At 44.4% G+C, this 576,716-nt stretch overlaps 1 protein-coding gene across 1 annotated transcript; it reads right to left on the reverse strand.

Moving 5' to 3' along the window:
• Positions 1 to 184,276: 184,276 nt before the first annotated feature.
• On the reverse strand, positions 184,277 to 454,946 carry LOC147728512 (uncharacterized). Its single transcript, XM_086963298.1, has 4 exons — positions 454,652 to 454,946; positions 397,655 to 397,716; positions 370,090 to 370,125; positions 184,277 to 185,784 (listed from the first exon to the last, which is right to left on the reverse strand). The coding sequence occupies exons 2-4, from the start codon at positions 397,668 to 397,670 to the stop codon at positions 184,277 to 184,279; spliced, it is 1,560 nt and encodes a 519-aa protein (XP_086819424.1). The 5' UTR covers positions 397,671 to 397,716; positions 454,652 to 454,946.
• Positions 454,947 to 576,716: the final 121,770 nt, after the last annotated feature.

A 576,716-nucleotide genomic window follows, 5' to 3' on the forward strand; every position in this document is an offset into this window, starting at 1 on the left:
ACATCATGCAAAGTTCTCTCCTTAAATGTGAGGGGTACAACATATTTGTAAGTATTAACATAAATAGCAAACCTTTCTAGTGCCAAGTCGAACCTATGCCAGAACCATTCTGTTGGAAAGTGGATTATTAGTAGGAGCAAATGTATATCTGCCACAGGCAATAAGGCCACTAACACAGTATAGGGCTCAGAATAGGTCATAGAAAATTATTCCTATGCTCCACCTTGGAAGCTTGACTGCGAGCAGGCAGGTTTAACTTCAAAGACAGGTATGTTAAGCATTTAAAAACACAAATTCGGTAAATAATTAAGACACAATTATCAATAAAAACCCAACACCAATTTATAAAACTAGTAAATATTTGTATCTTTAAAATGACACCACAATGACAAGAATTCAATGTAGGGAACCGGAGATATGAATTTTCAAAGATTTAGCCATTTCTAGCACATAGAAGCCTATAGCACCCTAGCGGGACATCTGTCCGCAATAGAATGGGTCAAAGTCAAAGTTTCAGGCCGACCGCAATGGAGCCCTGCTTGGCTACCACTTGCGGTAGGTCCCGGTCACTGTTTTTACCTTGAGACGTAGACATTTTTCTGGAGCTTTTCTTCGCGGGATCCTTCAATGCTCTTCACCAGGCCAGATTCGGGGATGGTTGCCGGCCTTGGATTTTGCCTAGTCCTGGTCAAACTCTGGAAGTAGGACCTACAGAGCTTTTCACTGGGATGAACCTGGACAGCAGGCCAGCTCACGGTTGAAGGCAGGCGGTTTTCCAAACTTCTGGAACTTCTTCCTGAACTTCCCAAAAGGGTCCCAAAGTTTCTCAAACTCACTCCAAGGGTCTGGAAGCTCCAAGATGGTCCTTGAAAGTTGAGTTCTTCAGTTCCCACAATCCACTTAAGCAAAACCTTTACAAATCCACTGGTAGTTCTCCAGGTTGAGGATCCTTGGTGGTGATGTTCCAGGTGATCTCCGTTAACCTGTAGCTTGCAGGAGTCTACTCTTTACTTCTTTTACAGCAAGGTAATGCACAGGGTGTAGTTTCAGATGGTGCAGAAGGGGCAGTCTTCAGAGTGCAGCCTTGAGAAATGCACATCAAACTTCCAGCATGGCCTATCTTGCTTTCTTAAGTTTCAAACAGCAGATCTGAGGGGCTCTGCTCTTCTCAGACACGTATTCCAACTTCTCTGGGTCAACTAGGAGGTCACTCCTGTCCAATGGGCTGCAGGGTTCCACCCAAAGGTCTGAACACTTCTTGCAGAGCGTGGCACTATTTTTATCCCAGAGTGCACCAATACTTCCAAATTCATAATGGCTGATCTCCATGGTCTCTCCCCCTTGCATCTGCTCATTCCTTCCTTAATCCTAGCATCTGGCTGGGGTTCACAAGGGTAAAGTTGTAAATGACACTGGGGTCCTCCCCTTCCCTTGAAGTCCATGGTTTACGACTCCTCCCCCTGCTGTGGCATTCCTGTGCAACAGGACACTGCCCTCCCAGCAGAGCTGCTCAACTCCAGGGGCTCTTTATCACCTCTTCAAAGAAGCCCGGCTTATCCACTTAACTCTGACCAATCAGGACAGGCCACTGGAAGGCTGAATCTGGACTTACAAACAAGAAAGTCTTATAACTTCTTGTTTGTACATTTTAGGAGAAATTCAACAATATCAGCTTATAAAAATATATGTTATAAGTACTCTGCCTATATCTACAGGACCTCCATCCCTGGTATACCTATGGTAGACTTCAGATCCTCCCTCCACTGTGCTCCTAGCACCAAAGTCGAGTTTGTGAAGCACTTTATCACAATGTGGGGAGTGAAATGTGCAATTTCACTTTACCCAGGACATATAAAACTCATTTTATAAGGGTCCTCCTTATAGATACTTGACCCCACACCTCTGGGACACCTAGGGGAACCCTGGGGGTACCGAATACACCTACACATTGTAGGTTATCCATTTTTAAATGCCCCAAACACCAAAGTCGAGTTTGGGCACAATTTACTTTTCTTAAAGCAGTCCTGCAACACAGGGCTACTTTTAAACTGACCTCAGGTTCAGCAGTGCACACATGCAAGTGCAAAAAAAGGGCTTCTGGCCTCCAAACTACCATGCCATTTTATATACTAGGGACTGAGAGAGAGTTTTAATCCCCCTACCCTATTGTGTACTAGGGCCCTATGGGTTTGGTCATGCTAATCACAGGGGTACCCCAACCCATAATGTACCATAGTGTATGTAGGTGTTTTCGCTGTGTTCTAAGTGTCTTTCAGCATAGCACTGGCCCTGGGCCTGGTTAGGTAGAGCCCAGGGTCAGTCAGAGTCAGTTACCACCAGTACCAGTCAGCAGAAAGTTGCGGGGTGCCCAGGGCACCAAATGACTTTGCAAAACATTCATATCCTAAATATCTATTTTTGGAGATTGGCAACTGTGCAATACAATCTTTGGTACTTCTTTAGCTCAGTCCACAAGTACTTGAAATTGTTTGGGTTCTTCATATGTTCTTCATGTGCCAGCACCATAGGATTTCTATTTTCAAATTTAGTAGCACTAAATCAATACTATATTCGCTATTCCACTCATGCATCATTGAAGCCAAAAATGCAGCAATCACATCAGGATGCACGTCCTGGTCCACTACTACACGCAGGCATTTGAAAATACTGAACCAATAGATTGCTAACAGAGAACACAAAAAACAAATGCAATTTGACTGCAACCCTGTTGGCACATCTGGGACACGCCCCTATTCCAATTTAGCAGTAAGCATGGGCATAGAAAACATCAAATCATGATTTATTTTTACTGTTCCAATCTACATTTTGTTGCCGTGGAAGCAGAGCGCATGTTAGAAATACATTTGGAAATCACTCTGGAATACATAGCATAGTGGTCCAAACCACATTGATCACTCAGATGCGCAGAGACGAACATTGCTCTAGAGAAAAAGGGGGACCCCCTCTGAAATAACTACTTTCTGGGTCAGGGAGAAGAGGGGAAAAACAAACAGAACTATAAGAACTCTCCCTCACGACCCATTTATTTTAAGGATCCATGTAAAAGATTCCACATTAGACACTAATAAATACCAAAAACCAATTATTTCTTTTCACTTTCTTATTTCATTTTATTTATTCATCTTTATGTAGTCCTTTATGGTTCTTATAAACTCTTATTCTCTTTTTTTCTTTTTTTACACTATTTTCTTTTATAAAACAATTATTTTGTGAATCAAACACAGTTCTTTTACAAAATTACAATATTACAAAATTATTTACACATAAAACCTCTAATGATTGACATACACACCTGGGTAGAGAAAACATGCAGCCAACATCATACATACATACTGCATACACACTATTCACACAATACACTCCATCTGTACGAGTTAACACGTTTCAGTTGTTTATCTATTGATCACAATGGATTCACTACATTCCGTAGGATTCAATAATAGACGAACATTGTCCTTCCTTTCGCTCAGTAGAGTTTTAAAGAAAAAAAAAGATAGGAGGCATTTCCAGCCTCTTTAAAGTTTAGAAAAAATATTTAATCTCAAGTGTTTAAAACAAGAGAGGATTATAATTTGGGATCATTTTAATATGGCTTTTATTAAAAAGCAAACTAGTTGTGAGAAACACTTGAACATGATACCCACAAACAGTTTCTGTCGCTGCAGTAAAAATGTTTGATTTTGGTTCATACAAACTCCCTTCTGGAACATGGAGGAAAGCAGCGGATGGGCCCAGTTGGGCAAGGCACTAGGCAACACTGGGATTTGAATATACCTCAGTAAAGCAAACTTGTTGTGGAAAAGTACCTAAAGTGTCTTTTATGGAATTTCCTTACGGAATTTAACGTTCCTACTTTTCATGGGAATATTACCCCATGCATTGGCATGGAACGCATCAAAATGTGACACCACCCTGCTGACTGTGCTTTGATTCAATAGCACCAGCCTGAGGCTCCATTACTGTATTAATATGTTAGCCTGGGAAATCACAAATATAAACCTCTGGCAGATTTACCTCCATTGCGTCAGCAGAGCTTTGCCAACAGGGCTCATAAGAGCTGGAAGGTTCCAGTAAAAAAGCAAATTGAAAGATTGAACCTTCTTGGGCAACTTCAGTGCCCCTGCCCACTCTTAACTCGTGGAGTTTTTCAGCAGAGAAACTGCTGAGTGTAAAAGTAATAATGTGATGTTGGAATAACTATTAGTGCTAGCTGTCCCGTTACAGCCTGGAAAGCCCACTGATCTGATATTATATATCCATAGAGGTAGACACATACACTCACTGAAAAATGTCAATGGTAAGTTATGGTTTATTAAGCCATTAATGTATCTTTTTTTAAAAACTTCGAAATTTGCTTATCAAAACACAGTTCTAATGAAATATTTGATTAGTCAACAAAATGGAAAACATTAGGTAGGCAATGCACAGTAGGGGATAGGAGCAGGGCTTGGACTGCGGCGGGGCCCTGCGCCCAAGCTCACTTGCTAACAACTCAGGTTTCCTATGGCCAAGCCCTGCAGCCAACCTCTGTGCACCCAATCCCTCTGCCAATAGGGTCTGCGCAGGACAGGTTGGGCGCAGGGCCTGCTCTACCTATGCTGCGTAATGGCATGGATGATCTGGGCATTCATCGAAGGCTTTAGGGTCAGGTCCTGCGTCAGCCCTCTCGCCACAGGAGCAGCAGCTCCTAACTGCTTTTGGCATTTGGTGGTGGGCTCCTAAAAAACAGCAGGTGTTACTAAATACCAAACTTTATGGTACTCAATGCACTGCTTCTGCAAGGACAGAAAACTAAAGAGGCCCTCCTGGAACTCGAACTAAAGGCTTGGTCGTCAATATTCACGTCAACACCGCTGTTTTGCTCACTGAGCCATCCTAAAAAGTAACGTGGTAGAGTACTTTTGCAATAGTAAATGTAATAACCGTAATTAAATGTTGTTGTTGACATTTGTATTTTACTTTTCTGCTTTTTGGTGGCACGGTACCATGCGTACCATCAATATTCGCTTAACGGCACAGACACTACTCTCGATGCTGCCCCCAGCGCACACAGGGAAAAATAATTGTTTGCGATTTTTTATTTTAATGGTCTAAATCGTCCACATAAGAGACGCAGTGTGCTTCATGTGAAAGTAACTGACTGTTCCCTGGGCATCAGAGCTTGTCAAAAGCGTGACTGTGACTTGGTGTTTCCCCTTCAGTGAACAGTATCAATGCACCGCTCCAACCTGATGGGCAGTAGGGCAGAGGAGCTATTTAATTGATGCTTTCTTTATTGCTCTCAAATTCCCATGATCTCCTTTTTTTATCAATTTTATTACTGCTATCATTTTCATCCCTTAATCCTGTTCTTTCTGAATATTATACATAATATAGTCTTCTTTTTAGCTAAACTAGATTCTAACAATAAAGTATTTTATTTCATAAATGTATTGAAGAATGTTTGTGCTCTTACATGTAACAACTCACACCTTTTCTCTAAGGATTGCCTCACTGTGTGGGCTCTGCTTTTGAAAAAATGAGACTTTATGGAAACCTATTTAGGTTTGGGGACTGGATCTGAGTCATTACTCAACATGTCACTTTCTCCCAGGCCTCCTATCTATCTCGCATTTATATTTCCTAACATTCTTTTTTAATGGGGGGGGGGGGGGGGTTAGAATTTGTATCATGCTTCTTAATTTGTAATAACTTAACTTCATTAAATTGTTGATTCCTTTTGAATCCTTAGTTATGATATTGATAATTCTATGCCTTCGGTGTTCTTATTTGTTGTTTATCTTTAGATTGTCTCCGCATTATGTATGATGGAAAGCCTTGTGCTCAGCCTGCTACCAAAATAGGATTTCTGAAGGAAACCATTGTTCTCCCGTCAAGCAGTCATTTCCTAACTTTGGAGAAAGAGTTGTTTTTGTACTAATCTCTGCCATTCCTTCTTGGGGTTGGGAAAAAATACCCTTTTTAAGAGCTAAACTCTATTCACTGCTTGTTTATCTTACTTACAAATTAATTTCTAAAAAAAAAATCTGATTCTAGAGCTTTTATTATTAACCCTTTTCACAATGCATGGCTGGGGTATTCATACACTGAGAAATAGTGTAGATTCTTACCTATCCCTCTAGTCATGGGATAATACATCTGATTAACTATTTTAAGTTTCTGTATGCATGTATGTATGTATGTATGTATGTATGTATGTATGTATGTATATAGGTATATAGCATTTCCATTGCACAAATCTAGTCAAAAGGCAGTGCTGCACTGTACATGGTCAAACTTAAACATAAAGTCAAGAAGTAATTGGCGAGGAAGCGCTGGGTCGTGGATGCTTGTGGATGAATTATGATGTACTGCTCTTTAAAAAGGTGAGTCTTCAACTTTTAACTAAATTGGACCAGCGCTGGTGCAGCCCTGATGATAAAATGATGTGGTCTTGTTCTTTTTCGTTTTTACACTTCTTAATCTGCAGTGTAATGATGTTCTGTTTACTGGGATGCAGATACTCTCCAGAGATGGTGAGCTTGTCTGCAAGATAAGCAGGGGTGCTGGTCGTTGTGGCTTTGTAAATAATGCAGCAGGTTTTGAAGATGGACCAGGCTGGCAAGGGTAGCCGATGGAGCTCCTTCAGGATGGAACTCAACTACTACGTCAAGAAAGAGCCATTCCTTTCCACTTTTTTGAAAACCTATACTCAAATCGTTTATGTATCATCTATGTCTTACTTTGTTGAATCAATTTGTACTTTTTTAGTACTACTCTTTGCAATATATCTTTTTCAGGTGAATCCTCTTCTATAGATTTCATACTCTAACTTTAGATTGCTAATCTTCTGATGCCGCTGGCAGTTTCTATCAGCATATATAATAATATACTTGGATACTACTAAATCTCTCATTACTTTACTGGAGTGGTGATAGTAAATCTAACCCTTTCGAACTCCATCACTTTCCCTTCTGTTACTTAGACTGGAATGGGAACAGTAAATCTAACCTGACCATTTCCCTACTGTTGCTTATATGGAACTGGGAATAGCAGATTTAACTACTCTGAATTCCAACAGTTTTCCTGCCATTGTTTAGACTGGAGAGGAACTAGTACATCTAACCCCTCTGAAGTCCATCACCTTTCCGTCTGTTCAGGGCCAGACTGGCTACCGAGCAGCTTGGAATGCTGCTGAGCTGGGGGCTGATTTCGTTCATGGAGACCTGTATGTGCTAAACGAAATTCGTTTTGCTTTAATTATTTTGAAGCACACACAGGTCTCCATGATTGAAATCAGCCCCACAGCTGTGAATCAGCCCCCAGCTCTGCAGCATTCCAAACTGCCCGGTAGTCAGTCCGGCCCTGCGTCTGTTGCATAGATTGGAATGGGAATAGTAAATATAACCTTTCCAAAGTCCAATACTTTCCCTAGCGTAGCTTAGATTGGAGTGGGAATAGAAAATCTAACCTCTTCCAAGACCAATGCTTTCCCAAATGTTGCTCAGATTGTAGTGGGAATAGTAAATCTAACCCCTCCAATCTCCACCACTTTCCCTAACGTTGCTTAGACAGGATTCATATTAATTATCTTCATATTGTACTTTAATTATATTTTTTGTTATTGTTAATATTTTTTTAGAAAACTTATAATATTTTTAGTAAAATTTATTTTATTGGAAATAATATTTTATATTAATTATATTACTTCAATTAATTATTATGATTGTTAAATTGGTAAAATATATTTATTTCTTATATATTATTTACATATTTACTTTAAAGTACTAAACAAAACTATTTGGTATATGTTCATTTTAATATTTAAATTTGGTTAGATATTCTTGTTAGTCCTATATTTGTCTGTTAATTCTAACTTTCCTGTACTATTAATATTTTAATTTAAATGTATTTTAAAATGTTTAGTTATTGTTATATTTTATAATATATACATATATATATATATACATCCACCCACAATATATATATATATATGTATATATATATATATTTCCACCATACCAGTCTTGATCATCAAAGAAGGCGCTGACTCCGTGTATCTTAATTCAAACGATTTATTTCACAAATCAGCTTCTGCTCAGACGCGTTTCGGCGGCTTCTCCCGCCTTGCTATTTAATATATATATATATATTCACTGAAAAAACCATAGGTTTCAGACATGATATAGTTAGGAATTAGCATTTAAAAAAACCTTAGAAATTCACTGAAAAAACCATAGGTTTTAGAAGTGTTATAGTTAGCTGGACATTTCAGTCGAACAAAACCATTGAAATTCCTCCGTTATAGTAAGTTGTACTCACTATAACTTGCGCGCCCGCAATCCACTGCTGATGATGTCACATATTACATCATTCATGACATGGTCAGTGACGTCACTGATGACATCACTGATGACATCTCAAATGACATCACTGATTACATCATCCAGTGAATGTGGTTTGGTTCGATATTTAAATAAGTATTATATATATAGCAATCTGCATTGAAGACTGAGTGGATGTATAAGTGTCTGGATAGAAGATTTAGTAGCACTGTGATTGACTGTCTAAGTGACTAATTTAAAGTGTCACACTAAATATATGGGATAGTGATTAAACTGTGTGAATATCTGTATCACTTTATCTCTTGTGTAAACTACTACATAGGTTGGTTACTAGCTATGTGAAAGTCTATATTAGTCATTAATTAGTTAAGTGAGTATTTGTATGGGATAGTGAATGTGTGTGTGGTTAGGTGGGAGGTGTGTGAATGTCCAAAGATGTGTAAATAGTTGATTTAGTAGGTATATGAGGTTAAGACTGTATGTGGAAACAGTTGTTTGGGTGAGTGGATCTCTTTATGGGTGTGGTGATGAGTAAATATATTTCTCAATGATACATGTCCAACAAACTAGAAATATAAAAGGCAGTGTATATGACAGTTTTTGTATATACATAAGTATACATAAGACTCAGTGATTGCATGAGTGACTGTATCGAAAACTGTAGCTTAGTAAATGGAAGTATGATCAATTGTTTGCATAAGTGAGTAGGATGACTGCATAAGTGAATAGGATGTGTACTGGTGGGTAATGTCGATGTAGGTGTATAAGTGTATTTAATAGTATTCTATTGATCTTTGTTAGCATGTATGAGTGAATCTATAGGTAAGTGTTTAGATGTGTGTGTGTAGATGTAGGCATCACTGAGTGGGTCTTTAGAAACTTGTATTGGTGTGTGAATGGTTTCAAAAATGGTACTCCATATTTTATAACGAGTGTTGAAAGGTTATACTAGTGTATGATTAGATGTATCAGATTCTCACGTGGATGATGTCATCAGTGATGTCATTTGAGATATCATCAGTGATGTCACTGGCCATGTCATTCATGATGAAATATGTGACATCATCAGCAGTGGATTGGGGGCGCACAAGTTATAGTGAGTACAACTAACTATAACGAAGGAATTTCAATGGTTTCGTACGAGTGAAATGTCCAGCTAAATATAACACTTCTAAAACCTATTGTTTTTTTCAGTGAATTTGTAAGTTTTTTTAAATGCCAATTCCTAACTATAACAAGCCTGAAACCTATGTTTTTTTCAGTGAATTTCAAAGGTTTTTAAATGACAATTTTTAAATGTATTAATTGTTATATTTATGTTTTTGATATTGTTTTACTACATTTTTTAATCTATTTATTTTTAGATATCTTATTTTATAAATGACAGTACACATTTTTAATATAGTTTGTTTTTAAATAAAACATTGTTTTTTATTTTATATTTTTCAAAATATATTTATAATATTTTCTTTATTGTTTTTTTTCTAATTTTTTGGGGGAGTCGCGCACCCAAAGCGCACCTTACTCGACTACTGCGCGGAACCTAGCTGCCATTTTAGGGTTGTTGTGTAGGGTCTGCCTAGGGTGTGCAATGGGTCTGTATTTCCCTGCGCGATCGCTATGCGACCCGTACGTGACTTCAAGCGCATACTTGACATATACGTATTACGCTGCGCAACGCTCGCGCATTTCCACATGATGTCATATAAGTGTTCGACGTGGTGGGTGCGCGACTCCCGCAAAAAAATTTAATTTGTAAAAACATATATATATGTATTAAAAATAAATATTAAGGCAAGACATTATCTGAGCTAATCTGAAAAATAAAATTCTTTTAGTTTTAATAAACTTATATTACTTCTAAATGCAATTTCGCGAAGTTGTGCTGGGTGCGTGCTGCATGTGCGCACCCTACGCGGACCCCATGTGACCAGAAAAAAAGAGATTTGATTGGTTCATAACACTTCCTATTCTAAATATTGAAGGACCCCACCCATTTCAATCATTCTTCTTAGACCTTCTTTGGAGCAACACCTCTACTAGGAAGAACCTAATTTTTTGCTGTTTGGAGACCTGATTTTCAGGTAACAATGGCTACTGGACAGCAACAATCATCGGATTCTGAACAATCCAACAATGAAGAATTTGTACCGGAGCCTGCACGTCCTGAAAGATACAGTTCCATCGTATGTAAATTTTTTACATTTCCTGCAGGACTAAAAAAAAGTGAACGCTACCAAGGTGACATATAAAATATGCAAAGTCGTACTCTCACGTGGAGATCCGAATAAAAAGTATTCTTGCAGGACCGCAAGAATGCTTATACATTTAAAAAGTTTACATTCCATCAATCTATCAAGCGAGGAGTGCCGAAGACTCCGAGAAAATCCACCACCAGCACTAGCAAGCACTTCGGGGACTTCTCCATCAAGTTAACATATGGACATACGTCCACAATTGGCCAAAGCAAAAATACACTGCATTAAGTGTAATAGACTGCTGTGCTATGGAGAGCAGTCTGTGGACTTGGTTTGCCGGGCTTTAGAAAATCATCGGTGCTAGATTTTGGTTTTGTTTTAACCCCAGATGTTCATTGTTTTGTTGCTGTTTTGTTGCTAAATCGTTAGAAAAACACACAATATTTTTTTTTAAAAAGTTGTTTTCAGAACTAGCTTCTCTGGTTAAAAAAAGAGCTATATTTGTATGATAGTGTGTGAAAGTTTGGTTGAATGTATGCGTACTGGATAATTCACTGAAATAATGCATTTGTGGTGTATGGTGAATGCATAAGTGCAGAACTATAAGGAAGTGCTGCAGCATTACACTATAAGCTCTTTACCTCTACTGTGCTGAGGTACTTCCAAAGCGCAGGCATGCAACATATGTACATAAATATGTTGCAAGTCTGTGCTTCACTCTGCACTGCTGCTTAAACTGTAGCCATGTGGTTGCACAGGCACCCTTGCACCATGGTGCCAGGATATCTGTGTCGTGTGGAGCATTTTTGTCCTTCAATGTATGCTATGCATTGTAGCATATATTGAAAGAGAAAAAGTGAGGAGAAACGAAAACAATTCTCCTTGTTGTGCCTTGCTACACCAATTGGAGGATGGTGCAGCATTCACCCACATGTCCAGATTCATGATTTCTGATAAATCTGGAGCTGTGTCTTGTTCTATGAGTGTTCTGTGCAAACACGCACAGCAACACCTATAGAACACCCTTTCAACGCAAAGTGGTGTGTATGATGAGGTTGTATCTACATGGAGAAGAAAAGGTACACAGAGTACCTTTTTCTCTCTTTGTAAATATGAAAGAGTGTCTTGCGCTATAACTATGTTACAAAAAGTGATATATTGTTAGCACAGGATGCTTCTAAATTTGCCACATAAGTGCTTAGGTAATGGCAGACTGTTACAATACCAACATATTGCTAGTTCATTGTTTGAAAAATTGCATGAGAGTGACAGGAGGTACACACATAACTTGACTTGTGTTTCAGGCCTACAATGCCCCTGTCACTATAGGATTGCAACAGCAGTGACACAGTGTTTGTTGGACTATAGGAATACTGACTATGGAATTGTAGGACTGAAACACAAGTGTAAAGGTGGTTAGAGCACTACATGCATAGTGCATAGGAGTTTGAAGCAGTCCATGTTCTAAAGCCTGACTCGCTGAATGAGTACATGGATACTGACTGAATGATTACATTAGTATAAGGAAAGAGAGTGGGTGAATTTATTATTGGTTGAGTTTTACTTCAGTGAATGGATTAGTACATGATGCTGAAAGGGTCACAATAGGAGTGCAACAGCAATGACATGGTGTTTTCTGAAGTGTATGGATAGTGACTGGGGCATTGTAGGCCTGAAACACAAGTGTGAAGGTGGTTAGAGCACTACATGCATAGTGCATAAGAGTTTGAAGCAGTCCATGTCCTAAAGCCTGGCTCACTGCATGAGTACATGCATACTGACTTAATGATTACAGTACTATAAGGAGAGACACTGGGTGAATTCATGATTAATTGAGTTTTACTTTAGTGAATAGATTAACATGTAGCTGAAAGGGTCACTATGGGATTGCAAGAGCAGTCACAGGGTGGTTGCTGGAGTGTATGGATACTGACAGGGGAATTGTAGGCCTGAAACACAAGACTGAAGGGGGTTAAACCACTACATACATAGTGCATAGGAGTATGAAGCACTACATGCCCTAAAGCCTAGTTCACTGCATGAGTACATGCATACTGACTGAATGATTACAATACTATAAGGAGAGACACTGGGTGAATTCATAATTAATTGAGTTTTACTTTAGTGAATGGATTAGTACTTGTAGCTGAAAGGGTCACTATGGGATTGCAAGAGCAGTGACAGTGTGTTTGCTGGAGTGTATGGATACTGACTGGGGATTTATAGGTCTGAAACACAAGTGTGAAGGTGGTTAGACCACTACATGCATTGTGCATAGGAGTTTGAAGCAGTACATGTGCTAAGTCCCTGAATCGCTGCATGAGTACTTGGATAAGGACTGAACGATTACAGCAGTAAAACCACACATGAAGTTACCAAATGCTTCTCTCACAATGCTTTACAAATGTGCATACACTCACATTGTGATTCTAGTCAAACAACACTATTCACTAGTCTAGAAGAGTTAAGATGATTGCACACATTCCTCATATATCAATACTGCACTTTAGAGTACAAGTCTGACACATTTTAAAATACATAAGCAATGACTGCTTTTAAATTCTACCAAAACTTGGCAAAAGGATAGGTTTTTAACCAATTATATATCTGCAAACACATGAAGTAACCAAAGGCTGCTCTCACAACGGTTCCCAAATGTACACAGACTCACAGTGTGATTCTAAACAAGCAACACTATGCCATGGACTTTATCAAAACACATTTACTGATCTAGAAAAACTAAGGTGACTGCACACATTCCACATATTTCAGTACTGCATTTTACTATTAAAGGCTAACTCATTTAGCAAATACATAAGCAATGACTATTTTCTAATTCTATCAAAACTTAACAACAAGAAATGTTTTTAAGCACTTATGTGCCTGCAAACACATGAAGCAACCAAATGCTTCTCTCACAATTTTCCCAAATGCACACTGACTCACAGTGTGATTCTAGACAAATAACAGTATCCTTTGCATTTTACCAAAAAACATTTAGTAGTCTGGAACAGGTGAAATGACTGCACACATTCCACATATTTTAGAACTGTAATTTACTGTGTAAGCCTGACTCATGTTCCGAATGCATAAGCAATGACTGGCTTCTAATGCTACTAAAATTTCACAACATGACAGCTTTTAAATCAGTTATCAGTCAGCAAACACATGAAGTTACCAAATGCTTCTCTCACAATGGTTGCCCAAATGTACACAGACTCATAGTTTGATTCTAGACAAGCAAGACTACTCCGTTGACTTTACCAGGAGAAACACATTAATCTTATTGAAAACGAACGCACCACATACAACCCCTCACAAATTAATAACTCACCTTTCAAATTGATTTGTAGATTAAGAAGTATGCCAGTCACACATAAGATTTTCTTATACAGAATCTCTGTACTGTGCTGCTCTTAGCAAAACCAAAAAATGGCAAACGTTCCCTCTCATTTTGCACACATATACATGTAGATATCAAATAACATTGCTTCCCACATTAATTCAAAAGCAAACACACATTTCTATTGGTTACACATTTCAACCCTTTCCAATTCACATTCATTTAAACCCCACCCCCATTCTGCTTACTGCTTGTTACCATAGTAACAGTTCATGGAACACTTAACGGAGCACACAGGTCACAAGTTCAGCGCACAATGTTGCTAATCCAAACAGCAAGTGTGCTTTTGACTTTTCAGAATATCACTTTATCTAATATAATGTTCCTTTCAAACTTTTTTTCTTAACCAATAAGAAAAATGCTTTTAAAAAACAGAAACATGCAACCTACTTTTCAGACTACAATGATCTCAAACAGCCAATCATTTATTTTCTTTTTTCAAAACTGCATCTTATCCACCATTTAAGAAAAATCTCACTTCTCAAACTGCCATTTCACATTCAGACACCCTCTGAGTGCATCCAGACCTCCCTTCAAGATGCTTAGAGTGTGGATTGTGGGACATAGCTATATTTTCTGGAGCCAAAGGTATGCAAAAAGTAGAGGCATGGACAAAGACCTAGCTTTGCCAAATGTAGACATTAAATGGATTGGATAGAGAGGGTTAAAGTGTCACCAATTGACGCCATTGGTTAAATACTTTTTGCATCTCCACACCCTGAACTCATAATTGTGCCCTGTGGTGGCAGTGACCTAGGCACTTTGACTGGGGTAGGTCTGGAAATGCTTATGAAGGACACCTTTACTGAAGTGATTTCACTCTTCCCCCAAACTGCCTTTGTCTATTCTAACATATGCCAAAGGCAGAAATGGAACTGATCCAATAAATTTTGTCCACAGATTGAGAAAGCTAGGAAACATGTCAATAAATCTGTTTCTGCTTTTCTCCGAGATTATAGGATGGGGTCCATTTACCACAACATTCTGCGTTTCAATATGGATGGCACCTATAGAAGAGATGGTGTACATTTTACAGATGAGGGTAACAGAGTCTTCCTCATGAACTTTAGACTCTGCATCGGTACTTACTTGTAGGTACCAAAATCTGTCAATAAACACAACAGCTCTTTTTAGAGCCACCCAAGATCTAAACACATAAGCTTGATGTATATCTGAAAAATATATATTTTTTTTTTTGCTTGGAGTCGCGCACCCAACGCATCAGAGTCACGTACCCAACGTGCCAGAGTCATGCACCAAACGCGTTGGAGTCCCGCACCCTATAGGTTAGGAGTCGTGCATCCAACGCGTGTACACCAGGGGGCTGGACTGGGTGTGCGACTCCTAATTTTACCGTAAAAAAAATTGCCCCTATCACAAATTTCTATTATCCCCGGGGACCCCATCCCCTGGGGCTTATATAAAATGTTGGGGACGGTGGGGGGCCCCAATGCCCCCACAGTCCCAGCCGGCTCCCCACGTCCTTCGGTAGCCGGCATTGCTTTTCCACATGGGGAGCTGCTAACATGCAGCTCCCAGTGTGGAAAAGCAATGGAGTTTGGGTTTTGAAAGAGAGAGCAGGTTTCCCGTCTGTCTCCAGGCTGTCTTTCTTCTGAGACGACTATGCCACCTGCTGGCCAATAAGTGGTGCTGCACGCGAAATAAACGTCTGCTTCCTGCTTTGCCAGCAGTCTTCAAGCAAGCTGCCCCACCTACCGGAATAACAAACGGGAAAAAAACCCTACCTTGCCACCAGCAGGTCAACACATGAACTGCCGCCTACAGTACTATACCTCAGCTCAGAGAGAAACAGAGCTAATGCACAGGCAAGCCTACCAGGTCGGAGTCAGTGACCCCAAGGGGCGTCGTCTAGGGAACCTGCATTCCCCAACATCACGCGTCACATCGGTGGCCATCTCTCCCCGCATGTAAGTGGCATCACGTGCCAGTATCACACAGCCCGCATCAGCCCCAGTGGCTGTCCCCAGCACCAGGAAGCGCAACCAAGCAGCAATCTCCCTGGCTCTCCTGATCTGCGCCGCGTGATTCAGCTAGACGAAGGAAAGCAGCCTCATTCACTCAACACCTCACACTGCCGAAGGCTCGGACACAAACCCTGTGCCGACCTCAGCAGCACAAGAAACAACACACCCTCTCGTCCAGATTGCAGAAGTCGCAGAACTCAGGGCAAGCCATCACAAGGACCGCAGCACTGTCTGCCAGTTCCTAAGGTGCGACGCACCGGAAGGGACACAACACGCCCTGCAGGGCATGATAGGCTCAGTGAGGACACTTGCGAAGTGTTCCAAGCAGGATGATACACGTTGGGGCATCCTAAAAGCATTCAGCACACCAACTGCATGTCGCATCCAGTAGCTGCACGGCACCATGTCCAGCCAACCACACCGCGGAGACAGGTAACAAATCCCAGAGGGTGCGCCGTTACCCCTTAGAAGATGGCCTGTTCACCCCGGTTGCGAAGACAGCCTGCCTCAAGCGCAGCAAGACGTGCCCTCAGGGAGGAATGCTTAAAAGCGGCCCTCTGTCACCTGCTAGCATGAGCAGCAAGGACCCCACCAAAAGACAGCAACGCCTCCCGGCAGATGCCACACCCCAAGCCAAAAAGGAAAACTGGTACCAGGAGCGCGCCACCTGGAGCTGTCTGGCTCTACCTCAAAGCAGAGGCACTGCCGCACAATCCCTATCGTCAAGCCAAAGTGGATACTGGTGGAAACACTGTGGTCAGACGACAGGCGCCACCGCAAGCTGCATCATAGGCACCCCGAGTGCCAGAAGAGAGCACCCAAGAAGGAATCGAAGAACCCCACATTAACCCTGGGCGTAGTGGGCGTAGTGAGGCTTCGCCGAGCTACGTGAAGTGGGCGAGAAACTACGCCCACCTCCGCACTCCACGTAGCCCCACTATGCACCGCAGGCCTCCCTCCCTCCCACCCTCCCTAAATACTTTAATTTAAATGTTAGCAAGAATTAAATGGCACTTACCTTGCCCGCCGCTGCCCGCCGCGTCTCCGGGGCTCCCTCTCTTCATCGCCGCCGTCTTGGGTACTAATGCGCATGCTTGGGCGGTCGTGCATGCGCATTTCTCGTGAGAAATTCGCATGCGCGGCCGCCCGCGCATGCGCATTACCTCGATAGAGATGACCTTGTGGGGCAAACATGAGACAAGTGGCAGGATGCCACATCCAAGTGAAGACCTGGTTGGAAAGAGAAAATCGTGGCAGAACTCCACTCCGCAAAGGAGGGAAGAACAGTGGCAGGAAGCCACAGGGCAGACAAGCACACCAGGCACACACGATGGAATGGAGACGGAGAAGAGTGACAGGACCCTGGACTCGCACCAGCACTAAGGACTGTATTCATACACACAAGTCAGCCACCAGAGTGCAGAGACGTTGCTGGAGACAGCTCCGCGGCAGGACCTACCGTAAGCCGCTGGCAGCGCAATCTGCATCCAGGCTGAACCCACCGTAAGCCAGTGGCAGCTCAATCTGCGTCCAGGCCCCATGCTTCGCAGTTCGACCGTCATCTTATATGTCACCGGCTACTGGGTATCAATATCCCCACACCTCGCAGCGCACCTGCCTGGAGACAACGAAGCGGTGGCATGAAGTCCCTCGGGTCCTCCTCACTCCCGAAGATCACCGCCAGTCTGCCCACTGAAATAAACAGACATTTTCGCTACCACCTTCCAGGTGCATCATCACCAAGAAGCATCACACCACCCAAGTGAATCCATGCACGCCCCGAACAACCGGAGCTCAAGGAGGCGAATCACCTGGGAACAGCCTGTGTACGCCAGTCAACATACAGCCTGCCAACGTCAAGCACACCCGGCCATTGAAAGATCCTCACTTGGGGACTACACAAGAGTTGGCTGTGGTCCTGTTGGGTGTCCTGCAGCGACCCTTACGCGTGGCCTATGCAATGGCCCGCACAGCCCACAGAGTTACGTGGCAGTCCAGGGGACAAGGGCCTCGACGGAGTTCCCATGCAAAGGGAGTCCGAACAGGAGAGACGTTTCGGCCGAAGCTCTACGTCAGAAACGGAAAACATGAAGGTCACAGCGGAAGACAGGTCTCCCACACGGTCGCCAGAGGCAGATGCAGAGTCCGAGTCCAGACAGCGAGGAAACCCAGACAACGACACCAACGTTGAAGGCTACATGAGCGACTGGGCTGTGAATCCGTTGGCAGTTCCTCAGCAACGCTTTTGCGCGGCTCACGCAAAGCCCGCACGGTACACACGGTCCCATGACAGCCAGCAAGGAAACCTATCCAAAAGGCTCCAGTGGCAGTGGAGTCCAAGCGAGAGGAGCAAGTCGAACGTCACTCAGCCGCCAGGGACAGGAGAGTCACCCAGCACGTCACCTCACAGGAAGGCCTCACTCACAGATCATCTTCGAAGTCAAAATGGATCTCACCTCAGCTCCAGATGCATCTGCGCCGAACTTTTTATACATACACTCTCCACACCAGGAGGCCAGGATAGTCCAAGGAACATCGCCAACCTAACTGGAGGCATCCCAGCCATGCGGTCCGAGGCTCCAGTGCCGTTTGGTTGACAGCCTGTATAGACTCATGTGATGCCAGGTGTCATGTCTGTGTTTTATTACAAATTTGGACTTTCGTTTGATTTTGTTAAACTTTGGGAGGGATGTAGCATCTGGCTGGATGCAGTCTAGTGCTCCTATGATGTACTATACTTTACACCCACCCACCACAGGCGTCACCAGTCAGGTGACCCTGTTAATAAAAGGGGCCGGGTGCACGTGCCTTGGGCCAGTCGCAGTACCATACCAGCCGTGTCTGTGACACAGTTACTATTATGTTCACAATATTCTGACAGGATGATGTTTTGTCACTGGATATTTTGACATACATAAAGGGAAAGTCCCCTCAACAATAAACACACCTTAGTCAACTCCTTTTCAACAGAACTACAATACACCTGCCAGACTAAAATAATGACTTGATCTACAGAAGGCCCCCATTGGTTTTAAAAAAGTAATGGCTGAAAAGGTCATGCAACCACTTAGAAACTAACAACATCGTAGATAACAACGAATCAGGAAATCCGTCCCAAACACAGGGCCCAAAACCTCCCTTTTTTACCCATGAAGTCCAGAATGCCATCTCAGAAATGTAGATCTGGAATCACTTCAGAGGCGAATTCTCATAGATGTGTCCGCCATTTTCGACTCTGTGGATAAAGCCATTCTTCTATACTAACATCAACTAATATTCTAAGTTGTTATTCATTCATTAAAAGGTACAAATCCCTCGGAGCGGCCGCCTGCCTGGGGCCGACTCTGGGACTCGGAGAGGCCGGGCCTGGATGTGAGGCGGTGCTGGGCCTGACTTCCACTGCCTTCAATTATACGACCGATGGTGGCGGACCAGCTCGTCACTAAGGCGACCCCTTGATGTTGTGGACCGCGTTGCTGCCTGATACCGGGGATGTGCCTACTCTCTAGCCAACCACCTGGACTTGAGGTATTCCTGCTGTGTTGAGCCCTGCAGATCGGACGCTGAGCACAAATGACCCTGAGGTACGTCCGGAGTGCTTTTTAAAATTTGGGGATGCACTTCCCCACCAAGCTGGCTCTGACCGGAACGGCTCTTTTCCCCAAATACTGGAGACTGTACGCAGACCCAAGGGGTGCCCACCACCGCAACCCACACAATTCCTGGCCTTATAAGAGGCGCCTCCCCGGCCTCGCCCTTTGCCTCTGGACCATCGCCGCACCCTGCCACGAACCCTCTAGCCTCCACCCAATTACAATATCTTGGGACTGGGCCGCTGAGAACGACGCAATTCTCAGAGCGTGAGATCTACTTAATTAACAGCTCCACTGCGTTCACGGCTGGTACACACCCTACAATCCACGGTGCAATGGCGGGCCAAGGGCCCAGAAATCAGGCTGCACAAGCGAAATTGGACAAATATGCATATGATAAAGGACCGCACACGACGCCACCTCATGGCAAGGCGGAGGAGGGCGAAGGAGGGAAGAAAGTAACACTGGAGGACATCATGAAGGCACTAGAAAATGTCCAGACGACGGTAGGAACGATCTCGACAGAAGTGTCCCTGTTGCGGACAGACCTCCACAAATGGCGGACAGGGTGAAATACGTGGAAATAGTGGCAACATCTCTGGTCCAGGACATGTTGGACCTCCAGGTCTCGGTGGCCCGCCTGGAAAAAGATAACAAACTGCTCACGGACAAACTGGATGACCAGGAAGGGAGCGCAAGACGGAATAACGTCAGAATTATAGGTATTCCGGAGACGGAAGGGTCCCAGGCAATGGACCTATATGTTGAAGACCTGATAAAAACTAAGCTACAGCCTAAGCGACTCTCACACTTCTTTTCAGTCGAACGCGCTCATAGAGTGCCTGGCGGAAAGCCGAAACCAGGGGCGCCTCCGAGGCCGGTACCGGCACGTCTCTTCAACTTTAGGGATCGCGACGCCATCTTACAAGCGGCAAGGATCTCCCCCGTCCGGATCCTTAACTCAACCCTCTCCTTCTTTCGGGATTATACTGCAACCGTCTCCCGGAAACGTCGCAGCTTCTATGAGGTTAAAAAACTGCTGCGGGCGCAAGAATTGCCATATTCCATGCTATTTCCTGCAAAGCTGAGGGTGGCGGCAGAAGGGAAAACATGGTTCTTCGACACACCGGAGGCGACCTTCGAATGGCTGGAAGGATGGCGTCCAGTGAACAAAAAGGACCGGGGACCAGGACCGCGTTGCAGCCGAGAGGGGGTGGACTCCTCAGAAGATATGGGCCTCGGGGAACAGGAGCCCCACCGTGACCTACATCCTGAAGAAGAATAGGGCTGGCCAAGCTGCGGACAATCCTCTGGACTAGAAAGTATGGCACTGTGAACATTGATAACTGAGATGACTTGAAGTTCTGGACTGGGGAGAGCCTAAGGGACTCCAAAAGGCTGCTGCCTCCAAGGACTCGCCCCCGACACGCAAGTATTGCAGTTCTAGGAGGGACAATAAAGCACTCTGCAAAGTTGGGGTGGCGGGCAGTTCTAAGTTCGCCTGGCAGGGAGGCAGGGAGGGTTGGTTGTAACGCGGGATGGGAAGGTAACTTTTGCAGCTTTTGTGATGTATGCAACTGTTTTTTATTTGTTTATTCGACTCACTTTGGTTCTGACAGCATTAAGGGACGGTACTTCGACACAATGGGCCACATGTATCTCTAGATTCTTAGCCCACTTCAACGCACACAATAATTGGCGGGTCACCTGCATTTTTGACTGTTGGATACACCTCACTATAGATAATGGCTGACGGTGCTTCGCATGGGCCGCCGGCTCATCGAACAACTCTCACCCTTCTGACCTGGAATGTCAGGGGCTTAGGCGATAAAGTGAAAAGAGGCCTACTATTGCAATACCTCAAATGCTGTGGGCCTGCAGTGGTCTTTCTGCAGGAGACACATCTGATTGGGTCAGCAGTTTGAGCTATGGATAGATGGAGATACCAAATGTTGGCCCATGCAGACTTCTCCTTGGGGTCCAGGGGTACGGGAATTCTTATTCTGAAAAACTTCCCGTTAGCGGTGCAACAAGCATTAATTGACGAACAGGGCCTCTTCGCTTCACTAACCTGTCGATGGGAAGGAAAGTTATTCAATCTGGTCTCTGTCTACATACCACCTGCACTACATGCACAATACCACTCCGCCCTTACGGCGTTTCTATTGACACTTCCAAAGGCGACACTTCTAATGGGGGGCGACTTTACCGATATAGGGGAAGGCTCAAAGGGCAGATTCCCTACTAGGCCTGAAACTCAGGGTGGGCAACGTCTTCTTGGTTTAATAGATGCCCTGGGGCTTACAGACAGCTGGAGATTCAAGCACCTGAATGAAGCACGATACACCTTCTACTCAGCAGTACATAAATCTCTCACGCGAATCGACTATTTTCTGGTGTCCGCAGATGCCTTACAAGGTATAGAGGAGGTCACTATCCGCCTCAGAGGCATATCGGATCACTCCCCAATTCTGTTTAAATACACCCATCACCAGGCCTGCCGAAGACGTATGTTCCCGGTACATGCCAGCTTCCACCCATTCAGTCTACCCTCGCACGTACCACTAAACAATTTTTCCAAGAAAACCAGGGCTCAGTGGATTCACCCAGTACGCTCTGGGAAGCGTATAAAGTGGTCCTCCGGGGATAAGCTATGGCATCCATCCTGGGTTATAAACGGGAGCGCCGGGCGGAAATAGACAGCCTTGAGGCTGAACTTACCATAGCCATTGAAGAGCAGGAGGCCCACCCGTCTCCGGGAACCGCCTGTGCGGTCCGCTTAAAACAAACGGAACTCTTGGCCCATCAGAGAGAAATAGCACTGAGTAAGATACAAGCCACTAGACACAGGGTGTATGAACTGGGAGACAAGGCAGGGAAAATGCTAGCCTGGCTAGATAGGAAAGAGAAAGCGCATAAAGTCATCCCACAACTAACTTCTCCTGCAGGCTCCCCGATTTCTGACCCTGAAGGTATAGTCGATCTCCTAGCTGACCACTATGAACAAATCTATGCCCCCCGGGCAGCCTACTTGATTGAAGAGGCATATGAATACATTAAGGATCTATCAATACCTAAGCTCTCTCCGGAGGCAGCGCTCCTATTAGAGGCAGACATTACCACTGATGAAGTGCAGGCAGCTACTTATGCATTAGCGTCTGGTAAGGCACTGGGGCCGAACGGGCTCCCAGTTGAAATGCACAAGAGACTGATACAATCGACAGCCCCTTTCTTCCTAAGCATGATCTCCGACAGTCTGGAATTAGGAGAGCTGCCGGGAGATCAGCGGCTAGCCACGATTGTCACGATCCACAAGCCTGGCAGGCCCCAGACGGACTGTGCCTCATACCGGCCAATCTCACTCATCAACGCGGAGCCTAAGATCCTTGCCAAATTGCTGGCATTGCGACTAACTCCTCACCTGGCGACATTAGTGCATCCGGACCTTTCTGGCTTCATGCCACATCGGAGCACGGCCCTTAACTTCCGGCGGCTGCATGCAGTTATGGCACACTCCCCTTATCTCAAAGACCCTGCTGTCATTCTCTCCCTCGACGCCACTATGGCGATCAACACAGTCGAATGGCCTTACTTATTTGCAGTGCTCCAGCATATGGGATTTGGTTCCGAATTTTGTGCTTGGGTTCGTTTGCTATACACTAAGCCACTAGCACATGTTGTCGCAAACGGGCACATCTCACGTGACTTCCCACTTGGCCGAGGCACGAGACAAGGGTGCCCACTGTCTCTGTTGCTGTTCGCGCTGATCCTAGAACCGCTTGCGATCTGGATCAGATGGGGACCCTCCATCAAGGGACTCCGGTGGACTGACATATGGGAGGATCGTATATCCCTATATGCAGACAATGTCCTTCTATATCTCACCTCCCGAGAAAATCTATTCTTGAATTACTGAATGTGTGTGAAAAGTTCAGCAGAGTATCAGGTTACAAGATCAACTGGACTAAATCCATCTTGTTTATCCTTTCTGGCCCGCCGCCTATTCTGCCATTGACCTGCCCCCTAAGGGCTACTACAGCTGCATTCAAATACTTAGGTATCTTCATAACGTCAGACCCCGACGAATTCTATAGTCTGAATCTCAGCCCCCATTTGGAGTGTTTCAAACGTGATGTAAAGGTGTGGCAGACTCTTCCTCTCACTCTTCTAGGAAAGGCAGCACTTTAGAAAATGATGGCTCTCCCCCGCTTCCTTTACGTTCTCGAAAATACCCCCTCCTTGGTCCCTCCACGCTATTTTAAAACTATAGCATCAACAGTATCCCACCTGCTGTGGGGTGGTGGCACGCCCCGAATTGCACAAGACAAATTGACTAGAAGTTGGTACGATGGAGGAATTGCACTTCCGAATATAGAACTCTACTATTGGGCGGCACATCTGAAGCAGATTAATTTTTGGTTGCATGCCTCGCAAACTGAACCGACATATCTTGCTGACAGACACTCTCTGGAAGGTAGGGGACTGCTGGGTAATTTATACAGCCCCCGTCCACCCTCAGAGTTGATAGGCCCAACGCTACACTCCGTGCAGCTCTGGTACCGGGCCAACAGGCGACTCAAATGCTTTAAGACCATCAACCAAATGACACCACTATGGGACTCGAGTAGGTTGGGCCTCCTCCGAAAAAGTAAGGGTTCCAGGCCTGGGATAACATTGGTATTTCGGTGGTGGGAGACTTATGGAAGAAGGATAGGGTGGTAGACTTTACCCATCTGCAAACACACTACGAAATGTCACAGACGGAGAGATTTAGATACCTACAAGTCAAACATGCGTTACAATCTGCTATACCAGCTGGCACCATCCTGGAGGAATCCACTCCTCTCGAAGATAGACTCTTGACTGAACACATGCAGGACAGAGCCACTTCCCTCACATACAGGAAGCTCGTTACCAACCTCCCGGATGTTACCACCACACTGAAACAAAACTGGTCTGAGGAGGTGGGCCCACTTGACGACTCTGAATGGCAGGAGGCCCTCGCCTCTCCCCGGGAAGCAGCGATCCCCTCTAGATTAAAACTGGTCCAACTCAAAATATTACACTGCACATATTACACCAGACCACTCCTGCACAAGATAGGAAGAGCTATGCATAAGTTCTGCCTGCGTGGTTGCGGGGAGGAGAGGACATTTTTCCACACCATCTGGGACTGTAGGTCCATATCAATGTACTGGACGGCAGTGATGAGTACGATTTCTCAAACAATAGGCATCTCCCTGCTGCCAGAGCCTCGGCGATGCTTGCTAAATGTGTGGGAACCAAATGACTTAAACCACCGACAGCAGGACTGGGTGATGTTGGGCATGCTGATGGCAAAACGTAATATCGCCAGGCTGTGAGGCTCTGCAGTGTCACTGACACTCCATCAGTGGTGTAAAGATATGGATGGGGCAATGGTAGCGGAGAAGGCAATATATATCCATCGTGGCTGCCCAAGCAAATGGGGTAAGATATGGGGTGAGTGGAACACGTACCGGGGGAATATCTGCGAACCACCGAGCACTGCTGGGGACGATGAGGAAGTGCTGTGTTCATAATGTCATGCTTTATACCTGTGACTTCGAATTGAATGTAATTGCGTCTTGTTTTAAAATAAAATAAAAATATATTTTTTAAAAAGGTACAAATCCTTTCTGACAGACTAGTAACAAGAAGGCAGACTGTGCAGGTTCTCCTTAATGACTACAGAAAAAAATTGCAGAATAGAACAAGGACCCCTTTTGTCATCCTCATTCTTCAAAATATAAGTAAAACCTCTCATAAGCCTCTTAGCATCTCACTATCTTTTATTCCAAACCTAAACCAATGACACATGAATATGTATGTGAGCCACAGTTGAAGGAGGCTAATTCTCTAAAGTCTCAGACAGTTTAATAGCTATTGAAAACTAAAGAGCTCCAATATAATAGTTCTGGGTGTTGACTGCCTTCCAGAAACAATAGGCTCCAGCAATCAATTTTAATTTTTTTCTGAAAACCCGCTTCAATCAATTCCAAGGGCATGGAACATTGGTACCCACTGGAATGTTCACCTTAGTCTCAACTCATAAGCTAGAGAGGTCGTCAAAACCTTTTACATAAACTTCAAAAAATAAATCTACCACTATTAGCTTGCAAACACCTCTCAGAAGTAGTCGGAGCTCTTGTGACTCATTCAAAGACCATGGTAACTCCTGCTTTTTGGAGTCGAGACACCAAAAAGCCAAAAGGCAGAATGATGCTTCATGTACGGTCGAGCAAATTCAATAGCATCACCCACCACCACAGAAACCTCCCTGCTACTGGAGGAAACAAGCATTTACAATGCAATGGTCTCGGCATCATTAAAGGAAGAGCTATTGGCATTGCTCATGACATTTCTTTTTTTTTCTTAAATCATAAACAAATGACATTGTCATTTACATTGCCAATACACAGCACTCTGCACTCAACAGCACACAGCACTCTGCACTCAACAGCACACACCGCTCTGCACCTGCACTTACTGCTCTGCACACTCACTCTGCATTCTGCACTCACTACTCTGCACTCACAACTCTGCATTCTGCGCTCACAACTCTGCGCTCACAACTCTGCGCTCACAACTCTGCGCTCACAACTCTGCGCTCACAACTCTGCGCTCACAACTCTGCGCTCACAACTCTGCGCTCACTACTCTGCACTCACTACTCTGCACTCCCTACTCTGCACTCACTACTCTGCACTCTGCGCTCACTACTGTTGGACAGGCCACGTGAAAGTCTTGCTCCCTCCCCGCACGACCAGGCCCGAGCCCGGCCCTTCAGGTGTTACACGCAACAACCACCCGTTTCCCGTCTCATATGGGACCCCTGCCCCTGGACATCTCCCCATCATGGGCCCGATTCCCTACCGACCCTCTCGCCCGACATGGGCGCCATCTTGGACACAGCACCACGAGGCCGCCTGGCCTCCGATCGACCCCAACCCTGGGCTTGGCCAGGCCCCGACATTCCGGCACCACCATCCACCCAGGAGGTGAGCGGACTACTTGGCAGGTCAATGGGAGAAAGAGGTGTCGATGGCTCTCCCCCGCCAGGTGCCGATCGCCCCAGCTCCCCCGGGCGCTGGCTCCACCCCCCCCGCTGGGTGTCTGGACTCCCTCATCGTGGACCTCCCGATCTCCAAGTGCGAGGGTCCGGACATCAAAGGGCGCCAGACCTATAACTGGGGCAGCTCCAGAGCAGGAAGGCAGTTGTATCCTGGAATCGAGAGACGCAGTGAAGAACTCATCATTGACGGACTACTGGCGCTGCCATAGCCCTGCCTTGTGAACTATCGACCTGCCTGCTGGCGCTGCCGCAACCTTCGGAAACCTTCATCGTCGTCGGGACCTGCTGGCGTGGCCGCGGACCGTTTGTAACTACCACCTTCATCGGGACCTGCTGGCTCCGCCGCGGACCGTCGCTACCTTCAACCATCCCGGGACCTGCTGGCTCCGCCGCGGCCCGATCATCTAGAACGCTGAGCTCGAGGATTGGGAGCTATTTCATCTACCAGATTGTTAACGAGACTGTCCCCCTACCCTTTCCCCAACCAAGAGACTAGAATAGAGGGGACCCCTGAGTCCAGACCTCCTTGTACCATTTCACCGTACTTGAAGTTTTGCTTATAAAGAACGTTGAACCTTATCCGTGTGTGGTGTACCTCTGTGGGGGGGAAGTTACTTGTCTGTACGATCGCTGGAGACGGCTCTCCCCGGAGACCTCTCCCCTTGTCCTCGGCCGACCCTCCAGGTCCCGTCTAACATTGGTGGCCAGCGGCGCGATCCGAATCGACGCGTAATCGTACAGAGAGTAGCTCACCCCACAACAAAACCACAACGTCAACTAAAGAAAGCGGATCCACCGACAAATTTCAGATGGAGAAATTGGAAGAGTACAGCCATCGTGAGTTGAAACAATTCTGCATTGAACTAGGTATCGCTACCACCGGTCTGAGTACTAAAGACGATTTCAAGCACGCCATTGAGTCATGGGCAGAAACCGGGGCCGTCAGACCCCCAGACCAAAATGTCCCAGCAGCAGAGAAAAACACCACGGCTCCCGAAGAGCAAAGAACGGGTCTCTCGCAAGATGAGATCCAAGAACGAGAAAGAAACCGACTACATGAGCTAGAAATGGCCCGGCTCAAAATGGATGGCGAACTCAAATTAGCCGAACAAAAACTGAACCTGGAACACCTGCGGCTCCGAGAAGAACGGGAAGAGAAACAGAGACAAAGAGAGCTCGAAGAGAAGAGACTGGCGTATGAACACGAGCGCAAACTAGCTGAGATAGACTTACGCAAGCAGAACAAAGAACTAGGGGTGCCCGAGCAACCGCGCACCCCGGGGGCAACAGAAAAGAAGGTACACATCCCCAAGGATGTCGTTCGAGAATATTTCCGAGATGACGACATACAGCAGTGGTTCAAGGCCTACGAGATCGCTATGACCTCCCACCGGATCGATCGCAGCGACTGGGGAGCCGGTCTATGGGGGAGGTTCGTCAATGAGGGCCGCGATGCCCTGCTACAGCTTCCCGACCATCTGATGACCTCCTATGACCACATGAAAGCTACCCTCCTCACCCGCTATGGGCTCACACCCGAAATGTACCGCCAGAGGTTCCGAGACTGCACCCGGATCCCGGGTACAACTTGGGTGGAATACGTGAACTATTTCAGCCGAGCCTTCGAGGGTTAGATCAAGGGAAGCAACGTAACGACCTATGAGCAACTCTTCAATCTCATGGTATGGGAGCATCTGTCAAACAACTGCTTCGTCGAGCTCAGGCAGCACCTCCTCGACAGTAAATTGACTGATCCGCGGCAGCTCGCCGCCGAGGCTGACCGGTGGGAAATTACCCGAGTGGGCCGAAATGGGTCCCATGAACAGAACAGGAACAACCACGGTCAGCACCGTCCCCGAGGAGGAGGAGGGGGCCAGGGCCGAGGAAGAGACAACGCCCCGGCCGCTCCCGCTACCAGCACCCCGCCCCCGGCCAACCGGGGCAACACCCCGGCGCGGCCGGGATACAGAGCCAATGTCACCTGTCACCGATGCCAGCGAGTCGGCCACTACGCAAACGACCCGAATTGTCCACAGAGCCAGACTCCGAGACCCCGCCAGATGGCTGCCGCCGCCCTGGGGGAAGAACAAATCTCCGAAGAACACGAGGAATGTGAGCAAGAACACCAAGAATGGGAAACCGCCGCCATGGTTCTAGCGTGCCTAGGGGGAAGAGACATGGTCCCGCGGGTCCCCCTACCCGCCAACACCCGGAAGTACAGTCAGTGGGTGAACATTAATGGACGCCGGGCCGAAGCCCTACGTGACACCGGGGCCAGTGTAACGGCCGTCCGCTGTCACCTGGTGACCCCAGAACAGATCCTGCCGAACGTTCTCTGCCCTGTCCGTTCAGCCGACAATTCGGAGAGTCTATGTCGGATGGCCTGCGTCCCCTTGGAGTGGGGAGGAGTCTCCGGCATGTTGAAGGTGACGGTCCGAGATGATGCCCCCGTAGACTGTCTCCTGGGAAATGATCTTGAGAGTTCCCCGTGGGCCGCCGTAGAGAGGAGAGAGCACCTGGGGATGTTGGGCATCCCGGACTGGGCGTGCGTAACCACCCGGTCCATGGCTGCCCGTGCCACCCCTCGACCCGAAGAACCTGAATGGCCGGCACCTCCTCCCCCGGTCGCTCCAGTAGAAGACACCGACCATGTCGTCCCCCCAGAGCAAACTCCCGAGGGGCTTGTTCAGCCTCAGGACCTTCCCGGCCTGGCTCAGTGGCGTCAGGAGGGGGGGCCCACCCAGGAACAGTTTCGCCTAGAGCAGAAGACCTGTCCCTCCCTCGAGGGACTCCGCCAACAAGCCCTCGCCCAGAGTGCAGGGGATACCTCCGGGACCCATTGGGTCTATTGGGGCAATGACCTGTTGTACAGCGAACAGAGAATCGCAGAGTTAGGGGCCAGTCGAGTGCTAGTGGTGCCCCTACGCTTTAGAGACTTCTTGCTAAACCTGGCCCACGATGTCCCCCTGGCTGGCCACCTGGGTCAGGACAAAACCTACAGTCGCCTGGTGACTCACTTTTTCTGGCCCAAGATGAGGAACGACGTACTCCAGCACTGCCGGTCTTGCCCCACGTGCCAGGCCAGCGGGAAGAGCGGCTGCAAGCTTAGAGCACCTCTGCAACCTTTCCCGGTGGGCACCACCCCGTTCGAGAGGGTGGGGATAGACATTGTGGGGCCCCTGGACCCCCGTACAGCCCAAGGACATCGGTTCATCCTGGTACTGGTGGACCACGCCACTCGCTACCCCGAGGCTGTTCCCCTGCGAACTGTGACAGCCCCGGTAGTCGGCCGGGCCTTGATGGGGATCTTCTCCCGGGTGGGCTTCCCCCGAGAAGTCGTCAGCGACCGGGGCACAAACTTTATTTCAAAATACATGAAGTCCCTCTGGCAACAGTGTGGGGTCACCTACAGATTCACGACCCCCTATCACCCCCAAGGAAACGGACTGGTTGAGCGGTTCAACCGCACGCTCAAAGGAATGATTGGGGGGTTGGAAGAGCCCCTCCGTCGCCAGTGGGATGTGCTACTGCCGTGCCTCCTCTTTGCCTACCGAGAAGTCCCCCAGAAGTCCCTCGGCTTCAGCCCGTTCGAACTCTTATATGGACACCCGGTGCGTGGGCCGCTCAGCCTAGTCAAAGAAGGCTGGGAAATGCCCCCTCTAAAGAACCCTCCAGATGTTTTCAAGTACCTCCTAACCCTCCGCAACCAGACCAGACGGTTCAGGGAACTGGCAAAAGCAAACTTGGAGGCCAGTCAGGAAGACATGAAACGGTGGTACGATCAAAATGCCTCCTCCATCGAATTTGAACCTGGCCAACAAGTGTGGGTAATGTCTCCAACCGAACCATGCGCCCTGCAAGACAAATGGACAGGGCCCTTCAAGGTAGTCGAGCGCAAGAGCCCTGTCACCTATCTCATCGATATGGAATCTTCACGGAACCCTCTCCGGGTCCTCCACGCCAATAGACTGAAACCCCACTTTGTGCGCTCGGAGCTCAGCCTCCTGATGGCAACAGACAGTGGAGCCGAGGAGGACTCCGAACCACTTCCTGACCTCCTACGGACTCAGGAGAAGGACGGCTCCGTGGACGGGGTCCGACTCTCGGAGGCCCTCACCCCGGAACAGCGCCAAGGCTGCCGAGACCTCCTGCTGCAGTTCGCTACCCTGTTCTCCCTCACCCCAGGGGTCACCCCCTGGTGCTTACATGACGTGGACACCGGAGAGAGTCCCCCTGTCCGCCATCGGGCCTACCGCGTACCAGATCGGGTACGGGCCTGCATCCAAGAGGAGGTGGCCAAGATGCTCACGCTCGGGGTCATCGAGCCCTCCGACAGCCCCTGGGCCAGCCCGGTGGTACTGGTCCCCAAAGCGGCCGCCCCCGGCACCACTCCTGAACTCCGGTTCTGCGTCGATTACCGGGGCTTGAATGCGGTCACCAGAACAGACGCACACCCCATTCCCCGAGCAGATGAACTAATCGACCGCATGGGAGCTACCCGCTACCTCAGTATCTTCGACCTGACAGCGGGCTACTGGCAGATCGGTCTCACACCCCGGGCCCAAGAACGATCTGCCTTCTCCACCCCTGATGGCCACTACCCCTTCAAGGTCATGCCATTCGGCATGAAGAATGCCCCAGCAACCTTTCAGCGGCTAGTAAACCGGGTCCTGGCGGGACTCGAAGAATTCAGCGCCGCCTACCTGGACGATATCGCTGTGTACAGCCGCCACTGGTCCGACCACCTCCACCACCTCCGAGAGGTGCTACAGGCCCTCCAACGAGCTGGCCTCACGATCAAGGCCAGCAAATGCCAAATTGGCCAGGGGTCCGTGACCTATCTCGGGCACCAAGTGGGAAGCGGTCTGGTGGCCCCTCTGCAACTCAAGATCGCTGCCATCCAGGCTTGGCAGCCCCCCATCACCCAGACCGAGGTCCGCGCCTTCTTGGGACTCACAGGCTACTACCGGCGGTTCGTGAGGGACTATGGTAGCATTGTGGGGCCCCTCACGGAGCTCACATCCAAAAACCAACCAACGAAAGTCAACTGGACCCCCGACTGTCAAGCGGCCTTCGAGAAGCTGAAGGCCGCCATGTGCTCCGCCCCTGTGCTCCAGGCCCCCGACTACAGTCAGGAATTTATCGTCCAAACGGACGCCTCCGACCATGGCATTGGGGCAGTCCTTTCCCAGCTGATCCCCGAAGGACTTGACCAGCCAGTGTCTTTCATCAGCAGACGGCTCCTGGCCCGAGAGCAACGCTGGAGCACCATCGAGAGGGAGGCCTTTGCCGTGGTGTGGGCCCTCAAAAAGCTCCGGCCTTATCTCTTCGGTACCCACTTCCGGGTACAGACCGATCATCGGCCCCTGCAGTGGCTAATGCAGATGCGGGGGGAAAACCCGAAACTCTTACGTTGGTCCATCTCCCTGCAGGGGATGGACTTCACTGTGGAACATCGACCAGGGCAAGACCACGCCAACGCAGATGGCCTGTCACGCTTTTTCCGCCTCGACGAAGAGAGTCCCCAAGAGGATGAGTGACTCTCCCCGCCTTCAGCTGGGGGGGACGCATGTTGGACAGGCCACGTGAAAGGCTTGCTCCCTCCCCGCACGACCAGGCCTGAGCCAGGCCCTTCAGGTGTTACACGCAACAACCACCCGTTTCCCGTCTCATATGGGACCCCTGCCCCTGGACATCTCCCCATCATGGGCCCGATTCCCTAGCGGCCCTCTCGCCCGACATGGGCGCCATCTTGGACACAGCACCACGAGGCCGCCTGGCCTCTGATCGACCCCAACCCTGGGCCTGGCCAGGCCCCGACATTCCGGCACCACCATTCACCCAGGAGGTGAGCGGACTACTTGGCAGGTCAATGGGAGAAAGAGGTGTCGATGGCTCTCCCCCGCCAGGTGCCGATCGCCCCAGCTCCCCCGGGCGCTGGCTCCACCCCCCCGCTGGGTGTCTGGACTCCCTCATCCTGGACCTCCCGACCTCCAAGTGCGAGGGTCCGGACATCAAAGGGCGCCAGACCTATAACTGGGGCAGCTCCAGAGCAGGAAGGCAGTTGTATCCTGGAGTCGAGAGACGCAGTGAAGAACTCATCCTTGACGGACTACTGGCGCTGCCGTAGCCCTGCCTTGTGAACTATCGACCTGCCTGCTGGCGCTGCCGCAACCTTCGGAAACCTTCATCGTCGTCGGGACCTGCTGGCGTGGCCGCGGACCGTTTGTAACTACCACCTTCATCGGGACCTGCTGGCTCCGCCGCGGACCGTCGCTACCTTCAACCATCCCGGGACCTGCTGGCTCCGCCGCGGCCCGATCATCTAGAACGCCGAGCTCGAGGATTGGGAGCTATTTCATCTACCAGATTGGTAACGAGACTGTCCCGCTACCCTTTCCCCAACCAAGAGACTAGAATAGAGGGGACCCCTGAGTCCAGACCTCCTTGTACCATTTCACCGTACTTGAAGTTTTGCTTATAAAGAACGTTGAACCTTATCCGTGTGTGGTGTACCTCTGTGGGGGGGAAGTTTCTTGTCTGTACGATCGCTGGAGACGGCTCTCCCCGGAGACCTCTCCCCTTGTCCTCGGCCGACCCTCTAGGTCCCGTCTAACAACTACTCTGCACTCTGCGCTCGCTACTCTGCACTTTGCGCTCGCTACTCTGCACTCTGCGCTCGCTACTCTGCACTCTGCGCTCGCTACTCTGCACTCTGCGCTCGCTACTCTGCGCTCACTACCCTGCGCTCACTACCCTGCGCTCACTACCCTGCACTCACTACCCTGCACTCACTACACTGCACTCACTACCCTGCACTCACTACCCTGCACTCACTACCCTGCACTCTGCACTCACTACTCTGCACTCACTACTCTGCACTCTGCACTCACTACTCTGCACTCTGCACTCACTACTCTGCACTCTCTGCACTCACTACTCTGCACTCTCTGCACTCACTACCCTGCACTCACTACTCTGCACTCTGCACTCACTACTCTGCATTCTCTGCACTCACTACTCTGCACTCTCTGCACTCACTACTCTGCACTCTCTGCACTCACTACCCTGCACTCACTACCCTGCACTCTACACTCACTACCCTGCACTCTACACTCACTACTCTGCACTCTACACTTACTACTCTGCACTCACTACTCTGCACTCACTACTCTGCCCTCACTACTCTGCACTCACTACTCTGCACTCACTACTCTGCACTCACTACTCTGCACTCACTACTCTGCACTCACTACTCACTACTCTGCACTCACTACTCACTACTCTGCACTCACTACTCTGCACTCACTACTTTGCACTCTGCACTCACTACTCTGCACTCTGCACTCACTACTCTGCACTCTGCACTCACTACTCTGCACTCTGCACTCACTACTCTGCACTCACTACTCTGCACTCACTACTCACTACTCTTCACTCTGCACTCACTACTTTGCACTCACTACTCTGCACTCACTACTTTGCACTCACTACTCTGCACTCACTACTCTGCACTCACTACTCTTCACTCTGCACTCACTACTCTGCACTCACTACTCTGCACTCACTACTCTGCACTCACTACTCTGCACTCACTACTCTGCACTCTGCACTCACTACTCTGCACTCTGCACTCACTACTCTGCACTCTGCACTCACTACTCTGCACTCTGCACTCACTACTCTGCACTCACTACTCTGCACTCACTACTCTGCACTCTGCACTCACTACTCTGCACTCTGCACTCACTACTCTGCACTCACTACTCTGCACTCACTACTCTGCACTCGCTACTAGGCACTCACTACTAGGCACTCACTACTAGGCACTCACTACTAGGCACTCACTACTAGGCATTCACTACTAGGCATTCACTACTTTGCACTCACTACTCTGCACTCACTACTCTGCACTCACTACTCTGCACTCACTACTCTGCACTCACTACTCTGCATTCACTACTCTGCACTCTGCACTCACTACTCTGCACTCACTACTCTGCACTCTGCACTCACTACTCTGCACCCTGCACTCACTACTCTGCACTCTCTGCACTCACTACTCGGCACTCACAACTCTGCACTCACAACTCTGCACTCACTACTCTGCACTCACTACTCTGCACTCACTACTCTGCACTCACTACTCTGCACTCACTACTCTGCACTCACTATTCTGCACTCTGCACTCACTACTCTGCACTCTCTGCACTCACTACTCTGCACTCTCTGCGCTCACTACTCTGCACTCTGCGCTCACTACTCTGCACTCTGCCCTCGCTACTCTGCACTCTGCGCTCGCTACTCTGCGCTCACTACCCTCGCTCACTACCCTGCGCTCACTACCCTGCACTCACTACCCTGCACTCACTACCCTGCACTCACTACCCTGCACTCACTACCCTGCACTCACTACCCTGCACTCACTACCCTGCACTCTGCACTCACTACCCTGCACTCTGCACTCACTACTCTGCACTCTGCAGTCACTACTCTGCACTCACTACTCTGCACTCTGCACTCACTACTCTGCACTCTGCACTCACTACTCTGCACTCTGTACTCACTACTCTGCACTCTGCACTCACTACTCTGCACTCTGCACTCACTACTCTGCCTTCTGCACTCACTACTCTGCACTCTGCACTCACTACTCTGCACTCTCTGTACTCACTACTCTGCACTCACTACCCTGCACTCACTACCCTGCACTCACTACCCTGCACTCACTACTCTGCACTCACTACTCTGCACTCACTACTCTGCACTCACTACTCTGCACTCACTACTCTGCACTCACTACTCTGCACCCTACACTCACTACTCTGCACTCTCTGCACTCACTACTCTGCACTCACAACTCTGCACTCACAACTCTGCACTCACAACTCTGCACTCACAACTCTGCACTCACTACTCTGCACTCACTACTCTGCACTCACTACTCTGCACTCACTACTCTGCACTCACTGCTCACTACTCTGCACTCACTACTCTGCACTCACTACTCTGCACTCACTATTCTGCACTCACTATTCTGCACTCACTATTCTGCACTCTGCACTCACTACTCTGCACTCTCTGCGCTCACTACTCTGCACTCTCTTGGCTCACTACTCTGCACTCTGCGCTTACTACTCTGCACTCTGCGCTCGCTACTCTGCACTCTGCGCTCGCTACCCTGCGCTCACTACCCTGCGCTCACTACCCTGCACTCACTACCCTGCACTCACTACCCTGCACGCACTACCCTGCACTCACTACCCTGCACTCTGCACTCACTACTCTGCACTCACTACTCTGCACTCACTACTCTGCACTCTGCACTCACTACTCTGCACTCTGCACTCACTACTCTGCACTCTGCACTCACTACTCTGCACTCTGCACTCACTACTCTGCACTCTGCACACTCACTACTCTGCACTCACTACCCTGCACTCACTACCCTGCACTCACTACCCTGCACTCACTACCCTGCACTCTACACTCACTACCCTGCACTCTACACTCACTACTCTGCACTCTGCACTCACTACTCTGCACTCTGCACTCACTACTCTGCACTCACTACTCTGCACTCACTACTCTGAACTCACTACTCTGCACTCACTACTCTGCACTCACTACTCGGCACTCACTACTCTGCACTCACTACTCTGCACTCACTACTCTGCACTCACTACTCACTACTCTGCACTCACTACTCTGCACTCACTACTCTGCACTCACTACTCTGCACTCACTACTCACTACTCTGCACTCACTACTCACTACTCTGCACTCACTACTCTGCACTCACTACTTTGCACTCTGCACTCACTACTCTGCACTCTGCACTCACTACTCTGCACTCTGCACTCACTACTCTGCACTCTGCACTCACTACTCTGCACTCACTACTCACTACTCTTCACTCTGCACTCACTACTCTGCACTCACTACTCTGCACTCACTACTCTGCACTCACTACTCTGTACTCACTACTCTGCACTCTGCACTCACTACTCTGCACTCTGCACTCACTACTCTGCACTCACTACTCTGCACTCTGCACTCACTACTCTTCACTCACTACTCTGCACTCACTACTCTGCACTCACTACTCTGCACTCACTACTCTGCACTCACTACTAGGCACTCACTACTAGGCATTCACTACTAGGCATTCACTACTCTGCACTCACTACTCTGCACTCACTACTCTGCACTCACTACTCTGCACTCACTACTCTGCACTCACTACTCTGCACTCACTACTCTGCACTCTGCACTCACTACTCTGCACTCTGCACTCACTACTCTGCACTCTGCACTCACTACTCTGCACTCACTACTCTGCACTCTGCACTCACTACTCTTCACTCACTACTCTGCACTCACTACTCTGCACTCACTACTCTGCACTCACTACCCTGCACTCACTACTAGGCACTCACTACTAGGCATTCACTACTAGGCATTCACTACTCTGCACTCACCACTCTGCACTCACTACTCTGCACTCACTACTCTGCACTCACTACTCTGCACTCACTACTCTGCACTCACTACTCTGCACTCTGCACTCACTACTCTGCACCCTGCACTCACTACTCCGCACCCTGCACTCACTACTCTGCACTCTGCACTCACTACTCTGCACTCTGCACTCTGCACTCACTACTCTGCACCCTGCACTCACTACTCTGCACTCTCTGCACTCACTACTCTGCACTCACTACTCTGCACTCACTACTCTGCACTCACTACTCTGCACTCTGCACTCACTACTCTGCACTCACTACTCTGCACCCTGCACTCACTACTCTGCACTCTCTGCACTCACTACTCTGCACTCACTATTCTGCACTCACTATTCTGCACTCACTATTCTGCACTCTGCACTCACTACTCTGCACTCTCTGCACTCACTACTCTGCACTCCTCACTACTCTGCACTCCTCACTACTCTGCAATCTGCACTCACTACTCTGCACTCACTACTCTGCACTCTGCACTCTCTGCACTCACTACTCTGCACTCTCTGCACTCACTACTCTGCACTCACTACTCTGCACTCACTACTCTGCACCCTGCACTCACTACTCTGCACTCTCTGCACTCACTACTCTGCACTCACAACTCTGCACTCACAACTCTGCACTCACTACTCTGCACTCACTACTCTGCACTCACTACTCTGCACTCACTACTCTGCACTCACTACTCTGCACTCAATACTCACTACTCTGCACTAACTACTCTGCACTCACTACTCTGCACTCACTACTCTGCACTCACTACTAGGCACTCACTACTAGGCACTCACTACTAGGCATTCACTACTAGGCACTCACTACTCTGCACTCACTACTCTGCACTCACTACTCTGCACTCACTACTCTGCACTCACTACTCTGCACTCACTACTCTGCACTCACTACTCTGCACTCTGCACTCACTACTCTGCACCCTGCACTCACTACTCTGCACTCACAACTCTGCACTCACTACTCTGCACTCACTACTCTGCACTCACTACTCACTACTCTGCACTCACTACTCTGCACTCACTACTCTGCACTCACTACTCTGCACTCACTACCCTGCACTCACTACCCTGCACTCTGCACTCACTACTCTGCACTCACTACTCTGCACTCTGCACTCACTACTCTGCACTCTGCACTCACTACTCTGCACTCTGCACTCACTACTCTGCACTCTGCACTCACTACTCTGCACTCTGCACTCACTACTCTGCACTCTCTGCACTCACTACTCTGCACTCACTACCCTGCACTCACTACCCTGCACTCTACACTCACTATCCTGCACTCTACACTCACTACTCTGCACTCTACACTCACTACTCTGCACTCTACACTCACTACTCAGCACTCACTACTCTGCACTCACTACTCTGCACTCACTACTCTGCATGCACTACTCTGCACTCACTACTCTGCACTCACTACTCTGCACTCACTACTCTGCACTCACTACTCTGCACTCTGCACTCACTACTCTGCACTCACTACTCTGCACTCTCTGCACTCACTACTCTGCACTCACTACTCTGCACTCACTACTCTGCACTCACTACTCTGCACTCACTACTCTGCACTCACAACTCACTACTCTGCACTCACTACTCTGCACTCACTACTCTGCACTCACTACTCACTACTCTGCACTCACTACTTTGCACTCTGCACTCACTACTCTGCACTCTGCAATCACTACTCTGCACTCTGCACTCACTACTCTGCACTCTGCACTCACTACTCTGCACTCTGCACTCACTACTCTGCACTCACTACTCTGCACTCACTACTCACTACTCTTCACTCTGCACTCACTACTTTGCACTCACTACTCTGCACTCACTACTTTGCACTCACTACTCTGCACTCACTACTTTGCACTCACTACTCTGCACTCACTACTTTGCACTCACTACTCTGCACTCACTACTCTGCACTCACTACTTTGCACTCATACACTCTGCACTCACTACTCTGCACTCACTACTCTGCACTCACTACTCACTACTCTGAACTCACTACTCTGCACTCACTACTCTGCACTCACTACTTTGCACTCACTACTCTGCACTCACTACTTTGCACTCACTACTCTGCACTCACTACTCTGCACTCACTACTTTGCACTCACTACACTCTGCACTCACTACTCTGCACTCACTACTCTGCACTCACTACTCACTACTCTGCACTCACTACTCTGCACTCACTACTCTGCACTCACTACTCTGCACTCACTACCCTGCACTCACTACCCTGCACTCACTACCCTGCACTCACTACCCTGCACTCACTACCCTGCACTCACTACCCTGCACTCTGCACTCACTACTCTGCACTCACTACTCTGCACTCGGCACTCACTACTCTGCACTCACTACTCTGCACTCTGCACTCACTACTCTGCACTCACTACTCTGCACTCTGCACTCACTACTCTGCACCCTGCACTCACTACTCTGCACTCACTACTCTGCACTCACAACTCTGCACTCACAACTCTGCACTCACAACTCTGCACTCACTACTCTGCACTCACTACTCTGCACTCACTACTCTGCACTCACTACTCACTACTCTGCACTCACGACTCTGCACTCACTACTCTGCACTCACTACTCTGCACTCACTACTCTGCACTCACTACTCTGCACTCACTACTCTGCACTAACTATTCTGCACTCACTATTTTGCACTCTGCACTCACTACTCTGCACTCACTACTCTGCACTCCTCACTACTCTGCACTCTGCACTCACTACTCTGCACTCTGCACTCACTACTCTGCACTCTGCACTCACTACTCTGCACTCACTACTCTGCACTCACTACTCTGCACTCACTACTCTGCACTCACTACTCGGCACTCACTACTCTGCACTCACTACTCTGCACTCACTATTCTGCACTCTGCACTCACTATTCTGCACTCTGTTCTCACTACTCTGCACTCTCTGCACTCACTACTCTGCACTCTGCACTCACTACTCTGCACTCACTACTCTGCACTCACTACTCTGCACTCACTACTCTGCACTCACTACTCTGCACTCAATACTCACTACTCTGCACTCACTACTCTGCACTCACTACTCTGCACTCACTACTCTGCACTCACTACTCTGCACTCACTACTCTGCACTCTGCACTCACTACTCTGCACTCTGCACTCACTACTCTGCACTCTGCACTCACTACTCTGCACTCACTACTCTCTGCACTCACTACTCTGCACTCACTACTCTCTGCACTCACTACTCTCTGCACTCACTACTCTGCACTCACTACTCTCTGCACTCACTACTCTCTGCACTCACTACTCTCTGCACTCACTACTCTGCACTCACTACTCTGCACTCACTACTCTGCACTCACTACTCTGCACTCACTACCCTGCACTCACTACTCTACACACTCACTACTCTGCACTCACTACTCTGCACTCATTACTCTGCACTCTGCACACTCACTCTGCACACTCACTCTGCACTCACTACTTCACACTCTGCGCACTCTGCACTCACACTCACCTTCTGCCTCACAGAGGGATGAAGTGAGCGCCGTTCTACTGGGCAGACCTGGGGTCGGGCGGGAGGGCCACCAGGGGCGCGCACGGCTTATAGAGCTATACCGATCAACACAATATTCTCCGGAGTGTCATCCATCTACCGCAGTAGCAGAAATTAGTTTGAAAGCATTGTCGAAGAATGTCAAAAAGCGCCTCATTTAGAAGCAATGAACAGAATTCAATTTTTAGAGCTCCCATGATGTGAAAACAATTTACAATGTACTGTGAACAAACTATTTACGAAGATAAAATATTAGTGAGATAGGTAGTAATCCTTATGCATATTGCCAGATAAGCAGGTGCACCAATGGTCCTCTACACTGGAAAGTCATTTTGAGGATGTAAACACTTCTCAGAAGACAATCTCCTTGACTACAGCGGACCTGCAACAGTGTGCAAAATGTCATGACATTTTGTGTTTATGTACTCTGCTGTATAGATATTTATTGCCCTAATTTCTTTTCAGTATTAGAGGATATCTTTGAAAATACAAGCCTATTATGGAAGTGGATAGAAATGATTATGATCATCGTGGCTAACACAAAGGTGCAGTGAGGAAAGTGAGTGGCAGATATCGCCACCTCATGGTAACTGAGTATAGTGGGTCCAGTGGTAGCTTGCACAGCCACGTTCTTTCACTCCGTGTCCAGACTTTGACACTGTGGAATGGGGTTCAAGTCCCATCGTCGGCTCTCCCAGAGATTACAAAAAAACATGCTGATCGAAAGAAATAAAATTAAACAATACCGATTGGCGTGACGAGGATAAATCCATGTGCAGTGCACTGCCCCCTTGCCTTGTAGACACCGCAGCCCAAGAAAACATGATTGACGGAGCAAAACGGTGGTCTAATTGTCCATAGCCAAAGTATATAACAAGCTGAGGATCAACGGGCGTGAAAACAGCGTGGTGGGCGCGCACGTGACGCAGCGTGGGCGTGCACATCAGCTGAAGGATCGCCGGAGAAGACACCGAGTCTGCCTGCTGCCATGACTGACCCACTGCGAAGGGAAAGAGCCCGGTGAGTGTGGGTAGAGGGGGGGCGGCAGAGAGGGAGTGGGCAGAGAGGGATGGGGTGTGTGTGTGTGCGTGCGTGTGTGCGTGTGTGCATGTGTCTGTTTCTGTGTGTGTCTGTGTGTGCACGGCGCATGCCTGCCTGTGTGTGTGCGCGTTCACAGACCCTGGTCGGCGCGTTCACAGCTCTAGCTCCCTTCAGAGCGAACTCCATAACAATAGGTCTCGATGCCGAGACCTAAAAACGACTCAACTTCAAATGCTTAAAAGGATCTCCCTCACAGCCCTCAATTCCACAGAAGTCATCCTCCTAACGATTCTTAAAACCAATTCATGTAGGCATTTAGAACAACCTTCCTCACCACAATAGCAGCACCTCTCTCATTAAATTAGAAAAAAAATAAAGCCCACCTATTCTAAATCTAAGTTGTTTTCTGTTTGGCTTCTCGAAATGCTCTGTTATAGAAAATGCTTAGAAGCTATTCAGTTATGCAGTGTAAGCCATATAACATAAATAAATAAACTAGATAATCCCTCCAGTGCAACCTTCAGTTAAGGGGCCAAGAAAGAGCTTTCTTTGTCTAGGCAGCCTCATATAATAATTTAAAAAGTCACAAAAAATAAACAGGTCTTTCCATCAACTCACTGGAGTCTGTTTTTTCACTTTAAAAACTGTGCGCAGGTTTTTCCCCTTTATTACCGAAAGAAGCTAAAGAGACTGTCATTCGGGCATTAGTACTCTCTCGGTTAGACTACGCTAATGGACTGTTTTCTGGCCTACCGGCTTACCTGATTCACCGCCTTCAGGTTATTCAGAACGCCGCCGCCAGACTCCTGTTCAATGTCCCAAGGCGTTCCAGTGCTCGACCTCTTCTCCGTGCTTTGCACTGGCTCCCAGTTGCCCACAGGATTCTGTTTAAAATCCTAGTGCTGGCGTATCGAGCCATCCATCACACTGGGCCTGTCTACCTGAGAAATAGGTTCTCCCTGTATATTCCCAATCGCCCTTTGCGCTCGGCCAATTTGTGCCAAATGACTGTCCCCAAATTTAAATATTGCAGACTTGGCGGTCAATCGATCTCAGTGAGAGCAGCGAAATCCTGGAATACTTTACCTCTTCATCTAAAAACTGCACCGACTCTTTTTTCCTTTAAGAAGAGTCTTAAAACCCATCTTTTTAATATTATAGCCTAAACCTCCCCACTCCCTGTATTCCTAGCTATTTACGCTCACCTAGTCTGCTCTGCCTTCAACGCGCCAGGATACTATTTTTTTAGTAATAGAGCGCGATATAAAAGCCTTTAATAATAATAATAATAATAATAACTCTATTAATGTATTGGTCTGTTCAGCTGCCATCCACATTTTGCTTCAGCCCACCACAACATACAGCATGGGGCAATGGGTCAGACCACTTCAGCCTATGGCGTATGGCTACATGCACATTTAATTTCTGCATTTTTGCTGATCACATGTGCACATCCATTTAAAAATAATTCCATTTGCCATAGTGCCATGGCTGAACGGCTAATACTTTACACTGCCAATGCTTTTTCGTTTCCATTCTTTATCCATACTCTGTGTATCACACCAGACATATTGCTTTTACCAATGCTCTTTTGAGATTAGTATGTGGCTAACGCACACATACACTCAGGGATGAGGGTTATTCAGGTAAGATACATGCATGGACCTAGTATTTTGTGGTCCAGACACTCTGTGACCGTAAAAGCGTTTGGACTAGGTGGAACAGAGTTACTATAAAAGTAAATGAATCTTCGAGTGTCATCCATGTATGAACAACGCTCAATCATGATGCTGCCAAATTAGTTTAAGGAGCTTAACAATATAAATGGATTGAGAAATATTCAAATTAGTATTCACACACACATGCATGCAAACACACCCACACACACCCTCATCCCCACCCCTATCAGCAGCCCACCCTACTAGGAAAGAGGAAAATAAAAAAAGCAATTAATGCAGATTGAGACCTAATGATTTGGTAAACCCATTATGAGAAGCTATCTCTCACCTTCTTGACACATTGGGCTGCATTGGTGCGCATTTGATAAGGTTATGAGAGTTATGAGAGACTGATGTGCACACCTTCAGATCTGGTAGCAGAGCTCATGGTTCCGATTGAATCCGATTAGTACCAGTAAAACCAATTAGCTGCAGAACCGACTACTGTACCTTCATGGGGCCCGATTCACAGAATGAACTTACTACTTTTGGCATTCACAGAATGCACTTACTACTTTTGGTATTCACAGAATGAACTTACTCATTTCGGTATTCACAGAAGTTAGGACTACTAACTTTAGGACTCCTAAATGCCTTCTGTGAATACCGAAAGTCTTAAAATTAGGATTTTTCTCAATTTAGTAGTAGTAAAGTTAGGACTCCTAACTTTAGGATGCCTAAATGCCTTCTGTGAATACCGAAAGTCTTAAAATTAGGATTTTTCTCTATTTAGTAGTAGTAAAGTTAGGACTACTAACTTTACTACTACTAAATTGAGAAAAATCGTAATTTTAAGACTTTCGGTATTCTCAGAAGGCATTTAGGCATCCTAAAGTTAGTAGTCCTAACTTTACTACTACTAAATTGAGAAAAATCGTAATTTTAAGACTTTCGGTATTCACAGAAGGCATTTAGGAGTCCTAAAGTTAGTAGTCCTAACTTCTGTGAATACCAAAATGAGTAAGTTCATTCTGTGAATACCAAAAGTAGTAAGTGCATTCTGTGAATGCCAAAAGTAGTAAGTTCATTCTGTGAATCGGGCCCATGGTGCGGAAGGTTGTCCCCCAAGATTCAAACTGACCCAGTGCCAACCCTGTCCTGGGTCGGTAGACGAGGTGGCTGAAGAAGGATGACGTGTGTATATCATCAGGGATTTGCACGCATATGAAAGGTGAATGATAAGTGACAGCGAGGTAGTGTATTTTGGGAATTGTAGTAGATGTACTGTGGTGGAATGGAGTGGATGAATTTTGAGAGTAATTATTATGTGGCTTTAGCTTTTGAATTTATGAGGTTGATAACTATTGTGTTCTTGATAATCTTTGACTTTCGAACATGATAAATGTGTGAATTGTTAGATGTACAGTATAAAGTGAAGTGACATACTGAAAGTTACAATACTAAATTATTGAACTTGTCTGCTAAAGTGAAGTGTATTTTGAGACGCTATCAGTCACACCAATATAAGGAAATAACATTTCTATTGTATATGTGCATTTATTGATCTTAGTGACGGTTCATTCCTTAGTACACAGGACTGAGCGCACTAGGTATGGCACCTCCCACAGAACGAGAGTCTACCGTTGTGTGAAGTAGGTAGTCTTCTTGCTGTTTAGAAATGTCTGCTTAGACAAAGCAGACAAATAAGGAATTGTGGCCCACATGCATCAAAGTCCGATTTTGCGATTCCTAATTTGCGATTTTTACCGAATCGCAAATAAGGAATCGCAAAACGGGATGCATGATTGAAAGTGCATAATATTTGCGATTCGGTAAAAATCGCATTTTTTACCAAATCGCAAATATTATGCGAATTTCAATTTGCGATTTCGCAATTCCCATTGATTCCTATGGGCCAAAAGGCCCATAGGAATCAATGGGAATTGCGAATTCGCAAATTGGAATTCGCAAAATGTTAATGCATTCCATGGGTGCGGGGTGGGTCCAAAGGACCCCCCCCCTGCACCCCTGAAATGTATTTTTAAATGGATGTTTCACACACACATGTCTTAAGGACATGTGTGTCTGTAACATGACAGTGTTTTAAATGCTAATTTGAGCATTTTAAACCTTTTTTGCAAATTACCACAAGGTTCACCCTCGTGGTAATTTGCCCCCCCTAATTGCGAATTCGCAATTTTAAAATTAATCATGCATTGCTTTTAAGGAATCGCAAATTTGCGATTCCTTAAGAGCAATCGCATTTTTGGAATTCGCTAAAAATAGCGATTTTTCCAAAAATGCATGATGCATACTAAAAAGGTATTTAGGAATCACAAACGGCCGATTTTACCGAATCGCACCGTTTGCGATTCCTAAATACCTTGAAGCATGTGGCCCTTTAATCAAAAGTGGTTCAGGAAGTCCTGGCAGTATTCAGGTGTTGAACCACTTAGTGCCACGCAGACATTGGATGGCAAACTCCGTAGCTGCGCTGAGACCTTGACAAAAGCTCACTTGTATTGGTGGTCATGTCGTGAAAACAACAGCGCAAAATTCATGTGAACCTGGACCAGTGATTAAGAATTTGTCAGCATGGGAAAATAATTTGCCAAAAAGGAGAAAAATATGAATAAAAGTGAGAAATTCCCCCTCGACTGCACACCAGCATGGGAGATGGCGACAAACGGTTACACGTCCATGTGTCATAGCCAATAGCACGAATACACATCCAAATATGGAGAACTACGATTCTCCTTGAGCGGAACTTTCCATATTTCCTGAAAAGAAAACCTGGGACCAAGAAGGTACGACTTGAAACCTCAGCCCAGACAACACAGTTTGAAGCTTTAAATCTTTGAAAACAGGTGGCAAAAGAAAAGGAAGAAGTTTGCATTAAAAATCCCAGATAGGGCTTACTTGTGGATACATGGTCAGGATGATGAGAGACAAAAAGGGTGGAGGGAAGAAATAATTGAGACTATTGGAACGTACCCTTTGATATAGAGTGAAGAGACAACAAAGGAGAACCCTGTGGAGAAAGTGAAATCCAAAAGCAAGTCAGAAGCAGAAAGTGAGGAGGAGGAGGATGCCTTCATAGATGAGCACCCCCATACAATGCCACAGCCAAAATGAGCACTAAAGCTCTGATGGCAACTTAGACTACTACGGATACTGGATCCCCTACCGAAGTTCGCTCTCCCCCAAGCTACACAGAAATTGATGTTTCATGCCCTGCTCAGCTCTTAACAAGTACACACCTTTTGTTGGGTAACTCAAAAACTTCCACTGTGAAGCCAGTTGCTGGTACTCCCCTGAGTCAGACCCTTAAAAGCGTTCCTCAGGGCTCAGCACCTGTACCAACCATGATAGTACTAGGCCATCCGCAAAGAGAGGTTTCAAAAAGCTCTATGACGAAAAGCCAAATGGTCATTCCGACCCTACCAGACAACCCACTAAATATAGGACATACTCCACAGAGACTCAATGTCACTCAGGTGAAGCTGTGTTTGAAGACATTGTAAAAGGAAATTTAGGAGTGGATTTCTTAGGACATTACAATGAGAGCAAGGCAGTTGTGATCATGGCACGAGAGGCACATGTAAGAATAAAGAAAGTGGAAAATGAGTGTGGAGTCATTTGACACAGTTAAAAAAGTTGCAGAAGAATGTTAGGACGATGATAGGTGAAAAGGAACTGAAGTTGCTAAAGCAGAGGGGGTTGAGAACCCATGTAAGGGATTAAGGGTTAATTGAGAACATTAGGAATTAGAGCATGACTGAAATGTTTAGGGAATTATGGCCCAAGAAGGAAAAGGTTAAGGTTAAACGAAAAAAAGGAGTTGTCAAGGAATGTGAAGGAGAACCTTCAGGAGAGGTATTGAGGAAATACCCTCTGTGGGAAATACAGGGAGGAGCATATGTACATGTCCCGTGGTAAGAGGCAAATCTTTTCCACTTTAAGAATTGTCTTCTGAAGTTAAAGAAAAACACTGAAAAGTGTTATACACAGATGAATCAGCTTGTGACCATTTCAAAGTCGTGTGGGAGGATGTGGGTGTGCTATTTGAAGTGGAATTCCCATAGGACCTTTGGGCAGAATGCAAGAGAACAGTGGAATGGCTGACCGAGGAGCCTTTTAGGGTATCAGGAACAAAACCACCTTCACCCCTGCTTAAGACCAAATACAAGGAAGTCATAATAATTTAAAAACTAAGGTTTCCCAAAAGAAGGTAAACTGTCTCAAGATTTTCCAAGCCTCTAAAGAACCCAAAGAGTCCATGCATTCATACTTTGAGAGGCTGTTGCAGACCTATAGGGCACATAGTGGACAAAATGACCCACTTGGAGACAACATGGGAGAGTTCCTCGCCTCCTTTGTCCAAGGACTGTGACCAGGAGTTAGCAATAAGATCATTCAAGAGGTTCTTTGTTGGCAGAGTAGACCCCTTGATAAAAATCCTGCAGTATGCAAAATATTGCAGTGACATGTTAGAATCTAAGTGAAAAGGACTAAAGGAAAAGCACATGATATTGCAGAACCGATTAGCACAAAATAGAAAAATTAAAGGTTTTGATTTACCCCTACTAGGGCCTGACATTAACCCCAGTAGAAGGATGAGAATGCAATGAGTTTCCATGATGTATGAAGAAAATGCCCCAGGAGTATGGATAGGTGAAGGTAACGTACCAGAAATTAGCATAGGTGTCTTTAGGAAGCTTACCCCTTGTCACATTGGCAACAGGGTCGGGCATTGGAAGCGGGAGTGTCTCTACAATACTGATCGAGCCATGATTAATGCCCAAGCTGAGAATTTTTTGGTGTCGGGAGAGCTTCCTACAGTACCCAGACCCCAGATGCCAATGATCCTGAAACCTGGCATGCCGCAGATTTCCCCCAGCACTATGCATATACAAGGAGGAAATCTCCAGTTCCAACCAAGTAATACGGTTCCTCTTAATCCATTGGTATCTAAAATGGCCCAGTTCCCATGATGTTAGAGAGTTTCACAGACTTTGATCAGGCTCAATGACGATGCCTGAGGGAAGTGGGGACGAGGAATACGTACTTGGTGCGGTTTTAGAAGTGAACCATATATAGATGGAGAGGTTAACAAACACCCCATATCTTTCTTGATAGACACAGGAATCACTTGACTGTTCGAACAGTTGAAATCCTGAACTTACCCCTCTTGGGAAAAGAAGTCCAAGTTGTAGGTTTTACAAATCAGCAGTGTACCAATCAGATTACAACCTCTGTCGCAGTAAAGATAGGAGACGCCAAAGAGCAACATCAGCTTGTGGTGTGTAATTTGAGTCCTGTAAACATGTTAGGAAGGGATATGCTTTTCAAACTCAACTGCATCATTTACTATATGCAGGGATGGAGTTGAAATTGAGATCAAGTAGCTGATGCAGACTTCAAATTACAAACACTGTAGCCTATCACCAGGCTGTATCCGGTTAGTCAGAGAGGACATTTGTTATTTAACAGGGAGTGAGATCAGATTTATTAAAGGTGCAGAACCCCTACTGCAGTTCTTCTTCAAGTGCGTCCTTACAGATAACCTGAGAAGCCAAAGCAGGAATCACCTATAATTGAAAGCATGTTAGAACATAGCATTCTGAATTTTCTATAAAAGAGAAGCATGATAGCGGCTGTGTGAGTAGGCCTGCTCGGTGTCTCTCCTCACCAGCTTCGTGCAGGATCAATGTGAGGCGTTCCCTAATGAAGCTCCTGTGGGACCAGCCATGAGCACAGGCCGCGTCAGGCTTTCAGACATGACTGCGTTTTTGCAGCATTATCAGAACCCGCACAGCCCTTGCAGCGCCTGTTACCTGGGCGGTTTAGTATTGCCTGAGTGAACTATGCCACAGTGAACGATATTGGCCCTGATGCTCCAGGCGACGCAAGGAGCGTGCATCCCCTGGAAAAGGTAAGCCACCTAAGGACAAGTGGTCAACTTGGGATCAGCTGGAGGAGAGTCTGGAAGAACCCCTGCAAACTTCAGGGGCCTTATGTCCACTTCGAGGGAAGTTGGACTGAAATGCTGGCCGTAAAAACAAAATGGGCTTAAAAGCTAAAGAATCCTCACAACTTGTAAAGGTGATTGATTTGTAAAATGGGGACAGTACTACTCTGGTTGCACGGTCTTGACCCCAGCCCTCTATTTTGGGCTTCTTAGTGGCAACCAAAGGAATAAATCCTCTCGGGCGAACATGCATTGAAGGTGTTATGAGTTGTGCTGGTATAGTCACTGCTGTTGGAATCAATGACACTGTGGGGACAAGTCCTGATCGCTACACTTGATCTCTATTGGCTACTACTACTTGGGCTATTGAGGCTGGTGACAGTCAAAATGGCTGTTTGATCCATCAATCTAGCAGTATGCTGACCGCCCTTCAGGCTAGTGAAGTCTTTGGCCATATTGAGAATGGGGGGCATGGTGGCTGAATATTGCAGGGGCAAAGGAGTAATCAATGGCCTGCCCACTGTGTCCCCCTGCCTACAAATGGAGGGAGCTGATCTGGTGAATGGTAAATATTCTGGTGCCCCAATGGCCCAGGGTTTTTCTATTTTACTCCAGGTCACAACTCAAATTAGCCATGTAGCCGCTGTTATGGCAAAGCAGGTTGCTCTGGGCTCAATAAACTCAGTCAAGGTGCCATACAAAGCTACTAGCCAGACTCTAAATTTAACCAAAGGCCTGATTTTTTTTTTTTTTTAAATATATTTTTATTGCAGGAATTAGTATATTGGTACATAGTTGACCAGCAATATAAATCAATCAAAATCAACAGAATACAATCCTTCGTCCCCCAGCAGTATGTACCCTTACACAGCCATTCAGCCACACAACCCAATGGTCGGGCGGCGATATCCAATGAGGACTAACAGGAAGTCGGAGCCGGTCCGGATAATCTATCGTCCGTCATCTGCTTTTCTAAACAAGCCTACAAAACCAAAAGAAAACCCCACCCTCAAAACACTATGAACCAAATTGCCCCCCACCCAACCCCACCATCAGCGCACGGCAACAACCGCAGTAAGATCTGTGAAAGGACCCAGGGGAAAGCAATGGATCAGTAAAGCACAATCACCTATCGGGATTCTGGGCAAGCTGCTTCCTCACTTTCTGAATCGCTTGGGGCGTAATAATCCCTGAGGGCCTGCTCTAATGTCTCCCATTCCAGCGCTGCCTCCTGTGCCTTTTCATTCTGATGTCTTCTAGCCAACTGGTATCTCAACGTGCTTTCTCCCGCCGCCCATTTCAAGAGTTCGCTGTGCCATCGGCTCCCCGTCGGACCAACCCGTGCCTTCCAGTTCCTGGTCACCTCTCGTTTAGCAAGGAGAAGCCCCAAATCAATGAATTTGCTAGTAATCTTGTTTTTGGGGGTATGTGGAAACCAATGTAGGAGGCCCACCGCCGCATCCACCGATAAGGATCTCCCCGTTACCTCCTCCAGGGTCTTCCCCACTTCCATCCAGTATGAGGACAATCCCGGGTAGGACCACAACATGTGGAGGAGGTCTGCGACTGGTGCCTGGCATCTGGGGCAATTCGCGGAGCCCGTGGCAAAATACTGTTGGATCTTTGCCGGGGTCAAATACGCCCTATGTAGTACATAGTAGTGGACCAATTGAAAACGGGCGTGACGCGTGCCCTTCCAGGCTCTCCGCACTAGCTGGGACCAGGTTGTCTCCGGGATCTCCTTACCTATGTCCTCCTCCCAACGAGTTTTTAAGGTAGTGAGGGGGGCCAACCCCTCGTTGAGCAGTCTACCATATAGGCAGGTGACCGCCTTTACCGTCCCCGCTGACATCATGACGTATTGGCACACCAGAGACGTAGGAGGTTCCTCCTGTCCGTGTTTCCAGTGTGCCTGGATTGCTCGAACCAGGGCCGAATGCAATAGAAAGTCGCCGCGAGGAACCTCGAAGCGGTCAATTAGCTCCTGAAAGGGTAAGAGCGCCCCGTCCTCGTAGAGGTCACCCACCAACTGTAGGCCCGCGTCCTCCCAGTCCGCTAACCGTGACCAATCCCCGCCATGGGGCAGAGCCGTTAGCATACCCAAAGGTATTTCAGGTGCATATGGTATTCGCAACTGGCCCCGGGCGTGGGCTCGGTTCCAGCACAGGCGAACTGTCTTCTCCTCTAGCGTCAAGTCTTGCAAGGCCAAGCGCTGACGCAGCGCTATGAAAGAGAGAACATGCCTAGCCATCCCCGTGCCTCTTCTATCCTCTGGGCCCCGGAATTCCCTGGCAATTTCCTGGGTGAGGGTCTGTAGCTGCGCCGCCAAGTAGTACTTCTCAAAGTCCGGTACCGCAAGCCCACCCTCGGCCTTCGGCCTCATCAGGGTCTTGAGGGCCACCCTCCTGCGGCTCGAACCCCATAGGAATCCGATCATCATTGACCATAACAGCCGGAAAGTGGCCGGTGGAATCCAGATCGGCAGCGTCCGGAAATAATACAGCAATCGGGGGAGCGCCACCATTTTGAGCAAAGCGATCCGTCCTGCCACCGAGAGCGGCAGAGTAGCCCAGAAGTCCACGCTACCCCGTAGCGCTCGAATGCTGCAAGCTATGTTCCCATCGAAGAGGTCAGATGGTTCGTGGTAGATGTACACCCCCAGGTACTTAAAGCAGTCAGGTTCCCACCTGATCTCTCTACCGATAACAGGGCTAGGCGTGCCTCTGCGGACCGGGAAAAGACAGGTCTTAGCCCAGTTCACCCGAAGGCCCGAGACCTCCCCAAACGCCGTGAGGGCCGTCGCTGCTCCATGCAGGGCAGCAACCGGGTCTTCAAGGAAGAGCAACAGGTCATCGGCGTACAGCGAAATGTACTGTGGGCCCAAAGGTGTCCACAATCCACCATAATGGGCTCCCGATCGGAGTTGCAGCGCCAGTGGTTCCACCGCCAATGCAAAGAGAAGCGGGGATAATGAACAACCCTGTCTCGTGCCTCTCTCCACCGGATATTGTGAGGAGATCAGCGGGCCTGCCCGAACCCTGGCCGATGCCGAGGCATATAGGACCGCGGTCCATCTGATGAAACCCTCGCCAAGGCCGAATCGCAGTAACACAGTGCGCAGGTAGTCCCATTCCAGGCTGTCAAAAGCCTTCTCCAAATCTACCGATAGGACCACCGGGCAAGGGGCGTCCACAAGCGGTTCTCCCAGCAAGCGTAACAGCCTACGGATGTTCATGGTCGTGTTTCGCCTGGGGAGGAATCCAGCTTGGTCCTCATGTACCAGGGAGTTCATGTGGCCTAGCAACCTCGAAGCCAAGATGCTGCTCAGTATTTTATAATCAACCGTCAGCATTGACAAAGGACGGTAGTACGCCGGATCGGACGAGTCCCTTCCTGGCTTGAGGAGGGGAACCACCAGGGCCTCGCACATCGAGCCGGGGAGCCGACCTAGCCGCTTCGCCTCTCTATACACTATCAGCAACCGTGGCGCCAGGAGATCAGCGTAAGCTGCATAAAATTCAACCGGAAGGCCGTCCAGGCCCGGGGTCTTATTTCTCGCCATCTTTTTAATGGCGCTGCGAATCTCCCCCAGTTCTATGTCGGAACCCAGGGCTTTCGCCACGTCAGGCTCCACTGTCGGGAGTTCCAGTGGTCGCAGATAATCGTCGAGCAAATCAGGGACTCTGGCAGAGCGACTACGGTATAAACTTTCGTAGTAGTGCCGGTAACAGCTCAGAATCTCAGGCTGAGTGTGTACCTCGGTCCCGTCCGCCATGCGCATGGACGTCGTTAGAGAGGTCTGGCGCGTAGGGTTAGCCAGCCATGCCAATAAAGCGCTCGATCTATCCCCCTCTGCGAGGGATCTAACCGTATAGGCCTTGTAGTCGAAACAGCGCAGCCGTTCGACCTCCGCCGCCACCGCCTCCTTCGCCTCCGCCGTGCGTTCCTGAAGTTCAGGGCGCCCGGGGCGGCGGAGTTCCAACTCACGGAGTTTCCGATCAGCAGTATCCAAATCGTCAAGGATAACTCGCTTCATGCCTACCTTTTTGGAGATGCAATAACCCCTCACCACCACCTTAAAAGCGTCCCACTCCAGCGCCCTCGAGCTCGCAGTGCCCCTGTTGGACGCGAAGTACTCTGATATCTTATCTCCTAGGTCCGCTTTGAATACACTGTCCTCAAGGATCTCGGGACGCAACTTCCAGGTGGGCACTGCCGGCACCCCAGGAGACCAGCGAATGGATAGTAGGAGTGGGTTATGATCAGAGATGGTCCTGGTCAAGTATTCAGACCGGACCGCCGCTGAAACCAATTCAGGCGAGCCAAGAAACCCGTCCAGTCTAACGTGTAACTCGTGTAGGCCTGAGAAATAGGAATAGTCTCTCGCGTCGGGATGTTGCGCCCTCCAGATATCAGTCAAACCCCAGTGTGTTTGCCAGTCCCTACGACCCTTGGCCACGCGGCGAATCGGAGAGTCAGGGAGGGGTGGGTGCGAGCGGTCAATCTCCACATCCACTATTGAATTGAAGTCCCCACCGAGTAAGAGGGGCCCGGAAAAGAAGTGGGCCAATGAGCCCGACAACCTGGAAAGGAAGGCAAGCTGGTCCATGTTAGGTGCGTAAACACAGCAAACGTTCAGGTCCCTCCCCCCCAGAGTGCCCGAAATGGCCACATAGCGCCCCTCCGGATCCACCACTGAATTCGTAACCTGGAAGGGAACCCCAGCTCTAATCCAAATTAGCGCCCCCCTGGCATACGCGGAGTACGTAGTACAAAAGACCTGCCCTCTCCATCTACGCTGTAGCGCCGCCCCTTCCGCCTTGTTCAGATGGGTCTCTTGCAGCAGCGCCATTTGTACCCCCCTACGCACTAAATAAGCGTGGACTTTATGACGCCTAGACATGGTGTGTAGCCCCCGAACGTTCCAAGTAATACATTTCACATTTCACATTAGCAGCATTAGCCATTGTCCCAAATTGTTCGTGCAAAGTCTCCCCATCCGGGTCCCAACAAAGAAAGAGCAACAATCAACCCAGCACTGATGGCGGCCATTTTCCCCAACCAAAACTCAACAACTCCAATTCGACCCCAACCCCTGCCCACCCTCCCCAGAACAGGACCCAAATAGCACCATCTAGTTCCCATCCAAACCATACCCTCAAAAAAAAACCCCGTTCCCAAATATTCCTGCGGTCGCCACCGTAGGAAGGCCTTAAGGGCCAGGTGCGGGCTGGGCGTTGGCAGTGGGCCCTCGACGCTCCGGCTGCCAGGACTAAATCCAGCCCAAGACAGTAGAAGAAACCCTAAGGGCACGAGCATGGCACCCCACCCCCACTTCTCCGGAATTCAAGATCAGTCACCGGCTCCCGCCACCCCCGCTTCGGGCCCCCACCCAAATGGATGCAGCTCACTATGTCATCCCTCCCATCCAGAAGGTCATCAACCGAATTCGGTGTGATCACCGGCGTGGTGACGCTATCTGTCACCGATTCCTCCGAGTCCGTCGGTACTCCCTCGCCACCAGGGTCCGTTTCCTCTTCGATGGTACCGTCTCGTGAGCCAGACAGCGCAGATAACACCTCCAGCACTCCCTTCCGCTCCGTCGACGTCTCCGCAGTTAACCAAAGGCCTGATGGTTGATATTTCTGGAATAACAGACCCCAGAATCCAAGGAGAGGTTCCTAGGAGGAGTACTTTCAGCAGCTGGGATATGAAGTCATTATCAGACCGGGCTGAAGAGGGCTTGATGCTAGATGAATGTCTTGATCCTGGATCCAGATTCTGTTCACTAACTGATTGTACAGATGCCTCTAGCTAAGAAGATCATGGTGAGGCTACTTCATCTTTAAATAATAAAAAATAAAGACCAGAGAACAACTGGTGAAGTCAGAGCGAATCTACTGGCCACTGCCTTAAGATGGGATTATTCTGCAACACAGCAGATTTATATTCCATCTTCTGCTGCCTAATCTGCAGATTTGAACAGAAAAAGCCTTGTTACTAGCTCAAACGGCTCAAATGTTCCCAAAATGCACAATCACGCATTACAGCGTGGTGGAAGGCCCTTTGCAAAGCTGGAATGGTCATGTGTTACTTATTGCTTAATGTGGGTGTTAAATTGGTACTAATGGTGCACAAACCTCTCTTCTTTCTGTGCCTCTCTAGCCTCTTTCTGCATTTCATTTGTATCTTTCCGTACCTTTCTTCCTCTTTCTGCATCCTCACTGTCTTCTTTCTGCACTTCACTTGCCTCTTTCTGAGATTCTCTTGCCCCTTTCTGCACTTCACTTGCCTCTTTTAGCACCTATGTTGATTTTTTCTGCAGATCTCTTGCCTCTTTCTGCACCTCTCTTGCCTTTGTTTGCACCTCACTTGCCACTTTCTGCACTTTTCTTGCTTCTTTCTACACCTCTCTTGCCTCTTTGTGTATTTCTCTTGCCTGATTCTGCACTTCCCTTGCCTCTTTCTGTATCTCTCTTGCCTCTTTCTGCACCTCACTTGCCTCTTTCAGCACCTTACTCTCTTCCTTCTGCACCTCTCTTGACTCTTTCTGCACTTTTCTTGCCTCTTTTGTTCTTCTTGAGAATCTTTCTGCAGCTCACTTGCCACTTTCTGCTCTTCTCTTGCCTCTTTCTGACCCTTACTCTCTTCTTTTTACTCCTCTATCGCCTCTTTCTGCACCTCTATTGCCTCTTTCTGAAACTCTGTTGCTTCTTTCTGCACTTCTCTTGCCTCTTTCTGCACCCTTCTTGTCACTTTCAGCACCTCTGTTGCTTCTTTCTATACTTCTCTTCCTTCTTTCTGTACCCCTCTTACCTCTTTCTGTATCCCTCTTGCCTCTTTGTGCACCTCTTGTACCTCTTTCTGCACCCCTCTGCCTCTTTCTGTGCCTCTGTTGGTTCTTTCTGCACTGCTCTTTCCTCTTTCTGCACTTTTCTTGCCTCTGTCTGCACACCTGTTTCCTCTTTCTGCACCCCTTTTGCCTGTTTCTGTCACTCTCGCCTATTTCTGCAGTTCTCTTGACTCCTTCTGCACCTCACTTGCCTCTTTCTGCACTTCTCTTGCCTCTTGCTGCACCTCTCTTGCTTCTGTCTGCACCGCTGTTGTCTCTTTCTGCACCCCTTTTGACTCTTTCTGTACTCGTCTTCCCTCTTTCCGTACCTCTCTTGCTTCTTTCTGCACTTCTCTTGATTCTTTCTGCACCTCTCTTGCTTCTTTCTGCACCCTTTTTCCATTTTTGCATCCCTCTTGCCTCTTTCTGCTATTCTCTTGCCATTTTCTGCACCTCTCTTGACTCTTTCTGCACCTCACTTGCCTCTTTTTGCAATTCTCCTGCTTCTTTCCATACCTGTTTCTTCTTTCAGCAATTCTCTTTCTTTTTTCTGCACTCTCTTGCTTGTTTCTGCACTTCTCCTGCGTCTTTATGTACCTCTGTTGCCTCTTTCAGCACCCCAGTTTCCTCTTTCTGCACTTCTCTTGCTTCTTTCTATACCTCTCATGCCTCTTTCTGCACCTCTGTTGCCTCCTTCTGCACCTCACTTACTACTTTCTTCACTTCTCTTGCTTCTTTTTATACACCTCTTGCTTCTTTCTAAACCTCACTTGCCTCTTTCTGTACTTCTCTTGCTCCTTTCTACACCTCGAGTGCCTCTTTCTGCTCCTCTCTTGCCCCTTTGTGCATTTTTCTTGCCTGGTTCTGCACTTCCCTCATCTCTTCCTGTACCTCTCTTGCCTCTTTCTATACCTCACCTGCCTCTTTCTGTACTTCACTCTCTTCTGCACCTCTCTTGCCTCTTTCTACACTTCTCTTGCCTCTTTCTGCAATTCTTGAGCCTCTTTCTGTAACTCTCTTGCCTCTTTGCACCTCAAGTGCCTCTTTCTACACTTATCTTGCCTCTTTCTATACCTCTCTTGCCTCTTTTTACACATCACTTGCCACTTTCTGCTCTTCTCGTGTCTCTTTCTGAACCTCACTCTTTCTTCTGCACCTCTCTTGCTTCTTTCTGCACCACACTTGCTTTTTTCTGCATCTCTCGGACATCTTGCTGCATCTCTATTGCCTCTTTATGCAACTCTGTTGCTTCTTTCTGTACTTCTCTTTCTATTTCTGTACCCTCTTGCCTCTTTCTGTACCCCTCTTGCATCTTTGTGTACCTCTCCTACCTCTTTCTGCACCCCCTTGCCTCTTTCTGCACCTCTGTTGATTCTTTCTGCACTGCTCTTACTGCTTTCTGTACCTCTTTTACACATTTCTGTATCCCTCTTGCCTCTTTCTGTACCACTCTTCCCTCTTTCTGTACCTCTCTAGCCTCTGTCTTCACACCTGTTCCCTCTTTCTGCACCCCTTTTAACTGTTTTTGCAACTCTCTTGCCTCTTCCTGCAGTTCTGTTGGCTCCTTCTGCACCCCATGTGCCTCTTTCTGCACTTCTATTGCCTCTTTCTACACCTCTCTTGTTCCTTTCTGCACCCCTGTTGTCTCTTTCTGTACTCGTCTTCCCTCTTTCTGCATCTCTCTTGCTTCTTTTTGCACTTCTCTTGTTTCTTTCTGCACCTCTCTTTCTTCTTTCTGCATCTTCTACCCTTTTTTGCATCCCTCTTACCTCTTTCTGCTGTTCTCTTGCCATTTTCTGTACCTCTCTTGCCTCTTTCTGCACCTCACTTGCCTCTTTCTGCACTTCTTTTGCTTCTTTCCACACCTCTGTTGCTTCTATCAGCAATTATCTTCCCTCTTTCTGCACTTCTCTTGCTCGTTTCTGCACCTCTCTTGCGTCTTTTTTGTGCCCCTTGTTTCTCTTTCTGTACCTCTCTTGTGTCTTTCTGCACCCCTGTTCCCCCTTTCTGTACTTCTCTTGTTTTTTTCTACACCTCTATCGCCTTTTTATGCTCCTCTCTTGCCTCTTTGTGCATTTCTTGGTTCTGCACTTCCCTCACCTCTTTCTGTACCTCTCTTGCCTCTTCCTTTCCCTCTGTTGCTTCTTTCTGTACTTCTCTTGTTCTTTCTGCATCCTTCGCACCTCTTTCAGCACCTCTCTTGCTTCTTTTTGCACTTCTCTTCCTTCTTTCTGTACCCCTCCTGTCTCTTTCTGTACTTGTCTTGCCTCTTTGCGCACTTCTCCTACTTTTTTCTGGGTAACTAGTCAAAATATCGAGTTTTTAATTTCGACTAAACATAATATTGAGTAAAAATATAGAATAGACATAATATCGACTAGACATAATATAGACTACAAAAATATCGACTAGAAAAATTAATATCGACTAGAATAGAAATAATATTGAATCAAGAATATAGAAAGGACATAATATTGACTAGACAGAATATAGACAACAAAAATATCGAATTTAAGGTAAGTTAATATTAATATTTAATTTTTGTGCAATATAATTCTGTAGCGGGTTGTAGGTTTATAAGGGAATAGGGTGGGAAGTAATTTAATTATAATTAATTAAATATGTTATTTTATTTATTGGTATTTATTTAGAATTAATTGTTAAATTATTATTAATTAGTAATTAATTAAAATATAATTGCTAATTAATTTTAATTGATAAATATTTTATTTTTAGTAATTTATTTATTGTAGAGGGTTGTGGGTTTACAGGGGAATAGGGTGGGAAGTAATTTAAATATAATTAATTAAAGATCTTATTTTATTTATTGGTATTTATTTTGAACTAATTGTTGAATTATTATTAATTGGTAATTAATTAAAATATAATTGCTAATTAATTTTAATTGATTAATTGATAAATATTTTATTTTTAGTAATTTATTTTTTGTAGCGGGTTGTGGGTTTATAGGGGAATAGGGTGGGAAGTAATTTAATTATAATAAATTAAATATGTTATTTTAGTTATTGGTATTTATTTAGAATTATTTGTTAATTAATTAAAATTTGGCAATTAAATAAAATATTATTGGTAATTAATTGTAATTAATAAATGGATAAATATGTTAATGTTATTATTTCTTTTCTGTAGCAAGTTGTGGGTTTATAGGGGAATAGGGTGGGAAGTAATTTTATTATAATTAATTAAATATGTAATTTAATTTGTGGGTATTTATTTAGACTTAATTGATAATTAATTATTGATTGGCAATTAATTAAAATATAATTGGTGATTAAATGTAATTGATTAATTGATAAATATGTTAATTTTTGTAATGTATTTTCTGTAGCGGACGGTGGGGAATAGGGTGGGAAGTAATTTCATTATAATTATTTAAATATGTTATTGTAATTATTCGTATTTATTTAGAAGGAATTGTACAATAATTATTAATTTGTAATTAATTAAAATATATTTTGTAATTTATTGTAATTCATTAATTGTTCATTATGTTACTTTTATTAAATTAATTTCTGCAGTGGGTTGTGTGTTTTTGGGGGAATAGCTTTTGAAGTAATTTAATTGTAAGTAATTAAATTTTTGAATAAAAAATGTATTGAGTTAATTTTTCAAAATACTTTTAAATTGTTAATTATTTTATTATTAATAGGTAAATAATTAGTATTAGTAGGTAATTTTTATTATAAAATATTTTTTATTTGTATTTTAAATTGATTATTTAATATATTTAACACAATTGTAAAATATTTTAATTCATTTTAATTGGTGTTACTATTTATATTATTTATATTTAAATAAGAAGTATTTTCTTGCCCTACTATTGCACTCACTGTAGTTGGAATAGTAATTTTACCCCTACGCTATCCAACGCTTTCCCTACTGTTGCACTCACTGGAGTTGGAATAGTAATTTTTACCCCTACACTATCCAACGCGTTCCCTACTGTTGCACTCACTGGAGTGGGAATAGTAATTTTTACCCCTACGCTATTTAATGCTTTCCCTACTGTTGCACTCTCTGGAGTTGGAATAGTAATTTGTATCCCCACGCTATCCAACGCTTAACCTACTGTTGCACTCACTGGAGTGGGAATAGTAATTTTTACCCCTACGCTATCCAAAGCTTTCCCTACTGTTGCACTCTCTGGAGTGGTAATAGTAATTTTTACCCCTACGCTATCCAATGTTTTCCCTACTGTTGCACTCGCTGGAGTGGGAATTGTAATTTTTACCCCTACGCTATCCAACGCTTTCCCTACTTTTGCACTCTCTTTTGGAGGAATAGTAATTTTTACCCCTACGCTATCCAATGTTTTCCCTACTGTTGCACTCTCTGGATTGAGAATAGTAATTTTTACCCCTACGCTATCCAACGTTTTCCCTACTTTTGCACTCTCTGGAGTTGGAATAGTAATTTTTACCCCTACGCTATCCAACGCTTTCCCTACTGTTGCACTCGCTGTAGTTGGAATAGTAATTTTAACACCTACACTATCCAACGCTTTCCCTACTGTTGCACTCACTGGAGTGGGAATAGTAATTTTTAACCCTACGCTATCCAACGCTTTCCCTACTGTTGCACTCTTCGGAGTAGGAATAGTCATTTTTACCCCTACGCTATCCAACGCTTTCCCTACTGTTGCACTCACTGGAGTGGGAATAGTAATTTTTACCCCTACGCTATCCAATGCTTTCCCTACTGTTGCAGTCACTGGAGTCGTTACAGTAAATGTAACCCTTTCGCTATCCTACGGTAAAAATATTGTATATGTTTTGTAAATAATATGTATATATATATATATATATATATATATATATATATATATGTTTACTTCTCACGGCTCTTTCACGGTGGAGCCTCCCATAGTCCGGTGGCGCGACACTGTATCACTTTACCTCTGAGTGCGCGTCTAATTTGGACTCTTATATATATATATATATATATATATATATATATATATATATATATATATATATATATGTATTTAAAATATATATATTTTTTATATTATTATTTCTCAATTTTACTTTTATTTAAGTATTTTAAATGTTTAAATTAATTTCATTTATTATTATATTACTTTTAATTTACTTTTAAGACATTTAAAAAATTCGATATTTTGACAGTCTATATTTTTTACACTCGATATTTTGGAGTCGATATTTTTGTACTTACTTGTTTAAAGATAGGAAGTCGATATTCTTGCAGTCGATATTTTTACCTCGATATTGTCCTCTCGATATTTTGAATGTCGATGTTCTGTCAGTGATCCTTTTTTCTGCACCTCTCTTGCCACTTTTTGCACCTCTGTTAGTTCTTTCTGCACTGTTCTTGCTTCTTTCTGCACCTTACTTGCCTCTGTCTGCACTTCTTTTGCTTCTTTCTTTACCTCTGTTGCTTCTTTCAATAATTCGCTAGGCTCTTTCTGCACTTCTGTTGCTTGTTTCTGCAGTTCTCTTTTTTCTTTGTGCACCTCTGTTGCCTCTTTCTGCACCTCACTTGCTTCTTTCTGCACCCCTCTTGCCTATTTTTGCACCCCTCTTCCCTCTTTCTGCACCTCACTTGCCTCTTTGTACACCCTTGTTCCCTCTTTCTGCACCTTTCCTGCCTGTTTCTGCACCTCTCTTGCTTCTTTCTGTACCTCTGTTGGTTCTTTCTGCACTTCTCTAGACTCTTTCTCCACCCTTTGTGCCTCTTTCAGCACCTCCTTTGCACTTCTCTTCCTTATTTCTTTACCCCTCCTTTCTCTTTCTTTACCTCTCTTACCAATTTGTGCATCTCTCCTACCTCTTTCTGCACCCCTATTGCACCTTTTAGTTCTTTTTGCATTGCTTTTGCTTCTTTTTGCACTTCTTTTGCAAATGTCTGCATCCCTCATGCCTCTTTCTGCAACCCTCTTCCTATTTCTCCACCTCTCTAGCTTCTTTCTGTACTTCTCCTGCTTTTTTCGGGACTGCTTTTGATTCTTTCTGCACCTCTCTTGCAAATTTATGTATCCCTCCTACCCCTTTCTGCACCCCTGTTCCCTCTTTCTGTACCTTTCTTGCCTATTTCTGCACCTCTCTTGCCTCTTACGGCACATCTGTTGCTTCTTTCTGCACTTCTCTTGCTTCTTTCTACACCTCTCTTGTCTCTTTAAGCACATCTGTTGCTTCTTTCTGCACTTCTCATGCTTCTTTCTGCACCTGTCTTGTCTTTATCTTTACCCCTTTTGCCTCCTTGTGTACCTCTCCTGCCTCTTCCTGTTCCTCTCGCATTTTTCTGCAGTTCTCTTGCCTCTTTCTGCACCTCTGTTGCTTCTTTCTGCACTTTTATTGCTTGTTTCTATACCCCTCTTGCCTCTTTCTGCACCTCTGCTGGTTATTTTATGCATATCTCTTGCTTCTTTCTGCACCTTTCTTTGTCTTTCTCGACATATGTTGCCTCTTTCTGCATTTCTCTTGATTTTTTTCTGCGACTTTCTTCCTCTTTCTGTATATGTCCTACCTATGTAGACATAGTTAGAAATTAGCATTTAAAATACCTTTGAAATTCACTGTATAAAACATAGGTTCCAGGGACTTTATAGTTATAAATTAGCATTTAAAAAACCTTTGAAATTCACTGAAAAAAACCATAGGTTTCAGGGACGCTGTAGTTAGAAATTAGCCTTTAAAAAACCTTTGAAGTTCACTGAAAAAGCCATAAGTTTCAGGGACTTTATAGTTAGAAATTGAAATTAGCAATTAAAAAACCTTTGAAATTCACTGAAAAAAATAGGTTTCTGGGACGTTATAGTTAGAAATTACCATTTAAAAAAACTTTGAAATTCACTGAACAAAACCACAGGTTACAAGGATGTTATAGTTAGCTGAACATTTCAGTCGTACACAACCAGAGAAATTCAGCCGTTATAGTTAGTTGAGGTAACTATAACTCACGCCCCCGTAATGCACTGCTGATGACGTCACATATTACATCACTCATGACATGGTCAGTGACATCACTGATGACATCTCAAATGACATCACTCATGACATCACTCATGACATCAACCATGTGATAATCTAATACACCTCCTCACACCCTAACAGAACCTTTGATACACCCACTTAAATTACAGACTTTCGAAACCATACACACCAATACTAGTTACTACATACCCACTCACTGATTCCTAGGTCTACACACCCATACAGCGACTCATACATGCAGTCACTCATCAATACAGCACTATCACATGCACTCATACACCTATACAGACACTCACACACCGCCACTCAACCATAGAGTTACTCACACACATAGTCAGTCATGCAAAGAATCAATATCACTCCCATGTATTCACCGACACAATTATTCACACACCACATAACTTATTCATACAGATACTAACTCTCTTATACAAGCACTGACAAAAGCACACACTCATCCATACAGCTACTTTCACAATCACTCACTATCACATGAAGTCATTTATTTAGTCTAACACTCACACATACTGCCTTTCACATATGTAGTTACTCACACATGTACCACTGAGACACCTAAACACTCACCAACACACCCATATACATACACACCCACCCATACAGCCCTTCACAGATGCACTCTTGAACCCATATACCCAGTGAATCACCCACTCACACATCTATGCACAAAGTCACACACACCTCACCCACCCATACAGACACTCAGGCACCCATAAAGATACTCAGACAATCAAATAATAATCATATAGACACTCATGTAGCTACTCACCAATCCATGCAGCCGCTTACATACCAACTGACTGACTGATACAGACATTCAACCAGTTTAGTCACTAACCCATGCATTCGGTAAGACACGTTTAATCACTCACTTATACAGTCAGTCACGCACCTACTAAATCATCCATACAGAAACTAATACTTCCACTCATTCTTCAATACACCTTGGCATATATATATAAAACATATTTAAACTTTTTAGAAATACTCTGTCATTGGATGATGTCGTCAGTGATGTCACGAGGGATGTAATTTGAGATTTCATTAGTGATGTCATTTGAGATGTCATCAGTGATGTCATCAGTGATATCACTGACCATGGCATGAGTGATGTAATATGTGACGTCTTCAGCAGTGCATTGCTGGGGCACGAGTTATAGTTACCTTAACCAACTACAACGGCCGAATTTCTATGGTTTTGAATGAATGAAATGTCCAACTAACTATAATATACACCCGATATATTGATATTGCAGCGATAGTCTGTCTTCACTGTTATCACTCACGTGACACAGGAAGTTACCACCAGGGGGAGGTAACACACATTGGTGCACTGCATTTAAAAAAGGCTTGTGATTGCTTTATTTTTTCACTGCAGCGTGAACAAGGGCACTTGTGCTCGAAACGCGTCGCTGAAATTGGCTTTGTGAACTGAAATAAAACAAGATTTACTTGCTGAATTGGTGGTCCGTATTTCCTTCCTGTGGATGGCGTGGAGGCTTTGACCGCGTACGCAGATCTGGAGAGAGGGAACTTGTGTTCTCATATATATATATATATATATATATTCACAAAACTCCCACCAACGCGGGAAATGGAGTCGCACACCAACGGATTGAACAAACAGGTATTTTATTCTTTTGCAGGTGAAATCCTGACGCGTTTCGTCCAAACATTGGACTTTCTCAAAGGTCACCTCATCACACCCTCGCTGCTGCCAGTCCACAAGCAATTACCAAAGTTTCATTTATCGACCCCCAGTGGTCGTGACCTTCAATGGTCATCACGTGGTTTTAAGGCATGCTGGATCTCGTAGTTCTGCTGGCAACAGTAATTTTTCTGCCCTCCATTAGGCGGTGTTTTTAATATGTTATGTTCCATTTGGAAATCTCTGCTTGTTCCGTATGCTGTCGGCAGACCACTTTGAAGTCCGCTTGCAGAGTCAAACCGATGCCGGTCATCGGTGGCAACCGCTTTCCCTCTCGCTCGTCACGACCAACACTATAGTTAGAGATACATCTCTAGGGAGGACGAGTCCCCACACGCTGGAAGACGAAGCAGCTACATCTTGCTGTCCGCCAATATCGAGCCTCATTACGAGTGTCCTATTTTATTCCACATTAGAAGATGCGACTTTAAAGCTACCATTCAGAATTGCGTCGAACACAGGCACTACTTCATTTAAGATACACCAAGAGCCTGTTAAACTATCTACGAGATAAGGTGCCATCAACAGCGACCTTGTTTCAAGCGTCAAGTCTACCATCTAATGTAGGCTCTAACTATAGTGTTTTTACGGTACCCATTGTTCTGGGACACCTCGAATATGGTCATCAAGAGTTTATTTAATGAATAATTTCGTCAGCAATATTCATCCATCGTTCATGAAATCATAAGGAATCCCTTTACCAAAACCTATTCCATAAACGCATCACGTTTGTATGAAGACTCCCCTTGGGTGTTCTTGCTGTATGGATAGAAGTCTACTTTTGAATTAAAATTGTGTCTCCTGAAGAAGGCGGTCCCCTGCCGAAACGCGCGTCGAGTTTCTATGCTTGTTTTATTATTGATGTGATTATTTGTATGCTTTTGTTGATATATTCCTTTATTTTATGTATTATGAATTTTATGTTAATTCGTTATGACTATTGTATGTAATTTTGACAAAGCTATTTTAATATCCGTCATATTGGTTTGACCTCCTGTGATTTCTAATATGATTTTTAAATATACAAAATAAAAATATACTTTTTATACAACTTCGTTAATCCTCCCCTACTGTTCCTTCTTGACAACTGGCCTGTCTTATCTGTACGCCTATATACCTAGACGTCCTAGGATTTTTTCACATATGTTGCTACCCTGCCCTAGGAGTCTATAGATTGTTACTACCCAGGGGGTCCTTGCTATTCTCAGTTGCTTCTAGTAGTAGGAAAGGGGGATGGGAGGGTCACAGGGGAATGAGTAATTAAGGGAGTCACAGAGGCGGTGTTGGGGTCGAGGGGGGCACCACACAAGAGGAGAAAAGAAATCTAAATGGTTCAACTTGGCTTTTCAGCTGAATGTTGGCCGATAGGAGGGAAACAGGATACTGCATAAGCTAATTTATTGTTCAAAAAGTGCATAACTACGGATTGCTACTGTTGATATTTGTGGTTTGAATGAAAATGTGAAATGAAGGAAGGTCGCTAAAGGATTTAAAGTTTTACAGGCAGATATTCTTTACATGCAAAGAAATCATATAGAGGTTTAAAAGAAAATACTGCTTTAATCCTCTGGTTTTACGTACACGACACAAGGCACAAATACATGAGGAGTGGCAATTCTAGACCACAAGTAAATCTGTAGTTTTGAACGATGTACCTTCGATAAGTGTGAGAGATGGGTGATAGCTGAATGGCAGTTTGCAAGGGGTACAGTCACACTTAGCTCAGTATATGATTCAAACTTAGACAATCCCACTTTATTTGAGTTTTTGCCTTATGGCCAACACCAATCGCACAGTGCGGCGATTTAAATATCAGTGTAGCTGGGGGATACCTTTTATCAGTAGAGGAGAGTCACTCAGGCTGGAAGCCCATGGTTTTTCGAGCACTGCATCCTGGTTTGGTCGCTATTTGGCATACAATGAAGGCACCAGACCCTGGGTACATTTCCCCCCAAAGGGACTTATTAACTAATGAGGAATATGTTGTCCACATGAACAACTAGATCCCTGGAATTTTTAGACTGTAATAGAGGTAGTAACTCACTGGGTATATTGTGGGACACATTGAAGGCTGGTATTGGGGGAAACTCTTAGCTTTAGTTTAATTTGTCAAAAGACCCAAACTCAATTTCTGAAAAACAAGTACAGAGAGCTAGGTGAGATCGAGGCTCAGTTAATTGTGGATGTCTCTGAGGGAGCTCACCTACTGGAGACTCAGCATAGGTTTGTGATAGCTAAATCCGCCATTAATATAATTCCACAAATAAAGCAACAGAAAAGTATATGGCCCACAGAAATAAATGCTATAATATAGGGAGGGGGTGGGTCATCTGCTTGTGATACGGACCAGACAAAAATCAATGTATGGGGAGGTCGCCAAAATCAGAGATAGGTTGGGCATTCTGTCACTATTACCGAGGGAATTAGTCTGGTATTTAATTGAAGCACAGTACCATATTCGAGGGATCAGTGATAAAAGTACAGTGATGTAAAGAATTATCTGGATTTAAACTCGGGAAGTAAAATTAGCCCCCGAAGATCATGAATCTTCGGACATCCCTTTTTGTAAAGATGAAATTAACGATACTCTCAAGGATCTTTCTTCTGACAAGGTTGCTGGTGCAGATAAAATCTCACTGGAATTTTACAAGTTCTTTTTTCCAGTTTTAGAAGCCAATCTGGTTGAATTATTTCTAAAAGAACAAAAAGGGCAAGGTGCGCCTGACTCTTGGGCTATGACCAATACAGTGCTGTTCCTGAAGAAAGGGAAGATCTTCAAGATCCCGGGTCATTTAGACGTATCACACTAATTAACAGTGACACTAAGCTTTATTCCGAACTATTAGCTACAAGACTACCCCAAGTTATTGGTAAGCTGGTATCTCCCAGACAACACAGTTTCATTCCAGGCAGAGGAACCACTGACCACTTCCATCTGGCCACAGCGCTATTTAACGCAGTAACAGGAAATCCCATGGCTCTTTGCTTGTTAGGCACTAAAAAGGCATTCGACAGTGTAGCCTGGGACTATATGTGGGTTGTCTTGATGTGATATGAAATTGGTCCAGGCCCGGTTCATCAAGGCCATTCAAGCAGTTTATCAAAACCGCACTGCTAGGCTACAAATCATGGGAGAGCAATCTGACTTTATTTGACTTATAAATGGAACAAGGCAGGGCTGTCCTTGTTCACCTTAATTGTCTGCCTTTTACATAGACCCTTTGATCATGAAATATGTTTTAATCAGATCAATGCAATTACACAGTGAAAGCACCAAAAGTCTGGCATATGCTAACGACATTGCAATTGTGTTGCCCGATCCAGCAACAACAATGCAGCAGGTAGAAAGGGAAGCCTTAGATTTTAGGAATCTGTCTGACTATTCTCTGAATTGGAATAAGACTCAGCTGGTCTTAAATAATCATATACAACTAACTGATGATCATATAGTGGAACAAGCAGTTTACCAGGGGTTAAATATTGAATCTGACTTAGACCAGATAGTTGAATCAAATCAGGTTCCTTTTAACCATGGCATGATTTAAGGAGGATGGATATTCTCTGTCTTTTAATCATAGGTCGATGTAATGTAGTCAAGATGCTATTCCTACCTAAGGTTTTATATCTCTTTAGGGTAATTCTTCAGGGCAACTCCACTAGAATTCGAGAACAGATAGTTTAAAACGATGGAAGACATGGTTAGTAGTTTTATTTAGTCTTAGTCTAAGGCCAGAAGAACTCTCAGACACCTGACGTTACCTAGGTTGAGAGGTGGATGTGCTGTCCCCAATTTAAAATATTATCAGTGGGCTCCCACTTTGCAATATATGAAGTCTCTCACTGGTGGTAATAAGGAAGATTACCAGGTAGGAGAGAGTATTCTCTCCATATATGAATTAATAATAGGGTAAGATGCTTAAAAAGTGGCTTTTTAAAGAATGTCAAACAAAGCTACTATAAGAAAGGTACATTCAAGACTCTTCTGGCAGCTTTTAAGATCTGAGTAATTATAAGAAAGAATATTGGCATCGGGAAATTGAGCTACTATACCCCTGTATGGTTGTCTCAACTCCTTCCCTCACTATTACTTGACTCGTATTAGCTGGTAGAATAGCGGGCTGGAGAAATTATGAGATTATTTTGTTGGCAATAAAATAGCATCATTCGAGGAACTACAGCTGCACTACGAGACTGACTTGAGGGATTTTTTTTTAAATACCTTCAGGTTTGCTGCTTTCTCTCAAAAAAAGGAGAGGGTGAAAATGGGTTCACCAAGCAAATATTTGTTGAGCTTGTCTGGAATGATCCTGTTTGTACAAAAAGTCCAGTCAGTAACTTTTGGGCACTCTTATGTCTGTCGAACTGGAGAAACATCTAGGGAAGTAGCAGAGGAGGTTAGGCATCATAGACTGTAGCTTTCTTGAATCGCTTGAACCGGGCCGCACTTTATTGTTATTAGTGGGGCTACAGGCGCAACATTTTAAGATGCTCGTTGATTTGCACTATACTACGCCAAAAGTTGTTAATTTGGGGGGATGCAGGGATCTCTTACCCATGGTGCCAAAGACGGGAAGCAGGCTTAGAACACATGTTTAACACTTGTCCAGCATTAGATTTGCTTAAACAGGACATAGCCAGGTTATTGAAAATGGCTTTTCATCTAGATATCCCCTAACCTCTTAACTAGTACACTTTGAGTTTACAAAAGTATGGTCATTAGGTCAGGGCAGTTCTTTGTTTTTATAGCAATGCTGTAGTCTGTATTTGCATAGCTATAGCCTGGGTCAACCCTGTCACACCCACATTTCACCAATGGCTAGCACTGCTACTCTCGATATATAATCTAGAAAGTAAGTTATATTTCCGAAAAGGCAAGAATGCAAGGAAAAGGGGGAAAAAGATTTGGGCCCACCTCAGGGATTGGCTAGGAGGGCAACCCTAGATCATGAAGCATAGATAATAATATTACCCAAGAGCTACCCAAAGGTTGTTTTGACTTGAAATGAAATTGGATGAATTTTGTCTTTTTACGATATTTGAAACAATATATGAGCTCATCAGTACTGTTATAATTGATTTGTTGTCTCTATAAATGATATTAATGGATTTTTTGCCCAAAAAAGCTTGATGTACTGGTGGATCAAGGAAACGTGATATGTTTTAATTTTGCCTGTATCTAATTAGTCTCCTCTTGTGGTTCTAAAAGAAAATCATAATAAAAAAGAATTTAAAAAAGAATATCGCACTCTGAAGGAAGTCATTGAGATTTCATGTAACTCTCCGATTATGTCAAGAAGAAATGGAGAATATCACAGGGTCACTGAAATACTTAATCAAATTGTTGTTCCATTCTATCCTATGGTACCGAACCCTGACGTGTTTTGTTTCAAATTTCCTCAGTAGCTGAATTTTTCATGGTCACTGATCTCTGTAAGGTTTTCTTCTTGATTCCCCTTCACCAAGAGACCCAGCATCTCTTCACATTTCGGATCCAAGAGCTTTCTTTAATGTTGTACTTCTCAAGGGTACTCTGAAAGTCCATTCTATTTCAATCCGATACTTAAAAAGAATCTAGAGTCCCTACAGTTACTGTTTAGATCGACCTTGGTCCAAAACATCGATGATCCCCTGATTACATTAATTTCCAAGGAAGCTTGCAACAAGACACTATTGCTTTGCTTAACCATTTTGCGGAGAAAGAGCATAAAGTCTTCCCCGAGAAATTTCAGTACAGTTGAAAGGAAGTCATGTATTGGGACATGAGATAGAAGATCTAGTGAGATGAGTTTCCCATGAACGCATTGAAACAGTCCTTTAGATGAAATTGCTGACCACACAGAGGTAAGTATGAATGCTCTTGGGTATGTTTGGCTACTTCAGAAAGTGGATCCTGAACTTTTCTTTTGTGTCAAAACCATTACTAAGGCTGCCATACATTGATGTCAATGACCCAGTACCAAAGGATGATGAAAGCATGGTAGCCTCCAGGAGCTCACAAAAATTACTTTGTAGCGCACCTGCTCTTGGGATGCCAGACTACACATAAGACTTTGTGCTCTTTTGCCATGAGGAAAATGGGTGTGGTTTATCCATGTTAACACAGACCTATGGGGAGACAAAGCATCACATTGGGTACTTTTAGCAACTCGACCCAGTAGCTGCATCATTGTCTGGTTACCTCACCGGAGTTGCAGTGGTGAGCCTTAGCATTTCACTATTTATGATCGATTGGGTTCACATAAAAAAGCTCATGAGCAAGTCTTGCCTGAAGGAGCACTGGAGAGGTCGGTAGCAGGTAATCCTGGTTACCAACACTGTTATGAAGTATGCTGGTCTCCTGAACTGGATACAAGCCTCCCAAACCAGGAGGGTAAGACTATAAGAGGAAGAAGCAGAGCAACATCCACAAATTCCTCTAGTTACCCTTGGTTTGAAATCTCTCAGGCTTCCGAAGAAGAGAGAGACCATTCTGAGGGCTCACAGTTTCCCACTACAAGGCATTAAGAGGGTCAAGAGCCAGGTGAGTGTCTTGCCTTTCTAGCCGCAGCTGAAACCCTGTCCACGGAGTTAAAAATACGCATTCACAGAGACAGTGAAAACTTGTGGAGAGCTGAATCAAACCCACCGGAGGAGAATTCACAGGAATCAGAGAGTGGGATGGCCAGAGAAGATTCCACCTCTGAGAGTGAATCCGCCCCATCAGAGCCAGGGATCACAATCACCTTTCAGGATTGTGGCTCAACTGAGGAAGGCTTGCTAAAGACTATAACAACCCAAAAGAGACTGTTGATGACTATAAAAAGACCAGAAACAATACGTCAAGTTAGCAAGCTAGAAGAACTAGAGCCTGCAGAGCAATTCGACGGCACAGATAAGAGTATAGATTGGACGACATCCAAACAGCCCAAAGGAGAGAGAAAAGTTATTCGAAAGTACTCAGGTCCAGATTGGATCTATCTTGCAAAGATCAATATTGAATCTGATGATTGACTGACCAACACTAACCAGCCTCCATGTGGTCAGGATAATCACAAAAGGGAAGTCACCTGTGTAAATCCCTGACAAATGTTTAAAGTACAGCTAGAGATCTAGGGTAAGGGTCAGAGGATGTCAGACAAGTCAAGATGGGGTGATGAGTCATCCCAACCGGACGCACAGCATGAATTAATAAGCATGACTCTGTGACCCAATGCATTTCGGGCCTATTCCTGGCCCTTCGTCAGGGGTACTCTACAATTAATGTTCATGAAAGGAAGGGTGACTGCCTAGCGCAGCATGCAAGAGGGAGTCAAAGGGTTAATGGAGGTGGTTTCGAAAAGGAGGAGGGCGGATACAGAGCACAGGTGTTAAAAGCACAGATTTAGGAAAGTTTGTAGTACGTGGAGGCTTGCATCTTCAATCGTGAGGCGTTCATGGAAGCTAATGTAAAAGGTAAAGGTCCGGGGTGACTTAGTTATTGGGCTATAAATCGTTTGTGAAGGGACGTCACGTTAATTTACCGGGATGAATGTTTAATGGCTTAAAATGAAGGGTTTACAATGTGGGAAGTTGAGAGTTGGTTTTGGGCATCAGCTTTGGTGTAGCGTTAATGTTACTGTTTAGCGGGAAAAACGTTAATTTACACTAGGTAAAAACAGCACAACTCAATGTAATGATTAGTGCGTTGTAATAATTCACATGCACGTTTTGACAACAATGTTTTTTAATTGTAGAGTACCCCTGACGAAGGGCCAGGAATAGGCCCGAAATGCATTGGGTTATGTGGTTCAATGAATGAGGATTACTTATGTGCCGCGCTACAGTACAAGGCCAGGATTGGCATGTCTGCAGTTGATAAGGATTAAAAGAACATAAGTTGTCTCTCTTGTGACAATAAGAACTTACGATGAAAACAATAAAATTGGAGGAAATTTGAATAAAAATGATGAAAATGGTTCATTTTGGCATCAGAGTCATGCTTATTAATTCATGCTGTGCGTCCGGTTGGGATGACTCATCAACCCATCTTGACTTGTTTAATTATCTACGTGGATCAGGGCAGACCACGTCTCCCGGGCTTGCACGCTATCAAATTCAAGATGGAACAAGAGTTCAGGATAAAAAGAAAATAAAGAAGAAGGTGTGCACGCTGTCAAACCCCTCTTTTCAGAGGATGTCAGAGCCTTGGGTTTTGTGTTGATGCAGAAAAAAAGCTACTGTATATTTTGAGATAGGGTAGAGACAATAGGGCAGAGATTAGAGGACTAATTACTTAATTCTGAGACTTCAATCGATTTCCTTGATTTGATTTAAGCTAACATGGTATAGTAACACTGCAAATTCATACTTGTAGCTCTGGCACTTGCCACTTCTGTTTCCATGGTTGGATAACTGTTTCACATCTATTTTCTAGGTGGAGAGTTTCCTCGTACTCCAGTAAACACCACAATTAAACTTGTTGCAATAAGTCAGTGCATACAAAGTTTCACACGTCCCCCAGCATAAGAAGGTTTGTAGGTATGTTACTTTCAATTGCTAGTCGAGTATATGAAGGTTATGCAGGAAGAGAATTGTTATGTCTGCTCCTGCCTTCCAGCCTCTGCAGTTGAAGGTGTGGCACCTTTTCATTTGCTTCTATTGTACTCCTTCTCTTGTTCTGTCTTTCTAAATGTATATTCACAGCAGAATTCTATCAAGTTGTTCTATTATAATTATGACAAACCTTTAGAAGAAGTGCCAGTTATGACTGATGCAAATATGTATTTTTAGGCTGCTAAACAGGTTTATAACTCTTCCAAGGCTTTTAGATCAAGGGATCAGCATGAGTATATGATGAGATTCTTTACTGCTATAGCTAACATGAGCACTACTAATCAAAGCAAGCCTGATGCAACCTGTAGGATAACCAAGGAAGAAAGAGTTTTTGTAGGTGAGGTGAATGAGAGGATTGGAACAGCTCAAGAGAAAGCGGAAAAGAAAGTTAGTTTAGAACACATTATTGGGAGAGGTAACGAGAGTTTAAATCAACCCCTCTCCTACTCTCCTGGCTGAGCATTGATGTTGGCAAGAGGGATCCTTATTAATGATAAGGAAGCAGTAAACAAAACTGTTGAGGTATTGGAATGGAGCGAATGTGAGCATAGTTCTTTGATAAAAGGCAGGATATTTGCCAAATAAGATGTAAGTATAAAAGGCAACCATTATGTATATGGTAAATCAGCTTATTTTCAGTTACCACATAACTGGGTAGTTTGTTGTTATGCAGCTCTAGTATTTCCCAGAATCTATCATACTAATGAGTTAGGCTCACTCCTTGATCCTGAGAACAATGTACATGCCTAGTAATGTATGAAATGCGTTGTCTCAAGTCCTATAAAAGAATGTACCTTTCCTTTGTAACAAGGAACCCCATTCCCCACTTAGAAAGGCAACTCTATGCTAGAATTTCTGTTAAACTTTACAGGGTTCTTTGCACTACAATCTGTTTTCTTTATTGCTAATCACTTATGAGATACTTTATGTATTTTGCTTAATAATTCCTTATATGAACTTCTAAAATATTAGCCTGTGTCTGTTATTCTTCCTGAAAATTTCATAACCCACATTACTACAGTGAGATCATCCGAAATTGGGACAGGTCCAATCGGGGAGCAACAAAGTCTATTTAGGAAAAGCAATTGTCCGAGCCAATTGTGCGCATTTGGTAAGGTTAGGATAGACTGGTTTGTGAGCAAACACTGCTCAGGTGATGGGAGTTATCTCACCTCCCTGGAACTCAGGGAATCTAGAGGATTCTAGAAGGCCTACTGAGTGAATCTCCAGGTATTCCTTGAGGTTTTATGAAGTTGGAGCAGGGGAGCTATTGTCAGCTCTGAGCTTGCAAGTTCCACAAGTTCCTTTCATCAAACCCTGGCAAAATCATGTGGCGCATACCACAGAAGCAGCCTTACATGACACATGTTTTGCAGACAGCTGAAGAAGGTGGGAATACCGCCATCTGAATGATCTCCTCCACCCCCACCTTCTATTAAGCAGCTAGTGGAGGTACTTTGATGAATAAATCTTACCATAAGACTTTCTCCAACAGTGCTAACATTGAGGTAGTGTTAAAATCGTTTCAGTGGCAGTGACAATTCCTCCTGTATGTTTTGTAAAATATACAGATACATCAATTCTTGGACACATTTGAAGGGCTTTAGAAATGTTGGATGCTTTATAAAATGTCATTGTCCTCACTCAGACATCTTTAACTCTCCCCAATGATCTCAATGCCTCCTACATCGAAACCCCACATCCCACTCATTGCATCATATTTTTAGATGTCTACACTGCAGAGATTGTTGGAAATCTCAGAGTCACACACTCTGACCCAACAACCAGAATACACTCCTTAATCTGAGGTCTTTGAAATATGTGAAAATACCTGAGAACCACATTGCGCAGTTTGTGTAATGCTCATGGGTAAATATGTGTACTTCATATTTGATAGAATGTTACTTAGAGGCTAAATGTACCAGTGAAGAAGACATAGATTCTGTAAAATGTTCTGCGTTTTAGAATGGGTAACTGCTTGCTATTGATAAAGGTGAAACATAAAGTGATGAGAAAAAGAAAGTACACCCTCTAATGATTATATGGCGTTAGACCTGGCACCATTGGCGTGGGTCTCCCTTCCATTTTTGCTGTTGCCTCATGTATTTTTGCTGGTGTTAGATGCTTTGGGTACTGTGCCACTACTATCCAGTGCCACAGTGCAAGTGCTCCCTATTGTAAATTGTTGTATTAATCAGTGGTTCCATGTTTGGCTATTTGGTTTACTTGTCAGACCCTAGTCTAGTGTACTTAGTGTGCACAGGACGTGTAAATCCAAATGCTGGTGGTGGGTCTGAGGAACTGATTGTGCCATCCACAGAAGCAGCCTTGTAAAATGTGTCTAAGGTCTGCCATTGCAGAGCCTGCGTACAGTCTGGTACTGTCATGCTGACTGGGCAAGTGAACCCACTTGCCAGTCCCTAAACCTTCCCTTTTCTTCATATCAGTCACCCCTATGGTAGGCCCAAGGGCAGGGTGCATTGTAAGTATAAAGTAGGACAAGCCCTGATATGTGTGGCATGTCCTAATAGTGAATTTCAGCCATGTTCGTTTTTCACTATTGCAAGGCTACCTGTTCTCCATAGGCCAGAATAGGCTGTTAGATTATTACCTTGTTTATAATCCTAACTGTCTCAGAGAACATGGTAGAAATTCGAGTTTAGTTTGCCTGGATAAAATACATCTTTTAGTAAAGTTGGTTTTAACATTCTGTGTTTGCAAATAACGCTTTTAGAAGGTAGGTATTTGCTTGTCTAACCTTTCAAGCCTGCCTCTGCTAGGTTGTGTATTCCTTTGTCTGGTTTTGTGAGTGACAGGGCTGGAGGATTCCAAGAGACAGGATGAGTCAGCCCAGTGGTGAATAGAGAGATCTGCATCTAGATGGGAGGGAGGAGTTGCACCTGAACCTTGAATAAGGCTTTGCTTGCCTTCCACAATGCTGGCTCCACCTACTGGGGAGCGGCTGATGTCTCTGCCCTGCACACTGAAAGAAGAGAAGGAGTCCTGTAAACAAAGTGCTCCAGGACATGTACTTGCCTTCCACAATGCTGGCTCCACCTCCTGTGAGGCGTTTGATGTGCCTCCCCTGCACTGTGAAAGGAAAGGAGAAGTCTGGTAAACAGAGTGCTTCAGAACTGGTTTGGACTGGGCAAATGCCCCTCTCTCGTCAGAGAACAAAGGATTTTGGAGTATAAATATTTGAACCCTAATCCCATGAAATTAGATCACTTTTGGACTACAAGAAGAAACCTTTACTGAGAAGAGGATCCTGAAGAAACTGAGGAGAGACTATTCCCAAGCTGAAGTGCTGCTTGGGGGATTGACCTGCAGTGGTTGCCTTACTGCCAAAGGAAGGAGAAAGGAACTTTTTGTACTTTGCTTTCAACTTGTGAAGGATCTCCACGGGCTTGGAAAAGAGCTTGCCTCCTACTGAAGTCTCAGGGACAGCAGACTTCAACCCCAAGCTCCCCAGAGTTCTTGTGGTAGTGCCTGCTGCTGTTTTGGGCCATCTGAGGAACTGCTTGTCGCAAGGAGCTGGAAGCGCGACTCATTAAAGAAGAAGTGTGTTGCCGTCGCTGTGCCTGCTGTCGCAACTCCAAAGGTGGGTGTCGCCACTGAAACTGTTGTACTGCACCACATCGGGAGAAGCGTGCCGCAATGAAGAGGAAGCGTGTTGCCGTTGCTGCTGCTGCCGTCGCAACTCAGAAGGAGGATGTCACCGATGTAGCTGTCGCATTGCACCACATCGAGAGAAGAGTCTCGCAATGAGGTCGGACCCTGTCGCCGTCCCTGCCGTCGCAACTCTGCAGGAGGGTGTGGCCGCTGGTACTGTCGCACTGCACTGCATCGATGAAAAGCGCCACGCATCCCCGAGAAGCGCACTGCCGTCAGAGCTGCTGCCGTCGCATCGTGGATTCGCTGCTGTAGTTGTCGCATTGCGCGGAAGCTTCACGCATCGTGGGAGAAGAGTGTCTCAGTTGGAGCTGTTGCCGTCGCATCGCTGAATAAGGGTGTCGCCGCTGCAGTCCACGCATCGAACCTAGAACTTCTCTCATCCCCGGAGAAGCGTTCCGCATCTTGAAGATCTTCACATCTTTATTTCTTTGCACCTGAACTTTGCCGCATTTCCCTCGCTGCAACATTACTTGTCGTGGAAGCGCAATGCAAACTAAGGTGCATTGACGCAAAGTGTTGCATCTTAAGAACTGAACTGAACTAAGCTAAATCTACCATCTTAAAGTAACAGTATTTTGTATTTTTGTTGTTTATGGTCTTGTGGTAAATCTATATAAAGAATACTTATTTTTGATATAAAACCTTGTGTTGTGTCCATCTGTGTTGTCACTGGGTTACTGTATGTGGTCACAAATGCTTAACACACTGCCTCTGAGATAAGCCTGTCTGCTCATGCCAAGCTACCAAGGGGGAGAGCATAGGTTATTTTAGGAGTGTCATCCCCTTATCCTGACTAGAGGCAAGGGTCCCTATTTGTCACAAGTACCTACCTGTGCCAACTAGAGACCCCCAAATCTAACATATGGTTTCATAAATTAAGATATATATGGCCTTCATCTAGTCCTCATGTAAAACATAACACACACCCGTTTCAGATTTTCATTATTTGTTAAATTTATTAAACACAAAATTCTGCCACCAGTCGGTAGTCTTATGTTAAAAGAGTAAGTGCATCTCTTGAATAATGACTGTATGTAACCTGCTTTAGCAGCATTAACCTTAAGTAAACATATCCTGTAAGTGTTCATCAGTCTCTTGCGTCCAACTAGGAGGAACTCTTCTATTTACAAACTGATAGGCTCGGTGATGTTTGAGGAAATTAGTTAATGCACAGTTCTTTTAGGTCCCAACACAGGATCTTAATAGAATTGATGGCTGGACTTGGACTTGTTCATTCCAAAACCCTGATTCTTTTCTTTTTGAGAAATTCAATCCTAGATTTACTGGTGTGTTTTGGATCACTGTCCTGTTGACTGATCCACTGTTGGATAACTTTTACAGACGGACTCACATCTCCCTTTAGAACGCTCTAGCTTAAAGGGGAATTCCTGGATAACTCTGTGAATGAGTGGCAGCTAGGCTGCAGAGTAGGCCCATACCCTCCACTAGCAAGCGTGGTGAGGATACAGCATTCTTGTGATGGAGAACAGTGTTTGGTTTTTGACCAAAAATATTACTGTGTTATACACCCAAACAACTCCATTTTGTATCTTGTCTGTCCAGAGGGTAATGCTCCTGATATCTTTTTGTTCGTTCAGATGTTGATTTAACAAACCTAGGCCATGCAAGAATGTTCTATTTGAAGTTTAGGAATTTTCTACTGGCTACCCTAATGAGAAAGCCATATTTATTGGTTTATATTTTTTCAAATAGTAGAATCCTGAAGCTTAACTATTACAGTATTAACAAACGCTGTAGAGCCCTACTGTAGCTTTTGTGTTCTGTACACCCTTTAGGGGTATCATATGGTCTGACCTTGGGGGTGAATTTGCAGAATATACACTCCTGAGTGGAAAGACAACCATTTTGGTCTTTCTCCAGTCATAAATGATTTTTCTGATCGTGGAATGGTGGACTACATAGTGTTTGGAAATGGCTGCGTTTTTAACCCTTCCCAGATTGATGAGCAGAAGCAATTCTTTCTTTAAGACTGTCTAAAATATCTTTGACCTAGGCATGATGTGTTACCACAAACCTGAATGGTTCAGACCAAACTAACAACATTTCTGGTTTTATTTTCAAGTGGTAGAACTTTCTGATAATCAGTCATGTACGGGACCTGATTCGAATTGATGTCTTAACAGATATGGACATAGCATGGATGCACTTATGTTTTCACACAAAGTGTACAAATATCATTTCTTTTTGTTTCGTTTGATTTTTGATTATTAAATGATGACAAAGTACAATTTGTGTGTGCTATTTGTCACATGAGGTAGATGAATATCAAATATATTAATATATAAACCCCTAGTATTTTTACAGGGTATAACTTCATTTTTCACATCACTATAGCAGTGAATCATGCTATGCAGTGCATTACTCAAGCTTGTGCTAGTGTGCATATATATATATTCAGTGATCAAGGTTAATGAGTAGCCGAAACGTGTTTGATGTGGAGGCCACAATGAAAAAAAATATTTCAAACCCACCTGTGTGTTGTCGCCTTTCCTGGATGTGTTCAGGAGGAAGAGGAATTATATCTTATATATATATATATTACCTACTGGTGGTTGTCAGTAGGTTGTAAAAATTAGGACCTAGTTTCCCTAGAAAAAGCTTTTTTTATTTTGCAAATAACTTTGGGGCCGTTTGTCGAATCTTGCCGAAATTTTGAAAATTTGTATGGCGCTCACTACATTTGCTCTCTTAAAACTTTTGGGGTGACTCATGAAGGGGGGCAGAGAAAAAGGGGGACCCCAAAACATGTTTTCCCCATGCAGTTCCCATAAGGATTTTAGACACAACTACAGCCCGAGCCATTGGATGGAATTACACCAAATTTGGTAGAAAGGTTGCTCTTGCTCCAGAAAGTGACCTTTTTGCTATTTGTGGTAAATCCATCCACTAGTTTCAGAATTAATAAAATAAATCCAAATTTGTAAATTTAGGGATGAGATCCCTCTGATATCATGCAGAGATCTGATTAGCTGCCAACACTTCAACAAGGTAGTGTTGGCAGCCATTTTAGGACTTGGCTTCAGTCGCGTCCCAAAATAAACAAAACAAATAAAGAAAAGGTGGCATGGTAGGAAAACCGTGGCCCCCTACCACTGGTGCTGGGGTCTCCCAGAGATGTTTAATGAATGCGCAAAGTGGGCTCTGGCCCAGGGCACAGCCTTTCAGGGGGGACCATGATACAGCCAGCTCTGTTCTGTAGAGAGCCATGCCCTGATGACCTTTAATAATTTTTCAATAAACTCTTTTAAATACCGTTTTCCTTTCATTTATTTTCAATGTGGGTGATGTGTTGGAGTCTATGACAGACGTGATTATGTTTCATACAACATTTAGAGAAAACTTTTTTTAGAACAAAACAGGACCTCACATGTGTGAAATGGGAGGGGGGTCACAAAGATTATTTGCAGTAATATTAGTGAGCTGCTGTTGTGTTACAATATTGAAACCACATGTCACTATCCCTAAATACTAGATGTAAACACATTTAGAATTTGAACCAGTGTGACTGTGCACTTAGTGACCTAGCCAAAGAAGGCACGAAAGAACTGAAACTGGATCATATAATTCAAATCTGCTCTGAATAGGGGGCCCCAAAATATGTTGGCCCAGGGCCCCCAAAAACCTTAAGATGTCCTTGGGGTCTCCCAGGGACCCTATCAAGGCAAAAAAAGCTGTGAAATCACAACGGATTCACAAATGTGTGGCAAAAATCTTTTTAAAAAACAAGCTTGAGCTTCTACGCTTGTTTTTTAAAACATCATGTGGGTGGGCTAGGTACCGAGGGCATGAACTTATTTAAAAAAAATAAAGGATGTCAGAGCACGGGGGCCCTCCTGAGACTGTTATAAGCCTTGGGCCCCCATCTCCCTTGGGCTTTAGTGAAATGAAGGTGGGGCCGTGGGAGCCTCCGGGGACCTCCAACTCCCCATGGCTTCATTTAAAAGAAAGGAGGGGGCCACGCAGACCCCCACCTTCTTGGGGCTTATATATGCCCCAGATACGACCACCTCCACTGAGCTAAATAAATACTAATGGGAGGGGCTCTGAGGACCCCCCAGGCCCTTGACACTACCACCTCCCCAGGGCCAAATACAAATGACAGAATACACAGCGCAGAGTGCCACCACCTTCCCTGTGCTGGCCCATGCGTTCTAAGGAAGGGGGACCATGCCGCCCCCATTCTCCAGTAATTAATGGCCCTGGGGACTGCCAACCCCAGGACCAGCTCCTGTTATATCGTGAGCTGTCCACCCTCAGGATATAGCTGTTTGCTTTCGCTTGGCGGAGGAAGAGCAAACACTAACTCCACTCCCAGCATCTGGGAGCTGTCAAACTGATCCTGCTTGCTGGGAGCAGAGTGTTCATCTGTTTCCCTGCCCGCTGTCATTCGGGCAGAAAAACATCTCACGGAGGTAAGTGCATATTTAGCAGCTCCTTGTATGCGGGAGCAATGCCCACTCCCAATGGACATGGGGATATGTCTGGGACAGTGGGAGCATTAAGGCTCCTCCTGTGGTCTCTATCAAAGCACACTGGGTACCCTGGGTGGAACCAGGGCATCCAAAAAGACATGGCTGGGCCACAGGGGATGGGGCCAAGCAGACCCTCACCCTCATTGCAGTAAAGTCAAAATAGAGGGCAGCAAAACAAGCAGAAAAGGAAAATCAGAAAAAACAGCAGGAAAGGCAACACAGAGGGCAGAAAAACAAGCAGAAAATAGCAATTCAGAGTAAAAACTAGCAGAAAAAGCAAAAAAGAGGGCAGAAAAATGAGCAGAAAAGGGCAAAACAGAGCAGAGGAGGGCAGAAAGTATGCAGAAAAGGCTAAATGGAGGGCAGAAAAACTAGCAGAGAAAGGCAAAACGGAGGGCAGAAAAACAAGCAGACAAGGCAAAACAGAGTAGAAGAGGGTAAACAGAGGGCAGAAAACAAGCAGAAAAGGCAAAATAGAGGGAAGAAAATTTAGTAGAGAAAGGCAAACAGAGGGCAGAAATATTGGCAGAACAGGAAAAACAGAGGGTAGAAAAACGAGCAGGAAAGGCAAAACAGCAGGGAAGAAAAACCAGCAGAAAATGCAAAATAGAGGGCAGAGAACCAGCAGAACAGACAAATACAGAAGGCAGAAAACTGAGCAGAAAAGCCAAAACAGAGCAGAAGAGGGCAAAACAGAGGTCAGAAACCCTTATACAACCTCTCATATGCCCACTCCCACAACCACTCACATATCCATTCACAGAGCCATATCAGTACTCATATATCCACTTACTGCTCCATAGAACAACTCACACACCCACTTACTCAGTCATACAGCCACACACACAACCACTCACCCATACAGCTACCCATACAGCCACACACTCACCCATACAGCTACTACACACCCATGTATTCAGCTATACAGCCATCTCACACACCCACTCCGTCACCCATACAAGCACTCACTCACACCCCCACACAACCACTTACATACCCATATCACTCATTAGTATACCTAGTATACGAATTAAACTTGTGTATGAGCTTAGTATATATGTTAAACACTCATACAGTTTTAGAAAACATTTACAATTACTGGATGATGTAATTGGTTCTTTCAGAGAATTTTGAAGTTGAAGTATATATATATATACTGATCCCCAGACGAAACGCGTCATGTTGCCGTTCCCATCGATGGAATAAAGCACTTTACTAATTTACGAAACCCTCGCTGTGGCATGTACCTGTGCTTGTGCTGGTGCCGCTGGCGGGTTGCTCGCACTGCAGGATTGTGGAATCCTATATATATATATATATATGAATTCCAACCGGAAGGTTAGTGCAACGCCTTTTGCACCAAACCCAGTGCGCAGACACAGCTGATTAAATCCAAGCCAGACTTTCTTCGGATATAACTCCTTTATTTCATAAGGTGCAGAGGTGCAACACACTGCCAAACAGACGCGTTTCGGGCGTGAACGCCCTTGCTCACTGTCATATATATATATATATATATATATATATATATATTTACATATATATTTATACATATATATATATTATATATATATGTATATATATACGTGTGTTATATATATATATATATATATATATATATATATATATATATATATATATATATATATATATATATATATATATATAATACCTACTGGCGATAGCCAGTAGGTACACATAGTTAGGACCTAGCTACCATAGGAAATTTGCAACATTCTATTGGGAATAACTTTGGCGCCGGTTGAGGAATTTGCGTGTAATTTACCAAAATTTAGGCCAGCTCCGCTCCGCTCCTTCCCTGGAAGGGGATGTCATCAGTGATGTCATTTGAGATGTCATCAGTGATATCACTGACCATGTCATGAATGATCTAATATGTGACATCATCAGCAGTGGATTGCGGGTGCGTGAAATATAGTTAATACAACTAACTATATAGGAGCAATTTCAATGTTTTTTTAAATGCTAATTCCTAACTATACAAAGGTTTTTTATATGCTAATTCTAAAAACTATTTACATATATATATATATATATATCTAGTGTTGCCTTTTGGTAATCAATAGCAGTTCGCTGCTAGTGTGTCAGAGGATATGTCAAGAGGTTGCATACATCTGGAGCCTCATTAATTTCCATTAAATTACTTCGTTGGCGATTCTGAGTGCCCCTGCAAAGCTAGTATATGAAAAGCATTCATATATTTCAAGCCAAACATTAATACTGTTGTCTTTGTCGACGCTGCCATCTTGTGGTCAAAGATAAGAAGCTCGACCTACTCTTGGATTTTCACAATTCAGAGTACGCATTATGTTTTTGCACAAAATATTAGTATAAGCATAAGTGATGTGTGACGATTACCCTGTAAGCTTATCATATCACCTCAAATTATAGAAGACACATAGTCCAATTATAAACCTTTCTTGTAATTATTAGAAATAATCATATTTGTTTCGTAAAGAACACGATGTGTATGTGTCTACGTCTTGCCTTTGAGGCAGATTTATCCATTTCGCCACAGATTTATTTTCCAAAAAATCATGTATCATATTCTTATACAGAGGGACTTTTGGTCAGTATGCTTAATCCAATGTTCTGTTGCATTGTCATTCACATTTTGCTTCAGCCCACAACAGAATGGGGTCTTTGAAAGATTTAGATTTATTGTACAGTTATTTAAAACAATTACAAAAAGATTCAAAATAAACGTATCCATAAGGAATAAAAATCCTGGCTTGGTTAAAGCATTCAATAAGATACATTTTCAATTTTTCCCATTAGTTTAGGTCATGATTAAATATAATATCTGTCATAGACAGTATAAATTACATCACTGAGTAGTGCTTACACAGCAAAAACTCAACAGAGAAAAGCTGGCCTGCTGAAGGAAGAATACCCTATTTCCCAACCTCAGCATCAATCTCCGGAATGAAAACTACCGTAGGCAGTATAGGTTGCATCACTGAGGATTGGTTTCATCACAATAGTCGGAATGAAAAAAAGTGGAGGTACATTATGGGCCTCATTTATGACTTTTTGCCGTAGGGAAGCGCAGCAGGCCTTCCTGCTGCGCTTCCCTACGGCAAAAGAAAAGGGCAGGAATGCGCCGTATCTATAAGATACGGCGCATTCCTGTCCTTTTCCCCTGTGCTGGCGCACATTGGGCTGCGTGCGCCAGCGCAGGCACCCTTGCACAATGGTGCAAGGGTGCCTGCATTGCGGGGAAGATTATTTTTGTTCAGGAAGGGAAACCTTTCTGTACAAAAATAATCACAAGAGGCTTTTCCTCTTTCTATGTGTGCTGCAGAATGCAGCACAGATAGAAAAAGGAAATACGGGGAGAAATGAAGACATTTCTCCCTGTTGCGCCTCCCTTACACCTCCCCTGGGGAGGCGTAAGCTTTTGGCACTGCTTCAGAGTTACGATTTCTCGTAAATCTGGGGCAGTGTCAAAAGGCCATGGATGTTGCTGGGAACGCCCCCAGCAACACCCATTGCACGCCCCTTTAACGCAGAACACTGCGTTAAAGGGACTGATATTTATCAGGCAGCAGTACGCCACAAAAACTGGCGTACTGCTGCCTGATAAATACCACGCAGGCTTCTGCGCCACGGAACTTCATGAAAAGTGAAGTTCCGATGGCGCAATGAGCCTCATAAATGAGGCCCTATGATTCTACAGTTTAATACCGTAAAATGTACGTGTGTACACTCTAGTTTTTAGACTCGTGCCGAGCGGAGCACCCCACTAATCCTGGTCTCGCACCACCAGCCGGAAGTTGGTAATTACCTGTGATTAACAGTCCGCGAGGTAATGGATTTAAACGGAGTAGTTTTATAGATAGCGTCAATTACTGTGGCCTGTGTTCAGTCTGCATCAACTTTACTGCATATTGCATCAACTTTATAAACCCGGTTGCAAACTGGGCGATTGTAGCATTAGGCAGGCATTAATTGCCTCCCCCTCAGTTCGCAGAAGCTCTGTGGCCCCCAGATTTTCCCCGGCCTCTCTCGAAAGAATCTGGGTATTTGGTTTGGAGCAGATCTTAGATTTACAGAGCATATAAAAAGACTCACAGGCATCTGCTTCGGGACCCTCAAATCCTTAGGCAGATTCATCCCTCTGCTCCCGCAGCCTGCCAAGGAGATGGTTGTCCGGGCACTTATTCTGACCCGCTTGGACTATGCCAATACTCTCTTCCTTGGCATTCCGATATACTTGATCAACAAGCTACAACTTATTCAGAATGCGGCGGCGAGACTCCTTCTAGGCGTCTCTAAACGGACTAGTATCAGAGCACAAATGTGCACACTCCACTGGCTGCCAGTGACTCACAGAATACAATTCAAGGCTCTGGTCCTTACACACAGAGCTTTACACAACTCCGGCCCCTCCTACATCAAGAAGAGAGTTGCTTTCTACATTCCCCAACGCCTGCTTAGGTCGGCTGCCCAACGATTGATGGTAATTCCTTTTAAACAGGCCTACTAACTCATCTTCTCTCGCCAGTTGTGTTAGACTGCTTCGCGCCAGGATACTCAGGAGTAGTTGTGCGCGCTACAAATCACAATATAACATATAACAAATAACATAACAATTGCTTGCCGGTACGACCTTATTTTGCGTATGGTGAAAAAAATTGGCATCATCAGCGTATTGGAGAAGTTGGATTTTCAGTCCTTCCAATCTCGGTGGAAATACTTGTGCTCTTGCTCGGCGGTTGTTAATGTCGGCCAGATACAGGTTGAAAAGTAAGCAAGCCAGGACACAGCCATGATGTTTCAATCTTATCCGATTTAACCCAGTTGGACTTTATTAATCTCCACACGCACGTTTGTAAGGCGGAACTGATGATGGAATTTGGCAATGGAGCCGGCAATCCACAATTTTGCAGCTTGGCCCACAGTAAGCCTCTGTTCATGCAGTCAAAAGCGGTGGAAAAATCCATGAAAGCTGTGACCGGAGCAGGAGCACCTTTTCCATTGCTGCTTCCAACAGGGCGGCCACTGTTATCAGATTGTCCTCGGTCCCGCATCCTTTTCACAAGCCCTCTGAGTGTCTGGTTTGAGATCTTTTGCCGTTGTCAATTGCTCCAGCTCTTTAAAAAGTACCTTAGCAAAAGCTCTTCCATCAATGTCCATCTATGAGCCTGTGGTTCTCTTGCCAGTCTCTGGAATCTGTCTTGTGTGTGGGAATGAGGATGGATCCTCTTCTATTGTCTGGAATGGTGAAAAATAGCAGACAGTTCTTGAATAATGGGAACATCAGGTCCGCTCATTCACGACTAGCCACATTAAATATATTCGCTGGCAGCCCATTTGGCCCTGGCTCAGCTGAGGTGCACATTAACTTGTTTCCAATCGGTACTCTGTCATAAGTTAGACTTAGCACTTCATGCTCGATGACCTGGTTGCAATCAACATCCTGGCTTGTGTGCTCATCTGGAACTCCTACATTGTTTGCAGCATATAGGGTAACTATGTATCTGGACCACGTTACTAGTTGGCTTGCTGTAAAGTGTAGCTTTCTTTTCAACAGTCTAATTTCTTCACCTTCTTGGAAACTATTGTAGGGTGACTTTTTTGTGTCCGGGCAGGCTCTCGAGTATTGCAGGGTATCCTGGAGAGTCCCCATGGCTATGTGCCAGTTATTAGTCATACCATTAAACTCGATCGAGATCCCAAGAAGACAGCATTTGAGATTCCCACACTCATCCTCATAATACTGGGGATTCCATCTCATTGTGTTGACTGACATTACTTCCCCCTAGGTTCCTAATAAACTTAATAGCACAGCATGGGGTGATGGGCCAGCCCACTTTACTCACTGGCTCCCTTCACGCTGAGTGATTGCCTAAAGCATGTGCACATTGCTCACCTAAACTTGTCCCCTAAAGATCCTTTTTCTTCAGTCACAAAGTTATTTCAAAGTGTGTGGTTTTCAATTTATATTTGTACATTATCCTCAAAATGACAATTTATTTTGCTTGCACTTCAGGTGCCCATTTGATGCCAATATATTTCCTTTTTAAGTCTTGACTGAGACTATACATGCGTGAGACCTGCGAGACCTTTTGTTTTCCAACAGTGGCCGTAGAGACAGCCCATTGTTTACCATTGGTTGGACTTATTCTCACTCTCATTTGCTTGTTGTTATCTGTCAGCTGCCTTAGGCTGTCTTCCTATTTGTGTATGTGTGTCTCTTCTGGAGAAAGGGTGCATTACTTGTGTCCTTCCTCTACTCATTTTTATGTTTCGCCTGCGCAGCGCTTGCACTAAACTTGTGAAATCTCTTGTATTTTATATATTCTTAAAAAGTGGCTCTTATCAGTTTCCATCAGCAAATTACTGTGTTCATTCACTTTTGTATGGAACTTTTTTTTGCTAAATTCGCACGCATTTACGACACTTCTAATTATTATTTATTTATTTATAGATTTTATATAGCGCTAGATAGACCTGAAGGTATCAGAGCGCTTTACATATATGCAAGATTGTTCATTTGAAGAACATACATATGTACAGACCAAGAGAGGCTTTGTGCAGTTAAGGTAGTTACAATATGAGGACATTAGCATAGTTCATGCTAATGGCGAGAATGACATAGAAAAAACTTAAACAATCCAGTGACATCCTTAAGGGATCTAGAAGCATTGGGTGTGATCTTTGGGAACATAACTCAGTTTGTTTGAGGATTAGATTGTTTAGCAGTAGGTTTTTATGGTCCCGTTTGAAATATGTAAAGGATGGGTTGCAGCGGAGATCTCTAGGGAGTGAGTTCCACTCCCTGTGAGCATTTCCAGAGAATGAGCGAGTCTGTAAGGATTTCTTTTTCAGTTTGGTAGGAATGAGAAGAAGTGAGTTGGAGCTTCTCATAGCCCTGGCTCTTCCTGCTTTGGAAAGTTTGGAGCCTAGGTAGTTTGGGTTGTGAGTGTGAAGGGCTTTATGTGTGAGGCAAGCAGTTTTGTAGATACATCTTCCTTCGATGGGAAGCCAATTGGGGTTCTTGAGGGCCGGTGAGATGTGCTCAAATAATTTAAAACCTGTTAATAGCCAAGCAGCTATGTTGAGAACTGTTGTAAGGGGGCAAGGTGGGGTTTCAGAGTTCCTGTTAGGATGACATTGCCATAATCCAATTTAGAGAGGACTTAAGGCTGCACTACCATCTTAAAATCATCAGGCGGAACAAAAGGTTGCCTTTCTTGAGATGTTTAAGAGTGTACAGCGCTACTTTGGCTTAGTCGTTGATGTGGTCCTTCAATGACACGTTTTTGTCCACAGTGATGCCCAAGGACTTTACTGAGTTGGATAGTGTAAGTGAACAGTTTAGGTCTTCCAGGTTTGTGAGCCAATGTTGTATTAGAAGAAGGTTGCTTTTCATGTAAAAAAGTAGTAGTTCAGTTTTGTTTGGGTTCAACTTTAAGTGGTTGGTGTAAAGCCAAGTGTGTATCTTGATTAGTGTTTCGTTCAGATGTACATTGTCATTTGGTGATTTAATATTGTAGTAAAGTTGAGTGTCATTGGCATATAGGTGACTTTTGACCCCTGCTTGGTTCAGGATAACAGTAAGGGGCTCCGTGTAGTAATTGAAAAGGGATGTGGAGAGAATTAAGCCTCACACTGTTTAAGCCCCAATCACTATCAAGACAAGATCTCTTTCCATGGAAAAGGCAGACAGCGTCTAACAGTATTCTGGAATGCTTGCTTTTTAGTACTTAGCTGTGTGAAGCAGATGCTTTAGCCTTAGAGCGTTTGTGGCATTTCCTATTCATGCCTCAGTGCCTTTCTTTGCACTTTGCAGGCATTACAGGATTGATTTTTTCAACTCAATATATTTGGTCATTATGATCAAATTCTAAAAATTGTAATAAACATTGCACATTAAAAACAAAACTGATATACAAGAGCTATGCTATATTTTACTACAAGCAGCCACAAGTGCAGTTACTTTGCAGACAACAGGGTCATGATTTGAATGGTGTAGCAAGTGCAGTAGCACCAAGCCCATAAGTTGCCAGAACTCCTCTAAGCACATAATATTGCTATATTTGACTACTAAACAGGCCGTCACAATTGCAATTACCTTGCAGTTAGAGGGACTTGATTTGAACGGTGCAGCAGATGCAGTGGCACCGGGACACAAAAGCTCTAGGGACCCCACTAAACCCAGATTATTTCTAAAATTTAAAACGAAACTGGCAGTCAATAGTGAAGTTACGTTGCAGAGAACAGTGTCATGATTTCAATGGTGAAGCCATTATAGTGACACCAGGATCAAAAGGTCTAGTAACCCCATTAAAAACCTAAAAGTTATATTACACTACTAACCAGGCAGGCACAAGTGCAGTTACCTTGCAGACTACAGAGCCATGATTTGAATGGTGTAGCATGCGCAGAGGCACTGTGCACAGAGGTTGTCAGAACTCCTCTAAGCATCTAATAGTGCTATATTTTACTACAATTAAGCATGGGCGGAAAATCCGTTACGCTCGCGGATTTTGCGGATTTTCGGGAAATTCGCAATCCGCGAGATTTGCGAATTTCCCGCAAAATCCGCAAATTCGCACGCAGCGGATTTTTTTTGCGGCGCGCGGCGTTGGTGATACAATTTTTGCGGCACGCGGCGTTTATCATCGTTTGCCGAGTTGTTTTTCTCGATAGTTTGCGAGTGCTGCGCCATTTTGGATCTTGCTGTGTGATCCCGCGGGAATTTGGCGAGCGCGATTACGTCATCGCAGCTTGCCAACTTGCACAGCGAGAGTTTGTCAACGCGAGTACGGCGAGATCACGTCTCGCGGTACTTCGCAATTGCGAGATTTGAGATGCGGCGAGCAGCAACAATCTCGCACAAGCGAAAATATAAAATTTGCAATTCTGCACAAGAAATCCACCAGCAAGCAGCATAAACCTTCTTGAAATGATGATTTTTATCTGAATAACTCCTTAGGTTGACATTTGCCTGCACTTTTTTAGCGAGGAGTCCATTTTGGGGAGGGGGGGGGTGGGAGGAAGGAAGTGCCCCACAGTCTTCAACTTCCTGTTCCTGTCCAGCAGGCTCCTCCCAGTGCTTTGTCCATCTCCTGGTCACTTTTCATTTGGATCTGGAGCTGGAAGGATTACTTTTTGTGGATGCTGCTGGATATTTGGATTTGAGGCCTTTTTGACTTTCTTTGGATCACTGTTGGATTAGAAATTTTACAAGTAAGTTTGTTTGGGGCATTACAGTTGCTGCAACTAAAATTTTGGAATTTTCGATTTTTGGGCTGTTTTGGGGCCTTTTACCGAGGGGTACTCAGTGGTGGGTGGACTGAGTCTTTCTGTGGGTTGTCTTGAACTTAAACATCATGGAGGGCATGGATGGATTGGGATTGTGCTGATTGTTCAGTGATTTTCGTTTTTTGGGGCTGTACTTGTGGCCTTTTCACCAGGGGTATTTGAGTCTAGCATGGGCCTAGTATTTCTGTGGGGTGTCTTGAACTTAAACATCATGGAGGGCATGGATGGAATGGGATTGTGCTGATTTTTCAATGATTTTCGTTTTTTGGGGCTGTACTTGTGGCCTTTTCACCAGGGGTATTTGAGTCTAGCATGGGCCTAGTCTTTCTGTGGGCTGTATTGAACTTAAACATCATGGAGGGCATGGATGGAATGGGATTGTGCTGATTTTGCAGTGTTTTTCGATTTTTGGGGGTGTTCATGGGGAGGGACAGGCCATGTGGCTGGGGGCCATTTTGAGTGCTGCTGCAGGCCCTGGCCATGTGCTGGGAGGCAAGTGGCCATTTTGAATGCAGGCATTGTTGTTAGGCCTGCAACCATTTTGCCTACTTTTCAACCTTTATGCCCAGGGGTAGTGAGTCTTGCATGGGCCTAGTCTTTCTGTGGGTTGTCTTGAATTTAAACATCAGGGAGGGCATGGATGGATTGGGATTGTGCTGATTTTTCAGTGATTTTCGTTTTTTGGGGCTGTACTTGTGGCCTTTTCACCAGGGGTATTTGAGTCTAGCATGGGCTTAGTATTTCTGAGGGGTGTCTTGAACTTAAACATCATGGAGGGCATGATTGGAATGGGATTGTGCTGATTTTTCAGTGATTTTCGTTTTCTGGGGCTGTACTTTGAGTCTAGCATGGGCCTAGTCTTTCTGTGGGGTGTCTTGAACTTAAACATCATGGAGGGCATGGATGGAATGGGATTGTGCTGATTTTTCAGTGATTTTCGTTTTTTTGGGGCTGTACTTGTGGCCTTTTCACCAGGGGTATTTGAGTCTAGCATGGGCCTAGTCTTTCTGTGGGGTGTCTTGAACTTAAACATCATGGAGGGCATGGATGGAATGGGATTGTGCTGATTTTGCAGTGTTTTCGATTTTTGGGGGTGTTCATGGGGAGGGACAGGCCATGTGGCTGGGGGCCATTTTGAGTGCTGCTTTAGGCCCTGGCCATGTGCTGGGAAGCAAGTGGCCATTTTGAATGCAGGCTTTGTTGTTAGGCCTGCAACCATTTTGCCTACTTTTCAACCTTTATGCCCAGGGGTAGTGAGTCTTGCATGGGCCTAGTCTTTCTGTGGGTTGTCTTGAATTTAAACATCATGGAGGGCATGGATGGATTGGGATTGTGCTGATTTTTCAGTGATTTTTGTTTTTTGGGGCTGTACTTGTGGCCTTTTCACCAGGGGTATTTGAGTCTAGCATGGGCCTAGTCTTTCTGTGGGGTGTCTTGAACTTAAACATCATGGAGGGCATGGATGGAATGGGATTGTGCTGATTTTTCAGTGATTTTCGTTTTTTGGGGCTGTACTTGTGGCCTTTTCACCAGGGGTATTTGAGTCTAGCATGGGCCTAGTCTTTCTGTGGGGTGTCTTGAACTTAAACATCATGGAGGGCATGGATGGAATGGGATTGTGCTGATTTTTCAGTGATTTTCGTTTTTTGGGGCTGTACTTGTGGCCTTTTCACCAGGGGTATTTGAGTCTAGCATGGGCCTAGTCTTTCTGTGGGGTGTCTTGAACTTAAACATCATGGAGGGCATGGATGGAATGGGATTGTGCTGATTTTTCAGTGATTTTCTGGGGCTGTACTTGTGGCCTTTTCACCAGGGGTATTTGAGTCTAGCATGGGCCTAGTCTTTCTGTGGGGTGTCTTGAACTTAAACATCATGGAGGGCATGGATGGAATGGGATTGTGCTGATTTTTCAGTGATTTTCTGGGGCTGTACTTGTGGCCTTTTCACCAGGGGTATTTGAGTCTAGCATGGGCCTAGTCTTTCTGTGGGGTGTCTTGAACTTAAACATCATGGAGGGCATGGATGGAATGGGATTGTGCTGATTTTGTAGTGTTTTTCGATTTTTGGGGGTGTTCATGGGGAGGGACAGGCCATGTGGCTGGGGGCCATTTTGAGTGCTGCTACAGGCCCTGGCCATGTGCTGGGAGGCAAGTGGCCATTTTGAATGCAGGCTTTGTTGTTAGGCATGCAACCATTTTGCCTACTTTTCAACCTTTATGCCCAGGGGTAGTGAGTCTTGCATGGGCCTAGTCTTTCTGTGGGTTGTCTTGAATTTAAACATCATGGAGGGCATGGATGGGTTGGGATTGTGCTGATTTTTCAGTGATTTTCGTTTTTTGGGGCTGTACTTGTGGCCTTTTCACCAGGGGTATTTGAGTCTAGCATGGGCCTAGTCTTTCTGTGGGGTGTCTTGAACTTAAAAATCATGGAGGGCATGGATGGAATGGGATTGTGCTGATTTTTCAGTGATTTTCGTTTTTTGGGGCTGTACTTGTGGCCTTTTCACCAGGGGTATTTAAGTCTAGCATGGGCCTAGTCTTTCTGTGGGCTGTCTTGAACTTAAACATCATGGAGGGCATGGATGGAATGGGATTGTGCTGATTTTGCAGTGATTTTCGTTTTTTGGGGCTGTACTTGTGGCCTTTTCACCAGGGGTATTTGAGTCTAGCATGGGCCTAGTCTTTCTGCGGGTTGTCTTGAACTTAAACATCATGGAGGGCATGGATGGAATGGGATTGTGCTGATTTTTCAGTGATTTTCGTTTTTTGGGGCTGTACTTGTGGCCTTTTCACCAGGGGTATTTGAGTCTAGCATGGGCCTAGTCTTTCTGTGGGGTGTCTTGAACTTAAACATCATGGAGGGCATGGATGGAATGGGATTGTGCTGATTTTTCAGTGATTTTCGTTTTTTTGGGGCTGTACTTGTGGCCTTTTCACCAGGGGTATTTGAGTCTAGCATGGGCCTAGTCTTTCTGTGGGGTGTCTTGAACTTAAACATCATGGAGGGCATGGATGGAATGGGATTGTGCTGATTTTGCAGTGTTTTCGATTTTTGGGGGTGTTCATGGGGAGGGACAGGCCATGTGGCTGGGGGCCATTTTGAGTGCTGCTTTAGGCCCTGGCCATGTGCTGGGAAGCAAGTGGCCATTTTGAATGCAGGCTTTGTTGTTAGGCCTGCAACCATTTTGCCTACTTTTCAACCTTTATGCCCAGGGGTAGTGAGTCTTGCATGGGCCTAGTCTTTCTGTGGGTTGTCTTGAATTTAAACATCATGGAGGGCATGGATGGATTGGGATTGTGCTGATTTTTCAGTGATTTTCGTTTTTTGGGGCTGTACTTGTGGCCTTTTCACCAGGGGTATTTGAGTCTAGCATGGGCCTAGTCTTTCTGTGGGGTGTCTTGAACTTAAACATCATGGAGGGCATGGATGGAATGGGATTGTGCTGATTTTTCAGTGATTTTCGTTTTTTGGGGCTGTACTTGTGGCCTTTTCACCAGGGGTATTTGAGTCTAGCATGGGCCTAGTCTTTCTGTGGGGTGTCTTGAACTTAAACATCATGGAGGGCATGGATGGAATGGGATTGTGCTGATTTTTCAGTGATTTTCGTTTTTTGGGGCTGTACTTGTGGCCTTTTCACCAGGGGTATTTGAGTCTAGCATGGGCCTAGTCTTTTTGTGGGCTGTCTTGAACTTAAACATCATGGAGGGCATGGATGGAATGGGATTGTGCTGATTTTTCAGTGATTTTCTGGGGCTGTACTTGTGGCCTTTTCACCAGGGGTATTTGAGTCTAGCATGGGCCTAGTCTTTCTGTGGGGTGTCTTGAACTTAAACATCATGGAGGGCATGGATGGAATGGGATTGTGCTGATTTTGTAGTGTTTTTCGATTTTTGGGGGTGTTCATGGGGAGGGACAGGCCATGTGGCTGGGGGCCATTTTGAGTGCTGCTACAGGCCCTGGCCATGTGCTGGGAGGCAAGTGGCCATTTTGAATGCAGGCTTTGTTGTTAGGCATGCAACCATTTTGCCTACTTTTCAACCTTTATGCCCAGGGGTAGTGAGTCTTGCATGGGCCTAGTCTTTCTGTGGGTTGTCTTGAATTTAAACATCATGGAGGGCATGGATGGGTTGGGATTGTGCTGATTTTTCAGTGATTTTCGTTTTTTGGGGCTGTACTTGTGGCCTTTTCACCAGGGGTATTTGAGTCTAGCATGGGCCTAGTCTTTCTGTGGGGTGTCTTGAACTTAAAAATCATGGAGGGCATGGATGGAATGGGATTGTGCTGATTTTTCAGTGATTTTTGTTTTTTGGGGCTGTACTTGTGGCCTTTTCACCAGGGGTATTTGAGTCTAGCATGGGCCTAGTCTTTCTGTGGGGTGTCTTGAACTTAAACATCATGGAGGGCATGGATGGAATGGGATTGTGCTGATTTTTCAGTGATTTTCGTTTTTTGGGGCTGTACTTGTGGCCTTTTCACCAGGGGTATTTGAGTCTAGCATGGGCCTAGTCTTTCTGTGGGCTGTCTTGAACTTAAACATCATGGAGGGCATGGATGGAATGGGATTGTGCTGATTTTTCAGTGATTTTCGTTTTTTGGGGCTGTACTTGTGGCCTTTTCACCAGGGGTATTTGAGTCTAGCATGGGCCTAGTCTTTCTGTGGGTTGTCTTGAACTTAAACATCATGGAGGGCATGGATGGAATGGGATTGTGCTGATTTTGCAGTGATTTTCGTTTTTTGGGGCTGTACTTGTGGCCTTTTCACCAGGGGTATTTGAGTCTAGCATGGGCCTAGTCTTTCTGTGGGCTGTCTTGAACTTAAACATCATGGAGGGCATGGATGGAATGGGATTGTGCTGATTTTTCAGTGATTTTCGTTTTTTGGGGCTGTACTTGTGGCCTTTTCACCAGGGGTATTTGAGTCTAGCATGGGCCTAGTCTTTCTGTGGGGTGTCTTGAACTTAAACATCATGGAGGGCATGGATGGAATGGGATTGTGCAGATTTTTCAGTGATTTTCGTTTTTTGGGGTGTATAACTGAACTGATGTTCCTCTGTCTTCCATTGTTTTTAGGTGCACAAGACTCAAGAGAACCACCAGTGCCAGGAAGAAGTCCTGCAGCGGTGTGTGTGTGCAGCATAACGTCACGCGACGTCACGTCTGGCCTCAGACAACTCTACAATTCGTGCAACTGCGGACTGCTGTCTGACCTGCTCTGAAGAAGATGGCCCCAAAAAAAGGTGTCCGTAGCTCCTCTAGCAAGAAAGTTGCTAATAAGGAGCAGAAGAAGCAAGGCTGGTGTGCCAACTGCCACGTTTTTTGGGAGCAAAAAAAAAAGTACGCCTGCAGCAGCAGGATCTGCTGGGGACCAAGCTGGGAGCAGCACCCCCGCTCCATTGGGTTCAGTGCCTCCACCACCACGCCAACTTAAGAAAAGCCCTTGAGTGCTTCAGAGGCAGTCAGTGTACTTCTCCAATCACCATCGACCAGTGATGTTGGCTCATCGCAAGAAAGTAGCAGCAATGTCCCTGAATCAACACAGGTTGTTGTAACTCATCTGACAAGTGTTGAACAACCACAGCCGCAACAACAACATGTGGAAGTAGTACAAGCCCAAGTACATGTGGAAGGAGAGGCAGCACAAGGAGATGCGCAAGTAGAGGTGCATGGAGGGTCACAACAAGTTCCCACAATAGTTGTCCCTCCCGAAGTAGGGGTACATCAGGAAATCGACAATCAAGCCGAGGTATCATTGGAAGCCACTTCTCCTGATGATTATTCATTGTCTTCCACATCCCTAGCAAGGAAAAGATCAAGGTTGGTGTCTACATCTTCTTCAAGCCCACCGCCTTGTGATGATCTGGATGACGAATGGGTACCACCACGGCAGCCTGAGAGTGAGGCACACCATGATCTGACAAAGATACCTAAGCGTAAAAGGAAGGTCGTCGAAAAACTCAGACCTATGGAGTGTGATGAGGCTCAACAAGAAGTGACGCATACTGCTGCTGATGAAGCCCTTCGCGACGACGATCCAGTCATCATAAAGGTCACTGCAGGCCCAGCGGGCATGCAGCAAAGAGACATTTTGACCCTATCCCGAGAAGCTGCTGAGCGTGATGATGATGTCGACGAGGAGGCAATGGAAATGGAAACACAACAATCATTACATTTGGAGTTAACTAGTACACCAACACCTACCGCTTCCATATTTCTTCCTCGCAAGAAGGGACCTCCATCCACCTCGACCTCAATTTGTGGTGGTGAAAGTGCAAAACGTACTGAAGTTCGGCAATCCACATCCTCCACTTCATCTGGCATTAGCAGCAGGACCACCACCACCAGTATCGCCACCTCCTCCGGCCCCCAAAGACATTTCAAGTCTCCAGTTTGGGACTTATTTAGTGTTTGCCCAAAAATGGAAAACGTAGCCATTTGTAGCATTTGTAAGCTTCGAGTTAGTCGTGGTAAGTTTGGTACCAACTATGGTAACGGAGGCCAGAGAGGTCATCTTAGGAGAGCGCACCCTGTCCAATGGTTTCCGCACCTAGAGGCGGTCAAGCCAGCCGGAATTGCACGTAATGAAAACGTTGATTTTTCATCTGATGATGACGAGGAGGAAGAAGACGATTCAAACACTTCACTTACACCCAGTACCCCTGTCAGCAGCACACCTCATGTGAGGCACACTAAGAGTGTGGGAGAGAGTGAGACATCAATGCGGAAAAGTTCATCAGCGAGCGTAACTGGGTCGAAGATATCATCATCATCCCGTAAATCCTTGGTCCAGGGCAACATTAAAAAGATGTTGTTTACAGAAGCGCAATATGAACGCAACCACCCACTGACGCGTCTGTATAACACTAAGCTGGCTAAAATGCTAGCTCTGGACCTTCTCCCTTTTTCTTTTGTAGAAAGGGTTGGTTTTCTAGAATTAGTGGCAGAGCTCTGCCCTAAATGGAAGGTTCCTAGCCGGTTCTATTTTGCCCGAGTTGCGGTTCCAGCACTACATGAAGATGTTCTGAAGGTGATTGGGGCAGCTTTGCAGAAGAGTGCTGTTCACACTATACATCTGACAACAGACATGTGGACCAGTGGCGCAGGCGCTGATTACATGTGCATCACTGCACACTGGGTCTCTTTTTCGGGTCTAAAGCAAAGCTAAACACAGGTGTTGGCACGGACATTGTTTTTAAAGCTGCTCGGAAACATGCAACACTAGCCATGTTTGGTTTGGAGAAACGTCACACAGCAGAAAACATTTTGGATGTCTTTAACACAAAGGGCCTTAACTGGCTGTCCCCACTAAAACGCCAGGTTGGTTATGTTTCCACGGACAATGGCGCCAATATAGTTAAGGCCATGAGGAAGGGTAACTATTTCAGAGTGCCGTGTTTGGCGCACTGTATAAACCTGGTTGTCCAAAAATTCTTGGGTAATAAAGGCAGTGCAGCGTACAGAGTATTGGACACCTGCCGAAAAATGTGCAACCATTTCAGCCATTCTTTTAAGGCCCGGAAGCAGCTGAGGAGCCTGCTATATCAACGTCAAATGCCAGTGAAAGCACTCATCCAGGAGGTGGTAACACGTTGGAACTCAACCTTCTACATGCTTGAGCGTCTGTATGAGCAGTATACGGTACTCGATCAATATTTCTTGACAGAGGGTACAGAGGACCTGAGGATGGGTGCGGCGCAATGGAACATAGTTCAAAGCCTGACACGCATGCTTCGTCCTTTTGAGTTCTTCACGCGTGCAGTCAGCAAGGAGGACTGTAATTTGGGAAAAGCTATCCCATTGTTGTACATGCTGGAGGACCAACTGAAGGAGGTGTGTTCTGTGTTTGAAAAAGATGTAAAAAACCAAGACTCTTTTGTTCTGGCTGAGAAATTATTAGAGCTCCTACAAGGTGATGAACGTCTTAAAACGATCCACTCAGAAGAGTATTACATTTGTGCTACTATTCTGGATCCACGCTACAAAAAGGCGCTGGCAGGCCAAGCATTCTTTCCTTTTGATGATGAACATGTTCCAAAGTACAAACATTGGCTAGCCTTGTCAGCCAAGAGGTTTGAAAGAGAACGGCTGAAAATTGAAGGAAATGGCAGTACATCAGCAGGCCATCCCCAGTCAAAACAATCCACTTCTGCACCTGTGGCTGTGGCACAAGTGACCTCTCAGCCGTTAAAGACACCGGCAACCGGTTCATCTGCACCAGACACAACAGAAACATTGGAGGCTGAAGAGGATTGGCTAGCTCTGCGTGGGTTTGGTTCTCAAAAGGTCACAGGCACAGCAAGAGCTAAGCAAAGTGGAGGAACCTTGGATGAGGACCTTGAGTCGATGGTGAAGGACTATCTGAATGACTCAACAGAGGTCTATGTTAATTCTGACCCATTGGCGTATTGGCATGGGAAAAAAGAATTGTGGCCACAGCTCACCATCCTGGCTCTAAACTACTTGTCATGCCCACTCGCAAGCGTGTCTTCTGAACGTGTTTTCAGTGCTGCTGGTGGCATTGTAACTCCCAAACGGAGCCGCCTCTCGCCCAAAAATGTGGAGAGGCTAACAATGATCAAGATGAATCAGCACCTCATACCACCAGATTTCAGAGTACGAGAAATCGCGCCGGGTGAAGACGAGGTGGCCAGCAACATAGATGAGGGAATTTCTACTCTGTCAGGTGACACTGAGCTCACCCTGCCTGAATTAGCAGAGTATGATGACGAAGCCTTATTCTCATTCTTGGACCGTGATACTGAGCCCTGAAAATGAGACAACGAATCAATAACTTTCTTTTTTGTCCTTATTCACTTTTATTCCTGTGTGTCTGTCTTTCTTTGTTGTGCACAGTCAATATATTTCAAACTTTAATCAGATAATCACAAAAACAAGCCCATCAGCAGAACTGTCTTCACTGGTTTGCTAATTGATTTGAAGTTGCCGCAGTCTGCATTCCTCAGGTTCACAAGTTCAGAAGAACATGCTCCTCTATCATCCTCCTTCAGACTCCTATTTCCATCAAACCAGAGGGCTGGTTTACGCCCAATGAAGAAAGACTCAGCACTTGTGGAGGTGTTGTTCTACCTCTTTGCAGGTGAGTTGACGGCTCTGGGACCAATGTTGGGAAGCTCTAATACCGGATAAAAGTGTTTTGGACCAAATCCGAGGCGCAAATTTTTTAGTGTTTTTGCTGACTTGCTTGCCTTTGAGGTGCTCTTAGGGGGGCTTCCTGGTGTTTGTGGGTGAGTTTCGGGGTCTGGGAGCACTGCTGGGACACTCTAATCTTGATTGCATTTGCTTTTCAGGAAATCCGTGGTGGCAACCCCGACTTATGGCCTAGCTACGCAGCGTGTTTGGACCGAAGGCCGAGAAATATTGCAAGTATGAGATTTTGCTTTTGGCCTGTTTGGGGGTGTTATGCTTCTTGGCGGGTGGGTTGGCGGGTCTTGGGGCATTCCTGGGAAGGTCTAATACCGGGTAGAAGTGGTTGGGACAAAATCCAGGCCGAAATTATTTTTGCTATTTCTGACATTTTGCTCAATGTAGCTTTTTCGGGGGCCTGTTTGGGGGGCTTCCTGGTGTTTGTGGGTGAGTTTCGGGGTCTGGGAGCACTGCTGGGACACTCTAATCTTGATTGCATTTGCTTTTCAGGAAATCCGTGGTGGCAACCCCGACTTATGGCCTAGCTACGCAGCGTGTTTGGACCGAAGGCCGAGAAATATTGCAAGTATGAGATTTTGCTTTTGGCCTGTTTGGGGGTGTTATGCTTCTTGGCGGGTGGGTTGGCGGGTCTTGGGGCATTCCTGGGAAGGTCTAATACCGGGTAGAAGTGGTTGGGACAAAATCCAGGCCGAATTTTTTTTTGCTATTTCTGACATTTTGCTCAATGTAGCGTTTTCGGGGGGCTGTTTGGGGGGCTTCCTGGTGTTTGTGGGTGAGTTTCGTGGTCTGGGAGCACTGCTGGGACACTGTAATCTTGATTGCATTTGCTTTTCAGGAAATCCGTGGTGGCAACCCCGACTTATGGCCTAGCTACGCAGCGCGTTTGGACCGAAGGCCGAGAAATATTGCAAGTATGAGATTTTGCTTTTGGCCTGTTTGGGGGTGTTATGCTTCTTGGCGGGTGGGTTGGCGGGTCTTGGGGCATTCCTGGGAAGGTCTAATACCGGGTAGAAGTGGTTGGGACAAAATACTCGCGGAAAAGCCTTTTGGCACTTTTTGCAACTTAGGGTTCGTTAGGGTTAGCCCTAGCAGCAGGATTGCATGTGTTTCGGGGTGTTCTAGATTTTTGCAACTGAGTTCTGGGGTCTTAGAGCACTCGTGAGAATGTGTAATTTTGGTTGCAAGTCATTTGAAGAAAATCCATGCTGGGAAAGGGGGGATTTGGCATAGTTAAAGAAAGCCTTTGCCACTATTCTTAACTTAGGGTTCGTTAGGGTTAGCAGTATTTCTATTGCATGTGTTTGGGTGGGGGGGTTTTCGAGTCTTGGAGCGATGCTGGCTATGGATACTTTTGCTTGGTTGCTTGCAAGTGGTTTGAATGCAATCCACGGTGGGTAAAGGGGTACTTGGGCCTACTTTTACTTTCAAAGTACGTTTTGTCACCAGTTTTCTGCTAGGCCTAGTTTTTTGAGATTTGATTGGGGATCTTCTACATTTTTGCGACTGGCTTTAGTAAGGGTCTGGGTGGGAGCACTGCTGGGAAGATCTAATTTTGTTCTAAAACACAGTTTACAGGACACCTAGCTTGAGGGGAAAGATCCGCTACATTAATTTGCCCATACTTATTTATCCTTCAAAAGGTGACTCTGACAGAGTACGCACTTTCAAAAATATAGTACGGTCTACTAGGAAAATCAAAGTGTGACTTTTTGCACTCCACAGCCTACATACCTTATATTTATTTATCAGTGGTGTTGTAATATTATATCACTTCCTGTTTTTCGTTGAATAATTACAGGCCGGGTTTCAGTCTGTGCAATGGGGAAAAAAGGATGGAGTCAGGCTTCACATTAGCGAGCCACAATTCAGCATCAGGCAGGCAGTGGACAGGGTGTCTTCTGGTCACCAACATCGATGGACGAAGCGTCAGCTGCAATGGAGGAGTGCCGCTAATAAGAGGATTTTTTTCTGCAGGCAACTTACTTACCAAATTCAACAGGACAACTACAACAACATACAGATACAGTATCCTTTGTCTTTTTCTCTGACTGTGACTGCATTTCTTGGATCTCTTCTAAATTGATCCCTTAACACATCACTTAGTCCACTCCACTAACACATCTGCACCACACATAGTCATTTGTAAGTGCTCCTACGTAATTCGCAAGTCGCAGCACGCCCCAGCCCGTAGAGGACTGGGATGGCCCCAATGATGAAGCATGTCACCAAGGGGCAACCCTGGTGAGTGAGGGGACACCTAGAAAAAGAGCAATTTCTCCTTTTCTATCTACTATACCTTCCAGACCAACCCCATTGAGTGTTGTGAATGGATTTATAGTGACCAGCAAGGCTCTCAGGTATCTGGCAACAGAGACCTTATGTTGAATATAGTTATCAATAATTCCACACACGCCCTGTACTGTCGCATTCTTTCTTCCACAGTTGTCGAAAGTACTACTTACTTTTCACTGACATGCATCCAGTAGTGCATGCACTTTCAAAGATTGATGGATAGGTTTGTACCCAAAGATTTGTTTATGTTCACAATTGTTTGTCCATGCTGTGCTATTTTTTCTTGTCTCCCAAAACCTTTCCCAAAAACCCCTGTACCCATCCATTTTTCAAACCCTAACCCTCTTCCCCCGGGCTGTGTGGTTTTCATTGATGTGTGACTAAATTACAGCAGTAAATCCACACACTTGCTGGGGAGGATAAGGTGATAGCAACAGGCTGGTGAAGAAATCCGAGGATATATTCTTACTCTGATTGACAAAGACCCATGGCTAATGTCAAAGAACTTCAACCGAATTAGTTATACTTTAACATTTGTTAGGCTACAATGTGGCACTGTTCTAGTGTACTTCTGTCACCTGCTATATTCTCTATTGTACCATTGTATTGCTCAGGAGGACAAACCAGATTTCATTTTCTTTTTTTTCATAGGCATGCAACTGCCACTGTGTCACACCACTAGTACCACCGCTATGAGGAAATTTTATCCGCCCAGGATTGCCAACCTTATTCGCTGTTTCCCGTGGAGCCAGCCCTGGGCCTAGCCCTACTTGCAAACAGAAATTACAGGTAAGATAGGCGTATTAGGAGAGACGAGAGATTGGATTGACGGTAGTACTACTAAAGTCCTAGGACTATTCAGGAAAACAAACTTACTGTTAAACCCCCACCCACCAGACTCAAAAGCAATAAAAAACAGGTATGGTCAGATAAAGTTTCAAAAAGTATATTTTTATAGCCCTAACAAAAGAATCTCCCGCAAGACCCTCCCTAACCCCAACGATTGTCCTTCAAAAGTCCCCAAAAATCCCAACTCCCAATTACCACCCCCCAAAAGTCTCTAAAAAAGGGGTAAGGGACACTATGGCAGGGTGCTGTTGGAATTAGCAGCCAGGGCATCATGCTCCTTGCGGAGGGTGGCAAGTTCGAAGCGGAGGCTCTCCACCACGTTCTTATAGTTATGGACCTCCTGCTCCAGGTAGGACAGTCTGAGGGATAAGCGGCGCCGGTGTGCCTTGCAAATCCTGTGAGGGGCAGCTGCTTTCTTTGCTGCTGGGCGGTGGCGTTTGGCTTTGGTAGCCCGGCTCCGTACCGCTGGAGCACTGCGCTGGCTGGCAGCCCGCACGGAGGAGGATGCAGCTGTCCCAGTGGACGTTGTTGTTGTACCAGACTGCGTCTCCTCCTCCTCCAGGGCCACCAGCCGCCGATATTCAGCGACAGTGGCATCCAGCCTCCGTTGCCGGGCCATTCGAGCCAGCTCCTTCCTCCTTGATGGTGTCTTGGATTTGGAAGGAGCAACTACATGAAAAAAGAAAGACATAGTCTGTAACCAATGCTCCTTAAGATTAACACAAAATGATTGAGCAGAAAGTTGTCACAGTACAAGTAGCAAATTGAAAGCACAGTACATAACTATTGAGGACAGTATCTATGTAACCTCCGACTTCTTCATCCTTGCTCTAACATTAGTGGGAGTTTCAGGAACAAATTCTACGAGCACTATGGACTTCCATTACAGTCGACTATGACAGTACACCACTCTTATTCTTCTTCTTCTCTCTTGTTTAGGAAAATTGGTACGTTATCTTATGCAAGCCGGCATAATGCCAGCGCAGTGAACTTGCACCCGAGAAAAACAGACGCACACCATGGTGAGTGAGACAGACTTGCGTTACTGTACCGGTCCAGTACATGCAGGTGGTGAAGCTCTTACTTTTCTATTACGGGTGGCACTGAGAATACTCTGTTAAAAGGGCTACTGCTTAATTAATTTAGCTTTCACCCTACAGTGCAAATGAGTATTAGAAAAGGAAAATGAAGAAGCTAAATTATCTGATTATCTATCACTTCACATGGGATGTATTTGATGACATATGGGATGACTTTAGGTGCTTTGCTTATTATTGAGTGAACAGTGATACCCCCACACATGAATGACGTACTACTACTAAACTAAAGTTATTAAGAGAGGTAGGGAGTGTCCACCGTAATAACCGGATATATGCTGTGCTTGCAGTTGCAATACAAACTACTGCTACTATTCATGGTAGTATTTGGACAACGTTACAACTTCTTTTCCTTGCCTTTCCTACACTGGAACGGACGTGCGGGTGCGGTGTTACATGCTCTTCAAAGTAACACTTAGTTCATCCAGTGACCGTCTACTCTCTCTAGATACACATATGCTATCTAAGAGTCAGATAGTACCATGAATGATCCAGGCATCCATCCATTCAAAGTATATTGCACACATACAGTTTCTGTCTCACCCACCCAGGCTGTTCTCCTTCCACCCATCCTTGCTTCATCATTCACCCAGCCATGCACCATACCATTTTCTTACCTTCCCAGCCACCTCGGGGACCAAGCAAACATATATCATTCTTCTTTGCCAGTCATCATTACATTTCTCGTGCTTCCACACTTACTTACACCCTTCTTTCGCTTTTCGTTCATCCCATCCATCAAGTTCACCTCAGATCTGATTGGGATTCTTCTCACCAAAAACTTCACAGCTAAGTCGAAGTACATTTAGAGGAGGCTACTACCTGCTTTTTTTATAATACACCCGTGCAGAAAGCACACTCTGCAGTCTTCTATCTCAATGACTAAGGAATGTATAGCTTACCTCTGCCCGCCACCACCGTGTGAACCCTCACAGGCATGTCCTTGTCCGGCACTTGCACCGCCTCCTCCCCAGAGTTGTCCTCCTCGTCCAATGCCACCACCACCTCCGCGCTGGCCCCGTCTCCAGATGTTCCACCTACAAAGTACATTTAATAATGTTAGAATACACCACTCACTACTATATAATATTTCGTCTAGGAGGAAGAAAGAAATGTGAAAAAAACAGTATACAATTTAATAATTTATGACTGTGTACTCTAGAGTAAAAATGTCCCTTTTTCCAGGGAAGGCTGTTGTCTTGCTGCACTTTTTGGCACAACTGATGAATGTTTGCTTTTTACTTTTTAACACGCACCACTTTTTCTCCTAACAGACAGAACCTTGACTTCTAAGAACACGAGCAGCATCAAGTTCAAACCAGGTGAGAGCTCGGCTTGACCACAAGAAATGTGTCCAATTAATCGTCAGCACTAAGCACTTTTCCATTTTCAGTTACACGTTCACTTTTATGACAAACTTGAATTTAATAAATGTGTTTACTTTTATTAAAGCTTTTAAACTTAAATAGACTCTGTGGTTTTTGGTCCTCCAGACTAGAGTGGATGAGCTAAAGGTTTTCGAATTTTTGCAAGCATGAGTCCGTGCCTCTGCCATCGGTGACTTTGGGAGCTAAATGACTCTGCCACACTATCTAGTCAGTAAGGAGAAAGTCTGTTATCACTGAGGTATGTGGAAAGTCTAACAGTTACAGCACCTATTATAATTGATAAGCTAAGCGATGCATTATTTAGTGTCCATAGTTCTGTTTGTGCAGATTTGTCCCTGCAACAGTAGTAGAATGGATTGTCCTCCTATCCAAACCAAAAGTAAAGTAGTATCTTATTCTTTCTTGGTGGTCATTCACCTTTTTCTTGTTGGCAATGGTCAAAGCATAAACATTTAGAATACTTGAAAAGACATTATGGACAATCCCAGAGGACTGCACTCAGTGCATAGAGCTATTGCTGACTAGAATGGGAGTCCAATGGAAATGCCAAATGTGCAATCTTAGTTAGCTACACAGACAGACTAATAAGAATAATCTAGTAATACCAGTAGATCCTGTCTACAAGAAGATCAAAGACGATTTAGAAAAAATCGAATGAGGAACGCTAGGAAAAAATAAGTACTCTATATTAAAATTAAAACTTACTGGGGCCAGCAAAGGAGCCCTCGCCTGCCCGGTCCTGGCCTGCATCGTCAACAGCACCCTCCTCCTCCTCCTCTTGTGTCCTCCTCTTGCCCCTGGGGGAAGCTGATGTACAACATGAAAGAAAGAAAAACAGAAAACATGGATGATATTTCTCAACCAAATCAAACATTTCAAAAGAACTAACAAAGTAACAAAATATTTTTGTGAAATAGCAAATAGGGAACGACTCCACGGGATATATTATTGACCAATCTCATGTGGTCGACTACGTCATTACTTTAATATTGCTTGATTTGCGGACCGTCGAATTGGAAACTACCCTATGTAACTCACTAAACAAAGTACTAAAAAGGTTTGCCTAGGATTGGCAGGCAGCAGTCCGCAGCACGCAAAGTGACAGCCAAAGTCCATCGTGATTGAAGATCAGCGACAACACTAAAGTTTCCTACTACATTAACCAGTCATTAAAATACTCAAACTATTAATCCACCACCACTATTTCTTCTTATCGCCATGTGTACAAAGGAAGGACTGGACTTGAGTCTGTAGGGGCTGATTTAGAAGGCCCTTGCGGCTCTTTTGCTCCATTGTTGCGTGACTTTTGTGACGCAGCGACAGCACAAAAGAGGCGCAATGGTGTGGCGTATATTAACAACGTGACGCATATGGGAGATGCATCACGTTGTAAAGCCCTGCGCCAATAGGGGGCGTTCTGGCGCAAGGGAGGGCGTTCCTGCGCAGGAACGCATCCTAAAAGTGGCTGAGGGAAATCTACAAGATTTCAATCAGTCACTTTGAGGACAATGATCCGTGACTCAAACCCTGCGCCTGCTTGAAGCACACGTACGGCTTGACGCAGCATTGGGGAGATAGGGCACCCCAGAGCATTGATGGAGCTGCACCATCGTTGCGACGCAACTCCAGCAATGCGCCACCTTTACGGCACAGATGCGTAACGCTTTGGTGACGTTTTGGGCCCATGGTGCGCCGCATTGTAAATACGGCGCACCATGGGTGATGGTGGCGTGACGCACAATTACTGGCGCATCCCTGCTACTTTGCAGGGATGCGCCGGTAATTAAAAATCTGAACCTTAGTGTGTAGCATTATGCAGTTTTTTCAACTACACTCATACATAATTTCACAGGCCAATGAAATGAACACAAAATCTAAAACAAATAAGCATAGTAGCAACACTACTGAGAAGAAGGAGAGCAGTGTACCTGAAATGCACAGAAGATTTTGAAATATAATTTAACTACAATGTAATGAGCAGCATTATTGCTCTTGGTAAAAAACAAAAATTTGCAATATAATAACACAGCAGGAGAAAACATAGTAGTAAAGACATAGCTACTACTACTCACCAAGCCCGGGGATCTCAAGGCCAAGGAGGCTCGCTCACGGGTCAGGACATCCGTCCAGCGGTGGGTGGCCAGGTTGTAGGTGCGCCAGACCAGAGAGTGGTGGTAAATGGCCTGGCACACCTTCTCCCACCGCTTCCGGCGCTCCCGGGCCCCGTACCCGGCACTGATCTTGCCGCCTCCCATGATGGTCCTGGGGAGGCGGCGCTGAACATAAAAAACGAGTTGGCCCACCTCCTCCGGGGTAAAGATCTCCCGTGGCATCACTAGCTCCCCCCTCAAACTCCCGCACGGGAGCTGGACACGGGGTGCTGGACCCTTCCCCTTCTCGGGATGCTTCCCGGCTCCCTTCACCATGGTCTGGGCGGAAAGGAATAAAGAAAATAGAATAGGGAAGAGAAGAAAAGAAAAGAGTTTACAAAAGTAGTTTAAAATTAACCAAAAGTAGCAGTAAACACAAAAATATAGGGCTAGAAAAATAGAGGGATAGATAATAAGTAAAATAGATAAAAAAAACTTCAAACAAGCAAAGGATGGCAGAGATTGACAGAGGATACAAAGACCATGCCCAGAACCATAGCAATGAATGAGAAACAAGATGGCCGCGCCCGTTCACGACCGCGCGGGTAAGTTTGCGCGAGATTTTCCTTGCGAACACGCGCGAAACTGTACTGGCAAGCCGCAGACTTTGCGAGATTACACTTCGCGCCCGGAAACGGAAATACGTCAGGCAAACAAGATGGCTGCGCCCTTGAACGACCGCGGGGGTAACTTCGCGCCTTGCGCTACGAGCGGCTCGCAAAAACGCACAAAACCTTGCCAACTAACACGCCGCAAATAAACCAAATTGCATATTCGCACGAATTTGCGGCTTCCGAATCCAATCTTGCGCGTAATCGCGCCCCGCGAACCCCGCGAAATTGCAGAAAAACGAGTTTTTCAAAACTGAAAGCACTCGGCAGGGGCAAGAGTTCAAACTCATCATTAGTAACAATTCCCGGTAGTGCTTCCTGACTGGGGCCCCTCCAGAATTCAGTTGCTAGTTGCAACAATTGTATGACCCTGCTCTGACCCTCACAGCAGGCTCATAGAATAGCTACAAGTAGGCCACAAAAGTCCTGGGGAAAAAAAATGCACTGCAACAGAAAGCAAAATTACAGATAAGGAAGCAGGTGCTAGACTGGAATTTTAAAACAGTGACACATTAATAAACTAACCCCAAATTAATTCATCTCAGTTGAAGCAGGGCTGGTGTGCTTGCTTCCCCCCCCCCCCATAATCTACAGTAATGATGAACCAGAGGGTGGCATTGATGTAACAGAGGGTTGCAGTGGTGAAACAGAGGGTGCTGGGAGCCTGTGATGATGAACCAGACATAGAAACAACATAATTCGCGACCGTTGCGCGCCGAAATGTAAGTTCGCAATTGCGAACTGGTACGAAACCCTCGCGAACTGGCAGAAATCCTTGCGAACACAAAAAAAAATCCGCAAATTCGCAAGAATTCGCGGATTTTGCGGATTGCGAGTTCGCAAATCCGCAAAATTCGCGAACGCGAGATTCGCAAAATTCGCCCATACTTAACTACAATATAGGCAGTCACAAGTGCAGTTATCTTTCATGCAGTAGGGTATTGATTTATAAATTGCAGTGGCACTGTGCGAAAAAGTTGACAGAACTCCTCTAAACACCTAATATTGCTATATTTTACTATCAAACAGGCAGTCACAATAGCAGTTACCTTGCACTTGAAAGGAGCTTCATTTAAATGGTGCAGCAGGTACAATGGCACCAGGGCCAAAAGGTGTCATAACTCCACTAAACACAAATTATTGCTTTATGTTACTACTAAACAAACAGTCATAAGTGCAGTTATCTAGAAAGTGCTAGGGCATGATTTCAATAGTGCAGCAGGCGCAGAGGCAACTGAACCAAAATCTCCAGGGACCCCACTAAACACCTAATATTGCTAGAATTTATTCATAAACAGGCAACCACAGAGAAGCTGCCTTGGAGACAACAGGTTCATGATCTGAATGATGCAGCAGGTGCAGTAACACAAGACCCAAACATTGACAGAACTCCTCTAAACACATAATATTGCTATATTTGACTACTAAACAGGCAGTCACAATTGCAGTTACCTTACAGTTAATAGGGACTTAATTTGAATGGTGCAACAGGTGCAGTAGCACTGGGTCAAAAGCTCCAGGGACCCCACTAAACCCCGATAATTGCTAAATTCTACTACTAAACAAGGCAGTCACAAGTGCAGTTATCTAGCAGACAACAGGGTCATGATTTCTATAGTGCAGCAGGTGCAGTGACATCAGGATCAAAAGCTCTAGATACCCCACTGAACACCTAAAATTGCTATATTTTACTACTAAACAGGCAGTCACAAGTGCAGTTATCTTGAAGACAACAGGATCATAAGTTAAATGGTGGAGCAGGTGCAGTGGCACTGGGCCAAAAAGTTGTCGGAACTCTTCTAAAAACCTAATATTGCTATATTTTACTACTATGCAGGCAGTCACAATTGCAGTTACCTTGCAGTTAAAAGGGGCTTGGTTTAAATGGTGCATCAGGTGCAGTGGTACCGGGGCCAAAAGTTATCATAACTCCACTAAACACCAAATATTGCTATATTTGACTACTAAACAGCCAGTCACAAGTGCTGTTATCTTGCAGACAACAGGGTCATTATTTGAATGGTGCAGCAGGTGTAGTGGCACTGAGCCGAAAAGTTGTCATAACTCCTCTAAACACCAACTATTGCTGTATGTTACAACTAAACCGGCAGTCACAAGTGCAGTTATCTAGCAAGTGCTAGGGTCACAATTTCAATAGTGCAGCAGGTGCAATTTCACTGGGACCACCAGCTCCAGGCACCCCATTAAACACTGAATATTGCTATATTTTACAATTAAACAGTAACAATTGCAGTTATCTTGCAGTTATTAGGGGCCTGTTTTGAACAGTGCAGTGCCACCGGGCCAAAAGTTGTCATAACTTCTCTAAACGCCAATTATTGCTATATTTTACTACTAAGCAGGCAGTCACAAATGCATATTTCAGGCACTAGAGGCATGATTTGAATGGTGCAGCAGGTGCAGTGGCACAGGGCCCAAAAGTTGTCAGAACTATTTTCAACACATAATATTGCTATTACGTCAATTAATTCTATTATTTCCCTGTTTCAGTTAATTTTTTAACATGTTGCTATTACTCACCCACACAATACCACTAATAACAGCACAATATATTGCATTTTTGTACATAAACAAGTCATACCACTTTAACACACTTTCAGTAACTTATATTGTAAAATCACTCAGCAAACTACAACTTACAGCAAAAACAGCTAATTATTAATCGCATAGGCGAAACTCAATGCACTTACCAATGCTTGTTTAATTTGTTTAGCCTTCTACGAGAGTGTGTATTTCTCAGCTGTCTCCCTCATGTGCTTCTCCCCCTCCGAGTTCCTCCAGCCCCCGACCCTTTGTAAAGATTGCAGGAATCGCTGTTAGCATGAGCTGAAAGCCATTTTGTATTTGGCAGCCATTTTAATTAGCCATGTGCTCGCCATGTGCTTTCTCCCTCTTCCAGAGACTTGCACATGCTCAGAAAGGCTTAGCTGGAAGAATATACCTGCTCCTAGTATAGAACTGTCAGGTTATTTTTGCTGATGTAAGGAGAAATGTCTCTCCTCCCACTTTGTTGAGCAAGCAAATTTTGTATAGCCATATTAGTCAGTAAGTATTCTTGTACATGCTAGGACCTCCCCTTGGTTTTATGCTGACTATGTAGCCTATGTTTAAGAAAGACAAGGGAACCCAGAAGGTATGCCATAGGGACCTTGGGCAGTATCATGTTTCAAAAAACAGTGGTCCCTACTCGTGGACACAATGGTATACTAAACTGATAATCACACACCTGATAAGTGTTATGTCTTTTGTCCAGCCGGACAAGGAATTTATTTAACAATTCTCTTAATAAAATAGAATGAGTACATTATTAACAAGTGGGCACAACCGTGACCCACAACATTCAGACAAAACAACGAACAGAACGGTAAAAGGAGCAAAGCAAAAATATTTCTGTGTACTTGTAGTCAGTGTTACAGACAAAGATTGTTATAACCACACCATTGCATTTCACAATATTTTAACTGTCATATTGCATAAGGGGTTTTTTTGGTTGACGATGTTTCGATGCCTTAAGTTAAATGAGGGACATCATCATCAGGACAAGATTATAGTCATTGTTGTCTTTAAATATTACACTGCCTTTTAACGCAATTGCGTATTATAACAGGCAATGCATCGGATCAGCGTATACCGCGAACAATGAAGGAAACGGTACTGAAGTCACCGGCGCTGTGGCAGATAGTGGGGTTCCCCACTATCTGCCACAGCGCCAGTGACTTCTGCATATCGAGCTATTACGCTCCCGATCCAGACGACTCTCCTCACTGGACAAGGCAGTACCGATTACTTCATTGTTCGCGGTATACGCTGATCCGATGCATTGCCTGTTATAATACGCAATTGCGTTAAAAGGCAGTTGTTTTGTCTGAATGTTGTGGGTCACGGCTGTGCCCACTTGTTATTAATGTACTCATTTTGTTTTATTAAGAGAATTGTTAAATAAATTCCTTGTCCGGCTGGACAAAAGACATAACACCTATTAGGTGTGTGATTATCAGTTCAGTATACCATTGTGTCCACGAGTAGGGACCACTGTTTTTTGGACTATGTAGCCTATGCATAGATAAGGCCCCTGTTCTCTGTACTCCCTAGACTGTCTCATGCAGTGGCCTGAGGGTACTGTGTGACGCAATTTCCCTCATGTGAGGCTAATAAATGCATTGTTTTTATATTACAGCTTCCGTGCCAATTTCTTCTTTCTTTGTTGCTTTAAAGGACCAGGTGTATCAGTGAAGCCCTTAGAAGGTTTCTATGTCTTTAAAGGGCGCCCGACGTGGACCTCATCGGAGAAGCGGCTATCCAAGGGAGTGGTCTTGATGGGAGATAGGAATTTACTGAGGGGGACAGGACAGGAATCTACTAAGGAGGTACCCTGCGCACGGAGATTCTCTGTTTTTGTAGCCCAGTATATTACTGGTCTCCCTGATCTGATCCTCCAACTGTTTGCCGCTCCCGACTGAGAACTTTTTTTGCGTGAGTATTCTAAAAATGACTGTTAGGTCATTCAGAATTTGGCAGTGAGAGGTTGGAGATTTGTGCTTGGAAAGGTCGTCAACATTTACTTATTAAGTTGGCCAACATCTTGTACTTGTTTGGAAATACATGAATTGCAATTTGTGTAGGCAGGTAATGACAAGATTTGTCTCTAAATTGTGAAAACTTGAACGGCACACATTAAGTTATGTGCTACTTTGTGTATAATATTGTATATGCTACAATATTCTTGGCTTGCCTGTTCTTAAGCACACTTCGTAGAATGTGTTGGTTTCTTGGAGGTATCAATGTGAATCTTGAATGAACTCAGCTGATTCCCCTAGAGGGGATACCTAAATAGGTTTAGGTATAATATAAAAAGGTATATCTTCCTTGGTGACCAAGTACCGCATGGAACTAAATATGTACATACAAAGGATCCTGGTCAATGCATTTAGTAATATTCATAAGTGCAGATATGGAGAGCGCTTTTTGAGTGTTCTGCCAACCAAACTGGCAAATTTGGTGTATTTTAGCTTCTTGAACATGGAACAGTCTTTTTGGCTGTTTTTGGTGCAGGGTTTTCTGGACTACTTTTGAGAAGCTTTTCTTGTAAATATGACTTACAATTCGTATTTACAAATGGTTTGGTTTAAGTACAGTCTGTGGGCTGTCTTTAGTTTCTGTCTAAGTATCCATTTGTGGGTTAATTGTGTGTTTGAATGTCTATGTGGTTTGTGATTTGACACCGGTGGTACTTGTGTGAGTGTGTAGAGATTGTTCACTCTGTGTTTGAATGGCTAGCCTTTAGCGCGCTGTATTGTGTGCTCTGAGTGTATGACCCCCTTCTGAAAATGTCTGGAATGAGCTGAATGTCTTATTTTGTCATCTTTCTGTTATGCAAAATATCATTGAGTAAAATACATTTTAAAATAATCCAGCCATGAATTATGTAACATATGCTAAATAGCTGCACGCTACCATGAAAATGACAATGTAAGAAACTATACATGTGTGCAAATTGCCACAATGCTAAAGATAAAATTAGAATTCACATTCAATAGGAATAAAATAGGTCTCATAGAAAGGAAGGGAAAAAAAGAAATTGTGTGCTTTGCAATAACTAGGACTAAGATACAAAATGACACAGCATTCTCCTTAGATACATTATATTAGATATTAAAATGCATTCACATCATCTGAGCGAATTGGTTGTTGCTGAAATAAACACGACATTATCAAAACGATAGATTTTGACTGCCTTCAAATATCTGACTTTTAAAAAGACTGTCACCGTGCTTACATTTCAACACTAAAAAAAAAAACTTTCAAACAGCTGTGTTTAAGCTGTCTCATTGAGAAGAAGCTGTCTGACACGACAAATGGGGATTAAACTCTTTCAGGACTTCACAAATACAGAAAAAGGGTTTTCCCTCCTGAGAAAGTTGCAGAATTTGACGCCTGCTGGTGAGAGCAACAGCTGCGTCAATATTGCATGGCTATTCTTGGTCCCAAGCTGAGTCAACTAGATTTTAAGTTAGTGCAAATACAGTATAAAGGCCTGCATTACAGACTGTTGATTTTAAAAATTACAAAAGACAGTTTCATTATTTTGGATAACAGAGAAACAGATTGAAAGTAGTGATTTCCTTTCTTAATGCCTTCTTACATAAGCACATCTGTGGTTCTGATGTTAGATAATAACTGTCCTTTAAAAAGTGGTGCAGAGTGAATGAGGCTTGCTTTTCATATATGGAACCATCAAAAGGGTTGGCGTTGTTAAAAAAAAAGGGGGAAATTTTGATTATATGAAAAAAAGCTTATTAAAAATAAATGCACTAAATTTGTTTTTTAATCTCTATAATGCCTAATAATCATACTGTGAACTCCTAGAATCAAAGTTTAATTTAAGCGACGCATTATCACAATGGGGGGGACTAAAATGTGGAATGTCACTTTACCCAGGCGTACAAAACTCATTTTTTTAAGGGTGTAACTTATATATTTCTTATCCCCCATTCCTGGGATATCTAGAGGACACTCTGGGGATCCCTATTATTCAAAAACGAAAAAGTCAAATGTGGGCACAATTTACGTTTTAAAAGTAGTTCTGTCACTCAGGGCAAGTTTTCAAACTGATCTTAGGCTTCAGTAACGCACACATGTAAGTATAGAATGAATAGCTTACCTCTATACTGCTAGAAAAGCACACCGCACACTGCTTACAAATGTAAATATGTATGAAAAACCAGCAGAAGTTATCCTACCTCTAAATAACTGGCAAACAGGAATGGAATAGGACTGCTTTTTTGCTGTGATTCTCCATAAGTTGCTTTGAATTGGAAAGCCTGCATGGCCTAGCCCTTCTCAGACTGAGGACAACAGGTTTAAGGGTCAAAGGCCAAAGTCTGTTTTTAGAACTAACCAACTGAACGTGCAATTTCCACGTAGGGAGCCACTGTGACAGTATGTGATTTCTTTGTATTACTTAAATATCCTGATTCTCCCACTGTACGGTAAAGCACTATAAGTGATGTTTTAGATAACATTAGCTAAAGGAAATATTGCATATTTTGTTTTGAGCACACAGGGATATCACTGTTTTCTTGAGATATAATACAAGTGTAGGAAATGTGAAGGTGGGGTTATCCCATTGAATAACATTATCAAGGGATAGTAGCATTTGTAAGTCATATGCAGAGATAGCTCTTCCATGTATATAGCACTAATCGTTTTAACCTAAAGATTACAGTGCAAGGGCTGAGATAAGGAGGCAATTAGATTTAGTTTGAATTCATGCGCCCTCATGTTACACTAGTACAATTGCTACAGGAATTGGTGGTTGGTTATTAATGTATTCTAGCTAGCTAAATTTGCTACTTACCTCCTACAAGTTTGTTTATGCCCAGTTGCCACAAATAGGGGTTAATAGTGTAGACAGAAGTGAAACCTGTTTCAGGTTTCCTACCGTCGAAATGGGGGAAGAAGGTTAGATCCTCTACAAATTAAGGGTAGGCAAATTTATGTTTTCTCTCTCTCTTTTCTCAATCTTTTTTTTAGCCTGTTTAGGCTGTCTGGGAAACAGCCATGAGACATTCAATTGGCTATTCAGTAATACTGTTTTACAAATTTTTAGCATTAATAAGATGAATAAAAAATATGCTATGTTACTGCCCATTTGGCTGATGAAGTTATAAAAGGATGAGTAGTCTAGATTGCTGTTCCCTTATTTGATCTTTAAGGGGAACTAGATGTGGATAGTTTTTGTTCTAAAATTCTCAGGTGATAGCACCATTATTGTTTATGTTATTCTCATATTATATGAACAGCCCTTAATAAAGCTGATGTTGCATGGTTTAGATCGTGAAAAGTAGAATGCAGGAAGACGACCATGTGATCCTCAGCAAACATTTTTGAAGGAAAATATTGTTTTATAGGAGTTTGTTGTCACAACATGTTCTGCTGGAGAAATTTATGTACCCACTATGTTGTAGTTTTTTTAGTTCTTTATGTAATAAGAATCCCTGTTAAATTAGCAGTTTTAGATTTTCCTGCTGCACCTATAACATGAGAGCATGGTCCTAAGCGTACATTGTAGGTGCTTTTATTGAGAGAAATTATTTTAGTAGTGTCTGCAGTCCTGTACAAGTAATGCAAAGTCTATGAGTAAAAGTGTAGAACATTTTCTTTTTTCTTGACGGTCTTCAGATGAATAATATAGGAATATACAAATGTAAGGATTTAGGGTATGTCTGTATTTTTTTTCTTTTTTCCTCAGAATTTAGTAAATGAACACAGACTTCCTTAGCTGCTACAAATAGTGTAATAGGTCCAGGGTTTTTACTCTCAGATAGATTAAGTGGTTCTTGGGTGCCTTGCTAATATATGGGGCGTCCTAAGACTAGGAAGTATTCTGAGACAATCCTCTCTGTTGACAGATTATTTCTGTGCCTTGTCTAAAGACCTTTTGTTCTGTCCACCAATAGATATTTGCTGCCTTACAACCATTGCCAGAGGGGCCAGGACATCAGATCCAGCCTGAGGAGTCAGCACCAGTCCAGACTGAAGCCAAGGTGAAGGTAACCAGCACAGGCATTGCTGGCAACTAGGACCTCAGTGAAGGTGGAAGCACTGGGATGTGAAGTGTGTGCCCCTACCATTGTCTTGGGTGATATGCGGGGTCACAAATCAGAAAGGGGAAATCGTGGATCAAGTTTTTGATGCCCAGCTGAGAGAGTCTCAGACCGACAAGGACGGCAAGGAGGCCTTTGCTTGAGGTGACCCCTTTTGAAACGAGGGTTGCTTCAGAGATCTCAGCATCACACCTCTGAATCCTGGTCCCAAAGTGAATGCAAGTTTGCACCTTTGTTTGATGAGCAAGAGGTGCCTGGGCACAATGGATATAATTTGTGGCCCAACAAAAGAGCAGTGCGCCAGCAGAGCAATACAGGAGTTGGGGAAGGACTGGAGTTTAGGGTACAGGTGCTGTGTCTCTGGTGCCTGCTAGATTGAAGTGAAGAAAACTGGTGCACTACCTGAGACACTGGGCAGGATCGTTGAAAGACTTTTTTCTTCTCAAACTGGGCTGTGATTGAGTTGTGAGTTGTGCAGCTCCACAGTGGGAACAACAAGAGCCTGCCTGTGAGGCTCAAATGGACAAAGGAAAAAGACTCCACTCTGGCTGGTTGTACAGCGGCTTCAATTTCCCAAGGACTTCTTTTTTGTTAGTAATGTACCCCTTTAGTCGTCCCATTTTTTAGGAGAACCAGACCTTTGCGGCTCCTTGTACTAATTCCTATGGCCCTGTTTGGTCCTCCTGGTCCCCTGGAACCAGGATTGCTTTTTATTATATTTATTGATACTCTAGCCCTTATAAAAGGAACACTGTAAAAGTCTATTGAAAATGTATTTTACATAGAATTGGACTAGATGGTTCTAGGATTTTGCTTTCAGTTTAAGGTTGAAACATATTAATGGTTCTGTTTGTAATAATAGCCATTACTCTCTCCTGCTATCTGTATGACCCAATGCTATGTACCCCTTCTTATACCTTATATATACCCATTTAATGAAACGTTTAGAATGAAAAATGCCCACCTAGCAATGGATTAGGATATTGATGAATTTCTGAAAATAAATGTGCAAAATATTTTCTATGTTCCGACTAGATCATAGGAATGTCTTTAGCTCATGCTAAAAAAGGACCATCTGTTAAAGATTGCAGGAATCGCTGTTAGCATGATCTGAAAGCCATTTTGTACTTGGCAGCCATTTTAGTTAGCCATGTGCTCGCCATGTGCTTGCTCCCTCTTCCAGAGCCTTGCACATGCTCAGAAAGGCCTAGCTGGAAGAATGCACTTGCTCCTAGTATAGAACTGTCAGGCTATTCTTGCTAATGTAAGGAGAAATGTCTCTCCTCCCACTTTGTTGAGCAAGCAAATAATGTTGTATAGCCATATTATTGCAAAGCAACCTTGGCTTGAGGTTGACCCTCTGTGCACAGCTGTAAAGAAACACGAATATTTCTGATCCAATAAAGTAATAAATCAAAAGTTCAAGAGAAGTTCTTCAATTCAAGTTTATAATGATCATTCTCATCATTATTCAAATTTCAATTTTTGTTTCTCCACTGTCAAAGTCCAGTGTGTTTTGACAGTGGAGAAACAAAAATTGAAAATGGAATAAGTTGGATCATGATGAGAATGACAATTATAAACTTGAATTGAAGAACTTCTGTTGAACTTTTGATTTATTACTTTATTCGATCAGAAACTTTCGTGTTTCTTTACAGCTGTGCACAGAGGGTCAACCTCAAGCCCGAGGTTGCTTTGCAATAGTTCACATTCACCACGCTGCTAGGAACAGACAGCGTTACCTCCGTAGCATGCTACAAACTGAGTAGCTCTTTCAAATTTGGATTACAAGGCTGTGCGAGTCCCACCTCCATTAGTATAGCCATATTAGTCAGTAAGTATTCTTGTATGTGCCAGGACATCCTCTTGGTTTTATGCTGACTATGTAACCTATACATATATAAGGTCCTTGTTCTCAGTACTCCTTAGACTGTCTCATACAGTGGCCTGAGGGTACTGTGTGACTGCAATCTCCCTCAAGTGAGGTTAATAAATGCATTGTTTACAGCTTCCGTGCCAATTTTCTCTTTGTTGATTTAATGGACCAGGTGTATCAGTGAACCCCTTAGAAGGTTTCTATTTCTTCACCTTCACTTCCTGTCTGTTTGATCCTAGGACCTTCCTCCAACCCTACTTTTACAGTTTACTTGCCCTAGCACCTTCCCCGTACCCTCTGTTGTCCATACACTTGCTCCCAGCCACTCTCGCCAACCCTCCATTTTCCGCCTGCTTGTCCCAACCCTTAGCGGCCACCCTCTGATGTCCATGATGCAACCCACCTGCCCTCCCTAGGTTGTCAGCTTTGCTTTGCTGTCAACCTCTATGCCTCCTTCCACTGTCTGTGTTGCCCGCACTCACCCTGCTTCCGTTATCCATGCTGCCACTCCCAGGGGTCCTCCATTGTTGCCTGTGTTGCCACCCCCTCACCTTGACACCACTGGTTGTGTCATAGCTCTTTTTCCCACATCCTGCATTGTCCGTGTTGCCCCCCACAATCCCTCTCTCCTTCTGTGCCTCCCATCCAACCCTCCCTTCTACTAGCAATAAAAAAAGTGCTGTGACGCAGGCAACGCTGGGCGTATCATCGTTTTTTTTTTCTTTTTACTTTCAGGTAGGCTGCGCATCAGGCATACTGCTGTAGAACATAGCTAAAAATCATTGACAGAGCAAATACCTCTATTAGGCGAGACCTATTGGGCTTTTGCAATATTTGCTAATGTTGCTGTCATAAAGTATACATGTGTACATATTTATGTTACAGAATCAATGCCAAAGGACAGAGGAGCACCATGTGACATTTTAGCTGGCAATAATGTAAGTGTCTTCTTGATTTCATCTGTTTGCCTTCATAAATAGTACTGGAAAAAATGCATTGCACAACTGAAAGGCTGTTTTAAAAAAATCACCTGTAAAACAGCCACATCCGTTTTTTTTTTAAAAAAAACATTTTTATTTCAAGCATATTGTGGTGGCCTCTTTTATTTTTATTTTTGTGGCATGTGCTTTTAATAAAAAATTAAACAATAAATGTAAATATTGCACAAGGGCAGACGCATTGACTTTGCCAGTGCTTGTTTTCCATAGTGATCAGCAACTATTCCGTTAAGTTGTAAAAAAAAAAAAGGGAGTGTGTCTAAAATATGCAGATATCTCCCAGGACTGTTAGTTCAAATGAGACGCTTGGGATAGGTTGTTATGGATTTGTGTATGAAATGAATTTAAACATTATTTTCAGTACACGAGGCTCCAAGCAGGGTCGTATTTTAAGACAAGGCAATCATGCAGTGCCGAATGGAACAATCTGACAGATCAGTGTGCGCACTGGGTTCTTGGGCTGTTTATGGCCTGCTAGGCCGGTTTTACTGTTGATGTCTGTGATACTAAAACAAAAATTTCCAGCAGCAAGCTAATACCCATGCAGGCCTCTATACTTTGCAAAACACTTATACAGCGTGTCTTTACATGTCCAAAACTGCCCCGATGTGCAAACACTGACCACTTTTTAGGTCTTGCAGACCTACGTTGCAGCGCGCATGCGTTGCTCGCTCTGTGAGGCTTCTTGTAATTGAGTAGATTTCAGAAGGGGACTTGAAGCCCCGCCCATCATTCCTATTGGCTGGTGTCATCGTTTATGCTAAACGCTGGCTTCGGATTCAGAATGAGGCTTCTTTGTTACCCATCCGGACTGGATCTTTCACTTGCGGCGTTACACTCTCCTTCATTAATCGGGACGCACTATATTTTTGTCACAATGCTGACAGCTTACCTCGTCCTCGGACCCCAGGTAGCGCAGCGCCCTCTACCCACACCGCTCTCATAGCAATCCTCCACCACGACCCAGCAAATGAAATAAAAAGGTGCTTTATGCAGATGTCGGACTGCTTCAGCCATCCTCCCTTGGCTCTTTTAAGGATCCTGATCCAAGTGGCCTTCATTAGCCAGGCAGCTCAGTCAGTGTCCGCAGATGCAGCACCGGACGCAGGTCCTGCTTACACCACATGTGCATTGCAAGCCCGGCGGAAGAGCTTTCCCAGCCATGGCCATGCTCCTCTGGCGGCTCTCTGCTGCTCTACCCCAGTCGCCTCCACATGCCCGCCAGTCTCCCCTTCACCAGTGCAGCTCAGGCAGGGCACACGCAAAGCCCATGCATCACTTGGGTCCTACACTCATCTCCGGTAACATCTGCATGCTGCTTCCTTTCTAGCCTTGCCCCTTTCAGAGAGCGGGTGATGCTGGTGCAACAAACATTTTTTAAAAATCCAGTGCAAATTAGTTTTAATTGACGTTTGCGAGCGCAAAGGTTATTATAACTACACCAGGGATCAAGCTCAGTGAAAGGGGAGGATGTAGCACCACTACTGGGCATGCTCGGCGTCCACTCTTGTACATGCACACCGATGTCACACTGTTGTCAGTCTATGTCAAAACACCATTTTGCATCTCAAGGGTAAACCGCCTGGAAATAGTCAAGTCCTGGCAATTAAGCAACAGCTGGTAGACTAGGTAATTGGTATAACTTCCCATTGTGATATACGTCTTTCTGTAAAGTCCATATTTATGTACTATTATTCAAAACATATGACCCACAGAAAGCGTTCTGTGTAGAATTTCTTAAACAACTCAACGCAATTTTGTGAAAAAGAAATCTTGATATGTTTTGTTAAGCTTTAGATGCTAAGAGACAACGTTATTACAGCGAGCAGTGCATGCATGCTCGGAGTCGCACCATGGTGGACCTGGGCAGCTGCCCCAGGAGACACCTCTGCGAGCCCTGCCACCCCCAGTCCTGCTCTGCTGGGCCCAGCTACTGCTCTGCGCCCCGGAGAGCTCCACGTTGGCAGACTTCTCAGGTGAGACCCTCTCTGATTCACAGCCTGTCCTCTCAGCAGGTGCCTTCCTTCCCTGTGTCCCAACTGCAGCAGGCAGGAGCGTGCACTGCGTCCCGGAAGTAACAGCCCTAAAGCAAGCAAGGAGTACACCCCGTAACCGTAGTTAAGTAGTGGAAACTGTCCAAATTGGGGTGCAGACAGTCCCTTGCACCCCTCGGCCTGGTGCCCCTGCACCTGCTGCACTATGAATCGCTATACCTCCTGAGTACGCATGGTAGAGTTAATCCCACGCCTTTTATGGAACTGCAAGGAGGCACCTTACACGTGCAGGCATGACCCTGGAAGCTGCATGCCCCGCAGGTGGAAGCACAGTCCCTCATCCATGAGAGCGAAGTCATAATTGCAGCTGGCATGCATCACATTGTGTGACCCTGTGCTTGTGGGCTCATAACACTGATCTGCATGTCCCACACATGGAAGTCTCACAGGCACGATTGCAGTTTCAATGCACTCACGGTGAACAGAATAGCACACCAGTCGGAGCGAGGGCGAGCAAAACAAGCATTTGTAATGCAATAGGTCTTCCATTTACATGAGTTAAAGCTATTGCCATTGTAAATGACAATGCCTTTTATGTATGTTTTAAAAAACAAAACTTTAAAAAAAGCATTGTCATTTACAATGCCAATGGCTCAAACTCGCGTAAATGCGGGACCTATTGCATTGCAAATGCTTGTTTATGTAGCCTTCTAATTCAATAATGGGGGCCACTTTTATTTTGATGCCCGGGCCTATTTTCTATCCTTGTCCGACCCTGAGTCTAAGTGAATGGATTTATAATGCCAATGTGAAGAAAGTAGCTCAATAAAAGTCAAGCTTCTACAAGTAGCAAGACTTATTTTTCCCGCGTGTCACGTGTTCTGTGTAGGACGTGCTGCCAAGAATGTGTTCTGGTATGTTATGTGGATATATAAGGGGTGCGTTCATCAATCAGTTTCTTGGAGCTGGTGGTTTCTGAAGCTAAGACACTAGGGTAAGCTTGATACAGGTGAGATTACAATAGTGAACAATGCGGCTCTTGAGAACAGAAGCTTTTAGTTTTTTGGGTAGGGTAATCCCATAGTTTTCAGGAGATGACGTCACAGACACTTTTAACGCCCCCCCTGCAGCAGATGTCACACTGTATCCAGCGACTTGCCCTGTCCCTGGGTCCATACCTGGTCCATGTAATTCCCTCAAGGTTGCCACCATGTCTGCCACTTCCACAGTCTTCGAGGTTGAGGGGCGTCTGAACCCCATCTTGAGGACGCAATGTTGTGAGGATTCTTTGTACCGCCACAAGAACACTATTTGGTAAGGAGTCTCTGGCCATTACAAATATGCATGTTTACAAGAGTTCAAATACCCATCCATCAATGCTCCACTTATGGGCACCTGAGACCTAGAGGGTGACCTTCTGTACATGGGCTCAGAGAGCTTCTCATTGGTCTACACAACTCTAAACGTCCATAACATAAAGAAAAGGTTAAAAAGCACCCCATTAATACATTCCCTGAAACTCTGACTACAGATGATACACTAATATAAAAATCCACATCACAATAACCACTCTTCTATCCATCACAAGCAACAAAGAATCTTGGCATTCATCACTGTAGCAGGAACTCAGCATTACACAATGCTCGAACATCCAAGTGGCCACATGCACAAAAGCATGGATCTTTTCAGTTCCCACTTCTCGACTCAAGGGGTCATTCAGAGATGCTTCATGTCTGCTGCTTCAGATACAATGCAGCTGGTGGTGGCATACACTCCTCCAGAGTCCCATCTCGGTCATGCAGCTCAGCGCCAAACATATCTTGGTTCAACACCAACCAAGGTGCAGTCAACAGTTCATTACCTTTCCTTAATACACTTCCTGAGAAGCCCCTCACTGACGCACCCGGCATCATCCAAGAACTATCCACTTTCATTGGGGCAACTGTCGCAACCTGCAGCCAATATCACCAGTAGCCTATGTGTCTCACTTGAAGATTGGCTGCATTGACACAATTTGGCCCAAAAGCGTACCATGGATACTCATGACTTTCTAGCTGAAATCAACTGCCACATGGAAATCTATGGAAACATGGTTCTGCGATGTCAACCATCATTCTTAGTGGCCACCTTCGTACATGGCTCAGAATTATCTATAGGAACAAAGTCTTAGTGAGTTAGCACCAGCTTACACGTTTGACTCGTCTATAGAGAGCCTGTCAACATCTCTTTCCCATCCATTAAAAGCCTAGTCACTGAAGCGGCTACATACACCTTCATTCCTGGATGAATTCCTAGAATTTACCCTACACCTTCCCACTGTTGTCAAGAACATCCTCATCATAGGTGACTTCAATGTAAGGGTCAACATTCTTATGACAGTAAGTATCTTAAGCATATGACCCCACCCCTTCCCACCCAAGCTTTCTTACTTGAATTGGAATCTGTGGCATGCAGGTTACACATTGATCACTGTAGCAAACACACAACTTTTTAAATGTTCTCATTGGAATTGGAGCCTTTAACCTCCAGGTAACAAAGGCCTAGATTCAGATCTGGGCAGGCCTAGATACCATTGCTCTGGCTTAAACCCCACAACTACCTAGATATTCCCTCGCCCCCCTCCTACAGCCACCATCTGTAATTACTCTCCATCAGAGGGATAGCCAGGCCATAGCTGGTGCACAACAGAGCGGAGGTGGACAGAAGCATGGTACTGCAAGCTTCACCATACTGATGTCCATGTTTATCCTGGCTGCCCTGCAGTGCCACTTGGCAGAAACAGCTGTTGGCATAGTCTTCCGTCCCTGGGATTTCCCCATATAGGCAATTCAAGATCTGATGCACTTAGAGATGAACACCATGGACAGTGTTGACATATACGATAGAAATGTGCCGGTGCAAATTCAGGTGTGGTCACACTACTCTCTTATTCGACAATCTAAATGCCTTACATTCAAATTATGCATTGTGCATCATGTTACATGACAGCATTCTACACCTTGATAAATATGATGATCCCCCAGTCACCCTTCTCCTATCGCTTTTTAGGGACCTTGGGATAGAAAGACACACCAACTCTCCCAATGTTGAAGCCAGTCATACCTTAGATCTGGTATGGGGATCATTAAACTCTATCACGAAGCCAGAAGTAGAATCCTAAATCTGCCCTGATCATTCCTTGGTATTTTTTCAGGCCAACTACGGACTCTAAACAGAAGCAGTTGCCTAGGAATTCCACTTTTAATAGAAAGTGCCTTAAGGCCAAGGATAAAGAACTCAAGGCATCCTTCCCTTTATAAGCACATATTAACTGACCTCTTAACAACTATGCAAATTACACAACAAGGGCATTATCTATTGCACACGAAATTGCCACCTTGACTGGAGTTAAAAAATCGAGATGCTCTCCTTGGTTTACCCAGGAATGAGGTAAACAGAAATTAGAGCTGATACAAGCCAAAAGAAAATGGCACCAGGATTTCTCTTTTGAATAACGATTTCTTTATAAAAGCAAAATGTCTAATTCTAAAACAGACATCTATACACATTCATGGAGTTTTACTTTAACCCTTCATCAACAAACTCAGAAGGAGACCTATGTTATTATAAGTTAAATTGCTAACAGGGCCACACATATCCCAGGTACCCTTCCCACTCAAGCTTTTGAAATCAAATTTCCCGTTTTTTTAAAGATAAACTTATCAGCATTCACAATACCATTCAAAAAAGCAGTTGCTCTCCATCTTGCTCAGAAGTAGCAGACTTACCTCCTTAAAGGTTGTCTTGGTCAATAATCCGGAATCAAATGTGGACCTATCAGTGTCCTCAGGGACGTTCAAATTCCAATGCTCAGTCAACTGCGGGAATTTATTATGAAATGCAAATCTGGTTCCCCGTATTCTATGTTCCAATTATAATACTTCACAAGAATATTTCTGAATTAAGTAGGACTCTACATCAAATTATCTTGATATCTATTACCCACGTTATTGTACTTTATAAATTGAAACATGGCATTTTCAAGCCTTTACTGAAGAAACATGAACCCTGACCGAGTAGACTTAACCAGTTATCGTCTGTGTGAGGAAATGTCTCTTTTTGCATGATCACGTCCAAGTTTTTTAAATGATGCTGCTGATTTTTCAACTCTGGAAGTGAACTGAGTCCTGCAAAACAGGCCTTCGTGCAAGTGCTCTGACCCTTAAAGGAATATATGTCTAACTGGCTCCCCATCAATTGGCATAGTTAACTTATGTATACGCCTTTAGAATATGGTATCAGGGGTAAGCAGTGCCAGTAAGTTAAAGTGCCCCTCGGTGACTGCAGAACCTATTGTGCCACCACAATTGTGATAAAGCAAACCATGACTCACATGGCACTATTGCTGGCTGTCAGACCAGTTTTTACCATTTAAAGTAATGACAAAGGGGGGCGTGGCTAAGATCCCGGCGTGAGCAGACGTGCTGCTCTGGAGCTCCCGCCGACGGCCCTACTTAGCACCGGCTTATCGGCGTTACCGCTGCAGTCGGCCAGATCTGTGAGGCGGTGCCCGGCCGGAACCTGGCAGGAGCTGTTCTGGCCCGGTAATCGGCACCTGGGGGGATGCGTTTGCCTCCAGAGACGGGCTGACCGGAGCGGTGGTGGAGGGCCGCCCGGCGCAGTTCGAGGGCTCAGGCGGAGCACTGGGGGGCCTGCCGAGCTGCCTTACCTCCTGCTGGGCTGACGATCCCGAGATCCGGCGGCGGTCACGGCGAGCCACTCCGTGGCGATTGTGGCGAAAGGGAGCTGAGATTCGTCCCTGGGCAATCGGGGCCTGTGGCGCGGCGGCGAGGTTGGTGATATACAATCCAGGCTCTTTTATCCAAACTCCGCTTTCACTGGCTCAACATCTCTTCTCGTTGAGCTCCAGATTTCATGCTACATTAGCCATGAAATCACTTTTTGCCATCTTAAAACAATCTATCATAACAAATTTCTAGCATGCGGGACATGCTTCTTCAGACACATGATTAAGATCTCTGTATATGTGTCCCTCGCTTTTATCAAGCTAAATTCACACAAACTCGTGAAGAGAGTTGCATGAATTTTTTTAACTATATTTGAGCGCTTAAAATTCAAACTTGAGGCGCCTTTTTTTTTACTCCATCAACGTGCTTTTCCCCTCAATCTTGCCACCAGTCATTGCCTACATAGAGCTTCACCAAAAGCATCTCACCACGCACTTTATGGCGAGTTCTATATATGCAATTTTTTCATGTCTTTCTCCTCTTGTTTAGAGCGTGGGCTCTTTGACCTGAGCGAGCGCCAGGCGAGGTGAGGCCTTCTCCATAACATTTATGGGTGAGTTAAATTTACCAAACGGTGGTAGACTGATTTACACACACATTGATGTTTTCCAATATGCTTACATCTGCTTTGTTTTGTGTGTATTTCTCTTTTCTTTTTCCTTAGGAGAGTTCTTGTTATAACGATATGAGACTACCATAGAGTAAAAATTTACCGGTAGGTCTACATCACTATCACCTATTGTGTTTTTGAATCACTGTTGCAGTAGTGCATATCATAGGTCCTGATGAAAGCCTGTTGAGGCTGAAACATGTTGACCAATTAATATCTATGACTGATAGTAAAAAAGAAATCTATACTATCCCCACTCTGCTTTTAATCATGCCGTTATGATGGTCACACCCAATAAAGTAGTTCTTTGTCATCATAACAGGTATTTTTAATATTACCACACTTACTTTCACATTTCTGAGCACTGCAACCATTCCCTTCAGCCTACTAATACTACCTGCTGGCTGTTCATCTCACTTACGGATCCAATACTAGCACTCCTCGAAAGAGACCTGAAGAGGTGTCTAGTGGATACCAGTTTCTAATTCCAAACCCAGATGATGAGGTTCCGCCAACGGGTGGACTGATGGGTACTTTCACTCTTTCTTTCTCTCCTCTGGACTACTTCTGCTATACACTACAATTGAGTGTTTAGTATTCCCACAGTATCTTTAGAGACCCTTGGCATCCTTTTTGTGTTGTTTAATTGATAAGTTGGGGGACAGGATGCAAGCTGGTCTGTAAACATTGCTTCCCCTCAGACCCCCCTCATATTTTGTTCTTTGTAGGTGAGAGACTTGCCTGGTGGCAAGGACCACCGCGGCGGCGGTTGCTGCGGAGGTGCCACCGGGAGCTGGAACCCATCTGGGATTGGTGCCGGTGCAGAGACCCTGGCTGAGTCAATCCGCGAGAGGCAGCGTGAGGAGTCGGCGGAGCCCAGATACCCGCTCCCATAGTTGTGGTGTGGATTGGCCTGCAGTGCTGATGGGGCACAGAGTGACGACTGTGGTGCCTGCCACAAGCTGAGTGAGAGCGGGGTGGCGGCAGGCCGATGGCCGGCCCGGGCTGCCAGCTGGTTTGTGGATGGCGGCGCAGGAGCATCTTTGTGTGGGTGCGGCTGGAGCGGGCATCGCATTCTGGACTGTATGCGGCTTGGCGCCCCGCTGGCGCCCGAGGCGGACGACCTGGTGACGACGGTGTATGGGTGTAGAAGGTGGCGGCGGTCCCCATCTGAGCGGCACCTTCTCGAGTGGCCACGGTGCACTAGCAGCGGGTGGAATTGCGACCAGGAGGACAAGGGCAGTGGCGGTTACTGGTAGGCCCCTGTGCAGCTGAGGCAGTACCTGGAGTAGTGAGTTGGTGAACGGAGTCTGAAGTGCCCCTGATAGAGTATTGGAGGCCATGACCCTGCAAAAGTGAGGTCAGGAACTTGGCTGGGCCCCACTGCTGCGACAATTGTGCAGGAGGCCAGACACTAAAGAACTGGTAGAAGTAAGAAGTAGTCGACGGTGACACGGTCCTCTGGGTGATCGCTGGACGCTGGCCTGGTTGGAGAAGTGCGGTGACACTGGGGGTGGGAGATGTCCACCTCCAGGGGGCAAAGAGACAAAACAGTGAAGGATCTCTTTGCCAAGGTGCAGGAGAATCAGCAGAGGGACACTATGGCATCGGCTGCAAAACAAGCGCTGACGGAACCTGAGCCCAGCACGGAACCCAGCACTAAGGCCTTTTTAGAATCTCTATTCACGTCTCTAAGAGATGATATCTACATATTGAAGAAGGAATTCACTAGTGAACTCAGAGAGGTACGTGGAGGACGTGGATGGGATAGGAGAACGGGTCGTAGAGCTTGAAAGGAAAGAAGATAATACCGACACGGAGGTAGCGGCTCTTCAGCAGGAAATTGTAAGACTACACAATCAGCAGGTTGATCTAAAGGCTCCCTTGGAAGTTCTGGAGAACCGTTCCCGGCGGCATAACATAAGGATACGCAATGTTCCACTCGGGGAGGACACTAGAGACTTGTTTCGCTATGCCAGGGAACTCTTCAATCATATCTTAGGGTGCCCGTTGGATGCGGAGTTATGATTGGACAGGGCTCACAGGGCTAGGTCCCCGAGAGCGGCGTTGGCGCCCCCTCCTGACATTTTGGTCTGTGTTCAGGACTTCCGCATGAAGGAGGAGATCTTACAAAAGGCCAGGCAGATGCAGCCATTGACATTCCAGGGGCATTTATCAAGACCTTTCCACGCTCACTTTGCAGAAACGAAGACTCTTTAAGCCTGTCACGGCCCATTTGCAGCAATTGAAAATCGCCTATAGCTGGGGCCATCCATTTTGCCTGGTTTTGAAGATGGAGAACAAACTATATCAGCTACGTACAGTCTCGGAGGCCTGCCGACTGTTGGGCATTGAACCACCGGCGAAGGAACAGGAAGTTGGCAAATCCGGGGGCATATGCGAACGACGCCAGACCGAATTGGAACAAATGCATCAGCGAACGGGAGCCCCCAAAGTTTGGAAGCAGTTTAGGATTACGCGGCAACAGTTTGCTGCGTTGGACCAGGACTGAGCAGAGTATGCTGCCTTTCGATTGAAGCATATGTATTATACTGGTGGGGATAGGTGCGGGCGTCTATTGGGCCACAAATTGCGCGAAGTTAGGCAGCGACAGGCGGTGCAGGAGATCGTCCCCTTGAGTGGTGGGCGGATTACTAAGGTTGCAGATATAGCTGCTGCTTTTAGCGATTTTTATACTTCTCTCTATACCGGGTGCTCTCTTGAGTCCACTGTAGGAGTGTCCTTTCTAGCATCTGTCCCTCTCCCGGCTCTGACAAAAGAGCAAGCAGACCTATTAGATCGGGACATCAGGCCAGAAGAGGTTATTGCGGCTGTCTCGCATCTTAAGCTAGCGAAAGCGCCTGGGCTGGATGGCTTCCCGGCTATTTTTTACAAGACGTTCTGTCCACAAGTGGCCCCCTTGCTGACGGCCCTTTTCAATTCCTTTTCGGAGCCGGGTGCGATCCCAAGACACCTACTTGATGCTACTATATCCTTTATTCCCAAATCGGGGAAGGACCACTCGCAGTGTGAGGCCTACCGCCCCATATCTCTTCTTAATGTCGATCTTAAGATTTATACGGGCATTCTCGCGGCCCGGCTTGTGCACCTCATGAACAGCCTGATTGACCCGGATTAAGCTGGGTTTATCCCAGAACGCCAAACCGCTGACAACACCAAGAGAGCTCTGCATCTGATAGAGAAAGCCATGCATAAGCCTGGCGAATTTATGATGCTAGCGATTGATGCTGAAAAAGCCTTCAATCGGGTCCATTGGCCATACCTAGAACAGGTTCTGGTAAAGGCAGGGATGGGGGAAAGATTCCGCACACTGCTTATGAACTGTTATAAGTTCCCAACAGCGACAGTCCGAGTCAATGGCTGTACTTCAACTCGCTTTTCTATCGAACGGGGGACGAGACAAGGGTGCCCCCTGTCACCCCTGCTCTTTGCTCTATACATGGAGCCATTGGCGCAGGCGATGAGACTTCACCCACGAGTGCAAAGGATCAAATTTGGCGCCTATGTCCATACTATGTCCGTCTATATGTAGACGATGTGCTCCTCTCTTTATCTCACCCCAGAGAATCATTGCCGGCTTGTCTTGACACTCTTGACGTGTTTGCACAGGCGGCGGGCTTTAAAGTCAACATGAGTAATCTGTAGCCCTAGACCTCTCTCTGGAAGGGCACACGCGGGCGCATTTACAGGAGAACTTTCCATTTCGATGGGCGTCTGATGCCATCCCATATTTGGGGATTCAGCTGGCGCCTACACTACACGACACAGTTCGTATCAACTACGCGGGGTACGCCAAAAAATTAGGCAAGAGTTGGGCCGATGGAGACACCTTCCGCTGTCCTGGTTGGGAAAGGTGGCAGCAATAAAGATGACAATTCTTCCACAGATTCTTTATTTATTCTGCACAATCCCGCTGTGTCCACCAGTTGGATGGATCAGCCAGACTCAATCGGAGCTGGCTCAGTTTATATGGAATGGTAAACGGACGCGAATGAAGCTCCGACTGGCGATACTTCCTCCCGAGAAATGGGGTCTTGGCCTCCCAGACTTGCTTCTTTATTTCCAAGCAGCTCAGCTGCGTCTTCTTGTGGAATGGAGCAGATGGGAGTCCGAGAAGCATTGGCTTTTCCAAGACCAAGCGGTCGCAGGTCACCCGCTTCAGGAGGTCCCCTTCCTACGCCGGCAGCATAGACGCCCCAACCTCTGGGCCTCGCATATTACCAGTGTCCCGATGGAGGTGTGGAATCACACCAATATCAAACACGAGCTCACCTCGTTTCCATCGCCCCTCACTCCCCTGATAGACAACCCAGATTTCAGACCCGGGCAAGATACTGTGGCTTTTTCAAAATGGTGTTCGGCGGGGTGTAGGTTCCTGTACCATCTGTACGCAGAGGAAGGGGTAATATCGTTTGAGGCTTTACGACAAGAATATGGCCTGCCGGAATCTGAACGGCTCAGGTACCTACAAGCATGACATTGGGCGCTCAATAGCCAGGTAGGGGCGGAGGCGGATCGACGTCTGCGGCCATATGAATACTGGTTAATTACATGAAAAACTGATAAAAAGCTTATATCGGATCTATATCGAATGCTACAAGACAAGTACACACGCATTTATAATTCAGGGAGGGCACGTTGGGAGAGGGAGCTGGGTCGTACGCTTAGCAACAAAGACTGGGAGGGCATTTACTACCGGGCTCGGCACTCCGCATACCACATGAGACTGACAGACACCCTCACTAAAATAGTATCATTTTGGTACTATCCGCCGGAGAAGTTACACGAGATTGATCCCAAGAGGGAGGCAACCTGTTGGCGCAGGTGTGGGGAAATGGGCACACTAGTCCATCTACTTTGGGATTGTGTTCAGCTTCAGGGGTACCGGAAACAAGTTATTGACGAGGTTGACACACACTTCGACACGGAAATACAGCGGTTCCCTTCTTATGTCCTTCACATATCCATTGCGCTCCCGTAGGGATCGAATAATAGCTATTGTTCTGGGCTCTGCTATCCAGAATGTCCTAGCTCACTGGCGCAGCACGCATACTGCCACGTTCCAAGGTTGCTACATCGTTTGTGGCATATGTTGGGTATGGAGAAGCTGTCCTTGACATTGATGGGGGAAAGTGCTAAATACTCTGAGCTCTGGCAGCCTTTCTTGTCCCTGCTCGCCATGCTATACTTGTTGAGAGGGGGTAGTGGACCTGGAACATGGGTGGTGGGTGGGAGGTGGGGGGGTGGACTGGAGGTAGTTGGGAGTTTTTTTTTTTTTGTTATTGCGAAAGTTTGTCTGCACCTACAGTGTGTTCAGCCCAGGTGCTGGCTTTGTCGCAAGGTATGGCTCAGTGTATTCTACTGTCTGTGCTTATTAACATATAGCGTACTGAAAGTAAGGAGCCATATGATCATATGCTGTTCATGTATGTGTGCTCATATGTTAATAAAAAGATGTAATACTAAAGTAATGGCAAAGCCCAAACCTCCCTTTTTATTATTTGTAAGTCACCCCAAAGGCAGCCCAATTAAACCCTAAAGACAGGCTGAATGACATGTCTTAGTAACTTACATGTCCTGGCAGTAAAAACCCTGTATTATCGCTTTTAGTGTGGAAAGGCTAGTAGCCCCATTGGAAAGTACAGAGTTACACGCTGACAACTCATCAGTGCTAGCTTTTTAATAGGACTACTAAATATGGTCCCGCAAGAGAGCAAAAGAATTGGTGCATTACACTTGATGCTTAGGCAAATGTAATGCAACTTTTGCACAAATAGCAACTTGACAAAGTTATCATTTTGTTGTCCAGAGTTTTTCAATGACAGTTTATGACTGCACGTAAGCTGTTGTCCTCGAGACAGCCCTCTGCCCTCCAGGGGGGAGGTGTGAAGAACTTTCAGGAAGGAACACAAAGGATTTGTCGAGGCAGCAGGTGTGACCTTCTCGTGGCGGGAGTGTCAAACAGGCTGTGAGCCCAAAAGGCAAGTTTCAAAAGGGAAGCCACCTTTGGAATGACAAATGGTAGTCACACCCAGGAGGGATTTTAGTTTTAGCAGACATGCTGACATCTCGAACAGAGAGCGTATTGCATCTCACGGAGTAAAAGTAATTTCATACCTGATCAGCTCAGAGGGCCTAACCCCTGCTGCCCCCTGCATAAGTCGACATGTCACTTGATGTGGGTAGTGAGCTGGCGCTCTCTGATACTTTGGGATGTTGCTGCCTCACGGATGAGCCGTGGAAAACTCTGGCCCGCATCTCCCTCTGGGCTGCACAGGCAGAGCCAGACAAGCATGAGATTGTTGTTTTCCACACTCATTCTAGTCTCGGGACATTCTGAGGCAGAAGCTTTACGTCAACTGCATGATGGCAACCCTGAAACAATAGAGGGCAGAGAGGCAAACCATACTGTTGTGGACATAGGCTGCAGGCTTTGTTTTAGTAATCTAGATGGCAATGTTTCGATAAAAGACATAAGGCACTGACCCCTAAATCACCAGCCAGAAAGTCCGGTGCCGCACACACTATGGAGAAGGGCAAGGTGAGTGGTAAAGCCACACAGGGTATAGCCATTGGCTCTATGACTATTTGCCACAATATTACACCATCCCTTAACTCATTCTTTAGAATCATTGTGCACAATAATAGTGGCCCAGCGTCTCAGGCAGAGCCCAATATTGGGGTGGCTACGCCTGCAGCAGTAATGGAAACTGCAGCTGTAGAGGAGACCTCTGCATGCCGGTAGACAAAATTTGGGCGGGTAGAGGTAAAAACATCTCTCAAACTGGCCCTGCAACCAGAATAAAAGTGGCAACCAATAATAGGTTTGAGACATTCAGGAGTCTGGCAAATGGTACAGGTGATTGTGATGTGGGGGAAGGGAGAAGCAAGCAAAGAACAGTTCAATGAAGAATGATGATTCTATTACTACCAAATTGTGAAATTTTTTCAGACACAACCTTCCTGCAGTATATTCTGCCAGACCTTCGAGCTGAGATACAGAAAAGGTTTGAGATATCAAATACCAACCAGATGGCTATTCACAGCGCATACCATGCCCTTAAGGCAAAAGTTGATAAAACCAATCAGTGAACTAAGGTTTTAGAAGTCAGTATGGACAAAGTACAACAGGAGTTGAAACACAATTCTGCTGAGATTGAGGCACTGAATTTGCAAAACTCAAGTCTACAGGACGATCTGGAGAGTTTAGAAAACCCCTCCTGACATAATAATCTTAGAATCCTCTATCTCCTAATGGGGTGGAGGGCTTGGACCTCAATGTTTTTGTAATTAAGTTACTCAAACAGGCTGAAAGAAGTTCAAATAGTACACAGGGACCCTTTCAGGCTTAAACTAGAAAATCCTAATAAACCTTTTTACCCACAGTGTGAAAGAAAAGATTCAGGGGCTGGCCCTAAAAGCCAAAACCCTAAGGGGAAGGCTGTTCTTATAGCATCAGATCTGACATTTTTAGAGAAGAGGCAGTGGGCGGGAACTGGGACAGCAGATCGGGGTATTGCAGAAATTGGGGGTCAAGATGTAGCTGAGGTTTCCCGAAATGCTTAAAGTCAGGTGGAGGAAGAGATGTACAATAGGAGGGTGGGGAAGCAGGTGAACTGATCAAAAGTATACAAGCTTCAGACAAATAGACAAGCAGAAGGGTGGGGATACTAGTAGGTGGGGCAGTTTTCACACAAATGTAGGTAAGGTTTCCTCTAGGAGACTGATTGAATAAGCATTTTTATTATGATCCAGAGTTTTTTTGGGGGGGTGGGTCCCCAGAAAGGGTTATGTGCTAGAGAGCATATGGGTAAAAAGAACAAAAAAAAAAAGAAATCCTCATTCACCATAGGCTTCAGATTAGATTAAGACTAGTCAAGAATTTAATTATAAGGGGTTAGGAAATTATGAGAACAGTAAAGCTAATTTAGGGGGAAGTGCGAGGGTGAAAGAAATTACAGTGCTCACATGGAACAGCCTCAGCATAAAAATAAAGTAAAGATTAATTTATCAGTATGTTGAAGAGTTTGAAGCTCAGTTATTGATACTAGAAAAAACGCACTTGACATTCTCAGTATGCAAGGCATTGTTCAGTAAATTATGCTGGGTGAGTACGGAGGTTAGCAAGGAACAAGGATGATGCACCAACTGGTGGTGTTAAAAGTTATGAAGAGCACAGGCCTAGAGCTCCCTGGTTTTAAGGATGGATCTCTCCAGCAGATGGATAACCTTGGAATTTCCCAGGCATCAGGCTGGATCCAGAAACTTATGCTGAGCAATACCACTTGGCGCGCCATCAGGTGACTCCATTTGGCTCTGAGTGACATCGTCGGCATCCGTTATGACGTTGCAGTGCCTATATAGAAGCCACTCAGGCACACGGACATCAGTACTTTCCATTTTTTTTCACACCAGAAGTGCAGAACCATGAAGTAACTGATGTAGTCGTGTGCAAAACTAGGGCCCTGAAAGGGGAAGTAACCCTTGACCTGTTTATCTGATAGAGACTCCTAGAAGCATATTCCTTACCTTTGAATTAGATATCCAAGCCATCCCATCCCGGTGGTGGGCTGCGGACCAATATCCTATACTAGGAAGTCCTGTAGGACCGAGTGGGCAAAGTGCCCATCCCGGCGGACCTGACCATCCAGGCAGTGATGTTTTGCAAATGTGTGCAAAGATGCCCACGTTGATGCCTGACAGATGTCTTGCACTGGGACACTCCGAGCCTAGGCAATAGTCACAGCCTTTCCACTGGTGGAATGAGCCCTTAATCCCTCAGGGGGCTGCGTCTTTGCCAGGGCATAAAAGGTCTTGATGCAGTGAACGAACCAGCTAGAAATGGTCCTTATCTGCACTGCCCTTCACTTCTTCACTCCCTAGTACCCCACAAAGAGTTAGTCATCCACCCAGAACTCTTTTTTGCGGTCAAGGTTGAACAACAATGCTCTTTTTGGTCCAGCCGATGGAGACGCTCCTCTTCCTTAGAAGGGTGCAGGGGAGCAAAGAAGGTGGGCAAAGTGTTGAACTGACCCAGATGGAAAGGGGTCACAACATTTGGCAAAAAAGATGACCGGGTGCCAAACACCACTTTGTCCGGAAAGGACATAAGATAAGGAGGTAAGCAAAATAACACCTGCAATTCACTCATCCTCCAGGCTGATGTAATAGCCACTAAGAAGGCTGTTTTGATGGTAAACAGCCGGAGGGGACTATTGTGTAGAGGGAGCACACATCAGGTGAATGAGGACCAAATTAAGGTCCCATTGTGGCATAACAAAGGGTGTGGGTGGAAACAAATTAGCCAGCCCTTTTAGAAATCTATGAACAATGGGATAGTTGAATAGAGAGGGCTCGTCTGGCAACCACAAAAAAGCAGACAGAGCAGAAAGGTAACCCTTGGGAGTTCCCAAAGTAGAGCCCTGTTAAGCAAGGGTCAGAATAATCAAAAGGACAGTGGAAAGAGAAGCAGAAAGAGGATTGATAGACCTTTCTTTAGAGTAAAATAAAAATTTCTGCCAACAGCAGGCGTACACCATCTTAGTGGAGGGCCGCCTGGCTGCCAAAATGACAATACAGACTTCAGGAGGAAGGTCAAAAGCTATCAACATGCACTGCTCAATTTCCATGCATGGAAGCGCAGAGTTGATTGGTTTGGGTGAAGAACCCTCCCGGATGCTGCGACAGAAGATCCTCCCGAAGGGGGGGCCGGGTCAGAGTATCAATGCTCATTCTCAGAAGCACCCTGGGCAGGAATGGTATGGGCAGAAAAGCATACAGCAGGCCTGAGCTCCACTCGTGACGAAAAATGTCGTAAAGCGATAGCTGCCTAGCAAACTCCACAGCACAGTACTACTGACACTGCGCGTTCTCTTTGGAGGCAAACAAATCTAACCAAGGTTCTTCCCACTACTAAAATAGACCTTGCACCACCCACGGCATCATTCCTGATCCACTAGGCATCAATGGCTGAGTTGGTCCGCCCGGGCGTTCAGAGAACCTGCTAGGTGTTGAACCAACAGGGTTATGCCCTGCCCTTCCACCCATGTCTGCAGGGCCTCTCGACAAAGGGTTCATGACCCCATCCTGCCCTGCTTGTTGCAGTACCACATGCGGTGGTGTTGTGCGTGCACACTTGCAATATCTTCCCCTTGACAGAGGGAAGAAATATTTTCAATGGCAATCTAATCGCCCAGAGTTCCAACAAATTGATGTGGAGACCCAACTCTGCCAGGGGCCAGTGTCACCTGATCTCCACCTCTTCTAGATGGCCACCCAATCCCAGAAGTGACACATCTGTCACTACTGTGAGTACTGGTTGGGAAAGGGAGAGGGGTCTACCGTTGACCCAATCGAGGTTCATCTACAACCACTGCAGATCTCTCGCAGTTCCTTCAGAGATCTGGACCATGTCGGTGCGATTTCCTTGATGCTGTGCCCACTGGAACTTCAGGTCTCACTGTAGAGCCCGCATATGCTACCTGGCATGTTTTACCAAAAGGATGCAGGAGGCCATGAGACCCAACATCCTCAGAGTCAGTCTCACCGAAATCCAGGATATAGGCTGAAACATCATAATCTTAACCTGAATATCCTGGACTCGCTGCTTAGGAGGATAGGTCCAAAACTGCACTGTGCCCAGAACTGCTCCGATGAACTTTGGCACATTTATAGAGAACCCCGCAAATGCAGGAGCTTTGCCGTAGTCTGAAGGTGGGAGAGGACTGCCTGGGTCGAGGTTGCCTTCAACAGCCAGTCGTCGAGGTAGGTGAAGACTGACACTCCTAACCTGGGCAGATGAGCTGCAACCACTGCCATCACCTTGGTGAACACCGCGGGACATTGGTAAGGCTGAAGAGAAGCACCATAAACTGAAAGTGCTCGCTGCCTACCTTGAACCACAGGTAACGCCTATGGCAACATGACACTTTCAAAAAAGCATTTTTTAGCATTTTTGAAAGATTTCGCAAAAATGCGATTCCTTAAATACAATCGCATTTTTAGAAATCGCAAAAAGTTGTGATTTCCACACAATTGTTTAATACATCCCAAACAGTGATTTTGGAATCGCAAACGGACGAATTTTGCGATTTGCACCGGTTGCGACTCCAAAATCGCTTGATGCATGTGGCTGTTTGTTCTTCTTTGGAATCAGAAAGTAGCGGGACTAGCAAACACTGTCTACTTCTGAAACCAGGACCCTTTCTATAGCTCCTTTGGTCACGGAATCGGTAATTTGGAGAATTTCAGATGATCCTCCGTCAGTCGTTACTGATTTGGCAGAATGTGAGGTAGAAAACAAAGGAAAGGAAGCGAATAGACCTCCTGGACGATCTGCAAGACCCACTTGTCTGATGTTATGGATCTCCACTGGGGAGATGATGATGAATTCTTCCACCAACTGGAGTAGTGTGGTCCCGGAGAGTCGCCCTAGGAGTGCTTGGAGGATGTGGCTGCTGGGGGCATTGTGGCCGACGACTTATGGCCTCAGTTCCTGGATTGGAATGCACCGCGTCCACATCCTTATGCGGCTTGGGCAGTCTGTGCAAGAGAGTGGCTGGGATAGGGCTGATGTGGCTGGAAACCCCTTTCCGTTGCCAAGAAAGGGGCAAATAGAAAATTGGCCACGAGGACTGGAGGAGAGACCCAAGGGTCTGGCAGTAGATCGAGAGTCCTTGAACCTGACCAGGGCCAAATCTGCCTTTTCCCCAAAAAGATGGGTTCTATCAAGGGGCATGTCCATCAGATTGGATTGGACATCGCTTGACAAGCCCGGTGTTCTTAGCCAGGTGTGGTGCCTCAAGGCCACTGTTGTTGAAATCGATCTTCCCATAGAATCAGTCATATCTAGGTCACACCATATGGTGAATTTTGCTGCATCTATCCCATCCTTGACTGAATTGAATTTAAAACATTTGTAAAGCGCAGTGTTCACCCTACGGTTTCTTGGCGCTATAGAGATAGGTCCAGCAACTCAGGGCAGAGAAAGCCTGGCGCAGAGAAAGTAGGGACAAGTTACAAGGAAAAGGCCTGTTTAAACAAAAAAGTTTTTAGGTCTTTGCGAAAGGAGGAATAGTGTGTAGCAAATCGTAGGTGGTCGGGGAGGGAGTTCCAAAAGGTGGGAGCCAAAGTTGAAAAATTGGTTCCTCCCCACTTTTTACGTTTGAAACGTGGGATTTGCAGGAGGGATTTAGAAGAAGAACGAAGCTCTCTGACCGGAACATATTCGTTGATCAGAGAGGAAATGAAGGCGGGGGCAGTACCCTGGCGAGCCTGAAAGACCATACAGCCGGTTTAAAAAGGGAGCGTTCCTTGATAGGAAGCCAATGAAGCTCCTTAAGGAGGGGTGTAGAGTGATGGAAACGTGGGAGACCGTACACCAATCGAGCCGCTTGGTTCTGGACCATCTGGAGCTTCCGCAGGCTGTATGCAGGGATGCCGTTGTACAGGGCATTGGCATAATCCAGCCGCGAAATCACCAGCGCGGACATGATCAGTTTGAGTGCCTGTGGGAAAAAAAACGGGAAACAGTGCGAATGGTTCGGAGAGTGAGGAAACAGGAAGAAACAACAGAACTGATTTGTGAGTGTAAAGTGAGTTGGTTGTTCATTTTGACACCAAAGGTTTTAACTGTGGAGGAAGGAGTGGGGGAAGGACCAAAAGAAGAGGGCCAGAAGAGAGAGTTCCAGGGACTGGAAGAACCACCTGTGAGAACCAACTCGGTTTTGTCCGGGTTCAGCTTGAGATGGTTGTGGTTCATCCAGTCCCTGATGGACTGGAAATTTGAGATGGAGAGGGGAGACGAAGAGAGGTTAAAGATGAGCTGGAGGTCATCCGCATAATTATATACGGTGACCTCCAGCTGCTGAAGTGCAAAGATTAGAGGAAAGATGTAAAGATTGAACAGTAAGGGAGAAAGAGAGGAACCCTGGGGAACACCGCAGGTGACTTGGAGTGGGGTAGTCGTGAAGTCCCCCAGCCGGACCGCCTGGGTGCGGTCCCTCAGGAAGGAGGATAGCCAGACCAGGGCTGAGCCCTCAATTCCCGCCGCCCTGACACGTGAAAGCAAGATGGTATGGTCCACCGTATCAAAGGCGGCGGAGAGGTCGAGGAGCACCAGAGCCTGATGTTTGTTGTAATCCATGCCCACCCTGAGGTTGTCCAGGACCGACATCACGACGGATTCGGTAGAGTGCCTGGGGCGGAAGCCGGCCTGACGAGATGCCAAGCCCCCATTTGCTTCTACGTGGGCGCTGAGTACCGAGGTGACATGGCGCTCAAGCACCTTGCCCAAGTAGGGCAGCAGGGAAATGGGGCGATAGTTGGCTGAGATGGAGGGGTCAGCGCCGGACTTCTTTAAAATGGGCACTATTGTGGCTGATTTAAGAGCGGGGATCACCACTCCCTGAGTAAGGGAACTATTAAGGAAAGTAATAGGGGGTTGGGGACAAGTAGAGTAGATCTGTTGTAGGATTCGTGCCGGACAGATGTCTGCCGGAGAACCCGATTTGACCTTAGGAAGTATCTCCAAGAATACTTCCTCAGTGAGGAGGGAATTGAAGTAAGATGGCACTGAACAGTGGGGGGGGAAGGATCAACAAAAATAGAGGAAGGGGGGGGATGTTAGCCTTGATGGTTGCAATCTTGTCCAGAAAGTAGGAGTTTAATTGGTCACACAGGGGCTGGGTTGGAGGGATTTGGGGTGAGGCTCTATCAGAATAGGCTAGGTCGTTGACTATACCAAAGATCTCCCTGGATTTATTTTCCGCTGTCAGAATTTTTGTGGAGAAATAGATGGTAGACTGCTTGGGAGAGCACAGCCCCGGCCTCCTCCTAGACTTGTGGCAGGACTTGCGCAACAGTCTTTGAAAGGGAATGGGAGAAACGGCCCAATACACATGCGGTATTCACTGACAACAATGCCAGGCTGGAGGAAGAAAACAACTTCTTCCCAAAAGAGTCCAACTTCTTGTATTCCCTATCCGGTGGGTTAGAAGGGAACGCGCCCTGGGAAGTAGAGGCCTGCACCACCAAACTTTCAGGGGTGGGCTGTTGGCTGAGGAGCTTCGTATCACCCGGTGCAGGGAGATGGCATTGTGCAATCATCCTATTCACAGGAACCCCTGTGCTAGGCTTGGGCCACGTGCCTAATAGGACGTATGTAAGTGCTTTTTTAAAGGGCAGAAGTGGTTCAGAAGTGGAAGCCCCAGGTTAAAACACTTCGGTCAGGAGATTAGCCATGACCTGCACTGCGGGCAGCTCTAGTCCAAGGTCCTCATCTGCCCTTTTAAAAACCATGGTATAGAATGCCCTCTCCTCCGTAGCCAATGTTGGTGGAGAGAGCATACCAGTTTCTGTAGAAGTGTCCAGCCCACTGCCATCGGCAAGTTCCCCATACAAGTCCAAAGTCTCGGCAGAGTCATCCAGGTGTTCCAGAGGGTCCATAAACACCTTCCATTCCTCTCCTGAGCCTAGCACATCTTCAAAATGCTCATGCAACAACATGGAACCCCTGGGTTCAATCGGAATCGGCGTTGAGCGACTTCGTTCTGGCTCCGTGTCATCGGGGTGGACGATGGGGCTGGCACAACTGGTGGTCACCTGCAGCACCGACTTCGGGTCTGATGCCGGAGGAGGTCCCGTTGGTGCGACCGGTGTCAACCCGGATGTGGGATCCGACCCATGAGGCCCCACTGGCGATATTGCGGGAACCTACAACGTCGAACCCGATGGGCCCATTTCGACTCAGTGGGGCAAATACGATGTGCATGGCCTCTTAACATTTAAATATTTGAGCGGGGTCGCTCCGGCTCCTTGAAAGGGAGGGATGATCCACAGAACTGTGCCTAGAGCATCGGTGCTTACATCTCTCGTCAACGGATGACAGTTGAGGGGAAGATGTAGTCCTTTTGGGCTTCTTATTATTATTATTCCTCTTCCCAGAGTGTCCCGAAGACCTCAAGTGGGAGGAAATGGACTTAGGGCTCCGGGAGCGCTCTCGTGACTTCCTCTTCTTCAATTAGGACCAGGAACTCCACGGAGCCTCGCTCGATGGTGTTGATTGCCGGACCGTGAGGAGCTTTATCGCTGTTACTTCAAGACCTTTGGAGCCATGGTCCAGCAGTTTAAGAACGACTTTGAGTCATGGTCGCGCTCAAGACACCAAAAGCAAATGAGATGGGGATCGGTTACCGACATCATGCAGTGGCAGGCACCGCAAGGCTTGAAACCTGTCTTCCTTGAAGACATACCTCGCATACAAAGTGGAAAAAATTGTGAATTCAACAAAAGTCAAGAAAAAACCTGTCAAAAAGTGTAAGAGTGGTAGCTCTTCCCAGATCGGCACTTAACTGGTTCAGAAAGAAAAGAACTGACGTCTGCAAAATTGGGTGGCGCCTATATAGACACCATAATGTCATAACCGACACCAACAACGTCACGCAGCACCAAAAGGAGTCATCCGACATCACGCGCAAGGGGTATTGCACAGCAAAAGTTTCCGGATCCAGCCTGGGTAATTCAAAGGTAAGGAATCTACAGCTAGAAGTCTCTATCCGATGCATCTTTTGATTTCCTCTAGGCATTTGACAATTGAGAACTCTTATCTGCCTCAAACTCAACTCCGAGAAGACTGAAGTCCTAAAGGTACCTCTCTAAATCATATATAGACCTCAGGGGTCCATTATTAACTTTGTACCTTAACACAGTAGCATGAGGTCAGATCCCTATTCTGTGGAAACAATCAGTAATTGTTCCTATTTTTGAAAAGGGCAATCAAGCAGCCCCAGGATGCTATTGACCAATCTTGTTGATAGACGGTGAACTGGAAATACTGAATAGGGTCATACTCAACAGATTAATAGATTTGGCTGATAACAATTACATTTCACCTGATATCCAATACAGTTTCAGAGCAGGTCAAGGCACATTGGAACAGAATTTGAATCTATATTTAGTAATCACCAAAATACACTGCTGTTTGGAGGGAGGGAATTCACCTGGCCTTCTTGGAACTCAGCCCGGCCTTTGACACAGTGGTTAGATCAAAACTGAGAGCTGAGTTGAGGGACATGGGGGTGGATGATGCCCTCATAGCTTACCTGCACGATTTGCACTTGGGGCTTGAAGTCTCTGTCAGATATGGAACCATGGGTAATGCACATTGCATTTTAAATTAGGTAGGGGGGTCTGGCAATACTGTATCCTGGCCCAATGCTTTTTATTCTTTATATTAATCACATAAAGCAGTTTTTATTGAAACGTTACTGCATAGACGCCCGGAAAGTAGGAACCAAATTAGTATCCGCCTTGTTGTACGCAAATGATTCTGTTTTAGTTGCGCACACACCTAATGGCCTGCAGCTTTAAACTGATTGTTTTGATGATTTTAAGGATGCTGTGGGTTTAGAAATGAACTATTCCAAATCATTTATGATGCCATTAGGCCTGAAGAAAATTAAATCAAGTTCACACTTTATCAAGTAACATCATATTGGAAACGTGGATACATTTTGTTATTTAGGTATGTTGCTAGACTGTAAAATTAACTGGGGCTCCTTGATGTGCACACATGTTCAATCTTTTGATTTTTTTTTAAACCGTTTTTATTGCAGGAAACACAGTGCACTTCACATATTTACAATATTTCCTCTTCACCGGCGCCAGCGCGCTCCCCTCGCATCACCCTTGGAATGTACACAGCCGATAAGCCCACAACCCGGAGGTCGGGCGGCGTCAGACAGTGGATCATCCTTCCTGCCATCCTTCACATATGGCTTTCCGTAGACTCGGAGTACCACATCCTGCTTTTAATATTTTCACCCTGCTCCCCTCTATTAGCCCTTACCCCTCAGCCCCTCCCTTCGACCCAACTCCCCTTCCCTCCCCAACCTCCCCACCCCCCGAGTGCTCTTCCCTACGCCTAAGCTCTGCTGTGGTATACATGTGTGTGTGCTATCAGGAGTGGGTAATGTCTTTTTAGGAATGTGCTCCTGGTATGTGTCGGGGGTCTACTTCGCTCGATTCAGAGAGGCTGTCCTCCTCTTCCATCGTGCTATCTCGCAAGGCTTGCACCAGCATCTCCCATTCCATGGCTGCTTCCATTGCTCTGTCGTCCGACCTGCGGCGGGCTAACTGGTATCTGAGCGTGCTTTCACTCGCTGCCCACTTAAGCATCTCGTTAGTCCACCTTGTAAGCGTTGGGCAGTGTTTTGATTTCCAGTTCGTAGTCATTTCTCTCTTAGCTAAGATCAAGCCCATATCTACAAATTTACTCGAGATCCTGTTTTTGGGTGTATGTGGGAACCAGTGTAACACGCCCACCGCCTTGGTGACTTGTAACTCCCTTTCGGTCACCGTGTTTAATGTCTCAATAACCTCCCTCCAATAGTCCCGCAAATGTGTGCAGTCCCAGAGCATATGTTCCAGGTCTGCTCCCACCGTGTTGCATCTGGGGCATGCCGCATCTTCCACTCCAAAATACTTCCCAATCTTCCTAGGTGTAAGATAAGTCCTATGCAGTATGTAGAAATGTATTAACTGAAAATGTGCTTTTCTTGTGCTCTTCCTCGCCCGCCTCACTATCTGTGCCCATGTAGTATCGGGGATCTCGGTCTGCAGCTCTAGCTCCCAGGCATCTTTCAGCGTAACCAGGGGTTGCAGCGTCTCACGTAGCATTCGTGAGTAGAGGCATGTCACCGCTTTATACGTGCCGGCCGCCATCATTGTGTACTGGCAGGCCATTGATGTCGGGGGCTCTTGGATCCCTTCCCCCCAGTGTACTTGCATCGCTCGTGTTATAGCTGCATGCATTAAGAAATCCCCCCTCGGGAGGTCAAAGTGATCTTGCAGCGTTTGGTAGGGGATCAGTTCACCGTTCTCATATAGATCCTCCAGCATCTGCAGTCCCGCATCCTCCCACCCCTGCAGCCTCGACCAGTCACCCCCGTGCAGAAGTGCCGTTACCATGCCCAGGGGTATCTCAGGCGCGCACATGTGTTGCACCCCCGCCCGCTTCTGCGCTCGGTTCCAGCAGAGTCTGTACGTTTGCTCTTCCAGCGATAGGTCCCTGAGAGTCAGCTTCTGCTGCAAAGTTATGAATGCCAGGACATGTCGAGGGATACCCCTCTCTCTCTCTTGCTCCGGTCCTCGGTACACTCGCGGCACCTCCTGCGTGAAGATCTGCAGATGTGCTGCCAAATAATATAACTCAAAATCAGGGACCGCTAGGCCTCCCTCATCCTTCGGCCGGAGCAGCGTGGATAGAGCTATTCTGCGCCTGCCCGTACCCCAGAGGAAGGAAATCAACAAGGACCTCAACTGCCGGAAGACCGATCTGGGTATCCAGATAGGCAACGTGCGGAAATATTAGAGGAGGCACGGCAAGGCTATCATTTTCACCAGGGATATACGTCCCGTTACTGATAGCGGGAGAGTAGCCCAGAAGGTCATATTACCCCGGAGCGCTCGTATACAGCGGCCTACATTACCCTCGAGCAGGTCTGCAGCCTTATGATATATGTGCACTCCCAGATATTTCAGGCAGTCTGGCGCCCAGGCAAGCAGCGGGCAGGTAGTGGGTCTCGGTTCTCCATGACGCAGTTGAAACAAGCATGATTTTGACCAATTAACCCGCAGCCCAGATAGTCTGCCAAAGAACACCAGGAGTCTCTCCGCCCCCTCCAATGCCTCCTGCGCATTCTCTAGGTATAATAAGAGGTCGTCCGCATACAATGAAATAAGTTGTGGGCTTCCCCGGTAGGTCAAGCCCCTATAAAAATGTCCCTTCCTGGCTTCCGCCGCAAAGGGTTCGATCGCCAGTGCAAACAACAGGGGGGATAGTGAGCATCCCTGTCTAGTGCCTCGACGCACCGGGTACTGGTGCGACACTAGGGGGCCCACCCGCACACGTGCCACCGCTGAAGCGTATAACACTCTTGTCCAGCGTATATAACCGTCTCCAAGACCGAAGTGCTGCATAACCTTGTACAGGTATTCCCATTCCAGACTGTCGGATGCTTTTTCTATGTCAATTGACAGTACTACAGGCATTTGCGTGTCAGGCCACGGTTCTCCCAGAAGGCACACCAGTCGGCGTATGTTGACTATCGTGTTTCGGGCGGGGATAAAGCCAGATTGGTCACTGTGGACCAATTCCGTCATGTGCTGCAGTAACCTGGTTGCCAGTATGGTGCTCAGAATTTTGTAGTCCGTCATCAGCATGGACAGCGGCCTGTAGGATGCTGGGTGCTTGCTCTCCCTGCCTTGTTTCAACAATGGAATCATTAGAGCTTCGCACATGGATTCAGGCAGCCTACCCCGAGTTTTAGCTTCGTTGTACACCACCTGAAGCCGCGGAGCCAATTGGTCCATGTATTTGCTATAAAATTCTATAGGAGCCCATCCAAGCCTGGCGTCTTGTTGCGGGCCATCTTTTTCACTGCGCTCCTAATCTCTCCCAGTTCTATATTCCTGCCCAGGGCCTCCGCCTGCTCTTGTTCTAATTGTGGCAACTGAAGCCCCTCCAGAAAGGCAACTATCTCAGTCTCCTGCCCTTTGAACGCGCTCTCACAGAGTGTTTCGTAGTACAAGCGGAAGCAGTCCTGTATCTCCGTCTGGGTGTGGCGTACAAGGTAAGCATTGGCGAATTTTGCGAATCTCGCGTTCACGAATTTTGCGGATTTGCGAACTCGCAATTCGCAAAATCCGCGAATTCTCGCGAATTTGCGGATTTTTTTTTTTTGTGTGTTCGCGCGGGTTTCTGCCAGTTCGCGAGGGTTTTGTACAATTCCGCAAACGCGAACTTACCTGTCGGGTCGCAAGTTTTGCGAACTTGTTGTTTCTACGTGTCCAGCCTGTTTGGGACACTCTTCTTCATCACTGCCACTCTCTGTCACCACTGCCACTCTCTGACTACTCATGCCACCCTCTGGCCCACCCATGCCACCCTCTGTTTCATCACAGCACCCTCTGATTGTCCAGTCAGTGTACATTATTGTGGCAAAGCAAAGCACACCTTCCCTGCCTCAAGTGACCTGAATTAATTTGGGGCTGATTAATGTGTCACAGAATATTTTTTTAGCTGGCACCTGCTTCCTTAGTGCTTCCTGATTAGTGATCTTTTGCACTTGCTAAGTGCTTTCATTGTTGCAAAATTAGTTACAACACCTGCCCTGCCCCAACTGACAATAATGAATTAGGGGCTGATTAATGGATTTGAACTTCCAGCCTGGCTCCTGCTTGTCTCCCTTAGCTGTAATTCAGGACCTTTGTGGCATATGTGTAACTATTCTGAGGTTCAGAGCAGGGTCACATAATAGTTGCAAGTAGGCAACTGAACTCTGGAGGGGCCCCTCAGGAAGCACTACAGGAAATGGCTACTAATGATGAGCCTGAACTTTTGAACCTGGTAAGTAGTTTCAGTTTTGCTAAGATCGTATTTCTGCAATTTAGCGCTTATTCGCGGGGCGCGAAGTTGTACTGGGAAGCCGCGAACTCACGCGAACAGTGCGAGCAAGCCATAAAATCCGCTGCTCGCGGATTTGCGGATTTTGCGGGAGATTCGCGAATCTCGCGGATTGCGAATTTACCGAAAATCCGCAAAATCCGCGAGCGAAACGGATTTTCCGCCCATGCTTAGTACAAGGCCATCGTCCCCGTCAATGGCTAAGATTGGGTGGCTACGTCTTGTGGGGTTGGCCAGCCAGGCTAGTAGCGTCCCCGCCTTGTCCCCTGCCGCATGCGCCCTTGTCAAATAGGTCTTATGGTCAAAGCAGCGGAGCCGTTCCATTTCCACAGCCACAGCCTCCTTGGCAGCACTCACCGTCCCTTGCAACTCTGGATGATTAGGGCGCCCTTTCTCAGCTTCGCGTAAAGTTTTTCCGCCTTCTCCAGATCGTCTAACAAGGATCTGTGCGCCCCAGTGTATTTCCCAATACAGTGGCCTCTAATAACAATATTAAAGGCATCCCACTCCGTCACTCTAGATGTCGCAGTGCCCTCATTCTCCTCGAAGTAATGTGTTATCCAATCCCCCAGTGCTTCTCTAAACAATAAGTCATCCAACGTGTCCGGCCTCAGTTGCCACGTCGGGACACGCGATGTCTCAGTCATCCAATTAAGGGTGAGCAGTAAGGGATTGTGATCAGATATCGTGCGGGCTAAGTATTCCGAGTTGGACACAGCTCGTAGCACCTGTGAGGAGCACAGAAAGGTGTCCAAGCGGACATGGAGGTCGTGCAATCCAGAGTAGAAGGAGTAATCTCTCGCCGTCGGGTGGTGTGCCCGCCAGGCGTCTTGTAGTTCCCAGCACTCCTGCCATTCCAATCTGCGCTTTGCCAGACGGTGCATTGGGGACATCCCCAGAGGTGGATGAGATCTGTCCAACACCACATCTGTCACTGAGTTAAAGTCCCCTCCCAGGACAATGGGGCCCGCTAAAAACCCTGCCAGTGCTCCGGAAAGTTTGGTGAAGAAGGACGCTTGGTCGGTGTTAGGCGCATACACACTGCACAGCGCTATATCCGTACCCTTCAGTTTCCCTTCCACTGCCACAAACCTGCGCTCTGGGTCTATTATGTGCCTGTTTACTTGGAAAGGGGTCCCCGCCCATATCCAGATCAGCGCCCCCCTGGCAAATGCAGAGTATGTGGTATTAAACAGTTGCCCCCTCCATCTCCTTTGCAGCGGAATGCCCTCCTGCTTCGTCAGATGCGTTTCCTGCAGCAGCGCCTCCGTGTGCAGACCCCTCACATTCCAGGTTACACATTTCACAGTTCCAGTACTAGCCATAGTCCCATGTTGTGCGGTAAAATCCAGTAATGGTGCGCGGCCAGGCACACAGGGTCGCACTCATCCCCCCAACCCCAACGCAGCAAAACCCCCCTCCCCAACCAGCCCGCCTCGAGCACCCCCAACTACTCTCAGCTCCCACCCCCCCAGAACAGGACCCAGCTTCGCGAGAGCAGCTCCCATCCAAACCTAGTGAGGACTATTGTATCCTCCCCAACAACCCAACTATACCGTAGTCTGCACTACGGTGGCCTTAGGGGCCCGAAAGGCGTAGCTTGGTTCCGAAGGTGGTTAACTTAGTCCCCTTCCCCCCATCCCGCAATCTCCCCAATCAAGTCCGAAACTCCATCCTACTTTACAGTGTTCGTCACCATCTGCCAACTACGGTCCTCTCCAGGCACCTTCCCAATCCAGCATGGGACATCTCCAGTATCATTCGTCCATTAGTCCTCGTGACGTCTGTGGTGTTGCCTCTGGGCCCTTAATACTATTTAAGTCTGATAGTTCCGCTTCAGAGCCAGTAACCAGGCCCTCTGCTTCCGAACTCTCACACAATCTAGTCCTCACATTTCCCGACAGGTCTATTACTGCTTGTAACGCCGCTTTCCTCTCATCTTCTGTTTGCGATTCCGTCGGTTTTTGAGATCTTTGTCGGCGCTTCCGGATCCTTTGCGATTTCCGAGTCGGCTGCCGAGTTCGCTCTTCTTCAGCTCTGTATTGCGCTCTGTCCGTACCAGCCTTGTACATCTCCCACCACGCCCAGGCATCCGCCGAGTTATGAAAGAAGATCGTCTTGTCATCCACCACCACTCTGAGTTTGGCCGGGAACAGAAGTGAATATGTTATTCCTTCCGCCCGGAGTTCTTTTTTGAGCGACAAGAAAGAGGCATGCAGCTTCTGAGTCTCATATGTATAATCAGGGAAGAGCGTTACTTTATTATTATCCATCTGGAAAGGGCCCACGTCCCTTGCCCTCTGTAGCAGCCAGTCTCGGTCCTTGTAGTGCAGCAGTTTTATCACCACTGGACGGGGCTGTTGACCCGGTCTAGGGGATCGGGCCGGGACCCTGTGTGCTCGTTCTAGCGTAAAGAAAGGTGATAGACCTTCCGGCGCCACTTCCGTCTTCAGCCATTGTTCTAGGTATCCTCCCATATCATCCCCTTCCTTCTGTTCCGGAAGGCCCACCAAGCGCACGTTGTTGCGCCTGCCACGGTTTTCTGCATCCTCCGCTCTCCTCTCCAAGGCCTGTATGTGATCGAGCGCGTCCACCAGCCGCCCTTCCATAGATTTGTGTTCGGGCAGTATCTCTTTGAGGGTGTGTTCCGCATTTTTGACTCTATCTTTCAATTTATCATGGTCGGCCCGTAACAGCCCCAGTCCCGTTGCCACCTGGCCGATATCCTGCTGCAGCGCCTCCTTCGTGGCTTGGATAGCTTCTAGGATGCAAGTTTGTCACTGCTGCAGGTCCACCGGGCCTGTGTTGGTCCATCCGCTGTACCCGAGCCCGCAGCCTCCTCCACTCTTACCTTAGGCTTTCCCATTTGATCTGCTGGAAAGGGGGGGAGGAACTTCCCCCCCTTGTCGTCTAGATAGGGGGGGGCTGGCGGTTCCGCACCGCTGGAATCGTGGGCGGCTAGTACTTGGCCTCCAGGCACTTCCAATGTCCACTTGGTCACGATTCACCAGTGTCCAGTAGCGACAGCTAGCTCTACCATCCGCTCAGTTTGACTGCGTAGGTGGCTGTCCTGCCGCCAGCGGAATCAGGCCAGCTCTGTCCCTAGGCCGCTAAGCCCTTTCGGAGTCAGTTATACCCAATTCACCAGTGCCACCTCCATTAACTCCTGCCAATGAGCGGTCCTTCCGGATTCACTCGATCCTTCGAGCTGTGTTCGGTCTCGCTAAGGCCGCCACAACGATCAGGCCCTCACTCCGGCTCTTCCCCAGTGCGCCGACGCCAGCTAGAGTTTCCTGCTCATCCGCTGTACGGTCTCGACTCTGTCTCGGGTGGCCTCCGGACGCTTGCCAAGTTCGCCTCCGGTCAGTGCCGCTGACACTGCCCTGCTCCACTATCATGTGCCGAGCACCCCTCGGCTGCTGAGTGCCAGGACAGCCGCCATCTTGATCTCTTCGGCCTTTGTTCGTATGAGATCCGGTCCACCTCAACTACGGGACTGATGAACTCCACTGTTCACAGCATGGAGGAAGGCCCAGGCGAGCTCAGGCGACGTCACCTCTGTCCCAGTTCGTCGCTAAGGGGGCGCCTTATTCACTCGGTCAACTTTGTTCTCGATCCCGAGCTCCGGCCGCCATCTTGCCTCAGCGCGCGCTCGGCCTTTCATTGTTCCCCTCTCAAGTCGATAGGCACTGGAGACACCTTAAGTCCCTCGTCTGGGGATCCGTCGCCGTTCAGGTGTTCTTCACTGATCGAATGATGCTCTTTATGATGGATTCCGTGTAGTTTTTCAGGATAAAAGCGAGGATCGGGAGCGGAGCTCCGGGCTCACGCTGCCTGTCCGCTCGGCATCCAAGCCACGCCCCCATGTTCAATCTTTTGATAGGGTAGCTAGCTCACAGTATTGATGCTTCCTCTAGACATCTAGGCTATACTCATATTAAGTCTATTTTACATTTATATAAAGCTAAGTGCATCCCCACTGCGTGATTCCATGTGGACATATGGGGTAGAGGCGCTGCTCGTCGATACAAACAGCTGCAAACACTTTTTCGGGGAGATCTTACGATTACCCCAGAGTGTCCCCTCAGAGATTGTGCATGAGGAGCTCGGTATTGTATATACAATGGATTTTGTTAGATTACATCCTATATTATTATGGTTTTCAGTCTGGTTAAAAACTGACCTAGATTTCAATAGGAACGTTTTGAGGGATTGCCTGGGTATGGATCATTGTCTACAGGTACCAAGGCTAAGGTACATAAAGATTACACTGGTGGGGCTGGGCAAATCTCAACTGTAAAATGATCTGGGATGATTTCTAACTCAGACATTGCTTGCATGAGGGGGCTTTTGTGGCACATAGGGAGGGGGAAAGGCACAAAGGCTCTCTGACCAAAAAAATGTGTACTCATCATGTGATGGTGTCTTCCCTGAGCAATGTAGAACTGTACCTCACGCTAGATATGTCAGTTTTGCATAGAAGGCTCCTAACATATTTTCGGTAAAAAATGTTTCCCCAACTCTTAGGGGGATGGTACAAACCCCTGATCCTGCGACCTGTACACGTGACAAGGGTGTTATATAAGACACTTTTCATATTAACCTTATTTCGCCTAGTTGAGTGAGTTTACGAAATAAGTGTATTCACCCCTTTCTTTTGCCCCTGAATTTTAAACAAGCTAAGCCAGCATTATTATATTTGTAGTTTTTAGAGAATTTTAAGGTATGTGGTTATGTAACACGTTTTTTAGCAGGGGTGTTTCATGCTTATTCATGAATTTAACTGAAATATTGTTAAATGTTTTTATTGTGTATCACATTTTTATGATTTGCTCTGTCAAATCAAACAGAATTATTTTGATGATAATGATGATTCCTGCTCAACTTCGATTGGTGAAGGAGTCGTCTTCCCCTACAAAATAACAACACTAGTGTCCACGGGTCTAAGAAATGTTCTGCCTTAGAAATGCAACTGCCTAGTCTCCTTAGTTAAGTGTATAGGTTATCAGGAAAATATAATAGAGAAGCCTTCATAAATGAAGATACCCATCAGTCGCCACTCGATACCGCTATGGTCATCATCTGGGCTTTCTTCTTAGTGTTTCCATCATGAAACATAGAAGGTGAACCACGGGACCTGATTGTAATGTCCCCCACCTACTTATGAGTCACTAGGATGACACCTATATGTCAACTGGTTGTATTCTTAGATGGGTGTACAAATTATATTGCAGTGCGACAGTGTGTGTGAGAAGTGACATAAAATTGGGTAAATGAGAGAAACCCTCTGTTTATTATTATCACTCATATGCCCACGATTAAAAACAGTGCAAGAACAGGCAGTCTTTAACAAATATCTGCCCAGATAGTAAAATAGGTCACCAGAGGAGGCCAGGATATTTGGGCCATTGGCATAAATGGCAGGAATGACACCTGCTGGTACAGGAAAACCACTTAAAGAATAGGACAGCAGACCTATGAGGCTCTGAGGTACGCCAGATGGAGTCATTGCCCTGCTAAATATGCTAACATAAAATTTAGGAAATTTGAAGGGTTGGACGCTGGAGCAGAGAAAGATGGAAACTCCTGCACCTGTCATGGGGGTGGAGGTGGAGCAGGAGGAAGAACTGGATCTACCACCGGCTCCAGATCAGGACATCTAGGCGAAGTCAGAGACTGCCTTTGACTTGACAGTGATGCCAGAGTCACCTCACCTCTATCTTACTGTGACTTGAGACATCAACCTCAGGGACTCCTCTCTCGCAGAACAATGCCAAAATCTATGATGCTGCTTCTTCTTGTGTTTCCTCTTTGATGACTTCGAGGAATCGGGAGACGGTAACTCTTAACGAAGAATAGACTTCTGGCACCCTATTTTCTTCTTTCTTGCCTTGACCATGAAGAGCTTCACCTCTCAACCCTTCAGGGCTTTCGGGTTTATCTTTTGGCATGATGAATAGGCTTCGACATTGTGGGCCGAACTAAGACACCAAAGACGATCTCCATGAGGATCAGTGATTGGCATCTGACCCTCACAGTCCCTGCAGGGTTTGAACTGAGACTTCCTTAGTGGAGACATTTTATCTTCAACAACGTTATGATTTCCTGAAAAAAAAAATCACAAGACTCCCAAGCGATAAACAGCATTAGAAATTAAAGGCACGGAAAAAAGGGAACTGACATCAGCACGCTGATGAGGGCTTCTCATAGCTCCAAAGACGTCACATTGACCCAATGTGGAGCCATGGGCATTGTGGCATCCTCGTCGACGTGGAAGACACGAGAATAAAGGTTTTAGTGGAATCCTGGCACATTGGGATAGTCAAAAGATGAAGAATCCACAGGTAGATGTATCCATCAAAAACATATTTGTTAATATCCATGAATTACTCCCTTGACAAAAACAAGACTCAGCAGGCACACTCCTTGACCTGTCCACATCCTATGATGCCAGGGACAAGCGCATAGATCCTTCATTTCAAATATAGTCTGTAGGTTCAAATGGAGGTATCCTGAAGATTTCTTCAAAGGTCATTCCTATGCTATTTGCTTTTCATCATAAATGTGCATTTTCTGGCCTAAATGCATGTCAATATTTTTCAAATATAGTTCCAACTGGTAAACAGGTTTACTAATCAGGACCAGAGGGAAGGGGGAGTGAGAGGAAATTAACACTTTACAATATACCCTGCCAAGTTACTATCAACATATACAAAAGGTATAATGAACCCAAACAAAAAGTGGATTGCAGAAGAGACATCTATTCTAGACATGTTTTTCTTAGGATGAAGGATACTCACCCACCAGTGTGGCAGGTTTCATCACAGGGTCCCCTCCTCATTCAAGGCAGATGGTGTGCCTCAATGGGATCCTGGGTGCTTATGTTGTTACTAACCAGGCCAAAATCACCTTGTGTCTGGACCATATACTATACTATATAGAGCTTCCTATGTCTGAGTATAACCGAAGCTGAACTCTTGGTGCTAGATGTAGGTAGGAAAGATTTACCGATTTTAAATTACCGAATTTTACTGATTCGGTAATTTAAAATCGGTAAATCTATGGGTCCGACATGTAGGTATTCCAGATGTGCTGGAATACCGAATCGGATGAATTCGGTATTTACCGATTCGGTAAATACCGAATCGGTAATGCCCATTCATTCCTATGGGCTTTGAAGCCCATAGGAATGAATGGGCATTACCGATTCGGTATTTACCGAATCGGTAAATACCGATTCACACAAGGGTGCAGGGGGTGTCACTTTGACACCCTCTGGCACCCCCAAAACAGGCACGGGTGCCATGTGGCAGGCATACCTGCCCTAAGGGCAGGTCTGCCTGTCACATGGCATAGGTGTGCATGCACACATGTGCATGCACACCGGAATCGGTATTTCACCATCAAATTGGATTTGATGGTAAAATACCGATTCGTTAAGGCTCCTGGGACTCTGAAGAGTCCCAGCTACATATGGGTGGCTCCGAATCGGTAAATTTACCGATGACTTATTTTACCGAATCGGTAAAATTACCGATTCGGTAATTTTACCGATTCGGTAAAATAATGCCCCCTACATACCATTCGCCTATTTACCGATCGGTAACGGCCGAAAATACTGATTTTCGGCCGTTACCGACCGACCTACATCGGGCCCTTAGTGCTTTGTGGAACTGAAATCAAGGCTCCACAATGTAAATGACCTCTTCCCAGTTGAATGAATGAAGTAAGTACTTTTAGAGCACTCTGCAACTCCCATAGGAGCATCCTGGTGCTATTGCAGAGACCCACGCTACTCAGTGCGTGCAAGATTTAAGAGATGCTTTCCCACCCAAGTCACAAAAAGTAAGAAGCCTTGTGGCCTTTTTCGATGCAGAACTCTCCTTCTTGCCTCACATCAGTGTAGCAGATAAAAGCACCAACTTTAATCTCCTCCACTCTCAGAGAATCCACCAACATCTCTGACTGGACCAGCAAGTGGAGCTGACCCCAGCCATTAGGATGCTCAGCCACCCCACACTATTCAGCATTAAACTATGTATTCTGTAGATGCTGGCTTATGTCACCATAACGACCCAGTCTTTTTTTTTCAGGTCCCTTTTATAGTGTTTTGCTTGTTGTGTTTTTCCCTCCATCGATTTCTTTCTTCAGCTAGGTAGCATATTCCATAATTCATCAGCTTATTATTATCATGCATATCATACCATAAGCCATTTTAGCAGGTGCTTCACATAACCATTGCATCTTGAGCATGCTTGAGAGTTATCCAGTGCATGCCTGTACTATGTGTGTTACAACTTGTTCAAAGCATGGGTGCCAAGCTCAAATGATCATTGAACTTCACCACCATGAAGAAGAGTCAGGAACTAAGTACATGAGAGGGCATAGTTTCAAGTATACAAAAAGTGATTCTGGAATGCTTGAATTAATCTCAGCCATTGGTAATTACTCAGGCTGAATCCGTAGCCTTTGTTATTTTCCACACCATGCCACCTCAGTTTGGACCCAGCTATATGCAAATCAGTCTTGACCCCGATCCAAAAGGAACAGTCCAGCCTGAACTGCCAAGCCCCGACGTACAAAATAACGATTGACTGGGATGCAGCCCAAGTAATTACCAGTGATCGAGAATAATTCAAGCATTCCATCCATCACTTTTAATATGTTTCAGAATGGGTATGCCCAGATGTGTCCCATACACCCTGTGTGAGGGAACTAAGCTATATCCGTCTGATGATGAGCCCATAACAAGGGCAAAACCGGTCCTGGGTTGTTTGTGTTCCAGTTCAGGGAGGATCTAGGTTGGCAGTTCACTACAACTTTTGTGAGATTAAGTAATACTTGCATCATAATGACCTCGTTAGTTACAGTGTGTTACAGTCCCGAGATCGTGCAGACAATATCTATCGGCTATGGAACAAAAAACATGTATGACCACCTCGATACTCTCATATTGCTGAATGTATTAGTGAACATACTCAAATGCATTCATTACAAAAACAGTAGAGTCCACTTCCAATCCACTCACATGAAGACTGTGTGCACTCCTTCCGGTAGCAGTTAGGTTTGCATCGCATCATTGTTTTTGGCTAACACGGTCTCAGAGTCATATTAGAGGTATGTGCAGTTCATAATATTGGAACACTGGGAAGGGCACTTGGTATTTTTCTGCACAATCGTACGTGGGACTTTAACACACTGTAACTCACATGGTTATCATGACGCATGGATTCCTTAATCTCACCATAGTTGTAGTGAAGATCCATTCACAAGTATGCATGAGCACAATTAGGATTCGGGTGTACACTTAAGATTGTCTCAATTTGGCTATTTTTAACCATGAAGGAATTGGACATAGTCTTCCCCTTTTTTTTTGTTTTTGTTTTTATCTCCTATTGCTTTGAATTGAACCATGTTCCTGAGGGGCACAATACAGATTATTGTACATTTTCTTCCCAGGTCCTCTGACGAAGGGTTTTTGAAACACAAAATGCATTGGAAAGTCAAGAGCAAAGAAGAAACTTTTTATTTGTAAAACTTGGACTGTATAGTAGCAATGTAATGTAACATTGTTGACAAGACAAACATATTTTCACAAGTACAGTGCATGAGATTAAATATTGGATTGGATTTGATTATATCCTTATTGAATTAAAATTGTTAAACACAGTAAAGCAAACATTGTTATTACTTTCAATTTCATTAAGGAGGTTAACTATTGTCAGATCCTTACAGGTCTATGAATTGTGCGCCTTGTGTGTTGTGTAAATTTTTTGTACTCCAATAAGATGTTGTTATTGTGGGACACGATCAGGTCCTGTTACAAGGCAGCACACATTTGATGAATTTGAGAAAATGTTATCAAACATTGTTATAACAAATTGTACATTTGATGCCAATTAGAGTGTAGGCTATAACTCTGTCATCATGTGCTATGCTTAACCCACAATATAGGGATAATTCGATGAAAGTTGTTTTCTAAAGAGAAAACCATGAACCAAGATCTCCATGAAAAAAGACCCTGAGGTTTCTATGGCCCAGGATACAATAGTTCATCTGTTATCCATCTAGCAATGGTGGCCTAAGCAGTGGCTCAGCCAGTGTCTTTGTCCCCTACTGTCATGATGCCGTGTACCGGTAATCACTGCCTGCCGCTAACTTGCACAGAGTACGGAAGGGGAACACTATGAACTACAATACCCAGAAACATTGCGAGCCACGTATCACGTGGGCGGCGTCATCTCCGAAGCCGCAATATAATGGCGGCGACCGGAGGAGAGAGTGCCGATAATTCTGTGCTGCGGATCCTTGGTTTGGCGGATTCTTGCCAGCGGCTCTGCAGAAGTCATTGTGAGGCTGTAAGGGTGCACCTGCACCGATATACCGATCGCCTCTTTTTCGAGCCATCTGGAACTTTGTGTTTTCCGAGCCGCTCTGAGTGTTATCAGAGAGCGGGTATTTCGCTATCTTCAGGTCCGAGTTCAGGACTGTAGGAAGGTGGATATCTGACTATGGTTACCCCCAAACTTTTTGCCTGGTGTTTAGCTGGTTTTTGACATAGTTGGCCTGGGATCCTGCTATTCAGGGCCCCAGGCTGATTGCTCTCTCCTTAAAATGGACTCCATGTACCTTAGGTGCATACACAATTGGAACTGGTTCACCTTATAGGTCCCTGTAACAGTGTACCATAGGTACCCAGGGCATAGGTGTTTCCAAGGCCTACCAGGGGCTGCAGCATGTATTGTGCCACCCCTGGCCTGGCCTCCATATTTGACACAACTGGCTGATCACTCAGCTGGGGTAAGTTGGTGTAATCACCTCTTACTTAGATATAGTATCCCTATATCTACCCTTAAACTGGACACATATGTTCCTATCAGCCACTCCTATGGAAGGCCACTTCAATCCTGGAGGCAGAGTGCTTGGAAATATGTGAGATGGTGCTCTAGCATGAGCTGAGCCTGTCTGCAGCTGTCGGGAACCACTCCCTAAGCTGTTCCGGGATATTGCCATACCATATACTCTTAAGTGCATTATAATCCTCGCGGTTATTTGCTATCTTTGGTTTGGCTTTATCAAAACATGTCGAGTAAGGTGTCATACGAATTGGAATACTATCCCCTCAACAGTTCTGTCGACGGGGATAGCATTCCACCCTTCTAGAGGGACACGACATGTGTGTAGCCTTAACCCCGGTTAAAGTTAACCAGAGCCTCAGCATCACAAAATGGATGCTGCCACCACAGACACAAGTCTGACCTCCTGCTGCTGGCAGTCCTTCCAGTGAGGGAGGCTTGGACAAAGGATTTCCTGCCTTGGGAGGTGCGAGCACCACCCCAGACAGGATTTTGTGTATTGGGTAGGACAGGGCTGAATAGATTGAGACATGCCCGGGGCACACAAGGTGTCCCCGTGCATAAGCCAGTCCAAACCGGTCCTGGGACTTTCCAGACCCAGGCCTGGGGAGGAGCTGGACAAAGGAAAGGGGGTGTAACCGCCCCTCTTCCTGGTTCATCCCAGAGGAGGGACCTAGTAGGTGATCCACCCCTCAGATTGGGAATAAGAGTGGGAGCAGTGCCATTGCACAGCAGATCATCCTGAAATCAACTTTAAACAAAGAAGAAGACTGGACTTCAACATTCTGCTGCTCAGAAGACTGAAGAGAATCTCCCTTGTGGCCTAGGAGTGGCCACCCTGTGAACACAGGCACCAACCAGCAACTCGACATCTGCTTTGCCGCCGCCTCCCGCCGGGGCCCGAGCCCAGAGCCTGACAAGACCCAGACTCCCAGACCTCTCACAGCCCGATCCACAGTCCCTGCAAAGAAGGGACCCGTGGAGGCACCGAGTGACGTGGGACCGGACCTCTTGGAAGACACTCGAAAAGCTGACTGCACAGCAACCGAGGCATCCTCGACGTTGTGCTTTGGGGACTGAGAACCCCTACCACCGAGCAGCCCTTGCACCGAAAAAGAGCCCTCCAGCGTTCCCACGATCTGCGTGGGGCCCTTTTGCATTGTGCCACTCGACGCGCCATCCCGGCCACTAGCCACGTGGTCAGCGGCCATCTTGGCGATGAAACCGACAAACTACACTGCGGGTCTGGTTGCTCCAGATTTGCCCTAGCTCCTGCAGAAAGGAGCCCCCGCTCTGACCTTGCTGGTCCGAGTGGTAAGAATTTTTCGATTCCTGTGTGGCTTGCATTAGCCAAGGCCTGTTTGCTCCGATCAAGTTGCGGACACCGCCAACAGCGAGAAGCCTGCGTGGGACAGCTCGTGACCGACTCCTGGACGTTCTTGACCCCCGGTGTCTACGTGGCTGCAGAGAGAAACTACACCTCAACGCCTGTTTGCACCCAACATCGCCTGGTTCCAATCTGGTTCCACGGTAGTCACTGGCTAGTGACTTTGAACATTGTCCCCTCTGCTTTCAGGTCTTCACAACTTCAGATCCACCCTTGGATCCACCGGAACTCTTCACATCGAGCCGCCTGCAGCATCTCCAGCTCCAAGCACCATCGACCAGCGTGACGAAACCTGACACTACTTCGACCCTGTGCACCCGCTTCCTGTGGGTGAGGTAACTCAGCTCCGCCAGTGTTCCTACACTGGTACACATCTCAAGGGCCTGTGTCTTAAGTTTCAGCTTTCTAGGTCACTCGGAAGGTTCCGAACTAACTAACTTTGTACTTTTTACGCACCATAGACTTTACATTGAAAAGTGCGTGCACTTTAGACACTGCACCCGAGTCCCGCGGGCCTTTCCCGACTTAATCACTGCTAGTCTCGAATAGCTTCAGCGATTCCCAAGGCCCTAGGCCTGTTCCCGTTCTGATTGGTATCTCTTATACCACTTTCTTAGTATATGGTTTAGGTGGCCCCTAGGGCTCATCCATATTGTGCAACTTTTGTGTATTTTAAACTATCTTGTGTTTAACGCTTGTGCTTCTGTGCTCATAAAGAATCCAGGGGATATTTTTAGTTAATAAATCAATATATATTTTCAAAATATATCTGTGTGGTGTCCTTTCATTTGGTATTCAAGGGGGTTGTGCATGGTAATACAGCTGGCTTCACATGCCTTTCAGAGTTTAGCCTAAGACTGCTTTGTCCACGTTACCACTAGGATAACTGGTCTATAAGGTTGACTTACAACCAATCATCATAAGGGTTGCTTGGCATGGTACAAAGTAATCACTAGAATTAGTGAGCATTATATACCAGGCCAACTTCTCACATTGGTGAGCAGCGGATTGGGATCTGAGCTTGCTGTTGTTTTACCATTACAATCTTTGAGATTATCATTTGAAAGATCATACAGGTACCTGCTAGGTACATATAAAACAAGACTAGTATACTTAAGTTCTACTGAACTTAGTTGTTGTAGAGGAAAGGGAGTAGCACACCCTGACTACAACTACAAGTTAGGTTTAGTAGGTAAACACCAGTGTAGGTAGATTGCAACATATCCACCCACACTAGAGCAATGCCTGGAGCAGAGGGTTCCACTGGGAACATCCCTGTTGAGAGTGACCCTCCAAGGGCACCATCCAAATTTGCTATTTTTTCCTTTAAGGAATTAAGACAGCTTTGTGTCTTAAGGGGTCTGAGGACAGGGCCTTCCCCTACCACAGACCACCTTAGAGAGATCTTGGACCAGTCTGAGACTCTAAAGACCTCTAGGCAGACCCCACAGGGAATGCTGAAGGAGGCCATCCTTCAGAGGATGACACTGTAGAAGCCCCTGTCCCTATCATCCTAGTAGATGAGGAAGCCCCCATCACTGGAGCTCCTCAGGTAGATGAGGAGGAGGAAGAGGAAGAATAGACAGAAGGGGGGAGCAATGAGTCAGATGATGACAGAAATAGTCAGGTGCTGGTCAGTAGGCTGAACCAGGCTAACTTAAGCCTATTTGGGACTGAATCTGGGAACAACCCATTCAGACCCCCAGGTGGACTTAACCAGAAGCCTAGGAGGAGAAGGACTCACTCAGGTGACTCTGACAACTCCCATGCTTCTAGAGGTTCTCATGGTCACTCCAGAAGGGAGATGACTAGCCCTCAGAGAAGGGAACATGAGGCCAAAATGAGAGAGGCTGAATTGAGGATCCAGAGACAAGAGTTAGAGGTTGCCCTGGCCCAAGAGAAACTTGCTAGAGCAAGACAGCCTAGAGAGAGTGGATTAGGATCCACTGGTGGCAGCACTATCCAGAAGGATAAAGACAGGTCTTTTGATACAAGAAACCTGAGTAAGATTGTGCCCCCCTACATAGCTGGGGATGATATCCACAAATGGATGACTGCACTTGAGAGAGCCTGCAAGGTACAGCAGATCCCTCGGGAGCAGTGGGCAGCAATCTTGTGGCTCTCCTTTGAAGGTAGAGGCAGAGACAGACTCCTCACAGTTAGTGATGGGGATTCTAGAAACTACATGGTCCTGAAGAGTGCTCTGATTGATGGGTTAGGCTTAACCACTGAACAGTACAGGTTAATGTTCAGAGATACCCAGAAGACACAGACTCAGGACTGGTCTGAATTTGTTGAATGTGCCACTAAGGCTCTGGAGGGCTGGTTGCTGGGAAGTAAGGTTACTGACTATACAGGATTGTATAATTTAATTATGAGAGAGCAAATCTTAAGTAATTGTCAAAATCAGCTTCTACATCAGCACCTGGTTGACTCTGATCTGACCTCCCCACAAGAATTGGGTAGGAGGGCAGACAAATGGGTCAGAACCAGGATCAGGCCTAAGAACCAGGGTGGTGACCAAAAGATAGAGACTACCAAGCCTCAAGAGAAGGGTGGGGATAAAAGTAAGGAAAAGACTTCCCCAGGGCCCCAAAACTCCAAGAATGGGGGTGGGTCCCAAGACACTTCTACAACCCAGAAAAAGCCTTATTGTCATACCTGTAAACAGGTGGGGCATTACAAAACAGATAGCTGTTGTCCCAAGAATGGCAATAAAGAGAATATACCTCCAGGTAAGGCTCCAACACTTCCTGTCACTGTTAGCAGTGGTCCCCCAGGTTGTGGGAGCACCCCCAAGAATTTGGGTGGGTTTACTTTTGGAGGACAGGTGGACTCTGGCCTATCCAGGTCCCCTAACTCAGATACTCTTGTCTATGAGACTGGCATGGGGTTTGCCAATTTCACTGCTTGCCCAAATACTTTGAGCAAGTATAGACAGGAGACCCTCATCAATGGTTTGAAAGTTGAGGCCTTTAGAGACACAGGGGCTAGCATCACCATGGTGGCTGAATGTCTAGTCCCCTCAAGGCAACTTTTACCTGATGCCAGATATCAGGTGACAAACATTGATGGCATAGAAACCAGTCATCCCATGGCAGTAGTCAATCTTAGCTGGGGAGGTGTCACTGGCCCAAAGAGAGTGGCAGTGTCAGCAAACGTGCCTGTAGATTGCCTACTGGGTAATGATTTGGAAATCTCAGCCTGGGCTGAGGTTGAACAGCAAACCCATTCCAGAATGGTAAATCTCCATGGAAAGGTTAGTGGGGCTGTGATGGTTACAGCCCCAATCCAAGATGTCCTTCCTGAAAAGGTTGGGAGGGCTGAGCAAACCTCAGCCCCATCTTTAGATAACTTCCCTCCTGAAAAGAGTAGCAGGGCTGTACTAGTAACAGCCCATATCCAAACTGAGTCTCCTCCTGAAAAGGTTGGTGGGGCTGTGATGGCCACAGCCCAAACTCAAACTGATACATGGGTACTGAAGCCTGAAATGATGGATCACTCCACCCAAACAGAGAGCATTGAGGAGGAAGAGAAATCTCCCTCCCACCAGACTTTAGGAAAGGATCAGCCTCCTCAGGGAACTGATCTTACCCCTGATGAAGGAACTGTCCCATAGGTTGTTAGGCCTGGCCTAACAGAGCCTCTGATGGCAGTGGACCCTTCTCAGGTGGGACCCAGTCTGGAGCAGGTAACCTGCCCCTCTCTACCTTGCCTTACTCAGCCCAGGGCTGCAGAGGACAAGAAGGACAGTGAGACCCAAAGGGCCCCCTGTCAAATAAAGCACCCCCATCAACAGATTAGGGGCACCAAAACTAGTAGCCCTAGTGAGGTGCAAACTTTAAAAACTCCTGAGGGATCCCCCTTAAAAGTAGTTAGGGACCTCCTCCAGATGGATATTGTTCGGCACAGCCAAACCTGGGACCCTCAGGGCCCAAACCTGAACTGTCCCTCCAGTAAGCCAAACAGAGGGACCCAGCCTCCAGCTTTAGGTAGCCAGAGGTTGACCCTGAGAGCACAGTGCAACTCAGTCAAAGAAAGAAAGGCACACATGGTGGAGAGTGATTGGAGGAAGCTGAGCCCTACAGAGGAAACTCACTTCAGTACTCCATCTCAACACCAGCCTTTGACTTTGCAAAGACACACCACAGGTAGAGATTGCCTATGGTGGAGACCCTCAGATACCCTTAGGGTGAGGGATTGCTTAGTGGACCATGAGACAGGGGGTTACCAAGCCAGAGCTGGTACTTCCTTATATGGCCACTTAGGCAATATAGGCTTACCTGGTCAAGGATATCCTTATCTCCTTTCGTTTGGGGGGGGGGGGGGGGGGTGTTATGTAGGAAGGTGGATATCTGACTATGGTTACCCCCAAACTTTTTGCCTGGTGTTTAGCTGGTTTTTGACATAGTTGGCCGAGTAAGGTGTCATACGAATTGGAATACTATCCCCTCGACAGTTCTGTCGACGGGGATAGCATTCCCCCCTTCTAGAGGGACACGACATGTGTGTAGCCTTAACCCCGGTTAAAGTTAACCAGAGCCTCAGCATCACAAAATGGATGCTGCCACCACAGACACAAGTCTGACCTCCTGCTGCTGGGAGTCCTTCAAGTGAGGGAGGCTTGAACAAAGGGTTTCCTGCCTTGGGAGGTGCGAGCACCACCCCAGACAGGATTTTGTGTATTGGGTAGGACAGGGCTGAATATATTGAGACATGCCCGGGGCACACAAGGTGTCCCCGTGCATAAGCCAGTCCAAACCAGTCCTGGGACATTCCAGACCCAGGCCTGGCAAGGAGCTGGACAAAGGAAAGGGGGTGTAACCGGCCCCCTTCCTGGTTCCTCCCAGAGGAGGGGCCTAGTAGGTGATCCACCCCTCAGATTGGGAATAAGAGTGGGAGCAGTGCCATTGCACAGCAGATCATCCTGAAATCAACTTTAAACAAAGAAGAAGACTGGACTTCGACATTCTGCTGCTCAGAAGACTGAAGAGAATCTCCCTTGTGGCCTAGGAGTGGCCACCCTGTGAACACAGGCACCAACCAGCAACTCAACGTCTGCATTGCCGCCTCCTCCCGCCGGAGCCCGAGCCTCACAAGACCCAGACTCCCAGACCTCTCACAGCCCGATCCACAGTCCCTGCAAAGAAGGGACCCATGGAGGCACCGAGTGACGTGGGACCGGACCTCTTGGAAGACACTCGAAAAGCTGACTGCGCAGCAACCGAGGCATCCTCGATGTTGTGCTTTGGGGACTGAGAACCCCCACCACCGAGCAGCCCTTGCACTGAAGAAGAGCCTTCCAGCATCTCCACGATCTGCGTGGGGCCTTTTGCATTGTGCCACTCGACGCGCCATCCCGGCCACTAGCCACGTGGTCAGCGGTCATCTTGGCGACGAAACTGACAAACTACACTGCGGGTCTGGTTGCTCCAGACTTACCCTAGCTCCTGCAGAAAGGAGCCCCAGCTCTGACCTTGCTGGTCCGAGTGGTAAGCATTTTTTGATTCCTGCGTGGCTTGCATTAGCCAAGGCCTGTTTGCTCCAATCAAGTTGCCGACACCGCCAACAGCGAGAAGTCTGCGTGGGACAGCGCGTGACCGACTCCTGGATGTCCTCGACCCCCGGTGTCCACGTGGCTGCAGAGAGAAGCTACACCTCAACCCCTGTTTGCACCCGACATCGCCTGGTTCCAATCTGGTTCCACGGTAGTCACTGGCTAGTGACTTTGAACATTGTCCCCTCTGCTTTCAGGTCTTCACAACTTCAGATCCACCCTTGGATCCACCGGAACTCTTCACATCGAGCCGCCGGCAGCATCTTCAGCTCCAAGCACCATCGACCAGCGTGACGAAACCCGACACTACTTCGACCCTGTGCACCCGCTTCCTGTTGGTGAGGTAACTCAGCTCCGCCGGTGTTCCTACACTGGTACACATCTCAAGGGCCTGTGTCTTAAGTTTCAGCTTTCTAGGTCACTTGGAAGGTTCTGAACTAACTAACTTTGTACTTTTTACGCACCATAGACTTTACATTGAAAAGTGCGTGCACTTTAGACACTGTACCGGAGTCCCGCGGGCCTTTCCCGACTTAATCACTGCTAGTCTCGAATAGCTCCAGCGATTCCCAAGGCCCTAGGCCTGTTCCCGTTCTGATTGGTATCTCTTATGCCACTTTCTTAGTATATGGTTTAGGTGGCCCCTAGGGCTCATCCGTATTATGCAACTTTTGTGTATTTTAAACTGTCTTGTGTTTAAAGCTTGTGCTTCTGTGCTCATAAAGAGTCCAGGGGATACTTTTAGTTAATAAATCAATATATATTTTCAATATATATCTGTGTGGTGTCCTTTCATTTGGTATTCAAGGGGGTTGTGTATGGTAATACAGCTGGCTTCACATGCCTTTCAGAGTTTAGCCTAAGACTGCTTTGTCCACGTTACCACTAGGATAACTGGTCTATAAGGTTGACTTACAACCAATCATCATAAGGGTTGCTTGGCATGGTACAAAGTGATCACTAGAATTAGTGAGCATTATATACCAGTCCAACTTCTCACAAAGACCATTTCCTCTGTTGGATGAGACCGTGTTCCAAGGGTCTCATGCAGAGGAAATTTGTGCTTTGGTTTCTTGTGTTACATTTTGATATTGGTTTCTCTGTTGGATGGGATTGTACTGCTGAAATCTCATACAGAGAGGCTCCTTATTGGAGCACAACAAGAAGTGCTTTATTATCAAAGGCAAAAACAGTAATGAGATGGGATTTCCTATGTGAATAATAGCGATCCTTAACGCTAAACACTTATGGTCATCTTTGACATACCTAGTGACGATAACTAGGGGTGTTTGTCACTTGTGGAGTTATCTCCTCTTTGTTCCTTGTTGCTCTTGAAGCAAGACCTCAGTATTTTCTTTGCTTCTATATTCAGGACAGAGTAGGGGGGGCAAGTACCCTCGGGAGTCTGTGGTTGAATCCTTCACTGCAATTATAATGGTATGCTCAAGCTATCTATCGTAGGAAATGTGATGTGCTTCTTACTGTATAAAAGTACTTCGGTGACCTTGCGTTCCTTTGTCTTTTTGATTGCCAAATAGTGTGTGAAGCAGACTTACCACTGCCCTCTTCTCTCTTCAATGGCTAAGTTCATCTTATTTTACTTTTCAGGTGAGGGGAAAACGAAAGTCATTGTAGCACTGTTCAGGATGTGTGTCATATGTTTATAGTGCTTGGAACTTACCCTGTGTTTACATTTTGTCTCCTTCAGATCTCCCTCCCCGCAGTCCCCTCCCTTTCCTGCCCCTCGCTTGATTTCCTCTAAGTCTGTGTTGTTATATCAAGCCAGATTTGGGGCGATCTAGAGGTGGGCTCCTTATACAACATCAACACCATCCTGAGGATCGAACAGTGGAGCCTGACACCTACAGTCACAAAGGTCACATAAACCTGGTCTGAGGATGGCGACTCATTTGTTCAATTCATTTAGAAGCAAAGTGTGCTATTCTTGTCCACAATATGGATGGCCTCAGAGGAGGAGGCAAAGGACCATGAAAAAAGTCAGAAGAACTTATTCATTATTCTAATCGAATTCTGACTGCACTTTCAGAATGAAGGAGCGATGGGTTCATCTTATCAGTGTGAAAAGTCTTGAATGGCTCTCAGGTACAAAGGACTTTAAATTCATATATTGTCTGGATGCTGTTAGTGCCTCTTAAGGCCATCTTCAATTAAATAAGCCTATGTTCTCAATATATCATTAGCTCAATAGGCTTGTGCACCAACCCAGGAAGAAAAAAATGAAGACATAGGAGTCAGGGCATCTTCATTGAGGTAGCAAATGTATTAGACTTCTCATACATCTTTTGAAAGCCTTGTTAGCAATGGATAAAAAATACCCAGGTACTTTATGGAATGGCCGAATGATATGCCTGTTATGTATTCATCTGCACTCCTCTTTCAGCCAAAGTATTACAAACATGTTAACGAAATGATGTACTTTGGTATTCCCAATTAGGCACTTTCTCTGGCCCTTGACATGGTTGAGCTTAAAAATGTCTGCTGGAACCGAGTATAGGCGATTTTTTGACCATATGCTGTCACTTTCCCTGGGGTTAATCTCAGCACTTATGTAGGGTGAGTGATCATGACCTCCACAAGACATGCTGAGGTTCCTTGGTAGGTCTCCTCCCTGGCACACATGTAAAAAGTAAACAAAAAGAGTGATGGATGAAATGCTTGAATTCATTTCAGCCTCTAGTAATTACTTGGGCCACATCCCAATCCATTGTTAGTTTGCACACCATTCCACCTCAGTTTGCACCCACCTATATGTAAATCAGTCTCGACTCTGCTCCAATGGGAACAGTCCAACCCAAACTGTCAAGCCAGGTCCTCTTTAAACCAGAACAAAAGCAATCCATGACTGGGCTCACCCTTGTGATGAGCTCATTCGTCAGGTATAGCTTTGTTAAAGTGGCACACTATGCACAGGAGCCAAATCTGGGCATACCCTTCCCACTTAGGGCGACATACTGAAATATACAAAACGTGATGGGAGGAATGCTTGAATTTATCTCAGCCACAGGTATTAACTTGGGCTGCATTCCAGTCTATTGTTATTTTTCACATCATGCCACCTCAGTTTGGAACCAGCTAAATGCATATCATTCTCAACACTGCTCAGATGGGAACAAGCCAGCCCGAACTGCCTACCCAGGTCCTTCCTGAACTAGAACACAAGAAGCCCAGGTCTGATTTCACCCTTGCGATGGGCTGATGATATGATAAAAAATATGATGATAATGATGATAATGATAATGATAAAAATTATTTATACAGCGCACATACACCAATGGTTTCTTGGTGCATCAATGACAGGCTAAGAACAAAGCAGCGTGGTATGACCCATTAATTGTAGGCTTGGGAAAAGAGCAAGGTCTTCAGAGCCCTCCTGAATTGGGGGTAGGAGTTCCAGAAGAGTGCAGCCTGTGCGGAAAACCTCAGGCCACCATGTTTCCTGCATCTAAAGGTGCATGTTGACAACAGATTGAAGCATGAAGATCGTAGGACCCGGGAAGGAACGTAACGGTCGATCTGAGAGGCAATAAAGGCCGGGCCTTGCAGAGAGAGGGCCTTGTGAATCAAGCAACCCAGTTTAAGTCAAGTCAAGTCAAGTCAAAAAACCACTTTATTCGATTTTGTTAAAAATCATAAAAGCATACTACAGCAATTAAAAATCATTCCAAATACATATTTTAAAATTTCATATAATGCAATACAATTAAAAACACATTTAAAAATTTTCATATGGTGCAATTCAATTTTAAACAAGATAAGGTCATAAAAAGACTCATGTGCAAAAAAGCCAGAAATACCTAATTCATCCCAGTCCCCGCAGTTGGGCTTGTACTTTCCACCTCCTAATTCGAACAGCAGCCACAAGATAATTTGCCACACTAAACATTACCAAGGGAGATTCAAGCATTTGTAGGAACAATAGAGCGGGTTTTGCTTGCAGTTTAAAGAAGCTACGCTGGGCCACAGGAAGACAATGGTGGCTCCTGAGGAGAGGTGTAGTGTGACAAGACCTAGGCTGGCCATAAAGCTGCTTGATTCTGAATGAGTTGGAGTTGATGGGTTTGGTAAGCAGGTATTCCAACGTACATTGCATTCGCATAGTCAATCCGGGATATGACCAATCCCAGAGTGACTTGAACAAGAGCGTCTTTAGAAAGAAATCTGCTAATTTTCCTAATGCGACGTAGGTGGAATATGCAGACCGATACCACTGATTTAATTTGGGCCCTCATAGAAAGATCATAGCTGATGGTAACTTCAAGGCTTTTTACAGAGTTGCAGGGGATGGTGGACAGCCCAGGAAGCGTGGCCAAAAGTTGGTGTTCCAAGGGTTTCCTGGGGGCCCTGTCAAGACCAGCTAGGGCTTGTCAGGATTAAGCTTGAGCTGGTTCGCGTTCATCCAACTACTGATAAAGATCATGATGGATTGAACGTTCTCGATAGAGGAAGGGGAAGAATCAATGTTAAAAATGAGCTGAAGGTCATCTGCATAATTAAAGATGACTACTGGTCTTTTTTGAAGCTCTGAGATCAAAGGAAAACTGTACAAGTTGAATAATAAAGGGGAGAGAGAGGAGCCCTGAGGGACTCCGCAGGTAAGTCTTTTTTTTCTGAAGTAAAAGTGGAGAGGGGGACTGCTTGGTTTCGGTCCTGAAGGAATGATGTCAACCACCTCAGCGATGTGCCCCGGATGCCGGCGTTCTCGACCCGATCGAGAAGGATGGTATGGCCAACGGTACGAACGCCGCCGACAAGTCCAGGAGCACCAAGGCTTGTGAGGTGTTTTGGTCGGCCCCCTTTCTGAGTTTATCATGAACCGCCAGGGCAATAGACTCAGTGGAATTTTGAGGCCTAAACCCCGCTTGATGGGGGTCTCGGAAGTGAGAATTTTCCACGAAGGTGCTGATACAGTTTGATACAAAGGCCTCCAGGACTTTACCCAAAAAGGGAAGCAACGAAATAGGGCGGAAGTTACTCAGTACCTCAGGGCCAGCTCCCGGTTTTTTGAGGATGGGGAGACGACTGCTGATTTGAATGAGAGAGGGGCCACCCCAGAGGTAAGAGAGTTGTTCAACAGGGAAATTGGTGGGTCAGGGAGTTTAGGAAAGATCTTACAAGCAATGTGAGGGGGGCAGCTGTCCCATGGGGAGCCGGAACGAACTTTGCTAAGAAGAGAAAAGAAAACCTCCTTAGTGATCAGAGGGAAATTGGAAAAGGACAAGGGGTTCCCAGATATATTGCCAATATTGGGGATTAAAACAGTTTTGGGAATACTGGTTTTGATTTTAATGATCTTCTCAATGAAATAACTGTTAAGAGAGTGGCAAAGGGACTGTGATGACAGAAGTTTAATGGAAGCAAGTCAACAGGTATCCAAGGAAGGGTTATTCTACAAAGAACAGCGTTGGATCCATAGATTATCTTCTGAAAGTAATGGTCTAAACGAAGATATACCTTGGGCTAGCCTTTAATAAAATTAATGAATCCCTTCCGCCCTAATCTGCATACTTACATTCCCCGAAGAATAATAAGAGATAACACTTCCTAAGAGGCCCCCAAGAGGAACCTATTACCTAACATACATTGTGCCGTAATGATAATAACCTAATGAACCCACCACTTCAAGATGGCCGAAACATTGCTGTCCTCGACCCACTACACTATTCATAATGTAATCTCTATGTGGCAATATTTACTCAAATGCCCCACCACCAAGTGTAATTTTTCCACTGATTGAATAGGGAAACGCTGGGGCCCAACATCGACAACTATAAGTGTTATTGTTGGCTCGGGATAAAATTGGGTTTTATTACGGGGTTTTTAGTCCCAATTCCAGTCTAAATAATATATTAAGTTTTGAGGCAAGCCTCCATTAAATTTTCAAATATAACACATTAGGTGATACGACACTTGTATTGTACTATCCACCGCATTAGACACTACAAAATTGCCCCCATTGTGGTTAACCAATCAGGTCCATAGCACATACTCCTTAAAACCGGAACTTACCCCTCCCACTTCCTCCACCCGGTTCCAGCGGCGAAGGGTAGGTGCATACAGCGAAGCTCAGGCATTACCAAGTAAGTGGAATGTAGTTAGATAATGAAACTGTTGTATCCTCTTACTCAGAGTTATACTCAGCGCGCAGTTCCGGAATAGTCTTAGCGGCATTTCACCACCTTTAACATACTCCCAAGCCCTAACACAATGGCTCTCCCGTGTAAAACACTATGCGGCTGTAACATTGGTAACTATTGACTATGCTAACCTCTCGTCATACCCCAAAGCCATTAGACGAAAGTTGACCTGGTTGAAACGCCACGCTCCAGCAGCGTTTGATACTATTAAAAGACTCGGCTGAACGCGGACACTTTTCTGCTGCAAGATTGTCAGCTTAATATACCCGGAACCAACATAGCTTATACAGCGGCAGTGAGCCAAAAAAACTTTCAATGATAATAATTTACTGCTAACAATGAAATTGGTTCACCGCCAACATGTAATGAATAACCGAGTGAAAACATGGTAATTCTACATCAGTTACAGTCATCTTTATAATTCTTGATAACAAGCATTCAGGCTTGACAACAAGCATGCATTCATACCGAGGCCCCGGAGTGGGTGTTAGCCAACTCTACAGTCCATCAAAGACTACTATACTCTGTTTCGATAACAAGCATGCCCTCATTTCGGGACCACAGAATGGGTACTTGTCAACCAGTAACCTTATAGTGTACTAAAACGGTCTATACCGCCGATCACTCTAGTTCTATACCTCTCTACCATAACCTCACATTTCTGGACAGTTTCAGAATAACAGGAACTGAATGTGAGTTTAGAGCCACAATCTAGTCTTAATGTTCTCTAACACTTGAGTATGTGGACACACTATATTTTAGTAATGCCCTAAAGTATAACACTGTTGCTAGACACAGCTTTTACATTAGATTGTAATCACCACCAATTCAATTTGTGTATATATATAGGTCACAAGGCACTAAGATTTTTCCTTTACATAGCCTTGTGGTGTAAGATCTCCCTGAAGCTTTACCCACTGGACACTGTCGTTGTCTGATTGTTTTTAACTTTAGGTGAGTTTTGAATAACTGCGAGTTACGAATACCGAATTGGTATTCCAATTTTAATCTAATGTTTTTATATATTCTCACATGCCACTCTCACCGAATTTTCACATGTGAGAGTGCTCGATACACTTGTGCAATGGTTTTGTGAGACGCCTGACTCTCACTGGCATGCGAAATGCACAAGTACTACAGTCACTGATGCACCTGTTGTCAATCTGTTTGTGATATGCTCTCCCTCTTCCTTCAACAGGTACTGACAATCACAACTAGAAGAAGGGTTATATATTATTGCTTTTCCCTTCACCCACTAGTGTGGTAGCCATATGAGCATACAGACACCACACTCTAGGGTATCAGCGTAGACAGTCTTGCACCATTAGATACTTGCTAATAGTCAACTGGGTCATGAAGAATCGCTAGTCAAATTTCACAGTAGCGAGAAACATGTTGACCAGACTATAAAAAATTCTAGATGATAGCTGGAAACATTATTTTCCACCACTCTCCTCTAGAAAAATCGTTTTTTAACTAAAGCAGTGGCCCTTCTGAATAAAGTATTCCCGGTACCACTAGCTTTATTTGAATTCACCACATCACGTCTACCCTTTAGTTCTGGCCCCACACCCGCACTTCATCCATACGGCTGTTGGAAAAAGATCTCTGCCAAAGAGCCCCTCTATGAGGTGTTGCCCGTTGGGTATTGCACCGCCGACCCAACGAGGAGCAGGCCCAAATGATGAAGCATGACACCTGAAAGGGTGTGTGAGGGCATTAAATCCAACAAAATGGATTCCCAGGGCTACCGTCTGGTTACCCTGCCATAAATCATCTTCATAATAGACTGTATCATTCCATTTCCTTCCTTAGGAACAACACGACAATTTTTGTTTAGAGAAGTTTAATGGAGACACGATCAGGTTTTGCTAATTCATCCACTATTGAGAAGATTTCTTTGACTTTGTTTGAAGAATTTAAGATTTTTGCAGAAAAATATTCAGTTTTGGCTACAAGGATGGCGGATTTGTAGTCATTTAGAGCAGTGTGAAAGATGATTTTCTTTAGGGGGCAGTAGTCCGATCTCTACTTACGCTCGGTATGACGAAGAGCTAGTTTCTTCTCTTTCAGGTCCTTGGTGAACCAGAGCTGGGCGTCATGTGGCCGTTTGTTTTTAAGTGTTTTCAAAGGAGCAAAGATATCCCTTGCCTCGGCCAACCAAGTGTTGATGTCTTCAGCCTGGGTGTGGACTGAGAGTGGTGGTCCAGAAAGCTGGGAGGGACTAGGTATAGAAGCAGCAAGGGAAAGACAAAGAGAAGGAATGTCTACCCGACTCCAGTTGCTGATTGTGAGGGGGTCAGGGGTATAGGATTTGGGAGTGACAGTTATAGGAAGAGCAAAAGAAATAAGAAACTGATCCGACCAGGCACAGGGGGAAATCTGAAGGTTTGAAATATCCAGGTTTGAAGACCAGACCTGTTCCAAGATATGGCCCTTAATGTGAGTGGCTCGTTGATGTGCTGGGTAAAGTTAAGGCCATTTAGCAGATCTGTGAAATCCTTTGAGCAGGTGTTTTCGCACTGATCATGGGGCCAATAATTGAAGTCCCCTATGATAAGGATTTTGGCATGATTTATCGCCAGCTCGGCAACCATACTGTCTAATAGCTGAAGAAAATTCGGTAGGTAAGCAGAAGGTCTATAAAAAAGGGCAAAGGTTAAGGGAAGCCTGTTGGAGTCAAGTTTAAATAGTAAGACATCAACCGAGGGGATAATGGACATTGTAAGGGAAGAGACTTTGTGAGTTTGAGAAATGATGGCAGCAACTCCGCACCCTACTTTTCCCTGTGGCCTGTTTGCCTGAAGGATGTAGTAGTTGTCGGGGATTGCGACCAATATATCCAGAGTGGAATCAGATGTAAGCCACGTTTCAAATATGAGCAGGATATCTGGCTTAATAGAGTCTAGGAGATAAACGATCTCAAGCTGGTGTTTGACCAATGATCGGGTATTCAGATACCATATATATAGCTGGTCATGATTAGAACTATAACAACAGGGGGGAGTAGCAGACTGTACGACCCTGGGGCTCGAGGGAGAAGTGAGAGGGGGAGGCCCATGGGAGAGAGGGGGGAGGAGTGTCCAGACTGTAGTATTCCATTGTGCTCGAGGATGTCATGGAGGTTTTTAGAAATGGACCAGTTCACTTGAAGGGAGAGAAGCTCTTTACCAGTACAAGCTTGGGTAAGACGGGCAGGGTGCATGGCCCCTGGTCCCGTTCGGGAGTGGACGCGCGCAGACGGGCTTGCCTTTGGCGTGCCTGCTGCACGTCGCCCCCAGCATCCGGTTTTAAAGGGAGGAAGGTTCGAGCGCTAGAACGCTCACCTTCTCCTACCTGAAGTAGGAAAATCTGCTGGTGATCTGAAAACCAATAGGCTCCCTCCACATCAATCGAGCAACACTCGTGGTGGACAGGGGAGTCTATGGGCAGTGAGGCAGAGCAAGATAAGTAAAAACACAATCCCCTTGTTAGCCGCTCAAACTAAGAAGAGTAATGCCACAAACATACAATTTTTAAAATCAGCCCGGCAGGCAAGTCCCTGCGCGTCCAATGCGCGTTGCCCCCAGCATCCGGTTTTAAAGGGAGGAAGGTTCAAGCGCTAGAATGCTCACCTCCTCCTACCGGAAGTAGGAAAATCTGCTGGTGATCTGAAAACCAATAGGCTGCCTTCACATCAATCGAGCAATGCTTGTGGTGGACCGGGGAGTCTATGGGCAGTGAGGCAGAGCAAGTAAGTAAAAACACAATCCCCTTGTTAGCCGCTCAAACTAAGAAGAGTAATGCCACAAACATACAATTTTTAAAATCAGCCCGGCAGGCAAGTCCCAGGTCCTTCCTGAACCAGAACACAAGAAGCCCAGGACTGGTTTCACCTTTGCGATGGGCTCATCAGCCAGGTATAGCTTTGTTCCAATGAGACTCTGTGCACGGGGTCCATCTGTCCCACTTAGGCGACATTCTGAAGTATACAAAAAGTGATGGATGGAATGCTTGAATGAATCTCTACTCTAAGGGCTGTCTAAGCCCCAACGCTGCCTTTGACTCACCGCAAGGGCTGTCTAAGCCCCAACACTGCCTTTCGTTTTCCCTGAGGTCGGGACCAGGGAGGAGGCTAGGCAGGGCCATCCCTCTGAGCACTGTTACTGGAGATCCCCGGGCATAAAGTTCTGATTTGGCAGTAGAGATATGGTCAGTGTTTTTACCATTTTGCTTGAGTGTTCTGCTGCCCTAGTATTCGTAAGCTGCTCTATTCCCCTGTGGCTGCCTACGTTGTTGTCCATCTTTTACCCCCGTGCAAATATGGGAAAGTGAACTTGTACGGAGAAACCCCAAACGGCATCCTTGCAACCTGTATCCTCCCTTCAACCAACTTCAATTGATAGAATGCTCCAGAGAGCAATTGGCATAGTTGACACAGAAAAGGAACTGACTGAAAGGTGCCTATCACAAACACTGGATTTAGCCTTACCCCGCATTAGCCATGATCCTGCAAGTTCCAAGTCTGCTTTGACCCAGGATTCTCCAACATTCCACCCAAGGACACTTGCAATGGGTTGTGAGTCACATACTGTTGAATCGCACCCAGAGGGTGCCCATCCTAACAAAAGGGAGACTCAAACCTGCTGCAACAGAGGGACCCAAACGCAAAAAACGACCCGTGGATCACGCAATGATTGGTGTCTCTTGTGAGACCAGGCCAGGTGCTCAATCTCAACCAGGCATGGAGCAGCCAGCAAGGGCGATTAATCCGGTTGTGGACTTACAGATACAAATAAGGTCCATTTTGAAGGATAAACTTAAAAATTTGCTGGAGCGTGTAGACAAGCTCTTGACATTGGTGATCAGTAGGTTGGTAAGTCAGAGCCAACTTTAAGGGGGGCTGAGTCAGCAAAGCTTGCAAATCCACAATCAGCCCCTCTTACCATTGGGCCGTAACCCCTAGCAACAAACAATACGACCAACGCCACTAGGTCTAATCATATTAATCAGGAGGGCATAGGTAAACACTCGAGTAACCCACTGATACTACGAACAGACAACAGCACCCACTGCCAGAGGCCCACCCAAGGAGCAGAGATAGGAAACAGTTTAGGTCCCCTATAGTAAGGCCGTACGTTTATGACCTTCCCCAACAAGGGCCTAACCACAGGGGCGCAATGGCTGCCCCTCGAGAAGAAACCTTTGAAACTGGGTCAGTCCTGCCATGCATTAATCTTCCCCCGGCCTCAACACCCTATGTAATTGTACTAACATGAGTCCCTGAACTGAATAAGGGGTGCAGGGAAACTCATTTTGATTTAAAAAATAAATGCATCTTTTGGTTAGCTAAACACAGGCAATTTTCTTACAAAGGTGCAAATGAAATCCTCCTGACGCGCAGGGTGGGTTGGGTAGGTTGGAGACCAAAAAGGTCCCTGGGGGTTGTGTAGTAATAAACTTCAGAAACACAATGGTTGTGGAAACTCTCCTCGATCATAGTCATGAAAGGGAGAAGGGGGACATTGAGTCCTTCCCCCTGGGTACTTCTTTCCACCAGGGATTATGCCACACAATAGAAGAAGAGATGGCAATGGGAAGGGGTGGATTCAGAATAAGCAATTTGGCACGCTGGGAGAGGCCAAACCAGGATCACTATTTTATAATATACCCGTATCAAATAGATACAGTCCCGTAGAGTCAGTAGATTCACTTTCATACCCCTACATGAGAGACCTGCCCGCCAAAAGGAGATTACTAGTGGCACACTCCAGTTAGGGGATTTTGTAAAGTGGAGAGGGATCTGGAAGCATAAAGAGGCACAGGTGATGGCACACTTGGGTGGAGAGAGAGGAGTAGAAAATGGAAAACAGAAGAAGGCACCCATTAGTTCTTCATCGCCTTGGCCATCCCGACAGGGTCTATAGGCAACCAAATTTGATCAGTCAGCAGCTGCAAAGTTCCTACCCATCCAAGCTGGCCACCATGAATCTAGCACTGGCCTAAGGTTGTTGGGGATGGAGGGGATTAAACAACTCCCCTGGGCCACACAAAGGTTAGCAAAATTCAGTCCCATAGTCCAGTCAATGGTGCGGGCCCATCAAGGCTGCAGTTTCTTTCCTGGACCATAGCTGGACTCACCTCCAAATGTGATAACCCAGAGTGGGGGATATTTATAGAACAACATAAGATCTGCATGTTCCAGGAAACCTGGGCTAAGGAGGACACACATAGATTGGGCTATGCGTCATTTAGCATTTTAGCTACCCATAGGTGTAGGGGAAGGCCATCCCAGGGACTGTGCATCTGGGTTGGTGTGCATCTGGACTGTGCAGCAAAACAGATAGAGACCTCTTCTCAACACATCCTCTGAATCTTTCTGACTTTCTCCACAAAGGTCAGAATCGCCCTGATTAATGTCTACTCACGGCCGGTCTGTTATGGCCAAGAATCAACTACCCTTGACCAACTGTCCACCTTTCTCCTAACAATCCCAGATGATTTTTGGTTACTCATAGGCGGAGACTTCAATTGCCATTTCGAACACTTGAATGGACTGGCTACAGGCATCTCCAGTGAGGAGGCTATTCCAGAGCCCAATACTTCACCTATACGGGCATGGACTCACCTGGTGTTGCAGATAAATACCCTCACAGTGAACCTCTCACTAAGAGCATGTAATGGTTGTACAATATCTGATACCCCAGACCCCAGGGAAGTACACATTTAATAGACCAGGGCATGCCTCTATTATAGATTACATCTTGTGGCCACCAAATTCTGGCATAGGTTATTAGATTTTAAGATAATTCCCTGGCACGACAGCGATCATAATGCTCTTATTCTAGAGGTAATTTCGCCATGTGGCGAGAATGCATCTGAAACACTATCACCACCTGACCCTAGATTAAAATTGTCTAATGGAGGGAGGAGAGTTCATTGGGGGGAACTTTCACAATTGCAAGAAAAACTGGCTTTCCTATACCAATCAATTATCCCATTTCTTACAGTTACGATTCAACTCACAGGGACCGATGGCACCCCCATTTCCCAAATTAAAATCTTTATTAACCATCAGGATATACTCTCCACTTTGGCAACGATTTTCTACCCTAACAAAGACCCAGGTTTACTGGAAAACCTCACCACTCATGGTACAATGAATCCTGTGGTGCAGCCAAGTCTGCTCTTATAGCTGCCATTAAAGCTAATGACAGGCCGTTAATCAAGGAAGCAAGGGTAACCTACAAAAATGCCATTGCAAAGGCAAAAAGTAGTTGGGAGTGCCAGAAATGGGATTCTTTAAGAAGTGCCCTAAATAATCATGACATGAGGACATTTTGAAATGTGATCAACTTGGGATCCCTAGATGGTAAATCGGCTGTTATACCCAATATTGGGAAGTATGTATGGAGAGCATACTTTGATGATGATGATGGGCCGGTGCTTAACACTCCTACCCCCCTATAGTCAACTCCTTTAGCCATTCCTTTGTTCTTCCATAAGGAGATCATTGATGCATTGAGCAAGATAAGAACCAGCAAAGGTGCCAAGTCTAGACAAGATCCCTGGGGACCTCTTCCGTTCTGAGCCCAAAGTCTGGGCCCCATATTTGTGGTCTTTGTTTAATGCCATCCTACAGGGCATGGCGATTCCTACCACCTGGGCTGGAGCCGAAATTATTCCAATATTTAAAAAGGGTTCCCCGCTTATGCCTGCCAACTATCGCCCTATTAGCCTCATAGATGTAATTGATTGCCTGTGTATTACTGGGGCGACTGCAGACCTGGATGGAGGAGCACAATGTTCTCACCCCCTCCAAGCCGGGTTCAGAGCTACGATCTCTACAACCGATCACATTTTTAAGTTGCAATTATTATATTGGAAAACTGTGTGTATAGAGGGTGGTAGCCTTTATTTAATATTTGTGAACCTCAAATCTGCATTTGATCTGGTTCCGAGGGATATATTATGGGCAATCCTACTGGATATGGGAGTCCCTGAGTATCTTTGTCACCAGTTGAAACGCGTACATGAAGGCAACTTCGCACAAATTAGGAATGGCAAAAATGGTGAACTCTCAGCCCCTTTGCTAGTAGAGAGAGGCGTTTGCCAAGGATGCGTCTTCGCCCTGACCCTTTTCTCTCTTTCTATCAATGGCCTAATTGAGTCATTGATTGCTGAGAAGGACATTGATGCGCCCAGGCTAGCGAACTGTACAATCCCAGCCATGATGTTCGCAGATGATACCTTCTTGTTCTCTAAATCCCCTATGGGAATTCAGAGGATCCTCGACATCTTTAGTGTCTTCTGTAGAAATCGGGGGTTGGAGAATAATCTCCAAAAAACAAAGTATATGGTATTTAATGTAAATAATAGTACCCGCCCAAATCCCTGTTTAGATGGAAGGCCATTAGAGAGGGTATCTATTTTTGAGTACCTGGGGATCACGCTTACTGAGAAAATGGACTGGGGTGCCCAAATAAACAAAGCAAGTCTGAAGTTGGCCCAGATAGCCGGGGGCATTTCAAAGGTATATAGGAGCTGTACTTACAAATTGTTTGGCCCGGCGGTGGAAATTTATGAAGTGCAGGTGAGGGGCGCTGCGTTATATGAAGCTGAAATCTGGGGTCATTGTTCATCAGGTTCTCTATTGCATACTGAGAACTCCTTCACCAGGCAACTTACAGGTCTTCTGTCTAGCTCCCCATTAATACCTCTTAGAATGGACCTCAGGATTAGACCCATTGCAGAAGAAGTATCTCTCAGACCTCTTTTATTTTGACAACGTCTGTGGAGCAAACCCAAATTGGTTCCATATAGGGATGAGCTGAGCGAAGTTATGGGCCTCTAAGGTGAGGGTAAAGTGCCATGATTTGCATATATTAGGAATATCTGTGAGGTAACCTGTGTAATAATGCAGAAGATACCTGCCCCTTAACCTCTAGAAAGTCCCTAGTGGAGAGTTATAGAGAACATAAACTCTCCCAGCTACAGAGGAGGTCTACGTCTGGTCGATTGACCCTTAGGTTCCTGGAAGTAAAAGATCAATACAGGCTAGAATTGGTTGGACGACATCTAGCCGCTCCTCGCCAAGAATGCCTGCAATTCAGACATGGGGTGCTCCCGCTGCGCACATTTCCTAATAAGTGGGCGGGCTCTCCCAGTCTGATTTGTCCAGCTTGTGAGAATGCAGATGAGACTTAAATACTTGTATTATTTTTTTTGTCAAGGCGATAGGAGGACAAAGATCTGTTGGCTGTCACAGCTTTGTAGAAACTTGGGTTCCAGACATTGTGGTGAGGTTTTTAGGCAATTTAAATATGATACCGATATACCGATATGCCTATTGTGTTCTCTATCTCACGCTTTTTATTCTCCATGTGGTGTACCCGCAGAGCTATCTTAAAGAGGAACACATAGGCCTGCCCAGTGAATTCTCATCCATTACGTAAGTCGGGCCCCATTCTCTCTCTTTTTAATGAATGAAATCAACTAATGATTATCAAGCTCTATATTATTTTAACTAATAAGTGCTCCATCAATCGTCGTTTTTTTATATTGTACTATTTTTACTAGTTTTCTGTGTTGAAAATGTCTGAAAAATATCTTGGTTCTTCTTCTGCTCTCTGCACCACCCAAGTTTTGTATACATTTAAAGAAAAAACGTTCACGCTGCTGAAGCTTTGCATGTGCACTTTCTTCTCTTTAGGAACTACATGCCAAGTTAGTAGCTCCATTGAATTACATAGGAGCATTGCAATGGTTATGCTCCGGCCTAGTTACGATTTATGCATTTTATTGACATTGCTTTTTTAAAATATTGCAGCCGCCACTATGCTGTTCAATGGTTTTCTGGTGATGATGATGATGATGAATTAATCTCAGCCCCTGGTAATTACTCTGTCCTCATCCCAGTCTATCGTTATTGTGCACACCATGCCACCTTAGTGTGTACTGAGCTGAATGCATATCAGTCTCCACCTTCTCCAATGGTAACAGTCCAGCCGAACTGCCAAGCCAGATCCTCCCTGAACTGGAACACAAACAACCCAGGACCGGTTTTGCCCTTGTTATGGGCTCATCAGCCGGATATAGCTTAGTTCTGTGACACAGTGTGTACGGGACACACATCTGGCCATATTCATTCTGAAAAATACAAAAAGTGATGGATGGAATGATTGAATTAATTTCGGCCACTGGTAATTACTTGGGCTGCATCTTAGTCCATAGTTATTTTTTATGCTGTGGCCTGGCAGTTCGGGCTGGACTGTTCCCATTGGATCAGGGTCAAGACCGATTTACATATAGGTGGGTCCAAACTGCGCTGGCATGGTGTGCAAAATGACAAAGGATTAGGATTCAGCCTGAGTAATTACCAATGGCTGATATTAATTCTAGCATTCCAGCATCACTTTTTGTATACTTTAGTATGTCACCTGCAGAAAGGGCACTTGACACTATGCCCACTCATGTACTTAGTTCCTGACTCTTCTTCACGGTGATGAAGTTCAATGATCCTTTGAGCTTGCACCCATGATTTGAACCAGTTGTAACACGCATAGTATAGGCATGCACTGGACATGATTATAAGCTGATGAATTATGGAATAAGCTACCTAGCTGAAGAAAGAAATCGACTGAGAGAAAAACACAACAAACAGAAGACTATAAAAAGGACCCAAAAATAAATAAAAAAAACTGACTGGGTCCAATAGGAATTTGCTGAGAGTGCAAGAAGCAGGATTTAGTCCACACTGACAGGCAGAAAAAAGGATACTGGTCAGGTTGTACTTATGTGCAGTGATGTGGCTGTGCAGTGATGAAGGTGTGGCTTGTGTGACACATCCATGTACTGAGTTACTGGCTCACAGAAGATGGGAGTGCCTCTACAATGTACAGTTAGAGCTATAGACACTCTACATCTGACTTCTGAGTCTATAGCCTTATTTGTTTCTCAAACAATTTTAGGATACTCTTTGTTTTCAGTTGACACATCACTTTGCGTGTTCAAATGTTTAAGGTTGTAATTTCTGAATCATTATGATACACTGTTCGATAAAATAGATCAGATGGATGTGATATAGTACGTTTAGGCTCTGCCATTTAATGATTTGTGGTCTAAATGATGTATACCGCCTATTGGGACAGAACAGTCCCATGCATGGTGACAGACATGCACCCCTGCCCTTAATGCCGCAGCTGCAAGGATATCTGGACCCCTGTTACTGAGTTTTGGTCATGGGGAAACACAGATCATGCAGTTACTTTGTATATTTTGAATCTTGTGCAAGACCAACCCAGGTATATGCTCTACCCTAGATGTAATAGTCTAGTACAAGACAAAAGGGCTGTGAGCAAGTTAGCGTGCACAAACTCTTTCATGACGATTTAGAAGTACGTTCACGTGAACCTCACAGTGCACAGTAGATAATGTTGAGTATGGGGTACCTCGAAGGACAGCAACCTTTTGTTTGTGTACGCACTTCACAATACACATGCTTTGTGGCACCAGATTCTTCATAGTGCAAGAATGGTTGCTGTAAGGACAGCTTTGGAGTTTATGCAGACTCTTTTCAAGGGAACACGATTCAGTCAGAGATAATTACAGGCATGATGTAGTTATAGCAACAAGTGCACAAAACTATTTGCACTTCTGTATTTGGAAGGCTTTAAATAATGCTGGGGTAATTTATTTTGTCAAGAGAGTGGAGGGCCAGCTTTAAATAGGTAGCTGGGTGGGTGTGGAAGTCTATAAAATTTTGTTTTTTAAGGCTCAAGTCTAAGGAGCATTCAATATCCACTTTTCAATATTTCTCTGGAGGATCATTAAGGTGGACAATGTTCTGTTCTATTTTTACGTTCATGTAAATGTGTGCACCATCTGAATATTTCTTAGAATGCATGATGTCCAACAAATATCTGATTGGTCCACTTTAAATGGTAAACACCATAGGTGGATAATAAAACCGCGTGGGACAAATAACTAAACAGAAAAATCCATCCATTACAACTGGAAATTTCTGGTTGCAATCCAATGTATTGTGGATGTAGTGCCGCGCCTATAACCTTTCTTGGCAGAAAAAATGAAATAATTGATACATGTAACTATGAATTGAGATAAAATATTCACTCAGTAACACACGAAGTCAACACTGAAAGCCAGTCATTCAGTCATCTGAAGGAACGATCTCATGAAGAATTTAAAATGTTTCCCAGGAAAGGGGCATCTCTGTATACAGCTATATGATACAAAACCGAAAGACACACAATTGATGGAACATTAATTTTGCCTTGAACCCATTCTCTAAATGGAGAAGCACACAACTAAATAGATACATACAGAGTTTCAAGTACAAAAAATATTTTAATAGTGCTTTATTTCAAAACCAGAATGATTTATTTTATTCACATATCATTAAGCATGTGTAATTTAGACTTCTTAAAGACGAAATTAACAAAAACGATCATTTCTTTTTTTTATTTAGGACTACTTTTTGACAGGCAGGTCTTTTTTGGGACTTTTCCACCCTCGCTGGTTGAGGAGAACTTGACTTATCATCAGATGTGGGTGGACCTTCTTCACCTATGGGATGTACTGAATTGTTTTTCTCCTGGCCTCCAAGGACAGAAGATAGGCCTTGCCAGTTTTGGGTACAAATCTCTTGAGCCCCGATTAATTGTCTGCAAAATGTCCTGTTAACCATGCTTAAATTGGTCATGGTTGTATTAAGTGTAGTCGCGGCTCTCACAGAGAAATGTAATGCTTTAACAATTTCTGCTTGTAGCACATTGTTCTCAGATTGTAGGCGGCATTGCTCTCTTATAATTGTATTATGTTCAGTCATCAAGTTACACTGATATTGAGAGTTCTCAGCGAGTTGTTTCTGGGAACCACTCTCAGGATGCTGATCAGTTTGTGGATTTTCGGACTGTGTTGTTGGTTGGATATCTGTTTGCAAGCCTTTAGATTTTGAAGTAAATTGTATATTGGTCTGCAGACCTTTAGAGAGTGATGTTGGCAGCATATCAGTTTGCATGCTATTGGACTGGGAGGGTGGTTGAATATTAGTTTGCATGCTTTTAGATTGCGAGGGCGGTGACATATCAGTTTGCTGACTTTTGGACTGTGAGGGGTGTGGCCTACACTCAACCATCCTGTTAGATCGCAGCTCCCTATCAGTTTGCAGACTTATGGAGTGTAGTATAGGTTGCATATCAGTCTGCAATCTTCTCGATTTTGATGCTGGTTTGATATCGGTTTGAAAGTTTTTCCATTGTAAAGTTGGTTGCATATCAGTTTGCATACTTTTAGATTGAGATGTTGGTTTCAAATCCATGTTGAGGTTTTTGGATTGTGGTGCAGGTTCCATAAGAGTCTGCAAGATTTGGGTATATGATATTTTAATGTCAGCTTCAAGGTTTTGGGTTTGTGGTGCAGGTTGAATATTAGTTTCCAGACTTGTGGGTTGTGGTGCAGGTTGAATATTAGTTTCCAGATTTGTGGGTTGTGGGGCAGGTTGAATATTAGTTCCCAGACTTGTGGGTTGTGGTGCAGGTTGAATATCAGCGTCTGGGCTTTTGGGTGGTGATGCTGCTTTCATATCAACATGTAAGCTTTTGGACTGGGATGCAGGTTGCATAAAAGCATATATGATTTTAGATAGAGGAGAGTCTTCCATAATATCATGCAGGCTTTTGGAATGTGATGCTGACTGCATATTGTCATGTAGGATTTTGCACGGTGTTTCCGGACAAAAACTGGGTGATGAACAGTCATCAAAATAGTCAATTTGTTGTATATAATATCCAGAATTATCCCCAGGATCTTCAGGCTCGCTACTGCTCGTGTTCGCTTGTTGAGCTTGGACATGTTCAACCGTATCAGCAACAGAGCCATCATCAGCTGCTTGAAAAGAGATAGCTACCAACTGATCTTCCTTCTCGTCATCAAGGCTTACTGGTGTAGTTTGATCTATAAACAGGGAACATTACAAAACTTGAAGAATATATGCTACATAGTTTCTATATAATAGACATATCTGATGAACACCTGCTGTATAGTGAACTAGTAAACATTTCTCCTGGGAATTAACACCCACCTTCATCCCTTGAAAAATTGTTTTACTCAGTCGGGTACTAGCTCTTCTTTACAATGACTTATTTAATTATAGTCTATCAACTCTAACCCTTTAAAATTGGAATGCCCACCCCAAAAAGCAGCCACAGTTTGCATGATATGCCAATAATCAAAGGGTTTCTCAAGCACATGCAGTGCCACATCTGTAACATGACAGTGGTTCCATATACAGTACACCCATCCATGTTTTTCCCAAGGCGTTTCACTTTTTCACTTCGAATTTCCTATGGGGTTTGTACAAGTATATCACTATGCGCAGATGGATTTTTTAAAGGTAGGGGAGCTGATAGACTAAAACTACATATGAATTTAAGGTGAGTAATGTGCCTTACTCTTATATCCTCAATTTCTCTTGATAAAAGGGAAGAGACTTTGGAAAACAATGCCGCCAAAACATATTCATCTTGAAACAACAATAACAGTAATTCAAAAGGCTCCCCTAAAGGAATGAAAAAACAAGTCTGTGTCAAGTGGATGATCCATTTGGGTCCTCTTTGCCATTAAATGTTTGGACAATACCTTGAAAGCTGTTGGAAAAGCACAAGCTCCTGCCAACAAAATAGCCTGATCATCTCATCATGATGCTGTCGCAAATCATAAATTTGCATGTCTAGACCTGATTTTCTGTAGACTTGTGATGTTCATACCCACAGCTAAGATCCTCAAAATTAGGGCGAACATCAAAACGTACCATTTTGTGGTGGCCCGGCTGGCTGGTGGTTGACTTAGGTGGCTGAAGTGTGATTTACCTCTACGCTCAGACTTCATTTCACTATAACTCTAAATGACTGTAATTTAAAAAGATTCAGCAATATTCAGAGAACGACTGGGAGCCCTGCACTCATCGTCTGGGAGCAAAACAGCTGTCCCAACTGTACCATTCATGATACTGTGAATGGCTGGTAAGAACTAGACCCATTGCACACTAAGTAAACTGTGACCCAGAATGGATGCGCAGCATGCAGTTACTACATTCTCCAACTAAGCATTGGAGACTGCCTGATTCAAAAGTACCCAGGAGGTCAAAAGGTGTGGATGATAAAAGAACAGGGCAGGGGGAGGGAAGGCTTATGCTTTGTGCCCCTCCACTTTGCATAACCTTATCAGAGTTGCATATAGAGACTCTTGCAACCATCAAAGGTGAGGCTTGGGGGGTTGAGAAAAGAGAGAGGTAAGACAACTGACAGGCTTTTGCTGTGACTCCTTTGAATTCTCTAGGTTACTTAAGACTCCATGAGACTAGGAAGCCCTTGCCAGCAGGTGTCGGCAATTGCAGCCCTTTCCATCCCTAGGGGCTATGAACTAACTGCTGCACCTGACTGGAGTCATAAACCACTGGGAGAAGAGGGCTACCACTTCGCAATCTGTGCTTGGATTGCAGCGCATCACGTTGCAACACCCACATGAGAGCTGCAATACACAGTTGATCAGAGGCCTCATGAGACAAACGATGAGGTGAAAAGAAAGTCCCGCCCTTCCAAAGCCTGATGAACAAATTGGCATTCCTGGGTAATATGACCCAAGATATAGAACTAACCCAGGTGCAGGAAATTCCACAGAACAAGGAAGGACCAACACTAATAGAGGTACTGATGGCTATCAAAGACACTAAATCTGCCTTTAAACATAAAAATTACATGATGAATGTCAAGGTAAACTTCTTACAAGCTGACTTCTTAAAAACGGACCAGTCGGTATAGCATACCGAAAGTAGTCTGCTGGGAACCACTGCAGAAGATAAATTCATACACACCACAGTATAGAAGCTACAGACAGAAAACAAAATCGTGCAAACATGCCTTGTAGACGCAGAGAGAAGCTCTCAGTGCAATAATATGGCACTGGTAGAAACCCTGGAGAAAGGTGCAGTATCATATTTTGAACTGTTCACAGGGATTGGATTACTAAGGTCCTTAATGGAACCTAGGGGTCTCTTGAAGTTTTTATCAGTGAATTGAGCACACAGGGGCACCTGGCTCCCTACCAAAAGCAGAAATATGGACGTGATGCTCCAGGTGTCCAGAAAACATGATCTAACACAATTTGAAAATTCTATTGTCCTGATTTTCCCAGATTTCACTCTGGAGGTACAATGGCAAAGACACAGTGATAATGTAAGGTGGGCCCTAGAAAAAAATGAAATATATATTACCAATACTGCCATGCCTGAAGGCCATTGCAGACTGAAAAATGTGTTATTTCCTCCTGAAGATGCCTGAGAATGGTCCAAGGGATAACAAACCATTGCCTCAGAAGAAAGGAAACTAGGGACAATGGCAGCAACGGATAGACAGAAAGGCATGGTGTCAGAGGAAGAGAGATGGCACAACAGGATGCACACATTAACATGGAACATCAGATGATAGAAGGAATAGATCCAGAACAACTTATTTGCAATGCTCCTTCTAAAATTGAGGTCCAGCAGGCAGAAATATTACAAAAGTAATAAAGTCAGTAGATTGCTTGCATGGAAGTTGAGAAAGAAAATGAACAAGGACAGAATATATATCATACAAACACATGTGGTTAGTCTCATCAGATGACAATAGCTAGCCAGAATCTCTCAGGCATTCTACAGTAAACTCTATTCCACCAGTGACCGCCTGGTGGTGGATACTGCCACCTAACTCAGGAAATTACACCCACTTTTCAGTGTCCCACCACACTTATGCCAGAATAGCCCGCAAGTGGGTTGGGACGCTGAAAATTTTATGTAATCCTTAACTTGTGGGTGGTGTGAGCATCATGTAGCTTTAAAACCCACCTCCTTTAACCTTAAGGTCATTAAAATGGAATATGGAGCCTGAGGGGTACAGGAAGGACAAGGAGGGACCTGCACCACTGCCATATTGGGTCCATCCCCTCACACAGTACTTTATAGAGAATGGAGGATTGGTCATACTAACGCTTTGGGAGGCATACAAGTCAGTGATTAGAGGCCACTTGAAATCTTGAGCTGTGGGTAGGGGGGAACTTAATGATGAAAAAAACAGTTAAAAACAGTGAACAGATGAGCCTTTCATCCCAGAATGAATTAGCCTTTGGAATATACAGGCATGTTATGGGAGTAAAGGGCTATATGCACTCTCAATGGACATTTACTACCAGACACTGCCCACTTGCAATTGATGCTGTGATTGACGCTGTGATTCAAAACTCAATACAGAGAAATAGGCTGGGCAAAAAGGCTGCTACCTAGGACGTTACTTTGGTTAGGCATAAGACTAAAGGACATGACAAGACTGACTAACTTTTAAGACAGAAATAACATAAGGATATGAATGCTAGGGCGTTTGGGGTAAAATGGTACGGTTTCCTTCTTGCATCTCAGACAAGAATACAACCTGCGTGAATTCCAGACTTTCAGGTTTCTCCATATTAAACATGCTAGACATAATTATGCACAATAGGGCATTATTGATGATGTACTTCACTCTAATGAACATCACATGTAAGGACCTGATAGAACAGAGAAATAGGTAGGAATGGGACATAGACACACTGGAGGCCTTAGCTTCCCCCAAGAAGTACTGATCAAGGTTAACTTCATGCTAATCATCCTGAACATTCTATACAGAGTGTATACCATCCAGTAACAGACATTATGTTTGGGATAGCCAAAGTTGATAGGTTTTTGCCGGCATATAGAGAATTAGGTGCAATCTTGGACTGGCTTTGGAAGTGTCCCCTAATAGCGTGATGTTGTAAAGTGATGTGTTGGGAATTTGATAAAGTGATTAAGGTAAACATGGAAATGAGGGCTTCAATCATACTTCTTGAGACATGACAGGCCACGGACTTAAATAGATTAAGGATTCATAAATCAAGGTTTTTTGTAGCTATTATGGTCAATGCTAGTAAATGTGACAGACCTACAGTACTAACGCTTAAAGAATGGGTCGAGCCATGGATCGGAGTATGGCTGCTGAACAGGCAGTCTATCAATGCTGTGTGTGTCACCAAGTGCATTACAGAAGCCCCCACAGTGCCCTGCTGTTTGGCCCCTTGCACTTTTGAGAACATCTAGGGGGCTTCAGCGATCAAGAAAAGGATTGAGTATTACAGAAAACCAAGAAGGGGAAATCGCCCTTGGCTTATACATTTATTTACTTCAGAGCGTAGAATGTACTAATCCTGTTGTTGCTGCCACAACCTCCCAAAAAGAAGATAAGAGGAGAAAATGGGCATAACTATCTGCCTGAGAGATACCAGAAAGGAGTGGTTACAGGGATGTTATAGTTAGGCTCATATTTCACTCATACAAAATCAGTGCAATTCAGCAGTTATAGTTACCTGAGCTAACTATAACATTTGCCACCCGCAATGCCCTGCTGATGACCTCACATATTACACCACTCAAGCCATGTCCAGCGACATCACTGATGACATCTCAAATGACATCACTGATGACATCATCTAGTGAGTGAGTATTTTCTAAGAGTTTATGATTGTTAAACATGTATACTAAACTCCTACAAAAGTTAAATTAGTATACTATGTGCACTACTACTGTGTGATATTACTAACTTATATTATGTGAGTGGCTTTGCAGAGTGGTGGTGAAAGGGGATGGAGTCTCTGACTAGCTCACAACAATCCCGGTGTGTGGGACTTGCTAGAAGTAACAGGAGGGGTTCATGACCTCCAAGGAACCTCAATATTCAAGGGGACATTATCCCTCAAACAGTAGTGTGCCAGAAGGTGCATTTACAGAGTGGTGGAGAAAGGGGGGGAGGGGCTCTGAAGACCTCTCAGCAATCCCAGTGTGTGGGACTTACTGGAGGTAACAGGAGGGCTTCTTGGCCCTTAAGGACCCTCAGATTTAAAGAGGTCATTATTCCCCAACCAGTAGTGCACCAGGAGGCACATTTGCAGTGTGGTGGAGAAAGGGGACGGGCCTCCGATTACTTCTCAGCAATCCAGTTGTCTGGGACTTACTGGAGGTAATATGATCCCTCAGGAGTCAAGAGGACTTCCCCAAATTAGTAGCGCACCAGGAGGTGCGTTTACAGACTGGTGGTGAGGGGCAGGCCTTCAGCCACTTGCCAATTTAATTTGCTGGTTTCTAACGTGCTAGAATCGACTTCCGAAGGAGTATCTCTGCGCAATAGACCGCTGGGGAACCCGTCCTGGCTTTCCCTGTGAGATGGTCCCTACTGGGTATCTCCAAGGTGAAACCAGGCATCCCCGGCGTATGTGGGGAGCCGTTGTGGATATGAGGCAAGCTAATGCCCAGAGTTGCCGAGTGTGATCTCTGGTTAGAGTAGGCACCGAGGTGAGAAATATCAAGTCCGCTTACCCTGGTCCAAGACCCTGCCGCATCGGGAATTGAACCCTGGTCCCGGGCCGTCCTCTGCTCCCGGGTCTGCCGCCTCTAACCAGTGAGCCACACCACTCCACATGCAAGCTTATTAGGGTAGGGGGCCACATGGTCCCCCTTCCCTGGGCCAATTTCGGGACCAGGGTCTGGCATCCTTATAACATCCTTATAACAGGGGAGAGGGCAGCACTGAACTCGTTTATGGGTCGATTTGGCCATGAGAACCCATCCTCTGGGGCCCGGCCTTTCTTAAAATTTAAAAATAGAACTAGGGGAGGGGAGCTGTGTGATCTCCCTCTTCAGGAAATTTTTTGCCGTGGGGCCCAGCCAGTTAGAGATGCCGAATGGGGGGCTGCGCGGCCCTCCTCCCCGGGTCGAATGTGGCCCCAGGGACCCCATCTCCTGGGGCCTGGCCATCTTAAAGTGGATGCACCCTGAGCACAAACTCTTCAATGGGACTCCACTGTGAGCCTGAAGGCCCACACAGTTCCTGCCTCCTCCCTAACTCCTGAGGGAGCCAGCACTGCTTTAGCACACAGGGAGCTGCTGGTGAATGCAATTCTGCTCCGCTTCCGGCAAGCAACAGCATTTTTAATGCTCTTGCTTGCTGGACATGAAGCGTTTGCTGTGGCTGCGAAGCCACAGCAAACACCTATGTCCTAGGGGTGAGCACACTGAGACATAGCAGGACCGGCCCTGTGGGATGGCAGTCCCCAGGGCCATTATTGGTTCCAGGATGGGGGCCGCATGACCCCCCTCTCCTTTCTTCTTGTAGAAAGGTCTCCGGGGCTGGAAAACATTATTTTAGCCCCATGGAGGTGATTTTCCCCGGAGGGTCCCTGGGGCCCCACATGACAAAATAAACTGCCCCAGGGAGGTGTTGGTCTTGGGGGATGAGGGGGTATGTGTGGCCCCCCCCAATTGCATTTAGATAAGCCCCAGGGGGGTGGCGTTCTCCAGGGGGTAGCAGAGGAGGCCATATAGGTCTCACCCGTATTAATTTGTTCACAAGCCGTGGAGAGGTGGCGGTCACCAGGGCACAGGGTGTCCATGAGACCCCCATTTGTATCCATAAGCCAGAAGAATTGGTGGATGCCAGGGCATCTGGGGTTTGGCGAGAACCCCCACTAAATAATGATGTTCACATGCCCCGAACCTGGCCCCACACGGGGCTCAAAAATAGAGAAGCACGGGAGCCAACGTTTCTCTATTTTTAATTTTTCAGTGTAAGTCGCAGCTCCAGTGCAACTTCCACTCCAATTGTTTGTTTTTTTAAGTCATTTTTCCCTGATGCGGTCAGTCTGCCCCCCCCCCCACACCAGCAGGCCTAGGGGATCAGGGTATTCCTACCTTGCCTCCTTTTCTTTTTTTTAACGTTTTTTGTTGTGATGGCTCTCAACACTTTCGGTTTGAAGCGTTGCCAGCCAATCAGATTTGAGCAAGAGCACTGTTGGATCCTACATCTATGTGTACAAATTGGGATTTTCCATAATAATTCTAAAACTACAGAATATAGTTACGCCAATTTACAAAAAGGTCGCTTTCTGGACCAACAGCTAGCTTTTTGCCAAATTTGATGTCATTCCGTTCAGTAGTTTGGGCTGTAATCGGGTCTTAAATCTCTATGGGAATAAACATTGTGAAAACACATTTTGAGACCCTCCCTTTTTTCTCAACACCTGCTTGACGGATCGCCACAAAACTTTCAAGACAGCAACTGGAGTGAGCTTCATACTAGTTTTGAAATATCACAAGGGTTTGTAATCCGATGCCAAAGTTATTGGCAAATGAAAAAATGCTCTTCCTATTGAAACTAGGTCCTAACTATAACTATCTACTGACACCCGCAGTAGGTAAAATATGTGTGTATATATATATATATATATATATATATATATATATATATATATATATATATATATATATATATATATATATATTCACTGAAAAATCTGAGATTAAAGTAATGTTATGGTTAGGAGAGATAAAAAGATCTGTTTTAGTTTACAAAAAACCCTAGACATTCATTGAAAAAAAACAAAGGTTAAAGTAATGTTTTAGTAGTAGAATATGTCAATGACAAATAAATATTTTGAACAAAAAAACTCCAGAAATTCACCAGTTATAACTGGAGCTAACTATAACGTGCGCCTCCGTCATGCACTGCCTATGACCTCACACATTACATCACTCTTGATGTTCTATGACATCACTGATGACATCTCAAGTGACATCATTGATGGCATCATCAAGAGCATGTACTTCTAATGCACCATAAGTGTGTAGGCGCATTGAATATATTATGAACCTTTGTATTGAAGAGTAACTCTGTGTGCAGGCGACAGTTGATGACATATGCTCATTATGTTCCAATACAAAACAAAGTGGTATGCCATTCCTACTGTCTATTGCAGGTGAAGGTATGTGTAGAGGGTACAGGGCCACTCACTCAGGGCAGGAGAAGGATTTCCTTCTTTCGGAAAAAGACCCTCACACACTCAAACAGCTAGGTGTCTTGCTTCATCATTGGGTCTGCTCCTTAACGGGTCGGCGCTGCAATACCAGATCGGCACCCAGATAAGGCCTTCTTGGCGGAGATCTTCTTTCCTTTTGCAGTTGGGTGCAGTGCGTGTGAGGGCCCTTAGTGAGTGTAGATGTATAACTGTGATAGCCCATCAGAAGATGGGCTATCTGTGAAGGTTTCACCACAGTATGAAGGATCCAGGTAAGGTAGTATTATCAATAGCACCTTCAGACCCTAGTTATTTTAAGTGAATAGTCGCTTTTTGGACAGGTTTTGCATAGAATGTACACTGTTCTTTGTAGATAATTTTTAATACTCTGTGGTGTTTTTTCATTAGAATTTGACTATCTGCATACAGTTTGGTACAGAGTAAACTCTTGCCATAAAGTAAACAGTTTCAACTGTAACCACTTTTCTACTTGTATCCTCTACATTTCTCCATATAGGTTTATGGCTGTCAGGGGTTTGATACAGGTAAAGACTGTCCATAGTAGGGCATTTGTTATGTAACAGGGCTTCAGTATCTGGAGCGGTTGAATATAGATTGAACACCATGCGCAGGATAAATTACCTTTTCTTCTGTGGTTCATAGTCAACATGAACTCAGCTACCCATGAAGTGTAAGGTATAGGGTCAATGTTACATATAACACAAACTTGCTTTACCTATGGGGATGGTATGTAATATTATTCTGAGCTATTTTGCACTTACTTTTATAGCTCTCACGCTCTACTCGTGTATAGAACAATGTGTACAAAATAAACTTGGATGGTGCCTTCAGTGATGTCATCACTGACGTCATCAGTTATGTAATTTGAGATGTCATCAGTGATGTTGTAAGTTATGTCATAGAACAAGTCATCAGTCATTTAAGATGTGAGGTCATAAGCAGTGCATGGCGGGGGGCAAGTTATAGCTAGCTCTGATAACTACAACTGGTGAATTTCTGTATTTTCTTTTTGTTCAAAACATTAATGTTGTCACTGACATAGTCATCTAATTAAAACATTACTTTAACCTTTGGTTTTTGAGTCAATTTTCAAGATTAAAAAAACCCCCAAAAAACTGATATTAATTCACACCTAACTATATCGTTAATTTAACCTCTGTTTTTTCAGTGAATTTCTAGGGTTATTTTAACATAAAGTAATATTTTATTACCATATGTATAATTAACCTCCTGCAGCGCACGCCCTTTGGTGGGGCACCATGGTGGGTTAACCACATGGCCCCATGTTTCTGAAGGGAGAGAGGAGCCACGTGGCCCCCCTCCCTGAGGCTCATTAGGCCCTGGGGTCCCCATCCCAGGGCCATATTTTTTAAGGGGCAGAGGGTGGTGCAGCCTCTCCTCCCTGAGCCCTTAAAAGGCTCTGGGGACCCCATCCTCCAGGGCCATGTTTTGTTATTGTGGGGGCACATGGCCCCACTCCCTGAGCCTTTAAAAGGCCCTAGGGATTCTATCCCCCAGGGCCATATCTCTTTTAAAGAGTAGAGGGGCCACGTGGTGCCACTTCCTAAGCTACATTATGCCATGAAGACCCCGTGCCCCACGACCCTAAGTGTTTCCAATAGCCACAATCCCACAGGACTCCTACGAGGTAGAAAAATGGCAGCTGGGCTGCATTAATTAATTATAGACCCCAGGGAGCCTACCTCTAGAGCAAAAAATTATGAAATCATGACAAAAGGGTCAGGAGAGGAGGGGCCGGCAGCTATCTTCTCTGAGCCATTATAGGTTCTGGGGAGCCCACTCCTGTGGCCAAAATTCACAAAAAAGGGGAGGGAGCACATGACCCATCTTGCCACCTTTAGAGAGTGGTCACCTGACCTAGGAGTATAAGGGGAAAGGAGGGAAACCTGCCTGCCTGTCAGTTGGGGAACCACTGGTACTGGGGGAACCTCTGCAGGAGTTTAGACGGTTGGGCCTAGGGGAGGAACCTACACCACTGGAAGTGACTGGGCCTAGGCACTGCTTTTCTAAATTAGGTGAGGGATTCTGCCAGCCCACTGATCTGGCCCAGCGTTGGGGAACCCAGGGAACCACCTCCAGTGAGCCAAGGGACACCATCCTCCCTCTGAGCCACCAACTCAACCCCCATTTTTCTCCCCCCAATAAACTACATAAGAAGGCGATGGGACCATCAAGCGCCGCAAGGAAACACCTACCTGCTGTGAGGACTGCTGGGGGATCAACCAGGTAATCAGCGCTTTTTTACCGGGACTGTGCCCCTGCGCTGACCTGCCCTGCGCTGCCCTGCCCTGGACTGCCCCGAACTGTTTCATGCCAGAATTGCTGTCTCCCAGAGCGCTGTGAACTTCTAAGTGCTATCCTGCCCGTGAAAACGCTGTGCTGTTAAAAGCGCTGTTGCCCTTTCCAGCGCTGTGCCCTTTCAAGGCGCTGTGCTCTTCCCTGCGCTGTTCTGAAAGCGATGTGACTTTTCACCACCGCCGCCCGGTACTAAGGCCCGTGAGGCGCTACTGGCTCACCTCAGCCCCAGCAGCCCTAGTGCCTAATCAGGAAGCGCTGTGCGTGCCGTGTCTCGGCTGCGGCCCGGTGCCTAATCAGGGAGGTGCCCGCTGCTGCCTGTGTCCCCCGCTGTGGCCCCCGGAGCCTGGAGAGGCCCGCTGCGGTATTGGAGAGGCCTGCGCTGGGCCTAGGAAGCCAGTATAACATCCGTCACATGACCGAGGCACCGGGTGCGTCATTGGCCAAGCCCCCGCCAGCCGCCACACAGCCATTGGAGGAGGCTGCCGCGCTCCCGCAGGCCGCGCTGCGATTGGCGGCAGCAGGTGCGCCTTGGCCCCTGCTGCCTCCTGATTGGTTCTGGGCCGGGTGAAGAATTGGGAGGCCCGGGCCCAGACAGGAAGCTCGGCAAGGGAGCTCCCAGTAGAGGGAGAGCCCTCGATCGGCCCCAGACCTGCCTGAAGCCCAAGGGGACCGCCAAGGAGCTGCGGGGAGCCCGCTTAGCCTGCGCGGGCTCTCACATTACATCGGAGGCTGGAACTAGAGTTAACACCTCCCCGGGGGGAGCGCAAGAGACTGCTGAGACCACAGGGGCTGGTGAGGAGCCTCAGGAACTAGAGAGGCAGCCCGCGACCGCCCCTCCCCTTCAGGAGCCTGCAGTTGGCCCCGCAGGCCCTAATTAACCCTGTGGTGGCCCTTATTCATACAGCAAGATCCTGGAATAAGGGTAAAAGGGACTGAGGGCCCCCTGAACTGGGCATTAGCCTTATTTGTTAACTGTTTTTTTGTGCTAAAGTTAACCCCTGGCTAGGGGAGTGTTCTCTGCAGCCCAACCTGGAGCAGGAAACCTGGTTACTGATATGCCATTTACACAGAGGTTTATTCATTTCAAAGATCCACATGCCTAAGAAATGTTTTACAGTGAAGCTGGTCATAGTAAATGTTGTTCATAATGAATCTGTACATGAGGAATGTTATTGCCTAGCTTGCCAATACATATAGTGAGGTATTTACAGAGCTATGTGCCTGATGTTTGAGAACTGTTCAAGATTCAAAGTAATGCCTAGTAACTGCCAGTGAGTTACTTACCTGCCTTGAAGGAGTCTAGATTTAAGAGTCCTGTTTCAAACAACTACCGGTGTGGTGTCACTTTATTGTGTGTGCATCCCTGTCTCAGTGTGAGTGTGTGCTGCACTTCTGCTTTACACCTAGCTATCGGGTGCCTTCCTGCTCGCGGAATTGGTGACCCCAGTTCTAACACGGGCGGTCCCAATCCACGAAATGACCCCATATGTTGGTATGTTTAGTGAGGCCCGAACGGCGCATCTTGGGGTTTTGTAATATTACATGCACTCCAATATTCATATGTCATGGTATTCCTGTGGCGTGCTGATAAATCAGTATTGCTGTTTAAAATGCGGTGTAAACCCAGTTGCAATCCTGTGTAAACCCAGTTACAATCCTAACACTGTATACCAGCATAATATATATACATATATTTTGTTTTGCACAATGAGCCAAACATGACTCCACGAGCATTTCCCCTCGGTGGGTTTAAGCACATAAGAAGGGCAATGTATTGGAGCATGTCTCCTTTAAATCTCTCACTTTTGAGAAGTGAAATGTTTATACAATTTCGACCATGTGATCAACGCAATGGTTTTTTATAATGGCCAATTGTGATTTTTAGGCTCTAATTATCATGTAGGCACTTACTTTTTCTATTTACATTGTTTAAATACAATCAAACGTACAATTTTCGGTCATTGCACTATGCACTTTATTCACAAAATGTTGATGCACTATGCAATATATAGTTGCTGGAAAACAACAGCCATCATGTACATAATATATATGAAATGTTTAGTATTTATTCACTAATTTTAAAGATTGTGCAATTTTAGCCATCATAAACTCTTCTATGGTTATGACTTCAAGAATGTATATAGGCTGATACCACAATGGCGCACATTAGACTGAGGAAGGCTACTGCATCAGCTGAAACACGTATCTTTCTGCTGGGTCGGTATATATATATATATATTTTTTTTTCACTGAAAAGGTTACAAGGACGTTATAGTTAGTCAAATTGGATTACATTGGATTTAAAAAACTTAGAAATTCACAAAATGTCAGTATATTTCTAAAGTTTTTTCAATGCTAAATCCTAGCTTTAACATCATTGTAACCTTTGTTTTTTTGTGAATTTCTAGCAGTCATGTTTGCAGAGTGGTGGAGAAAGGGGGCTGGGCCTCAAACCAGCTCTCGGGAAATTCCACTGAGTGGGACTTACAGGAGGTACCAGGAGGGCTTCTTGGCCCCCAAGGTCCCCCTGGAGCCAAGGGAACTTTATCCCCGACTTGTAGTGCACCAGAAGGCACGTTTACAGAGTGGTGGAGAAAGGGGGATGTGGCCTCTGACAACTACTCAACAATCCTGCTGTGTGGGACTTACTGGAGGTAACAGGAGGCATAGTTGGCCCCCAAGGACATGCTTGGGAGCCAACTACTTCTACAATTACGTCCAGAAAGTACCATACAGCAAGGTTGCTGAGTTTGCATAGCAGGCCACGACCCCTTTCTCCACCACTCTGCAAACGTGCCACCTGGCACACTTTTGGTTTGTGGATAAAGTCCCCTTCGCTGCCGAGGGTCCTTAGGGGCCAAATAGCCCACCTGTTACCTCTATTAAGCCCCATACAGTAGGATTCGTGGGAGGTGAACGCAGGCCAAGCCCCTTTTTCCACCACTCTGCAAACACACCTGCTGGAGTGAGAATGTTTTTAAAAAATGCTTTACTTTGGCCAATGAGAAACACAGAGGGAGCCAGGCCCTTTAGGACAGGTGGGGAGGCTGGACCTTATCTTAAACAAACATACCAAAAAATTGCCTCGCCACCTACATTCACATCCGCAATTAAGGACTGTCGAAAACGCTAGCTGTCGTATTCAACAAGGTACTTTTATTTATACCAATAATTTCCTCATTAATCAAAATTTGTCAAAAACAGTGAATAAAAGACACACAAAAACACTTCTCTACATTACATATTTACACCATGATTATCATCATTTTCTCTATACAAATGTATTCCGGACTAAGCACAAAAACCATCAAAAACAAATAGAGGGGTAAGTCTACAACAAACAGAACAATTTATACATGTGCAACAAAGGACAATACATTTTCTACAAATATGATGAATGAATAAAGCAAAAAAAAAGATTGAAAAAAGGAAGGAAAAAGTAGGAAAGGAACAAAGTCAATTTATAAGTCTTTTTGCCACCAGCAATTGCTGGTATAAAGGAATGGATCGCAGTTAATCCTTTCTAACTAGCCGACGCGTTTCGAATCCAGGTAATGGTTTCCTGGAGTCTTATCAGGGCGCAATGAATCTGTCTGTTGGGAGAAGGAAAGGGTAGGGAATTTTAGTCTTTACAACTATGAACTCGCCTCCCTATTATGTGGCACTCAGAAAAAGGAATGAACCTACCAAGTTACGGAAGAAACAAATTCATGGGAAAGAGCACGCAGAATCTAGCTGTGCAGAGTTGAGCATCTCGTTGTGCGATCAAGGAGAGGAAATAAAAATAAATCGAGCGTTGAAAAGCTGCCTTCATTTACCCATACAAACGGAGTTGGAATAAATAGAGAACGACATACCATCAGCTGGTGCATTGAAGGAAGCTGACGGCTGCCGCCGTCTTGGCGTAGTGTGCCCGACAGGTGTCAATTAAGCGAGTGGGCGTACGCACTGAGGAGACAAGGGGGACAAATGAGTATGATTTCTTGGATGGAATCAGCCTATTATCGGCAGATTTGGCATGAAAACATACCTTTAAACGGCGACTGCGGTAATTTGTAACTTCGTGTTTTCTTTTATTCTTTTATTCGCATTGCGATTCCAAGTGTAGTCAGGGTTGTGGAGGCATCCGCTGTGGGAATAGCGGAACGAATTAGTCAAAATATTCTGGATGCCGGAATTTTAACAAAGTAAAGAGAGCACGAGTGTGGCGTACCTGTGTCCACCCTTGTCCTTGTCTACGGCGTTCTGCAATAAATCCAAGATGGAAGCTAGGTGTGTTTACCTGGTTATAGCCCTCAACTAGGGAGCTATGCTTTGTGGGAAATGTAGTACTTTCTGTGCCCAAGTCGGAAATTGAAGTACAATGAATGCAAATTAAATCACAACAATTGTAAACACAGTTTGCGTGGAGGTTATGTTAGTGGCGCCCCGTAAATTGGGGTTGGAGGAATAGATTAATGAAGAATCAAAAGGAGAATGAGACAGGCAGAGCAGCCAAGGCCATTGCATGGCACCAAAGCAATATAGTATTATAATCTTGCAATCTCAGATAAACTATTGAAACCTTTCTGCGCACTATTGAACTTGAGAATAAGGTATGCCTCCTTTTTCAGAAGCATTCTGTCCACGTCTGCATTGCGATGTAAAGATCGAAGGGTATGTAACACCGTCCACTTCAGATCATTTTCATCATGTTTGGCCGTTAAGAAGTGTTCAACCATTGGGGCATTCAAGATTTTATTTTTTATCTGTGACCTATGTTGGCAAATGCGGGTATTGACTTGTTGTCTTGTTTTACCAATATAGATTTTATCGCAGGGGCATTGGACCAGATGAACTACATTCTTGGTCTTACAGTTAGAAAATTCGGTGTGTTTCCATCTGGTCTCACCATGTTGGAACTCGTCTCCTTCGATGGTATTTGGACACACCACGCAGGTACCACATTTGTGGTGCCCTGTAATTGGTGATGACATCATCTAGTGAGTGAGTATTTTCTAAGAGTTTATGATGTTAAACATGTATACTAAACTCCTACAAAAGTTAAATTAGTACACTATGTGCACTACTATTGTGTGATATTACTAACATATATCATGTGAGTGGCTTTGCAGAGTGGTGGTGAAAGGGGATGGAGTCTCTGACTAGCTCACAACAATCCCGGTGTGTGGGACTTGCTAGAAGTAGCAGGAGGGGGTTCATGACCTCCAATGAACCTCATTATTCAAGGGGACATTATCCCTCAAACAGTAGTGTGCCAGAAGGTGCATTTACAGAGTGGTGGAGAAAGGGGGGGGCCTCTGAAGACCTCTCAGCAATCCCAGTGTTTGGGACTTACTGGAGGTAACAGAAGGGCTTCTTGGCCCTTAAGGACCCTCAGATTTAAAGAGGTCATTATTCCCCAACCAGTAGTGCACCAGGAGGCACATTTGCAGTGTGGTGGAGAAAGGGGACGGGCCTCCGATTACTTCTCAGCAATCCAGTTGTCTGGGACTTACTGGAGGTAAGAGGATCCCTCAGGAGTCAAGAGGACTTCCCCAAATTAGTAGCACACCAGGAGGTGCGTTTACAGACTGGTGGTGAGGGGCAGGCCTTCAGCGACTTGCCAATTTAATTTGCTGGTTTCTAACGTGCTAGAATCGACTTCCGAAGGAGTATCTCTGCGCAATAGACCGCTGGGGAACCCGTCCTGGCTTTCCCTGTGAGATGGTCCCTACTGGGTATCTCCAAGGTGAAACCTGGCATCCCCGGCGTATGTGGGGGGCCGTTGTGGAGATGAGGCAAGCTAATGCCCAGAGTTGCCGAGTGTGATCTCTGGTTAGAGTAGGCACCAAGGTGAGAACTATCAAGTCCGCTTACCCTGGTCCAAGACCCTGCCGCATCGGGAATTGAACCCTGGTCCCGGGCCGTCCTCTGCTCCCGGGTCTGCCGCCTCTAACCAGTGAGCAACACCACTCCACATGCAAGCTTATTAGGGTAGGGGGCCAGATGGTCCCCCTTCCCTGGGCCAATTTCGGGACCAGGGTCTGGCATCCTTATAACATCATTATAACAGGGGAGGAGGGCAGCACTGAACTCGTTTATGGGTCGATTTGGCCATGGGAACCCATCCTCTGGGGCCCGGCCCTTCTTAAAATTTAAAAATAGAACTAGGGGAGGGGAGCTGTGTGATCTCCCTCTTTAGGACATGTTTTGCCGTGGGGCCCAGCCAGTTAGAGATGCCGAATGGGGGGCTGCGCGGCCCTCCTCCCCGGGTCGAATGTGGCCCCAGGGACCCCATCTCCTGGGGCCTGGCCATCTTAAAGTGGATGCACCCTGAGCACAAACTCTTCAATGGGACTCCAGGGTGTGCCTGAAGGCCCACACAGTTCCTGCCTCCTCCCCAACTCCTGAGGGAGCCAGCACTGCTTTAGCACACAGGGAGCTGCTGGTGAATGCAATTCTGCTCCGCTTCCGGCAAGCAACAGCATTTTAGTGAGTGTTGATGTATAACTGTGATAGCCCATCAGAAGATGGGCTATCTGTGAAGTTTTCACCACAGTATGAAGGATCCAGGTAAGGTAGTATTATCAATAGCACCTTCAGACCCTAGTTATTTTAAGTGAATAGTCGCTTTTTGGACAGGTTTTGCATAGAATGTACACTTTTCTTTGTAGATAATTTTTAATACTCTGTGGTGTTTTTTCATGAGAATTTCACTATCAGTTTGGTACAGAGTAAACTCTTGCCATAAAGTAAACAGTTTCAACTGTAACCACTTTTCTACTTGTATCCTCTACATTTCTCCATATAGGTTTATGGCTGTCAGGGGTTTGATACAGGTAAAGACTGTCCATAGTAGGGCATTTGTTATGTAACAGGGCTTCAGTGTCTGGAGCGGTTGTATATAGATTGAACACCATGCGCTGGATAAATTACCTTTTCTTCTGTGGTTCATAGTCAACATGAACTCAGCTACCCATGAAGTGTAAGGTATAGGGTCAATGTTACATATAACACAAACTTGCTTTACCTATGGGGATGGTATGTAATATTATTCTGAGCTATTTTGCACTTACTTTTATAGCTCTCACGCTCTACTCGTGTATAGAACAATGTGTACAAAATAAACTTGGATGGTGCCATCAGTGATGTCATCACTGACGTCATCAGTTATGTAATTTGAGATGTCATCAGTGATGTTGTAAATTATGTCATAGAACAAGTCATCAGTAATTTAAGATGTGAGGTCATAAGCAGTGCATGGCGGGGGGCAAGTTATAGCTAGCTCTGATAACTACAACTGGTGAATTTCTGTATTTTCTTTTTGTTCAAAACATTAATGTTGTCACTGACATAGTCACCTAATTAAAACATTACTTTAACCTTTGGTTTTTGAGTCAATTTTCAAGATTAAAAAACTCCCCAAAAAACTGATATTAATTCACACCTAACTATAACGTTAATTTAACCTCTGTTTTTTCAGTGAATTTCTAGGGTTATTTTAACATAAAGTAATATTTTATTACCATATGTATAATTAACCTCCTGCAGCGCACGCCCTTTGGTGGGGCAACATGGTGGGTTAACCACATGGCCCCATGTTTCTGAAGGGAGAGAGGAGCCACGCGGCCCCCCTCCCTGAGGCTCATTAGGCCCTGGGGTCCCCATCCCCAGGGCCATATTTTTTAAGGGGCAGAGGGTGGTGCAGCCCCTCCTCCCTGAGCCCTTAAAAGGCTCTAGGGACCCCATCCTTGAGGGCCATGTTTTGTTATGGTGGGGGCACATGGCCCCACTCCCTGAGCCTTTAAAAGGCCCTAGGGATTCTATCCCCCAGGGCCATATCTCTTTTAAAGAGTAGAGGTGCCACTTCCTAAGCTACATTATGCCATGAAGACCCCGTGCCCCACGACCCTAAGCGTTCCAATAGCCACAATCCCACAGTACTCCTACGAGGTAGAAAAATGGCAGCTGGGCTGCATTAATTAATTATAGACCCCAGGGAGCCTACCTCTAGAGCAAAAAATTATGAAATCATGATAAAAGGGTCAGGAGAGGAGGGGCCGGCAGCTATCTTCTCTGAGCCATTATAGGTTCTGGGGAGCCCACTCCTGTGGCCAAAATTCACAAAAAAGGGGAGGGAGCACATGGCCCATCTTGCCACCTTTAGAGAGTGGTCACCTGACCTAGGAGTATAAGGGGAAAGGAGGGAAACCTGCCTGCCTGTCAGTTGGGTAACCACTTGTACTGGGGGAACCTCTGCAGGAGTTTAGGCGGTTGGGCCTAGGGGAGGAACCTACACCACTGGAAGTGACTGGGCCTAGGCACTGCTTTTCTAAGTTAGGTGAGGGACTCTGCCAGCCCACTGATCTGGCCCAGCATTGGGGAACCCAGGGAACCACCTCCAGTGAGCCAAGGGACACCATCCTCCCTCTGAGCCACCAACTCAACCCCCATTTTTCTCCCCCCAATAAACTACATAAGAAGGCGATGGGACCATCAAGCGCCGCAAGGAAACACCTACCTGCTGTGAGGACTGCTGGGGGATCAACCAGGTAAACAGCGCTTTTCACCGGGACTGTGCCCCTGCGCTGACCTGCCCTGCGCTGCCCTGCCCTGGACTGCCCCGAACTGTTTCATGCCAGAATTGCTGTCTCCCAGAGCGCTGTGAACTCCTAAGTGCTATCCTGCCCGTGAAAACGCTGTGCTGTTAAAAGCGCTGTTGCCCTTTCCAGCGCTGTGCCCTTTCAAGGCGCTGTGCTCTTCCCTGCGCTGTGCTGAAAGCGATGTGACTTTTCACCACCGCTGCCCGGTACTAAGGCCCGTGAGGCGCTACTGGCTCACCTCAGCCCCGCAGCCCTAGTGCCTAATCAGAAAGCGCTGTGCGTGCCGTGTCACGGCTGCGGCCCGGTGCCTAATCAGGGAGGTGCCCGCTGCTGCCTGTGTCCCCCGCTGCGGCCCCCGGAGCCTGGAGAGGCCCGCTGCAGTATTGGAGAGGCCTGCGCTGGGCCTAGGAAGCCAGTATAACATCCGTCACATGACCGAGGCACCGGGTGCGTCATTAGCCAAGCCCCCCCCAGCCGCCACACAGCCATTGGAGGAGGCTGCCGCGCTCCCACAGGCCGCGCTGCGATTGGCGGCAGCAGGTGCGCCTTGGCCCCTGCTGCCTCCTGATTGGTTCTGGGCCGGGTGAAGAATTGGGAGGCCCTGGCCCACACAGGAAGCTCGGCAAGGGAGCTCCCAGTAGAGGGAGAGCCCTCGATCGGCCCCAGACCTGCCTGAAACCCAAGGGGACCGCCAAGGAGCTGCGGGGAGCCCGCTTAGCCTGCGCGGGCTCTCACATTACATCGGAGGCTGGAACTAGAGTTAACACCCCCCGGGGGGAGCGCAAGAGAATGCTGAGACCACAGGGGCTGGTGAGGAGCCTCAGGAACTAGAGAGGCAGCCCGCGACCGCCCCTCCCCTTCAGGAGCCTGCAGTTAGCCCCGCAGGCCCTAACTAACCCTGTGGTGGCCCTAATTCATACAGCAAGATCCTGGAATAGGGGTAAATGGGACTGAGGCCCCCCTGAACTGGGCATTAGCCTTAATTGTTAACTGTTTTTTGTGCTAAAGTTAACCCCTGGCTAGGGGAGTGTTCTCTGCAGCCCAACCTGGAGCAGGAAACCTGGTTACTGATATGCCATTTACACAGAGGTTTATTCATTTCAATGATCCACATGCCTAAGAAATGTTTTACAGTGAAGCTGGTCATAGTAATGTTGTTCATAATGAATCTGTACATGAGGAATGTTATTGCCTAGCTTGCCAATACATATAGTGAGGTATTTACAGAGCTATGTGCCTGATGTTTGAGAACTGTTCAAGATTCAAAGTAATGCCTAGTAACTGCCAGTGAGTTACTTACCTGCCTTGAAGGAGTCTAGATTTAAGAGTCCTGTTTCAAACAACTAGCCGGTGTGGTGTCACTTTATTGCGTGTGCATCCCTGTCTCAGTGTCAGTGTGTGCTGCACTTCTGCTTTACACCTAGCTTTCGGGTGCCTTCCTGCTCGCGGAATTGGTGACCCCAGTTCTAACACGGGCGGTCCCAATCCACGAAATGACCCCATATGTTGGTATGTTTAGTGAGGCCCGAACGGCGCATCTTGGGGTTTTGTAATATTACATGCACTCCAATATTCATATGTCATGGTATTCCTGTGGCGTGCTGATAAATCAGTATTGCTGTTTAAAATGCTGTGTAAACCCAGTTGCAATCCTGTGTAAACCCAGTTACAATCCTAACACTGTATACCAGCATAATATATATACATATATTTTGTTTTGCACAATGAGCCAAACATGACTCCACGAGCATTTCCCCTCGGTGGGTTTAAGCACATAAGAAGGGCAATGTATTGGAGCATGTCTCCTTTAAATCTCTCACTTTTGAGAAGTGAAATGTTTATACAATTTCGACCATGTGATCAACGCAATGTTTTTTTATAATGGCCAATTGTGATTTTTAGGCTCTAATTATCATGTAGGCACTTACTTTTTCTATTTACATTGTTTAAATACAACCAAATGTACAATTTTCGGTCATTGCACTATGCACTTTATTCACAAAATGTTGATGCACTATGCAATATATAGTTGCTGGAAAACAACAGCCAACATGTACATAATATATATGAAATGTTTAGTATTTATTCACTAATTTTAAAGATTGTGCAATTTTAGCCATCATAAACTCTTCTATGGTTATGACTTCAAGAATGTATATAGGCTGATACCACAATGGCGCACATTAGACTGAGGAAGGCTACTGCATCAGCTGAAACACGTATCTTTGTGCTGGGTCGGTATATATATATATATTTTTTTTTTTTCACTGAAAAGGTTACAAGGACGTTATAGTTAGTCAAATTGGATTACATTGGATTTAAAAACTTAGAAATTCACAAAATGTCAGTACATTTCTAAGGTTTTTTCAATGCTAAATCCTAACTATAACATCATTGTAACCTTTGGTTTTTTTTGTGAATTTTTAGCAGTCGTGTTTGCAGAGTGGTGGAGAAAGGGGGCTGGGCCTCAAACCAGCTCTCGGGGAATTCCACTGAGTGGGACTAACAGGAGGTACCAGGAGGGCTTCTTGGCCCCCAAGGTCCCCCTGGAGCCAAGGGAACTTTATCCCCCGACTTGTAGTGCACCAGAAGGCACGTTTACAGAGTGGTGGAGAAAGGGGGACGTGGCCTCTGACAACTACTCAACAATCCTGCTGTGTGGGACTTACTGGAGGTAACAGGAGGCATAGTTGGCCCCCAAGGACATGCTTGGGAGCCAACTACTTCTACAATTACGTCCAGAAAGTACCATACAGCAAGGTTGCTGAGTTTGCATAGCAGGCCACGACCCCTTTCTCCACCACTCTGCAAACGTGCCACCTGGCACACTTTTGGTTTGGGGATAAAGTCCCCTTCGCTGCCGAGGGTCCTTAGGGGCCAAATAGCCCACCTGTTACCTCTATTAAGCCCCATACAGTAGGATTCGTGGGAGGCGAACGCAGGCCAAGCCCCTTTTTCCACCACTCTGCAAACACACCTGCTGGAGTGAAAATGTTTTTAAAAAATGCTTTACTTTGGCCAATGAGAAACACAGAGGGAGCCAGGCCCTTTAGTACAGGTGGGGAGGCTGGACCTTATCTTAAACAAACATACCAAAAAATTGCCTCGCCACCTACATTTACATCCGCAATTAAGGAATGTCGAAAACGCTAGCTGTCGTATTCAACAAGGTACTTTTATTTATACCAATAATTTCCTCATTAATCAAAATTTGTCAAAAACAGTGAATAAAAGACACACAAAAACACTTCTCTACATTACATATTTACACCATGATTATCATAATTTTCTCTATACAAATGTATTCCGGACTAAGCACAAAAACAATCAAAAACAAATAGAGGGGTAAGTCTACAACAAACAGAACAATTTATACATGTGCAACGAAGGACAATACATTTTCTACAAATATGATAAATGAATAAAGCAAAAAAAAGATTGAAAAAAGGAAGGAAAAAAGTAGGAAAGAAACAAAGTCAATTTATAAGTCTTTTTGCCACCAGCAATTGCTGGTATAAAGGAATGGATCGCAGTTAATCCTTTCTAACTAGCCGACGCGTTTCGAATCCAGGTAATGGTTTGCTGGAGTCTCATCAGGGTGCAATGAATCTGTCTGTTGGGAGAAGGAAAGGGTAGGGAATTTTAGTCTTTACAACTATGGACTCGCCTCCCTATTATGTGGCACTCAGAAAAAGGAATGAACCTACCAAGTTACGGAAGAAACAAATTCATGGGAAAGAGCACGCAGAATCTAGCTGTGCAGAGTTGAGCATCTCGTTGTGCGATCAAGGAGAGAATGGGGGGCCACCTAAAAATAAATCGAGCGTTGAAAAGCTGCCTTCATTTACCCATACAAACGGAGTTGGAATAAATAGAGAACGACATACCATCAGCTGGTGCATTGAAGGAAGCTGACGGCTGCCGCCGTCTTGGCGTAGTGTGCCCGACAGGTGTCAATTAAGCGAGTGGGCGTACGCACTGAGGAGACAAGGGGGACAAATGAGAATGAATTCTTGGATGAAATCAGCCTATTATCGAGAGATTTGGCATGAAAACATACCTTTAAATGGCGACTGCGGTAATTTGTAACTTCGTGTTTTCTTTTATTCTTTTATTCGCGTTGCGATTCCAAGTGTAGTCAGGGTTGTGGAGGCATCCGCTGTGGGAATAGCGGAACAAATTAGTCAAAATATTCTGGATGCCGGAATTTTAACAAAGTAAAGAGAGCACGAGTGTGGCGTACCTATGTCCACCCTTGTCCTTGTCTACGGCGTTCTGCAATAAATCCAAGATGGAAGCTAGGTGTGTTTACCTGGTTATAGCCCTCAACTATGGAGCTATGCTTTGTGGGAAACGTAGTACTTTCTGTGCCCAAGTCGAAAATTGGAGTACAATGAATGCAAATTAAATCGCAACAATTGTAAACACAATTTGTGTGGAGGTTATTTTAGTGGCGCCCCGTAAATTGGGGTTGGAGGAATAGATTAATGAAGAATCAAAAGGAGAATGAGACAGGCAGAGCAGCCAAGGCCATTGCATGGCACCAAAGCAATATAGTATTATAATCTTGCAATCTCAGATAAACTATTGAGACCTTTCTGCGCACTATTGAACTTGAGAATAAGGTATGCCTCCTTTTTCAGAAGCATTCTGTCCACGTCTGCATTGCGATGTAAAGATCGAAGGGTATGCAACACCGTCCACTTCAGATCATTTTCATCATGTTTGGCCGTTAAGAAGTGTTCAACCATTGGCGCATTCAAGATTTTATTTTTTATCCGTGACCTATGTTGGCAAATGCGGGTATTGACTTGTTGTCTTGTTTTACCAATATAGATTTTATCGCAGGGGCATTGGACCAGATAGACTACATTCTTGGTCTTACAGTTAGAAAATTCGGTGTGTTTCCATCTGGTATCACCATGTTGGAACTCGTCTCCTTCGATGGTATTTGGACACACCACGCAGGTACCACATTTGTGGTGCCCTGTAATTGGTTTAGGATTCCATTGGGTCAATAAATCGTTTTTCTTTTTAGGTAAGGATACATCTGTCCTCATGATTTGTTGTCCTAAATTTTGTTTTTTCTTGTATGCGCACAACGGACGTGGAAATGAGCATTCAAGGTTGTCTAACAAATGCCAATTATTCAACACAGCTTTTCTCAGTTTATGAGTGTCTGGTCCAAAAGTGGTGACGCAGACTAATCTTTCAAGTGTAGGTTTAGATCGTACTTGTAAGAGGGTTTCTCAGGGAGTGAAACGCGCTCTTTAGAGAGAGTGCTTCAGTAGTTTCTTCGGGTACCCTCTTTCTTTCATTTCCTGGCAAAATGTCTGTGCATGGGACGAAAAATCTTCCAAGTTAGAGCAGTTTCTCCTAATGCGCAGTAACTGCCCATAGGGGAGATTAGATTTCAAATTCCGAGGATGTGCGCTCTTGTGGTGCAAGATGGTGTTTCTATCCGTGTCCTTTTTGTAAAGGGATGATTTAAGTTCCCCTTCGATGCATGTTATTTCGACATCGAGGAAAGTCATCTTTGTATTGCTATGCGCGAGAGAGAATTTAATATCTCCATGTCTATTGTTAAGCCATTCGTGGAACGCCACCAGATGGGTCTGGCTTCCCTGCCACAGGAGCCAGACGTCATCTATGTATCGATACCACTGCATGACATGCTGTTTGAAAGGATTGTTATTGTCGACAAATCTTTCTTCATATTGTGCCATATACAATACGGCCATTTCTGGGGCATAAGGGCACCCCATCGCGGTGCCCTTAACTTGCATGAAGTATTGCCCATTGAATGAGAAATAATTTTTCTTTAGAGCAATTTCAGCCAACTTGAGAATGAAGGCAGTAGGCACTCGGTGTGGTCTTTCTCTCATGTCTAGATATATCTCCATCACCTCTAACGCTTCTTCCAGTGGGATCTGCGTGTAGAGGGAGGTAACATCCATTGTCACCATTAGTTGGGTGTCTGGATCAAATTGGGTCCCCTCTACGTTAAGTAGAAAGTTCGTGGTGTCTCTCAAGTAGGATTTAACTTGGGTCAAGAATGGTTTTAAAAAGAAATCTACATATTGGGAAAGTGGTTCAAGACAAGAATAACATCCTGAAACGATTGGACGTCCTGGGGGGTCTTGGAAGCTCTTGTGAATTTTAGGCAAGAGATAAAGTACTGGGGTTCAGGGGCATTTTTTAGACAGATATTCATGTTCTTTTTTGCCCAGAAAGCCTTCCTCAAACCCTTTTTCTAATGTCTCAGAGATAAGTCGTTGGATCTCATGAACAGGGTCATCAGATAGGCGTCTGTACCAGATTTGATTGTTGACTTGTTTGCTGCCTTCTGCTAGATATTTGTCACGAGCCCAAACTACTACTGCCCCGCCCTTATCGGCCTGCTTAATGACTATAGAGGTGTCTTCCTTCAATGTTTTTATGGCTGCGCGTTGTCTTTGGCCCATGTTTTATTGCACAAAATGCCTGCCCTTTTCAAGTTTGTCAATAGATGACAACAAGACTTGCTCAAACGCAAGAACTTCTTTTGGAATATTTTGGTTAGGAACAAAGTTGGACTTGTTTCTTAGACCCGTCACTTCTGTGTTGGGTAACGGTGGATTGTTTCAAAAAAAGGTTTTTAAACGAATTTTGCGACAAAACTCAATGGCTTCTAATTTGAGTCTCGTATAGTCAGTCTTTTTGCATGGCACAAAGTTGAGTCCTAAATTTAATACAGAATGCTCATCTGATGTTAAAGGTCTAGCAGACAGATTAACCACGGAACTTCCGCCACCTACGACTTGTAGGAGCGGTTCCTGGTTCGCATCTCCCATGGTGGTTTGTACCGGAATTTTGCCTGTTGGCCCTGTTCTAAAAAAGACACCTGTTTCTTTGGGGGATTGTGATTGTCTGATCCCGACGAATAAGATGACGAAGTCTCCGAGAAAGTTGTAAAACGGTTTCTCGACCGGCCTTGGTATGTAGATAATGCCCTACGAGAATCTTGTTGGGTGTAGTAGTCCTCTTTCAAGAAGGGATACACCTTCAATTCAATTTTGAATGACTTAACATCCCTATCATATTTAGAGGTTTTATCATTGATGGTGTTATCTTTAAAAATTCTGATTTCTTTATCTATTTTTTCCAATAATGCTTTGGCGTCCGCCACAACCGGACTGCTCTTAATTGTCTCAATCAATTCCTCAATTTCTTTTTCTTCTTGTGCACGCAATCTCTGGGCGGCTTCCATGGTATGGACCATAAGGTCCCGACTGCACTTTGTATTTATGAAGCTGAAACCTTTTTTGTATTCTATATCTTCAATAAATATTACAGGGACATTTTTGACCTGTAGGCCCCAAGGGATGGTACCACCCTTGAGGTGCCTAAGGAGGAAATGCCCATGTAACTCTGTTCGTACATGCTTTTTCTGTAATCTTATTAGTCTGTCTGATTCATTCAGCTGTTTGGCGTAGTGCTGAGTGTCACATTGGCGAAAGGAGAGGAGTCTATTAGATTCTGAATGTGGTTTTCGCTAAAAGATAGCGTGTCTTTGTCTGCCATTTTGTACGGAAATTGAGAATTTCCCAAGGAGTTGCTCCATTTAATAAAAGAAAACAACACAGAGTTTCCTTGAACTCTCGCGGGTAAAAACCGGCACTAGAATGAGAAACACAGAGGGAGCCCGGCCCTTTAGGACAGGTGGGGAGGCTGGACCTTATCTTAAACAAACATACCAAAAAATTGCCTCACCACCTACATTTACATCCGCAATTAAGGAATGTTGAAAACGCTAGCTGTCGTATTCAACAAGGTACTTTTATTTATACCAATAATTTCTTAATTAATCAAAATTTGTCAAAAACAGTGAATAAAAGACACACAAAAACACTTCTCTACATTACATATTTACACCATGATTATCATAATTTTCTCTATACAAATGTATTCCGGACTAAGCACAAAAACAATCAAAAACAAATAGAGGGGTAAGTCTACAACAAACAGAACAATTTATACATGTGCAACAAAGGACAATACATTTGCTACAAATATGATAAATGAATAAAGCAAAAAAAAGATTGAAAAAAGGAAGAAAAAAGTAGGAAAGGAACAAAGTCAATTTATAAGTCTTTTTGCCACCAGCAATTGCTGGTATAAAGGAATGGATCGCAGTTAATCCTTTCTAACTAGCCGACGCGTTTCGAATCCAGGTAATGGTTTCCTGGAGTCTCATCAGGAAGCAATGAATCTGTCTGTTGGGAGAAGGAAAGGGTAGGGAATTTTAGTCTTTACAACTATGGACTCGCCTCCCTATTATGTGGCACTCAGAAAAAGGAATGAACCTACCAGGTTACGGAAGAAACAAATTCATGGGAAAGAGCACGAAGAGTCTAGCTGTGCAGAGTTGAGCATCTCGTTATGCGATCAAGGAGAGGGCGGGGGAACACCTAAAAATAAATCGAGCGTTGAAAAGCTGCCTTCATTTACCCATACAAACGGAGTTGGAATAAATAGAGAACGACATACCATCAGCTGGTTTATTGAAGGAAGCTGAAGGTAGCCCCCGTCTTCGCGTTGTGTGCTCAACGGTTGTCAATTAAGCGAGTGGGCGTAGGCGCTGAGGAGACAAGGGGGACAAATGAGTATGATTTCTTGGATGAAATCAGCCTATTATCGGCAGATTTGGCATGAAAACATACCTTTAAATGGCGACTGCGGTAATTTGTAACTTTGTGTTTTCTTTTATTCTTTTATTCGCATTGCGATTCCAAGTGTAGTCAGGGTTGTGGAGGCATCCGCTGTGGGAATAGCGGAACAAATTAGTCAAAGTATTCTGGATGCCGGAATTTTAACAAAGTAAAGAGAGCACGAGTGTGGCGTGCCTGTGTCCACCCTTGTCCTTGTCTACGGCGTTCTGCAATAAATCCAAGATGGAAGCTAGGTGTGTTTACCTGGTTATAGCCCTCAACTAGGGAGCTATGCTTTGTGGGAAACGCACTACTTTCTGTGCCCAAGTTGGAAATTGGAGTACAATGAATGCGAATTAAATCGCAACAATTGTAAACACAATTTGCGTGGAGGTTATGTTAGTGGCGCCCCGTAAATTGGGGTTGGAGGAATAGAATAATGAAGAATCAAAAGGATAATGAGACAGGCAGAGCAGCCAAGGCCATTGCATGGCACCAAAGCAATATAGTATTATAATCTTGCAATCTCAGATAAACTATTGAGACCTTTCTGCGCACTATTGAACTTGAGAATAAGGTATGCCTTCTCTTTCAGAAGCATTCTGTCCACGTCTGCATTGCGTTGTAAAGATCGAAGGGTATGTAACACCGTCCACTTCAGATCATTTTCATCATGTTTGGCTGTCAAGAAGTGTTCAACCATTGGGGCATTCAAGATTTAATTTTTTATCCGTGACTTATGTTGGCAAATGCGGGTATTGACTTGTTGTCTTGTTTTACCAATATAGATTTTATCGCAGGGGCATTGGACCAGATAGACCACATTCTTGGTCTTACAGTTAGAAAATTCGGTGTGTTTCATCTGGTCTCGCCATGTTGGAACCCGTCTCCTTCGATGGTATTTGGAAACACCACGCAGGTACCACATTTGTGGTGCCCTGTAATTGGTTTAAGATTCCATTGGGTCAATAAATCGTTTTTTTTTTTAGGTAAGGATACATCTGCGCTCATGATTTTTTGTCCTAAATTTAGATTTTTCTTGTATGCGAACAACGGACGTTGAAAAGAGCATTTGAGGTTGTCTAACAAATGGCAATTATTTTGGCCAAGGGGATCCCTTTAGGACCCCATGAACATGCCTAGGGGTCAGGGTGATTCTACCCTACCCCCTTTGCTTGTTTTGCTTGTGACTCGGTTCAAACGAGTAACAAGATGACTGCCAACACTTCCTGCTTTGAAGTGTTGGCAGCCAATCAGATCACAGGCACGAGATCGGGAGGGTTCGCAGATCCATCGTGGCCACAGTTGTATATCTGAGAAGTCTTTTAATTTCTCAGGAACTACTGAACAGATTTACAGATTTACACCAGAGTGCTTCCATTCAGCAGTTCGGGCTGTAGCCGTGTCTAAAGTTTCCTATGGAAATTAAAATGGAGAAAAAGCGTTTTGGGACCCCCCTTTTTTTACTACCCTTCCCCTGATAGATCACCCGAACATTTTCAAGACAGGAGCTGAAGTGAGCATTAAATTTGTTTTAAATATTTCATGAAGATTCATCAAACAACGCCAAAGTTATTGGCAAATCAAAATCAGCTTTTTGATAGAAATCAGATCCTAACTTAACTACCTATTGGCAGCCACCAGTAGGTAATAAATATATATATATATATATATATATATATATATATATATATATATATATATATGTATATATATATATATATATATATATATATATATATATATATATATATATATATATATATATATACATATATATATATATATATATATATATATATATATACATATATATATATATATATATATATATATATATTCACTTAAAAAAACATAGGTTTGACGCCTTATATAGTTAGGAATTAGCATTTTAAAAACCTTGCAAATTCACTTAAAAACCCATAGGTTTCAGGCCTTATATAGTTAGGAATTAGCATTTAAAAAAACCATTTAAATTGCTTCTGTATAGTTAGATGTACTAACTATATTTCGCGCACCTGTAATCCACTGCTGATGATGTCACATATTACATCATTCATGACATTGTCAGTGACATCACTGATGACATCACTGATGACATCTCAAATGACATCACTGATGACATCACTGATGACATCTCATTTGACATCACTGATGACATCACTGATGACATCATCCAGTGACTGTGTGTTTCTGTAAAGTTTAAATATGTTTTACATATTGAAGAATGAGTGGATGTATAAGTGTCTGGATGAAGGATTTAGTAGGTGCGTGACTGACTGTATGAGTGAGTGATTACATTTGTCTTACTAAATGCATGGGTTAGTGACTAAACTGTCTGAATGTGTGCATCAGTATATCTGTTGTTGTGTAAGCTGCTGCATGTGTTGATCAGTAGCTATATGAGTGGCTATGTGGGTTATTGATTGGTTGCCTAAGTATTTGAATGGGAGACTGAGTTTGTGTGTGGGTGGCTGGCTGGGAGGTGTGTGACTCTGTGCATAGATGTGTGAGCAGTTGATTCACTAGGTGTATGAGTTCAAGAGTGCATGTGGAAACAGCTATATGGGCAGTTGACTGTGTGCATGGGTGTGTTGGTGAGTGAATGGATATCTCAGTGCTACATGTCCAAGTAAGTACGTATTTAAAACACAGTGCATGTGAGAGTTGGCATATATAACGGACTATACATGAGAGCCAGTGAATGTGAGAGTGGCTGTATGGATCACTGTGTACTTGTATCAGTGATTGTATAAGAGAGTAGGTATGTGTTAGTATATGTTTGAATAAGTAAGGTGTTGTGTGTATAACTGTATAGTTGAGGAAATGGAAGTGTGATTGATTCTTTGCATGACTGACTAGGTGTGTGAGTAACTCCATGGATGAGTGGCATGTGTGAGTGTCTGTATAGGTGTATGAGTGCATATGATAGTGTTGTATTGATGAGTGACTGTATGTATGAATGATTCTATGGGTGAATGAGTGAATGTGTGTGTAGACCTAGGAATCAGTGAGTGCGTATGTAGTAACTGGTTTTGGTGTGTCAATGGTTTCAAGAAGGGTAGTCTGTATTTAACACTGGGTGTATCAAAGGTTATATTAGAGTGTGAGGAGGTTTTCGCATTATCACATTAATGATATCATAAGTGATGTGATCAGTGATGTCAAATGAGATGTCATCAGTGATGTCATCAGTGATGTCATTTGAGATGTCATCAGTGATGTCATCAGGGATGTTACTGTCATGAATGATGTAATATGTGACATCATCAGCAGTGGATTGCGGGTGCACGAAATATAGTTAGTACAACTAACTATATATGAGCAATTTCAATGGTTTTTTAAATGCTAATTCCTAACTATATAAGGCCTGAAACCTATGTTTTTTTAAGTGAATTTGCAAGGTTTTTTAAATGCTAATTCCTAACTATATTAGACGTGAAACCTATATTTTTTTCAATAAATTTCAATGGTTTTGTAAATGCTAATTCTATTAGCGGATTACATTTATATATGTTATTATCGTTCTGGGACCACCTGATCAGCCATCTTGTTTCTCAGGAGAAATGAGGCACAAGAGAGCTCAAAACAAGAGTGGAAAACGCGAAAAGGGGGCAGGGTTGAGACCCCCTGACCCCCTAGCCCTTATCAGGGGGTCCCAGAAGGACCCCCAAGGGCAAAAAAAATGTATTTTTTTTAAATCGTGGGGTACGCGATTTTATTTTATTTTTTATTTTATTTTTTATTTATTTTTTGCCCTTGGGGGTCCTTTTGGGACCCCCTGAAAAGGGCTAGAGGGTTGGGGGGTCTCTACCCTGCCCCCTTTTTGTGTTTTCCACTTTTGTTTTGGGCTCTCTTGTGCCTCAGTTCTCCTGAAAAACAAGATGGTGGCCAACACTTCCTGGTTTGGACAGTTTGGAATGTTGACAGTCGACTGCCAGCCAATCAGAAACTCGCGCGCGCACATAAGGGTACGCGTACTGTGCGCGTACGGTGAGCGCATATATATATATAATTTGATCAAATTCAATTTTCTCAACAACTACTAGAGGGATTTTCACCAAATATAGAAAAGGCACTACTGCATACCTGTCCCTACCATTTTGCCAAGTTTGGTGTAATTCCGTTCAGCAGTTCGGGCTGTAGCCGTGTCTAAAGGTCCCTTAGAAAATGCCATTTGAAACATTTCAAATTCAATTTTCTCAAGAACTACTGGAGGGATTTTCACCAAACATAGCAAAGGCACATCTGCATACCAGGCCCTACCAATTTGCCAAGTTTGGTGTAATTCCATTCAGCCGTTCGGGCTGTAGCCGTGTCTAAAGGTCCCTATGGAAATTAACATGGGGAAAACACATTTTGGGACCCGGCTTGACGAATCCCCCCGAAACTTTCAGGGAAGGAGCAGAGCGGAGCTGGCCAAAATTCTGGAAAATTACACACAGATTCCTCAATCGGCGCCAAAGTTATTCCCAATAGAATGTTGAGCGCATATAGATATATTATTTGCTCAAATTCATTTTCTCAACAATTACTAGAGGGATTTTCACCAAATATAGAAAAGGCACTACTGCATACCTGTCCCTACCATTTTGCCAAGTTTGGTGTAATTCCGTTCAGCCGTTCGGGCTGTAGCCGTGTCTAAAGGTCCCATAGAAAATGCCATTTGAAAAATTTCAAATTCAATTTTCTCAAGAACTACTGGAGGGATTTACACCAAACATACAAAAGGCACTGCAGCATACCAGTCCCTACCATTTTGACAAATCTGGTATGATTCCGTTCAGCCGTTCGAGCTGCAGCCTTGTCAGAATGTCCCTATGGAAATTAACATGGGGAAAAACACGTTTTGGGACCCCCTTTTTTTCTCGGCCCCTGCTTGACGAATCTCCCCGAAACTTTCAGGGAAGGAGCGGGGCAAATTTAAGGAAAATTACAGGCAGATCCCTCAATCAGCGCCAAAGTTATTCCCAATAGAATGTTCGGAATTTCCTATGGTAACTGGGTCCTAACTATATATACCTACTGGCGACCGCCAGTAGGTAATATATATATATATATATATATATATATATATATATATATATATATATATATATATATTACCTACTGGCGGTCGCCAGTAGGTAATAACTATAACCTACTATATATACCTACTGGCGACCGCCAGTAGGTAATAATATATATATATATATATATATATATATATATATATATATATATATATATATATATATATATATATATATATATATATATATATTACCTACTGGCGGTCGCCAGTAGGTATATATAGTTAGGATTTTTTCCCTATGGGATTTCTGAAAATTCTATGCCTAATAACTTTGGCGTTTGTGGACGGAATTGGCTGACATTTTCAGGAAAATGGCACATTTTGTTTCTGAGCAGCTCCTGGAAATTTGGGGGGGGTTCGTCAAGGGGGGGCCGAGAAAAAAGGGGGGTCCCAAAACGCGTTTTTCCCATGTTAATTTCCATAGGGCGGTTGGACTCACTTTTAGCCCGAACGGCTGAATGGATTTTCACGAAACTTGGCAAAATTGTAGGGACTGTTAGCCCGATGTGCCTTTGCTAGGTCTCAATATATGTGCTTCAGTGGATTTTGAGAAATTAACGTTTAAATCAAGATATATATCTGTAACAGCGCTCCGGGCAGCGATCCGGTTAGCGAACTTTTCGCGTATCGGAACTTTGCGATGCGAAGCTGATTGGCCCTCCGGTGTCTGTCAACATTCTAAACAGTCCGGAGCGGCCGCCATCTTGTCTCTCGGTAGGATCGAGAGACAAGAGGAGGCCAAAACAAAGGGGGAAATTACCATAAGGGGGCATAGTAGATCCTCGTTGACCCCCTAGGTTTTATGTGGAGGTTTTAAAAGGGCCTAGGAGGGTCCAAAAAAAAATATATTTTTTTTTTTTTTTTGCGTGGTAAGCGCCAAGTTCGCGAACCGGAAAGCGTTCTGGGCAGCGTACTATAAGGATAAAAGAATGATAGACTTTTCTAATACTGTATGTTAATTATTTGTTGTTTTTGTTCGTTTTTTTTTAATTTATTTATTTATTTTGATTTAAAAAAAAATTATTTATTATTTTCATAGTTCATTAAAACTTCCAGCATTATATCATCTGGTATCTCGTCAAACATGGATGTTTCTGTGTCTTGTAAGCTTTCAATAAATTGTTCATCAAAAGATTCATCCATAAAATCTTCATCCACATTTTCTTCAGTTAAAATGTCTTCTGTTGTAATGTCGAAGGAAACATTGGTTTTTTCGTGCTCCCCTTCCATTTTTTTGCTGTAAATTGCATAAAAAAATAATTATATTAGAAGAGTTAGGGCACTGTTGGGTTTAAGTTCAGACATGTAGTTCTGTTTTTTTAACAGTGAAGTTAAAGTAAGTAAATTCATAATTATAGCAGAGAAGTGTAAGTCAATCAATAAATGTAACAGAGGAGCTTATCTGTATCTATAACTATAGCAGGGGGACAGTAAATAATTATCAATAAACGTTTTTACAAATTAATTTAAAGTGCCACTTACAAATTATCAATTTACTTTACAGGGAGGTGAAAAGGCTCTTGAAATGTAGTTCAGGAAGTAGCAGTGAAAATGGCTGTGTTTCCTTCTCTTCCTTTATATATATTCAGGTATATAACCAATCAAATGTCAGGTAATAAAAATTGTAAATGAAAGTAAAGTTTTCATTGGTTGTCAATTCCAATATTTTAGATGTGTTTTGTGAAGTAATTTACCTCAGGGTATTTAGATAGGTCTACAGGCTAAATGGCTAAATGAAATTTCAATCAAATTTGTGAGAATGAAAGGGATTGTTATGTAGTATGAGCTAATCTATATTTGGTGAGAGTGTCTCTAGTCGTTTTTCGGTAAATTACTTTCCCACCTTTTTTTAGGACCGCTTTCTGGAAAGCGGCCCGGTTAGCGAACCTTAAGCGTCACGGGAGTCCACCATTTTGTGTTTCGGTCGCTTTAAGATACAAGATGGAGGGCAAATAATGTTCAGAATGGGTAGAAGGGGGCACGGTAGACTTATCTTGATCCCCTAGGTTTTCTGAGGGTGGCTGAGGAGGCTTATATGTGTGGAAAAAAAACATTTTTTTAAAAAATTCCGCGAGGTTAGCTTTCGGTTAGCGAACCGGGTAGCGCCTCGGGGAGCGTATTTTGTGGAAAATTAGTGAAAAAAGTTAGAAAAAAATAATAATTGTGAGTGATTAGATGAAGGGTAGCTCTGAGAAGAGCTTTTGGGTTTATGGTACATTTAGGTACTTATAAGTAGGTACCAATGCACATTCTTAAATTCAGAATGAAAATTCTGTTGCCCTCATCTGAGAAGTGAACTCCATCTCCTCTGTAGATATCTTGCATGTAGTAACGCAAGTTATTGTTGTACAGGGAGCCCATTCCATGGTCTCTCATGAAAGCTGAAACAGATTTGTTTACATGCTTCCTCGCTTTCTCAATTTGTGGACAAAATTGGTTGGACCACCTCCATTTCTGTCTTTGGCATATATTGGAATATACCAAGGCAGTTTGAGGAAAAAGTGCCATTAATTGTTCAAAGGTGTCCTTTAAAAGCATTTCCAGACCTACCCCTGTCAAAGTGCCCAAATCATTACCTCCACAGTGCACTATTAACAGGTCAGGTTTTGGCAAATGCATAAAGGTTTTCACCAATGGTATCAATTGGTGACATTTTAATCCTCTTTGGCCCAACCACTTAATTTCCACATCTTGTAAATTGAGGTTGTGTACATTTCTGCTCTCAGCATACCTTTGAGCCCAGTGGATGTAACTATGTCCAACAATCCAGACGTTAAACATGGTGGGAGAAGGTTGTGCTGCAGTCAGATGAAGTGTGGTAATGAAAGGGCAGTTGAAACAGTAGGAGTTTGTAAAGAAAAAAAACTGTGGATTTCTAGTGCTAATGATTCATTAGCAGTGATTGGTGTATTTCCATTTCTGAAAACAGAAAGTTAGGGTGCATGGATGTGTTCTTTGAAAGATGTAATTTGAATGGTCAAGGAAGAAACTTTTAATGAAAGATTGCACTGGATACGCAGGTGCACTGAGAGTTCAGAGTTCAATTGAAACATTGTTGTGTGAATTTGCAAACATGAGAGGTCTTCCAGGAGGTCGTTGCTATGGAAAAAAGGCAGAGAGGGCAGAGGGGGGAAGGGTTTTGATTTGAAAAAAGTGAGGGAAGAGTTATGATTGGCTAATATGAGAGATATGTGAAATGAATATCTGTATTTCTGTGCTTTCAATAGCTGCAGACTCTGGAGTGCATCCTTTTTCTTCTGCTGAAGACAATTTGGTGTATTTCTGAGACTGTTTTCAAAACTCAAAAAGTATTTGCTAAGGTGAGAAAAGATTTATTTATTTTAGATAGAGAATAGTATGAATTAAGGAGAAAATGATGAAGAAAGCTGTGTTTTTAAACTGTGGCTTTGTCTGTAGTGATATAGAAATAGATTTTGTTACTTTGAGAAATTGTAATTGCATATTCGGTGTAGCATTCTGGAATGCAGTTATACAAGTTATTGTGGTATATGAAGCCCATTCCATGGTCTCTTATGTAAGCTGAAACAGATATGTTGTTTATAAAAATAATTTTTGAAATCAATTACATTTCTGCATATGTACTGCTAGAGCTTCATAGGTTGTTTTGGGTCATATTTATAAGGCATTTGAGTGTCTTTGATGTTATTTTTCCTTTTTAAATGGAAAGCATTCCTCATGGGGCAAGTGTCTTGTAAATACGCTCCCACCTGCGCTTGGCAAATTTAGATTTTGATTATGGGAGTTACATAGCCATGTTAATAATGTCGAAAAAATGGTGCTAGGGCATTCCAGAAAACGCTTTCATGTGTCTCAAGGACATTTTCAGTCATTTCCTCTTGAATGCAGGTATACAATTGATTTATATGCTGTGTTTAAAAACAATTCTTTTCTATGATGTTATTTTTTCCTTTTTAAATGGAAAGCGTTCCTCATGGGGCCCTGAGCAGTTCTTAGCCATGTTATTTAATGGGAAGTGGATAACATGGCTAAGAGCATTTGCTGGAAAATGCATGAATATCACTGACTTTTCAGCGATATTCATGCATTGCGGCCATTTTTTTTCGCATTTGCGAGCAGTTCTTAGCCATGTTATCCAATGGGAGGTGGATAACATGGCTAAGAGCATTTGCTGGATAATGCATGAATATCGCTGACTTTTCAGCGATATTCATGCATTGCGGCCGTTTTTTATCGCATTTGCGATAAACCTTGCTAAGGAGAAAATGATGAAGAAAGCTGTGTTTTTAAACTGTGGCTTTGTCTGTAGTGATATAGAAATAGATTTTGTTACTTTGAGAAATTGTAATTGCATATTCGTTGTAGCATTCTGGCATGCAGTAACACAAGTTATTGTTGTATATGAAGCCCATTCCATGGTCTCTTATGTAAGCTGAAACAGATATGTTGTTTTTAAAAACCATTTTTGAAATCAATTACATTTCTGGATATGTACTGCTAGAGCTTCATAGGTTGTTTTGGGTCATATTTATAAGGCATTTGAGTGTATTTGATGTTATTTTTTCCTTTTTAAATGGAAAGCATTCCTCATGGGGCAAGTGTCTTGTAAATACGCTCCCACCTGCGCTTGGCAAATTTAGATTTTGATTATGGGAGTTACATAGCCATGTTAATAATGTCCAAAAAATGGTGCTAGGGCATTCCAGAAAACGCTTTCATGTGTCTCAAGGACATTTTCAGTCATTTCCTCTTGAATGCAGGTATACAATTGATTTATATGTTGTGTTTAAAAACGATTCTTTTCTATAATGTTATTTTTTCCTTTTTAAATGGAAAGCGTTCCTCATGGGGCCATGAGCAGTTCTTAGCCATGTTATCCAATGGGAGGTGGATAACATGGCTAAGAGCATATGCTGGATAATGCATGAATATTGCTGACTTTTCAGCGATATTGATGCATTGCGGCCGCTTCTTATCGCATTTGCGAGCAGTTCTTAGCCATGTTATCCAATGAGAGGTGGATAACATGGCTAAGAGCATTTGCTGGATAATGCATGAATATTGCTGACTTTTCAGCGATATTCATGCATTGCGGCCGTTTTTTATCGCTTTTGCGATAAACCTTGCTAATAGCAAGGTTTATCTGCGATAAAAATCGCCGATGAGCGGCGAAATTTTTTGTCTCTAAACAAGTTATCGCTAGTTGTTGGTAATATGCCCCCGGGTTTTTGTTTGCAGGAATCGGGAGGCGGGAGAGTAGCACTGAAATCAGTAGTCTGACGCCTGAATCGGGAGGGTTGGCATGTCTGGATTCTCTACAGCTGGGGCTAGGTGATAGCCTGGGACCGGCCTGGCATCTAAAATGGCTGCCGTGCACGACAAAATTGTGGGATTGTAAAAAAGACAAGATGGCGCAGACAATGTTTATCAATAAGGATTCATTTATAACGAAATATTTTATCGCACTGACAAATTGGTGGTCAACACTTCCTGATTTCCTTCGAATCGAACGTTAACAGACGTCACGCAGCAAAAAAAAAAAAAAAGCTCACGCACAGCCGCTGGAACACATGTATCAACATATATGAGCCTTCTCAGCCACCCTCAGAAAATATAAGGTATTAGGATACGTCTCCCGCACCCCCTTATACTTAGTAATGTAATTAAAACGAAGCACAAAATGGTCTCCCGCACCCCCTTATACCTAGTAATTTAATTAAAACGAAGCACAAAATGGCGAATTCCCGTTTCGCCAGCAGTTTGCGGCCCAGTTCGGTGTTCGGAAAGCGCTTCTACCGTGAAAAATATATTTTTTTTATTTTCCCCACGGGACCCTTTAAAAACCCCAACAACATTCCTAGGGGGTCAAGAGGGGTATACCTTGCCCCCTTTCATTAAATTCCCCCTTCGTTTTTCACCTCTTCTTCTCTCTCGATCCTACCGAGAGATAAGATGGCGGCCGCTCCGGTCTGTTTAGAATGTTGACAGACACCGGGGAGGCAATCAGCTTCGCATCGCAAAGTTCCGTTTCGCAGGTGGGAGCGTATTTACAAGAAACTTGCACCATGAAGAACGCTTTCCATTTAAAAAGGAAAAATAACATTATAGACACTCATATGCCTTATAAATATGACCCAAAGCAACCTATGAAGCTCTAGCAGTACATATCCAGAAATGTAATTGATTTCAAAAAATCGTTTTTAAACACAGCATATAAATCAATTGTATACCTGCATTCAAGAGGAAATGACTGAAAATGTCCTTGTGATGCAGTGCTGGTGCAAAAGATTTTCTATGTTAAATAATAAGTAGGGCGTTAAGTTTTTGATGACTGTTATTCATTTACTGTTTGGTAATAGTGGTTAATAACATTTTTTATTATATTTTTCCACAGATTCAACTGCAGATCTTTTTTAAATTTGAAAAATGCCAACGAAAAATCGTATTAGAAAGGCTAGAAAACGTCAAAGACAGCAGGATGATGTTTTATTGCAGCAGTCCTCTTCCCCAAATACTTATCAAAATACCAAGAAAGCTCCGGGTAAGAGCACAAAATCATTCTTATAAAATGTTTTTAGTAAAAAAACTATTTTTCGCAAAAATGTTTCAGTTCAGAAAAAGAAGAGTAATTTAAATGGAAAGGAAAGACCCATCAAAAATGTTACTGGTAGAGGAAGAGATAACTCTGTGCATGATAGTAGAAGGAAACAACAGTTTAGGGACATTCGAAAACGAATGTTCCGTAACAGGATAATAGTTAATTTATTTAGAAATATTAAAAAAGGCCAACAGAAAGCGGCATTTTATAAGAAGAAGAAAAATGTAGAGAAAATTATTGATCATGCTTTTGAAATTAAGCGAAAGTTGTTTATTTTGGTAATCAATAGAATTAGGAAACTAAGCAAGGTAATTTCTGATTTCAAAACAAACAGTAGATGGAAGAGAGTAGTAAATCGTAGTAACTTTTGTGAAGTTTTTTACGGAGAATGGATGCATAGTTCAAGTTCTGAGGCATTTTTGTAATGAGGAGAGGTATTTTCAGGATAATGATTTGATGTTTGCAGTTGACACCAGTGGTCGAGCTTATGAAGTGAAGGATGGTTGTCCAGTTGAAAAAGAAAAACTTGTGACAACAGAGACAGAAGAGGTGCTAAGTGATGAGGTTTTAGGAAGACGTCCTAAGGGTCCTGTGTACATTTGGAAGTGTAGTTCTATTTGCAGTGTGCGACAGGTTTCCATCAATTTGCTTTGTGATTTTATACGGACATTTAATAAGAAAAGTTTGAAGCAGAAAATGAAGTTGTTGCAAGATTTAGATCCTTGCAGAGTGAGACAAATGACAGGTTTGCGTGGTCATTCACTGGCTTGTCTTTCCAGGAGAGTATGCCAGAGTGTTTTTCATCATTTCAGGATGGTAGCAGTGCATCATAATAAAGTGAGAAAATTAGTGAGAATGTTGTGTTATGCTAAGAGTCCAGCAATTATGCTTAAACAATTATGTGCTGCTCTTTTGCATGGTTCTGAAATAGATGTGAAGAATATTTGTGAAGAAATTGAGTTTTGTTACTTTAGTAGTAAAGATGAGAATGTTCAAATTGACCCTGAAGTAGAGGGTAATGTTGAAGATAATGTACAGGTTTCCAGTACAGATAATTTTCAGAAGGAAATTGCCACGTTTCAGATGAAATCAAGTGAGAGGCCTAATTTCACTTGTGTATGTTGTCGACGCACTTATTATAAGAATCAGACTAAGGTAGTGGATTTATATGCAAAAAGTGAAAGGGAAAATAATAGTGAATGGAAGGATTTTGCCACATACTTGATGGTAGAAAATTATTTTGATTTAGGATCGGATCAACGTGTGTGTACTTATTGTTGTAATAAATTAAACCAAACCCAGATGCCTGCTAGGGCAGTTCATAATAATCTGGAATTGGTTGAGATTCCTTCTGAATTGAAGGATTTAAATACTTATGAATCTATTTTGATTCAAAGTATCCATCCCTTTCAGGCTATTGTAAGAATGGAGCCAAAGACAGGGAAGTTGCCTCCAGCAGATTTACAGAGAGGATTAAAGGGAAGAGTTGTTTATTTGCCTCTAGATTTGAACAAAAACATTAACACAATTGGAATAGAAAAAGTGGAAGAGGAACCTCTGGTTATCTTGGTTAATGGGGTTCCGACAAAGAATAAGAAAATATGGCAAGATTTAGTGGATGTTAGGAAAGTCAAAAAGGCAACAGTGTATTTGAAGAAAAATAATAAGTACTATGAGAATGTATATGTTGCAGAAGAGGAAGTAAGTGATGAAGAGGATAGCGATTTGTGTGCTGGCCAAATTGAGAAAGTAGAGGCCTCTAAAAGTGAAGAAATATATGAACATTATAGTGTTCATCCTTTGCATTCCAAGGAAGTCATGGGGAATGCTATTGAGTTGTTTCAAATGAAACAAGCCAAAGGGAGTCCCATTAGTGTTTGGGAGGAAAGTTTGGAAGCTCGGTGTTTCCCACAGCTATTTCCCACAGGTCGAGGAGGAAGATATGATGAGCGACCTCATCAAATTCCTGCGTCTGAATACCGGACTTTACGATTGTATGCAGAAGATCCTAGGTTTCGTCAATGCATTCCCTATTTGTTTCATCTCCTGTTTGAAAGCGATCTGTCTGGACTGTCATATGCAGTGAACCACATCTTAAAAAGTGGTATACAGATGCGAAATATCTCGGCAAGGGACTTTATGCATAAAGTCAATGTCCAAGAAAGTATTTTGGATTCTCACTTAATTAATCTCATGGCGTGTCAGCGTGGTACTAATGAGTACTGGTACCGTCGTCATGGTGATTTAAAATGTATGCTGAGGAACTTAGGAACTCCGACATGGTTCCTCACTCTCAGCTGTGCCGAGTATGGCTGGGAAGACTTACTTGAATTTCTACGAGAGGCAAATGGAAATATTGAAAACATTGAATTCAAGACACCTGGAGAACTGTGTTCTTTGGATCCTGTGAATGTATGCAGGTACTTCAATCATAGATTTGAAGCTATGATGTCTTTCATCACAAATAAGAAGAATCCACCTCTTGGAGAGGTGTTGGATTTCTTCTGGAGAAAGGAGTACCAAGCAAGAGGTGCTCCTCATATACATATGTTGTTGTGGATCAAGGATGCACCTAAATTTGGAACAGATCCGGATGACTTAGTGATGAATTTCATAGAACAGTATTCTACGTGTGCTGTTCCAAACGCAACGGAGAAGAAAAGCCTAAGAGAACAAGTTCTACGTTTCCAAAGCCATCGTTGTGGAAAGTACTGTCGTCGTAAATTCAGAAACAAGGACAAGTTCTACACCAAATGTCGTTTCAACTTTCCACGACCGGTGATTTCTAAAGGAAAAGTGAACAGTTTGATGTCTTCACTGCGACATAATGTGACGAGGAAATCACCCAAAAATACATACAATTTGAAAAGGAACGAAGAGTCCAAGTACATCAACGACTACAACCCAGTGATTTTGTCCATGTGGAATGCTAACATGGATATACAGTTTGTGGGTGACAACTGTATGGCTGTGGCTCGGTATGTGACATCTTACATCACCAAAAAAGAAAAGACAGAACTGAAGGATATGTGGGAGGACATTTTCCATGAAAAGAGCCTCAGCAAGAAGTTGTACAGTTTCAGTCTGAAGATGTTGTCGCATCGAGAAATCGGAGCTTACGAATGTTCAGATCGATTGTCTTCAGCAAGTCTCTATGCCAAATCTAGGAGTATAATTTGGGCGAGTCTTGGTCTTGCTGCAACGCGAAATCGGGTTCTAAAACCTGTCCGGGAAATTGAATATTTGGCAGAAAAGGAACCAAACAGTACCGACATTTTGAAGACCAACATGTTGGATACATATTATCCAAATCGAAGCAGTCACCTTGAGAATGTTTGTCTATATGAGGTTCTACAAAATTATATATTCAAGAGGAACATCAAAGAAGATATTGAGAAAGGAGTGTATGCTGTAATTGGAAGTGAGGGATGCCTGGTCAAGCAAAGAAAATGCCAATTAGTAAACCATCGAAAATTGAGTGACGAATCTTCAGAAAAAAAGGAGTTTTTCTATTTAGCACTTTTGCAACTTTTCAAGCCTTGGCGTGCAGAAGAGGAACTGCTTGGAGATTTCCTCTGTTACGAAGACTCTTTCACTGCTGCTAAGGATAGCATAGAATGTCCTGCTTTTCCCAAATATCAAGAAATGCTAACTTTGGAAATTGAGCAGGAAGCAACGATTGCAGCCGAGATTGCCAGAGACAGTTCTCAGGACAGTCAGAGTTCTGTTTCATTGAGTCAAGATCCACTTGGAGGACCTATTATCGAAAATGAAGCTGCCACTGCTATGAATGAAGTGGAAAGAGCCATGGCACATGCTCAGGAGGATTCAGTTAACTTAGAAGACTTGGAAAAACAACTCAACGTTGAGCAGAGGAAAATATATGATGAAGTTACCAAGCAAATTGAGCATGGATTAAGTCATGAGAAGAAAGAGTGCTCATGTACATCGTTGAAGCCTGTCCTACTGTATGTGAGTGGAGAAGCGGGAACTGGAAAAAGTTTCCTCATTAAAGCAATTTCATGCTATCTGCAGGAAAGGACTCAGTCATCGCTGTCTTGTGTTGTCACCGCTCCTACTGGACTTGCAGCACATAACATTAAAGGTATTACTTTGCATCGTCTACTGATGCTGCCGGTGGAGCATGACAACAAATTACAATATCACAAGTTATCTGGGGATGCTTGCTGTGAAGTTTCAAGAGTCTTGAGGAAAATGAAACTACTTATCATTGACGAAGTAAGCATGGTTTCCAATGTCATGCTTGCCTTTGTGCATTTGAGAATGCAAGAAGTACTTAAAACTGAATATGATGTGTTATTTGGTGGCAAACACATCATTGTTTTCGGAGATCTTCTGCAGCTGACACCAGTAAAAGGAGAACCTGTGTTCAAAATACTCACGCATGAAGATACCAGGAAGTGCCTAGGGAGCATTGGCAACGTCAATATATGGTTAAACTTCAATTATGCTGAACTGCATGAAAATATGCGTCAGGCAAAAGATGAAGATTACAAGAATATTCTACAAGAAATTAGAATTGGAAAAGTGACCGAGCATGGAAAAGAAGCTTTAAATGCACGATTACTTTCAAATGTATATCCCGAACAAGAGATTGTGGCTGAGAATATTTTTCAGAAAATTACTGAGAAGAAATCCGGAATATGTTTGATGCCAACTCTTGCAGAATGTGCCATCTTCAACAACAAAATGTTGAATTTAGAAAAGCAAGAGATTGTGAAACTTGAAGCTATTGACAAAATAGAGCACATGGGATCAACAATTATTTTGTCAGAAAATTTGAAATCAAAATTGGATTCATTAGAGAAGACTATATCTAAAACAGCGGGTTTTGAAAAGACTTTGAATGTGTGTTTAAATTGCCGAATCATTTTGAGAAGAAATTTACATGTTGAAAGAGGTCTGGTAAATGGATCAATGGGTAATGTTGTTGATTTTGAGAAGTACAGAAATAGAGATGGAATAGAATTTTTAAAAATTAAATTTGATGGCATTGAGGAAGTACAGCTAATTGGTCGTTGTTCTGCTAGGTTTTTGCTTGTTAAAGACTTATATGTTCGCCGTAAACAGTTTCCTGTTTGCTTGGCATATGCGGTAACAATTCATAAATCGCAAGGTTTAAGTGTAGACAGTGCATTGGTGAATATTGGCAGTTCTGTGTTCAAGGAGGGTATGGCATATGTGGCATTGTCACGAGTTAGAACTTTATCAGGATTGTACTTGATTGACTGTGATGTCACAAACATTTGTGCGGATCTAGATTGTGTTAAGGAATACAATAGGTTAAGAAGAGAGTATGCGCCACATTTGCCTCAATATCCTTTGTTTGAGAAACGTGTGGTAGGCCGGAAACATAGAAATATCAGTAATAGTAGGGAGGTTGTTGCAAAAAGACTAAAAGTCAATGAACCGAAAATTGTTAGCAGAAAGAAAGTGGATTCTGTTGAAGATGTTGTTGGTTTTCAATTTGAAAACAGTTCTGGTGTCAACTGCTATGCAAATGTAGTGGTTAATGTTCTCTTTTCACTAGAGAGTTTAAAAGAACAGATTCTGTTGAATTCAGAACAAATTTTATGCTGTTTGTTGAATTCTGTTTTCGAGAAATGTAGCACTGATCGAACAAAAGTAGAAAGTGTGTCTGAAGTTCGTTATCTGTTAGATGAATGTTCAGGTCAAACAGACTTCTCTGAAAATAATCAGCAAGATTGTCAGGAGTTTTTAATGTATATGCTTGATGTATTGCAAGATGAGGGTGTAGATGTAGATCACCTGTTTGGGCTTTCTTATCAATGGCAGCATGACTGCGAGAATTGTAGGGGGTATCAAGTACTACTAGTGTAGACTCAGAAAGATTTATATATTTAACTTTGCCAGACAGTAAATCAGTCTCCTTTAATAAGCTAGTAAATGCAGCGGATCACAACATGGAGTGTAGCCAATGTAAATCTGAAATGATGTCAACATTATTTATACGTAGATATGGACAGTATGTCATTTTAATGATTCAACGATGTAGGCCTGATGGATCAAAATTGTCAACTTTAATAAAAAATTTTGTGGCTTCTCAGCTTTCAATATCAGGAAGGACTTTTGTAACTGTAGCAATTATCTATCACGATGGTCCTTCAACAACATCAGGACATTATACAGCTTATTTAAAGTCTCGAAACGGCTGGTCATTCTGCAATGATTCCGTTGTAACTTTCAAAAAAAAATTGCCGTTTGACCTTAAAAATTCTTACCTGGTGTTTTTAAAACCAAAATTTTAATGAAAGAATCTCGGGATTTCCTGTGAAGAATTGCAAAAGGTTCATGAAGTAGAGGGAATGTAAGTCTGCAATGCTGTCTAGATTATTGGTCCAAAACTTTTAATTATAATGTCAATTTAAAAATCCAACTATATAAACCTGATGCAAGTAAGTCTGCTTCATAGTAAGCAGTATCAGTGTCATAGGAAAAGGAGAACATGAGTGACAAAGAAGGGTAAGATATTAGTAGTCCAGGATTGTGAAAATAATCTTAAATGTATTCTTTTTGAAAGTTGCGAAAATAGAAAATGTCGGGATTTGATTGGAAGAATTACAAGAGTTGCGAATCGCGGCAACATGATTTGGCCTAGTGGAAACATGTGATAGAATGAGAGAAGTCTTTTCTTCTATGTAACATATTTTTCGTATCGATGGAGGTTTTCTTTCAGAAAGTGGCAGGCTGAAAATATTTATAGCACAACAGAGTGGATGCTGTTCATAGGAGATCCTTCGACGTCATTGAAAGTAAGTTAATTTTAAGGAGTTTTGAAATCAGATTTCTTAGGTTGTATGGGTTTTTTAAACACAGTCATTTTGATTGTGTTTTTTTTTCCCCGCTGTTACATGATGAATACCTTCAAGTCACTGATTTAAGTGAAATTTGATACATTCTGAGAACAGCAAAAATAAACCATATAACATGTATAATTAATGTTCTTCTGTTTGTACTTATGATATACATTTAGAAATGTGAGGTAGATATGGAGAAACTGAGTCTTCTGTAAGTGTCAATTTTAATGCTTACAGTGCTGTACTTCTGGGTACTGTTTTTTTTAAAAAAAGGAATAGGCCTCACCTCAAAGAAAGCTCTTCAAAGCACACATCTTATTTGCATCCTGAAACTATCATTTAAAATATTAGACACAATTTTATGATGGCTTTACATCTTTTTTGCGCTGCTATTGCATCACTATTGTGAGACATCAGCAGTGCAAAAGAAGTACCATGTTCCAAAATAGGTCTCAGTTCATCAGCATGAAGATACTGTTTGTTTAAAATATATATCTTTAGGATTGTGTAGGGGACGTAGAGAAGCAGAGGCTTCTGTAAATGTCAAAGTTGTTGAAAAAATGTTTCTTCTTGAACCTTTTCCCTTTTCTTTTCTAATTTTTAAATACATGTTGTAATATTTTTGGAAATGTTTGTTCTCTCTTTTACAGATTGAAAGTATGAAAAAATATTTTAAAAAGGTAACAAGAATTATAAGGTAAATGTTTTCTACTCTCTTTACCCGCAATGCACTGCTGATGATGTCACTGACCATGTCATGAATGATGTAATAAGAGGACATGATTTACTTCATTGGTAGGCCTTCACATGCTTTATCTGCTCTGTATTCTTCAACAAGTGTAAAATTGATCTGTAACCCTGAGTAGGTCTCACCTTAAACAAACCTCAGGAGACATCACACCTTATCGTCATCCTGAATTAATAAATAGATCTATTAAACACTATCTCTGATTTACTCCCTATAGCTGTCTTTCTTTTTACATTACTCTCTGTTTACTTCCCTTATACTAACTCTTCTATTTTTAAAAAAAATATTTTTTTGGTTCGCTTCAAGTTCGCGAACCGGGCAGCGAACTTGAAGCGAACCAAAAGAAATAGAGCTTGCCAGAGTGCTAAACATTCTAGCAATTTTATTTGAAAGGGGAGGTAGTTCTGAAAAGAACTTTTTTTTTATGTTTTTGTATTTTTTTTTATTTTTTTTATTTTCTGAACATTTTTTGGTTTTTTTGTATTTTTAGAACAGTTTTATGTTTTTTTGGTGTTTTTCATGGAGGGGAAACAACAAAAAAACAGGCATTGAAAAGGGCTCAACAGGAGCAAAGAAAAAATTACTGCTTGGGTGGGTTAGGGCAGTTATGGTTATCAAACACCAAGTTGATTAAGTTTACGCTCATGTTGCCACATGAGAGCATAGCACCACAATGTATGCACGTAAACTTCATGTGCTTGAAGTTTGGCTGTATGTTTGGCACAGTTTCCTGTGCCTCTCTTGCAGTCAAAGATATATTTGAAGTTGATTTGGCCACAGGAGTTGTCGGGGGATTATCTTGCAGGTCCCTTAACTCTGCCCGGCTGTAATTTAATGGATGCCACCTGACCATATGGCGATGCATAGTATAGTTGCCCATACTATACTTTTTCTCTGTGCCTCGAGATAATCTTTTTTTGCAAATTAGGCAGGTGGCAAATTTGGCATTAACCTTCTTCTCCCCTCGAGGAATTGAGAAAAACTGCCAAATAAAACTTGTTTTCCTTCGGGAAACACGGGGCAACTCCTGAATAAATTCAGGTTCATCAGTGTCCTCTTCTTCTAAGTCGTCCTCTTCCTCCTCTCTGTTGGAGATGAATTGTGATGGTGGTCCTCTCTTGTCATGAGGAGGTTGAGGTGGTGGTGGGGGTCCACCAGCTGAAGCAAAGATAGAAGCCATTGCAATCAAAATGGAAAATGGTCTTTCTCTCACCAAGATGAAAGTCAGAGTGAGGAAAGAAGAAGGGGTTTACATGATTTGGGAAAAGCAAAAGTTCTGAACCAATGAAAAGTGTTATTTTTAGGTCACATGACCTAGTCATACATCATTTGGAAACCAAAAGTGAAATGAACCAATGAAAACTTTGATAAACAAGTCACATGACTTGTTCCGCTTACGTTACGCGGTGCGCGCCGCGTCCCGCATCGTTTCCGGTTCGCGGTCCCGAGCACTTTCGGGAGCGCTAAAGCGGCGCGTCATAAGACGCATTACGCGACAATGATACGTCGCGCTTCCGCGACGCGTCACAGTTCCGCTAACGTAACGTTTATCGGTTCGCGTACTAGATCGCGGCATCAAGATGAGCTAACGGAAAGCTTCCCGGTTCGCTTACCGGAAGCGAAGAAAAAAAATATTTCAATAAAAATTATCAATAAACATCTAAAATATATTTTGGGTTTTAAAGAAGAATACATTTTACAGCTACAGATGTTAGCTTTTAAAAAACCAATGAAATTCACAGAAAAAACCATAGGTTATAGTCCATATATAGTTAGGAATTTGCATTTACAAAACCTTGAAAATTCAATGAAAAAACCATTGGTTATAGAACATATATAGTTAGGAATTTGCATTTACAAAACCTTATTTTACTCGCATAAAACCATTGAAATTCCATATATAGGGGTCGATTAGGATCTCGGACGGACTTGAGTCCGTCCGCGACCCCAGAGTATGAGGGAACGTCCGCAGGGGCTGCGGCGTTCCCTCATGTGCGATTAGGATGTGACCGCCACCCTGGCGGTCACATCCTGGATATTTAACATTGCGGCGGGTGCTGCTTCAAGCAGCGTGATCAAGCCTTAAGTGGTGAAACGCGTCGTGAGACCTTTTCCGTCTGCTGTGAATAAATACCTTCACAAAAGCTCTGGGTGTCCTGCATTTTTTCCTGTATCGTGGAGAATTTCTTGGAAAGACATTTCATGCCTGCCGGTGGCCTGGCGGGACCGCCCTGTGACAGCCGTTCTTGTTTACCGGCATTTGGGGAGAGAAAATATAAATATATATATATATATATATATATATATATATATATATATATATATATATATATATATATATATATATATATATATATATATATATATATATATATATATATATATATGCGGCTCAAAACTCCATTACACAGTGCAAATGAAGGTACTGCACACATCAAGATACTCGGTCTGATTTTATTTCACCAAGAGTTCCACAGGACGCGTTTCAGCTTTCGCGCCTTTTTCGACTGGTCAAAGTGCATTGAAAAATATAACCATTATATCCGGTACTAAGTCAGCATTTTCCGGGTCAGCCATAATAAACATAGTAGACAGACTCAAAAAATGAAATAGCACTCCTGTGAACTAAGGACAGAAAGTTCATTTCTTATTAGTACCCCATTCGTGAATTTAAACAAAGTGTAAACATTTTTTTTTTAAAAAGGGGAGTAGAGATTCCCATGTTGTCTTCCTCAGTTGCATATAAACGTAATTAAATTCATTAAATGATATGCAATCGTTAATCAATACAATACATGATTCATCATTCAATCTTATTATTTACACAACGAAAAATTCATTTAACCAACTATGGGTGAAATAAAACCATAATTGAGCCCTGGATGGGCATAAAAATATTCGTTCTCAAGGCATCCTATTAGGGGACAACAGACCACCTTAACCAATATATATATATATATATATATATATATATATATATATATATATATATATATATATATATATATATATATATATATATATATATATATATATATATATATATATATATATTACCTACTGGCGGTCGCCAGTAGGTATATATAGTTAGGATTTTTTCTCTATGGGACTTTTGAAAATTCTATGCCTAATAACTTTGGCGTTTGTGGACGGAATTGGCTGAAATTTTCAGGAAAATGGCACATTTTGTTTCTGAGCAGCTCCTGGAAATTTGGGGGGGGTTCGTCAAGGGGGGGCCGAGAAAAAAGGGGGGTCCCAAAACGCGTTTTTCCCATGTTAATTTCCATAGGGCGGTTGGACTCACTTTTAGCCCGAACGGCTGAATGGATTTTCACGAAACTTGGCAAAATTGTAGGGACTGTTAGCCCGATGTGCCTTTGCTAGGTCTCAATATATGTGCTTCAGTGGATTTTGAGAAATTAACGTTTAAATCAAGATATATATCTGTAACAGCGCTCCGGGCAGCTATCCGGTTAGCGAACCTTTCGCGTAACGGAACTTTGCGATGAGAAGCTGATTGGCCCTCCGGTGTCTGTCAACATTCTAAACAGTCCGGAGCGGCCGCCATCTTGTCTCTCGGTAGGATCGAGAGACAAGAGGAGGCCAAAACAAAGGGGGAAATTACCATAAGGGGGCATAGTAGATCCTCGTTGACCCCCTAGGTTTTATGTGGAGGTTTTAAAAGGGCCTAGAGGGTCCAAAAAAAAAATATTTTTTTTTGCGTGGTAAGCGCCAAGTTCGCGAACCGGATAGCTTTCTGGGCAGCGAACTTTATGGATAAAAGAATGAAAGACTTTTCTAATACTGTATGTTAATTGTTTGTTGTTTTTCTTGTTTTTTTTTGTTTTCTTTGTTTATTTTTTTTTTATGATGTTTCATATTTTATTAAATTTTCTAACATTTCATTGTCAGAAATGTCATAATTTATTATAGGGTGTAATTGTTTTTCATTTTGAAGCAAGTTGTCTACTGCTTCAACACATTGTAGAAGTTCGTGGTCTCTACTGTCATCCATAAAGTCATCAAGTTTGTCTTGGCTGTTCTCCTTCAGTTCAATCGAAAATGAAACTTGTTGTTCGCCTTCCATTTTGCCTGAAATTTTGAATAAGAAAATATATATTAGTAGAGATAGGGCACTGTTGGGATTAATTTTAGATAGGCAGTTTTTATCAGTGAATTTATCTTTTGGCAGTGTATAGTATGAGAGTGGAAATAGGACTATAAAAAAGTGTATGTGATTTAACCAAGACAAGCCTTACTCCATTGATAACTATAACAGAGAAGTCTATCTAAATACATTACTACTACAGAGGGATAGTGTATATCTAGCAGAAAAAGTCTACTATATTAAGTCATAGTGCACAATATATTAAATTATAACTTACCTTCACAAAGAAGTTGAAGTTTTTTGAAGCTTTTGAAATAGGAGGTACAACAAGAAGTAGTAGTCAAAATGGCTGTGTTTCCTTCTCTCCCTTTATATATATACAGGTATATAACCAATCAAATGTCAGGTAATAAAAGTAGAAAATGAAAGTAACATTTTCATTGGTTGTCAATTCCAACAATTCAGATGTGTTTTGTGAAGTAATTTACCTCACGGTACTTGGAGAGGTCTACAGGCTAAATGGCTAAATGGAATTTCAATGAAATTTGTGAGAATGGAAGGGATTGTTATGTAGTATGAGCTAATCTATATTTGATGAGAGTGTCTCTAGTCGTTTTTCTGTAAATTACTTTCCCGCCTTTTTTTAGGACCGCTTTCCGGGAAGCTGCCCGGTTAGCGAACCTTAAGCGTCACGGGAGTCCACCATTTTGTGTTTCGTTCGCATTAAGATACAAGATGGAGGGCAAATAATGTTTAGAATGGGTAGAAGGGGTCATGGTAGACTTATCTTGACCCCCTAGGTTTTCTGAGCGTGGCTGAGGAGGCTTATATGTGCGGGAAAAAAAAATTTTTTTAAAAAAATTCCGCGAGGTTAGCTTTCGGTTAGCGAACCGGGTAGCGCTCCGGGGAGCGAATTTTGTGGAAAATTAGTGAAAAAAGTTAGAGAAAAATAATAATTGTGAGTGATCAGATGTAGGGTAGCTCTGAGAAGAGCTTTTGGGTTTATGGTACATTTAGGTACTTATAAGTAGGTACCAATGCACAGTCTTAAATTCAGAATGAAAATTCTGTTGCCCTCATCTGAGAAGTGAACTCCATCTCCTCTGTAGATATCTTGCATGTAGTAACGCAAGTTGTTGTTGTACAGAGAGCCCATTCCATGGTCTCTCATGTAAGCTGAAACAGATTTGTTTACATGCTTCCTCGCTTTCTCAATTTGTGGACAAAATTGGTTGGACCACCTCCATTTCTGTCTTTGGCATATATTGGAATATACCAAGGCAGTTTGAGGAAAAAGTGCCATTAATTGCTCCAAGGTGTCCTTTAATAGCATTTCCAGACCTACCCCTGTCAAAGTGCCCAAATCATTACCTCCACAGTGCACTATTAACAGGTCAGGTTTTGGCAAATGCATAAAGGTTTTCACCAATGGAATCAATTGGTGACATTTTAATCCTCTTTGGCCCAACCAGTTAATTTCCACATCTTGTAAATTGAGGTTGTGTAAATTTCTGCTCTCAGCATACCTTTGAGCCCAGTGGATGTAACTATGTCCAACAATCCAGACGTTAAACATGGTGGAAGAAGGTTGTTCTGCAGTCAGATGAAGTGTGGTAATGAAAGGGCAGTTGAAACAGTAGGAGTTTCTAAAGAAAAAAAACTGTGGTTTTACTATGCTAATGATTCATTAGCAGTGATTGGTGCATTTCCATTTCTGAAAACAGAAAGTTAGGGTGCATGGATGTGTTCTTTGAAAGATGTAATTTGAATGGTCAAGGAAGAAACAATTAATGAAAGATTGCACTGGATACGCAGGTGCACTGAGAGTTCAGAGTTCAATTGAAACATTGTTTTGTGAATTTGGAAACATGAGAGGTCTTCCAGGAGGTGGTTGCTATGGAAACAAGGCAGACAGGGCAGAGGGGGGAAGGGTTTTGATTTGAAAAAAGTGAGGGAAGAGGTATGATTGGCTAATATGAGAGATATGTGAAAAGAATATCTGTATTTCTGTGCTTTCAATAGCTGCAGCCTTTGGAGTGCATCCTTTTTCTTCTGCTGAAGACAATTTGGTGTATTTCTGAGACTGTTTTCAAAACTCAAAAAATATTTGCTAAGGTGAGAAAAGATTTATTTAATTTAGATAGAGAATAGTATGATTTAAGGAGAAAATGATGAAGAAAGCTGTGTTTTTAAAATGTGGTTTTGTCTCTAGTGATATACTAATAGAATTAGTTTCATAGAGAAATTATAATTGCATATTTGGTGTAACATTCTGGCATGCAGTAACACAAGATATTGTAATACATGGAGGCCATTTCATGGTCTGTTATGTAAGCTGAAACAGATATGTTGCTTTTAAAAACGATTTAAGAAATCAATTACATTTCTGGATATGTACTGCTAGAGCTTTATAGGTTGTTTTGGGCCATATTTATAAGGTATTTGAGTGTCTAAGATGTTGTGTTCGCCTTTTAAAATGTAAAGTGTTCCTCATGGGACAAGTGTCTTGTAAATACGCTCCCACTTGTGCTTCGCAAATTTAGATTTTGATTATGGGAGTTACCTAGCCATGTTAATAGTGTCCCAAAAATGGTGCTAGGGCATTCCAGAAAACACTTTCATGTGTCTCAAGGATATTTTTAGTTATTTCTTCATGAATGCAGGTATACAATTGATTTATATGCTGTGTTTAAAAACGAATTTTGAAATGAATTAAATTTCAGGATATGTACTGTTAGAGCTTCATAGGTTGTTTGGGGTCATATTTAGAAGGCATTTTAGTGTCTTTGAAGTTATTTTTCCCTTTTTAAATGGAAAGCGTTCCTCATGGGGCCCTGAGCAGTTCTTAGCCATGTTATTTAATAGGAAGTGGATAACATGGCTAATAGCATTTGCTGGAAAATGCATGAATATCGCTGATTTTTCTGCTATATTCTTGCATTGTGGCCGTTTTTTTTCACATTGCTTCATAGGTTGTTTGGGTTCATATTTAGAAGGCATTTTAGTGTCTTTGATGTTATTTTTCCCTTTTTAAATGGAAAGCGTTCCTCATGGGGCCCTGAGCAGTTCTTAGCCATGTTATTTAATAGGAAGTGGATAACATGGCTAAGAGCATTTGCTGGAAAATGCATGAATATCGCTGATTTTTTTGCTATATTCATGCATTGTGGCCGTTTTTTTTCACATTGCTTCATAGGTTGTTTGGGTTCATATTTAGGAGGCATTTTAGTGTCTTTGATGTTATTTTTCCCTTTTTAAATGGAAAGCGTTCCTCATGGTGCCCTGAGCAGTTCTTAGCCATGTTATTTAATAGGAAGTGGATAACATGGCTAAGAGCATTTGCTGGAAAATGCATGAATGTCGCTGATTTTTCTGCTATATTCATGCATTGCGGCAGTTTTTTCCACATTGCTTCATAGGTTGTTTGGGTTCATATTTAGAAGGCATTTTAGTGTCTTTGATGTTATTTTTCCCTTTTTAAATGGAAAGCGTTCCTCATGGTGCCCTGAGCAGTTCTTAGCCATGTTATTTAATAGGAAGTGGATAACATGGCTAAGAGCATTTGCTGGAAAATGCATGAATATCGCTGATTTTTCTGCGATATTCATGCATTGCAGGCCTTTTTTTATCACATTTGCAAGCACTTCTTAGCCATGTTATCCAATGGGAGGTGGATAACATGGCTAAGAGCATTTGCTACAAAGGTTGTTTGGGGTTATATACCATTTTTGGGAAATTATTAACATGCCTATCTAACTCCCATAATCAAAATCTAAATTTGCCAACCGCAGGTGGGAGCGTATTTACAATAAATTTGCACCATGAAGAATGTAAAATAGCATACTAGATACTCAAATAACTTATAAATATGACCCAAAACATCTTATGAAGCACTAGTAGTGCATATTCCCAGAAATGTATTGGTTTTCATTTAATGATTTACTTCATTGGTAGGCCTTCACATGTTTTTTTACCTTGGTTTTTTTTCAGTGAAAATCTTATCTGCAACCATGTGTTGGCCTCACCTCAAATAAACAAAACAGGTGATGGACTGAATGTGGATCAATGACACACATTCACCCCAGTCCAAAGATCTGGGCCTAAACAAACCTTTAGATAGGCTACATCTTATCGTCATCCTGAATTAATGATTTAAAATATTAGGGAGTGATTTATGAGTGTTGTATGCCTGTTTTGTACCATTGAGTGTCATTTTTGTGATGCAGTGCTGGTGGAAAATATTTGCTATGTTAAATAATTAGTACGGCATTAAGTTTTAGATGACTGTTATTTATTTACTGTTTGGTAATAGTGGTTAATAACATTTTATATTATATTTTTTCACAGATTCAACTGCAGATTCTTTCATAGTTTGGAAAATGCCTTCCAGAAGTCGAATACGAAAGGCTAGAAAACGTCAAAGACAGCAGGATGATGTTTTATTGCAGCAGTCCTCTTCCCCAAATACTTGTCAAAACACCAAGAAAGGGCCGGGTAAGAGCACGAAATCATTCTTAAGAAATATTTGTAGTAAAAAAAATTTTGCACAAAAAAATGTGTCTGTTCACAAAAAAAAACGTAATTTAAATGGAAAGGAGAGACACATCACAAATGTTACTGGTAGAGGAAGAGATAACTCTGTGCATGATAGTAGAAGGAAACAACAGTTTAGGGACATTCGACAACGAATGTTCCGTAATAGGATATTAGTTAATTTATTGAAAAATATTAAAAAGAAAGGCCAACAGAAAGCGGCATTTTATAGGAAGAAGAAAAATGTAGAGAAAATTATTGATCATGCTTTTGAAATCAAGCGAAAGTTGTTTATTTTGGTAATTAATAGAATTAGGAAACTAAGCAAGGTAATTTCTGATTTCAAAACAAAAAGTAGATGGAAGAGAGTAGTAAATCGTACTAACTTTTGTGAAGTTTTTTCTGGAGAATGGATGCATAGTTCAAGTTCTGAGGCATTTTTTAATGAAGAGACTTATTTTCAGGATAATGATTTGGTGCATGCAGTTGACATCAATGGTCGAGCTTATGAAGTGAAGGATGGTTGTCCAGTTGAAAAAGAACAACTTGTGACAACAGAGACAGAAGAGGCGCTAAGTGATGAGGTTTTAGGAAGACGTCCTAAGGGTCCTGTGTACATTTGGAAGTGTAGTTCAGTTTGCAGTGTGCGACAGGTTTCCATCAATTTGCTTTGTGATTTTATACGGACATTTAATAAGAAAAGTTTGAAGCAGAAAATGAAGTTGTTGCAAAATTTAGATCCTTGCAGAGTGAGACAAATGACAGGTTTGCGTGGTCATTCACTGGCTTGTCTTTCCAGGAGAGTATGCCAGAGTGTTTTTCATCATTTCAGGATGCTAGCAGTGCATCATAATAAAGTGAGAAATTTAGTGAGAATGTTGTATTATGCTAAGAGTCCAGCAATTATGCTTAAACAGTTATGTGCTGCTCTTTTGCATGGTTCTGAAATAGATGTGAAGAATCTTTGTGAAGAAATTGAGTTTTGTTACTTTGGTAGTAAAGATGAGAATGTTCAAATTGACCCTGAAGTAGAGGGTAATGTGGAAGATAATGTACAGGTTTCCAGTACAGATAATTTTCAGAAGGAAATTGCCACGTTTCAGATGAAATCAAGTGAGAGGCCTAATTTCACTTGTGTATGTTGTCGACGCACTTATTATAAGAATCAGACTAAGGTAGTGGATTTATATGCAAAAAGTGAAAGGGAAAATAATAGTGAATGGAAGGATTTAGCCACATACTTGATGGTAGAAAATTATTTTGATTTGGGATCGGATCAACGTGTGTGTACTTATTGTTGTAATAAATTAAACCAAAACCAGATGCCTGCTAGGGCAGTTCATAATAATCTGGAATTGGTTGAGATTCCTTCTGAATTGAAGGATTTAAATACTTATGAATCTATTTTGATTCAAAGTATCCATCCCTTTCAGGCTATTGTAAGAATGGAGCCAAAGACAGGGAAGTTGCCTCCAGCAGATTTACAGAGAGGATTAAAGGGAAGAGTTGTTTATTTGCCTCTAGATTTGAACAAAAACATTAACACAATTGGAATAGAAAAAGTGGAAGAGGAACCTCTGGTTATCTTGGTTAATGGGGTTCCGACAAAGAATAAGAAAATATGGCAAGATTTAGTGGATGTTAGGAAAGTCAAAAAGGCAACAGTGTATTTGAAGAAAAATAATAAGTACTATAAGAATGTATATGTTGCAGAAGAGGAAGTAAGTGATGAAGAGGATAGCGATTTGTGTGCTGGCCAAATTGAGAAACTAGAGGCCTCTAAAAGTGAAGAAATATATGAACATTATAGTGTTCATCCTTTGCATTCCAAGGAAGTCATGGGGAATGCTATTGAGTTGTTTCAAATGAAACAAGCCAAAGGGAGTCCCATTAGTGTTTGGGAGGAAAGTTTGGAAGCTCGGTGTTTCCCACAGCTATTTCCCACAGGTCAAGGAGGAAGATATGATGAGCGACCTCGTGAAATTCCTGCGTCTGAATACCGGACTTTACGATTGTATGCAGAAGATCCTAGGTTTCGGCAATGCATTCCCTATTTGTTTCATCTCCTGTTTGAAAGCGATCTGTCTGGACTTTCATATGCAGTGAACCACATCTTAAAAAGTGGTATACAGATGCGAAACATCTCGGCAAGTGACTTTATGCATAAAGTCAATGTCCAAGACAGTATTTTGGATTCTCACTTAATTAATCTCATGGCGTGTCAGCGTGGTACTAATGAGTACTGGTACCGTCGTCATGGTGATTTAAAATGTATGCTGAGGAACTTAGGAACTCCGACATGGTTCCTCACTCTGAGCTGTGCTGAGTATGGCTGGGATGACTTACTTGAATTTCTACGAGAGGCAAATGGAAATATTGAAAACATTGAATTCAAGACACCTGGAGAACTGTGTTCTTTGGATCCTGTGAATGTATGCAGGTACTTCAATCATAGATTTGAAGCTATGATGTCTTTCATCACAAATAAAAAGAATCCACCTCTTGGAGAGGTGTTGGATTTCTTCTGGAGAAAGGAGTATCAAGCAAGAGGTGCCCCTCATATACATATGTTGCTGTGGATCAAGGATGCACCTAAATTTGGAACAGATCCGGATGACTTAGTGATGAATTTCATCGAACAGTATTCTACATGTGCTGTTCCAAACGCAACGGAGAAGAAAAGTCTAAGAGAACAAGTTCTACGTTTCCAAAGCCATCGTTGTGGGAAGTACTGTCGTCGTAAATTCAGAAACAAGGACAAGTTCTACACCAAATGTCGTTTCAACTTTCCACGACCGGTGATTTCTAAAGGAAGAGTGAACAGTTTGATGTCTTCGCTGCGACATAATGTGACGAGGAAATCACCCAAGAATACATACAATTTGAAAAGGAACGAAGAGTCCAAGTACATCAATGACTACAACCCAGTGATTTTGTCCATGTGGAATGCGAACATGGATATACAGTTTGTGGCTGACAACTGTATGGCAGTGGCTCGGTATGTGACATCTTACATCACCAAAAAAGAAAAGACCGAACTGAAGGATATGTGGGAGGACATTTCCCATGAAAAGAGCCTCAGCAAGAAGTTGTACAGTTTCAGTCTGAAGATGTTGTCGCATCGAGAAATCGGAGCTTACGAATGTTCTGATCGATTGTCTTCAGCAAGTCTCTATGCCAAATCCAGGAGTCTCGTTTGGGCGAGTCTTGGTCTTGCTGCAACGCGAAATCGAGTTCTAAAACCTGTTCGGGAAATTGAGTATTTGGCAGTAAAGGAACCAAACAGTACCGACATTTTGAAGACCAACATGTTGGATACATATTATCCAAATCGAAGCAGTCACCTTGAGAATGTTTGTCTATATGAGGTTCTCCAAAATTATATATTCAAGAGGAACATCAAAGAAGATATTGAGAAAGGAGTGTATGCTGTAATTGGAAGTGAGGGATGCCTGGTCAAGCAAAGAAAATGCCAATTAGTAAACCATCGAAAATTAAGTGGCGAATCTCCAGAAAAAAAGGAGTTTTTCTATTTAGCACTTTTGCAACTTTTCAAGCCTTGGCGTGCAGAAGAGGAACTGCTTGGAGATTTCCTCTGTTACGAAGACTCTTTCAATGCAGCCAAGGAGTCCATAGAATGTCCTGCTTTTTCTAAATATCAAGAAATGCTAACTTTGGAAATTGAGCAGGAAGCAACGATTGCAGCCGAGATTGCCAGAGACAGTTCTCAGGACAGTCAGAGTTCTGTTTCATTGAGTCAAGATCCACTTGGAGGACCTATTATCGAAAATGAAGCTGCCACTGCTATGAATGAAGTAGAAAGAGCCATGGCACATGCTCAGGAGGATTCAGTTAACTTACAAGACTTGGAAAAACAACTCAACGTTGAGCAGAGGAAAATATATGATGAAGTTACCAAGGAAATTGAGCACGGATTAAGTCATGAGAAGAAAGAGTGCTCGTGTACGTCGTTGAAGCCTGTCCGACTGTACGTGAGTGGAGAAGCGGGAACTGGAAAAAGTTTCCTCATTAAAGCAATCTCTTGTTATTTGCAGGAAAGGACTGAGTCATCGCTGTCTTGTGTTGTCACCGCTCCTACTGGACTGGCAGCACATAATATTAAAGGTATTACTTTGCATCGTCTATTGATGCTGCCGGTGGAGCATGACAACAAATTACAATACAACAAGTTATCTGGAGATGCTTGCTGTGAAGTTTCAAGAGTCTTGAGGAAAATGAAACTACTTATCATTGACGAAGTAAGCATGGTTTCCAATGTCATGCTTGCCTTTGTGCATTTGAGAATGCAAGAAGTACTTAAAACTGAATATGATGTCTTATTTGGTGGGAAACACATTATTGTTTTCGGAGATCTTCTACAGCTGACACCAGTAAAAGGTCAACCTGTGTTCAAAATACTCACGCATGAAGATACCAGGAAGTGCCTAGGGAGCATTGGCAACGTCAATATATGGTTAAACTTCAATTATGCAGAACTGCATCAAAATATGCGTCAGGCAAAGGATGAAGATTACAAGAATATTCTACAAGATATTAGAATTGGAAAAGTGACCGAGTATGGGAAAGAAGCTTTAAATGCACGGTTACTGTCAAATTTGTATCCCAAACAAGAGATTGTGCCTGAGAATATTTTTCAGAAAATTACTGAGAAGAAATCCGGGATATGTCTCATGCCAACTCTTGCAGAATGTGCCATCTTCAACAACAAAATGTTGAATTTAGAAAAGCAAGAGATTGTGAAACTTGAAGCTATCGACAAATTAGAGCATATGGGATCAACAATTATTTTGTCAGATAATTTGAAATCAAAATTGGATTCATTAGAGAAGACTATATCTAAGACAGCGGGTTTTGAAAAGACTCTGAATGTGTGTTTAAATTGCCGAATCATTTTGAGACGGAATTTACATGTAGAAAGAGGTCTGGTAAATGGATCAATGGGTAATGTTGTTGATTTTGAGAAATACAGAAATAGAGATGGAATAGAATTTTTAAGAATTAAATTTGATGGTATTGAGGAAGTACAGAAAATTGCTCGTTGTTCTGCTAGGTTTTTGCTTGTTAAAGACTTATATGTTCGCCGTAAACAGTTTCCTGTTTGCTTGGCATATGCGGTGACAATCCATAAATCGCAAGGTTTAAGTGTAGACTGTGCATTGGTGAATATTGGCAGTTCAGTGTTCAAGGAGGGTATGGCATATGTGGCATTGTCGCGAGTTAGAACTTTATCGGGATTGTACTTGATTGACTGTGATGTCACAAACATTTGTGCGGATCTAGATTGTGTTAAGGAATACAATAGGTTAAGAAGAGAGTATGCGCCACATTTGCCTCAATATCCTTTGTTTGAGAAACGTGTGGTAGGCCGGAAACGTAGAAATAGTAGTAATAGTAGGGAGGTTGTTGCAAAAAGACTAAAAGTCAATGAACCGAAAGTTGTTAGCAGAAATAAAGTGGATTCTGTTGAAGATGTTGTCGGTTTTCAATTTGAAAACAGTTCTGGTGTCAACTGCTATGCAAATGTAGTGGTTAATGTTCTCTTTTCACTAGAGAGTTTAAAAGAACAGATTCTGTTGAATTCTGAACAAATTTTATGCTGTTTGTTGAATTCTGTTTTCGAGAAATGTAGCACTGATCGAAAAAAAGTAGAAAGTGTGTCTGAAGTTCGTTATCTGTTAGATGAATGTTCAGGTCAAACAGACTTCTCTGAAAATAATCAGCAAGATTGTCAGGAGTTTTTAATGTATATGCTTGATATATTGCAAGTTGAGGGTGTAGATGTAGATCACCTGTTTGGGCTTTCTTATCAATGGCAGCATGACTGCGAGAACTGTATGGTATCAAGTACTACTAGTGTAGACTCAGAAAGATTTATATATTTAACTTTGCCAGACAGTAAATCAGTCTCCTTTAATAAGCTAGTAAATGCAGCGGATCACAACATGGAGTGTAGTCAATGTAAATGTGATATGATGTCAACATTATTTATACGTAGATATGGCCAGTATGTCATTTTAATGATGCAACGATGTAGGCCTGATGGAACAAAATTGTCAACTTTAATAAAAAATTTTGTGGCTTCTCAGCTGTCAATATCAGGGAGGACTTTTGTTACTGTAGCAATTATCTATCACGATGGTTCATCAACTACATCAGGACATTATACAGCTTACTTAAAGTCTGGAAACGGCTGGTCATTCTGTAATGATTCTGTTGTAACGTTCAAAAAAAAATTGCCGTTTGACCTTAAAAATTCTTACCTGGTGTTTTTAAAACCAAAATTTTAAGTAGAGGGAATGTAAGTCTGCAATGCTGTCTCGATTAAAAATTCAACTATATAAACCTGATGCAAGTAAGTCTGCTTCATAGTAAGCAGTATCAGTGTCATAGGAAAAGGAGAACATGAGTGACAAAGAAGAGTAAGATATTAGTAGTCCAGGATTGTGAAAATAATCTCAAATATTTTATTTTTGAAAGTTGCGAAAATAGAAAATGTCGGGATTTGATTGGAAGAATTACAAGATTTGCGAATCGCGGCAACATGATTTGGCCTAGTGGAAACATGTGATATAATGAGAGAAGTTTTTTTTCTATGTAACATATTTCACGTATCGATGGAGGTTTTCTTTCAGAAAGTGGCGGGCTGAAAATATTTAAAGCACAACAGAGTGGATGCTGTTTATAGGAGATCCTTCGACGTCATTGAAAGTAAGTTAATTTTAAGAAGTTTTGAAATCAGATTTCTTAGGTTGTATGGGTTTTTTAAACACAGTCATTTTGATTGTGTTTTTTTTTCCCCGCTGTTACATGATGAATACCTTCAAGTCACTGATTTAAGTGAAATTTGATACATTCTGAGAACAGCAAAAATAAACCATTTAACATGTATAATTAATGTTATGCTTTTTGTCCTTATGATATACATTTAGAAATGTGTGGTACATATGGGTAAGCTGAGTTCTGTAAATATCAATTTTAATGCTTAGAGTGCTGTACTTCTGGGTAGTGTTTTTTTTTTTATAAAAAAAAGAGGCCTCACCTCAAAGAAAGCTCTTGAAAGCACACATCTTATTTGCATCCTAAAACAATCATTTACAATGTTAGACACAATTTTTTTATGGCTTTACATCTTTTTTGCGCTGCTATTGCATCACTATTGTGAGACATTAGCAGTGCAAGAAAAACATCATGTTCCAAAATAGGCCTCAGTTCAGCAACATCAAGATACAGTTTCTTTCGAATATATATCTTTAGGATTGTGTAGTGAACGTAGAGAAGCAGAGACTTCTGTAAATGTCAAAGTTGTTGAAAAACTGTTTGTTTTTGAACCTTTTCCCTTGTCTTTTCTAATTTTTAAATACATGTTTTAATATTTTTTGAAATGTTTGTTCTTTGTTTTACAGATTGAAAGTATGAAAAAATATTTAAAAAAGGTAACAAGAATTATAAGGTAAATGTTTTCCACTCTTTTTACCCGCAATGCACTGCTGATGATGTCATTGACACTATCTCTCATTTACTCTCTCTAGCTGTCTTTCTTTTTACATTATTCTCTGATTACTTCCCTTATACTAACTCTTCTTTTTTTTAAAAAAATATTTTTTTAGTTCGCTTAAAGTTCGCGAACCGGTCAGCGAACTTGAAGCGAACCAAAAGAAATAGAGCTTGCCAGAGTGATAAACATTCTAGCAATTTTGTTTGAAAGGGGAGGTAGTTCTGAAAAGAACTGTTTTTTTTTGTTTTTGGTGTTTTATATTTTTTTTTTATTTTTTGAACATTTTTTGATTTTTTTGTATTTTTAGAACTGTTTTATGTTTTTTTTGTTTTTTTTATGGAGGGGAGACAACAAAAAACAGGCTTTCAAAACGGCTCAACTGGAGCAAAAAAAAGAAAATTACTTTTTGGGTGCATTAGGGCATTTATGATTTTCATATGCAATGTTCATGAGGTTGACACTCATGTTGCCATATGACAGCATTTCACCACAGTAAACACAAGATAACTTTATGTGCTGGAAGTTAGGTTGGATGTTTGGCACAGTCTCTTGTGCCTCTCTTCCCGTCAAAGACAATGTGGATGTAGATCTTGCCACAGGAGTTGCCGTCGGATTGTCTACAAGATCCCTTAACTCAGCCCGGCTGTAGTTCAAGGGATGCCACCTGCTCATGTGACGATGCATTGTATAGTTCCCCATACTGTACTTCTTTTCTGTGCCTCTCGACAATGTGTGATCACAGATGAGGCAGGTGGCATATTTTGCATTCACTTTCTTTGTTCCAGGAGGGATGGTGAAAAACTGCCATATGAAACTGGATTTTCGTTTGGAAACCCGGGGCAACTCATCAACAAATTGTTGTTCCTCTGTCTCCTCTTCTTCTTCTTCCTCATCTTCCTCCTCTCTGTTAGTCATAATTTGTCTAGGTGGTCCTCTCTTCTTATGAGGAGGTGGAGGTGGTGGTGGGGGTGCACCAGCTGCAGCAAGAATGGAAGCCATTGTGGATCTTCAGATAAATGGTCTTTCTCTCACCAAGATGAAAGTCAGAGTGAGGAAATAAGGAGGGGTTTACATGATTTGGGGAAAACAAAAGTTCTGAGCCAATGAAAAGTGTTATTTTTAGGTCACATGACCTAGTCATACATCATTTGGAAACCAAAAGTGAAATGAACCAATGAGAAGTTTGATAAACAAGTCACATGACCTGTTCCGCTTACGTTACGCGGCGCGCGCCGCGTCCCAGATCGCTTCTGGACCGCGGTCCGGAGCACTTCCGGGAGCGCTAACGCGACGCGTCATTAGACGCATTACGCGATAACGTGATATGTCGCGCTTCCGCGACGCGTCACTGTTCCGCTAACGTAACGTTGACCGGTTCGCGGACTAGATCGCGGCATCAAGATGAGCTAACGGAAAGCTTCCCGGTTCGCGAACTAGAAGCGAAGAAAAAAATATTTAAAAAAAATTATCAATAAATATCTATATATATTTTGGGATTTAAAGAATAATACATTTTACAGCTACAGATGTTAGCTTTTAAAAAACCAATGAAATTCACTGAAAAAACCATAGGTTATAGACCATATATAGTTAGAAATTTACATTTAAAAAACCATTGAAATTCAATGAAAAAACCATAGGTTATAGACCATATATAGTTAGGAATTCGCATTTACAAAACCTTATTTTACTCGCACAAAACCATTGAAATTCCATATATAGTTAGTTGCACTAACTATATATCGCGCACCCGCAATCCACTGCTGATGATGTCACATATTACATCATTCATGACATGGTCAGTGACATCACTGATGACATCACTGATGACATCTCAAATGACATGACTGATGACAACATCCAGTGACTGTATGTTTCTGTAAAGTTAAAATATCTCTTACATATTGAAGAATGAGTGGATGTATAAGTGTCTGGATGAAGGATTTAGTAGGTGCATGTCTGACTGTATGAGTGAGCTATTAAATGTGTCTCACTGAGTGCATGGGTTAGTGACTAAACTGTCTTAATTTGTGCATCATTATGTCTGTTGTTCTGTAAACTGTTGCATGTGTTGATAAGTAGCTAAATGAGTAACTATATGGGTTATTGATTGGTTGCCCAAGTATTTGTATGGGAGACTGTGTGTGTTTGTGGGTGGCTGGGAGGTGTATGACTCTGTGCATAGATGTGTGAGCAGTTGATTCACTAGATGTATGGTTTCAAAAGTGCATGTGGAAACAACTGTATGGGCGGTTGACTGTGTGCATGAGTGTATTGGTGAGTGAATGGATATCTCAGTGCTACATGTCAAAGTAAGTACATATGTAAAGCACAGTACATGTGAGAGTTGACATATATAAATAACTGTGCATAAGAGCCAGTGAATGTGTGAGTGGCTGTATGGATTATTGTGAACTTGTATCAGGGATTGTATAAGAGAGTAAATATGTGTTAGTATATGTTTGAATAAGTAAAGTTTGTCTAACTGTATAGTTGAGGAAATGGAGGTGTGATTGATTCTTTGCATGACTGACTAGGTGTGTGAGTAACTCCATGGATGAGTGACAGTCTATGAGTGTCTGTTTACACTGATTGTATCTAAGGTTATATTAGAGTCTGAAGAGGTTCATCGTATTATCACATGAATGATATCATCAGTGATATGATCAGTAATGTTAAATGAGATGTCATCAGTGATGTTATCAGTGATATCATTTGAGATGTCATCAGTGATGTCATCAGTGATGTCACTGACCATGTCATGAATGATGTAATATGTGACATCATCAGCAGTGGATTGCGGGTGCGCGATATATAGTTAGTGCAACTAACTATATATGGAATTTCAATGGTTTTGTGCGAGTAAAATAAGGTTTTGTAAATGCGAATTCCTAACTATATATGGTCTATAACCTATGGTTTTTTCATTGAATATATATATATATATATATATATATATATATATATATATATATATATATATATATATATATATATATATATATATTACCTAATTACCCACCGGTGGTTGCCAGTGGGTAGTTAGGACCTAGTTACCATAGGAAAATCGCAATATTCTATTCCCAATAACTAAATAAGGCACTGATTGACGAATCGTTATGAAATTTTCAAAACTTATGGCCGGTCCGCTCCTATCTTGAAAGTTTAGGGGTGATTCGTCAAGGGGGGGGGGGGAGGGGTTGAGAAAAAAGGGGGGTCCCAAAACGTGTTTTCCCCATTCAATTTCCCATAGGAAACTTTAGACACTGCTACAGCCCGAACTGCTGAAAGGAATTACACCAAATTTGGCAAAAAGGTAGCCCTTGGTTCAGAAAGAGCCCTTTTTGTTAAATGGTGTAAATCCGTTCAAAAGCTGCTGAGAAAATCAAAATTAAAAAAATGTTTACATCTAGAGGTGCGCAGGATGAACACACCCTCCGGATCACGCGATGCATGCTCATTGGCTGTCAACACTCCAAACCAGGAAGTGTTGGATGCCATATTGTGCCTCGGTAGAACCGAGGCACAAGAAAAGAGAAAAACAAATGTGCAAAACACGAAAAGGGGGCAGCGTAGAAAACACTCTGATCCCCTAGGCGTACTCAGGGGGTGCCAGAAGGACCTCCAAGGGCAAAACATTTTTTATTTTTTATTTTAAAACACGGGATGCCCGGAGGATACGCGGATCAAGACGTTAAAAAACCAAAACACTGTTAGCATTTAGCCCCTGGGTGAGCCAAGCCCCCGGGGCTTTTAAACATTTTTAGGGGGGGCTCATGGCCCCCCAGCCCTGGGGACCGCCATCCCCGGGGCTTTTGAATTAAATGGGTGGGGGACTCCTAGGCCCCCACAAGCCCCAGGAACCGCCACCCAGGGGGCTTTTCTAAAATATTTGCGGGGGGCTCACAGCCCCCTGTAGCCCCGGGGACCGCCACCCCCCGGGGCTTGTATTTTTTTAGAAATAGAAAAACCTAAGTGTGGGGCTTGAACCTGCCCACAAGCCCCGGGAACGGCCACCTCCCCAGGGCTCTAACTATTACAATTGGGGGGTCCGTGATAGACCCCCAAGCCCCAGGGACCACCACCCCCGGGGCTTTGTAAATGGTGGGAAGGGGGTTGCGTAGCCCCCCTCCTGGAGCACTCAATGGCCCTGGGGACCGCCACCCTCTAGGGCCAGCTCCTGCAGTGTTCCAGAGTGCCCACCCCTGGGACAGTGTATTTTGCTGTGGCAGGGCGGGAGGAACTCTTCCAAACTCTGCTTTGGTTTTTAGAAGAGAGAGCTGGAAACCTGCTCTCTCTTTCAAAAACTAAAGCAGATTGCTTTTCCACACAGGGAGCTGCATCTTAACAGCTCACCATGTGGAAAAGCAATGTCGGCTCCCAGAGGATGCGGGGAACGGATGGGACCGTGGGGGGATTGGGGACCCCCCATGGTCCCCAAAGGATAGCGCCGGCCACGGGGGTGGGGTCCCCGGGGCCGTACGTGGCCCGGGAGGAGGGCCACGCCGCCCCCTCTAATAATAAAATTAAATTTAAAAAATGGCCATGCCCCGGAGGATGGGGTCCCCGGGGCCGATTATGGCCTCAGGTGTGGGACCACGTGGCCCCCTTCCAATTTAAAAAAAATAAAAATAAAAAAGGGGTCAGGCCCTGGGGGATGGGGTCCCCAGGGCCAATAAATTACGAAACGAAGGGTGGCCACACAGCCCCCTTCTTAAAGAAATACATTTTAAAAAATACCGGCATCGCTCCGGAGGCCCCACCCCCTCCCTGCAGCACTCTGCAAACGCGCCCCCTGGCCCTAGTCAAATTAATCATCAAAACACTCAGGAAAACAAAACAAAATTACAATAACCAAAAAATCACCTCAAATGTGACTGTGATATCATTTGTTTAAAAAATTAGAATGTAAGCAAAGCATAGGAATCTCATGACAATATACACACATAACATGATCGTCTTGCTTCTACAGCATATAAGAGACATGTTCAACCATTACAGATTCCTAGTCATATGATTTATAAAAAGAGAGCTAAGGGAAAAGAATGTCATTTGGGCCAAGTGTAATATACATAAAATATTAAAGGGCCTTGAATACCTTTATTTATAATCTTTTGCTCGTACTTTAGGTTAAATCCTACTTCAGGGGTTGCCCAAAAGTTTAAATTGCGTATTCCTATCACTGGTTAAATCTGAAACAGAATTAAGCACCATATTTATCATTTCACAATTGTTCTCATCTAAATCGCTCCAAAGAGTGCGTGGCATATGCACCTATATTAATTATAAACTACATACCATGCTTGTCAAAAAACAAAAGGAAATATTCTCCCAAAGTGGTGTAGTTCTGCCTCAATCTATTACAAAGCAAAACATAATAAAGCATTATCCCAAGAAGCATCGAAGGGCATCAACATACCATAACTCTTTCCTCATTGTCTAAGTTGATATAAATTTGTGCAGCCACCCGATTCCGTGTAGCAGAGCTAAACAATACTGTACCTAAAAACCAATATAACAGACGGTGTATTTCCCACACCCCTGCATTCTAGATAAAGCAGCATTTTTACATATACTTTCAATGGAAGACAATTTACAATTCCTTTGTCTCATTTGGAATTAGACATAAAAGCATGCCAATCGGAGTATGTTACAATATAAGCACAGCTTAATATTTGTGTGCATATTTTAGCCTTTATTACATGAGATTTAGAGTTATTTTGTCTCAATCAGGTTTTTTGTGGGACATGAAGGCATGCTAAAAACAGTTATAACTCAATGTTCGCCTATAGATTTTTTACATTTTTTACACAACTCCCGTATGTGTTCATAGCTGTCACATTAATGTGTATATTTTCTTGAAAGAAGAGAAAAGTGAAAAGTCTTTCATCGAGAATACTACTACCGGGTTTCTGGGCTAAAGTTTATTCAAATGACCGTTGTAATAACGCATGTCTTATGGAAAAACGGAACGATCTATTTTTAAAATGACCGCTTTGACGTTATTCAACTGAAGTATTTCTGCACTCATATAATACTATTTGGCGATAATAAAATTAATCGCTAACTTTTTAGTTCTATAAGGATCCAGTAGAAGTTAGTAGGACATAGTGGGGCCAAACATTTGAGTTGCTCAATAAGACCACCCTGTACTCGAACCTTCATCCCCATGCAATTACTGTGATCAACTAATACAGCTTTCACAGAAAGCGCGGCCGCCATATTGGAACATTTACATAAAGCGAACCTACATTGTATAATAAGGCTAAAAGATCTTAATCCTTTAAAATCCTAGCAAAAGTGTGGTAATAGTAGAGAGAACAATATCGATATTTTACACAAGAATTTAACATATAAGCACGGATTTTACCGACTCGATAAAGCTACACTCCTATTGACTTGCTAATTATTTGTATAACGAGACGTTCGGTCCGATGTCCGAGTTTGTAGAGATGCAGGCAGGAACTAGATGAAGTCCTGGACCCATTTTATATGTGCGTGTAGTACTAATAAGCGACACATTAACAGGACTACAAACACCAACGACGGTGTAGTCCTAACAGACATTTGTAGAAAAGTGTCAGCCATTTTGTAGTGTGTTCACTCCGGCGCCACATTCTTATCTTTATTGCGTCTATAATTGTGTTTAATATCTTTTACTTGTAAATAGTATAACAGGATATTTAAATAAGAGTAATAAAAATGTATCTATCAACAATATATTAGAAAAAACCCTACTCCTATTAGCATTACTATTGTTTATAGAAGAAGACGTTCTGTACGATGTCCGAATTTGTGAGAGTGCAGAAAAAAACGAATAATGTCCTCAACATGTTTCATATACAACTGTACTCTTAGTTAACAACATCTAATTGTACTAGCTGGACTACAATATCAACAGCGGTATGGTTCCAAGAGAAACACCATAGAAAAAGTGTCGACCATTTTGTAATGTGTTCGATCAGGCATCTCATTCTTGTCCTTTTCGGTTCGATAACTACACACTACAATTTCCCTTTATGACTGACACAAATATATATCTAAAAATGGACAGCAACATCCATCTATCCAAATGAATACATTGTTCAAAAACATCAGTTTCTAGGATGTTCTATTAACCAAAAAACGCCAAAAAACACTTTTCTATCTTCAATCAAAACAGATCCAGCGAGTTTATATCATGTGTGTACAAATTGATCTCTAGAATAATCAGTCATTAAAAAACAAGAACAATCAAGTTTAAATAATTCAAGAGCATGTACAGTATGTACATGACAGTATAGATGTCTTGAATTGGAAAGGTTTCTTCAACCATAACATGGAGTCAAATAAAGATCAGTTAAAACTAAGCAAAATGAAAAGTTAATAGCATAGTGGAGGTATTTCATATTGAACTTTTCATTGGTCAAATCTGAATGAATTGATGACCACAGCCAAGTAAAAGAGAAGCTCTTCATTTTATATTTCCTAGATGTTTTAAAGAAAATGATGTAGATCATTAGTGGTATTAAGACCAAACATAACAGTTCGCAGACGACAAATACAACGCGCTTCAACCTATCTTAGGTGATTAGTTCTGTCTCCTCCCCTTTCATTACCAGATATATGATCAATTGCATGAAAGGTTAATTTGGTGTTTTCGGGATGTTCTAACTGCATATGGACAGAAACTGGATATTTATCATCTTTATTTTTAATTGCACAAACATGTTCCTGTATGCGTGTTTTTAGACTAAGCACACCACTGCCGACACATGAACATCTGATCAAATACACAGTGTATGTGGTATTGCAGTTAATAAATGACTCAAATGTAAATTCTTTTGAGTTGTTATATCTAAACTACAGTTTTATTTTCTCCTACTTTACATATACTGCAACCACCACATACATAGAAACTGAAGGGTTTTTCAGGTATCCATGTTGTGGGTGCTTCACATGATTTTTTAATGTAACTGTGGCATATCACATTTTTTATGGTTTTACCTTTCCTATATACCACTTTGGTTTTGATGGAACTATATCCAGGGGTAATGTATTTGACTGCAAAAGATGCTAATTTTTCTTTAAAATGTTGAACATATTACCACTATAGATAGTTATATTCAGTTATAAAAGTTACAACAGTTTTGCAATAGTTATTCTTTTTGCAATTCTTTTTTAAAAGGGTGGTTTGTCGATCAATCTGCATTGCTTTTTTTTCTGCCTTTTCCAAGCAAACATGATCATGTCCCATTGTGACTAAAGTTGTTTTTAATAGTCTTCACATTTCTTGCAAAATTGTGTTCCTCACTACAATTTTGACTAGCTCTAATCATCTCTCCAAATGGAATGGCAGAGATTGTGGTTTTAGGATGGCAACTGGTGGCATGGAGAACATTGTTACTAGCAGTAGGCTTTCTAAACATGTCACTATGTATAATGCCTTTTTCAGCATATATGCAGAGATCTAGAAATTCTATCTCTCGCCTGGAACTTTTCATTGTGAGTTGAACATTAAATCTATTCCTGTTCAGGTATTGATGGTATGCCTGTAGTTCTTCATTGCTGCCCTTCCATATGAGAAATATATCGTCGATATATCTCCCAAAAAATAGGATGTTGTCAATCCCTTTGCCCGCATTTGAGCCCCAGGCATGCTCCACCTCATACAAACCAATAAATAGGTTTGCATAAGATGGAGAAAACCTGGAGCCCATCGCAGTTCCCTGTTTTTGTAAAGAACACTCACCATTGTGCATAAAGGCATTCAGGGTCAATATAAGCTCAGACATCTCTAATAACATTAGAGTATGTTGTAGTTGTTTGGCATTTCGCTTATAGAGGTATGATTTAAGAGCTCTCATTCCACAATCCAATTGGATGCAGGTATATAAACCTTCCACATCCATAGTTACAAAGGTTAAAGCATTGTCCTCCCATTTAAAGTCTTCCAAATTACAAATTAAGTCTCGGCTGTCTTTGAGATAAGATGGTAAGTTTACTACAAATGGTTGCAGAAATGTATCATTTCCAGATATAATTGGCTTTGGGGAGTACATAAATGCATGCATGTCTAGAGCTCTGTGCGGGTAAATATCTGTGTTCCAAATCTGTGATGAGACAGGATTCATGCCATTCAATTAGGCGGGCATTGATATTCCTTTCAATCATCACAGTGGGATTGCTCTTTAACTTCTCATAGCATTCGCTGTGTCCAAGTTGCCTGTCAATTTCATCTAGATAGTCCATGCTATCCATGAGAACAATATTTCCCCCTTTGTCGGCTTCTCGCACGACTAGGGTATGATCTTCTCTAATGGTTTGTAAAAATTATTTTTCATGTTTGGAAATATTATGTTGATGGAAACATTTGTTGTTCAGATTATGCTCATCCTCAAGTTTGTATAGTTACCTAGTAACCCTGCTTGAGAATTCATCAATCACAAAGTTAGTGACTGAAGGCGGAATAAATTTGGATTCATGACGTAGACCACTGTCTACATTTAGATCCTCACATACATCTAGATCTTGTGCAAATTCATTTAAGTCTCCACCTTCACCAGCATTATCTAGTGTGGAAATTAGATATGAGACATTTAGGGCAGAAATAGTAAATTCTGAATCATGAACAGTATTCGGCACAGAATGCTGCACAGATGGATGGTTTGCAAAATATTTTTTTAATTTGATTTTTCGAACAAACTTGAATAGATCAAGATGTATATTTTCAAATTAAGGTCTGTTAGTCATTCAAAAATTAAGACCTTTGTGCAAAACAGAGATGTGTTCTTCTGTAAACATTCTGGTTGATAGATTCACAATACCGAGAGCATTAGCAGAGTCCCACACATTGCTTTCCATATCAGGGCGCACAATCTCCACTATTTCTTGTTGACCCTCTGTTCTTGCCTTGGTGCCTGACCTTGTGTTTCTGGCCACCCCGCCTTGTTCTTCTATGGGGTTTAGTTTTTTGTTCCCCAGTCGATAGCGTTGAACTTTCGTAAAAAAATGGATGGCGTATTGGGGGCAGCTGAGCTAGTTCCTTCACCAGGGTCACTATCCACTGATGAGATCGAGGTACTACTTGAGGAAATACTTTAATCCCTAACTTCTTTCAAGTTAGTAGGTACAGGTTTAGGGGCCATATCGTCATATTTTCTTGAAAAGGTAAATATTCGCCCCCTATCATAGTCTCCTTGGTCTCGTAAGATCTGTAGCTGTTTTTTATCCTTTAGGTAAATTTGATATTTTGCTAATTCACTTTTTAAGATTTCCTGATTTTTGGCAATGACATGCGTCATATTTGTATCATTGATCTCTTATTCCAATTTAGCAATTTCCTCCCTGATTTTTTGCAGTTTCCGCTGTGAATTTCGTATCAGAATATCCATCATCTTATAAGAGGAGACATATAATCCTTCCTCCCACTCATCAAGCAGATCTAAATCAAGGTCTTTGTAGTTTGGAATTATGAGGATACGAAGACCTCGAGGGATTTTACTGTTTTCAAGATACTTTTTAAGGGTGGCCTGTCGCACCACTTAGCAAGTTCTTGTTTTTTCAATCTTTCTAAGTGGATACATTTGCTTTTCAGACTTTCATTTTTTGGAACATAGTAGTTGAAGTTTGGGCAATTTCTTTTTTGGTAGAAACATTAAACAGATCTCCTAATAGTTCCTCTCTATTGTCATCAAACATTTTTGAGACAAGGAAAACAAAAAAGCAATTATCAGTCTTAATGTAATCCTAATATATATACCGTGCAAGGTGGCCCGTATTTACAAGGAAACACAAAATGAAAGGTCAAGGCACCCTAGACCTACACTGGTATTTTCAATTGTTCTAGGTAGTATAGATAGACAGTGGTAGTGCGCGAGCTGGGAACCTGACCGCCCTAGCTCCCTTAATATTTTGGAAAACCAAAATTAATACCAGATTCAAGGATGCTCAGCACATACCAATATATTTAGAATGTCAAGAATGATATAGTGCAATCCGTAAATTTCAAATGAGAAACAGTATAAATCTCAGTAATAGCGAATAAACTCCCAAAAACAAATCAATTCATTGGAGACTTCTGTTTATCAAAAAACTTTCTAGTTTCTTTATTTTGATGGATGATGTTTTCATTCAATTATTAAAAACATGATACATAATTACAGCCGACACGGCGCGTTTCGTCTCCATGTGACTTCTTCAAGGCTATAAAGATATACAATGATAAAACTAATGTTATACAATATTTGTACAAAAAGTGAGTTATAAAGCATTTAAATAACATATTTGTTCAAATAGTCTAATGACCTAAAATATACAGGGAGATTAACAGATGTTTGTTTATATCCACAGGACATAATAGGCTGAGAAATTAGCGCATATTTAGGAGACCTGTATGTGAAATATATACAGTTTTATACTCAAACATTCATCTAATAAATTCCACACAAAAAAACTGGTAAGGACACGGAGATTTTTTATAATAAATTTTTCATAGTAAAATTAATCATCAAAACACTCAGGAAAACAAGAAAAAAATACAATAACCAAAAAATCACCTCAAATGTGACTGTTTGTGATATCATTTGTTAAAAAAATGAGAATGCAAGCAAAGCATAGGAATCTCATGACAATATACACACATAACATGATCGTCTTGCTTTTACAGCATATAAGAGAAATGTTCAACCATTACAGACTCCTAATCATTTCATTTATAAAAAGAGAGCTAAGGGAAAAGAATGTCATTTGGGCCAAGTGTAATATACAGGAAAGATTAAAGGGCCCTAATTACCTTTATTTATAATCTTTTGCTCGTACTTTAGGTTAAATCCTGCTTCAGGGAGCACCCAAAAGTTTAAATTACGTATTCCTATCACTGGTTAAATCTGAAACAGAATTAAGCACCATATTTATCATTTCACTCCATTATCACAATTGTTCTCATCTAATTCGCTCCAAAGGGTGTGTGGCATATGCACCTATATTAATTTTAAACTACATACCGTGCTTGTCAAAAAACAAAAGGAATTGTTCTCCCAAAGTGCTGTAGTTCTGCCTCAATCTATTACAAAGCAAAACATAATAAAGCATTATCGCAAGAAGCTTTGAAGGGCATCAACATACCATAACTCTTTCCTCATTGTCTAAGTTGATAAAAGTTCTTGCAGCCATCCGATTCTGTGTAGCAGAGCTAAACAATGCTGTACCTAAAAAACGATATAACAGTAAGATGGCGACCTGAGAGGACGCTGAAGCGCGAGGCTCCTCCAGCCCGTACCCCATTATCGCCTAAATACCTGCTTGCGGATCCCCAGCAAAGGGGGCGATTGCCACTACCAGCCGACAGACCTAATTAGCCTGCTTTAGGGGCGGACAGACAAGCCAGGAACACCCACAGAGTGCCATCCCGCCGGGGACCTGAGACCTCACCCGGAGCCGGGGTGGCATGGCAGCAGAACAGCGAGAGGACAAACACTGAGCTCCAAGGGCGGGAGAAGCGAGGGTTCTGCCGCAGGTTGGAGGCGGGATACAGAGCGACCCGAGTGCGGCCAGGACCCGACCCGTGAAGGTGGGTTCCACTGCTGAGAGCACCGCAAAACAGTCAGCGGAGGTGGTGGTGACCCGCGGACACTACATGGGACCCGTGAAAATCGAGGCCCCGGTCTCGGACCTGCAGAAAGCAGCCTCGTGGGCCCCACAGCGCCCTTGAAACAGCGGTAGGCCCAAAGGAGAAGATCACCCATCAAGAACCGGCACTAAGATGGACAGCGGAGGTGGCGGTCACCCGCGGACACTACGCGGGAGCCGCGAAAATCGAGGCCCCGGTCTTGGGCCTACAGAAGGCAGCGTGGTGGGCAGAAGGCAGCGCGGTGGGCCCCACAGCGCCCTTGAAACAGCGGTGGGCCCCAAGGAGCAGATCACCCGTCCAGAACCAGCACTAAGACAGCGACGCTGTCCCTTGCAGCGAGAGCGCCTGGAGACCATGCGTGGAGAGTGCAGGGACCGGCGCTGATGACGCGGCCCTGCGCGAAAATCGCGGCCCAGGCTATGGGGCCTACAGCGAGGGGCAAACACCTAGAAGACCGCAGCCTTCCCGGATACCCCTAGAACTCACGGGGGCTGGGTCCGCACAGTGCCAGAAGCAGCCCAAGGAAGGAGTGAGTGTATACGAGGTGAGGAAGGGCACGGAACTGGCTGGGGGTGCCCAGGAACTAGATACACCAGAGAGGGCCGGCCCGCAGAAGGGAACTCCAGGACTGGGGGGAGGTGACCCCCTTGTGCAGTGACCCACCTGCAGATCTCCAGGCCAATCGCACGCGTCCAGACAGCATCTTGACCTACCCGACCGCCTTGGGGGAGCGCCACTGGTCTCCGCAGACCCGGTAGGTGGACAGAACAGAGTGGGATGACCACCACGGGGGGCAGGGGAGGCCGCACAATTAAGGACATGCTCACCAAGAGCGCACTGAAGGGGGAAAAAAGCCCGTCCCCCCCTGCGGCGACAAGCAGCTCAAGGCAAGACAATGGAGGGGCCCCCTTCACCAAGGCCTTCCTCCAGTCCCTCTTCAATTCCCTGAGAGAGGACTTTCAGACCCTGAAGCAAGAACTGGCCGGAGAACAGCGCGAACTTCGCCGCGATGTGGAGAGCCTAGGGGAGAGAGTAGCGACGGTGGATGAGGTGGACCAGACACAGAGCGAGGAGGTGGAACACCTGCAACAAGAGGTCATCCGTCTCCAGGAGCAACAGGTGGACCTCCAAGCACATGCGGTGGACCTGGAGAACCGCTCCCGGAGGAATAACATCCGCGTCTAGGGAGTGCCATGAAAAGCGGAGGGGAACAGCATAACCGAATATCTGCAGGGGTTATTCAGAGGCATTATAGCAGAGGTCTTCAAACTTTTTTGCTCAGAGCCCCCCTAAGTAAAATGTTTTGAAGTCGGGCCCCCCGCCCCCAATTTATGGCAAGGATTGGGGTAGCAGGAGGGACATGGCTGCGTGCAGGGGTCGGGGCTTATGACATACTTTCAGGAGTACTTTTTCTATAGCTTATAAACCGCACTAACTATGAGATTTATAAAACAGCAAATGCATCAAACAAAAACATGTATTATCCCAAACATACTTATCCCCATAATTGGGGTGTTATAAGTCCCTCACACTCTTGGACCCCCAATGCAACCCCACCTGCTGCACTAATCATAAATGCAGTCCTGAGTAGCAGGCAATAGCCTCTGAATCTTTTACCTATTCCTCACCATGACGGACCATCACCTCGGTCCTAATGCTAGAAAGGAAAATAAGCTGGACCCCAGTCCGGCCTCAATTGATTCTTTAATGATAACCAGCAGTGGCCACTTATACACCTGGCAGCAGTTCCAGCTTCACTAATGAATGGCCCTTTAAAAAAATAAAACAGAGACCACTTATATTGGCCCCTTCTTTGGAGTATCTTTCTGAAGAAACTTTCTCTGGCCATTTGGAAACATACAAATTAGCCCCCATACATTGCGCCCTATCCTGGGCCTTTCCTTTGAAAATATCTAGTATCTCAATCCTTTCCTCTGTCTCATAGACCATTACTGTGAGGCCCCACGTGTTGAGAGGATTAGAGCTCTGCATCTGAATGAAACCCTGCTGGCCTACCTGCCACCCATGAACTCCGCATTCACAAAAAAACTGCCCCTGAATGGTTGATGCTGACTTTGAGGAGACTCTGCCTGAAAGTGAAAGGAGTGGTGGTAGTGCAGAAGGTTAATGAGAAACAAGCCTTCTTACCAGCCATTAACTGATTAAGTCCCTTAACGTCAGGGCAACAGGAACTATGGGTTACTGCTGCAGCAGCGTTTTCCACATAAATATTATGCTGTTGTTACATTATTTTATGCTCACTTAAATGACTGTGAAAACACAAAACCCTTTGTATTGTATTGTAATTGCATTTACATACCGTTTGCTACCCCTGGGGGGGTGCCTAAGTGTTTTTTTAATCGAGTAGCACGCTACTCTGGAACCCATACAGCATTAGTGGTGAATTAGTAGAATGAAATAATTTGAGTGGTGGACTGTTAGTCAGTGATTTGGATTGAGAAGGCTAGCGAAGGGGTAGAAGAGGGAAAAAGGTTTGTATTTATATAGCGCTTGCTACACCTCATGAGGTGTTGTAGTGCTTTTTCGGCAGTAGCACGTTACCCTGCAAGCCATAAAGGATTACTGGTGAATTAGTATAGTGAAATATGAAATTAATTTGAGTGGTAGACATGTTACTCTGTTATTTGGATTGAAAAGGATAGTGGAGGGCTAGAAGATGGAAGGATTGAATTTTTTGTTTTTGTTTTGGAGCTCATAGCAGTAGGAGGCTAGGTATGAGTAAAAGGGAGGTGGAGGGGGGTGAGGGCAAATACATGCCCTCGCAGAGAATGCACTAGTCCACCAAGCCACCAGACTCAGCATTGCTTTCCAGAGGGAGCGATTTGCATTTCACATATTTCTAAATCAACTGATTCTCGTCCCCTCCCCACCTCACAATCCACGGCGCCCCTCACCCCCCTTGCTAGTTCACTCGTGGTAGGAAACAAGCAAAAGTTACCCCGGTGTGCACCCAATGTGCGCCAGCTCTGCCAGTTCCAATGAAATACAGAGGCGAGTGTGGTAAAACCAAGGAAAATCTGCTCTAAAAAGCTGCACCACATTAAGGGGCACCTATGAAGATTATTAGGCAATGAATAGCTTGTTTGGACCCACTAAACAGACTTCACCTCTGTGACACCTTGGAATCTCAGACCCCTTTTACCTACTACATTACCCTACAATAGAAAAAAATAAAGCACACAGAGCTAACATTCTACCTTTTTCAGAGCGTGTCAATACAAAAATAGCCTACACTGCTACAGCTTGGAGGCTAGATCGTGCTTTTTTTTTTTAGCAACCTCTTGACCCTGCCAGCACCCTCACTGACCCCCGCCCCCACGCCACTCTGATCGCCATTCACACTTCTCGGCTCCAAGTAAATGAAGACAGCCTGGAAATGCAGCAAATAAACCTCGTTGCACTTCCAGGCCATCTTCATTTACATATACTTGCAGAGGCATCTGCGCCCCCCTGGGAGCCCATCGGCGCCCCCCCTGGGGGGCGCGCCCCACAGTTTGAAGACCTCTGCATTATAGGCAAACCTGCAGACTTTGAAATCTGCATAGACAGGGCGCACAGAGTTGGCCTGGCAAGACGTGCGCCTGCCCACCCCCGCTGGACATCTTAGCCTGTCTTCCTGATTTCCCCTTGAAGGAAAGGATCCTGAAGGAAGCCCGGTTGAAACAACCCCTTCACTTTAAGGGCCACCCGGTGGCCTTGTACTAGGACCTTTCTGCCATCACCCTGCAAAAGCAGAAGGCCTTCCGGGTGGCCACGACGCTCCTGCGGGACAACGGGATGCCCTACTCTTGGCGTCATCCCTTCCGGCTAGTCTTTAAATGGAAAGAAGCCTTGCACCAACTCCGCTCCCTTAGGGACACATGCACACTACTGGGAATCGACCCTGAGGAGAACGAGCACGAGGGCAACACATCACCGCTGCGTTCACAGGAAGGGCCCAAGCAGCAATCTAAAGGTGAATGGCAACGAGTGGGGCGCCAACGCTCTCCCAGGGCGGAACTCAAACCGGACTCGACGACCGTGGTTCAGGAACAAGCGGCGGCCATAAAAGAGGTGGTCAAGGACACTACGGCCATGCATTGAGGCAGCACCGACACAGGATTTGCATTCATCGCTCTACGCCCACACAGGCAGGGGGGACGGGGCGAGGTCGCCACCGCCACACTACCCTCCACGAGACTTTACCACAGGCCTGAACTGGTTTTGCTAGGCCTGGGACTATGGTTTGCATGTTGGGGTTCTCGGTTGGGGTTTGGGAGGGGGGAGGTGAGGTTAGGGGAAGCAAGGTTGAGGGTAGGCGGGCGGCGAGTGGGGGGGGGTTCAGGGATTGTGGGACACAGTTGGGGATGGGGATTGGGTTGGGGGGAGGGAGGGCTCCGGTGTGGCGCACTGCTGGCAGCTCAGGAAGGGTAGCACAGATAAAGATGCCTAGAAGATGCCTAGAAGTGAAGGGACACTCACCCGCAACTCCCAAGCAACTGACTCCACTTTGCAGATTATTTCCCTCAATGTTAAGGGGCTTAACAACCCCATCAAATGCAGGGCCGTCCTATCCTTCCTGGAAAACTCCAGGGCGGAGATAGGCCTACTACAGGAAACACATCTACTATCCAAGGACTGGCACTGCATGCGATCTAGGGCATTTCCAACACAATACTATTCCTCCACCACAGAGAAAAAAGCTGGTATAGCCATTCTGTTTGCGCGTCACTTCAAGGGCTTGGTGGGGGACAAAGTCGCAGACATCAAATGGAGGCTACTAGCTTACAAAATTCAACTGGGAGGGTGGTCAGCCGTGATCGGGTTGATATATGCACCCAACACCAAGCAGGAATCCTTTCTCACAGATGCTGTGGCTGATACGCTCACTCACAACATCAACTCCACGCTTGTTAGGGGCGACATTAACCTAGTGATGGAGTCCAACAAAGACAGGTCGGTCAGAGATTTGGCTCTAAGGGGGCGATCTCTAGAGAGGGGGAGCAATGGTTAGAGAGTAGAGGGTTTGTAGACATTTAGAGGATGATACACCCAGACAGCCCGGGATATACCTTCTACTCACACGTACATCACACATACGCCCGCATAGACCATTTCCTGGGATTCTCGGAAGTGGCGTCTCTGATCACGGACACTGAGGTCATCCCTGCAGCACTCTCTGACCACGACGCATACAAGTTCCCAGAACCAAGTTACGGAACAGTAATTGGCGCCTTAAGGAAACTCTCTTGCACCGTAAAGGGGTCACACAACATAATCACTGATTATTTAGCTACAAACGACAAAGCAGACATTTCACTGACAGTGTTATGGGGGGCATTGAATGCGGTGATACGTAGGGAGCGTATTGCGGTAGCAGCGGCAGAAGCCTGGGAATGTCAAAATAAAAGGCAGGAGTTGTCGGATCAAGTGCTTGAGCTCGAGGCGAGTCCATAGTAGGACAGGGGCCCCAAGGATATGGCCCAAGCTTAAAGCAGCCAGGGTCCAATTGGCGAACCTTGACTTGGACCGAGCAGAATATGCGGCACTACACCTGCGCCACACCTATTACGTGGGCGGTGATAGGACAGGCCGCCTGCTCGCCAGCAAACTCAAAGCCAAGGTCCTCCGCTCGAAAATCACATCCATCTGGGATAGTAGCAGGCAGGAGCAGCAGGACGATGAGCAGATCGCCGAAACGTTTCGGGCCTTTTTTCGCGTCGCTGTACACCGCGGAGCCTAGCCGGGATGAAAGGAGTGCAGACTCTTATCTTAATACTGCGGCAGTCACGGCCCTCAATGAGGCGAACGCGCGCTCTCTTGAAGCACCGATAAGGACAGACAAGGTGATTTCCGCAATAGCGCGCCTTAAGCCGCTCAAGTCGCCGGGACCGGACGGCTTCTCTGCGGGCTTTTATGAAACGTTTTGACCTCTGATAGCCCCGATACTGGCTAGACTGTTTAACTCTTTTGGGGGTCCAGGCTCCATCCCACGCGACATGCTAGAGGCCGATATAATCATCCTGCCGAAACAGGGGAAAGACACGACCAACTGTGCAGCCTATAGGCCCATATCACTGCTCAACCTAGACCTCAAGCTATTTACCGGCATACTGGCCGCGAGATTGGGCCCATGCCTTCCCGGCATCATCGAACCTGATCAAGCGGGATGTATCCCCAATAGACAATGTGCAGACAACACTAAACGCCTGCTGCATGTCATAGACAAGGCCCACTTCAATGAATCGGATGCGGCCCTCATATCGGTCGACTCTAAGAAAGCGTTTGACCGGGTCGACTGGGGGTACCTAGATGCCAATCGGGCACGCTATGGGGTGGGAGAACGCTTCCGTACCTTGCTCGCAAGTTGTTATGCTGCCCCGCAGGCAGTCATCAGGGTTAAGGGGGTGTGTTCCAAACCATTTGACGTCCAAAGAGGGACAAGACAGGGGTGCCCCCACTCTCCATTGCTCTTCGCTCTCTACATCGAACCGTTCGCACAAAAGGCTAGGGACAACCCAGCGATTGCTGGAGTCAAGTTTGGGGGGGAAGCACAGACCATAAGCCTCTACGCTGATGATATCCTCGCAGCATTGGAGGACCCTATTCATTCGATTCCAGCCTATTTGTCGGAGATGGAGACATTCGGGAAAGTATCGGAGTTTAAAATAAACGTTGGAAAATCTCTGATCCTACCGCTTGGGAGTAATGCCCGGGCGTCTAGCAGACTTCCTCACAACCTAGGGGGGCTCTCCTCCAGCATTTCGGTGCCCTACTTGGGCATATCCATAATGCCTAGCACTCCGCAAACAGTGGAACAGAACTACTCAGCCCTCCTCAGTCAATAATTGGGCGACCTAACGTGATGGCGCCAACACTCGCTCTCCTGGTTGGGACGAGTGGCGGCGATCAAAATGTCTCTACTACCAAGGTATCTATTCCAGACACTGCCAGTCACGCTCCCAATAGGTCTGCTAACAAAACTTCAAGATGCCATACAACAATTTGTCTGGGCCAGCACACCACGTCGGTGGGCGGACTGGGAGCTCCGGACCCACTGAGATATTTTCAGGCTGCACAACTCAAATATCTCTTGGAATGGCACCGCCTCGAATCTGAGGTGGCTGTTGCAAAATCGCGTGATGGCCCAAAGGCTGCTGTGGCGGATCCCCTTCCTCAGGTGGCAGGATCTGCCCACATACATGAAAAAATCACCTATCACTCGCACTACTCTGCAGGTGTGGGACAAGGTGGCGGTGACTAGGGGACTCACTACTTACCCATCACCGCTTACCCCTGTTCGGCAATCCAGCCTTTGAACAGGGTACGGTTCGTGGATCCTTCCCCCATTGGAGGTCATCGTACTGTAGGTCGGCTGGCCACCTATTCGATCTTGAAGGCTTTATGAGTCCGCAATCCCTACAGGACGCCTACGCGCTCCCACGGACTCCGCGCTTCGATTACTTTCAAATTCGTCACTGGCTCACAAGCAGGGACATGTTACCGCCGGTCAGCAGACACCTCACTCTGTTTGAAAAATGGCTCCACACCAAGAAGTCAGACAAGCAGGCGATAACGGAACTATACAAAATGCAATGCCCGCCGCTCCCCTCCTCGCGCTCAGCGGCTCACTGACAAAGAGTGGCAGAACATATACTACAGGGCACACCACAGTGCTAGGAATGTGGCCAGCAAGGACTCGGCAGTCAAGATTGCTTACTATTGGCACCTGACACCGGCAAGGCTTCACCAAAGTAACCCTCGCGGCGATCCTGTGTGTTGGAGGGGGTGTGGACAAATAGGCACTCTAACCCACATACTGTGGGAATGCACGGAGGTGCAAGAATTCTGGGAGCAAGTACTTCGGGACATTGACAAATATTTTGAAACCAAAATCCCTCGTTTCCCGGCCTACACACTGCTGGGATTACCCATCAAAATCCCCTTCCCACTCAAATCACTCAGAGGCAAACAAATCGGTCTGGCAATGGGGGCGGCGACACAACACATCCTATCGCTATGGGGCTCCACACGGAAACCCACGCACACTAGTTGGCTTCACAGGCTGTGGTACACGATGGGCATGGAAAGGATACAGGCCTCCCTCACCCAGACGCAAGATACATTCCTCGATACTTGGCAGCCCCTGGTAGATCTCCTATCCCACGAATTCAACGAGCTCACCTGCCCAAAATGCATCAGAGTTCTTCGATTGGCTGACGAGTTCCAGAGGACCTCTGACATTCCTGTCTAAAATGCCTAAGCTCGATAAGCTGGCATAAGGATCATTAGAATAGTGACCCCATCGGAGATGAGGGTTTCGGGGTAAGGAGAGGGGGAGCAGGGGGGGGGGGTTGTTCACAGGGGGGGGACGGTTGTTCTGTTGGGGTTGTTCGGGGCATGGCCGTTCAGAACTAAGCCAACGCCCGCCCGCATGGACACATTTCCTAATCCAGCTGCTCCGGACAACCCGGGGGAGGAGGGGCGTGGGTCAGAAGAGGGGCGTCTCCCTGAGAAGTGCATTGCCCGACCCTTGTTGTGTTTTATTTCTGGAAATGCAATACAATTATTTAAACCAAAAAAAACGATATAACAGCCGGTGTATTTCCTGCACCCCTGCATTCTAGATAAAGCAGCATTTTTACATAGCTACTACCCCTTTTAATGGAAGACAATTTAAATTCCTTTGTCTCAGTTGGAATTAGACATGAAAGTATGCCAATCGGAGTATGTCACAATATAAGCACTAAATAGAAAAAGGGCAACCCAATACTCCCCAAGGAACTGGGTAACATAAAGTTGAATAGAAAAATGTACCTTGAGGATTTATTTTATCCCATTAATTACTCTTTATCAAGTCATAATATGTACATTGATTCATAAGGAACATACAAAACGTGGTATCTGATTCTTTTGGTTTTTTATGTTATATTTGAAATAAATTCAAGTCACAAGTCTTTTTACAAACAGAGAAGAAATAGGCAACAAAAACACTACTATATTGAATCCAGCTTTTCGTAGTGTATAATACCGTTGGTACAATATGCATTAAGCCAATATATACATAGGGTGCTACTGAAACATCAGTCAGCTCATTCATCAGATCTTATTACGAATGTTGTTATCAATGATTGTAACCCAAACAGTATGTAGGCGTCGACGTTTCGGTCTTTAACGGAAGAATCTCTCCAAGACCATCCTCAGGACTGTGTGTTGCTCATGAAATCTACAAAATATACAATATATACAACAGATTAAACCCTACCACTAATGTCCAATATAATCGATTGTCTGCTAACATTAACCGTCACCACACCCAGTGTGACTGAACATACTAAAATGTACACAATACTCACTATATACACAGAATGTATCTTCCTAATCCCTTCAGAGGTATCTTGACCAGGGCTATCCAATGCCCACGTGCTCCTGTACAAACGTACAAAAACGTGCAATGAGTATATGACCTATCAATACCATCCTACTCAAGCCTCACCATCTATCCCTTCGCCATACCACTCATATCCAGCTTACCTCCACACTGTCGGCGAAGCACTTATATCTGACTCCAATCCCTTTAATCCTCAATATGCCTCCAATGGTATACCGTTAAACTGTAAAGTAAAAGGGGCATCCTCTGTCAGTATTTGTAAACCCCAAGTCAAAAACTCCTCAATTACGCTCGCATTCAGACGCAGGAACTTACTTGTATACTGCGCTCCTTGACGGGACCTAACCTCGTCTCTCTCCGTGAGCGTTCTCCCTTCTACTGATACTGACGGGTAATGAACAGTGAACGCGGAGTTCGCGCATGCGCAAATGAGTTAACCGCGCATTCGCGAGCGGAGGCCATATTGGAGTGGTGATCTGAATCTCTACTCACTATGGGAATGATACACTTACAAACATAATCACCCGCTGCCAACAACAATGAAAAAAGTATATATAAGTGAAATAAGGAAAATTAATAAAGCTTCAACATGTGAATTAAAAATGAACTTTAGTAAAGCAAAAGTCCATCGGGCAGTGACCTCACCATCGGGACCAGTCAAAGAATACCATAGACTATGACAAAACCATGATGACAGTTAGAGGGTTGCTAGACTGTGCCATTCCACACATTGATTCAGACCATGAGCCATCGTCTTGCAAGTCCAAATCCATCTGTTTTCTTTTAATGTTAGCAGACGATCTACATTGGTCCTCCTTTTTGACCCCTTGATAACTTCAAGCACAAACCATTTCATGTCTTTGGGTCCATGGGATTTCTCACTAAAGTGTTCTACTAGAGGTGCTGTCAACACATTACACCTGATTCTCGATTGGTGCTGGGTTATCCTTTTTTTCACTTCCTGTGTTGTCTTTCCAATGTATGTTAGGCTGCATGGACATTGTATACAATAAATGACGTTCTTCGTCAAACAATTGGAATGATGTGTCAATACATATTCTTTCCCATTGAGTATACATGATTTGGTCACAGATGTCGTATCACAGGCTACACATTGGCCACATGGGTAGTGTCCCATTACAGGTGCTAAACCCCACTGACTCTGTATGGTTTTGGTACATGGTTCCCTGTAGGTTTTGACAAAGTGGTCACGTAAATTCCTGGCTCTCTTAAAAGCAAAGTAAGGACAACGTAGCTGTGGTTCCACCTTCTGCACTAGATGCCAGTTTCTTGATATAATCTTTTTAATCTGGTTTGATTCAGTTCCAAAGGTGGTGACACAGGCAATGGTATTGTCAGCCTTTTCTTTGCCCTTACTTTCATCCAGCAATGATGATCTATCATAGTACCATGCTCGTTTAAGAGCTCTTTTTACCAATCTGCTGGGGTATTGCCTAGCCACCAACTTTAATTGTAAGATCTTTGCTTCCTTGAAATAATCCTCCCTTTTGGTACAGTTACGTTTGATTCTCAAAAACTGACCAAAAGGGAGGTTATCTCGCAGATTCCTCGGGTGGTGACTCGAATATTTTAAAAGAGTGTTACCTGATGTGGGTTTGGTGTATAAGTTAACCACCAAGCTACCACTGTCATTCAAGATATTGAGATCAAGGAAATTTATAGACTGGTTGTTATGTTCAATAGTGAACTTCAAGTTAGTGGTCTGTTCATTCAGCCAGGCATGGAATGATAATAGATGGTCCTCTGTACCTTCCCAAATTAAACAAACATCATCTATATACCTCAGATATTTTTTGATGTGTGCATCAAATGGGTTATTGTTGTATATGTACTTATCCTCAAAGTCTGCCACATACAAATTGGCTATATCTGGGGCGAAAATCGCTCCCATCGCTACTCCTTTTCTTTGACCATAGAAGTCTTCATTAAATAGAAAATAGTTACATTCAAGGGCTATTTTGGCACATTTAATGACAAAGTCCACCGGTACTTGTATGGGGCGGATCTGCATTTCCAACGTCTTTTCAAGTATACTCAATGCCTCTTTCTGTGGAATATTGGAGTATAAACTCTCAATATCCATAGTTACTAAGATGTTATTATTAGGGTCAAAGGCAACTCCTTCTAAAGCATTTATAACACTTATACTGTCTTTAGTGTAAGACTTGGTTAGTGGCACAAAAGGCTTTATAAAAAAGTCGACATACTCAGCCAAGGATTGTAAAATTGACCCACACCCCGCCACAATAGGTCTTCCGGGGGAGTGTTGTTCACTCTTGTGAATTTTGGGGAGTGTGTAGAATGCTGGTATTGTGAAATCATTTTTATTCAAATATTCGTATTCCTTTTGACTAAGCCACATACCATCAAGACCCTCCTTAGTCGTGACTAGTATATCTTTCCTGATCTTTTCTGTGGGGTCTCTCGAACGCTCACGGAGAGAGACGAGGTTAGGTCCCGTCAAGGAGCGCAGTATACAAGTAACTTCCTGCGTCTGAATGCGAGCGTAATTGAGGAGTTTTTGACTTGGGGTTTACAAATACTGACAGAGGATGCCCCTTTTACTTTACAGTTTAACGGTATACCATTGGAGGCATATTGAGGATTAAAGGGATTGGAGTCAGATATAAGTGCTTCGCCGACAGTGTGGAGGTAAGCTGGATATGAGTGGTATGGCGAAGGGATAGATGGTGAGGCTTGAGTAGGATGGTATTGATAGGTCATATACTCATTGCACGTTTTTGTACGTTTGTACAGGAGCACGTGGGCATTGGATAGCCCTGGTCAAGATACCTCTGAAGGGATTAGGAAGATACATTCTGTGTATATAGTGAGTATTGTGTACGTTTTAGTATGTTCAGTCACACTGGGTGTGGTGACGGTTAATGTTAGCAGACAATCGATTATATTGGACATTAGTGGTAGGGTTTAATCTGTTGTATATATTGTATATTTTGTAGATTTCATGAGCAACACACAGTCCTGAGGATGGTCTTGGAGAGATTCTTCCGTTAAAGACCGAAACGTCGACGCCTACATACTGTTTGGGTTACAATCATTGATAACAACATTCGTAATAAGATCTGATGAATGAGCTGACTGATGTTTCAGTAGCACCCTATGTATATATTGGCTTAATGCATATTGTACCAACGGTATTATACACTACGAAAAGCTGGATTCAATATAGTAGTGTTTTTGTTGCCTATTTCTTCTCTGTTTGTAAAAAGACTTGTGACTTGAATTTATTTCAAATATAACATAAAAAACCAAAAGAATCAGATACCACGTTTTGTATGTTCCTTATGAATCAATGTACATATTATGACTTGATAAAGAGTAATTAATGGGATAAAATAAATCCTCAAGGTACATTTTTCTATTTAACAATATAAGCACAGCTTAATATTTGTGTGCATATTTTAGCCTTTATTACATGAGATTTAGAGTTCTTTTGTCTCAATCAGGTTTTTTGTGGGACATGAAGGCATGCTATTAATAAAGTTATAACTCAATGTTCGCCTTTAGATTTTTTTGAAAATCTTTATTATCATGAAGGCATAAGTTACATACACAGTATTGTAGTTCAGAATACCAACAATCGACACTTAATCAGTTTATGGTAGGGCAGTGTACACATTGTAGAATCAAACGCATACGATTATCATCCCAATCGTAACACGGTTGGCAGCTATCTGGTAGCTTATTACAAGCGGCGAAGCACAGCATAACGTCTCTCAACATAGAAGCCACATCTTTCATACCTTCACATTACAAGTAATAACTTTCTAAGTATATAATTACAGAACAAAGAAAAGCTAATTTAACCAATGTCATCATCATTTGGTGTGTTACATGCATCTTTAACTAATCATCCGCATCACTCCTAGCCACTCTAACCGGACCCAGATAAAGCTAGAACTACACATCAGCGTGCCCAAAACAGGCACCCAACATCCCCCCCGTCCTTCTCATTACTCATCTTCGGAGTCTAGGTCTTCGTCGTCCGGCAAGGGCTCGCAAATGTCCCCCCTATACGTGTTCCATGGTGACCAAACCTTGTTCCATTTACGGGGGCAAGCCCTGAGCACATATACCGCCCTCTCCACCACCATCAGCAGGTCCATGTTTTTAGTCCACCTGGCTACCGTAGGCAGATCCGGGGCCCCCCACTTCTGCGCAATGTCCCGCTTAGCCACTGTGACCGCCAGAGTGGCCCAGATCAATCCATACCTATCCAGGTCTTTGGGGTCCCAGACGTTTAGCAGACACTTACAAGGTTCAGGTAGGATGGAAATTTTGAGGGTTTGGGAGATCGTGTGCATAACTTGTTTCCAGAATTCTTGAATCTTTGGGCAATCCCATAGTGTGTGGAGTAGCGTCCCCTCCTCCCCGCATCCCCGCAAACAGAAGGGGTGGGTTGCCCTCTGTATCCTATGTAGTAGTGTTCTAGTGTAATGGGTGCGGTGCAGAATTTTGAGTTGCACTAATCTAGATTTTGCCGAAATACCTATTTCCTTTGGGGAGGCAAGTGCCGCGTTCCATTCCGACTCATTTAGGTCGCCTAACTCCTCCCCCCACTTCTCCTTGAGTCTAAGTGTAGGGTCATCCAGGTTATTCACTAGTTTTTTTATATGTAAGGGAGGTTGCACTCTGTTGCATAAAGTCTGTTAATAGCCTGTCCTCCAACGGTGAGGATTCCGGCAATACGGTGTTCGCCGGGATCGCTTGGAGCAGTGCGTGACGTATCTGTACATATCTGAACGTCTCGGTGGGACCCAGGCCGTATTGCTGTTGAAGGTGGGAACGTGCCACCACCGTGCCTTTATCCCACAGGTCACCCACCGTGGAAATCCCTATGCAGTCCCACTGCGCAAACCCTTTGTACGACCTAAGATTACCTAGTGAGTTAGCATCCCACAACGGTGTCATCCTGGTAATCCTCCCTTTCCATCCCATCCGTGTCTGTGCCATATGCCATAGGGCTACTGTATGTTGTGTTGGGCCTATCAGTTTTTTAACTTGTGATGTGTTATACAAGGCAGAGAGCATGCAGTCCGTCCCCAGTTGCGACCAGTCCGCCCTGTAAGCTGGATCCGTACGAGGGATGTGGATCCATTGATTAACAATTTTGAGTTGGGCCACCCAATAGTATAACTGTACATTCGGTAGTGAAATTCCCCCCTCATACCAACTTTTCACCAGTTTGTCATGTGCGATACGCACCTGGCCATTTCCCCAGAGCAGACTGTTGACCAGGGCTGCTACCTTCTTGAAGTATTGTGGCTGAATCAGATACGGGGTATTTTCCAGCACATAGAGGAACCTCGGGAGCGCCATCATTTTATACAGGGCTGCACACCCAAGGAGGGTCAAGGGTAGGGTTGCCCAGTGCCCGACGTCCGCCCGCTGGCGGTCCAGAGGTGGCTTCAAATTTCTTTCAAAAAAGTCTGTGGCGGTGCCCGTAATTACAATACCTAAGTACTTAAAGGAGGTGGTCGCCAATGCCAGAGGGCAGTCCTCCTGCAATAGCGGCTCTGGGCCCTTGAGTACGTACACTATGGACTTAGTCCAGTTCAGGGTGTAACCTGACGCCTGCCCGTGGGTGTCGCAGAGATGCAGTAGGGCAGGGATCCCGTTGTCTGGGTCAACCATATAGACGAGCATATCGTCGGCATACAGGGAAATCTTGTCTTCCCACCCCTCCTCCCACCTGATACCCCGAAACAGCGGCGTCGTTCGAAGCAGGATCGCCAGTGGCTCCAGCACTAGGGCAAAGAGCAGGGGCGACAATGGGCACCCCTGTCTTGTCCCCCGTCCCAGTGGGAATGATGGTGAAATGTGGCCATTCGCTACAACTTGTGCTATCGGTGATGTATATAGGAGTCTCACCCACGCAATATATTTTGGGCCAAAGCCCATGCGTGCAAGTACTGCGTATAAATATTCCCATTCCACCAGGTCAAACGCCATTTTGGCATCAAGGGAGAGGATCACCGCTGGTTCGGAGAGGAGGTGTGCCCGTGCCAACACCCAATGTACCCTCCTAAGATTCAGAGCAGTACTCCTATGGGGCATAAAGCCCGACTGATGAGGGTGTATCAGCGTGTGCAAATGTTGCGTTAGGCGGCTGGCTAGGAGTTTCGCCAGAATCTTGGCTTCTACATTTAGCAGGGAGATAGGGCGATACGAGGAGCAGGCAGTCGGTGGCTTGTTTGGCTTAGGAATGGCCACGATCGTGGCCGTACGTTGGTCAAGCGGCAATTCTGCCTTCTCAAAGCTGTCAATGTACATATCTAGCAGTGGTTTACTCAATGTCGAGGCCATTGCCTTGTACCATTCCACGGGCAGTCCGTTGGGCCCAAGGCCTTGCCGGATTGCAGTGACTGTATCGCCAGTTGAATTTCCTCTTCCGACAGGTCAGCTTCTAGTTCCTGCTGCGCCGCCTGCGGGAGCACGGGGATGGCAATGTGCTCGAGGGAGGCCGCCGCCGTCTGTGCAGTGACCACCCTTTCCGGGGTGTAAGTGTCCTGGAAGTGACGTGCCAAGGTGCGTACTATGTGCTCAGGGTGCATAAGTAGCTGACCGTCGGGAGTGTAGAGTCTTTGTATACCTCTGGCATTTTCCCCTCTCCTATCCAGCCATGCCAGCATTTTCCCGGCCTTGTCACCCACGTCACATATTCTGTGTGCTGTGCTTGCGATATAGCCCTTAACGGTCGTTTTGAGGTGGGTCTGATATTGTTGTTGATGGAGGTGCAGCATGTGTGTCGTTTCAGGGGTGGGGTCCGACATGTGAGCGGCATTTGCGTTGTGGAGCGCCAATTCTAATTCTGTGAGTTCGCGCCTGGAGTCCCGTTTGTACCCCGTGACCGCTGCGATCGCCTCTCCCCAGAGGATCGCCTTGTAAGCCTCCCAAAGGACCGACGGCGAAGACACCGTCCCGTTATTCTCTGTAAAGTACTGTGTGGTAGCCAATGTTAGTTTCTTCCTAACCTTGGGGATTTTCAAATAATTGGGATACAATGGGTACAGTCTAGTGCCTCTCCTTTCTCTAGTGGCGAGTGACAGGGATATCGGTGAGTGATCCGACACGCCTCTGGGCAGGATTTCCAACTTATCTACCGCCCCCAGGCCTACTCCCAGAAACAAAAAATAGTCTATGCGTCAAAGGCTGTTGTGAGTAGCGGAGTAGTATGTGTACTGGGTCGCCGCTGGGTTTAGCTGACGCCACACGTCTGTGAGTCCCTTGGCTTCCAGGAAGTCAGGGAGTGCAGTAGCACTCCTTGGTTGAGTGCGTATGGGAAAGGTGTCTAACGCGGGGTCCGCAATTGCATTAAAGTCTCCCCCAATAATCATGTTCCCCTCCGGAAGTTCAAGGAGGAACTTGCCTAGGGCCGGCAGTGCCGTGGAGTGGAGTGCCAGGGGGATGTAGACCGAGACCACATTGAGAGGTCTACCCTCCCATTGGCCATGGAGCGCAGCGAACCTACCCTGGTCGTCCATCTTACGATGTTCCACTAAGAACGGTGTCGTTTTTTTCATGAGTATCCCAGTCCCTCTGGATCCCGTTGTGAATTCCGCATGGACCGCCATTGTGTACCCACGTCTATCCAGTGCTTTACACGCCTTCCCAGTGAGGTGTGATTCCTGTATCATTATGAGGTCAGGACTCTGGCGTTTTATGGCCTGCAGAACTAGCCCTCTCTTAATTTTATCTCCTAAACCCCTAACGTTCCAGGTGAGCAGGCGCAGGGGGGGTACCTCTGTTGTATTACGAGGCCCCTCGGCGGGTGTCGCTTGCAGTTGCTGGGCCATTGGGTCGTGTTAGTGGTGATGCGAGTGATGGACAGCCTAGTGCATACCCTACGCTGCTTCGTGTGTTGACGCTCTGAAACCCGGTGGCAAGTGGCGCGCTAGTGTGATGTGGCACATAGATGATGACAATTAACAAGAACTTTAACATTACAACCCCCCCTCCATCCCCCCCCCTGCTCCCCTGCTCCACGGACCAGTCCCCGCCCGCTTTCCCAACTTGGCAGAGTGCTTTTTTTCCCCAAATAGAACCATCTTACTTGCTCGTGGGGTCGGTGAGTCCCCTACAGGCACCGGCTAATGCCCACCCTACTCAGCTGCACCAGCTTCAGGTCCCCGTATAGTGCAATTGTCCCGGAGCAGAAAGAGCAACCTCGACTCCAGGGACGGTTGTCCGGAGTCGAGTGGGTCCCGCTCCAGATCAGAGTCCAAACGTACTGCATCCTCTTGACTTGCAGGATGACTGGTCGGCGGAGTCTCTTGTCTGTCGTCACGGTTGCGCTGACGTTCCCGGTGCGGACGTTGGGCTGGCCCGTCTGTCTCCACCCATCCAGCCAGTCCCGTGCTACTTCAGGCTTGTCAAAAAACCAAGCTTTCCCATCAGCCACAATCCGCAACTTTGCAGGGAACAACATTGCGTACGGCAGGCCTTTGTCACGCAAGGTTTTCTTCACCTCAGTAAATGATTTCCTGTGCCTGGCCACCTCCGCTGTATAATCCGGAAAGAAGGCTAGGGTCGAGTTCTGGATCTTGACAGGTGGCGAGGCTCTCGCAGCCTGTAGAACCGGGTCCCGGTCCCTGAAGTTAAAGAGTCGAGCCAGGACAGGTCGTGGCGCAGCTCCTGGCTTTGGAGCTCCACCAGGCACCCTATGCGCCCGTTCTACTGAAAAGAAGTGAGACAGACCTTTGGGACGAAGCTTATTTTGTATGAGGTCCTCAACATACAAGTCCATCGCTTCTTTACCTTCCGTTTCCGGAAGGCCAAGGATGCGTACGTTATTTCTTCGTGAACGCCCCTCCTGGTCATCCAGCTTGTCGTGCAGCATCTTGGTGACTTTCTCCATGCGTTCCATCCCCACCTGCAGCTCTGAGGTGTCCTCCATGAGTGACTTAGTAACCACCTCAACCTGGGACACCCTTTCGGACATTTTCTTAAAGTCCGCCCTCAGCAGAGTAACCTCGGAGGAAATGGAACCCACCGTCGTTTGTACTGCTGTGAGAGTCCTCATAATGTCCTCCAAGGTCACTTTCTTGGTCCCCTCCTTGTCCGGAGTAGCGCCTATGGAAGTACGCCGACCGACCTGGGACTGCCCTTGTTGGCCATATGCAAATTTGTCAAGCTTAGCCTGGGTCGAGCCACTCCTGGTCCCTTTACCTGCCATGTATGTGTGCGGCAGCTCTATCCCGTCTTCGGTGGCACCCCGGTCCGCTCGTGGCGGGGGTCTGAGTGTTCGTATCTTGTGCAGAAGTCACATGGCCCGGCCGGGGCGCTGTCGTATTTCAGAGCCTGGAGCGAGTCTCGCGCCGGTAGGGCCGGCTTCTCACTACAGAGGTGTTCCTTCACCCCTGTCTCCCCCGGCTCCCCACTCGGGTGATTCAGTTAAGCCACTCACGCACCGTCAATCCAGCCTCAGTCTCTGCGCACCCCCGCTGTGTTCCCCCAGTTCGTGGGCACCAGGCCGCGGCTGCAGAGTAACAATTTGGCCTGTAGTGCTCCTGCGTGACGCACGCCATGTCGTGTCCCCCTCCAAGCTGGTGCAATCGGCCCTGTTCAGACACCGACCCCTCCGTTGCAGCGTTGGTCGCGCTGTATCGCCAGCGTCTCAGGCAAACAGGTGCCACCCTGTTGTAGCGTCAGGAGGCCGCCCAGGAGTCCACAGGATCGGGAATTACTGGCGCCCGTCTGCACCCGGGGCCGTGCCTCAATGTGTCACCTCACTCCTGTGTGCACATAGGTCACCCCAGGGGTCCCGGGGGGGGGGAACTCACCCTCACTGCTGGTTTGCCCACGAGTCGTCCCAAGGGCACAAGATGCGGGGAAATGCCAGGGCTCCCTTCGCGCCCCCGTCCAGGTGCAGCCTTAAAGATGGTGGTCCACCACTACAGGAGACGTCGCCTGTGCACGGAGACCTCTCACACTCCGTCTCTGCAGCGGCCGCACCGCAAGGTCCACCGGCCTCCCACGCCTTAGTCCGATGCCATTCGTTCCGCTCTGGCCACAGGGGAGGGGGGCCCCCAGCCACTCCGCCCCCTCCGGCGCGATGTTTATTCCGACCCTACCAGGGGGCGGCCGCCGCCACCAGACCTCGGCCAGGCAGGCTGCACTTCCGCCGGGCCCGGCAGACACGCAGGGTCGGTGCTGGCCAGATGCTGCAGGGCCTCGATCGGCCGCGGCGGCAGGAGCAGTTCTCGGACTCCAATCCCCACCGGGACCGGAACGGACGTTGCTGAATGGTTCCCCGATTCGGTGCCGCCACTTCAGGCGGGCGATGGGACGGATAAATGTGCCGGATTCACTCTAAAGCCGATGTGCCTTAGGGAGCTCCCTCGTTACACAGCCGCCATGGTCTGCTGCTAGCCACGCCCCCCCGCCTTTAGATTTTTTACATTTTTTACGCAACTGCTGTATGTGTTCATAGCTGTCATATTAATGTGTATGTATTCCCGAAAGAAGAGAAAAGTGAAAAGTCTGTCATCGAGAATACTGCTACCTGGTTTCTGGGCTAATGTTTATTCAAATGAGCGTCGTAATAACGCATATCTTATGGAAAAACGGAACAATCTATTTTTTAAATGGCCGCTTTGACGTTCTTAAACTAACTTAGGTACAGCATTTTTTTAGCTCTGCTACACAGAATCGGATGGCTGCACACATTTTTATCAACTTAGACAATATGGAAAGAGTTATGGTATGTTGATGCCCTTCGATGCTTCTTGCGATAATGCTTTATTATTTTTTGCTTTGTAATAGATCGAGGCAGAACTACACCACTTTGGGAGAACATTTCCTTTTGTTTTCTGACAAGCACGGTATGTAGTTTATAATTAATATAGGTGCATATGCCACGCACTCTTTGGAGCGAATTAGATGAGAACAATTATGATGATGGAGTGAAATGATAAATATGGTGCTTAATTCTGTTTCAGATTACACGGACCCGGTTGCCCATGTGGCGGCCAATGGCCACATCTCTCGAGCGATTCCTCTGGCGCGTGGGACACGTCAGGGCTGCCCCTTGTCCCCGCTATTGTTCGCGCTAGTCCTCGAACCGCTCACCATTGTTATTAGGAGCACACCACTGCTGAAAGGTATTAAGTGGGGTGATGCCTGGGAAGACAGAGTATCCTTGTATGCTGACGATATGTTGGTCTACTTATCTGACCCTGAGTCGAGTGTCCCGATATTATTGGCACTTTGTGATAAACATGGCTCGACCTCCGGATATACCATTAACTGGTCAAAATCGGTCCTTTACGTTCTGAAAGGCCCTATACCAATCCTTCCTGAGCAGTGTCCTCTAGTGTTGGCTGATGACTCCTTTAAATACTTAGGCATACATGTCACCGGTGACACGAACGCGTTCTATGAACGGAACCTGGCGCCCCCACTCCTTCGCCTGAAAGCAGATGTCCGACACTGGACGGCCCTGCCTCTCACGCTCCTGGGGCGCGCTGCCTTATTTAAAATGATGGCACTACCGCGCCTCCTATATGCTCTGGAAAACACCCCAGATGTGATTCCGCCCTCCTACTTTCGTAAAGTCACCGCAGTGGTGACTACTCTGTTGTGGGGTGAACATCCACCGAGAATTGCCCACGTTAAACTTAACCGCGGATGGTATGATGGGGGAATAGCACTACCGAATATACAACTTTATTATTGGGCATCCCAACTTAAAGTAATTAATCAATGGATCCACGCACCACAAGCTGACCCAGCATATTTGGCTGATAGGGCCCAACTGGGAACGCATAGTTTGTTGGCCCCGTTGTACAACCCGAGTCTCCTTAAGGGACTGATTGGCCCAACCAAGCACACAGTTACTTTATGGTACAGGGCGCTCACACGATTAAAGTGGAAGGGGGTCATTACAGAGCTGACTTCACTTTGGGACACTAAAAAGCTGGGCTGCCTTAGGTCCAGCAAGGGATTTACCCAATGGGATAATATAGGCATTTCAACGGTGGGAGATCTTTGGACGTCCACAGGGGTACTTCCTTTTTCACAACTGCAACAACAATACGTATTGGGCCCCACTGAAACCTATAGGTACATCCAGATACGACATGCTTTGCTGGCAGTACTAGAACCGGGGTCCACCGTCCCAGAATCATCACCCCTAGAAGACCGGCTTCTTACAGACTTTATGCAAACACGTGCCACTTCACTTACATACCGCAAACTGTTGAACAACCTCCCGGACCCCTTGCAGCGTTTACGAGATACATGGGAAACCGAGTTAGGAGCTATGGACGAGACGGACTGGAATGCTGCTATGGCGTCACCAAGGGAGGCGGGGGTATCGGCCCGGTTTAGGCTCATACAACTAAAAATACTACATAGAGTGTATTACACGAGAACTACTCTCCATAAAATGCATAGGGCTGAAACCCCGTACTGTCTCCGGGGATGTGGGGAAGAAGGAACATTATTGCATACACTGTGGGATTGCCCGTTCATAAGGAGGTATTGACAACAGGTCATGAGAACGATCTCCCAGGCTCTTGACACTTCCCTAACACCGGAGCCACGCCTATGCCTACTGAATATTTGGAAGGGAACTGACCTTAATCTTAGACAACAGCAGTGGGTTACTATCGGAACAATGGTGGCCAAGCGCGACACGGCGCAGAGGTGGGGGGTAACGGAGGTGCCCACATTAGCGTTATGGTGCAGGACTATGGACAAATTGATGTTAACTGAACGAACTGTGTATAAAATGAGGGCTAACCCAAAGAAATGGAACAAGGTGTGGGAGGCATGGAATAGGTACAGGGGAGACATATGTGAACCGCTGCCGGAGGATGAAGACGACGACTCGGAGGATGAGGAGGAACTGGTCGATTGAATCGGGGGGGAATTCTGGGGATGGATGGGGAATGTTTATTTTCCAACAGGGATTTAGGCTTTGTTCGGTGCTTGAGGGGGGAAGGGTATCTACCTGGGAAATTGGGATCGGCACGCTTCACTGACATTATTTCCTATTTTGTGACTGTATATCACGGATGAGCCATCGAGTTTTGTTATGTTCAATTTTTTACATAAATACAACAAAATTAGAAAAGAAAAAGTAAGATTTCATAAATTCATTTATTGTATCCTGATTGCATTTCACATCATTTCGAACAATCGCTGCCGGACCGGAGGGTTGTCGGCTGAATAGCTGTGTGACAGTACGTACCATTGCATTATCATGTGAAGTATACGATTGACCAGATGTACTGATGTTATATTGATGGCAACTGTCAATAAAAATCTTACACCAAAAAAAAAAAAAAATCTGTTTCAGATTTAACCAGTGATAGGAATACGAATTTAAACTTTTGGGCGCTCCCTGAAGCAGGATTTAACCTAAAGTACGAGCAAAAGATTATAAATAAAGGTATTTAAGGCCTTTAATTTTTCCTGTATATTACACTTGGCCCAAATGTCATTCTTTTCCCTTAGCTCTCTTTTTATAAATCAAATGATTAGGAGTGTGTAATGGTTGAACATTTCTCTTATATGCTGTAGAAGCAAGACGATCATGTTATGTGAGTATATTGTCATGAGATTCCTATGCTTTGCTTGCATTCAATTTTTTTTTAAAAATTATATCACAGTCACATTTGAGGTGATTTTTTGGTTATTGTATTTTTTTCTTGTTTTCCTGAGTGTTTTGATGATTAATTTGAGTATGAAAAACTAATTATAAAAAATCCCTGTGTCCTTAGCACTTTATTTTTGTGGAATTTACTAGATGAATGTTTGAATATAAAACTGTAAATATTTCACATACAGGTCTCCTAAATATGCGCTAATTTCATAGCCTATTATGTCCTGTTGATATAAACAAACATCTGTAGATAGGATAATCTCCCTGTATATTTTAGGTCATTCGACTATTTGAACAAATATGTGATTTAAATGCTTTATAACTCACTTTTTGTACAAATATTGTATACCATTAGTTTTATCATTGTATATCTTTATAGCCTTGAAGAAGTCTTGTGGAGACGAAACGCGCTGCGTCCGCTATGATTATGTATCATGATTTTAATAATTTAATGAAAACTTCATCCAGCAAAATAAAGAAAGAAGAAAGTATTTTGATAAACAGAAGTCTCCAATGAAGTGATTTTGTTTTGGGAGTTTATTCGGTATTACTGTGATTTATTCTGTTTGTCATTTGAAATTTACGGATTGCACTATATCATCCTTGACATTCTATATATATAGGTATGTGCTGAGCATCCTTGAATCTGGCATTAATTTTGGTTTTCCAAAATATTAAGGGAGCTAGGGAGGTCAGGTTCCCAGCTCACGCACTACCACTGTCTATCTATACTACCTAGAACAATTGAAAATACCAGTGCAAGTCCAGGGTGCCTTGACCTTTCATTTTGTGTTTCCTTGTAAATACGGGTCACCTTGCATGGTATATATATTAGGATTAGATTATTTATTATTATTTATTATTTTATTTATTGGATTTGTAAGGCACTCAGCTACCCAAAAAGGGTTTCCCGGCGCCGTAACTGACAGGGAGCAAAAACGTGAGGCAGTCAGCTGGAATTATTGATCAAAAAGCCAGGTCTTAAGGGTTCGGAGAAAGTGGATATAATCAGTTTCTTTACAAATGTTCAAAGGCAGAGTTTTTCAGAGGGAAGGGCCTAGGTAGGGAAAAGATCTCCCCCCCCCCCCATTCTGGAGAGTTTAAACCTGGGTACAACAAAGTTGCCCAGGTTTCTAGATCGTACGTGGCGGGAAGGAACATGGGGATGAACAAGTGCTTGGAGTTATTGGGGAGCAGTACCTGCCTTGATTTTGAACATATAGCTCAGGGCTTTGAACTTGATACAGTTCTCCACCCTGAGACAATGTAAGTTGCGATGATGTCCAGAAATAGGGGAGGCCCTGGGCATTCTGTAGGGGAGTCTAGCTGCAGAATTCTGGACTAACTGAAGTCTGTGGATCACGGTTTTGTTTGAGCCCAGGTAAAGAATGTTGCCGTAGTCGAGCCGCGATGTGACGAGGGCATGGACCACTGTTTTTTGAGTGGATACAGGCAGCATCCATATTATTTTCCTGAGCCATTTCAAGATGGTGAAGCAGAGTGCTGTTACTTTAACGGTTTGTTGGTGCATGGACAGTGAGTCGTCAACAATGACGCCCAGGTTTCGAACATGGCTAGTAGGTTTCAGGAGGTTACCCATCTCAGCCGGCCAGTGAGAAGGGCACCAAAGGTCTTTCTGTTTACCCAGGATGAGAAACTCCGTCTTCTCTCCATTCAGTTTCAGGTGATTTTGAGTCATCCAGTTAGAAATGCTACTGAGGCCTTGTTTGAGACAGGAGGGTGCCAGAGCTTCGGAGTTATAGAGGGAAAAAATAATCTGTGAGTCATCAGCGTAAATGAAAAGTGTTAGACCAGCCTGTTCCGCAATGTCCGCTAAAGGTCTGACGTACAGGTTGAACAGCAGTGGGCTGAGGATCGAGCCCTGGGCACCCCATGAGGTGAGGCGCGGATTTTGGCATATGCTGTGTCTGAAATGATTTGAAAAGTGCGGTTATTCAATAAGTGAATGGCTCACTGGTTAGAGGCGGCAGACCCGAGAGCAGAGGACGGCCCGGGATCAGGGTTCGAATCCCGGCGCGGCAGGTTTCTGGACCAGGGTCAGCGGACTCGATAATTCTCTCGCCTCGGTGCCCACTCTGATCAGCGATCACACTCTGCAACTCTGGGCATTAGCTTGCCTCATCTTCACTAACGGCCCCACCAGACCGCCGGGAATGCCTGGTCTCACCCTGGAGATACCCATTAAGGGACCATCTCTCAGGGAAGCCAGGAAGGGTTTCGCAGCGGTCGAAGCGCCTTGGGACCCTCCGGGTAAGTAGTGCGCTATATAAATGCCTATACATTTACATTTACATTTAAGAGCGGTGATTCAAAAAGACTGATAATTGCTTTTTTGTTTTTCTTGTCTCAAAAATGTTTGATGACAATAGAGAGTAACTATAAGGAGATCTGTTTAATGTTTCTGCCAAAAAAGATATTGCCCAAACTTCAACTACCAATGTTCCAAAAAATGAAAGTCTGAAAAGCAAATATATCCGCTTAGAAAGATTGAAAAAAACAGAAGTTGCTAAGTGGTGGGACGGGCCACCCTTAAAAAGTATCTTGAAAACAGGAAAATCCCACGAGGTCTTCACATCCTCATATTTCCAAACTACCAAGACCTTGATTTAGATCTACTTGATGAGTGGGAGGAAGGATTATATGCCTCCTCTTATAAGATAATGGATAGTCTGATACGTAATTCAGAGCGGAAAGTGCAAAAAATCAGGGAGGAAATTGCTAAATTGGAACAAGAGATCAATGATACAAATATGACGGATATCATTGCCAAAAATCAGGAAATCTTAAAAACTGAATTAGCAAAATATCAAAATTACCTAAAGGATAAAAAACAGCAAAAGATCTTACGAGACCAAGGAGATTATGATAGGGGGCAAATATTTACCTTCACGAGAAAATATGACAATATGGCCCCTAAACCTGTACCTACTAACTTGAAAGAAGTTAGGGAATCAAGTATTTCCTCAAGTAGTACCTCGAACTCATCAGTGGATAGGGACCCTTGTGAAGGAACTAGCTCAGCTGCCCCCAATATGCCATACATTTTTTTACGCGAACTTCAACGCTATCAACTGGGGAACAAAAAACTAAACCCTATAGAAGAACAAGGCGGGATGGCCAAAAACACAAGGTCAGGCACCTAGCAAGAACAGAGGGTCAACAAAACAAGAAAATGTGGAGATTGTGCGCCCTGATGTGGACAGCAATATTTGTGACTCTTCTAATGCTCTCAGTATTGTGAATCTATCATCCAGAATGTTTACAGAAGAACAAATCTCTGTTTTGCACAAAGGTCATAATTTTTGTATGACTAACAGTTTTCATTTGGAAATATACATCTTGATCTATTTAAGTTTGTTCGAAAAATCTAATTAAAAAAATATTTTTGCAAACCATCCATCTGTGCATCATTCTGTGCCGAATACTGTTCATTATTCAGAATTTACTATTTCTGACCTAAATGTCTCATATCTAATTTCCACACTTGATAATGCTGGTGAAGGTGGAGACTTAAATGAATTTGCACAAGATCTAGATATATGTGAGGATCTAAATGTAGACAGTAGTCTACGTCATGAATCCAAATGTATTCCGCCTTCAGTCACTAACTTTGTGATTGATGAATTCTCAAGCAGGGTTACTAGGGAACTATACAAACTTGAGGATGAGCATAATCTGAACAACAAATGTTTCCATCAACATAATATTTCCAAACAAGAAAAATAATTTTTACAAACCATTAGAGAAGATCATAACCTAGTCGTGCGAGAAGCCGACAAAGGGGGAAATATTGTTCTGATGGATCGCATGGACTATCTAGCTGAAATTGACAGGCAACTTGGACACAGCGAATGCTATGAGAAGTTAAAGAGCAATCCCACTGTGATGATTGAAAGGAATATCAATGCCCGCCTAATGGAATGGCATGAATCCTGCCTCATCAAAGATTTAGAACATAGATATTTACTTGCACAGAGCTCTAGACATCCATGCATTTATGTACTCCCCAAATTACATAAGGGGGGCCCTTCCTGCCGGGGAGGCCAATTATATCTGGAAATGGGGGCCCCACTGAAAGAATTGCAGAATATGTAGATACATTTCTGCAACCGTTTGTAGTAAACTTACCATCTTATCTCAAAGACAGCCGAGACTTAATTTGTAATTTGGAAGACTTTAAATGGGAGGACAATGCTTTAACCTTTGTAACTATGGATGTGGAAGGTTTATATACCTGCATCCAATTGAATTGTGGAATGAGAGCTCTTAAATTATACCTGTATAGGCGAAATGCCAAACATCTACAACATACACAAATGTTATTAGAGATGTCTGAGCTTATATTGACCCTGAATGCCTTTATGCACAATGGTGAGTGGTTTTTACAAAAACAGGGAACTGCAATGGGCTCCAGGTTTGCTCCATCTTATGCAAACCTATTTATGGGTTTGTATGAGGGGGAGCATGCCTGGGGCTCAAATGTGGGCAAATGCATTGACAACATCCTATTTTTTGGGAGATATATTGACTAAATATTTCTCATATGGAAAGGCAGCAATGAAGAACTACAGGCATACCATCAATACCTGAACAACAATAGATTTAATGTTCGACTCACAATGAAGAGTTCCATGCAAGAGATAGAATTTCTAGATCTCCGCATATATGCTGAAAAAGGCATTATACATAGTGACATGTTTAGAAAGCCTACTGCTACTAAGAATGTTCTACATGCCAGTTGCCATCCTAACACCACAATCTCTGGCATTCCATTTGGAGAGATGATTAGAGCTAAGCAAAATTGTAGCGAGGAACACAATTTTGTAAGAAATGTGAAGGCTATTAAAAACAACTTTAGTCAAAGGGGATATGATCAAGTTTGCTGGGAAAAGACAGAAAAAAAAGCAATGCAGATTGATCGACAAACCACCCTTTAAAAAAAGATTTGCAAAAAGAATAACTACTGAAAAACTGATGTAACTTTTATAACTGAATATAACATCTATATTGGTCATGTGTTCAACATTTTAAAGAAAAATTGGCATCTTTTGAAGTCAAATACATTACCCTTGGAAATAGTTCCATCAAAACCAAAAGTGGTATATTGGAAAGGTAAAACCATAAAAAATGTGATATGCCCCAGTTGCAACAAAAAATCATGTGAAGCACCCACAACATGGATACCTGAAAACCCCTTTGGTTTCTATGTATGTGGCAGTTGCAGTATATGTAAACTAGGAGAAAATAAAACCGTAAAGTTTAGAGATAACAACTCGAAAGAGTTTAAAATTGAGTCGTTTATTAACTGCAATACCACACACACTGTGTATTTGATCAGATGTTCATGTGAGAAGGGATATGTCGGCAGTAGTGTGCGTAGTCTAAAAACACGCATACAGGAACATGTTCGTGCAATTAAAAATAAAGATGATAAATATCCAGTTTCTGTCCATATACAGTTAGAACATCCCGAAAACACCAAAATAACCTTTTATGCAATTGATCATATATCTGGTAATAAAAAGGGGAGGAGACAGAATCATTTACCTAAGACAAGTTGAAGTGCGTTGGATTTGTCATCTGCGAACTATGTTTGGTCTTAATACCAATAATGAGCTACATCATTTTCTTTAAAACATCTAGGAAATATAAAATGAAGAGTTTCTCTTTTACTTGGCTGGGGTCATTAATTCATTCAGATATGACCAATAAAAAGTTCAATATGAATTACATCCACTATGCTATTAAATTTTCATTTTGCTTAGTTTTAACTGATGTTTATTTGACTTCATGTTATGGTTGAAGAAACCTTTCCAATTCAAGACATCTATACTGTCATGAATATGCTGTACATGCTCTTGAATTATTTAAATTTGATTGATCTCGTTTTTGATGACTGATTATTCTAGAGATCAATTTGTACACACATGATATAAACTCGCTGGATCTGTTTTGATTGGAGATAGTAACATGTTTTTTGGCGTTTTTGGGTGAATAGAACATCCTAGAAACTAATGTTTTTGAACAATGTATTCATTTGGATAGATGAATGTTGCTGTCCATTTTTAGATATATATTTGTGTCAGTCATAGAGGGAAATTGTAGGGTGTAGTTATCGAACCGTAAAGGACAAGAATGAGATGCCTGATTGAATACATTACAAAATGGCCGACACTTTTTCTATGGTGTTTCTCTTGGAACCATACCGCTGTTGATATTGTAGTCCAGCTAGTACAATTAGATGTTGTTAACTAAGAGTACAGATGTATGTGAAACATGTTGAGGACATTATTCCGTTTTTTTCTGCACTCTTTTACAAATTCGGACATCGTACCGAACATCTTATTCTATAAACAATAATAATGCTAATAGGAGTAGGGTTTTTTCTAATATAATGTTGATAGATACATTTTTATTACTCCTTTTTAAATATACTGTTATACTATTTACAAGTAAAAGATATTAATCACAATTATAGACGCAATAAAGATAAGAATGCGGCGCCAGATTGAACACACTACAAAATGTCCGACACTTTTCTACAAATGTCTGTTGGAACTACACCGTTGTTGGTCTTTGTAGTCCTGGTAATGTAATCAGGTGTCGCTTTTTAGTACTACACGCACATATAAAACGGGTCCAGGACTTCATCTAGTTCCTGCCTGCATCTCTACAAACTCGGACATCGGACCGTGAAACTGTGAAAGCCGGATTAGTTGATCACAGTAATTGCATGGGGATGAAGGTTCGAGTACAGGGTGGTCTTATTGAGCAACTCAAATGTTTGGCCCCACTACGTCCTACTAACATCGACTGGGTCCGTATCGAACTAAAATGTTAGCGATTAATTTTATTATCGCCAAATAGTATTATATGAGTGCAGAAATACTTTAGTTAAAGAACGTCAAAGCGGTAATTTTGAAAATAGATTGTTCCGTTTTTCCATAAGACATGCGTTGTTACGACAGTCATTTGAATAAACATTAGCCCAGAAACCCGGTAGCAGTATTCTAATGACAGACTTTTCACTTTTCTCTTCTTTCGAGAATACATACACATTAATATGACAGCTATGAACACATACGGGAGTTGTGTAAAAAATGTAAAAAATCTAAAGGCGAACATTGAGTTATAACTGTTTTTAGCATGCCTTCATGCCCCACAAAAAACCTGATTGAGACAAAAGAACTCTAAATCTCATGTAATAAAGGCTAAAATATACAGACACATATTAAGCTGTGCTTAAATTGGGACATACTCCGATTGGCATACTTTCATGTCTAATTCCAACTGAGACAAACGCATTTTAAAATGTCTTCCATTAAAAGGGGTAGTATCTATGTAAAAATGCTGCTTTATCTAGAATGCAGGGGTGCGGGAAATACACTGGCTGTTATATTGGTTTTTAGGTACAGCATTGTTTAGCTCTGCTACACAGAATCGGATGGCTGCATGAATTTTTATCAACTTAGACAATAAGGAAAGAGTTATGGTATGTTGATGTCCTTCGATGCTTCTTGGGATAATGCTTTACTATGTTTTGCTTTGTAATAGATTGAGGCAGAACTACACCACTTTGGGAGAATATTACCTTTTGTTTTCTGACAAGCACGGTATGTAGTTTATAATTAATATAGGTGCATATGCCACGCATTTTTTGGAGCGAATTAGATGAGAACAATTGTGATAATGGAGTGAAATGATAAATATGGTGCTTAATTCTGTTTCTTATTTAACCAGTGATAGGTCCAAAATCCAAAAAAATCCAAACAAAATCCAAAAACAGAAAGGTCTGCCCTATATATTTTAGTTTAAGGGCTCTTGAAGAGTCCCACTATAGTCAAACAACACAACTGTGAGCTCACTGACGGTCACGGTCATCACGATCAAATTCTCAACACAGCTTCAGAATAAATATATAGTTTTATTTTCATTTTTCAAAATATAAATTAGATTTTAGAAACATGTAAAAACATCATTCTTCAAATACATGCAAACCAAGGTGATGGAATCACAATATACATAAATAAATATCCCCTACGCACCCTCTCATCTTTCATTCAAAAACACAGACTCATTCCACTCAGATCAACCAACACATTCAATCCATTCATTCAATTAACAAGATACAGAAACCTCAAAACCCATCGCACATAAATACACTAAGGTAATTCTGCGGTATCCTCTCAGCAGCTTGCTGGGGAGATGCCAGGTGGTGTAGGCAGAAAAGATGGTCACCACGCCGACACGCGCTTCGGTGCCCAGCCTATTCTATGGCGGCACCTTCATCAGGGCATGTATACGAGGGGGAGCAAAAGGGGGGAACAGTACAGTTTTACAGCCGTGGTCACTCTTCGATCCACAACGTGAGAGCAAGGTGCCACTCCCGTTTCCCTAGGAGGTTCAGGCCGGTTAGATAGAATTAAGAAACTGACTATGGATAGACTTTAGGGTCTTAAATAGAAGCAGTAGCTTGTTTATTCCACCAAAGTGTTGTGAATGCCCATTTTTTCAAAGCATAACTAGAGCAACAGATAACTATTCAGGCGAGATATTTCTGTTCTAAGCCGCTTCTTCCCATAGATAGATTTTCGTGGCTCAAAGGACCGGTAATTGTTCAGCCGAGGCGGATCTCCGATAGTGGTAGGCTCGGGGCTCTCCGAGATACGGGTCAGTGATTATCTAATCGAGTCCTCTGGCGGCAGTCACAGCAGTCCGGACATTCTTTTCCGTTAGCTCTCTTTTTATAAATCAAATGATTAGGAGTCTGTAATGGTTGAACATTTCTCTTATATGCTGTAGAAGCAAGACGATCATGTTATGTGTGTATATTGTCATGAGATTCCTATGCTTTGCTTGCATTCTAATTTTGTAAACAAATGACATCCCAAACAGTCACATTTGAGGTGATTGTTTGGTTATTGTATTTTTTCCTTGTTTTCCTGAGTGTTTTGATGATTAATTTGACTATGAAAAATTAATTATAAAAAATCCCTGTGTCTTTACCACTTTATTTTTGTGGAATTTATTAGATGAATGTTTGAGTATAAAACTGTATATATTTCACATACAGGTCTCCTAAATATGCGCTAATTTCATAGCCTATTATGTCCTGTTGATATAAACAAACATCTGTAGATAGGATAATATCCCTGTATATTTTAGGTCACTAGACTATTTGAACAAATATGTTATTTAAATGCTTTATAACTCACTTTTTGTACAAATATTGTATAACATTAGTTTTATCATTGTATATCTTTATTGCCTTGAAGAAGTCTCAAGGAGACGAAATGGTTCGCGTCGGCTATGATTATGTATCATGTTTTTAATAACTGAATGAAAACATCATCCATCAAAATAAAGAAAGAAGAAAGTTTTTTGATAAACAGAAGTCTCCATTGAATTGATTTGGTTTTGGGAGTTTATTCGCTATTACTGTGATTTATACTGTTTCTCATTTGAAATTTACAGATTGCACTATATCATTCTTGACATTCTAAATATATGGGTATGTGCTGAGCATCCTTAAATCTGGCCTTAAATTTGGTTTTCCAAAATATTAAGGGAGCTAGGGAGGTCAGATTCCCAGCTTGCGCACTACCAGTGTCTATCTATACTACCTAGAACAATTGAAAATACCAGTGCAGGTCTAGGGTGCCTTGACCTTTCATTTTGTGTTTCCATATATTTATCAGAGTCTTGATTACTTGTAGTTGTTGAGCCTTCAACCTGTGATGTCATGTCACTACTGTCCCAATTTGAATCATCGGCAGTCATTTTTGCTGGTCTGGATTGTGCATGGAATTTTTGTAATTTTAGTTTCCTGTCGCTTTTGTAGATATCTACTTTTGTCTTGGCATAATTGAAAGAGCTCTCGGGCAGTAGGACAAACCCAGGGCTAGTAGTTGTTTTTCCACCTTGTACTGAACTGTATCCGTTAGATTGACAACAGTTTTGTTGCTTACTGCCTCTAAATCTGTTGGTATTATTTTTTCCAGAATTTCTTCAGTTGGCGTCTTTGTTGTTTCTTGTTTTTTCCTCCTTCTGCTTGCCTTCCTTCCTCTCCCTGCATTTTCTGTTTTGTTCTGATGTTGATTAATTTGTTGCTTTCTCAGTCAGAGAGATTGGAGGCGCTCTCAATATAAAAAATCCACTTCTTCCGTGAGGGAATGTCTTCGGATAGGAAGCTGTTTCGTTTTCCTGCGAGAATCGATTTCTGACTCGCTTTCCAAAGCTGAGCTTACTTCAGAAGCAGATGTTAAATCTGGTTGTTGATTTTGGCTACTTGCTCCTTGGGCAACATTCTCAGTCCCACCCGCCGATTTGCCCGCTTTCAATGCGTCGAATTTCGGTGCATATGTAAAACCTCTTCCGTATTCATAATCACACCATCCCGGTGGAATTTAAAAGCTTTACATTCCCTTATTACATCCTCTTCTTTTTCTTAAACGTTTTTTCATGTTATTTTTGATTTTATCCTTTTCTTCCTGTTGGCCCATTGCCTCGAATTCCTTGTTAAGTTTTTCAATATCCTCAGCTAATGTGATGCAGTCCTTTTCAGCATATTTTACTAGTATAAATAGGAGTTTTCGTGATGAATCTACGTTTGTTTCTGGCCATTTCTTCATCATTTCACGATCGGGCGTTTCATAACTAGGAGCAATTATTATCCTCAGCCCGCGAGGTACTCGCCCCACATCGATATAACATTGTAATGATTTTGCTTCCCACCATCGTTTTTGCTCAGTGCGCATAGCTTTTGCAAGTTGTTTGCATTTCTCCTTAATACCGATATTCCTTGCACTCATTGGTGGGTTGTGGGTAATTGAGTCCATAGTTAACTCTGCTTCATCACTAAACATCGCAGCTGCCGATTCTTCCCTTTTTTAGCCCGTCCACTGCCATTTTATGTTTGGGAGTCTGATATTTACTTGCTTTGGAAATTAGGCGAAAAAGCCTCTTGAGATACATTTCGCAAAATACTTGTTCGGGGCCTTCATCACTGTTTTACTCTGAACCCAACTCTGAGCTTAATACTTGAGCTAACACGTTTAAACCCACAACACCGGTTCAGCGCTTGCCGCGTCCTCCGACACGTAATCGCTTACCTGCGTGAATGTGAGTTTTCCAGTTTCCGCTCCTTTCGTTTGTGCTCCTTCGGTGGACTGGTCACCCTGTAATGCTTGCGGATTAAGTTCAACGCTCGTCACCGGGCGATGGCTCCTTTGAGGCAGGTAAGCCCAATACTCAGAGGGGTCCGTGTTGGAAACAGGAGGAGTCAGAACCTGCTTTTATGTATCGTAGAGCACTCCTTCAGTAAAGCGCCTCGTTCCTGCATGCACGAAGAAAGAGTGTGGGCCCCAAACAAACCATTCAGACCACCGTGTTTATTTAGCTCCCAAGCATGCAGTGGCAGTCACTACGCGTTTCGTCCTTCCCAGGGGACTTGATCACATGACGCGCTTCGAACCGTAACAGTTTTCTTTTATAGGTTGCACTTTTTTCCCTGCTTTTTCTTAAGTTACTCCGTGAAATTTTTTTTTCTCAATACCACGTGATTATACCTTAAAGTGACATGTTCTCAATTTGCACCGACAAGGTTTTTGAGATACAATAGTAACCAATATCTTTTTGTTTTGGATATCTACAGCTAATCATTGTTAAAAACAGCATGCTCCGTTTTATGTACACAATGAACAGTTAGCCCCTCCATGAGTTCAGTATTGCATTTTGCGAGGCACTGGATATGCGTGAATAAATACATAAATATTTAAATATATAAATCTATGGAAGTATTATCACAAAATTGATCAATTCAAAAGCATATTTGCAATTAAGGAAACCTATTCAATATTTAAATACATAAATAAATAAATACATTATTGACTAAATACAGAATTTCATATCTATATATATAAATGTAATAAAATGTAACAAATTGCAATTTTATATATATATATATTCACTTAAAAAACCATAGGTTTCACACACGTTATAGTTAGGAATTAGCATTTAAAAAACCTTAGAAATTCACTGAAAAAACCATAGGTTTCACCCATGTTATAGTTAGCTGGACATTTCTCTCTTTGAAATTCCCCCGTTATAGTTAGTTCAGCTAACTATAACTCGTGCGCCCGCAATGCACTGCTGATGACGTCAAATATTACATCACTCATGACATGGTCAGTGACATAAGTCATGACATCACTGACGACATCTCAAATGACATCACTGATGACATTATCCAGTAAATGTGTGTCTTTCTGAAAAAATAAATATTTTTCATATATGTATGTCTAAAGTTCGATGGAAGAATAAATGGGTAAATAAGTGTCTAAATGGATGTTATCTTTGGAAAATTGATTGGTTAACTGACTAATTAAGTGTATCTTAGTGAATACATATATTAGTGAGTAATGTTTAAATATTTAATTATATATATCAGGGTCTCACTTTGTGTATAAGTGGCTGCATGGGTTGGTGGGTAGCTACATGAGTGTGTATATGGGTTATTAGTTGTTTTTTTGAGTATCAGTACGAGTGTCGGTATGGTTTGGTGGGGGTATTACTTAGCGCATAGATGCATGAATGACTGACTCACTGTTTGTATGTGTTTTGAAGACAGCATGTGTGCAGGACTGTATGGGTGGATGAGTGTGTGTATAGGGGTGTTACTGAGTGAATGACTGTCTCAATAGTATCTTTATGAGTAACTACATATGTTTTAATCTAGTTTATGTGAGTATTGATGTATATAAGTGAGTATATGTGAAAGTGAGAGATTGGATGAATTCCTGTTTAAATAAGTGTGTGTTTGTATAAGTGATTGTTTACGAGAGTAAGTATGTGTAAGTTTCCGTAGAAGTAAGTGTGGTAGTGTGTGTATAGCTGTATATGCAAATAAGTGGATGTTTGCATGTTTGAGTAACTCTATGGATGACTGTCGGTATGTAACAGGATGTATAGGTGTATCAGTACATATGATGAGTGAGTACATGTATGAGTGACTATATAGAACTGTTAGTGAATGAGTGGATGTGTATATAGATGGTGGAATTACTGAATAGGTTGTTGTAACTGGTATTGGTATCTCCATTTTTTTCAAAATTTTAGTTTCTATTTTTGAATGTGTGTATCAAAGATTATATTAGTTTGAGAGGAGGTCTGCCACTCTTTCACAAGGATGATGTCATCAGTGATGTCATCAGTGATGTCATTTGAGATGTCATCAGTGATGTCATGAGTGATGTCACTGACCATGTCATGAGTGATGCAATATGTGACGTCATCAGCAGTGCATTGCGGGCATGCGAGTTATAGTTAGCTGAACTAACTATAATGGGGGAATTTCAAAGGTTTTGTATGACAGAAATGTCCAGCTAACTATAACATGGATGAAACTTATGGTTTTTTTCAGTGAATTCCTAAGTTTTTTAAAAATGCTAATTACTAACTATAACGTATGTAAAACCTATGGATTTTTAAGTGAATTTCAAAGGTTTTTTAAATGCTAATTTAAAAATGAATCAATTGGGGGCGTGGCTAGCAGCCAAGCATGGCGGCCGCATAGTGTGAGAGCTCCCGAGGGCACTGCAGCCTTCCAACATATCCGTCACATTTATCCGCCACCAAGCACGCCTGAAGCGGCGGCGTTCGAGTCCGGGACCCAAGCGGTGTCACCGGTCCAAGTTTCAAAGAAATCGATGCACCGGAGCCTGAGCTACATCGAGTGGCGAGTTGGGGCCTACAGCCGGTGAAGAAGCACCGACCTTGCGTGGCATCCGGACCCCAGTGGAAGTGCAGCGGAGCCGGCCACAGGAAGTGATCGCACTCCGGTGCCTGCCGGAAAAACTCGAACGAGCCTGAAACTCCTGGCGGCGTCCTCCGGTGGTAAACGGGCTGCTACGGCCACCAAGCGGGACCTGAACGACGCGGAGGTCGGTGCAACCCCAGCCTGGGCCGCGCGGAACGGGGACGACATCCTGCAACACCCCCCCCGCGCGAGAACTTAACCGGCGGCATAACACTACGGGGGGCAATATCAGCACAGGGGGACCCCCCAGGCCCACGCCATACTGGACGCCACCGGCAGCGTAGACACAACGGCGGTGACCCGACACACGGCGGCCTGTCCAGTGCACGAGAGAGGGCAGCAGCCCGGGCCTGACATCTATACTAGCCGCTGTGATAGAGAGAGACGGTGCATTGCAGAGGAGCGAGGGGGGGATCACAGTGACCGCTCCATCCCGGAGAGAGACTACCGGGGGCAACGACACTAAACGCACCAGCGGCTCATCGACTCCCACGCTAATGACCAGTGAGACCTACTACTATCTGGCTGATACCGCCTACCAGAGACTTCAATCGACTCGCAGGCCACGGTCGCCTGGACATATCTCTGGCACTAACAGACCCCAACGCCATGGCGGGAAAAGGCCTCAGGAGCGGATCCACGCAAGCCAAACTGGATAAATTCGCCTATGGACACCAGGGACAACAGCAAACTACAGGGCGACCCTCCACAGGCCATGCCCAGGAAGCAGAAAAAACGACGAAAATAACGCTAGAAGACATCATGAAAACACTCTCAGAGGTGAAAACTACAGTGGGCGCCATCTCCTCAGAAGTATCACTGCTGCGAGCGGACTTTCACAAAATGGCGGAGAGGGTGTCGCAGGTGGAAGTGGTCACGAAATCACTCGTGGAAGACACCTCAGAGCTCCAGTTGGCCATGGAAAAGATGCAAAAAGTCACCAAACTCCTGCACGACAAGCTGGACGACCAGGAAGGGCGTTCACGCCGTAACAACGTACGTATCCTTGGGCTTCCAGAGACGGAGGGGAAGGGGGCCATGGACCTCTATGTAGAAGACCTCATCAAGAACAAACTCCAGCCCAAGGGCCTGTCGCACTTCTTTTCGGTGGAGAGAGCGCACAGAGTCCCGGGGGGCCCACCCAAGACGGGGGCGGCTCCGAGACCGGTGCTAGCCCGGCTCTTCAACTTCAGAGACAGGGACGCAATATTGCAGGCGGCGAGGAATTCACCACCAGTACGGATTCAAAATGCAACCTTAGCGTTCTTCCCAGACTACACGGCAGAGGTGGCCAGGCGACGTAAGTCCTTCACGGAGGTTAAGAAAGCGCTGCACGACAGGGAACTGCCGTATTCCATGATGTTCCCTGCTAAACTGCGGATAGTGGCCGAGGGGAAGACCTGGTTTTTTGACACGCCGGAGGTGGCTCAAGAATGGCTGGAGGGCTGGAGACCAGCGGGGCAACGGCACCGCTCACAGCGAGACCGACCGAGACACCGTACTGAACAGACACCACCCAGTCAGTCCTCCCACCTGCCACACCAGGGAGGCGAGACAGAAATAGAATCGGACCTTGAGAGGGATCCGCTAGACTCTGGGCAATTGGCTCCGGTGTAACATTTAACTGTATTATTTTTCGAGACTGTGTGGGCCACGGGACCGTGGCTCGGACGTGGCTGAGTAGGGTGGGCACAGGCAGTGCCCAGAGGGGACTCACCAACCCTACGAGCAAGTAAGATGAATAGGGGAGGGCTGAAGCACTCTGCACAGTTGGGGATGCGGGCGGGAGTTTGTCCGTGGAGCAGGGTAGCAGGGAGGGGGGATGGGTTTGAAGTTTATATGTTGGAATGTTTACTCTTGTTTGTAGTCATCGTTCACCACCTACATTATAGTATAACCCTGACATCTGCATGTCTCCTACACAGCACGACACTAGTCGACGCATGGGTTAAGCCACGGCACACGTTGTGTGCAAGACTCCCTCATCAGCCTAATGGCCAGGCCACTTAATCACACGCCCGCCGAGGGCCCCTCCACGGCCGGGAGGATTCCCCCACTACGCATACTGACATGGAATGTCCGGGGCCTGGGTGACAAAATCAAGAGAGGCTTGGTCCTCCAGGCCATAAAGCGGCAAAACCCAGATGTGGTCCTCCTACAAGAAACCCACCTCACGGGAGAACCTGCAAAGCCCTAGACAGACGTGGGTACACAATGGCGTTCCACGCCGACTTCACTACTGGCTCCAGGGGAACAGGCATACTGGTGAGAAGATCTTCCCCCCTTATGGTATCCCGCCGTGTGGCAGACGACCAAGGTCGCTTTGCCGCGATCCATGGGCAGTGGGAGGGCAGGGCCCTAAATGTGATTTCAGTATATATTCCCCCAGCCCTACACTCTGTGGCCCTACCAGCACTGGGCAAATTCCTTCTTGATCTCCCTGATGGCGACACGATTGTTGGGGGGGACTTTAACGCAGTCATGGATCCACTTAAGGACACTTTTCCCTCCAGAACCCGACCACGAGGTACTGCACCACTGTCAGACTTTGCGGAAGCCCTAGGCCTTGTAGACCTCGGGCGGCAACTGCACGCTGAGACCACCCACTACACTTACTACTCAGCGGTACATAATAGCTTATCTCGCATAGACTACTTCATGACACTGGGTTTGGGACTTGATATGGTAGAAAAAGTGGACACACTACCCAGGGGGGTCTCGGATCACTCTCCAATTGTCCTATCGCTGACCACCGGAGGGAAACGGAATGCTCGACTCTACCCAATCTACCCCAAGTTCTTGAAAATCCCCAAGATTCGAAAGAAACTCAAACTGGTGACGTCGCTGTATTTTGCTGAAAACACAGGCACAGTAGAGTCGCCCTCCACCCTATGGGAGGCGTACAAAACTGTCCTCAGGGGGGCGGCCATTGCGGCGATTACGGGACACAAACGGGACTCACGAAAGGAACTCATAGACCTGGAACTTGCACTTGACACGGCCAATAATGCTCATATGACAGACCCCTCCCCGTCCGCGACACACACACTCATGCTCCGGCAGCAACAATACCTAACCCACCTCAAAACGACAGAGAAGGGATACATCGCAAACACTAGACATAGAATCTACGATGTGGGCGACAAAGCGGGTCGTATGCTAGCATGGCTGGATAAGAGAGGGAATGGAGTGCGAGGTATTCATAGGCTCAACACAGAGGATGGGCGGGCACTGGTACACCCAGAAGAAATAGTTGGCGAATTGGCACGACACTATCAGGCAATCTATACACCGGAACGGAGGGTCACACGACAAATGGCGACGGCAACACTCGCAGACATTACCATCCCCAGCATTACACAAGAGGATAGTGACACCCTAGAACTAGACCCGACGGGGGAAGAAATCCAGCTGGCGATCCAGGCGTTACAGTCAGGTAAAGCGCTGGGCCCTAATGGGATACCGGTAGAGTGGTACAAGACCGTGGCTGCAGACCTCAGTGCCCCATTGCTGGCCATGTATTTAGAGAGTAGGGACAGACTAGAGCTGCCGCTGGATCAACGCACGGCCACGATTGTAGCAATACCCAAGCCGGGGAAACCACCGACGGCGTGCACCTCGTACCGCCCGATATCATTACTGAACATCGAGGCCAAAATACTAGCTAAACTTCTAGCTACCCGCTTGCTGCCCCATCTCAGTACCCTAATCCACCCTGATCAGTCGGGCTTTATGCCCCACCGGAGCACTGCGTTGAATCTCAGAAGAGTCCACGGAGTGTTGGCCCGTACACACCTCCTCACGGAGCAGGCGGTAATCCTCTCCCTCGACGCCAAAATGGCGTTCGACTTAGTAGAGTGGGAATACCTCTTCGTGGTACTGGAACGCATGGGTTTTGGGCCGAAATACATATCGTGGATACGGCTGCTCTATACGAAACCCGTTGCACGAGTGGTGGCCAATGGCCACACGTCGCCGAGATTCCCACTGGGCAGGGGGACCAGGCAGGGCTGCCCCCTGTCCCCCCTGCTCTTCGCGCTGGTGCTTGAACCCTTGGCCATCCAAATCAGGTCAACACCACTGTTCGCAGGCATCAAATGGGAGGAGGGATGGGAGGACAAAGTCTCGCTATACGCAGACGATATGCTCATATACATGACCGCACCCGAGACCGGCATCCCAGCCCTACTAGACCTCTGTGACATGCATGGGCGCACATCGGGCTACACTCTCAACTGGTCGAAATCCACCATATACACATTAAAAGTCCCGGAGCCAAGACTGCAGGGGAACTGTCCTATGCTTACGACGTCGGCCTCTTTCAAGTACCTAGGTATTGTCATCGCGAGCGGGGAAGCAGACTTTTTTGTGAACAACCTAAAACCGCCCATAGATCGCCTGCGAGCAGATGTTAAGCACTGGGCGGCCCTCCCCCTGGGCAGGGCGGCACTGTACAAGATGATGGCCCTCCCAAGACTCCTCTACGTCCTGGAAAATACTCCACACCTGGTACCACAGCATTACTTCCAACAGATTGTGGCGCTGGTCACTGTCCTGCTCTGGAACACAGGCCCGGCGCGCATAGCGTATGACAAGCTGGTAAAGAGTTGGTACGAGGGAGGCATAGCGCTCCCCAACATTCAGCTATATTACTGGGCGGCCCAACTCAAGATTATAAACTACTGGATCCACGCCCCGAAGGACGACCCGGCCTATCGGGCAGACTGGTCACAACTTGGGACGGACTGTATGCTGTCCGTGCTCTACAACAAATCGCAACTGAAGGCCCTAATCGGTCCGACCAAACACACGGCGGCGCTATGGCACGTGGCACAGGCCCGTCTGGGCTGGGTAGGCTGACTCACTAAAATGACGCCCTTGTGGGACACGAAGGCGTTGGGGAACCTGGGAGGCTGTAAGGGGTTTGAGCGGTGGGACTCAATAGGCATCTCTACAATAGGAGACCTCTGGGACAATGAATCAGTAATACCATTTCCACAGCTGCAAAAGCAATATAACCTCGGACCCACAGAAACGTTTCGGTATGTCCAGATTAGGCATGCATTACTACAGGCAATCCCTGCTGGCACCACACTACCGGACTCCTCTCCTTTGGAAGATAGATTGCTAACAGATTTCATGCTCCAAAGCGCCACCTCCCTTACATACAAAAAGCTGATCAACAATCTCAAAGACCCGACGCTAAAGCTTAAGGGAAAATGGGAAGGGGAACTAGGTGAGACAGACGAATTTGAATTGAATGAGGCCCTGGCCTCCCCGAAGGAGGTGGGAATCTCTAGTAAGCTCAGACTGGTACAACTTAAAATCCTACACCGCATCTATTACACCAGGACACTGCTGCACAAAATACAAAGAGCAACACACCCCTTCTGTTTGCGAGGCTGCGGGGAGGAAGGGACACTGTTCCACACACTATGGGAATGCCCACAAATACGCGAATTCTGGAGACAGGTGCCTTGATCCATCTCCCAGGCCCTCAAACTTTCCATTTTACCCGAACCACGTAAGTGCCTTCTAAACATCTGGGACCCAAACGATCTGGGTAGATATGAGCTGATTTGGGCGTCACTGGCAATGACAGTAGCTAAACGGGATATAGCACAGAAATGGGGGGCGCCGGAAGTGCCCACCGCCAGTAGATGGGCTAAAAACATGGACATCCTAATGGTGACAGAGAGAGCGGTTTATGTGCTTCGAGCAGCGCCCCGGAAATGGAACAAAGTCTGGGCGGCATGGAACATGTACAGAGGGGAACTTTGTGAGCCCTTACCAGAGGGAGAGGAATCAGACTCAGAGGGGGAGTAGGAGTAACTGAACGGTTGCGGGGCGTTGGCCTCGGGAACATGACAAGGTTACCTGGGCGGCAATGACCTGGCCTTTTACTGCAATACGAATAGCGACGCAGGCTATTGCGAGCTGTGGGAGACGTCAAAGGGTTATGATGACACATGGTTGGGGGGGTATGTTGGGAAGTTTGTTCCTAATGGTTTAAATGGTAAGAAATGTAGCCATCACTGAAGTTGGGGGGAGGGGTTATTAAGGGAATGCACTCAAGGGGTAAAAATCATACATTGGATGCATAGACGAGACCCGTGACGCAGCAGAAACTCTGTCTTAGTTACGAGAATGTAGCCCGTAAGTTACTGCGATGATAATTTGTACGAAATGTAACGATTACCGATTGGATGTATGCAACTGATTAACCACTATTCCTTCCTAACAATAAAGTTTAAAAAAAAAAAAAAATGAATCAATTATTATATTTATTATATATTTCTTTTTCCACAAACTGCCTTTGTATATTCTAATATATGCCAAAGGCAAAAATGGAACTGGTCCAACCAATATTGTCCACAGATTGAGAAAGCAAGGAAACATGTGAATAAGTCTGTTTCTGCTTTCCTCAGAGACTATGGTATGGGTTCTATATACCACAACAACTTGCGTTACAACATGCAAGGCATTTATAGAGGAGACAGTGTACATTTCACAGATGAGGGAAACAGAGTCTTCCTCTTGAACTTCTGGACTCTGCATCGGTACTTACTTGTAGGTACAAAAAACACTCAATGAACACAACAGCTCTTTTTAGAGCCAACCAACATCTAAATGCTCAAACTTGTTATTTAACTGTATTTAATTTTCTCTTTCTTTTCCAACGTGCGTGCACCTCGCAATTTTTTTTTTTTTAAATATGTTTTTTTTTGCCCTTCTGGGTTCTTCAGGGACACCCTGAGAAGGTCTAGGGGGTCAGGGAGTCTCTACCCTGCCCCCTTTTCACGTTCTCCACTTTTGTTTTTGACTCTCTTCTGCCTCGGCGGTGCGTGCACCGTGCGCGCATGTCGCGATTTTGAAAAAAAATTGGTTTTTTGCCCTTTGGGGTCCTTCAGGGACCCCCTGAGCAGGCCTAGGGGGTCAGGGAGTCTCTACCATGCCCCCTTTTCACATTCTCCACTTTTGTTTTTGACTCTCTTCTGCCACGGGGGTGCGTGCACCTCGCGATTTTTAAAAAAATATATTTTTTTTTTGGCCTTCTGGGTCCTTCAGGGACCCCCTGAGAAGGCCTAGGGGGTCATGGAGTCTATACCCTGCCCCCTTTTCACGTTCTCCACTTTTGGTTTTGGCTCTCTTCTGCCTCGGAGTGACAAAATGGCGGCCAACACTTCCCGGTTTCCACCGATTGGAATGTTGGCAAACGTCTAACAGCAAATCAGAATTCCGCTCACGCACACCCGATACGCGCACCACGCACGCACAGGTGCGCACACCGTGTGCGCGTATAGATATATATTGTTTTTTTCTTTTGATTTTCACAGGAATTACTGAAGGGATTTACACCATTTAAGCAAAAGAGTAATCTGCGAATCAGACTCTACCATTTTGCCAAATTAGTTGTAATTCTGTTCAGCCGTTTGGGCTGTAGTCGTGTCTAATCGTCCTATGGAAAATAACATGGGGAAAACACGTTTTGGGAACGCCCTTTTTTCTCGGCCCCCACTAACGAATCCCCCCAAAACTTTCAGTGAAGGAGCGGGCCATCTTCTTTGAGAAATTCGCGAAGATTCGTCAATCGGCGCCAAAGTTATTCCCAATAGAATGTTGCGGATTTCCTATGGAAACTAGGTCCTAACTATAACTACATACTGGCGACCACCATATATATATATATGGACATCGAGAAAGGCTGTGTGCCGAAACAAGAGGGCGTCTGTCTTGTCTGTGAATAAACAACCTTGGAAATATCAACCCCGTGAGTGTGGGTAATTCTTTGGCAAAACGGAAGAATTGGAGCACAATATATATATATATTCACAGAAAAAACATAGGTTTTAGGCCATATATAGTTAGGGATTAGCATTTACAAAACCTTAATTTACTCGCACAAAACCATAGAAATTCGCATATATAGTTAGATGCAATAATTATATATCGCGCACCCCCAATCCACTGCTGATGATGTCACATATTACATCATTCATGACATGGTCAGTGACATCGCTGATGACATCACTGATGACATCATCCAGTGACTGTGTGTTAAAATATGTCTTACATATTGAAGAATGAGTGGATGTATAAGTGTCTGGATGAAGGATTTAGTAGGTGCATGACTGACTGTATGAGTGAGTGATTAAATGTGTCTCACTGGGTGCATGGGTAAGTGACTAAACTGTCTTAATTTGTGCATCATTATGTCTGTTGTTCTGTAAACTGCTGCATGTGTTAATCAGTAGCTATATGAGTAACTATAAGGGTTATTGATTGTTTGCCCAAGTATTTGTATGGGAGACTGAGTGTGTGTGTGGGTGGTTGGGAGGTGTATGACTCTGTGCATAGATGTGTGAGTAGTTGATTCACTAGATGTATGGGTTCAAAAGTGCATGTGGAAACAGCTGTATGGGCGGTTGACTGTCTGCATAAGTGTATTGGTGATTGAATGGATTTCTCAGTGCTACATGTCAAAGTAAGTACATATGTAAAACACAGTACATGTGAGAGCTGGCATATATAAATAACTGTGCATAAGAGCCAGTGAATGTGTGAGTGGCTGTATGGATCATTGTGAACATGTATCAGGGAGTGTATAAGAGAGCAAATATGTGTTAGTATATGTTTGAATAAGTAAGATGTGTATAACTGTATAGTTGAGAAAATGGAGGTGTGATTGATTCTTTGCATGACTGACTAGGTGTGTGAGTAACTCCATGGATAAGTGACAGTCTGTGAGTGTCTGTTTACACTGATTGTATCTAAGGTTATATTAGAGTCTGAAGATGTTCATTGTATTACCACATAAATGATATCATCAGTGATGTGATCAGTAATGGCAAATGAGATGTCATCAGTGATGTCATCAGTGATATCATTTAAGATGTCATCAGTGATGTCATCAGTGATGTCATTACAGATGTCATCAGTGATGTCATCAGTGATGTCACTGACCATGTCATGAATGATGTAATATGTGACATCATCAGCAGTGGATTGCGGGTGCGCGATATATAGTTATTGCATCTAACTATATATGCGAATTTCTATGGTTTTGTGCGAGTAAATTAAGGTTTTGTAAATGCTAATCCCTAACTATATATGGCCTAAAACCTATGGTTTTTTCTGTGAATTTCAATGGTTTTTTAATAGCAAATATCAAAAACTGTCAAATGTCAAGTACGTGATAGGTCAAAACTTTTTTGTGTTTATGCACGCTGATGTGCTTTGAACGCTGCCCCCCCCCTCTTTTCTCTTAGTAGTACTCTCTCTTTGCAGATAGTGAACGGTAGTTAACGCAGGCCTTTGCCCCCGTTCTAATCCATCATGTCTGCTTCTCTCTCCATTTGGTTGATTGTTATCCAAGCATTTACTGTTTGAGAATTGGTTCTCATTGGTTCATTCTCTATTTACAAACAAGCACAGAGTCGCAATACTCTGTTTAGTCTTTGCAGATAGTGAAAAATCGTGTAAAAAAACAAAAGGAATCGAGCAAAATCAGTAGGCCACTAATGGGATCTCTTTTTGACCTAGCTAAAATAGAAACATTAAGAACAACCCTTCATGAGAAATACGAAACTAGTGAGATGAACTGAGCTCCACACGATGATGGCTGCAAGACAGCTCGGCTCCGCCACCCACCCCACCCAAAACAACGACAAACCCTATGCAAATATTATCACCTTAGCTGCTTCGCAAATATCCCTCCCCAGTGCTGCGCTGTCCATTGGAACTAGTGCTGAATGGACGTCCAATGGTCGTGCGCAGCACTGGGGAGGTAGTGCTCGTGACGACCGTTGGCCGTCAGCAGCGCTTAAGAGGTTAAAAATATATACAACACACCAGCAAAGTAACAGGGTAAAACATTTTATTAAATAACTATTTACATAACTATTTTATACTTTTTGTTGCCCGATCCGGCTAGCTCAATCGATCGAGCATGAGACTCATGCACTCTGATCTCCTTGGCCTCAGTCAAGCATCAATACTAAAATTTTAATACATGAGAGTTCGTTCATGGTTTTGGTCCCTGAGTTGCTTCGATGTCACTGCCTTGCACAAATGGCATAAGTCCTGGATGTTGGGTGCCATACTTCAGAGTTCTGAGCAGCGCTTGTAACACTGTCTAAACCTTATTTGCACCTGCTGCAGCTTCACTATTCTCAAAGTAAGTGGGGGCCGTTTGTGGACCTGACTGCATTTGAAAACAATGTGATATGGTACCTCCCTAAACCGCTTGACGGAGGCCCCCGAGGGGCGGTGTGATGGCACGGACTCGGAGAAGACGCTTGGCTCCGACCCCTTCCCCAAGTCTTATAGCACTGGTGTAGCCTGAGATCGCACCCGACATAAGCGGCCGGCTCCCGGGGTCAAGCTGTCTTTGACGTTTTGTAGCCTTTCGAATTCTATCCTTAGATGGCATTGTCTAATTCCCAAATAATCTGCAGTTGAATCTGTGGTGAAATATAATAAAAAATGTTATTAACCACTATTACTAAACAGTAAATCAATAACAGTAAGAACTAGATTCGACAATGCTATAAAAAAAAAAGTATGCACAAGGATGCAGGGGGTATCACTTTGACACCCTCTGACACCCTCAAAACAGGCACAAGTGCCATGTAGCAAGCAAACCAGCCCTAAGGGCAGGTCTGCCTTTCACATGACATAGATGTGCGAGCACACATGTGCATGCACACCGGAATCGGTATTTTACCATGAAGTTTGATTTCATGCTAAAATACCGATTCGTTAAGGCCTTTGGGACTCAGAAGACTCCCCCCTACATAACAAATTAACAGAATCGGGAAAATTACCGATTCGGTATTTTAACGAACAAATAATTTTTCCGATTCTGTAAATGTAGATTTACCTACACGTGGCCTTGGATTTAAGCCCCTACATACCGATTTGCCATTTAACGATCGGAAACGGCCGAAAACGGCCGTAACCGGTCGGTAAATGGCCTGAAACGACCACCTACATCTGGCCCTAAGTGTGCATGCATTTCATTTCAAACAAAGTTTTAAAACATTTTATGTAAAACAATAATACACCTAGGGCCAGATGTAGGTAAATCACATTTACCGATTTTGAAATACCGAATATTACCGAATTTTACCGATTCGGTATTTCAAAATCGGTAAATGGGATGTAAGTACCAACATCTGATTTATTACCGATTCCTTAAAAATTCGGTATTTACCGATTCGGTAAATACTGAATCAGTATTTCCTATTGAATCCTATGGGCCTTGAAGCCCATAGGATTCAATTCAAATACCGATTCAGTATTTACCGAATCGGTAAATACCGAATTTGTCAAGGGTGCAGGGGGTATCACTTTGACACCATCTAGCACCCCCAAAACGGGCATGTGTGCAATGTGGCACACAGACATGCCCTAAGGACACGTCTATCTGTCACATGGCATATGTGTACATGCACAGATGTGCATGTACACAGGAATCGGTATTTTACCATGGATTTGTATTCCATGGTAAAATACCGATTCTGAAAGCCATGTGCCAATGGAAAATTGGCTACCCACATTTCAATCTTGCATTTTCGGTAAAGGGCCTTACACTACAAGGAAAATGACTTCAAATGACCAGACACACATGGGGACGTATTTACAAGGCACATGAACCCGGAGGAAGTGACTTGAAATTGCTAAGCACACATAGGAGAGTATCTACAATGCCCGTGCAACACTTATGCATCATTTTTTACATGTACACCGTAACATTAACAACACAGTTACATCATATATCTGTTCCGCAAAAGCGACACATTGCAGGAGTCACATCATTTTACCATCAAAAACAATTTCACCAATACCTTAAGAAACATGGAAGTGGTGAAAAAAGCCAAGCTTGACGTTACGGCAGCCACGAGGTAGCTAGGCTCCGCCACACCCCCCCCCCCCACTGCTCCAAGCATGTCTGTCCCACCGCCCGCCACGCCCATTAACGGTAACATGAATTAGATACAAATCAGCAGATACCTACCCCCATTCCGGAAACTCCCGAAGTGCAACAGGACCACGGTTACGCCCATCCGGAAGATGAGGCCTCAACACGTGCAGGGCGGGGCCCGGCTAACCGCCATCAGCCGTGGGGTGGAAGGCCCAAAATGTACTGGTCTCCCGATTCCCTTCTTCTGCCGCCTTGCAGGCCACGGGGGGGATGTCTTGCCTCTGCCTCCGACCCCCCCCCCCCTCTTATCGCCTGGTCCGGACATCACGGATATCAACGCCAGGTGTCGGCGTGGGGTGCGCTGGGAGGAAGAGGCGGCACAAACGAGCCTCTCCCACCCCCCCAGGTGGGGGCCCCTCAGCTGCACCCCCAACGCTCCACTCACCCGACAAGGGTTCCTCCACTCTTGCGATGCAGCGGCGCTGCACTCACCCGACAAAAGGTCTCGTCCACTATTGCGAGGCAATGATGCTCCGCTCACCCAGCGGGGGTCTCGTTCACTGTTGCAGTGCAACGACGCTTCTAGTTTCCTGCGTCCAGAAACCTTCTCCTCAACTTTGAAGATTCTATAAGAGCCACGGGGGCCCCCGACCCCCGATGGGGAATGACTGCCATGATCACCCACGGAACGACCACGACGTAGCCGCGGGACGTCGGCGCGCTCATGCCGGCGCCGGCCTCAGTCTTGAAATCACCAAAATCCTGCACGACTACCAACTTGATCAGTTCCGGTGGGACACCAGTATGACCCGGTAGGAGAAATTGATTCCTCCCACCCCACTTTCACTGATGGTTCATTTCACCAGTCCCCTCTGCTACCCTTCAACGAAAACTTTTGGACTGCCGAAAGAGGTCCCAGTCCAACCACGAGTTGGTGGAGACATTTTGACTATACTTGGACCTTCCTGACCTCACCCAAAATGGTGCCGGTACAAATGAAACTCTCAACTCCTTGTTGTGCCCCGATTGCTCAGCCTTGATATCATGAGATATGTATGCAGTTTTTAGCACATGAATTGATATGGGATAAGACTGATTACATGTTCGAAAAATGAATTGATATTAAGTTCTAATGCATCATTGATTACTGTATTTATTATTGAAGGTTCAAATTGTCGACACTTTTGGTACTTGCTCACAATGAATTATCAATATGATTTTGTTGCACTTGTCGCACTTTTTACTATGAAATCAACGACCACGGACTCTCTGTTATGTTTTCCACAAATAAATACCCCTCCCCCCCATTTACAGTTCCAGCCTGCTCCGTGGCCGGCCCACGGGGTTGTAAGCCCGTATTAGGGCACCAACATTTTTATTAAAGTTTTTTGAAAAAGCAAACGTAGTTGTAACGCGTAGATTGGTAAGTTTCGAAGAAATGGCCACTGTTTCCGATTTTTTTTTTGTTAAAAAAAAAGCAGGTGAAATGAAGCAGCTCAATTAGTTAAGGGTTAAAAAGTATAGTACGCAGAAGCATTGAAAATATGAATGGTCCAGGTTTGTTGTGTGTTTTACATTTTTCTACAGCATAAAGCAATCGATAAAGATCCTGGTATTTAGCCTCTACTTTATATGCTACCTGTATCAGGGAAGTTGTTTTAAATGCCCCTAAGCCACCCCGAACGAATGTCACCTGGCCCCCTTAGTATGAACGAAAACGACCCCGTACCACTGTAGGTTATCTCTCTTCCTCAAAAATGACAAAAATTACTTTCTAGGACGTTTTGGACATTGATGATTTTCATATGATCTATTTAATAAAGTAATACTCATCTCTCCGCATGAAATTAATTTTCCACATGCTACACAAGCCAATCTCATCTGCCTAAAGTTCTTTTACAGATTTGGGACCGTTTCCCTTGCCTCTGACTCACTTATTGCTAAGTCATTGGTGGATGTTTTTGCCGGTCGGGGATTATCCACCAAATCTCGAAGTTGTGCTTTAGAATAATTAAAAGGGTGCCACCTCTCCATGTGCCAATGCATGATATGATTACCATAGCTCTATTTTTTTTCGGTCCCTCTCGAGATTTTTTTTTGGGCAGATGAGGCAAGTAACGAACCTGGCATTAACTTTCTTTTCATGAGAAGGAAAAGAAAAAAATTGCCAGATAAAATTCACTTTCACATGGGACGTTCTTGGCATTTCTTTCAGAAACTTTTACATCACTGTGTCATTTCTTTGTCTATCCTGCTTAAAGCAATGTCATGTAAATAGTTGTTTTAAAAGTTTTTTTTAACGTTTTTACTTTGTTGGAGCGTTGTATATATTTATAAGTTATTAAAGTGTTAGAATCCTACAACTTTGTTGGAGTGCTATATATTTTTAATGTGACACATCATTGTGAAGACTTTGATGTACAAAAAGGCATCCCTGGAATCTTCTGCTTCAGGCTCGGACCCACACACCCTCACAGTGAGAATCCCCTCCCCAAGCACAATACAGGATGGTTATCAGATAGTAGGAACGCGTGTGGTGTGACGGATCTCATCGGGTGGGGGCCTTGATCTACTGTAACTCCTTTGAACAGGGGTGATTCTCTACAGCTGGAGCCATAAACTACATCGGCAGGGCTAAGTGATAGACTGAGACCGGCCTGCACAATCAGACACAGAGGAAGAGGAGTGTCAGAGGGTGCGGTAGTGAATAGGGTGAAAGGGAGGTGTCGGGCGGGCACAGGGTGTGATTCTCAGGGAAGAGCAGCGCAGATGGGGGGAGGTTTATGGCCCATGCATGAGAGAGAGAGCGGGGGTGACCAGTGCGTGGGGGAGATGCTTGCGAGGGTGGGTAGCCATGCTGAGGATCGGCGGCGTGCAGAGAGTGGGTCTGGTCAAGTCATCTAAAATGGCTGCCGTGATCAACAAAAGTGTGGCATTGCAAAAAAGGCAAGATGGCGCAGACAATGTTTATCAATAAGGATTAATTTATAACAATTATTTTTCACAAAATATTTACTCGCAGTGACAAAATGGAGGTCAACAGTTCCTGATTTCCATCGAATCGAACGTTAACAGACATCACGCAGCAAAAAAAAAGAAAACGCTCACGCACAGCCGCTGGAAGACATGTATCAACATATATGAGCCTCCTCAGCCACCCACAGAAAACATAAGGAGTCAGGATACGTCTCCCGTACCCCCTTATACCTAGTAATTTAATTAAATCGAAACACAAAATGGCGAATTCACGTTTCGCTACCAGTTTGCGACCCGGTTCGCGAACCGAGAAGTGCTTCTACCGCGAAAAATCAAATTTTTATTATTTGCCCCACGGGACCCTTTAATAACCCCAACATCATTCCTAGGGGGTCAAGAAAGATCTACCTTGCCCCCTTTCATTAAATTCCCCCTTCATTTTTCTCCTCCTCTTGTCTCTCGATCCTACCGAGAGACAAGATGGCGGCCGCACCGGACTGTTTAGAATGTTGACAGACACCGGAGAGCCAATCAGGTTCGCTACGCAAAGATCAGTTACGCGAAAAGTACGCGATCTGGTGCGCTATCTGGGACGCTGTCACAGATATATCTGTTTTTTTAAACGTTAATTTCTCAAAATCCACTGGAGCACATATATTGAGACCCAGCAAAGGCACATCGGGCTAACAGTCCCTATAATTTTGCCAAGTTTCGTGTAAATCCATTCAGCCGTTCGAGCTAAAAGTGAGGCCAAAGGCCCTATGGAAAAATGAATGGGAAAAACGCGTTTTGGGACCCCCCTTTTTTCTCGGCCCCCCCCTTGACGGAAGCCTCCCAAATTTTCAGGGGCTGCTCGGAAACAAAATTTGCCATTTTCCTGAAAATTTCAGCCGATTCCGTCCACAAACGCGAAAGTTATTAGACATAGAACTTTCAAAAGTTCCATAGAGAAAAAATCCTAACTATATATACCTACTGGCGACCGCCAGTAGGTAATATATATATATATATATATATATATATATATATATATATATATATATATATATATATATATATATATATATATATATATATATATATATATATATATATATATATATATATATATATATATATATATATATATAGTGCACACCTTTCAGTTGAAAGAGACGAGTCGCACACGCATCGCGTTGATTTTCAGTTAATTTATTCAGCTCCATATTCAATTCCAATGCATTTCGACCGTTCCACGGTCTTCTTCAGGGGAGGAGCTTGGCATGTCTGTCAGCAGCGCTGCAGCTGCAGGGCCATATCGGAGCTTCTATTTAATGTTCCAGCCCTTCAATGGTCGTGTCTTTTAATCTTGAGCATCCTGGTCCTTGTAGTTGCTTAACTGCAATAATTTCCCTTTGATGGGGGACGATTTCGCCAAGTTAATTAGACGCGATTTCCAAGCAATTCATTTTCGTAACTGTTGGGACCTCTGCCATGGTCCGGTCCAAGGTGGCTGCCGCTGCCCTGTTGCCTTGCGGCGGAAAACTTTGGCGGTCAATTTCAGGCAGTGCCGGCGCTCTTCTTGGGCGGTGCGGGATTCCGCGGCTTGACCAGGCCATTGTTACATTGTGCACACCTTTCAGTTGAAAGAGACGAGTCGCACACGCATCGCGTTGATTTTCAGTTAATTTATTCAGCTCCATATTCAATTCCAATGCATTTCGACCGTTCCACGGTCTTCTTCAGGGGAGGAGCTTGGCATGTCTGTCAGCAGCGCTGCAGCTGCAGGGCCATATCGGAGCTTCTATTTAATGTTCCAGCCCTTCAATGGGCGTGTCTTTTAATCTTGAGCATCCTGGTCCTTGTAGTTGCTTAACTGCAATCATTTCCCTTTGATGGGGGACGATTTCGCCAAGTTAATTAGACGCGATTTCCCAGCAATTCATTTTCGTAACTGTTGGGACCTCTGCCATGGTCCGGTCCATGGTGGCTGCCGCTGCCCTGTTGCCTTGCGGCGGAAAACTTTGGCGGTCAATTTCAGGCAGTGCCGGCGCTCTTCTTGGGCGGTGCGGGATTCCGCAGCTTGACCAGGCCGTTGTTACATTGTGCACACCTTTCAGTTGAAAGAGACGAGTCGCACACGCATCGCGTTGATTTTCAGTTAATTTATTCAGCTCCATATTCAATTCCAATGCATTTCGACCGTTCCACGGTCTTCTTCAGGGGAGGAGCTTGGCATGTCTGTCAGCAGCACTGCAGCTGCAGGGCCATATCGGAGCTTCTATTTAATGTTCCAGCCCTTCAATGGGCGTGTCTTTTAATCTTGAGCATCCTGGTCCTTGTAGTTGCTTAACTGCAATCATTTCCCTTTGATGGGGGACGATTTCGCCAAGTTAATTAGACGCGATTTCCCAGCAATTCATTTTCGTAACTGTTGGGACCTCTGCCATGGTCCGGTCCATGGTGGCTGCCGCTGCCCTGTTGCCTTGCGGCGGAAAACTTTGGCGGTCAATTTCAGGCAGTGCCGGCGCTCTTCTTGGGCGGTTTCGGGATTCCGCGGCTTGACCAGGCCGTTGTTACATTTTGCACACCTTTCAGTTGAAAGAGACGAGTCGCACACGCATCGCGTTGATTTTCAGTTAATTTATTCAGCTCCATATTCAATTCCAATGCATTTCAACCGTTCCACGGTCTTCTTCAGGGGAGGAGCTTGGCATGTCTGTCAGCAGCGCTGCAGCTGCAGGGCCATATCGGAGCTTCTATTTAATGTTCCAGCCCTTCAATGGGCGTGTCTTTTAATCTTGAGCATCCTGGTCCTTGTAGTTGCTTAACTGCAATCATTTCCCTTTGATGGGGGACGATTTCGCCAAGTTAATTAGACGCGATTTCCCAGCAATTCATTTTCGTAACTGTTGGGACCTCTGCCATGGTCCGGTCCATGGTGGCTGCCGCTGCCCTGTTGCCTTGCGGCGGAAAACTTTGGCGGTCAATTTCAGGCAGTGCCGGCGCTCTTCTTGGGCGGTGCGGGATTCCGCGGCTTGACCAGGCCGTTGTTACATTGTGCACACCTTTCAGTTGAAAGAGACGAGTCGCACACGCATCGAGTTGATTTTCAGTTAATTTATTCAGCTCCATATTCAATTCCAATGCATTTCTACCGTTCCACGGTCTTCTTCAGGGGAGGAGTTTGGCATGTCTGTCAGCAGCGCTGCAGCTGCAGGGCCATATCGGAGCTTCTATTTAATGTTCCAGCCCTTCAATGGGCGTGTCTTTTAATCTTGAGCATCCTGGTCCTTGTAGTTGCTTAACTGCAATCATTTCCCTTTGATGGGGGACGATTTCGCCAAGTTAATTAGACGCGATTTCCCAGCAATTCATTTTCGTAACTGTTGGGACCTCTGCCATGGTCCGGCCCATGGTGGCTGCCGCTGCCCTGTTGCCTTGCGGCGGAAAACTTTGGCGGTCAATTTCAGGCAGTGCCGGCGCTCTTCTTGGGCGGTGCGGGATTCCGCGGCTTGACCAGGCCGTTGTTACATTGTGCACACCTTTCAGTTGAAAGAGACGAGTCGCACACGCATCGCGTTGATTTTCAGTTAATTTATTCAGCTCCATATTCAATTCCAATGCATTTCTACCGTTCCACGGTCTTCTTCAGGGGAGGAGCTTGGCATGTCTGTCAGCAGCGCTGCAGCTGCAGGGCCATATCGGAGCTTCTATTTAATGTTCCAGCCCTTCAATGGGCGTGTCTTTTAATCTTGAGCATCCTGGTCCTTGTAGTTGATTAACTGCAATCATTTCCCTTTGATGGGGGACGATTTCGCCAAGTTAATTAGACGCGATTTCCCAGCAATTCATTTTCGTAACTGTTGGGACCTCTGCCATGGTCCGGTCCATGGTGGCTGCCGCTGCCCTGTTGCCTTGCGGCGGAAAACTTTGGCGGTCAATTTCAGGCAGTGCCGGCGCTCTTCTTGGGCGGTGCGGGATTCCGCGGCTTGACCAGGCCGTTGTTACATTGTGCACACCTTTCAGTTGAAAGAGACGAGTCGCACACTTATCGCGTTGATTTTCAGTTAATTTATTCAGCTCCATATTCAATTCCAATGCATTTCGACCGTTCCACGGTCTTCTTCAGGGGAGGAGCTTGGCATGTCTGTCAGCAGCGCTGCAGCTGCAGGGCCATATCGGAGCTTCTATTTAATGTTCCAGCCCTTCAATGGGCGTGTCTTTTAATCTTGAGCATCCTGGTCCTTGTAGTTGCTTAACTGCAATCATTTCCCTTTGATGGGGGACGATTTCGCCAAGTTAATTAGACGCGATTTCCCAGCAATTCATTTTCGTAACTGTTGGGACCTCTGCCATGGTCCGGTCCATGGTGGCTGCCGCTGCCCTGTTGCCTTGCGGCGGAAAACTTTGGCGGTCAATTTCAGGCAGTGCCGGCGCTCTTCTTGGGCGGTGCGGGATTCCGCGGCTTGACCAGGCCGTTGTTACATTGTGCACACCTTTCAGTTGAAAGAGACGAGTCGCACACGCATCGCGTTGATTTTCAGTTAATTTATTCAGCTCCATATTCAATTCCAATGCATTTCGACCGTTCCACGGTCTTCTTCAGAGGAGGAGCTTGGCATGTCTGTCAGCAGCACTGCAGCTGCAGGGCCATATCGGTGCTTCTATTTAATGTTCCAGCCCTTCAATGGGCGTGTCTTTTAATCTTGAGCATCCTGGTCCTTGTAGTTGCTTAACTGTAATCATTTCCCTTTGATGGGGGACGATTTCGCCAAGTTAATTAGACGCGATTTCCCAGCAATTCATTTTCGTAACTGTTGGGACCTCTGCCATGGTCCGGTCCATGGTGGCTGCCACTGCCCTGTTGCCTTGCGGCGGAAAACTTTGGCGGTCAATTTCAGGCAGTGCCGGCGCTCTTCTTGGGCGGTGCGGGATTCCGCGGCTTGACCAGGCCGTTGTTACATTGTGCACACCTTTCAGTTGAAAGAGACGAGTCGCACACGCATCGCGTTTATTTTCAGTTAATTTATTCAGCTCCATATTCAATTCCAATGCATTTCGACCGTTCCACGGTCTTCTTCAGGGGAGGAGCTTAGCATGTCTGTCAGCAGCGCTGCAGCTGCAGGGCCATATCGGAGCTTCTATTTAATGTTCCAGCCCTTCAATGGGCGTGTCTTTTAATCTTGAGCATCCTGGTCCTTGTAGTTGCTTAACTGCAATCATTTCCCTTTGATGGGGGACGATTTCGCCAAGTTAATTAGACTCGATTTCCCAGCAATTCATTTTCGTAACTGTTGGGACCTCTGCCATGGTCCGGTCCATGGTGGCTGCCGCTGCCCTGTTGCCTTGCGGCGGAAAACTTTGGCGGTCAATTTCAGGCAGTGCCGGCGCTCTTCTTGGGCGGTTTCGGGATTCCGCGGCTTGACCAGGCCGTTGTTACATTGTGCCAACCTTTCAGTTGAAAGAGACGAGTCGCACACGCATCGCGTTGATTTTCAGTTAATTTATTCAGCTCCATATTCAATTCCAATGCATTTCCACCGTTCCACGGTCTTCTTCAGGGGAGGAGCTTGGCATGTCGATCAGCAGCACTGCAGCTGCAGGGCCATATCGGAGCTTCTATTTAATGTTCCAGCCCTTCAATGGGCGTGTCTTTTAATCTTGAGCATCCTGGTCCTTGTAGTTGCTTAACTGCAATCATTTCCCTTTGATGGGGGACGATTTCGCCAAGTTAATTAGACGCGATTTCCCAGCAATTCATTTTCGTAACTGTTGGGACCTCTGCCATGGTCCGGTCCATGGTGGCTGCCGCTGCCCTGTTGCCTTGCGGCGGAAAACTTTGGCGGTCAATTTCAGGCAGTGCCGGTGCTCTTCTTGGGCGGTGCGGGATTCCGCGGCTTGACCAGGCCGTTGTTACATTGTGCACACCTTTCAGTTGAAAGAGACGAGTCGCACACGCATCGCGTTGATCTTCAGTTAATTTATTCAGCTCCATATTCAATTCCAATGCATTTCGACCGTTCCACGGTCTTCTTCAGGGGAGGAGCTTGGCATGTCTGTCAGCAGCGCTGCAGCTGCAGGGCCATATCGGAGCTTCTATTTAATGTTCCAGCCCTTCAATGGGCGTGTCTTTTAATCTTGAGCATCCTGGTCCTTGTAGTTGCTTAACTGCAATAATTTCCCTTTGATGGGGGACGATTTCGCCAAGTTAATTAGACGCGATTTCCCAGCAATTCATTTTCGTAACTGTTGGGACCTCTGCCATGGTCCGGTCCATGGTGGCTGCCGCTGCCCTGTTGCCTTGCGGCGGAAAACTTTGGCGGTCAATTTCAGGCAGTGCCGGCGCTCTTCTTGGGCGGAGCGGGATTCCGCGGCTTGACCAGGCCGGTGTTACGTTGTGCACACCTTTCAGTTGAAAGAGACGAGTCGCACACGCATCTCGTTGATTTTCAGTTAATTTATTCAGCTCCATATTCAATTCCAATGCATTTCGACCGTTCCACGGTCTTCTTCAGGGGAGGAGCTTGGCATGTCTGTCAGCAGCGCTGCAGCTGCAGGGCCATATCGGAGCTTCTATTTAATGTTCCAGCCCTTCAATGGGCGTGTCTTTTAATCTTGAGCATCCTGGTCCTTGTAGTTGCTTAACTGCAATCATTTCCCTTTGATGGGGGACGATTTCGCCAAGTTAATTAGACGCGATTTCCCAGCAATTCATTTTCGTAACTGTTGGGACCTCTGCCATGGTCCGGTCCATGGTGGCTGCCGCTGCCCTGTTGCCTTGCGGCGGAAAACTTTGGCGGTCAATTTCAGGCAGTGCCGGCGCTCTTCTTGGGCGGAGCGGGATTCCGCGGCTTGACCAGGCCGGTGTTACGTTGTGCACACCTTTCAGTTGAAAGAGACGAGTCGCACACGCATCTCGTTGATTTTCAGTTAATTTATTCAGCTCCATATTCAATTCCAATGCATTTCGACCGTTCCACGGTCTTCTTCAGGGGAGGAGCTTGGCATGTCTGTCAGCAGCGCTGCAGCTGCAGGGCCATATCGGAGCTTCTATTTAATGTTCCAGCCCTTCAATGGGCGTGTCTTTTAATCTTGAGCATCCTGGTCCTTGTAGTTGCTTAACTGCAATCATTTCCATTTGATGGGGGACGATTTCGCCAAGTTAATTAGACGCGATTTCCCAGCAATTCATTTTCGTAACTGTTGGGACCTCTGCCATGGTCCGGTCCATGGTGGCTGCCGCTGCCCTGTTGCCTTGCGGCGGAAAACTTTGGCGGTCAATTTCAGGCAGTGCCGGCGCTCTTCTTGGGCGGTGCGGGATTCCGCGGCTTGACCAGGCCGTTGTTACATTGTGCACACCTTTCAGTTGAAAGAGACGAGTCGCACGCGCATCGCGTTGATTTTCAGTTAATTTACTCAGCTCCATATTCAATTCCAAAGCATTTCTACCGTTCCACGGTCTTCTTCAGGGGAGGAGCTTGGCATGTCTGTCAGCAGCGCTGCAGCTGCAGGGCCATATCGGAGCTTCTATTTAATGTTCCAGCCCTTCAATGGGCGTGTCTTTTAATCTTGAGCATCCTGGTCCTTGTAGTTGCTTAACTGCAATCATTTCCCTTTGATGGGGGACGATTTCGCCAAGTTAATTAGACGCGATTTCCCAGCAATTCATTTTCATAACTGTTGGGACCTCTGCCATGGTCCGGTCCATGGTGGCTGCCGCTGCCCTGTTGCCTTGCAGCGGAAAACTTTGGCGGTCAATTTCAGGCAGTGCCGGCGCTCTTCTTGGGCGGTGCGGGATTCCGCGGCTTGACCAGGCCGTTGTTACATTGTGCACACCTTTCAGTTGAAAGAGACGAGTCGCACACGCATCGCGTTGATTTTCAGTTAATTTATTCAGCTCCATATTCAATTCCAATGCATTTCTACCGTTCCACGGTCTTCTTCAGGGGAGGAGCTTGGCATGTCTGTCAGCAGCGCTGCAGCTGCAGGGCCATATCGGAGCTTCTATTTAATGTTCCAGCCCTTCAATGGGCGTGTCTTTTAATCTTGAGCATCCTGGTCCTTGTAGTTGCTTAACTGCAATCATTTCCCTTTGATGGGGGACGATTTCGCCAAGTTAATTAGACGCGATTTCCCAGCAATTCATTTTCGTAACTGTTGGGACCTCTGCCATGGTCCGGTCCATGGTGGCTGCCGCTGCCCTGTTGCCTTGCGGCGGAAAACTTTGGCGGTCAATTTCAGGCAGTGCCGGCGCTCTTCTTGGGCGGTGCGGGATTCCGCGGCTTGACCAGGCCGTTGTTACATTGTGCACACCTTTCAGTTGAAAGAGACGAGTCGCACACGCATCGCGTTGATTTTCAGTTAATTTATTCAGCTCCATATTCAATTCCAATGCATTTCCACCGTTCCACGGTCTTCTTCAGGGGAGGAGCTTGGCATGTCTGTCAGCAGCGCTGCAGCTGCAGGGCCATATCGGAGCTTCTATTTAATGTTCCAGCCCTTCAATGGGCGTGTCTTTTAATCTTGAATGCGGTCCCGCCTGAGCCGCGAGGAACGCCCCGCTGCACCTCGTGCAGTTCCGCTTCAGTGTCTAACGGCGCTGGGACATGAGGAACAGGTACGGCCTTGGAGGACTGTAAAGGCATGAAAAGTATCTTCATAGTGCGGAGCAACCCACTGGGGTCCATGAACTTTGTTTTATTGAGCGAGAACGCAGATCACCACTGGGGAAGAAATAATTGAACTCCAAAGACCAGCAGGCCACGGGAGTGGCCACGCCCATGAGGGCGGGAGAAATTGAATTAAAAGAAGGTGTGTTCTCCCTCTTGTATGCCCGCACCCCTGATGAAGTGATGAGATTCACGAAACGCGTAGGGAAGGACATTACACTTGTGCAAGGCACTGGGAGCCGCTTGAATTGTATGCCCTCCTTTGAATAAATCCGGCAGAAACCTAAACTTACCTGTGTTGGGTGTTTCTCACAGCAGGCAAACTTGGTGTTTGGATTGAATGCGGCCCCGCCTGAGCCGCGAGGAACGCCCCGCTGCACCTCGTGCAGTTCCGCTTCAGTGTCTAACGGCGCTGGGACATGAGGAACAGGTACGGCCTTGGAGGACTGTAAAGGCATGAAAAGTATCTTCATAGTGCGGAGCAACCCACTGGGGTCCATGAACTTTGTTTTATTGAGCGAGAACGCAGCGCACCACTGGGGAAGAAAAAATTGAACTCCAAAGACCAGCAGGCCACGGGAGTGGCCACGCCCATGAGGGCGGGAGAAATTGAATTAAAAGAAGGTGTGTTCTCCCTCTTGTATGCCCGCACCCCTGATGAAGTGATGAGATTCACGAAACGCGTAGGGAAGGACATTACACTTGTGCAAGGCACTGGGAGCCGCTTGAATTGTATGCCCTCCTTTGAATAAATCCGGCAGAAACCTAAACTTACCTGTGTTGGGTGTTTCTCACAGCAGGCAAACTTGGTGTTTGGATTGAATGCGGCCCCGCCTGAGCCGCGAGGAACGCCCCGCTGCACCTCGTGCAGTTCCGCTTCAGTGTCTAACGGCGCTGGGACATGAGGAACTGGTACGGCCTTGGAGGACTGTAAAGGCATGAAAAGTATCTTCATAGTGCGGAGCAACCCACTGGGGTCCATGAACTTTGTTTTATTGAGCGAGAACGCAGCGCACCACTGGGGAAGAAAAAATTGAACTCCAAAGACCAGCAGGCCACGGGTGTGGCCACGCCCATGAGGGCGGGAGAAATTGAATTAAAAGAAGGTGTGTTCTCCCTCTTGTATGCCCGCACCCCTGATGAAGTGATGAGATTCACGAAACGCGTAGGGAAGGACATTACACTTGTGCAAGGCACTGGGAGCCGCTTGAATTGTATGCCCTCCTTTGAATAAATCCGGCAGAAACCTAAACTTACCTGTGTTGGGTGTTTCTCACAGCAGGCAAACTTGGTGTTTGGATTGAATGCGGCCCCGCCTGAGCCGCGAGGAACGCCCCGCTGCACCTCGTGCAGTTCCGCTTCAGTGTCTAACGGCGCTGGGACATGAGGAACAGGTACGGCCTTGGAGGACTGTAAAGGCATGAAAAGTATCTTCATAGTGCGGAGCAACCCACTGGGGTCCATGAACTTTGTTTTATTGAGCGAGAACGCAGCGCACCACTGGGGAAGAAAAAATTGAACTCCAAAGACCAGCAGGCCACGGGAGTGGCCACGCCCATGAGGGCGGGAGAAATTGAATTAAAAGAAGGTGTGTTCTCCCTCTTGTATGCCCGCACCCCTGATGAAGTGATGAGATTCACGAAACGCGTAGGGAAGGACATTACACTTGTGCAAGGCACTGGGAGCCGCTTGAATTGTATGCCCTCCTTTGAATAAATCCGGCAGAAACCTAAACTTACCTGTGTTGGGTGTTTCTCACAGCAGGCAAACTTGGTGTTTGGATATATATATATATATATATATATATATATATATATATATATATATATATATATATATATATATATGTACATACTAGCTGTATCCCGCCACGCGTGCTGTGGCTCAGTCTGGTTAAATGGAAGATCAAGAAAAGAGTAAGCGCACGTTTCTAATATGTTTAATTTCACAATGCTTGTGGACATACAATATGTTTTTGTCCATCCTAATATATGTACACTATTGTCTATATGCGTTCCTTTTATTTGTTGCGCAGCAACCAAATCAATAGGGTCTGTTTGGCCTTTCGATTAAAAACATGCGCGTATTGGACACATGTATATTCAAATCCAACGTTGTGTGTATATAAACACGTGCTAATGTTGCAAAGTGAACCAACTCCTCCCCCCTCCCTCCACCCACTTCCCGGTCTGCCATCCTGACACCAACTGTCCATCCTAATATATGTAGACTATTTTCTCTATGCATCCTTTCTTAAAGTTGCCAATTGAACCAACTCCTCCCCCTCCCTCCACCCACTTGCCGGTCTGACGTGCTAATGTTGCAAAGTGAACCAACTCCTCCCCCCTCCCTCCACCCACTTCCCGATCTGCCATCCTGACACCAACTGTCCATCCTAATATATGTAGACTATTGTCTATATGCGTCCCATGTATTTGTTGCGCAGCAAACAAATCGATACGGTCTGTTCGGGTTGCAAAGTGCACCAACTCCTCCCGCCTCCCTCCACTCACTTCCCGGTCTGACATCCTGATACCAACTGTCCATCCTAATATACGTAGACTATTGTCTATATGCGTCCCTTGTATTTGTTGCGCAGCAACTAAATTGATAGGGTCTGTACGGCCTTTTGATTAAAAACATGTGCGTATTGGACATGCGCGTATTCCAGACCAAGGTTGTGTGTATATATAAACATGAGCTAATGTTGCAAAGTGAACCAACTCCTCACCCCTCCCTCCACCCACTTCCCGGTCTGCCATCCTGATATCAACTGTCCATCCTAATATATGTAGACTATTGTCTATATGCGTCCTTTGTATTTGTTGCGCAGCAACTAAATCGATAGGGTCTGTTCGGCCTTTTGATTAAAAACACACATGTATTGGACACGCGCGTATTTGAAACCAAGGTTGTGTATATATAAACACGAGCTAATTTTGCAAAGTGAACCAACTCCTCCCCCCTCCCTCCACCCACTTCCCGGTCTGCCATTCTGACACCAACTGTCCATCCTAATATATGTAGACTATTGTCTCTATGCGTCCTTTCTTAATGTTGCCAAGTGAACCAACGCCTCCCCCCTCCCTCCTCCCTCCACCCAGTTCCCGGTCTGCCATCCTGACACCAACTGTCCATATAATATATGTAGACTATTGTCTCTATGCATCTTTTGTAGTTGTTGTGCAGCAACCCAATCGATAGGGTCTGTTCGTCCTTTAGATTAAAAACAAGCGCGTATTTGACACGCGCGTATTCTAATCCAAAGTTGTGTATATATAAACACGCGCTTATTCGAATTCAACGTTACGTCAAAATTTCTAATCAATCGGTGAAGAACTTTAGTAGATTTAAGATTTTTATGAAACGCACATTGACATTTTTATGTGTCTGTTTGTGCTTTCGATTAGAAACATGTGTGTATTCGACACGCGCGTATTCAAATCCAACGTTGTGTATATAAAAACACTTGCGTAGCAATGTTCTGTCAAAATTTCAAAGCAATCGGTGAAGAACTTTCGGAGATTTGCTATTTTGAACAAACGAACAGTTACATTTTTATATATATATATATATATATATATATATATATATATATATATATATATATATATATATATATATATATATATATATATATATATATATATATATATCCAGCTCAATACTTCATCTCGCCGCGCAAATGATGGGTCGCACTCTTTCAAGGTTTCCACTCAGAAATTATATTTACTGAGAATGAGACACAGACTCTGTTATTTTATTTACCAAGAATGAGAACAGGGCGCGTTTCGGCTTCGCGCCTTTTTTCCACTGTTTACAAAGTGCATATAGTTCAACATAAATATATCTGGTTCCACACATAGAGCTTCCGGTTCACAACAACTAAACATAGATAACAGACTCCAGAACAGTTTCTCACCGGAGGCGCAGTCTTTGTATAAATAAACAAATATAGGGAACATAGAAAATTCATTGTTCTTGCATCTGGTCAATCACACTATATTGCACATTTTATGAGATAATTCATACATAAATCATTCTTTTCAACCTGTAAGCAGTAACTCATAATCATAACATTAAACACAAAATTGAGCCCTGAATGGGCATGATGCGCATTCAAAACCCTATCAGGCTGTCCCCGATAATAGTATTCAACCGTCCATGGTTTGCTCCAAGACAGACGGCTACCTCAAAATTGCAAATCCCACATAACAGTTAAGCCCTCAAAGCTGAAAATAAGGCACTAACATACAGTTATAAAGATATTTGTCAATCCTCCAAAGCTATATTTGTAATATAGTGCAAAAAATCAATGAGTTTATATTGCGCGTCATTTTGAAGCTGACCGCCCAAATTATACATGATCATATATCCCATACTCCATTAGTGGGCTACAACATTTCAAAACGCGCTACATAATTGAGTCCTGGATGGGCATAATTAAGACATAACATGCACCTTTAGAAAATCATATTCAATATGCACTGTGAGAATGAACCAGCGTGGAGGTATACCTTGAGAAAAGATAATCACAGGTGCCACAAAATAAATGCTACAAATAGCTATATACAATTAACAGGAGTCTCATGTAGGATAGGCAGCAGTAATGCATCATCTCTACCTGAATTCATAAATTCATGTACTCATGAGGTAGTCGCATTGTAATTACAAAAAGATGTATCTAGTAAATAACCATGCAGTTACTTGGGAGAGTTGGCAACGCTTGAGGACACTAGCCATAATCCCAAATGGCTAGCTAATTCTTCCTCTGTATTTAAGCCATATGGAAAAGTAGTTTATATGTCAATTATAAACCTAGATTCGAGGCGCATTAATCTACGTTCTCGATTACCTCCCTGGTCACTTGCTGGTACCTGATAGAAACAGAAAAATTTCAATAGATTTCTGTCACTGTTGTGAGATTTAGAGAAATGCCTGGCTACGGGATAAGTGAAATCCTTATTCTCAATTTCCCTTGCATGCTCTAAACTTTGTGGGGTGTATGGTGCTACCCACGTACTGCTTGCCGCATAGACATGGCAAGCAGTACATGCAGTAAGGCGTATTGCAGGTAAAAATTTACTAATGACCCTAGGGTTCTTCATGTTTGGGATTTTATATGTAGAAACCTTAGTAGTCTGTTTGCATGCCTTGCATTTAGAGCAAGGAAAAAAGACTGTTAGCGTACTGATACGTGGAACAAATGGGATAGCTTCATAGTGACTTTTCACAAATGTGTCTTTTAAGGATTTACTTCTTCTGAAAGTCACCTGTGTATATTCTGGAAGCGAGTTTCCTATCACCACATCTGTTTTCAGAATGTGCCAATTACGACACAATATTTTCCTCACTACGCCTGCTTCATTAGGAAAGGTGGTGATAAATCTAAAGGTCTCCCTATCTACAGTGCTAGGCTTTTCCCTGTTGCGTAGTAGGAAATGATGTGAAATGTGGTTTACTTTAGTTAAGGCAGTAGCCCCGTAATTTGAATCTATCTATCGGTGCAGATGCCTCATTCTGAAAGTCACTCTCCAAGGTACAATTTCTTTTCAAGCGTAGTAGCTCACTATAAGGTATGTTCTTTAATGATTTCTAGTGGCTACTGTACGCTCCTAGAACAGAATTTCCCGCTGGTTCTTTCCTGAAAACGGTTGTGCAAATCTTACCTTCCCTTACAAACACTTTCAGGTCTAGGAAAGAAACGTCTGTGGTGCTTAAATGTCCACTAAAGTGACGGTTCAAGGTGTTATTATTTAGTTCTGAAATGTAGCTCTCTGCATCATGTTAGGAACCCTTCCACAATATAAATAGGTCGTCGATATACCTATACCATGCGATGATGCATTTGACCCAATGATTTTATTTTTTGCCCCAGGCCACCTGCTTCTCCCACCAGCCAACAAACATGTTCGCATAGCTGGGGGCGAAGCAGGTGCCCATCGCCGTGCCCTGTATCTGACGCTAGAGCTACTTATTAAACAGAAAAATGTTATCAGGTTAACAAAATAAAGTATATTCAGTCAACATTGCGTGGTGTTCTGTGAATTGTAATAACCTACCTTTCAGAAAATACTGTAGGGCATGTACTCCTTTGGTAAGTTCAATACAGGTATAAAGACTCGTTATGTCCAAGACAATCATCAGCATGTCTGGTTCCCAAGGAGTATCCATGATATCTTTGATAAAGTGGGTAGTGTCTCTTATATATGAGGGCAACATCCTGACAAAATCTGCCAATAAGACATCATATATGCACTGAAATGTATCAATCACACAAAAGGAGACAGGGGCCAATGTTTCAAAAAGTTCAACAACTGGCAATCACTTGACGTAGCATTTCAACCCCTCATTTCTTTACCTATTTTGCCACTCTAGACCAAGGTCCACCTTAAGCAAATCAGTAGAACCCTACTCCTCATGGGAGCAGTCCACCCCAAACTGCCAAGCGAGGCCCCCTCCAGAAAAGAACATGAGCAACCTGTTTTCAGCCTCATCAGGCTTCATCAGTGAGGTACAGCTTTCATTTTGTGCCAAAGTGAGCAAAGGACTAGCCATACCCTTGGCCACTTAAGAGGTACCGTCAATCAAATAAAAAGCGATAAAAGGAATACTTGCAATAAGTCTAACCATTGGCGATTGCTCAGGGTAGCAGTCCAACCCATCATTTTTTGCCCACTGTGGCACTCTAGCTAAAGGTGCCCTTTTATGCAAATCAGTACTGACCCTGCTCCTCATGAAAACAGTCCATTTCGAACTGCCAGGCCATATGTACCAATAAGCAAAGTGTGCCATCAAATACTGCATGCAAGGGTATTTCTGTCATCAGATAGCGAGTTGGTTAGGAGGGGCAAGGTCAAAACTGAAAGTGCTATCTACTTTTTTCTGCTTAATGGATACTATTTATGCCTGTACAGCAGAAGGCCTGTCCACCTTATTTGTTGGTGTGTTTCAATTGAGAGTTATTAATGGAGTCCTATTTATGAACAGGACTTGGTGGTTCCTATAAAGACCATACATTTGTGAGCTCGTATTAGACATGTATGTGGGTATTCTAATGGGAATCCAAAGGCTATATGTTTATGTAAAGTAGCTACTGTATAACAACCCTTTACTTCCTGGGTTTATTGATATTTGATATTACACATTGATTCTTCTCCTTTAACAATTTAAAGTCTTGGAAGTCTTTTCTTTGCACTGGTGTCCCCTGGAGAGCCATGTGTAAAGTGTTCTAAATAGAAAAAGGATTTTAGTCGCAATACAAAGTGTTGCGTGAAGCAAATGTTCATAAAAATACTTTACTGTTGATGCATTGCTTGAAATTTGAGGGAAATGCATTTTGAAAATTTTTCCTGATGTGCCAAATGAAGATATGCTGGGCCCTATTCACAAAAGTAATCTGAGACAAAATCCTTACTTTACGACTTTTGGTATTCACAAAGGGCATGTTGGAGTAGTAAAGTTAGGATTTTGTCTCAGTTAAACTTGTTTCTCTAGTTTAACTTAATACCAAAACTTAAGTTTATCTATCCTAAATGCCCTTTGTGAATACCGAAAGTCATAAAGTTAGGATTTTGTCTCAGATTACTTTTGTGAATCTGGCCCAATGTCACTAAATAAATTTGAAGTGTGGAAGGAAAAATGTGTTATTTCACAATCCTGAAGAACTCTATTAAGATTAACCACACTCTTAATGCTGTTTGCAACTTTCTGGAAAGAAAGCCTATGTTTTAAATCTTTTAAATTTTGCCGCATACTTGCCGTATACTTGCACCATAAAATTATGATTGAAGCATTAGCTTAGTTTTTTACGAGGAATTAGATGTGCTTTTAAAACATTTGTAAATTGTTGCTGTAACTTCTGTTGCTCTAACTTACTGCCTGTGGTTGTTGCCGATGACGCCTCACCGATAGTCTCTTTCACTTTCAGGGCTTCGGGTGAGCGCCATCTTTGTTAGCGCACTAGCTGTTCTGCGCTGCTACATAAACACGTAGATGCCAGCGCGCAGCGCGCGCGCGCAGCGGGTGCACCAGAGGCAAGCCCGTCTGCGCCCGTCCGCGCCCTGCCGCGGCCAGCTGCCAGCCACTCTGCCCGGATTAATGTAAATCCTACTAGTAGCGGAAATGGCCTTAGCTACACTGCCATGGATTTGAAATCTCTCAGGTACGGTCTATTATCTCATTCTGAAACCTGTGTTCTTCCTTCACATGGTTTTAGATGCTCTTGTTGTGGTTTCTCCATGGGTAGGATGGCTAAGAGTAAGCTATTGAAGACACCTCGTGATAATGTTAAAACTAGTTTTAAAAAAACAGCCCCCTGCCTGCCATCAACTTCAGTTCTGGAGTATTAATTGCAGGTCTCTCCCCAAACACAAAAATCATATTTATGATTTTCTGGATACTGAAAAACCGGATGCTGTGTTTCTCACTGAAACCTGGTTGTATGCCAGTTCAGGACCTGATATTGCCGTAGCCCTCCCCTCTGACTATGTTATGTTCAGGAAGGACAGAAACACTGGCAAAGGGGTGGCATTGCAGTAATTTTAAAATCTATATATACCCTGTATATATAGATAATTTTAAAATCTATATATACCCTGTATATATAGATATCATACACCTGAGAGACCTTCACTGGCTCCCCGTCAGCAAGAGAATCACGTTCCAACTCCTCACCCACGCACACAAGGCCCTCCACGACCTGGGCCCCAGGTACCTCAACAACCGCCTGACCTTCTACACTCCCACCCGCCAGCTACGATCGACCAGCCACGCCCTCGCCGCCGTGCCACGCATCCGAAGATCCACGATGGGAGGAAGATCCTTCTCCTACCTGGCAGCCAAGACTTGGAACTCCCTCCCCATCCACCTCCGCCTGACCCAAGACCACCTCTGCTTCAGGAAGCAACTCAAGACATGGCTGTTCGAGCAGTAGCGGACCCCCCTCCCCCAAGTGCCTTGAGACCCTCTGGGTGAGTAGCGCGCTATACAAATATCCTGATTGATTGATTGATTGATTGCCTGCATGCTCGGGATGTGCAGCGCGCGAAGTTACCCATGAGGTTTGTCCCGCCCGCTCGCGTCCCCTTATTTCCGGTCACTACTAACGTGTTCGCGAGTTATTCTGTGCCAGATTGCAGTTTCTGCGTGTTCGGCAGCTCGATCTTACCGACAATCATCCTCGCGCACGCGAAAATGCTATTGAGCGCGCGAGAACTACGCTACGCAGCAATTTGCGGAGTATTCAACAACTTCGCGTTCTCCGCGGAGCGCGGAGTTGCCGAAACTCCGCAAACTCCGCGAACGGAGCGTAGTTCTTCGCCCAGGGTTATTTTAAATCTATATATAGTTGCACATTTGAAGCCTTTCCTCTCCAGGGATGTGAGGCCGCTCAAATTAAACTAGCAGTAAGTCTTCAGCTGACCCTGTCTGGCCTTTTGATATATCGTCCCCCTGGGAATTCTAATTCATGGACTACTTCTTTTTCTGATGCTATTGCTCCTCTTCTGCTAAAACCTGCCAATTTCACTATTCTTGGTGACCTTAATTTGCATTTAGAGGATTCGCAATGTAACATTAGTAAAACTTTTTTATCTGACTTAAAGGCCCTTAACATTCATTTGTGCAACTCAGGATCTACACATACGGCCGGGCATCTATTGGACCCTATTCTTTCAAACCTTCCGTTTAATTGTGACTTTGCTGCCCGCCCCTTGGAGTGGTCTGACCACTTTGCAGTTCAATTTCTTTTGACACTTACTGAGACTGTTGTTAATGGCGGTAGAGATGCGGATGTGAGTTTTCGGCGTTGGGGTAAACTTGATATTAAAGATTTTAACATTCTCTTATCTAAAAATATGTCGGACACCAGTATGTCTTTATCTATGCTTGACTCAGCTGTTTCTAACTGGCTGAATGTTGCTGTTGATAAACTTCTCCCTCTGATGCCTAAACACTTGTCTCATCGTCCTCCCGCGCTGTGGTTCTCGGAAAACTTAAAGGCTATGAAGTCCCAATGTAAGGCTCTCAAAAGGAAATGGAGGCGCTCTTATTCGACGGCCTGTAAAGTAGGCTACAAAGCAGCCCTGAAAGAATACCATAAACAGTGTAAACTGGCAAGAGCCACCTATATTGCTAATACTGTGACACATGCCCAAAACTGCTCTCGCACACTCTTTTCTGTGGTGAAGAAACTGACAGGATCCGAGACGGTCCCTGCTCCCCTGGTTTTGGATGTGGAACAATGCAATTCAATTGCAGAATTTTTTATAGCAAAGGTTGAGCGTATTTATGACTCCCTGGGCCCTTCTGTTTCCACTGAAGAATCCACTATGATCTCAGTATCTGTTCATAACAGTATGCCTTGCTCGTTAGCCAAGCTTGCTGCTTGGTTGCCTTTTGATGCCACTTCCTTTGTTCATTGCTTGGAAAGCATTAAATCAGGTTCCCCGTGCGACCCTCTACCAGTCCAGATCTTGAAACAACTTGATCTGGACTCCCGCTGTGTCTTGATGGATCTTCTTAATTATTCCTTGAGAGAGGCCCATGTTCCACAGGAGTGGAAACATGCAATGATAGTTCCTCACTTAAAGAAGGCCGGAGCTGACCCTTCTAATTTGTCTAATTTCAGGTCCATCTCGCTGTTGCCTATCTTTTCTAATATCTTAGAAAGGCATATCAATACACAGCTGACTCATTTTGTGGAAAGCTCAGGCTTCCTGCCTCCATCTCAATCTGGCTTCAGGTCAAATCACTCCACTGAAACTACGCTTTTAGGAGTCACCAAGAGATTGCATCACTGTATCGATCGTGGAGAAACATCTGCACTCATACTTCTTGATTTGAGTGCGGCTTTCGATACGGTGTCCCATTCCATCCTTCTCGCATCTCTTCGGTCTCTAGGAGTTGAGGGTCCTGCTCTGGCTTGGGTGGCCTCTTTTTTAAGTAGCCGCACATTCCAGGTTTTTTCTGCCAAAGCCGCCTCCAAAGTTTGCTCTTCAGCGTACGGCGTTCCCCAGGGGTCTATTTTGAGCCCTCTATTATTTAATATTTACGTTAGACCCCTGGCCACCATAGTGGAGGAAGCTGGCCTCACCTTATTTTCCTACGCCGACGATACGCAAATTATCTTTTCCCTTTCGAATGTGGAAGGTGGCAAAATCTCCGTTTTGAAACAAGGATTGACTCGGGTCTCTGAGTGGATGCGCAGTAACTTTCTCAAACTTAATGGAGACAAGACCGAGGTTGTTATCCTGGGAAAGGGGAGAGATTCATGGGGTCCTCAACATTGGCCCAATGAAATGGGCCTCATTCCTCAACCTGTTGCTCAGGTGCGCAACCTCAGATTCCTCATTGATGAGAAGCTTACGATGCGCCAGCAGGTAGTTAAGGTAGCTTCCATCTGCTTTGTTACTCTAAAATGGCTCCAAAAAATCCTTTGGATGCTTCCTGTCTCCACAAAGAGGAGAGTAGTCCAGGCGTTGGTTGTTTCCCGCCTGGACTACGGAAATGTTCTTCATTTGGGAGCCGACCTAGCAACACTGCATAAACTTCAGGTTGTGCAGAATGCGGCTGCACGGCTTCTACTCCATGTCCCTCGGAGAGCCTCCGTTTCCCAAGCACTTCATGATCTTCACTGGTTTAGGATTGCCAGTCAAATTAAATTCAAGGCTCTCTGTTATATTTTTATGATTAAACAAGGCTCAGCTCCTGCATATCTACATGATCTTATCCAAACTTACCAACCCAGTCGTTCTTTGAGATCCTCTGGGATAGGTAATTTTGTGATTCCAAGATTCAGGTTGGTGAAGATGGGCGGCCGCTCTTTCTCCCACCTGGGCCCGAAGTTCTGGAATGCTTTGCCTGTTGTCTTAAAAACAGAAACCAAACTTTTTCGTTTCCGCAAGGGACTTAAAACATGGCTCTTTCAGTAATGACTGGGCTGTCCTCCTCAGTAATTGACTTATGGTTGCTCTCTTTTCATTCTTTTGATCTGTCCCTTGGCGCCGGGAAACCCACTGCGGGTAGCTGTGCGCCTTATAAGTTGAATAAATAAATAAATAAACTATTTGTAGTTTTTGAGATTAGATTATCCTATGGTGTAGTAAGGAATGATGATCCTACTTTAAATCAAATAATTGATTCAGAAAAGATTAGAGCATAGACTAGCCTGTGATGATTTGTTGTGGAAAGAAAATATGAATTGAATGTACAAAATGTACAAATGGTGACATGAAAATTACAAAAGATTCTTTCAAACAGAGAAGATAAGAGAATTATGTACCAGAGCATTTAGTGAGTAGCAGTGATTGCACATGTATGAAGATGGGGTGTTAAAATTTAAGGGAAAAAATTGCATTATGCTAAACGTTGTAGGAGTATTAGAAATATGGATTTTTGAAAGGTGAGAGAAAGTGTAGGTAGAGTTTGAGTTGCAAGATGGCAAAAGTACAAGTAACAGAACTTATGGGATGGTGGTGCTTGGTGGGGTTCAATTGAAGATGTTGGTGGTCCCTGTACAAAGATGTCACTGATTTCTAGCAGAGGATATGTGACAAAATGTGATGGTAAGTTTGAATTGTTCAAACCAGATCTGAGACCAGGTTAGGTAAATGGTACTACTTTTGGAGGACAAAGCAGTTTTCAAAACTAAGGAGAATGTCCCCAACAAGATGCAAAAAGCTCAGAGCAATTTCTCCAACTTCATGACCACGCACTTCATGGCGTAATCAGTGCTCATCTGACCAGAAGACTCCAGACCATACAAAACGTAGGCTCACATTCCACCTACTACCCCATACTCACATCACCCCGCACCTCGAAGAGTATCAATTGGCTTCCAATCTACAAATAAGCACTCTTCAAACTTCTCGGCACACATACAAAGCCTTACACATAGTCCCCACATAACTCAACAACCGCATAAACTTCCACAAACCTACCAGACACCTCGGCTTAGCAGGACTGCTACTCCTTCCCCCTACTTGTAGATCCAGATCTGACAGTCGCACTTCTCCTACTTTACTCCTAAAGTTTGGAATGCCATGCCCTTGTACACCAGAGTCCCCTCCTTAGTTCTTGAATTCCACAAGAAACTGAAGACTAGCCCTGCCCCGGATTAGCCCATACAGTACCACCTCCATCGACATGATACTTTCCCTGGTGAGTTGTGCACTATACAAATACATACAATATAATATACCATAATATTACAAAGGTTGAAGGAGGAATTAAGTGTAGCTCTGTGCTTAAATAGACGTACCCCCAAATATGTGTGCAATACTATAAACGATTTTAGTGCAAAAAGCTTTTGCAGCCATTTTGACACAAGTAGCCACTGTAACATGAAGCAGCTAAAAATCAGATGACTATCTTTTGGCAGAAAAAGGAGGAAGGAAGTGGAAAAGATAAGTCAAATGAATTTGAAAGTGTGTGCAGTTTCTAAGAAGGTAGTAACAGAGGTAGAGTGGAGACAGGTTTTGGTGAAAATGAAGATTTGAGAAATAGGGTTAATGTGCTGAGAGAAGACAGTAGAATAAGAAGTTGTTGATTGAGAAGGAGTTGGCTTAAAGGGATGGCCTTTTGTTTAAAGAACTGGGTTTGAGCCTATGAAAGAGTGTGTAGCCTCTCAATTTCATATATACCGAAGATAAGGGTGTGAACAAGACTAAAAACAGAATGATTTTTAAGGATGACATTGTACAAAAAACTAGAGAGAGTATTGAGGGATATTGTGAATTATTCCTAAAGTGGTGAACTTTTTCTAGTAAGAACATCATCCATGGTTTAGTATACCTGCCTACCATGGATTGACAAAAACTGAAAACGTGCATTTGTCTTTAGTAGTTAAATGACTTAATTCTGCAACATAAATTGATTATAGTAGATTTATTTTCAAGGTGATTAGAAACGGTTTATTTTGGAGTTGGGTGTGTCTGGTGTCTGGAAGTTATTAGATGAAACTTTCTGTAGTAAAATACTTATTAGAGAAATGTAGCCAAACTTGGCAGATAAAGTGATTAGGCAATTAAACGTGTTCGATGTATCATCCCTATACTACTGAAGGATGTAATAAGAACATTAAGAAATGTATTTGATGTATAAGTCTTGTAGGAAAGCTAGAATGATGAACTTCCAGAGAGGGTGATTTCATGTTGGTTGACAGGTCATACAGTTTAAGCTGCTTGGTAGAAGTAAATTTAATGCTGGAGTGTGTTCCAGGTAAATGAAGTGGCGCAGAGAATTTGCGAATTGTAGCAACAAAAGTGAGCTGAAGTCTATGCTAAGTACCTTACGAACTAAGGGAGAAATGTAATTTTAAGAGAACAAACATTATCCAAGAGCATCTGTAGAAATGTCTGGATGATTGACTTAGAATCTTTAGGAAACATGAATGTCCAGAAAACAAATTATTTTATTAGAGGTATGATCTGAGGCCACATTATTAGACACACTTGCAAATAGGTAGATGGGATTTTATTTCAAGGATTTTATGGTCTGTCGTTTTCTTTCAGGGTTACCTCGGTTTGTTGTTTGAAAACTGATCATGGTGTTGGAGACCTAGGTGGTTGGTACTGCTCAGAAGTATGGCAGGTTTGCATTTCATGGTTGCTGATATCGTCAAGACAAGAGTGAGGAATTGACCTTTAGAATGTGTAGTTGGGGTGATATACTGTACCACTACCACACCGGTCTTGTGCATTTTGCATTCCAGGCTTAATCTACTTGGCATATCTTACACCATTGCATCAAACGTACTGTGGAAATGGCACACTCCAAATTGGGCTAGTCTATATAGGCTTGCAGCAATGCCCTCTTATTAGAAATTGGGTCTCTAGATGGTAGAGGTATGCACCCTGTCCAAGTAGTGACCACAATTGTTGGGCCCGATTCACAGAACTAACAAGACAAAATCCTAAACTTACTACCATTTTGCTATTCACAGAAGGCACTTACTCATTTTGGTATTCACAAAAGGCACTTACTCATTTTGGAATTCACAGAAGGCACTTACTCATTTTGGTATTCACAGAAGGCACTTACTCATCAATGAGTAAGTGCCTTCTGTGAATGGTAGTTAGTTTAGGATTTTGTCTTAAGTTAATTCTGTGAATCGGGCCCCTAGTCAGGGTAAGTCACTACTCAACCTAAATACCCACTGCTCACCCTCTAATAGCTTGACACAGATCAGTCAGGCTTAACTTAGAAGGAAATGTGGTAAAGTATTTGTGCAATAACTCATACATACATACATACATACATACTCATATATACACTCACTAAGGCGTTTTTCTATATGTGAGAGGGGGATTCCCTTCTCATGCATATGCTTTGGGTTATTAGCCAAGGCTTCCTGGAGGGAAGCGGTAAGGGGATGACCAGTCTTTCTGGTCAGTGCCTGCCTTGTACCTGTTGTCCCGCCGTCGTCCTCCGGAGGAGGACGACGGCAGGACAACATACAAAGCGTATGCATGAGAAGGGAATCCCCCTCTCACATATAGAAAAACGCCTTAGTGAGTGTATCACATAGTCTGTACCACAACACTAAGTCTGGTTTATTTCACCACACCCTTTTTTTAAAAACGGTCCTGAGGAAAGCCAGAATACTCTAAGGCACTGGCTGAAACATGTCGACCATCTGAAGGACGCAGGGGGCAGTAACTCGCCACCCTCACGCGTCCTGTAGCCTTACTTTTAACCGCTGGTGACGGCCCAGTTATTAAAATTTAATTTACCCTCGGGTACTGGGACCACCACCAAGCCGTTTTAAATTACAACTCACCCAACCTCACTGCACTCTCAGCAATATACCAGCTCCGCTGTAATCAGGCGTCGTAGAACACCCGGGACATACTAGGTGTCACTGGGTGGGCCCGATGATGAAGCATGCCACCAACTAGGTTGGTGGGTGAGGGCTTCATGAATACACCAACAAGGTGCCCGTGACAGAACTAATTTGAGTACTGCAACACTTTGGTCAACTTAAGCTAGTCCTCTTTGTTTAATCACATAACTCATACATCAACACAGTAAATGCACCACAAAAAGACTCCACATCAGTTTAGAAAAATAAAAAATATGTATCCAAGTAAACTAAGACCAAAACGACAAAAGATCAATGTGTAGAAGTTGAGATATTGAATTCTTCAGAAATAAATGCAGTAAAGTGCTTAGAAGCAAGTAGCGCTAAAAAGGTTACTTTAGGTCGCGCTGAACCGGGGCAAAGTCAAAGTTTTGGATGACTGCGATGGAGCGGCGGCTGGCTACAGGACCCATGCAGGCACCGGGAAACAAAGTGCATTTCCTGGTTGCAAGCAGTGAGATGTGTCGGTCTTTTCCACGCAGTGAGGGCGATGTGTCAGTTCTGAAGATGGGTGCTGGAGTCGAGGGGCATCAAGCGATGTACTGGTTTCTGCTACATTGTTGAAGGATGAGTCGATCTCACCAAACTGTCCGATGCATCGATCTCTGCAGGATAAGCACTGGTTCTGAATCAATGCTCCAATTTTATTCCCAAAACAGGGTTGATGCGCCGGTTCTGCTACACACAGTCGGGAGATGCATCGAAATCCATGTTGCAAGTACATGGGCCACTTCCAGGGGTAGAGACTAGGATTTGTCTGAGTCTCAGGCAACAGGAGCCAAGCCAATAAGCCCTTGGAGATCACTTGGAAGAAGGCAGAGTCCAGCTCTCCTTCTGCAGATTCAGAGAGCAACAAACAGAAAAGCAGGCCTTCCAGATCAGCAGTCCAGTTGTCTGACTTGTGTGGGTGAGGGACCCAGTACTTATACCCAAAAGTGTCTTTGAAGTGGACGTGACATCAAAGGTTGGCCTCTGAAGTGCACATAATCCCTTTCAGCCCAGTCCTGTCTACCAGTCTAACCCTGGGGGGGTAAATCAGTGCTTTGTGAGTGGACATGACACAACGTATTGAAGTGTGTCAGTCCTTCCACTTCCTCCCTGCCCAGGAAAACCTATCAGAATGCAGACTAATGCAGATGAGTGCTCAGAATGTAGATGAGCCCCACCTTCCTGGGTTTATGGCTGTCTACAGGGAATGCACATAGTGTATCTGTCACCCAATCCAGATGTTTATTGGACATAGGCCGTGAGGCACAGAGGAGCTAGGAGCAGAGAGTTGTCCACTTTCTAAAACTGGCATTTCTAAAACAGTAATGCTAAACCAACTTCACCAGAAAAGAGGATTTATCAAGACCATTCCAAACATATGAAACATGAAACAGCTACTCCTTGCTGATCAGGAATTACAGCTTAAAAGTGTATTAAGAAATTCCCAGTTCTAGCCTATGAAAGGAGAAGGCTTCACGTGAGTAGAACATTAAATAGGCTGTTTGTCACTACCATGACTTACAAAACATAAAGGTACACTAGTAGCATTTAATTTAATTTACAGGTTCTGGGTATATGGTAAACCAGTTTATAAGGGACTTACAGGTAAATTAAATCTACCAAACATGTGTAAGTCAACCATAACATGTTTAAGGGAAAGAGGACATGCACTTTAGCACTGGTTAGCAGTGGTAAAATGGTTGGAGTCCTAAAAACAGCAAAACCAAGGTCAGAAAAGTAGAGGGTGGAAGTCAAAAAGTTAGGGGAAGAACAACCTAAGGCTGTCAGGTCTATCATCTGTGCATTGATTTAGGAATAGTGATAGTTGAAACAAAAATGGCAATTCTTGAACCACTTCTTAAAAAGCCTCTATGACCCAAAAAATCTGGGAAATGTGTGATTTGTCTACCTTTTGCCATTCACTGCAAAACAACTGAAAACATGTTGGTGACCCTTCCATCATTGAGTTGTATTCCTCAGTTGATGAAATGGAGACTCCTCTGTATTTCCTCATGCATATTGTCTCTTTGGCATGTATGTATAAGGCTGATGGACCTAAGCTAGGAATCCATTATATGTACAGACAGATGACACTCTGTCTATCTTTAGCTTAACCATGAGTGTATCTTGGTGAGTAAGCCGGGGGTGTGAGCTTCATGTTTTCCAACAATCAAACTGGCATATTATGTGAATCATTATATGAGAAGCAGCACATGAGGAGGGCTTAAGGACCAGTGGAAAGGCGAAGGAGTGCAGATTGTCAGGGGTACTTAAAACACAGTATTTGTAAAAAAGATCATGCTTTAAGACCTTCAAAATAGAGTTAAAAATGCTTGTGTGAGTGTTTTTGTCTGAGTGAGTATTTAAAAATCCCAGGTGAAATCTGACAGACACCTTTCCATACCTGCCTGAAAGCTCCTGTACCCAACTATTCATTAAATAATACATTTGTTAGGGGGGGTGTAACACCCCAAACATTGCTCCCCAAAGCTATGCCCATGAGCTTAACACAGGAAGCTGTGTGCTCACTCACAGATAGAGAGGTCCTCAAGACGTAACTCCTGTCTTGCTTGGATCCTATGGTCGAAGGTGGTCAACTTTTTATGTTTAACTCATTTTGCTGGCATCTAACATACACATACACAGAAGCCTGTGTATGGCATATAAACAATAAGAACAAATAACCACAACATACACTCTTTTTCAGTGATGAAACAGATAGAAACTCCTACAAAAGAGAAACAAAAGAACGGAAATCTCTAACGTCCACAAGGACGTTAGGGAGAGAAGAAGCCAAGTGCAAAGAGACAAAAAGCAAATATGACAGTTTTAGAACTCTGGCATGATTAACCTATCCCTACTTACTGCAAACTCCCCCATAGATGGCCACATACCCGTGCCTCTGGAGCAGTAGTATCACCCTTCCATCCTCAGCCAATGTGAAATTGTAAATAGGTAAAAAAGTAAAGCCTGTCACATTATCCGGGGTTACATTCTGCAGCCTCTTGAATAAACATATATAATTCTTGCCCCACGGGTAACTAAGTTTGGCAGGGAACTGGAACTCCAATTTCAACCCCAGGAGTCCAGCTGTTTCATAACTGCCAGTAAAGATGTATTCTTCAAAATATGTCTGAGTTCCGATTTGGGAGCAATAGGAGGAGGTCTCTATTCAATACACCTCTTTCTTCCTTCGAGGTAGCAACCTTTTCTCATATGTCTGAAGACTGCATAGCAGATGTGGGCCTGCGGTCCCATGGCCTCTCAGAGGAACCTGAAACACTTAGGGCTTTGTTTACAAAGGTAAAGTTAGACAAAAAGTCTAACTTAGACCAAAAGTCTTACTTTACTACTTTTCAGTATTCACAAAGGTAAGTTACTACTAGTAACTTTATGACTAGTAATGTTACTAGTAGTAACTTTACAACTAGTAACTGTGCTAGTAGTAGATTTACTATTAGTAAAGTTACCAGTAGTAATATACCTTAGTGAATACCAAAAAAGAGCAAACTTAGACTTAAGCAGTAAACTTAGTCTTAAGTCTAAGTTTACTACTTTATGGCATTCACAAAGGTAAGTGACTACTAGTAATTTTACTAGTAGTACATTTACTAATAAAAACGTTACTACTATTAAGTTTACTAGTAGCAATCTTACTAGTAGTAACTTAATTTTGTGACTACCGAAAAGTAGTAAAGTTAGACTTTTGGCTTAAGTGAGACTTTTGGTCGAACTTTGCCTGTATGAATTGGGCCCTCAGCGTTTAAGAACCACTCTGTGTTGACACATATCTTCAGAAGAAAACCACTCCTTCTAGCTCTAAACGCAGGTAATTCTGCATCTCAGCTGGACCATAGGACTCTAACTCGGGCACCCCTATGAACATTATCCAAGCACTCCACATTGAAATCTAGCTGCAGTTTACTGTTCACCGCACACATTCTGGATTGTTCTATTTCAATCAGGGTTGAGGAAGAACTTGCCTTGTGCTTTCCCAAGAGTTATAGCAAGCAGCTATTCTAAGCCCAGCAGATGGTCAGTGAGGGTTTCTAGTTTAAATTTTACAGCAGAGATCAAGGAAGTGATGTTCTCTATACTAGTCATCAGTTCTCTAGGGAACAGGTTGATGGAAATCAATAATGTCTTTTCGCAGCCATTAGGTGGTGCATTTTCCTTGCATTACACCTTACCCTAAGTCTAGCTATTCTGAGACATGTGGTTTCTTAGTTTAAAGGGCTTCTCCCCAGCACCCTTTGTCTTTTTACCCATTGCACTGCTCAGCTGGGTGCAGAATAACAATCAGCGGAGGTGAACATAGGAACTGAAAAAGTGCATGGAGCCAATCTCAGGAAGAAAGACTTTTCACGGTACAGTGTAGGGTTCTACAGTTTGCATTAATAGGTCAGTCAGGGTCAAGGATGATCTGCCCATTAATACTCAGGCATTGCACCAGTGCAGATCAAAATCCTTGTGTAGTGGGGGAACTTTGCCCCCTCAGTTCCTTTCCCACTGCACTGCTCCTAGGCCAGACCTAGTGACACAGAAGCTTCCCTGCATGGGTTCACAATGTGCTTCTTGGTCTTCTCGCCTGGCCTAATCAGATGTTCCAAGAAATCCACCTAAATTTTGCAAACACATTCGCCGCAGTCTTTTCATGTGCACGAGCTGGAAACTCCATCATGGGGTCACACATAAAACCAGCATCACTGATAGAGACCCTGTCTTATCAACATGCTTTGGATCATGCTAGAACCTCCACACCTGCATCAGGGCACCAGGTAACAAAAAAACGGAGTCTTCCTCGAGAGCCAGAGAACAGTGCTGCCACCATGGCCTCCTGATAGCTTATCCCACCAACAACTTTTTAAAGCTAAACCGTAGGGAACCAGAAGTTCTGTTCACCACTTCAGAGTTAATATAGAATGATACAAGACTACTTCGTCCATCTATGTGTCGGTGTCCAATATCTCTTAATAATGTGGGTATTTAAACTGATTCTTGTTGTTTGTAGAGACAAATATACCCAAACTAGTGAGCAGAAGAAGGTGCTGAGCTAGATATGTTGCTTCTTTGATTTGCTTTATTGCAGTAGTCAATGCAATACTTTGATCTTACTTGGACTGGTAATAATATATATGTGGCAGGTGATGGTAAGAGCAATTGTTCCAAACACAACAGCAAGATTCATTCTAGGTCTGTGAAGGAAGAACCCTATTTTATCCACTTTGAGACCCCCCATTAGCTCCCAGTCATGAAATGAAATATGTTTAAGGGATTGATTGTGGCTTATATGGCCATCTTTTCAAACCTTCCAAGCTTCCTCTATTCCAAATTAAAGTGGTACAAGACTAATTGAGCTGTTTGGTCAGCAAATCAATGTTATCTTTTTTGCCCCCCATTAGACTGTCTAGAGTAGGTGGTAGAACTTTCTTTGTGGCCAGCACCAAGTAGAACCCCCTCCCTCTTCAGTTATATGGTCAAATCTGCCAACTGAGTTTCAAGAAATCCAGATTTTGGTGACAGTGCAATACTTTTTGATCTGGTAAAATCTGGCCACAGACAGCAATTCAAGGATCCTATCAGATCCCAGTGACCTGAATTTGCACACATGGATCTTTCAGATTCTCATTGCAAGGTGGGGTCCATGTGAGATAGCCTTAATTGCCTCTCAGTTTACCCATTAACAGATTTTTCAGTTAGCCTCGAGAACCATAGGAGGAAGCAATGGACCCCTTCTCACCTTTCACTAAGATCGCGTGAGTAGCGGTGTGAGTACACTACAAAAAGCAAATCTGATTTTTGTGATGCCATTATAGAAACAGTAGGCCTGATTTCTAGTTTTTCTGAAGCTGTCTTTAGATTCACCAATTCTCCTCTCCCAATCCTAATCCCTTCACAATGAATTTGATGGGTCAAGTTCACCAGTTGGTGATGAGAGCTTCCTTCGTCTCACACCTTGGAAAGATTCATGGTTAATGAATGACTCCAGGACTTTTCATTTCAAAATGAAGAGTCCATCCACAGAGCCTGAGCTAATGACATAATTAAGCAGTATAAGTCAACATGGGGCTGTTTGTCCCAATGGTGGTTGGGATGGAGTCTGGCTCTCATGGTGGCATAACTTATAAATGCGCTAAATTTCCTAATAAAGTTAGCAAATATTGGGCTGGATTGAAGAACTAATAATTCATTTCAGTTGCTGAATTCAGCCAGTCATATACCTTAGATGGAGTTCTTGCTGGGGAAGCATATGTTTGCCTGTAGGCTCATGAAAGAATAAGTCTGTCTGGGCCCCAGGAATGCAAATATTTCCAGCTTTGGGACATTAACTTGGTTTGTAACCATCTCTCATTTTGGGCATAAAATAAATAATCTATAGGGTCAGGCTAGCAATGTATGTTTTCTTGGGAGGAGGGTTTCAAATGTGTGGGCATTGAACTTGTCAGGGAGGATGGGTACTACAGACAGAGTACCTTTCAGTGTGACCAAAAGGGCAAAGTCCAATCCACGTACAGTTTCATACCTACCATTTTCTGATGCACCAAAGTTGTGTGTTGTGCGTTGTTTTAGGTATTATGATAATATGACTATGGATATCAAACCTGCAGGCACAAGCAGCTGATTATTTCCATCGAGAACCCATTTGGGCTAGTTTCATCTCCAATAATTTCTAGATGGGTTAGGTGGATCATAGCGGAGGTGTGAACTGATACCACTAACTTTGGCAAATATTCAATCAAAAAACCAATGGCATCGAAGGTGTTTGTGTTTGGGGCTTAGGATGTCTAGAGGATATCTTGGAGGTGACTGATTGATTGAATAATTCCATTTTTAAAAGATTATCCGTGTAGCTTTGTTAGGGAGGAACAAGCTTTATGAATCATTTCTGTTTTATTAGAATTATCTGAACAGAAAATAACTTACAACATTGTTGCCTAGAACTCTGAGGCTGGCTAATAAGAAAAACAAGTATAATTGTCCCCCCAACCCAAAACCCCTCCTGTTCCCTCGGCCCCTTCCCCGTCGTACACACGTTACCATGGGTGCAATGGCTCGGTATTCCATTAACTGTGGGTAGATGATTCTTTTCCCAGCGGCCATACGTCACAGTCCAAAGGGTTGGCCCTCTCCAGTGCCTTCATGGGGGGATCCCAGGATATCAAAAAATCAAGGAGGTCTCCTTATGAATCCAATTAGGGACAAGGAGAAATACGTATAAAAAGGAACAAGTCCCTATGTATCCAAGTTAGAAAGAAGCTATTCACTAATTGCTCAAGAGGCTGTTTAGGCATCCACAAATTACACAAGAACCCATCAGTGCAACATTTTTACATATGACAGTATTATTTTTAAAACAATTATCACAAAAGTAACAACAAAATTGAGAAAAATTGTACAATTTATTCATATAATACAATATTTTGCACCAGAAAAGTGCCATACAATAAAGTTAAAAAGTTTAAAAGTGTGCCAATCCACACGGGGAGCAATAAAAATGCAAGTTGTCGACAACTTGCAATTTTATTGCCCCCCGTGCGGATCCCAGGATATGCCACAGCTGGTGTAGCCACAAAGTGTAGTCTGGGATTTTGTCTGTTCCCCAATGAGAAAGAATCAGTTTGTGTGCTGCACCTAGAGCTAGGGTAATTTGCTTACCACTGAGGGACTATGTAAGAGGATTAGGCATCTCCAGGAGCAAGTAAACTGGAAAGAGGGGTAGTTGTGTATCAAAGATAGTGTTAATGTCCCTAAGGACCCTATTCCAAAAGTGAGTAAATTTGGGGCAATCCCACAACATGTGCACCAGAGTGTCAGTGCCCCGCATCCTCTCGAGCAGTCTTTACTGCGGCCTAGGTGCCATTTTCGAACACCCAGTATGTAACATTCTCGACTCCTGTCTGAACACTCGCCATATTATGATCTGTGTGATACGCACTATAGAAAAAAAGGCCTTCCATTTCTTGAATGTAAAAGTCTGCCCTATCTCTGCCTTCCAGTGTAGTTGTCTGGCACTTTTGAATTAACAGGGAGGTTGACCCAAAAAGGAGCATAGTTTAAAAATCAGGACGTTGCCTTTATCTTTCAGCAAGAGACACTTTTCAAATGGTGTTAGAGGGCAATCGGCACTCAGTCAAACAGAGGGATGTGTTACCCAGTGCCACTCTTGTATGTATTGCATGCCAGTTCCCTTAGCTAGGTTGCAAAGGGGGCAATCCCAGTGGAGTCAAAGAGGTCGCCAATCCAGCCAGCACTCCAAGTGGTCCTTACGCATACCTGATGTGAAATCTAGGTTGGTAAAAAAGGGGGTCAAAAGTGAGGAGTGGGTCATCAGATCATTTGACTTCAACACCTCATCCCATACCTCTAGCTTGACCTGTGTGACAGGGGACGAACCCAATTGTCTGTTCTGTCAGGTTAGCCATGGTATCTTCTATATGTGAGTGCCTGCAACAGCCTGGTCCATAAAGCATGGGTGTTTCTGGGTCTCAGGGGGCTCCTGCTCCACAAGGAATCTAAGCTGGGTGGACAGGAAGTAGCATGTGATATTCAGCATCCTAGGCCTCCTTCAGAAACAGGGCAGTATGTGAAATGTCATGCCATACGAGGTGTTTTCTCGTTCCACACAAAATTGCTAATGACCTTCTGCATGGTTTGCAGTGTGTTATGGGGTAGTATACTGGGTAAGGCTTGGAAGGTATTTAGAAATTTGGGTTGGAAAGTCATTTTAACAATTGCAATACAGCACATTCACGAGAGCCTGTGGCACAGCCATGACCTCAAGTCAGGTTTCACTTGTCCATTGAGTCACGCGTAATTAACCTCTGTCATCATAGCTGCCAGGAAATTAGTTGTATCCCTAGATAGGGAATTGGATAGGTGGACCATGCAATCAGGAATCGGGCCTTCAATTGATCTTGGAGGGGTGGTGTCACTGTGAGGTTCATTATGTGGGACTTAGAGAGATTTACCTTCAACCCCACGACTTCCACAAAAATCTCCAGTTCCTGCACTAATGTAAGTGGCTCTGATAGGGCCACAACTACATCATCCGTGAAGAGGCAAATTATTTTGTTTGAATATCTTTATTGGTTTTCGCAGGTAGTGCACAGCATAAATCACAATGCGAAACAAAACAGAAGAAACTCAGCATAGCATCCCGTGGTTGTACAGAGTTATGCAGTAGAAAATAACAAGGTGTCACAGGGTATTATACATTTATCACATCACAGAAATCAAAGAATAAGCACACAGGGATACCTTGGCTACATAATAAATCACATATCGGAGAAGCGACAGGTTCAGCTTCAGAAAAGGGGAATGTCGAAGGAACTAGTGAACCGTGACGGGGCCCAAGGCGTGACGTGAGCAAGTAAGGAGGTTCATGTAGCTGAGGTGATTTCAGAGAGTGTACAGCTACATGGTCATAATCACTATGTGGCTGCGGTTGGTGGGTGTGGTGCAATGAGGTATAATTACGTGCCTATGCATCTCCATCTGCCCATATTGGTAAACATGTATGTGACATAGCGTCCGGGACTGTGCTACTAGGAAAAGCGTGCTGGTATTAGGCAGCACGTGCGCAATCCGATATTCGAACTGTTTAATAATAATATGAAACTGTATGAACAATAAAATACTAAAGAATAATAGCAAAAGAAAAGAAAAATGTAATAAGTAAACAAAAGGAACGTCTGCATGCTGTCACTCGTGTGTACCGTCGGTCCAAGGAATAGTCATTGTGGGAGTTTGGAGGCAGTGTCCGCCGCAGTCGGGAACCCTCCGGAGGGGGGGTAGTGAACACCCCACGCCATTCAGGCGCTAGGTCCTCGGTGGTACTGAGGGAAGGCCACCAGTGCGTGAGTCAGCAGCGCGTGTATGTGGTGTGGCTGTAGTGTACTACTTAAGGGTACCAGAAATAAAACAGTGGTGTAGGTGCTCAGCGCTGTAGTCAGCTTATCTTCCAGGTTGGGTCAGGGGAGTACACGTCTAGGCAACACCATTGCGGAGACACGCCAGGTGGAAAGATTTCAGTGTATCATCCCAGAGCTGAGCAATAGGGAACTTCCTCAATTCTGCCATTTCTGTTCTATGAAGGGTTGTGCTTTCTGCCTTCGTCCAGTTATCAAAAGAACTACGCCAGTGAGCTGCCTGAGGGGGTTCGCTGCATTTCCAGTGCTTAGTGATTAGCCTCTTCGCCGGAATCAGCCCAAGGTCCCAAAATCTTGAGGGGACTCTAGTCTGCTTCGTCCTTTTATATAGTCCCAATAGGCATGTTTCCCACATGTGCCCCAGCTCCCCGCCAGCACCCTCCACCAGTGTGGACGTCACAGTGTGCCAGTAGGCCTGCAGTGTGGGGCATGACCACAACATGTGTAGGAGGTCCGCGCCCACCAGTGCACATCTCGGGCACGCAGATGTCAGGACGCCAAAGTACCTGTTGATTTTATCAGATGACAGATATGCGCGATGTATGATATAGAATTGAATAAGTTTGAAGCGGGAGTTGCGCGGGATATTGGTGGCGCCGGCCAGCACCACCGCCCATTCCTTATCAGTCCATGCCCTTCCTCTGTCTTCCGCCCATTTTTCATGCAGGGTGTGGGAGGAGCACTGCGTGTGGGCCAGAAGAGCCCGCACTAACCAATGAACCACGTGGGAGCCATATCTCATGACATGCAGGTACTGCACCAAAGAGTGTGTCGGTAGTTCCTCAGAAACATCACCCCAAGCCCGGGTGAACGTGCGTATGAGCGCGGTGTGGAGTGTAAACTGTCCAGCCAGAAGGCCTGTGTCAGTAACTAGCACATCAAAGAGGATTAAGGCGCCTTCAACGTACAAATCACCCATTGTGTCTACTCCGGCACGCGTTCAGCGCTCCAGTGCTGCTTCCGTCACCACTCCCCCATCCCTGGGCGTTCCCAACAGTGGAAGCACCGGGGCATACGGTGTCACAGCACGGGTGAGCTTTAGGTTTCTCACAAAGCATTTGCCTGCCACTAGCAGGTGCAGTTGTGACGGGCAGGGAGTCTTGGTTAAGGGGTGAAACAATGTATGGATCTGCGTTTGGGTCCAGACAGCAGTGTCTGTGGTGGTGTCGCACAGATTTTTCCCACTTAGCCATCCGGCCACCCACTGCAGCTGAGCTGCTAGATAGTAGAGCTCCGGGTTAGGAACTGCCAAGCCCCCAGCATCTGGAGACGCAAAGAGTTTCTTCAGCGCCACACGAGGCCTTCCAGCGTTCCAGATGAGGTACCTGATCGAGGACTCTAGCTCACGGAATATACCGGTCGAGACATAGACAGGGAGATTGGCATAATAATACAACAATCTAGGCAAAACTATCATCTTTGTCAGCGTGACACGGCTGGGGATATTTAGGGGGAGGGTCTTCCAAAAGGACATCTGTGTTTGTAGGGAGGAGATAGCTCTCATCAGATTGCCATCAAGCGCATCTGGTAGGGTTCTATAGATATAGATCCCGAGAGAGTGGAACGTGGTGGGGTACCAATTGAGTCGTTCACCACTGATGCAGATCTCACACTCCTGCGTGTCAGCATCAAAGGAATACACTCCAGAATTGGCCCAGTTAACCCTGAGCCCCGACATGGCTTCAAAGGTGCAGAAGATATCAGACAGGGCCATCGGCAGGCGGGTCAGGTCTCTGATATATAATAGTAAGTCATCGGCATATAGAGATACCTTATGCAGACCATCCGCTAACGGTATCCCCCACTCCACACCGCGTGTTCTCAGGAGCTCCGCTAGGGGTTCCATTACCAGTGAGAATCGCAACGGGGACAGGGGACATCCCTTGCCTAGTGCCTCTTCTGACGCGGATGGTGTCTGATAACAGCTGACCAGTGCGTAAGCGCACTGTGGGTTTCTGATATAACAAGCTCACCATGTGATTGTATTTGTCCCCAAGTTCATATTTCCTCAAAACTGCCACAAGGTAAGGCCACTCCACGGAATCAAAAGCTTTTTCGAGATCCAGCACCAAACACCCGGACCGGGGCCACTGTTGCATGGCATAGCTTAGCACCTTGAACAAGCGCCGTATATTATACGAGGTACTCCGAGTGGGCACAAATCCTTTCTGATCGATGTACACGAGGGTGGGCACCAAAGGGGTCAATCGCTGGGCTAGTGCGGAGGCCAATATCTTGTAGTCAGTGTGAAGAAGGGCAAGCGGGCGTTAGGAACCTAATTGTGTGCAGTCTCTACCAGGCTTCGGAAGGGAGATGAGATTGGCTTCATTCAACATGGAGGGGAGGGAGGAGTCCGAAATGGCCGCCGTGTACATCCTGAGAAGTTCGGGGACTAAGAGATCGGGGTAAGCTTTATAAAATTCGGCTGGCAGTCCATCCGGGCCCGGGGACTTGCCATTAGAGAGGGAAAAGATGACGGTACATAACTCATCAGGTGTAAGTGGGGCTTCTAAATCATCACGTTATATGTCTTCGAGTCTTGGTAGTGCAATATCAGAAATGTATTCGGTTATGTATGCATTAAAAGCTGCAGTCGAGAGCGGTATAATACTTTGTAATGATCTACAAATGTCGCATGTATTGAGTTCCTCCGTATACACCATGTCTCCCCTATCAGTGCGTATTGCCGCAACAGGTGTCCTTGCATCCTGCTTAACCAACCAAGCCAGCAATTTCCCCGGCTTGTCGCCAAGATGGTGAGTGGGTGCGGAGTGCGCCGCATAATTAAGGCGGCAAAACCGCTCTAGCAGGCGTGTATGTTCCGCACGTGCCTCCCACAGTGGCCCATTATTGCCCTCCTCCGCTTCCTGTTCCCTCCGAAGTAGGTCAACCTCGACGTGTGTCAGTTCCCTATCTAACTGCTTCCGCATTCCAGCCTGTGTTCCAAAACAGTGGGCCCTGGTCACAACCTTGAACGCATCCCACTCAATTTGAGGGTTGGATGCTGTGCAACTATTCTCCTCAAAATACTGGATAATGCGTGTGGACAATGAGTTACGAAAGGGAGCGTCAAGTAGTAGGTCAGGTTGGAGCCTCCAGGTGGGTATAGGTGGGTGTGGGCGTTCCCACGCCAACTGCAGAACATGTGGATTGTGGTCAGAGTGGGTGCGGCCCATATAGCAGGTGTCAGTAACTTGGGGGAGTATCTCGCTCGACACCATGTATCTATCTAACCGGACATGCAGCGCAAGGCCCAGTTTGTCAGTGCTTTCATAGCCCCATGTACAGGAGCACCAGGCAGAGGCGGAAAGGAACGATCTAGGGCAGTGTCAAGTACGCAATTATAGTCACCCCCCAGCACCAAGGGGATCCCGTGCCAAGGTGCCAAAACCGCAGACAACCACGTAAAGAAACCCCCATGATCTGTGTTGGGAGCATACAGTGAAGCCAGGACCACCAGTCGGCCATCAAGTTTGCCCTGAACAATCACATATCTGCCCTCTGGGTCTATGTGGGAATGTGAAAATGCAAAAGGGGTCCCGGGTCTCACCCATAGCAATGCCCCACGAGCATATGACGAATACCGAGTAGCATAGAGCTGCCCCCTCCACCGACTGTGCAGTTTTTGTACCTCCGCACCATTCAGGTGCATCTCTTGTAAAAGGGCTATGTGAATTTGATGCCGCTTAAGGTAATAATAAATGTGGTACCGGCATGAAGGTGTGTGCATGCCACGTACATTCCACGTGCATATCTTTATCACTGGCATTACAACTTCAAGTGACCCCCCAGATTTCCCCCCGCAGCAGACAGCTCCCCCAGCGGTCCCCCCATCTTCCCCCACAGAATCGTCGGAAACACATTGGTAAGCACTTGCAGGAACTTCACAAAAGAAAAGCAAGAATATAAAGAAATTATACATTAAACCAAAAAACCACAACACAGAAGCAATGCCAAAAGGTCGACAGCCAAACATGCCGCCGTCCAAACTCTCCAATGAGGTAACAAAAGTCTAAATCCAGAGGGGTAGCTGCGCACTCGGCACGGTCGCGGTGTCGCATCTCCTGTGTAAACAGAGGGAACGCCCCTCTCCCCAGACAGTCTGCGCCAGCCATGACATATACTAGATGTTTCGCCCAGGAATCTCCCGTACGTGCAGTACTGATCGCAAAGCCAGAAGTGCTGCTGAGATGTCAAACAGTCCCCACAATTCGCCACTCAGCTGGAGAGGAGCCAGGCCATTCACTCCCAGCCTGTTGCTGGGCAGCACACACTCAGTTTCCTCTCCCTCTGAGGTCAACCAATACCACATCAGTACTCACTGCGCCTCGTATTGATGAGAACAAGTCCAATGTTCATCCCGGTAGTGATTGCCATCAGGGCAGGGGCCTGATCGATATCAGGCTTGGAAGTTCTATAAAGGCACTGCGAAGCAAACAAGCAAAGACAAATAGTAACATCGTCCAATCACAGGATCAAGTCTGCTGTTTGCGGAGTAACGTCCGGTCGTTCGATGGACATCTGGGAGTCAGGCAACCCATAGACATTCTCATCATCACTGAGTAGCTCACGCGGGCTGGCAGCCAGAGCGGTCTCAGTGGTCGGGGAGCCACTGAGCTCCGCCACTATGCGAATGGCATCTTGCTGTTCACTTTGAATAAGGTCTGCAGGAGGGCCTATCTCCGCCGCCACCCGTGACCCGCGGGTCGGTGACAACCTGTTTCTGCGACGACGATGGGGTCCTCTAAAGCGCAGCAAGGGTGAGGTTGCTGATCGCGGCCGGGACTCCACGGCCATTCCACCGTCTAGCCACGCCTCAGCCTCCTCCTGGTTAGTAAAGAAGTGCGTTTTGTCGCGTGCCACCACCCGCAATCTGGCGGGGAAGAGAAGGGAGTACTTGAGGTCCAGCTGACGGAGCCGTTGCTTGACCGCTAGAAAGGAGTGTCTCTGACGCTGGACTTGGATCGTGTAGTCAGGAAAGAACATTATCTTGGCATTTTCAATGCGAACGTCCCGGAGTTGCCTGGTTGCTCTCAAGATGGAGTCGCGATCTCGATAGTTTAGTATTCTGAGGAGCATTGGTTGGGGATTAGATCCCGTCGGTAGCGGCCTCGTTGGCACACGATGAGCTCGCTCTACGACGAAGTGTGGCAATAACGCGCCAGTTGGGAGCAGATTCTTCAACCAGTCCTCTATGTGCGTCGCAGGCTCTTTCCCTTCCCATCCTTCCGGCACACCAACGATTGACACATTGTTGAGCCTTGCCCGCCCTTCCGCATCCACAGCCCGATCTTCCAAGAATTCAACCCTGTTAAGGAGATCTTGTACCTGCTTGTCAGTCTGAGTGACCCGGGGCGCGAGGTCCGCAGCGGTGCCCTCCAAGGCAGCAGTGCGTTCCGCCAATTTCTTGTGATCAGCGCGGAGGTGCGTTAGATCAATGGCGACTCCGTTGATATTGGTCTCCAGGGAGGTGCGGGTGAGTCGCAGCGACTCCTCCAGTCTCTCCATGGCTGCCAGCACTGTATCTAACTTAGCCGCCGTTGGGTCCACATCCGCTGGTTTCTTGGACTTATCCATCCGCCCCTTTGTTTGCGTGCCTCCAGCTCCATCCGTGAAGAGGCTAATAGTGTGGGTGTTTCACCCGAATTTTGCCCCTGTGATTTGTGGAGCTAAACTGATACGTAGTTGCAGGGGCTCCATGTACACAGCAAAGAGGAGTGAGGACAGCAGACATATCTGGCACGTCGCCCTGAGTATAGGAAAGGATCATGAAGCCACTACATTCCCTCTCGCTGAAGCCCTTGAAGAGCTGTACCAGCAAAACACTCAGCGGCAGAACCTCTCCCCAAATCAAAAGTGCCTCAAGGTATCTAGGATGAGCAATCTTTATACACGCATAATCCTCATCTCCGGTCCAGACAAGTGTTCTAGCTAACTTAAAGGAAAGTTTCAATTCTATTATGGACATGGAGGTTAGGAATGTAAAAACATAAAACTGTTGGTGATGATAGATGTTATAACACAGTCTGCTCATGTTCTCAAGAGCAGAGCATAAGCGGGAGCAGGGCTAGTTGAAATGAACAATGCCGAAGGACATTGAAAGGGCTGACTTTACTGGAAGAAGTATAAATGATAAAGCTTTTTTCATACGTGCTGCTGGCCCTGTTTTGTTAAAGTACAAATTTCCCCTTGGAACCCTGGGATGTGTAGTTTATGATGGTCACGTTTTTGTAAAGTCAGCTAAGTTGATTACATTAAAAAAGACATGCATAATCGTCACCTCCTTGCCCTTAATAGAATTTAAACTTTCCATGAAGTGAGCTAGGATTTTTTAAATCTGGCTGCAAACATGTTGACAGCTGATTCTGGGTACTGTAAGTGATGTAATGAAGGCCTCGGGGTCCTGGTTCATATTTGGGCTGCAAAATATCGTTATTATTTAAATAAAATAACTAAGAGATAACCTATGCGCCTTGAACATTATTATGGTCTGAAACTGTGCTGTCGATAACCTGCACCAGCTTTACTTTCTGCGTGATAGATGTCAGCGTTAGATAGATGGCAGTATTGCCTTACCACACGATTGTAACTAAAGGTACGGAAACAAAATTAGAGTTGATAAATGCTAAATTAATTAGAAATGAGGGCTCTTCAAACTGTCTCACCAACTATAAATATTTTATATATCTACGTGATTTAAAGCAGCTGGTTTAGCATCAGTACAGACAGCGAGCTCTGTGAAAATGATAACTGATAACCATCTTATAAAAACATTCATCTGTAAGCATGAAATTACTAGTGTTGCCAACTGACTCAGCCATGAAAGTTACCCAGTTCGTCTTCAAAATCACAGACTGTGTGGTATATGTATTCATTTCCAATAGTGGGCAAGTAAAAAACAAGCATTTGCAATGCAACAGGCTCGCATTTACACGAGTCTCAGCTATTGGCATTGTAAATTACATTTCCTTTTATTTATCTTTTGGTTTTTGAAACATAAATAAAACGCATTGTTATTTGCAATGCCAATAGCTTAAACTCACGCAAATGCGAGACCTATTGCATTGCAAATGCTTGTCTTTTGTGAAGGGAAGATGTGTTGTATCCTGGTAAGTATCTGGACACAGTGCCTGGAGTGGAATGTTCGACTCAACTTCAGGCCCGGAGTCTAGAAACTAAACAGGATACAACATAGCTTCGCTAAAGAAAAACTATAAACACAAAAAGGAAGTTACCCAGCCTAACATTCTTCTAAACTGAGAGAACCAGGTAATGAAAGAAGGTGACAAATTTCAACTCATTCTCATTAATGAGTGCACTGAAATCACCCGTGCATGTGACATAGCTGACATTGTCACACAACAAACCTTGGATGCATTTCTCCTCATAGCATCATGCTTCCCACTTCTATACTCCTGGATATAATAGCAGACTACAATATGTAACACATACATCACATGCAGGAGGCAGGAGATGGATTTGCTATTGTCCAGCAATCTGCCAGTATGTTAAGTGATCTAACAACGGATTATTTTGAACTCCTCCCTTACTACTTCTCACTTTCACCAACCTGGACAGCCTCATTCAATCTAATCTGAGAACCCCAGACCCATCAGGAACTTCATCTAGGAAATCTCAGACCTCATCGCACAACTAATCCATAATCCTCATTGGCATCAACCTCCCCAGTGACCAAGCACTAAGATAATTAAAAAGTTCCTCTATACATTCCTCAATTCTCTGGACATTAAGAAGCACATGCCTTCCGAGTCTAAAGGAAACATGCTTCACCTTATTATGATGTCCTCACCCTGAATTCACATCAGGGGACTCATACCCTGCACTGGACAGGCCATTTTGAAATCCATTTTCAATCTGACACATCACACTAATGCATTGAGGTCAATATTACATAGTTCAGTTAGCATACTGCTCTTTTAAGGTCTTTTGCATGGGTGACCTTTATGATTAACTTATACACATTTTGAACTCATACCAGCTCACATCAGATGTCAACATGCTCTGTGACATATGCACAACACTACCCTGAAATAAAACCATGTAAATTAAATGCATCACTTACAACATGATAAATGATACCCACAGCACCTTGGTAAACTCAAGGAAACTCTTAGAGCAAGTGCATTTATAGTGACAAGACAACGAATGAAGATGGACCAGTGCCTTCAAATGAGCTCATCTAATACAAAGTACTACACTCAACATTCACATTCCTCATCACCAAGCCAAGCCCAGTTTCTATCATTAAACTATCAACATGTGACTAGCAGAAGCAAAAGTCTCTTCAAGGCTGTCAAGAATGAAGAGTTACAACTCTTCATTCTGGCTGGCTCATGTGGCTCATGTGGCTTACTGGTTAGAGCAGGCAGACCCTGAAGCAGAGGTCAGACCCGGGACCAGGGTTCAATTCCCGACGCAGCAGGGTCTTGAGCTCAAATGTCCATGGACTTGATAATTCTCGCTTCGGTGCCTGACCTAATCATGGGTTCACACTCTGCAACTCTGGGCATTAAGCTTGCTTAATCTCCACAACGGCCCCCTGCGGCGGGATGCCTGGCATTCACCTTGGAATTGCCCTGTAGGGGCTATCTCACAGGGAAAAACCAGGACGGGTTCCCAAGGCAAGCGCGGAGATACCCCTTCGGGGTCGATTCTGGCGCTATATAAGAAATATAATAATAATAATAATACAGACATCCATTTTGCTGACTACACCTCAAGTGGACAACATTCATCCTCCTCTCACAGGCTGAATTATCAAACATCCCCAACTCCCTCAAGGATTCTTTTTAGAAAGACAATATTGTTTCTCATTCACATTGCCAAGCAAATACAGACATTATGATGTGAGCTTTCATTCTTGAAAAATGGGAACCCAAAAGATTGACTTTGTGCAAGAGAGCAATTCTTAATCCTCTCTTGCCTGGATGGACACAGCACTCTGCTCAACTGCATCCCTATTACTACTCTGGCAGCATTGAAAGGGATTCCCACAAAGAGTGTTGAAGAAATGTTACATCTCATCACAATACTTAAGTAACATAACGGGCTCTTCCTTCGAGCCTGCGTAATCCTCTTCAAGACAAGCTGTATCACTAGCAAGTTCCTCAGTAGGCAGCACCTTAGCACAGCAACAGTAATGAATCAATTTTGGCGTTCATGGCCATGGTCTATCATTATGCTGCTTCCCAGACAAGCGTGTTTTATATAAGTAACAACAGAACATAAAGCAGTTAGGAATCTTCCCCACAAGGCACAAAGAGACCACATTGGCTAACACAAGAGACCTCCTCCTCTTCCTGAATAAGAAAAATGGGACTTATACTCCTTGACCTTTCTGCTGCCTAAAGGGGAAAATCACTTACAACGCATTTTTTACAACGCACTACCATTACATCGCAACCATTACAACGCATACCATTACAACGCATTGCGCTGGGGGGCGCTCTAGGATAGGGAATATATTTAATTTACTATCCAACACCTTCCCTGCTATCCACGGGGACTGGAGTTGGAATAGTAAATTAAATAATTCACTATCCAGCGCCTAAAAGCATTATGCGTTGTAATGGACTGCGTGGTAAAAACCGCGTTGTAAAGGCATGCGATGTAAAAGCATGCGTTGTAGTGACACCAATCCTGCCTAAATCACCGTGGGCCACTCAATCCTGCTTAAGAGATTGAACAGATCCTATAAAGTATTGACATACCCATTGTTAATTGTCTTGTGGCATGCCGAAGTGCCATCTTTCTTGTGTCTTCTCTTCAAGATCTACATTCACCACTCGATTCTGCGACTCAAGCATTGATGAGGCTTTCCAAAGACATTCTTATGATGCATGGAATCATTTCCGATTAGAAAACAGGCTAAAGAATCAAAGCCAACAGCCATTCATCTCTGAAGCAAGTACTGGATGGAGAGCTTCCTATACATGGATGGCACCAAGACTAAGATCCGAGCCACCAGAGTCGCTAAATCTGATTCATTACAGTTGCCTCAATGCCTAGAAAACCTGCCATCCATCTCACTAAATATAAGGAACCTGGTGATTCTTTTCTCATATTTTCTCTCAGGATCAATGCTGTACAAAGTATAACAACATGAAACTACCTCTCCTTTGGGTTGTTCTCCTACTTACCTCTCCCGACCACAGATTGAACTGACTTAAGTACAAATACAGTAATATTGCCTGATCCAGCCTCCCACAGCAACTAATTGCCAGATTCCCAAACAAATCTGAACGAAGCATGCAGACTTTGTCTTAACATTAGGGAGTTGAACCAAATGAAACCCTTCACTAAATCACTCCAATACCTCGAGGTTCCAGGTCTTGTGCCCCATTCATAACACATACTGGGTCAAAGGTCTGGAATGCCTACACAAACTGTTTCCTGCTTGCATGACACAAATAACAATTTGCTCAATGTCTACCCATCAGATCACACAGTGGTCATTCAAAAAGATAAAATACAAAAGAGCATCAATTTGCACACTAGAGCCTGAATCTAAGATCTGAATCCAAACACATGAGGTTCAGGAAACCTCTAAGCATGACTTGACTTAATTTATCTGAGCTGAAAGCCTTTCCGGGGTTGTTACTGTGAGGCACAGTTATTCTGCACTCTAACACCCTGCCACATTGGTGCAGGGAGTGCTTTGAAGTATCCGAAATGTGACATGTAGTGCTTTATATAACTGCTTAATAAATACATACATAGAGGGGAACATAGCAGCCAACTAACAGAGCCGATCAGAGCTCTGACTTACCCTGACTTATATGATGCACGACTGAAAACGCGGTGCTGTGTGTAAAAGACCTCTTTATTAAAACAGAAGCGCATCACATAAAATTCCTCAGCAAACGCGAGAGGTGCTTCTGGGGGGTCCAGGTTGCCGGCAGACGTGATCGGTTTGGGAGGGGCATCCACAATCCTTCAAGCGAGTGGCAGCCTCGGTTCCTCGGTTGCAGGTGAAGCCACGCCCATGGGGGGTTTGTGGGGAGCGGTTGGCTGAAGGGAGGTCCCCCCCTGGGCAGTTTGGGAGGGGTGGTGGCAGGTCTCGGGCCAGACATTTTAAGTTTTGAGCTACACATTTTTGTTGCCCAAAAGAAGCCCAATGGAGCCCAACCATAAATAGGTTGGGCTCCTGCTCCCAACCACGATTTTAGGTTTGGTGGCCTAGTGGCTGGGAGGTTAGGTGTTAGTGAATTTTTGTCGAGGATTCTTGGATTTTATAGTGGATATTTAGGCAGGGGATCGTGTTGGAGTTGTGTCTTGGTGCAGATTGAATTATGGGGGCTGAAGATTATTGCATGCTGGAGGCCATCCGCCTTTTGAGGGAGGCAGGACGGATGGACCCCCTGGTGGGAGAGCAGGTGGGGACGGCGCGCCCGGCGCAGCAGGCAACGGCAGGAGTGGCGGCGGCGGAGGTCGCCTGCCAATCTCCCAAAAGCCCCCGGTAAGTGAGCGGGACCACCTGTGCACAAAGAAGGCGGCCCTGACTCTGCAGACGGTGTCAGGGGTGAAGGGAATGCCTGGGTAGGAGGGCGGGTCTGGGCGCAGGGGCGGGTCTGGTCTGTCTGGTTGAGGGAGAGCGGAGGCCTTTGAGTTCCCTCTCCCATCAGCGAAGATCTGGGAGAGGGCTGTGTCCGCCCCCGCCGCGCGGGGGAAGCGAGGAGGAGGACGGGCGGCAAGCGGTGGTTCCAGTCTTTGACGTTCGCATTGGAGGTGACAGCAGCAGGGATGGGGGCGCGGGCCGGGGGTCCATGCAATGTTTCCCCGGTGAAGGGGGCAGCGGCAGACAGCTGGGAGGCGGGGGTGGGGATATTGGCCTTCCTTTGGGCCCAACGCCGGTTGTAGGCGAGGTGGGCGGATATGAGACAGCAGTCGCTGCGTGGGGAGCGAGGGACTTAGCGACCCCCCAACACTCGGGGGCATGAGCGGAGGACTCTATTACACTGGTGGGGAAGGCCTGGATGTTGGCGGGTACAAGTCTAGCCCGCTCCTTTTTTCCCCGCGTGGGCCTGTGAGGGGTGAGACCTTGTCGGTGGGGTGGAGCTCGGTAGGGGAAGGGGAATGGGTGCAATTGGGGGAGTGGGGGTCGTCCCTGAGTTTTTTGCATGGCAGGGCATTTGGGGATGGGAAGGAGGCCCCCCAGATTGAAGGGGGGATGTGGGACCTCCCGGTTGAGGAGGGGCAGGTTTTGGTCAGGAGAGGGAGGACAGGGGGCACTTGGGGCAAGGGGGGTGGGACAGTGGCAGATTTGGAGCCGGTAATGGGGGGGCACGCCTGGGAGGGTCTGGATATATTTCCCTCTTGGGTGGAAGGCATCAGGGGTGGGGGCCAGGGTGTGCAGCAGGGGGGCCCTTTCCCCATTGGGAGCGAGGTGGTAGGGGGCGGTTTTGGTGGGTCAGCAGTGGGGGGAGGGTTGGGGCCGGGGAGCAGGTCAGGTTTGGGGGTGCCGTGGGGAGGGGGAGCGGGGGCCGGGGAAGGGGTCCCACGTCAGCTCTGGTGCAGGATATGTTGGACTGGAGTGGGGACGAGGAAGAGGGGGACTCGCGCCTACAGGGTCGGGCAGCAAGGATAGGGCAGGTCAAGGAGAGGATTGTAGGGGGGCATTCGCCGGGTCGGGGGGATGAGGGGGCGTCGGGCAGAAGTGAGGGACCCAGCACAACAGTCCAAACTTTTTCGTTACAGGTCAGGGTGCGTCGCAGAGGTGAGGACTAGGTAGGGCGGTGTGCGGCCCACATACACCGAGAGGAATGGAGGGTAGAGCCAAGCACAGCGCAATCCGTACCGGCGGGGGGTCCCGTCACAGCCAGCGCACAAAGGTTCGGCACAACCTCACTGGCCCCAACAACAAGAGGATCACGATGGTCGGTTATGTCTGATGAGGTGGAAGTTCACAGAGGTCAACGCATGGGGGAGTACCGGCGCGTAAAGTCGGCTCCCCCATTTGGAGTACGGACAGGGGCTGTTAGGGTCAGCACAGTGCAGGTTGGGCCCGGTAAGGCCTGTGGGGTGAATTTTGATGTGGGGATGCTCCAAGAGGAGGAGCCTCTGGTACTGGATTATGATGAGGATACCCCCGAAGAAGGGGAATTGAGGGTCGAGGAGGAGGGGGGCCCGTCTCATGTGTTTAATAGTGTTTTACACGCACCGGCGGATGCGCCGAAAAAAAGGCAGTGGCATCTGGATCCTGGAGAGAGCACAGCCCCTCGGTGAGGGCACCTCTGCTAGTGGATCAAGTGGAGGCGGTGGCAAGGCGGCCGGTGACGGTCCGGGCACCCTCCTTAGAGCCAGGTGAGACTCGTAGACCACAAGTCAAACCTAATATGGTGTCTGTGGGGACAGGGGGTGAGGGGGGGCTGATTGAGGGGAGGCTGCACAGAGGTAAATATGTTAGGGCCACGGGGTAGGTACGGACGTAGGGGATGCAGCAATGGGTGACAAGGTGGAGAGCAGGACGACTACAGAGGGTGTTGGAGGGGGCAAGGAGCCTTGGCCGAGTAAGGAATTGAAGATTAAAAAAATGCAGTATATGAGGCCGATGAAACCTTTGGGGGCACACTTAATGCTGGCTACTAAAGAGCATGTTTGGAAGGGAGAATATGTGGAGCTGTTAAAGCTGTTGCATAGGGAGGTCCGGTCTAAAGAGGGTTCATGAGTTGGCCAAAAGGACTAAGGTGCCGGTCAAAATCGAGAATTGGACGGCGGCGTTCTTAATTTATGCCTGTGTCTACTGCGAGAAGTTTCCTGAGCGCTGTGTAGCCCTCTTTAAATATATGGATGTCATTAGGAAGGCCCAGATCACGGGGGGCGGATACGAGTGGGTTCAATACAATGAGGAATTTCGTGCCCGGTTGGCGTGGGACCCGGAGGCTAAATGGGGGGAACTGGACACGGACCTGTGGCAACACGCCATGGGGTCGGCCTCGGGTGGTAAGACTGTGTTCACGGCTAGCGGGCTGCCATTAGTGTACTTGCCCTTTTAGGGGTAGCCCACCCGGGGAGGGGTGGGAGGCCCAGGGGCAACGCAAACGGGGACAGGAGCGTGCTGGGACTTTAATAAGGGCCTTTGCACAAGGGAATACAGCAAGTTTAGACATGAGTGTTCAAAGTATGGGAAGCGTCACGCCCTCATTAACTGTTGGGGCATCAAGCCACAGGGAAGCCAGCAATGGAACCAGTCAGGGAACAACACACCTGGCCCCTCGCAGAAATTCCAGAGCATGAGGGGAGGCAAGGGCCCACAGGGTACTGGGCCCAAAGGCTCCAACGCCAGTTAGACTAGCGACATTGGTGGAGGGCCTGCAGGGGTACGGGGATGTGGGAGCGAAACAGGTTTTGATGGATGGGTCCCAGTGGGGGTTTCATTTGGGTTATCAGGGACCTCGACAGAGACGGTGGGCAGACAACTTGAAATCAGCGGCGGAACACAGGGTGGTGGTACAAGAATAACTGGACAAAGAGGTGCGCGAAGGGAGAATGCCGGCCTCTTTGAGGATTGACCAACTGAGAACCTGATCATATCACCGATATGGGGTTGTGCCCAAGAAAGAGGAAGGACAATACAGGCTGATTCAGCACCTTTCATGGCCCGAAGGGTCCTCGGTTAATGATTTAATTGATGAGGAGGCGGCCTCAGTTTCTTATTCTTCAGTTGACGTGGCCATGTCACTAGTTGTGACCGCGGGCACGATTGCAGAGATGGCAAAGTGTGATATAATGTCGGCTTTTCAGTTGCTTCCAGTCGATCCAGATGATTGCGATCTTCTGGGTATCCATTTCGAGGGAAAATGGTACGTGGACAAAGCTATACCGATGGGTTGTTCTATATCTTGCGCTTTATTTCAATGTTTCAGCACCTTTTTGCAGTGGTACTTCACACGGCACACAGGTCACACATTGGTGACGTACTACCTAGATGATTTCTTCTTTGTCGGTTCACCGGGCTCCACGGAGTGCCAGGCAACCCTGGACAGCTTCCCTGAGCTCATGGGTGACATAGGGGTGCTGTTGGCACCGGAGAAAAAAATGGATCCTTGCACGGCCATGTCCTTCCTAGGGATCGAAATTGACTCAGTGACAATGCGGGCTTGCTTGCCAGAGGACAAGAAGGTAAAAATGTTGACATTGTTGGACGGAATGCTGGCAAAACAGAAGATGACAGTGAAGGACATTCAGGTGCTCCTCAGTCATCTTAATTTTGCATGCAGGGTGGTCAGAGCAGGGAGGATGTTTTGCAAGCGTTTGGGGCGGGCATTGGCAGCAAAGCACTTACCTCACCACCATGTTCGACTATCAGCAGGGGTGAAGGAGGATTTGCGCATGTGGTCAGTTTTTCTGCAGTCATTCAATAGAGTGCCTTTGGCGAGGAAGGAGATGTACAGTGGGATGTGCAAATTTTTTTGGATGCGGCTGGCGGTGAAGGATTTGGCGTCTATTGGCAGGGCAGGTGGTGCGCTGAGCAGTGGCTGTGGCAGTGGAAGGATGGTAGGAGGAGCATAGCTTTCCTTGAACTGTTCCTGTTACTGGTAGCCTTTACTCTGTGGGGCGCACAACTGGCACATAAGAAAGTGTTGTTTCGGGTAGACAACATGGCGGTGGTGGAGGTCATTAACAGACAGTCAACAAGAGATGAACAGATTCTGAAGTTGCTGCGGGTTTTTGTGCTTAGTTGCCTCAGACAGGGCATTGCATATACCAGGTGTGCACAATGACATAGCGGATGCTTTGTCTCGTTCACAGTGGGTGAGATTTCGAGGGCTGGCCAAGGAGGCGGACAGGACACCGACCCCGATGCCGGAGCACCTTTGGTATGTAGACAACATAGGGTGCTACTACTGGTGGTAGGCTCGCTGTCAGCATCTACATTGGCGACATATCAACTAGCCTGGAGGAATTTTTTGGCTTCTAGGGCACGTAAGCGTGTGGAGGTCTGGCATCGGGTAGAGGATGTAATACAGTTTATTCTGGCGCTCATTAACAAAGGCCTCACGAGGGTTAACATTGCTGGAAAATTGACAGGCATTGCATTCATGGGAAAACTACTGTGGGGATACACTCCCTCGGCGGGAGAAGTGGGTAGGAGGATGTTGGAAGGGTGGGCTAGGGAGAGGGTGGGAAGTGTTTGGCGCACCGCCCCCTTTCCTGGCAGAAGCTTGCGCATGTGTTGGAAACACTACCGGCGGTCTGTAGGGATGATTTCGAGACCTGTTTATTTTCCACCCTTATGGTACGGATGTTCTTTGGTGGGCTTTCGGGTGTCAGAACTCCTGGGCAGCAAGGTCAAGAACGGAGTTTGGTGGGAGGATGTGACCATCGGGGAGGAAGGTATACATATTTGGTTGACCAGTTCAAAAATGGACCAGAGGGGAATAGGAAAGGGGGTTAGGTTGGAAGTGGGAGTGCCAGCCGCAATGTGCCCCCTTCGGTGGGTCCGTAAGTTGCGAGCTGTGTCGGTAGGCCGGGGACCAGAGGCGGTTTTCTTTCACGCTAATGGCAAGAGGGTAACGGATTACCAGCTGCACATGGTGTCACAGAAGGCTTTGGGCAGCATTGGGGTGGATGGGGCGGAATATGGGACGCATTCATTAAGGATTGGGGCGGCGACAGAAGCGCATAACAGGGGCTGGACGCGAGGGGACATAATGAGGCTGGGGCGCTGGTCTTCAGACTGTTATCATCGTTACGTAAGGCAGAATGCGGAAGAGGCGCATGCGTCATCCTCTTTTGTGTAAATCTCATTCATTTTTCTCCTTGCAGGTTCGGTGGCCGGGCCCCAGGCGAAGGAACTGACCATTTGGATTGTGGTGCATCCATTTATTAAATGGGCACAGGTCCAGGCATGCTAGTGTTATTTTAGATGCAATGTTGGGCTTTAATGACCATTTGTTTAACATAATTTAGAAAGGAAAAGGGGGGATGCGGTGGAAGGAATTGCTGTTGTGTCTCAATAAATGGATGGTGCAGGGGCGGTGCCCAGACGTATTGTTGATTCATCTGGGGGAGAATGATTTATGCGAAGTGAAGGGCGTGGTATTGATGAGGGTCATGAAGAAGGACTTGCTGGGGTTAAAAGCGCAATGGGCTGGGTGCCACGTCTTGCGGACGGAGTTGGTTCTGCACAGAGAGTGGAGGGGTGCTTTGAACCTGAGGCCATTGACAGGGCTGGCAGGAAAGTGAATTCGGAAATATCCAGGTTTTGCTTTCATCTTGGTTTCGGGAGAGTGATGCATAGGGAGCTGCATTTTGAGGCTGTGGAGTTTTTTAGAGGTGACAGGTGCATTTGTCAAGGATTGGCATGGACCTCTACTTGTTGGAGATTAGGGATGTTTTAGCAGGGTGCTTGAAAGTTCATGCGCATTCCGATTAGAGGCCATGCAGGGGACATAGTTGGGGGGGCAAAAAGGGGGGGTAGTTGCTCCCCCCCCCCCCACTGCTTTCTGGGTGGCGGGGTTTATTGGAAGTTTTTGTCAAGGTTGACAGAGTTTGTGGGTTTATTGTTGGTTTTAGGTTGTCGTCATGGAAAGGGTAGGCAAGTTAAGTTATAGTTAGGTTACGCATGTTCGGGGTTAAACAGGGGTTAAAGAAGCAGGCGGGGGAAGTTATTTAACAGAGGGGTTGAATTTAAAGTGTTTATGTTTGATGCATTAATGTATATGGTTGTAATGTTGTAATGTATGGGTGGGGCGGGTTTAAGGAAATTTTAGGGGCGGGCGGTATATGGTTATTTAGTGAGGTTTAGTTTTGTAAGGCATTTGCTGAGGAATTTTATGTGATGCGCACCTGTTTTAATAAAGAGGTCTTTTACGCACAGCACCGAGTTTGTGGTCTGCTCCCTCCCCCCACCCCTCCCTCCCAAGGGGGGCTAGCAGGGAGCGGCCGACCGAAGGAAGGTCCTCCCCGGGCAGTTTGGGAGGGGCGGGGAGAGTGGTGGGTGGCAGGCCTCGGGCCGGCCATTTTAAGTTTTGGGCTACACATTTTTGTAGCCCAAAAGAAGCCCTATGGAGCCCAACCATAAAAAGGTTGGGCTCCTGCTCCCAGCCACCATTTTAGGTTTGGTGACCTGGTGGCTGGGAGCCTAGGTGTTAGTGAATTTCTTCCCACTCTCCCTCACGTTTTTTCGTGGGGTTTTTCCTGTGCCAGGGTTTTTTTTGCTTTTGTAGGGGATAGGCGGCATTTGTTGGTACAGGTGTGCAGGGGTATGACTATGTATTGTCGCTGGAAGCAGGTGCCGTGCGGGGGTTATTGGAAGTTTTTGTCAAGGTTGACAGAGGTTGTGGATTTATTGTTGGATTTAGGTTGTTGTCATGGAAAGGGTAGGCAAGTCAAGATATAGTTAGGTTACGCATGTTTGGGGTTTAACAGGGGTAAAATAAGCAGGCAGGGGAAGTTCTTTAACGGAGGGGTTGAATTTAAAGTGTTTATGTTTGATGCAATAATGTATATGGTTGTAATGTTTTAATGTATGGGTGGGGGTGGGTTTAAGGAAATGTTAGGGGTGGGCGGGGTTAAAGGTCAGTATATGGTTATTTAGTGAGGTTTAGTTTTGTAAGGCGTTTTCTGAGGAATTTTATGTGATGCGCACATGTTTTAATAAAGTGGCCTTTTACACACAGCACCGAGTTTGTGGTCTGCTCCCTACCCCCACCCCTCCCTCCCAATAAGGAGTGTAGGAGTGTTGGCAGAGGCAGCCACGCAGCTCTCCTGTGACTGGCGGGTCTCCGCGAAAGTCTGCTTCCAGGGGGTATCGGGCAGTGTACCCGGGCAAGATTGGAGGGGTGGAGAGGAGACGAGGAGCGGTGCCCTCACCTTGGTTTCATGGAACAGCCGGACAGAAAATGAGTTGCTGCAACCTTTTTAAAGAAACATTCCTCGCGCTTAAAGCAGGCAGCAGGGGGAGGGGCGAGAGGAGGGGGTGAGTGTGTTTCACTAGCGAGAGCGAGCAACACCAGGAGCGATAATTGCCCACATATGGCACCACGCGCTCCCGCAAGTGATTCCCCACACGTGCACGCGTTGCCGTTGAAGGCAACGGAACGCATGCACGTTTTTGGCTGAAAAGCCAAAGTGATCCCAAAAGGTCTTTTTGCCTATGCAGCTCGACCTAACAAAGCCAGGGTAAAGAGCTGTGTGAATATAAACAAATGTTTGTTGTAAAACAAACATTGCCAAAGAAAATCCGTTAGACCTCTATTCTTTATGCTATGTCATTTTTTTTAAGGGCGCTATCACCGTGTTAGCAGAGTTTTGGTGATGGGAGGGTTAACTAGATAAGACGCAGGAGACAGAGGTGTAATGAAAAATTACTGAAAGAATGAATGAATGTTGGATGTGGTAAGGGGCCCCTGAAACCCCGAGCCATACCACTCAGGTATCCATAGATTTGGCACATATAAACATTGGACTGGTGACAGCCGCTTCCAGAGGAACACACCAGCCAGCAATGCCAACTTTAACAATAAGTGTCACGTTTGGCAGTTTGCGTTTCTTGGGAAAGAAAGGATTCAAACTAAGTGGTTGCAGTACCATGACACTGCATTCGACAAGTCTTTGACGTAAGTTAGTGTAGGTGATGGTGTGTGAGGTGGTAACAGATCTAAAAGAATCGGGACTGGCTCGGACACCGCCCCCATCAGCAAGGATGCGTACGTCACCCAGAAAGGCTTAGGTAGTGTGGGAATCCGAATGCCAGCGTGATGCTCATTCAGGGTTCCGTTCGCCTCACCAAAAACCTGGACTTGTGCGTTCTAACAGTTTGCTCAAGGATGTTATATGGTCAATCTGAAATTGGAACTATGCTTCACAGGTCACTCGGATAGGCCTTTATGAAGGATGAGTGTTAATTATAAAGGAGTTTAGTTGTTAAGGATTCAATGTGGCAAGATGATTAGGATACTTTTTCAGAGAGCACTACTCGGTTAGTATTGCTATTCGTGTGTGCCCCTCTATATTCAGATACATATTTAATGTGATTAGAGTGTGAATGCAAAGACACAAACGGAGACTGCTCAATGCAAAGAAGTAAAGATGGCGAGGCAAAACACAGTCATTCAGTGTGATAGCTTTTAAGTCTGGATATTGAGAGGTGTAGCTCTCTCACGGTACTGATGTGTCTACCAGAACCTCAAAAGTGCTGTTTGCACAGCGAAGCATGGCAGGCACATGGCAGTCACTGAATAATGCACATTGTTCTTGCTAACAAAACAGATAGAAAATCCAAAGTCGGTTACCTGGCCTACAAAAGTCACCTTTCCCTCCCACATCAGTAAATACCTGCTCCTGCTTAGAAAAATGTACAGATTACAACTTTAATAACTCCTGACGTCTTATGGAATCCGCCCACTCCTAGACCGAAAGGGTAAATATGGGGGAAGAAAGGCAAAGACTAAAAGTGGGACACGTAAAGACCAACCTCTGCCTTCCGATAAAGAAAATAAAAAAATATTTCAATTGTCTTTTATCAACAATCAATGCAGACTCTATCCCTTTTAAGGATTTATTACAACGGCCATGGTCATCCTGATTCAGGTATGAATGTGAGTTTGCGACCAAAATTGGTATTTCAAGTGATGCGTAATTACATGTGATTATTGATTTATCGATCCTTTCAAATTGATTTGAGAGTTTCGACAATATCAGATAGAGGTTATTAGCAAACTACATATATAATTCAGAAAAAACCCGAAATAAATCAACATTCTAAGACCATAATTAGTGTTAATAAACTGTGTTTATCAGTAAATTACGTAATCCGCGTTTTGAGACTAAGAAATGCAATCTCAGGGAGGGTTGGCTATATTGTCCTAATATTGATCAAGCCAACATGAATCCGCCACAGAAGTTGTTTATGTTTAGGTCTCTGAACTTGCTAGTATATGGCACACGTACTGTAGGCTGTAGTATGAGATAACATCATCTCCCTAAACATGTTTTGTGAAAAAAATACCCAGAATTTATTTTACAATAACTATGTTTTTCAATGCCCACTCCAATTTTACAATAGCATTCCATGGTACCAAAAACAAACTTGAGCCAAGAAATACGCATTTCTAATTAGAAAACACAGTTTCATAAGGTAGAATTATGAACTATCATTAACCCCTTCGCTGCGGCGGCTATTCCGCCGCAGCGCTAAAGGGGCGGGGCGGCCGCGCGGCCGCCGCATGCTGGTGACAGAACCGCTCCGTCACCAGCTACAGTTGAGCTGTGCTGGTGACGGAGCGGTTCCGTCATGACCCGCCCCGCTCTTTAGAACGCCCGCGCAGGCGCGAAATCAGCGCCGCGCAGGCGCGGCGGCCGGGCCATGACGGAACCGCTCCGTCATCAGCACAGCTCAACTGTAGCTGATGACGGAGCGATTCCGTCATCAGCATGGAAGGGGTTAAAGAACATTTTATAAATATTTGAAGATTTGTTTTGAATCTGTAATAATCCTTTCTTTACATCTAAATGAATAATAAACATGACAATGACATCTATGTTAAAACATTTTAAATAGATTGCTTATAAACAATATATTTCAAAGGCTGTGAGTTTAACATGGTAGATGAACACATCTATCCCTCCACTATCCTTCTCAATCCAAATAACTGACTATCATGTCCACCACTCAAATTACTTTCATATTTTCATGATACTTATTCACCCCTAATCCTTTACAGGTTCCAAAGTAGCGTGCTACTCGCAGAAAAAGCGCTTCAACACCCCATCAAGGGTAGCAAGTGCTATATAAATGCAAACCTTTTTCCCTCTTCTATCCCTCCACCATACGTCTCAATCCAAATAACTGACTAACATATTCATCACTCAAATCAATTTCATATTTCACTATACTAATTCACCACTAATCCTTTATGGGTTCCGGAGTAGCAGGCTACTTGCCGAAAAAGTGCTTAGAGGCCTCGTCAGGGGTAGAAAGCGCTTTATAAATGAAATTACAATACAATACATATTAGATTCTGGCATAGGTTTCTCCCGTCAGTATGATTTACTAGAAAGAGTTTTGGGCATTGAACTATTGAGCAAGAAAACACTTTGGTGCAATTCTTACAAATAAAATACAAAGTGAACTAAAAGATGCTAAGGGGACGTAGATATTTACAAAATGGCATTTTGGTCAAAACAGTTCAATACATAGAAAGATAAGATTATTGCAAAATATGTTTTGGTAACAACATTTTAGCAAAAAATGTTTAACCCGTTGACCGCGGCGCAAATTCCGCCATGGTGCGGGCGAAATAATGAGTGGGGAAGGTTTTGGATGGCCCCCGGCTGCCCTCCCCACACGCATGGAAGGGGTTTAGAAAATAATTTTAACAGATTGACCTGTAACTAATGGTTCTAGTCATTTTGGATACCGCTTATATGCCTGACATAACATGGCGAACACACTGATTTGTCCTGTGCGGCTATGTTTTCTTAGGGAGTGTGCTTTTCGTTGTAAGAAGAAAATGGGGCTAGAGACTGTAAAACGAGAGCAACAAGAAAATCTAAAGAGCAATATCTTACCATTATGTGGCTCCAGTCCTGCTCTTTCCACGCACTCTGACAATAAGAAAGAGAGTAAACAAAAGAGCAATGTTAATAGCAGTGTTAGCTAACATTATGCTTGCTTTATCACTTCCTTGCTGAAACCTTAAAGCTTGTTTAAAGGTTTGGTGGGCAGCCGTCCATCCATCAGAGTAGTGGAGGACATTATGTCTCCCAGCCTAATTGACTACTGCCCACCAAATTTAGAGATCACCATGTCTTCAGTTTTAACACCTCCAACTCATGCAGACTGACCCTTTTGGTTTTCCTCCAACTCTTCTGGTCAAAACCTCCTCCCGGAATGGCTACTGCTAGCCCCACTGGCTGAACCCTTCACTGGCACATCCTGTGGATCAAACCCATTCCCGGGGTCCTCCTCATCCACCCCACCATCACCCGTCCCCGGAGTCTCTTGGGCTTCCCACCAGGTCTCAATGCCATCTGTAGATCCTCCTTCTTGGGACTACTCCTCATAGAACATCCCAAGGCACTGCAGAACCTCCTCAATTGTTCAACCTTATAAGACAACAAAGCCTCAATGTCAAACTCACATTCTACAGCCATAGCCCCACTGGCTATCAGACTCCCCTACTGAGACATGATGTGTGAATAACAGGGTCACTCCAAATATTGAACCAATAAACAAATACAATATGTGGTGGTATTGTGGTCTACAGTCAATTTGCGATGCGCTTCAATTACTATGAGTGGTTTTGCACATATACGTTTTAATAACGTTAGGATCGTATCCCGCTGCTCTGCCGCCAATTGTTAGAAGCCGGAGTTCCCGTGCGCACCGTTGTTGTCAAGTGCACGACCCGGACCTCCCCTGCTCCCACGTTAGGCCAAGATAGGATACCGTCCGAGACAGCCCCCCTCACCCCCTTAGTAGCTTGACACGAGCAACCAGGCTTATCTCCAAGGCACTAGTGTTCAGTATGTGCAACCACGCCCACTTCAACCCCAATGACGTCACCACAAATGGACTCCCCACAAGTTTGTATAAAATGAGTATACTTTATATAAAAAGATATGCAAAATGACCAGCCGATACACCTTCCACACATATACAATGAGTAATATTGTTTCCGGTGGGTTGGGCGGTTCTAATTCCCAACCACCACTTCTAAACAACAGTTACCCTGACTTTTAACCGTTCTCAACAGGTTAGGTACGTTGTATCACTAGATTCACACACTTTGCAAAATACAAGCAACATAACATAGTGCGTAGCGCACTAACCCAACATGGATCAACGATGACACCCAAGTTCCACTCTGGGCCCTGGTTCTGTACTGCCCCGTTCGGGACCAACACGGGCCGAATCTGGGCCAGAGCAACAGGCGCACACAGCTGCCAGCAGCGAGAGGCCGCACCCCGCCCCAGGCGATGATCCACTTTACCTGGGGGGGTGGGGGGTGCGACCCCACTCTCCTCTCCTGCTGCAGCAGCTTGGCCTAACTCCAGAGCCCTTGTCACCACGGACAAGGCGCACTTGGACAGTAGTTCAGCTCCTGCGGGGCTGCTGGCCTGGGCCAGTAACGTTCAGCACAACTTCTTCCACGAAGCCTTCCACCCAACGCTGGTGCTCCTTCATGTTGCCTTTGAGGGCCCGATCACCAGGCCCTCCTCTCCAGTGCTGTTAGGATTTCTTCGCTCCCTGGTGTCCACCGCTCCACGGTACTCCTCACCAGCACCTTCGGTGGCACCTTCGACACGCACCCCCGGAGAATCCGAGACTCGCTCTGTCTCCTGGTGCAGCCGGCCTTCCGGCGCTCTTCATCAACTCCCAGATCGCACCACCACACGCACACTGCGCGTCTGAGTCTCACCTCACCACACACCAATCCACGTGTCAGAGACTTACTCCTTCTCAGTGCCCACGATGTCCAGGAACTCTCCACTAGTGCATAGTCTGCACTGCGACAGGCACCCTCTGCGCATCCCGAATCTAGGCTCTCTTCCACATGCTCATAATCCACAGGTGCTCCAACACCTGTAGCCGCACCAAGACATGCATCATGCGTGTCCGAGTCTTGATGCGTTCCGGGTGCCTCCGATCACCTTAGGCACCCCTTCTGAAGTCTCAGGCTGCCACGACACGGTCCCACCACCGCGCCACTGGAGTCTTCCTGGAAACCTTTATGTTCCTGTGTTTCCAGAAAGGGAGCCAGCTCACCTCGGGCCCTTAGCACACAGCAAAGTCCTGCTCAGGAAGAAGGGGAGGGCATGACCCACTGCAGCGCCCATTCAGTCTCTCCTCTGTCAAGCGTCACAAACTGCCCACAAGACCCAGATCACAAAGCAAGGGTCAAGCATCTCCCGCAGCCTATTCAACAACTCTTCCTGAGGCAGAGGTTTTCTTCCCGATCCTGGACAGGTCAAGGCCGCCAGAGGCCCGACCAGTCCACGGCGTCTTCAAAGCACTCCCAGCACTTCTCTGAATGATACCGAGACCGTTTTCGACGACATTGTCCACATGACAAAACATAACCAAAGTCTTGGGGTTCCAGTTCTTTGAGTTATACCCCACCGTGTCTTTGAAGTTTCATTGTGCTGAGGGGTCCCCGACCCCTTCCCTAAATCAAGTCTGGTGTATCCCCCCCCCCCCCAGTATTACCATCCTCTCTTTGATACTGGGGCCCTGGATCCTTAATCACTCAGAGGGTGATGGGTCTATTGTTTTATGGCTCTGAACCAGGCCTCTTACCTCGCAAAGCCTCTCCTTCACCCCGCTCCAGGTGCAGGGCAGCCTGGCGCCGTCTCCACCCCTCCCCTGAGGCACAACCTCCCTCAGCCTTTCTCACCTCTCCTAGATCCAGGCAGGCAATTCACATTCTGCTGAGACATGCAAATAAGTCTAAAGCACAAACTCTGCCATTTTCTCAAACAGCGCTTTCGGGACACACAGCAACAAAACCATCTACCCAAAACAATGCGTTATGACGTTGTGAGTTCAGACATACCAAACTTCATTGTTCCATCTCCAAATCTTGGGAAACTAGGCTAATAATACTACACCCAGCCTCCCCATTCTGTCCTACGGGCAGGATGGCCTTTCGCTAGGGAAAATTAAATGGAATATTTTCCACTGTCAGGGCCTAGCGCCCACACTGGCACAGGTCCTGCCTTTTACCTAGACTGCACTCTGCCTAGGGGTTACCCAGGACATCCTACAGGGGTGCCCCACTGTGTTTGTGTTTTACTTGGCAGTGACTGGCCAAAAAAGGATATCAGTCCATCCACCCTAATTTGAGGGGAGGACTTTACTCTGACAGCCACAGTACTCCATGAGGCCATCATATTAATCTTTCCATCAATGGAGCTAACGGGGGTTCCACCAACAGAAAGCTGACAGTCCACCTGACTCTAAGTAGGGAAAGCAGACAGAGAACTTGGTGGAGAGGGTACTCCATCATGTTTGTCAGAGTACCCTGTCCGCTAAGTTCTATTTCAGAAACAAAGTTACCATAGTCATACATTGTCTGGTATAAGTCAGAGAAAGTATTTAAACTTCAGTTACAGCATGCATCTTAACCCAAGAGTAGGACCTCGACAAATTAGGATTAGTTTGCTATATCACTGTTTGAAAAACAGCCTCATGTCAGAATGCAACATGCTTTGCAGGCAGGCTGGCTATATGAATGAATACAACAACAGAATAATATACTGGGTGTCGGCGTGACCACCGCAAAAAACAGTTCTCAGGATGGTGAAACGCTGGCATGTGTCTGAATGTAATTCCTAAGGCTGATTAATAGCATATTTTGTAGAATCACATGCATGTTTTGCATGACACAATTAAACTGTTGGTGCTAGTGGAATAAAGAGCCACGAGCTGGCAGTGCAAACCTTGAGCCTACAATTGATGGTGGTGTAACTACAGAGAAAGAACTAGACAAGGTGAGAGAGTGTGAGAGAGAGAGAAAGTGTGTGTGGTCGTGAATACAGCAATGTACCCTTACTCTTGAGACAAAATGGTTAACATTCGTTTTTTGTTGATTTGGGATCAGCTGCGGCCATGAACAGTCTTTACTCCATGGTAAGGGGAAATGGTGTGTGTGATGGCTAAAGGACTAGATGAGTGTCCTCACTGCCAGCACAATGATTTCAAAGACCAGAGCGCGGCACATATTTATTCACACTGAGGCAAGAGAAGAGCTGTTAGAAAAATGTAAAACTGAATTGGTAATACTCTGGCATTGGTATCCTTCCTAGATTCACATGCTTGAATAATCCTCATGTACAAGCTGGGAGTCCCATTATAATAGCAGTTCTGTGTTAAACAAAGCTGAATGGCTAAAAACAATGGCTCTTTAGTAGCTTAGTCACGTCATTTAAAATTAAACAAACATCAACCTATCAGTGACAACCTGAAGACTACACCCTGAAAGACCACCATCCTCCAGAGTTTGCATAACACTTGTGTGAAGCATTAATAGAACCAGGTGAGCCTTTCGTAGCAAGAACGGTGAATCACACGTGAATCCAAGAAAGATGCTAATAATGGAGAACCACCATTACAGGTAAGTAACTCTCTTCTCCAATACTGGATCTTTTATTGACTCACATGCTTGCACCAGATTAACAAGCAGTACATTTTAACAGGAACATAGCTAATGGAGGGAACAATCTTGGAGTGGCTCACCTTCTCGGTGATGTAACACTGTCTGGCCCACTGCTGCATATTTTTGTACTGTCTCAACTGAAAGGTAAAGTCTCGAAAACATGTATGCATTCTTCCATGTTGTTTCTCTGCATTTATATGTCCATAATATTCCTTAAAACAGCGCCATCGAAGTAGATATGTTGAAAGTGAGCCCATATTACTATCGATGCCCGGGCTGCTGGCGCAAGTCGCCTCTTAGTTCCCTTTCTGAATAGTTACCAAATAAAGAGACGGGCGCTGGAAGCAGGAATCACAAGAACAGGATTTATTACTCATGAGGAGAGCCTGTCATTTCGGACACGAAACACAGTGTCTGTCGGGAGGTGCTCTAACAAGTGAGCTGACACATCGTCTTTTATACCTTACAAAACACTTGGCATTACAATCAGGACATTGTGACACAAAGAAAAGACATCCCCATAATCCTCGTGTCAATCCTACCCCACATATGCTATCAATAGAGACCCTTGAACTGTAGATAAGAGAAGGGGCAATGACGCAGCTGAGTGTTCCGCTGATTATTAGGATATGTGCGCCTGATCGTATCCCAAGGGGTGGGGAAGCCAGGATCAATAGTGGGTTCTTTGAAGAGGAGTGACTCCATACAATAAGGGGCAATAAACAGTATCTTCCGGCTTAGGCGATGGCCTCGGACATGTGTGGACAGTCCATCGCGGAGGGAGGGTTCACTAACAGAGGGGTTATTCATGAAAGGAAAGGAGGTACTGGTCAGGTGCGGCTGTGACTCCCAAGGACGGGGTCTTGCAGAAGAAGGAGGTTTATGACTTGCCCATGTGAGGGAGGAGGGGAAAGCCAGGGTGCGCACAGGGACAGAGTCGCACAGAGAGAAAGGTCTTGTGACCTGTACATGAGAGAACGGGGGCAGTCAGATACAGCTGGGGGGGGGGGAGGTTATGTCAGCTGAGGCGAGGGATGCTTTTTCAAGAGGAAATGGGGGACTTTGCGTGGGTCAAGCAGGAGGGTTGGCTTTCATAGCAGGGTCGCGCAGAGGGAGAGGGTTTGATGGACTATGCATGTGAGGGGGGGGTTAAAATACGCGCAGGAGGGAAGCCGGGGATTCCAATGAGCGGGCAAAAGGCCATGGTGCCTAAAAATGGCTATCAGGTACATGTGGGCACAGGCTTTTACTGGCGGAGTGGTGTGGTTAATGTACAGGGAAGGGAATGGGAAAGGGCAAATGAACGCTGCTTATGTATACCAATTTCGTTACTTTTCCACAGTCGCCGCTTTTTACATAACAAAGTTCATTTTCCCTATTCTTCCTAGTAAATGGGTGTACATATAAACATGTGTGGTTGACGAAACGGCATTTGTCAATACTAACATATTGCATACAATCATGAACAGTTGGTGTGATTGGCAGAATGCAGCACATAGGAAATTGCATTTGCAAACGAACTTCATAGCATAGATGCTTCCGACTTTCTCAAAAAGGTGACCAATGAACATTTTGACCAAGCAATTGAGGGAGGAATTCAGTCCAAATAAGATCTCTTCGTCACAGTGTCTTTTTAGCAGTGAGCCATCACTGGTAGGCTCTAGTCCGTATCTTTTCGTTGGCGCTGTTGAGCACCGGCGGTGGAGCTATAGGTCCAGCTCGGATCCAACCTTACGCGTTGCAGGGTGCGGTCAGTCCTCTGCTGTTAGACCACAGTCCTGTTCCCTAACCAATCCTTTTAGTGGCGCCTTATGCTCGGCACCTGTATTCCTGTGGCGCAACCCCATTTCCACCTAAATGCTGTTCTTCATTTCGACAAAAAGTCACGTGGAAAAGGGGGTACGGTTCAGTAGTCGATGGGAGAGAGAGAGAGAGCGGAGTGGGGTCGGATTTCCTGGGACACACCAAAGGGACCAAGGGAGCAATGGATGACAAGCGGGCAGGCCCATCAACCGGGCTTGAAAAGGGGGACGGAGGCTTCAGGCACGCGTGGGTAGGCGGACAGAGGGCTTCAGGACAGCCTTTCATCCTTTCGTTTACCACATTGGAGAGTGCTGCCTCGTCCCGTATTCCTGCTGTGCTGTGGCTCCACCTTTGGTCGAGGTCGCATGCGTCCCAGGATCTGCAGCCAGGCTGTGTGTCACGTCCGACCCTTCTCCTCCGATGGTCGTATATCTTTGAAGGGGTAAAAACAAGTTTTAGAGAACTGACAGGAGAAGAGATTTTTACATTCGAATTTCACCCGCAATCCTAGCACCTGGGTGTTATGCTCATTGGTCGAAGTCAGAAGTCTATCACCATGGAGTAAGTATGTGGGCATTTCTGCCGTGATTGTACCAAGTCTAATCGGCGTTCATTCATGACACATATGGACAGGGGTCAGACTCCTATCACTTGCGTATTTCATCAAAAATAGACATTCAGGGTAGAATTGTCCTTCCAACCCGAGCCTTGGCAGTCTTACATTTCCCCTTTTTTTTTTTTTTTAAGAGCTGGCCAACCCTTTAAGCAGAGGGGGGGGGGTGCAAATAATCGAAGGGCAGTGTTAACACATTTTTCTCGAGGGGCGACAGTTGGTCATGGTCATTAGTTAAGTATCGGGGACAGCAGCTGGGGTCAATCAGGTGGGGCGGGGACGCTTCGGGCATTCGCGCTTTGAGTGGAAAAAAAAAGAGAGAAGGGGGGGGCGGGGCAATTTGGGCATTGGGGTCAATCTGGACATTGGCCCTTGTTTCTAACGAACGAGAAAAATAGGGTGCCATTGACATATAGTTCCCCTTTTTAAGGAGGCCAGATTAGGGGAGCTTAGTCGTCTCACCTGTCCTTTCTTTCTTAGCCAATTCGAGTTCATTCATTTTGCAGAAAGGAGTGGTAGTAGTATGGCAAATTACAATCATTTTATTTTCTGTCAATTTTCGCCGAACACCTTCGTGTTCGATAATTATCCAATCAGACCGGTGCCAGCGGGGCACAATTTTATATACAAAAAAGGAAGATGGAACAGGGGGACTCTCGTAGAGAGTGAGAGTCGTCCGCAACCTAAACGAGCTATTCAGTACACATATGACATGTAGAGAGAGAGAGAGAGAGAGAGATAGAGGGAGAGAGAGAGATCGAGGGGGGAGAGAGAGAGAGACGTGTACGGTAATAGGTCATTTAGTGCGCTCACAACACAGAACGACAGGGGTCAGGTAACACGCAAACACAGACAGAGGGAAGACATAAACCCGTACATTACATACACACAAACTCAGACAAGGGAAGACAGTACATGTGTTACATACAAAAGCGTTCACGACAAAACATAAAACAGTTGTTGGCCAAACAAAAATCTCCTTGCGCATGCTGCGCATTTTTAATATCCTATTTATCCATGGGCTGAGCTCCTTTTTACCTTTCCTCCTTTTCTTCTCGTTTGCTATTTTTGCGAGCGCTCCCAATTGCCAATACTTACACCTCGTTCAGCCGGTCAGAAATTAACCTGGTCGGGCTATTGCCCATAGGTGGATCTTAAACCACTTTTGAGTTTCTTCCTTTGGTTGGAGGTTCTCCAGGCTGAGGCAACAGAGGGTATTGATCAGGAGAACAGTCAGACAGCTTGGTTATATCTATAAGAGGGTGAGAAGGAGGTGGTACATTTCGAACATCAACAACCTTTCTAACTTCCCAGACGGGTGGTGCCTGGGAATCCTTACCCCAGGATTCTCCTTTGTCCTTTCCCTATCTAGTTAACCGTCATAGTTATATTATCCAACGTGCTAATTCGAGTCAATTTCCGTCATACATTTTCCAGTCAAGTTTCTATGTCAGTCCATCCTCCCAGTCGCTATGTTCTAAGGAGGAACAGTCATATCTAAGTCTAGCATAAGTACTATGCTCAAATCCCCTCCTTCCCTTATCGTCGGTCGTTCGATCACCACTCTTCCATACCTCAGCCGACGTTCCGACGTGACCTGCAGAAGGGGAAGAAGAAGGGGGTGGGGGCAGCATTCAAAATACATCAACTTGCATAAATCCGAGAATGTTTTTACCTACCACATACTCGACCTATCTCCACGGGCCGCATTCTCTACCATCTCGGCGAGTAAGCCCAGAGGGACCAGTAGCGTCAGTTAGATAATCATCGATGATCTGCGTATCTACATGAATCACACGATCGTGGCCTTATAGGTCGTGTGCAAGGGTGGCAGTCAGGTGATACTTCTGTGGTATCGCTCGAGGGCGTCTAAAAACACTTTTCCGGCTGCCTGTGATACGTAGTGTAGCTGCTAAATATCGGGCCGTTTTACCCTTCAACCTTAATAAAGCTGCTTATTTTTCGCTTATATTAGAGACAGTAGTAACACATTAAAAAAACTCATTAATGCAGCTGCTACAATTCATACTTCCTTTTTCGGAATACCTTTAATTAATAATGTTGGTGCACAAATACGGGCCTACAACCCAGTGGGCCGGCCACGGAGCAGACTAGAACTGTGCATAAGGGGAACGAGGTCGGAGATCATTTATTTCAGAAAAGTGCGGCAGTGCAATAAAATCATATCGAACTTTTCTACACTGCAAGTATGATGCATGTCAATAATTCAATTTTTCAATAATTTTATCTCATTGTCCAACTATTACTCAGGACCTAATAATTACCAATTCATTGTCCAAATGCTCAATCAGTTCTTATTTTATACCAATTCATTTCTTCCCAGACGTAATTAGTACCCACCCTAAATCAGTTCATTGTCCCAGCACATAATCGCTATCTATCTTATATCGCTTTCTTTTCCGAACACATGATTAATATCCATCTTATCTTTTTTCGTTTTCCAAAACTGCATACACATCTCAGAGCATCAAGGTTTGAGCAATCAAGGTGAACAAGGAGTTTGAAAGTTTCATTTTGTATCGACGCCATTTTGGGCGAGGTCAGGCAAGTCCCAGTATAGTCAGATTGCCTCCACTGACTCGTAGTAGGACCAGAACTTCTTTTGGCAGTTCAAAAAGTTAGGGGAGAGCGGTAACAATTTTTCCTACCGGGTCATTCTGGTGTTCCACCGGAACTGAACAAGTCTGTACCTTTGCTGTCTTTTAGCCATTTCCAAACTGAGGCTGGTGCCGGCAGGAGTGCGCCGATGTCGCGGTTCCCAGTGAGGGGGACGGGGGCGCCCATGCGGAGGGGTCGGGGGGCCCCCCGGCTCTCATAGAATCTTCAAAGTTGAGGAGAGAAGGCACGGGGCGTGCGCCCGTCCCGGGCAAAAACCCTCTTTTCGATGTGGACCCTCTTTAAGCAGGAGCGTTGGGGTGCCGCTGGAAGCCTCCACCTGGAGGGAGGTGGGGGAGGCTCGTTCGCGCCGCCTTCCCCTTCCAGCGACCCCGCGCCGTTCTTCGGCTCCAGCGCTTCGGTATTGGCCGTGCCAGCTAATGAAGATGGGGGGGGGGTCGGTGGCTGAGGCAAGACATCCCCCCTTTTTGACATGTGGCGGAACTATCTGCAACTCTCAGGCGCGGCCATGTAGCGGGACTACCTGCAACTCTCAGGCGTGGCCATGTGGCGGGACTACCTGCAACTCTCAGGGTTGTCCGACCTCGCCTTGGCTCCGGTCCTCGATGATGGCCAGATCAGGCAAGAGAGAGAGGGGGGGGGGGGTGGTCGGTGGCTGAGGCAAGACAGCCCCCCCCCGTGGCCTGCGGGGCAGCAGAAGAGGGGAAAAGGAGAGACCTCCACGAATCCTCGGGACGTCCGCCCTACAGCCTCCCCTTCCGATGGCGGCCAGCCAGGCCCTGCTCTGCACACGCTGAGGCCTCGCCTTCCGGATGGGCGTAACTGCGGACCTGCAGCACTTCGGGAGTTTTCCGGAATGGGGGTAGGTGTTTTATTGATTTGTATCTATTTCATGTTACCGTTATTTGGGCGTGGCAGACAATGAGGCAGACATGTTGGGAGCAGGAATAGGCAGTGGAGCCTAGCTACCTCGTGGCTGTCTTGCCGTCAAGCTTTCGCCATTTTTATATTTCTTATTACGAACTGTTTCTAATGTTTCTTATTTTTAGTGAAGTCGGAAGCTCATCAGGGGGTTACTGACTTAGCCCGATTTCTTTTTATTTTTCCTTCTTTTCCTTAGCGTGTTTCGAGCTAAAGTTTTCTGTTAGTAGGGTACGGTGATCACTTCATATTTTATATGTCCTTTTCATTAGGGGTACTCCTGGACGGACCAGGTGAGTTACCTCCAATAAATGGTCCGGGGTGGAACTAGATTATCAATCAGAGGGGAACACATATCCCTTTGTTAGGGTATCATCCTGGACGGACCAAATGATGTACCTCCACTTACTAGGGTGGCCTCCTGGACGGACCAGATGGGTTACTTCCAATAAATGGCCAACAAATGGGGGCATGTGTCCTCCATTAGGGTAGCCTCCTGGACGGACCAGGTGAGCAACCCCCCAAATAATAGTCAATCAGTGGGGAGTGGGTAGGACTGACGAATCATAAAGGGGCATAACCTACCCTTTACTACTTGCAAAGACTAGACAGAATATTCCTATTCCACGTTGTTTGCAAACAGAAAATACCTCAAACAAACAATTCCTTGGACAACAATGTCCAGTCAATCAATCAATCAGTGGGGAGAAAAACAGGCATGACGGATTACAACGGGGACAAACGTCTGCATTACCTGCCCTTCGCTATCTGCAAAGGGAGACAGAATATTCCTATTCGTCTCTGTTTGTGGACAGGGAAGATCTCAAAGAGCAACAATCGATTATTTAATCGATTTCAAACAATCAGTGGGGAGAAAGGTAGGCATGACGGATTACAACGGGGACAAAGGTCTGCATTACCTACCCTTCTCTATCTGCAAAGAGAGACGAACGTTCCTATTCGCCGCTGTTTGTAAACAGAGAATGTCTCGTTCTCGAGAAGAGAACCAATATTTCAAGTAGCATCCAAAGCTAAATGAACCAATAACCAAACAATATCAGTATTTAAATACCGATTCCAATACAATCAATCAAACAATCAGATGGATAAAACCATCCTACCAATCAGGCGTAAGAACGCCCTACTTAATCTTACCCGGACCGGACCATACGGACAGTTCTTCATCTTCCTCCTCCAGCGCCCGATCGTTCTCTTACTCCATGCAGCATTCCTGTGGGATCCCAGTCAGGACAATAGGTCACTCGAGAGAGGTCCGTTCAGAATCGGTGAAGTTCATTCGATCGGCAGCCGGACGAGGGCCCTCTCAAGGCAGGTATACTCCGATCTTTTAGATGTTCACCTCTTCGTCTGGATCTCTCTTACTGGACCTTATGTCACTGATGGGCCCCGCGTTGGGACGCCAATTGTTGAAAGTGAGCCCATATTACTATCGATGCCCGGGCTGCTGGCGCAAGTCGCCTCTTAGTTCCCTTTCTGAATAGTTACCAAATAAAGAGACGGGCGCTGGAAGCAGGAATCACAAGAACAGGATTTATTACTCATGAGGAGAGCCTGTCATTTCGGACACGAAACACAGTGTCTGTCGGGAGGTGCTCTAACAAGTGAGCTGAGACATCGTCTTTTATACCTTACAAAACACTTGGCATTACAATCAGGACATTGCGACACAAAGAAAAGACATCCCCATAATCCTCGTGTCAATCCTACCCCACATATGCTATCAATAGAGACCCTTGAACTGTAGATAAGAGAAGGGGCAATGACGCAGCTGAGTGTTCCGCTGATTATTAGGATATGTGCGCCTGATCGTATCCCAAGGGGTGGGGAAGCCAGGATCAATAGTGGGTTCTTTGAAGAGGAGTGACTCCATACAATAGGGGCAATAAACAGTATCTTCCGGCTTAGGCGATGGCCTCGGACATGTGTGGACAGTCCATCGCGGAGGGAGGGTTTACTAACAGAGGGGTTATTCATGAAAGGAAAGGAGGTGCTGGTCAGGTGCGGCTGTGACTCCCAAGGACGGGGTCTTGCAGAAGAAGGAGGTTTATGACTTGCCCACGTGAGGGAGGAGGGGAGAGCCAGGGTGCGCACAGGGACAGAGTCGCACAGAGAGAAAGGTCTTGTGACCTGTACATGAGAGAACGGGGGCAGTCAGATACAGCTGGGGGGGGGGGGGTTATGTCAGCTGAGGCGAGGGATGCTTTTTCAAGAGGAAATGGGGGACTTTGCGTGGGTCAAGCAGGAGGGTTGCCTTTCATAGCAGGGTCGCGCAGAGGGAGAGGGTTTGATGGACTATGCATGTGAGGGGGGGGTTAAAATACGCGCAGGAGGGAAGCCGGGGATTCCAATGAGCGGGCAAAAGGCCATGGTGCCTAAAAATGGCTATCAGGTACATGTGGGCACAGGCTTTTACTGGCGGAGTGGTGTGGTTAACGTACAGGGAAGGGAATGGGAAAGGGCAAATGAACGCTGCTTATGTATATCAATTTCGTTACTTTTCCACAGATACACTTCTAGGTGAATGAGCTTTTACTTTGCTGTGTAATGGGTTGCCCACTTTTATAAGGCAAAATATAATTGCAGCTGTGACCCATCTGGCTGTGGATCAGAAAAATGAGAGTTACCCAGGTTAGACCAAAAGGGACTGGGTCGTATCACACTAGTGAAAATAAAATTCCATTCTGTGTCGCAATATACTTCTAATCAAAATATCTCTGTAAATTCACACTGAACCAAAAGATTACACTTAGTAATTAATTGTCATGACACAGCATAATTCAATAAAACAATTCTTTACTTTATTAACCACATTGTAGGTTCAATATCAGCCTTAGCTGACAATTAGTTTAAAATGCATTTATAAAAAATCGTATATCTGTACGCAAAGGTCTGTAATCACAGTTTGTCAAAACACTTGCCAGTTACCAAGACAAGATACATATTAATTAGACATTTTTACTTGAAATACAAGAAATTCTTTTCATAAACTTCAAGCACAAAAGAATTCTTGTCATCAAATATTTTGTAAATAACCATTCTGGTCGGGAGGGGTCTAAGGAGTATTTAGAGACCCACCTAGGTAGAACTCCTCACAAACATTATATTCATAACACAAGAACCTAGGGGTCTAGCAAAGAGGAAAAGGGGACTCTCTATTAAACAAACAAATAACTGGATGTCTGGATTAGTACAACCAGGTTAAGTCAAAACTCACTAGTTCAGACAAAAAAGCACAAGAGTGAACTAATAATGATTGTGTTAGAAACTCATTCAGGATTCCCATCAAAAGATTGTATGATCAATATTCTCATTTGGTCGTCCTTCCAGAGTCATATGTCTCTAGATCATTGAGACAAAGATCGTACCCATATCAGGAAGAAGGGTTTCAAGACCACAATCACTCTTAGACCAAATGGTATGGACCTGATGAGAATAAGTGCAGTGCAAAAAAAAAAGCCAGTGTAAAATTGGTGATTCTAAAATAGGATAGAGAACCGAAAAGGGAATATTTAATTAATGATACAGCCTCTTCCTGTTAAAAACAAGAACAGTGCAACAACTCGATGCAGTTTAACCAAATACCTGCATGGGGGCCAACATGTTTCAGCCTCTTGGGTATAGGACCCTAGGCTTTCTTCAGGGCCTCTGTTCTAACTAATAGATGCTACTGCATGTGATAAGTAACTCACCTCTCCTGGACCTAACTCAGGAACTGTGAGAACCCGCTCTGTTCGTCGTTGTCTCGAGCCTATACTGAGTTTGGGGGAGGCCTCCCCCAAACTCAGTATAGGCTCGAGATAACGATGGACAGAGCGGGGTCTCACAGTTCCTGAGTTAGGTCCAGGAGAGGTGAGGTCTGTTCCCCGGACGAACTGGATGTGTGAAACACCAGTTGACACGGAGAAGCACGTAACAGATGATGGACACTATATCCTTTTGTCATTTTGATTTATTTTCACCAGTTTCTTATCACATGAAGTAGCATCTAGTTAAACTGCAGGTATTTGGTTAAACTGCATCTAGTTGTTGCACTGTTCTTGTTTTTAACAGGAAGAGGTTGTATCATTAATTAAATATTCCCTTTTCGGTTCTCTATCCTATTTCAAAATCACCACTTTTACACTGCCTTTTTTTTGCACTGCACTTATTCTCATCAGGTCCATACCATTTGGTCTAAGAGTGATTGTGGTCTTGAAACTCTTCTTCCTGATATGGGTACGATCTTTGTCTCAATGATCTAGAGACATATGACCCTGGAAGGACGACCAAATGAGAATATTGATCATACAATCTTTTGATGGGATCCTGAATGAGTTTCTAACACAATCATTATTAGTTCACTCTTGTGCTTTTTTGTCTGAACTAGTGAGTTTTGACTTAACCTGGTTGTACTAATCCAGACATCTAGTTATTCGTTTGTTTAATAGAGAGGCCCTTTTTCATCTTTGCTAGACCCCCTAGGTTCTTGTGTTATGAATCAAATATTTTGTTACTATAGTGCTTTAATTTCAAAAAATTACTAACACAATCACTCTATTTTTTATGCCCTTCTTTGCATTGTATAAAATACTCCAATGCGTGCAATACATATAACAACTCTTTAAAAATAATACATTATTTCGTCCACATGTCAACGCGTTTCGGTGTGTCTTGAAATTCTTTAACACCTTCCTCAGGACTCAGATTAAAAATATAGCTTTTTCCATAAAAACAGACCAAATATCTCAAAGTAAATAATAAATACAATTAAATTCAAACATTACGTGTGTGGGCATAATCTAATTATTTTGGTTCATTGGTTAAAAAAGTAAAGAATTGTTTTATTGAATTACCCTGTGTTATGGCAATTAAGGACTAAGTATAATCTTTTGGTTCAGTGTAAACTTACAGAGATCTTTGATTAGAAGTATATTGCGACCCATCTGGCTGTGGCCTGCTTGGAAATGGCTTCCCGCTTAACATGGGTTTCCAAAGGTGGCAAAAATCTGATCTGACTTCCTAAAACTTTTTGCTCTATCCAGATATTATTTGAGACATCTTCCTATATAGAGAGAATGCAAGGGTTGGAAATGTGCCCTTCTTGCAGGGTCACCTGGGATTTTTGCCTTTTCATTGAACCCTATTTGTGTTGGATGGTGAACATAAACCATGTTCACCAGTAGTAAAGTGCATGTGCTCCATTCTTTAAACATGATAAAATTGGTTTGCGCCTGACTGGCGCCTTTAACATACTTCTAAACACCTTGTATATGGTAGTACATGTACACAGGGGCTGTAAATAAAATGGTACCAGTGTGCTGCAACACTCATTGTGCCTCCCACTACTGTAGCCCTTTAAAGCATGTCTCCATACCCACAACTGCAGCCTGAATGTGCAGCTTTAACCTGCCATTATGACCTGGTGAAACATACCGTTTGTCATACTTAAACCTTTCTTTTTTTTACTTGTAAGTCACCCTTAAGGTAGGCCTTATATACCCTAGCCAATAACCATATGACAATTACAATGTCATATGAAAATGCCAATGCTGCTACTTATTCTGAATCAAATTTAGAAAAGATGTGAGAACCAACCATCACTTCATCTTTAAGCTCATTTGTAGCCTTCATTTAGCTTTTTTCATCGTACTTAATTTTTTCCAATTTTTTTTTCAATATACACAATACATTCAACACTATACCCACAAATACTGAATAAAAATTGCATAACACATGTTCAACAATTCACACCATTCTCGTCATCTCACTCATACGTTCATACATACCATCCACATAACAGATGTTAATAATACACTCCCAAACAACAAACCAAACAATATTGCTTTTCAAAATCTTCTGTTGCTAGAAAAAGTGACTGTACAATTTTTTTTTTAAATTTCCTTTTTGGATGAACCAAATTAATTTGGAAAGCATCCAATTCAATAAACATATAATTTATGCCAAGCAAAATGTTTGGTTAATCCATGGTCTACACGTTTCAAACCCATTGAGTAAGGGGTTCTCATCAGGACCAAACCTCACTCTAAGTGAGTTTCAAAACCGGATGCCAAAAGCGAATAGTTTCAGTAGCGGTAAATATATTGATTTAGGATTGCCACTCTGATAGAGCCCAAGCGATGGTGGTGTGGGTATCTCAAGCACTGTTTTGGTAGTTCTTTCCGATTAAATTATAGAGTTGAGGTCGCTGTGCGCCTCTTCTCTGCCCTTTTTTTTGGTAATCAAAGAATAATCTCCTCTCTCATTGTTTGTGGAACACAGCCCAATTTCCTGGTTTTATCAACATTTCGGTCAGCTTGGTGTCAAGCATATATGTATGAGCTGCATAAAACTCTCCGGGCAAACCATCCGATCCAGGTACTTACCTCTAGTTAACTTTTTTATAGCACTGTTGACATTAATTTCAACCTAAGTGTACACCAATTCCCCCTTACCATTACAGATTTTTAATATCAGTGAGCCTTTCCTTTCCAGATTGACTAATCATGCTAGCAGCCTCCAAGTGTTATCACTTTCATCATGCACTTGGTTGAGATAAAACAAGTGCACACTTTAAAATGTTATACCAAGACTAACAATTTTTCCTTTTCAGCCCTCAGTTTGCAGCACACAGTGGGATCACTCATAGCCTTCCTCTCAAGCTCATTCATTAATGTATCTTGTTTTTAAATATCCCTGTGAAGCTGCACACGGACTCCGGCCACAATAGCTATGCAACTACCCCTGCCTACTATCTAGAACGCCTCCCATTCCACCAGTATCAAGGAGGCTGTCCCTTTATTTTCAGAGAAGTAATTGTGAATTGTGTCCCTAAGGGCAACTTTAAAAGACAGGGTCCTCAAGTGCCTCTACAATAAGTCTCCAAATCGGGATGGTCATCTATGGATATCCCATTTGAAGACAATATCAGTGGATTATGGTCTAAGCATGTTTGCCAATATATTCAGCTATTGAGACCATTGTATGGAGTTGACTTCTGCACATAAACGTATCTAATCTGAAATGCAGAATACTCTCTGCTGCCTGGATTCCGCGCTCTCTGGGAGTCAATCATCCCCACTGCAACATTCAGTTTTGAAAACCCTTAGCTGTCCTGTGAATTAAGGATTCAGGTATTGGGGACACGACCTATTCATAGTAACAACTTCTATACAATTGAAGTATTCTCCAGCAACAAAGGGGTATGCAACATGGTTGTGATGTTCTGGACCACAAGGTCCAGGAAGGAGTGGTGATCCTCATTTTGGGCATACACATTAATGAAAGCAGTATCCTTTTCCTCCAGCCTGTGTTCCACTATACTGTATCTTTCTTCATTACCAAGGATTTCTATTTGATGCTGAAAATGTGTGCCAGGGAAGATCTGGGTCAGCACCTCAGGGGCAAATGCTGAAAATGTTGTATATTACACTGCCCTCCTGCCATCTTTTATGCAGAGGCTGACATTTTGTCTTTGTGAGGTGCATTTTCTGAAGGAATGCAATCTGCATTTTGGTCTAGGCCTGCCTTTTAGTGTAGGCCTGTAAATTATACCACTTGCTTATGGAAGAAACACCTCTTACATTTCATGTGAGCACTTTGATGTGGCTGCTAATGGCAACCATGCCAGTGCTCCAGTCTACACTTCCATCCCACCACCCGCCAGTCTGTATGCTGATAAGTGCTACGGGTGCATATCACAGCTAAGGCATATTAATTGGCGCCAGCCCCCAAAGTCCTACCACTGGATAGGGCGTTCTGGGATCGACCCACACCAGTACCACCTTTGCTTTTGCTGTCTGGCAATCCCACAGGGGAAACGAGATACTAGCGGGCCCTTCTGGTAAGGTTAGGATCCTCTCCACTTATGGCCCTGTCGCTTCACATCTTGTCGAAGCTACCATCTTCATTATCTCCTCTCTGCACACATGGTGGACCAGTAATGAGATTTATCTGCATCTCTGCCTGCTCCACCTACGAGGCCAATCGCAATGACCCCCCAGCCACCGCAGAGCTCAAGCACTCAATAGCACCCCAAGAGAGGGCACCAGGCACATGGGTATGTGTGTTTTGCCCCAGGGCAGTCAGGGAGTTCTGATCAGCTGCCCCCTGCCCCATTGGTGCTGGGCTCCGACCCTCCCTGTGGTGGTGGATGGAGGGACATCCTCATTCCCAAGCCATTCTCACAATTGAGAGTTGCAGGGTCACCCTGCTCTGTATGCTACGGTCTCTTTGTCTGACTTTACAGAGTGCCTTATACAACCTAGCTCCATTCAGAAGGTGGCAAAGTCTGTAGTGTCAGTGCCTGCACACTCAGAAATTAGTTTGACAGGTGCAGTGTCAGCATGTGCAGCGTCAGCATGCATTGTCAAAGTAAGCTCAGTCAATGGGTAGTGTCAGTGAGAGGAACTTAACTGTGCAGTTTTAGGATGTGCAGTTTCTGCAGATGCCTTGGCAGTTTGTGTCCTGTCATCTTGTGCTGTGTGTTAGCATTGCCAAGATGTGTAGTTTCAGGGTCTGCAATGCCAGGGTGAGCAATATTAAGACGCCATGAGGAGCAGTGTCAGTCTACAGGGTCAGGGTGTGCAGTATCATGGTTTGCAGCTTCAGAGTGGGCTGTGCCTGGGGGTGTGGCCGACCGTCAGGCAAGATGGCTGCTTTTAAAGCGGCTTCCAATTCCCATCGGTCGAATCCCCAGTAATTCGCTCCTTAATCTGTTTTCCATGACTCCTTGGCTGCTACGTTTAAGCCCAGGGGTTGCGGCAATGCCACAAAATCCCTTTACAGTGAAAATATCTGCTTCAGACCATCAGCAGTGTATTGTGGAATATTGAGAAGGATGAGACAGCGGGCTCGGGTGCACAGCCTGAACCACCAATCATGACAGAGAGAGAATGACAACACTTATCCCCACACCCTGCCAAATACTGTGTGTGTGTTTTCCTCAGTGCAGCCTCTACAGGAGTACTTCTGATCACCATGGAGGCAAAAGGCATCCTGCTCGGCCGGAGGCCACCTGACCACAAGGCGTGAGAAACCGCGCAGGTGAGATACTGTGGCAGGATCACACTTGGCCCTCGTGAGGCAGTGAGTAAATGGAGGGCCCCCCCTGCAGAGGGAGAGCAAAACGGTCTCTGGTGAGCCAGGAGCAGGCGGCATGAAAAGATGAACCGCACCGTCCTCCATAATCTAAATAGCAGACAATCGAAATACTCTAAACAAAGACTTTTGGTGTTGATGGGAGATGAAAGCCATTGCTGACCTGAGGCCGAATTGTATAGACTGCCGTGTTTCTGCTCCATCTCCAGGGGAGTTGAAGAGTCCTGAAACAAGACAGGAGGCAGAGGCCAAAGCTCCCCGCTCCTAACTTGCAAGACTGATTTCATTTGGTTGGGAAACCATCCAAGTTGTTGTCCCTGACCCCAAGTACTGCAGGCAGACTTGACTAACACACTTTCAGGGGAGCCTGGCTGTTTCCTGTTCCATTCCCGATGCGAGGAGAGATGACCGAGAGGCGCAGTGGTAAGCTATGTTCTGTTTGTTAAAATCCCCTTACCCTCCCTCCCCCTACCCCGCCACCTCCGATCCGTGCCTGCCGCTAATGTCACTGCCCAATACGTTGAGATTCATTTGTTGGGAATGACTTATCGTACCCTAGATCAATGGGGTTATCAACTAGTTGAATAATATCCAAAGAATATGATTGTGCACAGCGTGTTACTGGGTGTAGTTTAAGGCATAGGCCGTGCTCCAGAAAATCGTTCCCTGCTCGGGAGCGTAAATAATATAGAATCAAGTAGCGCCTTTACTGCCCGTAGAGGAGTCTTTCTGGGCACTAAGGCTTTAGATGCTGTGGCATACAGCAACATTAAATTCAAAAAAGTTCTTTAGAAGCAAATTCAAATGAAACTGTTTTTAATCTTCAAAAGTATCTTTTCCAAAGTAAATCTTCATATCATGAAAGTTTATGTATTTCAAGATCACTTGATTAGAACATTGCAGCATACATCATCCATGTTGAATGAACATGATTCTTTTCCCTATGCATTTAGGCTAAATGCCTTCATCAGGGGAATATCTATGATAAATAAGAATGGATAACATAACTAGTGTGGAATAACCACTGAATAAGACCATCACTAAGTCTTAAGAAAGCTCGTAGTGAATTATGTAATGGTGACAAGTAGAAAAATATAATGGTGGTGAGTAGAAAAATTAACGGATGATGTGCAGTTCAAATCCCAAGGATTCATGCTCTTAGAAATTGGTGCATTTGTGCAAACTACTGAAATTATAAATGACTCCAGCAACAAGTTAGGTGTCTATATTGGGGAAAAAAACGTGCTAGTGAGTTTTAAAAAAGATTCATACTGTGGGTTTAAGGGGACCGTGCAAAACAAACTCAAAGTGTCTATTACTCTATACAGCTAAATGGTGCAGAAACATCCAAGAGTTTTATCTAACTCGGTCGGTGGCTATGACTAAAGTTCACACTTGTGCACAAAGGTTTACCCAATCAATACAAACATACTCGACACTTACTGGTGTGCTTAACGGATGCGACATGTGTACGCAGCATATTCGGCTGCTCACAAGACCACAATGGTGAAAGTTAATCGGCGTGTGACGTAATGGGGGTGGGTGTGGTTAAATAAGGAAAAGACAGCGCGGGACGCTGAATTAAAGGGACATGACATGATGTGCCAGTTCAAGCTGGTGAATGTTGTAAATAAAGTTACGGGCATCTGAAGTGTAAAAGGCGGCACGAGCCGCTGGATTAAAGGGACATGACATGGTGTGCCGGTTCAAACCGATAAATGTTGTGAATAAAGTTACGGGCATCCGAAGTGCAAAGAACGTCACAATCAATGTCTAAACCAGACATGTGTCAGTTCAACAAGATCTTTCATGATACTACAATCAAATACAAAGCATGGTAAAACTTATATGCATGTGAAACGAAGTGTATGAACAATACATCACTAGATAACCATAAATGATAATCTGGCGAGCAATAAAAACGGTCTTGAGGCATCATTAGGTGTCATGATACAAAACAAATACAGAATGATAAGACGATCAGTTACAAATAGCAAGAAAATTCAGTTCTTTCATTCATCCCATTCGGTTTTAAAGTGTTGAGATGATAAATCCAAAAGTTCTCTCTCATGATCAACATCTTTTTGTTGTCTCTCCCTTCTTGACGTTGGATGATTTCCAAAATACATGCCTTTCTTTGGCTTACGTGGTGGTTAGCCTCAATGAAGTGTGATCCTACAACGGATTTGATGGATTTAGTTCTTATATTACTTTTGTGGTCATTGAGACGAATTTTGAATTTGCGTTCTGTTTGACCAATGTACGCCATGCCACACGGGCATTTCAATAGATAAACATTGTTTGATGTGTCACAAGTAGCATTCACAGGTACAGGAATGTTGTATCCATTCATAGGATGAGTAATGTAATTGCCTTTCAAGATGTTGTAACAATTGTTAGAGTTCCAGCATGGAACCGTACCTTTATAAGAATGAAGCGGTTTATTTATGTCTACACAAGGGTGTTTAATGAGTTCTCCAATGTTTCGGGATATCTTGTATGCAAATAAAGGTTCATCTTTAAAGATATTGTTAAAATCCTGTTCCATTCTTAAAAGAGACCAGTGTCTTTTAATGATTCTTTTGTATTGGAAACTCATGGTGGAATATGTGTTCACATATGTAATTCTCTGTTGTTTTCTTGTGGTTTGCTTTGAGAGCAGTTCAGTTCTCTCCTTGCTTTCGGCCCTGTTAAGTGCTTGTATCAAGACTTTTTTCGGATAACCTCTATCTCGAAAACGTTGAATCATTTTTTGAGATTGTTCAGTGCTTTTCTAAGGGTTAGAGACAATCCTTTTCACACGTAAATGTTGTTTAAGTGGTTGTGGGTGAAAACTGAAATATGATAAATCATTATACCGATCTGTGGGTTTTTGGTATAAATTAGTTTCAAAGCCTGTCTGAGTTTTAGAAATTGCCACATCCCAAAAATGTATGGTTTCATGCTGTATGGGTGGGTACCCTTTAAGAAAGTGCCCTGGTAATCTCACTCAACATTAAGATGGCGTTTAACTTGGTAGAGTGGACCTATATGTTTGATGTCTTTGCCAAATCGGACTTTGGTCCATGCTTTTTAGAATGGGTGTGCCTGTTACACTGTGAACCGCTGGCCCACGTGCCGGTCCATGGAGGTCTATCTCAGGTCTTGATGCCCCTTGTTACTACTGTTCTTTCCATTGGTGTTGGATCCTTTGACGGCCTGAATTCATCTGGGTCCGCTGACTCGCAGGACCTGATGGACTGATGAGTGGGAGGACAGAATGTTGTTATATGCAGACGATATTCTGATATATGTTACAGACCCATATTTTACATTAGACAAACTGATGCATATATTTTCCCTGTTTGTCCGCTATTCAGGCAGCTTTATAAACTGTCATAAATCCATAATTTATATTATTAAGAGTCCTACACTGAGGTTACCTCATGAATGTGTGGCCACTGTGTCAGTGGAGGGATTCCAATAACTCGGAATCTATGTCACAATTAACCCCCATTTTTTTGTTACAAAAAACTTGCTTCCCCTTGGAAGGATCGCCTTATTCAAAATGATGTCCATGGCCCACTTCCTGTACGATTAGCATAATATGCCCTACCTGGTGCAGGAGAGACTTCAAGTCCCTAGAAAGTAAACTCTGGACGTTGCTACGGGAGGAAGGTCAAGCAAGGATAGCACTGTGAAAACTTACAAGGGGGTGGTACAATGGTGGTATCACCCTCTTTGATATTCAGAATTATTACTGGGTGGCACAGCTGACTACTGTAAACAGCTGGTTCTTTCAGCCCCAGGATGAACCCATGACCCAAATGGACAGGTTAAGGATGCGCCCGAAGGGACACCTACATGCTCTCTATGGTACTAACCGAAAGCATAAAATCCACAACCCAATGACTGTGGTGGTACGCATTTGGCATGTAGCAGCGAAGGCATTGGGCTGGAAGGGCAATGCAAGTGACACCCCTCTGGTTAAAGCAGAATTGGGCTCCGTAGGAACACAAGCAGGATTTGACAAGTGGAATCTCATTGGTCTCTCCTGAGTCGGCTATCTATGGATTTGAGGGAATGTCATCCCTTTTGTAGACTTGCAGCATGAATACAAGCTGGCCCCCCTGAGGCCTACGGGTACCTACAAATTCAACATGCACTTAAAACAGCGCTGCCAAAAGGGGCGGGAGTCCCTGAACCTTCACCCTTGGAGGACAGATTACTGAATTTACTTATGCCACGCATGACCATATCCCTGACATACAATAAACTGAGTCACAACACCCGGACTCTTTGACACACCTACGGCACAGGTGGACTCACAACCTAGAAGGCCTGGAGGATGATGAGTGGTTAGAGGCCTAAGAGTCCCCCAGAGAGGTAGCTATACGAGCGAGGGTCCGTCTATCCCAAATAAAAAGTTTGCATCATTCCTACTACGCACAACACACTATGTTCAAAATGGGTAGGGCGATAGATGAAAGTTGTAGACATGGATGTGGGCAACCTGGTACCTTCTATCATACACTGTGGGACTGCCCACAAATGCAACATTTTTGGGACTCAGTAGTGCGATGTATGGGCTCTTTATATACCCAGAGTATTGCTATCTGTGCTAAATGCTGTCTGCTCAATGTCTGGGGAAAGACGGGGCTGAATCGTATGGTAAGAATATGAGTTACATTGGGGCTGGGAGTGACCAAAAAGAACATTGCACGCCTGCGGGGGTGGAACAAGTGCGGTAATTGTTGGATTGGAAAAGAGATATGGACTGGTGCATGCTAGCAGAAAAAGTGGTATACGAAGGTCGGGGTTGTCCCCAGAAATGGACTCAAGTTTGGGATGCTGGAATGAATACCGAGGTTATATCAGTGACCAGATTAGTTTGATCACCGGGGTAAGGTCAATGTCCGACAATTTAGGATTTAATTTACCTATTGCTCATGCAGCAGGTGAGGGAGGTGGGAATGCTTCTTAGTGATCAATGCTGAGATGTTGGAATCCTGTTTACATATCTCAATGTATGACCTGACTTATTTTGTGCTTTTTCTTTTACAGTGATATGTCATGGTCTGACTACTTAGAATTTAATTTGACTTTAGTCCTCACAGAGGGTGAGAGAGGAGGGAATATTTCTTGGTGATCTATGCCAAGATGTTAATGTCGCTTTCATATATGTCAATGCATGACCAGACTTATTTTGTGTTTTTACATTGATATCAATAAAAAGATTTATTAAAGAAAGAGAAAAAGAGTAGGCTGTGCCATTGTGTGTAGTGTCAGGATATGCAACCTCAGAATTGGTTATGGCAGAGAGTGCAGTGTCAGTTTGCAGTATGAGAGTCTGTAGTTTAAGAAGTGTCTGAGCAGGCCATGTCATCATTGGCATTTTCAGAAGATAGTGTCAGTGTACAATACCAGTGTGTGCAATGTAAGAGAACAGTGTCAATGTTAGAAATGTCGGAGTGTGCAGTGTCTCAGTGGGCACAGTCACAGCAAGCAGCACAGGTTTGGCAGTGCCAGTCTGAAATGTCAAGGTCTGCCCTCTCAATAAGCATTCAGGATATGCAGTGTCACTGTCTTAGTGGACAGTATTGTGGCTGTGCAGAGCCAGTGCTTCCTACGTCAATGCCTGCAGTGTTAGTGGCTGTAAGTCCCAGGGTCTATAGTGTCAGTGGTAGGTTCATGGTGCGACATGCCAGCATAATCAAGATCTGCATGCAGTACAATGGTGGGCAGTGTCAGAATGGGCAGGATTTGCACTGTCACAGTAATAGGATTTGCACTGTCAGGTATCCAGTGTTAGAGTAGTAAGGGCTAGCATAGTTAGTACAGGTAATGTCTATGTGCACAGTGTCAGTGCAGGATGGTCACTGACAGGAGCTGCAAAGTTGCAGTGTGTTTTTGTGTGCATAACAGTGGGTTTGTGCCAGTGTTTGTGTGTACCAGTACATTGTCGTATATGTGTGTTTAGCTGTGCGTGCACAGACCTAGTGGTATTGTCAATGTTATTTTTCCAGCACTAAAAAAATGTGTATGCCTGCATATAATTATTCAATGAATTGCAAGTTGTTGCACAAGAATTTAGCTCCAAAGGACTTCAAGCAGGGCAAAGGTAACTTTCTAAAAGTCATCTTTCGTAAATATTTATTCAAAATCCAATTTTATCAATGAATTAGGCTTATAACATATATTTCAAAAACTCCAAAAATTATTATACATATACCTGGTTTTCCTAAGTGGATATAGTAGTTAATAATATTGCACCCCAATGCTTAGCTATGTAACAGTCAACCCAGCTACATTGAAAATAGCTTTTGGGGCTTTTGTCACTGTAAGTATACATTTAACGTTACATTTTTTCAGGTCCTACTTTTCCATTGCATGCACCCTGGGCAGTAAGGTCTAGGTAGGGGTGACATATAAATATTTAAAAGGCAGGCTCAGGCTGGTAAAAAGTGAAAATGTTGACAGGTTGAATTTGCAGTTAAAACCTGCAAAGCTAGGCTACTGGTGGCAGGCCAGCAGTCATGTTTACATTGTCACTGTAGTGGATGGTACAGTGGGTGCTGCAGTCTACTTTTGATGTTTAGCTCACAGACCCTGGGTACACTTTGGTAGTATATACTAGGGATGTACAGATATGATAAATTAGTACATTCTGAGTATACCAATTTTACCATGTTTAACACTGGTTAGCCGGTGTAAACTGCACAGAGTTCTATAGCCAGCAAAAACAGGGTCCAGCAAAAAAGCAAGAACTCTGTGGTGACCATGCAAAAAGGGAAATTTCCAACACTGCCGAAATTGTTTTTTACACCCAGAAGCAACAATTCTTAGCACTGGGCACTGGCGGTAGAACATGGACTGATACCGTTAGGGCAAGGAGGGACGATATGTCCTGTCTTGCACAAGGTGAGGCAGAGCTATGAAGGAAAATGGCGATAAAGTAGTGGGGAACAGTGAGGAGCTGTGATAGGCATGCAGATAAACAGGGCCACAATAAGTCTTGTGAGAAATATGTGCAAACATGGTGACCATTTTAAATTGGACCCAATGCCTCTAAAATGATTGAGAATGGACACCGGGCCATAAAGTCTTGCAGAATCTGAAACTTTGATGGGCATTTTGAGTGGGGCACCTTATTATTGTTTTTATAGGGGTTATGCTGTTGCTACAAATATGCTGCAGTGAATGAAAACTTCAAAGAAGAATGTAAAGAAACACAACGAAAATAAGAAACAAAACTCCCCTCAAGTGTTGTCTCATTTGTGTTGTATTTTTAGGTTGCTTTTTTGCAGAACAAAAACAATGTCTTGAAAAATAACATTTTAGTGCATTTATATTTTAAATGTCAAGTAAATGTTTTGTTTATCACTCAAAATAAGTTCTTTTATTGTGGAAAGTATTGTTTCTGAGATGACTTCTGCATTCAGCAAATATTCCATGTAACATGTAAAAAGGAATGCACCTAATGCATTGCAATAGAAGTCATTCTGAAATTGTGGAATACTCCTTATAGCATGATGGTGAAAGAGAAATACACCTGTGTACTGGTCCAAGATATGACTAATATTGTCTCTGAACAATGAAGAAATGGGGGCTTGCCCCAGACGACCAATGGTTGAGGGTGCACACCTCTATGTAAATATTTTTTCCAAGCCGTCTAAAAAAGAAGTATAGCTGTCAAGCAGATGTAAAAAGAAAAGTAACATGGGTGGATCAGGAGACGGAGGAAGAAGGTGGCAAAAGTAATACAATATTAGGTAAACATCAATATTTTGCACCACATATGTCCAACCATCAATGACTTTACATGGACCCTTAAATAAGTGTGTATCATCCCTCCTCTGTAAATACTAATTTTGCGCTCTAATTCAGCTACTGTAGGTCAGGTAAACAAAAATATAGATTTTATTACCTCCATCTTCTTCCATGCCATCGCGTCTGTACTTCAGGCAGAAAGGACATACATCTCCCCCACTGGTTTTGAGATAAATAAGATACAGATCGATTACTGTAACTGACAAGTGCAAGGAGTATTAAGTACAGATTAAACATTGATGATCCTTAAGTATACGTAGTTTAGTAGTACTGGCTCCTATAGTTTTCTCCCTCTTTCTTAGAATTTGTGAATATTCCCATCAATACGCATATTACAAGATAAAAACAAGCATTGGCAATGAAAATAGGTCTGGCTTTAATGGAATGTTGTATGGTAATGTGAAACATTACAGGTAAATAGCACGAGGATAGATATATATTTGTGTGGAGGCAAAGAACTGTAGACTAATATTAGGGTAGGTTAAAAAATGAGGTAGCAGTTGAACTGTGAAGCCAGACCTAAAAACCCAGGTAGGTTAATGACTGCCCTCCTCCCAGTTCAGTTTCAGTTTCAGTTCAGTTTCAGTTCAGAAAACTTTATTCAGTTTGCATGACACAACCATAAAAGCAACAATAAATCAAAGAAAAAAAAATACATTCAATGACATTTACCATAAAATCGACGTAATTCAAGTATTTCAGTTACCCTACTAAATTAAAAAGGTATAAAATATTATATTAAAACAATGTGCTATACCAGTGTATAATATAACTAAGCCATGGGATGCGAGAGGCATGCTCTAATTTAAGACAATCTTTAATTATTTTCTGAGTAAACTCTGTCTCGCTCTTATACCAGATCAAACGCCACAAAAGCAATGGGCGTAGGGCCGCTAGATCCGATATATAGTTCAGACCGGTTTCTTGATGGATGCCCTCCTCCCATCTGTGCTGCTGATAGCAAAAAAAGTAACATCAATTATCAAGTTATCTAAGACACTTTAATAGCATTCCAATGCCATGTGTGTGCCCTGAAAGTTCAAGCTTAGGCAGCTGGATGAATTAACAAAATGTCAAGAAAAAGTTAAGAATTGATGGTGAAAAAAACATTGGAGCCATGCTAGCTAATTAGTTATAACTTTATTCTTGAAATTTAAGGCTAGAATCAGAAATTAGACTCACTTTTGCACAAACATTATTTTTGTGGTCATCTATTAATTTAAAATAACTTTTTAGCTTCATCAGACTCACCCCATGCAAAGAGCCATGGTGAAGTTAAACAAAGGGAGGCAGCCTTCATTTCTCTTGAGGCAATTGAATGAGACCAGAAAGAGCTGGGACATGCAGCAGTTCATCTACCTGAAAGGGTATTTAAAAGCAGCAGGCCAACTAATTGTACTCCAATTAGCTGGTTGAAGCAGAGAGATGGGCACATGGGTGTCCATGCTCGATGAGGAGTAATATTGATGACTATCCCACAGTGATGAGTGAGCTTCCTTCAGAAGAGTAGTGTTTGTATAAAAGGGGGGGCTAGTAGAGCAGCGAGTAATGTAGGCAAAGTGCAAAGGTCAGAGACAGGAGAGGAAAAAAAAGAACTGAGGAAAGTAGAAATTAAAAGAAAACCTTGAGAGGAGCACAGGAAAAAATAAATTGCAGGGGATTTAGAGATGCATGATAAATTGAGTTGGTGCTACTTGACCTCTCATCTGCATTTGATGTAATTGACAATGCACTGATGAATCAGCATGTTTTGAGTTGTCCCTCTATCAGAAAAAAAGTGAAAATGGATGAGAAATGCCTCAGTGACAGGCAGAACCGGCTCGCAGGGGTAATGCTTAGGGGCGGTGAGGCGGGGTGGGGCGGGCGGGCCTGGGTGGGGGGTAGTGGATAAGCATGGGCGAATTTTGCGAATTTGCGATTCGCAAATTTGCGGATTTGTGAATTAGCGATTTGCAAAATTCGCGAATTTGTGAGAATTTGCGGATTTTTTTATTTTTGCGTGTTCGCGGGGCTCTTTGTGTGTTCGCGGGGCGCAGTGCGTGTTCGCTGGGGTTTTTTTCCGTTTTTACTTTTTGTTCCCTTCTGCCCTCTGCCCTTCTGCCTTCTGCCCCACTCCTGTTTTATTTTAGGATGGCGCCGGCAAGCTGCCAGCGCCATCCTAAAACAGTTACTAAGTTATCAGGAAGCACTAATAGATAAAATAAAGCAGGTGCACCTGCTTAATTTTATCTATTAGTGCTTCCTGATAACTTAGTAACTGTTTTAGGATGGCGTGCGCTGGCAGCTTGCCGGCGCCATCCTAAAATAAAACAGGAGTGGGGCAGAGGGCAGAAGGGCAGAGGGAAGAAGGATAGCTTCAACAGGAAGCACTAATAGATGAAATGAAGCAGGTGCTCGAGCACCTGCTTTATTATTATTATTATTATGTTTCTTATATAGCGCCTGAATCGACCCCCGAAGGGGTATCTCCGCGCTTGCCTTGGGAACCCGTCCTGGCTTTTCCCTGTGAGATAGCCCCTACAGGGCATCCCCAAGGTGAAAGCCAGGCATCCCGCCGCGGGGGGGCCGTTGTGGAGATTAAGCAAGCTTAATGCCCAGAGTTGCAGAGTGTGAACCCATGATTAGGTCAGGCACCAAACCGAGAATTATCGAGTCCATGGACATTTGACCTCAAGACCCTGCCGCGTCAGGAATTGAACCCTGGTCCCGGGTCTGACCTCTGCTTCAGAGTCTGCCTGCTCTAACCAGTGAGCCACACTTTATCTTTTATCTATTAGTGCTTCCTGATGAAGCTAACTTAGTAACTGCTTTAGGATGGCGCTGGCATCTTGTCGGCGCCATCCTAAAATAGGTACAAGCTTGAAGCTTGAACTTTTGCCCACAGATCCGTTCGCTCGCAGATTTGCGGATTTTCGGCAAATTCGCGGGAGTTCGCGGATTGCGAATTTGCTGAAAATCCGCAAAATCCGCGAGCGGAACGAATTTTACACTCACACTTAGTAGTGGAGTCCGACATACAACGGCAGATATTTATTTCTTTATTTATGTTCATCTTTGCCGTTGTATGTCGGACTCCACTACCGATCACCCAGCTCTGCCCCCCCTGTCCCACAGCCCCACAGCATTACCTCTGCAAGCCGCCACTGGTAACAGGTCAGTTTGCTATGCCCCAGGGCTCTCCATTATTAGTGCTCTTTATTATCAATATGAAGCTATCCAGAATTTGCTAGAAGGGTAAGTGCACACTTTCACGTTTGTACAAATGACATCTAGCTGCTCTTTCTGCTGAGCAGACATTTAAAATCTGTCTCTAAAGCTTTAACCAGATTGGTGAAAGAGTGCAGGATTCAATACATGGCAGGAAGACTGAGCACTTGCTGGTGGGATTCCAGGCATATATTACATACTCAGTGAACCATTCAATGGCTGGATTCTAAATGATTCTGATATCTTCATTTTCTAGGAGGTCAAAACCTTGGCAGTGGCATTTGACAGCTGGGGGGCCATATACACCCAGATCATCCAACTGACTGGGTTTTGCTGTAATTTCAACCCTTTGCTCAGTATGCTACAGCCTTTCTGACTGGAAAGCATAGCGATGTGATAGTCAAGGCCTTTTTGGGCCCCAGGTTAGACTACTGAGGCACTATCTTTTGTAGGAATCTTAACTTAAAGAAGATCTTGGCCCACCTAGAGATTATAGAGAAGTAATCAACACAGGTAGAGACAAGGTTAAATCACTGCAGAAATGTTGGCTGTATGCTAAATACGCCTATTTGGCTGCTGCCTTCTAAAAGGGTTATAGTTTATGCGTTTGGTGTTACTGGCCAAAGAGATCTCTATGGGATTTGGAGATGCCAGCTTTCATGGTGTTGGGACATTGTGTTGATCCACACCCATCACTGGAGGCCCAGACAGAAACATGAGCACTTGCCTGGGCAGATGTGGATTGCCTTGCTCAGTATGGTAGAGCCTTTCTGACTGAAAGGAATAGATGTCCTAGCCAGAGCCTTTTTCGGCTTTAGGTTAGACTACTGTAGTAATATCTTTGTCGGCACATCTAAGAAGATCTTGGATCACCAACAGATCATTCCGAAATAATCCTTGGGGACTATGAGGGGGCAGAGCATGGGGTGCCACTCCAAGTAGAACAGGGCTGCTTAGCAAGGTGGAAGGCAATGGGCACATTACTGACCTTCCAAGCACCAATGCAAGTAGGTTAGAACAGAGTGAGAGTAAGAATTCACAGTTATGGCAGGCTTTTTTAGATTCAGGCAATGGGATCAGCTAGACAAAGCTGGTGGGTAATGCATTGTGTCACATGGAATCATGATGGGAGAGGTTTGTGGGGTATTATGTAGGAGGAAAGAATGGGTTGACAGGCAAAATAAGAGGCCCAAGGTATGGACGAAGGTATGTGAGCAGGATTCAGCCGAGAAGATGAGATAGTCGGCAGCTGAAGATTGCTGGTGACCAAACAAGGAGAGGTTTGTGAGATGCTGTCTCACCATATACTATTCCACAAAGACACTGCAACACCAGCAGCACAGGGGCGGTGAGATGTAGAGGGCAAATCTGGAGTCAGTGCCCAATGTTAACCAATGGTGACTGGAGGTGCTTGAAGACACACTGCTTGCAGGTAGGTAAAGTGGCTGCTCGGTTCGAGCTTTGGAGGTTTAGGCAAGCACAGGGGTGATCACAAAGCAGCACCAAACATACACCACCAGCGGCACAGGGGCGGCCGGGTGCAGGGTGCAAACACAGTGTTGGGTGCCAAATGCAAGTAAATGGAGGAACTCGAATTTGAAAACAGGCTGCAGGCATCGAACCGGAGGCTGCACGAAGAACACCAGCAACAGCAGAGGTAAGTTGGGATGAGTGGTCAGGGATCGCGGATTCGGAGGGCACCAGAGTTCTTTGTCTTGGTTTCTTGGGGACAGGTCCGCTGTGTTCTGCAGTTCTGGTCTTTTTCGAAGGAAGGCAGTCCTCCTCCATGTTTTAAAGGTCACTGGCTGCAGGACAGTTTCCTTTGCAGGAACTTTGAAGCTGCAGACAGGCCGGTACGGCTGGTCCTAAGTCAGCAGGTGTCTTCAGTCTCTGCACTGCGTCTTCTTCATCCTCTTTCTTCTTAGGTCACCAGGAACTAGTTTCAGGTTCTGGAGGAGCCACCTAAATGCTAGATTTAGGTGTGTTACAGTGGAGAAGCAGGTAGGGACCAATGGGTTCCTTACCTGGGGAGAGGGGGCATAGCCCTAGCCCGGATTGGTTAAGTCCCACCATATTCAATATGGTGGGCTCTGAAAAATGTGCTTTACTTCGTCTCCTGCAACTAAGGGGTTGAGTTGGCGAAAGGGGGCACACCTCCTATTCTTTCTAAGTTTTCCCACCAGTTCTCCCACCCAAAAATGGGGGTTTGAACCAGGGACAGCCATATGCTGCTAGCAGCAGCGGCTGTGAATCGCATTACAAACAGGGCCGGACTGAGAACAGAAACCGGCCCTGGCAAACTGCTCAACTGGCCCCCTCTGGGGTCAGGGGGAGTGCAGGTGAGTGGTTTGCGATGGCCGGTTTCGGCTGATTTTGTTACCGGGGGCCGACATAGCCGACCCCGGTAACAAAAACGGCCCGAACCGGCCCCCACCCTAGCGGCCTACCGGGGAAATGCCCGGTGCCCGCTATGGCCAGTCCGGCCCTGATTACAAAGGCTTCAGGCCTTTGAACCTTCCCTCTCGAGAACTGTGCCTATCCTGTGGAAGGAGGTGTGCCACCTCTGCCCATGATATGCTTTGTTTCTGGCCACAGAGAGCATATGTTACCCCTCTAGAAGGCCTTACAGCCCTAAGGCAGGTTGCACTGTATCACAGGTGTGGCATCATTAATATTTAAGTCTATTATTCGATATTGTAAGTGCCATGGAAGCCATGGAGAGTACATGTGCTGAAAACGCGACAAATCAAGTTCTTTCTCCAGCACTGTTAGACCTGTCTGGCTTTTTGGCGAAGTCCCTCCTAATTTTTATTTATTTTGTCCCCTTTTTGCCCCTCATACCCTTGTTAATTTTTGTGTCTACTGACTTTTTTGTAGGTGTTGGTCAGGGGGATAGGTGTTTTCTTCCCCCCTCATAATCTTTTACCTTAGGCCCAGAGGCCTGTTCTGACAGGAAAGTTGGCACCACCTAAAATGGTGGCCACCAACTGCCCCAACTGTCACCAACAGAACTTGGCCATAGCCTAACATAGGGCATTCCAGAACCTTCTGGTCCATTCTGGACCACTGAAGGGCAGCCTATATAAGGCGGAATGCGGGGCAGCCATTTTGTCTACCTGTGGAAGTCAGCTGGAGGACAGGTGGTAGCTAAGGGTGGGAAAAGGTTAGACTTAGGGTTGACCTCCTGAACTGGGAAGCTGCCTATTTGGTCCAACCCCCAACTCCCCTTTTAGTTATTTGTCTTGGCCCCGCTGTGGGAAGTTACTGGAGACCCTGGGCGCCTGTGTGACCCCTAGTCTAGAATAGAGGGGTGAGAACAGGAGAAGGAGACTGCGGAGTAGTGAGCGCAGTCCTCTGCCCAGTGTGAGGATCTGAACTGAAGAAGACTCCTGAGCCTGTCATCTGCCCAGTAAGGTGGGCTGGGGTTCCAGTGCCTTAAAAGTGCACAGTGACTGTCTACTGAGAAAGCCCCCCTTGATTCCCTCCTCCCTTCTGAGGATAGGAAGAAAGCTGGTGACCGGGGTAGCGCTGTACACCCCTTACCTGTGGCAGGACTGTTAGTGAGCCGATCCCCCTTTGAACGCTAAGGTGGTGAAGTGTGCAGGAAAGTCCCATCCCATCTGAGGAGTCCCGAGCGCTTCTGCCGAGATTGGGACCCCGGGGGCACCTTCCGCGCTGTAATTACGTGTGGGGAAGTGACCCGGCTGTCAGGGAAGAGCCAGAGCGAGACGCGGTAAAACGGCGCCTTCGCGCATGCCCCAAAGCAGATTCACTGTCTCGTCAGGAAGGACCTAGGGTCGGGCAGGTCCGTGAGTAGCGTCTTCCTTCGGAGGGCGGGTGCGAGCGCTTCCGCGCATGAGGAGGAGATCAGAGCCCCGCCGGACGTTGTGAGGAGAAGCCTCCGGGCAAGCGCTTCTGCGCATGCCCGCGGAAGCAGTGACTCGCCGAGCAACGTGAGGAGCCGGCTGCGGCCAGAGTGAGTGTCTCCCTACTCCCCTGCTCGCGCGCCACGCAGAGGAGCTGGCCGAGTAGGGAGAGGGAGCTGAGAGTCTCGGCTGTTGTTGGGGGCAGTAAGTCATCGGCCCTGTTCTCCGCTCGAGCGCCCAGCAGAGGAGCTGGCCCGAGTGAGGAGAGCGCAGGGGAGCTACAAGGGAGCCTTCGCCCCAATTAAGGGATTGACCGCCTCGGTGGTGTGCTCAGCCCCCCCCCCCCTTCGTTTTGTTCATCTTGCTGCTGAACACAGAGAAGAACACAACCACGCTGTGGAAACAAGTAAGGAGTGGAAATACAGGGGGAGTGGCGCTAGTGCCTACAGAGCAGTAAAGTAGATACTGGTCAGTCAATCCCTGCTAACCTCAGGTTGGGGAGTAACATAAGGAAACCAGATCTAGCCATTGTGGTGAACTGATTAACTGAACTGTGTTTCAAGTAAATGAGAGTGAGGCTCTGGCCTAATTTAAGTAAGCTGAGTACAGTCATTACCTAATCGAACCTTCTTAGTTCAACTGTAAGAAACTGCATTGTGATTCTCTTTGAAACTGGTTTAATGACAAATGAACTGTAATGTTGAACCTGACTGACTAAATTGCTTAGCAGTTTAAATGTTATTACTGTAATGATATTTGCTCTTGCTTATAGTGAGGTGTAGTTTTCTCCCAAGATTCTAGCGGAGTATATCTAGCCTAATTGATTCTAAGGTACAGTTATCCTAATGCTGAAGTGTGATAAGAATTTGGAAATACAGTGACTGCTAGTAATTTAAAAAGTGATAATCTGCTAGTAGTTTAAAAAGTGTAATTGCTGACTCTGAAAGTGATCTAAACTGCTTTGAACTATTTATATGTGAGCTACTGAGATTTGACAACACAGAGCATATTATTTTTATATAAAGCAGTACGTATTTTCATATAATTTTGGTGTAGTGTTTTCTTTTTGAGTGCTATTGCGTGGAATTACTTTTGGGTGGTCTGCAACCTTTACACTGTGCCTCTGAGATGCTAGTCTTGCCCTAGGCCAGGCTACCTAATTCCAACATATTGGTGCCTAGCGGTGGGATTGCGGACTTGGTTGCAGCTACTTACTAGTAATTTGACGTAATATACCCAACCTACACCAGGAGTTTTCTCCTTGCGGCCCTCCCAATTAGTCTTTTTGTTTTTTCTAAATTTATTCCTGGTGGTGGGTGGAGTTGGCTTAAGGTTGCCCTTGCCCCTTTGAAATTTCTGGTGTGTATCCAGGTTTGCCAGACTCACAATGGAGTTTGCGGTGGAAAACCTGGAAGTCTATTCCGTGCCCCAATTGAGAATGTTCTGCCAACGAATGGGGGTCTTTTTCAAACATGGTGCTAGGAAGGGGGAGCTCCAGACTAGCCTCAGGGCCTGGGTGGAGGCACACCAAGAGACAAAGGAGGAGGATGAAGAGGCCGACCAGGACACGGTGGGGGAGGTGGAGGAGTTATTCCGCCATGAGGGGGAAAACTTGCTCACCGGACCAGTGTCCTATTCCAGAAAGGGCAGTAGTATTTCTGGGAGAAGCCTAACGGAAGCCGAGCTCACTGATAGGAGGGAGAAAAGACAGCTAAAGTGGGACTTGGCTAAGATGGAACTGGAGAAAGAGGAGAGGAGGATGGTCCACGAGTTTAGACTGAAGGAACTGGAGCTCCAAAGTCTGCAACGGGGGTCCTCTCCTGTTAGGAATGGTGGCAGCGAACTGAAAGAGTCAGCCAGGGAGACCAAACCCTATATCCCAAAGGACCTGATAGCGAGCTTCAGTCAGGGGGACGATGTAGCTAAGTGGCTGGCCGCTTATGAGGTTTCTCTGAAGGTTCATGGAGTGCAGGAGAAGCACTGGGGGGGTAGTTTGTACAAGTACATGCCTCCTGCTGGTCGGGACACCTTGCTGGCCCTGGATCCAGAGGAACAGACAAACTACCCCACCATGAAGCTGGCGTTATTGAGGAAGTTCGGGCTCACCCCAGAAAGGTACCGACAGAAGTTCAGGGGGAGCCACAAGATGGGTACTCAGAACTGGGTGGACTTCCTTGATTACGCCAGAAAGGCCTTAGAGGGTTGGGTCAAGGGCAGTGAGGTAAAAGATTATGAGGGGCTGTACGATCTGTTTTTGAGAGAACACCTCCTCGAGAAATGTTTTCCCGAGCTGCGCCAACACCTGGTAGACAGCAAGCTGACCAATCCCCGGAAGCTTGCAGAGGAGGCGGACATCTGGACAAGTACCCGGGTGTCCTCCAAGGGGACTGGAGGGGAATCTCAAAAAGCCGGACAGGGCGCCCCCCAGAAGAAGGAGGGGGGGGAGAAAAAGAAAGAGTTCTCTAAAGGTCCCCAAAATAACTTCCAAGGGAAGGGAGCAGGTTTCACCCCTAGGGCAAACCCGCCCCGGAACCCTCATCCTGGCCAGAGCCAGCAGCCCAGGGTTCTCCACTGTTTTGAATGCGGTGGCGTTGGACATTATAAGGGAGATGTCAGATGCCCAAAGAGACCACCCCCTCCCACCGGAGGAAAGTCACCGGGAGTAGCTAGTGTAGCGCTCGGGGAGGAGTTGCCCTTAGATAAGGGGGGTGAGTGGGCGGGTGTCACCTTAGTGTCCCTGGGAGAGCGGGAGATGGTGCCAAAGATCCAGGTGCCCCCAAATACTACAAAGTATGGGCAATGGGTTACCATCAATGGCCAGAGAGGGGAGGCTCTGAGGGATACAGGAGCCAGCATGACTATGGTGAGAAGTCAGCTGGTGTCCCCAGAGCAGGTTGTTCCTAATGTACTCCACCCCGCCGCGATGGCTGACGGCAGAATGGGCCACTATCCAGTGGCTGAGGTTCCCTTTGAGTGGGAGGGGGTTGCAGGTTCACTTCGAGTTGCCGTAAGCCCTGCCGGGCCAGTCGATTGTCTGTTGGGGAATGACATGGAACACAACACTTGGAGAGAGGTGGAATGCCGGACGCATTCTGCGATGCTGGGTACACCTGACTGGGCCTGTGTCAGCACACGGTCTGCGACTGCCCGGAGAGGGAGTTCGCCTGGGTTGGAGCCTGGAACAATGGCCCAACCCGCTGCTAAGAAGGGACAGACCCGGAGACAGAGAAAGCCTGCTCCAGCGTCCACACCCCATGAGACAGATCGGCCACCTGCGGTGGTGGACCAGGAGTCCGTGGAGGGGGAAGTAGACTCTCTGGAGGATTTGCCCATCCCTGCGGAGTGGCATGTGGAGGGAGGTCCTACCAGAGAGGAATTCTGTAAGGGGCAGAGGGAGTGCCCCACCCTTGAGGGACTGAGGCGACAGGCTGAAGCCCAAGCAGCAGGTGATGTTACGGGACATTACCATATTTACTGGGAGGATGGACTCCTCTACAGTGAACCCAAGGTACCCTCGCCTGGTTCATCGAGGGCCTTGGTAGTCCCGCAACAGTACCGAGCCTTTCTTTTGGAATTGGCTCATGCCATACCCCTGGCAGGACACTTAGGCCAGGACAAGACCTTTGCACGGCTTGTTCTCCACTTTTACTGGCCTCAGATGAAAGCGGCGTCCAACACATACTGTAGGACATGTGTAACCTGCCAGGCCAGTGGGAAAACAGGGGTGAAGCTAAAAGCTCCCCTGGAACCACTTCCGGTCGTTAGCACACCCTTTGAGAGGGTGGGCATCGACATTGTAGGGCCTCTGGATCCACCGACAGCAGCTGGTCACAGGTTTATCCTGGTACTGGTGGATCATGCCACACGGTACCCAGAGGCAATACCTCTGAGGACAGTCACTGCACCTGTAGTGGCAAGAGCCCTAATGGGAATCTTTACCCGAGTGGGATTTCCCAAGGAAGTTGTGTCCGACAGGGGGACCAACTTCCTGTCAGCGTACATGCGGGCCATGTGGAAGGAGTGTGGAGTGACCTACTGGTTCACCACTCCTTATCACCCCCAGTCGAATGGACTGGTTGAGAGGTTCAATAAGACCTTGAAGGGCATGATCAGAAGTCTGCCCGAGAGCCTGCGGAGGAAATGGGATGTCCTCCTACCCTGTTTACTCTTTTCCTACAGGGAAGTGCCCCAGAAGGGAGTGGGCTTCAGCCCCTTTGAGCTTCTGTATGGGCACCCTGTACGCGGTCCTCTCAGCCTGGTGAAGGATGGTTGGGAGAAATCTCCCAGGAAACCCCCCCAGGATGTGGTGAGCTACATGCTGGCCTTCAGGAGCCAAATGGCGAAGTTGTGGAAGCAAGCTTCTGACAACTTGGAGGCCAGCCAGGCAGTCATGAAGGAGTGGTACGACCACAACGCTCACCCGGTGGAACTGGAGCCTGGACAGAAAGTGTGGGTGATGGAGCCTGGAGAGCTTAGCGCCCTCCAGGATCGCTGGACAGGCCCCTTTGAGGTGTTGGAAAAGAAGGGTAAGGCCACATACCTGGTGGACCTTAAGACCCCTCGACAGCCCCTACGGGTGCTACACGCCAACCGACTCAAGCCCCACCATGAGAGGCCCGAAGTCATGCTGATGATGGTGACTGACGGGGGAGAGGAAGCGGAAAGCGAACCTCTCCCAGATCTCTTTTCGTCCCAAGAGAAGGATGGGTCAATGGAGGGAGTGAATCTCTCTCCTACTCTTACTCCTGAGCAACGGGAGGACTGCCGCCAGATACTGGAGCAGTACTCTTCGTTGTTCTCCCTTGTCCCGGGAAGGACCCACCTGTGTACCCATGATGTGGACACAGGAGACAGCCCACCAGTGAAGTCCAAGACCTACCGGCTGTCTGACAAGGTGAAGGCTAGCATACATGGAGAAGTTGCCAAGATGCTAGAGCTGGGAGTAATTGAACCTTCCAACAGCCCTTGGTCCAGTCCGGTGGTGCTCGTGCCAAAAGCCGCACCACCAGGCGCCACACCTGAACTGAGGTTCTGTGTGGATTACCGAGGACTGAATTCAGTGACAAGGACTGATGCTCATCCGATCCCTAGGGCGGATGAATTGATTGACCGGCTAGGAGCTGCCCAATATCTGAGTACCTTTGAGCTCACTTCAGGGTACTGGCAGATCTCCTTGACAGATGGAGCAAGGGAAAGGTCAGTCTTCTCCACGCCTGAGGGACACTACCAGTTCTGTGTGATGCCCTTTGGGCTCAAGAACGCCCCTGCCACATTTCAGCGGCTGGTGAACCAGGTCCTCTCTGGATTGGAGAGTTTCTCTGCTGCCTACTTGGATGACATTGCTGTCTTCAGTAGCAGCTGGGAGGACCATCTGCAGCATTTGCAGGCCGTTCTCCAGGCCCTGAGACAAGCTGGATTGACCATCAAAGCCAGCAAATGCCAGATTGGGCAGGGGTCGGTTGTGTACCTTGGACACTTGGTGGGTAGGGGGACTGTGCAGCCCCTACAGGCGAAGATTGAGGCAATCATGGCCTGGGAACCCCCCAAGACACAGACTGAGGTCCGAGCTTTCCTGGGCCTCACAGGATACTACCGTCGCTTTGTGAAGGGGTATGGCACTATTGTAGCGCCCCTCACAGAGCTCACCTCCAAGAAACAACCTCGACGGGTAGTTTGGACAAAGGCTTGTCAGCAAGCCTTTGAAAAGTTGAAACAGGCAATGTGTGCGGCACCGGTCCTGAGGGCCCCAGACTTCTCCAAGGAGTTCATTGTCCAAACGGATGCATCAGAACATGGCATTGGGGCAGTGTTATCGCAACTCAATGAAGAGGGCCTGGATCAACCTGTAGTCTTCTTATCCAGGAGGCTGCATCCCCGGGAACAGAAGTGGAGTGCCATTGAGAGGGAAGCTTTTGCGGTGGTGTGGGCTCTGAAGAAGCTGCGGCCATACCTCTTTGGCTCGCACTTCCTGGTTCAGACCGACCACCGACCCCTTCGTTGGCTGATGCAAATGAAGGGGGAAAATCCCAAGTTGTTGAGGTGGTCCATCTCCCTACAGGGAATGGACTTCCGGGTGGAACATCGGCCTGGAGTGGACCACGCCAATGCAGACGGTCTCTCCAGGTATTTCCGCCTTAGTGATGAGGACTCCCAAGGGGTTGGGTAGTTCTCCCCACTTTCAGCTGGGGGGGACGCGTGTTAGACCTGTCTGGCTTTTTGGCGAAGTCCCTCCTAATTTTTATTTATTTTGTCCCCTTTTTGCCCCTCATACCCTTGTTAATTTTTGTGTCTACTGACTTTTTGTAGGTGTTGGTCAGGGGGATAGGTGTTTTCTTCCCCCCTCATAATCTTTTACCTTAGGCCCAGAGGCCTGTTCTGACAGGAAAGTTGGCACCACCTAAAATGGTGGCCACCAACTGCCCCAACTGTCACCAACAGAACTTGGCCATAGCCTAACATAGGGCATTCCAGAACCTTCTGGTCCATTCTGGACCACTGAAGGGCAGCCTATATAAGGCGGAATGCGGGGCAGCCATTTTGTCTACCTGTGGAAGTCAGCTGGAGGACAGGTGGTAGCTAAGGGTGGGAAAAGGTTAGACTTAGGGTTGACCTCCTGAACTGGGAAGCTGCCTATTTGGTCCAACCCCCAACTCCCCTTTTAGTTATTTGTCTTGGCCCCGCTGTGGGAAGTTACTGGAGACCCTGGGCGCCTGTGTGACCCCTAGTCTAGAATAGAGGGGTGAGAACAGGAGAAGGAGACTGCGGAGTAGTGAGCGCAGTCCTCTGCCCAGTGTGAGGATCTGAACTGAAGAAGACTCCTGAGCCTGTCATCTGCCCAGTAAGGTGGGCTGGGGTTCCAGTGCCTTAAAAGTGCACAGTGACTGTCTACTGAGAAAGCCCCCCTTGATTCCCTCCTCCCTTCTGAGGATAGGAAGAAAGCTGGTGACCGGGGTAGCGCTGTACACCCCTTACCTGTGGCAGGACTGTTAGTGAGCCGATCCCCCTTTGAACGCTAAGGTGGTGAAGTGTGCAGGAAAGTCCCATCCCATCTGAGGAGTCCCGAGCGCTTCTGCCGAGATTGGGACCCCGGGGGCACCTTCCGCGCTGTAATTACGTGTGGGGAAGTGACCCGGCTGTCAGGGAAGAGCCAGAGCGAGACGCGGTAAAACGGCGCCTTCGCGCATGCCCCAAAGCAGATTCACTGTCTCGTCAGGAAGGACCTAGGGTCGGGCAGGTCCGTGAGTAGCGTCTTCCTTCGGAGGGCGGGTGCGAGCGCTTCCGCGCATGAGGAGGAGATCAGAGCCCCGCCGGACGTTGTGAGGAGAAGCCTCCGGGCAAGCGCTTCTGCGCATGCCCGCGGAAGCAGTGACTCGCCGAGCAACGTGAGGAGCCGGCTGCGGCCAGAGTGAGTGTCTCCCTACTCCCCTGCTCGCGCGCCACGCAGAGGAGCTGGCCGAGTAGGGAGAGGGAGCTGAGAGTCTCGGCTGTTGTTGGGGGCAGTAAGTCATCGGCCCTGTTCTCCGCTCGAGCGCCCAGCAGAGGAGCTGGCCCGAGTGAGGAGAGCGCAGGGGAGCTACAAGGGAGCCTTCGCCCCAATTAAGGGATTGACCGCCTCGGTGGTGTGCTCAGCCCCCCCCCCCCCCCCCCCCCCCCCTTCGTTTTGTTCATCTTGCTGCTGAACACAGAGAAGAACACAACCACGCTGTGGAAACAAGTAAGGAGTGGAAATACAGGGGGAGTGGCGCTAGTGCCTACAGAGCAGTAAAGTAGATACTGGTCAGTCAATCCCTGCTAACCTCAGGTTGGGGAGTAACATAAGGAAACCAGATCTAGCCATTGTGGTGAACTGATTAACTGAACTGTGTTTCAAGTAAATGAGAGTGAGGCTCTGGCGTAATTTAAGTAAGCTGAGTACAGTCATTACCTAATCGAACCTTCTTAGTTCAACTGTAAGAAACTGCATTGTGATTCTCTTTGAAACTGGTTTAATGACAAATGAACTGTAATGTTGAACCTGACTGACTAAATTGCTTAGCAGTTTAAATGTTATTACTGTAATGATATTTGCTCTTGCTTATAGTGAGGTGTAGTTTTCTCCCAAGATTCTAGCGGAGTATATCTAGCCTAATTGATTCTAAGGTACAGTTATCCTAATGCTGAAGTGTGATAAGAATTTGGAAATACAGTGACTGCTAGTAATTTAAAAAGTGATAATCTGCTAGTAGTTTAAAAAGTGTAATTGCTGACTCTGAAAGTGATCTAAACTGCTTTGAACTATTTATATGTGAGCTACTGAGATTTGACAACACAGAGCATATTATTTTTATATAAAGCAGTACGTATTTTCATATAATTTTGGTGTAGTGTTTTCTTTTTGAGTGCTATTGCGTGGAATTACTTTTGGGTGGTCTGCAACCTTTACACTGTGCCTCTGAGATGCTAGTCTTGCCCTAGGCCAGGCTACCTAATTCCAACAAGCACAATGATGGCTTCTCTGAGCCCAGGAGTGTTTGGTGCTAAACACCTCCTCTTAATAAACCCACACTGATGCCAGTATTGTATTTATTAAATTAAAATGATGTACTCAGAGGGCACCTCAGAGATGCCCCATGAAAACCTTCCAACCCTGGTGTGGTCTCTGACTGGCTTTAGGCAGCCTGCCACCACCATACATGTTCTGGGCCCTTCGATGGAGAACTTACCTATACTTTAGGCAGTGCTTGTGGGCATGACACACAGGGATTGTGCCATGTCAACTTTACTGTTTGTCACTGCACCAGGGCATGCCAGCTGCAGGGGAAGTGGCATGGCCTTGGTGATGGGCACCTAGGGGACCCTCTTTAGTTCCCATGCCCTAGGTAGCAAGGGTGCCATTTACTACAGACTTACAGGGGCCTGAAGTTGCCGATTGTGGACCAGTTTTAGGGAAGAAGCATTGGCACAGCGGACCTGGTTAGCAGGGACCCTGTGCACTACAATCGAAATAACGTCATTTTCCAGGCAAAAAGTGGGGGCTAACCATGTCTAAAGAGGCATCTTCGCACAAGGTTGTGGTGAAGTATGAGGACAGGAGAGCAGAACAAAAGATGGGCTGACAGGAATAGGTGTAGGGTGGAGAAAGGTGCAATGGAGAGGGGAGTCATTGATCTCAGTATGTGAGTCTCAGGTGACTCATAAGGGGGTGGCAAGGACTACAAAGGAGAAGGAAGAGTGAGCCAGGACCCAGACGTGACCACCAGGATGAGAGTGCTGTGCTACAGAGATACAGAATGGCCTGGCATCAGAGGTTAAAACTAGCAGGGATTGTGGGGCACCTGGGGCAGAGAAAGACAAGCATTCTCATTATATTTCCATTTCAAGGTCATACCTAATTGCATCTTTTTTAGATTTGTGTGGGGAAAATTGTGGAGAATCTTTAGTTGCTCCAGGGACGTCTCAAGAGTATGGAGGGCTTGAAAGATGAAAAAGATGATGAAAGGGAGATGGGAAAAAGTTCCTCAGGCAGTTCATAATTGCATACTATTTTTTTATCATTTATGCAAGAGTAACATGTAAGAAATTTCTAGAGCTCAATATGGTGCTGGATCTCATTAGTAATATGCACAGAAGAATCACGCGGATGGTTTCACTCAGTATGATGAAGAGATCAGATTTCGGACTTTGAAGTATTGGTCGATGGTCTGGGGTGAATTGGTAGGATATGTAGCTGCAGTATATAGGGCTTACAAGGCCGCCATTGCCTCTGTTGGATTTTTACACAATAAAGGTTTGAAGCACCTAACATCTGCACTACGCCACAGAGCAAGTTCCACGCTACAATATTTTTCTAAATACAGGAGCAAATAGCCTGTGCTGCAAAGTTTTGGTAGGCTAGGCAAAGGTGCATTTTGAATATGGGTGCCAAAGGGACCTATGGGAAAGAGCTAAGACTCTGGTTGAGCTGGAGTTACTGCTGGGGGAGTCAGCACATTACCCAAAGAGGAAAGCTGTGCAGGTGATCAAGGGTGAATTTTCTAATAGCTACTGGATCTCTTAATGGCAGACATCAACAGGATGGGTGGGGAATGTTGCATTTGCAAGTGAACCTCCAGACTATATAGGAGAAAAACTGGATAAGGAAGTGGCAGAGTGGAAGGTGACACATTTGATTTCACCTCCAAGGAGACATGTTATAATTGCTTTATATCAAAATAAACTATGTTGGAGATTTCAGATTGATTCACCATACGTCTAACCCAGAGGGGTAGCCATCAGTGCTCTTATAGAGCAAACTGATTGCAATAAGATCTTTTCTAATAAAGATGTGACAATCCAGTCGGTGTACAGTGGTGGCATGGGAGTAAAGATGACCACATTTGGCACTGAGTCAGCTTTAACAAGTACGTACTTGCACATAAGCCCAGGCCAATCGCGTACCTGATAAAAACAGATCAGAAGCACCTTCCTTCAATTTTAAATACAGTAGGGCATAGGAGGACTGCACATTAATTAAGAAAGCTCCTGTTGTGTTGGGAGGGTACTTTAGAACTTGGTGCAGAGGAATCCAGTGCTAACTTCTGGCAGAACTATACTCTGCAACAGGAACTCACCTTTGCTCCAGACAGCAATACATTGACAGGCAATACACAACTGTACGACTAATACATATAATAAGGTTTCATTGACTGCAGTTTTCCTAGTAACTAAAAGGCAATTAGCAGTGTTCTATGAAACTACTCAATTAAAAAATAAATCATCTACCTACGACAGCTGTTCATTAAGGCTTCCTTGATGATTTTTTTAATTTCACACCTCCATGAGGAATGCTAAAATGTCCCCGGATCTGCTGTACAAGGAATAATTATTGTGGAGTAATTTTGAAAGCGTAGGTGAGCTTTATATAGCAATGCTTTTCAAAATGGCCACTTAGACGGGTAGTTCCCATAGGACGTCAAAAAAGATCTGCATGGACATCTGAAAGTTTCAAACTGCTGCTGAAAATTCATAATTATCTGTACCTAGCATGGGACTGTATCCTATTTCGAAATAGAAAGAAGGGTATCGAACCCAGGGGATAGCAGAGGCATGTTTGTTTGGCTCTCCTCTCTCCTAGTACAGTATGCATAGACCAAGTAGCCTTTCAAATGTCCCCGTATTTGAAAGGAGAGACTCACTTGGGAGGGGCGATGACAGAGTATGAGATCAGCCTGTCTCCAAAGTGGAGGAAAAGGGCAGGGGCAGGAGAGCGCACCCTGAGCCTGGGCAGGCATCGATCAGCCAGAATTGGACGTAAGTTCAAAAGCCCTGACCGCCCAGGCTCTCTGAGACTCTGAATTGACTTTTCCAAACATGGCGCGCACCCGCACACAAATTAATTAAATGTAGTTTGGCTTCACTTTCTCCGTGTGGTCACCCCGTCTCAGGCAGTACTGGTCTCAGGTCTCACTCAACAAATGGCTGGGTACCCCACTACCGCCGCCGGGTAATCAATGTGGGCACACATGCTCAGAGTAACCCCGAGCCTCGTCTAAAATATAGGCAAGAGGCGGCATCCATTCCCTCTTCCTTCTATCAGCAAATCAATTAATCTTCTCCCTATCCCTGAATGTGTCCTGTAGCGTAACTGGTGCTCATGTAAAGCGCAAAGCACTCCAATACCTTCGGGTCGAGTTTGCACTATATAAATATGCATTAAAATAAAAACATTTAAAAAGTAAATAAACTGGCTCAGGCTTTGCTTTTCTAAAGACAAAACCAGTTCTTGTGTACACATGACGCACGCACCGATTCCCTCTTCCTTCCATCATGCCAGGCCAGGTACAATTATGCATGCAAACAAGTCAAGAAGACAGTTACTAAATCATGAACCAACTGCTAATGGTCTTCTGTCGGACTGTAAAATAACACTGTCACTCCTGTAAAATAACACTGTCACTCTGTCTGAATTTCGGAACCGTCGCTCACTAACAAATCTTGATTGGAATCGAGCGCATGGCATGCGCTCCAAAACAATTTTTATTAAAGAGGAGTACTTTGGGCTCACTCATTCACTCACCCAAATGTTTGGCGGGCTGGCCTGGTGGCATCAGCATCCTGTAATACCAGCTCTCCTGACTGGCCATATTCCTAGTACTGTACAGTACTGCATTCTGCATATATATTCAATCCAGTTTGAGATTCATTCATCAGGCTCACTGGCTCAGGCTTTTATAATGTTGAAACCAGTTCTTGTGTACGTACGGCGCATGCACCAATTCGCTCTTACTTCCATCAGGCCAGGGGTACAATGATGTTTGCAAGACAGTTACTAAAAAAATCATGAATTAATGATGGTCTACTGTCGGACTGTAAAATAACACTCCATCCGAATTTCTGAGGCGTTACTGACACATTTTGACTGGATTTGAGGGCATGGCATGCACTCCAAAATAATTTTATTAAAGAGGAGTTTGGGCTCACTCACCCACTCGCCCGCTGGCCAGCCTGGCAGCATCCTATAATAACTGTAGATAAGCATAAAGGAGCACTCCTATTATTTATTGACACTAATCGTTGCTGTGTTTTTTTATAAACATAAAATCCAGGCATGCTACAGGGGCTGGCACACTGTCTGAACGTGCCGTTAACCATGTAATTCAGGATTCAAGTTTTTCAACCTGGCTTCTGTGCACTGTTGCCCTCACAAACAATTGTAAAATCTTCTCAAATTAACTACTAGCATTCGTACTAATAAACTCAAATTCATGTAAAATAACAATGACCAAACAATAAATTATTCAAACATCGATGAATGGCCCAGGATGCCGGTGGAGGAAATGGGTGGAGCTGAAGAAAAGTAGGTTCGGCCTCCAACAAACATCTGAGCACCTGCACTTCATATTTTACAAATTAAGCACTGCGCAACATCCCTGAAAATCCCCCCGTGCGCGACCCCCCTGAAAATCCCCCCGTATGGACCCCTAAAAATCCCCCCTGTGCGCGCGACCCCCCTGAAAATCCCCCAGTGCGCGCGACCCATCCTGAAAATCCTCCACGTGCGCGCGACCCCTCCGAAAATCCCCCGTGTGCGCGACCGCCCCCATGAAAATCCCCCATGCAAGACCCCCCCTTGAAAATCCCCAAGCGCACGCGACCCCCTCTGAAAACCCCCCGTGTGCGCGACCCCCCCAGAAAATCCCCAAGTGCGACCCCCCTGAAAATCCCCTCTGTGCGCGCGACCCCCCTGAAAATCCCCCCGTGCGCGCGACCCTTGAAAATCCCCCGTGCGCGCAACCCCTCTGAAAATCCCCCCATGCACACGACCCCTCCTGAAAATCCCCCTGTGCGCGTCCCCCCCCCCGAAAATCCCCCCACGCGCCCCCCTGAAAATCCACCTACACGCGACCCCCGTGAAAATCCTCCCGGGCGCAACCCCCCTGAAAATCCCTCAAAATTAACCCACGCGCGATCCCCCCTCAAAATCCTCCCGCGCGAGGCCCCCCCTGAAAATCCCCCCATGCGCGACCCCCCTGAAAATCCCCCCTTGCGACCCCCCTGAAAATCCCCGCCCTGTGAACGCCCTGAAAATCCCCCCGAGAATCCCTCCCTCCGCGACCTTCCCCCGAAAATCCCCCCTGCGTGACCCCCCCTTAAAAATCCCCCCCACGCGACCCCCCCCCGAAAATCCCCCATGCGACCCCCCCCTGAAAATCCCCTCATCGCAACCCCCCTTCACAATCATTGCCATTAGTGTTCAGATATGGCTCACAACAATCCCACTAGTCTTCAAACAGTGGTCACAATCAATGAGACTAGCCTTCATTTTGCTCTTGAAATAGCACAAGAGCTGCAAATAAACCCTAACAGAATACTACTAAGCTTCAAATACTATTCTTCTTGAATACTACTAGTCTTCTTTTAGCAATCAATCAAGTGTTCATTATGTATTTGAAGGGTAGTTGAGTAGACCTAGTATTCCCTCATTTGGATATTTCTGGCTTGTGGGCATACTACATAGTCTTCATGCATACTAAATAAATACTATATTTTAATAGTAAATGAATAGTAAATGAATACGGCTATAACCACTGGAATCACACTAAATGAAGATCTTCCATTTTGGTGAGGGAGTACACAAATATACAACATATGCCTTTGAAGCATTCAGCTGCGACCAGCTGCCATGCATTCAATTTTAATTCAATTCAGTTGTTTTTATATAGTGCATGGCAACCCCAGTGGGCCCCCTGACGCTTGTTGCAACAACCTCACCGAGCTACCATGATAAACCAATTGACAAAAAATCTGCTATTCTGAAAAGGTGTGTTTTTAAAGATTTTCTAAAGCAATCTTCCAACTGCGAACTTCTAAGGGAAGCTGAAAGGGCTGGAAGATTCTATTTGCAGCACACACCGGAAGAGGTCACTGTTTAACTAGGGGAACCATTTAAATTGTCGATGATTTGTGGGTCATCTGCATGGAAATTAAATGTATGTTTTTCTTCCCTGTGTGAGCTAGCAGTGATATAGCATTTATATGGAAGAAGCTGTGGGGAACCTTTGATCATTGAGTCGTTACTTAGTAAATCTACATTGAAGCTTGAAAAATTGCCCAATCCAGATCCAGAACAAGAAGCAAGGGCACCAAGCTCAGTACTGTCTCTTAACCTCAAGACTCAATCTAGACTTGCAATCAAAGTAGATTGGTTCACTTTACCAAATGTGGAAGATCAATCAAGAAGGACCAACATGGGTAAGTGGCTCTCATTTATGGATTCTTGAACAGTATCAACCACATGTATAAGCATTCTCTCTTTCCTGTTGTGCAGTCAGAATCTTAGCTGACACGTCAACACATGTGTAGTCCTCTTATGTGTTTGGAGCTGTAAATATCTATTCTAGGACTTTACTAACAAGCAAACATATTAGCACTAGGTTGATAATTGCTCAGACCTCCTGAATAAATCCTGTTGTTCTTTAACAGGGTTCGAGTAGAGGCCTTTTTTAAGACTAGTAATGTCACACCTTCCCTCAGAGAGGCATTGTTGATTTCCTGCAGCATAAATGCAAAGGTGTCTGGCACATAAAATGTTAAATGTTGCCATGTCACAAGTTATGTCTACTAGCATCTTAAAGAAGATGTTTCAAGATGGGTATTCTTAGGCACTGTCCACTATGGGGGGCCTGGGTGTAAGGGAGAATGAGTGTTCCCTGGTTTCTCAAAAACTCTAGAGAATACCACTAGAATTAATACATGCCTGAAAAGCATGCCACATGACAACATTTCCTCTATCTATCAGGACAGGATGCTGAGAAGGTCTGTTGAGTGCCCTTCTTGATTGGCTGAAGAAAGGGGACAACTCCCACAGCCATGGTGCCATCCAGCACTGAATAGTATATGTGAAACGTGTCATGTATCACCTTAAGGTGATGTGTGTTAGGAGGAAAAGACCACAAAGGTTTAAAAAAAAAAACCTTCCTTGACAATATTGTTGCTCTTGACTGGAGATGAAGATACCAAAAAGGCACAAAACTCCCCATGACATCAGAGAGGAGAGAAGAGACACGCAGTAGAAATTCCAATGACTACAAGCAAAAACCAGGGACAAAAATAGTAGCAAAGGGGTGTAAATGCAATAAAAAATTGGGCAACAAATGTGTTGCAACACATCTTCTATCCTTTCCGTCCAAAGCTTTGTCACTTCCTGTTTTCCTTTAGACATGATTTCGCTATTCCGGGAACAATGCAGAAATAGATACTTTGGCGCACTTTAGTGTGGTTCTTGTTCAAAGGTGTACAACATATAAACCTCTATCCCTCTATTTGTATGAGTTATAAAAATAGGACCCTCAGACCCACTCTTCAGTTCACTCCTGGACCCATGGAGGACGCTCAGAAGGCCTGCCCTGAACTTCAGAAGACTGCTCTTTTCCTTGACGCCTGCATTGTACTTCAGAGGACTGCCCTGCTACTGGAGGATCACCTTACTTCTTGAACCCAGGTCGTATATTGGGGACAGGCTGTCAGGCACACAGAGCAGTAAGTGCAGAGAAAGGTCCACTTTCCAAAGTGGCATTTCTAAAACAGTAATGTTAAATCCAACTTAACCAGTAAAGAGTATTTATTATTACCATTCCAAACATATGAAACATGAAAAAGCTAACACTCTCTGATCAGGAATTACAGCTTAAAAGTGTATTAAGGAATTTCCAATGATAGCCTATGAGAGGAGTAGGCCTCATGGTAGTAAAGAACGAAATAGGCTGTTTGTCACTACCAAGGCATGTAAAACATAAAGGTACATGTCCTACCTTTTACTTACATAGCATAGCATATGGTATACCACTTTACAAGGGACTTAACAGTACATCCAATATGCAAATCAGGTAAACACCAATGCCATCCTCTTTAGAGGAGAAAGAAGCACATACACTTTAGCACTGGATAGCAGTGGTGCAGTGCTCAAAGACCTAAGGCCTACATAACGAATCAGCAAAACATGGAGGCTAAAGGCAAAATGTTTGGTGAAAGACCACCCTATGGATGACAGGCCTAGCAATGCCCTTTTCAGACAAATGTACTAGCCTCTTTTTTTTATATATATATCTTTATTGAAATATTTTTTGGGATCTACAATTTTATGCAAGTAGAACAGAACATAGCAAAAAGAAATGGACCAACAGGAGAAAAGTATAGTACAACCAAAAGAAATCTTAAAAAAATTTTCAAAGACAAGTTCATTTCTTGAGTTAGATCACTCGAGAAGAATAACAAAATAATAAAACATGCATAACATAACAAAATTAGCAGAAGAGATATTAATAAAGTCGCATAATTCCAGTCATTAATTAGTCCAGTACCCCTTGAGCCCATTGCATTACTGGAGCCCAAATCTTCAAACCTAATGTTCTTTTTTCCGACCCTTTGTTCTATATATAGCGATTTCAATATTATATGTGGCTAACAAGCGGGCTCTCCATATTTCAATGGATGGGGAGTCTGGGCTAATCCAATCTTGCGTAATACATGCCCGAATTAATGCCATAAGAATAAATACTAAATATTTCTTCTCTTCTGAAATAGTATCCGAGTTTACTCCTGTCAAAACTAATTCATCAGTCAAAATGACAGTCGAGCCAAAAACTGCCAAAAAATGTTGAATTGATGACAACAATTTAGATAAATGTGAACACCGAAAAAACCTATGTAGTGCACCTGCTGCATATTCCCCACACCTACTACATGTGGTGCCCACGGTTGTCCCCCATTTCGAGATCTTAGAAGGTGTGTAATATAGATCAAATAAAGCCATATAATGCTGAGAGCGTGATCTACCAGTAATCAAAATTCTATTCGCTAAAGCAATTGACTCCTTGAGATAAATTGTGTCTTTTGGCAACTTTACAGCCCATTTATTTTGAATTAATTCCATATCATGTGGACAAGAGGAGAGTATCAATTTATAATAGTGTCCAATCGTCTTTTTACTAAACATGCTATCAATAATTGAAATTCTCCGAAAATGGAGCCGCATTTGTGTACTAAAAGAGTTTAAAAAACTGTGAATCTGTAAATACTTAAAATAATCATTTGCTGGTATATGAAACTTATCTTGTAATGCACTAAAGGAAATCAATTTATCGTTTTGCAATCGATCATCCACCTACTGAATTCCGCAATTACGCCACCTATTCATAACTGGATCTTGAAATAATAATGGGAGAGTACCAGATGCTGAGAGAGGAGTATACAGCGTAATCTTGAAAATACCTAATTGATGCTATATTGTTCTCCAAACTGCATATGCTGCTTTCACGGTCTTAAACTTGTTTTTTTTTAAATAGCTAGGCTCTATGATCTTAACCAGGCATCCCGACACGGTTCCCCTAATGCAAACTCATATATTGAGGGTGAGTGGGACAATGGTATCCGTGCCTTTTCGCCAATTATTAGTGGAGAAATAAACTGTATAACCGATGCCAAATAATAATTAAAAAAGTGTGGTATACCCCACCCTCCCCTGTCCTTTTGCAAAATCATTCTTTTATGAGTTCTTCTCTGGTGTTTGTAGCCCCACAGAAACCTAGCTGACATCCTCTCCAATTGTTTAAAGCAGCTAGAGGGGAATTCAAGAGAGATAGCACGAAACATATATAAAAACTTGGGGAGTATCATCATTTTAAGGACATTCACTCTACCCACTAAAGATATATGGAGATGATCTATTCGCTCAAGCGATGAATTTGCTTTCTTTAACACAGCATTTAAATTTAATTCAGGAATGACAGAGACCGGGGACTTGATTTTAATGCCCAGATATGTAGTTTCTGACACAGTTTTGATTTGAGTCGGCGGGTTCTGTCCAATATTTAATATTTGGGTCTTTGAAATATTCAGCTTATAGACGGATAAAAAGCCAAAATAAGACGCTAAGTCTTCAATTTTTCGTAATGCCTTCTGAATATCTGTAGTCACTACTATGATATCATCAGCATAGGCAAGGGCTCTATAGTTCATACGTGAGACTTGCACCGGTGTTATGTCTTCTGTCTGATTCAGGAAATTATCGATATAGAGAGCAAACAACAGGGGCGAGCAGGGATAGAGTTCTGCCCTGCTAATCTAATGCAAGAAGTTGGAGAAACATAAGGAGCTTTTATAGCTAAGCACATCTTACGGCCAAATCCTTTCAGATTCAGCATGTCCCATAAATACGGCCAAGCTACCCTGTCAAATGCCTTCTCGGCATCCAACAGGGTAATTCCAAGGGTTGTGTTAGTCTCATGAGCCCAATCGATTAAAGCTATAAGACGTTGTATATGGTCCGTAGTGTCTCTAGTAGGAATAAAACCGTGTTGAAAAGGTGAGACAATTGTTGAAATTATGCCAGAAATGTACTAGCCTCAAGGTAGTTCAAAATAGTTGACAAAAATAATGTGATGTTCTTTTTTCAAATAAATCAAAGATTAAATCACACACCAAGATGAAATTACTTGAATAATAATAGTATAATTTCATATTCTTTTGCATATTTTCTTATATAGAATATGTTTTAAATATATGCATAGCAGAAATCATGTTTGAATAAACATATGCTTGAAATGGAAGTACACCCAACTGAGTAGAAAAATATCTCTTAAATTGTTCAACCAATTTGGTACATAATGCACTGTTTTATATGGGCCTCGCCACCTTTTGTTTTAGAACTGCTGGCCTAAAAATGCCATACTCAGCTTCTCAACACCAGTCAAGGCAACAACCTTCTTTAGTTGGAATTTGGACTTAAAAATTAGCACATAGAGCTGACAACACAGACTTCAGGGCTACAGAAAGACCTTATCTGATAATAATTTTACTCAAAAGAGACATTGACATTCACAGGGAAGGACGAAATGAGAGTCTAGGAAAAAACATAAACGTGGTAAAGTAAGATAGGCTTTAGGGAGCCTACTTCCCACTCATTTCATGGGTTGTCATCCGCCTCAGGCTTACACGTGTACACAAATGTCAGCTACCATTGAAGCAGTAAGGCTACTTCAAATTAGAATGGCCCTTACAAACTCAAAACGAGAAACTTTGTCACCCCTTGGTGAGATTCAGCACTAACGCAGCAATAAGCCTGCAACTTAAGAGGCAAAGGAAAACAAAGAAAAGAGTAGGCTAGGCAGCAATGATTCATTGTTTAATCTCAATCCCCTCTCCCCTAGCCCCACTTCTTTCATGGTTACTATTCAGTCTTTACTACAATTAAAACCACTGATGTCTTATGAGATCCTATCGGCTTCACAAAAATATAAATATGTAATGTCAGCTAGACAATATATTTTGCTTTTACTTTCTACTACTTGCTCAATGCTTAGGTCTAGTAGATTACAGACTACAAAACAAGTCAGCTGAAGGAGGGATAAGGGCCGATTCAGGGATTCAGTTTGAAGGGCTAGTCCTTCTGTCTCTAGACATAACCAGTGATGGAATAATAACTCAAACAATGTATAGCCCTTTAGAAGGGACTTCAGAGGTTATTACTACTTTAGTCACAGAAAGAGAAAGTTAGTAGGCCAGTGAGAGGAGCAAGAAATGGTGATAAATACAACAACCTGAATTAAACCTGACCGCCATTCTATAACAGATGCATCAACATCAAGAGAAAATGCGCTGGAAAACTAGAAAAAAGGGAGCCCTAAGCACTGCTGGAGTAGAAGAAATCGAAGACTGTCTGAACGAAAGTATGAATCTGCCCTCCCCTCCCTCTCCATCAGAGAGAGAAAAAGAAGCCCTGTCCATATAGATGAGAGAATTTCATCCATAACTGAAGATTTAGAGAATCTGCTAAGAGGAAATAGCTTACGAGTTTTTGGAATTGAAGAAGACAGTAAGGAAAACTGCCTGCTGGATAGACGGCGGCTTTGCGATTAAAAGTCAAATTCCAGACCTAAAGGACTATGACATCCCTGAAAAAATACAAACAGCTCAGCTCCTTCCGCTGCAACTACTGACAGTAACGGAACATGGCCATTCATTATTAACCTGTACAACTTCAAACTATGAAACCTTCTGCATAAGAAAGCAAGGCAACCAAATGTGAGACAGTGGACAAATGATGGTCCACCAGAGATACGATGAACACATTTAATGACATACATGCTGATGCTATACTATAGGTACCTGCCAGATTGAGAGTAACCTTTAAGGGTTTTACAATATTCTGCTATACAGAGCACTCAACCGAAGTTGTATTGTTCAGGAGTGAGAAAAATCGGAAAAGGGTTGAGGAGGGTTGATCTAATGTGGTTTAAGAGGGAAAGCTGATTCATATTTAAAGATAGAGGTAGCTAGGATTCCCGAAAGGCCGCGCGCTTACTACACGGAGTGAGCACTACGCGTGTGGACTGAGAACTCAGTCACGGCAGCGGGCTCCCTCGATATAAACGGGCAGTTGCAAACATTTGCGGAACTTGCTACGGACACAGACCTCCCAAGAAAACAGTTCCTTTTACACCGACAGCTACTAGGAGACTGACATCAAGTATGGCACACAATAGACACAGAGCCTCCCATGCACCCCGTTCTGCACGCAATCTTACAGATGGGCCCTGGGTGACACTTGGTGACATGGTATATAAGGCGGTGAGGGCATTGAACACAATTATCCTCAATACACTTCGGGAGAAATGGGAAGCAGACATCCAGAGACCACTCCACGATAAAAAGTGGGAGAGTGCACTCGATTTCCCCAAAAAGGTGTCATGCAACTACTGCTTCAAAAATATACAATTTCACATATTACACCGCGCTTACTTAACACCCGAAAAGTTCCAACACTACTATACAAATACGTCTTTCACTTGCCCTAGATGTCCAGAACGCAATGCGTTCTTCCTCCATATGTTTTGGGACTGCCCAATACTCAACAAATCTATTGATCCACCATACACACCACCCACCTGGCACTAACATGACTCACAGATTTTCAAACATGGGAGGCCTGCAGTCTAGGTATAACCAAGTGTCTAAAACACCAAAAAGTAGAGACGCGCTACACATCCCTGGCAGTCCTATTAGCCAAAAGAAGTACAGCAATGTATTGGAGAGCACCAGGTGGGCCACCACTAGCTGCCTGGAGAAGGGCGGTGGACAAGTGGGGGACGGCAGAGGAGGAGGCGTTTCGAGCAGAAGAAATTAAATGTAGTCATAAGTGTCACATTTCCATGCAATGGGCGCTATTACTTCACTCCTTTAAGCAGGAAGCAACAGACGAGCCACAGGCACAAGAAACCCTGGCCCCTACTGCAGAGTCCCTTAGGAGGCAGTCTAGCGCGACCCCCCCCCCCCTTGAAAGTAAAAATGTAACAGGGTGTGGCCCCTAATCAAGCACATGCAGCAACCAGCACACTCCGGTTAGACCTTCCCACCTCACATCAAGTTTCATATAGCTCAAAGATCAAAATGGACAAATCAGCCCACCGACCCTGTCATAATGCGACATTCCAAATAAAGTGCACCCCAGTTACAGCTGCCCTTGTTGAAGAGTTATGTTCTTTATTACAAACACAATAAGCGGTTTACCCCTACACCAGCAACGCAGAATCAACACAGGGCCATGGTATATCAATCAGACAATGCCTTGTGCTCTCACGTGGCGATTAAGCATGTTCCTCCTAGACAGCTAGGATACCTAGTTAAATATGATCTTTGTCATTACTGACAGCTGGCACAACTGTATACAAGATGGCATGATGCAAATGTGTACTGTGATTACTTTATGGTCATGAACGATATATGTATACTGCGAAATAACGAAATGGCAATAAAAATGATTTTACAAAAAAAAAAGATGGAGGTAGCTAAATTGAATGGTTGATCATCAGAGATTATAAACCACTGCCCTAATTCACACTATACAAACTACAGAAGTTTGACAAAATCGTTTATAAAAAGAGAGACAAACAATTGTCAGGGTCTTCTAGGGTCTATATGTACCCCTTTATAAGGGAGCACAGGAATCACAGGAGGAACATGTGGGTAAGGACAAGCACTGGGAGAAAGGATAAGGGAGAGGAAAATATACAGTGGTGGTCAAGGATTGGGAGAGAAAATGTGGAAAACTGATGATCCTTAGGGTCAGGGAATGGTTAGGTCAGGAAAATGTGGCATTTATTATTAAACATGACACTCCTAAAACAGAAGTTGCCCTTGAAATTGATTACCCGGAATGTAAAAGGTTAACATGAGAGAAAAAACAGAGTCAGCAGGTGTTTGAAAAAAATAGTACTCTTCTACCCAGATGTCTCAGGCTTACAGAAGACCCACTTAAGAAACGCTGAAAGTTCCAAAATGCTAAGACCAATGACTATTGCTCAAGTGGCACATTTAAGAAGTACAGCAACTGCCAGGGGAATACTTACAGCCCTCAGTAATATAAATACCAGATAATTAAGCAAAATATAGATATGGCAGGAAGATAGTGCAACTGACTGGGAAAAGCTAAATGTACAGTTTGTTACTTATACTCTCCCAATAAAGAAGACTCAAGGTGTTTTCTAAATCCTACCATTGAACTAGCTAACTTGAAATCCCACTTATCAAATGATTACTACAAAGTTGGCCACTACTAATACTGCTCATTCAGGGAGGATGAAAAAGCAAGCGCTAACTTCAATGAGATGATGATGATGCTAGATTTAGGTTTAAAAGAAAAGTGGACTGCCTATTACTCCTCGCCCAATAGGATGAGGCCTCTGGCCTCAAACTCAATGCAAGTAAATCCCTCTTGATTCCACTGAGAGGAGCCCATGACGTCAATTTTTGGCAGACATCCATCCCTATAAGCCGACTACCTGGGTATCTACATAGTACTTTAACACAAATGGGCACAACCCCTCTCAACCTGCTTGGTAGAGTGGCCCTTTTCAAAATTATGATACTCCGACGGTTCCTCTTTGTCTTCCAGAACTTCCTGCTGTCAATCTCTAAGAGCTGGTTCAAAGACCTGGCGTCCACGATTCCCCCCTTTGTACCGACAGACCCCTCCCACCATTTGAATAGCGATAGACAAATGCTCTCAATCGGTCTATGATAGGGAACGGGAATGGCCGACCTACAATTATACTACAGAGTTGCCAAACTCTGGTCATCAACAATTGTATGTTTGGGGAAGAAAGCCACCCAGGCTCTCCCTCCTTGACCTAGACATGGCCATATGCATGCTGTACGGGTACCCTATCCTTCACACGATCCCAGAGGTCACTAGAGTGGTCCTAACAGCCTGGTGACTTGCCCTGCATCCGATGGGCTGGGACTGAAAATTAACATCACAAACCCCTCTATAGAAGGGATAATACTCACTTCACATGATACAGCTTGAAGGTTTCAATAAATGGGACAAACGTGTGATCACTAAACTGGGAGACGTGTGTCAGGGAGGCGTCCTTCACACATTTCAGGACTTACAGAATTACTTTCATAAATATTTCTAACTGAGACAAGCCCATTCTGAACATAAAGCAGCCATGGTGGGCCTACTGGAATTTGTATAACTTGAGGGTAAGTTCCTGATGGGATGCCTGGGCAGGGGTGGTGTCTCCCAGAAATACTACATCCTGGTCATCAATACCCCAGACCGCTTCATGGCCCTCCACCAAAGATGGGAAAGATGGGTGGGCATACTTGACGAGGTGGAATGGCCTCCAGGAGGCCTGTATGGCCCCTCGAGAATTGGCTATATCCTCCTGCCTCGGCTTAACCCAAATTAACTATTCCCACGCCACTTATCTATCCCCTTGCTGCTAATGGCATGCATGTAAAGCTCTTGCCCGACTTGTTTTTGTGCCACTTGCTCAGACGCAGCCTTCAACCATGTAGGTTGGCTTTGCCCTTTTATTGCTGAGTATTGGAGTCGAATTGGGCAAACCATGAACAGGGTACTGGGATACCAAATACATCTGATGACTAAAGTGGCCCTTTTAGGCATCTAGTCAGAACTGGGTGGAACATGGGGCTACCGCATTTGGGTGGGCCTGGCCACGGTAGTGGCTAAGAGAGACATCGCCCGTTGATGGAAACTACTGGCACCCCTCTCGATAGCGACTTGGCACAAACGTATGGACTGGTGCGCACAACAGGAAGAGCCTATCTACTGAGCTTGGGGATGACCCGACAAACATACCAGAATTTGGAGTAAATGGTTGAACTATTACGGACTGGGTTCGTAGGGCATGATGACATGTAATAGGTTCTTGAAAAGTATCTGGCTGTGCATCACCTAGCAGCGCAGCTACAATGGATTGCACGATGGCTGATTGGAAAGGGGTGCACCGAACTGGGGCAGCTTGGTAAAGAGCCAAATTAGGGAGTGTTGCGAGCGATCTTGTTGGGCGGGAAGATTCAGAGACAGACCACACAATGTTTCTCTCTTTAGCTGTGAAGTGTTGGACAAACTATGCTAAGAGGACATTGGGATGTCCTTCATAAGCACTTGCACTACCTCTGGTTGGCACTTTTCTTTGTTTAAGACACACCATTCATCACAATGGACTGAAGCTTTGATTGTAATGACTGGGTATTGCTATTCTACAGGCAAAATAATTCCCACAGAAACATGTCTAGAGTATTATGTTTTATCCCTGGTTAGTTCCTAATGTATGGTTCTTTGATGCAAACCTTCGAATGCGTGTGGAGATTTATTACCTCTGAGCCGCAACATCATGCTTTGTTGCAACCGCTGCTTACAATGGCAGCCTGCTGTAATCTACAAAGTTTCGATAAATTCCTTATTGGAATGGTCTGAAAACCCCTTTAAAATATTAGGGCCAATGGGAATAATGCCTTGGGATGGTTTTGGATGACAAGAACTGGCTTCAAATCGATCGTATATACAAACCATTTCTAGCAATATTAGGCTTTAGTTCATACAGTTTCATTATTTTCATCAGACGTGCTTACCCCCCTCCCGGAATTGCAGGATACTCGGGGTGATCCTAGGACTTGCCCTTGCTGCATGTCAACATCAGTAGGCTTTTCCCACATGGTCTGGAGCTGTCCCCAAATGGGAAGCTGAAGCTTCTGGAAGCACTGACACAACACCTAGGGGACATGTTGAACAGGGGATCTCCAAATAAAAAAGAGGCTTGCTTTTGGGTCTGTTCCATGGGCCAAATCTAAAAAGGTGGGACAAAGTTCCTTGACTTAGCCCTGGTGTTGGCTAAACAATTGGTTGACATGACCTGGAAGTGTAGAAGGGGCCCTACCTATGTTAAATGGAAACGTATGTGGAACACTGGGTAAGTGTTCAGGAAGAGGCCTTATAAAGATAACAGGCAAATGTCCTGTGTTAAAAATCTGATAGCAGGCTTTTGGGGGATGTTATTCAGTCCTTTACGGAATATGATGCGCCTGTGGTAACATAACCTGGACCTGAATCATAGACTGTATATCCTATAGCAGTCTTTGCGAGACCAATATGTAGATAGTTGTTAGTCTCTCCTGATTAGAGTGCAGACCTTCCTATTTTATAGTCATTATAATCTTATTTCAATCTCTGTTGCCCTATACTTATGTCTTAATATTATATATTTGGCTTGCAGCTGGTTTGCTCCTATTGCTATTGTTATATTTTCTAAGGAACCTCCTTTCTCACTGTTAAACATAGCTGATTTCCACTAATTGTCTTGATGGAAGATAATGAATGCACTATGCATTTTCATTTGTAGGATGTACAGAATGGAAAAAAACAAATCCCAATAAACAGAGGTCTAAAAAAACATATGCAAGAATCCAAAATAAGAGATTGGCAGTCTAGCTAAAGGAAGTGGCTTTTTCATTCCAACACGGATTTGTGGCAGGATTAGACATCACCTCCCATATAAACATGGCTTTGTGTCGCATTGAATTACTGCAAACAATTAAAGATCCAATGTAAATTCCACTATTCAACACCAAAAAAGTTTTGATCGAGTAAATTCAAATTCAAAATTCCTTTATTCGACTGTATACAGTACAGTCATAAAAGTACAATAAAAAACATATACATTCAAAACAGTGTTAAAAAGACAGTTTATCAAGAGCGAGAAGTCACAAGAAAAGATGCAGATTCTAAAGAATATAAATATGCTGTTTATCTAAAAAACATATTACTGGGGGAGGCATAATTCGTTGAACAATTAACCTTCCATGCTTTTTCTGAATTTCAAGGCTGTTTTTAGAAAGTTACATAAAAACAAGGTACTTTCACAGTGTAGCATTTGAAGATAAAGTAATGCAGGCCTTATTTGTACAAAGTTCAATTGTTTAAAAAGGGGTTTTAAGAACAGTTTTCGTGGTATCGTGTAATAGGAGCATATGAATAAAAAGTGAGCCAGGTCTTGCGGAGACTTACTGTCGCAGCCGCAAGCTGGCAACACTTGTCCCCTGTGGGCCCCACTAGGCACAGCTAGCAACAAATGATACAAATCAAAGCGAAATCTAGACATCAGAAAACGTTTGTATCTGGAAATGGGCCAGGATAGATAGGGTTCAATTTGCACGCAAGATTTTGTTAAGACATGCTTCCTCACGCTACCTTTTTTAATCTCTGACTCTTCCCTAGCTAGCTGCTGATTCAAAATAAAGGTATCCTTCACATAAGTTACATCTTGTTTGGATACTTGCTGTGGTGCTAGGAAAAGTTCCAGCCGACCCAATTCATGAAGACAGTTTCTGCTATATTTTAACCAAGGTATCTTGTATTTCCCTTCCCAATTGAGTGCTTCGAGAAGGATGTTTTGGGTGAATGGTATATCATCAGTCGTCCAGCAGTTTAACCAACACAGCAAAGGGTTGACAGCTATTTTATCTCCTAGGTAGGGCATACCTAGTTCTTCGTGAATGGAGAAATTAGCTGTGCCTTTAGGTAGACTTAGCACTTGTTTTAGGAAATTGTTTTCAGTTGTTACGAGGTCACCCACAGGAACAAAGCCCCAAATTTCACTCCCGTAACAGGCCACAGCGGTGCTTTTAGCTTGGTACAGTTTCATCAGAGCAACCGCTGGCGTATTTCCCATTTTACGTGCAAAGTCTGTTATTGCAGCTTTTGTCCTTTCTGTTTCTCCCTTTTTTTTCCTTACCGCAGGTCCCTAAGTGAGTTTATGGTCAAACAATACACCAAGGTATGAGAAAGTCTTTGTTATCGGTATTTTTTCCCCATTAACGAAAAAGGGATAAGACTTTTTTGAGCCAGAACCAATCTTCATGGCAAATGATTTTGTGTTGTTGATGTTTAGGCCCCGTGATTTCATAAATGAAAAAAAAGAATCAAGTAATATTTGAAGGCCCAATGCAGTTCTGGAGATAAGGACGGCGTCGTCTGCGTAGAGCAGAACAGGTACGCCCTTTCTCGCTATGTATGGATAGTCAGTATTTGGGTTTAAAAGATGCTCCTCAAGACCATTAATATATAGATTAAAAAGAAATGGCGCTAAAATACAGCCCTGCCTAACCCCCCGATTTATCTTAAAATCTCTGGTAACTTTCAAGTCTTTTGTATAGCGGACATTTGCTCGAGTGTCGCTATGGAGGTCGGCAAAAAAATTAATCAAATTCTTCTCAACCCCCATTTTGAGCAGGACGTCCAAGAGCCTGCCTCTATCGACACAATCAAAGGCCGGTGATAAGTCCATAAAGGCCATATACACAGTTCCTTTTCTGGCCATAGTATACTTGCCACTGATTAAGTATAGGTTCAGGCATTGAGTTATTGTTGAGTGCCCTGGTCTGAACCCATATTGAACGGGGGACATTACATTGTTGATTTTAGCCCACATGGTCAGCCTATTTAAAATTATTCCTCCCAGTACCTTGGCAACTGAGTTTATCAGGGAGATGGGCCTGTAACATGCTGCATTGTTTCTGTCACCCTTCTTGTAGACGGGTACTATGGTTGAGGCCCCCCAGGACTTTGGGCTCCCGGTTGCGACTCCAGCATTGACAACCGCAGTAAGGATTGGGGCCCAAAGTGAGATATTTGATTTAAATAGATCTGGAGGAAGGCCGTCTGGGCCCGGGGCCTTATTACTGGTTAGGCCACGAATCCCCTTCTCAACTTCTTCAACTGTGAAGTGCAAAGAAGCTTCTTCTGTAATTTTAATTTCATGTATCACCTGTGGTTCATCGCTCTTGAAGATTAAACTAAAATGAGAGACCCACTCATCCTCGGGTATGTTGGTTCCAAGACTGGAGGCATTAGGGTCATCGAACATTGGCTTATTAATTATGCTCCAGAACTTAGAGCTGTTACCCAGGGTTGATGGGTCAAGCAAAGACTCCCAGACGTGTGCTTTTATGTCCTTTTTTCGGGATGCCATGGTTGATTTGTATTCAGATCGCAAGATTTTAATATGTGCGGAATCCCTTGGTTTTTTCTTGAGGGCCATTTTCAGGTTCCGGCTAGCTGCCGAGCAAGCGTGGTCAAACCATCTTGGCTGGTAAGCAGTTGGGCCCTTTACTGGTACAGATAGCAGTTGGCCGATTCTTTGAACCACGACAGCAAAAGCAGATAAGATGGTTTCAGGTGGTGTGGACTCAGAGACACAAAGATTGAGTTCCTGGTTGCAACTCGTTTTAACAGACTTATACAAAGTGTCACTATTTATCATGGACCATTTCAAACGACGATTTCCATTGATCAACTTTAAAGCACCCATGTCTTTATGATTTTTCCGTAATTCAAAAAGTCCCACTCCTAGTTCAATTGAGATTGGATTGTGGTCACTAAAGATGCTTTCATGTATTTTGAAGTTTAAGGCTAAGTTTGCCAGATCAACAGAAAGAAGAATGTGGTCTATGAAGGAGCCATGCTCAGAATCTTTATAAGTTGGTGCTTCAAAGATAAAGGAGTCATCTTTCAGGGACATAGCGACACTCAGGTTCAGATCATCAATTAGATTATTGACATGGGTACCTCGCAGACAGTGAGCAAAATGAAGGCCTGACCTGTTTTCGTACCCCAAGGAGCCCATAGTTGTCACGGCAGGGTTTCCACAAATGTGCGCGTTGAAATCCCCAGTGATTATTTTATTCTGTGGCAATTTTGCCATTTCACCTTGCAGATAGTTGTGGAGCTTGACGATGTTACACTCTCCTAGTGGTGTTACTGAATTATAAAAATTAACCAAGGTTAGTGCCTTTCTGCCCTTCCTAAGCTCCATGACCTGAATGTTCCTGTTTTCCAGTTGTTTAGTTTTAGCCTGACAGATGAGGGAGAGGCTGATGAATGTTGCCAAGCCCCCTTTGATCTGCCACTGGGCGATGGAATTGCTGGCACGAAGAAACTCTGGAACCCCTCAATGAAAACATTATTATCTACGAGCCATGTTTCCTGAAAACACAGTATAGCAAAGTTCCTTATGAATTCCACCCACGTCTGGTCCTTTACTTTTGCAGCCAGTCCTGCTATGTTCCACGACAAGATTTTTGTAGTATTAAGTACGCCATGATCAGACAATGACTCTTGGGTCGTGCTAGTGAGCGGATGCACGTTTTGATTAGGCCGGCTTGTTACAACTGCTAATTGATTTCCAGTGCTAGGTAGCAAGTTAGGAGCTATAGTGGGAGGAGAGCTACCTAATTCATGAGTAGAGAGAATAGGTGCCGATTGTAGGGAGAGATTCTCAGGAGAAACTATTATGGGCTCTATTGTACTGATAACAGGTACCACTCTTAAGAGTGCTAAAGTGCTTGCTGGATTATCAGTACTTGTTATGTCGGATTGTTCCACCCAGTTCGAAAGGTCAGGTGAAGTGCTAAGGGGCAGGGCAAGTGTCAGTCAATCCACCTCATCCAAATGATCATGGGCATACAGAGCATCATATCTGTTTGAGGTCGGGACCCCAAATTGGTTTTGGTACAGATAGGGATATGCATGATCTCGTTTATATGTATATGGTGCAAATTCCCTTCTCTCATACATTGTTGGGGGATGGTTATAAGGTCTGCCTTCCCAAGATTGTGCATGTCTTTGTTGTTCAGAGTCTAAGGACGTCACCTTGCTAGGGGCAAGAGGTGGCGCCCATGATTGATAATGAGCTTGAGGCTCCAGCGACCCCTCCTGGCCATTTTGATCGAGTATCATGGCAAATCCTGTGGGAAGTGATAAACACATTAATATTGAGCCAGTATCTGTAAGCCAGGTACACATGACTGACTCATACCTAAGGTTTAATTATATAATCAAATGTAAAGATTACTATAGTGTGGGGAGTTTTCTCTCTTTATAAAACGCTCTTTTTTTGAAGACCAAAAATCATCATTGTTTTTAGGTATATATCTCAACATATCATGATGTACCTACTAGCATTTAATATATGTAAATGTAAATGTAAATGTAGGTATACTTATATAGCGCAACCTGTCACCACAAAGGGCATCCTGGCGCTTGCCTAGGGAACCCGTCCTGGTATTCCCCTGTGAGAGGCCCTGGCAGGGTATCCACAAGGTGAAAGCCAGGCATCCCGCCGCGAGGGGCCGTTGTGGAGATTAAGCAAGCTATTGCCCAGAGTCGCAGAGCGTGAACCCGTGAGTCGAGAAGGCACCGGAGCGAGAATTATCGAGACCGTGGAATTTTTAGCCCAAGACCCGCCGAGGCGGGGAATTGAACCCTGGTCCAGGGCCGATCTCAGCTTCCGGGTCTGCCGCCTCTAACCCCTGAGCCACACTTCTCCACATAGTTGCTACAAAACATTTTATTATCTTAAAATCATTTCTTTTACATAATATTATAAAACATCTTTATCAAAATCCATAAAGTGCAACTAGTGAAATCAGTCCATAGTCCTCTGGTTTATCGCAGCATGTCCACTTTTACGATGGTATCCTTAGTTTCCATTCATTCTACAAGAACACAGGATCACTTGACCTGGTTTGCTTCTTCATATGCCAACCTATTTATGGATTGTATGAGAGGGAGCATACCTGAAACAGAAGTTTCCATGCTTGGTATGAGAGTGTTATTCTGTGTGGACATTTTATTGATGATATGTGTATGTTATGGAATGGCACTAAAGAAGATCCTTTTGCTTATCATAGTTTCCTTAATGATAACACATATAAAGTTAAAATAACACTTGGTTGGAACTATTACTGTATCCAGATTTTGTATTTAAAAATATCTCACCCTGAGGGCAACATTTTGAGTAAACTAAGCTTGAACCCAACCTTAACCAACTGTGAATTACATTACAAATCAGCTCACCCTAGGAAGAAAAATGCTAACATCCCACATGGGGAATTCTTAAGACTTAAAAGAAACTGTAGCAATGTTGAAGTATATAAACAAGATGCAAAAGAAATACTTAAACAATTTCAAGATAGATGGATCATTTGGGATATTGAATCAAGCAAATGCTATTTGAGTAAAAATGTGTTAAAGAACACTAATCTGACAAAACAAGCATGGAATAGGAATGATGTGACTTAATTTAGTATAGAAAGTAAACAAATGTATCAAATCCTCAACAGAGATTGAGCTCCATTGACTGTAGATAAAGATATTATGTTGCACATATGGCAAATATGTGGCACTTAAATTATGTGTGGTTCAATTTTACATTATACCAGTGTAATTTGAGTAATTTTGAGCATTTGGTGTAAAACTTGTTACTGAAATTATGAGATTATACTACTTTACCTAATTATGCGCTACTCATTGCGAAATGTAATGCAAACAAGCTATTTGCTGTAGACAATTACAGTGTCCATATGGGAACAGCAGAACGCAAACAGCTGCTGTTTGCAGTGCTTTTGTATAAATGTGTACTCACATCAAAAATGGATATGAGGACGCATTTCATGCTACAATATAGCACATAGGGTATTTGCATTTCACAAAATGTATGCATAATTTCACGTAATTTCGCTGGATTTTTGTGTTATAACTCAAAAGCAAATTGCACAAAATGTACAAACCCCTGATATAAATATGCTACATCTATTACATCTGAAATAAATCTTCCAAAACCAACACAAGGATGCTTTAGATGTAACTCTTGTAATAGTTTTAAATATATTGACACTAGTACAAAACATTTTTCCGGCAGTAAGGGAAGGGAAGAGGCCACTACTGTATTAATGAGTTCACAAACTGGAACTTAGAGAAATACAAAAGTCTCCACACTGTGGTAGTCTCTACCTCTGATTGATAAATTAAGCTTCATTCTTGGGTTTGGTTTGTTTGGATTATCAACTGTAGTGGTAGGAAGCTTTTACGTAGCGGGCCACTGGTAAGGGAGCGGAAGCAACTCTCCTCAACCCTTCAAGCATAAGTGAAAATTCAACAAAGTATACATCAAGGGTGCCTATTGTCACCTATATTTTATGTTACCTTTATGGAACCATTCTTAAGGAAACTGGCTGAGATGATTATATCAGAGAGATGCTCAGGCTGCCAAGTCACCAATACTGCATATGAAGACAATGCTGCAATTTACACTCCGAAACTGAAAGGAACCATTTAGATAACAGAAGCATTTTTGTTTGATTGTGGAGCTGTAGAAGGGTATAAATTGAACCATGAAAAAACACTGCTAATACTAGAAGGGGGAATGTATTAAGAAACTCGGCAGGTAGTACAGTGAGTTAGCTGTTTGGGGGGTTCACTGACCAATTGCTTCAAACCTGCACTGAAGGCATTGTATGAAAATATATAAACATGGTGTGCCGCTTTATTAAGGAAATGGATCATCTGCCAATAATGTTAGCCGGAAGAATAAATATAATTAAAATTATATTGCCAAAATTCTATTATTTGTTTCACACTATAACTTTGTATGTCCTGGCATCAGCCAGCACTAGTGAATGTTGGGATTGCAGAATAATAAGGCTGTGGAGTCTGGATTCCTCCTGATGCCTGTTTTATTCTACCACCATGCACTTCCTGTCCCTTTTTTTACTTGTGCAAGTTATTTTTCATCCCTGCTCTCTTCCTTTATCACTGTTTTCCATCTTTCTCCTCTTCCTATTGAGTTTTTATCCTTCTTGCTCTAGGTCAAAGCCTGATGAGGTAAAGTAAGTGTTGGTCCGTAAAAATGAGTGGTGGTCAGCCTCATCTGCAACCACCACCTAAAATTAAGAATTGCTGGTAGGCAACACAAATCTGGAAATTAGGGTATTTCTTTCTAGGAATACAAGTAAAGTTGTTCAACATAATAAAAAACGAAACTGGCAATTACAAACTTTGTCTTCTGCATTTTTACAAATTAGAACTACTTGAATAAGCATTTCCCAGTACGGAGGGAATATTTTTTATAGGAATAATTTATTATGAACTTTTCAACAGACAGTCCCTTGTATTTAAGGGCCATATGTATGAAGCTGTTTTGCGATCGCAAACATTGTGAATCGCAAAAAAACAGTGTTTGCGATCTCAAAAGAGAGTGTCCCCATGTAAGAAGGGGATCCGGTGCGTAAATATGGGAATTGCAAATTTAGCGATTACCAATTTTGCGAGTCAAGGAGTCTACGAATAAATATGTGAACTCGCAATCTGTGGCACGTTATTTGTGATATTCGCTAATAACCTGCACGCAAATAACGAATTCGCAAAACGAAATGCATGAAAAAATTGCAATTTGAGATTTTGTGAAAATTGCAATTTTGCACATCGCAACTACTACCAACTCAGAGGAGGTGGTAACCAGGTGCAACCCATTTAAACAGGCCCACAATGCAACAGGGGGTACCACAATGGCTGGGCTGTATGTGATAGCCAGAAGGCTACGAATCAGAGCTGCTGCACAGAGAAGGAGATACCAGGAAAGGATCTTCAGAGCGCGCATTACCCTGTTCCAGCAGACAGAGGAGGAGATCCATATGAACTACAGGCTGGACGTAGACAGCATACTGGACTTAATAGAGGGGCTCAAACCCAGGCTAGAACACCCTACATGCAGGGCACACTCCATTCCCACCCATATACAGGTTCTGTGCTCACTGCACTTACTGGCATCAGGGAGTTTTCAGGGGGTAATAGCCACAGCAGGAGGGGCGCACCGAGTGCACTGTCGCACTTCTTCCACGCTTTCCTTAATGCAATGGTACAGAGGCTGCCTCACCACATCCAATTCCCCAGCACACAACAGGCACTAGATCAGACCAAACAGGAATCCTACCAGATAGCCCAATTCCCCCACGTAATCGGCTGTATAGATGGGACCCATGTCGCACTTTCCCCATCCTCACAGAATGAGTATGTGTTCAGGAACTGCAAGTCCTATCATTCCCTGAACATACAGGTAGTGTGCAATGCCAAACATATCATCACTGACATAGTTGCGAAATACTCAGGCAGAACACATGACTCATTCATGTTTAGCCATAGTGAAATAAACTGCCGACTCACAGATGGCGAGTTTGGTGAGGGCTACCAGCTAGGTAAATGCATGGCTTCCAAACACACAATCAGTAAAGGCCAGGAGTGTCTGGACAGTGTATAACATAATTCTTGTCACCCTGAAGGTGACAGTATGTATGCTGTACGTGACTACATCCTGGCTCCGTACCTGAATCCAGCCACTGCAGGGCAGCGCCCACAGAGCCTCACACTGTACCATTGAGAGAACATTCCGAATCCTGAAGATCTGTGTCCGCTGCCTCCATAAGAGTGGAGGAGCATTACAGTACAGCCCGAGACATGCTGCAAAATCGGGGTCACCTGTGCCATGCTACACATCGCTACCAAGAAAGGCTCCCATGTGGAGCTCACAGATTCAGAGCCATCAGATGAGCAGGGGCCAGCTCCATGTCGCAGACCAGCAGGTGGTGCTGGGGCGGCTGCAGGGCACCAGAGACGAGATGAGATCACACAGAACTATGTCAAGGTGAGTAATGAGTACACAATGCTACAGATTGGTGCTAATCTCTCATTTATTTCCTTGGGTGCAGGAATATATCTGTCACACAGCCTGACTATATTACAATTGCTTGCACATGTTCATGCCACAGTGCAAGGATGTCCGTCATCCAATCAGTCAAGATGCAATGTGTTGCATCACACAGATGCCCCTGAAGTCACTTCACCTCCTGCGGGTACGTCCTGTTGTCCCTCTCTCAGGGTGCCCACTGCCCTTCGTGGAGTCATCAGCTAATCTCCCCTGCCGCGCACTCCGGCGTCTGTCCGGTGGAATTAGTGGAGTGATGATGCTCCTGCTGGACTGATCATCAGTATCCAAAGTGTTCAGAGCTCCTATGCCGCCTGTGGCAGCTGCCCGCATCTGGTCCATGGCATGTGTGACCTGCACCAGGCCCCTGGCCACATCCTGGCAGCAGTGGGCCATTTCATGCTGCATACTCAAACACCGACGTGCCAGCAGGGACGTGGCAGTTGACAGGCGGTTCACAGCTCTGATGTACAAGTCCAGCCGACTGTGGAGACGCTGTCTCTCCCTGGGCCTGGCTGCCCGGTCTCTCCTTATCTCTCTGCACAGTCCTTCCAGTGTACCTGTCATGCCCATTACACCCTCCCTCATCTCAGTCATGTTTTGATTATGTGTTGAGAATTGGCGCTGGATTGACTTCAATGCCTTCTCTTGCAGGCGCTGAAGTTTGAGCATGCTGCCTTCAAGCCCAGAGAACACTGTGTCTTCGCCGACAGAAGTAGTGCTAGTGGACGGCCGTGCCCTGCGTCTCAACCCACTCCCTTCATTGGGATGGACAAGGGACTGTGATGTGTGCGGTCCTGCACACTGGCTCTGGACTGGCTGGGCGTCTCATGCTGCGTCTGTTGGTCCTGCCTCCAGCAGTGGTAGTGGTGGCACTATGAGGCGCCGTCTGCATGGCACAGGGATTGCTGGTCTGACTTCACCCTGCTCCTCCTACCCTGCCTCATCCTCATTTTAGGATGAGTCCTCCCCTTCTGCGATGGATTCCTGTGTTTCAGGTTGTGATGTGAATGTAAATGCATACATTATTTTTGTGTCCTGCCTCACATTGGTAATAAAATACAGTTAACAAATGTGTTACATGAGTCTGTCTGTTTTTAGCCTTTCATGGATAACTCATCCCTATTCCACCTTGCTGTGTCTCACTGCTCCAGGTTTTGGTGCATGTGACTACATCTCCCATAATGCATTGCTAGGTGTGCTTGTTAACATGTACTGAAGTTGCAATCATGTTTGGTTTCTGGGTGTTTCCTGAGTGTGTGAGTGGGTTGGGGATATATCAGGGGGGTTATGGCATGGATCTTACCTTGTCTGGTGTCTGGGTGTTTGGAACTGTCCAGGTCAGCCACACCACTCACACTCTCGGGCTGAAGGATGCCCTCCACCAACTCCTCCAGGGGTAGAGAATCAGTTGCAGTGGCCGTCCCACCACCAGTCTTTTTTGCCTCGGCCAATCTTGTTGCCACCTTCTCCTTGGATCTTTGCCGCATGCCATACCACCTTTTTTTTAGGTCATCAACAGTGCGATGGGTCACGCCGATGGCATTGACTTTCTCCTGTATGTCATTCCATATCTTTCTTTTGCATGCCTCTGGCACACGTCGGGATTTTATCCCAAACAGGAGCTCATGGCTGATGACCATTACCTGGATGAGGACCTCCTGCTCTCTCTCACTGAATTTCTGTTTCCTCTTTCTGGCATTTTCCTCCTTCTTCTTCTCTGCCCCCTGGGACTCCATTTCTCCCTCTCTCAGTTGCTGAGCACAATTCTCCACCTCTCCTCGCAGCCTCTCACTCAGCTTCTGGCAATCAGGTGCAGCACACTTCCTGGTTGTGATCACTGTTCCCAAGAAGCCGCGCGGCGCGCGCCCGCGCACTTCTCTACCCCTGAGCGCGTAGTCCCATGTGTGGACCACGCACAGAGGGCACATCCCGCAAGAGTATTCGCGCCGCCACTTTTAAAAGGCGCAGGGCGTGAAAAGCGGGCATTTCCAGATTGCAGGAGACGGCGGCAAAAGGAGCGAAGGTAAGTGTTTCCATGTGGCCACTTGCGTTTGTTTTATGTATTTCCCTGATGCGCCTTTCTTTGCTGTAATGTTTTATTTGTAACGCAAGGCTGCGGGGGAGATTGATTTATTTTATTCAAGAATCCATGTTAATTGCAGCCCCTTCACGAGCGGCAATTAACATGGATATTTAAATAAAAGCACTCAATCTGCCCGCAGCCTCGCGTTACTATCAGAACAATACAGCAAGTTTAAAAACAAGGCAGATTAGCCTGAAATACACGCAGTGTTTTTAAACTGTATTGTTCTGTTAGTAACGCGAGGCTGCGAGTAGATTGGGTGCTTTTATTTAAATATCCATGTTAATCGCCACTCGTGAAGGGGCTGCAATTAACATGGATTCTTAAATAAAAGAACTCAATCTCCCCCGCAGCCTCGCTTAATTCAGGGATATCCATCACTTAGTTGGGTTGAGACAGTAACTAGACATTTCTAAATAAAGATTATTAGCATAGAAGTATCATGGTCTGTAGAGCCATCAATAACTTGAGATTTGTCTTTGGAAACAGGTTGGGTAAATTACCTTTCTGGTAGCAATTACAGGGTCAAAACAGTCGTTCCAACCCAAATATTTACATGGCAGATGTACCACAGCCTTGACATGACGTATATATACTATGCAGGAATCAGATGCGGTGTGCTGAGAAGGGGGAGAAGAAATCCTTACTTCTCAAGTTTGATTTTGCTCTGCCTTTCGTTCGCATAGTGCATGCAGCTGGATCTGCATATTTACCCAGGTGCTTACTGCTGAAATTAGTAATGGGACCTACAAGTCACGTTTAAAAAAAAAATCTGGTATAAACATTGATAAGATAAAACAACAAATGTTAAAGGACGAATGAGAGGTCAAAACAACAGCAAACAGAATTATTCAGGTGGGATGTGAAAAATAAAGGAAACCTAATTCACAAGAGATTCCAATCACAGGCATGTTACTGTGGGGTTTTGGTAGCTAGGTGACTGAGAGTCACGTCCTCTTCCCAGTGTCTACACTACTGGAAAGTTCAGCACTTATGAACTGTGAGAGTGGGTAACACCAGACTCTCTTACATTACTTTATTACACCAGCACTGAAAGTGGCAGATTTTCTGAAGGATGTTGGTCAAGAATGATGGTGCATATGTGTGTCTTGAGTTGGCTACTTGCAACTCAGGAATGGAGGACCTCTTGAGGAGGTACCCCTTTATGTGCCTGGTAGATACAGGCCCCTGAGATGCCAAAACTAGTCAGAATGATGTATCAGGGAATTGAAAACAAGTCCAGTCTGTGTCCACTTAAGAGTAGGGAGTAACCTCAGGGAATCGGATTTAACAAATGACTGGCAAGGTGGTTCCTCATTTTTGGCAGCGTTTTCACCTGGAAGGTTTGGCTGCTTCGAGCCGCCAGAGGGCCTGGTGGGAACTGCACTGGCCCACGGTTTTCCCACACAACTCATAATTTGGGGGGCACAGTGAGACAATTACTCACTGGTTATTACGGTTTACACGTAATTAAATTAATACTGTAAAGGTCTAGAAAACGGCTCAATACTCAACTATCTAGACGCGTGACTTGCTTTCAGAAGAACTCATTTCTCGTGTTTGTCTTTCTGTGTAGCTGGCATCTAATGCAGAATTGGCACTTTGCTTGTGTTTGGCTTCAGCTTTTCGCCTTGTAATGAATGAGTAAGTTAATTAAAAATCAAGAGGTTATTTTCTTGGGTGTTTTCGTGATTGCAGAATCCTTCATCCTAATGATGAAGGCCATACTTTTTAGATTTATTCCACTGAGGTTTGCAGTCACTCTTAGAAGAATGTATTTGGGACGAACCCAGAAGATCTTTTTTCAGATTGATTTTGGTACCCGTTGGTGAGATGTAAATCTAAGAGACATCAGCATAGGACTAAAGTCTGATTTTCTTTTTATCAGATGAATCAAAGAAATCATATAGATAATAAAAACGACAGGGGATAACGACAGCGATTACAGGTGACAATAAAAAAAAAACATGATAGACGTTTTGTTCTTCACACTTTCTAACGCCTGGAAGGTTTCCAGGTTTATTTTCGTACATGTTGCTAAGATGTATATCTTTGTGATATCTGTATTGGGCTACATGGCAGTTGTTTTCTTTAATCAGATGAATAGATAACAATAAAAGACAGGGATAACAAAGTTAATTTATGGTTCCGAAAAAGGAATCCAAAATTTATGATGTGTTTCGCAGACACTAAAAAGTCTTTGTGATAACTATTCATGGTCAGCAGTATAAAACATTTGAAAACCATTAAGGAGGTTGAGAAAATTCCTTTTAACAAGGAAGATCTGACAATTTGTTAAACAGTTGAAGGTATTATCATATGACAGTCAACAAGAGTCAAGTCTCAAGAGGTTAAGCTTTTTCTTTACATGTATCTAAAATGATGATAAAACCCTCCATAAAGTGAGCCTCGAGGGACTGTAGTACCCTTGTTGGCATTTAAAATGTAGCTGTCAAGCTGTTTAACCTTAAGATCCTTCACCCTATCCCCAGAGCTTCTGAGATGGGGACTCAATGGCAACACATCTGAGGAGCAGTATTCACGGTTGTCTAAATTGCCCCACATCACAGAATTATTTCTCTAATAAGAAACGTCCTTAACTTTGTGTAGAGGTGTCTTGATGGACCTCGTTTGCTGATTAAATATCCAGGGAAGATTAGAATATAAATGGTTGTTAACAAATCTTTTAGATTTCTTTTAAAGAAATATGTTATTGTATTCATTAAATACAAAGCCTATCATGTCACAGTAAATGTTATCGTCTCACAGTGAAATCAATTTAACATCACAGAGATGACATCTACACAAGCCCACCAAACGTACTATCCCACCCTCACCCTTTCCTAGCCTCCGATCCCACACAAAGAAAATAATAGGATCATTTTATGCCTCAGTAGAGTCTGAAGACCCTTTATTGACAGACGTGGAGACAGAACGTACCCCCTCTGGATGAATAAACCTGTCCAATAGTCCCACCCACTTCAATGTCCTCCTCAGCCCTCTCATCATGCATACACCTTCTCAAATGAACCTTCTCAGTTGCAGCCCATTCAACCACATCCACCACCCACTGTTCTCCACTCAGATCAACATGAGCTATCCAAGTAATCACGACTAGTCTCTTGCCAATAACAACATCAAATGCAGGAACCTAAAGGCCATTTTTAGGCCCTTAGGTGGACAGACATCCCCAACAAGCAAACAAGTGGGTCCATAGTCATAGGAATCTGTACTACGGTGCGGACATGTATAAACACATTTGCCCAGTAGTCATACACCTCAGGACATGACCATGCTAAGTGCAGGAAGAAAGCCATTGGGGCTTGACACAACTCAGTCCTACCAGATCTACTCTATGCAGCAACACCATAGTGAAATATGGAGGATGTAGGAAATGGAAATTCAGGAGTTTGAATGGTGTATTATTCAACACCATAATCACCACTGCACACATCTGGTACCAAAAGACATAATCAAACAGAACCCTTAGCTCCCCCACCTGGTCTCCCCGGGCCAGGAATGGGTCTTGCATACAGTCCGCTGTCAATGCCTTATAAAGGTGTGAAATCCAGTGATGGCTCCCCCCCAACTCCAACAGGCATCTAAAAGTATGTGAGGTAGTTGGAGCCCTTGGAAGCGTGGGCCATATGACCCGCACGTTTGCAGCAATGCTGGCCTGGCCCTACACTGAAGCACTCCTGTGCTGCCTCAAAATCTGTAAACTTCTCAATAGGAAACAGGTCCCCTAGCACTTCACAACAACCTGTCCTCCATGCAGTCAAGTCCACAGAAGCCCCCAACAGTCTAAGAGCAGGGAGATCCCAGAAGACCAAGTCACAAGCAAACAATCTCTAATCAGAACACTTTTAACAGTATATTCCCACAGTGAAGCAGTATGTCTGACTAAATAAGAGCCATTCTCTACATCCCTGTACCCTGCCATCAAGAGCTGAGGTCGACCACCCCCGAAAACTCCCAACAGTGACTTCTCCCAGTTGCCCTCCTTGACCAGCCAATGCGCTGTGTGATGTATTTGGGGAGTCAAGTAGTCTTGCTCTACGCCAGGTACTGCCAGATCTCCCACCTCCAGTTGCAGCATCATATGGACCCTAACCACTCTACTCTGCCCCCATGCCCAGATCAGAGACATCAGAAGAGAGGTCAGCCTATGATAGACATTGCAGGACTACATGTCAAAGGAACGTTAGATAAAATAGAGGGACCGGGGCAGAAACATTATCTTGATGCAAGCCACTCGGCCCCTAAGAGGCTGCAGAAGGGAAGTCCAGAATCGTAGGAACGAGTGCAGTCCCTCAATTAACCTCTCTATGTGGCATTGTTTGTGCCTTTGTGGGATTTAAGAAATAACCATCCCCAGACAGTGGAAGGAGTCCAGCTCCCATCGAAGGGGTACCACCAGCAATTTCCCCTCTCCGCAAGTAGGCAGAGACCCTAATGGGAACACAAGGGACTTAACCATGATTAAGGTGGATGGCTGATAGTTCCCCAAAAGCAGTTAAATGAAACAACAGGATGGTCAGAGACCGCAGAGGAGATGATAAACAAAAAAGAGTATAGTCTGCATATAAAGACACCAAGTGGATTACCCCCTCACCCCACACCAAACCCCCACTTCACCATATGGTGCCGGACCTGAACTACAAGAGGCTCTAGTGCAAAAGTAAAGCAATAACCTGCTGATCTATTTACATGATATGCACTCTGTAATCTACAAGGAACACGATCTTTGCAGCAGGCATATTAACCCTCTGCACTACCTTCACAGAAGTCAAAACATGAACTATACAAAACTCCAATCTCTCTCCTTGAAGAACATTAATCACAAGAGTTAACTTGACATTTTTGTGCGGCCTGGTAATTGCTGGAGGAAAGGAACATGGCAGCAGGTGCTTTAAAGAACATAGTCATCTTGTAAATACGGAGCCCCCAGGAAGCTAGCACCCGGTGGCAACATGCATTGCTTTAAGGTAGCCTAACTGAGTGCTCAGTGCTAACCATGGGCCCTTCCCAGCCACTTTCACTGCTTCTGCTGTTCTCTACCCCTAGCAAGTTTTTTTCTTCCCTGCCCCCTTGCACCAAGGTTTTCCATTCCTGCCACCTCCTGATCTGTGACTGCACTACTTCCCTACCCACTTGTAGCAATGTTGCCCGTTCCTGTCATCCCCTGGTCTGTCACTGAACTTCGTCCCTGCCTACCTGCAGCAATGTGTCGTTTTCCTGCCAGCTTTCATTATTTTTTTAGCTGAAAGCCTTAAGCTGTCTGGTTTGCTAAAGACATTTTGGAGACATTCAGAAAGCTGCGATAGGAATGCATTCTGCCCATTGCTTATCGTTGGCTAAGGGGTTTGTAACTCACATTGTCATGCTTTCTATTTGCTGGATTAATTTGGTTTAGGCTGTCCAGCTTGAGTTTGTCTCTCTGGTTGCCCAAACTTTGATTACTATATTATTCCACAAACTCACTTTCTGTAAACAGGCCTTTATATCTTGGTCTTATCTTGTCACATTTGCGGTGCAATCAAAGACAAGGTCAAATGTCAAGCTCTCGCTTCAGAATGGGCTTGGTGTTTACTTTTCATTCTCTAACTTCAAAGTGAAAGCATGTATGCGACAATCCTGCTGAGTACCATGTAAGAGGAGAGGGTGTAGGATTTTTTTCCTAGTACGTGTCTGAACGGCCCTCTCCTACAGTCCATGTTTGCCTGGATGTCAGAGTTTCACAAACTATCTCTGGCGGGATAGCCCAACATTACTCAGTTTTGACAGGACAAGGGAAAACCCAAAAGGAATAGCACTAGGGTCCTTGGGCAGTAATCTATTACAAAAAACAGAGGACCCTAGTTATTTAGGATCATGAAAAAGATAGACATATACTGGATAGTATATATGGCCTCTGTCCAGCCGGACAGGAATTTATTAGTTAAATATTTTGCAGTGGTTCAAATATTTCAACATTTATACAAAAGTGGGCACAGCCTGTGACCCACAGGAGACAAGACAAAACACGTGACAGCAATTTATGTAAAAGCGCACAAGGCGGTCTGTACTATTATTCAGTATAACAGACTGGGATTCATTCTAAGCAAACCATTGTTAAAGGCATTTTGTAATTCCAGAACAACATATGGCGGATCTCCGCCAGAACCCCATCCGTCCTGCCATCGAGCAAGACGCCTATCAATTTTACCATTTGGAAGCTCCATAAAGCCGCGCTCCCTACCCATTCCATGGTTAACTTCCGTGATGGCCGGTTAATAATGCACTGTAATTCTCTCGCGGCTCACTCACCTTATCACCGCATTTCGGCTCAGCCCAACCAGAGGCTATGTAATAATGCAATTAGTTTCAAGACAAACATGACTACAAAGTTTTTGTCCTGATGATGATGCATGTATTCCTGAATTGCATCGAAATGTCGTCGACCCTAAAAGCACCATATGTTGTTCTGGAATTACAAAATGCCTTTAACAATGGTTTGCTTAGAATGAATCCTAGTCTGTTATACTGAATAATAGTACAGACCGCCTTGTGCGCTTTTACATACATTTTTACATAAATTGCTGTCACGTGTTTTGTCTTGTCTCCTGTGGGTCACAGGCTGTGCCCACTTTTGTATAAATGTTGAAATATTTGAACCACTGCAAAATATTTAACTAATAAATTCCTGTCCGGCTGGACAGAGGCCATATATACTATCCAGTATATGTCTATCTTTTTCATGATCCTAAATAACTAGGGTCCTCTGTTTTTTGCAACATTACTCAGTAGCTTTCAGATCAAATTGTAAATATGTTATGTAATTGTGTAACTTATTGTGCATATGTGATATTGTATAGGCTCTCAACATTTCCCCACCCAATGAACAGTGCTCCAGTTAAGAATATTTAGTAAAAATCTTATGATTGTACCACCGTTGGAGTCTTGTGCTTTTCTAAACCTGAAGTGTACTTACCTGTGTAACCAATTCATGTCATGGCATGTTTATCCAATTTGCAAACCGGCCTTAAGACCCTTAACGTGGCGCTGTATGTGTGAAAATGCACCATCTTTTCACTTTAAGTAAACGTTTAGAGTGACATTTGGCGCTGCACACACGCGTGGTCTGAATCCAGGCTCACGTAGCCATGGTTGCAGCGCACAGAGACCCTCCACTGCCACACACAGAGGAAAAAAAATAGAGGGAACATTGGTTGTGATGTCATCATGCTGCACCTGAATTACTGATTCTCTAATTTGCGATTCCTTAATTGAGATTTCGCTATTAAGGAATCGCAATTTAGGTATTTGCATTATTATTCTGCGAATTTTTGAGAATAGCAACATTTTTGCGATCAATTATCTACATCGGGTTTTGCGATTCTCAAAATGCGATTCGCTATAAATCGCTCTTTGAGAATCGCAATATCCGTTTTTCATACATATGGCCCCACATTTTTTATAAGGCATATCCAGAGGAAAGGACAGATCACCTCCAAAAGTGGGCAGAAAAATGGCTCAATTGAACAGGGACACCAAATGGTACTACATACATAAGATCACACCTAAGGGTACTCCAACACAGGCCAATTTTTGATTTCTACATCAGCCTTGCAATTATATTTTATCAGGGTCTTTGTCCTAGGTGTGGCGAATGGGATACAAATGTTTGCTACTTGTCTGGCATTAGACATATTTCAGCAAAACATTTTACAACTCTAAACTGAATGATGGGCAACAACAAGTACCAGCCCTGGCAGACAGTAATTTTGTATGGAGCAAGAGGGAACTCTATGGTATTAACAGCTAGGGAATGGAGGAAGAAAGATACCTATCTTTTTAGGACTAGTGGGAATGGTTTCATGAAGCCCATACACTGAACGTATATGTCACTGTGACTAGAGGCGGTTTCAAGAAATATGAAAAGATATGGAGACTGGTAATTAAATTTCCTGCTACTAATGGATGCATCTTAGCTTGGCAAACAATGTAAATTATCCAAAAAGTTGTAGAATGTATTCTGAAAAATATGTATGTAATCATATGATTTTTTTAGTATTACTATGTTGATTTTTATCATTCATGGAGCATGAAATAACAAAGAAAAAGTGCTGCATGGGCTAAAGACACAGTATTAAAGACATTGTGCTTTCTGTGTCCAAAGGCACTGTAGGAACAGACCTAATATGTTCAATGGTATAATTTTTGTTTTTGAGTTTCTTGGTAGACCAATGGAGTCCTCCGAGCTGTGATGTAGCCAGTGTGTTGCGGGCACCAGAGAGAGAGAGTAAACGGGGGCTCTGGTCTCTGTTTGAACTGTGAAATACGTCAATAAACAAGTTTCAGTTGGCAATTTAGGGCCATGAGCCCTGGTGCCACTGCACCTGCTATTGCTGAGACAGATATTTGGCCTTTGAGCAAAAGAAAAAAAAAATGCTTATTTGGTAACTGCCTTTCAATCTCTCAAAACAAAACTGGAGTGTTGTCACACTAAGCATGGGTGTGGGTCCCACACTGATTTTGAACCTAATGACTACTTGCTGTGTGATGAGAAGCCTACTGCTTAATTTAGTTTAGGACAAAATAAGAAACTCTGTAAATTTTTCAGGGGTTGGATTGCAGCGTAATAAATGCAGGTTATAGTCTCCTACAATAAGTTTGAGACTTGAGTTATCCCCTACTTTTATGAAGGTATCTAGAAAAAGTTCAGTGAATGTGGTGGCACAGCTTTGCAGGCATTCAACAACTATAACTTTATTACAGTGGCATAAATACAGACTATGGTAGTACTCCAACAAAGCTCACAGTACAGTAGTCTTTTCGCTGAGGTAATATGATTTCTGATACAACTCTATCTAATGAAGTACATACATTCAAGGAAATGAAGCTTGTTTGGCATCTGTAGCACTGAGCACAAACTTTGCTTTGATTACCAAGTTTTCTCTCTGGTGGGATTTAAAATAAATGGGTATATCCCCATATATACTTCCAGCAATGAAAGATATGTATACAAAACACTTTGTCATAGTAAAATGTGGCCCAAATGGGGAGATGGGAGAGAAATGTCATATTACCCAAAAAGTAAGGCAATGATGTGTGTCAACGCCCACATGTTTAAATGTATGTATTACCCTCGTCGTCAGAGTAATTGGAAATGCTTAGCACCAGGTCCCTAGGTTGGTAGATGAACCAGTCCCAATATTGCTGTTTGCTAATGGTGCAGTTTTACTCTCATGCATGAAAATGGAGCTCCAAACTTTCCTATGTGGCTGCACTGATTATTGACAGGGTAAAGGTTCAACTATAAATCTTAATAAAACAAAATTAATGGTAAAAATATGAGAATTTTTTCAAACAGATGGATTTTGTATCAAGATGTAAAGTTAGAAAAAGAAAAGCGTTATAATTATTTGGGCATCAGGTTCAAGAGAAGATATGATGGTCTAACCAAGTGGAAATATCAGAGAAGATGCACATAGATCAGTTGTACTGCAAAAATTCACTAATAAATTGGGCTACAGATGGTGCCACACTACAATGTGTTACTAAGCGCAGGTGGTCAACGCTGCCTTAGGTGGCTATAAATTAGGCCTAAGAGAAATTTTTATTACGCCGGAGTAATCGAATAATTTCAGAAATTGTGCATTACTCTTGCGATGCGAAATTATGCGATTAGCCTAGCTTGAGTAATGAAGAGTAATTTGGGGCCCAAATCCTACTGCCGTAGCACAGGAACAATGTACTAAGAGAAATCTACCAGCTGCTTGCTACTGCTGTTTATGCGCCAAGATGCCTCTGGGTGATTTATGCACTATCTTAAATATAAATGACATGTTATGTCCTGTAGCATGTAGTGCTATTTTCTAAGTGCAAAAGGTATCTTCCGGCCCATTTTGGACATGAGGGTGCATTTTACACTAAAAAGAAAATAAGCTAAATGCTCAATTACAGTTCCCATAACATTATGAATAATTGTGAGGTTTTTTTGCAAGAATTATGGGTAATTACGCTACAAAGAATTACGCAAGTTATGCGCACCCCTTCTATAAATGTGTCTAGATTTGAGCCATAAACAGAAATTCTTAAAGCAATTCTTGGACTTCCTCCAAGGTACGTTGACATTATTATGTGTGGAAGTCAATCCAAACAATGCGGTGGTAATGGCAGTATTATAATTAGGGCTCCCAGTTTTAAGGTATTTTTTTAGTTTTTTTCATTTCCTTCTGTATTTATTCATATTTATTTTATGGTAATTTTATCTGTATTCATCCATATTTATTTTGTGCTTAGTGTTAAAAAGGTAGCCCCAATGGGTGTATTTCCACATGTATTTAACCAACAAATGTTTACTTATGTTTGAATGAGAATTTTAGCCGTTTACAGTACAATACAGTAGTTTGAAATGGGACACATCCTTTACGATGCAACTTTTACCACGCAGTACCTTTATCACGCAGGTTTTTCAACGCAAGTCATTACAACGACTTGTGGTGGGGGGCGCTCTAGGATAGGTAATAGTTTAATTTACTATCCAACACCTTCCCTACTATCCATGGGGACTGGAGTTGGAATAGTAAATTAAACTATTCACTATCCAGCACCCCCCAACGCAAGTCGCTGTAACGACTTGAGTTGAAAAACTTGTGTTGTAAAGGCACGCGTGGTAAAAGCATGCGTTGTAACAACGTACATCCGTTTGAAACCACTTGCGTCATAGAACAGCCTAAACAGCTGTACTCTTGCAGTAATTAAAGCTTTACTAGGATTTTTTTTAATGTACCTCCCTGCCTATCAATCTTCACAGCTATTGACCTAGCACTCATGACTGATAGTAGTATCACTATTTAGCCATATTTACAAATAGACTCAGGTTTTTTTTTGTTGCAGATTTATATAGAGCGAACTCGACCCGAAGGTATTGGAGCGCTTTACATGAGCACCAGTTAGTTACGTCACACAAGGACACATTCATTTTTTTAGTAGGCACTGGGAGATTAAGTGATTTGCCCAGAATCACAGGATGTGGAGTCGACCTCGAGGCTCGAACCTTGGTTTCCCAGCTCCGAAGTCGGCAGTCTAGCCATAAGACCACATCCTCTCCCCATTCAATCAAGAAAATAGATCATTTTCCATCTGTATTTATCTGTAAAAACAGAAAACTGGAAGCCTTAATAATAATATATTCGATTAGTCTGGAACCTCTGTATCAAATACATAATTATGACTGTATACAATGAAACTCATGGAAGAAAGGATTCGGATGATGCATGGTAAAAGGTCAATTTGAAACCCATGCAGGAGAAAAGCATGTCCTGCTTTAAGATATGGTGATTTAATATTTTGAAGTATATGTACAAATTGTAAAAATATCAAATGTGTTGTAACCATAGTGATGAGAACTATGAATGGCCGAGTGAAAGCTTGCAATACACTATTGCATTTTCTTTCTCTTGGATTCGACTTCATGCACCTTACCAACGTTAAGATTCTCACCGAGTATTCTTGACAGCTATTGCACCTTATCTGAACATTGAAACACTCAACCCAGATCTTAGATGTACTTAATTTTAATATGCATATGATGTAAACTTTGAATGTGCAGCATTTTGTGTGTGTGTGTCATACTCCTTTTTTTTAAATGTTTTTTTTTATAACTGCCTTTTGAATTGTTTTAATCCAAAATAATCACAAACATTTATAGGTTTTGATTGGACTTGTCCTAACTACCACCTGGTGGTCATTTGTGAAGATGTCCTATAGTTGGTCTACTATTGTCTTGATATAGTACCGACAATGCGTGCCGCTATTTTAAAACATAAACTAGCATTGGGAAAATCATTAGGCCTGTCCTTGGAAGACTGCAATTGGTATTTATTCCCTTTTAAAAATTGTACACAATTTAAAGTAAGTCTAAAAGTGATGAAAAGTCAATATGTCGCCATCTACAGGTGTTGTGCAAGTCTAAAAAAAAAAGTCAAAAAGGGACCATTGCAAGAATACATATATCTTTTTTTTTTTAAGTATAATTCTGCCTATCATCCCTGTCCCTGAAATGCACTAGTTTTTAGGCTGATGTTCAAGGGTGAAGTCCAAAATATATTCACTCACAGTCAGGACAGCCAATGGCTGAAGTAAAAAGTAGATTGCAGTTAAACAGAACAATGGATAAAGACGTGCGACCGAAAAAGAGGGAGAGAGAGAGAGAAGAAAGAGAGATTGTGATGTTTAAAAAAATGAAATTCAAGAACTGTAGCAGGTCTAGGCCAAACCTAAAAATAAGTCATAGATGACCTGCTTAGTGCTGCTTTTCCTAACTCTTCAACTGGTTGGACCTAGGTTGTGACTTGTAATATAAATGTAATGGAGCAGCAAGTGATGGTGAACAATTATGACAAATGAAAGTGAAGCAACAACGTAACCTAACCCCCTTGCTTCACTTCCGAAGTAAAATTACAGAGACTGTCAACACACTAGCCAACACAACCACAGATTGTTTTCACCGTCTGTCAACAACTTTCCTTCGGAACCTACACCCGCCCATCTCATGATAACCATTCTCATAACCCTGGCGCACTCACGTGGGGGAGGGAGGGGTGTCCGGATTCAGGGTCTCGTTCTTCCTGCGCTGCTGCGACTGCCTGGGGTGTTACTCCTCTGCCCCCTCCCACTTGGCTCTGCGTGGGTGAGAGTTAGATGGGTAGGGGGTGCGAGGCGAGTGGTCGATCACAGGGTGCCGCCTCCTCAACTCCCTTCTGACAAGTGGGCTGACAAGGCACCTCTCTGAGAGAGGGCGCTGGGAGTTGCCAGGCGACGAGCCGCCTCTTCTCCCAGCTTGTCAACAACCTTTACGCAGTCTGTAGTTCCTTCCTACTAGAGGAGCATGCCTTGGGGCGTCCCTAGCAACGGCACTGCATCACGTGACGTGCACGTACAGTCACAGAACGGGGGGCTTATCCTGTCTCCGACGAATCTCTGGGATGATAGTCAGCCTGCGGGTGCCAGGTTTGCAGAGAAGATCCGACTGATAACTACGACCCGTACAAGTCAGGGATGGCTCCTGTACCCTGGCTACTGGCTTCACCTGCGCGATGCCCCTCCTGTTACCTCTGGAGACACCATTCGGGCAAGTTCTGCCGAGATCCGCCATCGAAAAAACCCTTCGTCTTCGCATGAAGCAGGAATCACTGATTGTGACTGAGGACCTGAACTTGACACTTGACGCCTCATGCCCACCAACTGCAGTGTCGTAGCAGAGGAATCTGGTGGTCAAGGCAAAAGTGAGGGGTATGAGAGCGAGAGGGACCGGCGGGAGTGTCACACAATTGAACCTCGATTTTGGTGGTTTACTGTCACGTGGACAATGCAAAATGTCCATCTATGTTTCAGACTATGGTGACTCAATTGTAAAACAAATTATATATGTGGTAAAATCAAGATTTGGGGGGGAGGGGAGCATGTCTGATCAGCATGCCACTCTGTGATATTAATAAATCATATTTAAATGAGAGATAATTTATCGGGCCCATAGGGCTTTTAGTGGGTGGTCATGATATGCTGTGGAATGTCGTAGCAAAACCAAAGGGGGTGATGGACGGAGTGTTGAACAATGCAAGCACTCACCCCCAGTCAACTGATCTGGGTTTAGTCCATCATCATTCTTTAGCTCACTCCGCCACCCCAGTTCAGACATGGCCATATGTAAATCAGTCTGACCTTGTGCCTCATGGGAGCAGTCCAGCCCGAACTGCCAAGCCATGTCTTCCCTAGACCGGAATCAAGCATCCTGGGACCGGTTTTTGGCTAATCACCGTCATCAGCCAGGCTAGCTTGAATCCAGTCATGAAACCGGTCCTAGGATGCTTGTTTCCAGTCCAAGGAGAAACTGGCCTGGCAGTCGGGCTGGACTGTTCCCATGAGGCACAGGGTCAAGACTGATTTGCATATGGCTGGGATCAAACTGGAATGGCATGGTGAGCAAAAAAACTATGGATTTAGGCCCAGGTCTCTGTACTGGGGTGAATGTATGACATTGTTCTGCATTCTGTACATCAATTGTTTTTGCATTTGTTACCCGAGTGGGACGGGTATGGCCAGATGTGGGTCCCGTGCTCTCCATGCCACTGGAGTCCTGCTATCCTGGCTGAAGAGGGGTGAAACCCCAAAACCGGCCCTAGGATGCTTGTTTTCAGTCCAGAGAGAACCTGGCCTGGCAGTTCGGGCTGAACGGTTCCCATGAGGCACAGGGTCACGATTGATTTGCATATGGCTGGGTTAAAACCGGAATGGGATGGTGAACAAGAAAACTATGGATTTATGCCCAGGTCTCTGTACTGGGGGGAATGTATGTCATTGTTCTGCATTCTATCCATCAATTGTTTTTGCATTTGTTACCCGAGTGGGACGGGTATGCCCAAGACGTGGGTCCTGTGCTCTCCATGCCACTGGAGTAGCTATCCTGGCTGAAGAGGGGGCACTGGAGTCAAGCTATCCTGGCTGAAGAGGGGTGAGACCCCAAAACCGGTCCTAGGATGCTTGTTTCCAGTCCAGGGAGAACCTAGCCTGGCAGTACGGGCTGGACTATTTCCATGAGGCACAGGGTCAAGACTGATTTGCATATGGCTGGGTTCAAACTGGAATGGCATGGTGAGCAAAACAATTATGGATTTAGGCCCAGATTTCTGTACTGGGGTGAATGTATGACATTGTTCTGCATTCTGTCCATCAATTGTTTTTGTATTTGTCACCCCGAGTGGGGCGGGTATGCCCAGTGAGTATGCCCAGATGTGAGTCCCGTCCTCTCCATGCCACGGGAATCAAACTATCTTTGCTGAAGTGGGGTGGAACCCCAAAACCCGTCCTAGGGAGCTTGGTTCCAGTCCAGGGAGAACCTGGCCTGGCAGTTCAGGCTGGACTGTTCCCATGAGGCACAGGGTCAAGACCGATTTGCCTATGGCTGAGTTCAAACTGGAATGGCAAGGTGAGCAAAAAAACAATGGATTTAGGCCCAGATCTCTGTACTGGGTGAATGTATGACATTGTTCTGCATTCTGTCCATTAATTGTTTTTGCATTTTTCACCCCGAGTGGGAAGGTTATGGCCAGACGTGGGTCCCTTGCTCTCCATGCCACTGGAGTCAAGCTATCCTGGCTGAAGCGGGGTGAAACCCGAAATCGGTCCTAGGATGCTTGTTTCCAGTCCAGGGAGAACCTAGCCTGGCAGTTCGGGCTGGACTGTTCCTATGAGGCACAGGGTCAAGACTGATTTGCATATGGCTGGGTTCAAACTGGAATGGCATGGTGAGCAAAAAAACAACAGATTTAGGCCCAGATATCTGTACTGGGGTGAATGTATGACATTGTTTGCATTCTGTCCATCAATTGTTTTTGTGGAATGTCGTGGGGCCTAGCCTAGGCCCTCATTCTCAGAAAGCACACAGAGACGCAAGTAAGAGGAGTAAGGGTACGTTCTCGCATTTCCCTTTTATTAGCGGTGTCTCCTGACTGATGACGCTTGGAAGTGGATGGATGTTTGTTAGTGTAGGGACAGCCCTCTGTGTGGGGGCTGTACTCTGATGTATCCTCAGGCTACTAAAGTCCCCCTGGAAAACCACACCAGACACCACTGTGAGTCTGCTGGTCTCAAGAGTCATCAGCAGGTCAGGGGTAAAAAACTACAAATTGTGCCACCTGCAACAATGCGTTGTCAGTCGAGTTCATAATTGAACCTGATGTGAGGCAGGAACGAGCAGCTCTTGGCGACATACCTGTTGGGATCAGGTCCAGTGTACAGTGTGAGGCAGGGCTTTAAGTGGGATGAAAAAACTGGGGGGGGGTTTCTCAAAGGGGCGTGGCAAATGTAATTAGGGGTGTGGCTTACAAACTTAAGCTAAAAATCTGTACTTAGCATAGTATGCCGCCTGACTTGTATTCTGCTATTTCGTCACTGCATCCAGATATATGATACAACAAGTAGCACCATACCTACAACAAGTCAGGACCATTGGCTTTGTCAATAACTGTTAGTTGCATAAGATAAATAAGCAGCAACTATGACTTGTATGTAATTTTGAAAAAGCTTTGACTTAAAGCCCTGGTGACACGAAGACGATGTTGCTGCTCCTAAGTTTCAATAAGAGAAGGGAAATCCAGAGAGAAAATGACTCTCTTTAAAGGATTTCCCTTCCCCTACAGGACTCACCTGTCATGACGTCATGCCGTAACTTCTCCACTAGTGAGAAGTGAGCAGTGTGCCTGCTATCACTGCAGTCTGGAAAAAACACAGACCTGCCTGTGCCAGGGCACAAAACAGAGACCTATTTCGAGTCCCCCTTAAAAAAACTGCGGTTCTCAGACCTGGTGAGACCCGGCCCACTTCTTTGAGGGTTTCATCCCTAATGCTTGGGGCAGTTCCTGGTTAGTATTTCAAATTCAAAACAATGTATCAGGAGCATTGCTGGTGTCATATGGAGTTCATTGTGAAACATATTTTTTTTTGTGCTGTGTCAATCTCAGACAGTTTCAGAGGGACTGGAAACCTGTCAACAACCTTCTGAAGTCTTTCCCTGGGCCACCTCTGACATTAGTATTAATCAGTGAAGAAGTGCAGAGTAACCTTTCAGAGATGGAGACTCATTGGACCTGTCACCAATGGCTGTGTATATGTTTTCTGTACGCTGCCTTGTTGCTCGTGGAACACTGAGAAGCAGGTAAGTCATGGTGGAGGTGTGGAAGCGGATTATAGAAAATCCACTGGTGCAGGGGCTACCCTTCGTCCCCGGGTTCTTAACAAATAAGGAGGAATTGACACTGAAGTGAAGTACAAACCAAAGGTAATTTATTAGCATTCATGAATGGGGGCTCATCCGTCAAGCACAATAGAGATATTCAAGAAGAAAGCACACTGAACGATGGTTACATGAGTTTTTATAGCAAAAGATCACAAACAAGGTACGCCCAGAGTTAAATAGAATTTTTGGAAAAACACACGAATGAGGTAACGGTAAGAATTGACAGCCTTGGTGTCTTGTGTAATTGTCGCTTCCTAAGGCTGCACAACATGCTATCTGAGTAAACAGTACTAGAGGCTTAACCATTGTCTGAAAAACCCTGAACAGACGCCAGCTGTTCATTTGCACTGACTCTGCATGTCTACACAGCCTACAATGCCCAGATCTAGATTCTTTGCTCATGTTTATACAGACTGAGAGGGAGGGGTCCCAGCGTGAGTGTGTTATAATATAAACAATTCAAAAAATATTTACACAGACAATGAATGCATCTACATTGTTTTATTCACAATGGGACTGGGTATACTAAATATACTTGACAACTGACCAATATTATAAACGGTTGTACAGTGCCCCAGGGGGGGAGGGGGGGGGGGGGTGATCAGGTGAGGATAGTGTGATGGAAGGGAATTAGTGACAGTAAAATCAGCCAATTAACAAAACTGTATTGACGAGTTAATTTCTATATACAAAACAAAGGACCGTTGGTTCGAAGCATAAATCAAAACATATCATACTTCACATAATACAATAAATGTAAAGATAGTGGCGTGAGGTTGACGACCAAACAGGTTATTGTCGACGTTTCGACCCTCAAAGGTTCGCAGGGATTAGTGGTGCCCTTGCTGTGGGGTCTTCATCAGGACACAATGCGGGGCAGGCAACCTGATTAATATATATATAAAATAAAGGAGAGTTATATTCGTTGATAATGGGATATGCCTCATATTGTATAATCAAGACCAATTAAAGCACACACAACTACAACCGAGGGTATACCGTTAAGGTTATAGCTCGTGTTGTGAATCCTTGACTAGGCAGACGTTACCATTTGGTACTTCATAAGTGCGGAAAATATGAGATTGGTAGGGACTGTGGTTTAGGAAGTTATTCAATTATCGAAAACGTCATAGTACTGTATGAAAAATCAATGTACACTAGATTGGTTATATAGAGCGGTTGGAGCTGTGAACTGGCCCGGGGGCGTTGACTCTGGCAACATCTAAAACAAGATAATGATCCTCTCACTATCAATCAATAGGGAATTGCATCATTATCCATTAACGCAGTTTACCTTAGTTGGCAGGTAGATTGGCACAAGGTCTAAGAATGTGGTTATCACAGGGATCACTCCACGGTGTCTGTAATAGAACACGAAGAGCAGGTGATACATGAGCTTGTTTGGCTGTGGCAACAAATTAAGAGCAAAGATATAGAACGGGCTTACCCAGTTGATAAACTGGGTAAACGAACAGAGGACGTGGGTCCTACAGAGGTAGACGTAACTACCAAACTTTCTCGGATTCATCATATAGCTCTGAGGGCGAACAAGATCAAGCCGGCCCTAGTCATTTTTACAATCATCAAGACTACGGCTACCAACAACACCAATACAACCCCTTTTTAGGACAACGTCAAGGACCATGGCACCCTCCTCGCGGCAGAGGCAACAACTGGCCACGGGGCCAGCAATGTGGCCCCCAACAGAACACGAGCAACTGGGACGGAGGACGTGGACAACCCCAGAAGCAAGTACACTTCCAACCGGAACAACATGGCAAGAGGGTAACCCGCAACAAAACCTACCGGTGGTAGATACAACAGAGGCCCTTAGTCCGATTGTTAATATATCTCAACAAAATCTGAGCAACGATGAACTTAAAGTATTGAGCAAAGGGTTATCTTACGTTCCAACGAACAAACCGGATAATTTCACTGTTCAAACTGAACTCTTCAAATTCTTCTGTAAAATCCGTCTCAGATACTTTTTTCGTAATGCGGGACCTCAACCTAATTCATCGTTAACAGGTTTGAGAATACCCTCTACCTTTGTCCCCTACGCAAGCACAATGTCACACAAAATCTTAGCTTATGAAGCGGTGGTCTGGAGAGATGTGCAACAACTTCTACATGACAAATCATACACCAGGTACAACACAAGTAAAATGGAAAAGGCGGCACTGCAATCACTTGCCCGGAACAATCAAGTTGTGATTAAGCCTGCGGACAAGGGCGGGGCAATTGTTGTCCAAGATGTATCCACCTATGAATCTGAAACTCTCCGCCAATTGAATGACGGTGCGAGTTACCAACAACTGCAGTCCGATCCTTCCAAAGCCATTGCCCTTGAAATTTTGGAGTTAACACAAGTTGGCCTTGACCAGGGTTCCTATCTGAGAATGAGTTTCATTTTCTAAATCAAAAACACCCTCGACTGGCCACTATTTACACCATACCTAAAATCCACAAAAGTATGGTGGACCCACCAGGTCGTCCTATTGTTTCTGGATGTGGCTCCATCCTCGAGCCTCTAGGCAAATACATTGATTTTTACCTTAAACCCTTGGCTGAGTCTACTCCATCCTACCTACGTGATACTATGCACACAATTAACATCATTGAAAATTCATCCTTCGACCCTCAACACCAAAGACTAGCTACATGCGATGTGGTATCATTATACACCTGCATCCCACAACAAGAAGCTCTAATGGTGATAACACGATGCCTGCAATGACGACCTGCCCCAGTACAAGTTCCATCGGAATTCATTGTGGCTTTGTTGAGAATAGCCATGACCAAGAACTTTTTTCTATTCAAAAACAAATTCTATCTTCAGACATCTGGAGTAGCAATGGGGGCTACATTTGCTCCTGATGTGACGATTCTCTACATGGCGGCCTTCGAGGAAGACACTGTCCTAAATCAAGTTAATCCATTCAGAGACCACCTTGGTCTCTGGATGCGATACATTGATGATATTCTTCTAATTCGGAACGGCGATTTAGAGGGACTATCCTCTTTTTTCACATGGCTCAATCATCAATCTGCATATCTCAAATTCACGATCCAATCAGACAATCAGACCATAAATTTTCTGGACATTACCATCTATGAGCAATCAGGAATACTACTCACTACACTTTACCGCAAACCGGCTGAAAGAAACTCGTTGTTACAATACAACAGTCACCATCCACGAGCTCTCCGCGACAATCTGCCTTTCGGGCAATTCCTACGAATTCGGAGGAATTGCTCCAACAAAGACCATTACTTTATAGAATCTGAGGATCTTGCCAACCGACTACAACAACGAGGATATCCCAGACGCCTGGTCAAGAAATCAAGGAAACGTGCCTGGTTCTACCCACAAGAGGAATTACTCGCGCCCAAGGACAAGAGTGACCAACAAGAAAATAGGATTGTTTGCGTAACCACATTTAACACCAAAAGTAACAAGATCAAACGCATCATCAGTCATCATTGGCAATAAATATCGGATGATGTCAACCAGTCTGAGACACCATTACATGCTTTTAAAAAAGCCAAAAGCGTCAAAAACTATGTGGTACGGTCACTCCTACCAACTCCTGATGAACCCACTATTACCTCATTATGGGATTTGCCCCCTGTGGTCGGCCATTTCAAATGTGGCCACTGTAAGGCTTGTGACACTGCAATCCAAACAAAGGAATTTCAACATCGCCAACATAAAATCCGGCTAAAGACACACAGCAACTGTAATTCTTCCAACATTATCTACGCAATAATATGCCCGTGTCAAATGATCTACATTGGCCAAACACAACAAAAAGCCAAAGCAAGAATTCTTCAGCACATGAGTAGGATCAGATGTGAGGTCCAGGGCGCACCCCTAGTAGACCATTTCAAATTGGCAGCACAGCCCCCAGAGAGCCTTCGATGGGTGGTAATAGAAAAAGCAGTTTTGGGACCCCGGGGTGGCAACATCACAAGTATCCTAAATACACGCGAATTGAAGTGGATGTTCTTCTTTGACTCCATTGAGACAGGCCTCAACGAACATGATAGCTCTTTTTCACAACTAGCAACCTTGCCTTGAATCCCTCTCGATATGAACACGTAGCATACACTGTGTTTAAATTGGCCTATACCCTCATGAGAGAGGTACGCCATACCATCTACAATTCTGTGAAAATGCCATTATGACCATCAACTGAATTGGCCTATACCCTATTGTGAGAGGTACGCCATAAAGACAGTTTAACATTAATGTTGTTTCATTTATCATCATATAATACAGCCATCGGAATTATTGACATTGTACATTATGGCCTTACCATCATTTGATAGGTACGCCACATTCATGTTCTAACCACCCTCAAAGGCAATGGTCCTTGCTGATTAATATAATACCAAATGTTCACATTATTCGTGATTCAACATGATTGGGTTTTCTTTTATAATTTGTGACTATTGTTGCATTGTGTACAATCATGATAATGAGCATCGAGTATGTATTTTAGGTGCCAAGCTAACAATTATCAATGTCTGTTGTTGAAATACTAACCACAATCTAAATGTCATGTTTGTATCAATACCATCAATATTACTAACATTGATGACAATCGAGAACCTTGACTTGTAACTAGCAGCACGGGGTCTGTCTTTCACCTCTACATGCTAGTCCCGAATCACGTGATATGGTTACCATAGTAATATTAGAATCAGGAAACTCGGCTCGCCATTGAGATCACGAGCGGCGTTCTCTGCCAGATATAATCGGCGGTGGGTAAGTTTGCCTCCGTTACTTTTTGAACTTAGGCTTCTCGTGACAACGGACGGTACAAATGATCCCCCCACATATTGTCCCACAGATACAACGGAGTCATTATACCTGCGGACCCAATTTCCGAGATACCTCAACTTTGGGTAAGTCGTTAACAATGCCGTGCATGTCCTGCCCCTTTTTGTGACAGCATCTGAGAATGACTGGTTCCCTATGTTCGTTCACAGATATTACTGAACAACCTACTCAGAACTATACTGTTGAACTTGTGCCATACCAATTTATCAACTGGGTAAGCCTGTTCTATATATTTGCTCTTAATTTGTTGCCACAGCCAAACAAGCTCATGTATCACCTGCTCTTCGTGTTCTATTACAGACACTGCGGAGTGATCCCCTGTGATAACCACATTCTTAGACCTTGTGCCAATCTATCTGCCAACTAAGGTAAACTGTGATAATTGATAATGACGCAATTCCCTATTGATTGATAGTGAGAGGATCATTATCTTTTTTTAGATGTTGCCAGAGTCACCGCCCCCGGCCCAGCTCACAGCTCCAACCGCTCTATATAACCAATCTAGTGTACGTTGATTTTTCATTCAGTACTATGATGTTTTCGATAATTGAATAACTTCCTAACCCACAGTCCCTACCAATCTCATATTTTCCTCACTTATGAAGTACCAAATGGTAACGTCTGCCTAGTCAAGGATTCACAACACGAGCTATAACCTTAACGGTATACCCTCGGTTGTAGTTGTGTGTGCTTTAATTGGTCTTGATTATACAATATGAGGCATATCCCATTATCAACGAATAAAACTCTCCTTTATTTTATATATATATTAATCAGGTTGCCTGCCTCGCATTTTGTCCTGATGAAGACCCCACAGCAAGGGCACCACTAATCCCTGCGAACTTTTGAGGGTCGAAACGTCGACAATAACCTGTTTGGTCGTCAACTTCACGCCACTATCTTTACATTTATTGTATTATGTGAAGTATGATATGTTTTGATTTATGCTTCGAACCAACGGTCCTTTGTTTTGTATATAGAAATTAACTCGTCAATACAGTTTTGTTAATTGGCTGATTTTACTGTCACTAATTCCCTTCCATCACACTATCCTCACCTGATCACCTCCCCCTCCCCGCCTGGGGCACTGTACAACCGTTTATAATATTGATGAGATGTCAAGTATATTTAGTATACCCAGTCCCATTGTGAATAAAACAATGTGGATGCATTCATTGTCTGTGTAAATATTTTTTGAATTGTTTATATTATAACACACTCACGCTTGGACCCCTCCGTCTCAGTACTTATTGAACCCAGGTCAGGGATGAATACACAGCAGCTACTACCAATAATGTGACATGCTCCACCACAATCAGCTAACACTACATCTAGGACCATCCTATTTTGCAATGACAATTCAAGTAATTTGAAGCTTTTCCATAATATTTCCAAGAGCCATTGCTGTCTGATTAGTTAGTGCTTCTACTTCTCAGGTAAGACGTCTAACTATTTAGGGCTGCACCAACAAAGAAAAAGAATCCCAAGTTAAAATCAACATATTCCTGTAATGCTGCATCAGTTTGATCTACTTCATCATTATTTATAGTTCTTTTAAAGCTATAAAAAAAATGTAATTAAATAGTTTTTGGTCTTTGTGATAAGACGCAGGAGCTCAGAACAGAGGAGGAAGCAAAAAGGGCACGTAACATATGGCGGACCAACTGACTGGTAGATGATAATAACCTTTGTTTCCACAAATGAAGTTAGTGTTTTGGGAAGATAAAAAACTGCTATTGTTCGTTCCAGTGATATTCAACACTATAATACAGTCACTTTTCCCCACAGGAATACTGCCAATACGGCTCACACAAAGATCTGTTCGGGCTCTGGTTACAGCTATAACAGGAGGTCCATTACCTTAGGCTGTTCGAGTGTTAGGAAAAACGTATCTTGTGGAGGAATTTCCTGTGCGATACTCCTCTATTTCCCATACAGTTCCCTTGGCCTGCGGGAGGCCTTCATCATCGGGGGAACAAACCTTATTTAGCTGGGCACTGAGTCTTCCAACATCAGCTAGAGTAATATTACTGATTGTAGATGCCCACAAAAGTGCGAACCAGGCTCCACAAGAGCCCTTATGTGAGAATTTCAGGGGAATGAGAGGCGTTCCTCCCTCTTTCTGATAAGCTGCATCATTCCACATACCCAGCATTTGGTAGTTTTCGTAGCGTTATGAGTATGATGTAACATGTGTATGAAAGTGTTATTGAGGAAGGACATTCAATGTTTTTTTCATGATAGGGAAGCGTGAAGTAATAATGTTTCATGGGGGCAGGAGTAGTAGTGGGCAATACGTTTCGAGCCAGAATTACTTTCTCCATTGTCCAAAAAACTGCTGCCAATATAATCAATAATATGATCAGAGTCACCATACACAGAGTCTTGACATTGCTTCGCAACTTAGATCCCAATCTCTGCATTTCTCCTTCTCGGTATCAATACAACCACAGGTCGGAGAGAGACCCAGGCACCACTGAACACGTATCACAACCTACTCTGAACCTAGTTCAGCGGATTCTGTGATCCTACTGTGTCACAGCCGAACCGTTCCACTAATTGAAACTGGTCCTCCGGTATCTCTATCATAGTGGTAAATCGTACCTTGTTGCCGAAGTGTCTTTGTTCAGAAGAGCAACACTTTTCTGAGTTTGTAAGATGTCTTTCAGATCGTTTCTGCCTTCTGGTTGGAGTACAGTTGCTGGGATTCGTTTGCAATGTGCTGCATTTATCCAGTTGCATCTGTTGGTGACACGGACAGCAGTTCGGGTTGCCAGCAAGACTTGCTCGGAGTTCTTCCAACGAGGTTCCAGATTCTTTGAGGGTTGAATAATTTTCACAATGACAAACTCGCCTGTTTGGAGACCATGAGCCAGACCCTCTGGTTTGTCTGGTATAGCTTTATGCACCTGGGGGTAAATCAGAGATGCCTTTTCAGTCACATTTTTCAGGTAATCACTCAAAATAGGGTACTGTATTTCTTTTATCACATTTGGCCTTGGAGGTTCTCACACATTCATAGGCCTGCCAAAAACTATTTTGTAGGGAGAAAGTCCAATCTTACTATGTGGGATAGAACGAACAGATAACAACGCTAGGGGTAAAGCATCTGGCCAATTAAGGCCCGTTGTTGCCTGTATCTTTGCTGGTTTCAACTTCAATGTGGCATTGTATCTCTCTACTAGACCCGTTGCCTGGGGTAATTAGTAGCTTGAAACTTGTGTTTTACCCCTAAACCCTTCATTAGGTACTCTATTATCTGGCCAGTAAAGTGGGGGCCGTTGTCACTCCATAGGAATCTACAAACCCCAAAACGGGGGAAAAGCTCCTTCAACAGAATTTTAGCTGTTGTCAAAGCTGTGTTATCTTTGGTTGGATAGCTTCTACCCACTTACTAAAGGAACAAACCATTACTAATACATACTTCAAATTATTGCAGGGCTCTAACTTAATATAATCCATTTGGAGTGTTTCAAAGGAAACCTGGGATGGAGAAAATCCACTGGTAGGGGTTAATACTCCCTTCCCAGGGTCATGCAATGTTTGACCAAATATTCAGCTGTTTTCCGAATGTGCTGATTATCCCAAACCTGTTCTAGTTGGGAAATGGTGTTTTTGGCACTGACGTGAGCAGGTCCATGAGCCATAGTCACAAAAGGTAATAAGTAAGCATAGGGTGACTTCCATTTCAACATATCTTTTGACCTCCAACATCCCTCATCATCTAACTCTCCTTCCTTTTTCCATTCTGCCTTTTCTTGTTCCGTAGCTAACTGCTGTATTTCTTTGGTCTCTTTATACATATTTTCCCATCTTTCAGCTTGGGATCGTAGTACATACATCCTACTTGTGTGTATACTTGCAGTATTTCTTGCAACTTTGTCTGCAAAGGCATTTCCTTGTCCCACTTTATCTGTAATTTTCTTGTGGCACTACATTTGATAATGGCTACACTCTTTGGCATGTCAAGACAGTAAGAAGACTATTTACCAATTCACCATGCTGTATTTTAGAACCATGGATGGTTAGGAATCCCCGTTCCTTCCAAAGCTTGCCAAAATTGTGTGCCACACCAAATGCATACTGAGTGTCTGTGTAAATGTTCACTGATAACCCTTCACTAAGTTCACAGGCCCTCAGAAGCGCAATGAGTTCAGCTGCTTGGGCAGATTTTTGGGAATAAGGGCTGTTTATACCACAGTTTGTAATGTGGTTATGGCATAGGATGCAGAGGTGATTCCATCGGGAAACATCACTTACAACGCATTTATTACAACGCACTACCATTACAATGCAACCATTACAACGCAAACCATTACAACGCATTGCGCTGGGGGGCGCTCTAGGTTAGGGAATATATTTAATTTACTATCCAACACCTTCCCTACTATCCACGGGGACTGGAGTTGGAATAGTAAATTAAATAAATCACTATCCAGCGCTTAAAAGCACTATGCGTTGTAGTGGTATGCGATGTAAAAACCGCGTTGTAACAGCAGGCGTTGTAATAGCCTGCGTTGTAACGACACCAATCCGGTTCCATCAGGTAATTTCAAGCAAGAACCATCCACTCATAATTCCCCCTCAGGATCTAGCAAAGGTGTATCTTTAAGATCTATTCTTCCCTTAGTTTGTTCTTCTGTTAGGAAAATACAGTTGTGCAAAACATGAGTTTGTTCAGCTGGCAACGGTAACAATGTAGCTGGGTTCAATGTCAAACATCTCTTAAGTGTGATATGAGGTGTGAAAAGTGTAAGTTTGTATCCTGTGAGTCTGGCGCTAGTCAAGTGTTGTGTCTTGGTCTGATTAAGGAGTGTGTAACTCAACACTGTCTCCCAGATTGTGTAATAGAGATGGTGGTGGCAGCAATCGCTCTAAGACAGCCTGGAAGTTTTCTGGCCACTGGGTCTAATACAGCCGAAAAATAAGCACATGGACGATGCTTACTAACATACGGTTGTGTCAAAACCGACAATGCACAACCATCTCTCTCGTGTACATATAATATGAAAGGCTTAGCATAGTCTGGAGTGCATAGCACTGGAGCAGAACAAAGGGGTGCACAAAGCTGCTTATATGCTTTCTGACATTCAGATGTCCATGGTAGAGGAGAGGGAGTGTCTTTAGCAACAAGGGACAAAAAAGATTTGATGATAAGTGAAAAGTTGGCGATCCACAGTCTACAACAGGAAGTAATACCAATAAGTGCCCTGACTTCCTTTTGAGTACTTGGAAAGGGAATTTTTAGGATAGTTTGAATCCTGTCTTTAGTCAGAAGAGTGTGGCATTCCTTAGCCAAGAGGTGACCCAAATAAGTGACCTCAGACAGACAATTTTGCCACTTATTCTAAGAGACTTTATGTCCCGTAACAGTAAGATGATGCAATAGGGAAAGAGTGGCCTCTTTACAATGCTCAACTGTGTCTGCGGCCAGCAAAATGTCATAGACATATTGCACCAATGTAACTCCTGGTGGCAAAAGAAATTCATCCAACTGTCGTTTAAGTGCCTGACTCTAAATGCTAGGGCTTTCAGCATAACCTTGTGGAGCTCTTCAAAATCTAAATCAGCGACCCCTTACTAAAAATCCAAACAAGTATCTACTCTCCTTATTTATAGGAATAGAGAAAAAAGCATTCTTGAGGTCAATAACGGAGAATACAGTGGCTGTAGGTGGAATTAATGTCAAAAAGGTCGTGATATCAGAGACAACAGGATATTGAGGAATCACTATTTTGTTTACTTCTCCTAAATTAATCACGAATCAGTAAATCTTGTCCCCTGTTCCATCGTCCCGTTTTAGGATCGGGAGAATAGGACTATTGCATACATTAGAGGAAACTTCCTCAACAGCTCCTATACGTATTATGTAGTCAATGATAGATATTAGAGCATCCTCACATTCTTTCGATATTTTATATTGCAGGACCCTTGGTAAGGAAGCACCCTCCTGAACTCGTATGTATACTGGGGAAATGTCCATTCTTACCACATCTGTTTCAGCAGTAGCCCAAACACATGGAGGAACATAATCAAGATCCGAACATGAAGAGAAATTATATTGTTTAGACCAGGGGTCTCCAAACCAGTCCTGGAGGGCCGGATCCATGCCAGATTTTTAAAATTACTACATGTATCTCAATGGGGATATCCAAAAAATTTGACATGGATCCGGCCCTCCAGGACCGGTTTGGAGACCCCTGATTTAGACGATATCTTTTTCCCAAAAATGACACGTACTCCAGAAGGGGAACAATGTATAGTAGCATGGAAATATTTCAAAAGATCAAGTCCCATCAAATTACCCGGAGAGTATGGGGGAAGTAAAAAGGGGGCTAAAGCAACAAAATTCTCAACCTTCAAAGGCAATTTTTGGGGCACAGGGCTAGGAGTTGGTGTTCCATCAAACCCTATCGATGTAATTACTTGGCCAGACAACGGTGTCCCAGGGACCTGTTTCTGAGATATCGCACTACGAGTCGCCCCTGTATCCACTAAATATTTCTGATCCTGCCCAAGTATGGTGGCTGTTATATAGGGTCCTGACTGGTCTACAGGTATCTCAACTGGTCCTCCTTGTCCTACGCTGTCCTAGGCAAAATGTGTTGACTCCCAATCTTCCTTAGAATATTGATTATTTCGTTGATCAAAATAATTTTCTGACCTATTTTTCTCTGAAGCTTGTGCTTGTTGTAGCTGCTGTCGGGGAAATGAAGTCCCCCGGCTACCATTAACTTGCCCCCTTCCTCTCCTACCAGCAGCTACAACAGGACATTCGGTACGCCAATGTCCTCTCTCCTTACAATAAGCATATTGATCTGTCCCAAGTGGAGTTTGTCTATTCAGTGGCCCTACTGGAGGTGTTTGTCTGAAATTCTGACCATAGGTTTGACCACGACCTCGACCTTGGGGTCCATGGGCCTGGACCATCATTACTTTAGTTTTCAATTCTTTCATTTGCCTTCTTTCCGTTTTTGCTCAGTGGTCACCTGATTCTGAAAATACTGTGCCACATCTAATATCGTATTCGGGGTTACCGAAGCCCAGGTACTCTCAGAATTATTTAAGCGAACTGATACCTCGGGAAGTAAGTTTCCCACAAATCAATCTACAAATAAATGTGCACCCGTAGGTGTAGAAGTACCTTGCCCACTAAAATCGTGGAACCTTTCCTCAAAGCGAGTAAAATATCAGGGACGGCCTTTCCCTGTTTTTGTTTACAAGCAGTGAGAAGTGCCCAGTCTGTTTTCCTTGCTGGAACCATCGTTTTTATATAAGTAAGTGTGTTACTAGGAAGATCCAGTATGAGCTGGCTAGGTTTCTGACCAGGGTTCCTATCTCTGTCGGCTGCTATAATGGCAGCCTAATCTCCTCCTAAATCAGCAGCATGATCCTGTTTCCGAGTGTGTCGCCACATATCCGGTGGCAGGATCATACCAAAAAACATATCAATATTAATTAAGGTCATAACACAGGAATCAATGGCCCCTGTACATCATCATAAAATCCTCCAGGATTGTTCTGTATGTCTGGGAAAGAGGCTTTTAAAGTGAGTACATCCGTCCTTTTCCAAGGCGTATATATCCAATTGTACAAAAAATGGGCTCTAGCATTGGGACTATTAGGGTCATCATTATTTATTTTCATATCCTCTTCCAGGAATGAACTGAAGCACAGCTTCCTTCATAGGTCTTATTCGAGGAGAGGAAGAAAGTTCATTACAATATTCAATTATTGATGCTATGGCAATGTTAACTCTAGTTACAGGGAAGGCTCCTATCTGACACTGTCGATTATTAGCTCTAACTTCAGCTGGACCATTCTGTCCTGTTTTCATCTTACTTACTTTGGACCATAAGCTGATGAGAAAGCTTATTTACCAGACAAAGAACCTCGCCCTCTGAAAAATCCTGAATTTGATCTATAATTTCTTCTACCTCCATTTCTAAATCACTTAACCACTTCTAGACTATCAACCTTATTGCGTCCTGACGAAACTGACGTATAGTAGAATGAAAATTTGAGGGGTCAAGACAGATACAGAAAGTACAGGATCATCAGTCATTTCAGGTGCAGTGGCCTGGGATGAGGGCACAGTGTCCTGGGAAGGGAGGGGTAAGGATGTACCAGTACTGGTTGGAAAATAGGGAGCTGGACAACCGCGGGCAGAGGTGGAGCCGGAGGTACAGGGGGAATGACATTTGGAGGTCATGGGGGAAGAGGTGTTAAAGGTATATATGGGGGTGGGGGTGGGGGTTGTTCAGTCAATAATCCATCAATATCTGAATCCACATCTTCTTGGTGGATTTGTGCTTTTACCGTCGGCCTGACTATATATTCCTTAGATATTAGTAATCTATGCTCTCGATCTAAACATTCCTTCTTCTACTGAACTTCCTTATCCTTCAATTCCTTATACTTCTGATACTCAAGGCAGAGAAGGGTGCCTTGAGCTACCTCCACATATGCAAACTGTCAAACATAGCTGGCCTAACTTTCTTTGAAAATAGTAGTTTCTCTAAATACTCAAGTTTGTGAGGGTCCATTGTTCCCTCTAATTGGCATTGCAACTGGGGATCCCCTTTTGTATATTTGTTCCACAATGCATTATACATGATGGGACAAATACCATATTTGATGTACATCTCAACATTCGGCGCACCTTCTGGTGGCGCCGGCTGACTTGCTTCCAAAATGCTCTGCTTATCGCAGCAGCAGCACTAGAATATTCCCTCATAGCCTACATGCTTTACATATTAAGACATAGTTCATTCCATTTTCTTAGACCTTCAAAGCACAACAAATACACTTTCCTTGGTTGAACTTTTAATTATTTATTTCTTTTTTATCATCACTTTTCATCTTTTTCTTTCAGCTTATTATATTCTTTTTTTGTTTTTTGTGAATATGACATAAAAAAATCTTTTTTAAATATATAAATTATCACCATTCTATAAAGTATATCAATTTAACCACAACAAATTTTGTTTAACACAAACTAAATTGATTTTCAAAAAAAGAGAAACATGTGACACCATGGTTACACAACACCATAAATACTGTCATACTACACTCACACAAAATCATACACTTTCACACCAGCCAATTACAACCAGTATATGTACATAACAAGGTATGCTGTATGGCACAGAGAGAGACTGCCAAAATGAGAACCACAGAGTGTTTTGTCGGGTTCCACGCCAGGTCGATGCGCGTTTCGGTGGATTATAGTATATTGCAACCACCTTCCTCAGGACCTAAGCAGATACACACTCTTCATTTATAAGAACCAGGGCATAAGCTAAAAAGAAATTTTTAATGGATCCATGTGTAGACTTTAGTTATTGGATTAAATGCCGTCACCCAATAGGGTCATCCAAAAAGTAATCAGCTGTTATCCTCAATTCTTTTGAAACTGTTATGAGGTTGGAATTACATTAACAGGTATCATCTTCAGGGGCAGGCAAAAATTCACGGTATCAAATTCTCCAATTATTTTCTCATATATTGTCCAAACTTCGTTTTCTTGTACCCATGTAAGAATTGCTCACGGTTTCTGGCACCAGTATGTAAATAGCCTATTGTTCCTTCATTCCTACGAATTAACGTTTCTCCTGTACACTCAGCCCGGTGTATCGCAGCAGCAGCAACAAAACTTACAAAGTGCACTAAATACAGGCATGTTATATAAGATATAAAAAACTTATAAACAGAGAGAAATGAAAAGATATTCTCACATTACGTGTAAGAAAAAATGTTAAGCAATAGCAAATAGCAAGTCCTAAGAAGGTTAAAAACACATTAGAAACAGATTCCAAACGAAATTCCAGACAAATTCATAATAACTAAAAGAAACGGTTCAATACAAAATCTACATTATTTGTATTCTTCAACTCCCTTCTGTTGATCCTCCCTGATCCAAAAGAATGACCGTACGAGGTCCCCAGTCAAGGTTAGCAGCGGCCAGAAAGATCAGAGTCGGAGAGCTGGAAAATCACCTTGGACACGAGAACTAGTCTCCTCTGGTGGTGCGCTCCTCATTGAAGTTCGTCTTACCAACACAATCTCATTCCCTGGTCCAACTTCAAGCCCCTGATGGAGCACCACGTTTGGGCGCCAATTTGTGAACGTGGATTATTTAAAATCCACTGGTGCAGGGGCCACCCTTCGCCTACGGGTTCTTAATAAGTAAGGAGGAATCGACACTGGAGTGAAGTACAAACCAAAGATCATTTATTAGCATTCATGAATGGGGGCTCAACCGTCAAGCAGCATAGAGATACTCAAAGAGAACGCACACTGAATAGTGGTTATATGGGTTTTTATAGCTAAAGACCACAAACAAGGAACGCCCAGAGGTAAATAGAGCTTTGAAAAAAACACACAAATGAGGTAACGGTAAGAATCGACAGCCTTGGTGTCCTCTGCAATGGTCACGTCCTAAGGCTGCACAACAAGATGTGCTATCTGAGTTAACTGTACTTGAGGCTTAACCATTGTCTGAAAAACCCTGAGCAGGCGCCAGCTGTTCATTTGCGCTGACTGCATGTATACACAGCCTACAATGCCCCATTCTATTTTCTTTGCTCATGTTTATACAGATGCGGTGGCAAGGATAGAGCCGGGCTGGAAGTGTGGCAGGGGTGAAAATTGGATGAGGCATAGCTTAATCAAAAAACGAGAGAATCAGATTTTACATTTTAACAAAGGCATGCTGAAGACTGGACCGGGATACAGATGGGATTATCAGATTGTCACTGTTCAGCTGTTGCTCCGCAGTGCAAAGGAATGCTTCATGGACTTTGGCAGGGCTCAAGTCCTAAAAAAAGAAGTGGGGGGACTCAACAAGTTAGGCAGAATGGGCGTGACATCACAGGGTGAGACATCACCGCGTGTGACATCACAGGAAGTGACATCACTACATGTGACATTACAGTATGTGGCATCATAGGAAGTAGCATCACAGCCCATGATCTCATAGAAAGTGATATCAGATCTTAAGACCTCATATATGTTTAGCAGGTCTATCATAAGTACATTTGAGTGCATTGCAATGTTCACCAAATTACATTTTTACATTGGGGTTGTGTCAAAATATTGACACAACTCAGATGCAAAATATGGGCCTTAACTTATAAAAATTTTTTTAACTCTGCCGTAAAGAAATTGGCAACAAGGAGAAATGATCTGTTCTGCTTAATTGGTTGCAATGTCTGTATATTAAAATATCTTATGGGGTTAAGGCACCTGCTGCAGAGATCATTTGTGTGCCAGCTAAATATCAGGGACTAATCATAATGGTAAGAGAACTCTGGAGTATGACGTATTTTCTGGAGAGATCCATGTTTTGCCTAGTTCAAGTTTTGAATCAAAGTAGCATAGAGGGTTATAATGTCTCCTGCAAAGCACATTATGTAACACAGAGATGACAGATTTGTATTTTATTTAAATGGGTAAGTAGGTTACTGCTTTTAATACAGAGATCCGTTTTTTGTTACTTGCAGTTCATAAATTGTCATCCTTCTGATATAGCACAGTGAGGCATAAAGGACATGCGCCTCCTACACCTTGTAATCCTCACTAGTTAATGCAACACATCCTATATATTGATGTACACACATATGATTTATTGTCAGTGTATAATCCATGCATGATGTAAAGCGCTCTGACACCCTGCATCAGGATGATTAGTGGCACACATACACTATTTGGTTTTATTTCTTCTATAGCACTTAAGCACTAATGTTGTGCTAAAGCACTATAAAATAAATAAAGCAAAATAGTGGTATTTAAATTGTTATATGTTTACAAACTAGAGCAACCAACACATCTGACATTCTTAGAGTGCATGCATATATATCTCTTATATACATGGACTGAACAAAATCAAAAGCCTTTCTCTCTTAAGTACCTGTGAAGTGAGGCTTTTGTTTCCCCTCCATTGCATTTAGGTGTGATGCTCCCAATGGTTCCTAGCCAGGATACACCAACCAAGAGGCCTGATGGCCCCTTAACTTCAGCCTTTGTTATGGGCCCAGCTTACATCTGACAAGCCCCTTTCCCCCTGCACATTGCTGCTCGGAACAAAAGCAGACAACGTGCAGATTCTGCTGAAAGCATCCAGGTGTCAGAAAATTACACCGGGATGAGTTCAGCATATTTAATCTGGGATAAGTAGGAAAGGAACGTAGCACTCCGCTGAAAGTAGCCAGCTTTGCAGCAGGGTAGACTTCATCTGCCTGCGCCTGCCCATGACTTTGGTATGATGCTGGTGGGCTAAGTCCAGTTGGGTTGAAAGATACTCTACAGGTGGTAGTGGTGATGTGCTTGTAAAGGAACTGGCAGGATTGTGTTACTAGTTGGGTGAAACTTAATAATGGTTCCAACAGGTTGGCCACGGGTTCCCAGAGGTTCTTCTATGGTGAGTTAAAGATTGGCCATGATGACCAGTTAGAATTTGTATCCCAGCTTATGTGTAAATCACTGGAGTTGAATGTCACTGGCTTGTGCAAGGCATCATTGATTCTTCGACTTGGATACCATGGCATACGAGGCAGCCAGTGATGGTATTTCGACAGTTGCTGTGGGAACCAAGTGTAAAGGCGGTTTCCTCATGTATGCGGTTTGGTCTTGGTTCTCCCTCTAGGCCAGAGGTCTTCAAACTTTTGGATGCCGAGACCCCCCTGTCAACATTTACAAGTGTAAGGACCCCCTCCTGACAAAAATTTCTAAACCTCTAGGTTATGAGGAAGGTGAGGACCAAATTATGCGACAGGCTTCACTAAATTGTGTGAGTAGAAAATGTAAATAATGTTCTGTGATGCTGTGTATTTTGGGGTAGCATTGATTTATTATTTAGAATTTTTTTAAACACAGTAATACTGAGGAAAGATTTCACCCCATCAGTACCAGTTTATAACCAAAATACAGCAATTAACATCAGAAAGATGTCTAGTCAACCTCTGTGAAGGGCCTCCCAATCCACAGGAATACGCGCTACCACATTAGAAGCTCACCTGGCCATGGCCGGGAGCAGCAAGGGTGCATTCAAACCGTGGTGGTCTTGTGCAGAGTTAAGCAGTTTACCCATGCCCCTTTCCTCTCACCCCCTTCCTTCCATCCCTCTCTTCTCTCCTCTCCCAACCCCGGATCCCTCTCTCGCATTGCAGTCAGATGGTTATTAGCCCCAGGACACCTTTTGGTAACAGTAGCGCACTACAAATGTAAATATTAGGCAGAAGCAGGGGATCCACTAGACCCGAACTTCAGGGAGGGGGGGCGGGGTTAACACTCCCAGCCAGGGCTTGTCCAAGCACTGGTCGCACACGGTCCAACAGTCTTTCCACCTTCTCCATGAATTCCCTCACTACCACTCACCAACAATACACCTCATCTCTCTATAGCACCTGTCTGACAAACATTTCATTTTTTTTATAGCGCTACTCATAGTTTACTCACACTCAATTCTGTGATGTGCATGGTACATCTTCTTTGTACCAGGCACTTTAACCTTCTGCACGGTGTGGGTGACAAGAGTGCCCATGTGACTGCACGGTGAGCAATGCAACAGTGTGAGAGTATGGTAAAAGGAGTGACTGCAGGGTGAGTGAGGTGACCATATGAATTTGGGTTCGGCTGTAAGTGCAGAGTGGGACGAATTAGTGCATGGTTAGTGATGGCCTTGTTTGAGTGAGCTACAGATTGAGCAGTAAGGGGGGACAGGTGAGTGGAGTGTCACATGAGTGCAGGGTGAGAAGTGTGCTCGTGTGACTGCATGGTGAGGTACAGAGTGAACAATGCAAGCGAATTTTTAGTGCAGAGTGATCACTGTGAGAGCAGGGTGAGCGGGTGCATGTTGTGAGTGCATGATGATCAGTGTGAGTGCATGGTGATCAGTGTGAGTGCAGGGTGAGTGGGTGATCAGTGTGAGTGCATGGTGATCAGTGTTAGTACATTGTGATCAGTGTGAGTGAATTGTGATCACTATGAGTGCATGGTGATCAGTGTGAGTGCATTGTGATCGCTGGGAGTGCAGGGTGAACGTGAAAGTGAAGGCGAGAATGAGAAGTGAGTACTTTGAAAGCAGGGTGCAATCCCAGAAACTTGAAGCGTAGGGTTTCAGATATAAGTTAAACTATTGCTATAATGGCATTAATCAGGGTTCGAGGGGGAAATAAATAAATATTGTGCTGATCCTGCAACAAACTTCCAGTCTAATGATTAGGGTTACCAGCTCATTATTTTGATGGCCCAAAAATAAGCAGTCACCTACAGCTGTATTTTTTGCACTTATCTGTGAATACTTAGAACAGCAAATATAAATAGGAAGCACTTTCAATTGTGTTCTAGGGCTGCCTCAATGATCCATGACTAATAATTAAAGAAAATAAAGACAGATAAGTCACATCACTAATTAATACATACTTTTTTATTTATAACTCAATTTAGTGTCAAGAGCAGGTCTCTGCAGGATCTTTAAATAACACATAGCAGGCATGTTTCTTTTGGCAACCAAACTTTATATTTCTTTCCATTAAATGCATTTTCACACTACAGCAGAAAGTGTAAAAATACAAATGTAAGGAATAGGCAGAGTGGGGGCCCAGGGGGTACTGGAACCATAAAAAAAACTAAGCTTTGGTAATCAGTTAACAAAGGCATGTAAATATGCTAATGGTCTTTAAAGACCTGTGAAAATCTCAGGCCGGAGATAAGACTCCAGACACTGCCGAGCCAAGGCCCCAGGAGCGCTAGCTGCACTGCAGCAGCCCGGGCTGAGACACAGGATGGGGGAGGTGGGGGGCTGAAGCTGTGACACTGTGAAGGCGCGACCCCCTTTGCATCGCTCCACGGCCCCCCTGGGGGTCGCGCCCCACAGTTTGAAGACCCCTGCTCTAGGCTTTCCCCAGTTTTTTACTGTACATCAGTGGCTTGCCAGCTGTAGGTCAATGGATGCACTCAATCAATGGACAAGTCAGTTATGGTGTTAGTCTTCAGGTGTGATCAAGTCTGATCAGACTTCATGCATGTTTCTTCTCTTTATCCATGTGGAAATGGTCGCCAGGTTCACCAGTGTGGACTGGTAGGTCACTACCGTCTCCTTCTTGTAGGTTCTCTTGTTGTGCACCTTATTCGGAAATAGACCACCAGGGCCTTTTGATGATTGAGTGTCTTTTCCCAATGTGAGCAACCATTATTACTTTTCCTTCTAAAGGGGCAACAAAATCTGGGGTGGTACTTAAGCCACCTGCATTCTCACTTTAATGTCCCTTGGGGCAAAAGATCCATGACTAGATGTGTCAGCAGCAGTGGGTTTGGTCTGGAGAGGTAAGTGTGATGCTGGTGTACACACAATGCTGAATGACTCTCCACTTACCGTTCAGATGAAGGTGGGATTTCTTGCTGTGACCTTTCCCTCACTGTTGCTATATGATGTACTTAATGCCTAAGGCTGGTGAGGTATCAGCAGCTTGATGGTGAGAGTGGGGCACAGGAGGAGCTGCTTGCTGAGTAGGAACTCATCCTTACAGCGGCAAAGAACAGCCTTGCGGTGTTGAGCTGTAATGGCACAAGTTGGCAGTGTAGGGCTTATGGTTTTGGTGGTAGTCCTTGTTCTTAAGTCAATTCAATTCATGTTTATTCTTTTTTGAAACGGTACAGATTGCGCTTCTGCTGCTAAGTGCTAACTGCACTGGAAGAGGGTGTAGTCTTCTGCAGGTCTGGCACAGCCACAATGAGTCACAGGGCTAGTTTAGCGGGCCAGTGGTGCATAGGGCACTCAACGGCACCCACAGGTATATTTGTCTTGTGGGGCCAGAATGTAGTGAAGGGCCTCAGTGAGTGGATTGTCTTGTGATAGGACTGCTGCAGAAGGATGCAGCAGTGATCCTGTAGGAGCACACAGTTCCCACACAGGCGGGTGTCAGATGGTTTTGGAGGCATATGCAGCCTTGTAGGTGCCCTTACTCTAGTGGTGTGCTGCAACATCTGACAGTAGCAGAAGCAAACGTCTCTCTCCTCCAGAGGCCAGGATAGTGATGTCGTTGGCTATTATACAAGACTGGGTTGGGCTCTGCAGCCAAGAGGACTAGAAAGCTAGCATAGCACTTACGTCAGGCTGGTTCTTTGTGTCCGACCACAGCAGGAGATAAGTTGGGTGAAACCAGTGGCGCCTCCTCTGCTATGGCGGAGAGCGTCACCCCAGTGCTTTCTCGCAGTGCGAGAAGCAAAAATATAAAATAGTAATAACTTTTGGTGATCAACATTTTATGTTTCCCTTGCAGTGAGCGGGCGGGTGAGCGGGCTTCTCTGCTAACAAAACTGGGCAGGGGAGAAGTGGTTTGCCCACTCCTAAGTGCACTATAACTGTTTGGTCGGCGCTCTCGGGTCACCCAAACCAGTCATGCGCACTTTCCCCTTCTCTATGCAGGCTGCATTATAGCCTCAATTGAGAAAATGCCCATATCACGACGCTCAGACCAATCATAACGCTGCCCCTCCTTATCTCTAAGTACACCCAGGCCAAGAGAGGAGCACTCTTTATAACTTTCATCGACTTAAGCTCCGCGTTTGATTGCGTGGATCATTCACTATTATGGACCATGCTGGGTGAATTGGGTGTTGACAACCGTATTATCATTTTTATTAAAGAGCTTTATAATAACTCAGGGGCAAGAGTGAGGTTCGGTAAACAGGGGGAATGCACTGAGAAATTTCCGATCTCAAGAGGGGTGAGACAAGGTTGTATTCTGGCCCCACTGCCTTTTACCTATTATATAAATTCAATTGGACAATACCTCTCTCTCCTACTGAATGATTACCCCACTGTGAAAGGCTTACCCGTACCAATTTTATTGTATGCCGACGATGCGCCCATAATGTCCCAGACCCAAGTCGGCTTACAAAGGGCGGTAACCAACTTTGCATGTTATATGAAGGACAGAGGCCTTAGAGTTAATATCTCAAAAACATTTACCATGCCATGCACCAGGAAGCTTAACAGAGCCCCTTGCAATATTTTCCTAGATAAACAAAAAATAGCTCTCACTGACAAGTTCTGTTATCTAGGAGTTCTGTTTGACAGACAGTGCTGCTGGAAGCCTGCGATTGCAGCCAGAAAGCTGGCGTTCATCCGTACCATAGGCGCCTTGCGCGCTTTTTCTGATAGACTTGGAGGTAAGCCAATTAAAGAGCTGATCCAGATCTATCGGGCTAAATGCATTTCAACAGCCTCCTATGGTGCGGGCTTATGGGGCATCGAGAAGGACCACTCCCTGCAGGGTTGCGAAAACCAATTTATTTGTTATCTATTGGGAGTGCCTAAAAGTACCTCTACGTTTATGGCGCATATCGAGGCAGGAGTTAAATACCTTAGTGACACCATTAAGATGTCCCCAATCCTGCTGTGGCATAAGGTGTGGGCTACACACGAAGCTAGTTTCAACAGGGATCTCATTGAAGACTGTGTGGCCTTAGATGGGGTTGCCAACTTTAGATGGTTATCATATGTAAGATCAACATTTACCGATCTGGGTCACCCAGAGTACTTTGAAAATCCTAGAACCTTAGAGGGTATCCCAAGATCAGTTCTTAAAAAAATGATGACCATCCACTTAGAAACTGCGAGATGGAACCTTGAAAAATTAAGACACACAGTTTTAAGTTTCCAGGAAATTACCCCTAACGAAGGCTTGCAAACCTACCTGGCCGTGGTACCCAGCCCGTACCACCGAATGCTTCTGTCCCGCCTGCACCTGGGGATTTTTTATCGCATGGTTACTCTACCTAATATGAATAACTGGTCATCCAGTAAGTTGATTTGCCCATGTGATAACATCGCTGTGCAATCTAACATACACATTATGTTTTTCTGCAAATTATATACAAACCCTAGACAACAATTTTTGAAACCTTTATTAAAACGATGGGGGTTAAGAAATTGCTGACCAGCTTTTCAAAAACTGTTACAGCTAGAAGACGACCATGTTATTTTTGCTGTTTCATGTTTTTTAAAATCGGTAATAAGGTACAGAAAATCTATGTGGCAAAACATTTCTCCTCCCTGTACTCTGATGCCTGCCGTTGTCAGATGATATTGAATCTTAATTTTACCATAATGGTGTCTTATTCCGTTTCCCAAATGAATGTCTTTTTTTAAATGTTTATGTAAGCGACTATTAGTACCAAACATGTATATGAATTTTCAATTGATGAATTTGTTGTGCTTTTATGATTTTATCTGAAAAAATCGAATAAAGCTTACTTACTTACTTACTTACTGTAGCATAGACAGGGGAGCAGGAGCAGAGATGCGGGACCTGACATAAGGTAAGTTATTTATTTGTATGTTTTCCTTATGCTCCCTCCCGCACAAGCCCCCCTGTGCCCACACTACCTCGTGCCCGCACACCCCGTGCCCTCCCCCACCAGCGAACTATGCAGGCCGTCCATGGGTGCGAAATGTACCTTTCACATCTTTAGGGCTGAAACAGATTTGCGGGTGAGTATATCTCCAGGGAGCAACATTTCTCTCTAGGTCCCATTTCTAAAACTATACTGGTGCATGAGTCAGATCTTGCGGGGCCTCAATCAATCAGTATTTCTTAAGCGTGACTACTCACCCGCTAGGGTCTCAAGGCACGGGGGGCTGATGTTAGTGTACGCTCAGCCCTTTTAGGGGGGCTGCACCGTGCTGTGTCCTCTGGTTACTACAGTCTGTATAAAGAGTGGTTTGGATGAGGCTTTTTATGGTGACTAAACTGTTGGACAGCAGGGGACCCTATTTAGAATGTCAATACGCTGATAAGTATGTACCAAGGACAGTGCTCAGAATAACATATCGCTGTATAGTATGTGTCTCAGTTGAGGGATGGTTAAAGTGCCCCTTTCAAGGTTGGGGATAAAACAGCAGTCTGCCCATGATCCAACTCTTAGGCAGCCTGAGTAATTTATCGCCATGATGTGAGTACCGCGTGGACTAAGTAATTGATTCATACGAATCAAAAACATTTTAGTGACCTCAGGGTGTTCTTCATGCTGGCAGTTTGACATCTTTGTTGTGAAACATAGAGGGCACACTAACCACTCAGTAGTGTTAGTCATAACGCAGTGAGTTGCACAGTTGCCCTCATGTCTTTCACACAGATACTGTTTCTTGATGAAAGAGATAACTAGCTCACAGATACCATGACCAACCAAGTACCTTCTTGATACACCCTTGCATGCACTACCTCGCACTGCCCTACATGAGTGTATTTGTATTAATGGTGCTTGGATTAGGACGCATCATGTCATATTAGTACAAGAAAAAAGATTAAGTGTATTATAAGGAGGAGCTTGCTAGAATCTATTTTAATCTTGTTTTGTTTTACTATGTGCAACTGTACCTTTTTATACCTTTAGAGTCCTGTGACCTACTACTAAAGGACTTATAAAGGTGGATGTAGACTAGTAATCTCCAATTGGTGAGACTTCATGCAACTGCTTGTTTCGTTTTTGTATGTTCTGTTTATTGTATACATAACCGACAACAAAAGCCAAACAAATTGAGGATCCATGCCCCTGTGAAGAAAACATCAACTTGTGCCCATTATCCACGTTACATAGCAGAACATTATGATAAGGACATACATGGCAGAGTCAATCCCATTCAATATATTGCCAGGACTGCCCTTGTGGAATATGCTAGGGTAGAGAAAGACAATATGTGATTTTATCCCACCACAAATTGTCTTACCAAAGTTCACATCTCAGGGATAGACTAAAGAGAGCTCACAGTATTCCCAAGTGTTGTATGGGATTTTATTGTTGACAAGTCGATGGAGCAGTAGTGTTGTGCTATGCATGACATCCCAATATATAGGTTCCATATTTAGTCGTGGGGACCTGTTAGCCTAAAGGAGCTACAGTGCATTGTCTTCAATTGTATGTAAAATAAAATGAAATAGAGATAGAGGTTCTCTCCAGGGAAAGGGGAGAAAAGAAAGGGTGCGCTGAGAGGATCTAAGCCCCAAAAGGGAAGCAATAGAGTCATCGGGGGGCAAGAGAGTAGGCCTCCTAACTTAGGTAGGTCTTTCTGGGGATTCCGGTGTCCGACCCCTAAAGTATGGTTCAAGTGAATCATCAAACAATTGCAGGGCTCTTAATCGGTGGGACCAACCAGGAATGTCTGGTCAGGGTAAAATAGTGTATAAGTGGATGCCAAATGCGGATAAATCTGATATCCGTATGGTTAATGCAGGCACTCAAGGGTTAAACATTCCAACAGCGAAGAAACCAAGTGGCTATAGGGGGATGGTGTGGCTTTTTCCAAAATAGGGCTATGGTCTGCCTAGCAGCTCCTAACGTGGAGAATCAAGCGCCAGTCCGTGTATGTCATGGGACTTGTATATGTGTTATTCTATGCTCTGGTAACCTGATGTAATTATGTAAAACTGTTTTCTTACGCCACTCTCATGTAAAGCGCTCTGATACCTCCGGGTCTAGCCAGTGTTATATAAAACTCTTCAAATAAATAAATAATACATGTCATAGCAGATAGTGTTAAGGGCTTAATACCCAATCGGGTGACTGAGAGGAAGAATTAGGGAACTCCACTACCTCTTTGATATGACTAAAGACCTCCTTCCAGAACATTGTAAGACTCGGGCATGACCACCACATATGGATGAAGTCTCCTCTATCTCCCTGGCACCTCCAGCACATCGGGGGGAATTTGGAAACATTTGGTGTAAATGGGTTGGGGTGTCATACCACTGTGTCATTAACTTTTATGCTGACTCATGTTGCAGCATGCATGATATTCCTTCGGGATATCCCATCAAAATCAGTCCAACCCTTCTGGAGCTATATCTTCTTCCAAGTCTGAAGCCCACTGCATCTGATACCCATGGGGCACCGGTCACTGGAAGTGCTGTAAGTATGAGAAATCAGACCCTTCGATCCCTCGAATTTACGAACCAGGAATTCAAAGGCGGTAAGCTGTCTGGTAGTCCCATGGGTGTAAATCGGGGATTTAAGCCAGTGCCTTATCTGATAGTATTGCATCCGTGCCCCCTCTGTGAGGTGAAAGGTTTGCCTACATTGGTCAACTGTAAAAAATGTATTGCCCTGAAATAGGTCCTGAATAACCTGCCATTCACCGTCTATCCATGCACTAAATGCCTGAGATTGCATTGCAGGGTGAAACATGGGGTTATGAGCTATAAGCGTATTGGGGAGGGAAATTTAGTCAGCCCTCTGGGTATCATCAGCTTATCCTAGATCTCTAATACTGTCCTCGTGGGGGTGGCTGTGTAGGCGCTATGCGGGCGAGCCCTCGAGGAAGCCACGCCTAGTCCCACGAAGGTTTACAGGATACCCCTCGATCCGGTATACAACGTTTAGCACGCATTTTTTACCACGCACTACCATTACAACGCAGGCATTACCACGCATACCATTACAACGCATTGAGCTGGGGGACGCTCTAGGATAGGGAATACGTTTAATTTTATATCCAACACCTTCCCTAGTGTCCACGGGGACTGGAGTTGGAATATAAAATTATACTTACCACTATCCAGCACCTCAAAGCGTTATGCGTTGAACGGTATTCGTTGTAAATACCGCGTTGTAAAGGTATGCGTGGTAATAGTATGCGTGCTAACGTCATACATCCCCTCGATCCAAGTGGAACCAATGTTTTTCGCTCTCGCGAACCACCCAATCCGATGTGTACTGGAGGTGACATGCCCAGTAGTATTCCAGAAGATTGGGGCATGCTAGTCCCCCCTGGTAGCGAGGTAGCTTCAAGATCCTATTAGAGAAGTGAGGTCGGGATCTCCCCCATATAAATTTGGTAAAGTCACATTGTAGAGCAAGGATATCAGCATGCAGTATTGGAGTGGGAAGGGTTTGAAAGAGGTACAAGATTTTAGGGAGAAGAGACATTTTAATGGTATTGATGCGGCCTAGCCATGTGGGAGGAAGGCCCTTCCATCTATGCAGTTCTTCCCGAATGGCACTCCTATTTCTAGGCCAGTTGGATGAAGTCCATGTCATAAAGTGTGGGAGTAAGATCTAGGCCCAAGTACCAAATCAATTTGTCAGTCCACTGTATGGGAGTCAGGCCTTGCAAATCCTGGACCTCCGAGAACTGGAGAGTACGTTTCAGGGCATGAGACTTAGTAAGATTATTCCGGTAACCCGACGCTTCTTCAAAGGACTGCAGGAGAGTGGCCACTGCAGGGAGGGAAGTAGATGGGAAGGATAGTGAGAGAAGGAGGTCATGAGCAAAAAGGGAGGCTTTATGTTCGTATCTTCTTTACAGAATCCCCAGTCCACTCAATCGAAGGCTTTCTCTGCGTCGAGGGACATCAGACAGGCAGGAATATTCCTGTAGCGTGCTTTTTCTCCAGGTGGGCTATCTGGCGAATGTTATCTGCTCCCTGGTGATGGAGGGTAAACCCCACTTGAATGGGATCAATGAGACCCAGAAGGTGAGGCTCCATGCGATTTGTTAGGATTTTCGTGTAAATCTTTGCATCAGTTTTTAGGAGAGCAATAGGGCGGTATGATGTAGGTAGGCAATGGTCTTTACCTGACTTAGGGATGAGTACCACCTCTGATTCAGACATTGTCGGAGTAAGATCCAAAACATCTGTGAAACCATTAAAAAGATGTAACAATGGATCCCGTAGCTGCGGGTAAAAGGCCTGGTAAAAAGTAACTGGCAAGCCATCCAGGCCTGGCATTTTGCCTATAGGAAGTTGTTTCAGAGCTCTCGCGATTTCTGAGTATTGATGTCTTCCATCAGTTTTGTATAGTGAGCATCAATGGGGTCCAATGGACAAGAAATTAGAAAGTCATTGACAGCTTTGGGGGAACAAGGTGCATTGGCATAGAGGTCTCTATGGAAATTTTCTAACTCTGAACCTTTATCAGACTCCAAAATAGCCCACGTTCCGTCCGGACGTATATGTTTAGAGATATGGGCTCTCGAAGACTGCGCTCAGAGTCGTCATGCCAAACACGTCCCAACCTTATTCCCCGTGTAGAATTTCTGCTTGAGGGCGAGTAGGAGTCTCTCTACCTTGTTGGTGCGGTGCAGGTGCAGTTGGCCCCGTAGCTCAGCAAGGAACCGTTTATTGCAGGGGGATGGTTGCAAGTGGTCCTTACGTTCTAGGGTTTTAATATCCCTAGAGAGAGTGGATTTTACTAACCTAGCCTCTCGGGTTCTGGTGACAGATATAGATGTAATGACCCCACAAAAGTTAGCTTTAAAGGCGTCCCATCTAGTGGCTTCAGAAGTATCAGAGAGATTGTTAGCAAGAAAGAAGGCCCTACCTTCTTCCGAATTTCCGTCACATCCACAGGATCCCGTTGGACCTAGGGGGGCAATTTCTATCTAGGTAAGGGCTCTTTAAGTGGGTTGGTTGGGGTTGGAGAGATACCAACACTTGCGCATGGTCCGAGAAGGATATTTCGGATATCTCTACACCACTCAGTGTGTGTATCAAGGAGAGAGAAAGAAAATAATAATCAATATGAAAGTATGACCGGACCGGTGTGCGTGGGAGAAGAAAGAATAGTCTTAAGGATCCGGCTGTAAGTGTCTCCAGGCCTCTACCAAGTCTGCGATGGTGTTTTTCAATGTTGCTGTCATCGCCCCAATACTTTGATGTGCTTGCGCAGTACGATCCTATTCAGGGTCCCAAACCAAATAAAAGTCTCCCCCGATAATAATTGGTGTTGTGACTGCTTACAAGAGTCCCTAAGGTGTAGACGTAGAAAAGCATCCAGGTTGTGATTAAGGGCATATATGTTGACAAGGGTTAGAGACCAACTACCCCAAGCCATGTGTGTCTTAATAAACCTCCCATCTCCATCTGCTGTATCCTTGGAATTCATTGCATGCTAGCCAGATTTAAAAGAAATGGCAACCCCCCCCCCCAGTTTTAGAAGAGGAGTAGGCCCAATATTGAACAGGATATTTGGGGTGGGACATATGATGGGTATCAGAGGGAAGCAAGTGAGTCTCTTGCATAAACATGACATCAGGGTCCTGCTTAAGTAGGTAGCACCACACCTGAGGCCTCTTGTTAGGGGAGTTCAACCCTTTTACATTTAGGGAGAGAAACTTAAGAGGGCTGGTCATACTACGTCCACAGGAGAGATGTATCCACTGCAGTCCTCACATTAGTACCATGAGCACCCATCTTCCTCCCTCGAGCTCACCAATAAACCCGTAGGCCTCGAGGGCCATCAGGGAGTCCCGAATCAGTAGTACACTTCTGGACAGTCCCCAAATAAGCACACCAAGCGACCCTCATCCCCCAAACCCCCAGAAACAGCGCACCCAAGAGGAAAAAACAATCGGCTAGGAAGAGAAGAAAAATAAAAAATACAACAAGAGGCCAACTGGGCCAGACAATATCAGAGTCAATCAAGAATAGCCCAATGTCACTCGAACGGGCCATTCAGGAAAAGTCACTCTCCTAAGAGACTCTCAGGAGGGGAGGTGGCACAGACAAAGAGTTTTGTGGGCCTCCGCAACCACCTTCTTGTGGCAATACAAGAAAAAAAGCAATAGTTGCTCCATCCAGTGGGTCATCTCCAAGGGAACCTGCAGCAGTATTGGTGAGGGTAGTGTCTTTAGCTACAGCTGCGCCCTACGTGAGGTCAAGGTGTTACCTTCAGATATGTGCATTGCTTCAGCCCTCATCTAGAGACAGGCTGAATCAGGACTATATTTCAAAGATTTTAAGCCAGACACTATCACCAAAGAAAGCCTGAAATCTGGCACCTCCAGAACACTTAATCCTTATGGTCCGGTGAACGAGCTGGAGAAGAGGAGCCACTCAGAGAGTGAATGTGGCTAATGATGTCCTGCTTAAACTGGGAAGATTCAAGTTCCTGCATGCGGTGTTTAGATCTAGGCAGCATAACTGTGGACCATATAGTGCAAGGAGACCCATCTTGGCGCTCTTGTGAGGACGATAAGTCCTCTCCCTCGCAACTGCTTGTTTATATTTATAACTATACACTTTTGCAGTGATGGTGAAAAACACTGGTGGTTTGTAAAGAATGGGACATTTTGAATTGCACACTGTATTTTGATATGTGTTCTTCTATCCTTACAGAATGTGACCTGACTACAAGCTGGTACCACTGATCAATACCATACCAGTTGAAGTATGGTAATTTCTTTATGATTATATACCCACATTTATTGAAAAGTGTGATGAAGCGAATGGTCATGAGGAATGCCAAGAACCTTTTGGTCTAGCAAGGCAGAAACATGTTGACCATATCCTAATGGGGAACATCCTCATCCCTATTCTCACTTAGCTGTTTTAACTTATCCACTGGGGAAACAAATAAAGGATTGACTTTGTCAACCAGGAGATAGTTTTAACCCCACATTTTGATTTTTGCACTCTGCCCCTCACTCTAACCTACATTGGATGACTTAAAACACCTGATGCTCCTCTCCTGCGGCGGAGTTGTAGCCCACACTGGGTACCTTGTGATCCCAGTGTGCAACAGGAACCCAATGATGAAGCATGTTACCTTAGGTTGAGTGAGGGTTGTCGCCTTCACACATGTGTGCGTCTGACCCTCACAGTAAATATCTGGTGAGTAGTGTAGATACACCATCTGGTTACCATTTTTTGTGTTCTGACTGTGTAGATAGTATCAGGACATTTCCTTCAAAGGGGTCCAGAATTGGTCTTTGCAGAGAAGTATGAGGGAAAGCTTTGGGTTTGTGCTGCATTAAGGTAACCTTAGGTAAACACTTAGAGTTCCAACTAGAGGGAGTGCCACAATTACCTAAATCACAAATACATGCACTATCTATTTCTGTTACATCAAATGCTGCCACCAGAGTATGCTCCTTCCTCTGTCTGTGAGGACGCCATGCTCACCCACCACTTTGGGCCTCTCCCTTCCAAGGTCCCTCTTATTCTGGGGAGCGCATTCAGTACTAGGAGATTATACATGTGCAGGAGACCCCTGGCTGGGCACTTGCCGCCTGCTCCTTTGCCCTACCATGAACACTAAGAGACTCTGAATTGGGTTGTGCAAGCAGTACCACACAAGGCTTCACAAGGACTGGTACTAGAGATCTTCCGGTTTTAGTGCATCAGCTATGGTAGGGAGTTTGAAGAATGTAGTGCAGGGCGCATGACAACATTATGCCAGTGTCTGCTGGGTACAGTTGGGAGTCACTGCTGGGAAGGATGCAGGAGTTCTTTGGAGAATGAGGCATGTATTCTACAAGGTGTGGAGCAGGTGCTGTTTGGTTACATGACCATGTAGGCATCTGGGAAAAGAATAGCTCCATAAACTCAGAAGAGAGTCATATAAATTGGAAGAGTTTCTGGTGGTGTGAGCGCTACAGTAGTACAAGAAAGTGCAGCATGTGTCAGGTTATTTCAATAGTCCACCAACACTTGGCCATATGCTGGATCGTTCACTGGAGTCCATTGTCCTGACTGTTTGAGATTTTGATTTCTATCATGGTGGAGGTTCAGGAAAGACACGTAGTGGTGGTTGGATCCTCTTCAAATTACATGCATTCATGCTAGGATCCTCTTCACCTCATTCTGTACATTCCTTTATGTCTGCCTGTACTATTGGCCATCACATATGGATGTTAGCTGGACCGGATTGGAGGCCTCCTAAAGGTCCCTCTGAGTTGAGGGTGTTATGAAAGTTGTACCAATGCCCCAATTGCAGGGAACTATTGGTAATTCTTTTTGGTCAGGCAAACCTTCAATGCTTCCATCAAGGAGTTTATGGTGTTGCTGGGAGGCTAACACTGTAGCTAAGGCCAATGACAACAGATCGAGTGGGCCGAGTTCCTTGGTGCTTTCATAGTCGTCATTCTCAAGCATAGTTTGAGTGGAATATCAGCTCTTGTCCTTATGAACAGCACAGGCGACACCCAAGTATTTGACAACTTAGTGGTAGTTTGGTTGAGCCAAATATTTCCATTCTTCCAGGATTTATGTTTGTCTTGGCTGTGTTCTTAATAATGTGCCAGAGATTCAAGTCTCTCCGGCAGTTTACTTATTTGTGGATCTATTCCATGCCTTTTAGCCCCCTCTGTTAATGCCTGTTTCCCCATGGAGTGACCACTTGGTTGCAGGCTGGTTTGTCCTATTTGGCCAATATTGCTTTATACATTTTGTCTTTCTCTTCACTGTCAGGTTTTCTTGGCCTAGTGTGGTTCTTGTAATGGGATTTTAGAGTCGATGGTACTGCTTTTGCACCTTGTGACATGATGAGTTTATTAATCTTTTCTCTTCCTCACCATGTGGTGGCTGATCGTCTGCAGAGTATAGGAATAGGGGGCACAGTACTGAGCCTTCTGCAATCATTCTTGACAAGTAGGCAGCAAAGAGTCTCAGTGAGGAATTTTACCTCCCAATCCTGTCACCTGCCTTGCGGGGTACTACAGGGTTCATCCCTGAGCCCCACGTTGTTTAATTTGTACGTCACTCCACTGGCTAAGCTCAATAAATCCTTCTCATTCTCTATGGCATCTTATGCGGAGGACACGCAGATTATAGTGTCTCTTCCCAAAAACACGATTGATTCTGGGGACTCCTTTAGGGAATGTATGTGGGGAGTAAATAAATGGATGAGTAATAATTGATTCTGGAATTTATATAGTGCACGATTGCCCAGGAGCGTCTAGGCGCTTTGCGGAGGAGAATGCCGGAGGTGGTGCCTTAATTTGAAAAAAAGCCATGTCTTTAGTCATTTTCTGAAACCGAGCAGTGTTGGGCAGCTTTTGATATTCAGCAGAAGCGAGTTCGACAGACTCACAGTACCCAGGACAAAGCTTCTTCCTCCCCAGCTTACTTTCTTGAATTTTGGTGTTTGGAGGAGTTTGCTATGTGCTGAGCATAGGTGCATTGATGGATGGTACCAGGTGAGGTGTTGTTTCAAAAAAATTGGTCAATTTCTGTGAGCCGCTTTGTGAGCTAGACATAGGCCGTTAAAGTCTATCCTTTATTAATAGGAAGCCAGTGGAGTTTTTCCAGACCTTCGGAGATGGATTGGAATTTGGGAACGTGTAGCAGCAATCTGGCAGCAGTGTTTTGTGCTCGCTGAAGTTTAATCATATGTTGTTTTTTGAAGGCCTCAGTTTAGTGCCTTTCCGTATTTCAGTTTAGCCAAAGCTAGGACCGTCACTTCAAAAAGGGGGTGGGGTCGCACACCACTCACTCACCAGCGGGATCGCCCCTAAGGACTATGGTCAGTGTAGTTTAGTATTTCGCAATGTATCCATCTTCGCCATCCCTGGACACGTGTTTCGGGGTATTTACCCCTCATCAGCAGGGAATAGGCCATCTTCTTATCTTCTGGGGTTGCCGGTGGCTGCCAAATATTGCCAGGTCTAGTACCACACGGGCGCGCGGGTGCGGGGTCCCAGGCTCGTCAGCCCGCTTAAACATTTCAAAAAGGGGGTGGGGTCGCACACCACTCACTCACCAGCGGGATCGCCCCTAAGGACTATGGTCAGTGTAGTTTAGTATTCCGCAATGTATCCATCTTCGCCATCCCTGGACACGTGTTTCGGGGTATTTACCCCTCATCAGCAGGGAATAGGCCATCTTCTTATCTTCTGGGGTTGCCGGTGGCTGCCAAATATTGCCAGGTCTAGTACCACATGGGTCTGCGGGTGCGGGGTCCCAGGCTCGTCAGCCCGCTTAAACATTTCAAAAAGGGGGTGGGGTCGCACACCACTCACTCACCAGCGGGATCGCCCCTAAGGACTATGGTCAGTGTAGTTTAGTATTCTGCAATGTATCCATCTTCGCCATCCCTGGACACGTGTTTCGGGGTATTTACCCCTCATCAGCAGGGAATAGGCCATCTTCTTATCTTCTGGGGTTGCCGGTGGCTGCCAAATATTGCCAGGTCTAGTACCACACGGGCGCGCGGGTGCGGGGTCCCAGGCTCGTCAGCCCGCTTAAACATTTCAAAAAGGGGGTGGGGTCGCACACCACTCACTCACCAGCGGGATCGCCCCTAAGGACTATGGTCAGTGTAGTTTAGTATTCCGCAATGTATCCATCTTCGCCATCCCTGGACACGTGTTTCGGGGTATTTACCCCTCATCAGCAGGGAATAGGCCATCTTCTTATCTTCTGGGGTTGCCGGTGGCTGCCAAATATTGCCAGGTCTAGTACCACACGGGCGCGCGGGTGCGGGGTCCCAGGCTCGTCAGCCCGCTTAAACATTTCAAAAAGGGGGTGGGGTCGCACACCACTCACTCACCAGCGGGATCGCCCCTAAGGACTATGGTCAGTGTAGTTTAGTATTCCGCAATGTATCCATCTTCGCCATCTTTCGCCAGGCTCGTCAGCCCGCTTAAACATTTCAAAAAGGGGGTGGGGTCGCACACCACTCACTCACCAACTAGACCTGGCAATATTTGGCAGCCACCGGCAACCCCAGAAGATAAGAAGATGGCCTATTCCCTGCTGAGGAGGGGTAAATACCCTGAAACACGTGTCCAGAGATGGCGAAGAAAGATACATCGGGGAAAAACAAAACTACACTGACCATAGTCCTTAGGGGCGATCCCGCTGGTGAGTGAGTGGTGTGCGACCCCACCCCCTTTTTGAAATATTTAGGCGGGTTGACGAGCCTGGGACCCCGCACCCGCGCGCCCGTGTGGTACTAGACCTGGCAATATTTGGCAGCCACCGGCAACCCCAGAAGATAAGAAGATGGCCTATTCCCTGCTGATGAGGGGTAAATACCCTGAAACACGTGTCCAGGGATGGCGAAGAAAGATACATCGGGGAAAAACAAAACTACACTGACCATAGTCCTTAGGGGCGATCCCGCTGGTGAGTGAGTGGTGTGCGACCCCACCCCCTTTTTGAAATATTTAAGCAGGCTGACGAGCCTGGGACCCCGCACCTGCACGCCCGTGTGGTACTAGACCTGGCAATATTTGGCAGCCACCGGCAACCCCAGAAGATAAGAAGATGGCCTATTCCCTGCTGATGAGGGGTAAATACCCTGAAACACGTGTCCAGGGATGGCGAAGAAAGATACATCGGGGGAAAAACAAAACTACACTGACCATAGTCCTTAGGGGCGATCCCGCTGGTGAGTGAGTGGTGTGCGACCCCACCCGCTTTTTGAAATATTTAAGCGGGCTGACGAGCCTGGGACCCCGCACCCGCGCGCCCGTGTGGTACTAGACCTGGCAATATTTGGCAGCCACCGGCAACCCCAGAAGATAAGAAGATGGCCTATTCCCTGCTGATGAGGGGTAAATACCCTGAAACACGTGTCCAGGGATGGCGAAGAAAGATACATCGGGGAAAAACAAAACTACACTGACCATAGTCCTTAGGGGCGATCCCGCTGGTGAGTGAGTGGTGTGCGACCCCACCCCCTTTTAGGACCGTCACTACCGTTTTTATCGCTTCGGGGGGAATGAAGGAGCGCACTTTGCGGATTGATTTTAAAGTGAGAAACACTGATGAGAAGACTTTATTGACCTGTTGTTGGAGGGTCAGTCTATCAACAAAGATAACACCTAAGTTCCTCACTTTCTTAATATCTTAGTCAGACTTCAGAAAAAGCTGCAAACTTTGCAAAATACATCAGCACGCTTCTTTTTACCTGTGTCCAGATTTGAATCTGCAAAGGGAGCATTAGGGTACTTCACTGGCTTCCAGTTTAAAGCTCTGTGTAGTTTTTAAGACTCTGCATGGGAATGATCCGGTGTATTTTAAGGAACACTTCATATGGTACACTCCGAGCAGGACTATTCCCTCGAGCTCTGCAAAAATCTGGTAGTTGCTCCTTTTAGGAAAGCTACATGCGGGGGGGGGGGGAGTTGCTTTAGATCAACTGCTTTGCTTTGGAATTCCTTGCCAGGGAAGCTTAAGTCATCCACCTGCTTACAAGATTTTAGGAAATATTCAAAGATATAGCTCTTTGCTTAAAACTAGGAAACTTTAAGACTTCACCACTTCTCTAGTCTTCATAAGCGCCTAGACGCCTCTGGGCATTAGTTTGCGCTCTAAAAATATTTTCATTCATTCATTCATTCTCTGAACTGCTGGCATTGGAGGCTGTCATTGTTTTTGTTTAGTAAACAGGACTTCAAGGGCTAAGGCTTTTGGGTGTGTTGGCTTCCTCCAAACAAATATTTTAGAGCTTCAAAAGATGTGTCAATGGCAATCACAGTTTGTTTTTTTGGGCTCATGGAGAAGGTCCACTTTGGGTTTGTGATGGATGATTGGATTTTGATTTCCTGCAACAACTCTTCGATCTTGGGCCGTGTCACTTGCCACCTTGATGATTCATTAAGCCGCTGTCAGTGCCCTTTCCGAACAATGGGGGCTTATTTTCAGAACATTAGATATATTCTGTGGTTGTTTTCTGTGAAGCTGTGTACTCCTGAGGTTTGTGTGTCATATTTTGCTCTAGGACAGACTACCCTTCTTTTTGTGCTGTCTTCATTGCAGAAGCTGCCTTCTGGTTGTCTGGTGAAGATTCACTTTCTCATTTACATTTCTCAGCCTTACAGTGTTGTTTCTTAGTGGTTACAGCCTTCTCTAAGTGCCTTACTGGAGCGCTGATGGCATTGCTGTTCTCTTTATAGAGCTTCCTAGATCATTTGGTCCTTTGGCCCAGCCTTGGGTTTGTTCTCCCGATGAGATCTACTTTTCACCCAGAGCTGGAAATCATTCTTCGCTCCTTTTTTGAGTCTGCTTTTGATGTGGGGTTGTGGTTAAAAAAACTCTATCCCTAAGTCTACTTCCCAACTGGAACTGCAGAGACCAGTGAGTGCTTTCTTTCCGGGCATAACCCTAGCCACTAGAAAATATTGACTGCTAGATTCTGAGATGCATGTTCCTAAAAGTAGGGGTACTCGAAGGGACTCCATATTGGGTGATTGCATCTATTACATGTGTCACACTTACTAAAATAGATAACAGCTGAATTAAAAACGAGTTTCTGAGATCCAGTGCCTAACTGTTTCAGCCCTTCTCAGGTGATGGAAATTATTTGACACCATTTGTCGTGTAGTTCCTATAAATCTATATAGGATCTGCACATTTAGACAACATAGACTGTGGGATTGGTGTCCAGACTGATTCCAGACACCTCCACCGGGTATGTTCGCCTGTATATGAGGTAGCTCACAGTGCCACTGTAAACTCCTCTTACAAAGGAGAGAATAGTTCTTGGCAACTATCGAACACAACAACCCTGTCCCTTCAGGGATCGTGGAAGAAGTACAGTACTTTTCACTCAGTCACTCGTGCTCACTTTGTCTTGCAGAGATACACAGAATAAAAGGCCGGGAAGTTTTTTAATAAGCATTTATTGTACCAGCATCATTCTAGTCTAAAATAGATGTGCTGAAACAACCATAAGACAGGAACAGATATAAATGATTATAAACACCAACAGAGTAAAAGGATGGTAGATTTCTACCATAGTGCTAAAACAATGAATATATGCAGGTATATAAATACTTGAAAATAATAATGCGTACTCCTACGATGCAACCACAACTAGATTTACCTAAGTGTACCTAGCATGTATGTAGGTGTAGAGCCAAGAATCCCCCTAGGATGAAGCCAACCCCATTATCTGGTGTGAGGGAATGAAGAGCCTCGTCTTGGTCTCAAGATAGGCATCCCGCAAGGGAGGTCAGACCACTGTGTGATGGAGTGTTTGGGTGTAGTAACCTCAGTGTCTCACGTCAGTGTGTCAGCATGGAAGTCATTCTCCTCTGCTTGGCCCAGCAAAGATATGGTGTATATATACCCAAAAGGTACCCTCATGGTTTTTACCTTGCTGTATTATGGCGGCAGAGGATGAGGTAAGGTATGACCCTTTCACATAGTTATTATGCATTAGATGGTAATCCTGCTATGATTCTGAGAATCCTCATGCATAATTTATGAGGCTAGTTTTCTGGGTATACTATACAATATTTCATGCAGTACCTAACTAGGTAAAAGGTCAAAACCAAAAAACGTTATGTAGTACAATGGCAGGGGAAAATGTAGGTGAAAGATTAGGTGACTACACAGGCCTATATTGAGGTACATTACAAAACATAACAACCAACCTCTTCATCCGATTGGTAGATATCTACTGTATACATAACAAAATAAATATCCTTTCAATCACAACATATTCTAATAAATGTTCATAGTAAAAAACATCTAAAAGAGGAAATAAGAATTGCAAAAAAACCCTAAAAGTCCTTTAAAATATGTTCGTATACATGGCGTGAGTAAAAGAAACCCTTTGAAAAGCCATGGTGCCATAGTAATTGTAGAAAAGAAAAAAAAATGTAATTCCAACTTTGTTTTTTTTGGAAAAAGGCCGAATTCTTACCAGCTTACGGAGAACCAAATGTTTATGTGTCCTGTGTGGGAGCTGCAACATCACTGCTGCTTGCCATCGCAGACAACGGTTCCTGTAACACCTCGCAGATCTGTTCCATTGAGCAAAGATGATCTTGCCCAATTCCCACAGCCGATGCTGGGGGAACATTTAAAGCATTCAAAGCATGTGTGCCTTTAGTGGAGTTTGTATCCAAACCAACAGAAGCTGAAGCATCCAGTGGTGGCTCTAAGAATGCAGACATCAACATTGGAATACGCTGGGGACACTGCAGTACGTGGGCCTTTAACGGGTCAAGTAATGCTTCCACATCCGGTGGAAGTGTTAGACAGAGGTCCAACATGCATTCATGTCTGCAGAACAATCAGCGTAAAACAGGCAAAACATACTGGCATAATTCTAGTAACCAAGTCTCCCTTAGCTCCCGAAGTCAAGGTGTGTCAAGATGGAGTACCATGCGATCACGGTAATGTTGCTCCAAGAGCACTTTTACCACTTCCTTGGTGACTGGGACGTCCATTGCACAAAAGAAAAAATAAAATTGGGATACCCACTAGCAGAATGAGCTGAAGCCCTCCAAAAATGCTTCCAACTACGAAGTGTATAAACGCTGGAATCACTCCGAAGACTGTCTGAAAGGTGCTTAACAGTCCAGAACCTATGGTCTTAAAGAAGTATACTATACCCTTTGTATCAGACATGTTAAAGACACTTTGTACCATTTCTTGAAATGGAAAGGGCAATTTGTTCGTACCAGTGCCTTTATCTCAGCTGAGGACCTTGCAACCTGGAGATCAAAAGTCTCTTGGGCTGAGGTTAAGGGCACATCCTTCTGTAAGAGCATGGCTTTCATTTGCCTCAGAATATCAAACCGCATAAAGGAAACATTCAACCAAGGCCATAATGGCACCTCCCTGACTGTGTGGTTCAGTGGAAACAATACTTGCATGCAACAAGCAGCCCTGGAACTTATAGTGACAAGATATGCAATGCCTGGAAGCATCCCACAACAACCTTGATCATTCAGCATTAAATAACTCTCATTTTAGAGCAGCCTGAACATCGGATTAATCATGGAAGCTGGGGAACCTTTCAAATGACAGGAAAAGTTAGCTACTGAGCCATCACAGACCCTGTGAAGCATAATATCCTGGCAAATTAGAGATCCACTCAAAGAATTCCCACAGTCGGTACCGCTGAGAAACTTTTCAGTATCCTCGTTCCTGCATCTAAATCTATACGGTAATTCCCAAGATGCATGGATAAATTCCCTACCCCCTGCTTCATACCTGCCTACCTGGTGGTGTTCTAGGCAATATTGAAACTGGAAAGTTGTTACTGGAAATTATATATGGCCATGAATCAACCATTGTGTGGACGGTGCCTCTGCCATGGTGAAAGGTAATTGGTCTCATTTTTTAATGCGCAGCATTGTATATTTTGTATCCCTTTGTGCCATTGTTTTACAGTCAAATTATATGTAGAGAACAGAGAAGTACTATATGTATATCACCAGGGCACATAGCCAGAGCAGTGATTGTAGCGTCCAGCTTAATGACACAATATAACTTAACTGTGATTGGCTGTGTTGTCAGATGGACAGATCCTGGATGCTGGATGTCAATGTGGTCATACCACTGTCAGCCAAAGTCTTTTCTAAGTTAATTCTGTCAATTTCACATAATCTCTCATCAGCTTCCTGTTGGAAGATTTTCCAAATTTCATTATAAATTTCATTATAAACAGCGCATAAGAAGCGTTTCTGACGTGCCTTTCGGAGACCTAGAAAAAATCCCTAAGATCCTTGTCATCTGAGAGTAGGGACAAGTGTTGTTTCACCTGAGACAGTGTTGAAGTTCTTCGCCAATCTAGACATAACTTCCCAACACTGTATGATGTCACCACCCCCAGATGTTCTCTTTGTACATCTAGGTTGGCCTTATGGATACTGACGGAAGTGACCCGATTAGGGCCACCCGGGTCTCTCGTGACCACCTTTCAGCCTTCCATACAAATGAAGAGTCGGTCAGATGGTACAGCATAAAAACAAAAGTTATTTATTAGCAATACACTCGAGCGGAGTCCAATCTGACCAGCCTCCTTAGAATGCTGTTGAGGGGACTGACCCCCGTCCACACACTACCACAAAATATAAATTTCCAACATCTCTAAAGTCCTGCCCGACTGGAATTGTCCAGTCTGGGCACCAATGAACAAAGGGGGGGTATAGAAAAGCAAGCTACCATCTTGAGAACGGGTACATGCTATCTTAGTTTCAAGGTTACTCTGCCTTTGCTCGTCTCTCTGTGGTGAGAGCAGGGCTTACTCTATAGGAAAGGCATGCAGAAACAGAACGATCTGTTCATTAGTGCAGTGAAGCTCAACCTTGAATAAGCTAAAGAGAAACAATCAAGGCTGCTTTCGGCTGAGGCAAACATTATGAGACAGAGCTTATAGTCAATCATAGTACAAAATGGCACCTGAATAGAAAATGGTCCTGCAAATGCTAACTTAACTCACACAATGCTGGAAGGAGTTGGCTAGACACCTTCTCAGTCCAACAATAATAAACCCTTCGGTGGTACTCCTCGATCTTAACTCACACCTATTTGTGTCGATAGGCCAGACTAACCATCCCTTCCAATTGAGGCCTGTTGACTTGTATGAAACGTCATGCACGATGTCATTGAGTATACCTTCACTATTTTCTGTATAGTTCTGCCAACCTTCCAAGTGTGATAATGAGGGAATATCAGTTGTGATCAAGTCCTTAATCATGGCTAACCCAAGACAGGAAGTCTGTTGCACAGTGTTGGTCAAGAAAATAATCTGCTGTGGTATGAGGCATACTCTCAATGGTACCTCCGTTCCCTGAAACTGCCAGTCCTTAGTTTCCCAGATAGATTTTATGTCTATAGTGTCTTTCCATAAGTCGAATATCTGTTTAGTGTTAGAGAGCATACTTTTTTTGGCAGATGCAGGTGCAGGCTTATAAGAATATGAACACGGATCTGATGTAGTAAACCCAGAAAAATAAGCAAACTTTTGTGCAAAAGTCTGTGAACTTCCATTCAGCAGTGTTAGGCAATGTTCCCATTGGTGGTATGTAAAAACATTACGTGGTGCACTTGTTCTATGCAGAAAGTGATGACCATAATGTCCGTAACACTACATGGTATCAAAATCAGACAAGTCGTCCAACATTTCTTTTTTCGTAAATGCTGCAGACAGTTCGAAATCAGACAAAATATTATTAACAGTTTCAAAATCCCAATGGTCAGAGTATGTACTAGAGGTGGTGATATCATTTAAAGAAATCTTGAATACATGTGATATTTTTAAAAGTTCAGTGGGACCAAATTAATCATATGAAACTCTAGCCCAACTGGAACTGCTGTAATGTTCACATAGGGCAGGTATCTCTGTTCACTATTAGATGACATGTGAGGTTTCAGTACCAAGTTCACATGTGATAGTGCGGAGCGTTTTGGGAGATAGTGTTCATTCACGTGTAGGAAAAAGACAGTCACTAAACGTATCTAGAATAGTAGGAATAGTATTCCAGTTATTGTCCAGAGCTGTAGCCATGGTGCGACTAGGTATGTCTTCTGCAGAAAAATTTAGAAATGTAGCCAGATGCAGTTTGATTTATCTTTGGTAGCTCAGCAGTTTTTTTTGAACTTGCAAATGTCTCGTGTAGAGGCTTATTGACATAGATGTTGGTGGTAGGCCAAATTGATATCTGTGTTTCATTTAAATTTTGTTGCTGTTCAGTTTCAATAGGCACAAGTTCCATTCCATTGTTTGCAACTTCGTTACTTCGTAGAGTAGAATCTTCAAATGTTATCAGTCTTTCTGTCTGAACTTCCTGTATGGTAACAAGAAGAGATCGGCAGCTACCTAGAAGCCCACAAGGCCTACTTTTCTGTATCGGCCACATAGTGTGGTTTGATCAGATCAATTGAGAGAAATCTCTTATCTTTTTTGCCAGCAAGAGGCAGAGGAAGAACTGTTCTTGTTCCTTGGACAGCCAGGACAAGTACAGGCTTTTTGAATAATGGCCCAAATTCTTCCCTGTCCACAGTCTTTTCTCTGACCAGATACCCAACCTTTGGGATCTATGCTGGTCTTACCGTGACTGGTTTTACTTCCCCAGTGGTGGTGCGTTTTACTTGGACGTTGCTTTGTAGTGCCTGGAATTCATTATGTTCCTGTAAAACAGCCAAACATTTATTGATGTCACATGGTTTTCCATCCGCCACTGTGCTGCCACAATCGAGGTCTGGTACTCACATTCTTGTCTCAAATAGGACTTCGTAAGGGGTGGTGCCTCCTAAGGAATTTGTTGGCATGTTATTAAGTGCCCTCTGGACCCCATAGAGGGGACTGACCCAACTATCACCCAAACCATAAACCTTGCTGTTAAAGTTTGCTTTAAGTCTCAGTTTTTCCTCTCTACTACCAAATTTCCCTTGGGATGGTATGGAGAGGAGTACCGCAATGCAACACCCAAACTTCCCATGGCTCCCTTGTAAGCTCTGGAGCTAAATACGGGGCCACAGTCAGAATGTAATGTGCCAACAGTGTATTTCCCTATAAAGACTCGCAAATCGTTTATAACAGTTCGAGGGTCAGCCGAGTGCTGAGTCTCAACCCACAGGAATCTAGACCATGAATCCACTGCCACCTAGATGTACTTGTAAGCCCCATCAGATCGTAAGGGGCCGCAGTGGTCCAAATATACACAAGTGAGAGGTCTGGCTGATATTATTAATCATGTTTATGCCGGACGTGCTATGGTGGAACCCTTCATCTTCTGACAGATGTTGCACTTAAGAACAAATGCTTTTGTCTGTTTTGTTAAACCTGGCTACCAATAGCGTTATTTCAGTAGAGAGACTATTGCAGTAATCTTTGAATGTGCAGAACCCAGATCGCCATATGCAGCTAGAATTAAACCTAATCTGCAACCCATGTTTGGTATTACTCTATCCCCCTCTCCTGGAATTTGAGCATACAGAATATTTTTTGCATCTAACTTGTAGGAGTACTTGAGTGGAAAGCCTTTTGGCATGGCTACTCTGCTTTTGCCAGAAGCAATGACAGCTACCATTATCTGTCCATCTATTCTACTGCTAGAACAAGTGATTGCAGCTACCGCAGCAGTTTGCACTGTCGCCTTGGTGGCTTCATCAGCCAATTAATTCCCTTCAACGTGAACTCCATCACGTTGACGACTCAGCGTGTGTATCTTGTAAGCTCTAGGCAAGTCTTTTTTCAGCTCTGTCACTTGTTCCCAAACCAATTTGTGCTTTATTGTGCAACCTTTTAAGTCTTTAAACCCATTCTGACCCGATTAGTGAAGATATGTATTATAAGACAGGACACAGTAAAACTAATCGCACACTATAAGTGTGGGGAATTCCGGATCTGTATTTATATGTGCCAGTAATAGGGCTTTTAATTATGCCAGCTATGTTGTACAGTTTCCTGGGGACTGTGTCTTCGTACTGCTAGGATGGAATTTGCCTTCCAGCATATGTCCTTTTATATTTCGCACAAGTAGCGCTGTATTGCTGTTTACTTCCTATGGCAGGCCGAGCAGAACCGTCAAAGTAAATAATGCATTCATACTGATCTAGAGGAATTATTTCATTTGGGAGAGGATATTCTTGTTCACTTTTGCAGAAATGCTGTATTTTTAATGTGGAATCAAATTTGTAGTCTACATCTGTTGCAGTGACAGAATTAGCCCATGGTATCAATCACGGATGTAAAGCTTTTGCATTTGTAACGCTTGCTTTTGTAACAGCCTCTAAGGCTAGTACCTGAGTTGCGACCATTAATGTTTACCCCATGCCAGTGCTCTAACTCTTACTATGGCAGTCTGCACTGCTGTCAAAATTTTGTTTCTGTAGAAGCAAAGCACATTTCAGCGTGTAGGTACAAGTGTGCTTTGTATGCTATGGGTACCATTTCACCTTCATTGAAGGTTAGGTAAGTGTACCCGGATTAACCCGCGATTACCAGGATCACCAGATTTGTAGTATTTACACGTGTCTGTGTAGGTGGTTGAAAGCTATCATGTCAGCTTGTACGGAACGTAGGATATCCGTGTGTTCCTGTGTCCAATGTCTCATTGAAAAATCAGGACTGATTAGATAGTAAAAAGGTTTCTCTTTTTCTGCGTAATCCAAAATGCATGTTCTGCCAAAAATTAGGAATTCCAATATGGATTGTAAATTTGCAGAGTTTTTAGAGGTTGTAGCAGTCCGCGCTTTTCTAAAGATTTTGCAGTTAGGCTTTTTCCTTCACTTGATAACTTGTATCTCAAAATTAGGACATTGAGGTGGGCTATTTTCGATTTTGTAAAGTTGAATTTGAAGCCCTAAGAGGCAAATCCCAAAATTATGGTGCTCACCCTGGTAAAGTGGTACAATAAATCATCATCCGTCAGATAAATATCACCTACATAGGACAATGCCTCCTCTTCAAATTTTTAAGTAACTCTGTTACCCTAGCTGAGAAAAATCCGGGGCTATTCTTATACTTTTGGGGTAGTCAACAGAATTGTCGCTGAGAGCCTAGGGCTGAGAATGCTGTCAAATATTTGCTTTCATGCGCTATATTTTGGCAGAAAAAGCCATTTGAGATAGCTAGTGTTGTTTTGTATTTTTTCTGCGCAATGTTATTGATTAATGCAGCACTGTGTGCATTCTGTATTGCAAATGTCTTTGTGCATGTGTTCAAATGTCTGTAGTCGAAAACTAGATGGAATGAGTTGTCTGGCTTCATTACGGGAAACAAAAGATTATTCATTGAAGAGGTGCAATTCTCTATTACACCTTGGTATTCAAGTTGATCCAATATCGCTCTGACTTGTTTTTTTCACTTCTTGTTTAATAGGTTAATGTCTTTGTGGAGTTGGAGTAGTTTTTACTGGGATTACAAGGTGAGCATCTCACTCTACTTGGTTGCGATATAATGCTGAAGCAAGTGCTACTTTCCCCTCCTGCACGTATTAATGTGTTACTGATACTGGAACGAGGTTGGAAAAAGCCGGAAAAATTATTGTTTCTCTCTTTGGTCACTCCATAACAATTTCAGGCGGCCAATCTTTTTCAGCCAAAAGGATATCATAGCCATAAGTCAGATTCTCCCAAAAGAGACCTTTAATTTTTCTGAATTTGTCCCCTTCCATTTGGAGTGTTATTTCATATAATGGGTGTGGGGCACCTACCCTAGTATCAGGTGTCTCCACAGTGATATGTTCATTCAACGCCGCTGTCACCAGAAATTCCATCAGGTTATAGCGAGCTATTGTTACTTCTGCTGCACTGTCTAGCATTGTCAAACCCGTTCAGAAGTTGAGCCCCCAGAATCCTTGGCATTTCTAACTTTAAGGCCAGATACCATCTTCTTTTTAAATTGTGTTTTTGATTTTTATTTATCTTCTTTCTTAATATTATTGTCCGAAGTACGATCTGTATCTCTGGACTTTGTTTTTTCTTCTTGTCTGTGTTGCGACCGCCCTTCCCTCTCGCAGTTTTTTGATAAACCCTGAAAGGAACAAGAGGAACATGTATCAGTATCCTGATACCTGTCAGGTGTTTTTTATGTTATCACCATTCCTAAGGTTGTACCTCCTTTCAGAGGGATCCTGTACAGGAGACCCACCCCTTGATTGTGATCTATTCTCTCTATTCTTTTGTTTTTTATTTACCATTTCTTCTTAGAAGAATCATGTGCTTGCTTGGTGTTATCATTTTCAGGACCACCCATGAGTTGAGGTTTTGTTGCTCTAGCTCCCATATTATCTCTACCTAATTTGGCATATGTGAAATCCCTCAGGCGTTGGTGTATTGCCACTTCTGCTGCCTTCCCTTTTATGTTTTCTAACATCACTGTGAATACCTGGGCAAAGGTTCCTAATAATTTCATCCCTATGTTTAGAGCAGGTACTGCTCCTTGCTCATTCTGTATCTGTCTCAATACATCTGGTATTACTGCTATTGAAGGGATAGCATGAGTTCTGGTATAAATGGGAGCAAAAACTGAACCCCAAGAGGTACAATCCTCTATCTGGGGAGCTATCCCCAATGGCAAGCATATTGTTAGCATTCTATGTTTTTCTTGAGGGCTTGTGTGTAGAAACACTGCCTCTAACTGTGTTATTTTCTGAGCTATCCAGAATGGCATTTGCCCACACTTAGTGAGCATTTAACCCATAACTGCGTTTAGTATTTGTGGAGCTATTTTCGATGCAGACCCCTGAATTTGTCCTCCTGGTTTAGCCCTCGTTGGTTGAAGTGTGAGTGTTCTCATAACGAACTGTGTCAGATTTCTGTAAAGTTTTATTATTTCTTTGTGTAGTGGACATAAGCTTGCTACGGTCATTGTGTCAATGTCTGGGTGCGGGGTATAAGCTGCTAGGACTGGCCAAGTGGCTCTGTCTCTGCCGAGAAGACCGAGTCTCACTTTATCGGTTGTGGGAGGACCGAGTCTCACTTTATCTGTTGTGTGTGGGAGGGCCTTTAAACCAGTTTATGTGCTCTTGGTAGGTCAGCGGAACTTCAATGTCCTTGCATGGACAATATTCCTCTGATATTTCATCTTCAGTGTAAGAATGAAATGTATTTGTGCGTGCATCTGCAGGTGGGAATTTAACCCATGAATAGAATACCTCGGTCCTGTATGACTCCTGTGCCTTATTAACAAAGGTTACTGTCCCACCCCTTGCTGTGACTCCATAGTCTACTAACTTTAAAGTAAGGCCAGTTCTGACATTTTCTGTAATGTTTATAGCATCTTCGTGCTCCCTTTCCCCCACTGCATTCGAACATAGTGCCGTAGTGTTTTCTTCATCAGTCATTTTTGAAAATTTTTCAAGGGAACCGGGATAAGGTTTATGCACAATAGGAACTATTTGTCCTTCAAGCTTGAATAAACCTACAGCCAATACATAGGATATGCCTACTCTGCTGTGACTATTTTTCCCTTCCCACCCCAAACTTCTCTGTGTAAATATGAGTAGGGGTCTCTGAGAGAAGCATGACTGAACTACTCAGATTTGACTGTTAAATAAGAACCAAACCAACGTTGGGGACCCATGTCGTTTAGTTTGGCCAAGTGCTGTGAACCCAATTGCTCCATTCCTGAGGTTAGACCACAGCTTGAGGCAAACCTTGAGGTATTGTATGTCACACCGTAAAACCAAAATGTATATCCCTCCTTAGAGGGTATAAAGAGAGGCTTAAGATGTTTTTGGTATTTATGAACCTCTGCCACTATTGTGTTCCTACATTCGGCACTCTTGAGAGCCTTAGGGATACATTTTGTTTTAGAAAGCACACACCCAGCTTGGTTTGTCTAATGATCACACAACACTTGTGTGATACCCCAGTGGGTGATTTGAAAGGGTGACAGGTGTCACATTGTGATTCCAGGAACTGATACTTGCCTTCTCTTGTGTGCTCTCTCCAGGGACATAGTAGGATTTTTAAGTTCAGGGCTACATCTCTTAATTTGGCAGACCAATAATCGAAAAGCAATTTCGCATGCTTGTGGAATTTCTGCGTGTTCCCAGGGATTTTTTACCATTTTGCGTAGATTTGCGTAAGGTGATTAAGCAAATTCCGCCCACCCCCTACTTCCAAGTTGAGTGGAGACCCAGCTATCTGGTAGTGAGAGATGTTTAAGTAGGATCAAGGCCATCCTTTACTTTGCTGAAGAGCTAATTCGGCACACACCAGGCATCAGAAAACAGACCTGGGCATGCCATGAATGAGGTTCAACACTTCATTCACTGGATGCCATAATATCCCCTGTGTGGGTGGCTTGCAGTGCGCTTCATGTACATGTAGGAGAAGTCATGACCAAGATCAGATGAGAGGCTGTGGAAAGAGCTGGCAGGATGACTATCCTGCTGAAAAGGGAAAAATAAAATTCCAGTGGGCTTGTAAATGTCTGGACATAATTAGTGGAGGTGTAATACATTCCCAAAAACACTCTACACAGGCCTTGAGCGAGTTACTCAGATAAAGTAAGTGACGCATTTAATCATGCTATCAACATGATTCACCATTGTGCCAGTCATAAAGGAAATAATTAGTTTTTAACAATAGCCATGCTGAGTAAGGAAAGAGTACATTTTAATAACAGGTAAAAAAAAGTTGATTTAATTTTGGGCGAACCACTTATACAATGGCTAATAGATAACGTGCAGAATGTATTTTAGTAAAATCCAGGTTCACCCTTCACATCATGTGAAATGTCATTTTATGCACCACGTTCAATAAGCAGTGCCCAATTTAGTCCACGGATTTTTTATGGTATGCTGGCCATTCTGGCATTTGGTGCCTTATCCTATTTTTGTGAGTTTTTGGTCTGTTGTTTTGAAGAGGTAGGCACAACTTTGACTGTCCAGTGCGCATTGCATGCCGGATTTCAAGGAACCAGAAACATCTGAAATACAACTAAGTCAGCAAACTTCGTATGTCGTAGAACAGGGAGTGTGTTTGCTGACAATCCAACAACCATCCCATCGCAAAATTGTGTCTTCTGGGAAATCTTGAGCACCGCATACTAAGAGAAACAGAGATAACACTAGTACTTCACATTTTTAATCTTTATCTTGATGAAAAGGGCTCTATGACTCTTCACTAGTGAAGGGACACGGACACAGCCAAGCAGCTCCTTGCAGATTTACAATCCTCTGCCTAGTTGCACGATGCTCATTTGTATCTGGATACTGATAACTACAGACATGTACTGTTTAAACACGTATCAAACTGGTTCTTACATCTTTCAGACACCATCAGAGTAGGAAAGCTCAGTTTTGATTTCTTGGCATAAAAAAAATATATTCACCTTCGGATTTTTAATGCCTATGTAGAAAATGGTTTTGAAGTTGGTTCTGAATGCTACCATTTCTTTACAAAGGGGTTTTGAGAACAAAAGCATGGCATATGTAATGCTTGATTCTGTTTTCTTTGCATGCTATTATTAAGACATTTTGCTTATCTGAACATCACAGTGCAGCAAACAACTGTTTTGGTTTTGTTTCATTCAGGGGTCTCATCACACCTTTAGCACCGTGCCGAAATAATTCGTACATTTCAATTAGAAGTCGGAGAGGTATTGAGGTGGATCTGTGAGAAATGCACTGCTTGCACCATTTCTTACACCCCCAAAAAACCATGAATTTGGATTTTACTAATAAATTATTACCATCAATGATTTGTTTACAACTTCGATGTGATATGATGTGATATTATGCTTATAAAGCACATCGTTCGCTGGAGCTACTTGGCACTATCGAACAACATAATTGCTAATAAAGGCACATAACGCAGAGAGGTATTTGTGTCTGTGATGGAGAACCTGTGGACACAGTCTGTCTGCGCCTTCGTGGGCATAATTAGGAGGCTGTGTGTCCTAAGGATGTGTGCCACAGACGTCAGGCATCGAAAAGGGTATTGGACTAGACAGGTGGAGGAGGGAGCAAGGCACGTGTTTCTTAGGGCCTGATTACGATGTCGGCACCGACACGGACCTTAGAGGCCCAGCCCCACAAGGGCGACTGGGACAACAACATGCATCAACATATGAATAATTTTAGGCAATAAAACGTTCAATATTTTCTCATTTGTTCATTCAAATAAACTTTTATGTTTCCACAAGATTTTTAGAAGAATTTTACATCAAAAATAACTTTTCAATTACATTTGAATGATTTCATATGTTACAACCAGTATTACAATTGTACATTATTAACTTCACACCCAATGCATTTTGAGACCTGGGTCTCTTCTTCAGGGGTATAGCTGTAAAAGAAAATATATAATGAGACCAATTTATTTGAAAAAAGTAAAAGGCTCTACTCTATAAAAATCAGTGAGTCATGCCCAATCACCAACACATGTGTAACAAGCCACCATAACCAAACTTACTTGAAGTTCTCAATGTATTCCTATAAGAAACAACTGCGAAACAAACAAACAGACTTAGCCAAAGTCCAACAACAATTTCTGCCTGAATTTAAACTCGTGAAAAACCAGAACCTATGTACCTTTTGTTTCATGGGATAAATCCTAACCAAGATGTGGCAATCGCTGACTTCCTCTGAGATCCTGGCAATGTAAAATTATATTAACCCTAATCAGAGTCATGTAGTCCGAAAAACAACAACAAAACAACAAGAATAATATGAATAGCCATACTCTTACCTAAAAGCACTGTTCAAATCGTTTTGAAACCAGAATGATCTATAAATAAAAATCGAAGGGTAAACTATTAGCTCCTGTGTGTTTTTAACAACCCAAAAAACCTCAAGCGAAACCTGTTAACTGACTAGTCTTACCTATCAAACGAAGGTCTGCTCTCTTCTCCACCCGTTCTCAACGCTCTCGATAGGCGCCATAATGCTCTCCTAGTTTCAGGGCAAGAAGTAATCCTTCCGCGTCACGTGATCGCGATAGGATGATCATAAAGCTCGAAAGCGGACAAGAGTAAACACGGAGCTCCGTGTGAATAAGATGCGTTAATACCAATGTCTTCTGGTAATTTCAGTCAGAAAAAACGAAACGAGTCTTAATGCTAAGCTAATATTAATGAAGTGGAACTCAAATATAATATTGCGATCAAAAATTCTCAAAACAATCCTACCACAAGTCATTCTCACTCAACTTAAATATTTCTTACATAAATCGTGATAAAGACTCTGCAACTCTACTTACACTTCTCAAGATGATCTCCATTATATTACTACAAACAACAGAATTAAACAATGAAAAAATAAAAGAAGGACTCATGTGCAACTCTGAATGCTTGATGTTCAGAGAGTCTGGTTTTCATTTTACGTTCGGTTTTCCCGATATACAGTAGTCCACAAGGACATTTGATCGTATATATGATGTTTTCAGAATCACAAGTACTTTGATTCTGTAAAATAATTTTTTCTCCTGTTTGTGGGTGTAGAAGTGTGTCGCCCAACATCGCATTGTTGCAGTGGATACAATTCCAACATTTAAATGTACCTGTTTTTTGCAATTTTTCTTTTTTCTTTTTTGTCAAAAGTTCTTTCAAATTGCTTGACCTAGTATAAGCAAACAGAGGTTTGTTTTCGAACAGTTTATGGAAATCCTCTTCTGACTTTAATATTTCCCATCGTTTAAGTATACTTCTTTTGATATCCCACGATGCAGTGGAGTATTTTGAAACGAACACAGTTCTCTCAGTAGTAGATCTTGATCTTTTTTCCAAAAGTTTTTGTCTAGGAATTTCCCGTGCCTTCTGGATTTGTTTTTCAATTAAATCCTCTGGATAACCCCTGTTGAGGTAATTATTTTTTTGATACAAACAAGACTCTTCACATGTTTTGATCCGGCAGATTCGTAGAAATTATGAAAATGGTAAGTTATTCACCAATGTCGGTGAATGGAAACTTCTGTAAAGTAATGCGTTAATTTTATCCGTCGCTTTTCTGAATACACTTGTGTGTAGAATGCCATCTCTCAGTTCAATCTGCACATCCCGAAATGAAACCTTGTGCTTGTCATTCTGAAAGGTGAATTGAATCCTAGGGTCTGCTAGATTCAACGTTTGGATATTGTTTTTTAATTTTTCCTCTGTGCCCTTCCATATTATGAATATATTGTCGATGAATCGAAGAAAGCATATTAATCCTTGTGTCCATGATTCATCTTGCAGAATATACTTGTTTTCAAACCTTGCCATAAAGGTATTTGCGTATGCTGGCGCTCCCAGAAAACCCATACTGGTTCCACTTAACTGAATGTAAAATTTGTCATCCCACGTAAAATAGCTGTTTTGCAGACAAAATTCCAAGACTTCTAAAATGAAGTATTTAGGGGCATCTAAATCAACTTGACTCAATAAGGCCCATTCTACCGACACGGAAGCAGGACCACCCAACTAGGAGTCGGATGTCCTGCTGGCCGCATTACGATACAACCATCTTCACAGCGGTGAAAACATGTATATTTTGTATTGTGATGTGTGCTGTGGGCTGCAGCACACGCCACAATAAAAAAAACACATTTAAAACACCCCTGCACTATGTTATAGTTAGGAATTAGCTTTTAAAAAACCTGTGAAATTCACTGAAAAACCATAGGTTTCCCACCAGTTATAGTTAGCTGAACAGTTTACTCATACAAAACCATTGAAATTTCCACGTTATAGTCAGTTGGACTCACTATAACTTGCGCGCCCGCAATCCACTGCTGATGATGTCACATATTACATCATTCATGACATGGTCAGTGACATCACTGATGACATCACTGATGACATCTCAAATGACATCACTGATTACATCACTGATGACATCATCCAGTGAATGTGTGTTCCTGTAAAGTTAAAATATGTGAAGAATGAGTGTATGTATGAGTGTCTGGATGAAGGATTTAGTAGGTGCTTGACTGACTGTATGAATGAGTGATTGAATGTGTCTTACTGAATGCATTGGTTAGTGACTAAACTGTCTGAATGTGTGCATCATTATGTCTGTTGTTGTGGAAGCTGCTGCATGTGTTGATCAGTAGCTATATGAGTGGCTATATGGGTTATTGATTGGTTGTCTAAGTATTTGAATGTGAGGGTGAGTATGTGTGTGGGTGGCTGTGAGGTGTGTGACTCTGTGCATAGATGTGTGACCAGTTCATTTTCTAGGTATATGGGTTCAAAAGTGAATGTAGAAACTGCTGTATGGGCGGTTGATTGTGTGCATGGGTGTGTTGCTGAGTTAATGGATATATCAGTGCTACATGTCCATGTAAGTACATATATAAAACACAGTGCATGTGAGAGTTGGCATATATAAATGACTAAACATCAGAGCCTGTGATTGCGTAAGAGACTCTATGGATCAATGTGTACTTGTATTAGTGATTGTAAAAGCGAGTAAGTATGTGTTAGTATATGTTTGAATAAGTAAGGTTTAGTGTGTATAAGTTTGTAGTTGAGGAAATGGGAGTGTGATTGATTCTTTGCATAACTGACTAGGTGTTTGAGTAACTTTCTGGATGAGTGTCAGCATGTAAGTGTCTGTATAGGTGTATGAGTGGATATGATAGTGTTGTATTGATGAGTGTCTGTATGTATGAGTGATTGTATGGGTTAATGAGTGGATGTGTGTGTACACCTAGGAATCAGTGAGTGCGTATGTAGTTACTGGTATTGGTGTGTCATTAATTTCAGGAATAGTAGTTTGTACTTAGCACTGGGTGTATCAAAGGTTAGATTAGAGTGTGAGGAGATGTATCGTATTATCACATGAATGATGTCATCAGTGATGTCATCAGTGATGTCATTTGAGATGTCATCAGTGATGTCATCAGTGATGTCACTGACCATGTCATGAATGATGTAATATGGGACATCATCAGCAGTGGATTGCTGGCGCGCGAGTTATAGTGAGTCCAACTAACTATAACGTTGAAATTTCAATGGTTTTGTATGAGTAAACTGTTGAGCTAACTATAACTGGTGTGAAACCTATGGTTTTTTCAGTGAATTTCAAAGGTTTTTTAAAAGCTAATTCCTAACTATAACGATTGTGAAACCTATGGTTTTTTTTGTGAATTTCAAAGGTTTTTTAAAACCTAATTCCTAACTATAACGTTTGTGAAACTTATGGTTTTTTCAGTGAATTTCATAGTTCTTTTTAAAAGCTAATTCATTTGTATATCGACTTTGTAACCTACGATTATTTTTTTTGTTAGCTGTTTTATACAACAATCAATTATATATATATATTTTTTAAAAACATTTCTTAAATGTATATATATTTTTTTTACATTTTTTCCCAGTGCGCTCAGGGTGCGTGCAACGGTAAGCTCTCCCGAGAGCGCACCGACAGCGCTATTTCTGCATTCGTAAAAAAAAATATGTATGAAAAGTAAATAATAATGGAAGACATTAAGTACCATACTAATAAAAGCAGTATTTTTGATTTACGTAATGAAAATGATTTTGCATTTCCGTAAAGCTATCGAAACGTCACTTAGGCACGCTGCGTAAGCGCCCCCGGAAGCGCCTACATTCGCGCCGCGTAAGCGCCCCCGGAAACGCTTCGGTGCGCGCAGGGTAAGCGCGTCAAGTCATGTGACCCTAAAATCACTCTTTCCATTGGTTGCTTACAGTTTTTTTTACAAAGAATGAAATCCCCACCCATTTCCTTCACTTCTTCTTTCACTTTTGTGACTGCAAGACCTGTCTTTCTGCTGTTGGATCTTTGTTGGATTAATATCTTGGATTACCATGGCTGCCAGACCATCCAGCAGTGAAGATGACTCAAATGAATTTCTTGATGAAGAGGTTCCTCAGCCGAAAATAAAAGAAGACTTCATATGGAAGTTTTTTTCCATTCCAAATGACCAGAAAAAAGTAAATGCTCCAAAGGTGGAGTGCAGGATTTGTCACACTGTCCTGTCACAGGGTGACCCCACCAAGAAATATTCTTTTGGAAACTCCACTATGATTCGCCATGTCGAGAGGAGGCACCCCCAGAACTTTGCCCGGGAGAGTGTCAGGGCCTGGCACGAGAGGTTCCCAGTGATGGGGCCTCTACTTCAACCGGAGGAGCAACTACTTCAGTGAGGGGGCGATCGCAAGAGCTGATTCCTAACATTCAGCCTGCTTTTAATAAAGGCGTTATTAAATGCAGAGACTGTGATCAGCTACTTTGCTATGGGGAACAAAGTGTTCTGCTCATGGTTCGAGCATTGGAGAACCATCGCTGCCGTTCCCAGCCCTAAATGTATTTATTTATTTTTGCTCCTGTTGAGCAGTTTCCCATTCCCTGTTTTTGTTTTTGTTTTAAAAAAGGAAAAAAGAAGAAAAAAAAAGTTCTTTCTCATCTAAGACCTGTGTTCTTAAAAAAATGAAAAAGAGTAAGTGAAGTGGAGTGCATTGATAAAGGAGAGGAAAATGCGTAAGAAAGCACAGAAAGGGACGAGAGGAGAAGGGAAGTGAAGTAGGGGGCCTGAAAGAAGGTGAGTGTGGGGAAGGAGAGTGAGGAGAAGGAGAGTGAATATGGGGAATGTGGATATGCGAAGAAAATGAAGTAAAGGAACGGGGGCGTGGAAGGGTAAGAAAAGAGCAGTGATGTTTTGGAAAGAGTGGAGATACAGACTGGATAAAGACAAGTAAGTGTGAAACCAGGTAAGTAAGGCAGTGAAGAAACAGAGAAAGTGAAAGAAAAAATAAGAGTAGAAGACTGAAGGCCTCATTTTTACACCTGCCTCACAGCAGGCATAACACTGACGCAGGTCCTTTAACATGGGCCTGGCCCCATGTGAAAGGATGCATTGCTGGAGTTGTGTCACTTTTGTGACACACTCCAGCAATGCATCACTTTTGTGCTTACAGATACGTCTGAAATACTAACGTATCTGTAAGTACTTGCGACATAATGCGTCATATATTAAATATGACGCATGAGTAGAAGACTGAAGGCCTCATTAATGAGGCCATGCGTCACTTTTACGCCATCGGTGTGTCACTTTTTGTGACACACCAGTGCTGTAAAAAATGCACCTTGTTCAGTCATATTTACAAAGTGACGCATCTAGGTAGATGCGTCACTTTGTAAACCCCTGCGCCACATTATACCTACGTCAGGTGTAATGTATGCAAAAGGGGTGTATTGACGCAAGAAAGGGTCGTAGAGGTGATGCAGTGAAATCTATGAGATTTCACTGCGTCACTTTTAGGATGCAGTTGTGTCAAAATCTTGCGGCTGTCTCAAAGCAGGCTTAAGACTGATGCAGGCCCTTTCACATGGGACTTGCCCCATGTGAAAGGATGCATTGCTGGAGTTGTGTCACTTTTGTGACACACTCCAGCAATGCATCACTTTTGCGCTTACAGATACGTCTGAAATACTGAAGTATCTGTAAGTACTTGCGACATAATGCGTCATATATTAAATATGACGCATGAGTAGAAGACTGATGGCCTCATTTATGAGACCATGCATCACTTTTACGCCACCGGTGCCTCACTTTTTGTGACGCACCAGCGCTGTAAAAAATGCACCTTATTGAGTCATATTTACAAAGTGACGCATCTAGGTTGTTGCGTCACTTTGTAAACCCCTGCGCCACATTATACCTACGTCAGGTGTAATATATGCAAAAGGGATGTATTGACGCAAGAAAGGGTCGTAGAGGTGACGCAGTGAAATCTAAGAGCTATCACTGCGTCACTTTTATGGCGCTGTTGCGTCCAAATCTTGCGCCTGCTTAACAGCAGCCGTAAGACTAACGCAGGCTCTTTCACATGGGACTGGCCCCATGTGAAAGGATGCATTGCTGGAGTTGCATCATTTTTATGACACACTCCAGCAATGCATCACTTTCCTCTAAACACTCAACATTATTTTTTCACTCTATTTTTTACACTGTTTTTCCCTGTGGTGCACTCAGGGTGCGCGTACCAGAGAGCATACCCTGAAACGCACCCAGCGCTTACCCCGCGAAAATAAAAAAAAATAAAAAACGTTTTTTTGCCCTTCAGGGTCCTTCTAGTTCCCCCTCAGAAAACCTAGGGGGTCAGGGGGTGTCTACTCTGCCCCCTTTTATTTATATCCCCCTTTCTTTTTTCACCTCTTGTGTCTCGATTCTACCGAGACACAAGATGGTGGACTCTCCGGACTGTTTAGAATGTTGACAGACACCCGACAGCCAATCAGCTTTCCGCTCGCGCACTCCCGTAGCGTGCCGGGTGCGCTCCCAGGTACGCGCACCCGTGAGCGCTCGGAGCGCGCCTATAGATATATATGTGTTTTTGAAGTTAATTTAAAAAAAAAACACCGGAGCAATTTTCAGCAAATATAGCAAAGGCACATCTGCGTACCAGTCCCTACAATTTTGCCAAGTTTGCCGTAATTCCGTTCAGCGGTTCGGGCTGTAGACTTGTCAAACCGTCCTATGGAAATTAACATGGGGAAAACATGTTTTGGGACCCCCCTTTTTTCTCAGCCCCCACTTCACGAATCCCCCCGAAACTTTCAGGGAAGGAGCACAGCGGAGCTGGCCAAAATTTTGGAAAATTACACACAAAAACCTCAATCGACGCCAGAGTTATTACCAATAGAATGTTGTGGATTTCCTATGGTAGCCAATCCTAACTATAACTACCTACTGGCGACCGCTAGTAGGTAATATATATACATTACCTACTGGCGGTCGCCAGTAGGTATATATAGTTAGGATTTTTTCCCTATGGGATTTTTGAAAATTCTATGTCTAATAACTTTGGCGTTTGTGGACGGAATTGGCTGAAATTTTCAGGAAAATGGAACATTTTGTTTCTGAGCAGCCCCTGAAAATTTGGGGGTGGTTCGTCAAGGGGGGCCGAGAAAAAAGGGGGGTCCCAAAACACGTTTTTCCCATGTTAATTTCCATAGGGCGGTTGGCCTCACTTTTAGCCCGAACGGCTGAATGGATTTGCACGAAACTTGGCAAAATTGTAGGGACTGGTAGCCCGATGTGCCTTTGCTAGGTCTCAATATATGTGCTCCAGTGGATTTTGAGAAATTAACTTTCAAAAAAAGATATATATCTGTGACAGCGCTCCGGGTAGCGCTCCGGTTCGCGTACTTTTCGCGTTACGGAACTTCGCGAAGCGAAGCTGATTGGCTCTCCGGTGTCTGTCAACATTCTAAACAGTCCGGAGCGGCCGCCATCTTGTCTCTCGGTAGGATCGAGAGACAAGAGGAGGCCAAAACAAAGGGGGAAATGACCATAAGGGGGCATAGTGGATCCTCCCTGACCCCCTAGGTTTGATGTGGAGGTTTTAAAAGGGCCCCGCGGAGCAAAAAAAAAACAATTTTTTTTTTTGCGTGGGAAGCTCCCGGTTCGCGAACCGGGAAGCGGCCCGGGGAGCATACTATGAGGAAAAAAGAATGATAGACTTTCAAAATATTGTATGTTAATTGATTGTTTGTTTTGTTGATTTTTTTTTATTTATTATGTAACACAAAAAAGTTGCACAGTATATTTTAAGTCTCATTTTATATAATATCTTTTGGGTACTTTTTCAGCATTTTCAAATAAAAAAGAATAATGTCTGAAACAATTTTAACTTATAAAATTTAAATTTATTGCTCCGATTTTTCAAAATCTAAAAGTATTTGCAACATTATTTCATCTGGTATGTCGTCCTTTTCATTCCATTCTTCAATTTCATCAACACATTTAATTAATTCTTGGACTATAGTGTCATCCAAAAAGTCTTTTTCATCTTTTTCTTCCTTAGGATTGTTATCCATATTTATTTCAAATGAAATATTATTTTCCCTTGGTTGGGCTTCCATTTTCTTGCTGTAAATTGCATAAAAAATAAATATATCAGTAGAGATAGGGCACTGTTGGGTTTAAGTTCAGAGAGGTACTTGTGAGTTTATAACAGAGAAGTTATCTTTGGGCACTGTATGGTTTCAGGCGTGAAGTAGTACTATTAAAAAGTGCCTGTGAAGAAGCCTAAGTAAATTCATAATTATATCATAGAAACCTAAATCAATCCATAATTATAATAAACAAGCCTTTCTCAATGTGTAACTGTTACAGAGGGATAGTATATAACTATCTGAAAATGTTTTCCCAAATTAATTTAAAGTGCATAAGATAGTTCTCCTTTCAAATTTATAAAATAACATCTTACCTTTAAAAAGAAGTTGAAGTTTTTAGTGAAAACCCAATTGAAATGTACACCAGGAAGTAGTAGTCAAAATGGCTGTGTTTCCTTCTCTTCCTTTATATATATTTAGGTACATAACCAATCAAATGTCAGGTAAAAAATTTTTTTAAATGAAAGTAACATTTTCATTGGTTGTCAATTCCAACACTTCAGATGTGTTTTGTGAAGTAATTTACCTCAGGGTATTTAGAGAGGTCTACAGGCTAAATGGCTAAATGTAATTCCAAACAAATTCATGAAAATGGTAGGGATTGGTATGTAGTATGAGCTAATCTATATTTGGTGAAAGTGTTTCCAGTCGTTTTTCTGTAAATTACTTTCCCACCTTTTTTAATGGAGCGCTTCCCGGGGAGCGTCCCGGTTCGCGAACCAGCAGCGTTACGGGAGTCCACCATTTTGTGTTTCAGTCGAATTAAGATACAAGATGGAGGGCAAATAATGTTCAGAATGGGTAGAAGGGGGCACGGTAGACGTATCTTGACCCCCTAGGTTTTCTGAGGGTGGCTGAGGAGGCCCATATGTGAGGGAAAAAAAACATTTTTTTTACAAATTTCGGGCGGTTAGCTTCTGGTTCGCGTACCGGGTAGCGCTCCGGGGAGCGTACTTTGTTGAAAATTAGTGAAAAAAGTTAGAGTAAAATAATAATTGTGAGTGATCAGATGTAGGGTAGCTCTGAGAAGAGCTTTTGGGTTTATGGTACATTTAGGTACTTATAAGTAGGTACCAATGCACAGTCTTAAATTCAAAATGAAAATTCTGTTGCCCTCATCTGAGAAGTGAACTCCATCTCTTCTGTAGATATCTTGCATGCAGTAACGCAAGTTATTGTTGTACATGGAGCCCATTCCATGGTCTCTCTTGTAAGCTGAAACAGATTTGTTTACATGCTTCCTCGACTTCTCAATTTGTGGACAAAATTGGTTCGACCACCTCCATTTCTGTCTTTGGCATATATTTGAATATACCAAGGCAGTTTGAGGAAAAAGTGCCATTAATTGCTCAAAGGTGTCCTTTAAAAGCATTTCCAGACCTACCCCAGTCAAAGTGCCCAAATCATTACCTCCACAGTACACAATTAACAGGTCAGGTTTTGGCAAATGCATAAAGGTTTTCACCAATGGTATCAATTGGTGACATTTTAATCCTCTGTGGCCAAACCACTTAATTTCCACATCTTGTAAATTGAGGTTAGGTAAATTTCTGTTCTCAGCATACCTTTGAGCCCAGTAGATGTAACTATGTCCAACAATCCAGACAGTAAACATGGTGAGAGAAGTTTCTGCTGCAGTCAGATGAAGTGTGGTAATGAAATGGCAGATGAAATAGTAGGAGTTTGTAAAGAAAAAAAAACTGTGGAGTTTCAGTGCTAATGATTCACTAGCAGTGATTGGTGGATTTCCATTTCTGAAAGCAGAAAGTTAGGGTGCATGGATGTGTTCTTTGAAAGATGTAATTTGAATGGTCAAGGAAAAAACATTTAATGAAAGATTGCACTGGATACGCAGGTGCACTGAGAGTTCAGAGTTTAATTGAAACATTGTTGTGTGAACTTGCAAACATCAGAGGTCTTTCAGGAGGTGGTTGCTATGCAAAAAAGGCAGAGAGGGCAGAGGGGGGAAGGGTTTTGATTTGAAAAAAGTGAGGGAAGAGTTTTGATTGGCTAACATGAGAGATATGTGTAATGAATATCTGCATTTCTGTGCTTTCTATAGCTGCAGCCTCTGGAGTGCATACTCTTTGTTCTGCTGAAGACAATTTGGTGTATTTCTGAGACTGTTTTGAAACTCATAAAGAATTTGCTAAGGTGAGAAAAGATTTATTTAATTTAGATAGACTATAGTATGCTTTAAGGACAAAATTATGAAGAAAGCTGTGTTTTTAAAATGTTGCTTTGTCTAAAGTGTTTTACAAATAGATTTTGTTTCTTTGAGAAATTGTAATTGAAAATAATGTGAAGTATTAGCACTGTCAGGGTGTTTTTGTACATAGGAGCTGTGCAGTGTTTTCAAATTATTACTTGAAAATCGTTTTTGAGGAAAAGGAATGCTTTTAAAATTTATCACAAGGAAAAAATAGTGTCTGCTTCTTTATAAGGCATTTGAGTGTCTCTGATGTTATTTTTCCCTTTTTAATTGAAGAGCTTTCTCTGTGGGGCAAGTTCCTTGTAAATATGCTCCCACCTGTGCTTGGCAAATTTAGATTTTGATTCTCTGAGTTACATAGCCATGTTAAAAGTGTCCCAAAAAATTGTGCAAGGGCAATCAAAAACCCCTTTCATGTGTCTTAAGGACATTTTAAGTCATTTCCTCTTGAATGTAGGTATACAATTGATTTATATGTTGTGTTTAAAAACGTTTTTTTTTTTAAATAAATTACATTTCTGGATATGTACTGCTAGAGCTTCATAGGTTGTTTGGGGCATATTTATAAGGCATTTAAGTGTCTCTGATGTTATTTTTTCCATTTTAATTTAAGACCTTTCCCTGTGGTGCACGTTCCTTGTAAATATGCTCCCACCTGTGCTTGGTAAATTTAGATTTTGATTATTTGACTTACATAGCCATGTTAAAAGTGATCCAAAAATGGTGCAAAGGCTTTAAAAAAACACTTTCATGTGTCTTGGGGCATTTTAAGTCACTGAGGAAACAAAGGTGATGTGATTGTGCAATGAGGAAAAGAAACTGCACATTTTTCAATTACATCACCTGTGTTTCCTAAGTTTATGAATACCATTGTGCAGATGAAGTTTAGGTCTGTCCACGGACACAAAAGAGGTCTGGTCTTTGTTCAAGAGTCAAGTGGACATGATTTACTTCATTGGTAGGCCTTCACATGTATTATCTCCTCTGTACTCTGGAGCGGCGGTGCAAAAGATTTGCTATGTGGCGACATATTTACAACTTGATGCATCTAGACAGATGTGTCATGCTGTCGTTTTTGAGGAAAAGGAATGCTTTTAAAATTTATCACAAGGAAAAAATGCTGTCTGTTTCTTTATAAGGCATTTGAGTATCTCTGATGTTATTTTTCCCATTTTAAATTAAGAGCTTTCGCCGTGGGGCTTCTTCCTTGTAAATATGCTCCCACCTGTGCTTGGCAAATTTAGATTTTGATTCTCTGAGTTACATAGCCATGTTAAAAGTGTCCCAAAAAATGGTGCAAGGGCAATCAAAAACCCCTTTCATGTGTCTTAAGGACATTTTAAGTCATTTCCTCTTGAATGTAGGTATACAATTGATTTATATGTTGTGTTTAAAAACGTTTTTTTCAAATCAATTACATTTCTGGATATGTACTGCTAGAGCTTCATAGGTTGTTTGGGGCATATTTATAAGGCATTTAAGTGTCTCTGATGTTATTTTTCCCATTTTAATTTAAGACCTTTCCCCGTGGTGCACGTTCCTTGTAAATATGCTTCCATCTGTGCTTGGCAAATTTAGATTTTGATTATTTGACTTACATAGCCATGTTAAAAGTGATCCAAAAATGGTGCAAAGGCTTTAAAAAAAACACTTTCATGTGTCTTAGGGCATTTTAAGTCACTGAGGAAACACAGGTGATGTGATTGTGCAATGAGGAAAAGAAACTCCACATTTTTCAATTACATCACCTGTGTTTCCTAAGTTTATGAATAACATTGTGCAGATGAAGTTTAGGTCTGTCCACGGACACAAAAGAGGTCTGGCCTTTGTTCAAGAGTGAAGTGGACATGACTTACTTCATTGGTAGGCCTTCACATGTATTATCTCCTCTGTACTCTGGAGCGGCGGTGCAAAAGATTTGCTATGTGGCGACATATTTTCAACTTGATGCATCTAGACAGATGTGTCATGCTGTAAAGTCCTGTGCCACATGAAACCTGCGTCAGGTTTCATATAGGGGTTTTGATGCAGGGTGGGCATTCATTTGCATGAAAGCCCTGTAAAAGTAACACAGTGAAATTTAGAAGATTTCACTGAGTCAGCTTTATAGCATTCCTGAATCAAATCCTTATGGCTGTTTGAAACAGGCATAAGGTGTGAAGCACCATGCAATGTGTGGCTTCCTCCTGTGCATTGCAGTAGACATGTCGTGTTTACGACGTGACTTGTGCAATGTGTTGCTTTTGCAGCACTGATGCGTGATGCATCTGTGCTGTTTTTATTCAATGGTGTTCCACAATGTAAATGTGCCACACCATGAGTAGCAGAGCAGTGGTGCATGTTAACTGGTGCATCCCTGGGGATGTGCCAGTTAACATAAATCTGTCCCTATACATTTAAGTTTGTGCAGGGGACACAGAGTCGGTGAGGCTTATCCTAGGTTAAGAAGAGATGAGTCCTGTTTATGTAATGTAATGTAAAATTTTATTTATATCGCGCAGCAATCGCTCCAATGGAGCATCTAGGCGCTACCTCCGGCAAATTACCAGATGACAAAGTGACTCAGAGTTGGACCAAATACAAAGGCAAGCATCAAACTAGAGTTCTGGCCATGCTATCTTGCAGTTTAAATATCCAAGTTTTTAGTTCTTTACGGAACTCTGTTTCTTTATCTAGAGTTCTCAGGGCAGGAGGCAGAGTATTCCAAGCCTTTGCACCCAATACTGCCAGGGACTTTCCTCCACGGGTTTTTAAACGAAACCTAGGAACCACCAGAGTATTGGAATTTGATGATCGTAGGCTTCTGGTTGGGCAGTATCTCTTGAATTTTTTCTGTAGATATAGTGGTCCTGTTTTGTGCATTGCTCGAAATGTTATAATCAAAACCTTGAACAGGATCCTTTTTACAATAGGAAGCCAATGAAGAGTTTTTAATGCCCCTGAGGCTGACGATCTTTTTGGCCATTTTAGCACCAATCTGGCAGCAGCGCTTTGCGCTAGCTGAAGCCTGTAAGTTACTTCTTTATTTGTGCCAGCATACAAACTGTTGCAATAATCTAAGCGCGACGTTACCAACGCTACTGCAACAGTTTTCCTCGCCTCCAAAGGGAGTATATCAAAGAATTTCCTCAGGCTTTTGATTAAGCCAAAGCACATTCCTGCCACTTTTATTGCCTGCTGCTTGAAGGCAAGATTGTAATCAAACGTGACCCCCAGGTTCCTAGCAACTATGGTTGTATGAGGCGGTATTTCTGCCCTTTCTGGCCACCATTGCCTGGGAATAAAGTCATTATTTGGGCCTAGCGGAATGATCTCTGTTTTTCCTGTATTACATTTTAGGTGATTCTTCCGCATCCAATCGAAGGTGGCAGTTAAACATTCCTTGAATGTTTCTTCCCATGACTGGTTGTCCCTATCCGTAACCAGTATTAACTGCGTATCATCGGCATATGCTACTACCTCTATGCCAAAGGATGATATTAGTTTAATCAGAGGCGCAGTATAGACATTGAATAATGTCGGGCTAAGGCTGGACCCCTGGGGTACTCCCATCTTCTGATGTTTTTCCGTGGAGGTAAATTCCCCCAGGGTTACCACCTGTCTCCTGTCCCTCAGGTAGTTTTCCAACCACTCTAGAACCGTCCCCTTCACGCCCGATGTTTTTAGCCGATCTAATAGGATGGCATGGGAGACCGTGTCGAAGGCCGCCGACAGGTCTAATAAAATCAGGACGGCCTTCTTTCCTTGGTCTAGGGCAGTACGAATGGTATCTGTCGTGTACAGTAGAGCCGATTCTGTTGAATGCTGGGCTCTAAACCCCGCCTGATTGGGATGCCATATCTCATTGACTTCTAAGAACATGGTCAGCTGTTTGTTAACCAGTGATTCAGCGATCTTACATAGTGCTGGGAGAAGTGAGATAGGTCGCAGATTGGAAAGAGTCGCAGGGTCAGGAAGGGGTTTTTTCTGTAAGGGTTTCACTGCCGCAAGTTTCCATTCCAGTGGCACATTGGCCGTGGAAAGTGAATGATTTACAATTTCGTTAATCATAGGGTTTACTTCATCTACCAGGAGATGCAGGAGTCTTATGGGACAGGGGTCAAATGGGGACCCAGATTTTGTGGTTAAAATTGACTGCCTTGTTTCTTCCAGGCTAATTGGGTGGAAGGTTGCTAACTGGTTCATAATTTCATCAGCACTTCCACCTTCTCTACTGGGTTCCAGAGAGGGAATTTCAAAATCTTTGGTTAGACCCTGTACTTTGTCCTCAAAATAATCAGCTATATTTTCGCAGAGGTCTTTTGAGGGTGGAATTTCCTGTGTTAAAAATGTGGGTTTATTAAAATCATTTACAATGTTAAAAATACATTTTTGTTTGTTTTTTGCGGCGACTATGACAGATTCGTAAACTTTCCTTTTTGTAGATTTAATTCGCGCATGGTAGGTGCTTATAGCCCTTTTATATTTACCCCGCTCTTCCGTGCTATAGTTTTTTCTCCATCTGCGTTCTGCTCTACGGAGCTCCCCCTGTGCTATTTTTAATTCTTGATTGTACCATGGAGCTGATTTTTTCTTAGTATTCTGTTTTCGAGTCCTGTTAGGCCGCCCTGTCATATTTTTTAATTCAACCATCCATTCTCTGAAAGTGCTGGGGTCTTAGAACCCTGAGCCTGACCCGGTAGGCTTACAATCCCTAGCCATCTCAATCAGATTTGGATTTGCCATTAAGGCCCTCCATTCTTGTAGGTCAGCCTGGTCGTACTTAACCTTATTATTACATTCCTTAGGGCTCTGAATAGGGAACATGAATGGTACTAGAGCATGGTCTGTCCATGTTTGAGGTATTGGGCAGTTTGTCTTAAGCGATTGCAGATTGGTGGCTATGCAGTCAAGGGCATGACCTGCGTCATGGGTAGCTTGAACTGTCCCAATCTCTAGTCCGAGGACTTCCATTAATTCTTTAAAAGAGACAGCTGCGGTATCGGTGGTAGACTCCAAGTGTAAATTCACATCTCCCAATAATGTAAAATTGGAGTATCTGAGCACCAGAGGACTCAGTGCCTCTCCTATATTTTCCAGGAAGTCTTTACATGTACCTGGTGGGCGGTAAATGAGGGCCCCCGCAAATGTCATGGTCTCGCTGATTTTAATGCAAAAACGCATCCCCTCCGCCTCCTTTAATTCAGGGAGTTCAATCACCGAACATATATATGCCTCCTTGTGAATTATAGCTATTCCTCCTCCTCGTTTATCTCCTCCTCTGTCTCTCCTTTGCATGCTAAAACCTGGTGGCAAGGAATGTACCATATCTGGGACACAGCACGGATTTAGCCAGGTCTCCGTAATAAATAAACAGTCCAAGTTGTCCTCAGCCAATAGATCGAAAACATGCTGGGCGTGTCTAGGTAGAGACCTAGCATTAAGAAGACCTCCTTTAAAAGTATCATTTAATGCAGGTCTGGGAATAATCTGTGACCAAAGGAAAGTATGGCCACAGTATAGGCAGGACTCTGGGCCAGTCCCAGAGGCGGGGTCTAACCTGTGACAATCATTGTAAGCTGGCCGTAGGGCGAGTAGTGCCTCTCTGTTATAATTTTCTATCCTGTCCTCACCTGCTGCGGTCCAGCCCGACGGCCCGTCCGAGGCGCGGACGGGCGCAGACGGGCGCAGACGGGCGCAGACAGGCGTGACTCCGGCGTGACTCCGGCGTAAGTCCAGCGCGTCCGCTGCACGCGTCCGCTGCGCGGAGACATGGTTGAACGTTTAAATAGAGCGACTAGAGCGCTCCACCAATGTCAGCCCTACTCAAGATGGCCGCCAAACTGCTACCATCCGGGACCGGTGAGCTTTGCCCTGCAATCGGCCAAGCACCACCTGGGGAGCGGGGAAAGAGTATTAAAGTGCAAGTCTGCAATGTTTTTTTAATTTAGCCCCTGTATTTGTGCAAATTCCAGCTCGGGGGGAGGGTCGGACACAAGGGATGCAAAAACGATCTAAAAGCAATTTTTAAAGCTCTAAAATGAATGACTGCTCGTGATGCAGCCTCTGGAGTCTGTGGGAGGTAATCTCTACTGAAGACTTAGACATAGGCCTCACCTCTTCAGCATCGCTGGACATGGCTAAATAATAGCTGCAAAATTATACTCTTGTTAAACAATTTTACTATTCTAGTCTCTGAGATTTGTGTCTTAGTCTCCAACATCTCATTGTTGTTCTCTTTTTTTAAAGATAACGACAATATCAAGCATGAGTGATAATGAGCAATCAGTTGAACTTGTCATTGAAACGTCAGTGGAAGTAGATCCCTTAGATCATTTAAATCCTGAGGATGATGAAGAATATGATGAGAATGCTGATTTGTCAGAATTGTATGATATAGGGTGGGAAGCTGATCTGCTTGAGCCTATGTAGTAAAAATGTAAACCATTTCATTTAAAATTAAACAAAAGTTCAAAAATAGTTTGCGTGTAGTGTCTTTAATAAAATAATCAAATATGCTCGTAAAATTAGTTCAGATTCACATATAAAACAACACAGGTATAATGTAGAAGCATTTAATTTCTTTGCTACTATTTGTGATTTCTAAATTTGCCAATGCACTAAAAATTATTCTATGTTAAAATAACAAGCAGGGTGTTAAGTTTTTGATGACTGTTATTGATTTACTGTTTGGTAATAGTGATTAATAAAAATTTTTATTATATTTTAGCACAGATTCAACTGCAGATTATTTCAAAATTTGAAAATGCCAACTAAGCATCGAATTAGAAAGGCTACAAGAAGTCAAAGACAGCAGGTCCATCAATTACTGCAGCAGTCCTCTACAAAAAAAACTTGTCAAGTCACCAAGAAAGCACCGGGTAAGACCACAAAATCATTCATAAGAAAAATTTGTAGTAAAAAAAGTATTTCTACAGAAAATGTTTCAGTCCAGAAAAAGAGAAGCAATTTAAACGGAAAGGAAGGGCCAATCAAAAATGTTACTGCTAGAGCAAGAGATAACTCTGTGCATGATAGCAGACGGAAAGAACAGTTTAGGGGCATTCGTAAACGAATGTTCCGCAACAGGATAATTGGCAATTTGTTAAAAAATATTAACAAAGGTCAACAGAAAGTGGTTTTTTTTAAGAGAAAAAAAAAGTTGAGAAAGTTATTGATCAGGCATTTGAAATTAAATGAAAGTTATTTATTTTGATAATCAACAGAATTAGGAAGGTAAACAAGGTAATTTATGATTTCAAAACAAATAGTAGATGGAAGAGAATAATTATTCGTAGTAATTTTTGTGATGTTTTCTCAGGAGACTGGATGCATAGTTCAAGTTCTGAGGCATTTTTTAATGAGGAGAGTTATTTCCAGGATAATGATTTGGTGCATGCAGTTGACACCAGTGGTCGAGCTTATGAAGTGAAAGATGGATGTCCAGTTGAGAAAGAAAAACTTGTGACAACAGAGACAGAAGAGGTGTTAGGTAATGAGGTTTTAGGAAGACGTCCTAAGGGTCCTGTGTACACCTGGAACTGTAGTAGTATTTGCAGTGTGCGACAGGATTCAATCAATTTGCTTTGTGATTTTGTACGGACATTTAATAAGAAAAGTTTGAAGCAGAAAATGAAGTTGTTGCAAGAATTAGATCCTTGCAGAGTGAGAGAAGTGACAGGTTTGCATGGTCATTCACTGGCTTGTCTTTCCAGGAGAGTATGCCAGAGTGTTTTTCATCATTTTAGGATGCTAGCAGTGCATCATAATAAAGTGAGGAAATTAGTTAGAATGTTGTATTATGCTAAGAGTCCAGCAATTATGCTTAAACAATTATGTGTTGCTCTTTTCCATGGTTCTGAAATAGATGTGAAGAATATTTGTGAAGAAATTGAGTTTTGTTACTTTGGAAGTAAAGAGGAGAATGTTCAAATTGACCCAGAAGAAGAGGGTAATGTTGAAGATAATGTACAGGTTTCCAGTACAGATAATTTTCAGAAGGAAATTGCCACGTTTCAGGTGAAATCAAGTGAGAGGCCTAATTTCACTTGTGTGTGTTGTCGACGCACTTATTATAAGAATCAGACTAAGTTAGTGGATTTATATGCAAAAAGTGAAAGGGAAAATAATAGTGAATGGAAGGATTTCGCAACATACTTGATGGTAGAAAATTGTTTTGATTTGGGATCGGATCAACGTGTGTGTACTTATTGTTGTAACAAATTAAACCAAAACCAGATGCCTGCTAGGGCGGTTCATAATAATCTGGAATTGGTTGAGATTCCTTCTGAATTGAAGGATTTAAATACTTATGAATCTATTTTGATTCAAAGTATCCATCCCTTTCAGGCTATTGTAAGAATGGAGCCAAAGACAGGGAAGTTGCCTCCATCAGATTTACAGAGAGGATTAAAGGGAAGAGTTGTTTATTTGCCTCTAGATTTGAACAAAAACATTAACACAATTGGAGTAGAGAAAGTGGAAGAGGAACCTCTAGTTATCATAGTTAATGGTGTTCCGACAAAGAGTAAGAAAATATGGCAAGATTTAGTGGATGTTAGGAAAGTCAAAAAGGCAACATTGTATTTAAAAAAAAATAATAAGTACTATAAGAATGTATATGTTGCAGAAGAGGAAGTAAGTGAGGAAGAGGATAGCGATTTGTGTCCTGGTCAAATTGAAAAAGTAGAAGCCTCTAAAAAGGAAGAAATTTATGAACATTATAGTGTTCATCCTTTGCATTCCAAAGAAGTTATGGGGAATGCTATTGAGTTGTTTCAAATGAAACAAGCCAAAGGGAGTCCCATTAGTGTTTGGGAGGAAAGTTTGGAAGCTCGGTGTTTCCCACAGCTTTTTCCAACAGGTCAAGGAGGAAGATATGATGAGCGACATCATCAAATTCCTGCTTCTGAATATCGGACTTTACGAATGTATGCGGAAGATGCTAGGTTTCGACAATGCATTCCCTATTTGTTTCATCTCCTGTTTGAAAGCGATCTGTCAGGACTGTCATATGCAGTGAACCACATCTTGAAAAGTGGTATACAGATGTGAAACATCTCGGCAAGGGACTTTATGGATAAAGTCAATGTCCAAGACAGTATTTTGGATTCTCACCTAATTAATCTCATGGCGTGTCAGCGTGGTACTAATGAGTACTGGTACCATCGTCATGGTGATTTAAAATGTATGCTGAGGAACTTAGGAACTCCGACATGGTTCCTCACTCTCAGCTGTGCCGAGTATAGCTGGGAAGATTTACTTGAATTTCTACGAGAGGCAAATGGAAACATTGAAAATATTGAATTCAAGACACCCAGAGAACTGTGCTCTTTGGATCCAGTGAATGTATGCAGGTACTTCAATCATAGATTTGAAGCTATGATGTCTTTCATCATGAATAAGAAGAATCCACCTCTTGGAGAGGTGTTGGATTTCTTCTGGAGAAAGGAGTACCAAGCAAGAGGTGCTCCTCATATACATATGCTGCTGTGGATCAAGATGCACCTAAATTTGGAACAGATCCGGATGACTTAGTGATGAGTTTCATAGAACAGTATTCTACGTGTACTGTTCCAAACGCAAAGGAGAAGAAAAGCCTAAGAGAACAAGTTCTACGTTTCCAAAGCCATCGTTGTGGAAAGTACTGTCGTCGTAAATTCAGAAACAAGGACAAGTTCTATACCAAATGTCGTTTCAACTTTCCACGACCGGTGATTTCTAAAGGAAGAGTAAACAGTTTGATGTCTTCACTGCGACATAATGTGATGAGGAAATCACCCAAAAACACATACAATTTGAAAAGAAACGAAGAGTCCAAGTACATCAACGACTACAACCCAGTGATTTTGTCCATGTGGAATGCTAACATGGATATACAGTTTGTGGCTGACAACTGTATGGCTGTGGCTCGGTATGTGACATCTTACATCACCAAAAAAGAAAAGACAGAATTGAAGGATATGTGGGAGGATATTTCCCATGAAAAGAGCCTCAGCAAGAAGTTGTACAGTTTGAGTTTGAAGATGTTGTCGCATCGAGAAATCGGAGCTTACGAATGTTCTGACCGGTTGTCTTCAGCAAGTCTTTATGCCAAATCCAGGAGTATCGTTTGGGCGAGTCTTGGTCTTGCTGCAACGCGAAATCGAGTTCCAAAACCTGTCCGGGAAATTGAGTATTTGGCGGAAAAGGAGCCAAACAGTACCGACATTTTGAAGACCAACATGTTGGATACATATTATCCAAATCGAAGCAGTCACCTTGAGAATGTTTGTCTATATGAGGTTCTACAAAATTACATATTCAAGAGGAACATCAAAGAAGATATTGAGAAAGGAGTGTATGCTGTAATTGGAAGTGAGGGATGTCTGGTCAAGCAAAGAAAATGCCACTTGGTAAACCATTGAAAATTGAGTGGCGAATCTCCTGAAAAAAAAGAGTTTTTCTATTTAGCACTCTTGCAACTTTTCAAGCCTTGGCGTGCAGAAGAAGAACTGCTTGGAGATTTTCTTTGTTACGAAGACTCTTTCAATGCCGCCAAGGAAACCATAGAATGTTCTGCTTTTCCCAAATATCTAGAAATGTTGACTTTGGAAATCGAGCAGGAAGCAACGATTGCAGCCGAGATTGCTAGAGACAGTTCTCAGGACAGTCAGAGTACTGTTTCATTGAGTCAGGATCCACTAGGAGGACCTGTTATCGAAAATGAAGCCGCCACTGCCATGAATGAAGTAGAAAGAGCCATCGCACATGCTCAGGAGGATGCGGTTAACTTAGAAGACTTGGAAAGACAACTCAACGTTGATCAGAGGAAAATATATGACAAAGTTACCAAGCAAATTGAGCATGGATTAAATCATGAGAAGAAAGAGTGCTCATGTACGTCGTTGAAGCTTGTCCGATTGTACCTGAGTGGAGAAGCGGGAACTGGAAAAAGTTTCCTCATTAAAGCAATTTCTTGTTATTTACAGGAAAGGACTGAGTCATCGCTGTCTTGTGTTGTCACCGCTCCAACTGGACTGGCAGCACATAACATTAAAGGTATTACTTTGCATCGTCTACTGATGTTGCCAATGGAGCATGACAACAAATTACAATACCACAAGTTATCTGGAGATGCTTGTTGTGAAGTTTCAAGAGTCTTGAACAATTATTTTGTCTGAGAATTTGAAATCTAAATTGGATTCATTAGAAAAGACTATTTCTAAAACAGCGGGTTTTGAAAAGACTTTGAATGTGTGCTTAAATTGCCGAATCATTTTGAGAAGGAATTTACATGTTGAAAGAGGTCTGGTAAATGGATCAATGGGTAATGTTGTTGATTTGGAGAAATACAGAAATAGAGATGGAATTGAATTTTTAAAAATTAAATTTGATGGCATTGAGGAAGTACAGCTAATTGGTCGTTCTTCTGCCAGATTTTTGCTTGTAAAAGACTTATATGTGCGCCGTAAGCAGTTTCCTGTTTGCTTGGCATATGCGGTGACAATCCATAAATCACAAGGTTTAAGTGTAGATAGTGCTTTGGTGAATATTGGCAGTTCTGTGTTCAAGGAGGGTATGGCATATGTGGCATTGTCATGAGTTAGAACTTTATCGGGATTGTACTTGATTGACTGTGATGTCACAAACATTTGTGCGGATCTAGATTGTGTTAAGGAATACAATAGGTTAAGAAGAGAGTATGCGCCACATTTGCCTCAATATCCTTTGTTTGAGAAACGTGTGGTAGGCCGGAAACGAAGAAATATCAGTAATAGTATGGAGGTTATAGCAAAAAGACGAAAAGTCGATGAACCTGAAATTATAAGCAGAAAGAAAATGGATTCTGTTGAAGATGTTGTTGGTTTTAAATTTGAAAATAGTTCTGGTGTCAACTGCTATGCTAATGTAGTGCTTAATGTTCTCTTTTCACTAGAGACTTTAAAAGAACAAATTGTGAACAATTCGGAACAAAGTTTATGCTGTTTGTTGAATTCTGTGTTAGAGAAATGTAGTGCTGATAGAACGAGAGTAGAAAGTGTGTCTGAAATTCGTTATCTGTAAGACGAATGTTCAGGTCAAACAGAATTCTCTGAAAATATTCAGCAGGATTGTCAGGAGTTTTTAATGTATATGCTTCATGTATTGCAAGATGATTGTGTAGATGTAGATCACCTGTTTGGGCTTTCTTATCAATGGCAGCATGACTGCGAGAATTGTAGGGTATCAAGTACTACTAGTGTAGATTCTGAAAGAAATATATATTTAACTTTGCCAGACAGTAAATCAGTGTCCTTTAATAAGCTAGTAAAAGCTGCTGATCACAACATGGAGTGTAGCCAATGTAAATCTGAAATGATGTCAACATTATTTTTACGAAGATATGGCCTGTATGTCATTTTAATGTTCCAACGATGTAGGCCTGATGGAACAAAATTGACAACTTTAATAAAAAATGTTGTTGCTTCGCAGTTGTCAATATCAGGAAGGACTTTTGTAACTGCAGCAATTATATATCATGACGGTCCTACAACAACATCAGGACATTACACAACTTATTTAAAGTCCAGAAACGGCTGGTCATTCTGCAACGATTCTGTTTTATTTTTCAAAAAGAAATTGCCGTATGACCTTAAAAATTCTTACCTGGTGTTTTTAAAACCAAAATTTTAGGGACAGAATCTCGGGATTTGTTCTGAGGAATTTCAAGAGGTTCATGGAGTAGAGGGAATGTAAGTCTGCAAAGCTGTCTAGATTATTTATCCAAACTTTTGATCATAATGTCATTTTAAAAATTCAAAAATATAAACCTGATGCAAGTAACTCTGATTCATAGTAAGCAGTATCAGTGTCATAGGAAATGTAGAACATGAGTGAGCAACAAGGGTACGATATTAGTAGTCCAGGATTGTGAAAGTAATCTTAAACGTTTTCTTTCTGAAACTTGCGAAAATAAAAAATGACGGAATTCCAAGAGTTGTAAATCGCTCTAACATGATTTGGCCTTGTGGAAACATGTGGTAGAATGTGAGAAGTCTTTTATCGTATGTAACATATTTTTCAAAACGATAGAGGTTTTCTTTCAGAAAGTGGCGGGCTGAAAATATTAACAGCACAACAGAGTGTAAGCTGTTCATAGGACATCCTTCGACATCATGGAAAGTAAGTTAATTTTAAGGAGTTTTGAATTCTGATTTCTTATGTTGTATGGGTTTTTTAAACACAATCATTTTGATTGTGGTTTTTTTTCCCCGCTGTTACATGATGAATACCTTCAAGTCACTGATTTTAGTGAAATTTGATACATTCTGAGAACAGCAAAAATAAACCATTTAACATGTATAATAAATTTTCTACTTTTTGTACTTATGATATACATTTAGAAATGTGAGGTAGACATGGAGAAACTGAGGTTTCTGTAAGTGTCAAAGTTAATGCATACAGTGCTGCACTTCTGGGTACTGTTTTATTTTGAAACCTGAGTAGGCCTCACCTCAAACAAACCTCTGGAAAGGACACATCTTATTTGAATCCTGAAACAATCATTTAAAATGTTAGGGACAATTTTATGATGGCTTTACATCTCTTTTGCGCTGCCATTGCATCACTGTTGTGAGACATCAGCAGTGCAAAAGATGCACCATGTTCCAAAATAGGCCTCACTTCATCAGCATCAAGATACTGTTAGTTTAAAATATATATCTTTAGGACTGTGTAGGGGGCCTAGAGAAGCAGAGGCTTCTGTAAATGTCAAAGTTGTTGAAAAACTGTTTGTCCTTCAACCTTTTCCCTTGTCTTTTCTAATTTTTAAATTCATGTTTTAATATTTTTCAAATGTTTGTTCTCTCTTTCACAGATTGAAAGTATGAAAAAAAAATTGAATAAGTTAACAACAATTATAAGGTAAATGTTTTCTACTCTTTTCGTTACATTTCTATCACATTCACCTACTATAGGGCTTCAGACTATAGAGCTTTAAACAAAGTTTAACTAAATGTGGAAATTTGGAGCTGTGCCCGTGGCTTTTAGGTCAATGCGCAAGTGCATTGACCTAAAATGCGTGTGCACATTACTAAATCGCCGTCTGTTCCCTCAGGCGCACTCCTCCCACACCTTTGAAGTGAAGATTAGCTTCACTTCAAAGGCCCCGGCTGCTTTACACCCTCATTCTGCTCTCCCCGCTCCGTCCCCTCCCCTGTCCGCCGTGTGCATTTCTCGTCCCCCCCCTCACCACAGTAACGCCACTCACACACGCAACGCCACTCACACACGCAACGCCACTCACACACGCAACGCCACTCACACACGCAACGCCACTCACACACACAACGCCACTCACACATGCAACTCATCCACGCAACACCACTAATCCACGCAACGCCACTCATCCACGCAACGCCAATCATCCACGCAATGCCAATCATCCACGCAATGCCACTCATCCACGCAACGCCACTCATCCATTTGCAAAACCAAAAGGTCAAACTCTTCTATTGTGTGACCTATTGCATTTTCAATGCTTGATTCTTTCACTTCCTTATCTATTTTGTTTTCCACAATTATATCCTCTCCTATCTTTTCTTCGGTAAATAAATCTATTAAACAGCATCTCTGGTTTAGTCCCAATAGCTGTCTTTCTTTTAACATTACTCTCTGTTTACTTCCCTTGTACTTACTCCTTTATTTTTTTTAAAAAAATTTTGGGGTTAGCTCCCGGTTCGCGTACCGGCGAGCGAACCGGAAAGCGAACAAAAAAAAAAACAGCTTGCCAGAGTGTTACACTTTCTAGCAATTTTTGTATAAAGGGGAGGTAGTTCTGTTGTTTTATATATTTTTTTCCTTTTTTGAACATTATTTGTTTTTTTTGTATTTTTTAAACAATTTTATGTTTTTTTTGTTTTTTTTAAAAGGGAAAGAACAAAAAACAGGCATTGAAAAGGTCTAAACAAGAGCAAAAAAAAAAATTATTTCTTGTGGCGTTTAGGGCATTGGTGTTTTTCAAATGCTAATATGGCTGAGATACCCGCCACCCCCTCTCAACATAATCCCCAAGAATGGGAAACCGGAAACGGTTCTGAACTTTTGGAAGACGGGAGGGAGTGACCCTCCCGGCCGTATTTATTAAAATATGAAACAAAAATAAAACATTAAAATAACAGTTTCATATTAATGTACGATTTCATTTCCACATTGCGATGTTTGGCTAACCTTAACATATTCTCTAATACAAAGGTTCTCCTAGCCGAACTAACATCCTACAAAACGTTTAACTTGAAATTGTACATCCTAACGTTTAAGGGCCAACGGCAAGGTCGTAACCGGTGTCAAGATCCCTAAACCAGACATATCCCCCTCACTTGTGAGGGGCGACCGCACAGAGGTGTACCTCAAGTGCATTTACCAATTTCCCTTGACTTGACGGGGGCCCCAATAAACTCGACGCCATTTAAAGGTCGTCCGAGGACTCGTGTGAGGTATCTAGAAGGTAGCATAGACCCCCTCCCAAACCCCACACAAGTTACCACATCTGCCGTCACAGATGTCCAGGCCCCGGGAAATTCCCCAGGAGGGGGCTGTAGCCCCTCCTACCCAGGAAGGGGCCTTGACCGCCTTTCCTTTCCTTTCGGCGGCCCATCCTTAGAAGGGACCGCCTCCCCGTTGAGGGGCCAATGGCCACCTCCCTCGAGCGCTCCCATCCGTAATGGGTGACGCCCACCCATAGGGATCTTCCAATTACTGCTCACCGATCATGACCTTACCGCCCGACCAAAATAAATACGACAATTCTGACTAAATTACTAAATGACTAAATTACTAAAAGACAGTAACAATTATACTTTATTAAAAGGCATGATTACTGATCAACACTAGTGCATAATCACTTTATTTGCAAAACATATTACAATTTGACCATTCTTTATTGCATATTCAAAGTTATCACGATAGTCATCACAACCTGCAAAAATTAGTGTTACCACATCCAACTTTATTCAAAACCACTTGCTGTCCTCAGGGCCTGGTGGGTGGGTCAAAATTGGCTCTTCGTTCCGTCTCGAGCTCACGTGCAGCGAGGAGGTGCAGCTTCAGAGCACAGGAACAAGAGGATGCTTTCTTGGCTTGTTGCTCCTTTTATCCGTCTTCAGGGCGGGCGTAAACCCGCCCCTGCCTGCCCCAAAGGGCGTGGCCGGCCGCGTCAGTGTCTAGGCCAGCCCACTCCAGGGCGGGAAAAAGCGCGCCCCGGCTACGCCGCTTCGGGCATACCAGCCGAGACTCGCCTCCCGCCCAAGATGGCTTCCCGGGGGGATCGTGGTACTCCGCCATACGTTCGGGGGGACCGAATGGTCGCCCCTTTCCATATGGCTGAGATACCCGCCACCCCCTCTCAACACAATCCCCAAGAATGGGAAACCGGAAACGGTTCTGAACTTTTGGAAGACGGGAGGGAGTGACCCTCCCGGCCGTATTTATTAAAATATGAAACAAAAATAAAACATTAAAATAACAGTTTCATATTAATGTACAATTTCATTTCCACATTGCGATGTTTGGCTAACCTTAACATATTCTCTAATACAAAGGTTCTCCTAGCCGAACTAACATCCTACAAAACGTTTAACTTGAAATTGTACATCCTAACGTTTACGGGCCAACGGCAAGGTCGTAACCAGTGTCAAGATCCCTAAACCAGACATATCCCCCTCACTTGTGAGGGGCGACCGCACAGAGGTGTACCTCAAGTGCATTTACCAATTTCCCTTGACTTGACGGGGGCCCCAATAAACTCGACGCCATTTAAAGGTCGTCCGAGGACTCGTGTGAGGTATCTAGAAGGTAGCGTAGACCCCCTCCCAAACCCCACACAACTTACCACATCTGCCGTCGCAGATGTCCAGGCCCCGGGAAATTCCCCAGGAGGGGGCTGTAGCCCCTCCTACCCAGGAAGGACCCTTGACCGCCTTTCCTTTCCTTTCGGCGGCCCATCCTTAGAAGGGACCGCCTCCCCGTTGAGGGGCCAATGGCCACCTCCCTCGAGCGCTCCCATCCGTAATGGGTGACGCCCACCCATAGGGATCTTCCAATTACTGCTCACCGATCATGACCTTACCGCCACAGGCCGGATAGTTGACCGGCTATCCGGACCCCCCACAACACTCCTGCCTAAAGGTCATGTCATAAAGTCTTTAGCCAAGCTATCAGGTCTCCTATGAGTAATTCGTTCCCCATCCGGGACAAATGAACACCATCCCCCAAATACATACTGTCCCCTTTAATACAACCATGCGAAATAGAATGCAGTGTACTGGAACGGAACAATCTACTCACTTTATTATTAATTTTCCTTACTGAATGATTCAGAGCAGAAACCGAAATAGCCCCCGCCACACTTTTCGTGGGATCATATGGGACCATGCAATTGTGCACCCTGGAACTCTTCTCGCCAACCAACTTACAGTGGAAAGCATTGCCTCAAGAAGAAGTCGTCTACCAGTGGTCAACAAATCATTGCCCCCAAGATGTACTATGACTACAGACGGCGGTGACCTCGTCCGCCCTAACAAACCCTCAAAAAATGATCGAAACTGGTCAATACAGAGCCCGCCCTTTCCGTAGAAGGACACACTGTACCCGTATTCCCCAGCCACGTGAATCATGTCACCTGCTTTGAATACGTCCGCGGCACGCCTCACGTATGAGTGGCCCACGACCCACGCCTCCTTTTTCACAGCCGGTGATGTCTGACCGCTGGCCCCCCGGTGTCGGGTCGACTGCACAGTCCGCCCCGCCTCGTAGGCTTGCGCAACTGAAAACCAAACAAAAACAAGAAGCGTGAGCACATCATTAAAGCTTCACAACATGTGCAATCGCACATACCTCTTATAACAGTTCGAGGACCAACGCCCCACACGTTTTACTTGTTCGACATTCAGACCCCTGGCTGTAGCCTCTGTAGCAGCCCCTATCCGAAAGGAATGGGTCCCAAAATCGCCGGGGTTCAAGCCCGCGGCCGAAATCGACATCGCAAGCACCCGCTGAAACTGAAACCTCGTCAGTGGGGTGGCGTCAGCGTGTCTCAACAAGGTCCCCCCCCATGATGCCACCCTTTGCGCTAAATATTCCTCCACGCATACCACAGGGCACATGGGAGACCCGGGAATCCTTTGTATGATTATGCAGTCCCCAATCGCACCCTGATCGGTCTTGGACCTGACAAACGAGACAGTCATTGTCTCCCCCCTGACCTGAACGTGCTCTCGGCACAGTCCCCCCATGGTATCCTGCTTGTTCTTTGCCACTAGTTCGCTTACCCGCATAGCCCCATGGAATGCTAGCACAAAAGCGGCTCGGAATAACCCTGTTTCGTACTGGGATGAACATGTTGCGGGAAGTACAGATAACAAAAGAGCCAACCTATCTAAACCTATCGGGCGCCTCTCATCTACTCTGCGACCCTCAAGGCGTTGCCACCCACGTAGCGCTTTTTGCACAACAAAAGACGCAGTCGGGTCCTGGATCCCATGAGCCCTTGCCATAAAGGAAATGGCGGCCCGATGCCTCTGGGCCGTAGCCACTGATTTGCCTGCCTGATGTAAAGACAGCAGAAATTTTACTACTAGCTCTTCCTGGCCCCAAAGCTCTCCCCTAGCAGTCCCCAAAAAGGCCCAATAGGATCGGAACGCCCCTTCATATGCCTTCCTTGTCCTGGGTGCTAAACTCTCTCCCACGAGGTTCTGTAGTTCGGGGCACCGAGAGACCAGAGAGCTTCGGGAAAGGGTGCCGCCACCGGGTCCGCTGTGGGCAGAAAACCCCAGAAGGCCTGCATACGAAAACAAGAAAGCGCATCAGCCGCTTGATTCATTACCCCAGGCACATGTCTTGCCCTAAACAGCACGTTCAATTGCATACACAATAACACAATTTCTTTGAGCAATCTCAGAATCCATTTGCATCGTGCTGCCTGGCTATTGATACACTCAACCACGGTCATGTTATCAGACCAAAACACCACAGAGTGATCTCTGAATCCCTCAGGCCAAGTTTTCAGGGCCACCAGAATGGGAAAAAGTTCAAGAAAGGCAATGTTACTTGTCAGCCCACACTCATGCCACCATAAAGGCCATTTTCGAGCCGACCATTGTGTGCCGAATATGGCACCAAAACCAATGCTCCCAGCCGAATCTGTCCACAGCCCCAGCTCTTCGGAGGACACCGCCGGTTTATTCCAGACAATTCGACCATTGAACTCCGCCAGAAATGCCAACCAAATGCGCATGTCCTGGCGAACCTCTGCCGATAGCCTCGTGCGATGATGACCCTCCTTCAGGCCGACCATGGCCTGAGCGATCGAGCGGGAAAAGGGGCGGGCCATCGGCATTACTCTCAGGGCAAAATTCAGCTGGCCCACCAATTGTTGTAATTGATGCAGTCTGACTTTAGACTCACTAATACACGCTTCCAGGGAAGCCCTGAATCTTAACACCTTTTCTCTTGGTAATCGAAAACAACCTTTCTCTGAATCGAGCTCGATCCCCAGGAACTCGAGGCAAGTCGAGGGACCTACAGTCTTACCTGGTGCCAGCGGCACACCAAAATGCTTCATTAAGACACAAAATTCATTCAAAGCCTGTCCACATTCCGGATCCCCGGCCGCCCCCAGAAACAAAAAGTCATCGAGATAATGCATGACATGTTGAAAACCCGTCCTCTTTGTGAAGACCCATTGCAGAAAACAACTGAACTTTTCAAAATAGGCACAAGATATAGAGCATCCCATCGGCATACATCTATCCATGTAATAGTGACCCTGAAACATGAAACCAAGGAGACGCTGATCGTCTGGGTGTACCGGGAGCAACCGGAACGCTGACTCAATATCTGATTTTGCCATCAGCGCACCGGGCCCTAGGCGATTCAACATGGCGACGGCCTCATCGAAAGATGCGTACCGCACCGAACACACTTCCGGGTCTATCGCATCATTCACGGAAAGACCACGAGGTGCTGATAAATTATGTATCAGTCGGAACTCACCCGGGTCCTTCTTAGGGACCACCCCCAAAGGGGAACAAACAAAGTTAGCACATGGTGGATCAACAAATGGACCGGCGACTCGACCTCGAGTAACCTCCTTCCCAATCTTCTCCTGTACCACGGTCGTATGTTGCAAGACCGACAGTTGGTTTTTACATTTTGCTACACCCTGAAAATCCCCCACTGGGATGCGGAAACCATATGAAAACCCGTTCCGCAACACCCCAGCGGAAGCATGATCCGGGTATTCGCTGAGCCAAGGAATCATTGCCATGGTATCAATCGGAGTAGGTAAAGGCGCCCCTCGGACTATTTCAGACCTGTTTGGCGCCTCCCCTACCACCGTTATCACCCGTTTTGGCTCTGCACATGGACTCAGGATGGGATGGCTGCCCACACCCTCCACATTCATGTCTAAACTTGCATGACCCCTGGGGCCTCGTACATTTACCCCTGTTAAAGTTCCAACAAATCCCCCTTTTACCTGCGTTGCCGTTCGGCTTCGAGTGGTAGTCATTACCTGTACTTGATCGAAAGGGTGTCCCAGCATATTGGCGGGAGGATTCCCCCCCGCTACTCCCTACCAATGGTAACTTCAACATACCAGTACTCTCCATTTTTGACCATGAAACAGAGTCGTAACAATCCCAAGTCAAGTTTTTGTCGTGTTCTTTCGCTTTTCTAAGAATATTATCGTAACAGAACCACTGATTGCCCCCATATGATCCATAATATTCCATGATCCGTGACTGATAAATAGGCAATTCGGTCAGCAACTCGGGCCTACGTTCGCCCATGATGGAGGTAAAGATTCCCCATGCCCTGCCCCAAGTGCCAATGTTTTCATCAACCTTAAAGGCGGCCATCTTTGCGCGCCAAACACTCGGATGCATGAGCTCCTTTTGGCTCTTAACATGCTCCATCTCATAATGGTCGGTAAGCAACGAAAAAATGTTTACATACTCGTCCGCCCACATCTTTTCCTTAATTGCCAGAGGGACATGCTGACCCAACTTTTCCCTTCGTGAAGGTGCAGACTCCTCCCTCGCAATCGGCAATGGCCGCTTACCTGAACCAGAAGCTGCATCCGCCGCTGGACCTGCTCCTGTTGCTTTTCCCACCGCCGGAGACAGCGGGGTAACTGGCGATGGTGCCTTCGCCGCCTCCCTAGTTTCACGCAGTTGCTTCATCAACACCCGTGTGTCGTCAGCCGTGGCGCCCTCGCTATCTTTCCCCAACCACGCTGCCAATTGTGCTGCTAACTCAGGCGGCATGTCCTCTCCGGACACGGGAGTGACCACCACGGGAATCGGATTCCCCTCCCTCGGCACCGGAGTTGGCTCCTCGAGTGGGGTATCGGGAACCGGGATGTCCCCCCCAGATGCCCCCCTTCTGGGCCTCTTGCCTTTTCCTCCAGGAGCTGCTCCCGCCAAAGGTCGTTTCGGTCCCCCTTCCCCGTCTTTAGCCGCCATCTGCCTCTTCAGATCGGTTACTTCTTTCATGAGCATACGGAGCATCTGATCGGTAGTAACTCGCTTTCCGACTTTCTTAGGCATTCTCCGACAGAGTATCTGTAAGACAAAAAAGAAAGATTACCACGCTCAAAATTGGCTCTTCGTTCCGTCTCGAGCTCACGTGCAGCGAGGAGGTGCAGCTTCAGAGCACAGGAACAAGAGGATGCTTTCTTGGCTTGTTGCTCCTTTTATCCGTCTTCAGGGCGGGCGTAAACCCGCCCCTGCCTGCCCCAAAGGGCGTGGCCGGCCGCGTCAGTGTCTAGGCCAGCCCACTCCAGGGCGGGAAAAAGCGCGCCCCGGCTACGCCGCTTCGGGCATACCAGCCGAGACTCGCCTCCCGCCCAAGATGGCTTCCCGGGGGGATCGTGGTACTCCGCCATATGTTCGGGGGGACCGAATGGTCGCCCCTTTCCAATTAACTAACTTAACACTCATATTCGCACATGAAAATAAGGCGCCACAATATAAACAAACAATCTTCATATGCACAACATTTTTCTGGATGTTTGGCACTGTTTCTCGTTCTTCTGCAACCGACAGAGATATTTCTGCTGATGTCCTGGCCACAGAAGTTGGAGGGTTATCTTGCAGGTCACGCATCTCTGCCCGGCTATAATTTAGAGGATGCCACCTCTGCATGTGACGGTGCATAGTGTGGTTCCCATAACTATACTTCTTTTCAGTGCCTCTAGATAACTCCTCCTTGCATATAAGGCACGTCACATTGCGTGCATTAACTTTTTTCTTTCCTGCTGGAATTGAAAAAACTGCCAAATAAAACTTTTTTTATAATGCGATACCCGGGGCAACTCTTTTAAAAATTGTGGTGCCTGTTCTTCCTCTTCTTCTTCTTCTTCATCCTCTTCCTCCTCAGGGTTTGCCAGGAACTGTGGAGGTGGTCCTCTCTTCTTTTGAGGAGGTGGTGGTGGTGGTGGTGGGGATCCAGCAGCTGAAGCTACTAATGAAGCCATTTTCCAAAATAGGTCTTCCTTTCTCAAAGTTGAAAGTCAGAGTGAGAAAAAAGGTGGGGGCTTTCATCATTTGGGAAAAAAAATAGTTCTAAACCAATGAAAAGTCTTATTTTTAGGTCACATGACCTAGTCTTACATCATTAGGAAACCAAAAGTGAAATGAACCAATGAAAAGTTTTATTAAGAAGTCACATGACCTGTTCCGCTTACGTTACGCGCTGCGCGCCGTGCTCCGGTTCGCTTCCGGAAAGCTGCGTTTCGCGCCTCGTTCGCGGTCCGGAGCACTTCCGGGTGCGCTAACGCGGCGCGTCATAAGACGCATTATGCGGCAACGTGATATGTCGCGCTTCCGCGACGCGTCACGATGTTGATTTCTAACGCGGCAGTTACGCAAACGGAACGTTTACCGGTTAGCGGACCGGGTCGCGGCATCAAATTGAGCTAACGGAAAGCTTCCCGGTTTGCAAACCGGGAGCGAAAAAAAAAATATTTTAAAGAAATTAATCATAAACATATAAAATATATTTTTGGATTTAAAGAAAAATACCTTTTACAGCTACAGATATTAGCTTTTAAAAAACCAATGAAATTCACTGAAAAAACCATAGGTTATAGACCATATATAGTTAGGAATTAACATTTACAAAACCATATTTTACTCACACAAAACCATTGAAATTCGCATATATAGTTAGATGCACTAACTATATATCGCGCACCCGCAATCTACTGCTGATCATGTCACATATTACATCATTCATGACATGGTCAGTGACATCACTGATGACATCACTGATGACATCTCAAATGACATCACTGATGACATCACTGATGACATCTCAAATGACATCACTGATCACATCACTGATCACATCATTCATGTGATAATACGATGAACCTCTTCAGACTCTAATAAAACCTTAGGTACACTCAGTGTAACCAGACAGTCACAGACTGTCACTCATCCATGGAGTTACTCACACACCTAGTCAGTCATGCAAAGAATCAATCACACCTCCATTTCCTCATCTAAACAGTTATACACACCTTACTTATTCAAACATATACTAACACATATTTACTCTCTTATACAATCCCTGATACAAGTTTACAATGATCCATACAGCCACTCACACATTCACTGGCTCTTATGCACAGTTATTTATATATGTCAACTCTCAAATGTACTGTGTTTTACATATGTACTTACTTGGACATGTTGCACTGAGATATCCATTCACTCACCAATACACTCATGCACACAGTCAACTGCCCATGCAGATGTTTCCACATGCACTTTTAAACCCATACATCTAGTGAATCCACCGCTCACACATCTATGCACAGAGTCACACACCTCACAGCCACCCACACACACACTCACTCTCTCAAACAAATACTTGGGCAACCTTTCATTAACCAATATACATAATCATAAAGCAAATGATCAACATAAGCAGCAGTTTACAGAACAACAGACATAATGATGCACAAATTAAGACAGTTTAGTCACTACCCCATGCACTCAGTGAGACATATTTAATCATTCTCTCATACAGTCAGTCATGCACCTACTAAATCCTTCATCCAGAGACTTATACATCCACTCATTCTTCAATATGTAAGACATATTTTGACTTAGCATAAACATGCAGTCACTGGATGATGTCATCAGTGATGTCATCAGTGATGTCATTTGAGATGTCATCAGTGATGTCATCAGTGATGTCACTGACCATGTCATGAATGATGTAATATGTGACATGATCAGCAGTAGATTGCGGGTGCGCGATATATAGTTAGTGCATCTAACTATATATGCGAATTTCAATGGTTTTGTGTGAGTAAAATATGGTTTTGTAAATGCTAATTCCTAACTATATATGGTCTATAACCTATGGTTTTTTCAGTGAATATATATATATATATATATATATATATATATATATATATATATATATATATATATATATATATATATATATATATATATATATATATATATATATATATATATATATATATATATATATATATAGTAGTAATAATCTTTATTCGGCAAAATTGTTCACCATAAAAGAGTGCATATGCACAATAAATATTCAATTCCCCCGCTAAAACAATAAAATATAATACAGCATAAAAAATATCCTGGGATAAGGAATGCTCCACAGTCACTAATTTAAGTGAGGGTATCTTCAGTTACATGCATCAGTCCGTTGGTAACCTAGAATGCAATTTCAGTAACCGTGAGCGCGTCAGCCAAACACTACCCAAAAATGTTGCCACCCCGCATATCATGACAGTGGATGATGAATCGGTAGAAAGTACACGTAATGCCAGACTATGACACCTCAACCCCAGCTCCCTGCATACAGGTGTCAGCCAGATTTTCCGGGCCACTTTGTAGGCGGGACAGGCAAAGAATAAGTGGGCCACAGTCTCCTTTGGTGCTGCACAGCCTGGGCACGAACGCAAGGGGGCATCAGATTTGGACCACCTCATGGTGAAATCATGCACCGGGAGCGTCCCATACCTCAGTTTTAGATATAGCGCTCTATCTAGGGGTTTGGTTATCAGGTCAAGGAAGGGTTCCAGTTTTTTCACCCATTTAAATTCCAAAAACCGATCCGTGAGAGAACCCCCATCCGAACCACTCAGTGCCTCGCCCTGTACCCAGTCCCAGTATAGCTTTTTAATCACTTCCTTGGGCGGCGGCATTTGAGACTCCCATGCGTCTCTTAGACCTAGTTTGAGGACCAGGTCTCTCACATTGTTCAGCCATCCAATTTTTTTGCCAGTGTCGAGCAGTAGAAGGTCGTCCAACCCTTCAGCATATTTAGCAAGCTCCTCAGTCCTTCTTAAGCGGGTCCAGAAAAGCAATGGGCGTAGCCTCACCAAGTCCTTAAAGGCTCTTCTGCCCAAATCTAATCTCAGGGGGATCAACGGAGTGGAAGCGGGAAGAGCCACCACCTTCCTCAAAAAGTTATTTTCTGCTATGGAGAGATCTGAAACATTTTCGAACCCCCAGAGCTCGGAGCCATATAATGCCGCCAGGAGTATCTGGCCCTCGTAAATCGCCATGGCCGGGGAGACAGGTTTGCTACTTGACTCACAAAGCTCCCTCAGAGTCACCCCAGATACTCTTTGGTGGCTGAGTAACATTTTGGCCAGATGGTCCTTCCAGGTCATTCGACTATTTATCCGAACTCCAAGATAGTCAAATGAATCGACCATCTCCAGGGGAGCCCCATTAAGCGAAAAGTTATTTTTAAATCTTTTGGAGGGTGAGAATGCCATCAGTTTAGTTTTCGAGGTGTTGATGATTAAGCCTCTGTTGGTGCAGAAGGAACAACATCTATTCAAGAGTTTTTGCAGACCCACTGGGGATTTGGAGATCAATAAGGTGTCGTCGTCGAAGAGTAAAGTGGGGATTCTTTCCCCCGCCAGGGATGGGGCATCCGACTCTTCCCCTTTCAGATGGTCCACCACTCCATTCACAAATAGAGAAAAAAGAGTTGGGGCCATAACACAGCCCTGGCGTACTCCCCTCCTCACAGGGACCCTATCCGTTAACTGGCCCTGGGAACCCCATCTGATCCTCGCATAATTCCCCTCATGGAGCTTTTTGATTAAACTCAGGAGTCTACTGGGGAATCCCATCCCTCCTAGGATCTCTCACAATTTAGCCCGGGGGACCAGGTCAAAAGCTGTTTTAAGATCTATGAAGGCCATATATAAACTGCCTTTTTTGATGGTAACTGCCTTCCAATAGATAACAAAAAATAATAATAATAATATATATATAGTGTGTGTGTGTGTGTGTGTGTGTGTTTGTGTGGGTGTGTGTGTGTGTGTGTGTGTGTGTGTGTGCGTGTGTGTGTGTGTGTGTGTGTGTGTGGGTGTGTGTGTGTGTGTGTGTGTGTGTGTGTGCCTTAAAGATATATATTTTGGCTAAGTCCGTATAGAGATAATAATCTATACTCTGGAGTTGTTTTTGTAGGTCGTTAATAAGAACTTGATATTCTGGTAGCATATCTTTCAGGTCTACTTGCAAATGTATGGATCCAGGTTATGAAATATAATATTGGTAGGCTCTGCAAAGTGTGCTTCCAAGATCATTTCTTAAGCTTGAGTACACAACACATCTGGGCCAGATGTAGGTAAATTCAATTTAGCGAATCCTTACTAGCGATTTTTACTGAATCGCTATTAAGGACTCGCTAAATTGAATGTAGGTAGGAATCACAAACATTTTTGCAATTCCTTAAGATTCCTTAATTACAAATCGCAAATTGAGATTCGCAATCAAGAAATACCATCCCATTAATTCCTATGGGCCAAGAGGCCCATAGGAATGAATAGGATTAGCGCCCTCAATTTGCGAGTGATCAAGAGGCACCCGCAAATTGCGTGCACAATTTCAAGGGTTCCAAAAGGACACCCTGTTTCTCCCCTAATATGTGAATGTGTGCACATGTGGCACACATACATGCCCTAAGGGCATGAATGTGTGCCACATGGCACTTTTAAAAAAGCAAAAAACTTGAAGTTGGTGGTAATTAGCGATTCATTAAGGCTAAAGTGCACTCTCTTTTGTCCTACTTACATTGCATTTAAGGAAACGCAAATTGTGATTCCTTAAATACAATCGCAAAATAGGGAGTCGCAATTTTTGCATTTCCTTATTTTGGGAGTGGGTTTAATCTTACCTACGTTGCTCAAAGCCAAATTGCGATCGCAAAGGCTGGTTTGCGCTCGCTATTTAGCTTCCTACATCTGGTCGCCTTTAATGAGTTCTGTGAAGAAGTCCAAGTACTTTTCTAGGAGGTTCAATGTTCGGCTAGGTCAAAATGAGACTTGGTCACCCTTGCAGCAAAAACATCATATTCTTAAAAAGAAGCAGCTAAACACGGGTCTAATTCAGAAAACTGTCAAAGGTTTTCTTGGGTTTTTAGAGGGTGTGCTTTGTGTGATAACTCAAGAACTGTATTCAGAGTCCGAGCTTACATTGCCAGCATTTAAAATTATAATTGCCACTTTAGAATCTTACAAAAGGGAACAGGAAGAGTGCAGAGCAGTTTTACATTCTCAGTCTTCTGTAGAGATACTGCAGACACGTTGAGTACCATGGACTCGTTTCGATCATACGCACCTTTTCCAGCCACATGGACTAGATACAAGGAGTACAAGAGATGCAATGTATTACTTATTATCAACACATGGTTTTGAATTGGCACCACTTTTACTGTATAAACAAACAATTCTATCCCTCCTGGCTAATACACAATACACTTTAATTGCCTACAATTATATGGTAATGTGAAGTGTGTTCAAAATTAAAATTAATGGGTAGCATTCCAAACTGGGTAAGTAACTATGTTTTATTAGCAGAAAATTCCATATGATCTATATTGCCTGAAAAAGCCTCACCTGTATTGTGGAGTACACAAAATTACAGCTTCCCATTTGTCTCTTCACTAATTAATAAACAGATTACCTTGCATTTGGAATACCAAGGTACTGGTCTAATAATCAACGGCTCATTTATTCCTCTACCGATACCTATAGTCCCTCTTAAGGATATTTAGTGCAGGCATCGTCCACAGGCCGCCGCCTGCATTATCCCCGCAGTCCATCTGCCGGTCTTTGGCTGACGCTGGAGAGACTTTAAAAAGACCCTCTGGTGCTCTCACTGGAGGGATTCCTTTTTTTAGTTTTCAGGTTGGAGTGCTGGGGAAGAGTTTCCCCAGCAGCCTGCATCTTCGTTTGCGTTTTGGTAATGACCATCAGGTTGCAGGGAGCACTGAGTCATTACTGCAAAAGTGAAAGTAAAACAAGCCAATTGACTCGTTTTACTTTCACTGCTTCAGTGCTCAGGGCATATCTCAGCCACCCCAAGCACTGATTTAGGTGGGGGAGTCATCATTGGAAAGTGGAGAATTTCTCCTTTTCAATGGTATCCCTACCCTGGGGCGGATCCTCCATTGGAGCGGAGGCACATCGCCCCGCTTAAATGCCCCCGAGCCCCAACATGAAAAATAAAAATGGTAATTCATCATTACCATTTTATTTTTCATCCTGACACCCTCCCATCCTGAATGAGTGTCAGGACGGGGCGGGGCCACTGCTGAATGACAGCAGCAGGGACTGGGAGGAGGGTGGGTTGTAAGTGCACTTTTCGAAGTGCACATGTCTTTTTGACCGTCCTTCTGTGATGGCCAGCCAGACATGCGCACTTTAAAAACCTGTAACCTGCCTTAGAGCAACTGCAGGCTTCCATAGCAATGTGGAGTGCCAGCCACTTCCTCCAATCAGGTCATTGCCCTCATGCTGGTGAGAGTAGCATCCTGATTGGTCAAGGGAGTTTCCTGATGGCCAGGCTTCAGGGCGACGAGGTCCGGAGCATGCAGTCCTGTTGTCAGGTCAGTTTTAAAAATATATATATATTTTAGGCTCATATTTGCCTGCGCGCACCTGTTTATTTTGCTATGTTTCTATTTTATTGGAGTGCAGGTGTGCCCCCCCTTTCCATTGATGCAAGCCACCGCTGTCCCTACTCAGGGGATCCCTGCTTGGGGGTCGCCACAGGAGAGTGATCCCCAAGCATTGATCCACCCACTAGACACCAGGGATTTTTGGCAGAGGGAGCAGCCCTTTGGGCAAGGGCTTGTGCACCACATCCTCCCCAAACGTTTCAGTCTTTCTGGCCACCCTGGAAGGGTGAAAAGCCCACTAGATTCCAGGGAATATATAAATAAAAAATATATGGGTGTGGGCTGCCCACCATGGGCATGGCCATGCCCTCCCCCCAAAAAGGATGCAGTAGTGTTTTTGCCCCCGCGAGGGGGGAGAGAGGACAGAAAGCCCACTAGACACCAGGGTATATATAAAAAATATAGGTATCAGACCCTGTAAACCTCCGGAGGTGAAGATCCAAATTAAATTGACAGCCACTAGATACCTCCCTAGCTCATGATCTGTAGAAATCTTTCAAGATTACAGAGCTCTAGGAACTCCCCAAGGGTAAATCCCCTGGTTCTGTTGGCCTCGGGCCGACCTTTTATCGTTTTTTTCCCCAGCTGCAAGACCACCAGCTCCCTCTTTATAATTTGTTTACTCATTCCACAGGCCTCACGCCGACTATATCCAACTATAAAATTACGCTAATTCCCAAGCCGGGCAAGGATTTGATGCTTTGTTCATCCTACTGCCCGATTGCCCTTTTGAACACAGATGGGAAACTCTACACGGAGATGCTGGCCAACTGCCTGGAAATCCCCCCCCCCCCTCCTGGGCTAATTAACCTGGATCAGGTGGGCTTTATACTGCACCAGCAAGGAACTGTTAATGTTTGACATCTTGCACATCCAGTTGGGAAGGCCCAGCTACACTCTATCCCAGCTCTCCTCCTCTCATTAGATGCTGAAAAAGGTTTTTACCGGGTGAGCTGGGCCTTTCTCACAGCGTTCCTTTAGAAAATAGGGTTAGGCCCAGTCATGGTCTTTAGGATTATGGCTTCATACCTTGCCCCTAAGCCTCCATTCTCATTAATGGCCAACTCCTCAGCGCTTCCCCCTTTTTTAAGGGCACTCGACAGGGTTGCCTCCTCTCCTCTCCCCTCCACTTTGACCTTGTGATAGAGCCACTCGCCATACACCTGTGATGACCACCTGACATTAAGGGTATTCCCATAGGGGACAGGACCATAAGGTTCTGCTCTTTGCATACCTTCTCCTTGGCCTAACAGAGCCGGTCACCTCCCTCCTGCAGTAATAAAAGTCTTGCAGGCATACAAGCAAACCTCAGGGCACAAGATTAACCTAGCTAAGTCGCAGGTGTAAACCCTCACCCTCCCACCACAGCGTATTTGCCATCTACAGGCACTCTCCTCCTTTCAATGGACCTCCCACTCTATCCAGTATTTAGGCCTCACAATCACAAACACTCTACCTACCTGGACTCAAGCAAACTAGCCACATCTCCAGAGGGCAATTCTGGAGGACCTTCGGCGGTGGAGGCTGCTTCACATTTCCTGGTTGGGACACATTAACATGGTGAAAATGAATATCCTTCCCCAACTCCCATACCTATTTCAAGCACTGCCCACCCCTAGCCCTTCCAAAGCATTAATCAACTACAGGCAGATCAAAGCTTTCATATGGAAAGGGAAATGCCCCCGCATTTTTGCTGCACTTCTTATGCTCCCGAGACATTGAGGAGGGCTTGCCTGCCCCAACCTTCATGACTATTATCGGACTGCTCACTTAGACTAAATTTCTGAACGGGTGGTAGGTGAGAGCGAGAAACACTGGGTGCACATGGACAGAGACCGCTCTTGGCTGATTAAGCAATCCCGCCCTCGTAGTGCCTACATTGCCACCCGACATGCACGGTACTGGAGATATGGGATAGGCTCACTATTAGGAGGGGCTGACCACGTTTCCTTCCACAAAATACTTCAATTGCACTTAATCCAGACTTCTCTCCTGCCCTACCTCTGAAACTCTTTTTGTCCCTTGGCCGAGGATGAGTGTAGACTCCTGCAGGATCTCTTCCAGGGCCAGACAATCAAGCCCATCGACTGGTGTAGAAGGGAATACTACCTCCCTGAATCCACCCACCACAAATATTTCCCGCTCAGACACTAGGCCCTTCACACACCCAATGATGAGGCCGCCAACCATCCTCTAACCCTCTTTGAGCAACTTGTTCGTAACTTTGATGTCTAAGACATATGATACCCTACAAAAGGCATGCCTCCCCCTCGGCAACCCTGTCAATGGAAGTGGACTCTGGGCAATGCCCGGGATGTCACCCAGAAGCAGCGGAAACTGTTGTGGTGAGAAGTCCCGAGAACGCACAGAAGCATCCCCAGCAGAAAGCAGCCTACAAGATTATGCTTCAATGGCATTATACCCCGTCCTGCCTTCACGCCATGTTTCCTGCGGCATCTGCTAAATGTTGGAAATGCAAAGCCCATGTGGGCAACTTCCATCACATATAGTGCATGCCCCTCCCTGCCGACTTTTTGAAGGAGTTCCTGAGTCATGTTAAGGGCATTCTGGGTTGCCCAATACCGGATGACTACAAAGTGCTCATCCTGGGCATTCGCCTGAGTCCTTGACTCCCATGACCCATATGGACTGGTACCTGGTGCGCCCCATGACTTGTGCAGCCAAGCAGCTTATAGCCTGGGCCTTGCGGACCCTCTCAGCTCCATCGTGGTTTACACAACTCTGGCACACCATTGCTATGGAGCAGATGATGCATAAATAGTCCTTCACAAACAAGAGATTCCTTCGCCTTTGGACACCTCTTATTGATTATATGTCCCACTTAGAATACTTATGTTTTCAACCCTTTCAACTGAAGACTTCACGTCACTAGACAGTGAACTTACAACCACAGAGGCTGAGAGGGCCATGAGGGACCTGCAGAGCAGAACGGAGATGGGTCCCAATGGTCTGCTCATCGAATTGTATAAACCAGTAAAATAGCATCATACCGCACCAAGATGTTGTAGTGTAGTTCCTATTTTCCCTATAGGCCCTGCGCATTGGAATAACATAAACAGCAGTGTAGACGTAGGGCACAGGTCTTCTAGGTCTCCACTGACTATGTTAGACTTAATTTAGGTTTGCGCCAGCTAGCTCAGAGGTCACTGGAAACTTTCTTGACTGAATAGGAAGTGATCAGCTTCCCTGGCTCAGACAAGAAGGGTAACAAAGGTATCTCCCTGAGCTCCACAGTTATATATAACATACGTATGGGACTATTCTTTCTTTGCAAATACTTCCTTATCAATCAAGGTATATATTTATTTTACACTTGGGTGACCTATTGATTCACACTGGTAGTTTGGCAGCCTCTCTGTTTGACTGTACTATACAACACATACCCTCTCAGTGATTTCGGTAAAGGGTAACAAAGTAACCAGTGTCTTAACTGGTGGATTTATATAATATTTAAATTTTTTGGGTTGCAGCCCTGATGAAGTCTATTGATGCAAAGATTAGCATCAGACGAAACACATGTTGGCTGTGGCTGTATGGCAATTAAAGGATTGGCTTGAAGAAAATATCATTAAAGATATTGGAATTGTGGATTACTTCCTACAACTGATATATTTTGTTGCAAGAAAGACATTACTCCTGCACTAGAGTGGAACTGTTCTTCATACCTTTTTGGCAGATTAATGCTGTGTTATATATAACTGTGGAGCTCAGGGAGATACCTTTGTTATATTTTGAATAACTCTGGAATTCTGGAGTTTCTGGGGACTGTATGGTAACCTGTCCCTTTCTCCCTTAGAGTTCACTATATATATGAATCTTTCTGAAATTGTTTCTTACCATTTGCTGTGCGCCTGACCTCTGGCCTGGTTGCCAATTTTTCGAGTAGTCAGACAAGAAGGGATTCAGCTTCCGACAACCGCATAAACATGACAACTTTGCTCCCTCAGAATAAGAGTCAATCTCTAGAGTCGTGTGAAACAATAGACAGCTATTTCACTCAGTAAGTTGTGCATATTTAATTTCACCAGGGTGCAGAGAAGAGAGAGAAGGGCGTTTTCAATAAAAGGTATTATTTATTGAGCAGTCTTCCTTCTCATGCAAGAGAAATGAATTGCCACAATTGCTATACTTAATGTAAAGTAAAGTATGTACAAGAAAAGGAGAATTACGAAATAAAACTGTAAAAGCATTGATATGGTTTCTTAGCCATAAGACACTTAAAAATGGATAAAATATATATACATATATACATAGGCTAACGTGCTCTACTGGTGCTTCTAAAATACGCCTACCCCTGTGTACCTGCGCTAAGCCTAATACGTGGGAAGGAGTAAGTAAGTAGCAGTTTAAGTTAAGTAGGTTTGTTGCCAAGGATCTGTTCAAGAATTGTCTCTAAGGGTTTAGTCAGCACTGTACCTTGGGAATAGAATGTAGGAGATCTGGTATCTCTCTCTCAGGACCCGATATCCCAGTCACCCACAAGGGTAGGCTGGAAACGCCGGAGCTGGATTTTGTTGGCAGGAGAAAAGACAGCGTCTTTCTCAGCGCGTCAAAGAGAAGGGGCAGCGTCCATTATCTCTCCGCGTCTGCTGGGCTCTCGGCAAGTAGATTAGCTGCTTTGCTCCAGAACCACCACCGTGTGTTTGCTTAAGGCAACGTTGGTATATTTATACCTGAAAGGTGCCGAGTGTGACGTAAGGTTTGGACATAAGACGTCAATAAAGATGTCACTAAGAATTGGCCGTTCCTACAGTGCTCGCAGGAGTTCTATTACATATCAAAACAAAGCAAGCGGGGATTTCCCAGGTTGCTGGAGGTTTGGTGTGTCGAAAGAACTCGGTGTGCTCTCTAGGAATCTAAGGAAGTAGCTTCTGCCATGCCTTGGGCTGCAGGGGCGATTTAATGAAATATGGTTCTGATTATTATGCCATTATAAGGATATTATTGATTATAGCTGTATAGGGGCATAAAGTCACAATATTGAATCGGGTTCCTAGATAAAACACATCACCCACTCCACGATTTTATGTCCATCAATTACTAAAAACTAAGCAATAAAGATGCATGTGTATTCCAACCCACCCCAAAATACATTTTGCATTCGAAATGGTGTATGCGAAACACACGGAACGTTATAGGTACTGTACATTTTTAAGCAGTGTAATCATTCAAAAAAATTGCATATATCTTTAGCTGAATGATTTGCGAAAATTAAACATGAAATGTCTTTTAATTACAGAAAAAAAGGTCGAGACTATTTCATCACATATAAATGAAATTGTTTTTGAGTGTGCTAGAGGCTGCAGTAACATATTGTCTCTAGATTTGCTAAAAATAGAAGCTCTGTTCTTTATGAATAGTTCTACTGTAAGCAGAGTACATGTGCCAAAAAAAAGGTAAATATTTTGACATTTTGGAAAAAAATAATTTCGTTTCCGGGGAAAATACGTTCCAAATGTTTTCAGTAGCTTTTGTTTTTCAAAGCTGAAGGCCGAATTCAGAGTTCAGGGGAACGCTGTGTGCCGGTTGGCTTAAAAGTTATTCTTTTGGTTCAGGGGAGAACATGACTTCAGACAGATGCGCAAAAAAAACATTGTACAGCTTCAGGTGAAAGTTCGACCTTGGTTGAAAAGGCTGTAACTGGGCAGTCGTGAGAATGATTGCTATCATCGGTGTCGGGATCAGCAATGCTCACAGAAGGTCGTACCTGGGTGATGTTGCTCTCATTTCTTGCTTCACTGCCACCACCTAATCGTAATGCAGAAGTCTCAATAAATTCCGTCATCAGGATTGGTAACCGCTGGGACAACACGATGCATGAGCCGTTACAGGACTTAGCAAAGTATTGATATCCATTGGTACTGCTGATTGTAGTATAAGACAGGTGTCTAACACACATTCTTCTCTGCATAGCATACATCGAAGCACAGGTAAGATGCAGTTCTGCCATATAGGTCTGAATGAAAGAAACCAGGTCATATTCAGATCTCTTAGCCGGGCTAATCCAAGGACTTTAGTTATGCGGTCCCGGTAGCGTATTGCTAGGATCGTTTCCTCCATCGTTGCCGGAGTCATGTCTGCATTTTGGCTAGCCATATCGGAGCAGAAGACTCAAAAATAAGATTCCTGCTACGAGTCCCAAAAGTAGTGGTAGGCCACCAAAAACAGAATGGACAAAATTGGGAAAGATGCCCAGGACTGCTTCGAAGGGTGTTAACAGTCCCGAAAAAATTGTCTTAAATACATTTGCGATACCACTGGCATCTGACATATTTAGGATTTGGCTTAGCATTTCTACAAAATGCACGGGGCAATTAGTTGATAAAAGTGTATGTATCTCTGCCGTTGTCCTTGCAACTTGAAGCTCATACGTTTCTTTTGATGACGTGATGGGCACTGTTGTCTGTAAAAGCACAGACTTCATTCTGCTTAAAGTATCAATTCGTATAAAAGAGATATTCAACGGAGGCCAAATCGTCGCCTCTGAGTCTCCAGGGCCGTTTGGATACAATGCTTGCATACAGCAAGTGACCATGGAACTAACGCTTACGAGATATGCTTTCCCTGGCACCATGCCACAACAGCTGTGGTCGGTTATTAGAACGTAACTCCCGTTAGAAAGTTGTCTGAAGAATGGCTTTATATGTGTTGCAGGTGTGCCATGCTGGTTGCATGAAAGGTTATTTGAAGTCCCCTCACAGGCCCCATGTAAATTTATACCTTGGCACAGAAGTATACCGCTTAGTGATTGTTTACAATTATTACCACTAAGAAATACATTCTGGTTTTTGTCACTATAACATGTGTGTGTATAAGGTAATTTCCATGATGACTTAATGTACCCTTTACACAACCTTTCATACTGGCCTGCTGGTATATACTCTTGGCATTTTTTTAAATTGGAAAGTTGTTATCGGAATTGTGATAATTCCGTGTATTATCCATTCAATGACAGGTCTTTCTGACATTGTCAATGGTAATCTCTCAAGTTTTTCAATGCTGAGAATCGTATAGTCTGCTCCTTTCTGTGCCAAACTGATTTGTTTATCAGTAAGGTTAGAGATAGAGAACAATGACGTTGTGTTGATTAAACGCCAAGCCGCATAGCCTGAACGGAGGTTTTGCAACGTCCAGCCTAGCTGTACAATAGAACGCAATTGGGACTGACCATGTTGTAACATTAGCAAGTCCTGATCTATTATATCTATAGCAGATGATACAATACTGTCCAGTGAATATATTCGGGAGGACAGAGTCATTAACCCATTGTCCACAACAGAAAGTGATTTTTCCAAATTAATACGATCAATTTCTCGTATTTTCTCTGCTGTCTCAATTTGAGTCACTTTCCATGCCTCGTTGTAAGCAGCGTATATACTGGCCACTATGAAACATTTTTGACGCTGTTTGCGTGGTCCCATTATGAAATCACGCAAGTCAGCACCATCTTTAAGTAAAGACAAGTGTTGCCTAATTTCTGCCAGTGTGGATGTTTGTAGCCATTCAAGGCATAGTTTCCCTACACTGTATGTTGTTACTATCCCTGGATGTTGTATCTGGGAGTATCTAGGGTGTGGTCTGGTCATTTTTAACCCCTGTATTTTGTTCAGGAATCTATCTTGACATTTATTTGTGTCTGTTGGCCAGATTAACTATTTTTTCCAATCAGGATGTGTTCTATTTTGATGTAAAATTTGGGATACGTCTATCTCAATATCTGTGGTTGTGTTATCAGGTATTAGCTTTGGAATAGACGGTTTGTTTAAGTCTTTGATTTTGGCTAGGCCAAAACAGGTAGTTTGTTGAATGGTGTCATTCAAGAACATTATTTGTTCTGGGATCATGCAGGCTCGAAATAATGCTTCTAGGCCTTGTACCTGCCATTCCTTTGTACCCCAGATGGTTTTTGTTTCAATGTTATTTTTCCAGAAATCAAAACCAAATGTAATCATTTTTTCATAAAATGTTTCCGAATAGATCAATTTAGTATTTGTCAGCATGGTTTTTGTCCCTGTTTTATCTAGCAGTTTATAATAGAATGTTTCTGCATCACTTGTGTTAAACCCTGAGAAGTATTGGAATTTCTCATAGAATGTTTTTGAACTGCTTTTAGGTGGAGTTGCACAATGTTCCCATTGATTATATTCAAAAACATTTCTAGGTTGAGCAGATGTATGCAAATAGTGGTCTGCATAGTGGGTATAGCAATACATCTGTTCATAATTTGATGAACCTTGCAAATATTCATGTTCTGTAAATTTTGCTGACATTACTAAATCTGACATCATATTATTTATGCTTTCAAAGTTCCAATCATCAGAGAATGTACTTGGTTTTACAAAGTCACTTAATGAAACCTTAAACTGATGAGGATATTTCAACAGTTCGACCGGTCCATATATTTCGTAATCTGTTTGGTCCCAAACTACCCCGCCGGGTATTGGAATGGCTGTGACATTCACTGATGATAGTTCTCTTTTCTCGATGTGAGATGACTTGTGTGGTTTCAGAACTAAGTTGATGTTCTGACTTGCTGTGTCCATTGTACTGTATTTTCCCTCAATGAGTTTTCCCAAACAAAGTACCATGATGAGCCAAAGCAGGAGGAAAAGTACACCTAACACAATCCAAAATTCTAACCATGGAGAAACGAGATAAGTTTCTTTGAGTTGATGAAAGAGTTCTGTTGCTTTGTCTTTAAAAGTCTTTGTTGCTGGCGTTACTTCAGGCTCGCTTTGATCTTCAGAAAAGTTATCGAAATTGATGAAGTAGCCAGATGCAGTTCTGTCAATTGTTGGAATTATTTTTTCAATTTGCCTTTCATTAGCACATTCTGATGCTACATCATTGTAGACTGGTGTTTCTTGACGAACTGTTTCAATTTGGGTTTCAAGAGGCACAAGTTCCATGGCATTGCTGCATAGTCCTTTTTATTCACTGCAGGATTATCAAATGTGATTAGTCTCTCAGTTTGAACCTCTTGGATTGTAGCAAATGTTGGTATTCTGTTATTTCTTGGGAGTCCGCTGGGCCTGCTACTTATTATTGATTCAGAAAAGGGGGTGGTCCTCGGAAGCTTGTTTCCTTCCCAGTATAAGAATTGGCTTGGTAGTTTGGTCTGCCCTGTTCCCATGATGCACTGGGCCAGGGTCAGACTAATTTGCATATAGCCAAGTTCTGAGCTGGGATGGTGCAGTGAGCTAAAAAACGGTGATGGATCAAGCCCTGATCTTTGGACTTGGTAAGAGTGGTCTGCTTAATTCAGACACTCTGTTCATCACCACCCCCTTTTCTGAATCATTTTTGTCCACGATAAGCGTGGAAGGGTATACTTAGATGTGAGTCCCTTGCTCATTGCACCATCAGGATTCAAGCAAGCCGGGCCGAAGACGGCTGAAATGCCAGAAACCGGTCCCCGGAAGCTTGTTTCCTTCCCAGTATAAGAATTGGCTTGGTAGTTTTGTCTGCCCTGTTCCCATGATGCACTGGGCCAGGGTCAGACTAATTTGCATATAGCCAAGTTCTGAGCTGGGATGGTGCAGTGAGCTAAAAAAACGGTGATGGATCAAGCCCTGATCTTTGGACTGGGTAAGAGTGGTCGGCTTAATTCAGACACTCTGTTCATCACCACCCCCTTTTCTGAATAATTTTTGTCCACCATAAGCGTGGAAGGGTATACTCAGATGTGAGTCCCTTGCTCATTGCACCATCAGGATTCAAGCAAGCCGGGCCGAAGACGGCTGAAATGCCAGAAACCGGTCCCCGGAAGCTTGTTTCCTTCCCAGTATAAGAATTGGCTTGGTAGTTTGGTCTGCCCTGTTCCCATGATGCACTGGGCCAGGGTCAGACTAATTTGCATATAGCCAAGTTCTGAGCTAGGATGGTGCAGTGAGCTAAAAAATGGTGATGGATCAAGCCCTGATCTTTGGACTGGGTAAGAGTGGTCTGCTTAATTCAGACACTCTGTTTATCACCACCCCCTTTTCTGAATCATTTTTGTCCACCATAAGCGTGGAAGGGTATACTCAGATGTGAGTCCCTTGCTCATTGCACCATCAGGATTCAAGCAAGCCGGGCCGAAGACGGCTGAAATGCCAGAAACCGGTCCCCGGAAGCTTGTTTCCTTCCCAGTATAAGAATTGGCTTGGTAGTTTGGTCTGCCCTGTTCCCATGATGCACTGGGCCAGGGTCAGACTAATTTGCATATAGCCAAGTTCTGAGCTGGGATGGTGCAGTGAGCTAAAAAACGGTGATGGATCAAGCCCTGATCTTTGGACTGGGTAAGAGTGGTCTGCTTAATTCAGACACTCTGTTCATCACCACCCCCTTTTCTGAATCATTTTTGTCCACCATAAGCGTGGAAGGGTATACTCAGATGTGAGTCCCTTGCTCATTGCACCATCAGGATTCAAGCAAGCCGGGCCGAAGATGGCTGAAATGCCAGAAACCGGTCTCCGGAAGCTTGTTTCCTTCCCAGTATAAGAATTGGCTTGGTAGTTTGGTCTGCCCTGTTCCCATGATGCACTGGGCCAGGGTCAGACTAATTTGCATATAGCCAAGTTCTGAGCTGGGATGGTGCAGTGAGCTAAAAAACGGTGATGGATCAAGCCCTGATCTTTGGACTGGGTAAGAGTGGTCTGCTTAATTCAGACACTCTGTTCATCACCACCCGATTTTCTGAATCATACTACTTATTATTGGCCACATGATTGTGGTTTTACCAGGTCGATGGATACAACTCGGTTCTCCTTTTTACCAGCAAGGGGCGGTAATACAACTGATCTTGTTCCGTTGATTGCTAAGACAGGTACTGCTTTTCTGTAAGAAGGCCCAAATTCCTTCTTCACCGCAATCTTCTCTCTGACCAGATCCCCAATCTTTGGAATCCAGACAGGCCTTGCTGGGACAGGTGGTGTGTCTTCAGTGGTTGTTGGCTGCTGTTTTAGTTTTATGTTGCTCAGGGCTTTTCTTGTTTCATTTAAGTCCTGTAAAACAGCCAAGCGATCTTTGATGTCAAAGCATTTTTTCTTATCTTCTACCACTGAAGCATGACTATCTAAGTCCTGAACATACATTCTAGTTCCGAACAATAGTTTGTACGGGCTGAAACCTTTTAGAGAATTTCTTGGCAGATTATTAAGACTACGTTGGACACTTGTTAAATGCTGGACCCACCCATCACCCGAACCTAATACCTTTGCCGTTATAGATTGCTTTATGTCTCGGTTTTTTCTTTCCACAACCCCGTTTCCCTCAGGATGGAAGGGACAAGAGTACCGCAATCCAATGCCCATGCTGGTCATGGCCTCCTTATAAGCTCGAGAGCTGAAAGCAGGACCCTGGTCAGAATGAAGCATGGCAATTGCGTATGTGCCGATAAAGACTCGCAAATCTTTTATAACAGTTCTGGCATCGGCCGAGCGCTGGGGCCACATTATTAAGTGAATTTAGTCTTAAAAGGAATTAATAGGATGCTGGATTTTATGTATAGATAGCCTTATGCTAACTACAGAAATGGCCATGGCAGTACTCCAGTTGGCTCGTTACTGCGGTCTCTGTTGCAGTCTGGACAGCTCTTCGCAAATTTATAATGTTGCAAGTTCATCCCCGGCCACCAGTATTCCGATTGTAATTCTGTCAGAGATTCCTTCATCTGTTTGTGCCTTGTGTGCATCTGCTATTAATAAGACTCTCCGGTTCAGTTCGTGTTTGGAATTACCCTATTCCCCACTCCAGGGATTCGAGCAAAAGGAACTGAGTTTGCGTCAATTACGTATGTATAATTGAGTGGATAATTCACGGGTAGTGCTGCACAGTTGCCTTTTGAAGACGTTTTTACCGCCAGCATGGTTTCCCCATCTATGTATTTTTCTGAACGCTTTTTTGTGGCTACGGAAGCCGTTTGAGTTGCTTCCGCGGTGGCTGTATTAGCCAATGAATTCCCTGCAACGTGAACGCCATCACGTTGATGACTAAGAGTGTGTATCACGTGAGTCTTTTGTAGTTCTTTCTGCAAAAGAACTACCTGTTTCCAAAGCATTTTATGCTTGATTGTGGCACCTGTGTCGTCTTTGTAATCATTTTGAACCCAGTTCTGCAAATCATTATTGTAAGATTTGACGCAGAAATGCGAATCTCACACTATTAGTGTCGGGAATTCACGTTCGGCATTTTCAAGCGCCATCTTTAAAGATCTGATTTCAGCTCGCTGAGCCAAACAGTTTCTCAGTGATTCAGTTTTTGTTATTTTCGGTCTGAATTTACCGTACAGCCAGCGACCTTTAACAATTGCGCAGGCTGCATTGTAGGATTTATCATCTACATTGTAAGGATGTACAAATCTGTCCGTGTAGATTATACAAGAGTACTGTTGGAGAGGCAGAATTTCGATTGGCAGAGGATATTCTTCTTCATATTTCAAATCATTCAGTTTTTTCATGTTCGGGACATAATAGTATGTCACTTTTTCTGTATCAAGAACATTTTCCCACTGTATCCATTTTGGATCTAGTGCCATTGTTTTTAGATTTACTGGGCTGAATAGTGCCTCGAAGGCTGATTCTGCTGTGAAAACAGTTATTCCTTTTCCTTGTACTTGGGATCGTTCTCTTGCTACAGCAGTTTGAACTGCCTTTACAGTATTTTCTGTAAGACTGAATGTTTTTTCTGCTTTTGTGTTAAAATGTGATTTGTAAGCTATTGGTACAGTTTCTCCCTCATTAGAGGTGAGGTACGTGAATCCGCATTTTCCTGGGATGACTCGGATTACAAGGTTGCGTGTATTGTCACGTGTTTCTAATTTTGTTTTAGCTAACATGTCTGTTTGCAGTGATCTCAAAATTTCTGTGTGTTTCTGAGTCCACTTGATTGGTTTAAAATCAGGTTTTATTAATTCGTAGAGAGGTTTAACCCTCTCTGCATAATTTAGAATGTAAGTTCTTCCGAAATTCAGGAAGCCTAGAATCGATTGTAAGTTCTTCAGCGTTTTTGGTGCTTGGAGTACAGCGCACTTCTCTAAGAAGTTGTCTGCTAGGCTTCTGCCTTCACTTGATAATTTGTATCCTAAAAACAGGACCGTTAGATGGGCAATTCGTGACTTTTTAAAGTTGAATTTGTAACCCTCTGCTGCGAACCCAAGTATTATGGTGTTCACTCTTTTCAAGTGAGAATCCAAGTCGTCGTCTGTGAGATAGATGTCATCGACATAAGATAATGCCTCATCATCATACATTTTTAGTAACTCTGTTACTCTGGCTGAGAATAATCCTGGGCTATTCTTGAATCCCTGTGGGAGTCTACAGAAATTTTTCTGTGACCCCATTATTGAGAAAGCGGTCAAGTACCTGCTTTCCGGTGCAATATTTTGACAAAATAATCCATTAGAAATGTCTAATGTTGTTTTGTATTTTTTGCGAACTATGTTATTCATTAGTGCCGCACTGTGCGAATTTTGTACCGCAAATGTTTTGCAACATGAGTTCTGAGCTGGGATGGTGCAGTGAGCTAAAAAATGGTGATGGATCAAGCCCTGATCTTTGGACTGGGTAAGAGTGGTCTGCTTAATTCAGACACTCTGTTTATCACCACCCCCTTTTCTGAATCATTTTTGTCCACCATAAGCGTGGAAGGGTATACTCAGATGTGAGTCCCTTGCTCATTGCACCATCAGGATTCAAGCAAGCCGGGCCGAAGACGGCTGAAATGCCAGAAACCGGTCCCCGGAAGCTTGTTTCCTTCCCAGTATAAGAATTGGCTTGGTAGTTTGGTCTGCCCTGTTCCCATGATGCACTGGGCCAGGGTCAGACTAATTTGCATATAGCCAAGTTCTGAGCTGGGATGGTGCAGTGAGCTAAAAAACGGTGATGGATCAAGCCCTGATCTTTGGACTGGGTAAGAGTGGTCTGCTTAATTCAGACACTCTGTTCATCACCACCCCCATTTCTGAATCATTTTTGTCCACCATAAGCGTGGAAGGGTATACTCAGATGTGAGTCCCTTGCTCATTGCACCATCAGGATTCAAGCAAGCCGGGCCGAAGATGGCTGAAATGCCAGAAACCGGTCCCCGGAAGCTTGTTTCCATCCCAGTATAAGAATTGGCTTGGTAGTTTGGTCTGCCCTGTTCCCATGATGCACTGGGCCAGGGTCAGACTAATTTGCATATAGCCAAGTTCTGAGCTGGGATGGTGCAGTGAGCTAAAAAACGGTGATGGATCAAGCCCTGATCTTTGGACTGGGTAAGAGTGGTCTGCTTAATTCAGACACTCTGTTCATCACCACCCCCTTTTCTGAATCATTTTTGTCCACCATAAGCGTGGAAGGGTATACTCAGATGTGAGTCCCTTGCTCATTGCACCATCAGGATTCAAGCAAGCCGGGCCGAAGACGGCTGAAATGCCAGAAACCGGTCCCCGGAAGCTTGTTTCCTTCCCAGTATAAGAATTGGCTTGGTAGTTTGGTCTGCCCTGTTCCCACGATACACTGGGCCAGGGTCAGACTAATTTGCATATAGCCAAGTTCTGAGCTGGGATGGTGATGTGAGCTAAAAAACGGTGATGGATCAAGCCCTGATCTTTGGACTGGGTAAGAGTGGTCTGCTTAATTCAGACACTCTGTTCATCACCACCCGATTTTCTGAATCATACTACTTATTATTGGCCACATGATTGTGGTTTTACCAGGTCGATGGATACAACTCGGTTCTCCTTTTTACCAGCAAGGGGCGGTAATACAACTGATCTTGTTCCGTTGATTGCTAAGACAGGTACTGCTTTTCTGTAAGAAGGCCCAAATTCCTTCTTCACCGCAATCTTCTCTCTGACCAGATCCCCAATCTTTGGAATCCAGACAGGCCTTGCTGGGACAGGTGGTGTGTCTTCAGTGGTTGTTGGCTGCTGTTTTAGTTTTATGTTGCTCAGGGCTTTTCTTGTTTCATTTAAGTCCTGTAAAACAGCCAAGCGATCTTTGATGTCAAAGCATTTTTTCTTATCTTCTACCACTGAAGCATGACTATCTAAGTCCTGAACATACATTCTAGTTCCGAACAATAGTTTGTACGGGCTGAAACCTTTTAGAGAATTTCTTGGCAGATTATTAAGACTACGTTGGACACTTGTTAAATGCTGGACCCACCCATCACCCGAACCTAATACCTTTGCCGTTATAGATTGCTTTATGTCTCGGTTTTTTCTTTCCACAACCCCGTTTCCCTCAGGATGGAAGGGACAAGAGTACCGCAATCCAATGCCCATGCTGGTCATGGCCTCCTTATAAGCTCGAGAGCTGAAAGCAGGACCCTGGTCAGAATGAAGCATGGCAATTGCGTATGTGCCGATAAAGACTCGCAAATCTTTTATAACAGTTCTGGCATCGGCCGAGCGCTGGGGCCACATTATTAAGTGAATTTAGTCTTAAAAGGAATTAATAGGATGCTGGATTTTATGTATAGATAGCCTTATGCTAACTACAGAAATGGCCATGGCAGTACTCCAGTTGGCTCGTTACTGCGGTCTCTGTTGCAGTCTGGACAGCTCTTCGCAAATTTATAATGTTGCAAGTTCATCCCCGGCCACCAGTATTCCGATTGTAATTCTGTCAGAGATTCCTTCATCTGTTTGTGCCTTGTGTGCATCTGCTATTAATAAGACTCTCCGGTTCAGTTCGTGTTTGGAATTACCCTATTCCCCACTCCAGGGATTCGAGCAAAAGGAACTGAGTTTGCGTCAATTACGTATGTATAATTGAGTGGATAATTCACGGGTAGTGCTGCACAGTTGCCTTTTGAAGACGTTTTTACCGCCAGCATGGTTTCCCCATCTATGTATTTTTCTGAACGCTTTTTTGTGGCTACGGAAGCCGTTTGAGTTGCTTCCGCGGTGGCTGTATTAGCCAATGAATTCCCTGCAACGTGAACGCCATCACGTTGATGACTAAGAGTGTGTATCACGTGAGTCTTTTGTAGTTCTTTCTGCAAAAGAACTACCTGTTTCCAAAGCATTTTATGCTTGATTGTGGCACCTGTGTCGTCTTTGTAATCATTTTGAACCCAGTTCTGCAAATCATTATTGTAAGATTTGACGCAGAAATGCGAATCTCACACTATTAGTGTCGGGAATTCACGTTCGGCATTTTCAAGCGCCATCTTTAAAGATCTGATTTCAGCTCGCTGAGCCAAACAGTTTCTCAGTGATTCAGTTTTTGTTATTTTCGGTCTGAATTTACCGTACAGCCAGCGACCTTTAACAATTGCGCAGGCTGCATTGTAGGATTTATCATCTACATTGTAAGGATGTACAAATCTGTCCGTGTAGATTATACAAGAGTACTGTTGGAGAGGCAGAATTTCGATTGGCAGAGGATATTCTTCTTCATATTTCAAATCATTCAGTTTTTTCATGTTCGGGACATAATAGTATGTCACTTTTTCTGTATCAAGAACATTTTCCCACTGTATCCATTTTGGATCTAGTGCCATTGTTTTTAGATTTACTGGGCTGAATAGTGCCTCGAAGGCTGATTCTGCTGTGAAAACAGTTATTCCTTTTCCTTGTACTTGGGATTGTTCTCTTGCTACAGCAGTTTGAACTGCCTTTACAGTATTTTCTGTAAGACTGAATGTTTTTTCTGCTTTTGTGTAAAAATGTGATTTGTAAGCTATTGGTACAGTTTCTCCCTCATTAGAGGTGAGGTACGTGAATCCGCATTTTCCTGGGATGACTCGGATTACAAGGTTGCGTGTATTGTCACGTGTTTCTAATTTTGTTTTAGCTAACATGTCTGTTTGCAGTGATCTCAAAATTTCTGTGTGTTTCTGAGTCCACTTGATTGGTTTAAAATCAGGTTTTATTAATTCGTAGAGAGGTTTAACCCTCTCTGCATAATTTAGAATGTAAGTTCTTCCGAAATTCAGGAAGCCTAGAATCGATTGTAAGTTCTTCAGCGTTTTTGGTGCTTGGAGTACAGCGCACTTCTCTAAGAAGTTGTCTGCTAGGCTTTTGCCTTCACTTGATAATTTGTATCCTAAAAACAGGACCGTTAGATGGGCAATTCGTGACTTTTTAAAGTTGAATTTGTAACCCTCTGCTGCGAACCCAAGTATTATGGTGTTCACTCTTTTCAAGTGAGAATCCAAGTCGTCGTCTGTGAGATAGATGTCATCGACATAAGATAATGCCTCATCATCATACATTTTTAGTAACTCTGTTACTCTGGCTGAGAATAATCCTGGGCTATTCTTGAATCCCTGTGGGAGTCTACAGAAATTTTTCTGTGACCCCATTATTGAGAAAGCGGTCAAGTACCTGCTTTCCGGTGCAATATTTTGACAAAATAATCCATTAGAAATGTCTAATGTTGTTTTGTATTTTTTGCGAACTATGTTATTCATTAGTGCCGCACTGTGCGAATTTTGTACCGCAAATGTTTTGCAACATGAGTTCTGAGCTGGGATGGTGCAGTGAGCTAAAAAATGGTGATGGATCAAGCCCTGATCTTTGGACTGGGTAAGAGTGGTCTGCTTAATTCAGACACTCCGTTTATCACCACCCCCTTTTCTGAATCATTTTTGTCCACCATAAGCGTGGGAGGGTATACTCAGATGTGAGTCCCTTGCTCATTGCACCATCAGGATTCAAGCAAGCCGGGCCGAAGACGGCTGAAATGCCAGAAACCGGTCCCCGGAAGCTTGTTTCCTTCCCAGTATAAGAATTGGCTTGGTAGTTTGGTCTGCCCTGTTCCCATGATGCACTGGGCCAGGGTCAGACTAATTTGCATATAGCCAAGTTCTGAGCTGGGATGGTGCAGTGAGCTAAAAAACGGTGATGGATCAAGCCCTGATCTTTGGACTGGGTAAGAGTGGTCTGCTTAATTCAGACACTCTGTTCATCACCACCCCCATTTCTGAATCATTTTTGTCCACCATAAGCGTGGAAGGGTATACTCAGATGTGAGTCCCTTGCTCATTGCACCATCAGGATTCAAGCAAGCCGGGCCGAAGATGGCTGAAATGCCAGAAACCGGTCCCCGGAAGCTTGTTTCCTTCCCAGTATAAGAATTGGCTTGGTAGTTTGGTCTGCCCTGTTCCCATGATGCACTGGGCCAGGGTCAGACTAATTTGCATATAGCCAAGTTCTGAGCTGGGATGGTGCAGTGAGCTAAAAAACGGTGATGGATCAAGCCCTGATCTTTGGACTGGGTAAGAGTGGTCTGCTTAATTCAGACACTCTGTTCATCACCACCCCCTTTTCTGAATCATTTTTGTCCACCATAAGCGTGGAAGGGTATACTCAGATGTGAGTCCCTTGCTCATTGCACCATCAGGATTCAAGCAAGCCGGGCCGAAGACGGCTGAAATGCCAGAAACCGGTCCCCGGAAGCTTGTTTCCTTCCCAGTATAAGAATTGGCTTGGTAGTTTGGTCTGCCCTGTTCCCACGATACACTGGGCCAGGGTCAGACTAATTTGCATATAGCCAAGTTCTGAGCTGGGATGGTGATGTGAGCTAAAAAACGGTGATGGATCAAGCCCTGATCTTTGGACTGGGTAAGAGTGGTCTGCTTAATTCAGACACTCTGTTCATCACCACCCGATTTTCTGAATCATACTACTTATTATTGGCCACATGATTGTGGTTTTACCAGGTCGATGGATACAACTCGGTTCTCCTTTTTACCAGCAAGGGGCGGTAATACAACTGATCTTGTTCCGTTGATTGCTAAGACAGGTACTGCTTTTCTGTAAGAAGGCCCAAATTCCTTCTTCACCGCAATCTTCTCTCTGACCAGATCCCCAATCTTTGGAATCCAGACAGGCCTTGCTGGGACAGGTGGTGTGTCTTCAGTGGTTGTTGGCTGCTGTTTTAGTTTTATGTTGCTCAGGGCTTTTCTTGTTTCATTTAAGTCCTGTAAAACAGCCAAGCGATCTTTTATGTCAAAGCATTTTTTCTTATCTTCTACCACTGAAGCATGACTATCTAAGTCCTGAACATACATTCTAGTTCCGAACAATAGTTTGTACGGGCTGAAACCTTTTAGAGAATTTCTTGGCAGATTATTAAGACTACGTTGGACACTTGTTAAATGCTGGACCCACCCATCACCCGAACCTAATACCTTTGCCGTTATAGATTGCTTTATGTCTCGGTTTTTTCTTTCCACAACCCCGTTTCCCTCAGGATGGAAGGGACAAGAGTACCGCAATCCAATGCCCATGCTGGTCATGGCCTCCTTATAAGCTCGAGAGCTGAAAGCAGGACCCTGGTCAGAATGAAGCATGGCAATTGCGTATGTGCCGATAAAGACTCGCAAATCTTTTATAACAGTTCTGGCATCGGCCGAGCGCTGGGGCCACATTATTAAGTGAATTTAGTCTTAAAAGGAATTAATAGGATGCTGGATTTTATGTATAGATAGCCTTATGCTAACTACAGAAATGGCCATGGCAGTACTCCAGTTGGCTCGTTACTGCGGTCTCTGTTGCAGTCTGGACAGCTCTTCGCAAATTTATAATGTTGCAAGTTCATCCCCGGCCACCAGTATTCCGATTGTAATTCTGTCAGAGATTCCTTCATCTGTTTCTGCCTTGTGTGCATCTGCTATTAATAAGACTCTCCGGTTCAGTTCGTGTTTGGAATTACCCTATTCCCCACTCCAGGGATTCGAGCAAAAGGAACTGAGTTTGCGTCAATTACGTATGTATAATTGAGTGGATAATTCACGGGTAGTGCTGCACAGTTGCCTTTTGAAGACGTTTTTACCGCCAGCATGGTTTCCCCATCTATGTATTTTTCTGAACGCTTTTTTGTGGCTACGGAAGCCGTTTGAGTTGCTTCCGCGGTGGCTGTATTAGCCAATGAATTCCCTGCAACGTGAACGCCATCACGTTGATGACTAAGAGTGTGTATCACGTGAGTCTTTTGTAGTTCTTTCTGCAAAAGAACTACCTGTTTCCAAAGCATTTTATGCTTGATTGTGGCACCTGTGTCGTCTTTGTAATCATTTTGAACCCAGTTCTGCAAATCATTATTGTAAGATTTGACGCAGAAATGCGAATCTCACACTATTAGTGTCGGGAATTCACGTTCGGCATTTTCAAGCGCCATCTTTAAAGATCTGATTTCAGCTCGCTGAGCCAAACAGTTTCTCAGTGATTCAGTTTTTGTTATTTTCGGTCTGAATTTACCGTACAGCCAGCGACCTTTAACAATTGCGCAGGCTGCATTGTAGGATTTATCATCTACATTGTAAGGATGTACAAATCTGTCCGTGTAGATTATACAAGAGTACTGTTGGAGAGGCAGAATTTCGATTGGCAGAGGATATTCTTCTTCATATTTCAAATCATTCAGTTTTTTCATGTTCGGGACATAATAGTATGTCACTTTTTCTGTATCAAGAACATTTTCCCACTGTATCCATTTTGGATCTAGTGCCATTGTTTTTAGATTTACTGGGCTGAATAGTGCCTCGAAGGCTGATTCTGCTGTGAAAACAGTTATTCCTTTTCCTTGTACTTGGGATCGTTCTCTTGCTACAGCAGTTTGAACTGCCTTTACAGTATTTTCTGTAAGACTGAATGTTTTTTCTGCTTTTGTGTAAAAATGTGATTTGTAAGCTATTGGTACAGTTTCTCCCTCATTAGAGGTGAGGTACGTGAATCCGCATTTTCCTGGGATGACTCGGATTACAAGGTTGCGTGTATTGTCACGTGTTTCTAATTTTGTTTTAGCTAACATGTCTGTTTGCAGTGATCTCAAAATTTCTGTGTGTTTCTGAGTCCACTTGATTGGTTTAAAATCAGGTTTTATTAATTCGTAGAGAGGTTTAACCCTCTCTGCATAATTTAGAATGTAAGTTCTTCCGAAATTCAGGAAGCCTAGAATCGATTGTAAGTTCTTCAGCGTTTTTGGTGCTTGGAGTACAGCGCACTTCTCTAAGAAGTTGTCTGCTAGGCTTTTGCCTTCACTTGATAATTTGTATCCTAAAAACAGGACCGTTAGATGGGCAATTCGTGACTTTTTAAAGTTGAATTTGTAACCCTCTGCTGCGAACCCAAGTATTATGGTGTTCACTCTTTTCAAGTGAGAATCCAAGTCGTCGTCTGTGAGATAGATGTCATCGACATAAGATAATGCCTCATCATCATACATTTTTAGTAACTCTGTTACTCTGGCTGAGAATAATCCTGGGCTATTCTTGAATCCCTGTGGGAGTCTACAGAAATTTTTCTGTGACCCCATTATTGAGAAAGCGGTCAAGTACCTGCTTTCCGGTGCAATATTTTGACAAAATAATCCATTAGAAATGTCTAATGTTGTTTTGTATTTTTTGCGAACTATGTTATTCATTAGTGCCGCACTGTGCGAATTTTGTACCGCAAATGTTTTGCAACATGAGTTCTGAGCTGGGATGGTGCAGTGAGCTAAAAAATGGTGATGGATCAAGCCCTGATCTTTGGACTGGGTAAGAGTGGTCTGCTTAATTCAGACACTCTGTTTATCACCACCCCCTTTTCTGAATCATTTTTGTCCACCATAAGCGTGGAAGGGTATACTCAGATGTGAGTCCCTTGCTCATTGCACCATCAGGATTCAAGCAAGCCGGGCCGAAGACGGCTGAAATGCCAGAAACCGGTCCCCGGAAGCTTGTTTCCTTCCCAGTATAAGAATTGGCTTGGTAGTTTGGTCTGCCCTGTTCCCATGATGCACTGGGCCAGGGTCAGACTAATTTGCATATAGCCAAGTTCTGAGCTGGGATGGTGCAGTGAGCTAAAAAACGGTGATGGATCAAGCCCTGATCTTTGGACTGGGTAAGAGTGGTCTGCTTAATTCAGACACTCTGTTCATCACCACCCCCATTTCTGAATCATTTTTGTCCACCATAAGCGTGGAAGGGTATACTCAGATGTGAGTCCCTTGCTCATTGCACCATCAGGATTCAAGCAAGCCGGGCCGAAGATGGCTGAAATGTCAGAAACCGGTCCCCGGAAGCTTGTTTCCTTCCCAGTATAAGAATTGGCTTGGTAGTTTGGTCTGCCCTGTTCCCATGATGCACTGGGCCAGGGTCAGACTAATTTGCATATAGCCAAGTTCTGAGCTGGGATGGTGCAGTGAGCTAAAAAACGGTGATGGATCAAGCCCTGATCTTTGGACTGGGTAAGAGTGGTCTGCTTAATTCAGACACTCTGTTCATCACCACCCCCTTTTCTGAATCATTTTTGTCCACCATAAGCGTGGAAGGGTATACTCAGATGTGAGTCCCTTGCTCATTGCACCATCAGGATTCAAGCAAGCCGGGCCGAAGACGGCTGAAATGCCAGAAACCGGTCCCCGGAAGCTTGTTTCCTTCCCAGTATAAGAATTGGCTTGGTAGTTTGGTCTGCCCTGTTCCCACGATACACTGGGCCAGGGTCAGACTAATTTGCATATAGCCAAGTTCTGAGCTGGGATGGTGATGTGAGCTAAAAAACGGTGATGGATCAAGCCCTGATCTTTGGACTGGGTAAGAGTGGTCTGCTTAATTCAGACACTCTGTTCATCACCACCCGATTTTCTGAATCATACTACTTATTATTGGCCACATGATTGTGGTTTTACCAGGTCGATGGATACAACTCGGTTCTCCTTTTTACCAGCAAGGGGCGGTAATACAACTGGTCTTGTTCCGTTGATTGCTAAGACAGGTACTGCTTTTCTGTAAGAAGGCCCAAATTCCTTCTTCACCGCAATCTTCTCTCTGACCAGATCCCCAATCTTTGGAATCCAGACAGGCCTTGCTGGGACAGGTGGTGTGTCTTCAGTGGTTGTTGGCTGCTGTTTTAGTTTTATGTTGCTCAGGGCTTTTCTTGTTTCATTTAAGTCCTGTAAAACAGCCAAGCGATCTTTGATGTCAAAGCATTTTTTCTTATCTTCTACCACTGAAGCATGACTATCTAAGTCCTGAACATACATTCTAGTTCCGAACAATAGTTTGTACGGACTGAAACCTTTTAGAGAATTTCTTGGCAGAAAATTAAGACTACGTTGGACACTTGTTAAATGCTGGACCCACCCATCACCCGAACCTAATACCTTTGCCGTTATAGATTGCTTTATGTCTCGGTTTTTTCTTTCCACAACCCCGTTTCCCTCAGGATGGAAGGGACAAGAGTACCGCAATCCAATGCCCATGCTGGTCATGGCCTCCTTATAAGCTCGAGAGCTGAAAGCAGGACCCTGGTCAGAATGAAGCATGGCAATTGCGTATGTGCCGATAAAGTCTCGCAAATCTTTTATAACAGTTCTGGCATCGGCCGAGCGCTGGGGCCACATTATTAAGTGAATTTAGTCTTAAAAGGAATTAATAGGATGCTGGATTTTATGTATAGATAGCCTTATGCTAACTACAGAAATGGCCATGGCAGTACTCCAGTTGGCTCGTTACTGCGGTCTCTGTTGCAGTCTGGACAGCTCTTCGCAAATTTATAATGTTGCAAGTTCATCCCCGGCCACCAGTATTCCGATTGTAATTCTGTCAGAGATTCCTTCATCTGTTTGTGCCTTGTGTGCATCTGCTATTAATAAGACTCTCCGGTTCAGTTCGTGTTTGGAATTACCCTATTCCCCACTCCAGGGATTCGAGCAAAAGGAACTGAGTTTGCGTCAATTACGTATGTATAATTGAGTGGATAATTCACGGGTAGTGCTGCACAGTTGCCTTTTGAAGACGTTTTTACCGCCAGCATGGTTTCCCCATCTATGTATTTTTCTGAACGCTTTTTTGTGGCTACGGAAGCCGTTTGAGTTGCTTCCGCGGTGGCTGTATTAGCCAATGAATTCCCTGCAACGTGAACGCCATCACGTTGATGACTAAGAGTGTGTATCACGTGAGTCTTTTGTAGTTCTTTCTGCAAAAGAACTACCTGTTTCCAAAGCATTTTATGCTTGATTGTGGCACCTGTGTCGTCTTTGTAATCATTTTGAACCCAGTTCTGCAAATCATTATTGTAAGATTTGACGCAGAAATGCGAATCTCACACTATTAGTGTCGGGAATTCACGTTCGGCATTTTCAAGTGCCATCTTTAAAGATCTGATTTCAGCTCGCTGAGCCAAACAGTTTCTCAGTGATTCAGTTTTTGTTATTTTCGGTCTGAATTTACCGTACAGCCAGCGACCTTTAACAATTGCGCAGGCTGCATTGTAGGATTTATCATCTACATTGTAAGGATGTACAAATCTGTCCGTGTAGATTATACAAGAGTACTGTTGGAGAGGCAGAATTTCGATTGGCAGAGGATATTCTTCTTCATATTTCAAATCATTCAGTTTTTTCATGTTCGGGACATAATAGTATGTCACTTTTTCTGTATCAAGAACATTTTCCCACTGTATCCATTTTGGATCTAGTGCCATTGTTTTTAGATTTACTGGGCTGAATAGTGCCTCGAAGGCTGATTCTGCTGTGAAAACAGTTATTCCTTTTCCTTGTACTTGGGATCGTTCTCTTGCTACAGCAGTTTGAACTGCCTTTACAGTATTTTCTGTAAGACTGAATGTTTTTTCTGCTTTTGTGTAAAAATGTGATTTGTAAGCTATTGGTACAGTTTCTCCCTCATTAGAGGTGAGGTACGTGAATCCGCATTTTCCTGGGATGACTCGGATTACAAGGTTGCGTGTATTGTCACGTGTTTCTAATTTTGTTTTAGCTAACATGTCTGTTTGCAGTGATCTCAAAATTTCTGTGTGTTTCTGAGTCCACTTGATTGGTTTAAAATCAGGTTTTATTAATTCGTAGAGAGGTTTAACCCTCTCTGCATAATTTAGAATGTAAGTTCTTCCGAAATTCAGGAAGCCTAGAATCGATTGTAAGTTCTTCAGCGTTTTTGGTGCTTGGAGTACAGCGCACTTCTCTAAGAAGTTGTCTGCTAGGCTTTTGCCTTCACTTGATAATTTGTATCCTAAAAACAGGACCGTTAGATGGGCAATTCGTGACTTTTTAAAGTTGAATTTGTAACCCTCTGCTGCGAACCCAAGTATTATGGTGTTCACTCTTTTCAAGTGAGAATCCAAGTCGTCGTCTGTGAGATAGATGTCATCGACATAAGATAATGCCTCATCATCATACATTTTTAGTAACTCTGTTACTCTGGCTGAGAATAATCCTGGGCTATTCTTGAATCCCTGTGGGAGTCTACAGAAATTTTTCTGTGACCCCATTATTGAGAAAGCGGTCAAGTACCTGCTTTCCGGTGCAATATTTTGACAAAATAATCCATTAGAAATGTCTAATGTTGTTTTGTATTTTTTGCGAACTATGTTATTCATTAGTGCCGCACTGTGCGAATTTTGTACCGCAAATGTTTTGCAACATGAGTTCTGAGCTGGGATGGTGCAGTGAGCTAAAAAATGGTGATGGATCAAGCCCTGATCTTTGGACTGGGTAAGAGTGGTCTGCTTAATTCAGACACTCTGTTTATCACCACCCCCTTTTCTGAATCATTTTTGTCCACCATAAGCGTGGAAGGGTATACTCAGATGTGAGTCCCTTGCTCATTGCACCATCAGGATTCAAGCAAGCCGGGCCGAAGACGGCTGAAATGCCAGAAACCGGTCCCCGGAAGCTTGTTTCCTTCCCAGTATAAGAATTGGCTTGGTAGTTTGGTCTGCCCTGTTCCCATGATGCACTGGGCCAGGGTCAGACTAATTTGCATATAGCCAAGTTCTGAGCTGGGATGGTGCAGTGAGCTAAAAAACGGTGATGGATCAAGCCCTGATCTTTGGACTGGGTAAGAGTGGTCTGCTTAATTCAGACACTCTGTTCATCACCACCCCCATTTCTGAATCATTTTTGTCCACCATAAGCGTGGAAGGGTATACTCAGATGTGAGTCCCTTGCTCATTGCACCATCAGGATTCAAGCAAGCCGGGCCGAAGATGGCTGAAATGCCAGAAACCGGTCCCCGGAAGCTTGTTTCCTTCCCAGTATAAGAATTGGCTTGGTAGTTTGGTCTGCCCTGTTCCCATGATGCACTGGGCCAGGGTCAGACTAATTTGCATATAGCCAAGTTCTGAGCTGGGATGGTGCAGTGAGCTAAAAAACGGTGATGGATCAAGCCCTGATCTTTGGACTGGGTAAGAGTGGTCTGCTTAATTCAGACACTCTGTTCATCACCACCCCCTTTTCTGAATCATTTTTGTCCACCATAAGCGTGGAAGGGTATACTCAGATGTGAGTCCCTTGCTCATTGCACCATCAGGATTCAAGCAAGCCGGGCCGAAGACAGCTGAAATGCCAGAAACCGGTCCCCGGAAGCTTGTTTCCTTCCCAGTATAAGAATTGGCTTGGTAGTTTGGTCTGCCCTGTTCCCACGATACACTGGGCCAGGGTCAGACTAATTTGCATATAGCCAAGTTCTGAGCTGGGATGGTGCTGTGAGCTAAAAAACGGTGATGGATCAAGCCCTGATCTTTGGACTGGGTAAGAGTGGTCTGCTTAATTCAGACACTCTGTTCATCACCACCCGATTTTCTGAATCATACTACTTATTATTGGCCACATGATTGTGGTTTTACCAGGTCGATGGATACAACTCGGTTCTCCTTTTTACCAGCAAGGGGCGGTAATACAACTGATCTTGTTCCGTTGATTGCTAAGACAGGTACTGCTTTTCTGTAAGAAGGCCCAAATTCCTTCTTCACCGCAATCTTCTCTCTGACCAGATCCCCAATCTTTGGAATCCAGACAGGCCTTGCTGGGACAGGTGGTGTGTCTTCAGTGGTTGTTGGCTGCTGTTTTAGTTTTATGTTGCTCAGGGCTTTTCTTGTTTCATTTAAGTCCTGTAAAACAGCCAAACGATCTTTGATGTCAAAGCATTTTTTCTTATCTTCTACCACTGAAGCATGACTATCTAAGTCCTGAACATACATTCTAGTTCCGAACAATAGTTTGTACGGGCTGAAACCTTTTAGAGAATTTCTTGGCAGATTATTAAGACTACGTTGGACACTTGTTAAATGCTGGACCCACCCATCACCCGAACCTAATACCTTTGCCGTTATAGATTGCTTTATGTCTCGGTTTTTTCTTTCCACAACCCCGTTTCCCTCAGGATGGAAGGGACAAGAGTACCGCAATCCAATGCCCATGCTGGTCATGGCCTCCTTATAAGCTCGAGAGCTGAAAGCAGGACCCTGGTCAGAATGAAGCATGGCAATTGCGTATGTGCCGATTAAGACTCGCAAATCTTTTATAACAGTTCTGGCATCAGCCGAGCGCTGGGGCCACATTATTAAGTGAATTTAGTCTTAAAAGGAATTAATAGGATGCTGGATTTTATGTATAGATAGCCTTATGCTAACTACAGAAATGGCCATGGCAGTACTCCAGTTGGCTCGTTACTGCGGTCTCTGTTGCAGTCTGGACAGCTCTTCGCAAATTTATAATGTTGCAAGTTCATCCCCGGCCACCAGTATTCCGATTGTAATTCTGTCAGAGATTCCTTCATCTGTTTGTGCCTTGTGTGCATCTGCTATTAATAAGACTCTCCGGTTCGGTTCGTGTTTGGAATTACCCTATTCCCCACTCCAGGGATTCGAGCAAAAGGAACTGAGTTTGCGTCAATTACGTATGTATAATTGAGTGGATAATTCACGGGTAGTGCTGCACAGTTGCCTTTTGAAGACGTTTTTACCGCCAGCATGGTTTCCCCATCTATGTATTTTTCTGAACGCTTTTTTGTGGCTACGGAAGCCGTTTGAGTTGCTTCCGCTGTGGCTGTATTAGCCAATGAATTCCCTGCAACGTGAACGCCATCACGTTGATGACTCAGAGTGTGTATCACGTGAGTCTTTTGTAGTTCTTTCTGCAAAAGAACTACCTGTTTCCAAAGCATTTTATGCTTGATTGTGGCACCTGTGTCGTCTTTGTAATCATTTTGAACCCAGTTCTGCAAATCATTATTGTAAGATTTGACGCAGAAATGCGAATCTCACACTATTAGTGTCGGGAATTCACGTTCGGCATTTTCAAGCGCCATCTTTAAAGATCTGATTTCAGCTCGCTGAGCCA

The sequence above is a fragment of the Lissotriton vulgaris genome, chromosome 3_1 (assembly GCF_964263255.1).
Source record: "Lissotriton vulgaris chromosome 3_1, aLisVul1.2, whole genome shotgun sequence".
NCBI lineage: Eukaryota > Metazoa > Chordata > Amphibia > Caudata > Salamandridae > Lissotriton > Lissotriton vulgaris.

Coding starts and splice junctions, on each gene's coding strand:
- LOC147728512 (XM_086963298.1), bottom strand. Junction 185,785..370,089: donor AGGACTGGAGCCACATAATG/GTAAGATATTGC, acceptor CCCTGTTTATAG/ATCAAACTACACCAGTAAGC.